The sequence below is a fragment of the Leopardus geoffroyi genome, chromosome C2, assembly GCF_018350155.1.
Source record: "Leopardus geoffroyi isolate Oge1 chromosome C2, O.geoffroyi_Oge1_pat1.0, whole genome shotgun sequence".
Lineage (NCBI taxonomy): Eukaryota > Metazoa > Chordata > Mammalia > Carnivora > Felidae > Leopardus > Leopardus geoffroyi.
In genome coordinates this window covers 108,004,932-108,581,647 of record NC_059333.1, presented here as the reverse complement: position 1 = coordinate 108,581,647, position 576,716 = coordinate 108,004,932, and the positions used below count along the sequence as shown (strand labels likewise).

General features: G+C 39.9%; 5 protein-coding genes and 5 long non-coding RNA genes across 23 annotated transcripts in view; 6 read left to right on the top strand and 4 right to left on the bottom strand.

Annotated features, from left to right (window-relative positions):
• KCNAB1 (potassium voltage-gated channel subfamily A regulatory beta subunit 1) overlaps positions 1-28,260 on the top strand; it is a 413,540-nt gene extending 385,280 nt beyond the window's left edge. For all 5 annotated transcript variants that reach the window (XM_045503172.1, XM_045503169.1, XM_045503170.1 and 2 more), the window contains 6 exons: positions 6,481-6,566; positions 7,225-7,345; positions 8,679-8,773; positions 16,290-16,410; positions 21,417-21,505; positions 26,471-28,260. In XM_045503172.1, coding sequence (XP_045359128.1) covers positions 6,481-6,566; positions 7,225-7,345; positions 8,679-8,773; positions 16,290-16,410; positions 21,417-21,505; positions 26,471-26,560 — 602 coding nt within the window. In that variant the 3' untranslated portion in view covers positions 26,561-28,260. The remainder of the gene's footprint in view (positions 1-6,480; positions 6,567-7,224; positions 7,346-8,678; positions 8,774-16,289; positions 16,411-21,416; positions 21,506-26,470) is intronic.
• A 3,729-nt stretch (positions 28,261-31,989) lies between these two features.
• SSR3 (signal sequence receptor subunit 3) lies at positions 31,990-43,487 on the bottom strand. Its single transcript, XM_045503174.1, has 5 exons — positions 43,247-43,487; positions 41,943-42,069; positions 37,410-37,508; positions 32,981-33,112; positions 31,990-32,262 (listed from the first exon to the last, which is right to left on the bottom strand). Exons 1-5 carry the CDS (start codon positions 43,377-43,379, stop codon positions 32,196-32,198), a joined length of 558 nt encoding a protein of 185 aa, XP_045359130.1. The 5' UTR covers positions 43,380-43,487; the 3' UTR covers positions 31,990-32,195.
• On the top strand, positions 43,442-43,914 carry LOC123611352. Its single transcript, XR_006718612.1, has 2 exons — positions 43,442-43,536; positions 43,689-43,914. It is a non-coding gene; the product is annotated as an uncharacterized LOC123611352 (long non-coding RNA).
• A 71,441-nt stretch (positions 43,915-115,355) lies between these two features.
• On the bottom strand, positions 115,356-117,885 carry LOC123611348. The gene is made up of 2 exons (XR_006718610.1): positions 116,444-117,885; positions 115,356-115,521 (listed from the first exon to the last, which is right to left on the bottom strand). It is a non-coding gene; the product is annotated as an uncharacterized LOC123611348 (long non-coding RNA).
• A 25,565-nt stretch (positions 117,886-143,450) lies between these two features.
• Positions 143,451-148,912, bottom strand: LOC123611347. Of its 2 annotated transcripts, none has more exons than XR_006718608.1 (4): positions 148,782-148,912; positions 146,483-146,576; positions 144,683-144,853; positions 143,451-144,211 (listed from the first exon to the last, which is right to left on the bottom strand). It is a non-coding gene; the product is annotated as an uncharacterized LOC123611347 (long non-coding RNA). The 2 variants fall into 2 exon arrangements; XR_006718609.1 differs by lacking the exon at positions 143,451-144,211 and adding an exon at positions 145,519-145,581 and having other exon boundaries at positions 144,820-144,853; positions 148,782-148,911.
• A 5-nt stretch (positions 148,913-148,917) lies between these two features.
• Positions 148,918-179,193, top strand: LOC123611346 (TCDD inducible poly(ADP-ribose) polymerase). Its single transcript, XM_045503167.1, has 6 exons — positions 148,918-149,289; positions 152,586-153,543; positions 170,222-170,390; positions 171,956-172,116; positions 177,486-177,764; positions 178,446-179,193. Exons 2-6 carry the CDS (start codon positions 152,627-152,629, stop codon positions 178,891-178,893), a joined length of 1,974 nt encoding a protein of 657 aa, XP_045359123.1. The 5' UTR covers positions 148,918-149,289; positions 152,586-152,626; the 3' UTR covers positions 178,894-179,193.
• A 123,270-nt stretch (positions 179,194-302,463) lies between these two features.
• On the top strand, positions 302,464-527,576 carry LEKR1 (leucine, glutamate and lysine rich 1). Of its 9 annotated transcripts, none has more exons than XR_006718600.1 (21): positions 302,470-303,271; positions 304,516-304,622; positions 306,847-306,936; positions 320,570-320,784; positions 376,115-376,234; positions 381,184-381,359; positions 390,462-390,647; positions 425,707-425,788; positions 434,911-434,988; positions 435,325-435,528; positions 456,408-456,501; positions 468,876-469,040; positions 471,926-472,225; positions 485,645-485,948; positions 499,861-499,959; positions 512,323-512,428; positions 513,142-513,216; positions 513,970-514,079; positions 519,610-519,861; positions 523,432-523,670; positions 524,791-527,576. XR_006718600.1 is itself a non-coding variant. In XM_045503163.1 (17 exons), the coding sequence occupies exons 3-16, from the start codon at positions 306,889-306,891 to the stop codon at positions 512,403-512,405; spliced, it is 2,154 nt and encodes a 717-aa protein (XP_045359119.1). In that variant the 5' UTR covers positions 302,470-303,271; positions 304,516-304,622; positions 306,847-306,888; the 3' UTR covers positions 512,406-512,428; positions 513,142-513,963. The 9 variants fall into 9 exon arrangements, 3 of the variants coding, with proteins under 3 accessions (XP_045359119.1, XP_045359121.1, XP_045359120.1); XR_006718602.1 differs by having other exon boundaries at positions 512,323-512,441; XR_006718605.1 differs by lacking the exon at positions 468,876-469,040 and having other exon boundaries at positions 302,464-303,271.
• LOC123611343 (H/ACA ribonucleoprotein complex subunit 3-like) lies at positions 383,660-384,160 on the top strand. Its single transcript, XM_045503166.1, has one exon. It carries the CDS (start codon positions 383,733-383,735, stop codon positions 383,925-383,927), a length of 195 nt encoding a protein of 64 aa, XP_045359122.1. The 5' UTR covers positions 383,660-383,732; the 3' UTR covers positions 383,928-384,160.
• LOC123611345 lies at positions 527,556-531,663 on the bottom strand. Its single transcript, XR_006718607.1, has 2 exons — positions 531,435-531,663; positions 527,556-528,801 (listed from the first exon to the last, which is right to left on the bottom strand). It is a non-coding gene; the product is annotated as an uncharacterized LOC123611345 (long non-coding RNA).
• Positions 531,664-554,429: 22,766 nt separating this feature from the next.
• Positions 554,430-556,180, top strand: LOC123611341. Its single transcript, XR_006718599.1, has 3 exons — positions 554,430-554,741; positions 555,021-555,264; positions 556,051-556,180. It is a non-coding gene; the product is annotated as an uncharacterized LOC123611341 (long non-coding RNA).
• Positions 556,181-576,716: the final 20,536 nt, after the last annotated feature.

The following is a 576,716-nucleotide window of genomic DNA, read 5'->3' as shown; positions in this document are numbered from 1 at the left end:
TATAAGAAAGGATAGTTCTCTGTCTCCAGACACTCAGTTGGGCACTGAGGGAGGATTCTCCACAGCCAGGAAGATAAAAGATTGATAAAGCAAGGAGAAACCTCTAAGCCACAAAGAGGCACCATTATAAACCCTCCACCGGAAGTTTCTGAAATTAAATAGACAAATAAACAACGGTAGTTAAATAAACAAACAGCTGGTTTGGAGTAAAAAGTGTGCCCAAGTTTAGACTTATTTTTTTTTTATTAGTGTCTGTAACTCCTTGGATGAAACCAAGCCTCCACCATGGTCCTCTCCTCTGAAAAAAGACAGGATCAGGTTGAACCATATGAATGAGACTATCAATAGTGAACCATTTCTGAATTCTAACAATGGCAATTTCATTCGGTTGAAAATATTTGTGAATTAATCTACAACATTGGTGTTTTAAAGCGGTACCTTTGTTTGCTAGGGAATATCCTTTTTGTCTTTTTTATATTGTAAAAGTATGACAACACATTTCCAGAAATTTCCAGGAATCTTGGAAAATGGAGAACAAAATTACGTAGAGTTCCACCATATAGTACAATTATTATTTTGTGTATTTCACTCAGCATTTTTGTAAGCATTTTTGAAATATTTTAAATATACCTTAATACAATGAGCTTCTAGCCTGTTTCCTCATCTAGGGTAAGAGGAAACTGCACTGGATTATCTCTGAGGTTTCTTTTGTTTTTATTATTCCGTGTCACTGTGGCCAGATTAACTTGAGTCCATTTTATTTGATCAAAACACTAATTTCTGCATATTTTTATCTGTGGTTCTTATGGTTTATTGTTCATGCATTATAACTATTTGCTTACAACTTTCAAAGCTATTGGGTACATTTCCCATGAAAATCAGTTTTTTTTTTTATTTTATTTTTTTATTTATTTTTTTTTCAACGTTTATTTATTTTGGGGACAGAGAGAGACAGAGCATGAACGGGGGAGGGGCAGAGAGAGAGGGAGACACAGAATCGGAAACAGGCTCCAGGCTCTGAGCCATCAGCCCAGAGCCCGACGCGGGGCTCGAACTCATGGACCGCGAGATCGTGACCTGGCTGAAGTCGGACGCTTAACCGACTGCGCCACCCAGGCGCCCCCCATGAAAATCAGTTTAATGTAAGACTTGCAGCATTTATAGAGGGCTAGCTGCGTGCTAAGGATACAGAGAGTAAGAAAGAGCTGTCTGTGGCCCTTGGGTCAAAGAATAATGAATGTTTCAACCTGGAAAGGAGTACACGGGGAACATTTAACAACGTTTTTCAATAGCTTAGAGTTTTTTCAATAAGCTTAAGAGTTTCTCAAACTTTGAGGTTTTAGAGCCAATGAAAATAACACAAAGGCCTAGACACATGGAAGTAGGCTAGGATCTGGAGCTTTGCCTTTTCATCAAATTCCTTGGGTGACTTCAATGTATACCAAAGTGTGTGTGTGTGTGTGTGTGTGTGCGCGCGCGCGCGCGTGCATGCATGCATATGCGCATGGATGTCATAGTGACTGTTTGCATGTGTACTACAGCAAATAATTAAAGGTTAAATTACAGTATGAAGCATTTAGATGAAAGAGCAGAAGAGGAAATGTGGGAGGAAGTTTATACACCCTGTAATGGCTTACTTAGGAATGGGATGAAGCAGTGATTCTCAAAACACACCAGAATTGCTTGCTTGCAGGGCTGCTTAAAACACAGACTGCTGCCCCCCCCCCCCCCCCGAGTTTGTAATTCAGTAGGTCTAGAGTAAGACCCTGGAATTTGCATTTCTAACAAGTTTCCAGATGCTGTTGATGCTGCTGGGGGGCCGGGGGGGGGGGGGGGGGGTGCTGCGGGGCAGGGAGTACACTTAGCTAAGATTGGTGTAGACAAGCACAGTGGTTCTAAACCCTGGCTGCACTCTAGAATCACCTGGGATGAGTTTTTAAACTGCTGATGCTGGGGCCTCACATCTAAAGATTCTGATATAAAACAACTTCAGTGGAGGTTCGATAGTATAGTTTTCATGTTGTAGTGTGTTTTAATGTGCAGTCCCTGATGAAAACCACCGCTTCCTGGAAAAGCAGAGGGAGTTGCATTCTGTCCTGGGTTGCCAGATTTAATCATGTTTGTCTGCATATCCTTTCCCAGAGGCAGGTGCATTACAATGCACATAAAAACCTTCCTAACATCCTTTTCCCACCTGGAATGCATGCCGTGACAGGGGTGCTTTTAAACCGCATCTCCAGGAGAGAGGAGTAAAACCACCTAGACTCAGTTGATTTTTTTTCTTTCAACAATGCTGCCCTCTTGTGTCCTTAAACAGTAGAATTGTGTAAAAGCCCCCTTCAGCCATATCAGTATGGCAAGCAAGTTCTTGCTACATGGGTAAACAACTTGGAGGATTTTTCTCTGATGTTAGAAAGGGAGGGAGGAAGGAAGGAAGGAAGGAAGGAAGGAAGGGAGGAAGAGAGGGAGGGAGGGAGGGAGGAAGGAAGGAAGGAAGGAAGGAAGGAAGGAAGGGAGGAAGGAAAACAAATTTAACATTCATTAAGTTTAATTTTTAATCTGTGGCAACATGAATCTCCAACTGCGGCCCCTCAGTTCTCCCGCCATTTTTGCCTGCATTCAGTGCTGCAGCCTCCTGCAAGGATAAGAACTACCAAGAGTTCCTCATTCCGCCAGAGTCAGAAGCCCAACAAATCCGGGAGGAGCAAGAAATTACCAGCAACTAAAAGATTTGGGGCATTAGAAAGTCTTGCATCGGCTTGTCCATACTCTGAACCACTCATGCTTACCTTGTCCTCACACCCACCTCTTTCTCACTTGAGTGATAGCTTATTGGGAATAGAATTTGTCGGGAGCTCCCATGTCTTCCCCCAGTGAGTTTGACAAACTTGTTGGGGTTCCACCATCTGGAAGAAGTGTCTTCTGCGCCTCACGGGTATTTTGCCCGTCCTCTATCTCACTGTAACAAGTCTTTCTCTCCCTTCTGGCCCAGCCCCCAGCAGGGATCATCAACAATCCCCCCCGCCCCCCGCCCTTTTACATCACTCCAATGGGACACAGGCTTACTTTTAACATCTCCCATCTTCACAATAAATCTCTCCTTGGACCCTCAGTACCCCTTCAGCCATTGAGCCATTTCTGTGTTTCATTCACTTCCAAACTTGAAAGAGTCCACTCAGGTTATGCCGAAAGCCTGTCTTCCCCACACCCCTTTCTTCTATCTGCTCCAGCCTGGCTGTGGTCCCATCGCACAACTGACACTGAAACAGTTCTCATAACCTACAAGGACCTCCCTACTGTTTGGCCAAACCCAGCAGGCACTGTTTTAGTGACCTCTGATCTGAACGCTCACAGTGTTCCACTCTGTGGGCACAGGTCCTTCTCAGAGCACTGTCTGCTCTTCACTCTGAAACATCCCATACCCTGGCTTCCTTCCCTCTCTTCTGGCAGCTGATAAACTGGAACCCTGCAGTGTCCCCTTTGACTCCTGGGCTGGCTTGTAGAACCTTTTCTGTTTTCTTGACAGACTCCCCGTATGTAGGTTCATCCACTTCTGTGAATTTAAATACAACTAACAGACTGATCACTGATAAATATATCTTCTCCTGCCCAGGCTGCTGACCATGTCGTTTGTCCACTGATTTCTACCTGATATTTCCCCTTTAGGATCTCACAGGCATTTCCATATGTTGCACGTCCAAAGAGGAACTCTTGGGGTGCCTGGTTGGCTCGGTCAGTTCAGCGTCTGACTCTTGATTTCGGCTCAGGTCATGATCCCAGGGTCGTGGGATTGAGTCCCGTGTCAGGCTCAGCACTCAGCATGGAGCCTGCTTGGGATTCCCTCTCTCTCTTTGCCCCTCTCCCCCACTCACTCTCTCTCTCTCTTAAAAAAAAAAAAAAAAGAAAAAAAAGAGAACCCTTAATTTTTCTCTCTAAACCTGTTGCCCCCTCAGTCTTCCTCATCCCTGTAAATGGCCAGATATCTGGGGGATCGCCTTGATTCCTTCCTTTCCCTCATTTGCTACATTCAGTCCATCCTCAAGTCTGGTGGATTCTACCTCCAAAATATATTTTGAATCCATCCATGTTTTGCTGTCTTTACTACCACCACCCTCATCTCCTGCCTGGAACACTGCATTCCTTCCTGAAGATCTTCCTGCAATCCCTCCCCCTCACAACAGATTCCCTATAGCAGAGGCAGAAATAGTGTTCAAAAATGTAAACTACATCCTCTCATTTCCTTACCTAGAGAATGCTAACTTCCCATTAAGCTTTGAATAACACAAACAACATGGTTTGCCCTCTGCCAACTGTATCTTCTACCCCGTCCTCCTTCCTTCCTAAGTAAGCTCCTGCCACAATGGCTAGATTACTTTTTTGCTAGAACTCACTAAGCTCTGTCCTGTGCATGCTGTTCCATCTGCCTAGAATGTTCTTTCCTTGCGCTTCACATGGCTGGCTCCTTTTTTATTCTTGATGCCTACACCTTCCTCCTTGGGGAGACCCTCCTTGACCTCATTCCTTATCTCAGCCCCCTGTTTGTTTTCTTCATAACACTTCACATTTTGTAATTACTTACTTGTGTATGTCCCCATTCTTTCTCCTCTCAACTCTAAACTCCCTGAGTCCAGGAGCTCTGTATGTGTTTTGCTCACAGATGAACCCAGCAGCTGGCCCAGTCCCTGGCAAATAATTAGGTTTTCAATACGTGTATGGTGAATAAGTGAATGAAGGTACAGGAAGTCACAACCGCCACTTGACTTTAACTGCTCTTGTCAAAGCCTCAGTGACAACGATGTGGCCAAGCCATTAAACTGTCCTATGCTCATTTTACTGATTATAGAATAGAGATAGGGGAGTGTCTTGGGTTCAATTTATTCCCTGTTAACCTCATCCGTATTTACCAACATGATTGATTCACCACAATATCCCCAGCACCCGGCGCTACAGACACTTAATGAACACTGCTGATGGAATGAACTCCTGAGCTCTGAATGAAACAGGATGTGAAAGGAAGGGGGCCGGTGCAACCGTGGAAGTGTCTGAGCAGAGTGAAAACTTCTGGGGAGAGATTTAAATGATGGCTTTCTACTTCTAGAAATGTTCATCAAAAGCGCTCATTTCCATTTGTATAATGAGAGGAAAATGTTTCAAGTAGCTTTTTTTTGTATCTCATTTGCTTTATAAGAGAGAAGGAACTTAGAGTTTTAGTTGCTGGGTGATTACTGAGTTATTACCTGATACGTAGGAGTCTCTCTCCAAGAAAGAAAAATATTTTTCTTATCAGCCAAATTCCACCTCTGTTGAGAAGATGATGGTGAGTAAAAGCATTCCCATCGTCCAAACAAATAAACCAAGGGCAATTTAAAAGCCAAACAAGCAAGAAAGCCAAGTCTCTAACCCTGGCTGTTTCACTCCATATCCTGTCCCCTACCAATTTAGATACCAATTTGCTTGTGACAAATAAAATAAGAATATATCCACTTCAACTCAACTTTGAGACAAGGATTTGCTTTTTCTGAAAGACATGTACCCTACGGGTATTAGTAGGACACAGAGAAGTATGAGGACTGCAACCCCTTGAAAATTGTCAAATAACCTGGCATCCTAGGTGTTTTGACCCGCTTTGTAAAAGAAATCCAGCCATGTCTTTGACTTTCCACGCCATTGAGCGTGAGGTTCTCCATGGTCTCTGGTTTTGTATCACATCTGGCTGGTGCCAGGAGAATTAGCTCAACTCTAGCTCTCTGGGGAAAGGATTCATTCTCCCGTTTAGGAAATGTGATGTCAAGCTGAAAGAAGCTGATGAGCAAACTCAGTGGGGCCACAAACAGGCCCTGGTGAAATGCATCACATGGATGTCTTAGAATGAAGTTTAGTTCAAAGTGGTCAAGGACAGGGTGTGCCATTGTGGGCTGGGAGCCACTGTGGCTCAGCTGTTTGTTCAGCATTTAATATGTTTATCTTTCTGCTAAACACATTGTTGTTGAGTCATCTCTATTAAACAGACACCCTGTGTGAGGCCCAGCTCTGCCAATCCAACACACGAAGACAGGCCTTCTATCCTCAGTGACCTTACATTCTACATAGTCAAGATAAATGCTTCCTCTTCTTATTTTGGTGAACAAAGTACCCAGGTTTTGAGAAAGGTTTAATCATATGTCCTTTAATCAGGCCAGCAACCATGAAGTAATGAAAGTAAAGGAAGAACTTAAAGTGGTCATTATGTTTTTAATATCATTTAGTGGTATTGCTGCAAACCGAAAATGGAAAGTCGAATTATCCAAAAGTACCAGCAGCCTCCACACCGTCAATATTTCATGTTAGACTATTATGTTGTCACTGGTGTCAAAGTAATTCTATTAATAAAACAAATAATTGCATTAAGCTTCTAACATTTGGGCAGGTGGAAAAAAAAAAAAAGATCACATAACTCTGAGAATTAGAGAAACTAATGAAATGCTGTTTGGGCTTCTACAGAAATTGTTCGAGCCATGACACATGTGATAAACCAAGGAATGGCAATGTACTGGGGGACCTCCCGGTGGAGTGCTATGGAGATCATGGTAATTTCATTTCTGTTTTTAAACGGCCATTAAATACCTTATTATTATTTTTCAGATACAATGTGTAAATTGCAAGGCCTTTCGCAAACGTTCTTAACAATCCCCCTGGCACTAGAATGCTATGATCAATTCTGTCGTTACAGAGATGGATATGGGGCCGGATCTCATCAGGTCAGAATACAACAGTGAAGGTGCAGGTCCCTAACAAGAATCATATTCTGTCATGTTCTTCAGTGGCAAGAGGATACAGTGGATTCCCCAGCTAGTGACATACATGAACAAAATAGTCTGGCTTCCTTTTTAAAAACTGTATTAAATGACTGTACTGTTTATAACATGCTAGTCTTTATATGTTAGTGTGAGTTATTTCTTTAGGAACTTAAATTATGGGTTTTATCATGGACTATTACGATTCACACTTTGACTTATTTGCCCTGGACTTTACTCGGTCCAGACCCTCCCAAAGAATAAGGATTTCTTGCATTCGATATTGCTCTTAGTGAGATTGATGGCCATAACATCGCTTATTATTTGGCATCCTACATGTTTCTTGGTTTCTATTGATTTCACTAAAATGAAGTTTGCTCATGCATACGAATCACAGGGCAGCCTTATTTCTCATCAGTATCAATTCAGCTGCAATCTTATTTCTCCCCAGGAAGCCTATTCTGTAGCAAGGCAGTTCAATATGATCCCACCGGTCTGTGAACAAGCTGAGTACCATCTTTTTCAGAGAGAGAAAGTGGAGGTTCAGCTACCCGAGCTCTACCATAAAATAGGTAATCTTCACAATCAAATTTACTGATTATTTTTAACAATAGAAGTATCAGTGATCTGGAAAAAAAGTATTACTGAAATGCTTTCCTTAATGTTCCTAATTAACATAGAGATTGTAAGAACTCTCCATTTCAGGGACTGTAAAGACATCAGAAGTCCCTAAAGGGTAGTCTATAGGGTATTACTGATGAAATCCAATCAGTTGTAAATTGTGACTGGCGTATAAGCTGTACTCTGTAGGTGTTCCAAAAACTGCCTATAGAAAGAAGGGCAGAAACAAGGAATGAACTCATTTTTTCGTAGGGTGCTTCTCTAGTCAAGGCAGGCATCTTTGAGTAGATTATAACTGCCTTTCCAAAAAAAAAAAAAAAAAAAAAATTGTGGATATATACATCTAAATCTTCAACTCCGTGCCTGTTAGAAGTTAGACACGGGGAGTTCTAGAATACCTGACAAGCCTAGCACTGATGTCATAATTTCAAAGAAAGAAATATATATGCAACATATACATAAGAATTTTGGATTATCAGAAAAATATGAATAAGCCGTGTCCAGACTTATTTACGAAAACACCGTTCAGAGATAACTTTCTTCCTAAAAAATAGAGGTTCCTAAACTATAGAGCAGGAAAAGTACTGGCTGAGGGGAAAAAAAAGAGTAAAAAATTCAACAGCAATAACAGTTACAATTGCTGGCACTTGCTGTGTGTCTACCATGCAGCAGGCACGGGGCTTCTATGTACCAGGCACTATTCGGGCAGAGTGGACCAGAGAAGCACTGAAGCATCCTCCTGTGCAAGTCATAGTGTTTGTCTCGGAGTATAAAAAGAGACGTCAATTTTGGACATCAGGAAATTATGAATGAGCCACAGTTTCAGGCTTGTTTGGCCTGAAGACAAGGCCTGCTCCCTACAACTGACAGGACATGTTCAACTAGTTTATAAAAATGAAGCACGACCGGGGCGCCTGGGTGGCCCAGTCAGTTAAGCGTCCCACTTCGGCTCAGGCCATGATCTCATGGTGCATGGGTTTGAGCCCCGCATTGGACTCTGTACTGAGAGCTCAGAGCCCAGAGCCTGGTTCAGATTGTGCCTCCCTCACTCTCTCCCCGTGCCCTGCTCAGGCCCTGTTCCTCTCTCCCTCTCAAAAATAAATAAACATTAAAAGAAATTTTAAAATGAAGCACAACTTGTAAATAACTAAAATGTAATGGAAAGAAGTATACTGACTTATCTGACTAGCTGTTTTCCTATAACTACCCAAGTCCTGTTTAAGTACTCCCACACTTTTGCTCTCAGTTTGCACAAGCACCATATTCAGTTTCCTTCTTCTGCAGGAGTTGGAGCAATGACGTGGTCTCCACTTGCCTGTGGAATCATCTCAGGAAAATACGGAAATGGAGTGCCTGAAAGTTCTAGGGCTTCGTTGAAGGTACTTTCCTCCACTTCTAGAAAGAGAGTCTGGGGATGGGAGAGAGGGAAGAAGGCTGAACGCAGCAGCTCGGCAGCAGCCTGTGGCTTCCTGGCTCAGGCACAGAGCGGCCTCGGCCGGCCGGGCCACTGTCTTTAGGCAGGCTGTCCTGAGCCCCGGGGCGGCCTCTGCTCCTGGCTGGGCGTCAGTCAGGCATTCAGAATCTGTCAGCACAGAAAATTCTCTGGGGACGAGGAGGAAATGCCCAATGACCTGGTTGCACTTATGGGGGATCAAATCCCTAGCTGTTATTCTTAGGTTAAAGAAGGCATTTCATTCCTGCTTTGAAACTGATGAAATGTAAAATCCCTTTTCTTTATAAGAGGATCTATTTTTACTTTATTTGACCAAATAGTTGGGGCTGACCAATTGTAGCTGAGTATGGCCTGAGGTTGGTTGATGTTGTTTACTGTGTGGGGTGGGGGGTGGGGGGGACAGGTTAAGGAGGGAGGCTTTGAGAAGCCAATGCATAGCCAAGCAAGGATCTGACACTCAGGCTCAAGGCTGGTATTTTCACAGGGTCAACTGGCCACTGAGTCTTACAGTTTAAATTCTTCTCTGAAGCATAAAGGTATTCAACATCAGTGACATAAAATTACCTCCATTCAGAATATCTGGATGATTAATTCATTGTAGAGTACTCCATACATCCCTCATTATTATTATTATCATTAACATGTCTGTTTTTAAAAACTTGAGACAATGTATAATAACATTAGAATCACAAATGGTAATAATGTCAATGGAGAGAGAATAAAGACATTTTTAAAACTGACACACCAAAGGCCCCTAAGAGAAAGCAGAAGTCTGACACTGCCTCTTGCCTCCAAAGTTAGCAGGGGAACAGCTCAAGTCAGGCTCAAACCACCAACCCTGTAATCAATTGTCTGGGACCACTATGTGCTTCGCTAATCAGAACAGTCTCAAGGTTCTGTGTCTCCCGCTCTCCTTTCTGCTTGTTACAGTTGACCTATTAGCTAGTTTGTTCTCTAAAATAATACACTATAAATATCTCCTAAAGCATGGCGACAGGGCTGTTCCTAGCTTAGCATTGTCACAAGATATAATTATCCTAGAATATTAATTGTGGTCTTGCTTCTGAAAACTGCAGATTGTTCTGAACCAAGTTTAAATAAATTAGCAAGGAAAGACTAAAAGCATCTTAGGGAAGGTATGAAACAAAAATGGTGAGGAATGAGTGAAGATGGAAGGGAAGCACTGAAAAGTGCGATTTTACTGAGCACCTACTATGTGCCACGCCCGGGGCTGTCTTTCCTCATCTCCTTTTATCCGCACAAACGTGAATGGATACAGATGACTCTTGATCAGTTGTAGATAGGCATGTTGTCTTACATTCTTTCAGAGACGTTTTAAAACACTCAAAGTACTTCCACATATGCCATACAAGAGGGTAAACCTTTTCAGATGTAGAAACTGAGCCAGCACAGAGGTCAGATAACAATCTAAGAGCACCAAGTCAGAGAGAGTTTATACTAGAACCCGGGTCTCTTGGCTCTCGGTTGATCTCCCCCTGAGACATTTTTGTTTCCCTGCAAACCCAGGTTTTTAATGAAGGAAGAAGTAGCTACACTGTATTTGGAGTGTTGATTGGTTGACCTCCATCATTGTTTGGGAAAAGCTTACAAACAGCTAAAAAAAAAAAAAAAGAAAAACAAAAAACCCAACAAAAGAAGAAATTAAATAAATAAATAATAAAAAGAGAGACGAAGTACTTGAAGATGGCTAAGTCCAAAAGCAACTCAGAAAAATATTTCTATTGTTGACGTTGATAAAGCCAACATCTATTGAAACATCCTTGACAATAAACGTGAAAGGCTTTCAGCAGGTGAAAGGCATCTATCTGATCACAAAGCAGCTTCTTTAGAGCTCCAGACTCTCAAGGCTTCCTAAATCATTAGCCTGAGTGTTTTCCATAGTGCTATATGTGCGCTTAGAAAGGCCACTTGAATAGAGTAACTGAAGCAAAAAAAATTAAAAATAAAGAAAATAAAGATAGAGCACTAGGCAAGTAGATAAGTCAGTGAGCAACTTTCACCTCCCCCCACCCCAAATAGAATGGCTGGCATTTCACATCAGCTATTGTAAGTCATACCAATAAAATAGACACTGATATTTCTTGCCGTTGTAAGTACTGAACTTGTATTTGAAGGTAAATTAACACAGTGAGAACAAAACCTATCTAGGGGTCTTTTAGAAAGCAGTATTACCCAGGGGTTTTCTGGAAGCTGCATCTGGCCCAATGCTCTAACAATGACTTCTAGATCTTTTGTCATCAGCTCTGTCTCCACTGCTGAGCTGTATACTCCTACCTCTTCACGTCTGTTAGACATCTCCCATGGGCATTAGTCATGCCTAGTGGAATCTATTGTCTCCCCTCACCCCCCCACCCCCGCCCCCAGAACCTGACCTTCCTTCGTAGTTAACAGTGCCTCCACCCTCCATCTGGCCGTCCCAGTCAGAAGCCAAGGGTTATGTCAGACTCTTCTCCCTCCCTTCTCTTGTCCAGTGGGGCACCCACTCCTCCAGGTCACATCCTGACTTTCTATGGCCCATCCCCTGCACAGCCCTTGTTCAGATTGTCATTTCTTACCTATTTTGCTGCAGTAACCTCCTATCTACACTCTCTGATTTTTTTTCCCCTTTTGCCAACTGCCCATCATGGTGACCAATTATCTTTCTAAAAGACTAATCTGGGGCGCCTGGGTGGCTCAGTCAGTTAAGCGTCTGACTCTTGATTTCGATTCACATCATGATCTCGCGGTTTGCGAGTTTGAGCCCCACATTGCCCTATCAGTGCAGAGCCTGCTTGGGTTTCTGTCTCCCTCTCTTTCTGCCCCTCCTCCACTTGCTCTCTGTCTCTCACTGAAAGTAAATAAAAATTTAAAAAAATAAAATAAAATAATAAAAGACTAATCTGACCATATCATAGCTCTGCTTAAAATCTGTTACTCACTTCCCACTTACTGCTTATAGGACAAAACCCAAATTCAACAGAAAAGCATCCAAGGAAGTACCCTTGGGATCTAAGTTGTGCACACTCTTCTATTGTCTCTCCCTATATTGTATTACTATATTGTTCACCCAAAACGCACTGTTCTCTGCCTCCTAGAAATGCCCTTCTTTCCATTCTGCTGCAGAAGCCCTCATCTCTAAAGACAAAGCTTGGTATTCTTCACCTCTATGAAGCCTGTCCTCACTTTATAAAACTGAATCATTTGCATCTTCCTCTATTATCCCATTAACACTTCTTACAGAGTCAGAATTCTCCATTTGCAAGCCACAGAACTTAATTCAAACTAATTTAATCAAGGAAGGAGGACAGACACTCACTGGGAAGAGCGGGATGGGGACAGTCTCAGGGTTGACTCCATCCATAAACTTGTACAGTGTCAGGACTCCCCATCTCCTCTATTTCTCTCTGCATGTGTGCATCATCTTCTACTGCAAATGGGTCCTCCCTATGAGGCCAGGAGCAGGAAAGCTGGTGTTTGCAGGTTTATATCTGTAAAAGTATGTAACATGAGAGAATAGCGATCTATCTTTTCTTTATGACTTCAGAGAAGACTGGCCAAGCCTGGGTCATGTGCCAACCTGTTAGACCAATGACAGCCCAAAGGGTAAAGTGCGATGACCGGCTCACATTATGCACCATTGTTAGGGGCATTTTCCCCAAGGAGGCAGTAGAAGCATGGCTTCTGAGGCAATCACGGAGGGAGACACCCCAACTACAAAACACTTCTCAAGTTACTGGACAGTGATTTGTGAATACCTCTGGGACGGACAGTGAAACTCAGGTAACGTCACAGAGCCTGGCACATGATAGGTACTCAATAAGTGTTTGTTGAATGAGTGCAATGAGCCATAAGGGAAGATCAACAAAGTCTGATCAGCAGACCAGGTATGTAGTTTTTAAATAGAAATTGTAAATAGAAATGAAAAGTACAATAAAATTTATGGGCAGCTTTTTCTGTTGCTGGCGAAATGCCTTACAGAAAAATCATAAAGGTATATACCCCTCTGTCAAATGAAAATGGGAACATGCAAACTTAGGTGCGTCAAGATGGGGGAAAAGAGGCAGTTCCAATACTCCAGGTGTTCACATTAAGAAACTGAGAGTATTGGGACGCCTGAGTGGCTCAGTCAGTTAACATCCGACTTCAGCTCAGGTCATGATCTCACAGCTCATGAGTCCAAGTCCTGCGTCAGGCTCTGTGCTGACAGCTCAGAGCCTAGAGCCTACTTTGGATTCTTTGTCTCCCCTCTCTCTGCCCCTCCCCCATTTGTGCTCTCTCCCTCTCTCAAACATGAAAAAATTTTTTTAAAGAAAGAAACTAAGGATAGTGCACATCATGGTGTAATTTCAAAAGGAAATTTTTTTAGCTTCAGCATTTTACCTAGAGATTTCAATCTTAATATCAAAGATTTTGCTGCTCTTTTGAGCCAGAGATTTTGAAGTTTTAATGACAACAGTCAGTGATCTTGGATGTTAATTATTCTAGACAAGGTCCGGAGATGACATGTGGCTGATTCTGTCCATGGCTTTACAGCTGCTGCCTTTCAGTCCATTATTAACAAACAGCCAACTGGTGGCTTCAGGGCCAGTCCCAGATTACTCCTACCCATCACCCCCCCCCCGCCCCCCATCATTACCTGTAAAATGGTCACAGCATTGGGAGATGGCAAAGAAATGGGCTTTTGGAAAATTTAGAGAATTTTGTGACTTATGTATAAAAGTAACAGCCCACTAATCTGCACAGAAAAGCTCTTTTTTTCCCCCCCCTTTGGCAAACAATCTACTCAGTGCTGGGCTGTGCTGAGTGCTGAGGATACGGGGAAGAAGGGTCAGTCTCCACCTTCAAAGGGTAACTTGGGGACTTGTTAGAGATGCGAAGGAGTGAATTATGAAACGATGTGGAATCGCTCCACAGGCATCGTGGAGTCACACAGGACTATCGGCAGAGTTGCACTGGAATGAGGAAGGGGTGTCTGCGCCTGATCTGAAACATTGGAGAGATCTGGTGTTACCCCGTGGAGCCCTGGTTGCTCAGATTCCTCCCTCACTGTACTATCGGCTGAGCCCCTCCTCTATGGCAAGCACTGTCAGGACTGCGGAGGCTGCGATGAACAAAAAGCCCATCCTTGCCTCCCATTCAGTTAGGTCAACATATAACCACATCACTACGGCACTGGGGTAAGCAGTAGAATAGGGTTGGAAGAAAAAGCCTCAGCTTTTGATTCATAGATTGCTGCCTAGTCAACAAACTGGGTTTATTATTGCACACAACCACACCCACCACCAATCTTCTTAGAAAAAAACACTGGTTTGCTTCCATATTTATATTTTAATTAAGCCTCATCTCCTCCCTATGCTAACATTTTCCCACTTGTAAAGCAGTAAGAGCTATTTATTTCCAAAAACACTTTTGTTTCTTTTAGTGTGAGGAAAGCAGTATAAATACTATGCGTCTAGTTTTTAAAAATCCTAGCCTGCTTATGTTTTCCAATGATTAAAGTAACGAGATTTATAGTGTTTTGAGTGTAGGGAGAGAGTGACTCAATAAATGAATGTTTGATGTTTGCTACTTTTAGAAGTCTGCCTCTCGATTATTTTGTGTGTGCGGGTGTGTGCATGGGTGGAATCAATCCACACACACACACACACACACACACACTCACAAAACTTGTACCTCAATCCTGAGGGTACAAATGCATTCCACACGATAAAGATTTCAAAACTGGAGTTCCGTAAGTGATAAATAAAACAATCATTCCTTATGTGTGGCATATACTGAAACTCAAGAATGCTCCTAGTTATGATAAAAAAAAAAAAAAAAAAGCAATCATTTGGCTATTGATTTTCAACCTTTTTTTCCCCCTTTGAATGAACACTCAGAGATACTGGTCCCCTGAAAGATGTTATGAAACTAAAGCAAGGATTGGTAATATCTTCCCATTGAGGACAGCAAAAGTAAGTTCAGGGGCTCTCTGACCCAGCACGTGGGTCTGGCCAGGGAAGCCCCTGGGCCGCAAAGGTGGTGCTCGTCTCCTCACCACTGGCACCAGCTGTCCCCTCTGGAGAGCTGCTGCAGGCCGCCCTTCGTCCTGGAAGACGCTGAGGTTTCCCAGAGCTGAGACTGAGAGACCTCTTGGCCATCATCCTAAGCAAACTCTCGAGTGAGGAGCCAGACCGTAAGCCTTTGACATCTAGGAAGCAAACAGAACTGGGGCAGCTTGCCCTTTCTCTTTTTTACATCTGCAAAATTATTCCAAAAATCATAATAAAACATAATGTGGTTACCCTTTTCTTTGGAAATACTGTCTTCCAGTGAGGAAAAAAATACTTCAAAAACAAAAGCAAGCAGCCTTATTGAAATCATGTGGGTGGCGTGTCTGTGACCATTATTGCCTTTGGGAAGGTAAAGGTCTGTTGTGGCAATTATTTCGCAAACACGGGCAGCGGAGAAAGTCCACATTGCCACACAGGGGGATGGTTGCTGTTATTTTCACGAAAACAGACTAATGCATTCTTACAAATATTCTTTACCTTTGGGTGTTGCTGCTTAGTGTTAGTTTTGCATAGAACAGTCTATTGTCCCTCATTTCTTAAGAGCAGAACCTTCTGGAAAGTAAGGCATTGAGAAGTTGTAAAAGATTTTTCTCCTATCGGGGAAATTAGCTCACTTTTACAGGCTACGGATCAGAGTCAATCTCTTCTCACAGGTTTTAAAGAACAGTTTCCCGTTTTGAGCCTCCTTACCTTTTTAAGTTTCAATCGCTATACAAAAGGTAATTCACATGTGGGATTGTCTTTATCCACTTAAAAGTTTTAAAAATGTACTTGGTACCTATCAGTTATGCCTTGTCTGCTTCTAGGAAGATGAGAGAGCTCATAATAAAGCCCTGCTGTGAGAAGAGGAGACTGGCAGTAAATAGAAGGCAAGAGGCAGAAAGATAGTTGTAACAGAATGTAAGATAATGGCTTTCTTTGCGCAGAAAGCTTGGCACCTGGCCTTCTTGACAAAAAGGAAACATAATAGACCTTGGCGAAACGTCCATTTCTTTTCTACATTCTAAAATTGGGCTATTGCAATGAAAAACATCATTTCCTCCACTTAGCAGACTACGTATAATCGATTATATGTCAGGATTCTAACAACTTTTGTGCATGTTGATGGATTTGAATGGTGACTATTAGTCAAAAATCAATCTATGTTGAACCAGTAAACAAGGAGACCGTGAGGAACATTTCTTTGCCTAAAAGCACAGGCATCTTTGTCACCATGGTACAAGGTGACATAACATGTTACTAACATGTTACATAACACGACACTAACATGAAGGTTAGTGAAGAAGACTCAGGAATTCATCATGAGGGCTCTCCTATTTTATGGACTTAATAATCTTTGCCCCCAGCCCTTACCAGACGTTAACCTTTAAACGCTCTTCGTCTCCCTAGTGCTACCAGTGGCTGAAGGAAAGAATTGTAAGTGAAGAGGGACGAAAACAGCAGAACAAACTAAAAGACCTGTCCCCAATTGCTGAGCGCCTCGGGTGCACACTACCTCAGCTGGCTGTCGGTAAGAAAACTACCCGGGAGGGGAAGCTCTTCTAGGTCACAGAAAATAGAGTTTTCACAACTCTGTCACAATAAAACATCTAGTGTAGGGGCAGACTGACGTCAGAAGCACAGACTCCCAGTTAATACTATCTAAAATGAAGTTTTCAGAGTTCCCCAGAATTTTCTACATGCTAAAAATACGTTATTTCCTTCTTCTGTCCCTTATAACACAGTTCAAAGGAGAACAAGTCAGTGAACACACACACACATCCTCACGGTGTCAGGGGTGAGCGCCCCTCAATTATGGAGGGATATCCATGTCTTCTGGCTCAAATTTCCCTCCTTGTGGAAGCTGAGGCAGGGCCGGTGAGAGGCCAGAAGCAGGGCTGTGCCGGGGGCCCAAGGCTACTGCCACAGGGAAACGTGTTTGCCCTGAAACCTCCTGAGGGGCCATGAAGAAAAGTCCTCTTATTAACACTGTGGAGCCGATGAAAGGTCACGGTCACTCATACAGTTGAAAACCACATGTACCAGTGCTGTCCAACAGAAATATAATGTGAACCACATTCTTAAAATGTTCTAGTGACCATACTAAAAAATTAAAAAGGAAACAGGCAAACTTAGTTTTAATAATGTATTTTATTTAACCCAATATAGCCAAAACATTATCTTAATATGTAATAAGAAAAAAAGTTGAGATAGTTTACATTTTTTCATACTAAGTCTTCAAAATCCAGAATGTATTTTATACCCACAGCACATCTCGATTCAGGCCAAACACCTCTCATGTTGCCAACAGCTGCCACATGTGGCTTAGAGGCTAAGTATTAAAAAGACAAGACTGGAGACTTTCAGCTCCCTGCTCTACAGTAGCACTTTATACACACTGTTGTCTCCTTAATCATCAAAACACTCCCATGAGATGTATGCTATCACTAGCCCTACTTTACAGATGTTAACAGAGTATCTGCTGTCGTTATCTCCACTTTACAAAAGAAACTGAAGGTAAAAAAAAACAAAAAATCCACGGGGTAGTTATGAGAAAAGAATAAAATGGGTGTAGAGTCTAGAAAAAAAATCCTAAAGATTAAGAAATAGCAGGAATTGGGGCTAATCTGATAGTGAAATGAGATAAAAAGCTCAAGATAAGTTTTATGAAAATAAAATGATGTGATAGAATATTTGTTAGATGCATGATCTGTCTGTGGTTGCAAGGCAGGAAAAAAATGGCTGCCATCAGAGACAGAAAGGGGAGGTGGGGACTATCATTTAACCTAAGTATATATACAGGCCTTGTTTTAATATTTTCTTTCAAAAAACAAAAAAGCCAAAGAATGATATGATTATTAGCATTCCTGTAACTTTAACAAGCACAGTAAAAAGTATTAGCTATTTGACCATGAACAAGTTATTTAACCTATTAATTTTCTCATCTATAAAAGGGGTATAATAGATACCTTATAAATTTGTTGAGTAGAGCAAAATTATAGATATAAAGCAAAGAGTAGGTACCCAGGAAGTGGTAACAATGCTGCTGCTGTTTTTGCAAAGAATTAGACACCCTGGACCTAAAACTCTGTCCACTCCTAGCCTCAGCATGTGGTCAAAGTGACAGGCACAGAGAGAAACATCTATTCTTCAAATATGGTCGTAAATATGGTTTTAGGCAGTGACGTGACAGTGAGTACTGAATTTAGCTCTGAAAGACAGAACACGGTCTTTCTAAAGAGGAAACCTTTACCAGATTTAGACTTTCACTAGATGTTAGATACACATGAAAGATGCTCTTTACAGTCTAAAACATGCTCTGATTCTCCCTTTCCTCCCTCTGTGCCCCTAGATGTCTTGCCTGTCATTTTTTTTCTTTCTTTATAAACAAGTAGTTTTGCTTTCAAGCACAGAACTCTCAAACCAAGAGGGAAATGATTTCCAGGCATGTTACCTTTGATCTGCTAGAAAGGGTGTAGGGGGAAGGGAATCCTTTGGCAGGAAACAAACTCCTTGAACCCGGCCCTGGGCTCGCTCCCACGGCACACACCTGCACGGGAGCCAGCTTTCACACCCTGATCATAGGCATTCTGGATAGGACGGTTAAGGACACTTGATTAGATGCCAATTATCTTGAATCATCTGTGTGTGTTACCTATCACACTGGTCAGCTCGGCCCAGTGGATCCTCCTATGTCCTACAGCCCATGAGGAAAACTGGCTGTTGCTGGCATCAGGTAGTTTATGGGCAATAATCTTCCCAGTGCCCTGCTTTGACCTCAGAACTTCCACTAGGGCCAAAAGGAGTTCTCTAAGTGCAAAGCAGGAAACAATGCAGCCAAGGAAAAAAAAAAAAAAAGAAAAAGTCCTGCATCTCTTGGCCTGTTGCCTTCATAGTTTTATTTTGTCCACGTGGAAAGATTTAGTGATTGCCTTAAAAGGCCTGAGCATGTTAACTGCTTAAGAGTATGTGTTGCAAGGCCTGAGCAGATGGGGACAGAAGAAATGCTTCCGGACAGCCACCCATCATTCACATCTGTGTTTATTCAACAAACATGTAACAAGCACCTACCATGTACAGGTACTGGGCTGGGTGCTGAGCATCCCAGTGCAAATAACAAATATCTCACAGCCTGGTAGGCAAGAGAATAGATTAGTACAGTGTTGTAATAAAATAATTGAGAAGGGCACAGAGGATCATGGAAGTCTTAAGTGCAGGGTCTGACCCCACCTGGGATTCAAAGGGAAGGACTCTGGGAGAAAGCAGTGAAGCATCTGTGAAGAGTTTCAAATGATGAGTAGGTGTTAGTGAGGCACAGGGACATTCCAGGTCGAGGGCACACTTGAGCCAAGGGCTTGAGGGGCAGGAAAACAGCATGATGTTTGGGGATGGAAAGGATTTACAAACAGTTCAGTGCTACTGCACCCCGAATTTCAAGGCAGGGAATGAGAAGACCTGAAGCTGGAGAGACAGCGTTCTAGTAAGTTTGCCAGGGTGAGAAATGAGAGCTTCGTCTCACAGGACAATGATTATATTGAAGAACTTTTGACCAGGCAAGTGACATGATGAGATTTACATCTGGAAACATTGCTGGTTGACGTGTGACAGATGTATGGGGGAAAAGGAGAGAAAATCCAGTCAAGAGGTGGGAAAAACAGTTGTGCAGGAGAGAGAAGGTGAGGTCCTGAATAAGGACAGTAGGCAGTGGAACCAGAGCAGTGATTCTCAAAGTGTAGTCCTACATCCACAAGATGGAATTCTGTTCAGCAATAAAAGAAATATTAATACGTGCTAGAACATGGCGAACCTTATAAACATTATGTTAAGTGAAAGAAGTCAGACTTAAAGATCCAGGTTATAGGATTCCATGTAAATGAAATGTCTGGAAGTAATAAAAAGTTATAGGGGTACAAAATAGATTAGAGGTCTGCTGGGAGTGGAGGTACAAACGGGATTAACTGTCAATGGTGATGGTTGCACATGATAAACTTACGAAAAATTGCTGAATTATACACTTTAACTGGGTAAATTTTACATCAAGGTTTTACAATAAGCCTGATCCCTGAACCAGCAGCAGCACCTGGAAGCTTGCAGAAATGCAGATCCCCAGACCCCACTCCAGACCTTCCGAGTCACGAACTCCAGGATGGCACCCAGTAACTGTTTCACAAGCCCTCTCGGTGATTCTGATGCATGCTGCAATGCCAAGAGCTACTGGATTAAAGAAGTATTTAGGAGGAATAATCAACGAAACACAGTAATTAAAAGGGAATGAGGGCTCAGAAAAGTTCCTAAGGGTAGCTCCCTGGTTTGGGGATTGGAAGGCCCAGTTGCTGGGAAGGCCACTAAATGAGGCTGGGAACACAAGAAAGACAGGCTTCGTAGTTAAGTAGCAAGAAGTGTGCAGCGCCTGCGGGACACCTAGCAGGATGTACAGCAGACACTGCATCTGTGACTCTCCAGAAACTTCTAGTTCCAGACATCTATGAATGGAGGCATCTACTGTAGCCACAAGGAGGTTCCCAGGGAACTTGGCTTCTGACACAGTTAAGAAGGGGACTAGGAGGCAAGGAAGGCATTTTATATGCCTTTTAGAAGCTTACGGGGAAAAGGGTGAGGCAGTAGCTAGTCAAGTTATGAAGGGTTAGAGGAGGCTAATTTTAGAATGGGACAAATTTGATAAAGAGGAAGAAGACAGTAAGAGACTTAAGATTCAGGAGAGAAAGCCAGAAACAATAATGAAACAAGTCTAAGAAAAGGCAAAAGGAGTCAGATCCAGGGCAGACTTTGGTCTTGGACAGAAACCAGACACCTCATCTGAAAACAGACGGTGTATGTATGTGTGTGTATATATATATATATATATATACACACACACATACATATGTGCTTGTAGGTTACTGAAGAATATCCCACAGAACGGACTTTTCTACATAAAGTAGGATACCAGGTCATCTGCTGAGAGAGGGGACAGGGGCTAGAGGGTTTAAGGGCGGAGGTTGCTAGAGATGCAGAGGAGGAGGTGGAAGGTTGGTGAGAAGCAGATAATCAACATAGGTTGAATCTTAGACTAGGGAGATCCAGAGAAGTTTGACAAGTAGAAGGAAACAAAGGAAGAAGACACCCAGGGTCTACAGGACTCTACATAACAGATGAGAAAAAAGAGCACGAGTAAGATGGAAAGACAGGAGACTGTGCGCCAAGATGGAAACGGAAACGCAGGGATCTGCCAGGAAGCAGGATCTGGTGTTTTCAGGAGCAAGAGTGTGTTCCTGGCGTGGACAGCCGGATTGGATATCCCAGCCATTTCTACTCATGTAGAAAATGTACAAGCCCTAAGCCCTCAGCTAAAATGCAGAGATTGTACTAAACCCTCTCCATGACAGCTGTTGCTGCTGAGGTATTTAATCCTGGAAAGCACGGTCTGTCCTCCCCCAAAAGTTTTGGTTGCAACAACTGGCGTTACAGGTAGTGTTTATAAGCTAATCGATAAGCAGAAGTGTTTTGACATCCTGACCAAGTGTTCTTTCTTCCCAGCATGGTGCCTGAGAAATGAGGGTGTGAGTTCCGTGCTCCTGGGATCATCCACTCCTGAACAACTCATTGAAAACCTCGGTGCCATTCAGGCAAGTACTACAGGCCTTTCCAGTAAACTCCAGAGACTATCATGGTCCGTGGAAGATGTCCCCAGGCAGTGTCCCATCTCTTTCCACCTCTGTCCTTTATTGTGTCACAGCTGCATGAAGGCCTCTAATAGAGGGAAAGGCCATCTGTTTCTAGCTGGGGTGTGTGTGTGTGTGGGGGGGGGGGGGTGCTTAGGATAAGGGGGGTACACAAAGGCCCAAGAAGCAACAGAACTTTTACAGGACATGGATCCAGGGGTGTCCTCTTATGAACAGGCGATACTGTCAAAGCACATTCTTCAGGATGGTATGTAGGACAGTGCATTCCAAGACCCAAGCAATGTTACACTGGGCGACTGAATTCCCAAGCCTGACCATAAAAACCTGCTTAATAACCTACCTGAAATTATGCATTACTCCTTTCCCCAAATAGTTGCCAATCTACATTGTGCCAAGCCCCCCACCCCTTTCTGCTCCCATAGCATCCTGTATTCCTCCTCCCCACCACAGTATTTGTGATCATGTAGTAGGATTACCTGTCTCCCCACTGGAATGTGAGCTCCCCAAGGTCAGAGACTTTCTGGCATCTCCACCGATTTTCTAGTTCCTAGCATACTGTGTCTCTTAGTCAACAATCAAATACCTGTTGAATGAATGTTTCCCACATTTTAAGAGGATGTAGGCTCAAAATTCTATTTTGGATTTCCAGGATCACATCTTTCTAGCGGCAAATTCAGGACTAACCACCTTCCCTGGGGAAGAAGTGGATTGGATTTGGTAGGAACCTGCATCGGCAGTGAGAGAGAAAGTGGGAGAGAGATGTTCCTGGGGGCTTTATCTGTGGAGAGGGTGAGGTTAATGGCTGCTGTGACCATCCCGTGCCCTAAAGGCCATACCTCAGTCCTGAGCCTGCCCCACGCTCAGCCCTGAGGGTCCTAAGGACCCTGCCCACTACTCTTGCCACAGCCAGCACCTGCCACAACAGGTATGGTTGTCTATTTTCCTACTGCTCACTGGGGAACAGAAAGGTCTCCCCTGCCTGCCCATCCCTGAAACAAGCCCCATTAACCCTTCCAAAAGGAAACCCATGGAGGTGTGAACAAACTTGATTAAACTTAAAACATTTTTTAAAAACCCTTTTGGCAAATAGCCCAGAATATGCTGGGAGATAAATGGTGCCAACCTCCTTCCCATCATCACTTTCTTAGGGCTGTGCAACTGCCCCTGCTATGAAGAACCTCTCCAGCCCCCCAACTCCTCCCAGAACTCTATGGGGTTCCATCCCGTATGGGGAATGCGCCTTCTTATGAAAGTCACCCCTACCTTATTTTCACTGATGTTCTGGGAAAAGATAAGACTACACGGTGACAAGGAGGAAACAGAGGAACAGTCTGTACACAACTGAAATTCAATCCAATGATTTCAATTCCATTAAGAGTTATTTAGTATGTATTGTATGTTTGGCACAACGCTAGGCATGGAAGGTACTGAGCAAAGAACTGGCCTCTGCCCTCATGAGATCACGGGCTGGCTAAGAGTGAATCAGATAAAAAAAAAAAAAATCAATCTATCCCTTAGTTCATTCAGATCTTTGACAGCCTACTATGCACCAGGCACTGGAGACACCGTAACAGACAAAGATACTGTCCAGGCTTTAAGGAGTTTACATTCCAGTGGGAGAAGCACATAATAAACATGAAATAATTTCAAAATGTGAGGACTATTAGGTAACTAAAGAGGGTTCTGTAACAGAGACTGAGAAATGGGTGGGCCTACTTCAGATAATGTTTGTGCCAAAGGCCCCTCTGGGATAGGTGTATCCTGAAGTTCAAAAGGGGAGAACGCAGCATATGAAAAACCCAAGCAAGAGCATTCCAGACACAGTGGAGAACAATGCAAAGGCCTGGACACCATTAGGAACTTGGCCTTTTCCAGGAACTGCCAGCCTAAGGCTAACGTGGCCAACATGTAGTGAGCAAAAGGGACAGTAGATGCATTAAAGTGGAGTCAGGCAGGAGATGGATTTCAAAGGACACTAAAAAGGTTAGTTTTGTTGTATGTGCAACAAATCCTTCGGAGCGTTTTAAGGACATGCTGTTATTTGAATTTTTAAAGACTGTGCTGGCTGCTTTGTAGAAAGTGGAATGAAGAAAGGCAAAGGCAGTTGTCCAGGTGATGAGAGATGCTGGTTTGGATTAGCTAGGATGGCGGCTATAGAGGTGAAGTGGATGGATTCCACAGGCTTTGGACACAGACAGGACTTGCTGATGGCTCAGCCAGAAAAGGGAGGAACTGAGATTCCTACCATGCGAATAGTGACCACTGCCATCCCAGGGGGAGTTAATACTGCCTGGGAACGGTAAAAAGAGGTAACTCCTGGGCTGTGGGAGTACTCCAGGTAGCAAAAGATGTATTTCAGAGGAAAACTCCGGAGTCTGTCATCTTCTCAAAGCATTTCCTCCCTAGCAAGGCTCAGGCTGATAGCAGGATGCGGTAAGAGATGCTCAAAAGGTAAGATAATAGGGATGCTACCCAAGCTCGGAGGCTGCTACCTTGGAGGCTTCATCATCCCCTCCCCCTTTCCACTCCCACCTCCGGCCAGCCCAGCAAACTTCCACCCGTTGTGACTGGGCAGCTGGGGGCACCCAGCCGTGGTGGGACTGGCGGCAGGACAGGAAGTGTGCAGTGCCAACAGTGGTTAAAGGAAATTTCTAATGGGCACGAGAAGCCAGCTGCTCTAAGGGATGGAATGTGCCTCAGCCATGCGTAAACTGGAGGGACATACAAGTCAGAGCCTCAATAAATGGCCGACTGGAGAGGATAAACCACAGCTGCAGGCAGGCAGCCATCACCTGCACAGGCCCCCATCCACCCCACTTCCACCTAGAAGGTGGAGAGAAGCAATGTTCTCCCTTCTGAGGCTCCCCATCACCTCCTCAGAGAAATCCAGGCTTCTCAGCAGGCAGGCCCTTCACATACAGGGCTCATCTCCCCTCACTGTTCTCCTTCCTTGGTATCCTCAATCCACCAATTATTCCAGTCAGTAGAACAGCAAGGTTGGCAAACTGGTAGCCTGTGGGATGTTTGTGTCATCTGTAGTGGATGAAAATGTTTTACAACAGTTGCCAACATTAAAAATCGGGCGACTTCACATAAAATTCTGGATGTATGGCTTCTCTTAAAAATTTTAAGTCTTACAAGGCTATATATACATTTTTTCATGTTTTATTCAAGTACTTTTATGGTTTCTTTTTTTAATGTTTAAATCTCTATCTGAAATTTATTTTGGTGTAATGGAAGAATTTTTTTTTCCTCACATGGCTAACCCATTATATTTTAGACAAAACTTGCCACAAATCTAGTTTCTAGATTTGGGTCTCTTTATTGTAGTCTCGTTTGAAAGAACACACTAGTTTCAATTCTGAGGTTCCAAAGCTGGTGGGAAATGAAACTCTCCCTTTAGCTTCAGATAGGAAAACGTTAACCAGAACTAGTTTCTTAGGCGGAGTAGCTCTACTCTTCTGCCAAACCCTAAGGCTTTTGAGAACAGCACTTGAGTGGAGACAAGGTCACCCAGGCCAGCATGATTGCAGCAGAGGAAGGGTGAGGCCGAAACCTCAGAACTGGCCATCATGCTTGTATTTTGCCAGAGTCTCCACACAGGGTCAGTCTATTCCTGTAAAAAAGTCTGCCTTTGTCCCTCTTCTTATGGTGTAATGTGTGCCCTTGGTCCCCCTCTCATGATAAACGCGAGCCTTGGGTGATCTCATCCTCTCCCAGGGCTTCAGTCAGCATGTCTACACAAATGACTCACAAACCCTCAACTCCAATCCTCCTGCCAGCACTAACCCACAGCTGCACTCGGCTGCCTACGGAGCTATGCCCCTGTGGATCTCCCCTAGACACCTTAAACTCAACACCTCCTACTTCAAACTTCTCGTATTCCAAACCACTCCTGTGGCTCTCTGTCTCCATAATCTACACCTCTATCCTTCTAGTGTTAAAACCATCATCCTCCTCCAAAATGTCCTTCTGATCCAGTCTTTTTCTACTTCACTACCACCCGTTAGTTCATGCTTTTATCATCTCTGGCTCCAACAGCAAGAAATTTCTAGTATCTGCATTCCCTTTCAATCTCCTTCAAACTACCTCCAGGTGCCTGACAGGGTCACTCCCAGCTCAGAAGTCCTGAGAGGTTCCCCACTGACCACAGAATCAAGTCCCAACTCCAAAAAGTGGCATTTGAGGGCTTCCACGCTGTTTGTCCCAATTTCCCCTTTCCTATCCCTACCATCACCACCCACTCTACACTTTCTTCATCTCACAGACTTCTCTCTCATGAGCCATTCCATCTACGAGGGATGCCTGTTAACCCCTGCCCATCCTTCACCAGGGTTGTGACCACCAGTGGCAAAAAATCTCTCTCAGTCTCTAGATCTGTGCTGTCCACAACCCTAGCCTCTAGCCACAAGTGGCTTTTTAGTGCACAAAACCAGCTTGTCAGAATGCAGATGTGCTCTGTTACATGTACTGGATTTGAAAGACTTCATACTTAAAAAACGTACAGCATCTTAATTTTCTATACCAACTACATGTTGAAATGTTTTAGATAAAATGGGGTAAAACTATGAACTTCACGTTTCTTTTCACTTTTATGTGGCCATTAGAAAATCTAAAATCATGTGACTCGTATTTCCATGTGTATTTCATTTACACAGCATGCCTTTATTCAGTTAAGCAATACTTAGAAGCACCAACTATGAGCCAAGCACTCTTATCATAGGAGATTCAGTGACAGAAAAAAACAAGGTCCCTGACCTCAAGGAGCTTACAGTCTGCCAGGGACCTTACATTCTAGTTGTGGTTTATAAATGTACGTAAGTCTAGACGACTTTGCTTAATATTAAGCACAAAGAACAAATGATCAGGTACCAACCAACTGTATCCTTTGTACTTCTCATGCTCTAGGTTCTCCCAAAGATGACATCACACGTGGTAAATGAGATTGATAATATATTGCGAAACAAGCCCTACAGCAAAAAGGACTATAGATCATAAAGCAGTGCATGAGCCATAGGACCTGCATGGTTAAAACTGCGGTCTACACTGGTACAGAATGGTGTTACTAGCCAGTCTTTTGAGTCACTTAGCAGCCTGCTGCTCAACCTCTAGTATTCCTGGATTCTGAGGTACCTGCTGTCGCTACCACTGTGCACCTGAATAACGAGCACATCTGAAAACTCACAACCAAGAAAATCCATTCTATTTTCTTACCTTGGACTGGAGTCACCTGTTCTTGCATTGCTCTGTACACCTCATGCTTATGCCATAGGAAGGATATGAGGGGAAGACCTAGTGCCTTCAGGCATTTAGTAACTTAAAGTAGGCTGTACAGATCTATTTTTTCAAATGAATAAAATCCACAGATGCAATGTGGATTGCATCAGAAAGAGGAGGCTACGTTCACTCAGAAGTCTTACTTGGGAGAACAAACAATTTTACTTTTTTCTCCCCCTATTTTCACATGAAGGTTATCAAAGGTTGTCTCACTTGTCATTAAACAAAACTAAAATTCCTAGGTATTTGCTTTCATTACCTTTTAAAAATATTCACTGTTGCTTGGCCCCGAGAATGACCCTGTATTGTAACTGACCCAAAGCGTCTCTATTAAGATTCTATTAACGTTCTGTCCATTCCCATACAGAGATAATTAAAGGATGAACACCCAATCTTTGAGACAGGATGGCTAATTTACGAAAGGGAGGATTACATTGCTATGGAAGCTTAGCTTTGAATAAAATGTAATGTATATGCAACTGAAGTGTTCACTTTTGACTACATTTTATTAAAACCTGCTTTATACTTCTGACTGCTTGTAGGCACAGCTTCTGCAAGTTTAAATATTTGAGCTTTAAAAATAAATACACAAATGCTCAGTTTTGTAAGTAAACCTGTAAAATATCCACAAAGGCAAATGTTTGCTGTTTAATTAGCACTGGGATTTTACAATATAATGCTTGTTTTTGAGCAGTCATCATGAAAGTGAATCATGGACTTTGTGAAAAATGCTATCACTACTCAGAATATGCTGGGTGAATTAACTTGCCTAGTGAAAAACAAATGTTAAAGAATTTCCTCATTCTATAAACCATATTATATATGCACTAAACTAAATGCATGGAAGCTCTCTGCATGGATTAAAGGGGCCTAGCCTTGTTGCACACAGAAGCAGAAGTCTAAACTTGCCATTACTGGTTACCTACCCTCATGTCACTTGAGAAAAATTGTGAGACTATATTGTGTGTACCTGTAAGGAAGGAAAACTTTGGGGGGGGGGGGGAATCCTAGCTCTCTATTTGGACACATGAGCATGTACAAAATTCTAATTTTCTGGCTAGCCAGTACCCCGTATAGAAATCACTTTGACGTTTAAAGATTATACCATCAGCTTAAAATGCTATTTTCTGCCACCATTTCCAAATATGTATTTCATGATGAAGTTCTAAATCTTACAGCGTTAGTGTGAAATACCAATGAATTTTCTTTTTTGTTACTACTACCTGTATTCTAATAAGGAAACAGTTGGGTTTTTGCCTAGGAGTACCAGATTAATGATGGAAATGGATCTTTCAGTTGTTCATTGTGTATTCAATCCAGTGAACTACTATATGCATAAATGAGCTCAAGTTGGCTAACTGGAACTGCAATTTAACTTCTTTGCTTAGAGTAATAAAAGCATTTTGTGCACTTAATCTCAATTAGTTTTTCTCTGATCTTTCATTGTAAGAGTGCGTGCGTGTGTATATATGTATATATATATATATATCCACCTCCATAAGATAGGAAGAATCATCTGAATAAAAATTATGTTGGCAAGTAAGCAGCACTGAATGATACCCAACAGAAACAGGATTAAAAGATTTCAATAACAATCCAAAATTTTTCCTCTTATTAATGAAGAAAATGATTAACTGCTAACAATATCATCTCTCATTGGATTTTAGAAATACTCTGCACTAAAGCTAAAGCTTCTCAAACTCTTTTAAAAACACCTGCAATTAAAACCAAATACAAACATTATTGCTTAGCCATTAGTTTTCTGACCGACAAATCGTCTGCCATGGTAAATATACATTAGAAATGTCAGTTATATCCTTAAGAAAAATTTCCATGCACCCCCATATTCTTTTCTGGAAAGAATGTCTTGGCAGAGAACATACCATTCCGAAGGGTAACCTGGCTAGCAGTCATCTGCATACTGAAATCTCAGCCAGCGGAAATGCAAACTAGACGCTGTGTGCCTGGCTGCCCACTTTAAGAACTGTCACTTCATCAATAGTGCACCATCTGTCAGCAGATGTCAGAGCCTCACTCCAGCCAGCTTCCAGGCCACAACTCCCTGGCAAATGAGGAAACCAGGCCTAAAACCCAAGTATTCAGTGTTCCAGTCCCGTGCTCTTTTAAGGATGAATTTTATGAAAAATTCTGTAGGGAAAATTTTAAGTTAAAAAAAGCTTAAGAATCCAAATTCAGAATCCATTAAAAAGAGGCAAAAGTGAGAGAAGAGATGCAATGAACACTCATAAGAGCCAATGAGAAGTTAGTCTCTAACCACATCCATGAAAATCTAAACAAACCACCCAAAAAACCCTAATCTTCAATTAATTCCCCTGCCTGAGAGTCCCAAGAGGTAGGAGATAATCCCCTAGAGCCTAAATAGATAGATCTGTAGATTAGTTCTCTATCGGTCTAGGTCTATGCATCCTTTCTGTCTCCAGAAACAGCAGTGACTGGCACGCATGCTGCAAACACAGAAATTGGGTGGGCAGGACAACACGGCAGGCACATGCTGGCAGAGGCCTGACGTGCTGCTCTGTAATAGAGCCACACTATGCCCGTCACTGCCGCACAGACATTTAATTACTATCTCAGGAACTACAAAGATGCACTTTTACATGTGTGAAAAATTTAAACAGTAATGTCGAATAATGTAATAAAGATTATGTACTTATTCATATGGCTCTCAAAGATGTCAAGGGAAAATATAAATTTTAAAAAGCAAAGTTTAATCACACTTGACAAATAAAACCTTTCACAAGAATCCTGGGTGTGAATCCAACCTCCATATTTGGTTAACTTCAACCCTTGTACATTATTCTTTCCAATTTAGAATAATTTACCAAAGAGGACAACCGGTAGATTTTTACTGGCTTATAAGAATAATTTCTAGCTAAGATTTTTATTAAGTTGTAAATGAGAAACTAAAAATAGGAAAATGTAAAATGAACCAATATTTTAAGCCTCTACTTACCACAAGGAGTGTAGGGGGAGGGGCTATTTAATCGATTTTAATCTCAATTACAGCAGAATCCTTTTTATTTTACTGGTATTGGACATGGGGTCTTTTAAAATACAAATTCTACAGCAGGTTTTTATGAACTAAACCAGATACAGCCCATCATGATTCTATGTGCCACATAGCCATTTTAGAGATGAGGAAAAGTTCTGTAATTCCCAAGAGTAAAGTACTTGTACAGTAAATCCTGAATGAAAATTGGCAATGTGAGTATATACCTTACAAACTTATGCATAGAAATCTAACAGTATAGAAAGAAATTATCAGAACCAAAAAATGCTATAGGTAAAATTCAAGACAAAACCAAATTTTGCTTATATGCTTTTCTACAAATTACTCAGTTTATGAACTCAAGAAACATTCTATTAAGAATATTAAACCGATGCCCTTTTTCACCACCCTATTGTAAGTATGGCACACGGTATTGTAAGAATGGTGGCAATTTTCCCCCCTTCTACACAGACACTGACATCTAGTGGCAATTCTCTACCAGCAATTAAAGAAAAAAAAATACTTGACCCAGCTGATAGTAGACCCTGATGGTTTGTCAAATAAGCAAATGCATTTAATACACAAATTCCATGCCACCAAACTACTGACCCCTTATTTATCTACAAGAAAAGTTAGCATAGTAAGAAAAACAAACCTCCTACGTCTTTCACTACTTTGCAAATGACTCTCTGGCAACTTCCCTGTTCGTTCCATATTATCCAGTGACAGTACTATGGATAATGATGCACCAAATAAGTTGCAAACTTCTAGAAGCAATGAGGAAATATAATCCTCAATGAAGACAATGATGATGTAAGTCACTAAGCAAATGTGCTCCTGCCCCTGTCCTCCTTCCAAGTTCTTAGATGTGGGCCTACCAAAAATATCCAATAGCACAGAAGATGAACTTCTGAGGAACACTTTTCTATAAAGTTATAACAAAACAGCAAATATTTACAACATTCACCTTAAACTTAGAAATGGAAACTAAAGATTAAAAGTAAGGTTAGAAATTAGGGATAGGGTATTTCTTTTGAAGTACTGTTTGTTCTTTTGAAATTACTGGGTGTGGTCAAAGTTATAAGAATATGAACCTGTATCACTTGTGATTCCATAACCTTTTAAGTATTACAGGTTAAAAAGCTTCCCAAACTTCTTCAAATCATGGCACGCACCAGAAAAATTGTAATTATCCCTGCACACACTGGTTAAAAAGTGCAAGAGACTGCTCTTGGCTAGACCCAGGGGTGAAGAGGTTAATGTGAAGAGGTTCTGCTCATAATCGATAGGAACCTGTGGACCAAGGGGTCAAATTTATCAAGGTCCTAATGGAAAAATGCTGACAAGCACTAAAACCACCACAATTCCTTGGAGAGTTCTTAGAATTCTGGAACTAAGACCATAAATATTACTTTGGCCTTTCACACATCAATATTCAGGAAAGTAGTTCTCTACTGAACATTCCTCTAGTGGTGTGAGACCCTAGTCAAGGAACACAATGACTCCAGTCTCTTAACAAGTCAAACCAACATGGTAGTGTTGAGCTGACCTCCCTGGCCACCCAAGACCAAAACTATAGAGTGAACAGTATATGCTTTAATCCCACAGGACTACCCTCGTATGCCTGTCCACTATTTTTAGCCTATTGCCTTGGCTGCCTTTCTTCTGTAAGAAAGACAGACAGACAGACAGAAAGACAGAGAGAGAGGGAGAAAGAAAGAGAGAAAGAGAGAAAGAGAGAGAGAGAAAGAGAGAGAGAGAGAAAGAAAGAAAGAAAGAAAGAGAAAGAAGCAAGCAAACAAATTTTTCCACAAGTTTCTCTTCCCCAAGTTGGAGACACCTTGTTTTTAACTTTGAGTTATTTCAAATCACAAATTCAGAGACTGGTAAACATGAGGCTTCTGTTCAATCCCCAGGGGAAAGGATTCATTCTGATATTTATGGTTCAAAAAAAGTTGTAATATTGTGGTTAGAACACAGAGAACCAGTTATTAACTTCTTGCTACTATTATAAATAACAGCTCAGTCCAGGTTACTGTGACCTCTGACAGATCAAGGAAACAAGTTATTTTCTCCTCTTGTGATTACAGCACACTGCATGACACTTTTTACCTTTTAATAAATGTCCTGGTACTCGGAGTTTCCTTTCCAATTCCTTTAATTTCAACAATCTGTCAAAAAGAGCCAATACACAAATACTGAATTACATTTTGTTGTGTTTTTCAAACCCTCAAACTGCAGACTATAAAAACATCTTGTGTGTCTCTCACTCTGACCACCCTGCTACTTTTCCATATACCACAGGCCACCCGTAGATATGAAGCCAGGGGGCAAAGCGGACATGGTCTACTTGGAGCCAGTAGACAGGAGGGCGATGAGGCCTGATGAAGCACTTATGGACAAAATATAGTTCCTGTAAAAATTTAATGTTAAGGAAAAATTAAAAGCCCAAAAGCAGTTCAACAAAACAAAAAGAGCCCATCTCTATGGAATGCAGTTTCCCTCCTGACACTATGAAATGACAATGATGTGCAGTCCCATTGTCTGCAAATACAATTTACAGAAGACTATAAAGAATGAAGAGCATTCACAGGAAATGTGTCCCAATTTTAAAAACACTTGAGCCAGAAACCTAGAACACATCACAAAGAAAACATCTGAATTCCATTTAACCTAAAGGAGAAGAGCTAATCAAAGAATATGAGCAGGAAGAAGAAACTTATCCTTGTTCCCCCCAAGAGCAAAGGAAAAAGAAGTCTCCCCCGCCCAGCAGTGTTTTGGCTACAGCTGGCGTGTGAAAGCAAAGAGGCTGTGAAAGTTCAGAGCTACTCTCAGTCACTGAACTGGACTGTTCGGGGAAAACCACTCTAGTATTCCCAGAAGATTCAAGTTGGAAGTGTCTGCTGTTTTATTACATCAAAAACTCCACCTGTTGGGGTGCCTGGGTGGTTCAGTCAGTTAAGCATCTGACTCGGTCTCGGCTGAGGTCACAATCTCATGAGTTCGAGCTATTTAGTGGACCGATTCCCTAGACAGTTTTTCTTTATAGTAAAATACTCAGGCAAATCAAAACCAAAATGAACTACTGCTTCTAGACGTCGAAAAATGCTAAGCAACCTTTAAAAGGATACACTGTGGGGTTGAAGTTCTTCAATATAAAGAAGGAGGCAACAATGACCAAGACCAGGAATAGGGTGTTGTTATAGAAGATGGAAAATGTTGTAGCTTCATAATCGGCAACTTCATTCTTCTTCCACAAGATTCTGCAGACAAACAAATCAAGTTTATAAATATGTATTATAATATTTTATATGCCACATGGCTCTAGTTCACTGTAAGTTTTTCCTTAAGCATTCTGAACAGAATGTGTTTTTAATATTTAATTTAATCAGCACTGTGCCCCTTTTCCTACTGAAAAAGGTATTTTACTCAATGAAAATAGCTGCTGGGTGTATTACCTTTTCTCCCAGGCAGTCAGAGCTTTGCAGGAAGGGACAGATTAATTATAATTGGCCTGGTTTCATCAACAGCCTAAAGAGACATCTTTCTCTAGGTCCTCACCTAAAACAAATTCCATGATCAGTAGCCAGATGAAGCTTTCCTGGCTGTTTGCTGGCTTGAGACTCTCAATAGCCTACAGATTTCAGCCTTCAATATTACAACCAGCTGTGGCTCACAGAAGCCGACTTCTTTGCAAACGCCGTTAGCCACCTTTAGATAATTCAGACAAGTAATCTGCTTGATCATTAGGAGGATTTTTAAATTTTTTTATTTAATCCACTTTATTATAGTTTATTAATTTATTAAAATTTTATCAACCTTTTCGTTTACTTCTTCACACAAGCAGCAGGAAATTCCAGATGGCCTGTGAATAAGGGAGCCTTTATTCCACCTGGTTAGTTAACTTTGTAAAGCAATTTTTAAAAGGATAGGCTGTGACTAGTAGGATGTGAAATCAACAGGGTGGATTCAACACTCAGGGACAACAACTGAGTGGGCTGAGACGCACATTAAAATAGAAAAATATCAAGTATATGGATAATTAGATAATTATCTTAGATAATTATCATTTTTTGAAATATTTGCATATGTGCATGTTTGAGTGTATTTGGTCAAAAGATAAAGTATTTTACTGTGGATCATTATCAAAAAGGCTGAAAGCCATCACCACTGACGCTTTATCCTCCCAAAAGATATATACTATTCCGGGGCCAGATGATCCCCTCCACCAATCCTAAGGACAGCACTATGGCTAATGTCCCTGGCAACTCCTACATTTGATTCACCAAATGTTCTAATACAAAGTCAACAAGCTTGACAGTAAAGGAGTTAAATGAGATAAACTATCTTTATCACAAGAAGTTTGTGGTCTCAAACATAAATGCCATAGTTCCTTAATTCTATGGATAGAGTCAACCTAATAAAACTTCTATTTAAGTTTGGGAGAAGTGAAAGACACTACATTAAATGCACAGCCATCAACTCTAATACACTTCCTGATTTCAGAGAAGTTTAAATATAAGTTTAAAAATATATAGGACTTGGAACTGGGAGGAAATACATTATACCATTTTAACAATGATCAAAGAAAACACCACCTCAGAAAGATGCAAAGGCCCAATGTGGTTTAATTCTAGAAAACACTCGAACAATTGCCTGTTTTTAAGACTGTGGCATAAGACCCAAAAAAGACAGGTTCCTTAAATAGGTTACTAGCATGCCTTCACTATGGTTGCTTAGATTATCCTACCTCCATCAGAGCATCTCTCCCTACCTCCCTGCCATGCCCTGACTCAAAACCATCTTCAAAAACAGTCTGGATGAAAGAAAGGGCTCAATCCTTCAGGTTGCCCCTGCTCCCAATATGACCAGGCATGACCAATACGCACTGTCTATCAGTGTATACACAGGATTGTCTTGGATAGCCTTCAGAACTTTTTCTACCCCATCCATATCCTGGTTCATTTAGGAAAAAAAATGAAGACCCTCAAATGCTGTCATCAGCAATAGTTCTGCCAAAACTTCACTGGTAAGAAATCTAGTTTGGGAGAGCACTCCCAAAGACTCATTTTTCCAAGGAACACTTCCTACAAGAGGAAGACTGAGAACTCAAGAACTGTTATCATCACATAATGCTAAATGACAGACCAAGAAAAAATAACACTCACATCCTGGGATAAATGTCAATGAACCTCTGATTCTCCTCAGCTGATCTCCAACCTTGAATGGATAGCAAAGCAGTTTCAAAGTGGCATGGAGTACCCATTCCAAATGACTGTAGATGGTAGCTTTGAGGTATACACATCTTAGGCAAAGAGGTGCTAATAGGCCTTCTCTTGAAACAACTTACTTTTGAGGGAGAAAAATGCTAGCTTTTTTTTTTTTTGAAAAACACTAGATCTTAGTGAGAGCCTTAGTCCCAGGTATCAGCGTCAATTTTGAGTAGAGACCTGGGTATAATTTTATCCGCTGTGGTTTCTAAGAGATGAATAGGAACAGCACAAATTTCCACTGATGACAGGAACAGAAACTTTATAATCCTCTGACACTCTGCATTTTATGTATCCACAAAACCTACCCTTCATTCTACTTTGAAATATCTGATCCAGCGAATGGCAAAGATATTTCATTTCCACTTCCAACTCTTCTTCGCTCAGAGTGACTACCTGACTACCATGCTGAGAAAAATTCTGAGACATATCCCAGGATCAAGAACACGTGCCAGACCAAATCAGGCAAGAGGAGACCCATTTGCCACCTCTGATATAATTCATCACCTAAAACGTACAGAGCTGTAACAAGCACTTTGAAAATGGGTAACTATGATGTATACTCCAATTTAAGAACCACTTTTCTAATAAATACTATAAATTCATTAAAAAGATTAAAAAAAAAATCCTAGATTCTCTAACCTCTAATACTACGCAAAAATTTACAATCAGAAAGCTATGCAGCCAGACCAAATTAAAGCTGCTCCCTGAAAAAAGGCCTTCATTGTCACTATTTTAATATTGTACCCTTCACAGGGCACATGGCTGGCTCAGTCAGTAGAGCATTCAACTCTTGATCTCAGGGTTGTGAGTTCAAGCCCCATGTTGGGTGTAGAGATTACTTAAAATAAATGATTAAAAACACACATATATATTGTACCCTTCAATTTTTACAAAGGATCTAGGAGATAACCATATCTATAACGTTTTAGTGGCTTTTCAAAACCACTGTAAAAGACATTGTTCGTTTAAGTTACTCAGCGTCCCTTAAATAAGGACCGACTTGATAAAGTCCTTCCAAGATTCAGTGCCAAGAAAGTTTCTTTTCAGAAGGACTTACATGCTGCTTCTCATCAGAAAATGAAAGTGTAGGGGCGCCTGGGTGGCGCAGTCGGTTAAGCGTCCGACTTCAGCCAGGTCACGATCTCGTGGTCCGTGAGTTCGAGCCCCGCGTCGGGCTCTGGGCTGATGGCTCAGAGCCTGGAGCCTGGTTCCGATTCTGTGTCTCCCTCTCTCTCTGCCCCTCCCCCGTTCATGCTCTGTCTCTCTCTGTCCCAAAAATAAATAAAAACGTGGAAAAAAAAAATTAAAAAAAAAAAAAAGAAAATGAAAGTGTAGGACCTCGGACGCTAACCCTGACACTTGGAAGCTCAGAGCGAAGTTCAATGCTCAACTGCTGTAACTAACTCCGAGGTCCTTATTCACCCATCTTTACTTTTAAATGGTTTCTGATCTTTCAAAATTGTACTGTTTGGTTTCATATGCACTTTAATATTGCAAGTCTCCACAAGGTCTTTCTGGAGCAAGGTGGGTTAAAAATTCCATTTCACAAAGCACTTTGCAGACACTAAAATTTAAGATCTATGAAAACCACCTCAACTTGTGACTGTATTAAGCCCATGTAACAACTCTTCGGCACAAGTTTATTCAATCATTCAGAGACTTCTGCTACTCAGCTATTAGACTATTAAGCCTTCTAAGAGCAGTTGGCACGAAAATTTGAGGGGTAAGGGCTAACAAATGTGGCACAGATTTGGGCAACAGGAGACAAACAGAGTTCTCTCTTTCCCAACCAATGCAGATAACCAAGAACTGGATGTCCCTAGGGAAGCTCAGGAACGGAAATACCACCACCTAAAAATGCTAACACACAATACAATGTAAACTCTTCAGACCCAGAGGGGTGAGGCAATGTGCTCAAGGTCTCACAGCTATCAAGTGGCAGAGCCAACACTGGATGAAGTTCTGCAAGCTCCTAAACTCCAGGAGAGCACTTACAAGTACAAAGTCTCAAGCCACACTGCCCGTGTTCTGTTTCCTCAAATGTAAAATGGAAATAATAGCCCTACCTCACATGGCTCTTTAAATGAGCTGTACGGAACACAAATAAAAGCATCTGGTGGTAGTAAAAATTCAAAATGTCAGTAACTGTCCTTCCATTATATCTTCTACAATATCAACGTTTAACCTCCTGCAATTCCATTATCCACATTCTCTAGGCAGAAACCAACACTTATTTTCTACAAAGTATCCCCAGTTTTGATTATCACCAACATTTTAGAAGTCAAACCTTTCATCCTTTTCCTTTCGAGACATCTTTCTATTATCAGCTTCAGAAAGTTTTCGAGTCACTTCTTTGGAAACTGCATCCTCCCTCTTCTGTGCTACTCTAGAAAATAAAAGAAAAAATGTTTCCACATGCTCCAGGAATGAACATCACACTATCTGAAACACTCTGTACTCATATTTTATATTGGCAACTACACGATACTTTACATTTCAAGAAATAATCTTGACAGAAAATTCCAAGTTTATTTTATTATAATAGCCAAATATTATAACAGAATTCAAGTATTTTAATAGCCAAATATAATAGAATTCAAGAACTTCTGAAATATAGTTTATTAGATATATGTTTTGAATTCTGCTTAAAAGGGTAGTTTTCCAGGGCTCTTGGGTGGCTCAGTCAGTTGAGTGTCCAACTCATGATTTCTATCATGATCCCAGGGTTGTGGGATGGAGCCCTGTGTAGGGCTGTGCACAGAGTAGGGCCTACTTAAGATTCTCTCCCTCCCCCTCTCGCCCCTCCCCTTGCTTGCACACTCTCTTGCTCTCGAAAAAAAAAAGGGGGGGGGGGATAATTTTCCAAAGTTTAGGTATTTAATGGGTAAACAAGTCAAATGCATTTATAAATTATTGTAACCCCATTTTGTTTATTTGTTAAATTTATTTGTTCAACAAATAAATTTGGTAAGGTATTAGCAAATGATATATGATTTCAATTCCAGTAAATAAAACTAGGCTTAAAAAAAAACAAAGGAGAATTAGGGAAATAACACCTGTAACATATTAAAGTAATGCTTTTAACTCCACTCCAGAGTCTAATTTCACTAAAAATGATACCACATGAGGGATTAACCATAGCACTTGTAATTAAATGAACCACTGGTTGTATCAAAAGATAATATATTATCAGCCAGAAAAGGCTAGAAGTGGTATTCAAAAGATCAGATCAGGGGTGCTTGGGTGGCTCAGTCAGTTGAGTGATGGACTCTTGATTTCAGTTCAAGTCATGATCTCATGGTTTGTGAGTTCAAGTCCCAATTGGGCTCTGCACTATCAGTGCAGAACCTGCTTGGGATTCTCTCTCTCCCTCTTTCTCTGCCCCTCCCTACTCATGCGCTTTCTCTTGCAAAAAATAAATATTAAAAAAAATTTTTTTTAAATATCAGATCAGAATCTTCAGTGACAAGCCAAACAAAAAATTAAAATGTATATTCATTTGAAAATCTGTAAGGTGAACTTTATGAGATTGCTAGTGAAAGAGAGGATAAAATTTAACCTATCATAAAATGCAAAAAGCCTGCCAAAGTTTATGACATGTAAATTCAATATGGTATATTTTTGATAATATAGGAGACACTGGTTAGCCATAAATATAGAAGAACTGATATAAGCAAAATATACCAACAGTCCCACTATGAAAATGTCCAACATGATACTGAGATGTATTAAAAGCAACAGGATGTGGAACATAGAAATCTGTTCACTCTATGTTCAATTAATTAATTCCTTGTTACTGTGCTATATTTAGTTCTGGTCAGTGTATCAAGGAAAGATGTGGAGAAATTAGGATGGATCCCTGAAAAGAAAGCCCAAGATCATTCAAGGCAATAGTTCTCAACATTTCTTTAACCACAGGGCTTCTGGGATACAAATTAAACACAAATTCCCAACTTCACTTGATTCATTATGTAAAAGTCCTGCTCTTAAGGGCAGAGACTCTGATCTCTGAACTTCTTTAGCAAACCAACTTCAAGTGTTTCTTGAACTTCACATAAGACCACTTTTTCTAAGGCCAGCTGATAAGAAATGGATGTGGTTTACAGCAGAAACCTTTCTGAGATGAACAGAAAGAAAAAAATACACACAAGTATGTGTGTACGTACGTACACACACACACACACACACACACACACACACACACACACACCATCAGGATGCTAGGACACAGGAACAAACTATTTGCAAAAGAGTTAGCTACCTCCAAGTGTCTTTAGGACAGATCATCTGTCCATAGGACAAATCATCTCAAAGAGACCAAACCAGATTAACCAGTTAATTTCTCTTCTATATTCACCTAACAAACATATAACAACCTGTCAGGTTTATTATAACTCAAAAAGAAGCTCTATTCTCTTAGGGCTCTTAAAAAATAAATCTCCCGCGGAACTGAACGCTCTGAAACAAAACGAGGGTCACTCCAGTGGCCCAGCAATCAGCCAAATGAGAGGACCTGCAAAATCAACTGTTTTTCTTCTATTATTTTTTATCTATTTTAGAACCTCTCCAGAAAAAAAGAAAAATACCATCTATTTAATTTTTTATTTTTTTGTTTACATTTATTTATTTTTGAGAGACAGAGCATGAGCAGGGGAGGGGCAGAGGGAGAGGGAGACACAGAATAGGAAGCAGGCTCCAGACTCCAAGCTGTCAGCAAGGCTGACAGGGTCTCGAACCCAAGAACGGTGAGATCATGAGCCGAAGTTGGACGCCCAACCGACTGAGCCGCCCAGGCACCCCCCATCTATTTAATTTCTTAAAGAAAAACATCTTTGCAAACATTTTAAGTCATTCCACCTCAAAAAAAATTCCTATAGGCTCTCACCCTCAATGTCTCTGACACTGCACATAAACATTTGTTATGTGCTCAACACTATATACTTAACATATTATCCATGTTATCATATTTAATCCTCACCATCTATGAGGCACCATTAGTATCCCCATTTTACATCTCAGGAATCCAACGACTAAAAAGATGAAATGTGTGCCAAAGGCTATATATTTAAGAACAGCAGAACTGGGGTGGCTAACCCCAGTTAACCGGGTGGCTCAGCCAGTTAAGCATCAGACTCTTGATTTCAGCTGTCAGGATCTTGCAGTTTGTGAGATCAAGCCCCGTGGCCGGCTCCACACGGGCGGCGAGGAACCTGCTTGGGATTCTCTCTTTCCCTCTCTGCTCCTCTCTCTCAAAAATAAAGAAATAAAGTTAAAAAACAAAAAAACAAAAAAACAAAACAAAAAAAAAACAACTGGGACTGGAATCCAGATTGTCAACACATAAGCTATCTTCCCTCTCCTACGAACAGCTACCCATACTCTGCCTCTTCCTGGGTCTTTGAGCTTTGATGCACCTTGTAAATCTGTAGGAGTTCCAATGTGAGTGGCAGGATTTAATATTAAATCAAAACTACAATTAAAGAAAACAATTCCACTATGAGAGAACCTATGAAATCAAGTCAGTAAGTCATTGAAATTTTACTGAGCTAAATGTACCGTTAACTGTTGTAAGGGACATAAAAGACATGGCAGTGGCCCTTAAGAAGCCTAAAGCAGAAATGAGAAGGTAAAAAGACCGTTAATTTTAATTCCAAAAAGGTTAATGAAAAATAATACCCAAAACAAGTCAAAAGATGTCAAGTCTCAAAGAACTGAATTCCAAGGACATCACAAAGCATGGGTCATACAGGGTGCCCAGGTCTGAGGCCTTCGCTATCCACAGATGGCCACGCCTCACGAGAAAGACAGCCCAGAACATCAGAGTCCAAGGTGGGCTGAAACCGGAATGGCAGTTGGTGAAGAGGGCTGCCAAGCAGAAAGATGACAAAGATGATCACTCTGCTGGTCTAGCAGAAAGGCAGTCACACAAACTTGAGCTCCTATGGGTCCGGAACAGCAGCAGAAAAGCTCTTGAAGCCACTTTCAGCCACTGAGACCATTTCTGGGCTTCTTACAATAAATCCCTGTTAATTAAGATCATCTAAACATGTTTCTATTCCTTGTCACCCCAAGCCTAACATACGGACAACAAACTTAGAATTCATATTATGTGTGATCCTAAGATAGAGGAAATAGGAGACTCTTTTACATTTTCACACACTTAGAAGAAAAACTGTAATTAGCATTAAATCTGTCAGAGTTAAAAAAAAAAAAAAAAAGACCATTTCTTCATGTCCAAAAGTAGTACATGGAGAACTCAGAACTATTCTTTGCAGAAAGAATTCCATTTGGCTTCAGAAATGTTAACTTACTTACTTGGTGGTTTGTTTTTCTGATGAAGTTTATTTACTTATTTTGAGAGAGAGAGAGAGAGAGGGTGCGCATGCATGAGGAAGGGGCAGAGAGAGGGAGAGGGGCATTGAGGAGAGAATCCCAAGCAGGTTCTGCTGAGCAGAGCTTGATATGGGTCTCAATCTCATGACGGCAAGATCACGACCTGAGCGTATGTTAAGAGTCACACATTTAAACAAGTGAGTCACCCAGTTGCTCCTGTTTTTCTGATAAACCCCATGATTAAGGCTAGTGCTTAACTGTTCGAATGTCTCCCTCAAAACCTACTTGCGAAACAATGTCAGAAGCATGGTCTCTGCTTCACTTAGTTAATAATTCTTTATAGCATTAGTATGCCTCCCCCCCGCCCCAGCATATACAGCTCCAATTGATACTTCTTGAAAACAAGACATACAAATGGTCTTTAAGACATTCTTCTATATAAAAGTGCAACACGTAATATATACTTCAACTTGAGAAATATACTTACTTGTGCTTGAGAACAAATTTCACATTTTTGTATGCAAAGGCTACCAAATAAGTGCTTACTAGGGTCATCACACTATAGAGAACGGCAGACTGAATAAGATCCATATGCCATATTCGCCAATATAACCCTGAATGAAGATAGAAGGGAAGGGTACAAAAAGGAACAAAACATTACCACCCAGCTACAAAGGCCTGCTCAATTAATTACAGTTAAGCCTATAAAATAGAGTCCAGGTTAGGAAATCCAATACGGTCAGTATATGTGGATCTTTAGAAGTGATAAAGTTACAGTCTCAAACTTTCCCAGCTCAGAAAACTTTAAAAACAGAACCTTCCCATTACTAGTCCAAATGAGATTTCTGCTTCTTCTGAAATGAGAATAAACTCAGGGGCAAAAACAAACACATAAAAATCACAATTCACACTTCCCGTTTCAATCAGCAAGGTATTATTACTATACTAAGTATACAGCTGTTCCAAAACACCACGTGCAGTCCCAAGCCATAGTTTACATGCTGACGTGGCTATATGAAATCAAGGAGGCACAGAGCTGCACGACACGTTAAAGGCACGATGGGATTTAAAAGGCCGAAAGAAAATAAACCTCGATTTAACTGCCTAACAAACGTGCAAGCAGGAGGAGAGACAGGAGATTCAAATCCGGGAACCCTGAGCTATAGAACCAACTTTGCCCAAGTATGCAAAATTCTTTCATCCAAGTGAGAATTCTAGAAATGACCTAATAGCATTAAAAAGCTTAAACCATTTAGAGCGCGGGCTCTTGGCACTGGTCCAAACTCTCTTACCAAATTAGGCAAACGACGTTCAGCAGCGTGAAATGTTTCACCTAAAGCTACAATTCTCGGGTCGAAGGTTAATGGGAATCTGACTCTCGCCTAATTCGTTAGTTTTTCCAAAATAATCAACGATAAAGTTTTAAAGCTCGTAACGGTAAACAACTGTGTGTGGGGGGAGGGGGGAACAGAGCAGGTCACACATGTTTGTAGCACAAAATCTTAATCCGGTCGTTTCCAGATTAGGGGCCGCCATCCCAGAACTAATGAATCACAATCTCTGGGAGTGGGTTCACAAGGGACTTTCCTGTGATGCCGCCCAGCCCCGTCCCCGACGAGAACACTGAGGCCCACAGAGGCTACACGCTTTCCCCGTGCTCTGGGAGAGCCGGAGCCAGCCGCGGGCTAAATGCCCAAGCACTCACTCCCGCCAGTCCGCCGGGCCCTGCCACGTCCCCGCCCAGCCCGACCCGCTGACGGCCTGCCCGGCCCGCCAGTTCCCGGCGCTTACAGATGGGGATAGCGGACACGATGAAGGCGTTCCCAAAGAAGAGCGCGGAGGACTTGGCCGAGAGGTTGCGGCTGAAATCCTGCAGGAGCAGGTCCTCCTCAGACTGCTGCTTGGAGCCGCCTTTGGGAGCCATGGTGGAGCCGAGCCTCGAGCCTGGAAAGCCGAGCTGGCTGACGCCGCTGGCACCGCCTCCGCGGTCGCCTTATCCACTGACGACCCGTCAGCGCTAAACGCGAGGCGGGACTCGGCGCGGAGCGGGAGCAAACTTCCCCAAGATTGGCCACCGCTATGTACGTTTCCCGGCGTGATTGGGCAAGAGGACCAGACTTCCGTATTCCTGGCCAGCCCCTTGGCTAGCCGGCTTCCTAAAGAAGGACGGGATTTGTAGTTTCGTGGGTGCTTTTTTTAATGAGCAAAACTTTATTGCCATTCCACTTCACAGGTGCCGTCACGCTTTCCAAGTCATTGGCGTTACAAACGAGGAAACTATTCGGGCCTCGAGTCATTCAGCCGGTCATTCAACAAACGTATACGGTTAGTATCTTCTGGGTATACCCAGCACTGGGGCACTGGAGGAGGAAGAGGAGAAAGATAAGTATGGATAAACACGTGTGAAATCCTTTCTTCTTTGCACATCCATTCTTTCATTAAATATCCTTAAAATCCTATGACATGCACCTCATTGTCCTCATTTTGCCGGTGAAGAACCTGAGGGTGAGAGACTGGCCGTGCTAGTCACCAGGGAGTAGTTGGCTCTTTAGAACAAAATAACAGGCTACCTTTTCACGAAAAAGAAGGCACTGTGGCTTTTAAGGAATTCGTGGTCTCACTGATGAATATTTAAAATGAGTCCAATACATTTACAAATTGCTACATTTTTATCACTTTATTTCGACTCAATCTTTGGAGTAATATGGTCTCCACAGCCATGCTAAATGAAACATGATGGTAAGAAAAGAACATGTTAGCTAGACAGGCCCCCTCTGAAGCTCAGAAAAAAATGAATATGCCTATTAAAACAGGTAGATACCATTTTTAACTCATTACATTATCACTTTTTCTTTAAAACATACTCAACCACTTCATATATAGAAACAACTTTCATCTACATTACTAGCATCAGACAGACTTCCCCAACCTTCAGCTTCCCTATCAACAGGTAAGCAGATCTTTCATCTAAATTTACTCCAAATTGCAGTTGACCTCCACGGTTTCCATTCTAATGGAGCTTTCTGTCTGTAACTCTTCAGTCTATTCTCTATAGAGGTACCCTAGTGAGTTTTCCTGAAATACAAATCTTTCATATAAATGCCAGAAGTGTTCATCTAATGACTTTTTCAGAAACTTAAAAGTATTCATTTAAAAATATCTGCATGGGATGCCTGGATGGCTCAGTCCTTTAAGCATCTGACTTTGGCTGAGGTCATGATCTTACATTTCATGATTTCTAGCCCTCAATCAGGCTCTCTGCTGTCAGCAGGGAGCCCACTTCAGGTCCTCTGTCCCCCTTTCTCTCTGCCCCTCCCCCACTTGTGCAAACTCACAATCTCTCTCTCAAAAATGAATAAACATTAAACAAAATTTTAATAAAAATAAAAATATCTGCACTATGTCCTTTTTAAATGGTAAAATGCTCTTTTTTTATGCAATCGTGATGATAGAGAAGAAACTCTTATTTCTCTTCAACCTACTCCCCTCTCTCTAAGTTTTTTCTACTGAAGTACATCACACCATTTTTCACACCCATTTGCTTAGGCTAAAATGCTAGTTTTCAACACTAATTCCTTTCTTTCCCTCTCCATCTGTGACCGATTCATCAGCAAAACCTTTTGGATCTGTATAACTAGATTTCTTGTTTGTTTTTATTTTTTTTTAATGTTTATTTTTACCCTCGAGTTAATTAGCATACAGTGTAGTCTTGGCTTCAGGAGTAGAATCCAGTGATTTATCTCTTACATATAACATTCAGTACCCATCCCAACATGTGCTTTCCTTAATGCCCATCACTCATTTTCCCCACTCTCCCACCCCCATCAACCCTCAATTTGTTTTCTGTATTTAAGTCTTTTATGCTTTGCTCCCTGTTTTTATCTTATTTTTCCTTCCCTTACCCTATGAACATCTGTTAAGTTTCTCAGATTCCACAGATGAGTGAAATCATGTGATGTCTGTATTTCTTTGACTGACTTATTCCACTTAGCATTATACCCTCCAGTTCCATCCACATTGTTGCAAATGGCAAGATTTCATTCTTTTTTTATCACCCCGTAGTATTCTGTTGTGTATGTATGTGTATACACACACACACACACACATATATGTGTGTGTATATATATACACCACATCTTCTTAATCCATTCATCAGTTGATGGACATTTGGGCTCTTTCCATAATTTGGCTATTGTTGATAGCACTGCTGTAAACATGGGGTGCTTATGCTCCTTCAAATCAGCATGTTTATTTATTTTTGAGAGAGAGAGGGAGAAAGAGAACTCAACCAGAGGAAGGGCAGAGATAGAGAAGGAGACAGAGAATCCCAAGCAGGCTCCACACTGTCAGCACAGAGCCTGATGTGGGGCTCAAACCCATGAACCTTGAGATCATGACCTGAGCCAAGATCCAGTTGGAGGCTTAACTGACTGAGCCACCCTTTTTTTTTTTTTTAGAGAGAACACAAGAGAGTGGGGGACAAGGGGCAGAGGGGAGGGGAGAGGGAGAGAGAGAGAGAGAGAGAGAGAGAGAGGGTGAGAGAGAGAGAAGCTTAAGCAGGCTTCATGTTCAGCGTGGAGCCATCACAGGGCTTGATCTCAGGATCACGAGATCATGACCAGAGCTAAAATCAAGAGTTGGAAGTTTAGTTGACTGAGCCACCCAGGTGCCCCTTTTTTGCTCTTTATAAACCAAGGATATGAAAAGATAAAAGATAAAATCAGAAAACTATAAGATCAAAAACGACAAAAATCATCAAGGTATTTAAAGGAAAAATCAGAAGAAAACAAACAATGATGAAATTAAAAAGAAATATACCTGAGAAAAATAGGAAAGATAAAAGTTTGAAATGTTAAGTAGATAAAACATGTTAAAGTTGAAATGATCAAAAGGAGCTGAGAATTAACACACTTTGTAAACCAAGAATAAAAACTAAAGATAATAAACAGAAAAGAATCTACACTAGTAGGAATTTAAATTTTTTATAGGGGTAAGGTAAAGAGATATGTAAGCAAGATGCTTATGACAGAGAAGGTTGTTTGGTGATGGTAACAACGAAGACATGAAAATAGCACCCTTGAAGTAGTGGAGCAGTGTCTTCGACCAAGTGCAATCTAGTTCTTTTTGAAGAACTGCAAAATCTAAAGATCATCTGTATATGGCATATGTGGCAATGGCACATTGGACAAGCAGAGTAACAGTCTGCTGAAAAACAGAAAGAAGGGTAGGCAAAAGTTCTATGCAAAGATCTGCAATATATTTTGGCCATTTCAATACAGTTCAACTCTATGAGGGAACCAGATGGACTTGATTCCATACCATCTTGATTATAATCTGTGACTTTAGGCTTAACAGTTCCATTGTATTCCTTCACACTTAGATTGGGGTGGGGGGGAGAGAAGGAGGGGGAAATTTAAAATATTATTTATTGCTGGGAGGAATATGGATAACAAATTTCTCTTGTCCACTACTGATGGCTTTCTGGAAGAAAATACAACAAGTTAAAAAATAATAGACTTTTCTTGTAACGGCCACTGCAAATTGCCTAGCCAGTAAAGAAAAACACAGCTTTCACTGGGACCTTATGAGAAATAACAGATGACTCATCATGGGCTACTCTGGGGTACGAGTGGAGAGGAAGAAGACCTCTATTATACAAAATCCATTTGAAATGCAAATATCATCATGGAAATGATTTTTGAAAGAGGAGATGATACACTTATTGGTATAATATTTTAGGTATAATATTTTAAAGTCCCACCTGAGAGATGATTTACTCAGCCAAATTACATATTTCAGGCACTGGTATGTGATTGAGTCATCGGTTCATCTATTCATTCAGCAAAGATTTATTGAGAAGGGTACTGTGCTAGAGCCTAGAAAGATCCAAATAACAATCATAATTATGATTATAATAACCAGTGTTAATATATTGAGTCTTTATTATACATCCAGCTCTATGCTAGGCTCTTCGTATGTCATCTAATTTAATTCTTCCAGCAACACTACGAGATATGTGTTATTATTATCCCTATTTCTCAGATGAAGAAACAGAGGCACAGATTGGTAAAGTAGCTTACCTAAGATCCCACAGCCAGTTATTGGTGGAGTCAAGTTATGAACCCCATGCAATATGATGCCAGTATGCACGCTCTTAACTACACAGGAGCTCTGGCCTCCTCTGTGCCAGCAGAATCTCAAGATGTAAGTGCCTTCCCCCCCTCCCCCACGAAGCCCTTTTTTTTAGCAAACAACCAAGGGTAGTTTCTTGTGTGCCAGTTGCCATGCAGAGTCATGTCGCACTGCACCTCTGGCCAGCACATCCTTGCATAAATAGGATCATGCCCCTAACACATAGGCAAACCTCAGTGAGCAAGCCTGGGCTCTCACAGTGGAGTCTGTCTCAAGGAGTGTGAAAATAAGATCGAAGGAAGAAACACGAATGTTAGAGGAGTACAGAAACAGAGCCAACTAAGAAGAGATGGGAACTGTAAACCGTAACTCACCAGCAGCCATAAATTAAAGAAAGGGAAATTAGAGAGATGCTCAAAGGGCCTCAGGGCTTTCTCATTTCCCTCTGTAAGCCTGAACAACACTACCAACACCTGCAGTGAAGCAAAAACACTCACTTTGGGGCACCTGGGTGGCTCAGTCAGTTGAGTGTCTAACTCTTGGTTTAGGCTCAGGTCACGATCTAAAGGTCTTGGGATGGAGCCCAGCATCAGGTTCTGCGTTGACAGCACAGAGCCTGCTTGGGATTCTCTGTCTCTCCCTCTCTCTCTGCCCCTCCCCTGCACTCTCTCTCTCTCCCCAAATAAATAAACTTAAAAAAATTAAAATAAATTTATAAATTTATAAAAATAAATTAAAAATAAATTTCACTTCAAAAGTGGAAAACAACTAGAAATACAGTAAAATAAATAATACAAACATATTTTACATACAAATGAAAACAGATGAATAATTGTACTCCACATAACTTATCCATTATTTATTGTCTCTTCCCCAAACTGTTTAAGACAAAGGTAACAAGATCAAATGCATACAAGATCCAGACAAGTAACCCTGACATAATAAGCTGGTCTCTGCCCAGCTTCCTGACACAGAACTCCTAAAATCCTTGGAATTACCTAAGTGATGGGGTGAGAGAAGGGTCTCACTTTTTTAAGCCTCTTTCAACCACACCTGAGTTTATGCTAATATGCTGGCTCTTCCAGAATGGGGGCTTATGGCTCTAGAAACCAAACTCGAGATTAGAGAATTGGAACTCCCAGCCCCACTCCACCATCACCTCTGGGTTCAGAGAGCCTCTGCTGGGAAGGTGGGGTGTCCAGAGAAATCACTGTAGCCCTGTGCCTTTGCCTGAATATTTTGCCCTTATGCATCTTTTCTATTTGGGTGTTCCAGAGTTGTATCCTTTATAATAAAGCAGTAAATCATAAGTAAAGCAATTTCCCGAGTTCTGGGAGCTATTCTTACAAATTATCAAACTGGAGGAGGGAGTTGTGGGAGTCCTTGATCTTAGCCAGTTAATCAGAAGCATAGATGGGACATAGACAACTTGGGATTTGAGATTAGCATCTGATGTGGGCTTTAGTTTTGTGAGACTCAACCCTTAACCTATGAGGTCTAACTCCAGGCAGTTAGTGTCAGAATTGAGTGAGGGGCTCCTGGGGGCCCAGTTGGCTAAGAGTCTGAGTCTTGATTTTGGCTCAAGTCATGATCTCAGTTTGTAAGATCAAGCCCCACAACAGGCTGCACTGACAACAGGGGGTCTGCTTGGGGTTCTCTCCCTCTCTCTCCATCCCTTCCCCTGCTCTCATGCACTCTCTCTCTCAAAATAAGTAGATAAGCATTAAAAAAAGAAAAAAAAACAGAATTGAGTGAAACTTTAGGACACCTATTTGGAGTCCACTGAAAATTAGAGAATAGCTTAGTGTGGAAAACCCACACATTGGTGTCAGAGTGTTGAAAGTAGAAGGAAATAGGTTTTTTCCTTTTATAACTGCAATAAGTGAATTGTGTAAGCCAAACACAACATGTTTGGGGGGTAATCTGCCCCATAAATTCCCAGATTTATGGAGACTTGAATGTATTCAATATAGGAGAAAAAAATTTCAAGGTGCTACAATGTGTGTGTTTTTCTACCCCACCAAGCAATTAACTCAGTTCTCCTCAGACACTGACCAAGGTGTTCCACAACCTGAACCCAATTCTGACACTATCAACCTGGAGATCATGCCAGATCCCTCGGGTTAAGGGCTCAGCCCCAGAAGACTGCCCCCACTTCAGATGCCAAACCAGCCATACATTGGAGGTTTTCATGACTCCCTCCTCAGGTTTGATTAATTTGCTAGAGCAGCTTACAGAACTCAGGAAAACAGTTTATTCACTAGATTACCAGTTTATTGAAAAGAATATTAAAGGCTACAAATGAACAAGATGAAAAGATACCTAGAGCAAGGTCCTGAACACAAGAGCTTCAGCCTCCATGGATTTAGGGGCTGGCATGGGGAAGGGTTCTGGCTCACCAACCTGGAAGCACTTCAAACCCCCCTCCTTTTGGGTTTTTAATGCAGGTTGCATTACACAGGCATGGTTGATTAAATCATTGGCTGCTGGTGATTGATTCAACCTCCAGCCCCTCACCTGTCCCCAGAGGTCAGGGGGGTGGGACTGAACGGTCTAACCCTCTAATCGTGATTGGTTCCCCAGGCAAGCAGCCCCCATTCTTGGTTTACCTAGTGACTTTTCCAAAAGTCATCAACATAACAAAAGACATTTTCATTGCTCTCCACACTTAGGAAATCACAATATCACTGGTGTAATGAAAAAAGCCTCACCATTCAGAAAGAAATGTTCCCATTTATAGAGAATGGTGGGGAATGTTGGCCCAGTAGGCTTGGCCCGGCCTCTTCTCCCATCCATCAAACACATACCCTGCCATTGACAGGAAATGTCTGCCAGCTGGGTTTTTTGGGTTTTGTTTTTTAAAAAAGATGGGGTCTTGAGAACTCTAAATGCTCACTTTACCGTAGAACAGATGTTTTCTTACATTTATTTATTTTGAGAGAGAGAGCGGGGGAGGGGCAGAAAGAGAGGAAGAGACAGAATCCCAAGCAGGTTGGTTCTGCACTGTCAGCCAAGAGCCTGATGTGGAGCTCGAACCCATGGATTGTGAGATCATGACCTGAGCTGAAATCAAGAGTCAGATGCCTAACTGACTGAGCCACCTAGGTGACCTTGTAGAACAGATTTTTACATCAAATGAAGCATTAAGACATTTGAGGGACAAGCATTTATCTTTGAGCTTGAGGTTTATGCTTTCCAAGATAAATATTGTTTTCCTTTTTAGCAAATACTGGTTGACCCATGTAAATTGGACACCGCCTCTGAAGCAGTCAGAAAATCCTGTTTCTTTTTTGCCTAAGGATATTCATAAACTCAGTTACTTTTTTAAGAAAATGATACACATCTACAGAAAATATATTATCTTAATATCCACAGATAGAGGCCATAATACTTTAACTTCCCCTGGAATCTTCTAAATGTGAGACTTATCATACATACATCATCTATGCAGCACTGCAGGGCACAATAAAAATTAAGATTTGCACTGGAAATCAATTTTCTTTAGTTACACATCTAACCTAAGCACTATGGCAACAGAACACAAGATAAAGTAGGTCACGAATTTCAACTAGAATGGCTTAGATGAAACAGAAGCTCAGTTGTAATGTGTTGCTCATCTTTTAGGGGTCTTTATTTAAAGAATTTAAAAATTCCTGTGTTTCACATGCCCCAGCCAATGTAATCTAACAACAATCTGGTAGATAAAAATTCAAAGACCAGATCTTCGAATGGGATTCATTCAATCTCAGTATTTGTCTCATATGGCTTGCCAATGAACTAGTAGGCTGCATCTTTATACACATAAATAGATGAAGAAGGGAATTCCAGGTAAAAGGAAGAGCTAGAGGAGTACACAGTCATGCAAGGGCACAGGATACTATTTGAGATCATTTTGGTGATGACCAAAGTCAGACACAATAAGGGAATCAAAGTGCTATAAGCATCAGGAATTATCAATGGTCTCCTGGAACCTAGCTGAATACATACGTCAGCTACCTCGGCTATTTTTATCCATGAAGTAAAATGAAATGAAGTTCTAATCCCTTTTACAGGATTTGCTTCTGGGGTAAATATGACCCTCTCTCTTACTAACCCATGTTGTTTATTCCAACTTCAACTCTCTCCTCTAGGACCTTTTCTGCACTAAATATCCTTTCCTCTTTTCCCTCTCTTTAATGAATAGAACTTATATGTCTTTAGAGTCAGAAAGATCTGTCTGTTTCACCTGCCAGAATAATAGCTGTGTGATCCTGGGCAAATTACCCACCTTCTCTGAGCCTCACTTTCCTCCCAAGGTTGCTGTGTGCATTAAATGAAACAAATAATATGAAGGCACATTCATAGGTCCCATCACCTAGCACTGTGCCTAGAATAGTAAGCTCTCAGTAATGGTAGTTAGTATCCTTCTCTCCTCTCTTCTCTCTTGATGTGTTGCCTCCTGCTCAGTTTATAAACCTGCCCAGCTGTCTCATTTCCTGAACACGTGTGTGCACACACACACATACACACACTTTCCCTCAATTCTGTGGCATGCTTACACATGCCACATGTGTCCCCCTGCCCTTCACTGCCAAAGAAACGTACCCCCTGCCCTTCACTGCCAAAGAAAAAAGAGTATGCTTGGAATCATTCAGGGCCTTACTTCCCACTCATTCTTTGCCACACTGACGCCTGAATTCTGCCTCCATCTCTCATCTGAATCTGCTCCAGGAATGCCTACTCTATTGCCCAAGCCAACATTGTTTGCTTAGTTTTTAGCCACTTAACCTGTCCTCAACATTTAAGCACCATTGACCATCTTTTTTTTATGTTTATTTATTTATTTTGAGAGAGAGAGAGTGAGAGCATCTGCAAGTAGGGGAGGGGCAGAGAGAGAAAGAGAGAGAGAGAGAGAGAAAATCCCAAGCAGGCTCCACATTCAGCACAGACCCCAACACAGGGCTCAAACCCACAACCCTGGGATCATGACCCTGAGACGAAATCAAGAGTCAGATGCTCAACCAATGTAGCCACCCAGGAACCCCAGCACCATTGAACATCTTATCCTTCAGAACGTTCCTTTCTCTAGTCTCCATTCAACTGGAAGAGCCCCTGGTTCTGCCCCCATCCCTTTTTCCCCGCCTTTCTGACGGCTCCTTCCCTGACTCTGCACTGACTCCACTGCTCTCCCTGGCTCCTTGGAACAAATTTCCTACTCTTATGGATATGAAAGAGTCAAAGGGCAGAACCATGGTAATGCCAATTAGAGCCCTCAAAAGTAGGACCACACTAGCAATAATTTTGGCAACATGGAGATAACCTATTCATATAAGTCTTAAATTCTATGTTGCTCCCTAACAAAAAACTATCAGAAAACCTGAGATGATCTTTAAACTGCTCCATACCCCAGCAACACAGAACAAAGAGAGGGGAAGCCGGAAAACGTATCCAGAGCTTTACAGAGAGCACATTAGAGAATATTCTTCCTTGTCTTCCATTTCTACACAGATCAATACAGTAGCTGGTAGGAGCAGAAGTATCTAAAACTACACACATAACTGCTGAACACTGTATTTAAAGTCTGAGCTCCAATCAATTACAGATAAGTCGAGCTTTTCCTACAATTATTTTTAAACACCCTAGATCCAAAGGAGTCTTCATTCTGTTGTATATCAGTTAGGCATCTTATACAGATGGTACAGAATCAGACAACAATGAACACAGAAAAATAACTGAAATTTCTCCTAACCACCTTTTGCAAGGGTTTCACCAATTCTCAATTAAGAAGGCATTAGAGTTAATACAAAAATTATGGTGTATATTACCACAGTTTGCCATACAGCTGGTTAATAACACAGGCCTTAGAGTAACACTGCCTTGCTTTAATTCCACTCCTACTACTTGTTGACTGTGTGAACTGGTAACGTTATTTTAAAACTCTCTAAGACTCTCTTTGGCTAATCTATTAATCAGGGGGAAACGATGGCATTTTTTTCACAGGGATTTCGAAAAGATTAAATGAGAAAATGTACATAAAATACTTAGCACAATGCAAAACATGGTTTGCATTCGAGATATGGTATGTAAATATTTTTCTTGTGCTACATTCCCAGATTTAGCTCCTTCCTTTCTGAGAAATTCTGCTTTAATTGTTGGTAAATAAACAAATGTGTGCATGTGATGTATAGCTAAATTGAGAGATAAAGCAGGGGAAACTTGGCTGTAAGTAGACAGAATCATCTCTGTGAAGTTTACAAAGCCTCAGTTTCTGCCCAGAATAGAAATTGACCCCTGTTCACTCCTTCCTTCAGCAAAGATAGAGGGGACTTCGACCCTTGACCAGGGAAAAGGAGGAAAGGTGTAGAGTTTCTGACATCAAAGGGACAGGAATGAGGAAGAGTTGCCTTCTCAAACCTATTCTCCACCAAGTAACATTCTACTGCTTTATCATAATGTTTTTAGGTTTTTATTTTTATTTTTTTCAGTGATCTCTATACCCAACGTGGGGCTCAAACTCATGACCTCAAGATCAAGAGCCACGTGTTCTCCCAGTTGAGCCATCCAGGCACCCCTATTTTATTAGTTATAAAATAATTCTGATTCTGAAAGTTGGAGAAGAAACCAAAATCCAACCATGATTTCAAAACTCAGAGGTAACGACTATTAACACGTTGAAGCAATTTCTTTAGTAATTTCCTATGCATCTATTTACACACCTATAATTATAAAATAGTTGAGATCAGCACTGTATACAGTTTTGTCCACCCTTATAGCTGTTCTATTAAGAGCATTTTTCAATGTCACTGGAAGGTCTTCAAAATATTCTTTCTAGAGACTACAAAATTGTCCCTTGGATGAAAGTATTATAATTTGTGTATTTATTTTAATAACTCTTCTTATTTTCTAATCACAAAGTAATTGCATATCCATTTACAAAATTAGAAAATGTAATGTGTAAATCACCCATAATCCTCCTGCTCAGATACAGGCGCTGTTAATATTTTGATATATTTCCTTGTAGTATTTTTCTGTGACTAGCTATTACATACTTAACATAATTGAGGTCATATTTTATGAGAATCTTTCTATGTCATTAACAATGCTTTCAAAACAATTTTTAGTGCTTTTAAAATATTAAATGATACATGTCTGATCTCACTCTCTTACTGGTAGGGAGGAAAGAAATTTCCGGCCAATAAAGACAGAAATGTCCAGAAATAGAGGGAAAAATTCTATATAAAACCATGCCCTCTAAGTCAAGAGTTTCTCTAAAAGGAATCCAGACTTACTTGGCATGCAAAAGTAAAGTGGTTGCTTCCAAAAGTCAGGTCATCAAATCCAAGGTAGGGTAACTGAGTCAGAACTCTTTAGTTATGAGTGACAGATCCCTTTCTCAAGTTTAGGAATGAAAAAAATTAACAACAGAAAAAATTTTCTTTAAATAGAGATAAGCAGGGAAGGATGAAGGGAGGGAGGAAAGGGAGAAAATTGTTAACTGAGGAAAATAAAAACAATTTCTGTTACTGGTGAAACAGTAACAGAAGCTCAAACAATGTCCTTAGGACTTTCTTATTCGTTATCTCTCACCTCTCTTCATCTGTGTTGGTATCATTCTCTCCACCATGGACAATATGTGGATTCTCTTGAAAGAAAGCTGGTCATGAGACTCTCTGGCTTATCTTTATAGATCTTGATCCCTGAGGAAGAGATAGTAGTTTTTCTGGTGGCTTCTGAAGAACATTATCGGCAGGGATTCTGGTCACCTGAGCTGAACCCATCACTGTGGCCAGGAGGATAGAGTACCTGATTGGCCAAGTTGGTATCTGAGGACCACACTTAGTGGAGTGCAGGGGGCCAGTTCTACTAAACTGCAGGGCAGGAGAAGTAGGGTTCTCCAAACAAGGAAGAAATGCCGGCAGTCATGTCCAAGCAGGTAACAGGTGAATGGTCGCAACATCGCAGGCAGCAGGATCCTGAGAGGGCAGAGAGGAGCAGTCTGGGAGTAATTCTGGGCCTGAGTGACCAAGTACATTCCTACATATTCAGGAGCCAAGAGCAGGAGGTGTGGCCATAATGGAGATGGGACATATGAATGTACTTTTATTTATTTAACTTCTCCATATTGTTTTTTATTTAAGCTTATTTATTTATTTATTTTGAGAGAGAGAAAGAGAGCACAAGCAGGGGAGGTGCAGAGAGAATGAGAGAGAGAGAGAGAGAGAGAGAGAGAGAGAGAGAGAGAGAGAGAGAGAATCCCAAGCAGGCTCCACACTGTCAGCATGGAGACTGATGTGGGGCTTGAACTCCCGAACCATGAGATCACGACCTGAGCCGAAATCAAGAGTCGGCTGCTTCACTGACTGAGCCACCCAGGTGCCCCCAATACTCCATATTGTTAAGTATTCTTCCAAGCTTCCCTTTTCATCAGTTACTATGCTAAGAACTTCCTTTTTCATTTATTTTACTATAATATTTATTCACTTATGGTATAAAATAAATACATGCTCATGAAAAAATACAGAAAGATAAATAAATACCTATATTTCTACTACCCAGGAGCAACCAAATTGTGTGTGTGGTTGTTTTATCTGTGCATTGTATATATACATATATATGTATATATATACCTGCGCCCATATATGTCCACATACAAAATTGATATCATACTTCATGTAGAATTTCCATTCATGATTTTAGTTAAAGCTGAATTAGAAACATTTTAGGTAGTTGAATATCCTTTGATATTAGCATTCTGATAGATATGTATTTCATCATATAACTTATCCGAAAATTTTAGCCACTTCTTGATTTGCAGACATTTAGGTTGTACCCATTTCTTTTCACTATTACAAGTAAGTCTATATTAGGTATAACTATTCATCTGCATCTCTGATTATTTCTTTAGCAGAGTCCTAGAAGTGGAGATATTGGGCCAAAGCATGGGCACAGTCTTAAAAATACAGTCACACAAATTGGCCTGGGGTCAGCTCTATCAAGGTTTAAGGTGAGAGGAAATGACAACATTTGGAAAGGCCCAAGATGGTCAGAATGGGGATGGTGGGAAGCCAAGAATTAACTGGAACATGAGGGCTGTAACATCGGCCCCATGGGGAAAAGACAAGATTTGTGTAGGTTGCCATTCAACGAGATCAAATCTTAACATAGATGATGTGGGTTCTCATTTTAACTTACACAGCTGTCACAAGTGGATGGACCAATGGAAAAACAAATCCCTCTTCACCCCTTACCTCCATTTCACTTCTATGCTGGCTTGAGCCCCATCTGCCCTCAGAGAGAATTATCTCTACCAAGGAATGCAGGTAGAACAAAGTAGAGAATTTTATTTGCCAGAAATGTTCCATAGTCTTTTTTCCCCACATCAGTCAAAAAGAGAACAACACTCCCCAGAGGACTCTACAAACTCTGCTCTGTGGGAAACGAGAATAAATGGAGTTCTCCGGCCTTGTAGAGCAGACGGGCAGAGTCGGCAATTAGGAACAGGAGTCCTGACAGGTATGTGCGGCTCGGAATGGATCAATGGGTGAAGGAAGAGTTGGAGAGGGACCACTATGGGGAGCGGGGTGAGTAACAGAGACATTTAGGGGCTGCCATGAATACAGAGCTTTAGAAAAAAGAACCGTGGCCAAGGAGGATTCAGGGATGCTTTCTGTAAGACCATATATTTGGTCTGGCTCTAAAAACCACCAACATCAAAGATACACAAGAATCTTCAAGGCTTCCAGAGACAGATTTATGGTTTTTTTGCATGTGACTCTGCCCAGAAGATGGGCCACATGAAACCTAGGAAAAACTTTTAAAAGCAACCAAAACACAAGCCACCATGTTTTCTTTGGAAAGGAATCTGGAGATTCTACAGGAGAAGATCTACAGGAGATCTTTGTAGAATTTTTAGAATTCTACATTTCTATAAATGTGTAGAATTTATTCGCTTCACTTTTTTTTTTTTTCTCTCTGGTCCTTCACACACATGTTTAATACCTTTCTATTTTATAATTGGATTGACTCACCATGTGAGTTTGGAAAAGGTATTCTGAAGTATTCGGCTCTGTAATTTTCTTTCCTCCCCTTACCACGTTCTCCTAATTGAGGATAGCTTATTATGATGGCAAAGGCCTTGCTTTACTTTGTCCGGGTACACTCCCTAGCCTCCATCCAGAGCTTTACACCTCGTGTTGCGATATACACACTTGCCAAGTTTTACTGAAGGCAGAAAAAATAATGGGGGTTGCAAGTAGAAACTTTTCAATCACTAAAAAGCCTGATTTGTCTTCATTTATTCACCAAATCAACAAACACGGATGGAGGGTTTAGTACAGATAAAACTCATTTTTTCAGCCTGTTGTACAAAGTGCTGTTCTGTTCTCCCTCAAGAATGTGACTTTTCATCTGTTGATCATTTTAAAATTGGCTTGTAAGCAAAGCACAATGTAGAATAAAGAAGAAAGCAGAGTTTCCTCCTGATAAAGACTTGGCTTCCATTGTTGAAGGGCAGAAGAGGTCAGGTGGTGTTCTCCATTTCTAAAGAGCAAAGCACCCTCTTTGTGTTGAGATGTTTAAAATTCTTTAATCAAAAAGTGCTTTGGCCTGATAATTTAAGGTATGTATTTGATTTAGTTTATCTTATTTGAGGATGAAAGGAGAAAAGAAATGTGGTTCGGGAAGGGAAGAAGCCTTCTCAGGCCACTAGCCCCAAGACCAAAAAAAAAAAAAAAAAAGGTCAAGAACAGATACCTCAAAGGACCAGTGGTCTCAAAGACAAAAGGGACAGGGGTTTTAGGAGCTGACCCTTTGAGGATGCTCCCCTACACTGCAGTAAGAATCCCGACGGAGCAGACGGAAGCTAATAGAAGAATTTGTAGCCTTCAATCTCCTTTCACCATGTTGGCTTTCCACCTCGAGCCCGGCACTCTGCTGGTCTCTCAGGCCACATGACAGCAAGCCCTTGACACCAATAAAGGAGTCATGGAAGGGAGAGAGCAGTGGAATGACCGACCCTCCCCTTTTGCCTGGGACTCTGGGTTTTAGCACTAAGAGTCCTGCATCCTGGGAAATCCCTCAGTTCCTTACAATTTTTTTGTCCCAACTTCAGAATGTTCAAATTACATCTTCACAAATACCAATCACTCCATTATAAAACCAGAAAGGCAGAGAGTATGGGACTGAATGACTGTGGGAAACGGGGAGAATCTCAGTCTGTGGAACACATTTGTAAACCTCTTGCTGCAAATACAGGGGAGGCAGATCCTACATCATTTTTAGGAAGGCCACAATCGTAAAAGGATAGAGAATTTACTTTTTACTCACTTAAACATGTAGAATGCTGCTGACATTTTCTTTATTCTTTATTATTGATGTGTTTAAATCAGTGAAGTTTGTTGATTTGTTTTGGATTTAGAGGATATATTTACAAGGGATTTCATTGGTTAATTTGCAACTATGTCCCCCCACGGCTTCCCATAGCTGCTCAACTTTGAATCCTTTTTTTTTTTTTTTTTTTAATGTTTATTTATTTTGAGAGAGGGAGACAGGCTTCGAAGCAGGCTCTGCACTGAGAGCTGAAGAGCCCGATGCAGGGCTGGAACTCACGAACTCAACTCTGAGATCATGAGGTGAGCTAAAGTGGGGCACTTAATCCACTGAGACACCCAGGTGCCCCAACTTTGAATCCATCTAACAACATGGTATGAAGAATGTAAATCTCATGCTTAGGAAAGTACTGTTTTCCCACTTTTAATGTTAAGAACCATGTTAATGCTAAGAACCATCAGCTTCACATATTACTAACATATAAGTTCAGGGTTTCTAATAAACTAGGCACCCAACATTGCCAAATCCTTTCTATTCTTCTCCAAATGCCAAGCTCACCAGCCCTCCTTTCTTTCCTGTGATTCAAGAGGCTCATAAGAAGCCCGCCCTTTGGGGGGCGCCTGGGTGGCGCAGTCGGTTAAGCGTCCGACTTCAGCCAGGTCACGATCTCGCGGTCCGTGAGTTCGAGCCCCGCGTCGGGCTCTGGGCTGATGGCTCAGAGCCTGGAGCCTGGTTCCGATTCTGTGTCTCCCTCTCTCTCTGCCCCTCCCCCGTTCATGCTCTGTCTCTCTCTGTCCCAAAAATAAATAAACGTTGAAAAAAAAAAAAAAAAATTAAAGAAGCCCGCCCTTTGGGGCACCTGGGCGGCTCAGTCCGTTGGGCGTCCAACTTCAGCTCAGGTCATGATCTCGCAGTTCACGAGTTCAACCCTTGCTTTGGGCTCTGTGCTGACAGCTCAGATCCTGGAGCCTGCTTTGGATTCTGTGTCTTCCTCTCTCTCTGCCCCTCCCCTGCTCGCTCACATGCTCTCTCTCTTTCTCTCTCTCTCAAAAATAAACATTAAAAAAAAAAAAAAAGCCTGCCCCTTTGCCATCCTGCTAGCAGAACCTCAACCCTGACTCCATCCACACCCCCGTTTCTCCCTTTCTCTTACCAAAATGAAAGAATACTTCTTATTTCTAAGTGCATAGTCTACCTTCTACTCCGTCCTCACCTACCTCCCAGGATGTCAATTATCATCACCTCTGCCTCCTTATATGGCTTCAGTTGTTCCTTCTGTATGGCTCTGTTCTTCAGCATTTATACGGGCTTAATTTGCTCCCATCTTTAAAAGGTATTATTTCTCCATCCCAGTTGTTCTCAGCGCTGGCTATTCATTAGAATCAGCTGGGGACCTGTAAAAACTTTATCCTGGGAGGCTGCACCTCATGACAATTAAGTCAGAAACGACAGGGGTGGAACCCAGGTGTCAGAATGTTTTTAAAGCTCCCCAGGTGATCCCATTTTGCAGCCAGGCTTAAGAAACACTGATCTAACTTAACTCTTCCTCCAACTACCCCTATCTTCCTCATTCACTGTCATATTGACATGCCATCTCCTTTCTCTGACCCCCTCATTCATGCTTCTAGAAGCATAATCTGGCTCCTGCACCCTCCACTGCCCTGCCCCCCTCCACCTCAGATTCTTTCAGGGAAGATCATTGAACCTTGTAACAGAAACAGAACAATGCATGGGTACGTCCAAGACTCTGAATATTCTGTAAGAGGACTGCTTGAGTTATGACTGTTCATAGATGGCTTGAGGGGACAAGCTGAGGGTTGTGGAGTAGGCAGAGTCTCCTGATTTCAGTCCAACACCTCGCAAATAAGTAGGTCTGCTGAGTTGATTCCAAGTGAATTCTTTGGCGGAGAATAGAATAAATTGCATCTATCTTCATTTGGAAAAGCTGACTCTAATAGTTAACAATACCGTATTGCACATTTGAAAGTTACTGAGAGAGTACATCTCAAATGTTCTCCTCATCAGAAAAAAAAATGTAACTATGTGACTTGATGGATGTGAACTTATTGTGGTGATCATTTTGCAATATAAACATTTATCAAGTCATTATGTCGTACACCTAAAATTGACACAATGAGGCTTTTTTTCATGTTTATTTATTTGAAAGGAAGAGAAAGTGAGAGAGTATGCACGCGCGTGGGGGATGGGCAGAGAGAGAGGGAAAGAGAGAATCCCAAGCAGGCTTGATGCTGACAGCACAGAGCCGGATGCGAGGCTCCATCTCACCAATCTGTGAGATCACAACCTGAACCGAAATCAAGAGTTAGATGCTTAACCGACTCAACCACCCAGGCACCCCAACACAATGTTATATATTAATTATGTCTCCGTAAAAAACAAAAATGGGAGAAGAATAAAGGAGAAATGCTGACTCCAATTCTGGAAGTCCTTAGACCTGAATATGACCTGAAAATCTTAAGTGTTTTAATTCTATACACTAGTCTGAAATAAATGATCTTAATAAGAAGCCTTAGTATACCTGTTGCAAGATCTAGTATGTATTTATACATATTGTGGGCATATTAAATATTTGCACATGCATTATAATTTCTTGTAATTCTACCCACTTTCCCTTCCTACAAAGAGTCATGCAGCTGTTAGTTAATTTAAGGAAGTCTATTCTTCTATGATTCTCTTGCACCATATCAGCTCAGAATGACGTGGTTCGTATGCGGTGGGAGCCACGGAGAAAAGATCAGATCTGGTGATGGTGCTGCTGGTTGAAATTCTGCAACCTTTTAGATGTTTGTTTTCCAAGGGAACAATGCAAAACAAAAGAAAACAAAACCAAAAAAACTGAAGTTCTAAAAGCTGTTGTTCTTATGCTTTGATTAAAGTACAGTTTTTGAAACCTAAAATAAGTTCCAATTGCCAGTTCTGAGAGCGGCTGCTTTTCCATAGGACTCCTATGTGGCTTTTAAGAATTCCCGGGGTTAATAATTTGTCTTAGTGCCAAACCCCTGGCTTCATTTTCCTTTGCCCATCTGCACTTTTTGCATGCATACGGGCTGTTGGTGTGCATATGTATCCAAGCCTTTGCATATGGAATGAGTATGCTTTCAAAAAGCAGGCTCGTAAAAGTTCTAAAGGAGGTGGTGAGTACTTGGAGGGGGTCCAGCCACACGCTGCAGATGGCGCTGCTGTGATGCAGAAGGGGATTAGTTCCCAGCTCTGATCAGTCTGCCTTGCTCCTCAGAACCTAGGTGCTCTTGAATGGATGGCATTGGCTCTGTGCATTTACTATGTATGAAGGGCTTTCATGCGGCACTAAATATGAAATTCAGGGAGAATAAACACAAGGCAATTTTTTAATGAGTGCAGAATAATGTCTACTCTCCTTTGTTTGCCACTGGGAGGAAAAAAATGCTCTAAAGGCTAAAACCAGTGTCAGTGTTTGAAAATAATGAAGAATAACAATAGAGATCATCAAATTCTCTAATTTGCTGTGAAAGAGGAAACAAATGTTAGGCTAGCTATGATATTGGGGGTGTCTCAGTCTTTTTCACTAAGTGCCACAGAAAGCCAATAGTCTAGCGAAAGTATGTTTCATGTGCATTTAAGTCATGTTACTGCCTGAGGAGGCTGCTAGGTGGGAAGGGACAGTGGAAGGAGTATTTGGTCTAATAAAGATTATGTAAAACATTAAGGTGGGATAGCTGGGGAGCATTTGGAATGTCTAATTTTGAATTCGGGTATTTTTGCACCTAAGTTTTTACTGATTAGTTAAAGTCTGCAATCAAGGTTACAACAAAGAACAAAATAAACAGCATCAGACCCAACTGGTTTTGACCTTGAGCTCTAGCCACAAAGCAATTGTATTGGCGGGGTAATGGCTGAGCTCAGGTCATGCCTGAAAGCTAGAGGAAGGAGACAGAATTGTGATTTACTTTTGAAGACTTTTTTTCCAATTAACTTGCATTCTACAGTGCCTAGCGCAGCTCCTGGTACATAGTTGGCGCTCAAAAATATCTGTTGAAATGATTACCACCTACTGGACAAACACAATAAGGGCAGGAAGTGGGGACATGACAATACTTATCTGTGTTTGTGTAGCTGAGAGAGTACTGTTTTCCAGAGTTAACAGTGACCTCTGAGGAAGGGAAAGGGGAAGGAGAATGGCCGATGCACCTTGTAACACATGTTTTGATGGGATGAAAACACAAATGTCATGATTCTCAGACAATCCAAAGCAGCGAGAATCAAACATGATCTAAACCATTTACAAGGACAGGTGGAGTTTGCTTAGGAAGGACAACTTGGGTTGTGTTATCCATTTATACATCAATTCATTCTAGGAGTGGACATCCTACTTAGTAGATGTCACTCTGGTCCCTCATGAGACATGCCCAGCTGGGAAGCCATAGAGTGGCTGTACCCCCTGGGTGCTTTCTGCAACTTATGGATTTCTCAGATGAATTTTTTTAAGTACTACATGAGGGGCGCCTGAGAGGCTCAGTTGGTTAAGTGGCAGACTCTTGATTTCAGGCCAGGTCATGATCTGAGGGTCAGATCATGGGTCATGAGATCAAGCCCCACATTGGACTCCATGCTGACAGTGAATGGAGCCTCCTTTTGATATGCTCTCTCTCTCTCTCACTCTCTCTCTCTCTCTCTCTCTCAATCCCCTCCTCCTCCTCCTGCATTCACACTCACTAGCTCTTAAATAAATAAACTTAAAACAAAAATTTTTTTAAGTACCACATGAAATTGACAGTTGTTTAGTCCATGGTGAAATAACTTCAGAGAAATCACACTGAAAGTAAGAGATGACCTATTCATCTTAACACTGAAACATCAGTGGTCAGATAGATGGAGGGAAAAGGCAATCAAAAGATAACACTTTGGTTTATACATCTGTTCCTTGATAACCATTTCTGAGAGCTATCTGTTATTAAGAAATGAAGGCTAATGACAACTTTTATACTGAGCCTATTTCTAAGTTATGAAGTACTAGCTTTTAGGGAAATGGCTACTGTGCAGAGGGTAGCAGGCACCAAGAGAGTAGATGTGGTTGTCCAGGTGCAGAGAGGAGAGCAGAGGGCCTAGGACAGACAAGGCAAACATGTACATTTCGGAGCAGCACAGAGTGAATAGCCTTAAAGGAGACAGAAGGAACAGCCAGAGATGACCAGAGGAAAACCGGGAATGGTCACTGGGTGATACAGACACCAGGAAAAGAAAGTGTTTCCAAAACAAAGGAGTAAGTTTTCATAAATTACAATAATAAGCTTTGTAGATTTATTCCATGATAGTATTTTCTTTTTTTCGATTTAGCTCCTGCAGGATCAGAGAGTTCTGTAACTACCAGGGTATTTCTGGGATTAGCGATCCAGCAACGTAAATAACCTACCCAGATGCTTCATGAAGTATATAAGTTTCGAATAAGTCTACCCTGACCATGCTTCCTAAATCTAATATTGAATCACACAAGCTGACAGCGGGGCAAAAAAATTGACATCACATTGTACTGGAAAACTGTAAGTAAAGGATAGCTGGGGGTGTTTCCTCTTAGCCTTAAGCACCGAGAAATCACAATTATAATTATATCTTCACGTGAAGCCTCTCCATCACTCAGTATTTTTTACTATCTAAATAAAGACCTTTTCCAAGATTGCTTGACTTTTTAAGAAAATAAGTATTATTAAGGTTATTTCTACTTTAAAAGTAATACTCATTAGAGAAAATTCTCATTATAGAAATTTACAAGAAATTGGAGAAAATCGCCCATCACACCAAAATGCAGTCTCTGTTAACATTTTTAAGTGTTTCTTTTCCATCTTTTTCCCCACACATTTAAAATTTCCTTTTTTACAGTTCTGACTACATTTTGTAGTTTTATGTGTTGTTTTTTTTCTCCACTTGACGTGATATAATACAATTAGTTTCCCACTTTATTTTAAAGTCCTCATAAAGATTATTTTCCATGGCAGCATTACATAATTTATTTCACAAGGCCTGTATGGTTAAACATTTGCATTAATTTCATTTTTTTTACTATTATGAAGAGCTCTGCTTTTAACCCATTTATTAATGCTTTTGCAATTTTTCACAATACTTAATTTAATAGATTAATAATTATGAATGTTTCTGACACTATTGATTTAATTTGCTAAATTGCTCTCTAAGTTGGGTCCCAATAGTCTTTGTTAAAAGCACAGGCTTCAGAGTCAGATTGGGTTGAATCCCAGCTCCATGGGCTGGAGTGAGGCTCTAAGAGGCCATCCCTCATAATAAGGGTGCCACCTGCTTCCCCGCCCTCCCTGCAAAAGGTAGCTCAAGGTAAATATAACACCCAGCTGAAAATAGGTTGCGAGGGAGGCTAATGAATTAATGTTTCCCTGTGATGACTTTAATGTTTTTAGTTTTTGAACACCAAACTTCAAACTCTATTAAATGTTTTCTCTTTTTTGTTGCTCCTACTTTACTAGTCCCCTTGACACATGTTTGGTTCACTTGTAGAGTGAGAGGGTCCCAGAGAGTCACCCTTTGTGCCTTCGAGAACTTGGCAAGTTCAGTGGGTCTCTCTAAATCTTACCCTTTTTTTTTTAATGTTTATTTATTTGTTTTGAGAGAGAGAGAAAGAGAGGGCGCAAGCAGGGAAGGGGCAGATAGAGAGGGAGAGAGTGAATCTTAAGCAGGCTCCATGCTCAGTGCAGAGCCCCACGTGGGGCTCAATGCCACAAACTGTGAGTTCATGACCTGAGTTGAAATCAACAGTCAGAAGTTTAATTGACTGGGCCACCCAGGTGCCACTCTAAATCTTATCTTTAAACCAGAGATAACAATATCTATTTCATTGATTGTTTTAGGGGTTAACATTGTTTGCTGCTTTGCACAGTGTTTGTCCTGTTAGTTAGCACTCAATAAATGATAGCTGCTATTGATATTTTCATTTATTTTTTAATGTAATCTCTACGCCCAACATGGGGTTCGAACTCATGACACTGAAATCACGTGTCGCGTATTCTATGATTGAACCAGCCAAGTGCCTTGTTGACTTTTTTTTTTTTTTTTAAGTAGGCTGCACATCTAGCGAGGAGCCCAAACCCAGGACCCTGAGATCAACACCTGAGCCGAGCTAAAGAATTGAAGGTCAATTGACTGAGCCATCCAGGCTCCCTGCCCCTGTTGATATTTGATGGTTTACATTTTTTTTAAGTTTATGTATTTATTTTAGGAGAGAGAAAAGGGGGGGGGCAGAGATAATCCCAAGCAGGTTCCGTGATGTTAGTGTGGAGCCCAACATGGGGCTCAATCCCGTGAACTGTAAGATCATGACCTGAGCTGAAATCAAGAGTCAGATGCTTAACTGGCGAAGCCACTCAGGCAACCCAGTGGTTTACATTCTTTAACATCCACAAAATAAGACAGTACTTACCATTACAAAAAACAACAACAACAACAACAACAACAACAACAACAAAAACCCTTTAATCTTATAATGGTTTTTAAAAAATGGGGTCACAAACTTCTTTAATTTACCTTTCCTGTTGCTTACTAATGAGGTTGAAGCTTTTGTCCGTGGGTGTGTTAATAGGTTCTATTCTCATATAGAATCGTGCATATGGGCTCAAATCTCAGTTCTTCCGCTCATTCGCTCTGTTGTAAGGTCCTTGGTGGCAAGCAACCTAGGCTCGGTGGGACTAAATAATAAGCAAATATACTATTTCCCATAAGATGGAACCCCACATAAAGCTGCTCCAGGGGGCCTAGTAGGATTAAGATTCTGGGGGGTAGGTAATGACTACCAGAATCTACAACTCTGAGCCAGTTCTAAATTTTACAAATCCCCAGGAAGGACTCTAACAGGGTATGGACTGACACACAGGCTCATCTTAGACCAATCGCCACGACCATAGGAATGTCAACCCCGATGGTCAGACCCGCAGCAAGGCTCTCCCTGTCATCAGGGAGAAGAGCTAGTGTGATTGGTGATCCCATCCAAATCCCTTCAATCGAGTGGAGAACAAGTGGCTCCCGGAAGGAAATGCACGTGCCTTGTGGTAGGAGGAGGGGTGGGAAGATTGCAGGAGAGGCAGCCAAGATGCTGTGTCGGCAAAAACAACAGTTGCAGTACACAGATTGGCAGGCAAGGCCATCTGTGATTTCCCCTGACACAGCTCCAGTCTCCGTCTTCATCACTCTCATCCTGTGTTAGGGACCCTGAGCTCCTGTAGAGCTCTTGGTCTCCTGGGCTCCACCCTTGCACGTGCCACTCCTTTTTCATCTAAGCCCTCCACCTAGCTTATTCCAACTCGTTCTTCAGCACATATTGCCGTTGTCACCTGCTCTTGGAATGCTGCAAGGATTTCACGCTTCCCCCCAGTCAGAAAGGGCTTAGAGTAGTTCCAGGGCTTCCCCCTAGCATGGCACCTATCACATCGCAGTGTGGCAAACTCCAGCTAGGGTAAACAGAAAGGGGTTTATTACAGGGTGCAGGTAGCTTACAGAACATCAGAGAGGCAAGGGAGCCGCGCTTGGTTATTACCCAGCCTGGGAGCAATTCAGCTCGGAGAAACATCTAATATCCTGCAGAAACCCTACAGCCAGCCACTGTCTGCCACTAAGTCCCTCCAACACTAGAATCAGGATTCCAGAACCCCTACAACTGTCACAAAAGCCAAGTACCACCACCGCCCTTCCTACCTGAAGGACCTTGTGGCCACCCCATGATAATATTTGCTTTCACCTTCTAAATATCTGCTTGGCAGAGGCCTATTCACAAAGACAATCTAGCTGCAGGGGAAAGTGGGAAACGTAGTCTTTACCCCAATAAGCAGGATGTTGGAGTAGTTCTGAATGAGTGAGTTTCCAGTATCTTCCACAAAAGCTGTGTTGTTACAGGCATACACATTTATTGTATTCATATTGTCTTGGTTGTTTCCAGAAATATTTTTAGTTTAACCTCCAATTTATCTGATATTAGTATTGCTAAGCCAGCTTTCTTTCAGGTACTAATTTCCTGACATATCTTTTCCCCATCCCCTTATTTGTAATCTTTCTATGTTATTTTGTTTGAGGTATATAACTTGTAAGCAGTATGGATAATTGGAATGAAAACCAATCTTAACAGCCCTGTCCTTTAATATATGAGTTTAAATATTTATGTAATAGGATTAGGAATCATATTATCTTTGTCTATCTATCTAACTGACATTTTATATTTTCGAATTTATGAAGGTTATTTTTTTTCCCTTTTCTATCTTCTTTTGGACTTTCAGGTTTTCCTAATTCCTTTTCTTCTTTGACAAGTTTGGTGGTTACACATTGTATTTCTAATCCTTTAGTGGCTTTAATAGACTTAAGTTTATATTTTCTTAACAAAGACAATAGTTAAACTATATGTCTAGCCTCCCCCCTGGACAAGACATTTAGAACAACGTAACCTCCCTCCTGACTCACCACTTTATCCAAATGCCCATGTTTTTACTGTCTAGGTTTTGGCTCAAAATGTTTTTATCTGTGCTCGAAAAGAGGTTTCTCCATGTGATCACTCATCCATCTTGATCTAGAGGTTATGACCACCATTTGATCTCTTCCTTTCTCTAAATTCCTCCTGGGTCCACAGACTTTCACCTCCTTTCTTCTTCTTTTTTAAAAGTTTACTTATTTATTTTTGAGAGAGAAAGAGAGAGCATGAGAGGGGGAAGGGCAGAGAGAGAGAGAGAGAGAGAGAGAGAGAGAGAAGGAGAGACAGAATCCCAAGCAGGCTCCATGCTATCAATGCAGAGCCTGATGCAGGGCTTGATCTCATGAACTGTGAGATCATGACCTGAGATGAAATCAAGAGCCTGATGCTTAACTGACTGAGCCACTCAGGAGCCCCTCACCTCCATTCTTTTTTTTTTTTTATCCAAGTTAGTTAGCATATAGGGTAATAATGATTTCAGGAATAGAATTTAGTAATTCATCACTTACATCTAACACCCAGTGCTCATCCCAACAAGTGTCCTCTGTAATGCCCATCACCCATTTAGCCCATCCCCCCCCACCCAACACCCCTCCTGCAACCCTGTTTGTTCTCTGTATTTAAGAGTCTCTTATGGTTTATCTCCCTCTCTGTTTTTATCTTATTTTTGCTTCCCTTCCCCTATGTTCATCCATTTTGTTTCTTAAATTTCACAAATGAGTGAAATCATATGATATTTGTCTTTCTCTGACTGACTTATTTTGCTTAGCATAATACACTCTAGTCCCATCCACGTTGTTGTAAATGGCAAGATCTCATTCTTTTTGATCGCCAAATAACATTCCATTGTGTGTGTGTGTGTGTGTGTGTGTGTGTGTGTGTGTGTGTGTATCTCACATCTTCTATATCCATTCATCAGTTGATGGACATTTGGGCTCTTTGCATAATTCAGCTATTGTCGATAGTGCTGCTATAAGCATTGGGGTGCATATGCCCCCTTCAAATCAGCATTTTGGATAAATACCTAGTAGTCCAATTTCTGGGTCAAAAGGTAGTTCTGTTTTTAATTTTTTGAGGAACCTCCATATTGTTTTTCAGAGTGGCTGCACCAGTTTGCATTCTCATCAGCAATGCAAAAGTATTCCCTTGTCTCTGTGTCCTCATCAACATCTGTTGTTTCCTGGGTTGTTAATTGTAGCCATTCTGATAGGTGTGAGGTTGCATCTCGTTGTGATTTGGGTTCACATTTCCCTGATGATGAGTGATGTTGAGCATCTTTTCATGTGTCCGTTAGCCATCTGGATGTCTTCCCTCACCTCCATTCTTGACTCCTCATACTGCTTTATAAAGTCTCACAGACCCCTCCCTCCTTGCCTTACTGCATCATTCTGTGAACCCTCCACCTGGGAGAGGCAAGCAGGTGATCATATGGTGAAAAACATGTGCCCTGAGTGTGAAGAACACGAAACCACTGCAGCTTCTCAAGCTCTCTTGCCTATGCCCACCATTCTCTTTTGCGGTTTGCAACTTCAGAGGAAATAGAAGCCATCAAACATTTTCACTTCCTTACCAATAAATTCATCTATACCCCCACCCACATTTCCCTCTCAGTTTCACATGAAACAATGACCTTCTTCTACCCCTAGGACAGCTTTCAGACGTAGTTCCTCGATTCCTACTCCTGACTTCTGTATTTTTAATTTTCCTTCATTAATCGCTCAATACACCAGCAGACAATACTAGCTAAATCATATTTAGCATGTTGCTTGTAGTGAACATTTAATAAATATTTATAGAGTATACAAATGAGTCAATTTGTCAATAGGATATTTACAAAATGGCCATAATAGCTATCTTTTATCTGAGACACTGTTAAGGTTATCAAGACATTGCAAACACTCAGAAGCGTAAGTTTTCACAGATACTTGGAGATCACATCATGAACTCATACAACAAACACCTGAGGCCTACAATTGCCCTATCATGGGCAATGGGGCTAGACCATGAATAAAATAGTCAAGTACCCCACCCTCATGTAGCTGACATTCTGGAGGAGGAAAGCGGGACATACATAAGTAATCAAATAAAATAATTTCAAATGGTGGTAGGGGCTATGAAGAAAATAAAATGGAGTCATGGATAGTGAGGAAACATGAGAAGGCATGTGTGAACAAAAGCCTAAAGAACAGAGGGAAGGGAGGACGAAATGAGGAAAGGAAGGCAGTTGCCAGACCATGATATCACATGTGGATTCAGTTATTTAGTGCTTTGGCATGCCACTGACTTAAAATTTTTTTTTTAATTTTTTTATGTTTATTTTTGGGGGGAGAGAGAGAGAGAGAGAAAGAGAGAGAGAGAGAACCAGTTAGGAAGGGGCAGAGAGAGAGGGAGAGATAGAATCCCAAGCAGGCTCAGCACTGTCAGCCCAATGCAGGGCTTGAATTCACAAAAGGTGAGATCATGACCTGAGCTGAAATCAAGAGTCAGAAGCTTAACCAACTAAGCCACCCAGGCGCCCCCTTGGTAAGTATTTTTAAAAGCTCTCTCTGGTCACTTGGAGGCAGAGCAAAGGCTGAGGGAACCCTTAGAAGAGTATTATTATAGTGGTCCAGGCAGGAGAGGGAGGTGGTTTGCATGAGTAGTGGCAAAGGAGTCAGAAAGAAGCAAAAAGATCCCACGTAAACCTTGCAGGAGTCCTACTGACTGCACCCAGAGACCAGACAGGGGAGAGAAAAAGGAGGAATCAGAGATGATCTGAACAACAGAGAGGATGGTGACGCATCTCCCACGGGGTAGAAATCCGGCTGGTGAGTCGTTCCTTACGTGTTAGTGGGAAAGTTATAGGAGACTAAAGGAGAGACTGAATCACACTGTAGCAAACTGTGCCCCCGCCCCCCAAAGACCCCAGACAAAAAATTCCGGTCACAAACTGCTCAAAGAAACATTCTGGGCACTGAGAGAGCTGTGGTGGACTTTGATTCGCTTCCTTGCCTTGCAAATGAGCTCTGTAGCCCTGTGCAGTGTGCGTTTGCCAGCAAAGTTTACATAACTTCATTTATCACTAATGTTGTTGGCGTTTTTTTTCCTTCCAAGAACAAGTATGTCTCTACAAGATGAAATAAAAAAAAAAATCCAGAAATTTAAAATTAAATTAGCTTGGAAATGACTGGCATTTTTCTTCTTGTGTAAGGTCACTCTGCCCTTGGAGGCCAGAGCTGGGGAAGTGACACATTTCTTTCTCTGTCCCACACTTCTGCTTATTTTCAGGCAATAAAAAGCCAATCCTCAATGTTTCCACGAAGCATGTGGCAAATCTTTTTATCCTCGTTTAAACCTTTAATTTCAAGGTATGTTATGTAAAAGGTAGAATGCCAGACCACTGGTTTACCAGGCCATTTCTATGTGGAAAACAAAATTCTGTACTTGCGGAAATAATAAGCTGACTCTTCAGGTCTCCACACTGTTAGTCTGCCTGTTGCTTCAATTTGTGTAGTGCTTTTCAGTTCTTAGACCATGGTAATGTTGCCTAAGAGAAGGGCCTCATGGTTAATAACAGCTTACTATACATAGTCCCCGTGCTAGCACCAATCCCATGAGGTATGCACGATTATCTCTATTTAACATACGAGGAAACCAACTTCAGTAACTTGCCCATGGTCATTTGGCTGATAAGTGACAGGGCCAAGACCAGAACCCAGATCTGAGTCTAAACCTGAAGATTTGTTTTTTAATTTAAATGTTTGTATTTATGGGGCACCTGGATGGTTCAGGAGGTTGAGCTTCCGACTTCGCAAAGCTCAGGTCACGATCTCACAGTCTGTGAGTTTGAGCCCTGTGTCAGGCTCTGTGCCGACAGCTTAGAGCCTAGAGCCTGCTTTAGATTCTGTCTTCCTCTCTCTCTGCCCCTCCCCTGCTTGTGTTCTCTCTCTCTCTCTCTCTCTCTCTCAAAAATAAATAAACATTAAAAAATCAGTAAAAAATAAAATAAATGCTTTTACTTATTTTTGAGAGAGAGAGAGAGAGCACGATCAGGGGAGGGGCGAGGGAGGTGGTGCACAGAGGATCTGAAGCAGGCTCTGTGCTGACAGCAGAGAGCCTGACAAAGGGCTCAAACCCATGAACCACAAATCACGACCCGAGCCAAACTTGGACACTTAACAAACTGAGCCACCCAGGCGCCCCTAAAACTGAAGATTTTAATGGCTCCCAAGCTAGGGCAGTGTAGAGTGGAGCTTCAATGTGCATATGCCAGAGCCAGCCTCCTGGGGTCACATCACAGCCCTACCACTTATTGGCTGTGTGGATTGGGCAGTCCCCTGTGAGGTAGGGGAACATCATGGTACCTATCTCATTGGGTATTATAAGAATTAAATAGTTAACATATATACAGCACTTAGAGCTGTGCCTAGGTTATGCCATGAGAGTGTTAGCTATTACTTTGAAAAATAGCTTCGTTAAGATATAATTCACATACTATACAATTCAAACATTGAAAGTGTACAATCCAGTGGTTTTTAGTATATTCAGAGAATTGTACAACAATCACCACAATCAATTTGAGAACATTTCATCACCCCAAAAAGAGAGCCAGGACTCATTAGCAATCTCTTGCCCCTCCCACCCCACCTCTAGCCATCGGCCACCACTAGTCTACTTTCTATCTTTATAGATATATAGATTCATAAGAATCTACTGCAGATCTATTATCCATTCTGGACATTTCGTGTAAATGGAATCATACCTTATGTGACCTTTTGTTTCTGGCCTCTCTCACTTAGTAGGTCTCAAGATTCATACATGCTACAGCATATATCAATACTTCATTTCTTTTTATTGCCAAATAATATTGCATTGTATACATACACCACATTTTATTTGTCCATTCATCAGGTGGTGGACATTTGGATTGCTTCCACTTTTGGCTATTGTGAATAATGATGCTAGGAATACATGTGTACAAATTTTTGTGTGGACATATATTTTCATTTCTCTCGGGTATAAAAATAGGAGTGGGACTGTAGCCATTGCTTTGTACCGCCTCTCTGTGTAGTTATTTCCGAATATGAAGATACATAATTCTCTTTCTTGGTCTGTGGCTTTGACAATGCACACACACACACACACACACACACACACACACACACATATATATATATATATATATATATATATTAGCATGCCCTCCTTTCTGTCCCTTGCCAATCCTTTGGCTCTGCTTCTTGCCTGAAGACCTGCTTGGACTCCACAGTTGGGCCAGGGCTTTGCTCTGTGCTTCCATAACATCCTGAGCTTTGCTTTACTATCACCTTTCGCACATTCTACTATACTTACAGGACCCTAGGGAAGGGGGTCTTACCTTCCTCAACTTTGTCTTCCATGCCAAACACAAGGCCTGGCGTGAAGTGGTTGCTGAATCGATGCTGATGAAAATTAAGACAGAAAGCGGCGCCTGGGTGGCTCAGTCGGTTGAGCGTCAGACTTTGGCTCAGGTGGTGATCTCATGGCTCCAGCCCCGTGTCAGGCTCTGTGCTGACAGCCCAGAGCCTGGAGCCCGCTTCAGGTTCTGTCTTCCTCTGTCTCTGCCCCTCCCCCGCTCATGCTCTGTCTCTCTCTCTCTCTTTTTCTCTCTTAAAAGTAAATAAACATTGGGGCGCCTGGGTGGCGCAGTCGGTTAAGCGTCCGACTTCAGCCAGGTCACGATCTCGCGGTCCGTGAGTTCGAGCCCCACGTCGGGCTCTGGGCTGATGGCTCAGAGCCTGGAGCCTGTTTCCGATTCTGTGTCTCCCTCTCTCTCTGCCCCTCCCCCGTTCATGCTGTGTCTCTCTCTGTCCCAAAAATAAATAAACGTTGAAAAAAAAAATTAAAAAAAAAAAAAGTAAATAAACATTAAAAAAAATAAATCATGCAGCCTTAGTTTGAATTGACAAAATAGAAAAACCAGGGAGTATTATTCAGATAGGGAAAAGAGTCTTCACTTTTCTAAATCACTTAGCACAACCTTCTTATAAATAGTGAGTCCCCCTGGGAGAGTGTTGCTGGAAAGGTGGAATGTCTGCCACAGAAATACGCAGAATGCTTTTAGTGATAAGTGAGGGACGTTTTTAACTTAATGGTTACTCATTTCAAAATATGTTAGAAATTAATATAACTAGAATATGAAACCCACTATATCATTGTTTAGAAGCAGTCTAAAATGTTTTTTTTAATTAAGACTAGTCAAACAAAATATGCATTAAGTAAATAATGGTGCAGATAGAACACAGATACAGCAAATACTGTATGAATGGTACAAAAGAATGCAAGTTTCAGAACACTATTTAAGACATTTAAATATGAAAAGTTTAGGGGCACCTGGGGGGCTCAGTCCGTTAAGCGGCCCACTTCAGCTCAGGTCATGATCTCCCAGTCTGTGAGTCCGAGCCCTGTGTCGGGCTCTGTGCTGACAGCTCACAGCCCAGAGCCCGCTTGAGATTCTGTGTCTCCCTCTCTTTCTCTCTGCCCACCCCACCCCTCACGCTCTGTCTCTGTCTCTCAAAAACATTTTTTTTGGATATGAAACATTTAAAGTACAAAGTACATTTTATAAAGCTGTGCTTCCTTCAGCTTGCTTGGGCACACAGATCACCCGCTAAAATTGCAGATTTGGGTCAAATAAATACGAATGTCCCTCCCTCCACCCTGCCAAACTCATATGTTGAAATGGAGTCCCGAATGTGATAGTGTCTGGAGGTGAGGATTTTGAGAGGCGATTCGGTCATGAGTCTACAGCCTCATGAATGGGATTAGTGCTCTTATAAGAAGAGGTCAGAGAGCAAGCTCGTGCTTTTTCCACCAAGAAAGGACACGGCAAGAAGACAGCTTTATAAACCAGGAAGAGGGCCTCACCAAGAGCCTGGCCAGACTGGCACCCTAGCTCCGGCTTCCAGACTTCGGAGCTGTGGGAAGGAAGTATTTGTTGTTTAAGCCACCCCGTCTGTGGTCATTTGTTACAGCACTTTTAACAGACTAAGCGAGTGACGGCTGGGATCCTGCGTTTCTAGCCAGCACCCAGAGGATGCCGGCGCTGCTGATGCCAGATCACATTTGGAGCAGCAAGGTTACAAAGCGTAAATGCAAGTATAAAGTCGTATCAATAACACTACCTGCTACCTCCTCACTTCCGCTATGTACTGGGTACTCTTCCAGGTGTTTGACAGATGTTAAATTGATCAATGTTCACAAAAATCCTGCAAGGCAATTACTAATATCTCCACTTGACAAATGAAAATGTAAAAATCAGAATTGGCTCAACGTTTAGTCCTAATTTTTTTCCCCCACAAAGCAAGACACGCGGGCCAAAAAGAAGTAATATTGCTGTCTTTATTTGCATTATCATTTCTATGAAACAAAATAAATCAAGTTTGAGGGACCTAAACCACTGCTCAGCATTGGCCAGGGCAGGTTCTCGGTGCTCGTTCTATTCACATGTCCTCTCTGTGGCCTCATTGTGAGTCAGAAAGTAATCTGGTCCAGGGATCAAAGCCTGAAACATTTTCCCATTTCCTTCCCCACATTCAAAACAAAACAGCTCTGGGCAAGGGATGCATTTCCGTCCCATGGTTATTTGATGAAGACAAAAAAAAAAAAAAAAAAAAAAAAACAAAACCCGACTAAAACCCAATTTGGAACAAAAAAGCATTCCTAAAGCAAATACCAATTACCTATGGTAAAATAAATACATACACACATATACATATGCATGCTAATATGTACAATGGTTTCAGCTGCCATTAGGGGAGTTATGTTGATGTCTCAAGTGAATACTACTAATTTATTTCCACATGGAAAATACTGTGAGATGAATACTGAAATATATATATTATATATGTAATATATATGAGATGATATCCAGAGAATTGAATTACTCTTTTTAATTACATACACACACACACACACACACACACACACACACACACACACATACAGTAAAGATTCCAAAGCACCTCATTAAGAATAAACCCAAGACAAAATAATTAAAAGCCAGGTTTCTTTTTCCAAGGGTCCCGGGGCCCTTTGAGGTACAGGAGGGGGAGATCTATTGCTACAGATCACCAAGATGCCTTAGGTGACTTCAAACGGGAACTTTATTCCTTTTCTGTCTAAACGGTAGATTTCAGAAAACTGAAGGTTTAGGGCTCAATCTGGTCTGCTCAGTCTGGCCTGGTTTTTTGTTGTTGTTTAATCTGGAAGTGTCCATGTAAGTGCAGATACCTGACTTCTTTTGAAAATGGAGAGACTTGGGTTGCCTGGGTGGCTCAGTCGATTCAGTGTCCGACTTCTGCTGAGGTCATGATCTCATGGTTCGTAGGTTTGAGCCCTGCGTCCAGCTTTGTGCTGACAGCATGGAGTCTGCTTCAGATTCTCTGTCCCCCTCTCTCTGACCCTCCCCTGCTTGTTCGCTCTCTCTCCAAAATAAATAAACTTCGAAAGAAAGAAAAATCTAAGTGGAAAGACTCGACAAGACTGGACCTACATTCTGACGTTCGCTTCAGCTGTTTGGGGTGGAGGAGTGCCTGTCCCTCTTGACCATGTCAGCAAGTTTCACTCATGGCCATTACCTGCCTGACCCTGTAAGCTTTTGAATTAGGAATTCCTGGTTTATAAGTAGGGTTTATAAACAGCCAACGTTTGCTCATCATTATCCTGGGGGAAAATCTGGCCCAGTACGTTGGAACACTGAAAAACAGCTTCCTTTTAACAAAGTGAAAGCAGCTGGTTCACACAAAGATTTATTCATTGAGTCTGTGGATGCCAGTGTGCCCGGTTTAAACACTTTATATTACTCAGATATGCCAGTGACAAATCTCCCATGTTCCCCCCTGCAGCGCAGCTGGTGGTCAGTTGGCCTACTCCTGGCTCACTTTCAATGAACTCCATTTTAAGCACTACAAGTGACTGTAGAGATGGCTCAATAATTTTCCCATGTGGTTTTCTGGTCAGTAGGAGGTGGACTTCCTGAGGGTCTTAAGAGTCAATAGAATGAGGGGAGATTTTCATATATGGTGGAGACAGACGCTATCCAGAGAATTGAGCGACTCTTTCTAAAAAAGCCAACCCTTTTTCAATTTACTTTGTAACTTTTCAACTTGTTAAATTTAGAGGATAGAGAACATTACAGTCATCTGGCTTTTGATCCCTTCCGTAAATATTTACTAAGCACCAACTTTGTTGCCACATACTGTGCTAAACCGAGGACACAATGGTGAATGAGACGGGGTCCCCTGCCCTGGAAACGCTCAGTCTGGAGGCGGTCATCCAAATATTTATACCCTGATGGCAACTTGCGAGGAGACTGGTGCTGTCACTCAGGTGGAGCAAAGACCTGTCCATCAGGATCCCCAAAGAGGTCCCACAACATTCCCATCTGTTTGCTTCCCGACAGACACAGATATATTTGCCTTGAAACGGGTTTTCCAAAGGTCTTACTGTCCCCCACCCCCAAGACACCTCCAACCGACACAAACACCCTTCGCAAGAACGAAACCTCAAAAGCCTCCGGGGCGGGGTAGCGGCCAACCAAGTGGGCTGTGGTGAACTGTAGAGAAGTGGCCACTGCTCAGGTACTGCCAACTGTTGATAAAACCAGAAACGCTGCCCCAGCGTTGCCAGAACGTCAGGGTTCGTGAGGGAAGCCAGAAATTGCTTGTATTTATTTATTTATTTATTTATTTATTTATTTATTTATTAGTGTAACATCTTTTTGAGAGTTAGAATTCAAATTTATTTTTAAACCCAGTTTGGGTCATCAAAAATGGGTTTGCAGGAAGGTTTCGGTTAGCCCCCCCCCCCCACCTCAGTTCGATCTCCGATTCCAGGAACCCGATGCTCCACCCCCTCGTCGTCGTATTTAAGAGGGAATCGTACCAAGAACTGGCAGCCCGGAATTTGCCTTTTCTAGGAAGTCCCACTGGGTCGCTCATGTTTTTGAGAATCCAACCCAGGGCACTATTCAGACTTCCTGGATCTTTCTCTTTTCTCTCTCTCTCTCTCAATATTTCTCTTTCTCTACTATTCTACCAATAAATACTTATTCTATGAAAGAGCAGAACTTGATTACATTTGTTGATCAGTACAAGTTACGCTTTAAGAGTAATCTTCGTACCCTAAAAATAAATAAGTAAGTAAGTAAGTAAATAAATAAATAAATAAATAATTGGAAGGGTCAGAGAATGATTTCCCTAAAATAATCTTTTAAAAAATTTAAAGAGTAATCTTTGTAAGCTATATATAAGATAATAACATAATTTGGTTCTCCTGACACGAATCCTTAACTTTTCATATTCGTGTCATTCTGGTTTGGAATCAAAGTCCTCACCTGGGCCCTTGTCCTTTACTTCTGGCCTGGGCTTGAGCTAAAAAGTCTGAGTGCCTTACCTTTCAGTGCCTACAAAGGCTTCATTCTCTACCATCCCCAGGTGTTCTATTTGCCCTGCCTAGATTGTATAAGCTAATTACACGAGAGATTTTGTTTGGCTTTTTCCATCTCCCTGTTCTCAGAGCTGTTTTCTTTTTATCCAACTGCAGTTCAAGAGAAACAGGATAGAACTGAGAGTGCAAAAGCCTCCCTGATTTTGTTTTTGTTCAGAGAAGATATTTTCAATCTTTCATTATTTTACTGCAGTTTCTCACCTCATTAGGACCTACTTTAGGCACAATAAGTAGAATTCACTTTAATTAGCAATCCTGGACCGTGAACTTGCCTTAGCAACATCTCAGAAGAGGCCTCAACTTTAAGAAGGCTTCAGACCCCCTGCGTTTCTAAAACTGTATTATAAAAAGCAAAAACAGAACAGATATACAAAGCACTGTCCCTAACACAATATATTTGTTCAAAACATTTTAATCACCTTGGGATAGTTATTTATAATAATTTAAGAACTTTGGGATGCTTTGACTAATGTTTGGTCGTTTTTTTTTTTTTTTTTAAATCTCCTCATAGTTGCCTCAAAAGAGTATGTGTTGCATATAGCCAAACGCTGATTCTTCTCTGGAAATACCTGCCCCTCAGGTGCTTAAAAATGAGCATTTCATCATCGCGACTTCAAACTGAGGCCTTAGTAGTTAGTAATGCCTAAATGTGACCTCATTTTCTGAGAACGAGGAAAGTGACTACAGGACGCAAGACAATAATAACAGCTGGCAGTTTTAACACGTTTTAGGTGCTTGCTGCCCGCCAGCATTGCCCAGATCGCTCTGCCTGAGTCAGCTTATTGAATTCCTATTATCATCCCGTTCTTCCAGGTGGCATAGCTGAGACAGAGAGAGGCAATGTATCTCGCCCAACGTCACAGAGGTAGGAGCAGAGCACGGACTTAAACCCACCCCCTCTGGCCCCAGAGTCTGTGGCCTTGACCCCTCGGCTGCCCTGCCTCTGGGGCTCGAAGAAAACAGAGCAGAGACACAGTTAAAGTTGATGGTACTTTCCTTATAAGTTTGCCTTTGGTAGCTTTCGTTCCTCCATTTGTCCCCAGTTCTTCATTTGTAAATCCTGACAGTGTATTTGCCAGGATGTTGTGGCAACTCGTTATTTAAATGTATTCATGGTTCCTTGCATCCTGGAAGAAAGGCTACATAAATATTACAGCACCATTTAAAAAATACATGAAATGTATCCACCTGAACATGGGACGACTGAATTTCTTACCGTAAATAAATAAATGGGTGCTGACTTTCTAACCAAGTCTTGAGGACGTGGTTGCTCTGGGGTCACTCTGCATAGTTCACAACGCAGGCTGTTGGGGCTACAGGCCTGAAGATCAGATTCTACGTGAGGCCTCAGGAAACTGCATCCCAGGCAGTGGCTAGGCCTCCGTGTGCCTTTTTCTTCAAACCTTCTACTATACTAAATGCCATAAGAGGAATTTGAGAAGAAGCAATTGAATGGATAGTGATACATTCATATAGCGGAATACTACTCAGCAAGGAAAAAAATGAACTAAATATACATACTACATGGATGAATTTCACAGGCATTTATGTTGAAAGGAGGTAGACATACCGTATAGTTTTTTTTCATGTAGAGTTTAAGAAGAGGCCAAACCCGGGGTGGTGGGTGAGGTGTATATAGACTAGGAAGGGGCACAAGGGAAACTTACGGAGTGGGGAAGATGTTTCGTGTCTTCCCCTAGGTATGGTTACACACAGCTATATAAATGTGTACACATCATAAGGTTGTGCACTTGTGATTACTTCACTTTATGCCTGTTATACCTTAATAAAAAATAAAATGAAATAAAAAGCGCATACCTAGAAGACGGTTGAGCTGCAAATACGTGGTGGGATCGGCAGCCAGAGCTGAAGGCAGGCACCAGCTTACAGCAGGGCTTGTACTTCAAGCTGAGGGCTTGCCCTTTATTCAGTAAGCCCAGGGGCCTCTTGAAGAAGCGACCTGATCAGTTCAGAGTGTTGAAAGCTCAGTCAGCATCACTCTGCGTAGAGAGAGAACTGCAGCTGGGCAAAACAGAAAGCAGGGAGAGAAGATCACCTTCAATAGTCCTCATGCAAGAAAACTAATTCTGTTTCTATCAATTTGGTGAGGGCACACTTTCTGTAAATACAAAGCATCCACCCTTGGGGTTGGGGAAGGAGGCGGTGCTATGTGGATCCGCCTGCCACACCAGGCATGCAGACAATTCAAAAATGGCTTTTCTGTGGCTGCTGAGCCACTGTGGGCTCCCAGGGCAGGCCTTCCTGGCTCACTGCCCTTCTCAGCTTCTCCTACTTCCCCACCCCCAGCTCCCATCATGGTCACAGTTTTCTTCTCTTAGCGGCATTTGCATAGAGGAGGAGGAGGTCGGCACTGCTGTCCACACTGACCTAAATAAAATGCAGTGGTCACAGGGTCATTTCCATGGGGAGTGTGTATAATTTGCACATTCTCATGCAGGCATGCTGTCAAGATGCAAGGAATTTTCCGTATAACAATTAAACGTTGCAGAAGAAGGTCAGCATTTTTAAAAAACTGAATTGAACATAGATGATATTTAATGTGTCTGCATCATAGCTGCAAGTCTTTTAATTTTTAATATTTGTGTCGAGCTCTTCCTACATATTCAATAAACATTTTTGAGACAGATAGAGAGCGAGCACTCACGCGTGTGCGGAGGAGGGCAGAGGGAGAGAGAGAGAGAGAGAGAGAGAGAATCTTAAGTAGGCTCCACACTTGGTGCAGAGCCAGATGCAGCCCTGGGATCATGACCTGAGCCAAAATCAAGAGTCAGACGCTCAACTGACTGAGCCACCCAGGCACGCCTCAATAAACATTTTTAATAAAGGGGTCCCTGGATGGCTCAGTCAGTTGAGTGACTGACTCTTGATTTTGGCTTAGGTCATGGTCCCAGGGTCGGGGGATCGAGCCCCACATCAGGTTCTGTGCTGGCAGTGCGGAGCCTGCTCAGGATTCTCTCTTTCTCTCTCTCCGCTCCTCCCCTGCTCATGTGCGCACGTGTGCTCTCCCTCTCTCCCAAAATAAATCAATAAAACATTTTAAAAAATACATATACACGTGATAGCATTATGTCAGAAATCTGGGTTATCTTCTGATGTAAGCTTCTTCAGGTATGCTTCTGAATGTTTCATCAGACACGCTAAAGTAGCCATGTATGGCCATTAAATAAATCAGATATTTAGATTTCAAACAAATATATTTCAACAATGTAATACTCTAATTTAAAAAATGAATCTGCGTGTGTATGTGCACATGCATGTGACATGCAAGTACTTAGTTTGCAAATGGATTACCTAAACCTTCGGGTACTCTCAAGACCTTTAGCACTTCAGATAGCATAACCCCTGATCCAAAATTTGTACAGCTGGAAGAAAAGCTAAAGATCAGTCAGTGGAGCCCACCTACTTTGCCAATGGAGACAGCAAGCTCCGTCAAAGCCAAGGAACTTGCCCAAGGTCACCCTGTTGACGAAGGGTTGTTCCCCCTGCACCCCCTCAGGTTTTGTTTTTTTTTTTTTAATTTTTTTTTTTTCAACGTTTATTTATTTTTGGGACAGAGGGAGACAGAGCATGAATGGGGGAGGGGCAGAGAGAGAGGGAGACACAGAATCGGAAACAGGCTCCAGGCTCTGAGCCATCAGCCCAGAGCCCCACGCGGGGCTCGAACTCACGGACCGCGAGATCGTGACCTGGCTGAAGTCGGACGCTTAACCGACTGCGCCACCCAGGCGCCCCCCCCCCCCTCAGGTTTTTTACTTTGCTTTCTTTCACTTCCAGGTGAGCTGTTTTTAAAATATTTTAAGTCAAAATTCACCCTGATAACTTGAAGAGAGGAAGAAAGGGATACTGAAAAATAACTACATATGTATGAATAAGAAAATGACCCTCGGTGGCCGTATTAACCCAACTGCTAGCTGGGAAAGACAGGACAATAGAACAAGGTAAAAGATTGATCACCTCCCTAGAGAAAGAAGAAAGAAAACACCAGTGAGGTGTGGTCAGTTTTGCGCATAGGCACCAGCTGATGCTCTTAATCCAGCATAACTTGATCACTGCCAAGACCGACAGGAGGGGAGATAGGTTGGAATTTAGATATATAGCAAAATTTTTAGAAAACAGGATTAATGCAAAAACAAAATCCATGATAAGCAATAAAAGTTGAAATGTAGACAGGATCTGATGCTGCATTTGCATTATCCTGCCTCACTCATTTTGCCCTGATCCTGGCCCTGGTTCCGATAAAACTTTATTTACAAAAATAGGCAGCTGGCCTGTGAGCTATGGTTTGTCAGTTTGGTTTTTAAAACATTGCATTAAAGTATCATTTATCTTGATTGCTCAATTTTTCTGGCATCATCCTTTTAAAGTTTGTGCCCAGAGGAAGTGCCTCACTTACCTCACCTTAGTCCTGGCCCTGAGGTGGACCTGGAAAACTGTACAGAGGCTAAGTTAGATGATGAGGCAGCTCGAGTGTAAACCAAGATGAAGTTATGTTTGCGTTTGTTCACGTGATTACTTTATCACTTAGCTACCTTGGATTCCAGACAGTACATTTTTATGGGTGAAAGTGAACAGAGAAACTATCGTACCTCCCAGGCCTTGTAGAGTGTGCCAGGGTGCAAGAACCTTCCTGATCAAAAGCTCACTGAGCCCGTTGGGAGCAAAGCAATGGCGCTAATAGGTCCAGGGTGGAAACTAGTGTTTTAGCAATGCCCACATTACTTCAGTGTCTAATATCCTGTAACCTCACATTTATACCTCCCCAAGCTTCATGGGAGAGCCCCTTTGGTTGTTTTAAAGTATGCATTATGGTTCAAAAGCAACTCAGGGGTCCAAAGAAAACCACAGGCCAAAGATGAAGTCAGAATTTCTTCAGGATGTGAGTGGTGATTTGTCTCAGTCTTATGACTCTCATACACTCATTTTCCAAATAACCTCCAGTCTGAAAGAACATATCTGAAATGTTACACCTCCTGCAAGAATGTACAGTACAATGATTCCCTGTTCCAGGACATTATATGCTTTAGTGACTCTTTAACAGACTTTGGATGTTTTGTTTTCCTACTAAGGTGTCATCTGAACTCATAGTTGCGTTTAGAGTCAGCATGGCTTCCTTCTAACTGATTTAATACATACTTAAGGATTTCCTGATGTCCAGATCTGAGAGCATCATCACCCATGGAGTCATTGCGAAAGTGGTCATAGTGGTCTTTAAAATCTGCAAACAGTTCTCAGAAGGGCTAATGTGATGTTTGCACACATCTACCCCCCTCCCCCCAACAAAAAACAAACCATTAACTTTGGGCTCATCTGTACATCCATTTATTTTGAGACGAATTCATCTCTTGCCATGAGAATTTTAGCCAGTTGGTATTACAGCTTTTGGATTTTGTTGCTGCCAACTGGGATGATTGTATCCACGAAAGGTTTTTCCCTTCTCTCTTTTTAAAGTTTTATGCTGTTGTCATTGTTGATTCCTGAAAAGATGGTGAGGTTTCTTTCTCTTCATATCTTACCAGCTAACTTATTTGGTGTATCACAAACAAAGGATACATATGACGTTTTCGTCATTCTTTAAGGAAGAGAAAGGTAAGTCATAATAAATTTCCCGGAGCCAAAGAACACCCCTGCATCTTTTCCCTCAGAGGGCACTTGGGGTATAAAATTAGAACAAACCTGAGGACGTGTTGGTATGCATCTATGTGCTATGGTTGCCAAGCACAAGACGTGAGGTAAGTCCCCGATAAACATCTTAGGAGGTACACACTCGTACTGGACAACCCGAAAATGACTGCCCTGTTCTGGAAAGAACAGAGCGCTCCCTTCAGCAATTGAGAGGCTTCTTTCTCTGTTCGAGCCTGCCTGTACTTGCTGAGTAGCTCAGCTGGCTGGAGCATTAAGTACCAACTGCTCCGCAGGAGAGAATGAGCCCAGATTACTCCAGGGGTGCTGAGACGGGAATGCTCTGCATGGACTGAAGGGGAGGGACTCCAGAGGTGAGCCCTGAAGAGCCAACAGACTGTGGGGGGATGGGGGCCACAGGGAGCAATCTGGCTAGCAGGGCCTCCCTGGAGGCAAGGGACACCTGGACCACTTCCATTTTTCTAATGGTTCTGATGTAGTAAAACATAAATGTTTACAACACATAAAATTACAGACGAAATCGCTTTTTCCTCCCTTTGGTGTATTTCTGTGGTTATTTTACCACATTGGAGATTGTGTCCAAAATCCATACTTGTGGCCCTCAGTGAATGTGGCCTCAGCCAAATGCCTTCCTGGGATGCCTCTGCCCGATAGTTCGCCCCCAACTCAGACAAGACAGCCCAACAGGCAAAGGCCCATGCTGTCCTTAGAGCTAGCTTCTTTTTTACCCTCTACCCTGGGTAGTCTGTGCCCTGAGTAGGCCCTCCAAAAGTATATGCTGAATAAAGGAACTGGGTGTTCTTGAAACATAACAAAGAAGTTTACCACGTCGTTCTTCTTCTGATATGTCCCCTACTTGATTCCCCCTAACCATGCATCCTATATACCTTTGTAGTTCTAGCTAAGCACCATGTTTTTACAAAGTCTGTCTGTTCTAATTATTGTACCTAGTTCCCTCTATATGCTCAGAGGTCCTCCTGGGCTTGGGCTTGGTCAGAACTGTTTAGAATAGCTTAACACTCCCACACCTCCACCCCCACTTCTACCTCTGCCTGGAAAATTCGAGCTCTTTGCAGTCGGGAACCATGTCCTATTCTTCTTTTGTACCTATAGTATAAGGCCTCAATTTCACATGTGGCCTGGACATTGGAGCCTCCTGGGGCCCCAGAGGCTTAGCCATGAGTTCTGCTTTGGACAGGTATGCCCCCCACCAGGGAGGAAAGTCTCCCCACTTGGCTGGTTCCCCTAACAGCTGGACCAGCTACACTCCACCTGGGCCTCAATCTAATGTATCTTACTTTCTGTCAGCCTATGAAATTGTTCAAACAAGCCAATCACATTCTCTCATGGGAACCAGAAAGCACCCCACCCTCTTCTTAGCCTGCCTCCCACAGCTCCTGCTGGTTTAGTCAGCTCCCAAGTACAGTCCCCTTGTGACCCTGCATGGTGTGTGATATCCTCCTACAGGCTGTGAATGAATATGACTAATAACTGTTGTCAATCTCATCCGTTAGGGTGTGGAATCCCTCCTTCAACAATGAGGTTAATAGGGGGTGACCAGAACGGTATCCCACACAGAAGGATAAATTTATATTGATTGTATAATCTTCATTCTGTGAAGTTCCTAGACACCCCCCCCCCCAACCCCGGCCCCCATAGGAGACTGAAAATTAAATAAATAGATGACAATAGATTTATTTTCCTACAAAGGATCTATTTGAATCACATATCAATGGCTTCCATTCACATAATTATATTTCAAGCAATCTTTTTTTTACTACTCACCATGCTGTCGACCAATAAAAGTAAAGTTGCCTTAGGGCAAATCTGTACTTAATTTCTATACTACTGATCTGGCATTTACATTGTAATTCCTAATTGCTGATAGAAATATATTGTAACACTGTCCACTTATGAAAACAAGATGCTAGTATCAGTCAATATAATCAAGAGACTAAACTAACTGAAAGCATACGAGAACTCAGACTTTTCCCACACAAGAATTTACTTAATCTGTTTCATTGCCTCCATTTATCTCACTTCTTGATAAGCAAAATTGGCAACAGTGAAGGCACTAAAAATCAACTAGAATCTTCCTGGAATCTGCAATTAGCATTAAGCTTATCAGTGCTTCAGAGAAAGTTTCATTGGCATTACTCTGCTATTTTATCACTTGGTTTCCCAAAGTTTGAGAAAAAAAATAGTCACTTTTTTTTTTAACTTTTACTTTGCTTATTCTAAAACCGTAGGTAAAAAATGTATAATAGGGGCGCCTGGGTGGCTCAGTCGGTTGAGCGGCTGACTTCAGCTCAGGTCATGATCTCGCGGTCTGTGAGTTCGAGTCCCGCGTCGGGCTCTGTGCTGGCAGTTCAGAGCCGGGAGCCTGTTTTGGATTCTGTATCTTCCTCTCTCTGACCCTCCCCCATTCATGCTCTGTCTCTCTCTGTCTCAAAAATAAATAAACGTTAAAAAAAATAAAAAAAAATGTATAATAGCTGTCAATTCTCCTGTCCAGTTTCCAAATTACAATCATTCCTACAGGGGCCACCTTTCCTCCCAGTGCCCTGCCACTTCTCCCTTCTGCTTAGTGCTGGTGAGTTAGAGACTAAGGCTTTGAGAGGGAAGAGGTAATCAGGAGAATTGATAAATCGATAAACTGATAAATAGATCCATTCCGGTATCACTCTTCCATCACACAGGGAATGTAATGACTTGTTTTCTAGCCTCAGCTATCCAAGAGGAAAATTCCAGGAGGCAAAAGTTAGCAAAGAGTGGTCATTAAACAATTCCAGCAAGCTTCAGAACATAAGCCAAGTGCAGGGCCCTTCTCTAAAGGTGCAGCCGGTGCCTGAAATTAGGCAATATCCAGCCTAATGCTCCTTCTCCCAGAATGGATGGTAAGGATGGAACACTTGGTCTGTACTATGTTTCTTGCTGATCACGTGACAACTAAAAGACTATCGCCAGAAGAAAGTATATGTGCTCAGGGTTGGGAGTAAGCAAGGAAACGGGCTTGCTCCTGGGACTAATCATTTCACTAGGTGTGAGGAGGGAGCCCAGCTGGGCTGGCCTGCATGCGCTTAGTAGTTCCGTGGGCTCTGTGTGCAGATAGATGTCTTGGCTGTTTGCCACTCGTGGTCACGTTCCAAAGGCAGGTTCTCCAGGCTTATGCTGCTCATAGCCTTTGCCTTCTAAATGGGCAAAGGAACGATGGGCTTTGCTCCCCACAGTGGCCGGAAAAGGTGGAAGGAAGTACAAAATAAAATAAGTTTAATAACTTCTTTGACATAGAGGTGGGGGTCAGGCAGGATGCCAAGCCCCTAAGGAAAAGCAGGAAAGATACCTCCTGAAATAAGAATTCTGCATTGAATGGAGGGGGAACCATCAGGGCAACAGCTGGTTTGCAGTTTTTGTGCCCAAAGTTCGCCTGCTTTGCTGCTTATTGCTGCTGGCTTGATCAGGCAAAGAAAACAAAATCTCCACATTCAATCACTTGATATGGAGACCTTTGTCAGTCTCCAATATACAAACTTTCCAGATTTATTTAAAAATTTTTAGGAAAACCATAACCAAAGAGGAAAAAGGTATTTTTCATAATCCAAGTATTCAGTACTAATAGTTTTATGCTATAAAGTATGCTAAAATTTTAGCTATTATATATGCTAACAATTGCATATATACATATATGCATGTTTTGAAACCAGATTATATAGTTATATAATCTATTTTTTAATGTTTAAAATTTTGTCATGCTTGTATTTTCATGTTAAGAAATGCGTGTATATATATATATATATATATATATATATATATATTACATAATTTTTAAGGCTACATATTCTTCCAAATGGATAGATACACCATAATTTACCCATCTATTATTGGATAGTGTAGATAAGTTCCAGTTTTCTGGATCAATGCCCTACCTATAGAATTGGGTTCTAGAACTGATAGTTCAGACAGGCTTTTTGGCATTTCTTCCAAATTTCTTCCAGCTTTACTACTGTTGAACCTTCGCCTCCACCTCCTTCTAAATACTACCTTAATTTCTTCTAAAAATTTTCATCATAATCCACACTGATATTACACAGAAATTCAATTCAGTGTAGTAAGAAAGCGCAGTTGGGAGTCAGGAAATGTGGTGTCTTAGTCTGATCTCTAGCATTGTGATAAGAAAGTACAGTGCAACTATTATGGACAAACTGTGTCCCCCTCCCCCAAATTCATATGCTGAAACACTAAAGCCTAATACCTGAAAATGTGACTGTGTTTGGATACAGGGCCTTTAAACAGGTGAGTAAGTTAAAATGAAGCCATTAGGGTGGGCCTTAATCCAATTGTTAACGGTGTCCTTATAAGAGGAAATCTGGATGCAGAGAGAGATATCAGAGGGGCATAAGCACAGAAGAAAGGCCATGTGAGTTCCCCAAAAGAAGGAAGCCTACGAGACAGATCTCAGAAGAGACCAAGCTTGTTGATTGGACTTTGATTTTAGACTTCCAGCTTCCAGAACTGTCTAAAGAGAAGTTTCTGTTGTTTAAACTTCCCAGGCTGTGTGGTATTTTACTATGGCAGCCCTCGCAAACCAATGCAACAAACTTTGAATGCATTACTTAAATCCATGAGCCTCAGTGTTCTTCAAAGAAACTAGGGAGTGAGAGTATGAAGTCTGCACAATTCTGAAACCTTAAATAGGCTATTTATTTCTAATGAGGTTGGCACTAACGAGAACACTGAGCTTCCCTGGCACACACATACTCATATTTCATTGTCCTGAATGGCTTAGACCTCTCCATTCCTAACTCCAACACTCACCTAGAATTATAGGTACTATGAAAGGCTTGGAGCTATAAGCTAGCTGGAAAGGATATGGGGAGGCGATTGTAATGTCCATTCAAGTTAGGAGAAAATAATTTAGTTTCTGGTTGTCTATGATTTCTGTATAATCGGGATGCATGCACAGGAAAGTAAGACCATAATCTGCAAATATATTTCAAACATAATAACATTTTAATGAATACTAAACATAACAATTAATGTATTTGATATGGCTATATGTTTTATAGGCATTCACCTAAATATTTCATGAATTTGGACGTCACCATTTTTTTGTGCATTTAGAAACCAATACAATCGTTTCGGGTTTCAAATATCCAGGCCCCGGGGGGGGGGGGGGGTGGCGCGGAGGTGGTAAAATGCTCTTAGACTCTAGGCATTGTGCTTAATGAATGAAAACACCCCGGAAACAATATGGAATATGATGGCAGTCAAGAAAATACAAAAGTGTGGTAAGCTTTTGTGTTCTTTGCCTAAAGAAAAACTATGTTTATAGGACTAGAGTCCCCCTGAAAGCTAGGAAGGGGGGGGAGAAAAATGGTATAAATTTTCAATGTGTACCTGGTGCGATCCAGGGAAATAAATTTGAGCAGTAAAATCTAAGATGTGGGCAGGCTTTACTAGTTCCCTTTTCCTTATTAATATATCCTCATAGCATGATGTACGACAAAAATGAAAACCAGAACCAAAACCACCACCACCAACAGCAAAATCAAAAAGAACTACATTTCCCTCTGTCTCTTACAAACCGTGCTATTTGACACAATACTGGTCAATGAGATTCAAGCGAAAGTTTGCTGGATTTCTGGAAAAGTCTGCGTTCCTATCATAGATGTCCCCTTTCCTTCTTATTACTTTCTTTTTCTTCTCCCTATCTGGAATGCAGTTTACAGCTGGAGGTGAATTGGCCACCTTGTGACTACGAAGTGACTGTGAATAGGGGAGCCCCACACCAAGGATGGTGAAACAGGCAGGAAGAGCCTGGAGGTTGCTGATGTCAGGGCACTGCTGCCCCAGTGGGGGACTGGCCTGCTCTAGATAAATGGGAGAGAGGGGCACTTACCTGAGGTATCAGGCTGTGCTTTCTACTGCATGCAGCTGAATAGGGCCCCTGATAAATGAAGAGAGCTTCACTGATAGGCAGTGTTTTAGATGGGCCTAAGGATGAATAGGACTTAAATATGAGTTAAAGTAGAGAAAGTTACTGCAGGCTGAGGAAACGGTAGCAGAAAAGTGCAGCAGAAAATAGCATTTATTTTATAATGAGAATGAGGCAGGGTTCATTCATGTTTGTTTATTCATGTGAAAACATGAAGCTTAAATGCTAGCTTGAGAACAAATTTATTTTATTTTATTTTATTTTATTTTATTTTATTTTATTTTATTTTATTTTAGAGAAAGAAAGAGCATGAGCAGGAGAGAAGAGGGGGGAGAGAGAGAAAGAAAAAGAAGAGAGAGAGAGAGAGAGAGAGAGAGAGAGAATGTCAAGCAGGTTCCATGCTCAGTGCAGAGCTTGACATGGGGCTCGATTCCACCACTCCTCATGACCTGAGGTGAAATCAAGAATTGGATGCTAAACTGACTGAGCCACCTGGGCGCCCTAAGAACAAATTTTAAAGCAGCCTGCCCAATAGAAATATAATATGGGCCATATATATATAACCTAAAATTTCCTGGTGGCTACTGTAAGAAATTAAAAAGAAACAAGTAATAGTAACAAGATCAATTACACCTCCCCGCACCCCCCCCAAAAAAAACAGCTAAAATTAATTTTAACACATTTAACCTATATATACACGACATACCATTTCAACATGTAACCGATATAAAAATTATTAACAGCATATTTTATATTCTTTTCATTTAAAGTCTTCAAAATCTGGTGTCTATTTTACACTTGCAGCACCTCTCAGTTAGGACTGCCCACAGTTACAGTGCTCAGTAGCCACATGTGACTAGTGGCTACTATATTGGACAGTGAGATTTTAGATCTCGAACCTCGGATTTAAAGAGTGAACTTTGGGGGCACCTGGGTGGCTCATTTGTTTAAGCGTTGGACTTCGGCTCAGGTCACGATCTCGTGGTTTACGAGTTGGAGCCCCGGCGTCAGGTTCTGTGCTGACAGCTCAGAACCTGGAGCCTGCTTCGGATTCTGTGTCTCCCTTGCTTTCTGCCCCTCCCCCACTCGCTCGTTTTCTCTCTCTCTCTCTCTGTCTCAAAAATAAATAAACATTAAAAAAGTTTTTTTAACTGTGAACTTTAACTATAGAAGTATAAACTAAGCCACAATTTAATTTCTGAGAAAACCTTTCGTATATTCCAAGCATTACAGTATTGTATTTTATTTCAAAATGTTGTGGCTCTGGTTTTTGGAGAAAACCCCCACAAATATAGTTTTTCACGATGGTATGTTTCTGTGGAACAGTAACACCAGTGGTCCGGAACCCCAAATCAGGGACATCTGCTGAGGCCTCTTAGCCTTAAAATACTTCTTTCACAATAACATTCCTTGGAGTATTTTCAAGAAAACACAGGAGCCAATAATAAAACAAGCCACTACAGATAATTATGATCAACATGTTAGCTAAGTGTCCTCTTGAACTTTTTTTATATATGGCTACTTTTATACAGTTGAGATCATACTTTTTACATTATTCTGTATTCTTTTTTTTTTTTTTTTAACGTTTTTTATTTATTTTTGGGACAGAGAGAGACAGAGCATGAACGGGGGAGGGTCAGAGAGAGGGAGACACAGAATCGGAAACAGGCTCCAGGCTCTGGGCCATCAGCCCAGAGCCCGACGCGGGGCTCGAACTCACGGACCGCGAGATCGTGACCTGGCTGAAGTCGGACGCTTAACCGACTGCGCCACCCAGGCGCCCCTATTCTGTATTCTTAATGTCATTTCATAACTTTTTCTATTATTAAAACATCTTCGGAAACATCATTCTCAATGGCTGCCTTATACTATTTCTTCATATGAATAAAACAAATTTTTTTTTACTATCTTCTTAATGTAGCCACTTAGGTTGTTCCAACTTTTACCACTGTAAGTAATTTGTACCAACCATCTTTACATATCAAACGATTCTCACAGCTTGGTTTATTTCCCGAGGATACATTCCCAGAGGTAAAATTACTGGGACAAAAAGTAGGAACACTTCTTGATCTCTTGATGTAGATTTGCCAGACTGCTTCCCAGGAAGACCTGAACCAATTTACACTCTTCCCAAAATTGATTGAGCATCTATAGCCCTTCACACTGTTACCAACATTCTGTATTAACCTTTCAAAACAGGCAATGGAGGAAGAATAAGCGTGAGAAATGCTATCTCAATGAGCTTTAATTTTGATTATTACTTAGAACAAACATTATTTCCTTTGCTATGTAGCAATTAGCGTTTCTCTCGTTAATGTCATGTACTATTTATGTATTAACAAAATAAATACTTTATCATGCTTTAAAAAATATTTTTCAGCTTGCGTATCTTTTAATTTTATTCTTTTTTTAAAGTCAAGTTTATTGTGCTGTATTTTATGTATAGTAAAATCTGCCCTTTTTAGCGTGAAGTTCTATGAATTTCCATAAACACATACAGTCAGGTAACCAGCATTGAAATCAAATATAGAATATTTCCACCACTTCTAAAAAGTTTCCCCTTGTCTTTATGTAGTTAACTCTTCTCCCTTCTCCATCATCTGGCAACCACCCATCTTTTTTCTGTGCCTAGTTTTGCTTTTCCACAATGTCATATAAATGACATGATACAGAATATCGCCTTTTGAGTCTTGCTTCTTCCAACTAGCACAAAGCATTTGAGAAATTCAACCATGTTATTGTGTTTGTCGGAACTTTGTTCCTTTTTTATTACTGAGTAGTATTCTATTGTATATGGAATCCTGCATTTTGTTTATCTATATACTACTTGAAGCACATTTGGGTTATTTCCAGTTTTCTCAATAATGAATAAAGCCACTAAACATTTACATACAAGTTTTTGAACATAAATTTTAATCTCTCTTCGGCAAATACCTCAAAGTGGAATCTCTGGATTCTATCACAAGTATATATTTAACTTCATAAGAAACTGCTAAATTATTTTCTAAAATGGTTCTACCATTTTGTATCCCTGCCAAGACCATAAGAAAATTTCAGTTGTTTCACAGCTTTTTAAAAACTTATTTTTATTTTTAAATATTTTTTAAAATGTTTATTTCTGAGAGAGAGAGAGAGAGAGAGAGGGGAAGGGGCAGAGAGAGAGAGAGACCGAGGATCTGAAGCAGGCTCTGAGCTGTCAGCACAGAGCCCAATGCAGGGCTCGAACCCACGAACCGTGAGATTATGACGTGAGCTGAAATCAAGAGTTGGATGCTTAACCGACCAAGCCACTCAGGAGCCCCAATTGCTCCACATCTTTGCTACTCCTTGGTTTTGCCAGTTCTGCTTTTGTTAATTTGTTTTTTTAGTCATTTTAGTCGATGTGTAGTGGTAATTTATTGTGGTATTAATTTGCATTTCTCTGAGAAGTGACAAAACAAAAATACTTAGTGCTGTAACTTTTCTAAAGAAATTAAGAGTGTTTGTGAATTCAAATGTATTGATCTTTTTATTTGTTATTTTTTCACTGTGTGGAAAGTTCTTTCCCAATGAGAAATCAGGGGGAAAAAAATCAGCCATATTTTAGGGTTCTTTTTTTTTTTAAGGATTTGCTCTAAATTATCCACATTTTAAATCCACCTGGACACATTAGTTAGTTATATGATGGTAGTATATTTATTCACTAAAAGAGAAAGGCTAGGCAGCTTTCTCTATAACCTTTATTGACTAATCCATTCATCCCATTTATTTGTGAAGCCTCCCTTATTAAATAAGAGGGTCTATTCCCAGGCAATCAAATCTGTTTCATTTATCCGCCCATCCATTTGACAATTACTTTGTAAGTATTTTAGTATGTGTCAGGCACTATTCTAGGTTCTGGGAATACAACTGTCAACTAACAAATAAGGGCCCCAAACTCTTAGAGATTACATTCTTGTCAGGGGAGCTAGATCATAATTAAAGAAATTAATAATTGTATAATATTGTGGGGGCTGATAAAAGCAAAGAAGGAAAGGAAAGCAGGGTAAGGGGCATTTAATGATGAGCAAGCACCATTTTGAGTAGGTTGGTCAGACCAATCTCTCTGAGGAAGAGATATCTGAGACCTGAGTGTATTAAGGTTGTGGAACAAGGAGCTATCTAGAAGAGGAGCATTTCAGGCAGAGTTACCTGAAAAGGCAAAGACTTTGAAATGATGGCAATGAGCTTGACATATTGGGGAAACATCGAGGAGCCCATTGTGGATGAGGCTAATTGATGGTGATGCTGAGACATCCCAGCCTTCAGCAGAAATTCAACGGTGTGCTGAGAACTGGGAACCAGGGAGAGAAGGATGAAAAATCACAGATAAACTGTCTCAAAGGCACATTCAAGCACAAGTGCCTCAGTCACAGCACTTGTCATTCTGGGAATGGTCTTGTCAACAAGCACTTCAGTTGGCAGTGATGTGATTCCAGGTGTGCTGAGAGAATCTCCAAAAATAGTGCACACGTCTTGTGATCTAAGAAAGAGTTTGAACACTGCTCTCCTACCCAACTGAATAAACTGAGCAAAATTACCTATTTGGTTTTGAGAAAGTAACATATACCTGGCTAAAAAAAATTCGAGCAGTATGGTGAAAGCATTCAGTTAAAAGTTTAAGGAGGAGATGTATGTACACCTCACTACGAATGTACTAGCATATACGTGGAAGGTTTCTGGAAAGATGCACAAGAAATGACTTACAGTGCTTGCCTCTAGGGATCTAATGGGTTCTGAAGTAAGGAAAAGTAGAACAACTTACAGAGTGCCTGGGTGCCTCAGTTGGTCAAGCATCTGACTTTGGCTCAGGTCATCATCTCGCAGTTTGTGGGTTTGAGCCCCGCATTGGGTTCTGTGCTGACAGCTCAGAGCCTGGAGCCTGCTTCAGATTCTGTGTCTCCCTCTCTCTGTCCTTCCCCTGCTGTGCTTTGTCTTTCTCTGTCTCTCAAAAATAAATAAGTGTTTTTAAAAAATTAAAAATAAAAAACAACTTTTAACATGCTGTTTTGTACTTAAAATTTTTTACTGGACCTTTTTATTATGTGTATATGTTAAATTTTCAATTAAAACAAATTAATTGAAAACACAATTATAGCTTTTGTTTTTATCACTCATGCAAGGGGCCCTTGAAGCTCTCACTGCAGAGGTGCTTAGCCAGGGTGTCTCAATGGTAACCAGGGCGAAATACGGTTTACCTGAACCTCAGCTTCCTAGCTGCTGCTGAGCCAGAAGGGCCCAGAGCTCCCTTCTAGCAACAGAATTTAGGCTTACCTGAGGAATGGTGGGGAAAGTTCAATGGGAATCCCAGCTCTGTGACTCACTGTGGGACACAAGGAAAATAACTACTCTGGGGCTTAATTTCTTCATCTGTGAAATCGGGGAAATAATGCCTGTTGGTGGCTTTTTATTTATTTTTTATTTATTATTATTATTATTTTTAAATTTATTAATTTAGTTTGAGAGAGAGAATATGCACATGAGCAGGGAAGTGGCAGAGAGAGAATCCCAAACAGGCTCTGCTCTCTCAGCGCAGAGCCCAACTCAGGACTCAAACTCACAAACTGTGAGATCATGACCTGAGCCGAAATCAAGAGTCAGACACTTAATGGACTGAGCCATCCAGGAGCCACCCCTGTTGGTGAGTTTTTAATGACCGAGAGAGCTTCTGTGTTGAAAGGAGCACTCCCAATTACTTGTTTTTTAATTAATATCTATTATGTTAAAGGTTTTCATTTGTAAAGCTCATGTCTTTTAGGCCATGAAACATAATACAAAGATTTTTTTTTAATTTTTTAATGTTTATTTTTGAGAGAGAGAGTGAGTCAGAGTGTGAGTGGGGGAGGGGCAGAGAGAGAGAAGGAGGCACAGAATCCAAAGTAGGTTCCAGGCTCTGAGCTGTCAGTACAGAGCCCAATGCAGGGCTTGAACCTGTAAACCATGAGATCATGACCTGAGCCAAAGTCAGATGCTTAACGGACTGAGCCACCCAGGTGCCCCACAAAGATATTATTTTTATGTTGTATTTTTACGCTACTGTATGTCAGATCATATGTTTTTATAAATCAAATGGAACACCTTTCACTCATTCTTTGATTGATGTTCAATTCATTCATAAATTTAATGAATGAGAATTTTTTAAACAGTAAATACCTCGTACACAATTAATCAGATTTTCTTTAGACATTTCAAACCACAATTAATGAGTTTACTGCATCTGATTCTCTCACTTAATAATGCAGACTTATAAATCTCACAGACAAAATCTTTGAGAGTTTAAACAATTTTCTAATAGATCAGACTTAAGAATTTAATCACATTTTCTTAAACATATAAATATCTTTGAAAAATCATATACATATATGACACAATTATTTTTTTAAAAAACCTACCATTAGGGACGCCTGGGTGGCTCAGTTGGCTAAACATCCGACTCTCAATTTTGGCTCAGGTCATGATTTCATGGTTTGTGAGATCTAGCCCTGCGTTGGGCTTGGAGCTGAGAGTGTGAAGCCGGCTTGGGATTCCCTCTCTCCCTCTCTGCCCCTTCTCCACTCATTCTCTCTCTCTCTCTCTTTCTCTCAAAAGAAATAAATAAACATTAAAGAAAAAAAAAAACTTGCCACTAAACCATTTGCACACAGATATTACTACCTCAAAGTATAAAAATTTTAAATCGTTTTCTGGGATTTTACTCACCTGCCATCATAGGTCAGCTGAGATGACTCAGTTGAAAAATGAATCAGATTTTGAACCCATATCTTGAGCTTTTATTGCATCCCATTTTGTTTCACAATTTTGTATACCTATTGACTCTCACTCTGGCATTTTATTGACTTTATGAAAATTAAATATGATAAATAAACATTCTTACCTAGTATTCAGAACAGCAGAGGTAATCAGCTGTTCATCAGAGTTTCTTAGAGCTCAAAAGCAAGTTGAGGCAGATTGTAAATATTGGTCCTTCTTTCCCAGTAACAAAACCTTGATAGACTACATTTCCCAGCCTCCTTTGCAGCTGGATATGGCCATGCTACTAAGTTCTGGCCCATCAAATGTAAGCAGGAAGAAAGATGCAACTGTGGAAATTACAGGAATTCTTCCTTAAAAGGAAGAGGTTCAGCCTTCAACTTCCAGTTCATCTTCCAACTGCTTCAGAAGGGGGAGCTCCAGCAGTTACCGGGTGCCACAGCCCAAGGATGGCAAACAGAGAAAGCTGGCAGGAGTTCTAGTCCCTGATGATCATGGAACACCATGCTACCTCTGTACTCACCTATAGGTTTCTTTTAAGTGAAAGGAAGATAAAATTCTACCTTGTTTAAGCTGCTATTTTCCATGGCTCTATTACTCACAGTGAACTTAATCCTGACAGGTGTCCTATGTATCTTAGTGTCCCACATTCCTCACTATCAGAGTTCTGCATTAAGAGCTAGATAATCAAGAATGCCACATATATTAGATACATGACCACAGAATTTACAAGATACTTTTTAGTTGTTGCCATATTAAGGTCATAGGTTTATGGGTATTAAAATTTTTCTTTTATAATATTTTACAGATGCCAATTTATCTTATCAATAAGATTAAATTATTTAAAGAATATCCAAAATGTCCCCAGGTAGCATTTATTGTGAAAATAAAATAACGTGAATCAATGCTGCTTGCCCCATGCCAGGATCAGCAGAAGAGGCCCTCAGCCAAGTTCACTGGAGTCTCATGGGTACTAGCCTGTCACTTATGGACCCTCCCAGCCTTTGGCTCAACCTCTCCTACACTATGCACTGCCAGATTGGCTTTCCTCATCTACTGTTCCCAAAGAAGCTTGGCAGAAATATCACAAGAAGTTAGAGTTTTCTTTTTCATTTAGTACTTCAAATATTTGAAATTGTGTAAGATGACTCAATTCCAGGAAACTTCAGGTATCCTGTGACACTTGTTCAGTGAAGTGTTGAAAAAAGACCCACTCCAGGGTCTTACTGAAAGACATGAGCAAGCCAACTCGTAGGAGGCAAGGACAAAATGTAACTTCAGGAAAGTGTCTCTTTCATTCCCTTGCTGTTTGCAGGTCTTCTCTGCCCCACTCTTACATTGTTCTCTTGAGCTCAGCCTCTGTGTGCTTGGCTCCACAAAAGCCCTGCCACTGACTTCCCCATAGCAACTGGCTTGCAAGCTCCTCCAGATTCTATTTATGAATGTGTGTTTAATTATAAACCCTTTCAAATCCTTTGAAGGGAATATTTATTAAATGCTTATTAAAGCCTGTTTCTTAAACACTATCTTTTTTTTTTTTTTTTTAACCTCTCTTATCCTTCAAAGTAGGCTCTGTGAGGCTCATTTTACAGATGACAAAATGGAAACTCAGGGTCCCACGGCAAGTACTTATTGAAGCTGTGCATTAATCTAAAATTCATGCAGTTTTTTTTCCTACTCTTTCCATCAGCCGTGCCAGAAAGAAACTGGGTCAATTAATGTCACTTGCTACCAGCAGAATGGAAGGATCACAGTCTTTGGAATCAGACATACCTGGGTTTGATTCCATTTTGGGTATTTCTGAGCTATGTAAGCACGGGCAATGTATTTAAACTTGGTTCTCTCATCTCTACAGTGGGAAGAATAATAGTACCTACCTAGTGAGATTGTCAAGAGAATGTGAAAAAGAGCTTGGCACATGCTTAATACTGGATGAATAGTAGTAATGATGGCTTCTTAAAATTAGTTTAACTTTTAAGATGATGACTAAGCATCTAGCATATGCCAGGTCTAGGAGTTCCAATTGCTTTTATTTTTTTTAATTATTTTTTTAAATTGAAGTTTAGTTGATATACAATGTTATATTAGTTTCAAGTGTACAACAGAGTGATTCAACAATTCTGTACATTACACAATGCTCATCTCAATAAATGTAGTTACCATCTGTCACCTTATAATGTTGTTACAATATTATTGACTATATTGCCTAAGCTGTGCTTCTCATCACTGTGACTTACTTATTTTGTAACTGGAAGTTTGTACCTCTTAATCCCCTTCCCCTATTTCACCCATTTCCCCCCCCTCCCAGTTTGTTCTCTGTATTTAAGAGTCTGTTTCTGTTTTTGTTGATTTTTTTTTAGATTCCATGTATAAGTGAAATCATATGATATTTGTTTTTCCTTGTCTGGCTTATTTCATTTAGCGTAATACACTTTGGGTCCATCTATGTTGTCACAAATGGCAAATTTTCATTCTTTTTCATGGCTGAATAATATTCCGTTATATACATACCATACCTTCATTATCTATTCATTCATCAAAGGACACTGGGTTGTTTCCATATCTTAATGTGGCAACATAGGCATGAATATATCTTTTTTTGTTTTGTTTAAAGTTTATTTATTTTGAGGGAGAAAGCAGGGGAGGGCCAGAGAGAGAGGGAGAGAGAGAATCCCATGTAGGCTCCATGCTGTCAGAGCAGAGCCTGATGCAGGGCTTGATACACGATCTCACAAACCATGAGATCATGACCTGAGCTGAAATCAAGAGTCGGATGCTTAACTGACTGAGCCACCCAGGTGCCCCATGAATAAATCTTTTTGAATCAGTGTTTTCTTGGGTAAATATCCAGCAAGATATTCTTGGATGAATAATCCAGTGGAATTACTGGATTGTATGTATTTCCATTTTTAATAAAAAAAACATTTTTTTAATGTTTATTTTATTTTTGAGACAGAGAGAGTCTGTCATGCTCTGAGCGGAGGAGAGGCAGAGACAGAGAGACACAGAATCCGAAGCAGCTCTAGGCTCTGAGCTGTCAGCACACAGTCTGTCAAGGGGCTCAAACTCATCAACGGCGAAATCATGACCTGAGCCAAAGTCAGATGCTCAACAGACAGAGCCACCCGGGCGCCCCTCCATTTTTAATCTTTTGAGAAAACTCCTTACTGGTTTCCATAATAGATGAACCAATTTATATTTCCATTAATAGTGCATGAGGGTTCCTTTTTCTCCATATCTTCAACAACACTTGTTATTTCTTATCTTTTTTAAAATATTTATTTATTTTGAAAGGGGGGATGGGAGGCAGAAAGAAAGAGAGAGAATTCCAAGCAGGCCTCACACTCTCAATGTGGAGCCTGACGCGGGGTTGAACCCACGAACAATGAGATCATGACCTAAGCCAAAACCAAGATGCTTAACCAGCTGAGACACCCAGGCACCCCTATTTCTTGTCTTTTTGATGCTAACCATTCTGACTAGTGTGAAGTGATAGCTCATTGTGGTTTTAATTTGCATATCTCTGATGATTTGTGATGTTGAGCCTCTTTTCATGGGTCTTTTGGCCAGCTATATGTTTTCTTTGGAAAAATATCTATTCAAGTCCTCTGCCCATTTTTAAATCAGGTTATTTGTTTCTTTGGTGTTGAGTTGAATATGTTCTCTATATATTTTAGATAACAACCCCTTATCAGATATTTCATTTGTAAATATCTTTTGCATTCAATAGGTTGTCTGTGTGATTTGTTGATGGTTTCCTTTGCCATGCAAAGGTTTGATGTATTCCCAATAGTCTATTTTTTGGTTTTGTTTCCCTTGCCTATGGAGACATATCCAGAAAAATGTGACTAAGGTCAATGTCTAACAGTTATTGCCTATGTTTTCTTTTAGGAGTTTTATGGTTTCATGTCTCACATTTATTTTATTTTTTTTCCTTTTTATTTTTATTTTTATTTTATTTTTTTTCAATATATGAAATTTATTGTCAAATTGGTTTCCATACAACACCCAGTGCTCATCCCAAAAGGTGCCCTCCTCAATACCCATCACCCACTCTCCCCTCCCTCCCTCCCCTCATCAACCCTCAGTTTGTTCTCAGTTTTTAACAGTCTCTTATGCTTTGGCTCTCTCCCACTCTAACCTCTTTTTTTTTTTTTTCCTTCCCCTCCCCCATGGGTTTCTGTTAAGTTTCTCAGGATCCACAGAAGAGTGAAAACATATGGTATCTGTCTTTCTCTGTATGGCTTATTTCACTTAGCATCACACTCTCCAGTTCCATCCACGTTGCTACAAAGGGCCAAATTTCGTTCTTTCTCATTGCCACGTAGTACTCCATTGTGTATATAAACCACAATTTCTTTATCCATTCATCAGCTGATGGACATTTAGGCTCCTTTCCATAATTTGGCTATTGTTGAGAGTGCTGCTATAAACATTGGGGTACAAGTGCCCCTATGCATCAGTACTCCTGTATCCCTTGGGTAAATTCCTATCACTGCTATTGCTGGGTCACAGGGTAGGTCTATTTTTAGTTTTCTGAGGAACCTCCACACTGTTTTCCAGAGTGGCTGCACCAATTTGCATTCCCACCAACAGTGCAAGAGGGTTCCCGTTTCTCCACATCCTCTCCAGCATCTATAGTCTCCTGATTTGTTCATTTTGGCCACTCTGACTGGCGTGAGGTGGTATCTCAGTGTGGTTTTGATTTGTATTTCCCTGATGAGGAGGGACGTTGAGCATCTTTTCATGTGCCTGTTGGCCATCGGATGTCTTCTTTAGAGAAGTGTCCATTCATGTTTTCTGCCCATTTCTTCACTGGGTTATTTGTTTTTCAGGTGTGGAGTTTGGTGAGCTCTTTATAGATTTTGGATACTAGCCCTTTGTCCGATATGTCATTTGCAAATATCTTTTCCCATTCCGTTGGTTGCCTTTTCGTTTTGTTGATTGTTTCCTTGGCTGTGCAGAAGCTTTTTATCTTCATAAGGTCCCAGTAATACATTTTTGCTTTTAATTCCCTTGCCTTTGGGGATGTGTCGAGTAAGAGATTGCTATGGCTGAGGTCAGAGAGGTCTTTTCCTGCTTTCTCTTCTAGGGTTTTGATGGTTTCCTGTCTCACATTCAGGTCCTTTATCCATTTCGAGTTTATTTTTGTGAATGGTGTGAGAAAGTGGTCTAGTTTCAACCTTCTGCATGTTGCTGTCCAGTTCCCCCAGCACCATTTGTTAAAGAGACTGTCTTTTTTCCATTGGATGCTCTTTCCTGCTTTGTCAAAGATGAGTTGGCCATACGTTTGTGGGTCTAGTTCTGGGGTTTCTATTCTATTCCATTGGTCTATGTGTCTGTTTTTGTGCCATCATGTCTCACATTTAGATCGTTAGTACATTTTGAGTTTATTCTTGTGTGTGGTATAAAAAAAGTGGTTTAGTTTCTTTTCTTTTTTTTTTTTTTTTTTTGCATGTAGCTGCTAGTTTTCCCAACACCATTTATTAATGAAACTGTCTTTTCCCCATAGATTAATTGACCATTTACATGTGTGTTTATTCTGAGCTTTCTGTTCTGTTCCATTGATCTTTGTATCCAGTTTTGTGTCAGTATCATACTATTTTCATTACCATAGCTTTGTAGTATATCTTGAAATCCGGGATTGTGATACCTTCAGTTTTGTTCGTTCTCAAGATTGCTTTTGTTATTTAGCAATTTGTTAATTGCTTTTGTGATTCCACACAAATTTTAGGATAATTTGTTCTGATTTTGTGAAAAATGTTGTGGGTATTTTAATGGGGATTGCATCAAATCTATAAATTGCCTTAGGTAGAATGGACATTTTAACAATATTAATTCTCCTACTTCATGAAAATGGTAAAATCTTTCCATTTGTTTGTGTTCTCTTCAATTTCACAATGTCTTATAGTTTTCAGCATTCAGGGCTTTCACCTGCTTGGTATAATTTATTCTTGGGTATTTTATTCTTTTTGATGCAGTTTTAAATGGGATTGTTTTCTTAATTTCTTTTTCATTATTAGTGTATAGAAATGAAACAGTTTTCTGTATATTAATTTTGTATTCTGCAACCTTACTGAATTCATTTATTGGTTTTAATGGTTTTTTGGTTGAGTCTCCAATTGCTTTGAAAATGGCATTGAAAAAATAGAAATTCATTCCTTCTTCATATATTTATTGAACATCAACTCTGTGTCATGCCTGTTCTAGGGACTTGGGATCCTAGAACTTAAATTTGTAGCAGGGTGGTGGGGGAGGAACAGAAAGCATAACAAATAAGTTAATTATATAGTATGTTAAGAGATAGTAAGTGCTATGGGGGTAAAAAAAAAAAGTAGAAGAGTGGAGTAACAAGTTTCATTATTACACAAAGAAGTGATGGCAGGCCTTATTGAAAAGATAAGATTAGAAAAAATTCTGAAGGGAGCAAGGAAGTCAAGCAAGCAGACGTCTGAGAAAAGAAAAGTAGATTTATTATGAAGCTAGCATAGCTTAAATTTCAAGATCCCTAACTTGCAGGGGCCCCTTCAAGAACCTTCATCTAATTTTGCATTTGTGATTTCTTAATGAAGTTTTACAAACTTGCATACATATCAGTATTTATCCCTGTGGAAAAGTATTCCCAGCAGAAGAACCAGTTCGAGCAAAGGCTCTCAGGTAAGCATACCTGCCTTGCTCAGGGAATAGAGAGGAGATCACCATGGCAGGAGTAGAATGAACAGAGATAGACTTTTGGGCATTGGAGGCCACTCCAATGACTTTGGCTTTTAAGGAAAGGCATTGGAGTTTTGCATAAAATTTTGACATGGTATGACTTACATTTCAAAACATTGTTTTGCTTGGTATATTGGTATCAGGTTTAAAAGAGCAAGAGCAGAAGTAAGGGAATGGTTGGGAGGCCATGGCAGTAATCCAGGGGAGAAAGATGACTTGGCCCAGTATGGCAACAATGATAATGGAGAAGAGTTTGGATTCTTGATATATTTTGAAGATCAACTCAACAGGATTTCCAGATGGATTGGATATGAGTTATGGAGAAAAGAGAGGAGAAAGCATGGGATCACCATGGCTAGAAGCCATCACTTCTAGAAAGTGAGCCTAGAGAAGGGAAGAGGGCCAAGTTCTGAGGCAGGAGGCATATCAACCTTTCAACAAGAGTTTGGAAACATTGGCCTTATATTTCATTAAAATAATTCTTTCATATAAAGGCTGAGATTTAATTCCTTTAGCATTCACTTGTAAGATTTTTTATTTTAGAGAGAGAGAGAGAGTGCACGAGCAGGGGAGAGGGGCAGAGGGAGAGAGAAAATCTCAAGCAGGCTCCACACTCAGCTTGGAGCCTGTCGCAGGGCTTGATCCTATGACCCTGGGATCATGACCTGAGCTGAAATCAAGAATCAGATGCTCAATTGACTGGGCTACTCAGATGCCCCAGCATTCACTTGTAATTTATCATTTTGATTGTTAAATTAAATGAAACTGAAGTGTACATAAGGCTTAATTTTCCCTCTCTCATTCTGAAATTCAACTGAGATGCATTATACGAGGTCAAAGAAAAAGGCATCAGAATTAGAATCCACAGGTGGGTGTTCTACTCCCAGTTCTACAGGTAACGCAACTGTGAACAAGTCATTTAAACCTCCAGTTGTTGATTTCCACATCAGTAAGACTAGAGCATTGAAACAAATGTTCCATCCCCTTCCATATTTGTATTATTTTTTGTGTGATGAGTCTGTACTTGGCAACATTTCTTGTTTTCTTTGTTTTATTCTTGATATGGTATAAGGAAAATAATTTTGAGTAGAGGCAACTTAAAGAGTGCTTTATTTCTCTCCCTCACACTCCTCTTGGTCTGCAAGGGAAGGATATAGCCTGAACCAAAACTGAGTTGGAACATGATCCCCTCTCTTTTTGCACGATTACTTGGGGAATATACTACACAGTTCCTGTTGAGAAAGGGGGGTTTCACTGGCCTGGTAGTCTGGGGATATCCCGCAGGTCTTTCATCAGATGTTCTCCCATAAGGAAAATACAGAGCTGGAGGCAGAAACAGCTGCTCTTACATGTGTTGGATCATGAAGCCCCTTGAGAATCTGATACAACAGCTGCTCTATTGGGTCAACAGGAAAAATACCATTGCCACCAAATATTAGAAATGGAACCCTTGTCCTTTAACAAATAAAGAGGCCGAAGATAGAAATAAAGAGATTTTCCCTAGGCCTTGCTCTTAGTAGTAAGTAGTGACTGCAGGGCTAGAATCTAGGTGTTGAGTCTCAGCCAATGTTCTTCACATTATATGATGTTGCCTTTTATATTTCCCTGCAAAGCTAGTTTTCTTAAATTTTTTTTTTTTTTTTTGGTGGGGGGAATGCATCACGTTTTGTTTTTAATTCACATTCCACAGTATTCAACCTTTTAGAGTGGTATATCCAGAGTTGTGCAATCACAGCCACTATCTAATTTTAGAACACTTTATCACCCCGAAAGGAAACCCTGTACCTATTAGCAGTCATTCCCATTCCTCCCACCCCCAGCCCTAGACAGCCACTAATCTACTTTCTATCTCTGTGGATTTGTCTACTCTGGGCATTTTCATATACATGGAATTATACAGTAGGTTGTTTTTTGGTGACTGGCCTCTTTCACTTAGAATATTGTTATTAAGATTTATACATGTTGTAGCATGTATCACTACTTCTTTCCTTTTCATTGCCAAATCATGTCCCATTGTATAGAATATTTGGCTACCTGTTCATCAGTGGATGAACATTTGAGTTTTTCCCACTTCTCGACTACTATGAATAATAATGCTATGAAACTTGTGTACAAGTTTTGTGTGGATATATGTTTTCATTTCTCTTGCTATAAACTAGGAGAATTGCTGTATCATGTGATAAACCATGCAATGTTTAGAGCAATGTCTACAGGTTCCAATATCTCCACATTCTAGCCAATAATTCTTATCTTTTTAAAATTATAGCCATCCTAGTAAGTGTGAAGTGGTAACATATGTGGTCAGTGGCCTCCACGTTGGACAGAGTAGAACTAAATAGTAAGTAACTAAAATGGAATTCAAAGCCAGATCATAAATTCTACCATCAATTTTTTTTCCCCAAGCCAAAACTTACTGAGCTTTTACTATGTGGTGGTTACTATACTAAGCATTGTCTTAGATTATCTCATTTAACTCTCATGATACTTCCATCAACAAGTACTGTTTCTGGCCAATTTTATAAATGAGACTGGCTTAGAGAAGTCAAGTTCCTAGTGGCTGGTAAGTGGTAAGTCCAGGATTTAAGTCTAGGTCTATGTGTATCCTGAACTGAAGTCTTTAACTGCTACACTGTACTGCTAAATATTTTATTCAGTAGACTTACTTTTCCAAAGTGAGTCTAATCAATCACTACTTTCCAAGTTTTACCCTCACCACATATTGTTTCTAGCTCTCAGGATATTTGTATACTTGTTCTCAAATTTAGGTATCAGAATCACCTACTTTAATATGCTTCATTAGCTTTGTAGGTGTGTCTGACATATTCCAAACCTGGAGAACCACTGAGTCTGTTAGAATTAAGTTCAGCTGCAATTAACAGAAATGGTGCCATAAACGAGAGAAAATGTATTCTTCTTACCCACTAAGGAGCCCAGAGATAGTTGGTCACTCTAGGGTTGATATCTAGCTCTGTGGTGTTGGGAACCAGGCTCCTTCTACCTTGTTCCTTGCTTTGTGTGGCTTCATTTTCCCCAAATCATCTCATTGTCCAATTGGCTGTTGGAGCTTCATCTATTACATCTGCATTCCAGCAGGCAAAGAGGTGGAAGGGGGAAAAAATACACATTTTCCCTTTAAAGGTTGTCCAGGAATATGCATGCACCATTTCCTCTTAATTCCACTGGCAAGAATTAGGACATGAGGCTGCGCCCTGCTGCAAGAGAGGCTGGGAAAAGTAGTCTTTATTCTGAGCAGCTATGTAGTCAGCGCAATATTGGAGGTCTCTCTTGCTGGAGGAATTAGGAGGGGTGAATACTTGGGACAATTAATCTCTGTCACACCCAGGAAAGAGGAAAAATTTACCTAATTCCTATCTCTACTTTTGACATGAGACCTAAGAGTAATTCTTTCTATGAGAGATTTTAGATCCCATAATGAAGGTGATTATGGCAGTGGCTATCAAATGTTGCGGCACATGGGAATCACCTGGGGATCTTAAAAACTACTGATGCCTGGCTTCCACACCCAATCATTCTGATTTAATTGATACGGAATGGAACCTGGGCATCAGGTATTTAAAACCTCCCATGGCGATTCTAATGTGCAGCAGTGTTTGGGAACAACCCTCCCTAAGTTTGGGGGATCTTCCACCTAAGATCCATTGAGTGTGGATTTTCTCCATTGATGGCCTTTCTCTGAATTAAAATCCCAGCAGTTGGACTGGTGTATGTTCCTGGTATTAAGGTTAAGTATGATCAGCATAAATCTATTGTCAGCCCTGCAAAAGACAATTCAGAGGGCAAGTCCTTCTGACAATAGCCAGTGACATTTTCATGTACAGAGAAGAACATGTTTTAATTGTATCTATATTTAAACACATGCATTATTTCTGTGTGGCATGAAAATAGGTATCCTGGTTGTGTGTGCGTGGCAGGGCTCAGACATGATGGTGAATCATCCTTGAGCACAACATTTACATTTCAAACACAAGAACCTATTCAGTTCGAATTCGGAGGGCCCTCTCTATTTGGCAGTATGCTTGTCATCTAAAAGCTCAAAATAGCCTTTTAGAGATCCAAACTGTGTGAGCTATAATCTCAAACTATTACTAGCTGTCAGATATTTTATCCATTCAAGCAGATAAGTGGGCAAAGGTTATGTTTTCCTTAAATTGTTAATGCGAGGTCTGTCTTTTAAGTTGAGATGTGAAATGAGAAGAGGAATAAAATAGAAATTTTTCAAAGGAGAAATCTAGCCAGGTCATTTCATCCACCTCTTCACCTTCAGAAAGAATGACATTAAAACATTGTAAATAGATGAGAATCTATACTATTTTTATAGCTCTTAAATGACAGGATTGCACAACCCTGTTCTCACTGCACTACATTTCATTGTAACAATTTGCAGCTAGGAAATTCTTCTTTGCATAAAACCCTTTGCATCAAGCTCTGGCCAAGTTAATCCCATTTCCTCCTTGCTAGTTTTCCAATTCAGATGGACAATAGCATTCTTTGGAAATTTTTTCACACACTTGGAAACTATAATTAAATAGGTCTCCAGGTTTCTCTTTTCTAGTCTAAATAACTGCCTCTTCCAGTTTTCAGGTGCGATCAATTTCATGGCAATCTTAACAGTAGGGTTCTCCAAACTGTCTATATTTAAAATCACCTGAGGAGTTTTGGCATCTACTGATATCTGTGTCCCACCCCCACATATGTGATTCAATTGTCTGGAGTAGGTCCTGAACTTTGGAATTTTTAGAAGATTCCCAAATAATTCAAAATTGCAGAGCCACTATCTGAACCTACCCTATTACCCTCCTTCTTTCCTCCTTGCTTATAGAACTTCCATAACAGTCCCAGATAAAGGATCATGATTGGCCTAAAACAGTGGTTCCCAGATCTGACTACATCAGAATCACTTGTACAGCTTTGACAATAGGAATGCCTGGACTCCACTAACAAATTAAATCAGCATATCCAGGGGTGGTACTCAGGGAAAAGTGTCTCTAAAAATTGCTCTTCTTATCTTAAATTCCACATATATTTGTCTTTCTCTAATTTGCTCAGCATAATACACTCTAGTTCCATCCATATGGTTGCAAATGGCAAGATTTCATTCTTCTTGATTGCCAAGTAATACTCCATTATATATCTATATACCATGCCTTCTTTATCCATTCATCTGTTGATGGACATTTGGGCTCTTTCCATAATTTGGCTGTTGTCAATAGTGCTCCTATAAACATTGGGGTGCATGTGCCCCTTCAAAATATCACTCCTATATCCTTTAGATAAATACCTAGTGCTGCAATTGCTGGGTCAGAGGGTAATTCTATTTTTTAACTGGTTGCACCAGTCTGCATTCCCACCAGCAGTGCAAAAGGGTTCCTCTTTCTCTGCGTCCTTGCCAACATCTGTGGTTGCCTGGGTTGTTAATGTTAGCCACTCTGACACGTGCGAGGTGGTATCTCATTGTGGTTTGGGTTTGTATTTCCCTGATGATGAGTGATATTGAGCATTATTTTCATGTGTCTGTTAGCCATCTGGATGTCTTTTTTGGAAAAATGTCTATTCATGTCTTCTTCCCATTTCTTCATTAGGTTGCTTTTTGGGTGTTGAGTTGGTAAGATCTTTATAGATTTTAGATACTAACCGTTTATCTGATATGTCATTTGCAAATATCTCCTCCCATTCCATTGGTTGCCTTTTAGTTTTGCTGATTGTTTCCTTCACCGTGCAGATACTTTTTATCTTGATGAGGTCCCCATAGTTCATTTTTCCTTTTGTTTTCCTTGCTTATGGAGACGTGTTGAGTAAGAGGTTGCTGCGGCCGAGGTCAAAGAGGTTTTTGCCTGCTTTCTCCCCTAGGATTTTGATGGCTTCTTGTCACGTTTAAGTCTTTCATCCATTTTGAGTTTATTTTTTCTTTCTGCATGTCGCTGTCCAGTTTTCCCAACACCATTTGATGAAGAGACTGCAGATGAACATAAGGGAAGCAAAAATGATATAGAAACAGGGAGGGGGACAAACCACAAGAGACTCTTAAATACAGAGAACAAGTTGAGGGTTGCTGGAGGGGTGTGGGCTGGGGGGATGGGCTAACTGGGCAAGGGGCATTAAGGGGGACACTTGTGATGAGCACTGGGTGTTATATGTAGGGGATGAACCACTGGATTCTCCTGAAGTCATTATTACACTATATGTTAACTAACTTGGATGTAAATTAAATAAATTTAAGAAAATAAAAAAGTGCTTTTTAAATTTATATTTAATTAATATTTTTAATCCACCACTAGGGTTGGAAGCCATTGGTGGGAAGACTGTTCTAAAGTGTTTTCCTAAAATCAGCAGCATCAGCATCAGTTGGGGATTTGAAGTAATATAAATCCTAACCCAGGCCCACTGAATCAGAATCTTCGTGGAGGTGGAGCTACCAGCAATCTGTTTTAACGAGCCTTCCAGGTGATTCCAATGCCTACTAAAGTTTGAGAAGCACTAGTCTAAGCCTATTTTGATGAATTTGTGTCCTGACTTCCCAGCCTCCCTTTCAGCCACAGGTGGCCATGTGACCCAGTTCCGGCCAATGAGACCTGATAGAGATCTAGGAAGAGGTGGTTTCTGAGAATGCTTTTACTTTCTTGACACAAGGGAACAGACGAGACTGGCAGTGTGCCTCTGCTTCTACCTCCCTTGCATCTTGAAGGTAGGTGATCCCTGGAACTACAGCTGTCATTTGGGGGGCATGAGGCAAACAGACCCAACTAAAGCCCAAGAGAATCACAGAGATGCTGACTCTGATGTTCGCACATCCACATGTTAGTTATTGCTGACCAATACCAGCAGTAACCTACCTCCAGACTCCAGTTATGGGAAAAATAAACCCCTACTTGTTTAAGCCATTGTTAGTAAGGTTTTACGTTGATTGTAGCACAACACAATCTTAACTGATAGAGAATCAGATCTTTTAATGCTTTGTCATGGAGAAAACTCAAAATTGAATAGAATATTTATACTTAAAGCTGATCATGCTATATTTAAGGGAGTGTCACCTTCCAATTGTGGTACTCTAAGTACTACATCTGTGGATCCCAGTGTGGCTGTATACCAAGATTAACATGAAGGAGCTTCTTTAAAATGATTCATGAACCTCACCCCAGATGTACTGAGTTGGAATCTCCCAGATTTGGACTGGGAGACTCTGTAACTTAACAAGGTGACTATTTTTGCCTCCAGCTGGCCTGAGTTTACAGCATGGCTAAGGCTAGGGTAAGGTAAGTGAAGAGCCTAAGGTGCAAAATTGAAAGAGGTATTCAATCTTAGGGTTGTGCAAGTGTAGGGCTGGCAGTTGCATGACCCTGAAAGTAAATGCCTCCTTACATTGTGTGCCCTAGGTACCTCATCTAGCCTCACCCTAGCCTCCACTCTGATTCAGGTAAAATTTAACCAGTGGTACCTCTCATTACAGAGGAAACTCAAGTCAAATAATCCTTTATACAAAACAATCCATTAGATCAACTGAAATGTTTAATTTTTCAGTGACTGGTTCCAAGCATCATAAAGCCAAACACATTTACCTAAAAATGATGCCACATACAGTTGCATTTCAATTTGGGGTATGCATCTTGGTATCAGATGACATCAATATCCCCCTGAGTTAAAAAATAACTACAGCACTGATTGTCTCAGTCCCTGTTCACCCACATGAAAACAGGAATGTGATCCTGTGAGAAAAGAATTTAATTAGGTGAGTCAATGGGTGTCAGATAGCATGGTGGTGGCAGAATCCAGGACTAAGATCCTCCTGTAACTACTAAGTACTCAAGTATCTGTTACTCGAATTAAAAGTGGAAACTAGTAGGTGTTTGTAAAAATGTGTCGAGCTTGGCTATTCCTGTTTCCCAAAAGCATTTTAGGACACACAGATGCAGCAGTCTCCCAGAAATAGAAGTGTGGGTAACTTAACCCAAAGTTGTGGTTCCTGTGTCCAGCCTGTGTTGGATGGTGCGTCAGCAGAATGAATGGTGAAGAATCTCAGTGGGCTGACGTTCTGGAGCTTCCTGAGCATGCCTTGTTAGGGCTGGGAGGGAAGTAAGGGTGCTGGTTGGGCAGGCTAAGGGAAGCCTGCACGTTGAAGCAGGGAGAAAGACTCGGACTAAAGCTTTAGATTTACCTGCTTCACTCCACATTTCAGATCTCTAGCTTTTGCTTTTATAGGTGCAGGACTGATGGAAGTAGCTGGTGGCTAGTAGCAGGAGGGCAGCGTCCACCAAGTGAACTATAAAAGGGCCCTCTTGTCACACCCTCCCTCTTGCCACAGAGGCATTATTAGAGCACTTCTCATTTTAGTGTGGCTGGTGGGCACTCCAGCATCGATGAGGCAAATATTTAACAAGAAGTTGCTAAAAATAATGACTCCTCTTTCCTGCCTGATGTGTACTAGGCACTCTGACTGACTCCTTCTCACTCTGTGATTGGCTCAGATTTATGGCAGTGGGACTCTGTGTCCTGTACCTTACTGTGGGGAGGGGACTGGCTGTGGTCCTGTGAACCAAGAACTGAGTAACTGTTGTCTTAAGGCTGCTTCCCTACTTCCTTTTCTGACCGTCCTTATGCAGGTAAAGTGGCACTCAGCAGCAACTGGCAAACCAGGACTGGATCAAATCAATACCTGAATGTGTCAGCGGGTTTGGAGGGAGTCCAAAATGTGTTTGTCAGCCAGGATGATTGAGAACACACACCTGGTACCAGAGTGCAACACAGACCAGCCAGTGCACTTGGACAGATACGTGCTGCTTGCTGGAATCTGTGCTCCTGGTACAGGGAGGTCCTAGGTGGCTCTGCCTGCAGATTCACACTCCTTCCAACACAAAGTCTGGGTGTTTCTGTGAGATGCATTCTGAGGCATGAAGGGAAGAAATTACATGTCTGGGATTTGCTTTAAAAATATTTAGGGACATCTGGGTGGCTCAATCAATTAAGTGTTTGATTCTTGATTTCAGCTCAGGTCATGATCTCATGGTTGTGAGATCAAGTCCTGAGAAGGGCTCAGTGTGGAGCCTGCTTGGGATTCTCTCTCTCCCTCTCTCTCTGCCCCTCCCCTGTTTGTATTCATTCATTTCCCCACACACCCCCCCCCCAAAATAAATAAACTTAAAAATATTTAACTATAAGAACTTCAAAGAAAAAAGGGATTCAAAGGGCTACGTGAAAGGTGGTGATTGTTGAATCACAATATTGGGTAAATGGCAGTTTATTATGCTATTCTTTCTAATTTTTCTAATTCTAATTTTGTGTATTTGAACATTTTCATAGTTAATTCTGTTTGAAAGGTTAAATTGATCATTATAAACCTTATAAACCTTGCAATAAGTTTATGTATGCCTTTGCACACTACCCACTTTTTTGAAGTGACATCAAGAAATGGGGAGCTAGAGCTGTGTGGAATCTGATTGGGAACATCCTTTCTACCCAGTCCCATCAACCCCTTGCCTGGGCTCAGGACCTTTATTGTACAGTGAAAAGATGGCAGGACTGGGGCTCCAGAAATCTGGGTGCAAGTTTGGTCTGTTCATTACAAGGAGATAAGTTGCTTGCTCTCCAGCTTCTTTTTTTTCTCTATAAAGTGGGGATGATCCTATAATAACACCAGCCTCAAGTTACTGGAAGATCATATGAAATAAGGTACCTTGTGTGTTAGAGAAGTGTTATTGACACCAGCAGCACGACCTTGGACCAGGTGGCCAAGTGCTCTGACGTCAGAGTCCTCAGTTATAGGATGAGAGGGAGAGCACATCAGCATTCCCAAGGCTGTGGGAGAACCACCCAGGAAACTTATGCAGCTGATTCTGCACTGCAGCCCAGTTGGGGGACAGCTGAATTAAATACTGGTAGTGGTTCTCTCATGCTCTAACAGTGAAATGGCTGTCGGAGGATTAGGAGTCTATCGTGCCAAGTTGTTTTGACAGTTAGGTGCGGGTCACAGTTTTAGGGTTATTTCATGGTGATAACTAGTTAAAGAGAACCATAATAAATGAGGAGGAGGAAGTCTGAACTGCTCTGGTGAATCAAGGCCTTTATCGAGGGGTAGGCCCACAGATTAAGAGAGTAGAGGGGGTCAGCTGTTCCGCTCATGCAGCTGTTATGTAAAATGACTGGTAAGGGGGCTCTCCTAAGCTACCTGGGAGAGCTTATAGCAGGAGAACAACTGCCCAGGTGAGGGCAGCGCCTATAATTTCTGCAGTCTAGGAGAACTTTGGGGTGATTAGTCCAGACAGCAGGGCCACATGTGGGAGGGTGACCTTGTAGTCCTGGCTGTAGGCCTGTGCCTCCTTCACGGCTAGGTCCAGGAGATTGGCTGCCCACTGTGCCTGTGCCCATCTCATTGGCTGCCTCTCTGCTTTTCTTTGCAGCACATTCCAACATTTGTACATATTTGCTTCCAAGTCACTTTTCCCACATTCAGACTTCTTTCAAAATTCTTGTTTGTCTCCTGTGAAGAGTAATCCAATTCAGGATTTGTTGACTGCCTGTTAGGTTCAAGACCTTGTGCTACTGACCTCAGATGGTACAAAAGGAAAAGGGAGGTTTTTCCCTAAAGCCCCAGTATATTGTGCAAGGGGAATGGAGAGTAAGACAAGCACACAGGTAACACCAACACACAAAGAATCTGGCAAATGCCACAAGAATAGTGAGTTGTGAAACTATTTTAAGGAAAATAGGCCACATTTCCTTTTTAAGGCCATGTTCCACATCACAAAGAGTTGATGGAGAAAGTGCATTAGAGATGGGTCTTGAATGGTAAGTTTTCTAGAGGTAGAGAAGGATGGGATAAATACTTAGGGAGGAGCAGTAGTAAAGGCAGGAAAAGGTGGTGCATGTTTGGAGAATGGCAAGCAGTGCCATTTTGTCCCGGCCCTGGGATGAGTAGAAGACCAGGAGGACACAGACGCAGGTTTGGGCCATTCAGAGGAAGCACTTACTTTAATTTGCTCAGCAATAAGGGCCCCTGAAGGTTTCTGAGAAAAGGCCACAGATGAGGACTTCAAGAATGCTAACTTAGTTCCAGTGTGTAGACTGGAGAGCCAGATGGACCAGGCTACCTAGTGTGGAGATAATGAGTGGTGGCCCTCAGGACAGGCCACAGGGGCCACCACATGTTGGTACACAGAGTCCAGGAAACCATGGAGTCAGGCTAAGCAGGAGGTGTCTTAAGGTATTCTTCTGCTACTTTTGTTTTTTACTGTTTATTTATTTATTTGGTGGGGGCAGCAGGGTGAGGGACAGTGAGAGAGAAAGAGAGAGAATCCCAAGCATACTCTGCACTAACGCAGAGCCCGATGTGGGGCTGGATCTCACAAACATGAGATCATGACCTAAGCCAAAACCAAGAGCTTAACTGAACCACCCAAGCTCCCCTCGAGGTGTTACTCTTAAGACTCTAGATAGTATGAGGTAAAAAGCTCTCTGTTTTACATATATCCTTGAGGTCTGGAGAGGTCAACATTTTTCTGTCATACACTGGAAACAGAAAATCAAGTTTTCTTCCCAAGTGGGTCGTCTTTCAACATTGACAAATTCACCCTTCTCTAAAATCAACAGCTATTCCACAGGGATCTGTAAGAAAAAAACAAAAAAAAACAAAAGTGGTTGAGCTGAAGGTCAGGGTAGCCTGCCTTCTTCTGCCTCAAAGCTTCTAAACCGCCCCTGAGTGTGGATGATTATATTCTTCCATGTTACACTTTCCTTGCTCCTGCCCCTGTGCTCTCAGTTCTGTTCTTCCCTGCTTCTTACACCGTCTGGGAGGTCTCCCTCTTGAATGGCTCCATCCCTCCAACATCCATCTTGCTGCTGCTTCCTACATTCCTCCTGCTCCAAACCACCATCTCTCACTGCTACCACATAAGAATCTCCTGTCTGCTTGTGCCCTTGTAACTTTCGTGGCCCCACCCTTTAAGCCATAGCCAGACCTCTAGAGTGATCCTGTTCAGAGTGAAGTAACACCATGTAACTCTTGTTTCAACCCTCCAAAGAGCACGCCCCCACAGGCTAACATCCAAAATCCTTAGCTTGGCCTATGTGGTTCTTCATGACCTCGCCCCTGGCTCCCCCTTTCCCTTGTTCTGTAGCTACTCTGGCCTCCTTTTTTTTTTTTCAACGTTTATTTATTTTTGGGACAGAGAGAGACAGAGCATGAACGGGGGAGGGGCAGAGAGAGGGAGACACAGAATCGGAAACAGGCTCCAGGCTCTGAGCCATCAGCCCAGAGCCCGACGCGGGGCTCGAACTCACGGACCGCGAGATCGTGACCTGGCTGAAGTCGGACGCTTAACCGACTGCGCCACCCAGGTGCCCCTGGCCTCCTTTTTGTTCTCATACCTACCAAGCATGTGCCAGACTGTCTTGGCCCTTGCTTTCCCCTCTGCCTAGAATGTTGTTCTTCAGATATTTTTATGGCCCACTCCCTCACTTTAGGGTTATGTTAATGCCACCTCCTCAAAGAGGCCTATTTGGACCTTGTCACTATCTGTCCACTTACCCTGCTTTGTTTCTCTTGGTAACTGACCACGATCAGTCTTTGTGTAATGTCTGTCTTCTCCAGCAGGATGTAAGTTCCATCAGCATAGGGTCTCTGTTTGGCCCACCTCCGTTTGTTCAGGGCCTGGATAAAAGCTAGGTTCTCAATAAATACTTGTTGAATGAATGAATGTGGAGATCCTCTTTCTAGAAAATACTACTTTGGCTCTGCTTCTGTTTCTTGGTCCTCATTTGCTGTGGTCTTTAAAGGTTGTGACAACACTATGGCCTTGCCCCTTGCTCCTTAACCAGCATGGAGCTAAATGTTTCTCTTCCTCCATATCAGACCATTTGTGGTACTTTCATGGACATCCTAAATTTAAATTCACCCTAAGATTTACTCTTTACTCTCCTTCTCTCCCTCCGTCTTCCTTTTCTCTATCTTCATCTCTCATCTTTGTGCAAGATGATACCCTAGTATTACTTTCAGCCTACACCTCTCTAAACGTCAGTCCTTCCAGTGCCTACTGGGCATCCTGATGGCACCTCATATTTCATATACTCAAAAATTTCTTCTTCCACCTCACCACTATCTTCTTTGGCTCCCAAGTTAGGAGTCTTAGAATCATTTTTTTTTTATTCCTCCTTAAGACCCCCTTTCCTAGTAGCTACCAGTATCACTGGATCTTCCTTCTAAATGGCTTTTACATCTCTCCAGCTATTTCCATTCCCACAACCACCACCTTGGTATTACCTTTGCCTGCCTGGCCAGAACCAGCTCTGATGGTTCCCTTCCTGCTTGTAGGCCCTTATTTAAGGGCCTTGAGTCTCTGCTTCAAAAAGTCCCTCTAGGCTCTAGGCCAGTTAGCTTCACCTCACTGATGACCATGCATTTCCAGTCCAGATTTGGCTTTCTACTTGTCCTTGCACTGCCCAAGGCTCCCAATCCTGTTCTTAACTGCATGTCTGGAGGCCATGTAGGCCAGACCCACTCATTTCACAGCCTAGGCCCAGCTTCCATTTCCTGAGACAATGAAATTTAAGGTTACCCCTTCACCAGCCCCCTGCCTCCATTCTCCCCTCCTCATCCTTAGTTTCAAATAAAAGTCAGAATCATTTTTGAAAGAGTTGCTTTAAGCCTTGGCTACCCTACTAAAAAATTAATGGCTCTCTATTTCCTATAGAATGAAGACCAAATTCCTTAGCCTGAAAGTCAAGCTTGATTGTGGTCTACCTTTTTAGCCACAGAATTCCTAAAATAGACCTAAGATGCCAATGTGTAGAGGGGCTGAGAAGGCAATGGAAGTGAATAATATATGGGTCCTGCATAACATGATAAGGAGTGGTAGAGACTGTGGCAAAGTGGAGAGCACATGTCCTGTTTAAAAAATTTTTTTTAATGTCCGTTTATTGTTGAGAGCAAGAGAGACAGAGTGTGAGCAGGGGAGGGGCAGAGAGACAGGGAGTCACAGAATCCAAAGCAGGATCTGGGCTCTGAGCTGTCAGCACAGAGCCTGACACGGGGCTCAAACTCACCAGTGCAAGATCATGACCTGAGCCAAAGTCAGACGCTTAATCAACTGAGCCGCCCAGGGCCCCAGAGCATGTGTCCTGTTTAAAGAATAGAGTCAGATTCTGCCATGAAGGAATTTGAGCATATTTTGATTATTTAACAGAAGCTTGGAATCTGGGGTTTTAGGCAAAATTTCTGGAGTTTCTAAATGTTGGCCCAAAATATATATAAATATAAATATGGCATAGTGAAAATCGTATCTGCAGGCTGGATTCAGTCACAGAGCCACCAGTTTGGAATTCAGCCTCTGTATCACCTAAACCAGCCCAAGGCTCTTGACCTATACTTATTAAACAGTAATAATAGCAATAAGCAAATGTTAGAACAGTGTTAAAGATCTAGTTCCAAACCAGGACCTTGTCTTTGGTATAATCAGAAGGATAATTAGAATGGTGGTAATATTTTCATGATAAGTCAATGGCATTTGCTGCCCTGTTAGTGTACAACCTAAAACCATCCTGGAGCACCAGCAGCAACGGCCCAATTTATGAAAGCACAGACAGAGCATTTCCCAGACTGGTGTAAGATACATAAGAAATGCTTGTGGTAGTAAATGGGTATAAGACACCATTCTTCAAAGAGTCTGTGTTCTAAACATTTGTTTGTCAGGATTTTGTTTTCAACACAGTCCCAGAAACAATGATATAAGTGGGACCACAGAAGTGATACTGCCAATGGATTATTTTACATTTGCAGTGAAAAAGAGTAGCAAAGAAGGCTGGTGCAGATGTATGGTGTGGTGGTCCAACCCCACAAACTTCCTCTGTCCTAGTGGCCCTGGTCAGAAATAAACCTCTGATAGGCAGGCCTTCAAGGAGGAGCATGGACACAAGGGTTGGGTAGGGTGGTTGATAAGAGTGCCAGCCTCTGATCTGAGACTTCCCAAGTCCCTCTAACCTGGACTTGTCAGCACTGCCCCAGGAATGGCCCTTCTTTGAGGCTGGGGGCTTTGGGGTTTGCCTAGAAGTAAAGAAGGTAAGAGCACAAATGTGGGGAACATCCTTCTAGCTGTACTAGAACTGAAAGGGGCCACAGGACAAGGCAGTTTTCCTTCCTGTCAGGGGCACTAGTGCTGTGAGGTTGAGAGTGGGAAGGGAGCCACACTTGGAAACGTCTCCAACTTATTCAGGTCAAGGGTCCCTCTCACCTCCCCACTCTTCCCAGTCCTGTCTCTCCCTAGGAGCAGGCTGGAGGCATTTCCTTTACCTAGTATTTCACTCTTTCTCCAGAAGTTCAGCAAGTGGAGCTGACAGCACCCCAGGGGACTCCTACCATTTCCTCCGTCTCCAGGGAGATGCCTCCTGAATGAAAGGATCTAAAAAGAGATACACACACATTTATATATACGCCTTCCTGTTCTCTCAAGCACCAGAATATTTTCTGCTCTGGGCTCCCACACTCCACAGCCTCATTATCTTCTCTGAGATTTTTCTCTCCTTCCTCATACCACTGCCTCTGCTGCCACCCCCACCACACACACACACACACACACACACACACACACACACACACACAGTTTCTGCTGTTATCTCTGAAGGCTAGGAGAGCTACTAAGAAGAGAGAAGTGTTTCTAGAGTTTCATCTACCTCACAATTTGTTCTCAGCCTCACTGTGTGAATATTGAGGCTGTTCCCAGAAGTGCTGGAAGGAATATTTTTCTTTCCCCTCCCCTGTTCACTACCTTCTCCTAATCGATCAGTGAGCCCACAACTCATTTCAAGGTTTCTATTTCAACCTAACTTTCTTCAGTCAAGACGGCACAAAAACTTCCAGCTCCTTTTCCTCCTCCTCCCTCTCCTACCCTTTGCTCTACTCTCCCGTCCCCCTAGTTTGGGAGACTCTCTGGCTTTTCTATTTTTTGCCATTGACGAAATTTAAAGCTAACAGTAAGACACCACAGGATGTTCAAAAAGTCAGATGCAGGGGCACCTCGGTGGCTCAGTCGGTTGAGCGTCCGACTTCGGCTCAGGTCATGATCTCACGGTCTGTGAGTTGGAGCCCCGCATCGGGCTCTGTGCTGTCAGCTCAGAGCCTGGAGCCTGCTTTTGATTCTGTGTCTCCCTCTCTCTCTGCCCCTCCCCTGCTCATGCTCCGTCTCTCTCTCTGTCAAAAATAAACATTAAAAAAAATTAAAAAAAAAAGTCAGATACATTTGTTTGTAAACAGTATTTTAGTTACTTTCCAAATAATATGCTAAATGTTTTTCTTCAACCTCCAAACCCCTCCTCAGGTGAAGCATCTCTAAATGTAATGCAGTGGGTCCAATTGTTAATCTGAAAAGTACAATAAAAACACAGAGTATCCAAAAATCTGGAAACCAAGATAAAATTGTGTATTTATTGTACTTGTTTAGATTAACAGTTAAGCCCACTGTTGTAAATGGAGAGATTCCTCACCTGAAATGTAGCTGTAGCTGAAAACAGAAATGTAAGTTTCTCCTGTGCTTTCTGACATGACAAACACCTGGCATATTTCCCTGTGATTTAAAAAACTTAACAAGCGGACCATATGATTAGTACACATTCCCCTTACAGTCTTTGGAGCTAAATGGATTAACATAAGAGCTATTTATCTACATGTAAATCCTCCCATGAGGATGACCAATTCAGATTCAGAGTAAGCTTATAATATATTTATCAGGATATACCAAAAATAAAGATGATTTTGAATTTTGCATTTTAATGAAATTCTGAAGCCTCCAACGAGAAGCTGAGTAGAAAAGGGTCATAGTGTCCTATTTCTCCTTTTCTCTAAAAATAGAATTCCTTTTACATAAATATTCTATCTGTATTATACAATAAATCTAAATAAGTGAGGGAGAATTTGTGCTCAAAATGTTGTCACCTCAGCAGAGCTAACTGTGCATTGACCCTGTTCCCATCTAGCTCTGGTGAATAATTGCAATGAGTGCATTTTCCCATTTTCAATTAAAACTATCTCAGAAGCATGTTCTATGTTGCTGTGTAGTCCTTGTAATTTGAATTTTAATGCCTACACCATATTTTTAATTATTCCCCTGCTATTGGGCACTTATTTTGTAATCTTTTCCATAACAATTAACACTGTGGCTAATCCTTGTTTATTTAGCTTTTTTCCTTAGGGATTATTTCTTCAGAGGTAGGATTAAGTAAAGGTCAAAAGCCTAGATGTGAGGGGTTTTTTATTTCACCCAGGAACCAACAGGCTCTGAGCGCCCCACCCATAGTCTCCCACCTTTCCCATCAGAGACAGACAATTCTCCATGACAGGTTTATCAAGTGGATGCAGTCCCCCCTCCCCCCCCCCCCCCCCCCCCCGCCACCAGAATGCCGCGACAAGCTCAGAGTTCTTTCAGAAATATATAGGCTTAAGCATTCTGAGCTTTCACCCCATGAGCTTGCTATATGTTGCCACCACGTGATTCTCGACAAAAAGTAATACCAGTACTATCAGATTATAACCATTTCACTGAAAGAATGAAAAGTGACCAAGTAATGCCATTTAGAAAGTTGTATGCCCCTTTAAACAATGTAAAATGGTTCTCATTGTTTTAATTTGTATTTATCTTTTACATTAGTGAGATTGAACTAGTTTTCATGTACTTGTTTACTAGTTATATCCTCTTGAATGAAACATCTCTTTCTTTCCTCAGCTCATTTACTTGCAAGAATCTAATATTTTTTGTATGACCATTTTATAAAACACAGATGTTAAGCCTTTTAAATATATGCTAATATTTTCCAGTTTATTTTTTCTTTTTGATAGAATTCTAATATTGTGTTAATAAGCTATACTCACCTCTAATTTCATAGCATTGTTTCAGAAAGCTTTGAATATAGATTTTGGTTCAAAGGGCAATTTGGCTTTTATAAATCACTGGCATACAGGTTTCCAGAGGAAATACTAATAAATTGTCAAGTGTTGGATTTTTATGACATGCCAGGATTAAATGATGGAAATATCTGTGGTCACTGCTAAATGTAGTAAACTCTTTTTTCTTGGACCATATAAACAGAATAATCAATACAGACTGGGACTTGAGGGAACCTCAATATAGGTAACAGGGTTGGGGCCTTTGAAATGTAGAGAGACAGGAGCTGGGCTTTCTTGGGATGACGTGAGATAAGGTCATGTGATATGGGATGGACAGATGAGGTGTGGACTGGGAAGAACTGAGTTAAGAGGAATTTCTCTCCTTTCCATATCCAACCTCTTTCTGATCGCCAGATCAGATTTCCGTAGGAAGTAGTCATTTACAAATACTTTTAGGGTCTCCATTTCCTTTCTCCTTGCTATATTCCTTCCCAAACTTGATCACTCCTTCCTTTTCCTTTTCTTATGGCAGGATAGCACAATTACAATGGGGTCAGCAAAGCTGGATCCGGGCCCTGCCATTTGATTATTACTTGGCTTTTGCCACATTACTCTCTGATCCTCAGTTTCCTCTTCAGTAAAATGGAAACAATAATAGTACTTATTTCTAGAAGGTTGTTAATGAAGATTAAAAGAGAAAGTGTTTGAATGCTTAACACAGTGTGGTAGACTATTTTATTCACAAATATTTGGTGCTCCCACCTAGGGGAGGATTAGCCCCTCCAATCCTACTGATGTCAGCCTTGGCCATGAGGCTTGATCTAGTAAATGAAGTATGAATAGAGGTGACATATGACACTTTGAGGCAGAAAATTTAAGAGCCAGTACACAGTTTGCCATGTTTTCTCTCTGCCATAATGACCAGCAGTCCTCCAGACAGAAACTGTTCTATCCCTCTAAAGTCTCAAACAGGACACAGAATAGTCACAGTCAACATGCAGTGGGCATGTAACATGAGCAAGAAAAAAATCTTTGTGACAAGTTTCAAACCACTGGCCTTTGGAGGTTGCTTGTTATCACAGCCTAACCTGGCCTATATCGATTGATAAATATAGTATATGGCATATTGTAAGAGCTTATATAATGACTGGTGAGCTGTCAGCCAATGTCCAGTGCTCAGACAGGCCTAAAGGACATTTGGGTTCTGACCAGCCAGAATGGAGTGTCCTAGATCACACATAATAACAGCTTCAAAATACACAAAGTAAGAACTAATAGAACTTCAAGGAAAAATAGGCAAATCCACAATTACAGTCAGATATTTCAATACTTCTATCTCAATCGGCTGAACAAACAGAAAATCAATAAGGGCATAGAATACTTGAACAACAACCAACTTGATCCAATTGGAATTTACAGACTATTCCATCCAACAATAGCAAAATACACATTCTTTTCAACTGCACACAGAACAATTATCAAGATAAACTATATTCTAGGCCATTTAACAAGACTTAATTAAAATCATTCAGTATATTCTCTGACTACAAAGGAATTAGAAATCAATAAAAGAAATATATCTGGAAAATCCCTAAATATTTGGAAATTACACACTTCTAAGCCTATATATCAACAAACACAGGAGGATTAGAAAACATCTTGAACAGTATGAAAATGAAACCAGAACACAGAGAAATTTGTGGGTGCAGCAAAAGTAGTGCTTGGAAGCAGATCTACACCTTAAAATTTTATATTACAAAAGAAGAAAGGTCTAAAATCAAGAATCAAAGCTTTCAACTTAAGCTGTAAGAAGAGAATTTAAACCAAAGTAAGCAGAAGGAAAATAAACAATATTAAGAGAAATAATAAAATAGAACACAAACAAAAGGGAAAATCAATAAAACCAAAATCTGGTTCTTTGAAAAGATCAATGAAATCAATAGACAAGAAGACACGGATATTAGAAATCAAAGAAGGAACATCACTACAGAGTCTATAAATAGTAAAAGCATGATAAAGTAATATGAACAACTTGATCAATAAATTTGACAACTTAAATGAACAAATTCCTTAAAAGACACAATCAATGTTGATTCAAGAAGAAATAGAAAATCTGTTTAACTTCGTATCTGTTAAAGAAGTTGAATTCCTAATATCTATTTTAAAAATTGAAGTCTTGGGGCACCTGGGTGGCTCAGTTGGTTGAGCATCTGACTTCAGCTCAGGTCATGGTGTCACAGTTTGTGGGTTTGAGCCCTGCGTCGGTCTCTGTGCTGAGGGCTCAGAGCCTGGAGCCTGCTTTTGATTCTGTGTCTCCTGCTCTTTCTTGCCCCTCCCCTTCTCATGCTCTCTTTCTCTCAAAAAGAAACATTAAAAAAAAAACTTAAATAAACAAGTAAATAAAAATAAAAATTTAAGTCCTAATCTGAGCCCAAGTCTAGACACAGATAGATCTACTAGTGAATTTCATCAAACATTTCAGGAAAAATATAAACTATATAAACCCCTTCAAAAAATAGAAGGCAGGAAGGAATATGTCCCAACTCATTTTACAAAGCCAGCATTACTAATATCAAAACTTGTTAAAGATACAAGAAAAACACTGACCAATATCACTCATGAATGCACATGCAAACATCCTTAGCAAAATAATAGCAAATTGAATCCAGCAGTGTTAAAAATTATACTATATCATGATCTAGTGAGGTTTATCCCTGGAAAAGGAGGTTGATTTGAAGTTCAAAAACTGATAAATGTAATTCACCATATTAACAGAATAAAGGACAATACAATATGATCATCTCAATAGGTAAGAGAAAGCATTTGATAAATGTTTCACTTATAATAAAATCTGTTAGCAAATCAGGAGCAGGGAACTTACTAAAGCTGAGTAAGGACATCTACAAAAGTCTGCAGTTGACTGCATGAGAAAACATGGGAGAAAAACTTTAAACCTGGGATAGGCAAAAATTTCTTAATAAGAGAAAATCATAAAAAATGAAAAAACTGAACTTCACTGAAATAAAAAAAACCTCTGCTCTGAGACAATATTAAAGAAATAGATAAGCCCCAAACTGGAAGAAAATATTTGCAAAATGCACATTTCACAAAAGACAGGCATCCAAAATATGTAAAGAACTCCTAAAACTCAATAGTATGAAGGTAAAAGAATCCAATGAAATAAGGAGCAAATGATTTGAACAGATACTTGACAAATGAAGATCTATAAATGGACAGTAAACACATGAAAAGATGCTCCATATGATTAGCCTTCATGGAAGTGCAAAGTAAAATCACAGTGGGTCACCACTATATACCCATTAGAAAGGCTAAAATTAGAAAGACTGAAATACCAACGGTTGGCAAGGACATGGAGCAATTAGAGCTGCCATACATTGCTAGTGGGAACATAAAATGCTATAAATGCTTTGAAAAATAATTGGGTGGTTTCTTAAAAAGTTAAACATTCACTTACCATACAACCCATGAATCCCATTCACAGTTATTTACCCAAGACAAATGAAAACATGTATCAGTATACATCTGTACATGAATGTTTGCAGCAGCTTTATTCATAGTATTCAAAGCTGCAAACCCAAGTATCTAGCAACAGATGAACTGATAAGTTATATCCACACAAAAGAATATTACTCAGCTATTAAGAGGAACTAACACATGCAACACTATCAGTCGTCTCAAACAGTATCAGAGCAAAAGAAAGTAGACATAAAAGAGTGCATATATACGATTCTATCTTTATGAAATTCTTTTTTTTTTTTAATGTTTATTTATTATTGAGAGACACAGAGACACAGAGTGTGAGCAGTGGAGGGGCAGAGAGAGAGAAAGAGACACAGAATCTGAAGCAGGCTCCAGGCTCTGCAGAGCTCAACGTGGAGCTTGAACTCACAAACTGTGAGATCATGACCTGAGCCAAAGTTGGTCGCTTAACCAATTAAGCCACCCAGGTGCCCCTATGACATTCTAAAAAGGCAAAATCTATAGTTACAGAAAGCACATTAGTGGTTGCCTAAGGAGTTGGGGGTGAGGGAGTCTGGACTGAAAACAAGTACAAGAGAACATCTTATCGTGATGAAAATTTGTGGTTTCTTTTTTTTTTTTTTTTTTTTTTTTTTTTTAGTGTTTTGTTTATTTTTGAGACAGAGAGAGACAGAGCGTGAGCAGGGGAGGGGCAGAGAGAGAGCGAGACACAGAATCTGAAGCAGGCTCCAGGCTCTGAGCTGTCAGCACAGAGCCCGACGCGGGGCTCGAACTCACAAACCGTGAGATCATGACCTGAGCCAAAGTCAGAGGCTTAACCAACTGAGCCACCCAGGCGCCCCGAAAATTTGTGGTTTCTTGACTGTGGGTGTAGCATGGTTGTATTTGCTTGTTAAAATTCATTAAACCATTACTTAGGTGCATTTTATGGGAATTATACACCAATAAAATTTATCTTGTAAAAAGTTACAGGTAGGGGTGCCTGGGTGGCTCAGTTGTTTGAACATCCAGCTCTTGCTTTCGGCTGTTGTTATCCTGGGGTCATGGGACTGAGCCCCGTGTTGGGCTCTGTGATGAGCTTGGAGGGCTGCTTACAATTCTCTCTCTCCCTCTGCCTCTCTCCCCTGCTTGCTCTCTCACTCTTTTTCTAAAAAAAAAAAAAAAAAAAAAAAAGAAAGAAAAGAAAAGAAAAGAAAAAGAAAGTTACAGTTAGTGCTTTAAGGGCACATAGTCTTAACTTTGGGTTGGAAATTAGCTTCCACTCCTATCAGCTGTGTGACCTTGGACAAATTCCTTAATCTCCCTTTGCCTCAGTTTTACCACCTGTGGCAATAAGATAATAACAGTACCTACTTCATAGAATTGTTGTCGGGATTAAATGAATTAATATACATAAACCTCTTAGATCAAATGGCAAGCATTAATATTATTACTGTTATTTTCATTGGTCACCTGCAAGGCACAAATATTTGAAAATGGACCACTGTGTGGTTCACTCTCCTTCATATTTTATTCACTGCTTATCTCCAGTATCAAGCACAGGATGATATACACAGTGGGTATTTGATAAATTATATACACACACACACATATATACATATATATATATATATATATGTATATATATATGTATGTATTTAGTGGATGAACTGTTTCATGAATAAACACTTATTGAACATGTTGCATAAAATATACAGTGATACTGTTTGGAGTGATAGAAAGGTTTTGATAATGGTTGCACAACATTGTGAAGGCAGTAAATGCCACTGACTTATATGGTTAAAACATATCATTTTAATGATAATAGAAGATAAAATTTATACATACTCCTAATGAAAAAGGACCTACAGCTTTGGATTTCAGCTCTGCAGAGGCTATATATAACCTCAGAAGAGTCACTACAGTTCTTTTGTCTGTGGCTAAAATGTAGAGGAAGATGTTCATTTTTAGTGTCCTTTACAGTCAAGATGGGGATGTTTGTGGAACATCTTGACAGAAAAAATAAAAATCTGGATTCGTTGTGTGGTGCATTAATAATCAGAAAAGCTTGATATATCAAGCATTTGTCTAGTAAGATAAAATTTCTACCAAATGAACTATAGCTTACTTCCCACACTAAAGCTATAAAAATATAGGAGATTCAGCACCTGTTAGTAAAATTATGAATTGAAACATCTTGAGTTCCGGTGTTAAATTGTTCAGTATATGATTAGCATTCCTCTTCTTCTTTAGAACTTACATAACATGATTTGCTTGCTTATCTTGAATAGTTCCATAAAAATACCAATTTTGTTGATATGGTCAGTTTTTAAGAAATGTTCTCAAAGTGACAAGTTGACAAGTATCATTAGTTTATTTCAGATACTTACAGCACTTGAATGAGTGTTCATTTTATGAATATAAAACATTTACATGTTTCTCCTTCCCTTAATGGAAATTACTTAAGAACTAATAGTGTCTAAAAATGATTTAAATAACCTAACAAGTACAGAGGAAAAAGAGGTTTAGTGGTTAAATTAGTTTTGACGAGTACATACTATTACTTCCTATCCTAAGAACAGAATAAAAAGATACCCAATAGTTTACTCTAGAGGAAAGTTTTACTCCTTTATTCCCTTTCCATTTCCTTCTCTACTGCTGCATGGCAACCAATGGAGAAAGGAGGAATGTGAGATTCCACGGTGGCATCTGCCCTGATGTAGAGCAGTGTTCTGGCATCTATTGTATTTTGGCTCCAGTAGACTACCTAAACTTCCATTACCTTATTATCAAAATACCACAATGATGAGTTTCTCTCCCCCAAAGAATCCAATTCACTTTACAGTTAATAATCAGCAAAGAGCCACAGGGAGATTTTTTTGAAGAAAAGATAAATGAACCATGTGTATTATTTTCTTTACATAGGCTAAAGCTTTGAATAGAATACCAGGTGGGAGTTTGCAAGATATTTTAAATATTTTAAATATTTCAAAAACCCCAGTAAAAATTTTAATAATACTAAAACAAAGCTACCTGGCCCTACTTTGGCTTCCAATTTTCATAGCATGCTGGTTAAATGCTCTAAATAGGGGTTATATATGTCTAACTAGAAGTGGAAAAGTAAATTATTACATGATGAATGTAGTTTGTTTACTAGACAGGTGTTTTTAAAAATATGAGGTCCTTATAGGAAGAGTATAATGAATCAAATCCTTATGATGAAAATGATGGGAATCAGGAGTCTATACTAACCATTTGGTAAGTAGTCCTCTTTCTTTACTGCTGCTGTGTAAGTGGGTATTTATTATTTGTGATTTATACCCTAACTTTTTCTGAAAGCATTTAAATTGTCCCATGCTGGCTAAATAGTCTTTCAATATTTTGGTTACTTTCTTAACTGCACAATGAGGGGATGGTAGAATCCCTAAGGAAAAGGAGGACCAACTTGGATGTCTCTCTGAACTTCATTCTGTTTTTTTTCTTTTTTTAATGTTTGTTTATTTTTGTGAGAGAGAGAGAGAGAGAGAGACAGAGTGCAAGCAGAAGAGGGCAGAGAGAGAGGGAGACAAAGAATCTAAAGCAGGTTCCAGGTTCTGAGCTGTCAGCACAGAGTCCGACGTGGGGCTCGAACTCACAAACCGCGATATCATGACCTGAGCTGAACTTGGATGCTTAACCAACTAAGTCACCCAGGCATCCCTGAACTTCATTCTGTTTTTCTAACAGGCATTTTCTGGCACAGAGTAAGTGGTTTCACCTTGTCCCACTCACTAACCAATGGGTTGTTGGAGGAATTTTCAGGTCAGATCCATTTGTTGCCCTATTTCAGGAAATACTTACTGAAAGCCTACTCTATGTCAATCCCTGTACCTAATATCGAGTGTAATTAGGTGAAGGGAATACACATTAAAGAAGTAGGCAGAGTGTTCAGGAAAGGGAACAGTTTATGCAAAGTCCTCAGGCAGGAAAGAGCTACGCTGGTCTGGGGAACAGAAAGGACAGCAGGTTTAAGTTCTGTGGGTGCAGGAGAGCACAGAATGAGATGAGTTTGGAGAGGCCAGCAAAAGCCAAAGCATGCATGGCCTTGTAGGCTATATTTGGAAGCTCTTAAGAGTTTACTCTCTGACTGTTCTGGATGAAGAGACTGGCGTTGAGGTAAAGGTGGTAAGAAGTGTGTCAGAGAAATCAGTTTGGGGACCAGGTGTTGGCTTAGACCAAAGTAGTCTAAGGGAGATAAAGAGAAGTACATTTGACATTTATTGTGCAGGTATGAATCATTAGGTTTATGGATGGATCAGCTGTAGGAGATGAGGGAAACAAAGAAGTTTCTGGCTTGGGCAATTGCATGAAATAGAATATCATTTATTGAGTTGGGAAGACTGGGGAAGAACAGGTTGAGCTGGGAGGACTTGAAAGGGAATTAAGAGTTTGGTTGGGGCTATATTACGTCTGGAATGCCGAGAGTCATTGAGAGAGATGTCAAATTAGTAATTACTATTTACAAGTCTGGAGCCTATTTGATATATGGTTGATCAACATAGACTGATGGTATTTAAAGATATGTTAGAAGAACTCCATATTTTAGAGACTGAAGAGGAAAATGTAAGGAGACAGAGAGGAACAGGGAAAGGAAGTGGAAAATAAACCACAATGTGTAATATACCAGAGGTCATGAAAGGAGAATGGTCAGCTGAGAAGTATGCAGCTTGATACTACTGAGCTGGGAGCATGAAGAGAGTAAAGTGACTATTAGACTGGATGCCACAAGGGTCATGGAGGTCTTAAGCAGACAGTTTCAGGAATGTGAAGGATACTGAAGACAGACTGGAGAGCAGGTGACATGGAACAGTTGCATTTGAGAAAGTACAAGCACATAACTCTTTGGCAGTTTCGGAGAGCATATAAAAAGGGAATTTGGGGTGCCTAGGTGGCTCAGTTGATTGAACGTCCAACTTTGGCTCATGTCGTGATCTCAAGGTTCGTGAGCATGAGCCCCACATCAGGCTCGTTGCTATCAGTGCAGAGCCCACTCCGGATCTTCTGTCCCCCCACCCTTTCTGCCCCTCCCCTGCTTGTGCTCTCTCTCTCAAAAATAAATAAACATTTAAAGAAAAGGAAATTCAAGAGGAGACAGATATAGGGGTGGCAAACGGGGCTGAGATGCACTAAGGTTTTAGGTATGGTGAGTTTCACATAGCTGCAGAGCATCCAAGTGAAAATGTCTAGTAGAAGGCAAGATTATGACTGGAGAGAGTTTGAAACCATGTATGTGCAAAGCTGGGCAAGAATCTCTGGCCCAGATGCCTTTTTAATGAACCCTGCTCATGTTTAAGGTTTGATGTAAAAGATTTAGTACATAATCCCTCTTTTGAACGTTCATCTTGGACTACTCGGCTCACCTAGTAACTCTTCTGTCCTCTCTCTAGAATCTGCAAGCCACCTTAGTCCTTTACTTGGCCCTTTGGGGTTTTTCTGTAAACTAAATTTCTAGAGGGAGCATTTCTAGGCTGCAAGGTATATCTTGAACCAACCTCTTGGTTGAACCACCCTCTTAGGGACTGTGGCAGGTTTTAGATAGCTTAATGAGATATGCTGTGAATGGAACTTTGTCTTTCCTGGAGTCAGTTAGTGTGAGCTCTTGGGCCATGGAATGGCCCAAGATTTTCTTTCAATAATGGGAAAAAGAGAAGAACTATGAGAATCAGAGGATGGGAGGGCTTTTGGAAATGGAAGCCATTACATACAACTGCCAAGAAGTTTTTCAGCCCTTTAATGAAGACTGTTTAAGATTCCTCATGGGAATGCTTTCATGTGAGAGCAGCGCACGAGTATATTTTATAGGCTTCTTTCCTTTTTTTTCAAAATAACTTTCACATACACCTACTCTAATAAGTTACCGTCTTGTATGAACTGATTCATTTGTCAATAATAATTGTAGAAGCCAGTGTGGGGGCTCAAAACTCCAACAAGAACACAAAGTATATTGTATTTCAGCTTAAGTAGGTGGAGAAGCAGTGAACTTTTTCTTGTTCTAGTGGCATCCATTGACTTATATATGGTTTCTCTGTGTCCTGAAACTGTAAGTTCAGTAGAAAAGGGCAGGGACACATCATGGGCAGAATGTAAGAGATGATTTATAGCACATAAAAAAAAGGAATATCTCATTGCATTAGTTTCCTATGGCTGCCACGATAGTGTCATAAATGGGTGGCTTAAAACAACAGAAATGTATGGTCTCCCAGTTCTGGAGGTCAGGACCCCAAAATCAAGGTGTCACCACGGCCTTGCTTCTTCTGAAACTTGTAAGAGGATCCTTCTTTTCCTCTTTCTAGCTCCTGGTAGTTGGCCAGAAACCTTTGATATTCTGTAGTTTATAGCTGTGTAACACCAATATCTGCTTTCATCATCACATGGCATTCTATGTCTTCACATGGTCATCTTCTTTTTTTTTTTTTTTTTTTTTTTTAAATTTTTTTTTCAACATTTATTCATTTCTGGGACAGAGAGAGACAGAGCATGAACGGGGGAGGGGCAGAGAGAGAGGGAGACACAGAATCGGAAACAGGCTCCAGGCTCTGAGCCATCAGCCCAGAGCCCGACGCGGGGCTCGAACTCACGGACCGCGAGATCGTGACCTGGCTGAAGTCGGACGCTCAACCGACTGCACCACCCAGGCGCCCCTTCTTTTTTTTTTTTAAGGACACCACTTGTGTTGGATTAGGGGCGTATCCTACTCTAGTATTACTTTATCTTAACTACATCTATTTCTAAATTTTTGTGGTGCTATTTCCAAATAAGTTTACATCCTAAGGTACTAGAGATTAGGACTGCAACATATCTTTTTTTTTTGAGGAGACACAAGTCAACACCCAACACTCAAAAATTTTCACAAGAGAGCTGAAGGGAAGGAAAGAGGGAGGGAGGAAAGTGGTAACTATGGATAATGAGTTAGGAGGCTATTGTCTCCATTACTGTTCCCAGACCACCACTTTCTTAGCCTTTTATAACAAAAAATTGCATCCTAGGGGCCCCTGCTATTTGGCTAAACTACCCTCTCTTCCTTTCTTCTGGTAGATACTGTTATATACTAACCAGTTACTTCTCTCCACTAAATATTGGGCGGTGGTTCTCAAACTTTGTTGTATATTCCACATCACCTGGGAACTTAGTAAAAATAGATAGAAACCCTGGCCATATCTTACTTCAACAAGACTGTCTCTTTCAATGGCCCTCAAGGTGATTCTAATACACTCCTAAGTTTAAGAACCACTTGCACAAAGCTTATAGTCTTTCTACCCCAACATTTGGCATTCATAAAGATGACTCATCCAACACCAGACCTCTCATTTCTTGGCCTCTTCACCCTCAATGACCTTCTATTCCACTCCTTCACAGCCTGCCCCACCCACAGCCACACTCTGGACCTTGCCAGCATTATCTCACTAATCTGGGGTAATCAGTATTACAGTGAATGAGCTGCAACTCTAGAGGGCAGAATTATAAGGTGAGTTCTTTTTTGCTCCCAATTGCCCTTTCAACTCCCTCTCTAAGCTAGTTTTTGTTTTGTTTTCCTTGTTACTAGAGCAGACCACTAACTTTTCTGGCTTTCAGGTTATAAAAATTCTTCTTGGAACTCTCAGTCACAAGAAAAGTCTCAGTGCAATCATTAAAATGTTCAATAGAATTTGAACCATATTCAAAGCTAAAGCTCCTCTCCTCCCTCATCTTGCTCCTGCTGCTCGATGAAAAGCCTGTGGAGGGAGAGATCTTCTCTTTCCTCTCCATCCTATTCCAGTTCAACTGCCTCTGTATCCTCCCGGATTGGATCAAGAGGAGAGAGGAGAGGTTGTGGTTTCACTTGATTGGCACAGACACAATCCATCATTGCAGCCTTTGGGATGGCAGAATCCCATTGTTGACTCTTTCCTTTGGCTATTTTTTGTGAGTTTTGAAGAGATATTTCCCACTTGGATCACTCCAGTAAGCTGCCATGATGGAGGCAATGTCTCTCACCTCCCACTGACCTACAATTTCTTCCTCAGCCCCTGGCCATCTTGTGGCCACTCCCTCAAGCTAGTCATGCAACCTGAGATAGCTCCAGACTGGCTCCTCCCATAGCCCTGCATCTGACCCAGGAGAAATACTCACTTTCCCCTTGCCCAGCTGCTGGTGGATGTGTGTAGCCTGCTCCCAATACAGCTTTACATACCGCCCTCCCCTCAATCCCATCCTGCCACCACACATACCTAATTTGGTAAGAGCTTCTCTTACCAGCCCTTACACTCTTCAAACTCAAGGAGGCACATTTGAAGCTCTTCAATGGTTTCCTTAAAATATCTCTCTCACCTGGTATAAGAGGAGCACCACTCCCTTCACCTAGGATAGAAGGGAAGAAAAAGAAAAAACCAGGGTACTCCAACAGTTCTCCAAAGAAAACTTGTCTCTCAACTTTTCAACTTCACTGCTTACACAGACTCCAGGTGGTTGATGGATTAACCTAATTTAGAAAATGGCTAGTTTGCTTGTTAAACAATTCTCATTAGGACCATTACTTGACCTCAAGGGGAGCCTTCTCTGATTCATGGTCTCCTTTCTTTCTCTCATCACTAGCCTTCTCCTGCTTCTCTTACTCCCAGGTTAGATTTCATGGTCCATACTATCAGTATTCCTCTTGCCAATACCCTAAGTTCCTTTGTCTCTTTATTGTTTCATAACATCAATCTGGAAAAACTTCAAGCTTGGATGAACTCAACGGCCCATATCCTCCATGCCTGCATCCAGGCAACTGTGCACCACAACTGAGAAACACAAAAGGGCAAGCTGATATGACTATAATTTTCAGGTGACTAGCTCTTGGTCCTCAACACTGCTAACAATTCTGTTATACTTCTTTGGTCAACTGCTCTCTTGCTCTCTAGAAGGGCCATTTCAAGTGTTCTCCTACTCTTTTTAACCTCTAATCCCCTATCTTAGTGTTCACTCTCCAAAAATAACTCCCCTTTTATTTCCTGGAGAAATCAGAAGTCATTGCCTTGTAATACCTTCTCCCTAGCAAATTTATTACCCAACCTATACCTTTAGCCATCCTATTCTCTTCCCCTCCTGTTAAAATATTCTTTAGTCCAAGACCAACTCCTCTGTTGCTTTGGACCCCATCTCCTCCCACCTTTTTTGGAACTATATCCATTAATTGTCCCTTCTTGCAACTTCAACCTCCCTCTTCTGGATTCTTATTAATGTCTAAATACACTAGCCTCCCCTATCTTAACAAGCCTGTAACAGCTTACACTATAGTTACTATATACCACTATTGTTCTAAGTATTTCACATATTCAGATTATTCAATCATTATATTGTCCCATATAATAGGTAATATTTTTATCTCCATTATTTTTAAGAGGAAACAGATTCAGAGAGATTATATAACTTGCCCAAGATCACAGAGCTGATGGATAAAGTGGGTTTCAAACCCAGGCAATTTGATTCCACAGCCTTTTCTATTCTCTGGATATCCTGTTGGTCTGTTTTTATTGTCTATTGCTTCTCTAGGTTTTCTATTGCATTGTCTTGTCTCCTCATGACCTACTTCCTTCCTTCCTCCAACTTTTATTATGGTAAGTTTAAAACTTACAGAAAAGCTACAAGAATAGAACAATGGGCACCTCTATATCCTTTATTGAGATCCACACACATATCTAGGTATACAAACACACATACAGGCAGTTACACATGGCATGATTCAAATTTCTGTTACCATAGTATACTAACTATACTTGCATAAAGGACAACTTCACTGCCAGAGCTTCAATCTTCAAATCAGTCTATAATTATCAGATTCCCATTACAATCAGTCGTAGTACCCAATCAAGACACTTCTTTCAAAATTTGTCAATGATTGGTCCCTGCCTGCACATCTGTTATTCAGTTCAAACACAGACAGCAAAGCATGCAATTGTGTTGCTTCCTTTTCTCCCCATGATAAACTCACACTCATTGCCTTGTAATACCTTCTCCCTAGCAAATTTATTACCCAACCTATACCTTTAGCCATCCTATTCTCTTCCCCTCCTGTTAAAATATTCTTTAGTCCAAGACCAACTCCTCTGTTGCTTTGGACCCCATCTCCTCCCACCTTTTTTGGAACTATATCCATTAATTGTCCCTTCTTGCAACTTCAACCTCCCTCTTCTGGATTCTTATTAATGTCTAAATACACTAGCCTCCCCTATCTTAACAAGCCTGTAACAGCTTACACTATAGTTACTATATACCACTATTGTTCTAAGTATTTCACATATTCAGATTATTCAATCATTATATTGTCCCATATAATAGGTAATATTTTTATCTCCATTATTTTTAAGAGGAAACAGATTCAGAGAGATTATATAACTTGCCCAAGATCACAGAGCTGATGGATAAAGTGGGTTTCAAACCCAGGCAATTTGATTCCACAGCCTTTTCTATTCTCTGGATATCCTGTTGGTCTGTTTTTATTGTCTATTGTCATTTTTGTAATGATATTTGAAAGAGGAAATTGGCCAAAAAGATGAAAGTGCAGGAAAGAAATTAAAAGTGATAACACTGAAAGTGAAATCTGAATCAAGCACAAATGGAGGTACAAAAGAGACAACTGGGAATATTGACACTGTCACCATTAGTAACACTCTAGATATACAGCCAGAGGAACTCAGTGGATGCAAAGTTACTGAGATTAAGGAGGAAAGTGGTTACGATGAAAAGGTTGAAAATGTCTTGGAGGAAGTGACATTGGCAAAAACTTCACATCAAAAGAACTTCTGAAGATATTTCACAGCATTATAAGCGCAAATGATAAACTGGTGCAAGCTGATCCAAACTCTGAACTATGACCATTTGCAAAGGCACAGAGAAGATGCTTGATCCAAATAGCTATATGATCAGAAGAACTGTTCAAATTATACTTAAGTTTTTCACAAAGAAATGCAATACTTCAATCCTCAATGTTTCTATTGTTTTAAATGCTAGTGTGCCAATTAAAAATTAGTTTTACTATTTTCTTACTTTCTTACATTTATAACTGGCCATCATAATGTTTTGACAAAAATGTTTAAAGTTCATGGAACACTGGTAATTTTTTCCACTGATAATTAAAATTACTTAGCATAATTTCACTTCACATGGTCACTTGAGTGCTGCACTACTATGCAAAGTGAGTACTGCATATATGTATATTTTTTTCCTGAACCATTTGAAAGGACTCTACAGATATCATGGTGCTTCACCCTCTGAATAGTTCAACGTGTATCTTTATCTTAAGAACAGAGATACTCTTCTACATAATCACAGTACCTCTCATCACTCTCAAAAAATTAAATATTAATACCATAATATATATATCTAATATTCAGCACATATTCAGATTTCCCTAATTAAATGATATCCTTTATAGCATTTTCTGAATATCCAGTATCTACATAAAGATCAAGCATAACCTTTGGTTTCCTTTAATCTAGAATAGTTGTGCTGCTTTTTTTTTTCTTTTCCTCTTATGACATTATTATTTTTAAGGAGTTCTTTAAAATGTTCCATTATTTGGATTTGTATGATTGTTTTCTCTTGCTTAGAGTCTACATTGATGTTCTAGAACTGGTTTCTTCCATCTGCCCTACTCCTACTCCCCAGACAGGTTCTAGGTAGCTATGGCAAGGTATGGTTAAATTTCTGTAATGTTCTTCTCTCCGTTTTACTCTTTAACCTCTCTCCTTAACCAACCAACACGTAACCAACCAATCTTCTTCTCTGCAAAAAAAAAAAAAAAAAAAAAAAAGAACTCCACAACTAAATCCCTCAACTCTCCCATACTTTCTTAACAATAACAGAAAATCATCATCCATTTTCTTCACTCGATTGTTTCAAAGAAAACCTCTCTTTTTATGCCTTGGGTGCTCAAATGCCCTCATGTTCTCTATCCCAATCAAAATCTACTCTCAAGATGGAAAGTCCTTAAACTAAAATTGAAATGACTACCAGCAGTTTAAAAAGATACATCTCCCAGGGGATGATTTGCCTTTTAGCAAAGTACTATGAAGATGTACGCCCAGTGCCCATAAAGTTCCCAAGGCATAACAGACTCTGACATTTTGTTGAAGTAAATTGACCTATATATAGCTCAGTGGGCAAAATTAAAGATTTCCAAATCAAATTGTCCTAATGAAAGCACTACTTTCAGAGTTATAACTGTTTCTATTGACAATTGACAATAGTTTATACAGGAGAGTGCTAGAGTCTTGGATGACCAGGTAGGCATTTGAAAAAAATCTTTGAAATCTTGGCAAATAAAATAATTCTTGTAATATAATTACATTGGATGGCTTATCTTACCAACTAGCTTATAAACTTGAATTTAAAGAAGACATTACTATACTATCTTAGGTCTTATTCTCCACAGCTCCTAAAACAAGTCTAATTTTCTGCAATTAGACTTCAGTATATGCTTGCCAAATTAAAAAACATATTTATGTATATATACTTTATAAGAATAATACATTGATGATGGTTTGTCCTCCTCTGTTCACCATATCAGAAGGCATATAATGTCAGTTAATGGTCGTTTTAAGTGTGATCATTTCGTTAAGGTGGTGTGTATCAGACTTCTCTACTGTCAAAATACCTCTTTCCTTTTGTTATTAATAATACATAAGAAGATACTTGGAGACTATGTGGATATCCTATTTTCCAATTGTTTACCCAGTGGTGTTAACATCCATTAATAAGCATTTCCTTATCACTTACTATTCTGGTGGTTACAAAATTATTTTTTAATGCTATCAATCCATCTACATTATTAACTGGCATTCCTCTGTAAAGAAGAGTTTTCCCTTCTCTCTTTGCCCTTTGTTCGAATATTTTTATCAACTCATGGATTCTTCTGTGTCCTTTGACATATCCCATCAGTTTGTGAATGCTTATCTGATTATTTTTAAGTGAATGTCAGATATTGCATTTAGATAACTGTAAAAATAGTTTGAGGTCTAAAATAATATCTTTGGCCAAGGAGGGTTTATATTTGCTTCTGGCGAAAGATTAAGGTCACTAGCAATCCTAGATCACCTTAATCCAATCGAGGGACCTGAGAGGATTTGAAGCTAGAAGGGATAGTCTATTTCTAGTTTACAATTACTGCCAATGTAGTCCTTTGGTTCCCAACTTATTGCGTGTTGTCACGCCCCTTGACCTTCCTCAGACTTCAACTTTTATACCCCTTCCCCTGTTAATCTGTCAAAAGTTTGGTTCAGCTTCTCCGCCACCTCTTTGGGAAAAGTGGCTCTAAATATTCTCACCTCTCTGGGTTTCTTTCTCTCAGATCTTGTTACGTTCATTCTTCATGTTAGCTCCTAGAATGATTTTTAAAATATTTTGTCCAACTTACGTGGATTTCCTCAGTAAGAATATTAGCCTGAATTACCAAATCTATTACTGGAAGTGAAAGTTCACTTTACCCCAGAGTTCACTTTTAAACTTTTTTCTTAAAATGTTTATGTATTTTTGAGACTGAGAAAGAGAGAGAGAGAGAGAGCAAGAATGAGCGGGGGGGGGGGGGGGGGGGGGGGCGGGGCAGAAAGAGAGAATCACAGAGACAGACACAGAATCTGAAGCAGGCTCCAGGCTCTGAGCTGTCAGCACAGAGCCTGATGAGGGCCTTGAACTCACAGATTGCAAGATCATGACCTGAGCTGAAGTCAGATGCTTAACTGGCTGAGCCACCCAGGCGCACCCCCAGAGTTGACTTTTAAAAATAAAAATATGGTCATGTCATTTTCCTAATTAAAACATTTCAATGACTGCCTATTTTTGTCTTCTTTTTATAAATACTTTAAAAAAATTTTTTAATCTTTATTTTTTTTTTGAGAGAGAGAGAGAGAGAGAGACAGAGCGTAAGTGGGGGATGGGCAGAGAAGAGGCAGACAAAGAATCCAAAGCAGGCTCCAGGCTCTGAGCTGTCAGCACAGAGTCCAACATGTGGCTCAAACTCATGAACTGTGAGATCATGACCTGAGCCAAAGGTGGATGCTTAACTGACTAAGCCACCCAGATTCCCCTGAAGATTTTAAGTAATCTCTATACCCAGTGTGGGTCTTGAACTCACAACCCCGAGATCAAGAGTTGTATGCTGTACCAATTGAGCCAGTCAGGCGCCCCTATTTTTCTTTAGAATCCTTAATTAGGCCTGAAAGTCTACATCTCTAGATTATCTCCAACCACTCTCCTTCTCACTTTCTACTTTCCAGACCCAGGAGCTCTCTTCTGCATGCCACACCTTCACAATTCTGGCTTTGCACTTGCTGTTCCCATCCCCTGATCATTGTTAACTGCCCCTGCCCATCTCCCTCTGATCTAGTTAATGCTGAATCATCAGAACTCAGCCAAATGGGGGGCGCCTGGGTGGCTCAGTTGGTTAAGCGCCCAACTTTGGCTCAGGTCATGATCTTGCATTTCATGAGTTCCAGCCCGGCATCAAGCTCTGTGCTGACAGCTCAGACAGAGCCTGGAGCCTGCTTCGGATTCTGTGTCTCCCCCTCTCTCTGCCCCTCCCCTGCTTGTGCTCTCTCTCTGTCCCTCAAAAAATGAATAAATGTTAAAAAAAAAAATTAAGAAAGAACTCAGCCAAATCTTTCTTCACCAAAGATGCCCTTCCTGGCTCCCCTAGCCTAAGTTGGTCTCTGTCATGGCATCCTGTTCTTCTTCAAAGCATTTACTAAAGTTTGTAATTATATGTTGATCTGAGTAACTATTTGAGTAAAATTTGTCTTCTTCCATATGCTAAATGAAGGCAGGGATTTTGTCTGTTTTGCTAACCATTGCATGCCCAGTAACTACTTACAGCAGGTATTCCATAAATGAATAAAAATGATCATCAATCAACAAATCCTTTTCTGGGCCATTTATCTATGCAAATAGCCCAACAACAGGACTGCACCTAGAGTTTTGGTGATGCAGCTAAACTTTCCTGGTTTTTAACTTTGAAGCCTGATTTAAAAAAAAAAAAAAAAAAAGTCAGTTTTCTTTTTTCTTATGGTCTCATTGATTTCACATCAAAAGAGCTTTATTTTTAACCAAAGAAACATTGTTTTTTGGTGACTTGGCAAAACTTTAAAACCAAGAGGTTACTTTGGCTTCAGTGTAAACATGCTTATTATTGAGAAAAGTCATTCAGACTCTTGACTTCTAATTTAGCTAACTCCTCAGAAAGTGAAAAATAAGAGTTTCAGGCAGGAGATGAAATCAAAATAACATAGGAAATAATATTGGAAATATTTTCTTTTGCTTAATATAGATTTTCCTGATACAGCAAATTTCCATCTGTTTTACATTTGAAAAAGAAAGACAATTGCTTCTTTAGAGTCTGTAGGCAAGTAGTCAATAAATAATGGGAACTCTAATTGATAATATAAGATTTTGCTTCAGAATGAGATGTATGCTTACATTACTAGAAACTTGTATGAGCCTTCACTGACTTTTTAATTTTCATATTTTAATATGCTTGACTTGGAGTTGGCTATTCTTTCCCTCTAAACCCATAGAACATATAAGTAAATGTCAACTGTTTCACTTCTTTAGCCTCAAAGTAATTTCTTATTCAGTCAGCTTCCCTGCGTGGGATCTTCACTGACAAAGTTGGGTAACAGGAACTATAAGTTAGCTTAGGTTTATAGGAATTAGAGTTTACCTTTGTTGGAGAAACGAGTGGACACATCACCACTGGACAACACCTCACTTCCAGGCTTTGTGAAAATAAATCTCCTTCCTCTGCAAATGCAGAATACAGCCCAGTACTTATTTAAAAAGATATATTTTTAAGCCCTCCTAATTAACCTTGTCAAATGAAGCAATCAGTGTGTTTGTTCTGTAGGTTTAGAAATGCGGATATTCTTAGACATGGTAGCAAGCAATGTAGCTTCTCCCCTAAGCGCTAGTCTTCATTATCCAACTGCCTCGTAACCATCTCTACTTCGATATCTATTGTATCTCAATCTTTGTTTTAATGTTTGTTTGTTTATTTATGCATTTAAAGAGAGAGGAGGGGAGGGGCAGAGAGAGAGGGAGAGAGAGAATCCCAAGCAGGTTCTGCTCTGTCAGCATGGAGCCCAATGGAGGGCTCAACCTCACAAACTGTGAGATCATGACCTGAGCTGAAACCAAGAGTCGGACACTTAACCAACTGAGTCACCCAAGCATCCCTATTATGTCTCAATATTAACATGTCCAAAACTACACTGTTTCCCCTTGCTCTCAAAAGTCTGCTTCCCACAGTCTGCACCATCTCAATGAATGACAACTACATTCTTCTAACTGCTCAAGCTACAAAGTGAGGGGTCATTCCTGTGTCTTCAGTTTCCCCCATAACCCATACCTAATTCAATAGCAAATCCTCTCAGCTCTACCCTCAACACATATCCAGAATCTAATCACATCTTATCACTATCATGGTTACCACACTTGTTGAACCACAATAATCTCTTCTCTAGACTATTAACTGATCTTCCTGCTTTCACTCCTGCCATCTTACAAGGTTCTTCTACAGACAGCAACCAGAGTTATCCTTTTAAAATGTAAATTATGTAGTAAGTTATATAGCTTTCTGTGTCAATGTAGAATCCAAAGTCCTTACCATGGGCCTAAAAGGTATGAAATCTGGCCACTCCTTTGACTTCTTCAACAGAACTCTATTTTGTTCATTCCAATCAAACTGGCTTCTGTAATTTTCCTCTGGCATGCCAAGCTTACCTCTACCTCAGAGCCTCTGCATATGCTGTTCTGTTTACCTGGAATGCTCTTACTCTAATATTTTCATGGCCAGCTCCTGTATCTCCCTCAGGCTTCTGCTTAAATGTTTTCATTTACGAAATGCCTTCCCTGCACAGCACATCATTTTTAAAAAGCACCTCATTCCCTTATAGCTTTTTAATACCTTAGCCAGAATGACTATGTATCTCAGTTTATCCAGGGCAGTCCTGGTTTCATCTGCATTATCTTGGCATAATTATAAATAATTATTCTCAAAGTGTTTTTATTTGATAAATTATGTGGTTGTATACCCTTACCGTGTCTTATTTTTAGAGCTTTCATCATCACCTGATACTACTTGTCTATTTCTTCCCATTAGAATGTTGATAAGAGTTGACCATTTTATTCTCTGCTCTGTCCCTAGCACTTAAAAGTGCCTAGAACACATGCTCAAGTGTTTGGCAATGAATAAACAAATGAATGAATGAGTTGGGGTCATAACTATCTGATTATGTCAAGTGTTTTCCTGGGAATTAGGAAAAAAATAAATAAATATAGTTCCTGTTCACAAGCACAAGCCCCACCTGAGAGATTCTGATTTGACTGGTCTTGTGTAGAGACTAGTGATGTTCATTTTTAAAGTGGCTCAAGTAATTCTCATGTATAGGCCAAACTGAAAACCTATGTCCAGGAGACATCTGCCTAGTGGGAGAGTCCAAACAAAAGGCAGGTAGGCATGAAAACCATCTTTCCTCAATGAATGGCTAGTGTGCCAGTGTGCCAAATCACCATTTTTGAAGTTTAGACATCAACGTGAAAACTGATACTGTGTACACGATACTGCCCAATGTGGCTAGCCAGGGCTCCTGATGAATTAAATTCCTAAATTCCATTTTTGTTACTAAACAAAATCTTGTGTATTGGCTTTGTAGAGTCTGAAGAGCAGAAAAGGAAACTATCACGGCCTCACAATAGTATGAGTGGGGACAGGAAAGTTGTCCCACAGAGAACTGATTCTGGGACTTGATGAAAATGAGCACTTGGGCACGATTTATTTGCAGGGAACAGCTTTGTAACCAAGCCTGTGCTTATACCCTAATTATAGCCTTTTCCTTCCCCCTAAAGTTTATTTATTTTCTGAGAGCGCGCACGTGGGGGAGGAGCAGAGAGAGAGTGCACATGGTGGGGGGAGGAGGAGAGAGAGAGAGAGAGAGAGAGAGAGAGAGAGAGAGAATCCCAAGCAGGCTTTGCACTGTCAGCATGGAGCCTGACATAGGCCTCAATCTCATGAACTGTGAGATCATGACCTAAGCAGAAATCAAGAGTTGGACACTTAACCAACTGAGCCTCCCAGATGCCCCACCCTAATTATATCCTTAAGATAAACTCCTACAAGTAGAAATGCTGTTAACTCAGATGGATCTCTGAACATGATTTTCAAGATCATCTTTAATTGGGAATTCATTTTCAAAAAGTAATTGCGTTTTTTTAGTTGTACTCCAAGTAGACAAGTGAGTTTCTTAACATGCTAAAGAATAATAATTCTAGGTACTTTAAGAAATCTCCTGTTGGCAATTCTCTCCTCTGACATTATGCAGTTAGGCTTAACTCCTCCTCATATATTCTCAGCGCTTTGCCTGTATACCTCTATTTTAGCACTTACCACACCGTAGTGTATTTGTTTGTTTTCCTATTTGGCCATACTTTCCCTCCCCCCAAGTCTCTGTCCCCTCCCGATCTCCCACTATCTCAAGTGTTTTAAAAGATTATGAACTCCTAAAGCAACAGTACCTAGGGAACATCTTCAAAGTGCAGAATCCCTTGCCTCTGAGATTTGGGTTCAGGAGGTCTGGAATAGGGCAGGAGAATCTGCAGCAGACTTCTGCAGGTCATCTGTGTGGTCAGTTCACAGACTTTACTATAAGAAGCTGACAGAGAATAGGGACTATCTTAGTCATCATTGCATAACTAGTACCTGGCACACACACACCCAATAAATTGTACTGAATCAACGGAATGAATGATTTGGAAAACATCTGGGGACTCCTCCAAGGGGATCATTATATATAGACCCCAAACCAGTTAGATCAAATAGCACTTTGATTATGTGCTGTAGGAATTACACAACAGGTCCAAAACTTGAAGGGGATTGAAGAGCACACTTGATTGTCATGCATCCTGTAAGAAGAACAGTTGAGCAGATGATTAGGCAGTTGACAAATGCAAATCTTAGATAAACAGAATAGTTTGTGATCTGGCATAAACATTTTAGAACTCAGGCTATTCCTATTTTATGCTTAATTTTCTCTAGGCCTTGTATCTTCACCGTTCCCAGACAGAGGTACCTTACTGCCTCAGCAGAGGTGGAGAAAAGTGAATCTCAAGAAAGAGATTACAAAGGAGAAATATTTTTAAAATTTGGAAATAGTCCTTAAGGTTAATATTTTATCACTTTATGAAAATATGAATCTTAAGTTCACATTTATCACAGCACGCTCATGTCTGGCTCTAAACCAACCTACCTCTGAGCTTTGAATTAATTCACCCTTATTTCATGCTGATTAAATTCCCTACACCTTTAGTTTCTCTGACATATCCTCTAGCAGCATTTTCCAATCTTTGTGCATCAACACCATATTTAAAACCCACCTGAGGGGCGCCTGGGTGGCTCAGTCGGTTAAGTGTCCGACTTCGGCTCAGGTCATGATCTCGCGGCCCGTGAGTTCGAGCCCCGCGTCGGGCTCTGTGCTGACAGCTCAGAGCCTGGAGCCTGTTTCGGATTCTGTGTCTCCCTCACTCTGACTCTCTCTCATTCATTCTCTGTCTCAAAAATAAATAAACGTTAAAAAAAATTTTTTTTAAACCCACTTGACGTAAATAAATTTCAGCCCAAAACTTTTCTTGTTCTAGAATGCCAAGCGTGCAGCACCCCCTCAAAGGGAAGTTAGGTAAGTTCCAGGGGCTGACCCATTAATAAGAACATCAAAACACAATTTTCAATAATAGATTGTATGTTTAAAAACAATAGTAATTCTTTTGTCTAGATAAGAAGTTCGACTTTTCTTTCACTTTGACTATATTAGATACATTCACATATGAATTTCATTTAAGTTAAATAATAAGTTGTCTTTATATACATAGTCAGAAAACATTATAGCCTGGACTTAGCACTCACAGATAAGGAATTGTCAGTCTGCCATTTATGCAAGTTGGTTGTGTTCTCCATGTAATCTCAGTATAGCATTGCTAAGAGCTAAGGCCTCTTTTCAAATCTCGAGTCTTTCACTGTGCTGAGTCACATTAGTCACTGTTTCCTTCTCGGTGTGATAACCAGAAATGATTATCTTTCTACCATAAGGATGTTGGGGAATTAACTATTACTAATAATTGTGAAAACAGAAAGCAACAGATACTGTTACTTATACTTTATAGCATGTCTTATGTTAATAAAAATGGGAGGGAAAAAATGGGAGGCCTTGGGTCACCTGAAATTTCCAGTAAGTAGTCTTGGCTTTTGGATGAATAAATTGTTCACTGGAAGTGCTCTACTGAATTGATCAGCCATGCCAAGGCAAATCCAGTGGACACGGGTAACAGAAATTAGCGACAAAAGGAATACACAGAAAGGAATTAGAACGTTTCAATCCTATAAATATATTTAAAAAGAATTAAATGTCTTAGGGCCATATATAGGGCCATATGTAAATAAAAAGTGTACACCTACCTATACCCTATATGTTGCATGTATAGGTTTCTTTTGTAGTTTTGAAGAATATTTGAGAGGAGCCACTTATTCATGTATGTTTACTTACAATATTTAATCCAGTGACTTGAATGTGGTAGATACTCAGTGAATAAATGATTTTTTTAAAAAAAGTGAATTGACAAGTTCTATGACAAGGACCCAGTAAAGTAAAACTTGTTATAGTTACACACTATTAAATGGCTATTCATTCAAAAGATTGTGTTAACATGGAAAGCTATTTATAGTGTTAAAAATACGAAAATACAATAATAATGATAGAAAAAAAAAAACCTTTGAATAAAACAGACCACAGCAAAATGTTAAAATAGGACTTTAGAAGGTTCAACTATGGGTATTCTTGTCTCCTCTCTACTTTCTATTTTTTCTTTAATAAACCTATTTCTTAATTATACAATTTGGTATACCTGTGAAACTGGCAGGGAATGTTATAGGAGTTGATGTATTACTTTGTGACAGCTTATATTTCTGACATAAGGTCATGTTGCTATCTAATTGATAGAGCTTCCAAGCAAGAAGACTAGTTAGAAGGTAACTTATCATAGTTTATGTATTAGCTAAGAACATGTTTAGCTGCACATAACAGAAAACAGTCTAACCAAATTGGGGTTACAATGAGTTCAGGGGTAGCCAGTCTAGGACTGCTGCTGCAGCTTCAAGATATCATGAATGATTCAGATTCCTACCTTTCTGCTCCAGAATCCTTATCTTGGGGATCTCTTCTTTATATTTCCCACATCATGTTCACTTTCATTTTTGTCATGAGGCTCCATCTCCATCCTTACATTGTGTTATAGGAGAAAGAAGAAAAGAAGAAATGGAAGGGGTGTCTATATATGTTAAGGAAGAAGTGGTTTTCTAGAAATCTTCACCATGTGTCTAGAATTATATGCCATGGCCACTCATAAGAGTATGAAATCTAGGAAAATGAGTTTTTTGGCTAGCCACATTGCTAGCCCTCCCCCTCCCTCTAAAAAGTATCAGGCTCTTTCTGATAAGGAAGGGGCAATCATTAGTATCTGCTAACCCTCTTCTCATATAAGGAATATACTTATCCCCTCCCTAAGAGAAACAATCTCAAAGTTTCATCCAGTTATTGTAATGAGCTCACAGTCCAGGATCCAGAAGTTCCAATGATATGGAATACTCCCATTGTGTGACTCTTCATGCTCTGGGAACCAACTTTTAAAGAAAAGTTATTTGCCTCGTACTCCTAATAAGTAACGGTGGATAGACAAGGTACAGGATGGTGGTAAAAGTCTCATCAGAAAAGGGGAAAATGGGAAACACACAGTGAGCACTGGTACACACAACATCACGTATCTTGTTAGGTAACTAGCAAGAAATCTATGCCCTTGGCCATTTAATCTGTCAGTTCCTGATTTTGTTCTGTAGGAGGACCTTCTTTATCCCATTATCTTCCAGGGATCACGTTTGGGGTGGACCTTGTGGAAAATACCTCTTCTGGAGTAGTAAACCTTTAACAGTCTGAGGAACCTAGATCCAAGAGTGGTGAGTCAAGAACCTGGTGCCATTTTTCTCTGTGGGGCGATTGATGTTCTGAAAGTAGTAGAGGCTGAGAACTAGCTAGAATTTTCAACTGCCTCAGGGGAAGTGGGTAGGGAATGGAAGGTGAAAGATTTGAGTTCAGGGCCTGAGGAAGAAAGACTTCAAATTGGAATTCCAAAGGGCTACACTCTGGAAGTAATGTTTAACTATTAATCCCTGGATTAAGGTGGTCTGTCCTTAATCTAAGTGACCCCCCCCCCTCAAATGAACCACACCTTCTCATATTCCTGGCCTCTTATGGGCCCCTCCTACACAGAGTCTGAGTTTGGTCATATGACTTGCTTTGGCCAATGACACATTAGTAAGCATGATGCAAAGACTTGCATTCTATTTCACCTATTAGCCTCTGAATTCTGTCCATATCAATCCTACCTTAGTTGAATGGCCATGACTTGATGCAATGTGAAATACGCCTGCTGGGGAGGTACTACCCTTAATCCATTCTTTGCTGGTGTGTCACCCAGTCTGGTATAGAATAGTTTAAGAAAGCTTGAAACAGTTACTCCTATTACTACTGCTGCTTAGCTCCTGCTTTGATAGGCTTTCATGTTTTGTAAGGTCATAGTTGACTTCTTTTTCAACCCAGAAAGTCTCCGAATTATGGAATTCAGTCAGTTTAGATCTCAGGCAGAGAGCACAGCTTTGCAAGCTGTGGTCCCTTCTCTCTGCCAGCTGTTGGGGATATAGCCATAATTAACTTTTAGGAAAAGAAAAGGGCCTTTCTCCTCCAATATGTAGAGATTACATGAATTGAACGTAGTGTTTCTTCCTCTACCACTGAAAGGCTGTTCAATATAGGAAGAGGCTTACCATCCAAGCCATTTTATGGTCCAGAAACTATAGCAAAGTCACAATGCAATGTATATACTAAAGATGAGTGTATGGTACTCTGCAAGTTCCACGAAGACAGGCATGGCGTCTGAGCTGATCAAGGCTGTATGTAGCCTAATCCTAGTTACACACACAATAGACACTGAGCAAACATTTGCTGAATGAATAAATTATTCACTACGGTGTTTAAGGGCTTTCAAGCACATACCCTCGCTCTTACTGTCAAAACCCCAAAGGTAGGTTTCCCTTCTGTTACGCTGCCTACGTTTCCCGTGAAACGGAGGAGTGCCCACGACCGACCGCGTCGGGTAGGCTACTGGCCGGGGTGCGCTGCTGGGCCGGACCGTCAGGTATGCGGAGGGCGACCCCGTCTGGCCACAGTGGCAGTAGCAGCCGTTTGTCTCCTCTCGGGGTCCAGCGGCGTCAAGGGCAGGAGGCGTCTTACGAGGAGGCAAATAAAGCCTACTGTACAGAAACCGCTCGTTCCGTTTCACATCCTCTCGGGTGCTCGGGTTTCCTCGGAACGCCGTGACCCTTCACGTGTCTGCAGTCAGGTAGAGCCTGCCTCACGGGGCGCACACTTACCCTCTTCACAGCCGGGCGCGCTCTCCAGCCCGCGCGTGGATCTGGACACTCAGGGACCCAGCTGGCCGCGGAAGGACACGCCCCCTCGCGGGAGCACGCGGCCGCCGCAGGCACCCCTCGCGCGCCTCCCTGCCAGAGAGCGCGCACGCGCACGCGGGGCGGGCCTCCTTCCCGGCACCCACTGAGCGCCCGGCCCTCTCACCCCACCCCTCTCCCCCGCTGCCCAGGCTCCGCCTCCGCGACGGGGCAGCAGAGAGGAGGCGACCGGAAGCCACTTTAAAGCAGAGCTCGGGGTGACAGGCGAGCGAGCTGGATCGGGAGTGCGGTTGCAGCTTTCTGCACTCCCGGTGGCGGAATGGCCAGTGCGCTGCTTGTCGCGTCTCCGGCCTGCGACCCTTAGACGTCTAAGCCTGCCCTGCGCGCCGATCCTCCCGCGCGGACGCTGCCGGCGAGCCGGCGGTGAGGCGACTCGGCTCCTGCGGTCCGTTCTCTCAGGCAGCGCGATCAGGTAAAGGGCTCCGGGTGGGCTCTGAGGAGCCGACGAGAAACCTTAGCTGGGATGGTGGGCGAGGACGGGGGTCTCCGGCCTCGCAGCCTCTCACGGATCTAGGTGTGATTGATGTTTAGACTGTGCCTTTTTCTACCAAATTCACTCGGATCCCGTCAGTACCGGGATGGGATTGGTGTACACTTCTTAATCACTTACGGCCTCGGGCAGGTGTATAAATCTGAGGAAGACACTGAAGGGTTTAGTCAGGGTCGCCGGCGTCTCCCCAATCCCACTTGGTCTGGGTGGGCGCGGGGGCACGTCTATGCGGCCTCCCCCACCGGGCGGACCCCGAGCGCTCTGAGGCGAAGTGAGAAGCACTTCGCAGATTGAGGGGCAGGGCACGGCAGCTGCGGGGAGCCTTTCGGCAGACCCGCGTTCCGGCGGCAGCCCAGAAGTTTGCAGGCTGTTTTCAGATCAACTTTGAAGGCACAGGAGTCCTCGCCTTCCTCCCCGCCACCTCGAGTAGCGCCGACCGCCTTCTCCCCGCTCTTCTCGGCTCATTTCTGCGAGCCTCCGAGACTCGCAGGACGATCCTCGCAGGAAGGTCGGTTGAGGAGGCGAGCAAGCAATTAAGTGTGGACGGCGCCCTGAGGGGCTTCTGGGATTGGGGGAAGCCTGGGCGGGGGTCGCTGGTTGGGACGAGGCTGCGGGGAGGTTTTGGGGGCGCTCCGGAGCCTGCCGCGGGGAAGGCGAGGGTGCGATGCTCCGGAACGCCGGGAATTGGCCGAGCCGGGCGGCGCCTCAGTGGCGCTGCGCGGAGTTGGCGCGGCCCCGGGGGCGGCGCTGCGGAAACCGCCGCGGCCGGCAGGAGGCGTCTCTCGGACCCGGGCTCGGCGTCCGGGTGTCGCGCAGTGGCTGCGCGGGGGAAGAGTCCTGAGTTTGCAGCGGGCTGTTTCGGTGCACTGCGCTGGGGGCCGGGAGTGAGATCACGAGGTGAGGGGTGGAGCGGTAGGTCGCCTGCAGCGGGGGGACCGGAGGAAGTGTCCTTCCAATCTTTATTTTTCTGTTATGCAAACTAATTGAGGAACTGGGTTCTAGTGACTTCCCCACTCCATCCACTTCAGTTCTCCGCCTCTTCCTCAGTTTTATTTCCCAGTTTGACGGAGGGCAATAACAGGAAAAGTTACCGTGTGTGTGTGTGTACACCTCTATAAATAAAATTGGTTCAGTGTCTGTTTTGCCTTGGGTGGATGTGGTAGGAGTGGCGTGTGTGTGTGTGTGTGTGTGTGTGTGTGTGTGTGTGCGTGTGTGTGTGTGTGCGTGTGTGTGTGTGTGTGCGTGCATGCGCGCGCGCGTGTCTGTGTGCGCGCGCGCACGCACGCGAGGGGAAGGCACAGGCGGGTTTAGTGGGGTGGAGAGGGAATACCACAATCTGTGCCAATTGTGCCTTGAGGCAAGAGCGCCGAGTGATGAATAATAACGCCTGGCTTGGCGGCTTTCCAGTTGATTTGTGTCTTATGTCAAGTCCCTCCTTCCCTAACAATGCCAGCTCACACCGAACTCTTTTTCTGCCTTTTCCTTTTGTACTTACCGTGTGCCCTAACACCTGGCTCTATACAGTTGAACGCTAAAAAACAGGTTGGAACTTTCCGGGTCCACCTGTATGTGGATTTTGTGTACTACTGTAAATGTGTTTTCTCTTCTTTGTGATTTTCTCAACCTTTCCTGTAGCTTTGTTGTGAGAATACAGTACAATAACACATGTAACACAAAATTTGTGTTAATCGGCTGTTTATTATTGGTTAACGGTAGGCTGCTAGTAGTTAAGTTCGGGACTCAAAAAGTTATGGATGGATTTTTCCAGGGGTGGGTTCCATGAACCGCCTCTTCCTCCCACCCGCCTTGTTCAAGGGTTAGCTGTACTGTGCTTTCTTTGAGTTTGATCATTATGAACTTTTTATACATAGATTTATGAATGTTTCCAGTTAGATCTTTAATATTCATTTTTCTGGGGACTCAGTTTTATAATTTTGTTATTGTTGACCTATAAAGGCTAACAGAACTAGATTTTTAACAGGTGCTTTTTCTTCAGTTATTCAGTTAAAAAATATTATGGAGCACCTGTGTGCATTGTGCTAGGCATAGTACTGGTCACCTGGGATGAGTATTTGATGAAGCCACGGACCCTTGCATCAATGATCTCTTTTTCTTTTAGTCTGTTGGCCGAGAGAGAGAGAGAGAGAGAGAGAGAGAGAGAGAAGATTGCTTATCACCAGCTCTTTTCCACCTCCTGCTGTGCTAAGGAGGAGACGATATTTGTCATTTTACAGAGTTTGCTTTTGACTTTAAGTTCTAATTTTTTTCAAGGGGTCTGATTCTTTGAAGAGAGCACCTTTTTAGTTTGAGTAGCTCATTAGGAAGCTGACATTTGGTGTGTGTGTTTTATATTCTCGCATTATTTTTCTATAATATGGCTTCATTTGCTTTAATAGATAAAGTCATGTATGTGTCATTTCTGAAGACAAGGACAAGGAGGCCCTTTTGCAATTAAGAAGTTGTGTTTGGTCTCTAAAACAGCCTATAGTGGTTGCTGCTGATGTAGCTTCTGTTGCTAAACAAGCAACTGGCATTCCTTCTCCAATAGTGGTAATGTTTTGGAAATTGTAAAAGTAGACCCTTAACATCCTTCAGGAATATATTTGAACTTAGAAGTGCTTCAACATGCTCCTGGCTTTCTCCCACATAACATTTCCATTGACAGCCCCTGTTTCCTGGGTAGATCCTCATGCTTTAAATTCACTCACTGTTTAACTTTGAAGTTAATCTTTAATTTGGTGAACTTTTTTTTTTTTTTTTTTTTTTTTTTTACAAAGAAACCGTTTTGTCACCTCATGAGATAGGTGATAAACAACTGTGAAGAGAACCACAAACCAGAGAAGTTGTGGTTTCCCTGCTGTCATCAGTTAGCCACACTTATTTCTACACCTCACCCCCCAACCCCACCCTAGACTTACAGTAAAAACTGATACTCCAGCAGAATTACCAATCATATATTGTCCACAAATAAATGTCAAGAGTCTATTAGAAGATACTATCTCTTTACCTTTACCTGCTATGGGCTTTTGAATAGCCTTGGCTGCTTTGGAACCTTAATTTCTCATTAAAATTTAAAATTGACCCATAAAGATGAAATATGGTATAAGAGGAGTGACTTCAGGGACTTAGTCACAGACTAAAACAAAACATTTTGATGAATGAATGGGATCCAGTTGTTGTCAGCTTGCAAATGATCATCTTCTTTTCTTTCCTGGTAGGATTTTTAGACTCTGAGGAGCAATTGGAGCTCATCCACACCATGGAAATGGAAACCACCGAACCTGAGCCAGACTGTGTAGTGCAGCCTCCCTCTCCTCCTGATGACTTTTCATGCCAAATGAGACTCTCTGAGAAGATCACTCCATTGAAGACTTGTTTTAAGAAAAAGGAACAGAAGAGATTGGGAACCGGAACCCTGAGGTCTTTGAGGCCAATTTTAAATACTTTGCTAGAATCTGGCTCACTTGATGGCGTTTTTAGATCTAGAAACCAGAGTGCAGATGAGAGCAGCTTACATGAACCTATTGTGAAAAAACCCCTGGAAATCAATCCATCATGTCCACCAGCGGAAAACAGTATGTCTGTCCTGATTCCTGATGGGACAAATGTTGGGGGCCAAATACCAGAAGCTCATCCTTCCACTGATACTCCAGAACAAGTGGTTCCAATCCAGGATCACAGCTTTCCACCGGAAGCTATCGGTGGGACGGTGGCAGATTCTACAGCAGGGCACTTCCAGACTGACCTTTTGCACCCCGTTTCAAGTGATGTTCCTACTAGTCCTGACTGCATAGACAAAGTCATGGATTACATTCCAGGGGTTTTCCAAGACAACAATTTTACAATCCAGTACATTTTGGACACCAGTGATAAGTTGAGTACCGAGCTTTTTCAGGACAAAAGTGAAGAGGCTTCCCTTGACCTTGTGTTTGAGCTGGTGAACCAGCTACAGTACCACACTCACCAAGAGAATGGAATTGAAATTTGCATGGACTTTTTGCAAGGCACTTGTATTTATGGCAGGGATTGTTTGAAGCACCACACGGTCTTGCCATATCATTGGCAGATCAAGAGGACAACTACTCAAAAGTGGCAGAGTGTATCCACTGATTCCCAGGAGCACTTGGAAAGATTTTACTGTAACCCAGAGAATGACAGAATGAGAATGAAGTATGGGTATGTATTTATAACTACTTTAAAACTATTGTTAAATCCTATAGAGAAGGTCAAGAGGCTAAATGCTTATTAGTAGGGTAGTTTCTTTCAGTAGTAACCTAACAGGTTTTATTCTTTTCTTTACTGTTACTCTTTCAGCTGTATGCTAACCTGGTTTTTCATGTTGGTTTAATGCAGAGTACTCACCTAACCAGATTATGAAGTTTTATGATTTGAACAATCCATATGTCACTCTGTACAGTATGTGTGTGCCAGAGAAGTTGCATATACATTGAATGTTGTGAATCAGATACTGTTTTAATCACACAAAAGAGCTTGCTTTTGAAAGAAAATCCAAGGTTAATCTTACTGTAGCACAAATAATGAATACCAAATTTATCTAATTTTAAAGTTTTGCATGTTGAGTAGCTGCTAGTTTTTTAAAGGAAAATAGTATCATTTGGAGATATCTGTGTCCCTCTTTCCATTTTGAATGGTATGGTTTTTCTGTGAGCTTCTTCCCAAACTTCTGAATCATGCCCAAACATTAATTTTTTTTTTCTTTTTTAAGTTTCCTTAAGTCTTTCTACCTTTAAGTTTATTATTCTGTTTACCTTGTAGAGAAAATTGTTCTACAATTCAGGCTGTTTTCTTAGACCTGAGCAGTGAGTTGAAGGGAAATTTTATGTTAATAGATATGTTGATTTACAGGGAAATTTTATGTTAGTAGATATGTTGATTTACCATTTACATAAAAAACAGTTATCCTCAAGTTTTTGTATGCAAGACATGTATGTAAATAATTCAGTTCTTTTAGTGCAAATTCACTGATAGGGAACTGAAATTTCCACATCTGAATTCTTACTTAATTGAATATAAATTGAAAGAAATGGTAGTTGCCATGTGTGAAGTTGCTAGTGTAAAAATGGTTGTGTAGTAAGCATTAATCTTTACATTTCAAATTTGTTTCTCCTGTAGTATAGGAGTTAAAGTATATGATGTTACTAGCTATTTGTCTATGACCAAGAGAAAGGATTAAAATTCTATGAGGGAAGAAGAACACATCTGTCCATGCTACCTGACTTGGGAGACAATGAGGGCAACCTGACAGCTTCACAGATAATGAATGGCCTGATACAGTACTGAGAGGCATGACCCATAGAAAGGAAAAATATGCTGAGAATCCTAACCCACAAGTGTGAGAGAAAACTTTCTTAAGAGTCATCTTTGTTCACAGATAAGTTGGGTTACACTAACCCAAGTGTCTGGAGAGCCAGCAATCAAATGGTGTCAGTAAACGTTCCAAGTTGTCTAATTTTGTTAGTCTTGATGTTAACCTTCTGTGTTCTAACATAGTGCCAGGGCATTGTTGGTATTGTAGAAACCAGGTTTTTGGTTTTGTTTTTTAATTTGTTCCCTTTTAGTATTAGGTAAGTGGTTTTCTTTTGATATTGCATTATGTAAGTTGTATAGTACACAGATCTGTGTGTCTTTTTAGCAACTTAATTATCATGAGACTAGAACTTTGCATCATTTGTTTCAAAAGGGATGCATGGGATAAAATGAGAAACAATATAAGGCCCAAGTTTAAGGCATTGTAATATAGAAGCCCCTTGGGATAAAAGTAAGATAATACTAAGAATGTAGCTTTCCTGATCAGGAAAATCAAGATGTTATCAAGACAATACATTTATTAATACTAGGTTTTCAAGATTCTATCTTGCTTGGGTAGCAAAATTCTTAGATCCTGCAATAAAGCTAAGTACATTTAACTTTCTTCTTTTTTTTTTTTTTTTTTAAGCCAGCATTGGAAGAGAGAAAAATGTTTTCCATTTTATCTTAAAAATCTTTTTTTTAATAAGGTATTGTCCAAAATCTCTGTTGCCCATGAGCTAGCAATTCTAATTGGTATGTCAAGGGTAATTAATTTTACATATTCTCAAAGCCACTGTAATCCTTCCATCTCCATATTGCAAAACTGCAGAACAGTGGCCTCCCACTTCACTCTTATGAAGCAAATTTCCAGTCTGCTGAGTACTTCAGCATCTTGGTACATTAAGTTTCTATCTGTTTGAATTGGTCAGGAAGAAACTAGCAGGACTATTGTCCAGCGCATTACATTCTGTTACCATGAGCAAAGCAAGACAGGTATTTTGATATCAGAAAATCCAAGAACTCTCTTAGATCAGGTATTTTATTCTCTGGTAAAATTACTTGGCTGAAAAATTAGATAAAGCTATAGGCCTATAGGCATACAGTGTTGGATAATTTACAAAGTAGTTGCAGTGAGTGCTTGATTTCCAAATCTGTTTTAATGAAGTAAACTAATATTTATTTGACACTTAAGAGCAAAAGTGTCAGTGAATTATTGTAATTACTAATTCTGCTGCTACATTGTTAATGGTAGTAAGTGGTCCTGCTCTGATAAAAATAGCAAAAAAATTTTAACAGTTAATTACTAGTAAAGTGAAGTTCTCCATAGACAACAGTAAGAAATATAAGATTGTAGATAGCTAAGTGTCAAAAATTAGGCTTTTGGGAAGTTGACCTGTGGTCATTGCAACCTGGTTTTCCTTGTATTCCGAAGCGATGTTGTGTTTCCTGGCAACAAGATGCAGATAACGGCATGTTGAGCCTTGCTGAGAGATTCACAAACAAGCTGGAGCAGCCCAGGTTCACATGGTTACCACATTATTTGGCTAAAGCTATTAATCTCTGTGGTCAGGCCTGTAAAGCTGGTCTATCTGTACAGATTGCACATAACCAGGAAGTGTGTGTTCAGCTGTGTATATGTCCAAGTCTGGCCTAGCAGTCTTCGGATGCAGAAACAATGAATGGCAGTTGTTTTTCCCACTTATTTTCAGCAGTTTATACGACTTGGTAGATCATTATTATATGCTATATCCGTGAGATACTTCATTGTATGTATGGAACTTGGGAAGAGTTCATAGTTCTGGGTCTCTAAGCAGAGACAAAAGTTTGTAGTCTCAAAACTGCAGATGAAATTCTTTGTTTTGCAAATCGATTGGATTTAACATCTAATTTAATCCAAATTAGATGTACAGTATTTATTTTATTCTCAAGAATGAAATTGGAAAGGAAGTTGAGCCAGATAAGTTCACAGGTCTCTTCCAACTCTTTAGTCAAGATGTCTAGATGCTAAAAATGTTTTAAAAAGAGGATTTCAATAGTAAATGCTTACTTGGTTTATTATAGTGAAATTATTTTAATTATTCTTTTCGAGTTTTGTCTTTATCCCAAATTATGATACAATCCCACTTCGCTTTTCACTCTCCTTTTATATATCTCTAGATGTTTATTGCTGACATCAACTGAAAGTAGTTGTATGTATGAACTCCCCATATTTAGATGCCAAGGCTTCTTTTGTACACGGGATGGGCTTTGGAGAATTTCCAGATTCCAAATACACAGTTAAGAAAACAACATTGAATGTTGTGTTTTAGATTAAGAAAACATAGTCTCTGACAGCTCAGGCACTCATCCTTAGTAGAAAATGATACTAAATGGCAGGACTAAGCAATTTTGAAAGAGCTTTACAAACTGTGTGGAATACTGTTGTGGGTAATTGAAATTGTGGAGGATGTGCAAATCTCCCTTTAGCAACTGAGATCACCATTGTTTTTCATTTTACATTCATTTTAAAGTGTGCCAGAATACAGAATAGTCTTCCAGTTATTATCACCCATAAAGAAAAGGCACTCTGCAGAATATATTTTGGAGGTAATCTGTACATGAAAATATGACCAGTGATTATTTCGAATTCTGAATTTCCTGAAAGGGGGAAGGTGAAGAAGAAAATTGCAAACTCTGACTCCATGGTTAATTTTTCTCAGAGGCCAATGTTGTTTTCTCCTCTTTTGGAATTAAGGCTTATTGATACGAGAGGGAGTTTTACTAGTTATGGTTTAAGCATAGAGTGTTGTTATAGCCTTAGTTTTGAGTGATTTTGATTGCTCTTAGGAGTTTTTTGTGTTTTTCTTTAATCTGGCCAAGGGACAATACCATTAGATGATTTCACAGGAACTCTGTGAAAGAAGACAGAGAGGACTGCATATTAATGATAATAGAGAGCATATGCTCCTATTTTTTATTTGACTTGAAGAGTGCATTATCTAAAGTAGAGCAAGCTCCTGACTGAACTATACTAGAATAGTTAATTTAGCCAAGTTAGCTCTGGCCTGCACAGCTGTGATGATATAGGAACTAACTCATTATGTGTTATTGATAACACTGGAGAGAGGAGAACAGCTGAAACTTACTGTGCCTTGTGACTTTTTGGTAGTTCTTGAATATACACAGCTGGATGAGTTTGAATTTATTTTAAAAATTCCTGCCTAAGAGAAAGAGAGAGCTCCATAAGCAAGAACTGTGTTTGAAGTGACTTTCAAAATGTGTGCCTTCTGCTTTAGGATAAAGCAATCCAATGAATTATTTTTTGTACCTCTTTATGCTCTATTTACATATGAAATAAAACTAATTGGCTTCTGTCTATACTAATCCAGAGGAGTTACTGGGTCTGTGTAGAGCTATCATGGGAATCAATAGCAATCATCCATTTATTTCCTTTCTGTTTTTTTGTCAATAAGCAGATTAGACTTTTTGAAGCAGCTGTCACCTGGCTGCAGGTTGGGGTCAGTCTGTTCCTGAAGTATTTATGGTGATGAAAATGAACCTTGCTAAAGCCAAAGATGTATAACTTTTAAATCAGACAGTTGAAGAAAATCGCTTATAAGGTTATCTGGCATGATACAGCATGCATTTTCTTGCATTGACTCTAAAGCTTTTATTTTTTATTATAAATAAGTGGGAAAAAATAATGGTCCATTCAACATTTAAGACTTCATTCTGCATATGTGGACATGAAAAAGCTGCAATTTGATGAAGTCTGCTATGTTCCTGTATCTCTTTCTTACTTTTACACTAGAATGTCTGGATTCTGGATTTGCATTCTACTATGAAGCAAGTAAATTCATAAATTTTGTCTGTGCATCTCTGATCTAAGTGATCCTTAGTTATATATTAGGCTTGGGGGCTCTTTCTAAAGGGTGAAACAGTATGGAGCCCGTACAAAACTTGGCTACGCAAGAGATGCTACTAAAATCCAGCCATTTGAGATTATGACTTTTCCTATGATCTCTTTTATTTCTTATCCTTTGATTTGAGACCACCAGATTCTGCATCCTTTATCTGATTGTAATAATTTTGATCACACTTAAATTAGTACCTGATGTCCTCTTAATCTAGATCGGCAACCCTTAATAATTACTGGTGTCCTGTTTGAGAGTTGCACTTGCCTTTTTTGTGGAAGGAAAACTTAAGTACGTGTGTATATTTTTACAAAGGAAAAAACATACTTGGAGCTATAAGATGATTTTTGATTATTCTGGCACAACTTTATAAGGCTGGTTCTGGTAATTGGATACTGTTAAGTTTTGCAAGAAATTCCCTTCATAAAAGCAGCTGGATTTCTCTTTCAAAATATATCTGGGAGTTTTAAACTAAAGTGAAGTGAACATGAGTGATTTTGTATCTTTGGAAGACACAAGAGTGCTGAGGGTTGAGCCATGTTCTGTTTCATTCTGGGTTTGAAATTTTTAGGTAATAGCTTAAGATCTTGGGTTGAACTGAACTTTGTGACACCATAAACACAAACTGTATAAAGGAATAAAATACTTATGTTCTAAAGTTCACCATTTCTAGGAGCAAACAAGTACCTTTTAGGTATGAGGAACTTTTTAAACAAAATCAGATGTATTATATTTATAGGTTATCTATGGTATTGCTTTCTAGAGTCTAGGAATTATTATGCACAGACTTGCCTCTACTTAAAATCCCTGTAAGTTAAAAAAAAAAAAAATTAAGAAAAAAAAGGGGTCACCTGCGTGGCTCAGTCTGTTAAGCCACTGACTGCTGCTGACTTAGGCTCAGGTCATGATCTCACAGTTCATGAGTTCGAGCCTCGCATTGGGCTCTGTGATGACAGCTCAGAGCCTGGAGCCTGCTTTGGGTTCTGTGTGTCCCTCTCTCTCTCTCTCTGCTACTTCCCTGCTCGCGCTCTGTCTCTCTCTTTCTCTGTCTCTCTCTCAAAATTAAACATTAAAAAAATATCCCTGTAAGTGTTAAACCTAATCCAGCCCAGTCCCTGATACATGAACTAAAAGCCTTGAAATTCTAATATAAATTCCTTGTTAATAGGGGAATTTAAAATGGCAATGGGTAAGTTCTGAAATACATCCTGAAGTCTGGCAGGGGGAAAAAAAGGATTTTATGTAAAATAAATTCCATTCAACTTGGTAGTTTATAAATAAGGTTTATATTTGATTTGTGCAGAATTACAATATAGCAGTCTTGTGCTAACTATAACCAATTCTGTGATCACTAAGTTAAATTTTAGAAGTTGATGATATTAATACTTTTAATTGTGAAACTTAAAATTTTCCTTGCTGACCTAACCTATTGCTGACCTAACCTGTTGCTAAGACAAGCGTAGAAGGGAGTTAACTAAGCATTCCTATTTGCTGTGTCCACACAACGAAATGTGTCTGTCTCCTTGATCTTTCTCTCTCCTATGTGCTGTTTACTTACTGGCAACACCCACTTGGCCAGTAAAGAACCTTTGCATGGTCATCACGATGAAAGGGTAAGCTCTTATGACAGTGAGAATGCTAATGACTGTTCCCTTTCACATTCTACAGAAACCAGTGATTTGCCAGTATGTGTGCCACAAAATGTGTCAGGAGTGTATTAGAATCTCCCATGACTAAGTTATTTGAGAAAGAGTTCAGGAAATTTGTATTCTGTATGCAAATGGATGTCCTTTATTTGGGCACTATTGCTTCTGGGCAAAAGGAAGGGTTTGTGAATAGTCTTACTTGAACATAGCACTTCTCTTATGACTGGAAAATATGTTTGGGCCATACTTACAGGAGTTTCTCTTTGTTATGTTACCTTCTTTCCTTTTTGGATTAAGAGATTTTTAAACTGCCTCTTCTCATTTGACATATAGCCATAGAGTTTAGGTGACCTTCTTTGCTTGAAATTTTTACCAGCACTGAATAGTCAGGGCAAGAACGGCAGCGGTAGGGGCCCAAGGGTGATTTTGCTTGTAGTAGTGTGTGTGCTTTCAGAATCTTGCCTGCACCCTGTGATCTTCACAGCCCCTGCAGCTGATCAGGGCGTGGAGAGGGCAAATGGTACAAAATACTCTAAATATTTCCTGTTGCGGTTGGTTTTTGGTTTCTGACTGTCACCTGGCTTCGCTCTTTCACTTCCAGGCATTGAGAGAATAAAAATAAATGCAGCAGAAATACTAGATTTGCTTTCTGAGGTAATAAAAGAAAGACCTCCTTGAATGGGGGTAGAATATGTGAAACAGAAGGAACTTTGTTTGCTTACTTTCTGATGTTTCGATTGTCCAAATGCTACCACACATCAGAAAATAATTTAGGCTGTCTATTGATAAAATTGAATCTATCAGAGAAGCTTGGTTTTGTAGAATCCCTCTCCCCTCGAAAGAGTTACTGATTAAAGATCCTTTTGAAAGGTTTTGTGATCATAGTTTATGAAACTTAGATAATTAAAAAAGTATCTCTTAATATGTTTTCTGTAAGGAGTCTTTTGTTTTCCCCCCTTTGAGAAATTTGCTTTAAAAAACTCAGGAAGTGATGAATTCTCTATATGGTTAGTTTGCATACATTCAAATCTCTAGTCTTGAGACCTCTCATAATAAGCCATCAAAGTGTATATTTTTAATTTGCTCATTTAACATTAACATCTGCACTAACCAGGCAAAAAGACAAGGCTAAATTGAGAAAATTCTGAATAAAAACCTTTTTTAAAGGAATTTGTAATTTTAAAAGTCAATCTATAAATAAATTAAGCTAATAGATTGTATCTTACTGGTGGTTATTAGAGGATATATTTTATAATTTTTATAATTATTTCATTTACGTGTAAATGAGTTCTGAATTGTTTGAGGTTATTTGAAAGTAATTTTTAAAGCAATTTTAGCATTTACATACAGTTGATTTTATAATTAAGTAGAAAAGTTATATAAACAAATATATTTCAGCCCTCTTTCAATGCTGTCAAATTCTATATCCATAAAATTAATCAGTATTGTGCCTTGAGTACATGGCAAACAATTTTTATTGTCTACTTTGAGGTAAGATAGAAACTTCACAGTTTTAAAAATATTTCACTTAACAAATGGGATATTTACTCCTCTTCATAAAAAGCCGTAACTTCATAATTTAAGGCAGTGTAAGATATGATACACATTAAAAAAAAAAAAGCCTGTTATATGCTGTCTATCCCAGCTGTTCTTATAGAAATTAAGTTTCATTTCCTCTTCAGGCCATGGTTGACAAGTATGTCTCACTTAAGTTACCTTCTAGGAGCCTCAGGACATGTGACTGAACTTGGATAAAAGTTAAGGCTGTATGACATTTCTGATGTCTTCGGAGTGCAAAATTTAATCCCATGCCTCTGTAAATAGATAGCAGTGAGATCTTCTGATCTCATAAGTGTAATTTTATTTATGAAAGATTTTAGGCTTATCCACGTCTTACTAGAAAGTTCTTTTGTGTTCTTTGATCTAGTAGTTTTGTAATAAAAACAAGCAAAAAACTTAATTTAATTTAGAAAGTTCTTTTCTTCAAGTGAATATTGTAATTTGCTTTTAGTGGTTGCATAGGGCACAGGGGTGTATGGTATTTTTTAAAGGTTTAGGAAACACTTAGGTGTACTCAAATGTGTCTTAGTACGAAGGTTTTTGAGAATAAACTGTGTTATGTGTTTGTTTAGTTTCCCACCTACTTTTGGAGAATACAGAATTCCGAAAGCTTAAAAATAGTATTCTTTCATGTAGGAAATCTACCTGCCTTCCTTTTTTCTCCTCTTATTTATCCTCTCATTTTTATTTCAGTGTGTTCATTCTAGAATGACTTTAAGACTATAGGTAGATGTCTAACAATTTGTAAATCAGACATGGGGTTTAAGCATACAGATCAGAGTGATTCTAGACAGCATCCATTCACTAATTTTGTGCCATCTCATTCACCTGCTTCCAAGATAGCTCAGGAGGTAACAAGGGAGCAGCACATACAGTCAGGATTTTGCTTTACAATGATCACCTTTTTAAAAATTGATTCCCAGAAACTCATTGTGAATCATCTTAAAGTGAGGATATTTTTACCCAAAAATCATTTGAAGTACTTAGAACCATAAGATAAAGCCATGACCCAAGTTTGATGTTAATTGTTTTACGGAGTGAGCTAAGCCTCAGCAATCCTGTCTTGATGAGGTGAGGGTCTCCTTAGAAGTGGATAGATTGAATTGTCAACATTTGATTCTTAGCCTGCCCATAACTACTGAGGGTCATATGCATCATAATATAAACTTCCAATTTTGATTTGTAGATATGTCTGTGCCTGTAGCTACTCCTGGATATAAAGGGGGAAAATCCAGTTGTTACCAAGACCCATGTTATAGTGTAGAAGTTAAGTATAGAATTCTAACCTCTGGTAAATATTGAAAGATGTTGGTATGTATGTAAGAATTTATGGATAATTTTTATTGCCTCAGTAACTCTGTGTTATTTATTTGAGTCAGTGTTAGCAAAAATCTTAATTAGTAACAGAATAAATGATGGTTTACTATGTTTCCGAAGCATAAAGTTAGAATGCATAGTCCTCTGAAGTTTAATAACTACACCACTATCACATAATATGTTGGTATTATATATGCCATGGCTTTGATTCTCATCACCTTGTAACATATTTGAAGGGATATGCAAGCTTCTAAATATTCCAGCATTGCTAAATGAGTCCTGGAAACATCAAAGCCAGGTATCAAAAGCCAGCTATATTTTGTGTGTCTGTGAAATTTCTTCAGCAGCAACAAACATGTCGCATCTATCATGCCTGTCTCGAGTCTGTAGCAAAAGACTACATCATAGTAATAAAATTATTAGAGGACCTATTAAGTGTGTCTAGTTAACTGATTAGGGCAAGTGTTAGTTTGGGATCATAGGTTTATCCTTGTAGAAACCAGTTAATGCTTAGAGGATAGAAGCCAAATTTTGGAAATCTAACCCATCTGATTAAAACTGTACTGAGTAGGCCCAGAAAACTCATTTTTAATTGACCTTTACTAAAATCTGAGTTCTATATTTTATTTGCATCATCTTCCCACTTAAATGTGTTCTACCTCCTGCAGTTCCTGTCTCATGTAATGGCACCTTATCCAGTCATCTAGATCAGAAACTTGGGACACATCCTAGACTCTACGTTCCCTTCAGCCTCACATGTAATCTTATTTTATGTAGTTAGAGTCTAACTCTTAAATACCTCTCAAATCACCCCTATTGTTGCCTCCTTAGTTCTCAGTCATCGTTTGTCTCATGTGCAGTTCTAGTAGTTACAGATGGTTAAGCATAGAATAATAAATATTAATAATAAACATGCTAGTAAGTATTTAGCAAGTAAGTGCCTGTCTCCACCCTTCCCCCTCACCCTTCCCCACCCTCCCCTACCAAAGATAAACAAATCAGTCCTTCATACCACCACTGTTGCAGTGGCTTTTTAAAAGGCAAGTCTGAACTTTGTTAAAAATCCACCAGTGAGTCCTGTTGCCCACAGAATCAAGTCCTGACCTCTTAACCCAGTATACAAAGCTCTTCATTATCTAGCCCAGCCAAACTATCCAGTCCAGTCTTATCTCTTATCATCCCTCTCACACGCACATAAACCCTGACCTCCCACATGAACCGTATGTACTGCACGCCCTTGGGTCTCTCGTGCCTTGTTTGGTTGGCTTCTACACATGTCAGTCACTCTGCATGTGATGTCTTGCCTCCCATTGTCTTGCTTGATGACCAGCCAGACTTGGCTCCCATTTCATCTATTCTAGAATACCCCCATGATCCCCTTTCCTGACCCTTTTTCCAGCAGAGGTAGGCCCTCTGCCTCTGGTACTCAAAGCACCATTGTGCCACACTTCACACTGTACCACTGGGTTTGCTTCTCTCTTCTTACTGACACTAACCTTTCTTCATCTTATCCCCAGCACAGAGCCCAGTGGTTAATATGTCTACTGAAGATGTTTTTGTTTTTGTCGCATTTCTTTTCTTGGTTTCAAACAATTTGTAAATACAGAGAAATTATCTGTAACAGTTATATTCTTTACTGAGCTTCCAAATGCATAATCCCAAGAACCATTTATCTAACAAACGTCATTGTTCTTAGTAATTCTATTTTGTTCAGGAACGTTTTAAAAAATAGTTTTGGGGGGCGCCTGGGTGGCGCAGTCGGTTAAGCGTCCGACTTCAGCCAGGTCACAATCTCGCGGTCCGTGAGTTCGAGCCCCGCGTCGGGCTCTGGGCTGACGGCTCAGAGCCTGGAGCCTGTTTCCGATTCTGTGTCTCCCTCTCTCTCTGCCCCTCCCCCGTTCATGCTCTGTCTCTCTCTGTCCCAAAAATAAATAAACGTTGAAAAAAAAAATAGTTTTGGGGGGCGCCTGGGTGGCTCAGTCGGTTGAGTGTCCGACTTCAGCTCAGGTCATGATCTCACAGTCCGTGAGTTCGAGCCTCGCGTCAGGCTCTGTGCTGACAGCTTAGAGCCTGGAGCCTGCTTCGGATTCTGTGTCTCCCTCTCTCTCTGCCCCTCCCCTGCTCGTGCTCTCTCTGTCTCTCTGTCTCTCAAAAATAAAGATTAAGAAAAAAAATAAAAAAAAAAATAGTTTTGGTTTTCATTACAGCTCTGTTTATTATCATTTACATCATAGGCCCTGTTTACTTTTTTTTTTTTTTTTGTATTTGCAGTATACATAGAAGACTATACACTGTGGGGCATTCTTTCTGACTTAGTGTGGGTGTTGGTGCTCTATACATAAGACAACATTCTCCAATATTTGTTATCTAATTGGTATGTTGAGGTATTTGTTGAGTAGGAGGAAAACGATTTTATAAAGCATCTAAATTATGAGAATGGGTGTTCTTGTCAAAATTTTAAATTAGTTTTGTATCTGGATTCTTACAATGGTATGTGTGGTGTTGTGTTTATTGGTGAAGCACGTGGAAACAGAATTGTTAATACTTCAGTAGTTCAAGTTCATTCTTCCCTTTGTAGAAAAATCATCAATCTTTTTACAAGATTTTTGTTCCCGATTTCATCAGATAGGGTTATATCTTGGGTAAGTCAGTACTGATTGATTTACCCACATGATGTATTTAGCCAAATTTAAATCCTGCACGGTGGCTATCTCCCATACTCAATCTTTTCTGGCTGTCCCTCAGTGGGGATGCCCTTAGGCCAGACAGGGTTTTCAGCTGCCAGGATTTTTCACTCTGCTTTTACAAAGCCTCTCTCTACCTCTGAATCTCTAGCATTGTCTCTCTTGCTCAGTCTTCTCACATCCTGTATTTACTGCTTTGACCCTTTATCACCATCTGCTCAATACTCTAAATTTGCACTCTTATTTGAGGCTCTGAGACTCTGGGCTTCCTCAGTTCATGGCCTGACATCTCTCACATTGCCTATTATATCGTGGTTCACATTCCCTCATCTGTTATGTACCCCTGTTTGAAAGATTTCCATTTCCACCTATTTGCACTGCTCCTGTCCTTCTCTGTCTGCACTCTTGCAGAAAGCACAGTGCTTGAAGAACTCTTTTCTTGTTCTTCCACACAACCTTTTTCTTACTGGCATTATTTCCTATTATTTAACTGTTCCTAAAATTCTTTCTCTTCGAGAAAGCTATCTTGGATTGGTGCAGTAGAGCCTCTTAATTTTTCCTGACCTTTTTCCATTCCTGAGCACCAGTAACTACCTTATGTCCCATAATGAATGCTGCCATTCCTGGACACCAGTTACCTCCTCTCCCATCATGCTGCATGCCTACTCTTTGTCCTCTCATTCCCAGGATGTATTTGCCACTGATAAGTTTGGATAGGCAGATGTACCGACTCTTCGTTTTATGTTTTGTTATTTCTCTCTTGAAGCCCCTAGAAGCCAGGAACTACATCTGTTTAATTCTTTGTGTATTGCCTAATACAGCCCACCATCACTATTATCACACATACATGACTCATAACTGCTTTCTCATAATAGGAAACAATGGTTTGATAAGGAAAAGTGGTGTATGTTGAAAATTTGGCATCTGTACTGCATGCATTTTCTACTGATGCAGATGGAGGAGAAAAGAAACTCTTGGCTTTGGATTTTTGAAGCATTCCCTGTTTAAGGGAGAGCAGGTGGTAAAATTAATCTTATAAAAAGATAATTTAATGTTTTTCAAATTTGTTGTTTTGTCTCTGCAAAGTCTAGAAAAGCATATTGAAAATCAAATAGAGCTAAAACAGTACTTTGATACATCAATCCAAAGAACAGTTGATTGTAGTAAATTAGGATTTGTCATAGAAATTTCATAATGCCCAATGGACTGAAATGCACAGAGGATGTGGCAAAAGCTGCAGTTTTAGATGTCTTTCTCATGCAAATCATTATCTATGAAGTCTTAATAATACAAGCTTAAACAGAAATTGCTAGAGTGATGTCCAGAATAAAATCTGGTACTTGAACAGCAAAAAGCATTGGCTGTTTATAATGCATATTAACATAATAACTGCTGTTCTAAGAATTCCTTTTTTTTTTTTTAATTTTAATTTATTTATTTTGAGAGAGAGAGTGTAAGCCTGGAAGGGACAGACAAAGAGGGAGAGAGAATCCTAAGTAGGCTCTGCGCTCAGTGCAGAGCCAGATGTGGAGCTCTGTCTCACAGCCGTGAGATCATGACCTGAGCGGAAATCAAGAGTCAGATGCTTAACCAGCTGAGCTATCCAGGTGGCCTGTTCTAAGAATTCCTTAAAATACTGAGGATTTAACTCATAATTGGAAACAGTTACTGGGAGATAAACTTAAAGTGGAGAAAATCTGTTTATATACTGGAAACTATGTTAAGAGGGAGAAACAGGTTATTATTTCTCTGCTCAATGAAATCAGACTCTCCTAAAATTAAGTGAAAATTGTTTAAAGCAATTTGATGTGAAGTTTAATTAGGTATAGGAGTTGCAGTTTTCAATGTTTCTTTTTTTTTTTTTAAGAATTTTCCAGAGGGGCGCCTGGGTGGCGCAGTCGGTTAAGCGTCCGACTTCAGCCAGGTCACGATCTCGCGGTCCGTGAGTTCGAGCCCCGCGTCAGGCTCTGGGCTGATGGCTCAGAGCCTGGAGCCTGTTTCCGATTCTGTGTCTCCCTCTCTCTCTGCCCCTCCCCTGTTCATGCTCTGTCTCTCTCTGTCCCAAAAATAAATAAACGTTGGAAGAAAAAAAAAAGAAAAAAAAAAAAAAAAGAATTTTCCAGAAACAACTTTTCCTTTTGACTTAAATATCCTTATTTAACACAAATAATTTTTTTTTTCCAACGTTTATTTATTTTTGGGACAGAGAGAGACAAAGCATGAACGGGGGAGGGGCAGAGAGAGAGGGAGACACAGAATCAGAAACAGGCTCCAGGCTCTGAGCCATCAGCCCAGAGCCCGACGCGGGGCTCGAACTCACAGACCGCGAGATCGTGACCTGGCTGAAGTCGGACGCTTAACCGACTGCGCCACCCAGGCGCCCCTTAACACAAATAATTTTAAACAGAGAAATGTCCAAATGTAATTTTAAACTACATTTTATTGTTTTATTCCCATTTTACACTTAATTAAAAGAATATGTTCCTCTCCTCTCTCTCAAAATAAATAAAACTTTTAAATATAAATGTTCCTTTTAAGATCATATCCTACTATTTAGGTCTTTCTTCTTTCTTTCACCTGTTTCTTTCTTTCCGTCTTTTCCTCTTTCTAAAGAAACACTGCTTTTTACAAGTTATGTGCTTCGTGGCACCATTAGTTGGATAGATGACTTAGTTTTTGTTTTGTTTTGTTTTGTTTTCAAATAGAACCTGTTTCAAAAATTATGAACACTAGGATGAAGGGTGGGAAATAGATTTTCTTGCCCTGACGTTTGCCAGGGGTGTTATCGAGATATGTTATTAGGTATTAATGAAAAAAAAGCTAGAGCACTGTCATAGGTTTGGAAGGATACTTTATAGCCCTCATCATGGTACTTGAGTATTTACCTTAGCATACAAAAGGGACTGAGGAATGGCTGTAGTAAGTAAATTGTTTAGCCTTGTGTAACCGAGTTTTTTTCCCAACATTTGACCACAGAATGCTTTTTACGGGGAATACCCATTCACAGTCCTTGAAGCAAGTGTTCCAAGAGCAGAATTTGGAAGGTGTTGTACAAATCAACAAAACCCATAGGTCAAAATTAATAGTTTTAAAAATCCTAATTTATCGCAAGGAAATTAGTTAATTAATGGGAATATTTGTTCAGACACCTGGATTTCACATGAACCAGTCATTGTGAGTGCTACTGGATCTGGAGTATCCTGTGAGTCAGAGGCATCCATTTAGAAATCTGTTGTGGAAAGGGTAGAAAAATGAAGGAATGTGTTTAGAAACTTGGTCACTCTGCTGATACCTATGATGTAACTTTAGGATATATTTTATTTTTCATGTTTTCTTAGGAACAATTTGAAACATACAAAAAGAGAGAACAATACAATGAATATTTTTCTGGTTCCTTAAAATAATTGTTCAAATGCTTCAAACACTAGAGGAAGTTTCATTAAAAAAGGACAAATGTTTTAATGGGACCATCCATTATAATTCTTAAATGATCTTGATTCATACAGTGAGATTTTCTCCTGACAGTACTGAGATATTTATCAAGTGCTGATTCAGCAGCAGCAGACCAGATAACAAAATGACAAAAATATTCTCATAACTAAACTTAATAGTAATCCAAACTGTTTTTCTCTTCATGTTATACCAACTTTTCTTTTTTCCCTTCAGGATAAAAGATAGTATTGATATTGGGTAGAATAGCAATGCTGGTCTCATCTGGGGTCTTTTTATTTTTTCTTTTTTTTCCTGTCTTTTTTTTTTTTTTTTAAGTTTTATTTGTTTATTTTGAGAAAGAGAGAGCAAGTGGGGTAGGGGCAGAGAGGGGGGGAGAGAGAGAGAGAGAGAGAGAGAGAGAGAGAGAGAATGAGAGAGAGAGAATCTAAAGCAGGCTCTGTGCTGTCAGCCCAAACTGTGAGATCATGACTTGAGCCAAAATCAAGAGCTGGATGCTTAATCAACTGAGCCACCCAGGTACCCCTTTCCTGTCTTTCATCAGGCAATATTATATATTCCTGTATTGGCTTAGGTAAACTGATGCCTCTGAAAAAAGGGCAGTCTTCAACAGAAGTTTCTTTTGTTTCACTTCCGGCTTTTTATGTCAGCTTCATCTTAAAACTGACCCCCCCCCCCCCCCCCCCCCGATTGTCTGTGACCGGGGTTTAGTTCATCCCACTGTAGGGAGGGTGGGATTATGTTGATTGGTTTAGGTCAGTGACTGTGGGATAGCAGCAGTCCCACCATAACTCCATGGCCTGGAACTTTTGGTCTTGTTAAGAGAAAGCATGTAGAAAATGAGGAAACCAATAATGTCCTTTTACTCCAAATAAGACAAGTTTTGAAAATTCTACAACATGCTCTACTACATATTTTTAATGTTTGATGAGATGTTTAGACATTTCTATTTTGCCAGTGTATTAACAGTTCTTTTTGGGGGGGTTCTTTTTAGAGGACAAGAATTTTGGGCAGATTTGAATGCCATGAATGTGTATGAAACAACTGAATTTGACCAACTACGAAGGCTGTCCACACCACCCTCTAGCAATGTAAACTCCATTTATCACACAGTCTGGAAGTTCTTCTGTAGGGACCACTTTGGATGGAGAGAGTATCCTGAGGTATTTATAGGTTCTTTTTCCAAAAAGTACATTAAAAATTTTTTTGCCTTTCAGTGTTCTTTCTTTCTTCCTTTACAACAGTGACTAGACAGAACAACAAATCAAAGAGTTTATTGATGTAAAATTGAGTGTTACTGATACAAGTAACATTATTCTGTCTTGCTTTTCTGAAGATGTATTTCTTTCCATTAATCTTCTGGAATACGTAAATACAAACCACTATTATCAAAGAGGTAAAATGTTTTCCCCAATATCTTATACTATAGAGACCAAGTAGTTATATTGGTAAGTACTCAAACTCAGTGCCTCTTTGGAATAATTTTAATGAGATGAGCACTGGTGTAAGTCTGGCTATTTCTAGCTCCTGGGCTCGTGGTCATTGGATCATGTGTTACACTTAGCATTTCGGAAGTCTGACGGGAAACCAGCACTCTTAAGCCCCTGTAAGAAATACTTGACAATGTTTATTTAGCTGTGGTCAGGCAAATCAGTCATTTAAAATTCTGGCATATGCATCCTTAGTCTGAGATGGTAAGAATAGCTCATCAATCACAAAGTAAGGTTTTCAAAATGATGGTGGCTTTACTTTGCCTCTGAATGAGAATTCTGAGTCAGTTTTAAAAATGATGAAATGGGCTTTAGAGATTAATTTCACATTCCAAAGATCTGACTTATTTAATTTGATTAAATTCATTTCCAGCATTACAAAAAGGGAGAACTGATTTCTTTACCCTTAGGTTTTATTTATTTTTTATTTATTTATTTATTTATTTTTATTTTTGGGACAGAGAGAGACAGAGCATGAACGGGGGAGGGGCAGAGAGAGAGGGAGACACAGAATCGGAAACAGGCTCCAGGCTCTGAGCCATCAGCTCAGAGCCCGACGCGGGGCTCGAACTCACGGACCGCGAGATCGTGACCTGGCTGAAGTCGGACACTTAACCGACTACGCCACCCAGGCGCCCCAGGTTTTATTTTTTAAGGCAATAACAAAAGAAAACTACCTAATATGTTAATTGCTTAATAATACACAATGGAATTAAAATTTCTGAGACTCTCTTAAGTAGTCACTAGTATCTAATACCTTCCATGGAGAATAAGAAGCTCTTTAAAATGTATTCTCAGAATACTTGGGCTGTCCCTGTGTTTTTCCTCTGAAAGATTTCTTGGGTTTAGAACTTAACTAGTTTATTTGAACTGTATACACTATCATCTTTAATCCTCTTCTGAAAATTCCCGTAAGAAATATAAACAAAAAAATCTCTAGGACATTGTTAAGGCCTCAAACTAGAATAGAGTAGTTCCCTGGGCCTCAATGTTTCCTATGTTGGACTGTGATCTTCTGAAGAGAGAGCATCTTTCTATTCTGCATCTTTGCCCCCTATTCCCACCCCAAAAATCCTGTGTGTAAAGGGAATTAATTTGATCGCCTGTACTTTATTGAAACTTTACTGATGTTAACACCAAGGTTAGCTATTTTTGCCTTTCTAGTAACATTTTTCATATTTCATAGTGATTGCTTTTTTCTAACTTTTTTTTTCTTTACCTTCTGTTTTCTGCTCCAGTCTGTTATTCGATTGATTGAAGAAGCCAACTCTAGGGGTCTGAAAGAGGTCAGATTTATGATGTGGAACAACCACTACATCCTCCACAACTCATTCTTCAGGAGAGAAATAAAAAGGAGACCCCTCTTCCGCTCCTGTTTTATACTGCTTCCATATTTACAGTAAGTGTCCAGTGGAATGCCTAATCTTTACTCTTATTTTATGTAAATGTACAACTGAATACCAAAGAGTAAAAGATTTTAAGAGACTAACGTGGTTATTACTTCGAGAATGTGAAATTTTGAGTTATTCAGTGGGTTTAAGTCTTTAAAGAGTAGCATTCGGATAAGCTACAATTAACCTCACTAAAAGAGTGATTATCCAATTGGTTTTTTGAACTGAAAAGGAAATAGAAGTAACATTTTTACACAGTTAAAAGTAATTATATCTGGAATGAGGCAGTTTGCATTTGTGAAGACTGAGTTTCCTGATGATGTCTTTCCATGTAATGGGACTACTTCCTAGTCCAGGTAAACTGCCAGGACAAGTAGGGAGAGTCCTCCAAGGTTGCTTTCTCCCATTCTTCCTTGAGTGAATTTTCTTGGGAAGAATCCTTTTCAAATAATTTGCATTCTCATGTGCTAGGTAAGGCCCACCTTCCTGTAACACTCACTAAAATTACCTGTCCTATTTCTAGGTTGAGACTGAACTCATCCTTCTGAATTATAGGTGAGCTCTTCTTCCATTTTCCCAAGTGCCATTTCTTTTTCCCCACCTCTGAATAGCCCACTGGCACATCTCCATAGATTCCAAAAAGGTGGAGCATGTTACCAATAGCATAGCCATCTTTGAAAGTTAGTAACTCTAGGGAAATCGTTATGTACTCTCGTCAGATATACCATATTTAGAACCCGATTTTTAAAATGATACTAGGTTTACTTGGTTTTATGGACTGGGGAAGCCTAGCGTAATACTGGTTTTTCTCTTCTACCAATCTTAGAGATGCTGTTTTTATATTCTTACTAGTTTTTTTTTTTTTAATTTCAGTCTCAAACTGTTTTTCCCAGATTATGACAGAATCTTAATGATTCTAATTATGAGATTGCAAAGGGAACATTAAAAACAAAATGCAAAAAAAAAAAAAAAAAAACCACAAATGAATAAAAATCCCTGAAATGCTCAGTATCCAAAAGCAATTTTTAGTAATGCTGATTTTAGAAATGCATATTGGCTTGGGGTAAATGTGTACTTTCTTTCTAGTCCAAGTGTGAATTATTTTACCTTGTAGGTTTCTTTTTTTTTTTTTTTTTTAGAATCTAATAAAAATGCCATTTCTGTGATTTCACTAGCACAGCTGGAGATAGTGTCAGCGTCCGGTAGTTAGGAACATATTGTCCTCCTAGTGAGACGGTAGAACTCATTAGTGGGACCAGCAGCTTGGCATGCTGAGCCAATCAAGCAAGATGTAGCTTCTGAGTGAGAGTAAGAATGCTCACCCGAGTACTGCATTGTTGGGGGGGTTTTACAGAACATGATTTGAACATGATTTGTTTCAATCCTAAAACAAGTAATTGTAGAATAACCCCTCCCCCTTTCTTTTTAAACTTAGGCTTACTTTGTAAAAGTATGAACTATAAACGTCACAAATTTGGCACCTTACTATTTATAACATAGGCTTAATAAGAGAACAAAGAAATTCACTCTATTTTTTCTTCTTTTTCCTTTTTAAAATTTCCTATTTTAGTCTTCTTGTCTGGAACAGTGATAATCAGGTATAAAGTAAGAGCTTAGCAAATCAGAGAGATTATGTAGACACTTGAGTGAGAAAAGAGCAAAGCAGCAGCAAGTTCATCAGAGTGGAATCGGTAAATGCAGCCCTTCAGTTCCTATCTGCCCTAGAGTTTGGAGCTGTGGGGCACTTAGACCGGCCTAGTGGGAAGAAAATAGAGGCCGATTAGTTTCAAAAAGCAGACTGCAGGGATGCATGGGTGGTTCAGTAAGTTGAGCTTCCGACTCTCGATTTTTGGCTCAGGTCACGATCCCAGGATCCTTGGAATCAGCCCCATGCCAGGCTCTGTGCTGTGTGTGAAAACTGCTTGTGATTCTCTCTCTCTCTCCCTCTGCCATGCTCCCCCACTCTCTCTCTCTCTAAAATAAAAAAAAATTTTTTAAAAGGCAGACTGCAAAAATAGATGTCAGAGAGACCACAATTTTAATCTTATTAGCCAGGAAGAAAGTTTTGTTTTTAAGTAAAATACAGACAGTTAAATTAAAACATAGGTGTCAAAAAGGCTACAGTTCTCAGTGAATCAGAGATGCCTAAGAATTGGGAATGCCAGAATAAGAGAGGTGGGGAGAGAAGACTTAATCTATGAATTTCCTGCAAATTTGGCTCTTTATAAATGAGAATTTCCCTGGTGGTGCTTTTTATTCCCTTCAGTTTTATTGAGCGGTAACTGGCATACACCTCTGTCCATTCAAGTTTAAGGTATATAGCATAATGACTTAACATACATATATATTGCAAAAATGATTACCACAATCAGGTTTAGTTAACATCCATCACCTCATAGTTACAAAGAACATATTTTTTTTTCTTGTGCTTGCTGCTTTTTAATGAGGCTGATAAGAAGGAGCTTATTCTTTTAATATTATTGGAATACTTGAGCGAGGCAGCATAAGCAAACAAATCTCAGATTTAGAGGTTTAGGAGTTCATTTCAGCTGAAAAGACATCTATCCGGTGCAGTCACCGCATGGTCATGGGAAAGCCTGATAGAGTTTCTTTGACTACTCCTCAAAAAGGATAAAATAAATTAATTTTTACATCATCATTAAAAGTGGGTTAGGAAACATCTTTTGAAGTGGCAAGGGAAGTGAAAGAGAGTGTAAAAGATGACCTTGGATTCTGAAAATCCATTCTTCAGAGGTCCTGAAGTATAAATTCTATACCCTTCAACTTTGCCTGGTACAGCACTGTGAAGCACGCAGTATGTCATTGGAATACTCGTGAGCTGAATATGAACTCGACGTCCCTAGAAAATAAAGCCACGTTTGTAACTGTGCTTGGAATATGTATTTCTAACCCATAGCAACTGGAGTATAGAAGTCCATCAGACAACTGTCTATCTGCATTTTTATGTTTCAACCTAATTGGGATGTTGGCTTGTTAAAAGTAAGCATCTGTAGGTAGGAATGGATGATAAAATCTAATTTAATGTTTTAGGATGGCTAGGATTTATTTACACAGGCTCATCTTTAAGTATGTGAGTCTTCTATGGTCAGTGCCAGGTTTTCAGTACAGCTGTGACAGCAGCCTAAAACCTATTTTGGGCAGAGTGGTTTGGGAGAATCTTCCCTTCCTTCCTCAACTCAGAAACCTCTTTTGGTAACTTCAATCCCTAATAATAGTGGAAAACCTGGTAGGCTGGAACTTACTCTCTTTGTAGAGCAGGAATAGAGGGAACAGCTAAAAATAAGGAGCTTATACTCTATGTTTCCTGCCATTTCTCCAGAGTAGTGATGGCTTTTTAAGGAGTTACAGACCTTTCAGAATCTGATTAAAGCAGTGGGGCGTCTCTTCAGAAGAATGTGCCAGTGAATGAAGGCTCTGGAGGAATCTGTCAGGGATTTATGAAAATGCTCCAGAGGACAAGAACTATTGTGCCTCTGCCATGAAGATTGGAACAACCAGTGCCCCTTTAAGTTGACCCCCGAACTTAAAAGCACCTAGGGATTCTGTAAGCCCTGGCTCTATCCAGAACTTCTCTGTGTCTCACAGGGACTTTCAGGCATAATAAGTTGTAGGTACAGTGACTTGAAGGGGACGGGTGTTAGAGGAGGCAGTTGTGCTTCTGTAGCTTTTAGCTTTTTAACAAGCCGTCTCTTAAAAGTCAAAAAACTGTGGTGTGGTGGTGGTGGTGGGAGTGGGAGTCAGGCAAACCTGAGTTGCAACCATGGTATACATCCATCACTTTCAAGCCTTAGGGGAGAAATTATATCTATATCTATGTATCTATATATCTATATCTATATATCTATATATGTATGTATACGAATTGTGAAGTTTATAGAAGTAGAGAATGCTGCATCTATAAACTATGATAGATAGGCCTGGATTCAAATCCTGTCTCTGTTCTTTGCTATTATGCTAGCAGGATCTTTATTTGAAAAATATGGATAACCAAGCCATCTTGCAGGATAGTGATACTGTGTGTAGAAAGCCTGTCCATAGGATGTGCTTATTACTGTAAGGTGGCTGTGATTATGAGGAGAGTGATGGTAATATATGCTCTTGGAGACTATTTGCATGTTCATTCAGAGTTGTAACCTCTGTGTCACAAAGCTCTTTTGAAAATTTTAGTTTCTTAATCCATTTGGCACACTCACTGCTTCCTTGTGACCACTCTGTGTTGATGAGTGTTATAATACCCTGACCCTGAATCTGAGTCTCAGGGCCAGGATTTCCTATCCCTCTGATTCTTCCCTTTTCCTCTGTTTTGAAAATGGCCAAAAAAATATAACTTAAATTTAAGCATTTAATTGGGCAGGAATAAGTAACCATCAAGCTGCTACTTATCTAAACACATCTTTCAAAATGTAAAGACCTGAATTGTTAAAGGTTCAAGAATATGCATTCTGGTGTCTAGAGCTTAAAGTTAATTAGCTCAATCTTAAGCACACCTAAAGCTATAAAATTTGAATAGAGTTGATGGTTTTCTTGTTATGTGACATTGAAAAATGAAGCAAAAGCCAAATGTCAGCTTTCAGTGCCTACTCCATTGATTTTTGTTTGTTTCTACACAAAAAGTATAAGCTTTTTTATTTTTAATATCTTATGTCATCTTCCCCTGCCTGCCTTACTTTGTCTCCCCATTATTCTGCTCCCCCCACCTACATAGCCTTTAGTAATGGCAAATTTTTTGCTTAGTACAGCAAAGTTTGAACAATGCATATAAATTGTCGTTCCCTTGAAACAGTTTCTTTAACTGTATAGGCAAAAGAGGAGTCCAAGATTCAGAAAGTAAAGATATTTATAAATTGGCTCTTGCTTGCTTGCCTTGTAGCAGTACATTCCAGAGTTTTCTCCACCAGGAGGAGACCAGGAAGAAGCTAATAATAGGTTATCTGTATACAGGCAGTGTTACTCTAATTTTTTTTTCTTTTTTTTTTTTTTTTTTTTTCAACGTTTATTTATTTTCGGGACAGAGAGAGACAGAGCATGAACGGGGGAGGGGCAGAGAGAGAGGGAAACACAGAATCGGAAACAGGCTCCAGGCTCTGAGCCATCAGCCCAGAGCCTGACGCGGGGCTCGAACTCACGGACCGCGAGATCGCGACCTGGCTGAAGTCGGACGCTTAACCGACTGCGCCACCCAGGCGCCCCCAATTTTTTTTTTTTTTCTTTAATACATAGCATTTTCTATATTGTTTTTTGAATAAGCATTTAAGCTATACAAATTATAATAGTAGATATTGCTATAGAGCACTATAATGTGAGATGTGCTTATCTCTGAATGTTATACATTGACATTCCTTCCTCTCCCTTCTAGGACACTTGGTGGTGTTCCCACACAGGCTCCTCCACCTCTTGAAGCAACCTCCTCATCACAGATTATCTGCCCAGATGGGGTCACCTCAGCAAACTTTTACCCTGAAACTTGGGTTTATATGCATCCATCTCAGGACTTCATCCAAGTGCCTGTTTCTGCAGAGGACAAAAGTTATCGAATCATTTATAATCTTTTTCATAAGACTGTGCCTGAGTTTAAATATAGAATTTTGCAAATATTGAGAGTCCAAAACCAGTTTCTTTGGGAGAAATATAAAAGGTGAGTCAGCAGTATGAAAAGTTCAAGAGAACTTTTCTTAATGTAGCTAATGACAAATGCAGAACATAATAGTAAAGACTTTCACAAAACCTAATATGTTCGTATTTTTTCATATATTAACTTGCATATACTCCTCAAACAGACCTATAAGTAGGATTGTTGCAGTGTACATTTTACAGAGAGGAAACTGAGTCATATAAAAGTTCAGTAACTTCCCACATGTTATACAGCTAATAAGATATGTGCTAGAGTTTGAACCCTGGCAGTCTAACACCAGAGGCTTTGCTCTTAATCACTTGACTGTGCTGCCTCTCAAATAACAAATGTGGTACAAAAAGAATACATGCAGATTTGAGGAATCTCAGAATTAAGAGACCCTCAGGTTAGTGGAATTAGACAAAGAAGCCATCCTGAGAAGGTAAGTCTGTGAGCTAGATTTGAAATGGAAGAGAAAGCAAGTGAACAGGTGTTGGGAAAAAAAATGAAAGGGCTTTTCTTTTCTGCAGTGGAAAAGATAAGTGTACACTTTTAATATGATCGTTGATGACACTGTGCCCTTGAAAACTACTTTAACACTTCCTCCCCATTGAAACCATAAAGAGAAGTTTATGACTATGTCTTGCCTATTAAATTGATATGTACCTTCCTTTTTCTGAATTCCCTTCCCACTGTTTGCATTAGGAAAAAGGAATATATGAACAGGAAAATGTTTGGCCGTGACAGAATAATAAATGAGAGACATTTATTTCATGGAACATCCCAGGATGTGGTAGATGGAATTTGCAAGCACAACTTTGACCCTCGAGTCTGTGGAAAGCATGCTACAATGTTTGGACAAGGCAGTTACTTTGCAAAGAAGGCAAGCTACTCTCATAACTTTTCTAAGAAGTCGTCCAAAGGAGTCCATTTCATGTTTCTGGCCAAAGTGCTAACTGGCAGATACACGATGGGCAGTCATGGCATGAGACGGCCCCCTCCTGTCAATCCTGGCAGTGTCACCAGCGACCTGTATGACTCTTGTGTGGATAATTTCTTTGAGCCTCAGATTTTTGTCATTTTTAATGATGATCAGAGTTACCCTTATTTTGTTATCCAATATGAAGAAGTCAGTAACACTGTTTCCATTTGAAAAATCTTGGTACGGCTAAGTTATTTGATATGAACTCAATCCAGCGTTTGTAGCAGGTTTTGGATGGGTAGGACAGAGTGGGAACAGCATTGGACATTAATAGGGCACTTTTAAGACCCCTTTTTTTAAGTGCTAGAAAGTGAAAAATTTTTTAAAGAAAAACACAAGTTTTAAAATGACCACTTATTCTTTAATTATTTACTAATTGTTGTTAGTGTACTCAGTGTGGAAAAGACTAAAGATTGCATTCTCTTTTTATTCACACTTGTACATATAGGCAGCAATGGTATTAGGAGCATTTAAAAAAAAAAAAAAAACAAAAAAGAAAGAAACTGAACAGCCTAACTAATTAAATGTGACTTAAGCCTGGTAGAAGTTTGGCCAAATGAAATGGAGGCTGTGAGCAAGGTGAGGATTCTATTGATTTATAATGATAAAACTGACTGGAGCTGGTACTACCATACTTCTTCCCTGTCCAAAGCATCACTTGTGGTGTAGGATAAGTTCACGAAATTCTGGTGGGTGGAAAGAAATTTTTATTTTCTATCAGCAGAACTGAAATGTATCACCCGGCCAGAGAGCGACGACTTTAATTGTTCTCCAGAGTTTGCCATCAAGTGAAAAAAAGAACCATTTGAAAAATTTTTGTCACCAGCAAAATTTTTCACTAACTGGCTATATAAAACATGATTATTGTGTTGTTAAACTTCAGCCTTAGAAAACTCAGTCTCTTCCATTATCATCTACCCCAGTGTGAAGGAGTTGGGCAGCTAGTTTGGTTAAAGCCAGTCTTGAGGATCAATAGTATTCCTTTATTTTAGAGTTCCAGACCTAGGCCCTGACTGAAGGTTTTAGAGAAAGGAAGTGACATCTATAACTGAATTGATAAGGTTTATGACTGTGCTTTGCACAAAGTAGACTCTCAAAAGTATTTATTGGCTTGGAAATGATGTTAAAGGTGGTTATCCCACCCCTGCGCCTGCTCTGCCAGATGCAGCTGGGTTCCCTGGCTGACTCTGTACTTTACACTACTTAATAGAAACACAAACTGGGAAACTGTGCCACTGGCCCAGCTGGAGCGATGTTAGGCGTGTATGCTAATGCCTCACTTCAGAGAGTTCGCAGCCAGGTATACTTTGCCTTTAGCAAAGCAAATCCCTGGATTGGTAGAAGTGGAAGTGGTTGTTCACAAAAGAATTCGCCATGGAATTCTTTCAGATACCAAGCTCTCCTAGGACGTTTGTGGTTATTTCATTTACACAAAACTTTTCAGGAACTCCTGTGTTGTTTAAAACAAGATATATCTATACTGATGTCTCAGTGAATCAGTCTGTTTAAGCACTTATCAGGGCTTCCACACAATTATTTATTTTGCCCTAGTTGATCTTGTCGTTTGCTGCCATTGGCATGAAACAGCCAACTGGCTGTCACAGTTGTTCTTTCATTCAATTATAACTTGTAAACCAGTGATTCCCAATCTTTTTCAAGTTAAGACACCTTACCATTGCTTATTTGATTTTATGAAACTTGTTCCTTTTTTTCTCCTTAAAGGAAAATAAAGCTTTATGACATATTTATTTTTTTAATAAAACTAAGCAAAAATAAAAGTTCTGGTAATTCTTTAAAACTTTTTGTTGTTGTTTTGGTTCCATTTAAGGTAACCGAATTCGGCACATAGTGGATGGTCTGTAAATGCTGGTTGATTGGTTGAATGAATGTGTGATTCACTAAATGAACAGACCCAACCAGAACCTGCTACTTAAACTTTGGTGCTCTAGGAATCAGCAGAAACTCTATTAGCTAGGAGTCAACTGTAAGTGACAAGAGAAGAGTGAATATTTTATTTTGCAGGTAAATATTTGAGGAAAAGGGAAACAGCTATATATCAGCAAACAGCTGTAGTGAGAAATATGGGCAGGTTGTTCCCCATCAATAGGTGCTGAAGGAAATAATATGAAGAGGAATATAGAAATCTTGTCAGCTGTCAAGCACCTTCGCTTTTAGCCAACTTAATTAAAAAAATTTTTTTAAGTTTATTTATTTTGAGAAAGCATGCACACATGTCTCATGCACAGGGGAGAGTCAGGGAGACTCCCAAGCAGGCTTTGCACTATCAGAGGCTGTCCACCCAGAGCCTGAAGCAGGGCTTAAACTCACAAACCATGAGATCATGACCTGAGACAAAACCAAGAGTCAGATGGTCAACCGACTGAGCCACTCAGGGCCCCCTCAGCCAACTTAATTTATACTGTGGTTAAGATTTCCAAGGAGAAGCTGCAAGCTCCTTGAAATATTCCAATGTCACACAATCCTATAGACAGGAAGGGTTTTTTTATTATATGCAAAGTTTATAAAGATTGGATCCTTTGTTTTTTGTTTTTTAAATTTTTTTAATGTTTGTTTTTGAGAGAGACAGAACATGAGCAGGGGAGGGGCAGAGAGAGAGAAGGAGACACAGAGTCTGAAGCAGGCTCCAGACTCTGAGCTGTCAGCACAGAGCCCGATGTGGGGCTCGAACTCGCGAACCGCGAGATCATGACCTGAGCCGAAGTTGGACACTTAACGACTGAACCACCCAGGCGCCCCAATATTGGATCCTTTGTAATTATAAATTCTAAAACCCAACTCTGCCTTTTGCTACCAACCTATTTTAGTAAGTGATTGTTTGGATATAAAGAAAATCATTAAGAGCCTGGAATACTAATCTTTAAAGAGGAATTTTTATTATACGAGGTCTGAAAATGACTGAAAAAGGATATATTCAATACTTGGGACGCCTGGGTGGCTCAGTTGGTTAAGCCTCCGACTTTGGCTCAGATCATGCTTTCACGGCTCACGAGTTTGAGTCCTGTGTAGGGTTCTGTGCTGACAGCTCAGAGCCTGGAGCCTGCTTCCGATTCTGTGTCTCATTCTCTCTGTGCCCCGCCCCCACTCATGCTCTGTCTCTAGCTCTCTCCCTCAAAAATACACATTTAAAAAGTTTTGTTTAATGAATATATTCAACACTCAAACAGTGCTATACAGTCCGTTTAAATCAGTGGGGTTGTTCCTCCATTTAAGGAAGGTAAGATGACCAGAAAATGTTTCTGGTTTTCCTTAATTGGGATCAAATAATCAAAATGTGTTTAGAAAATTCTGTATGACCCTTCTAAAATCTAATCCACATTACTTATGTTGCTGCTGTTGTGTGTATTCTTTTTAATAACCTAAGCTCTTCCATTATAACTATACTATAATCTTGGGAAAAAAATCACTTAACCTTTCATATGGTTAGTTTTCTCACCTTTGAAAAAGAAGTTTGTGATTTTGAAAGACTACAAATAAGAAATCCTACAACGCACACATTTTTTGTAAAGTTCTATACAAACTGATAGTGTTTATTTACAAATTAAAAGCCAGATACATAATCTTTAAAGAGGATAGTGTTGGTTTTCAAAATCTGCCCTATCCAGTTTATTGATTTAGATACTCATGCAAGCAAGTTAAAGACATGAAACAGTGCTTTTTACCTTCTTTTCCTAACCTTTCTCATAAGATATGGTGGAAAGAAAAATTTGCTGTTGAAAGTTTTCATCAGCATTATTAGTTGGTCTTACTTGATATGTTATTGTTCAACTCATTCCTCAGCATACCTTCTAGGAGCCTGTCAGATGAGCTCTTTTAAAGCTTTAATCTTACATGAATGGAAGTGTTTGTGTGTTAGAAGTGTTTTGTGGACACTTTGCTAAATTCTCTAAGCCGAAGCAAAGGTGCCCTACTACTCTGAGCATGTCGGAATTTCGTGGACTTAATTGCCCTTAAGCACCTAATGATTAATAAGAGGAAAAGGATTATAGACTTCTATGAGTTCAGTGATCTTTTCAAGGAAATTCGTATTACTCATCACAACCATATCTGTGTTTGATAAGTAGAATATACTTAGTCTACAGACATTTGGTGCTCAAATGGATTAATGGGCTCCTTACAATAACTCCCAGATGCTGCCAGAGTTTATAGCCAACAGGCTGGAAGCCACTGGGCTAAACTATTTCTGTATTCAAGTTTTGTAATTGTGTGTCTCCTTAATTATGTCCAATCTTAAAAAAAGCCTTAAGTCAGACAGCTAAGGGGCTCAAACTAGTGTGCAAGAGCCTCTAACCCTTGTAATACCTAGCAAGTTTTAGGTGCCAGATTGTCATTTGGTGGGCCTTCCGTTTAGATACATCAGCTGCACTGCGTCGTGTTTCACGGTACATTAAGGACTGCATCTAACATATTTGAGTGGCAAGCGGACCCTAAACAGATGCTACTCAACTACGTGATAATGAGGGACTTTTCAATGCTCATCGGTTTATAAACTGGTTTTTGAGCAGCAGGGATGGATTTTGGGGACTCACCCACACTTTTCTGATAAAGGCCGTGGTTAAAGGTCTGCATTTCCTAGGATCTCAAACTCAAAAGTTTGAGTTGTAATTTCTAAGCTGAGTGCAATGAAATGCCCTACTTAGGTAGAGCAACCATAAATCTAACTAGCATTGGTCTCAGTGATCTAAGCTAACTGAACCCAGAAACTACAGCTTTAGTTCCAGCAACTCATAAATACAGCTTATTTCTAAACGCAAATTTCTACCTACATGACTTACATTTTTCTAAAAATACGAGTTTGTAGTTATAGTTAACTTGTAGGCATATACAAGTCAGTGCTAGATAGGAGTAGAAATGCAGATTTTGTAAGTCATTGTTACTCAATTTTCTGATTAATTACTCTCATTTATCAGAAAGCAATGGCTTAGTCACAAGCCTGAGAAAGTTATACAATCTTAATGTGTGGCTTGTGGATTGAGATTTAAAAACTGTAAAGCAGTTAGCCCTGTGCCTAGTTCATGAGATACAATCAGATTTTAGCCACTGGAGTACTAATAGAAGTGGTAGTATGGTAGGCTAAATAATGACCCCTAGGAACCTGTGAATATATTCTGTCATATAACAAAAGAGGCTTTGTGGATATGATTTAATCAGGGTTTTGAGAAAGGGGGCCCAAGATAATCACAAAGGTTCTCATAAGAGGGAAGCAGAAGATGAGATTGGAAGATGCTATGCTGCTCATCTTAGAAGATGGAGGATGAGACCATAAGCCAAGAAATGCTGGTGGTCTCTAGAAGCAAGGGAAGGTAAGAAAACAGTCTCCCCTGGAGCCTCCAGAAGTATTGCAGCTGTGCTGCCATCTTGATTTTAGGACTTCTGACCTCCAGAACTTGTAAGGTAATAAATTTGTGTTGTTTTAAGCCACGAAGCTGGCAGTAATTTGTAACAGCAATAAGAAGCTAATACAAGTAATAAATGTAATATAAATTGATTATCAAGAATTTCTAATATAAATTAGCAATTGAAAAGGGGACTAAAATAAGAAGTATTTTAATGCTTGTTGGAAATTTTAAAATGTTATGTGAAATTCCAAGACAAACTACCAGTGGCTTTCCGAGAGTGGAATATATACATGCTAAAGACAAACCTCACTTAAAATAAGGTTTCACTTAAGGGGTATTTATCTTTTTTTTTAATGTTTTTTTTTCGAAAGACAGAGCACTAGCCAGGGAGGAGCAGAGAGGAGGGAGACACAGAATCCAAAGCAGGCTCCAGGTTCTGAGCTGTCAGCACGGAGCCCGACGTGGGGCTCGAATTCACAAACTGAGATCATGACCTGAACCAAAGTCAGACACTTAACCGACTGAGCCACTCAGGAGAGTATTTAAATACTGAATAAAGACAAGCACTATAGTTTGATAGCCCAGTCTTCGTGAAAGACAGGGAGAAAGCAAACTACTTTAGTGAATTGGTGGAAAAGATGTTGGGATGGAAAGTTTTTGTACCAAGATTATCTGAGAGTGGGTATACTTTGCAGATCCAGACCTCCTTTGGGTGATCTTTTGTTCTTACATAGGAAAGAGTACACAGCTATTTAGAAAACGTTTGTTGACTGGCTTCTAGAACCCTGGGAATTCCTCCTTGAAAGGGCACTGTGCTCCACAATATAAAGTAGCTTCCTTTACCTTAGCAAAGTACAGAGGTTTTTTTCAGCCCCTTTCTGTTAAAGAATATCAGAAACCCCTGTCTTTGTAGAGACCTCATTAAAGTCTCAAATCTTATTAAGCGTAACTCCATTCCTAATTGTCTTATTTCCCTATATTCAGGAGCTTCTTACCAGAAGACAGCATTGAGCTTTGCTTTGAAGGAAGGGACATCTGCTTAGTCAGCTTTGCTTTTCTCTGTAGCAGCTTCTTCCAAAGAGTCTTGCAGAAGGGTCAGAGTAATCAGACTGTTTTGGTAAAAATGCATAAGGGTGCCTTAAATCATAATGAATGTAATGAATTCTTTATCCTAACAAATCCAGAACAGGTTATTCCAACACTAATTAATTCAAAAAGTGCAGTATTTCCGAGGATTCTGTATAATTCCCTTGGTTCTCCCCTCATGGTTACAAGATGACTCCTGACTACTCTAGCCTCAGATAAGACTACATCTTATTTGCAACATTCAAAAGTAGGAAGGGATGAGCTTCAAGTAGTTCCTTTTTTTTTTCTTTTTAATTTCAAAAGTTAGAAAAACCTTACATAAGCACCCTAGTGGATTGCCATTTTTGTCTTACTGTCCCAGGTTGTATCATGCGTCCATGCCTAGCCCAATGCCTGGCAAAGAAGACAGAATCACTATGAATGATTTTCACTCCTTAGGGCAGGAGAGGGATCCATTAAGCAAGTTATCACCCATACCTGAGCAAGATTGAGATGTTATTAGGAAAAAGGAAAATGGCTGTTGGGGAGAAAAATCAACAAGTATCTATCACACATACTGTTTTTCAGGTTAAATTGAGGGACTGCATTATAGGGCACTCTTTAGGAAAGTTGTGCAATCTATTTCACAAAGACCCTAGGTATCCATTTCCTTAAAGACCCAATGGCTATGGCAGGAAAAGACATTGTTTCAGAAAGCCTGTAAACTGACTTAAAGCTGGATTTACCACTGGTTGGTCTTTGAAACTTCCAGATTCTAAGTGGAGCTATTTTTAATGTGAAACTTTGGCCTTCTTAATGGACTGACATTAAGACCTGTGCAGCATGAGGGGCAAGAACAAAAACTGATTACTTAGATTGGAATCCTCGAATCATTATCTCTATGTGAGGTGACTTGAGCAGGTTAGCATCTCTAAGACTCCGTTTCTTCATAATAAATAACCTCATGGTCTATACAAAGATTAAAGGAGATTTCATGTAGAACACTTAGTGCAATAATAATGCTCACTTCTTTTTAAGTTCAAGGACTCAAATGAGGCCAAATTGAAGATCTGTATTTGGGAGTAGGGATAAACCCCTGCAAAGATAAAGCATCCATTTTCCTCAGTTTTAGACTCAAAAACTCCTACTTTCTAGTAAAAAAATTTTTTTTAATGTAAACCATTTTTACATATTTTTAAATGTAAAGACAAAATACAGGTAAGCAGAATATAATGAAAATAATAAATTAACTGTCCACCTTCTCTCAGCATCAAAGCCACCCCCCCCGCCCCCAGGTTTTTGGAACTGCTGTGAAAGTCTGGCGTTCTCAGAATTTGGGAGGGGAATTGACAACGGGCAGCATCAGAAATGGACTCATCCTTCAGATTTGCTGGGACACTGCAGGTCTTGAGCTTGTGATGGTGAGAGTAGCCTACTTGGAGCTGATCAATGTAAACCATTGCCAGCAAGCATACTCAACTAGCTTCCCTCCACTAGTGCAAAAAAAAATCTGATGGAATTAAGGCATCACCAGGCGGTATTCTGATAGAAACCTGGGAAGACCCAATTCTGGGTATGCCCAGTTCTGCCTTGGAGCAGTCACTTCACCTTCCCACAACATCTCTGAGGAGGTATTTGCTCAAAGGAAGCAAAGCAAATAAACTTTCTCATTATTTGGGGTCTTGGCTCCAATCTCTAATATCGTACACTAGACTGAAGGTTGGAAGGCTACTTTGTCTGTTACTAATTAGAACTAAATGCTCTCAGATCCAGCAGGGTATGTAGGAGCCCTGCCTCAACTATTCCCTACTTTTAATCAGGTTTTGCTTCTATGACACAGAGAAAGACCAGTCCAACTCACTTTCCTGCCAGCTCCTGGAAAAGAAAAGTATTCATGATTTAGAGCAAGCGTTGATGAACTTTTTGTATAAAGAGTCTGACAGTAAATATCGTAGACTTGGTGGGTCATACAGAATCTCATAGCTACTCAACGCTGCCAACGTAAGCAGCCATAGACCGACCACGTATAAGTGAACAAGCATGGCTGTATTCCAGTAAAACCTTACTTCTAGCCTGCCACCACCTATGCTACATGGCACTTTCATTCAATGTAAATAATTGAACCAAAGTTCGCTCATTTGATTTGTTACTTGGGATGTCCAGGTACCGTATCAAATACTAGCTTCTAGTTCCCACGGTAATTGTGCTCCTAACTACAGGGAAAGCGTTATTATTACCTTTTAAAATCTGATGCCCTTTCCTTCCCTGTGCTATATTAGATTATACTGAACTCAAAAAGAAAACTGAAAGCCTTTAGGAAGCCTATACCTTTGTGTTGATATTATCTGTGAAGGCATGCTGCAAGGCTTATATTTTCTCTAAGGGCATTGGTAAATCATGAGGCCACTATGAAAAGGCTTCCACCATTGCACTGTGATACACCCACCAATTGAAAGGCCATCCCATCCTTGCTATTCTGGTTTAACAGAAACTTCCCATCAGAGGGCAGAGTAGACAAGAAACCAACTGGCTCCAAGAGTAGCAGATAGTCAGTCTCTGACTGGGGCACCAAGCGGATGGAACTCTTTTCTGACTTAGGGGTTTTCTGTCCTAGGATGACCAAGGGCCTAAAGAAGCCCCTAAAGGCAAGGGGTCACTTATAATTCCTCTTTTTTAAGTTAGAGGTGTCAGGACTGTGGTAGCACCCCCACCCTAGGGCCAGGAAATAGAGCAGAGAGTTTTTCCGGAGACACAGGAAGACAACAGGATGGAAAGGGTAGGAATAACATTACAGAACTACAACCATATGTTTGATAAGACTCAGGATCAGCCCCAAGTCTGAAGAGGCCAATGTCAGAGCCTGCAGTTGGGCCGTATGGAAGCAAGAGATGTTGGTGATGGTAGCAATGGTGATACAGTGGTGATGGAGAAGGAACATGGTGATGGTGATGGTACTAATGGGGATAGTGATGTTCATGGTCAAGGTGGTCATGTAGATCAGGATGGTGGTGATGGTGATGATAATATTGTTGCTCTTCTAGGACCTGATCTGAAAAGAAAGTGGGGGTAACACATTTTCTATTGCACAGCTCCACTATAGAGACTCATAGGAGAAGGGAAATACACAAATTTTGACTTTGATCCCTGCCTTAGAATTCAGTCTGATCATTTGGAGTTAGGAAAGAAAAGCAGTAAACTCACAAGCTTCTATGAATTGTTTAGCAAAAGATAGAGACCTATGGTGAATGACTTTTTATTTAGAAAGATATGTTAATGCTTCTTGATTTGGAAAATAAAGTTTTTTGGGTTTTTTTGTTTGTTTGTTTGTTTTTATCTACTTCCACTCTTGATGGAAAGGATCAGGGCTGCCTTATTGTACAACTCCAGGGAGCGTTCACTCATCAGTGTGACTGGTACTCCTGGAGGAGTTTAATGCCCAGAGTGCAGCTATGCTTAGGCCTTGACGTAACAGATAGCCTCAGAAATTGGGGTTGGACCCCAAATTCAAGGAAGAGCTAAGAAAGCAAAAAGTCCTTTTTTTAAAAAATTTTTTTTTTATGTTTATTTATCCTTAAGAGATAGAGACAGAGTGTGAACAGGGGAGGGGCAGAGAGAGAGGGAGACACAGAATCCAAAGCAGGCTCCAGGCTCTGAGCTGTCAGCACAGAGCGTGACGCGGGACTCGAACTTGTGAACCATGAGATCATGACCTGAGCCAAAGTTGGACGCTCAACTGACTGAGCCACCCAGGTGCCCCAGAAAGTTCTTGAAAAGGAAAGAATAGTGCCAACAACAGAGAGATAGGCCAGGCCTAAGCCTGGACAGAATCAGTAAGACATTCCCAGCAGTGGGCAGCAGTCCATGAACTTAGGCAGGGTGTAGTGTGATACTTACATTTTAAGTTGTTTCCTGTTCTGAAATATATTTACCTTGTGTTATCCACAAGTCTTAAGTAAAGTCTTACAACAGCCTTGAGTCTTACGGAATACTCAAAAGAAACTCACGTCTGCTCTTTGAGTCCTGTAGAAAAGGAATAGGGCAGAAGCCTGCAAGTGATAGACAACCGAGCCAGGAGAGAGACACTGGGCAACCACCACTGGTTGTCACTACCAAAGAATTGAAGCCCCCTCTGTGGAAATTCGGGGGCACGTACTGGCCTTCCCATAAGTAAGTGAGATGGGAGGAATTGAGTTATTTTACTGGGATATTAAAGAAGGCTGGAGAATGTGGAGATACTGAGGTACAGTAATAGTATTTATTCATGTTTATTGAGCACTTACTGATAATTATTGAACATTTACTAGATGCGAGGCTCTTTGTTAAGTGCCCGATGGGCCTTATCTCAATTTACAGTTGAGAAAATAAGGCCTGTAACAAATTATTTTGATGAAGAGAATGTAGCCAGTAAGTGGTAGAGCCCTATTTAAACCTGTCAGCTAAATTCCAAATTGAGTCAAAATCAGTGGTCTCCAAACATTGCGATGATACATTCCTATCATTAAAATCTTGGGGTAGGGGCATATCCAATGTATGTGTATTTATTTACTCCTAAAGTATATATATCTTCTCCACTTTAATAAATTATATATATATATATATATTTTTTTTAAAACACACATGAAGATAGAAATAAAACAAGAAAAAGATGAGGGAAATAATGTAAAAGACAAAACATTGTAAAAACAAGAAATGTGTTTTATATTTATTAAATGTACACAAATATTTTTTCTCCCTAAAAAAGTACTACTAATCATGGTTGAAAAAAGTATATCACAAAGATACTTACATCCAAATTGAAGTCCATTACTCACAAAGCTTACTAACTCCTACTCATTTTTGCATTCTTAACTCCCTTAGACGAAGATTCCTGTTGGAACTCAGCTAGTAAATATTCCTATTTCCAGATGTCCGTCAGTTATTCTTGTAAACTAATATAAAAATGTTGTATTTTTATATTTTTTTAACATACAGCTTCAAATTCCATTGAAACTTCATTTTGATGGCATCTAAATAAGAAAATTCTGCTTCTTGTGTTTCTGAAAAAGCATATGTGAACATTTTTATGATATATTTACAGCTTTTTAAAGAAGCAGAAGCATGTAAAATGGAAACACATCAAAATATTCTTTTTCAAAATGCTCTGTCTACTGCAGGTTTCTTGTAAGATATGTGAACATTTCTCTCTCCTTTAAAACTGAAAGACGATTTCACTTGAAAAGACAGTTGAAATGTGGGGAGGGGTTGGTTTTGTGTTTGTTTTTCAAAAATATCTTCTAGGTCACTAGAATCAGCTACTTGTCACCAGAAAACAGGGTCAGCAACTTTGAAACATTAGTGTTTTTGTAAAATAAAAGTGCATAACTGATCTTTAATTTCACCTTGTAAGAACGTGGTCATGAGATAGCTAGTGAATCTAGGTGTGATATAAAGATTTTTGTGACCACGGCCCTACCTCTCCCATCGTATACAGTTTAACAAAGTTGGACTATTTCAGACAGGTTTTGGCAAATATTTTCTGTAAAGCACTTGCTAGCAGATATTTTAGGTTTTGCAGGCCATGCAGTGTCTATTGCAACTACTCATCTCTTCCCTTGTTACCTGAAAGCAGCAAGAGACAATTTGTAAGCCAATGAGCGTGACTGTATAAATAAAATTGTATTTACAAAATGAGGCATCAGACTGGATTTGGCTGCGGCCATAGTTTGCCAACCCTAGATTTAGGGTGATATCATCTTTTTTTTTTTTTTAATTTTTTTTTTTAACATTCATTTATTTTTGAGACAGAGAGAGACAGAGCATGAACAGGGGAGGGTCAGAGAGAGGGAGACACAGAATGAGAAACAGGCTCCAGGCTCTGAGCTGTCAGCACAGAGCCAGACATGGGGCTCGAACTCACGGACCGCGAGATCATGACCTGAGCCCAAGTCGGCCACTTAACCGACTGAGCCATAGGGTGATATCATCTTTAAACCCACTCAGCCAAGCCCAGATAACCTGCGATGGTTGCAATCCTCTGAAAGGGAAGAGGGAGCAGATGCCTCCCTCTGCTCAGGGAACCCCTCACTCTCTCCTGAGGGTACCTTGCCTACTGTACATGATACGTGCCCAGCCCACAGACTGGCCTACATGGGGTGCCAGTGTTATAAAAGTGAAAAGTTAGAGAAACTTAAGATTTTTCTTAAAAATTTTAAGAAAATTTTTAAAAGCCTGGGTGGCTCAGTCAGTTGGGTGTCCCACCTCGGCTCAGGTCATGATCTCACAGTTCGTGAGTTTGAGCCCCACGTCGGGCTCTGTGCTGACAGCTCGGAGCCTGGAGCCTGCTTTGGATCCCGTGCCTCCCTCTCTCTGTGTCCCTCCCCTGCTCTCTCTGTGTCAAGATAAATAAACATTAAAAAATTAAAAAAAAAAAATCTAGACAAAATGAATGTAAATAGGTGTTCCAATATTTCTGTCCTTCATTTCAATTGACCATTGTGTTATCCCACTCCTGAGATGACTTAAAGCTTCTGCACATGGACTTGTGAAAGCGGGTCATTGGGATAAGAACAGGAGATGAGATGAAGAAGGTGTGTGGGAACTTTCCTGGCTCTAACAGCAGCCAATTTTCAGATGGGGGAAGGCATCAATGTGAAGGCTGCCTTCAAGGATGAAGGTCAAGAAGTCCAGAGACTGGACTAAGGGAAGAAGAAAGAGAACAGGGCCTGTGGCCTTTGGAGGGACTTTCTGATCACCATCCAGACAAAGTCTGTCGTGCCTTTACCACACTACATTGTTATGATTTATTTAAAGGTAGACGAGACTCGAGTGCTTTGAGTGTATCTTTGTATTTTCAGTACCTTTTTTAGAAACCAGGTGTCACAGACAATCAATAATAATGTTTGGTGAGTGAGCGGATGCAGACGTGTCGAAGCGCCACAAGGTTTGGGTCCCATTCTTAAGGAATAAGATTAATTTAAGATTAGCTAAGACAGACATCTAAAAATATAAGGCACAATATGTTCCCAAAGTGTCACTGTGCATCACAGACCCAGCCCAAGAACAGGAAGGAGGACATTGCTGTGACTCAGCAGAATGGGGTATTTCACCATCTCCGGGAGACGTGTTGCATGAGGACATGTAAGGTGACGCAGCAGGTTTTTAAATGGTCTTTTCACAGAGTGGCTATAATTTAGTTGATTTGATCAATATAGACCGCAGGACGGAAAAATTCTGGTAAAACACAAACGACTTCATGCCAAATTATGTGGTTTTTCTAGACTCACCCAACTGGAAAATGCCAAATTCCTTCTCACTTGGTGCCGCATGAGTGCCACAATGATTAAGTGCAGAATCCCAGACCAGGTCAAGACATCAGCCAGCTGATGGTCTTAAGCAGGCAGGGCTTCCCCTGAAGACAAAGGTTAATCTTATCTTCTGTATTTCATATAAGTGAGCTGGTGTCAGTTTATGTCTGAAGTGTCATCAAGTCTGGACATTATTTGTCAATTGAGATTCCTTTGGTCACCATTAAGCTTTGCAGGCCCTTGTATAGGTTTGCTTCCTCTCTCCCTCTCTTTCTCTCTCCCTTTCCCTTCTTCTCCCTCTTCCTCTCTCAGCTCAGCTTTCTGAAATTTTATGCTGAATCAACATAGTCACTTCTCTTTGGGACAGGGAAATGGACCACACAGTTTGAAAGAGAGTGAATAGAGGTGTGAGTAGAATGTGTAAGTAGAACATTACTTTTTCGGTAGCAAAGAACTCTGCTTAGAGAAAGAAAACAAATTCTAGCCCCGCCTTTTCTGATAGCCTTATCCAAGCTACTTAACCCTTCTAGGCCTCAGTTTCCTCATCTGTAAAATGAGTGGATTGGATCTCTACTGCCCCTTCCAACTCTATGATTCTAAGACAAATTAAGAAATAAGAAATGTATAGCTTCAATCACCAATACTAATCCCTTGACCTTACAGACGTAATATGTTTTACGAGGAAAATCATCAGATTCCAAGCTGAGTGACTCCATAGAAGCATCTCAAAAATGGAAGGTGAGAAATCCAAGTTGAAATCCAAGATTATTGACACTCGTCACTCTGATCGCCACAGACATATTGACTGCCTGTAATAGAGCAGCCCCTCCCTGGGACAGAACCCCTTTCAGTGCTCGTGTCTAGAGTCCTGTCTGAATTATTCTCTCTCCCTCTTTCTTTCCCTCTCTCTCTCTCTCTCTCTCTGGCGTTTCTCTCTCCATCTCCACTTGCCAGTGCCCACACCACAACCCTTTCCCTCCCTCCTCCAAGAATTACCAGAGAATGTGTGTCCTCAAGAGCCTCAAAAGCCTTCCTTGAAACCTGATCCCGAGGACGAGGGACCCTGATCCGGAGTTAGCCAGCCCTCTGCAGTGACCCACTTTTTAATAACTTCCTCCCCTGCAATCAGGTTCTGCCAGCACAGATAACAGGGCTGCTGCCTGGAAAGGCCTCCTGCAATACTGAGTCTGTCTTTCCCTCCCAGGGCTCCTGCTGCCGTGCAGACCGGCGGCCTGGGAGCCGGTGCTCAGAAACACCTTTCATCTGGACCTGACTTCACTGAGGGTGGGTAGACTCTGCCAAGAACTGATGACATTCACTGCTTCAGTGGAACTTTCAAAGCTGCCGTCCACGTGTCGATGGCGAGCAGGTTCTGTCCTCTTTGCCCCTCCTCGGTCAGGTCGTGCTCTCTGACTCAGCCTCACGTGCAGCCGTTCTCCGGGGTGTTCCTAGGGCTTTTTCTAATGAGCCCTTTCTCCTTCCTGCAGCCCCACTGAGATTCAAACCGCAGGCTACTCTACCAATTCCCCGGGCTCTGGCCCTGCATGGGTTGGTTCTCACATCCACCTTGCAGCTGGTGGAAATTTTGCCTACAAGCAAGTTAATTCCTCATGATTCTACTAGATACATATTTAATGCATTTTTAAAATAGATCCTGCATGTCATTTCCATGGCTATTGCAGATTATTGATGGCACATTTTTTTTTAAAGAAAACTTTTATACGCATCGATGATTTATTTAACATGGGGCGGATTTTATCCCCAGAAGAGAAGAGGTTATACGTCTTACTTGCTGTTATTTCCCTGGCGCAGCATTGTAGGAAACCACAGAGACTGTGCTCAGAATGCAGACATCTGAGAAACATTTGATTTCCACTGTATTTCTTAACATTTTACTAGTAGCTAAAGACTCTTATCAGTCCATAATCATAAATGGACCAGAACATGAAGTAGCTGTGAGAGCTAAGAAAAACATTCTTGCTGGAACAAGTTCATTCTTAGAAAACAAGGCCTATTCTAACTTAGAAAGAGGAAAATTAAAATCTCATATATGCATTGGGAAATGTTTTCTAAAACAAATCATCTTTTTCTTTGGCTCTCTCTCTCAACACCGGTCAGGTTAGTTGTTCAGATATTTGAATGGATTCGAAATGAGTGCACTGTCTCCCAAAAAGCAGGTTCATCGTAAAGGAAAATGTCTTTCCTGAAACAATTCTATAACTCACTCTCACAGAGACTCTACCTGAGCCCTGGCTGTGAAATGCCCTGTCATTGAGCCAGCCAGTGAGGCAAGGACACAACTGAATTTAGGAGCTTTTGTACTTTTAGCATTTAAAATTTGTTCTGGGACACCTGGGTGACTCAGTCGGTTAAGTGTCCAACTCTTGACTTCGGCTCAGGTCATGATCTTATGGTTCGGGAGATCAAGCCCCACCTGGGGGGCTCTGCGCTGACAGCGTGGAGCCTGCTTGGGATTCTCTCTCTCTTTGTCTCTCCCTCCCTTCCTCTCTATCTTCACCTTCCCCCCCCCCTCAAACTAAATAAATAAACATTTCTAAAAATAAAACTCATTCTGGCTGAAACTGTGATGCAGAAGTACACATGAAAATAATGTATGAATATTAACTACATGCTTGTTTATACTGTGAAGCTTTGATTGTCAAAACATGTTTATTTATTTGCTAGGACATGCAATACGTAAAAGATACAAATGTTGCAAAAGAACATAGAGGGTCTCCCTAATTCTCCTCTAACCCCTGCTGAGGCAAAAACCGCTCTCCATTTCTCATATCCCCTTCCAAAGATAATATATAGGTGCGAGTATATATTTTAAAAGATGACAGCATATTGAACACCTGGTTCATGCACGTTGCTTTTCTTCCCTTAGTTCATCCCGGAGCTCAACCTCAATCTTTTTAATGACTACGAAGCATTCGTTCCTATGGCTGTACCAGAATTTACTTTGCCAATCCTTTAGTGATGAACTTTCGGGTGGTTTGCAGTCTTTTGCTAATACAAGCTGTGCTGTGGTGCATATCCACATATTTTTTTCTTGCATATGTGCCATTATTTCTATAGATGAAATTCCTAGTGTGGTCGTTGGGTCAAAGGACAGTGCATTTGGTTAGATACTGCAATGTTGACATCCTTAGAGACAGGCAATTCACTAGCATTCCCCACATATTTTCTCCCACTCAGAAAACAAAGAGTATGAGACGACAGGGCTCTCCTAATTACTCTCTTTGCTCTCTTTGAGTATATGTCTTTGTGGAATTGCTTTAAAAATAGAGAAGTAGATCTGACAGAACATGACACCATTAGCATAATATTAGCATTCGGGTCTCAACCAAACTGTTATTTGCTCAGCAAATCTTCCCGGGCCACCCCGCACACACATCGCCCATCACTCTCCATAAGCCTTTGTGTTGTCTTCCTAGCACTTATCGCTACCCGAAATTACTCCTCTGTTTATGTGTTTATTTATTCCCCCCTACTCTGCCACCCTCCACCAGATGAACCTTGGGAGAGCCGGAGACGTGATCGTCTCTGTTGTTCACCCAGTACTTTAAACATTACCTGGCATGGACTCAGCACTCCATACGTGTGTGTTGAAAGAAACTGGGTCCAAAGGTACCCTTGTTGCCGATGGACGTGAGTTTGCTCTGGAACGGCTTTCCAGAGCCCTCTGAGAAAGGCAGGGGGTGGAGGGTGCTCAGAGGAGTTTCTACCCATTCTGGAATATTTCACGGGCTTTGGAGAAAAAAAAATAAGGCTCATACCAATTTTAAGGAAAACAGTGGGCCTGGTTGAAACTACCTAGTCCTTTGATATGGGCCAGAAAGCAATTAATCACATTGTCCTTGGTTCTGGGCAAACTGTGGGTTGAAGTGGGATAAAAATTAACATTTGTAAAGTATTTGAAGAGTGTCAAGGACTGTTGCTATGACTATTAGAGAATAGAAAGACATTCCCTAATGAATAACAAAGCAGAGGGCTTTGACTGCTGGTTCATCAAGCCCTCTGTCTGGAGGAAGTTCTCCCAGGTGATATCTGCTGTAGGGTGATTCACTGAACACAGGGAGTAATAAATGAATGTTTGTCAAAGGGGTGTTTCTAAATCCTCTAAGGTTATTCTGCTGGGTCCCGGGTGTGGCTGGCAGGTTTGGCTAGGCCTAATTAATTAGATTCAGCCGTGAGGAAAACTTTAGTAATGACTGCTGGTGTAAACATTTCTTGCAGCCCACTCACTGGAGGGGCGCCAGGAAGGCATGAAAATGTCATTTGAGCTTTCCAGACGTTATATATTCTGGGAGATACAGGGGACGCATGTGAATTTTCCCACTGGAAAATATTTCTCAGTCTTGATTAATTAAATGCATGAAGTAGGTTCATGTTAATTGCCAAAGAATGTGCATTTCTCAGGCTTCTTAGAGAAGTCTGCTACTCAGTTTCTTATATAAAATTGAATCTCGTCTTGCGTGCATCAACGCCATGCCGGTCAGGTGGCTCTGGAAGTTTAGAGCCCTTTACTCCCCATACCAGTCACCATCTCCGATTCCTTAAGTGAACAATTAATGTTTTTTCAAGCTTAAAGTGCTATGAAAGTGCAATTTCAAAGACAAGTCTTCTAGCTGGCCCCCACATCCAGCAAGATGGCTGTCTGTCAGCACCCCCATCGAGGAATTCTCCGTTCACCCCTGGGCATGGCCTTCAGATCTGTAGATATTCCAGAAGTGGCCATCCCAGGGCTGTCTGTCCGAAGACAGCCTCATGTGTCCACACTCTGCTCCCTCCTCGTCAGACACACCACCTCTGGGGAATTCATTCTTGGTAGCCTTTCATAGAGTTCCCTGCTCTGATCTCAGCAGGCTCTGGGACCTACTGAACTTCTGACTCTGTGGAAGAATGTGGTGGGACTGGGTCATCCCATGTGAGGCAGAACCAGCAGCACCAGAGGAGAATTTTTCTAAGTCAGCCAAGTGGTTTCTTTACAGGCCCAGGCTCTACAAGTGCAAATCTCCAAGTACTGTAACACCTAGCAGAAAGGCCTGCTAGTCACACGGGACCCTCTATGGGCTCTGCAAAGCCCTGACCTCCCCTAGACTCGGCGTTGAAGCCAGGAAGAAAGTATAATGCCAAATTGGAAGGAACTAGAGGTGTTCAAAGTTTGAGCCATATAATTTCTAAGACATAGTGGCCAAGACTGATCTGAAGGCCTCAAGGTGCTCCTCCTTTCCATAGCATATATTTTCCAGACCTCTGTAAAATACCCTTCAAAGAAAAATGAACCACATGTTTGTGTTTAAAAAATGTACAAGATTTTTTAAAAAGGTAATGCTAGAATTCCATCCCATTTAAGACTCTCCAACGTATTTCCTGATAGGTTATCAAACATCCATCTTCCTACTTCAGATTTTCTGCCCAGGCAATAAGAGTTTCCCCACAAATAACTTCAGTTGCCTAGCAGGGAAAGGTGGAGAGAAACACATACTTCCTTGCAGGTGGAATGAGGAGTGATGTTATGATTCCCATTCACAGGATCCACTGAGATTGTTCCTGAAACAAAATGCCCTCTAATCAAGAGAGCTGACCCGTAGAAAGGCTCATTTTGCCAAGGCTGGCTTAGAGTTTTACACTGTCTGCCCTTCAAAGGAATACCTAACAAGAACCTCTGTATCAATTCAGTTTTACAGAGCTGAGGGCAAAATGGTGAGCACATGGCTTTCTCTGTAAATCCTCTGTAACTGTCCTGTCCAGGACCTGTGGACAGGGTGACCAGCGTGATGTTGACAATAGCCTAACTCTGAGACAAGGCTGTATTAGAAAAGCCAGTGGAGGGGCGCCTGGGTGCCTCAGTTGGTTAAGCGTCTGACTCTTGATTTCGGCTCAGATCATGATCTCATGGTTCGTGTGACGGAGCCCCGTGTCAGGCTCTGTGCTGATAGCATCGAGCCTGCTTAGGATTTTTTCTCCCTCTCTCTCTGCCCCTCCCTCACTTGTGTGCTCTTTCTTTTTCAAAATAAATAAACTTAAAGAAGGAAGGAAGGGAGGGAGGAAGGAAGGGAGGGAGGAAGGAAGGAAGGAAGGAAGGCAGGCAGGAAGGAAGGAAGGAAGGAAGGAAGGAAAGAAGGAAGCCAGGATGGGATATTGTCTTAGCTTGGACTGTCATAACAAACAACTATAGCTTGGGTGGCTTAAACAACAGAAATGTGTTTTCTCACTGTTCGGGAGGCTGCAAGTCTGAGATTGGGGTGCCAAAATGCCCAGACTCTGGTGAGGACCCTCTTCCTGGTTTGCAGATGGCCATCTGGTCACCACATCAGAGAGAGAGAGAGATTTGAGAGAGAGGAGAGAGAATGTGAGGGCCCTACCCAGAGGCCCTACTCCAAATACCATCACGTTGGGGGTTAGGGGCTTCAATATATGAATTTGGACGGGACACATTTCAGTTTATGGCAGGTATTAAAATGAAGGAAGCTTGGGGGCACCTGGGTGGCTCAGTCAGTTAAGGAGTTAAGCGTCTGACTTCAGCTCAGGTCATGATCTCATGGTTTGTGAGTTCGAGCCCCGCGTTGGGCTCTGTGCTGACAGCTTGAAGCCTGGAGCCTGCTTCGGATTCTGTGTCTCCCTCTCTCTCTGCCCCTCCTCGGCTCACTCACTCTTGCTCTCTCTCTTTCTGTCTCAAAAATAAATAAACATTAAAAAAATTAAACATAGAGGGAACTTGAACAAACTATTTCTATATACTTGTATAGACTAAGACAATCCATAGCATAGAGGCCATTCTAGATGTGACCTTCCGTGACTTCTTCAGAGAACCTCAACTAAAAGCCTATTTAAATGGTCTTCATCACTGAGGTGGGTAGGTAGGGAGTGCAGGGCTCACAAAGGCACCAACCAGGTAAGACCCAGTTGTTAGCACTAAAGGCTAACAGAATGCAGCTGAAATTCATCCAACATTCAGCTAGTATTTATTGAGTCCCTACCATGAGCCAGGCATAGGTCCGGGATACTGCAGCCAAGGAAACATCAACATTGCCGGCCCTCATGAACTTTCCATTTACATATTGCACCAAAAGGCGGGCCCTCAATAATTCTGGTACAGAGCTAGAGGCTTTAGGAAGCTAAGGTGAGTACTCAACCAGTGTAGCATTTAAAAAAAATTTTTTTAATATTTATTTATTTTTGAGAGACAGAGAGAGCATAAGTGGGGAAGGTGCAGAGAGAGAGGGAGACACAGAATCTGAAGCAGGCTCCAGGCTGTCAGCATAGAGCCCCGTGCAGGGCTCAAACTCACCAGCAGTGAGATCATGACCTGAGCCAAAGTCAGATGCTTAACTGGCTGAGCCACCTAGGCACCCCAATATTTATTTTTGAGAGAGAGAGAGAGGCAGAGAGAGACAGAGGGAGACACGGAATCTGAAGCAGGCCCCAGGCTCTGAGCTGTCAGCACAGAGCCCGACATGGGGCTCGAGTTCATGGTCTGCAAGATCATGTCCTGAGCTGAAGTTGGACATTTAATCAACGGAGCCACCCAAGTGCCCCCAGTGTAGCATTTTTTAAATGTACACTGTTTGGTGTTTTTCCATGTGTCCAAGTTTTTTGTTTTTTTTTTTCTATGTTTATTTTTGCGAGAGAGAGAGAGCGAGAGAACATGCACAAGCGGGGGAGGGGCAGAGGCGGCGGGCGGCGGGGGGGGGGTGGGGGAAGTCACAGAATCAAAGCAGGCTCCAAGCACCCAGCTGTCAGCACAGAGCCCAACTAGGGATGGGGGGCTCGAACCCATGAGCTGTGAGACCATGACGTGAGCCAAAGCTGGACACTTAAACAACTGAGCCACCCAGGCACCCCTCCCTCTGCCCACATTCTGAGATACCCAAGAGTACGTGCAGTTCAGAGGAGGTGGAGCCGCCCAGAGGAGTGGGAGCAGAGGAACAGGTGCCTAGCCCCACCGGTCCTATGTGGCTCTGTGGCTCACGTGCTTGCAGTTCAGCCTCGGAGTTACTACCTCTGCCCATTTCTTCATTGACAAAGAGGAGATGATGTCACTTGCCTGTGTTCTAGGGATGTGTGTGAATCCCCCACCAGTCAGTGTTTAGAAAGACCGCTTTTCAGGCATCAGGGCAAGTACGCACAATGAGCTTTGCAACTTGGCTTTGCGCAGCTAACGTCCTACCTGCCTTCCTGGAGACCCACGTGTAAACGCAGGACTGTGTGATTCACCTGACATCACCACCAGCTGCACGAAGGCACAAGGCTGAGGGAGGCCAGGTGGCCCACAAGAGAGACAATCAGGTAGACTTTGGGAGATAAGGAGCCCTTTTCTCTGGTTCCTTATTCAAATCCCTTCAAGGGAGGAATGACCTACCAAATGTGGGCAAGCAGTTTCCAGGACTGGTGAGTTTCATTCACACAGAAGAGAAAAAAAGGTTACCCCTAAGAGGCGTTTATTTTCCAAGAAGCCCTGGGCAGCCAGTGGCTGTGGGCGCCTGTCCAGATACTTCAGGTGGAACCTGCCATTACCCGATTTACCCCCAACAAATTCTTTGATAAGGTGATGACCACTGTGCTCAGTGAGGCATGGAAGATGCACTGAGTGGGGCTGGTCCAGTAGCCACCGACAGAGTTGTGGGAGGGGTGGAAGTTATGGGTTAAATTTGTATCCCCCGTTTTGTCCAGTGTTTTTCTTCACTTGGGGGTAAGAATATTTATAATGAATGATGAGATGGTTTATAATGACTAAAACAACCTGAGGGGTACCTGGGTGGCTCTGTTAAGTGTCCGACTTTAGGTCAGGTCATGATCTCCGGTTTGTGGGTTCGAGCCCCACATCAGGCTCTGTGCTGTCAGGTCAGAGTCTGGAGCCTGTTTCTGATTGCGTCTCCCTCTCTCTGCTCCTCCCCCACTTCTGCTCGCTCACACGCGCTCTCGTTCAAAAATAGATATTAAAAAGAAACAATTTTCAAATGGAACACATGAAAGGAAGTCATATTGTCATTACAGCAACAAAAAAATGCAAAGGTGAACTCAGTATGAAGACACTGAAGAGCTTCAAAGATTGTCAGAACAAGACGTAGCTTTGCTAAGGGGTTCGCTCTCCAAGACTTTCCCACAATTTAAAGGAAAACTTTTTCAGCCAACTTGTTATTCCTCCTCACCTCAGAATGAGCGAAAAGCTTATCCCAAGGAAAGTAAACTGTCCTAGCCGATGAGGACATTACTTCTGTTTAAACTAATACAAAATAGGAGCTGGATTTCTTGATAATTTGTAACTGGTGGCCAACTGCCCACCCTTCCTTCCTTCCTTCCTTCCCTCCTCCTTTCCTTTCTTTCCTTTCCCTTTCCCCCTTGCCTGCTCTTAGCCATAATTAACAGGTTTTAGTCCTTTAAGTAAACCATGACACCTTTTTGACGTCTCTGTCCTCTGAGGTGTTCCAAGTGCGTCACATGCCCGGTGTGACTGAAAAGTAACAAGACAAAGTTCCAGATCTGGCTCGGGAGATAAGTCTCATCACTTTGTAGTCACAGGGCATTGTTGGGGGCCAGGAGATTATCAATGTCCAGGAGGGAGCTGGGCAGGCAAGCAAGTGACCTGGCAGGAATGTGACTATGTGACAGACAGCGCCCTGGGTTAGGTTCACAATAAGCCACAGTCCCGCTATGGAAATTCTAAGAGGCTAGGTAGGCATGGGTGATGAACGAGGTGGGATCAGGGGTTTACAGCCTTCTTAGGACCAGGTGTCTGACTGCATGCGTGAAATTTCCTTGGAGGCTCCTGGTGAATTCCTGAGGTGAACAGTGTAAGAATGAGGTAACCAGACCAAACATGGCTTCTACACTTTGAGTGCAAGTGTAGGGAACTCACGTCCCACCCTTCCCATGACTTTAGTGGGCACCTCGAAGCTGCTGCAACGCATCCTTCCCTGCAGCCTGACCCCCCGAGGAGTCATCTTCTGCCCTGGGTTCACAGAATAAGAACTAGGCCATGATGAATTCTGATTTCTACTCTGAACAGTTACCAGAGCTGAGTTCTGAGATATGCTATTTTTTTCCCCCTTCCTATTTATATTTTGTTTGTTTGGGCTTAGAGTCGTGTTTATTAGGCCGATCTGCTTCCCATCCAATAGTTAACTTATGAATAAATAAATATTAGGAGCTGTGAGTTCTCACTGGGCGTGTTAGTACATCAGGCTGAGGAGTTCAAGGACCATGAGCCTTAGAAACGAATGACAAGGGCTACACGTCCCCTTGAAAACGTGAGGACTGTCACAGGTTGCCAGGAAGAAAGCAGTCATCAACGTCCTTCACACTCTTGAATAGCAGACCTTTTACCCAGCACACCAGGCCCAGGATTCCAGCCTCCTCAGTGCTTCGGTTCTTCGCCCTGATGAGCAGCTGCTCTGACACAGTTTTCTGCGTAAAACGTGCAGTCTGGCTGGAGGGATGGGCTGGACATGAATCCACTTTATGGTTTTCTCAGTTATTACACTTGGCACTTTTTGGAAACATCTATGTCTTCGTTGGAGTCAATACGATTGACAGCGTTAAATGTGGTCCAGGACATGCGCTCCTCTGTGCATATACCTTGTAGACCTAGAGGTCTGAATCGTGATCATGAATTTCATGTGGTTGGACTGGTGTCTGAGGAGAGTCACTAAAATTTATCTGTCATCAGGCTGCTGATGTTTTCTAGCGTATGTTATCCCCTTCCCCCACATTGTAGCATCTGTTCTCAGCAAGTTTAAAAAACACCAAGTCTAGGTTACCATAAGGACCATTACATTTCTTACCACTTAAAAAATGGAACAGAACTGCAAGAGGTCAGGGCCATATGCTGATCCTTATAAAGGCAAGGTAATAGGTACAGGAAAAGTTAGACTATTTTCTATACTTTTATGTATATTTGAAAGCTTTCAAGTAAAAATTTTAAAAAGATTCTGAACACCCCTTTGAAGTGATACAAAGACATTTAGACATTTGACGTGCAAATTCTTACTCAACACTAATGAGAACAGTCAGTAACTGAGCACTTGGCCTTGGGTCTGAGAATCTTGTGCCAGGCCTTTATGTGCATGATTTCCACGCGCACAACACGGCAAAAGCAGAAGAATTAATCCGATTTGCAGGAGAGACTCAAGGAGGCTAAGTGATTAGCTGAAGCCACTTGTCGAGTAACAGAGTCAAAAATTGAACACATATCTGTCTTTCCCTAAGCACAATTTTTTACAACTCCACAAGCCCTTCAGCTTTGTGTGGGTGTAAAATGCAGTGATTCCCAACCTCAGCTAGTCACAAAAAATGTCCCAGAAGACCAGACTTTTTAGATTCCTCTCCTAGAGCCCCCAGGTCAGGAGTAAGCCTGGGGAAGGGCATGTTTTATGCACACACTTCCACCCGGGTGATTTTCATGAAGAAGAGAATTTAGGACATTCTCCCCTGCCCCTAAAAAGGAATTTGTTCCTACAAAGTGCCCCTCTCTTTAGATGTATTGTTTCTAAAAGTATTGTTTCATGGTGGCATGAGACATTACAACACATTCCTAATTCTTTCCCTTTGAATTAGTTTGTTACATCACCTTGTTTTTTTCCTATGGGGAGAGAATGTCCTAACAGCAGGAACATCTGGGGCAGGAGAGTCATTAAGAAGCACTTAAAGCTTATAAAAAAGGAAAGTAGGGAAATTCAGTGTCCTTTCCTTCATAATTTCATCTACCCACCAGCCAAGACCAACAGCCTTATGGGTATATATTTTATCTTTATGCACTGTAAAATCTAAAAGTAACAGAAATATCTTTGAAAGAGTATATTGTGCTTAGTTACTGCAGAGGGTTTGAATCCAGTAATCAATTCTAGTTTTCAAAGGAGAACTAGGATATTCGGATTTTCTTCCTCGATGCCTCCTCCTTGTCCTGTGCAATGAGTGTTTCTGAATGCATGTAAGGGTCAGTTCCAGGCCAGAAAGAACAATGGGCATATTAGAATTGCCAAGGGTCAGAAACTGAAGCGTTTCACATCATAGGTCTGAGTTCCAGGAAACTGTGAAATTCCCGAGCTCTTTGGAGATACTGGCGTTCAAAGAGGCATGGATGAGTTCAGCTTCATTTTAGGCCTCTGGGGACTTCACTGGGTTGTGAAAATCTGCAGGAAGGAACGCACACACACACTCACACACACCCTATCCACGAAAACCACATAATCTCAGTGACTCCTGACAGTCTTGAAAAACGTTTACCCTTCCCAGTACCAAATCCACCCCCACTAAGAAGAATCCAGAAGGGCCTCTTAATTTGCCCTGTGGGAGAAGAAAACACACAGTGGATTTTTCCCCTCTTGTTTGCTTTGTCAAGGTTAAGAAAACATTGAAGCCAAAGGCTTCTTCTCTCAACCAGCTGAACCAAGGGCAGGGGAGCAAACGAAAGCAGGAGACTCGGTAATTCTCAAGTCCAAAGACGACGACCTTCTTCAAAGAAAGATTTCTTTGTGTCCTGTGTAATCTTGGGACAGGGGATGAGGGCAGCTGAGGCCTGTGGGTTCCCAGAGCACGAGTGGACCTTGTGTCCTTCCAGCCAGGATGCCAAGGGGACCAGAGAAATGCGGCTGTAGGAGTCGGATGCACCATGGAGATGCCGGGGGCCGTTATTGGCAATCATTCTGAAAAGAGACTGCATTGTCAACTGCTGTCCCGGATTTCCCCCTTCTGGGTCCTGACGGAACTCTGAAGGCATCCAGTAGGAACGCTGGCAGATCTAACAGACAAAGCCCTCGGAACCGTTTATAAAGTTCTTTGACCTTAGAAGCCAAGGCCTCCAAAAATACAGGATCTCAGGCCTCGAAGACACCCCAGAGCCACTTTATTTTGCCTGGTCATGGGGTAAGGGAGGTCTTGAAAGTAATATTTCCGCTTATCCTTTTATGCCCTAAGAAATCTCTAGTAAGCCACTGTTGAAAAAAGCATTTCTAAAAAAAAAAAAAAGAAAAAAGAAAAAAGCATTTCTAAATGACGCTATCTACTAATCTGTTTTATTAAATAGGTGTTACCAAACAAACGACCTTCCCTTAATAACTTGACATCACCCTTAAACTTCAGTTTTCTCATCTATGACATGGGAAAACCATAGCCCCAACCTTATAGGGTTGTCAGGATTGAATGAGACATAACACGCAAAGTGCTAAAGTACCTGACAAAGTGTTTCACCCACCGTCAATATTAAATAACTAGCAGCAAGCACCAGGACCCCACTGCAGGCTTAGCAACTCAAACCATCAGATATCTTCTTTGCTGGCTACACAGCGATTCCCCGCCACACCCCAGGTTATTGTTTCTTATCTACCATGGACTGGGGAAGTAGAAAATCCAACCATGTCTAGAACCAGATGGTCAGATGCTCAGTTAGAATCAATACACCCTCAAATCAGCAGTTAAATGGACAGCTGTGTCAGTGTTTTATCTCATCTATAGAAACTTTTCCCCGCCCAGGAACACAGTCTGTACTTTGAAAGGTTGAATATATCGTAAATCAGCCATCCAGAGTCTAGACAAGTGAGCTGTTGCTGTGTATGCCATACTCTACTTACACAAGGTCATATTTCTCTTTAATAAAGTAGTTTTAATCATACATCTTTAAGGTCTTGCTGGGAAGTTCCTCTCTGTCCACCTGCTGGTGAAAAGACACACTAGAGGACACTGAAAGTGATGTATTGTGATCAATATAAACCAAAGACCATGGCTCCTTGAAGCCCCATCCAGATTGAGACACATCAGAGGTTTACTAAACCAGGAGAAATCTCTAGCCTTGGCTGTGCATCCCTTTGTAGAGGGATATCCACGTCTGGTTCGGTGAGAAGGATAATGGAAAACAGTGATATGTTTCTTGATTGGAAGTTTGGCATCGTCTGTCTTCATAAGGGAATGAGAGTAATGTGACATAATTTTCTTTTTCTTTTTTAATGTTTATGTACTTATTTTGAGAGAGAGCACATGTGAGCGGGGTGGGGGAGGGGGGCAGAGAGAGAATCCCAAGCAGGCTCTGCACTGACAGCACAGAGCCTGAGGTGGGGCTCGCTCCCACCAACGGTGAGATCATGACCTGAGCTGAAACCAAGAGTCAGAGGCTTAATCAACTAAGCCACCAAGGCACCCCATGATATAATTTTCCATTATGAAACCAGACACGTACGGATGTGCTTCTGTACTGAACTGCAGTTAATTTTGCCAGCCCAGCATCATTAATCCTTTTTTTTTTTGATAATAGCCACTTACTCTAGGGATAAGCATGTGACTTAAGGCCAGCCAATCAGTACCATATTCAAAAGAGATCACAGTGATTGATTCAGGCATAAATATTCTTGGGGCCCCTGGGTGGCTCAGTCTGGTAAGCGACTGATTTCGGTTCAGGTCATGATCTCACAGTTCGTGAGTTTGAGCCCCACGTTGGGCTCTGGGCTGACAGCTCAGAACCTGGAGCCTGTTTTGGATTCTTGTCTCCCTCTCTCTCTGCTCCTCCCCTGCTGTGTCTGTCTCTCAAAAATAAACATTAAACAATTTAAAAATATATTCTAGCCAGTGGAAGCCCACTGGATTTTTGTCAGTGTTAACAGGAAAGAGGCAATCTCTTTCTTTTAAACTGGGGATGCAAGCCATCTTGCTACCACAAGAGGAAAGCTGGTCTGAAAATGAGACAAAACCCTGGGAACATCATTTAAGCACTTCTATACAGCTATATCAAGACTTTTCAGTTATATGTGGTAGAAGACACATTGTCTTTTATTTTTCTTGAGACAATTTCAGGTAGATTTTGGTCACTTGCAACTGACAGATTTCTGATCATACATTCTGATAATTGTAGTACATGGCTCTATGTGACCACATGGTAGCCAGTCTCCAAGATGGCCCCCAATGAACTTTGTCTCCTATTATTTCCTGGTATTCACATCCTTGAGTAGAACTCCCTCCCACACCAAATTAGGGCTGGTCTGTGTGACTACAGAATACAGCAGAAGTAATAGTCCGTGACTTCAAAGACTTTCGTCTCTCATTCTGAGGGAACCCAAGCACCATTTTGTGAGAACACTCAGGAAACTCATGTGAAGAAGCCACACTGAGATCCCTAAGGCTTCCTATAAATAGCCAGCACCATTTAGCCAAGTGTATCAGTGAGCTCCCTTGGAAGTGGACCTCCCGCCCCAGTCAAGCCTTCGGATGACTACGGCCAAGCTGGTATTTTGACTGCAACCTCAAGAGAGACTCTAAGCTAGAATCACCCTACCACTTTGATCCCAAATTCCTGGCTCATTGTGGGAAACTGTGAGAGATAATAAATGATTATTGTTGTCTTAAGCCAGTAAGTTTTGGAGTATTTAGCTACACAGCATTAGATAACAACCAGACCTCTGCTACTACTTCTCATCTCCTGGTGAGAAAAACAAAATACTGTAATGCATACATCCCAGGCTCTTGTCTTTCAAATCTCGCTCAGTTTTTGAGAGTTCCCAGAAGGAAGGTACTTGTCATAGTGGAATCCCTGCCACCATGTGCTCTCACCTTCCCTGAGTACCACTGTCACTTCCCTGGGCATCAGTGCCTCTGCCAAGTGACTGGACTGTCCCCTGGCCCTAAGGCCTCCCTCAAATTCTTCAAGTGGAACTCAGGCTTCAGGGACACTTATGGGTTCGGGGCTCATCATGTCCTCTGCAGTAACGGGGCTGCTTCTTGTCCTCTCTCTGTTAACGTCACTTTAACTTTTGACTTGCCCTTGAAGTTTGGAATTTGTAACATACCAGAAGATAGCTCAGAAGTTCAGCTTGGCCATTTTCTCTTCCATAATTGGAACAAACAGCTTTGTCTTTGAAGCAGAGCAGCCTAATAGAATTTTCTGCTATGATGGAAATGTTCTATATGTTCACTATTCAATACAGTAGCCTCTGGCTACATGTGTTTACTTCACACTTGAAACATGGCTAGTGTGATCTAGGAATTGAATTTTTAATTTTATTTAAATAGTCACATATGACTAGTGGCTTCTACATTGGACAGCACAGCTTTAGATGCAACAGTTGCCAAGCAATAAACTTTTAATCTTGAGCACAGAGCTTGCACTAAGATAAATGTGACTTTACAGCAATGCTTTAACTCCAATGTCTTACCCAATTTTAATGGAAGTGGCTCTTTCAAGTTTTACCTTCAGTACGTCCTCCCACCTTCCCCTGAGGACTCAGACAGGAGCCCAGGATTGACTAATCCCACCGTCTTCCAGACATGCCCACGCACAACTGAATCCCAGCGATGGGTGTGGCCCTCTTTCAAATGGATACCCTGCAACAGTGAAATCTGGCATCTCAGGGTGGGAGAGGATCTGGAAGTTTACCTAGTCCAAGCTTCCACAGGCCCCTCGCTGCTTATGATTACATAGCTGTTCACTGAGCAGCCCCAACTTCGTGGGGTAAAACATGAAATGGTTTTAATTTTTCTAATCACTACCTTCGAATCTGATTTGTTCCTGGCCAAACAAACTAACAAATGAAAAATGAAAAGCTTCTCCCTCAGCACATCTCGGGCAGATTCCATTACTCTCTTGTCACTTTCAGTGCAATTAAAAACCTCATTCTCATACTGAATTCAGAATTCTATGTCAGCCTCCTTCTCTTGCTCAGGTTTAAGATCCTCCAGGCTGTTGGGGTGGGAAGGGGCAGGGAAGAAGGGACACGCTGTACCCTGATGAAGTCGAGCTAGCTTGGTGAGGCCTCTGCTGCTGCCTCGCAGTTCTGCTCTGGTGACATACTACCAGCCTCTTGGCGCCGGGTGCCTTTGCCAGTGGGCATCCCTCTGGGTGAATCCTGGCAAGACCGCTCAAGCCCAGCTATTTCTCCCGGTATAGACCCACTGCCACCACCTCCCGCTCAGGTAGGCAAGGGGGAGAATCTGGAAGTCCAGAGGCCAAGCAGATGTCTACCTGGTGACTGAGATGCAGCCCTCCCCTCCTCCCCCCACTTCTTTGCCTCGGGGCAGGAGTAGACAGTGGGGCACAGGGAAGGAATCACTTCTCACTGTGAACCCTGCCCCAGGTTGTCCACCTAGATGACCCCTCCTGCTTCCCCCCCCCCCCCCATGTAACAGGGACAATGAGGTGATGGGGTGGCTGTGGTTGACTGTGGAACCTAATATGCTGCCTTTTAGAAAACCTGGTGCAGTGCAGGGCAGGGAAGGAAGCATATCTGGCTTCTGGTTTCTAATAACTCTCTTAAATGTGAGGCATTTAGCACTTCTTCTTTTCAGCTGGGACTCTAAATGCCAGTTCCAGAGTAACAGGGAAACTCTTATTCTTCCCTCCCCCTTCTCTGTTTTATTTGCTTTAGGTTGTCTTGAGCAGGAAGTGTGGATCGCGTGGAACTTCCTGGTGGTCCCAGGTGAACAGAAGGACTGTAGACAGAGCTGGCCCTGGGGAGTTGTGGCCGACTCTCAGAAGCTGGACAGAGAGCCCAGCGCTGAGGGCAGTAGCTTCCTGGCTTTTCGGGCAATGTCACCTGTGTGTTCTGGTGGCCTCTTGCTGGACAGAGGCTGCTCAGTGCCTACAAGGCCAGGCAGAGGGCCCCCAACTCACTGGCCCAGGATGGAAGGCTAAGCTCTTTGCTAGTCTCCGTTGACTCATAGGTGGGCAGTGGGGGATGTCCCAGCCTAAATGATCTAATCCTCTGGGATCAGTCGCAGGGTGACTTAGGAACCAGTGGTGGTTGAATCTCCTTGGTGAAGCAAAGCCTAAAGGACAGGTCTGGGGGCAGGGCTGGAGCAGGGTGTTTTGCTGGTGCTGCTGCTATGGAGGCTGAACAGAGCTGGTGAGTTCACACTGTTTTTTGGGTACGGATGTTCCTCCGGTACCACAGTCAGTCTGCCAGTGGCCTGCCCATGTTATCAGGCCGAACAGCAAGCCGTGGACGTTCTTTCTGAGCTGCACACTCAGTTCTTGTACACAGACACTCTGCAGAGGCCTAGAAGCTGGGGGGTGATGGCCCAGGACCAGTGCCGACATCATTCTGCCTCCCCTTGACCTAAACCACCATCCTGTTCCGGAGAGTGAACCCTGTCCCCACCCCACCCAGGAGGAAACAGCTCCTCTGCCTTTTCCCCCTCCCATTTCTTTCTCTCTATCCTTCCTTTCTTTTTTAAACTCAAAATAGTAGGAACAACTCACTTCCTACCTACCATTCTTAGGGAGGCTCACTGCATTGATTCCAAGGTGGTTTTCAGAGCTAGCCTGTATTTTGAAGTATCTGGCACTTCTCTCCTAAAGAACAGAAGAGGAAAACAAACAAACAAACAAACAAACAAAGAAAACAAATTAAATTTCCAGGACATGGCTCTGATAGAGTACCTGCTCCCACGCACACGTGAGTAAGAGAAAGGAAGAAACACCATTGCTCTTAAAGCATTGCCCTCAAGCTGACTGTTGGCAGTCTTTTTTGCAGCCTGAATATGTCCCTGTTCTCAGTACCATCTGTTCTCACACACCTGCGACCTTTAAATAGGCCAAACGTTCCTGCAGCAATAGGTAATAGGAACGATCTCTATAAGCAACAGACCCTATCCAGGAAATGTGGTTTCTTTAAACTCACTGGATTCTGAAAGTTATTTATCATCTATAGGGAAAACATTCCAAATGAATTCTTAGTAGAAGATACAAAACATGGTTACTCTGTCTCTTTATTAGAAAGAGGAGATAGAGCTGAAAGCCTGGCCAGCCATTTTTTCCCTCTCAACGGAATTGCTTTTCCCTTGTTGTTTGGCTAACTTTTGGAAGAGTTTCTTTCTTTCTTTCTTTCTTTCTTTCTTTCTTTCTTTCTTTCTTTCTTTCTTTCTTCCTAAAAAAATACTGTACTGGTTCTTTTTTTTTTTTCTCCTTTAAAAAAATACTTATTTATTTTTAATTTACATCTAAGTTAGCATATAGTGCAATAATGATTTCAGGAGTAGATTCAGGTGATTCATCCCCTATGACACCCACTGCTCATCCCAACAAGTGTCTTCTTTAATGCCCCTTACCCATTTAGCCCATCCCCCACCTACAACCCCTCCAGCACCCCTCAGTTTGTTCTCTGTACTTAAGAGTCTCTTATGTGTTGTCCCCCTCCCTGGTTTTATATTATTTTTGCTTCCCTTCCCGTATGTTCATCTGTTTTGTCTCTTAAATTCCACATATGAGTGAAGTCATATGATATTTGTCTTTCCCTGACTGACTTATTTCTCTTAGCATAATACCCTCCAGGTCCATCCACGTTGTTGCAAATCGTATTGGTTCTTGAAGATGAGCAAGTTTCACATCACTGCACTCAAGGTTACATTTTAATTAGCATTATGGTGGCATTTTAGATTGTTCATTTTCTCACAACAGGACCACAAAAACAGTATTGTCCCATTTTATGTACGATCACACTGAGGCATGGAAACTTAGGACAATTTCTCCAAGTTTAGATAGTCACTGACTAACCGAAGATTTCAAGTCATCATGCTCTCCCAAATATTTAAGCAGTTATACCACTGTTGACTTTCTGACCCGCTGAGATATTTTTCTGTGGCTCTTGATGTCAACCCTTTGATCAGTGTTATTATTTTATTTTAAGTTCTCTTGGGAAGGTTTAAATTAAAAAGTACATTAACCGGAAGTATCTTGATTTTCTTATGGTGACTTAAGGAAATACGCAAGCAAAATTGTGGTCGGAATTTTGCCTCAATTTTTCGTGTTTTGTTTCAACATTTATCTTACTGGCAAATCATGTTTCTAACGCTTCTGTTTTAACTGGGAGACCCCAATAGCCTCCTGGAGTAAACATTTTAAGTTACTTAACACACAGAATCCCCGTCACCATGTTTATCTTCTCTATGAATGGACTTTCTTTTATGTTGTGTTTTCACTTGTATGATTAGCACTTCGTCTATATGTTCTTGAATTCTTTTCCTGTTTGCTTGTCTCTGCTTTTCCCTCTTTTTCTACAGATGCATAGTCAACTGGCTCTGTCTTGTTTATTTTTCTCAGCTCTTTTCTTTTTCTTTAATCTGTGGTGTGTGCCCTATCGTAGGAACAGGGGATTCAGGAGACTGTATTTTTGTCTTGGTCACAGCAGCACCAAAAAACCCCTCCAGAGAGTAAACGTTGGTGCTCCTGACTGCTCCGGGTTCTCCAACATTCAGGCCAGCAGTGTAGGTGGGAACTTGTCATGCTTCCTACCGGAGTAGGAAGCTAAGTCAGTCCTGAATCCTATGTGTGGGGCAACTCTGGGCAGCACTCCGAAGCCATCTGCTCCCTCAGAAACTGGTAGGAATCTTTTCTTTCCAGAAGCCTCTTTGTGTGGCTACTGGGACATGGCATCTGAGGGACGTGGGTGTCTGGCCTGTTTGCTGTCCTTTGACCCACCCCGCGAGTGCTTGCCACCACCTGACTTCTCTGAGCCCCCATTTCACTCTTGTAAATAAAGGAGATATCTTAAAAATCACGCTACAGCCTGGAGAGACAGGGAGTGGTCGGAAACCACGTGGGCCACCTAGAAGGCACAGAAGCTTTGGCAAGTTGAGTGCAGGCTGGTGGTGCACTAGCATGGCATTTGGAGAGACAGAACACAAATTTTAGGGTTGAAAAGAATCTAGAATCTACCAAGCCCAGCAGTCCCCAAAGCTTGTCTCAGCGCAGGGAGACACCGCTGTCTCAAGTGACTAATAGCAGTGGCAGAACTAGGGGAGGGAACTTGCAAAAAATGTATTTCTGGTCTCCAGGTTTATGAACCACTGCAAATTGAACCCTCTTCCAATCCCCTGTTTATAGGCGAAGCCCAGAACAGGTGTGTAACTTTTCCAACATCTGTGACTATTTAGTGACAGAACTAGACTATACATTTCCCCGAATTATTAATCCAGTTTTTCTTACTAGTGCAGCACAGAAATAATGTACCACAACTGTGCTTGGGGGAGGGGTGGAGGAGGTATTCTGCCGACATCATAAGAGCTAAATTACCAAGCAAAAGCTCAAGGTAATAGTAAAAGGGGCAGTGGGGGAGGGGGAGGTGCAAGGCAGATCACTTGGAATACTGTTTGTATGCAAACTTGAAAGCAAACAGAGGCCAGGAATGTCACACAGATCAGACTAATTTGATCCAGATCTGGGAAATCATTGCCCCGAGTGTGTTTATAGCCTCCGCTTCCTCTGCCCTCAGTTGCAAGGCTTGGGCTGGTCCTGATGCATGAGGTTAGGTAAATTCAATGGGAAGCCTTAGAGACCTGGGGCCAGGGAGATTATTATAACTCTTGTGCTCCCAGCACAGAAGTGAAGGTAGGAATGTATGATGTAGTTTTTTTTGCGTGTGTTTAAGGCAAAAAAAAAAAAAAAAAAAAAAGTTTGTGTGGCCATGGCGGAAAGAACATTTTAGGTCAAATAACAGGAAAAACTTGCTAAAACTCAGCCATTCCTCTGATGATCTGGGAACTTCCTTCCCTGCCATATTCAGATCGTGACTTTTTTTTTTTTTTTTTTTTCACAGCAGCGCAGCAGCAAGGCAGAAACTACCATTTGCAGAACAAATTCAGGTCAATCTTTTGGGTTGTCTGTCTTGCTTCTGTGCTTTAAGAAATTTGTTCGGTAACTATAGCAGGCCAGCAGCATGGCTGGCCTTTTCCCTGATTTGAATTAGCCCCAAGCATCAGTTCTAATCAGGAGCAGGATCCTTTTTTTAACCCTTCAGACGGTGCCAGGGCAAATTCCTCAGTGTATTCACGAGTCAAGGGACAGTATCTCTGGCAGGGAGATGTCTGGCAGGCTGGAATTTCTGGATGGCTTTTCCCACTGCAGGGATTCAAGCAAACCATTGTCATTCTTCCCTCTGTAGCAGGACAAAGAAAAATCCCAGCCCTTAGAGCATTGGTTCTGGCTCAAGGACATGAGTTTTCTTTCCTGCAAACAGGGACTGGCTCAGTGAGATGCCCCCAGAGTTGTGCTCTGTGTTGCCAAGATGCCTGTTCTGGCAAGCTTTAGAAAGAGGCTGCGTGAGAGAACGGGTCTCGATGCCCCTCAGAAGGACCCAAAACCTTCATTATTTAACAATTACTCAGCATCAGAGAAATTTTATCCCAAGAAAAAGGCTTAGATAACTTCATTAATATGGGTATTTTAAGAATTATAAGCAGAAATCAGATCACATTAAAGAGTGCATTTTTAAGCCAAGTACAAGTTAAACTGCCTACCAGGCTAAATAAGGAAACCGGTTAGTTGTGGATTTGCAGTGTTGTGTGTCTGTAACAGGCAGCACATGGACTGGGTGAGCCAACTTCCTGTGCCCTCCGGCCTCATGAACACCTCAGCACCTGGACTCTCTCTCCTACGGCTCCTCTGTAAAGACCCCTGTCATGGCAGTCACTCGGGCAAAAGTGACTTTGACCCAGTGGGAGGAGCCAGACCATGGTGTGCCGCAGAACTCAGTCTCTTCCCGGGCCTTGCAACAATCATTTCGTATCCAGAGTTTCTCCGAAGAGCTTTCGGTGGCCACATGATCACCTACAGTAGCAGTTCTCCCAGTGAGGTCTGCTAGTCAAAGCTATTTTCATGATCACATTAAGATGCTATTTACCTTTTTTCACTGTACTGACATTTGCATTGATGATGTAAAAGCAATGGTAATGTAATGTAAAAGCACCACCAGTGCCTTAGCGCTAATCAAGGCAACGGCACCCAAATGTTCCAGTAGGTGCTGCATTCTTCACTGCCACGTACTTGCAACCCCGAAACAGCCCCGCTAGTTTCATTTAAGAATGTCCTCAGGGGACAACTGGGTGGCTCAGTTGGTTAAACGCTGGACTTCTGCTCAGGTCAGGATCTCCTGGTTCATGGGTTCAAGCCCTGCGTCAGGCTCTGTGCTATCTCAGCTTGGAGCCTGGAGCCTGTGTTGGATTCTGTGTCTCCCTCTCTTTCTGCCCCTTCTTGGCTCACACTCTATCTGTCTCTCTCTCTCTCGAAAATAAATAAACGTTAAATTTTTTTTAATTTAAAAAGATTTTCTCCCTCTTTCCCTCTGCCCCTCTCCCCTGCTCTCTTACTCTCTCTCTCTAAAAGGAATGAATGAATGAATGAATGAATGAATGAAATTTAAAAAGAATGTCCTTGATGGGGGTGCCTGGGTGGCTCAGTCAGTTGAGCATCGGACTTTGGCTCAGGTCTTGATCTCAAGGTTTGTGGGTGTGAGCCCCACATCAGGCTCTGTGCTGATTGCTTGGAGCCTGCTTCTGATTCTGTGTCTCCCTCTCTCTCTTGCCCCTCCCCTGCTCACGCTCTGTCTCTGTCTCCCAAAACTAAATAAATGTTACAAAAACATTAAAGAATGTCCTTGACGAACCACAAAATATACTCATTTTGTTAAATCTCGGCCTTTAGGTACCTGTGTTTTTAACTTTCTATGTGATGCAATGGGAAATACACATTTAAAAAAATCTGTATTCCAAAGTATCATGTTTGTCTCAAGGAAAAACACTTGTGTAACTGTTTGAGCTACAGACTCAACTAGCTGCTTTTCACGGAACACCACTTCTACCTGAAAGAATGGCTGAGAGACAAATGGCAGTTATTCAGGCTTCGATATTTGGTAGACATTTTCCCGAAAGTTGGCAAGGGAGCCTGTCACTTCAAAGAAAATAGCTGATTTCCTGTATTTGTTGCCAATGGTAGAAATGAAGATTTCAAGTAAAAATGAGAACTTTTCAGCCACCGTGAGCTTCACAGCTTTATCAATACTTAAAGACTTATGATATCAGTGGTGATATTAACAAATGCAATTTTTAATACTGGATATTAATGTCCCAACATCAGGAAGGTGTGCATAACTCAGTGAATCAACATGTTCCAAGTGACCAATGCCTGATGTTACAAAATTACGCATGGGTAAAGATCACTTCAAAGTGTAAGATCAATGGATTTCAATGCAACTGAGATGAAAATGTTATTCATTTGGTTTCAGGTTCCACATTGTACTAACTTTTAATAAACTACTACTTGTGCACTTTTGGTATAGTATCAAAGAATATGCACAGTATTACGAAAAGGCTCATAAAATGCCTCTCTCTTTTCCAATGATATATCTGTGTCAAATCAGATTTTCTTTGTGTACTTCAACCAAAACAACACATCACAACAGATTGGATGTAGAAGCAGATAGAATCCAACTGTCTTCTGTTAGGCCAGATGTTAAAGGAATTTGCAGAAATGTAAAGCAATGTCACACTTCTCACTACTTTGTTTGGGAAAATATAGTTATTTTTCATGAGAATATATTATTTATGTCAGCGTGGGCTGATCAATGCTAGTTTTAAATTAATTAGACACCTTAAATTTCTGTTTTAATTTTGAATGTGTTAAATATTGATAGATATAATTCAAATAAAAACACTTTATGAGCCTCAATCATTTTTAAGAATGCAAAGGGCTTCTGAGTCTAAAAAGTTGAGAACTGTTGATGTACTGAAACTTCACATAAAAAAGCCATTCAAACTAGAAAGCATGGTAGAGTGGATAGAACCTGTGCTTTGGATTCAGACCCAGGTGAAAATTCTGATTTTACCATTTATTAGCTATTTGATTTAACCAATCATTGGATTGCTCCAAGTTTCAGTTTTCACATCTGTAAAATGGGAATAATAATACTGAACTTACAGATTGCTTGAGGGTTAGAATAACACTTGTAATGTACTTCGCATGGTGCCTCACAGTACGCACTCAAATATTGATTGAATGAATATAACAAGATGTTCAGTATATCAATGAGTGCTTTTAATGTTCTAGGTGATGAAATGGGAAATATACATTTAAAAAATCTGCTGTATTCCAATATTCCAAAGAACAGAGAGGGCTTAAACAGTAAACAGACAAACTTAACTTCCATAATGTGAGAAGTAAGAGAGATGATTCATTTTCAGAAATACCAAATAAAAGCTGTGCTGTCTAGTGAACAATAGGTTTATAACCCATTGGAAATATGCATGAACCACCCCCCCCCCCAACATAATGGAGTCCCAAACCCTTAGACACTTCACTTCCTGGTTCTTTTTGCCCCCCTTCTCCATTTCTCAGGCTTATTTTTCACAGGCTTTGCAATGAGCACGTGGCAAAGAACTTAGGTCTCTGCATCACCTCAAAGAATGTACATTTGTTCTAATCAGATTACTTTTTGGCCTTACATGGGCATAGATGACTTCCCAGTAAGGCTGTAACTGCTTAGTACTCAGCCAACGAGGAATCAGGAGGGACTTCACGCTAGGAGATAAATTGCCTGCTGTAACCACCAGGAGTGTGCCTGTCCATCAGACACCCGCTCCTCTAAGAACATTGATTAAAGCCTCGCTTCACTGTGCTCTGAGTCTCCATGTCCCTCCTTTGATTGGGGCAGTCGACTTATTTCTCACATATAACAAGAAATCCAGAGACAGAAGAGCTCAAGAATGTCACAAGACCAAGGTCCTTCCCATCTCTGTTCTGATCCCTCGGTGTCGGTTTTCTTCTTTGGGCAGGTAGGGGATGGCAGCAATGGTTCCAAGGCAGGACATGGAAGCAGAACAATGTCTTGAACAGGAGAGGGTTTTTTTTTTTTTTTTTTTTTTGGCCCTGTGGCTTTCTCTTGGCAAAGAGAAAACTTTCTAGATTGCTCCCCAACATACTTACCTTCATATTTCATTGATCTGAGTTTGGTCACATGTCCATTCCTGAACCAATTCCTGGTGGGAGTCGGGGGCAGGGGGAGAGTGGAGATGGTATGCTCCTCTGGCAATCAGGCCCAGTTCTGGCGCGGGGTGGGGGGTGGTGAGGAGTGGGGTCAAGCTCCCTTGAGGGACAAGCTTCGTCGGTGAAGGACTAATACATGAACAAAATCAGGGCTTTATTAGGTAGGGAAAAGAGACGAAGAGTAGGAACCATAAGGTAATCACACAAGATCTACCACATTCAGTAAATGGAAGTCTAGAGCTTTGGGTCTCAAATGCTGCTCAGCAGACTGGTTACATGGGAATCACCTGGGAGCTTGTTTAAAAATACAGTTCAAACTGTACTAGGCATACGAATCGCCCTGGGATCTTGTTAAAATGCAAATTCTGCATTTGTCACAAGTTCTCAGATAATGTAGCCGCTACTGGTTGATGAACCTCACTTTGATACACGAAGATGTAGATCTGCCACCCCCAGATTACTGACTCAGGGGGTCTCTCAGGTGATCCTGGTTTGGGAATTGGGTTCCATGTGGTACCCCACCTATGTACATGATCGACATGCATTCATTCCCTCATTCATTCATTTACTCATTTAATAAGCTTTTACAGAAACCTATACCCTACCAAGCCCTGTGCTTATTGCTGAAACTCTAGTCCATACTTTGTTGGGGAGGGAGAGCACCTATAGGCAGATGTCTTTAATGTAATGTGAGAAACGCTCTAAAAAAACTGGGCATGAAGCGTCCTGTTAATGGGGTTTTGGGGTGGCGGTGGGGATCTGAAGCTGACGGCTGAGAAAATTCTTGAGATGTCTTTGGCGCAAAAGGGTGATTTTACTAAAACACAGGGACAGGAACTGTGGACAGGAAGAGTTGCTCTGGAGTTGTGAAGAGTGGCTGGTTATATACTATGGAGTTGGGGGAGGTAAGGGCAAAAGAGAGGCCTCCAGAAGGACTTTCATATGCTAAAGAGGACTCCTGAGATACCAGAGTCCTACGTATTGTCAAGCTAAGGTTGTTTTCCCTCTAGTCAGGCATTAACATTAGGACAGTAGGGGGTTCCTGGGGAAATGGTATACTCTGTATTTGCCTCAAGTATTTGTCAATGGGCTGCAGGTTATAAGGAAATTTAATTTCCTTCTTGCCTTTTTTCCCCTTATCACTGTGATTGAAGGGCAAGATGATGAAGGTAGGGTGACAGGGAAAGTTGCACAGATGAGGACATTTGAGCTGGGCTCTCTTTGGTCCCCAGAGTGAGACAATACGTGTGCATGAAAGCATGGAAGTATGAATGAGCCAAGTACATTCAGGGCACAGTGAAAGGTCTCTGTGCCTCATGTACAGGCTGAGATGGGGATGAAGGAAGGAAAGGTCAAAAGGCTTGGCTGGGGCTTGATTATGAGAGGCCTTGAATGCTGTATTAAATCACTCTGCAGCTGTTCTCAAGTTTGCACATTAGAATCACTTGCAGCGCTTTAAAAAAATCCTGATGCCCAGGTCAATTAATCATACTCTCCTGGTGGGGGGGAGGCAGGCATCAGTACATTTTGGAGCAGGTGATGCAATGTGCAGCCAATTTGAGAACCACAACCTTGCAAGAGCCAATGCCTGCCCAACCTGTTTGCATAGAGCACGCTCTTCAGCGCAGAGAGAGCCCGTCCTTCCTAAATGCACTTTTCATTCCAATTTGATATTCAAAATCAGAATTATTAAAAGGCTTTTATGCCACAGAGGCCATGTGATGGGCATTGGAATGGAGCCCCCCTGCACAGGGGCCTGTGGGGTGCAGGCGGATGAAGCCTGCCCTTTGTTCTCCCGCTTGGATCTGTGAAAGCTGATCCCTGAGAAGCTGCAGCCGGGCAGAGGGCACCCCTTCCACTCACTGGCCTAGACCACGGGGATCTTTGACCAGATAAATCTGCAGAGTGTTTGCGGAATGAGAACACATCCCCCTCCCCCTTTTTACTAACCGAGTACCTATTCGGGAATTTGAGCATATTTTTCCTTGATAAGATGAAAAGATGAAGTCTCCACATTTCAAAGCTGACAGAAGAATGTTTTTGCAGGCACTTGACAATATGAATTTGGAATGCCTAGTCCTGGTTTTGATCTCCGTCTTCAGCTGCTAAAACGTTATCGTTAATAAAAGTCGCCCCTTCTCTCATTTATCACCATTAAAGCCCCTGAAATAAAGTCTTTCAAGTGTCCAAATGTTGCTATGAAACTTTTGTAGCTGTTGTTCTATCAAGTTGCAGAATTTCTGGAGTGTTTTGAATTAAAAAAGTATTTAAAACGATCCCATGTATAAAACATAAACACAGCTAAAAAACAGCACTCCAAACTTGTTTACCAACCAGCTCAATCCCCCAGTTTTTAGTCCATAAAATATTCAGCCCGTCTTCAATGGAATGGAACGAGTCCTTCCGGGGGGAGACAATGGAGAATGGAGGCTGATGTATGCAAATGCCGCCTCCCAGCAGGCTCCTGGGGACGCCCGCCTAGCTTTGGGCTGACTTCGGCTTGGCCCTTCAGGACTGTTTTGACCGTGTCCCGGTTTACAATTCCCCACCCAACACACGGGAGGTGAAGTGGTGCTTTATTTTCAGAATTAAACTGCCTTCCAGGAAGCCTGGGGTCCCCTTTGCTTTTTCTCGGCCCCCAGATGAAGGGGGGTGGGGGGGCGTGCAGCCGCTTCTCGGCAGTGATTCACAGGCCTTCCTTGCACATTTTTCAAATAATTCCCCCAGCCTCTTCCTTTCCTGATAGTCCCAGCTCTCCCCACAACCAAACGATGTGTAATCACCTTGAAAAGAAATATAAAGCAGCTATCTGCAGCCCTGACTCAAAGAACTGGATTCTATGGAAATTACAGGCTTTCATTCTGATCGTGCAGATGTGACTAGGAATCCCTGCCATAGCTAACGCAGAAAGGGAACTGGCCTCCAGGCGCACAGACGTGCCAGTGTGTGGGTGGCCCCGAGCAAAGCCAGCCCCTTCTGGGCAGGCCGGGCTGGGTTTGAGTCCCTGCGCAGGAGGCCCTTGCTGATGCCTGACCACTTACGGTGAGCATATATAATTAGTCAACAAAACTTCGACAGTCCCCCCCAACCCCCCTCCCCCGCCCCGCACCCCGCACCGTGCCTGCATTCCCACAGCCACAGTTGTTACAGTTGTGCTGTGGCCCCCCATTCCTCACTTCCACTGAGTGCCTGGCTCTCCCAAGCCCCTGCCTGGATACAAACAAGCTGGCCTTTGATGACAGGAAGGGAGTGGAGTTTTAATCTTGGTTCTCTGGGACGTTACCTCCCTCTTGGTGGATCAGCATTTGCTTTCAAAATACTAGGAATCATTGCTATTATTATTTTACCTTACAGGGTTATTGTTGCCCTAATTAATTTAGCCAAGGCTCTTAGAAAGCAGTAAATGCTGAGTGGCCTTATTAGTCCTCATTTTAAAAAGCACTTTAACATCCCCGGGCAGCAGGTCTGATGAGAAGTGCTACTTATCTTGAGGCTCATGCACGTTGCTTCTTCTTAACTGGTTCTCACAGGGCTTTTTAGTCCCTCTGATGAATATGCACCGGTTCCAAATGAATCATATTGAAAATTAGGCAGGGAAGTGAATTTTATCTTTAAAGTAGATCAATTCCAGTTTCTAACGAAGGAAAAAGAAGAAATAATTTCCTGGTAACGAGGAGGGAGACACATAGCCTGCATTTTGGAGAGAGATGGGACAAGGGTTTGGGTTTAAAGTTTAATTAGAAAATGTCTGCCTAAAAGAAAAAGCCGTTTTGAAGCTTGCTCACAGCCTGGGGCTCTTGTTTCAAGCCATTTTCATGTCTTCTCTCTCCTTTCCCTTCCCCTTCTTCATTTCCTCTCTCTCCCTCTTTCTCTCCTCCCCTTCCCCCCCCCCCCCCCCCAACTACCAGGGAGGAATATAGTACAGGCCAAGGGATGAGTCTTTACAAGACACATTAGTACATCTTGGGTGGTGCAGAAAGGCAGGGATTACAAAGACAGGGGATGGGTTGGCAGATGATGTGCCTCGCCCCAGCCCTGCAGATTCCACATTCTTCCCCCAGGGTAGCAGCCCCAGGTGCCTGCGAGCCCATACTGCCAGCAGCCCCCGAGGTCACCAAGTGCCTTGGGAGCCCAAGGGTTTTCTGGAAGCCTGTCCAAGCTGCACCTCTGTCGCTGAGGATGTACCAGGATGTGCCAAACTCTTACTCTGTTTGACAGTTTTAAAATCACTGTTTACATGTGCTTTTAATTTTTATTTAACAAAGGAATAAATACTTTATAATGAAAGACAAGTTGGTGATTAAAAATCGTTTTATTGATGGCTAGCAAACACAAAGAAGGGCTGATATAAATTTTTATGAGCTCGGCAAGGACCAGCTGCTTGCAGGCAATCCCTCTTCCCCTGAAGCAGCGTGCCTCTCACTTTCCCCCAACTTTGTTTTGGCCTAGTAATTCAATCCTGTTTACACAATTGCTCATCCGTTATCCCCCTGTTTTTGATTACCAACTGGTGTTTATTTTAAATGTAGTTACTGGCCAATTAAATAAAAATTAACTACATTTAAAGACAGGGTTCCCGATTACTGGATTAGTGCTTCTTCCTTCCGCGAATATTCATTCTTCTCTAGGCTGTTCGGAGAACAGAAATCCCAAAGGCAAAGTCCATTACCCTTTTTGCCAGGGCTCCTTGGGGCAACTATCTTCAAGACCCAGAGCTGTAGGAAGTAGGGATGGGATGCTCTGTTCACCCATTAGGACCTGGAGCAAGCTGGGCCGTAACCAGAGCTGTTTCCTGTTGTGATTCGGTTAAACCATTTCTGATTCAAGACAGACTCTCCTACCAGAAGGTCAGATTTATTTCACCGAAGAAAAGGAAAAATACCCATCTTCTGCTTGTCTTTGTTTTTGAGGACAGCTGGAATGCATCTTCCTTTCCACCCAAACACTGAACACTGCTCGGTTGGGTGAAGGAGAGGCTGGCTCCCTTCCTGGGCTGGGCGGAGCCCGTGGGCTTAATCAGTCAGCTTCAGGGAAGAGCAGAGCTGAAGGCTTCCTCCTTTCCAAATCAGTCCCATTGTGCTAATCACCTAGATAATCTGATATGGATATCATTCATTCTAAAATGAGAACAAGAAGCACATCTGTGACAGAAGTCATTACTCCAAGCCTTCTTCAGTCTCAACATGTGCTTGTGTAGATTGCACACATGTATGTAAATTCTATAGGGGTGTATCTCAAGTTACAGCGCCTGCCCATCAGGAAACATCTTCTCTTGCCTTTGCCTGACATAAAGCTACCCATCGTTCAAGGTTCGACTCAGGCCCATCTTCTCCTTTATGAAGACTTTCCCTGGGACAATGAGTCAAGTCCTAGTTCAATCACTTAATAGCTGTGTGACCCTTGGTTAACCCACAGAAGTACTCTAGTTCTCATTTTCCTAATACGGACATGGAGAATTATGGTTAAGATCAAAAGGTTTAATAAGTGTGAAGATATTGTTAATTTCTACACAGATGTGAGGTACCATTATTATTCCATTATGCCTCTTTATTATGATTGCATCCTACAAAGCTATTTGGGCATTCATTATCTCCTACCTCACATTATCACTTAACTGTTTCTGACATACCTGCCTATTCTTTTTAATTAGGTTGTAAACTTTCAGAAAGTAAATAATAAAAGATAGATTTACCTTCAAGAAGCATCCAACCTTGTTTATAACAGTAAAAAATGGAAAATTGCCTAAAAGGAAAATAAAAAAGGATTGAGATGAGTTAAATAAAGTACACAATATAATGCAGTTTGGCCATTCAAATGAAAGGAAGGGCTTGGTGCTGTGATGTAGAGAGCTAGAAGGAGCATCACTCTCATCTTACAAGGCAAGTAACTGGATTCATTTTAAATCTGTTAAAGACTGTCAGAGAGCTGGAGTTGCAGAGCCAGCAACCGGTCCCAAACCTAAGAAGAGATAACGTCTGCAGAGAAAAGGAGACTACAAAGTACTCACTCAGGGTGGATGCCACTGGACACCAGTAAGAAGAGTTAGACTAAAATAGCAGATAAATTGTGGAAGACCGAATGTGGGATGACAGGCAAGTATGAAATCCCTGGGGGCCATAGTCTGGGGAGGCCCATAGTATGGGGAGGCCATAGTCTGGGGAGCACTTCTTCCATGCTTTTCCCACAACCCCAACAATTGCTCAGAGAAGAGATTGGAAAGATCTCTTAGGTGGGCCCATCATGTTGCAGACCTAGGAGAGTGGTAGAGTAGTTTTGTGGGAGAGCAAGAAACTCCAGCTGGATCCATCCCTCCCATCTCCAATAGGGAAAAAAAAAGCCTAATCTGTAGAGGGAGAGCCCACCAAGCACTACTGCCCTAGGGCATTGGTGAAAACTCACTGCACCTGGTGAAAGGAACCAACGGAAAAAAATCAAGGAGGGACAGGATTATAGACTGGGACCACAATACAGCTGGGGTAGAGACAAGAGAACTGAGAGACATACCCTTTCCCTAATCCAGAGATACAGTACCTGCCTAAAACTGAGGCTAATTCAAAACACAAAGAAAAAACTCCCACACTACTTCTCTCCCACTGTCAAGCTAATAAGCTTCGAATAACAAATAACAGAATACTACCAAGAGAGGGATGAAAGAGAAACAAGAGCACATAAAGAAAGTCTCTGACGTACAATGGAAAGAGAAGACTTAAAATTCAGAGTCAAACAGCTAGTGCTCTGGTAAATTCACTTCCATCCATCCAAAACACAAGATATATCTTGCAGGATATCAGATACCTCTGTAGTAATTTCAGGCCTTGAGGATAAGCATAGCAATTCAAACCTAGATCAATTCATGCCACTACATTAAAGGCCTAGCAGAAGGAAAGGTGACTCCATAGTAAGGCTAAAAACTATTTACCCCAGTCTCTATTGGCCTATACAAGATGACTGGCTTTCAACAGAAAATTACAAGGCATATAAAAAGGCAAGATAAAATATACTCCAAAGAGACCATGTAATCATCAGAACCAGACACAGACAGATGTTGGAACTGACAGGAAGTTTTTTTAAGTTTATTTATTTATTTTGAGAGAGAGAGAGAGAGAGAGAGAAAGAGAGACAGAGGGGCAAAGAGAAAGGGGGAGAGAGAGAGAGAATCCTGAGCAGGTTCTGTGCCAAGAGTGCAGAGCCCAACGCAGGGCTTGAACCCACAAACCGTACAATCATGACCTGAGCTGAAACCAAGAGTATGTTGCTTAAGGGACTGAGCCACCCAGGTGCCCCTGACAGGAAGTTTTAAATAAGTATGATTAATATGTTAATGACCCTCGTAAAAAATGTGGGCAACATGTAAGATCATATGGCTAATTTCAACAGAGAGACAAAAATCTATTAAAAAAAAAGAAAAAAAAAAGAAATCAAAATGCTAGAAATGAAAACCACAATAATGGAGACAAAGAATGCTTTTGAGAGTTTCATCAATGGACTTAGAAAGATGAGCATCAGTGAACTTGAAGGTAGGTCAATATAAATGACTGAAACTGAAATACCAAGGAAAAAAAGAGTGGGAGGAAAAACAGAACATAACACCCAAGAGTTTCAGGACATTATTAAACATTCTAACATACGCATAATTAAAATCTTAGAAGATAAAGAGAGGAATACAAGAATTATCTGAAGAAATAATGACCAAGACTTACCTAAATTTAATGTGAGATCCAAGGAGCTCGGAGAACACAAAGTAGGATGATAACACACACACACACACACACACACACACACACACACACTCGTAGGCATATCATCATATTCAAAATCAGCTGAAAAACAATAAGAAAGAGAAAACATTAAAGGCAGCCAGAGAATAAAGAAATTGCCTACTATGGAACAAGGACAATGGGAACAGACTTCTCAGAAATAATGTAAGCCAGATGACAGTGAAATGATACCTTTAAAGTGCTGAAAGAGAAAAAACCTGCCAACCCAGAGTCCTACACCCAGGAAAAATATCATTCAAAAAGAAAAAGAAGTAAAAGACTTCTTCAGACTGACAAAAACTGAGGGAATTTCTTACCAGAGGATCCCCTCTATAAGAAATGTTAAAGGAAGTTTTTCATGCAGAAAGAATATGATACCAGATGGAAAATTGGATCTACACAAAGAAATGAGGACCTTGGAAATATAATAAATAAATAAATAAATAAATAAATAAGTAAATATAATAAATATAGTAAATAAATAAATAAAATAAAATTCATTTCTTTTCTTATTTACAATTGCTCTAAAAGACAGTTTTTCACTGTTGAAGACAGGGATAGTGGAAGTGTACTCTCTGTGTTTATAGTGAGTGTAAACGTGAAAGATTTGAAAACAAGAGCACAAAGATGGAAGGGAGGAACTGGGAATACACTGTTGCTAGATCCTCATACAACACAGGAAAAAGTGTGATATTTGAAGGCAGACGCGGATTAAAGATGTGTTTTGTAAACCCTAGAGAAACTACTAAAAATATTTTTAAAAGACGGATGAATAATAAGTCAATAGGGAAGATAAAAGGGAACAGTAAGAAATTCTCAATGACCACAAGAAAACACAGGAAAAGAAAAGAAAAAAGAAACAAAAGACAGACGGAACAAGTGAACTCACCTTACTTATAAAGACAGAATGGTTAAAAATAAAAGGATAAAGAATATGCCATGCAAACACTAAAAGAAAGAAAAAAAAACTGGAGTAGCTAGGTTATCAAAGTACACTTCAAAACAAGATACGTTTTTAAGGATAAAGAGGCATAATACATAATGATAAAGGGTTTAGTTTTCTAAGAGAATATAATCAACCAAATTTGGATGTGACTAACAGCAGAGCTTCGATCGACATGAGGCAAAAAGGAATAGAACAAAAAGGAGAAATACACAATTATCTCTCAGTAAGGGGTGCCTGGGTGGCTCAGTTGGTTGAGCATCCAACTCCTGATTTTGGCTCAGGCCACAATCTCACAATTCATGGGTTTGAGTCCTGCATTGGGCTTTGCACTGATCTAATGTTAGGAATCTAATGATCTCCTAACCATCTCTCTCCTAAAGAGAAAGTTTCAAGGGAAATTAAAACACATTTTTGACTGAAAGAAAATAAAAACTCAACACATCAAAATTTGTGCAATGCAGCTAAAGTAGTGCTGAGAGAGAAATTTAGGCATTAAATGCTTAGAAGAGAAAAAAGGTTCCCAAACAATTATCTAAGCCTCCACCTTTAGAAACTAGAAAAAGAAAAGTACACTCAAGTTACGCATAAGCTAAGGAAAGAAAATAATAAACATTAAAACAGAAATCAGTAAAATTAAAACAGAAAAACAATAGGGAAACATTAATAAAACCAAAAGCTGATTCTTTGAGAAGACTGATAAAATTGATAAACCTCTAGCCAAACTGACCAAGGAAAAAAGAGAACAGATGTAAATTACCAATGTCAGGGACAAAAGAAGGGATATCATTATAGACCCCTAAAATATTAACAAGATTATAAGAGTATATTATTAACAGCTCTATACCCAGAAATTTGATAATTTATATGAAATGGATTCCTTGAAAGAAACAAATTACTAAAGCTCACTCAAGAAGAAACAGATAAACTGATAGTCTAATATATATTAAAGAAATTTAATTTGTGCTTTAAAAACTTTCCACAAAGAAATCTCCAAGCCCCAAAATTTTTACTGTTGAATTCCACCAAACTTTGAACAAAGAAATAGTATCAATTAAACACAACTATCTTCGAAAATAGAAGAGGAGGAAATCTTCTCAATTCATTATATGATACCAGATTACCCTAATACCAAAGCCAGACATGCCATCATGAGGGAAAAAAAAAACTACAGAACAATATCCCCCCATTAACATAGGTGGAAAATGCCCTTAAACCCCTTACCAAAATATTAGCCAATTTAAAGCAGCATATAAAAAAGATATTCATTACCAAGTGGCATTGGTCTCAGAAATGTGAAACTGGTTCAACATTTGAAAATCAATCAATGTAAGTCACCAAATTAACAAACTAAAGAAGAAAATGGATGCAGAACAAGCATTTAACAAAATTCTAGCCTCATTCATGATTAAAACTCTCAGCAAAGCAGTAGCAGAAACTTCCTTAACCTAACAAGAGACATCTATAAGAAACCTATAGCTAATATCATACTTAATAGTAAAAGACTGAATCCTTTTCCCCTAAGACAGGGGAGAAGGCAGGGATATCTATTCTCTTTCAACATAATACTGGAAGTCCTAGCCATTTCAATAGGACAAGACATAGAAATAAAAGGCTCTCTTCATAGATGACTTAATTGTCCATGTAGATATTCCTAAAGAATCCATACAAAAGTACTAATAAATCTAATAAAGTCTCAGGAGATGATCGAAAGGCAGTGCATACAAATCAATGATAGTACTATATGCCAGCACTGAACAATTGAAATTCAAAATTAAAATAACAATAGTATTTACAATAGCACCAAAAAATGCCCAACTTAGGTATTACTCAAAAAAAAAAAAAATGATGAAGAAAAGAAAAGATAAAGATGTGGGAAGCTGCAAAGAACAAAACACTAAAGAAAAAAAAATCTAGGAAGACCCAAATAAATGGAGAGATAGACTATGTTAATGGATTAGAAGATTCAGTATTATCAAGATGTTAAGTATCCCCAATTTATTGCATAGATTCAATGAAGTTCCAGTCAAAATACATATTGCACCTAAGCCTGTATCTCATATCTCATATAAAAACTAACTCAAGGGGCGCCTGGGTGGCTCAGTCGGTTAAGCATCCGGCTTCGGCTCAGGTCATGATCTCACGATCTGTGAGTTCAAGCCCCGCGTCGGGCTCTGTGCTGACAGCTCAGAGCCTGGAGCTTGCTTCGGATTCTGTGTCTCCCTCTCTCTCTGACCCTCCCCTGTTCATTCTCTGTCTCTCTCTGTCTCAAAAATAAATAAACATTAAAAAAAAATTAAAAAAAAAAACTAACTCAAAGTGGATCATAGATCTAAAATCTTAAATAAACACAAAACCATAAAATTTCTCAAAGAAAAAGTAGGAGAAAAATGACATGCATGACTTTGGGTTAGGCCAGTGATTCCGAACAAAGTTATCTTTACACCCCAGGGAATGTTTGGCAATGTCTGAAACATTTTTGGTTGTTATGAAATGGAGTGGAGGTGGGGCTAGTAGGTAGAGGCCAGGGATGTTGCTAAACATTCTAAAATGCACAGGACAGTCCCCGTCCCAATGAAGAATTATTCAGTCCAAAATGCCAATAGTGCTGACATCAAGAAATCCTGAGTTAGACAAAGTTTTTAGATGTGACAACAAAATCACAACCCATGAAAGAAAAAATTGATAAACTGAACTGTATTAAAATTTTGTTTTGTTTTATTTTATTTTATTTTATTCTATTTTTTTGACCATATTAAAAGTTTTACAAATGAGGGACACCCGGCTGTCTCACTCAGTAGAACATGCAACTCTTGATCTCCGGGTTGTGAGTTCAAGCCCCACATTGGTCAAAGAGCTTACTTAAAAAAGTTTTTTTTCCCCCTCTGTAAAAACTTCTGCCTTTTTGATTAAAAGAAAGAAAAGAAAAGCAAACTGGGAGGAGGTATTTTTAAATCACATCTGACAAGGAACTTGTAACCAGAATATACAAAGAACTCACAAAAGTCAACAGAACAACCCAATGTTTAAAAACAGGGAAAAGATCTGAACAGATATCTACCAAAGAACATATTCAGACACAAAACAAGCATAAGAAAAAATGTTCCACATCATTAATCATTAGGGAAATATAAATTAAAACCACAGTAAGATAACACAATATGCCAATTTGAACACTTGAAATGTAAAAACCTGGCAATACCAACTGCCGGTAAAGCTGTGGAGCAACTGGAACTCTCGCATATTGCTGGGGCAGATGCAAAATGGTGAAAAAGCAGAATGGTCCAGCCACTTTGGGAAACAGTTTGGCCGTTTCTTATAAACATGTACCTACCATAGGACCCACTCTGAGGCATGTAGAAAAAAAAAAAAAAAGGAAAAGAAAAGAAAGCATGGTCACGCAGAAATCTATTAGTAAATATTCGTAGCCACTGTAAAAATTGGAAACAACCGGGGGCACTCGGGTGGCTCAGTCGGTTCAGCGTCCAACTTCGGCTCGGGTCATGATCTCACGGTTTGTGGGTTAAAGCCCTGTGTTGGGCTCTGTGCTGACAGCTCAGGGCCTGGAGCCTGCTTCAGATTTTGTGTCTCCCTCTCTCTCTGCCCCACCCTATCTGGCACTCTGTCTCTCAAAAATGAATAAATGTTAAAAAAAATTTTTTTTAATTGAAAACAACCCAGATGCACCACAAACTGTAGTGCAACTATTTAATAGAATGCTACCAGCAATAAAATAGAATGGACGATTGATTCTCCAAACAACATGCATTTTGCAAAGTGAAAGAAGCCTGACCCAGAATGGTTTGATTCTATTCACATGACACTCTGAAAAGGACAAAATCATAGAGAAGAAAGCAGGTGAGTAGTTGACAGATCAGGGGGGTGGGGGATGGGTTGTCTATAAAGGAGTAGCAGGGGAACTTTGGGGTAATGGAATTGTTGTGTATAGGGCTGTGGTTCATAATACCACTCTATGCATTTGTCAAAATTGATAGAACCGTACACCACAAAAAGTGAATTTTACTACATGTGGGAAAAAAAAAACCCTACCAGGATGTGGGAGAAAAGATGGAATGCAGATGGTGACAGATACGTTTAACTTATTACAAATTAATCACATGAGCACACTGAAGGGATGGAGAAGAAAAGAGCTGACCTAAGTAACTTTGGAAAACAGCATTTTGATTTGATATAGAGCTGAATTAGCAAACATAGATAACGGCACTTCTGTTGTTTTTCATGGGGGGATGGGTTGGACTTTCTGACACTATTTTGTATACTTGGATTAAACAAAAAACTAAATATATTGTAGATAGCGACAGCCAGGTTTGTCACTGTTGCAGGAAGAAGTTACACAGAAGGACTCCTGTGGTGCTCAGCTGGATTCAGAGATATTCAAACAAACACATGTTTTAGATGTTAAATTAAAAAAATAAGTATATACAGGTAAATTAGTACAGAATTACAGGCAAGTGTGTATGCATGAGTTAGTTATCTATACACACACACACACACACACACACACACACACACACATCCTAGCTCTCTCCACTGAGAGGGGTTAGAAACAGTAACAAATAGAACACCTAACTCCCAATGGTATTGGTTTCTAAATACTACCTTCTAATAAAAACAATCACAGATCCTTGCAGAACTGTTTTATTCCAGGGTGGGGCAGTGGAAATAAACATAAGCCTAAGTGTAAGCATTTTGTGATGTTTGAATGTAAGGAAACACTTAAAAAAGAAAAGGAATATTAAAAATGCACGGGGAATCTGAAAAAGCTGGCAGTAATCAAAGCTGGAAAAATTTGAGCATCAAAATAAAAAGCAATAGTCCAATATTAGATTATAACAACAAGAATAAAATAAATGTCCATGAGTCCACATAGATAAAAATAAATGATTACATAGATAAATGGGAGAGAAGGGACAGCTCTTCTTTAGAGAAGAATACCAATTAATAAACATAGACAGCATGAGGGAAATAGAAAATTCCTAATATCACAGACACCACAGTAATAATTACAGGCAGGATCCACCAATGTATGCTAAAAAGAGAGGGCAAATGTTTAAATACAGCCAAGATATTTGCATACCATCCAAGTATCTTTGTGCTCGTTTTTCAACTCTTCTTTGACTCCAAAATTATTTTGGAATAAAAATTTGAAAAAATTAGGGGACATGAAAATATTTAGTCACATGGAAAGATGATTATGAGGTATTAAATTTTAAAAAGCAGTTCCAATTTAGTGTGCCCCCAAACACACACACACACACAACCAAAATTTGAGACATAGCTATCTCTTGGTGGTGGCAATAGAAGTAATTTCAGCTTAATGTTGTTGTTATTAGTATTATTACCATTTGTCAGTATTTTATAAAAATTTCTGCAATGACCATGCATCAATATTAGAATAAAAAAATATTTAAAACGGTTTTTGAGGGATGTATGACATATCTTCTGTATTTTACATTGTGTTGAAAACAATAGTGGATGCTGTCCAAGTGAATTCTTGAATTGAAGCACGGTCTTGCTGTTTATTCCCTCTTGCAAAACAGATAATTATCTCCTTAATTTATATTCATATATAGCACCTTAATGCTTTGCACAAAATACTCAGTAACAGTTGAATTTTAATTTTTTTATTATGTTTATTTATTTTGAGAAAGAGACAGAGTGTGGGTGGGGGAGGGGCAGAGAGTGAGAGGGAGGCACAGAATCTGAAGCAGGCTCTGGGCTCTGAAGTCGGACTCCCAACTGCCTGAGCCCCCCGGGGGCCCCCGTAATAGTTGAATTTTAAATATAGGTTCTGCTGTATTTCAATGAGTATAAAACGGAGTACACCTGAAAAAATAAATTATATATACATACCATTTGATATACAGAAATAACAGAAACCATTTAGAGCTGAGTATGTAACAGCATTTGGTATGCTAGGTGCTATTCTGAGCACTTTACGTGTATTAACTTATGTAGTCCTCACTACAACACAAAGGTGGGGGGGGGGTAGTACTCTCATCCCCATTTTACAGATAAAGAAACCAAGGCATAGAGATTAAGTAATTTGAACAAAATCATGCTGCTGACAAGTAGCAGGCAGCAATATAAAATACTTCTAATATTCATTATCATTTTACTTACAGTAACTCATTGAGTCAGGTATCATTACCTCAAATATCAGATACAGAACCTGAGATCAGAGAAGCGATTAGTCCCAGCTAAAAGTGACGGAACGAGGACCCTTGATCTCAAACCTCATGCCTTTTCAGCAATAGCATGCTGCTTCATGCATTAACATAAAGTGGGCAAACCCAAACAGGAAATTACTAGAGAACTGTCAAAACAAATCCCCAGTGGAGAATTCCAAACGTGGATTAGTTCTTTCTCAAGTCTGCTTAAATTTCACACCATCCACCTGCATGGTTTTTTCTTCCCTACCAGTGGAGAATGGTGACATGGCTTATTCTCTGGTTCAGATCAGAGAAGTTTGGAGTACCATAATCCCCAGCGAAGCTACATATTCATTTACAGAGATTTTCTTCTTCTCCTTTAGATTAAAGAGGCAGTGAATGGTACAATCTTGCCTCTCTTCCTAGGGCTCTGAGAAAGTCATTGTGGGCATTCTCAGGCAAAAAGAAAGTAACTTCATTTTTTAGAAAGTAATGCCGTGTTGACAAGTTGGCAGGACTAGCCTTGTTTGGAAAAGAATGTGCAGAAAACCTGAAAGACAATTAGTCTGTGGTAACCTAACAACACACAGCAGGGCTGTAGTGTGCCTGACAGAGGCAGATGTGGCCACACAGTTCATTAACATTGTACAGGTTAATTCCAGTGGGACAATCAGAGAAGGCTCTAGAACCTGGATAGAACTCAAAACAGACTCTGATCTCAGCAACAGTGCGATAGATCTAAGCCACCACCTTGGGCTTGGGGATTAGACAAGAATTCCTCATAAATCTATTTTCTTTTCTTTGACGATCATCTATATTGCCCATTGTGATGGAGGAGAGTAATGACACAGATAGTCAAAATAAAGGAGAACCTTTTTTAAAGGATTTTATTTTTGAGTAATGTCTACACCCAACATGGGGCTTGAACTCACAACCCTGAGATGAAGAGTTGCATGTTTGACCAACTGAGCCAGCCAGGAGCTCCTAAAGGAGAATTTTAACACTAGCTTTACAATGCACCATACAATGATTCCATCATGAAGCTTACCTTTTAACTTATATTTTGCTTAAGTGTCAATTAAAATCACAGGTGTTTCCAATTTTACAGAGTGAATAAATTTTAGTAAATTGCTTATGAAGTGGCTATTAATGTAATTCCATTCTGCTAATGATTTCTTTCAATAAAATTAAAGTTACATTTCACTGGAGGGAGTAGGACTGATATTTTTGTATTTTAAAATGCTTTATAGCACTTTAAAAATGTTCATTACTCTCCTATCCCTATTTTCTCCCATCCCTGCTTTCTTTGTTCTCCCTTCCATGCTTTAGCCCAAGGAAATCCTTTGGTAGATCTCTTTCTGCCTGTATATTTATAGTGTCCAATAGAGCTAGGATGCATTATCACACATAGGCAATAGGTGCTGTTCTAAAATATGAGGGGCCCCAACCTGGTATATCCATTTACTAATTCTCTAGCACAAATAGGTGCTGCATTCAATAAGTCCATGGGTCTTGAGAATCAGATGAATTTGTTTATAATGCAACACTGTAGTGTGTATTCTCTGATCCTAGCAACTGATGGCGAGAGAAGCAATTGAGCATTATGCTAAGCAAACAGGGAAAGCCAAGCTGTTGCTAAATATTTTCCAAAAGTCTCTTTCTATGTGGCTAATCAGCCAACAGATAAACAAGTGACTTTGAATCTTTTTTAAAAAATTAAACAAGGGGCGCCTGGGTGGCTTGGTCGGTTAATCGTCCGACTTCGGCTCAGGTCATGTTCTCACGGTCCGTGAGTTCGAGCCCCGTGTCGGGCTCTGTGCTGACAGCTCAGAGCCTGGAGCCTGTTTCAGATTCTGTGTCTCCCTCTCTCTCTGCTCCTCCCCTGTTCATGCTCTGTCTCTGTCTCAAAAATAAATAAACGTTAAAAAAAAATTAAACAAGAACAGAATTTTTCCTAGATTGCATGCCTAGCCCGTCAGAGCAACACGGAGCTACTTGCTAAATGTCTGTAGCCCCTGTCTTTAGCGGAAGAAAGAGAACACCTGAAACTTGTGTTTATTGCTGTGGGCCAGTGTGGGGTGTCACTGAACTGATCAATGCCACTGTGTGCCTTGGATAGAACTCCAACCTTCCAGCAAAGGATTGCTGTATCTTGCCAGGATTTTGTGTTGAGCCATGATGTGCTTTTTCTTTCTACCTGCCTTCTCCTGACTATCAGAATGGAGTAAGCTGGCTTAAGTAACTCCTTTACACTCCTACATCTCTTATTTTATGGACCAAGGCACAATCATTGTGAGCCCTCTCTCCTACCCTTCCAGAGAAAAAGGAACGAAAATCCCCAACATAAAGCTTATTACTGGTTCCTGCCCAACATGGCTTCTTGTCCCTAGTGAACTTGGGTAGCTCAGTGAGAATGAGACATTACCCAAAGCCAACTCCATTCAGCAAATGGCGTAGGCTTCCTGGCTTCATTTCCTCAGCTCTGGAGCTCATCACGCCGTAAACCACAGGGACTTTGTAGGCATGTTATTGTATTAGCAGCATATGGAGAATACTCATGGAACTCACATGCAGAACGTGTGATGTCAGAGCAGTTTACATGAGTCCAAATTTTGTGCAGCTGTTAGACTCAGATGTTTCATTTCATTTTTTATGTCAGCACCATCCCAATAAATCCACTGATCCCGAGACTGAAAAGTAAAGAGAGTTCTGTGTGCTCACATGTGTTTCGGAGCTGCAGAACTCTGCACCACATGTGCATGGACCTGGTCTCGCTACCAGGGGTCGCATCAGAGCCTCTGCTCCTGTTCTCCTAACAGCAGGGCAAGCATGGCTGTGGAAATCAACAGAAAAGCAAATACAAAAGGGCAGCAGCCTTCACAGAAATGGGAAACTACTCCCTAGGATCGGATGTGTTCTTAAAAATAGATTCTTGCAAAGGGAAATTTCAGGAAAGACATTGCAGTTTCTTTAGAAGGCACTTGATAGAAACCATGCACCCAAACTAATTAGTTTCTGACAAGGAAATGTGTTTGCTAACAAGTGTCCCTGACTCTACCTCTTAGAGAATCAGCAAGCCTGTCTTGGGTTTGCCTTAGTCAGAGTAAGATGAATCACTGTCTTTCACCAGTAAAGGAAAACCTTCAAAGGTTGCCACCCAAATAATGCTGATCTTCAAAAATAAATAGTTCTCAACATTTCCTTGGAATTAAGCATAGAAGACTACACGTATTTTTTTAAATGCCTGGATTTTTAGATTTATATATGCTATTTATGACTCCTCATAATATGACTACATGTGTTATTTAAAAATAAATGCTGAGAACTGTGGATTTCCTGTGATTCATTTTGGATAAGTTGTGGCTCTTCATGGTTTGGTGAAAAAGCAGAACTTCGGAGATTAAAAAAAAGAGAGAGAGAGCAAGAACTCTCTGCTTTTCTGGACTGGCGCAGGCACAGTTTCTGGGCCTAAGTTAAGAACTGATATAAGGTCTATTTTTCCTCTTTGTCCCATCCTCATCACTCTGCTTTAAGGCTTTTCACAGCCTCATCTCCATGCCTTGTGACGTGGCAGAGAAAAGCTTTGCAAAAGCTTAGTGGCCCATGGGAAAGTGGCTCTTGCCTAAGAAACATTGTGGACTTGCTTGTTTGACGTCTCTCCCCTACTCATCATGTTCTGCTGTATGGATTTTTTATGAATTCAGAAAAAAATAAAGCAAAACTACTCTATCTTCTGAAGAAGAGAGAACACATTCAGCTGCAACACGCTGCGAACATTTTAGGGCCTGCGTCTCATTCCAGATGCATGGCGTGCCTAGCTACTTGAGACTTAAACTCCCCTGCCGTGCTCCCTAAGCAGGCACAGAGAGCAGATTTCGTGAGCTCCTGGGCACAGTTTATACTCTAGCTCTTAATGCTCAGTCATTAAAATTGCTATAGGGGATATAACTCTATTGGGCGTTATTTGGGAAGATCACACTGAGCAGCATCTTCCTAAATATGATTTGGAGAAGGACTGGATCTCACTTCAGCAACAAGGATAGGGGGTCTCTGGAGTGAGGCTTAATCAGTTTGGTTTGGAAGACGCTGCCCTTTGAGCAGAAAGCTTTGCTCCGTTGCACCATCAGCTTCAATGATTCCCGAAACTCTCTAGACCTGTAGAGAGATGCTAAAGCGTTCATGATCCTTTCCGAAATTCAGGGCTGGCTAGGGGCACTTGGGTGGCTCAGTGAGTTAAGCGTCCAACTTCGGCTCAGGTCACGATCTCACGTTTTGTGAGTTCAAGCCCTATATCAGGCTCTATGCTGACAGCTCAGAGCCTGGACCTTGCTTCGGATTTTGGGTCTCCCTCTCTCTCTGCCCTTCCCCTGCTCATGCTCTGTCTCTCTCTCTCAGAAATAAACATTAAAAAAAAAAGAAGAAGAAGAAATTCAGTGATGGCTAGATGTTTTATATTAACCAGGCTAGGTGAATCATGTAGCAGCCCATGGCAGACAAGCAATTGCTGGAAATTCTCATGTAGGAAGATCAGAAGATTTGCATGAAGGCCTGGTGACAATTGTAGCAACTATACAAACTGCTCAAGTGTGAAAGTTAAACTTTGTGAAAGGTTCAGCTCTTGGTGAATGAGACCCTTCTGAATTTTTGGCTCATTTTTTTATGACTCATGCCTCGTAAGACTAAGCTGTCATCATTCTCTTAACAGTCATATTGTTTTCCATGTGATAAATATATATTCATTTAATGAAGACATGTAAGAATTTGCAGCATAAAAAATCTGCATGTATGCCTGATTTCTGGAGGTGGTTTTATTCCTATATTATTGCTTTGTTCTTGTATCTCTCACTCTCAAACCCTTGTGCCCTTAAAAGACCACTCATCTTTGAGTTGAATTAATCCATTAACTCTTTCCTTACAGAAAATCCTCCAGGCTGTTCCAACCCGGGGAATAAGAGACTCAATACCTGATATTTAAACATACATAATAGCACATAAAAGTTATAGGTGGACTAATCGACCTCCTTTTTAAAACCACCATTGACTAAATGTGCAGCTTATATGGTAATCTAACTTACAATAGCGATTTCAAGCACTTGATGTGTTCTTCCTTAAAATTATATACTCAGTTGTCAGTTTTCAAGTATCAAGTTTTGGTTTAGAAATATGATCACTGAAGACCTAGGACCTTCCTGTTTTGTTTTAAATCTTTTTATTTATTTATTTTTTTAGAGAGGGAGAGAGTGTGCACGTGAGATGGGGTGGGGGTGCTGCTGAGGGGGTGGAATAGAGGGAGAGGGAGAGACAGAGAATCCCAAGCGGACTCCATGGAAACCTGATGTGGGGCACGATCTCATGATCTCGAGATCATGACCTGAGCCCAAATCAAGAGTCAGATGCTTAACCGACTGTGCCACCCAGGCTCCCCCTTCCTATTTTGTTTTAAAATTGGTTAAAAATGCACTGTGGAACCAAGAGGGGACATTTAAGTTGGAAAAAGAGTTGATTGATTTCTTCATTCCAGAAACATAGGAAGCCATGACTGCATTTGCTGAAATGGTGAACAAAGGTAGCATGTGTGAAACCAAGGTAGGTGCTTTTGGTAGGTGCAATATCCAAAGGTGAATCCCAAGGCCAGCAGACAGAAAGACTTTTATGAGTTCAATGAGCAGCACATGGAATAGTTAAAGTTATAAATGAAGAGGTGGCCCAGGCTCAGGTAGCTTATTGGCAAGTTCTAGCAAGGCTTCAAGATACAGACAATTCTTACATTACGTCATCTGTTTAGGAGCATAGAAAAAGATGGAAAGACTTTAAAGATGGCTAAGTACTTCACCCAAAATCTCATTGAAATGACACAAAAAATATAAAAAGTAAAAATAATTGACAACAGAGCTAAGAAAACAAAGGTACCATTAGGAGACTCAGAACAGTGAGAAATTCTTGAAAAGTATAGGAGATAAGGGTGCCTGAGTAGCTCAGTTGGTTAAGCGTCTGACTTCAGCTCAGGTCATGATCTTGCAGTCTGTGGGTTCAAGCCCCGCTTCGGGCTCTGTGCTGACAGCTCAGAGCCTGGAGCTGCTTTGGATTCTGTGTCTCCCTCCCTCTCTGTTCCTCCTCCACTCACACTCTGTCTCTCTCTCTCAAAAATAAATAAAAAATAAACAAAAAAAAGGAAAGTATATGAGATAAAACTGGCAGAAAACCTCCCCAAACAGAAAAAACCCCTAAAGCTCAGGAGATGAAAAGAAGACATTTAAAAAAAAATTTTTTTTTAAGAGAGAGAGAGAGAGGGTGCCAGTGAGCGAGGGGCAGAGAGAGAGATTCTCAGGAGAGGCAGAAGGAGAGGAAGGGGAGGAGAGAGAGAGAAGCAGGGCTCACCTGAAGCGGGGCATGAGCTCACCCGATGTGGGACTCACCTGCTGTGGGACCTGAGCAGAAGTCAGATGCTTAAGGACTGAACCACCCAGGAACTCAAAGAAAACATTTTCTAAAGGTGAGTTTTTTTTAGCAGAACTCCAATAGAAGCCCAAGATTAGGTGTAGCAGATGCTCAAAAAAAGAATGGACCATAAGCAGGGACAGGTAATTATTTAAATTTTACAAATGAACTTCATCTGAATCTCCATCTCAGGAGAGTTGCCTGGTGTTTGTCGCTAGGGGCAAGCCAGCAATATAGCTTTCTAGCTGGAAGTGGGGGCTTTCATGTAGAAAATTCTCAGAGTGGATCCTCAGACCAGAGAAGTAGATGAAGGCTCTAGATAATCTACAGTTAAGATCAGTGAATGAAGCCCTGCATCCAGATGGCAATTTACTTGTAGACCTTAAATGAAAGTTCACCTGATCCCACACCTACCTCCTTCCCAGCCATTATCCCTATAATCAGAATCTGCCTTTCAAGTGGTGGAGGAATAGGGATTCTACCGTCAGTTGGGGAACTAACCACCAATGAAACAGAATGTTTTTAGAAATAGGTAATAATAATTTTAAGGTAAGTTTAGTTAAGATTCTCTAAGAGATCCAAAAATATTGAATTCATTAAGCAACAACAAAACAGACTATTATGAAAGATAATTGGTTCCTAAAAACTAAGTAAGACATTATTTTTTATTATAATTTTTTTTAAGCTTTATTTATGTATTTTGAGAGACAGCGAGGGAAGCAGCAGGGGAGGGGCAGAGAGAAAGAGAGAAAGACTCCCAGGCAGGCTCCCTGCTGTCAGCGCAAAGCCTGATGTGGGGCTTGAACTCATAAACCATGAGATCATGACCTGAGCCGAAATCAAGAGTTGGATTCTTAACCAACTGAGCTACCCAGGTGCCCCAGACCCAAGTTTTTTAAAAGAAAAATTGAAAATAAGTATTTATTTAAAGAATCTAATAAAAATGAAAATAGTAACATTTTGAAAAAGCAAAAGAAAATGAGAAATCATACAAAATAAAAGCAGAAATTAATTGAAAAACTAGCAAAAATTAAGCTAACATGAAAATTCCATAGAATACAAAGCTGATTCCTTGGAAAGTAAAATGCAAGGTAAACTTTTGGGTAATTCCAATAAAAAAAATAGCACAAATAACTAATATTAGTAATGAAAAAAGGAGAATTAATTATAGATAGAGATTTAGCAAGTCAAAATATATTGGAAGAATAAAATACTATAACTAATTTGTGTTTACCTAAGAATGCTATAATGGCTTAATAAATGTTGGGAAATCTGTTACGCATTTATAAAATAAAAGAGAAAATCCATATGATCATCTTAATAGACACCGTAAAAGCATATTAAAAATGAATGCCTATATCTTTTGAAAAGTGTTAGCAAGTTAAGACTAGAAGGAAAACTTTCTTGCTTGATATCAGATACTACAGTAAATATTATCTGTTATGGTAAAATATTAGAAGCAATCCCATTAAATTCAAATTTAAAAAAAAACCACAAAGATATTTGTAATTATCGTTACTATTTAAGAATGTATAGAGTTAGGGTACCTGGGTGATTCAGTCAGTTAAGTGTCTGACTCTTGATTTAGGCTTAAGTCGTGATCTCATGGTTTGTGAGATAGAGCCCTACATTGGGCTCTTCACTGATAGTCTGACAGCATGGAACCTGCTTGGGATTCTGTCTCCCTCTCTCTGTGTCCCTCCCCCACTCACACAAGCACACGTGCTCTCTCTCTCTCTCTCTCTCAAAACAAAAAACATTTTAAAACGCTTTTAAAATAAAAAAAAATGTATAGAGTCAATATAATAAGGCAAGAAAAAGATTAGATATAAGTGGTAAAAATAAAAATAAAAACTATTATTATTTGTAGTTATAAAAATCTGCTTAGGAAATCCAAGATAACTAATTGGAAAAAAATAGAATGAATGAGTAAAAATTTACTAAAGTGGACAGATATTAGATCAACACAGAAAAAACAAAATGCTTTCCTATAATTGGACACCAATGACCAATTAGAAAATATAATGGAAATAAGTGCAACTATAATAGTAATAAAACACTGTATAGATGACCTCCCATAGAAGAGAATAAACCTAACAAGAACTATGCAGGGCCCACATTAAGAAAACTATAAAATTGAACCCAAGAGGACATTCGAATGATGGCAGAAATGCCCATGATATTGGATGGACAGACTCAAGATTATAAAGCTGTTGATTGTTTATTGATTTAATAAACGCTAATCAAAACCTTTAGTATTTTTTAAAATGAAACTTGACATGCTCATTTAAAGAAAACCTAGAAGGCAAATGGTAGGAATAGCTAAGAGAGAGTTGAGAAAGAACAAGAGAAGATAACTTGATTCACCGAGTAGAGCATTCCAAACATAAATATAAAGCTGTAGTAAACATAAAACGTGGTTTTAGCACAGAAATAAATCAACAGTTCAATAACATGGAATGGAAGGTCTGAAAATAATTTGTCATAAATAGGTAGGTGAAGGACAGGTTTTTCAGTATATGTATAGTTTAATAACAAAGGTGGCATTTTAATGGGAGGAAAAGTAGATCATTTGTTAATTGGTATTAGAAAATACTATTCAATTCGAAGAAAGTAAAGTATATCTTTACCTCACACAATAATGAATTTCATATTCATTGAGTTGAATATAAAAAGTATTCAAAGTAAAAAAAAAAAAAAGAATGTTTCTATAATTTGGGGGAGTAGAAGGATATCTTTAAACAATATATAAAAAGTAAAAACTGGGGCTCCTGGCTGGCTCAGTCAGTTAAGCTTCTGACTTTTGACTTCCGCTCAGGTCATGATCTCAGTTTTTGAGTTCAAGCCCCATGTCAGGCTCTGTGCTGACAGTGCAGAGCCTACTTGGGATTCTGTCTCCTTCTCTCTCTGCCCCTCTTTTGCTTGTTCTCTGTCTCTGTCTCAAAATTAATAAAAATAAACTTTAAAAAAACCCTACAAATCAAGAAGGACAAAGATTGACAAAATTGATCACAAACATTTTTAATTTATCAGTATGGTTAAAGATTCCATAGACATAGTTATGGGAGAAAATACTTACCGTGTACATAAGAGACAAAGGATTACTACATATATGAAATATTCCTGTAAATTGGTAAGAAAAACATTCAAGGAATATAAGCAGATAATTTAGAGAAAAAATACAAATTGTCAAGATTCCAAGCTAGTAATGAAAGAGATGCAAAGTCAAATGCCTAGGTTTGGGGATTTTTTGTTTTGTTTTGTTTTGTTTTGTTTTGTTTTGTTTTTTGTGGTCTATTATTATTATTTATTATTATTATTACTATTATTATTATTATTGTATTTATCTTGCTTAGTGTTCTCTGAGCCTCCTGAATCTGTCAGTGTTTGGGGGGTGGGGGTTGCTGTCTGTAACTCATTTTGGAAAATTCTTAGGCATTATTTTTCAAATATTTCTTCTGCCCTATTCTCTTTTCCTTGCAGAATTCTAATCACACACGTTAACTCTTTTGATATTGTCCCACAGTTATCAAATGTTCTGTTTTTGAAAATTCTGTTTTCTCTTTGCATTTCAGTTTGGGAAGTTTCTATTGAGCTACCTTCAAATTCACCAATTCTTTCCTCACTATGTCCAGTAGACAAGCCCACTGAAGACATTCTTCATTTCCATGACAGTTTTTCATTTTTAGTATTTCCCTTTGATTCATATAGTTTTCACCTCTTTGCTGACATTACTCATTTGGTCTTACATGCTATCTATTTTTCTTTTCTTTTTTCTTTTCTTTTCTTCTTTTCTTTTCAAGTTTATTTATTTATTTTGAGAGAGAGAGAGCGAGAGCACATGAGCAGGGGAGGGACAGAGAGAGAGAATCCCAAGTAGGCTCTACACTGTCAGTGTGGAGCCCAACACGGGGCTCGAAGTCACTAAAGGTGAGATCATGATCTGAGCAGAAACCAAGAATTTGAGGCTTAACGAACTGAGCTACTCAGGTATCCTCTATTTTTCTATTAGAACTTTTAACATATTGGTCATAGTTATTTTAAATTCCTTGTCTGATAATTCTATCATCTGTGTCATATCTAAATTGATTGTGATGCTTGTTTTGTCTCTTTAGACTGTGTTTCTTCTTGTCTTTTAATATGCCTTGTAATTTTTTTGTTGAAGCCAGATATGTTGTATTAGTAATAGGTACTGAGGTAAATAGGCCTTAAAATGAGGATTTATGCTAATCTGGCTTAGAGTAGGCTATGTTTAATGTTTGTTGTAGTTATAAGTTCCAAATTCCTCTAGTGTAGTTATTTTCATGTCTTCTCTTCGTTCTAGGGGTTCCCTTTGTTCTCAGAGAGTCTGGGTCTTGTGATTCTCTCAGTTGTAATCCACTGGGGGCTTACTGGTATGGTGGTAATATGTGGGGGAGGGTAAGTGTTGGATAATCTTCTGATTAAATCTCAGTCTTTTGGTGGGCCTGTGTCTTGGAAGTTTGACCTTCATAGGTGTTTCTGTCTCTCTCTTAGGATCCTCCTCCCTTAAATTCCATTCCTATTGTCTGGTTAACTATGTTTATTGGGGTTTGTTGTTGGTGAAACTGAAAGCCTAGGTGCTGGAGGAGGGTGGAAATCCTGGCCTCCAGGTGGGACAAGCTCTCTGTAATGTCCCAGGAGGGTAGACCTGTCTTATAGAGAAGGATCCAGGAAGGTTCCTGGATTGCTACCATTGCTACCTTTCCCATCCCCCTGTCAAGGCCAACAGGGGACTTTCCTCAGATCCTCACCATGAGGATCCTAGGGAGGAAAGACCTCAACATTGCAGGGCCCCCACATGATTAAGGCCCCGGACGTTTCTCACTGTCACGCTAGTCCACGCTCAGCCTCCAGCAATTCATCACAATTATTCGTGAAGTAAAGTGGTCTCACTCTTATCACTCCAGTGGCTCTTGTTGAATCTCTCGGGATACACTTGTCTCTCCTGATTTCAGAGTATGGTTTGAGTTGAAACTTCAATTCTCTGATGGATCGAAAAAAAGTCACTGATTTTCAGTTTGTCCAGCTTTCCTTGTTATGAGGATGGGAAGGGTGGCTTCTAAGCTTTTTACATGTCAGAGTGAAAACCAAGAGTCTGCAAACTGAAACGAAATCCCATTTTTTTTGCCTACCAGATTGACAAACTTAAGAATGATTATATTCAGTAGTAAAGAGAGAGGAAGGAAGTGAGCATTCTCCTATGGTGCTGATAGGAATCTAAATCAGGTGTCATCTTTCTTTTCTTTTTAAAAAATATTTTTAATGATTTATTTTAATTTTTGAGAGACAGAGCACGAGCAGGGGAGGGGCAGAGAGAGAGAGGGAGACTCAGAATCCAAAGGCAGGCTCCAGGGTCTGAGCTGTCAGCAGAGTCTGATGCGGGGCTCAAAACCACAAATGCGAAATCATGTCCTGAGCTGAAGCTGGACGATCAACGAGCTGAGCCACTCAGGCGCCCTGAGTGTCATCTTTCTCAAAGGTGGTTTCACATTATCAAAGTTTAAGATGCACAACCCCTTTGACCTAGCAGTTCTACTTTCAGGATTCTATTCTACAGATAAGCATACACAAATGTGAAAATACATATGTACGAGAATGTTTACGAAATAATTGCCCTTAATAGCCATAAATTGTATAACCCACTAAAAACATAGGTAGATTAATATAGTAAAATGATAGCACATCCATGACACATTGCTACATGAAAAATATCAAGTAGCAGAATAGTATGTGAATACGTTATTATCTTTGTAAAAACAAGCGAAACATTATGTGTGCATGGGGCGCCGGGGTGGGTGTGCATAAACATGCATTTGTGTGTGCTTAGAAAAGAGTCTGGAAGTATAGACATCAAATTCCAGAGTTCAATAGCTTCTCCTCTAGCAAGGAGGAGAAGCTTCCCATTTGAGGCCAGAGTAACACGTTTTAAAGCAAACATGTGTTGCTTTTATAATTAAAAACGCAAACACAAAGGAAGCAGACCCTGCTCCTCAATTAAAGAGAAAGCCGTCTGGGAAAAGATGGCAATAACCTTTAGTCCATATTTCTAAACAATTCTAGGAATCTTAAACAAGTTACATTTTTGTCTGAGTAAAAAACCTCTTGGGAAAGTCGTAGGGAAGGAAAGCCACTTCTCTGCCAGTGGAACTGGCTGGTTAACCTTGGCCTGTTCAAGAGTGAGTGCAGGCACTGTGTCCATCTTACTTGTCATGGTCACTCCAGCATCTACTCTATGTCAAGCACTTAACAGGGTCTCAGTATATATTAGTCGAGTTAATAAATTAAACAAATAAACAAAGACAACTCTTCTGTGACAAATTACTATACCATACACAATAGGGAAATCTGGCAAGCAGTTGATTAGAAGTTTTTCTGTTCTTACCGAGTTTAGATACTAGACTCAAATTCTAGAATTTAAATAGGAAGTTATTTGCACCATAGCAATGTTGAGGAAATTAGCCAGACTGAAAAAGAGTGCTGCTCATTGACTGAGAATCTTTCTCATATTGAAATAGCCGTAGAAGTTGCCAAGGTAATTTTCCCTCTGCCAGCTCACAAAAAGGATCACCAGCTCAGGAAATGACCTAAATGTTTAACATTTTAGTTTTAATTTTTACACTCAAAAAGTAATGTAGCAAATGGGGCCAGAGTCTGTCAGACTTGGGGTTTCTGTGGGTTAGAGTGTGTTACCACAGGCTCTGGGATGAAAAGAGAGAGGGGAGACCAAGGCTTATTGAACACCTCCTAACTACTCACTGAGGCACTGGATTAGTCACTCAGCACATGGTACCTCATTAAATGTCACAACAAGCTTGTGAAGTGTTGTCATCATTTTATAGATGAGGAAACTGGGACGTGGAGAACTTGGGTAACCCATCTCAGGGCACACAGGCAGAAAATGGCTGAGCTGGGATTTGAATATAGTTGGGCCTGGCTCCAAAGCCCATGGTCACCTCTGGAGCCACTGGACTCTGTCCTGGTTGGTGTTGGCATGGCTCGCCTGTCATGTTAATATGAGAGCAGTCCCCAGAAGACTCCTAAAGGCTTGGTTACTGAGAACTGACTAGATTGGACCATCACCTTCGTGGAACTAATCCAGAGATGTTACACACAGATGTAAGATCCCCACCCCATCTTTAAATTCTAGAAGCTAAGGGGAAATGACTCAGTATTGCCAAACAGGACTCTCCACATGGTAAATAAACACAGGTGTGTGCTGTATATTCCCCCAAATTTGTCCCAGGATATAGAGCAGCACCCCCCCCCCCCCCCCCCACTGAGACAAGTCACAGTTCCCGAAGAACTGCTTACAAGGGTGTCAGTGATGCGGAGACAGTCACTTGTTATAAATACCCTCATGGAATAAAGATCCTCATTTACTTTTCCATAATATTTGCTAACTCAGATGAAATGCTTTTCATCTTTATTTTCACCACAGCGGAAAGTTGACATATCAGAGTGCTGCAGTTTTCAGCATGTTTATGCCACCTTAGATTCTTTCCCTAATGTATCTCATGTCCAGTGTTTGGCCTCCCTTTACAGCATGTTAGGTGCTATCTCTGTTTCCATGACATGCTGTCCTGACCCTCGAATGTTAGAGTGCATCATGGCCTGGTCCTGGGCTTCCTACTTTTCTCTCCTCCCATAGCTTTACATATTTTTCACAAGCTGGTCACATATTTTATTTCACATGAAATAAAATACTTTTATCTCCCCAGCTCTCATGCCTCCAGTCCGACATCCAACAGAAATCTCCCATATAAGAGAGCTACAAAGAGTTCTCGCTTCCTACCTTCACCTCGAGCCTATTCCTCCCCTCCACCCTGAATCCAATTCCCTATCCCATGATGCTACCATCCACTCCATTTTTCAAACCTTAGCGTTTTCCTGGTTTCCCACCTTTCCCTCGCCCCATATCTAAGTCTTCAGCAAGTTTGGAAGTTCTGCCTCCAGAATATCTCGAATCCAACCACTTTATTTCCTGTCACTGCCGGTATTAAGCCACCAATCTCTTGCCTCAACTACTCTAAGCTGGTCTCCTTGCTTTCGTCTGTTTCCTGTAAAGCAGCCAGAATAATAACTTTAAAACATGAATAATACGAACGTATTGCCTGAAATCTTGAAATGTTTTCCGGTTTTACTTTACCATGGCCTACAGGACTTGCTTTATCCAGCCTCTACCTACCTATACAACTTCATGTCCTATGTCTCTTTTAAGTCACAGCCCTGCAGTCACATTACCCTTCTTCCTATTCCTTGAACCATGCCAAGCATTTCCCTTGGGTTTCCCTGGATGCTCCTCAGATTTTTCCCCCAGACTTTCCATGGATGGGACTTCCTCATTATTCAGGTCTCAGTTTACATGTTACCTCCTCAATGGTTCTGCCATGATCACCTTAAAGTAGTTAGCCTTTACTTTGCCAGTCATTCCCTCTCACACATCCTATTTTGGTTTTTTTAATAGCAACTATAATTATCTACAATTATTTTTTCAAGTACCTGTTTATTGTTTGCTTCCCCCTGTAAAAAGACCCACCCCCCCCCCCCACATGAGCAGGGATTTTTTCTTGTTCAGGGCTGTATCTCTAGGACTAAGACTCTTTCTTTTACTGTAATAGTGTAAGTTGCCAGGGCAATTTTCTTGTCTGCCAGCCTACAGAATATTAGATCACTGACTCAGGACATGACTTAAATAATAATATTTAACTTCTAATGTTTGCATGAAAAATAATGTAGTAAATGGAGCCTGAATTAAGATTCTAAATCGGAATCAGATTCGCAGAGAATAGGTGTTCAAGAAGTGTGTTGACTGTTAAAGGCACTATTGCTTGAATGCAAATCCAAAGGAGTGAAATGCTGCCCTTTACTAACCTGAGGCTATAATACTGATGAAAGAACATTGTACTCATTTTACAACATTCTAATTAAATAAAGAATTCTAGCTTGTATTTAAAACACATTGCACTATGTCACGACTTACTGTCACGTCCGTTGAAAACTGCAAAACACTGACCGCTTGAATTCATCCAAAGAAGAAGAATATGGGGCAAATCTGCCTTCCTAATAGTGACCAGCTGCCCTTACCGAACCTTCCTGCTTGATTCTCATCACTTTGAATGTCTAGCATCACTTCTAAAAGCTGAGATGGCCAAATATGGGCTTCCCTAATTAGGGACCTCCCCCTCACCTTGAAACAGTGCCTCCCGGTTAGCTAAACCGGACTGTGGCAGTCCTGGCTCCTAGCTAATGAGCTGGCAGTAAAGAGGGCTGGTTGCCTTTTGAACAATGCCTTTCCTAAGCAGAGGCCCAGGGTGAGAACTCATCCCTCTTGGTAGGGGTGGAAGCATTGATTTTGCTCTTTTATTCCCCCTCACGAACAGTACTATATTATTTATTCTTGTTACTCGCTTGTTATCACTTGTTATCTAAAAGCAAAGATGCAAAATGCTGAAACACCACAGAAGCCTGAGGTTTCCTTCTGCCTCCGAAGGAGGACTTCTAAATAGAGGCAGTTTATAAACAGCTGCGTGTTCTTTTGGAGAGGAAATTGGAGGAGCTGGCTGGCTGAAAAAATGAAACTCAGAGCTGTATGATGCCTTTTCTCCTGATAAGTTATGGGTAAACCTGAAGGAGCAGAGGAGACAAGTGGTCTTTTATTATCTGCAAACTAAGCCCAGGGAATGTGGGATGGCCCGGAGCAACTTCTCCAAATTGAAGTGGATCTTCTCTAACTTTAGGTTAAAAAACAACAATATAAAATTAAAAACGGTCTGGATAAGTTGTAAGGAGGAGCCATTCATTTCCGTTAGATTTCTCCTGATTAGGTCTGTGGATCAGCTAAATTGGGGAGAGTTGTCTTTTGCAGGGTGGAAGAGATTTATTTCAGAATTCTACGTCACCAAAGAGTGCAAAATGAGTTCAAGTCAGATTCCACATAGATCTGGAGGAATGAGAACATACAAATCATAATGAATGAAGTAGAGAAAGATTTCCTGAGGAGTCACAGCAGTTACATTCTTTGGGCTATATATATTTTTTTTAATCTGGATAGGGGGATGCAAGATGAGTTACACCTGCAAGGGAGTTAGGCTCCGCTGTTTGTTCTTGAGACTGAGGGAAGCCAAAAACGAATCTGAGTTTAGTTGAGGTTTCTGCACATTATCAGAACGAAAACACATAAGGTCATAGAAATTCAGAGTTAGAGAAGGCTTTGAAGATATGCTACCCAATTTATAAATGAGGATACAAGTCCAGCTTTTGGCATGGAAACTGACCATCCCCAAACTAGAAGTCAAGTCACTTTTAGGTTCACATCACTTTTCCCTTAATCTCTTTTCTGTCTACCTCTCTCTTCTTTAAGTTCTCACCCTTTAATTCTCAACCTACTTGAGACTACATTGGTCTGATTTAGCTTAGGAAAGGATCTGGTTGGACTTCATGTTCTAGTTGGAGACACATCCACAATTACAAAATGTAAAGCCAATTAGGAAAGCAAAGTTCAATAGAGGGGACTTGTACTTAGATTTTCATGAGTGTTTCTGTTTTGTGTGTTAAGGGATTTCTTTATTTCTGGGACATTTCCAGGTAGAGAGAATGAAAAGTACTTTGGTATGATTCAGTGGTGATGGTTTCAATTGATTTCAATTTCTATCAACAGGCTCATTATATATTATTCTGTTCCTCAAACCCCAACCAGCCCATGTTCAAAGTCAAATGCCACCTATTTGTTTCCTGCCTCTGTATACTCAATGAGAAGCTGGAGACAATGAAGTTTCAGGCATACAGGTCCACTGGGTCTGGAATACTTGGATATTAACGTTTTGATTTGCAGGTCATTAGGGAAATATTTAAAATTATTGTGAGTCAAATTATTTCTAAAGACATGACGACCCCAAAACCATCCCCTAGAAGTCAGGCCCACCATCATTGAAGCCAACTGAGAAAAATGAAAACTCCTTCTTTTGCTAACTCGTACTCTACCTTTCTCTAAGAAAAAGAAGAAAATTACTATCTTTACAAGAAAACAAGCGCTTTCCTCAAAAAAGTGCTCTACTGCATTACTCGTAATAATGAACATTGGAAACTATCTTAAAGTCCAATAATAAAGTAGTGATTAGGTAAATCATGGCATATAACCTACATAAAGTATTGTGCACAAGTCCAAGTTGATAATTAGGGAAACTACAGCAATATGGAAATATTTATTCAATTATTATGCATTGCCTATCTACCATATTCTAAAACTCTCCTGGTCAGTGGAAATAAAGGAGTACCTCAAATAGCTTACATTGTAGTAGAGGAATCAGACATGGACAAGCATTTCAAAAAGAAAGGACTGTGAAGACTGAGGGTGAGATGTGTGTTCTGAGGGCTATAAGCCATTCAGTACGGCTGGGAAGACGGAGGTGGGGTGGGGTACAGAGGGTACAGGGTGGGAGAGCGGAGCCAGAGAGGAAGACATGGGCCAGATTGAGGGGGCCTTGGGGTTTATTCTGCAGATAAAGAAGTGTTATTGTAAGTTTTAGCAGGATAAAATACATGTTACTATAGTCATGTATTCATTCATTCATTCATTCATTCACTTGATTATTTGTTAATTCAAGGATCACTTGTTGAGTGCATTCATTGTGATAAACACAGGTATTATAAGGATGAATAAAACATGATCTCTACCTCTGAGAGGCTAACAACCTTAGAGGTGAGACACTCTCATACAGGAAAATCATTGTAATACTGTGATAATCAGCACTTCAAAGGAGCCACCCACAAGGTGCTATGGATGCACAAAAGTAAATGCTGTGATGGGGAGGGGGTGGATGAAATGGTCCCAAGAGTCCTCTGTAAGGGAGGAAAAACTGGCTTCCCTCTACCCATTTGGGTTTATTGGCTGATGCTCTGTAAATGAGATTAAGAGAAAAAATTGTATTAGTGCATGTATTGCCAATGTGCACAGGAGTGCTCTGTGAAGAATAACTCAAAGGGGGGTGGTTAGAACTTGGCCCTCATAGAATTTTTAACAAAAGCACATAATTTTTTTAAAAAATATTTATCAGCTTTATTGAGATATAATTCACATGATAAAGTTCCACCTTTTATTTTATTTTTTTTAACGTTTATTTTTGAGACAGAGAGAGACAGAGCATGAATGGGGGAGGGTCAGAGAGAGAGGGAGACACAGAATCCAAAACAGGCTCTAGGCTCTGAGCTGTCAGCACAGAGCCCGACGCGGAGCTCGAACTCACGGACCGTGAGATCATGACCTGAGCCGAAGTCGGATGCTTAACCGACTGAGCCACCCAGGCACCCCAGTTCCACCTTTTAAAGTGTATAATTCAATGGTTTTTAGTATATCCACAGAGTTGTGTAACCATTGCCATCACCTCAAAAAGAAACGACTCACACCCTGGCGTTCACTGCCCATTCTGCTGCCCCCTGACCCCTGGCAATCATTAATCCACTTTCCGATTCTAGGAATTTACCTATTCTGGACATTTCATATAAATGGAATCATACGATATGTGGTCTTTTTGTCTGGCTTCTTTCACTTAGCATGATGTTTTCAAAGTTCATCCATATTATAGCGTGTATCAGTACTTCAGTCCTTTTTGTGGTCAAATAATATTCCACTGTAAAAACTGTACCATAGCTTGTTTATCCAAAGCACAATAACTTTTTAAGAAAGTGACAAGATGAAGGAAAAGGACTAACAGATGACAAAGGATAGGTAGAAAGGTTTGTTACATAGGGGTGCCTGGGTGGCTCAGTTGGTTAGGCAATCGACTTCAGCTCAGGTCATGATCTTGCAGTCTGTGAGTTCGAGCCACGCGTCGGCCTCTGTGCTGACAGCTCAAAGCCTGGAGCCTCCTTCGGATTCTGTGTCTCCCTCCCCTGCTCATGCTCTATCTCTCTCTCAAAAATAGATAAAGATTAAAAAAAATTGTTTTAATTAAAAAAAAAAAGAAAAGTTTGTTATGTAGATTCCTCTAGGTGGTTAACTTCGGTCCTTCCCCTTAGAGAGGGGCAGGGGGGACACCCTAACAAATTTGTATTTTGCTTTTAGGCAAACCGGTGGAGGGTGGAGACCTTTTTTCCTATCTGTTTCTTCTCAGTTGCCTTCAGCTCAAAATAATCCTTACATCAAATATTTTGGGGTGGCATATTCTGCTGCCCATCACTTAACTGGGACAAATCAGTCAGGAAAACAAAGCAAAACAAACAAACAAAAACAACCAAACAAAAAACACATTAAGAATGTCAATAGAGAAAGTTTAATATAGGGAATCAGTTAACCAGATCTTAGAGAGAATTGAAAACACAAAAAGGAAACACTGAGGTTTCATAGAGATAGTAACTTCAGGAAGCAACAACCACCTCCTAGGTCTGAGCAAACAAGGAAGACACTGGGGTTGTAGGTTCAGAAGCTTAGCGATGTACGACAGAGAGAGGGGACCCAGGCCTCAGAGGAGGGGATACTGGCCAGCTGGGGCTGGCACAGTGACAGCACAGGAAAAGCAAGCAAATAGGAAAGAACAGGTCTATTCAACTTCCTTGTGCCTTCTGGCTCCCGTTAGCACCCCCTATTGATGAAACCAAAAGGAATTCGGCTGACAAAAGAATAAGGTGGTTTGTGTCGTTTCAACTCCAACATCACAAAAGAGGGAAGAGAAAGGTAGGTTTGGAGCTGACAGAAAATCGCTTAGTCTCCAGTGTAAGGGTTGAAATCTTATAAAGTAAGGAAGCCAGCTTAAATGGAGGGCACTGCAGGTAGAAAGAAACCACATGTGCTGAGGCATGATGCCATCAAAGGGCTTGGCACTCTTGGGAATTACAAGTACTGATAGCCATTGTCGTTGGAATGCAGAATGCACTGGGAAAGTATTGAGCAGTGCAACTGGAATGATTGAAAGGGACCATAGGTAGTCTAAAGGGCAGGGAATCCCATGCTAAAAAGCAACGCAGGATAATATTTTTAAAATATCTCTTGCTATATTTTTCCCTTTCAGTCATTCAGGTTTTTTCTTGTTTTTTATTTTTGTTGTTTTTAACCCTCATAGTCACTAAGAATAACCTTCAATCTGAGGCTTTTTGTCGTAGGGAAGGGGAGTACTTGATATAGCACAGAACACATGGGTCATTGCCTACATTTTTGAATTTCAGAATAGTTTTTAAGTCCCTAAGGAAACAAAATAGCCTGAGGACAAGGCCTTTTGATTTGCAAAAGTATGCCTTTTTGCAAAGAGAAAAAAATTGACTCAAAACTCCAAAAGCTTTATCAAGAGACAAGAAACCAGAGTTTCTTCTAAGTAGGCGTAGAGTAGAATACACAGGATAGGATATAAGGCAAGTTTGTGTTCCACAGGACAAAAGAAAAGCCTTCACCAGCAGAGAGGAGGAACCCACCGCAATGTCAGATTCCAGTGTTCTTGCTGTGTTCATTCCTCACCCCCCACGTCTGGGTCAGATCTGGGCAGGGCGTGTGTGTGTGTGTGTGTGTGTGTGTGTGTGTGAACTTCCTGAGACATTTAACATTTAACTCTAAGTCCCAGAACAAAAAGTCTATTCCTCATTTCCCCAACTCCAGCCTGTTCAACCGCTCCACACAGAAGCCTGGTATTAGCCTGGGGCCATGAAGGTACCTTAAGATGGGTCTGGGATAGTATATCCCCAAACAATATAACGAATGTTTTTCTTGCTTATGAGCTTTACAAAATGGTAGACTCTGTGTGTGGAACTTAAGTTTTCCATATTATTTCATGCAGCTGCAATGCATTCACTTCCATTTAAATGTAGTGAATTGTGAGACTATTCTATAATTTGTTAATCCATTTTCTGGTCAATGGATATTTGTGTCCTTTCTTGTTCTTACTCTTAGGGACAGTGAGGCTATGAACATGGCATCCATCTCATTAGGGTTTATTCCCCGGGTGGAACTGCAGGGCCCTAGGCTATATGATTGTTCAGTTTTGTAAGATAATGATAACGTTTTCCAAGTTAGTTACACCAATTTGAATTCTTAGCAGTATTTTTAAGAGTTTCTGTTGACTACATTCTTTCCACTACCCAGTGGTTTCTGATTTCTTAATTTTGTCAGTCTAGTGAATGTAAAACGTTATCCCATTATCATCTTAATTTCCATTTTCTTAAGTGTTAAGGTCAAACATCTTTTCATGTGTCTATTTGCCAATAGGGATTTCTCTTCTGTGAACTTCCTTTGTACATCTTTTGCCTTTTCTATCAAGTCACTTGTCTTTTGATATTGATTGGTAGGAGATCTGTAGATATTCTGGATTCTAATCCTTTGCTGGTTACAGTTCTTGTGAACACCCTTCCTATCTTAGTTTGTGGTATGAGTTTTCACTTTCTTAATAGTGTCTTTTGAGAAACAGATGTTCTTAATTTTAATTTGGTCAAATTTATCAGACTTTTCCTTTTCTTTAATGGTTAAAACTTTGTATATCTTATTTAAGAAATTCTTCTCTACTCTGAGGTTATAGAATTTTCTCCTAAAAGTTTTTAAATTGTGCCATTTATTTTACATTCTCAATCCACCTATAAATCCATATTTCAGAATGGTATGGCATAGGGATTGAATTTCACTCTTTCTGTATGGATGATCAGTTATTCCATTTATTGAATAATCTGCCATGCATGGCTATGCATATCCATATATCAGTGTTCCATAACTACTTTTGAATTGTAACATGTCTTGATATGAAAAAAAACTTGATTTGGTCTTAAAGAGTAATTTGGCCATTCTTGGCCCTTTGCTTTTCTATATGCTTTTTAGAGTCAGTTTGTTAATTTTTAGGAAATAATCTGTTTGGACTTTTACTGGAATTGCATTGAATCCATTCAGTCTTGACTCACTCCATTCTGGCTTCAGTCTCCAGGACTCCACTGCAATGATCTTGCCCAAATCACTGAAACTGTCCATATTACCAATCCAATGGATTTTTCTTCATTATCATTTTACTTGACCTATGAATGGTTGTCAGATAAGAACTCTTTCCTTTTTTGAATCAGTTTATGCTCCGGGCTTCAGAAACATTACACTGTCCTGCTTTTCCTCCCTGATTTTCAGTTTTTATATTTGGCTTTTTGCCTTTCTTGACATCTGAAAGTTGGAGTGTCACTGGGCCTGGTTGTCAATTCTCCCTCCTTACTTCTCTTCTGGCCCTATGGCTTTCAATCTATCTGCTGATATATATGGCTTTTTACTATCTGCTGATACATAACTGACCTGAGCTTCAGACTCATGGACCCAGTTGCATAACTGACTTTTCCAGTTGAACTCCGAATAGGTATTGTACACTAAATGTACATGAAAATGAACTCCTAACTAATGTTCCTATCCCACTCTAAGTAAATACCTCTATCATACACCCAATTGCTTAACCCCCAAAATAAGGATCCCAATCATTCTGGGGTCCTCTTTCTCTCATCCTCTGTATCTAATCCATCACCAAGTTTGCAGGTGCTACTTCCAGAATACATTTTGAATCCATCTACTTTATGCCATCATCCAAGCCTACATCACCATCCTCTGGTTTTCACTACTGCAATAGCCTACTGATGGGTCTCTATCCTTCTGTTCTTGTCTCATCTTAATTTACTCTTCACTAAGCTGTAAGACTAAGGGTTACGTCAGAACACGTCCTGTCTCTGCGTAAAGTCCTCCAAAGTCTTCCTGTTGCACGTAAAATAAAATCCAAACTTCTCACCATGGCCTGCAAGGCCTCACGAAGCTGACTCCTGCCTACCTCTTATGCCCCTGCTGGCTCATCTCATTCTCATAGGCCCCTGTTAGCTTCCGCAAATGTTCAAAGCTCTTCCTCATGGCAGGGCTTTTGCATGTGCTGCACCTGATGCCTTCAGCTCATTGCATGGCTCTTACCACCTCTTCGTTCTTCTCTCAGCTCAAATATCCCAGAGGAAACTTCTCCTATCCAAAACATCTGGAATGATTTTGTTAATGTATTGGTTTATATATTTATTTCTGATTAGCATTAAGTTCTTTGAGGACTGGGGCCTTGTCTGTCTTGTTCATCATTATATTCCTGGCACCTGGAGCGGCACTTGACACGTGGGAGGTATTCGATAAATATTTACTGAATGGGTAAAAGCTTCTCCCAGAGGGAGTGTGTGGGGTGAGAAGGGAAGAGGGCAGATGACTGAGGCTTATAGACCATTTTACCTTTTTTTTCCCCCAACCACTATGCAAAAAAAAAAAAAAAAAAAAAAAAAGGCAGGCAGGCAAATGGACTTGGTATAGAAAGAAGCAAAGAAAATTATAAACAACTGATGTGTTAAGGTGTGTTAATGGTATTTCCTTCCTTCTATTATTGTTGTTATGCTATTTGTGTAATAAATCCAAATTCGTAGAGAATATTAACTTCTTTGAGTTCATATATTCTTATAATGAGATGGGCTGCAGTCAGCTTATTAAACCACTTTATATTTATGATTTTGGAAGAAGAAATGAAACCTATAAGAAAGCGTTCATCTGGATGTTCTCTTTCACCTTGTCTGACAGTCTAATTTGTGCCCCAAATACTGAACTTACACATTTGTTGTAAAATCCAAAATACTACCTTATGTTAAGAATGCAGTTCTTGGGGCACCTGGGTGGCGCAGTCGGTTAAGCGTCCGACTTCAGCCAGGTCACGATCTCGCGGTCCGTGAGTTCGAGCCCCGCGTCGGGCTCTGGGCTGATGGCTCAGAGCCTGGAGCCTGTTTCCGATTCTGTGTCTCCCTCTCTCTCTGCCCCTCCCCCGTTCATGCTCTGCCTCTCTCTGTCCCAAAATAAATAAATAAACGTTGAAAAAAAAAAAAAGAATATGCTGGAAGAGTCATAAATGATAATAAATATGTACTTGTAGTTTTTACTTATTCATTTAACAAATCCATACATAGTGCTTACCATGTGCCACGCACTGTTCTAAATTCTTTTTTTTTTACGTTTTTTAAAATTTATTTATTTTTGAGAGAGAGCGAGCATGTGCACAAAAGTAGGGGGGGGGGCAGAAAGAGAGGGAGAGACCCAGAATTCGAAGTGGGTTCCAGGATCTGAGCTGTCAGCACAGAGCCTGACATAGGACTCAAACTCATGAACCATGAGATCAAGACATGAGCTGAAGTTGGATGCTTAGCCGACACCTAGTTAAATATGAAATTCTTTAAATGTGAAACCATTTAATTCAATTCTTATAAAAACCTTATGACATAGGTACTATTATTATCCCCATTTTATACATTGAGGAAACTGATGCACAGAGAGATTAAGTGGCATTCCCAAAGCTTGCATAGCTAGTAATAGAAGCCAAAGCTGAGATTAAAATCCAGGCAGTTTCTTGCTACTGGATGTTCACTATAACTGGATGTTATGGTGATTGAAAGTTGGTTAGTAAATGAAAATGTTTTCTTTGTCCAATTGAAGTGATTTCCACATGCTTGCCATATGCTTGCTCTCTTGAATAGTTGCTTGTTCTGAAATATCATGAGAAGAGCTGGTACCACAGGCAGCTGCTGAAGTATCATTTAACATCATGGGACTCTGAAGGATATGGCTAATACTCCCATGGTTAGGGCCACCGTGGACCATTTTGGAGCCTGTGCTGTGTACCACTCCCAAGGCATGACCCATATAGACTTGATATGATTGGCACCTCTTAGAGTTGTTTAGGGTCTCGCCATCTGCAGTGACCCTGTGAGCGGCCTAAAGATTTATTAGCTTTCTCAGAGTAAGACTTCCAACTGGGAGACCCTTCTCTCTACCTGGTCCATTTTTAGTTTGCACCCATCAAAATTTATTACTAAGAGAATGTATTAAAATGCCACTCTGTGTACTGGCTACTTGTCATGTCTCTTCCATTTTCAGCTCACTAGAAAGAAAAAGTGCCTACATGTTTAAATATGTCTCCATATATGGTGCACTATTTTTTTTTTTCCCATGTGAAATGTGATGATTTTAAATGCCTTTCTGGGTACTTTCAGAGATGGCAACAAATCTAAGCCAAGATTCTGTGAAAGGCCACATCCTTTCCTTAGTCTACTTGCCTTTAGATAATTTTGAGAACAACCTATTAAATTCTCAATTTAGTTGATTGGCATTGAGCTGGTTTGGTACTCCTGGTCCTCTGAGCTTAACCCCCAAAAGTAGGTGCTTTCTCTCCCAGAATGATTAGAACTGGAGGAGTCAGGAGTACCTGGGATCTGAGTGGTTCTCTGGCCTGATTTATCCTTAGACTGATAAACAGCCTGAGGCTCACAGGTTGGTAGTTCATGCACACACAGCTGGCTGGTGGCAGGAATGACGCTTGAATCTCAGATTCCAAACTCTTCCTTTTGTTTTTCCTGTTACATCTCATTATATTCTATATTCTTGTAGAAAACACAGACTTTATCTTGTGTGAATACCTTAAACTACTATGTCCCAACTTTGTTATTTGCCCTTGTCCATATTCACCAGGACAATCAGTAGGGTCCTTTGAGCATTAAATGTGATCTACTCCATCTTTAGGAAGAAAAATCCATTACTACCTCAGAAATATAGACTGGTGGTTTATTGGTCATGATTCAGGAGTCAGGGCTCCACCACTAATTTTGTGAATTAATTAATTGGCCAATTAACTTTCATGGGCTTTCCCCAGTTATGAAATGAGAGGGTTGGACAAGTGACCTGCCATGCACTCTCCAGCTCTTGTATTCCATGTTTCTGTGAACTCTCCTTGCAATTCCCCATTATCTTGTCCTTAAGGTGCATTTGGAACATACTACACTCCTCTTAGGTCTTGATTAAATGAGATCATGTTTTTTAGTAGCCTAGTCAATTTCGCTACCTTATTTTTCTCATGCTGCTTTCTGTGCTTAGTACCCTAGCCCTCTAATATTCTGTTCTTTTCTTGTAAATTACCACTAAATCTACAGTGACCTGTCATTCTGCTCTGGCTAGTCTAAAATTTTTTTTTTTTAACGTTTATTTATTTTTGAGACAGAAAGAGACAGAGCATGAACGGGGGAGGAGCAGAGAGAGAGGGAGACACAGAATCGGAAGCAGGCTCCAGGCTCTGGGCCATCAGCCCAGAGCCCGATGCGGGGCTCGAACTCATGGACCGTGAGATCGTGACCTGAGCTGAAGTTGGACATTCAACCGACTGAGCCACCCAGGCGCCCCTTTTTTTTTTTTTAATTTTTTTTTTTTAACGTTTATTTATTTTTGAGACAGAAAGAGACAGAGCATGAACGGGGGAGGAGCAGTGCTCTGGCTAGTCTAGACTCACTTTTTGTTTTTGTCTTTTTGGGGAAAGGATTGTTGCTAAAATGAGCAGAAGAGGAAATTTCCCAGGTGGATTCTTCAGAGTCTCAAGGACCTGCCAAGGTTGCTGTCCTTACGACTTCATGGCTGCTTTATTCAGAGGTTGGTACCTGGTCCATAGGGAACTCATGGGGTGCCTGTTTGAGAGACGGACCCAAAAATCGATGCTTGGGACGAGACACTTCCCAACAGACTCAAATAGATCCTCTCTTGGAGCCTGAGAAGCAGAAACAATGAGGTACTACAAGCTATGAAGTAGGGGAAAAGTTAGAAAGGAAGGAAAATGAATGAAGGTAGATAGTAGCTGAGTCACAGTAACAGTGGACTCACTAGAGCAAGAATAAATAAACAAGCCTGAGGCAATGACCAGATGACCTGATGACCAGAGCTCTTGTTGTATCCTGAGGGCATCAGAAGCTCTTGTTGCATGCTATGCAGTGTTCTAATTCTCTGTAAGACCTGGCCAGCTAAAAGCTGCTTCTAGTAGCTCCATGTTCCCACTATCTTTCTAATAATTTGCATCTCCTGCACCTTGCCATTTGAAAGAGCCTAAATAACATACCATCTTTGTTGAAGTGCCTGGACACTGCGTAGGGCCGTCATACAGTAAGCACTCAGTAGTGTTTACTGAGTGAAGTGTTGAGATTCACTTTGGAATTACTTTGGGAGTAACTGAGTCCATGTTAGGCTGGTGAAGGAGGAGTTCTGTACCAGGATCAAGGTGTATCCAAAGCTATCTGAGTAGGTGAAGGAAGATGGGGTTTATGTAGCAAGATAACTAGGAAGGACCCCTACCCAAAGTGTTTTTGCCTCCAATTTGCCACACTGCCTGAAATTCACAGTGGGAGATTAACTTCTTCAGTGGAAGTCGCTGTCTCTCCAAGCACTCACTTATAAAGTGTTTATGTTCAGAGATAGAATTAACACCTAAAGTTATCAGTATTTCACATCTTAGTGTGCATTCATTCAGAAAACCCCCTCCTTGGGGCGCCTGGGTGGCTCAGTCGGTTAAGCGGCGGACTTCGGCTCAGGTCGCCATCTCGCGGTCCATGAGTTGGAGCACCGTGTCGGGCTCTGTGCTGACAGCTCGGAGCCTGGAGCCTGCTTTGGATTCTGTGTCTCCCTCTCTCTCTGCCCCTTCCCCAATTTGCGCTCTCTCTCTGCCTTTCAAAAATGAATAAATGTTACGGGGTGCCTGAGTGGCTCAGTTGGTTAAGCGTCCGACTTCAGCTCAGGTCATGATCTCACATTCCGTGAGTTCAAGCCCCGTGTCGGGCTCTGTGCTGACAGCTCAGAGCCTGGAGCCTGCTTCAGATTCTTTGTCTCCCTCTCTCTCTGCCGTTCCCCTGCTCATGTTCTGTCTCTCTGTGTCTCAAAAATAAATAAAAAACATTAAAAAAAAAAGAATAAATGTTAAAAAAATTAAAAAAAAAAAAAAAAAAAAAAAAACCCCCTCCTTGTAGTTTGTTGTCTTCAGGGACCGAGGAAATGGGAGTTTTGATAGTCAAGGAAGGTAGAAAGGTGATAGTTTAAGAGCATGGGACACTGCTGAAAGAAATTATGGGGACTGTGTCAACAAAATCAACTCTGGCTACTGTTGGTGAAGGAAAGAGTAGGGATGAAGCCAGATGTCACATATCTCCAGGCTTCACTCTAGATGGCCCCAACTACCAAATATAACATGAAAAGACAATCTTCAAGGATATATGTTGTAGGACAAATATTATAGGCTTTGGAATAGGAAGACCTGAGCTCTGATTCTATTCTCCATTGCTTGTTTCCCGTACATGTAACTTGGGGTTTCTGGGCCACAGTTTCTCCATGTATAAAATGGGACATAATTATAATATATATTCTTCAGAGGGAGGTGGCAAGGACCAATAGAGAGGACGGAGGTCAAATGACTCTGATAATTGCAGACTGCATATGTTGCTGAATAGCTCAATCTGAGAGCTGAAGGAAAGGGAGTAAATAAGAATGGCTTTGGCTGAGGGTAGACCATTCCTGCTGCTAAGTCCCTACCCCACCTCCCGCTCTGCCTGGGCCTAGGAGGAAGTACATGGATTGGTTTTTCTCCCACCCCACAGTGCTGTGGTAGTTACTTATGATTTGGAGACATTTTTTTTCCCTCATGCTTTTCTCAATGCAATCACTTCTTTCTTCCTTAATGGTCCTGCTTTTCTATCATTAGTTACAAAATTGACCTTAAAAGTAGCACATTCGATTATCTCCTTGTCTGCTTACCTTTCTTTTATAAATGTTTTCTAACAGATGGACATGAACGATTAGGAAGCTTTGGTCGAAATTACAAAACACTCGAATGAAGCTAGTTTAAGCAATATAGGGGATTTAGTGGTTTATATTACTAAATGGTCCAGAGATAGATCTTTAGGCAAAGCTTGATCCAGCAGTAAAGTGATGACCTAGTTTTTTTTTAGCTTCTCTATTCTGCCCTCCATGGTATTGGCTTTTTTCAAGAAAATTCGGTTAGTCCCCATTATGACCCTAAGGTGACTGCCAACTGCCTCAGTGGTCTTGTCCACCAGGAAAAAGTGAATAACGTTTTCCTAGCAAAAGCCTCAAGATTCACTTTGATTGGATAAGCTTAGATCACATGCCTGTGAACAAATCTCTGTGTCTAGGAGAGATAATGCATTGAATACTTTAACTTAAGTCACATCCTCTATTCCTAGGACTGGAAGTAGATTAAGTTCTTCCAGAGTCTCATGGATCCCAAAATAGTTTCTGGGATGGTAAGAAAGTGAAAAGGGAAAAACAGTGTCCTCCCCAGGAGGACACTAGCCAAAGACCACGGTAACAGGTTAGAAAAAGAGGCCATCCTTATATGAAAAGCTGCAGCGGCCATATGCTTAAAGGTTTTCCATTTGAGAACTAGAAAACATGCTGTTTAAACTAAATATGATGTGTCTATTGTAATATGGATTGACTTTCACCAACAGGCATGAAGAACAATCATTAACCTTTGAATTTTGTGATTTCATAAAGCCCTGATTTCTATACTTCAGTGCTCTTATGGGGGAAGCTTTTTGTTTATGTATTTTAGCCATTTTCAACATGCCCTAAATTGAAACAGAGAATGCATTTTTTTTCCTTCTAGTGTAAAATCGAATAAGCTACGTACAGCACACTGCAGGAAGTCAGTCTAGCCACAGCAAATCTGTACTTGTTTTTGTGAGAGAGGATGGGAAGAATGAATATTTGCCCTGTGGCATCAATTTCCTGTTTAATGTTCTCCAAGAGGCGTTTGGAAAATGCCCAGCAACCCAGATGTACATAAATACCATACATAATTTGTTTTCGTGAGTGGCAAGAGGAGTCTGTAAAATTATGACGAGGCTGGCTTACCCTCACCTGATGGTAGTTGGTGAATCACTCTGACTTTAACTTAGTGATTTGGAGGCAGGACCATTCCAGAGTGTGACATTGGAAGGAGAAGCAATGCAGAAATAACATGGCATTTAGCTTCTTAGCCCAAGTTCTTACTCATTTAAGGCTACTTTCATGCCAACATTTGCTTGTGCCTGCTGGCAGTTGCCTTCAGGTTGCCTGTAAGGAGCACACACCTACCAGGATGGTTTTCTAAAGAAATGAACAAACAAACAACCCCCCAAAACAGAAACCCATGTGTAAGATTTGCAGACACAAATCTGTTTTCAAACCACAGAAAAACATATGCACATACCACAGAGCATCTCATAAGGTGTGGGCAGATGTGTTCTCAGTTCTGTCGATTATAATACCCCAGACGACTCGCACACCACTTTTGGACATCTTATTTAAAAGGTCATGGCTTGGTTAGAGAATCAAACTCTTATTTATTTATTTTTTTTCAGCAACTAACCTCTAGGGCTACTTCATGATTTAAAAGTTGACATAGAAAAGAAGACTCAAACTAAAGAATCCATTCCCCCACTTAGCCTTCCGAGCCACTTCCTCGCATAACGCAAGGTGAGAAATAATAGCTATGATCTGTTACCCCTACTACGGTGCTTAGGAAGGAATGTGCAAAAAAGACTTTTATATATCTCGTAGCTAATCTTCATAATACCCCACGATTTGTCCATATCTTCCTAACTTACAGATGAAAAAAATGGGACCTAGGGAAGTTAAATACAGCCCAAGATCACCCCAGAAACTGGTGGAGCCAGCATTTGAACGCACATCTGTCTGGCCCTAAGGTCCATGCTCTGTTTTCAAAGTTAGACATTATTAATTTAGGACGCATGATAGGCTTCAGAAGATTCACAAGAACCTAAAATGGAGTGCAAGTACATAAATGTGTTCATATATGCTTTTTTTCTGCAGAGAGGGTCTAAAACTTTCATCAGATTTATCAGGTGTATTTCTAGAGCCCGGCTTAGTCTTGATGTAGTAGATAAATCATAAATACTGGTTCAGTGAGCAATATGGGCCCATGACATAAAAAAGGATCAGTGCCACTGCTTTTATCACATGCCTCTGTATTATTATAGATTGTCCCAGTATCTGTCCTATGATTTAATAGATTTGAGTTTCCATCACAATGGGCTTTGTTTTGGATACATAAATGCATCCTTCTTAAAAGTTAAAAATACAACATTTAGCTGATAATTCGTTTGAAACTAGTTGATATTTGTATAAAAATAGTAAACATTTTTAGATGGTATTGTCTAAGGACATGTTTTTTCTTGAATAGAACACATTCATGCAACGGCCTGGAAACCATTTAGACTGCTAAAGAACACAAACATAATGTGAGCTACAAATGCAAGCCACATTGGTAATTTTAAACTTTCCAGTAGCCACGTTCAAAAAGGATTTTTTTAAAAAGCAGGTAGGGGTGCCTGGGTGGCTCAGTCAGTTAAGCGTCCAACTTCAGCTCAGGTCACGATCTCAGGATCTCGCGGTCCGTGAGTTCGAGCCCCGCGTCGGGCTCTGGGCTGATGGCTCAGAGCCTGGAGCCTGCTTCCGATTCTGTGTCTCCCTCTCTCTCTCTGTTCCTCCCCTGTTCATGCTCTGTCTCTCTCTCTGTCTCAAAAATAAATAAACGTTAAAAAAAATTTTTTTTTAAATAAAAAAAAAAAAGCAGGTAAAATTAATTGTAATGGCATATTTTAGTCAACTCAGTATGTCCAAAATATTCTCATTTCAACCTGCAAGCAGTGTTAAAAGTTGTTAAGGGGATATTTTACATTCTTTTTCTCACGCTAGGTCTTGGAAATCCAGCGTGTATTTCACACTCACTTCAGACTGGCACTGTAGCCTGCTCAAGGGCCACACTGGCTCCTGGCTGCTGTATCGGGTGGTGCACACGAAGACTCAGGTGGCTGAAAGAGGGCTATGCTGGTGACGCATGGGGGAAAGTGGGAAGAGAGTGCGGCAGGCTCGGGCACGCGGGGAGACACCTCAATAAACCAAGACACGGTGACGTTGGGTTAGGCCGCCAGCTCATATCTGCCAAATTGTAGCTTTGCAGGTGATTATTAAGACAGGCTCTAGAAAACAGCATAAAAGCCGGCATTTCGGCAGAACTTCTCCACGTATCCTCAGTGGCGTTCTTTTCTTGGTAACAGACATGCAGACCTAGGACATACATTTAGGGGAAGATGTGATGCCGAGTGGCTACAGGTACGCCCAGTAATTATAATGATTTTGTTCTTTTAACCACACCTAGAGCGAAGGATCTGTGAGTTTTATAGTGTGCCGCTCAGGAAGTCTCCGGCCCCCCGGGGGAGAAAAGCGGAGCAGAGGTCCTGGAGTTGCATTCCTCCATTTTACAGATACAGGAAGGAGAATGCAGGGTGCCTGAGGTCATCGGCTGCAAGAACAGACAGAGCCATAAAAAAGCCCAGGAAACTGTCCTACACCCTGCCCAGGCTTCCCTCAGTCCTTTCCGGGCGTCTTGAGGCCACACCAAGGCTTTTCCACATGCCGTAGTCCCACGCTCCTCTGTGGCCTGCCTCCCCTAAATCCTGAGATTGAACACACTTAAAACACCTTCTGCTCCTGGGCAGGGCAGCCTTGTGATCTACAAACACAACTAGAAATACTTTGTTGATGTGAAGTATCGTGCAAAATTACGTTTCTTCTTTTAAATTTTTTAGTTCTTCAACATGACAGGTATATTATTGTCATTCTCCGTAAGAAACTGCTAATCCATTTGGGAGCTTACAGTTTGGTCAGCATGGGTGTCACATGTAGATTTCCAAGAAGGGAGGAGTTATCTGAATCCATATAACAGGGCTTCCTTTTATCCCTGGGTCTTGAGTTAAAAGCATTTGCTTTAGGCAAATGGTAGAAGGTGTTTTAAATTTTATTTTATTTAAAAAAAATGTTTATTTATTTTGCAAGAGAGAGAGAAAGAGACAGAGAGACAGAGAATCCCAAGCAAGCAGGCTCCATGCTGTCAGCACAGAGCCCAGCTGGGGCTCAATCTCATGAACCTCGAGATCATGACCTGAGTCAAGATCAAGAGTTGGATGCTTACCCCACTGAACCACCCAGGTGCCCCAGATGTTTTAAATTTTAAAGGGAAAAAATGACAACAATACATGTGAAGATCTATCCCACTTGAGGAAAATGGAGATAAATTAAGAAACATTGACAAAATAAGTTCAAATTGTCAGAGTAGAATGAAATCGTACCAATATTCATACCAATATTTGGCTGGGTGAGGTGCCAACGTGATCAAACAAAATCTTTCCATCACCACTGTTATCACCGCTGCCGTTACAACCACCACCACCACTGTCACCACCACATCCATATGCTCCTCCTTCCATTAACCAGGTAGTCAAGCAAAGGACCCAGGGAAGCCATGTTTTATGAGAACTTTCCTCTGCACTCCAGACCATGTCCTCCCACAATTACTGGGTCATGGGGTGGTATAAACTGGAAAGTGCCAAATTTATAAACCATTCCACAAGCCAAACAATTTCTCGCTCCTCTATAATGATGTGAAGTTATTTGCTGAGGTAGACATCGCCTAGCCTAAGAGAAGACTCTAAGAAAGCAATTAACTAGGTGGGTGAAAATACAAGTCAGAGATGGCCGTGGCTGAACACCCTTGGGGAGTAATGAGACAGGAATTCTTAGGACTTAGTTCATAAAGGAGAGCAGTAGAGTGTGGAGGAGTGGATGGGTAGGTGATGACTCAAGTTCCTGCACAGGGTACAACCTCCAAATAGTGAGGCTGATCCAACAAAGTGTATATGAAAACCAGTCTCAGAACTGCAGTCACTAGTCATAGATGATCACTAACTCTAATTTCTAAGATTGCTTTTGTAGAAAAATAGCGCTGTGCCCAGAGCCAGTTTACAAGCAGAAACAGGAAGATGGTTCCTTAACATGTATGATCTGGGACAAGTTTCTTAATTCTCTGAGCCTCAGCGGCTTTCTCTACAAAATAGGGATAATGCAGTATAAATTAGAAAATGTATAATTAGTTACATAGGATCTTTGACACATATTAGGAAAGATGATATAGATTTTGTTTACTAAGAGAATGCTTGCTTGTTCTCTATTACTCTCCCTTTCATCCTCATTTTTTTATTAAAAAAATTTTTTTTTACTGTTTATTTTGGGGGGGTGGGTAGAGAGAGACAGCTTGAGCGGGAGTGTGGCAGAGAAAGAGAGGGAGACACAGAATCCGAAGCAGGCTCCAGGCTCTGAGCTGCCAGCACAGAACCCGATGCGGGGCTCAAACCCATCAACTGTAAGATCATGACCTGAGCTGAAGTCTGACGCTTAACTGACTGAGCCACCCAGGAGCCCACCTTCATCCCCGTTTTATAAATGAGAAAACCGAGGCTCTGCAAGGTTAAGATCCCACAGCTTGCAGAAAGATGTCTTCTACCTAGTTTTCACTGTTAGTCATGACTAGATTTCCTTAATATGCAAACTGTATAATTTGCAGTGGGTTAGACATCAGTGGAAGATGATTATTCAAACCCAAAATGTAAATACATATTAAAAAATTCACTAATCTGGAAAACTGGGCCATTTCAAAGGACATGCAGCTTTATTACTTTCAAGTACATACAGTAACCAGAAAAATGACTAATAAGTACTGGCAGTTCAGGCCCAGATTCAGTAAACAGATAAAAATGATTAGCATATTTAAGAAGTTCTGGTCTTGCCTACACTTTGAATAGAGTGTTTTATAAATAAAAGAAATCTCAAGTGTTGGAAAACAAATTATTTTCTTTGGTAAGTAAATGCTTCCTTTCAAATATTATTTATACTATTCATTTACTTACTAAACCACTTTTTTCATAGATAATACAAAAGTACATTTCAGCTCAGTCCCTGCACACATTATAAAAAAAATTAGAAATTGAAACTGTCTAAATTAAACGTTAAAATATTTTAATCAGATTAACTTCTTTGCCCTTTAATTCTTTAGAATATAATGTCCCAAAGAAATACAAAGTTGTAGAATGTTTTTCAAGTATTACGGTTATCCAAACTTCATTAAAAAGATTTATTCTAGTATTAATATGAATGGCATAATATCAGCTATGTCCTCTGTTAGTGTAGAAAGTTTTTGAGGAGTGCAATCTTTTCTCACATGAAATATTTATGTCATTTATGAGTACTCTTTATAGTAGAAAATGGAAAAATGGAGAAGAAATTGTTCAGACTATAGTCTTTGTCACCAGTGGTACTAAATCTGCCCTGGGTTATATAGGTCTGTGACCTCCATTCGCTTTGGTATACCAGGCATGGCCCAACCTGGGTGTGGAATCTATTAGCTATTGCTGTTAATCCATGGAAAACATTTTAGTGTGATGTGTTCTCCTTAAGAGGTAATTAATTGTTGCAAAATCTCTAATGGGATTTCTTAAATATGGTGGTCCTGAACTTGCCAAATAGTTTGTGGTTTTGTGGGAATATAGCAAAGGTAGTTATTGGTATTGTAATAAATGAGGGTCTCAGCAAGTTCCAGCTTGCCTGAACATATGATCATTATTTAGGAGGACAAATGGCAATATTTTTCATCTGCAGAGTACATTCTGCTATTGATATGCCTGCATGACTACAATGAACCATCAGTGGGAGGTACACACAGAGAAAAGAGACCGAGGAACTATATTTCTTTTCTGCTGCCCAAATGAAACTTCATCTGGTTGATATCTGTCCAGAGTTAAATTTTCCATATCACATAAACTCTGTGTTCGCTATTTTAATTCCATTTTGATAGGAGTCTTTCTTGATAAAAGCCAACCAAGCAATACATTTTTAATTAGGTAGATCATGGTTTTCACCACATATTTTTGTGTAACTAAATTTAATATTCAACAAACAGCTTTAAAGCATCTGCTTTATGCCTGACAGTATAAACTGCAAAAGCAGAAGAAAAGCACCAGGCACTGCCCTTCTAGAATTTAAGTCTGGGTAGAGAGATAAAATATATTTGTCCAGAATCATAGATATGTAGAGTTAGAAGGGACCCAGAAATGATGCAGTCTTGGGGGTATATATTCAAACTCCAACAAAGAATTAACATAAACAAGTGAAGAGTGCAGGCTACTTGGGCATCATGTCACAACAGAGGGTCCCTACCCCACATTAGAAGACAATTGCTTTCCTTCTCAGTGGATCTATCGCCATGCAGAAATGTAGGTCTCTCTCTCTCTCTCTCTCTCTCTCTCTTTTTTCTAGAGAGGGTAGATTTTCAAGCTTTCCAAAAATTTCCCAATTTTTAAACATTGCCCACTAATTTGAGTTTCACGGAGGCCAAGTGAGACACATCTGTGGGCCTTATTCAACGTGAGGGCTGTCATTTTGCAACGTGCAGTCTAGACTAAGTCTTCCATTTTACAGATGTGGGAAACAGCCTCTCCACAGTCTGGAATTGTTCTCCCGGACTCTAAGCCCCAAAGCTTTTGTCACTTAACTACACCTCCTCTCAACAAGAAAATAATTAGATGACTCAATAAGAAAAAAATGCAGTTATAGAGCAATTTGTTAAATTTTTTTTTTAAAGCACAAAGTAATATCATGAAAACAATGGGGCAAATCTCATGGGGAGGAGAAGTAGAAGAATACTCATGGTAGGAAGAATTCAAGAAGGTTTTACAAGTGGCATTTGAGCTAGATTTTGAAGGAAGTGACTAATACAAGTTGATAAAAAAAATAACAGTAAAGGGAATTAGGGGAGAAAAGAATGAAGAAAACACATAACCAAGAAGTTGCAAATGGACATGTAAGACAATGTCGAGAATGGCTTTGCTTAATCAGGCAGTAAAAATTATGTCGCTATAATTCATTCAGGAAATATTGCTTAGGCCGTATCTGTGTGCCTGGCACTATTCTAGGCCCCACAGATATAACAGTGAACAAGAAAGCCGGGTCTGGGTCTTAGAGAACTTTTTTTTTCCTGGTGGCACAGATAAAAAACAAGTGAAAAACAATATAAAGTATCATGAATAAAACTAAGAGATGTGAGAGTAGTATATGTGAAAGCACATAGACAGGATAGTTGGGAAGAGCTTTCTGAAGAGATAGCATTTGCACTAAGTCTCAAATGATGAGAAGAAGCCATTGATCTGGACTAAGAACTTTCAAGGCAGAGGAGAAAGCTAGTACAATGGGCCTTGGGTGGGAAGGAACAGAAAGAAATATTGAGATGTATCAAGGATGATAGGAAAAAAGGTCAGAAAGATTGGCAGACACTTATTAGCCTTTGGTAAGGAGTCTGGAATGAAATGAGGTTTCCCACAGGGAAGCTGCATAATTTGATTATAAATAGGCTGGTTCTGAAAAGCAAGTAGCATAATTTCATAACAAAAGGAGGTAGATAATGGAAGTTCTTGAATGGAAGCTGAATTCACAAAATACAGTTAATCTTGGGGAAATGCTGTAGATTCCAGTGGGTAGAAGAACAGTGATAAAAATGGTGGATGAGAGTCTATTCTGTCTGCTGAATGCAGAATAGGTTGAGAGCAGGAGCTCTGCATAAAGGCTGTTGTTCAAGTCCAGGTGTAAGGGAGGATTAGGATTCAGTCAGGAACAGGAATGATGGAAATGGAGAACAAGTATCATGAACACTAAACAGAATGAGTTGATGTAAGGCAGAACAACCAGAGAGGAAAACTGTTGTGAAGAACTCTCAAGTTTCAGAGTTGGTGGCCACTTTGGAAGCAGCCTTGATAACTTAGATAGGAGAGAATTCTATCAAGACATCAACTCTCGGTGGATTATATGATATACATTATAAGCAATTAGAAATACAAAATTAGAGAGGCCTTGGGGGTGACAGTTCAGGGCAGGAGAGAGATTTAGAACTACTCTTTGTATCGATGGAACTTGAGGAAAACAGAGAAGCAGAATTCATAGAAAGTAATGGAAAGAAGAGAAACAGGTCAAAAAACTGAACCCTGATTACATCCACAGCAAGGCTGAAAGTACAGGGTACCTAGGTGTTTGCTCTGTTTTGCTTTTTTTTTTTTTAAGTTTATTTATTTATTTTGAGAGAGACCGAGGCAGCATGAGCCAGGAGGGATAGAGAGAGAGGGAGAGAGAGAGAGAGAGAGAGAGAGAGAATCCCAAGCAGGCTCTACACTGTCAACCCAGAGCCTGACATGGGGCTCAAACTCACAAAACTGTGAGATCATGACCTGAGCCTAAACCAAGAGTCTGAGGCATAACCGACTGGGCCATCCAGGTGCCCCTGTTTTGCTTTTTAAATTGATCTGTTCACGCAAAGAAACAAAGAACATAGACCCTTTGTCAACTCGAGTAAAAAAAAAACTACGTGTCATAAGCAGGCAGTTGGGGCGCCAGGTAGCTCAATAGGTTAGTGTCCGACTCTTGAGTTTGGCTCAGGTCATGATCCCAGGGTGGTGGGATTGAGCCCCACGTTAGCTCCACACTCAGCATGGAGCCTGCTTATGATTCTTTCTCTTTCACCCTCTGCCCCTCTCCCCAGCTGGCGCTCTCTAAAATAAAATAATTTAAAAAGAAGCAGACGGTTTTTCTACCAAAATGTAAATGTAAATGTAAATAAATTAGTAATAAATACTAATATGTTTTACTCTAAGAAAGTTGTTATTTGAAGCAAAATTTAAAAACATAAAACTTAGACTTGCTTGGGAGCCTTCTAATTTTTACTTACTGTTGATGATTACATAATATTTGAATGTAAACCTGAGTGTTTTCCTAGAATCTGCAGCCTCTATATAGTCTAGAAAGGCTGATGGTCTTGAACTTGAAAGCTCTGAATGTCAAAACAAAACAAAATTTCAGGCAGAGTTTTAAACGAACCCTTTATTCTTTATGTAGCAAAGCATTAATTTTATCTTTCAACAAAAATTAAAAAAAACTTTCATATGCACACATATTTATGGAGTGCCTGTGCACAAGAATGAAGATATGGTCCCTGCTCTCATGGAGCTTTCAATTTCATCAACAAATGTAGAATTTGGTAAGATCTCCAATAGTAGAGGAATAACTATTTTAGTAGAGCACAGAGTAGGGGTCAAAGAATAGGCAGTTGGTTTTTTTGTGGGAGACCCTTGGCCATTGTCAGTTCCTTTTAGAAAGAAGAATCAAGCTGAGTTAGAGAAAACGATCAGGGACCAAGTCAGCCATTCAAAATGCCAAACGGTACCTTCCTTGAGGAAATTCTGAGAAAATTAGGCCATTTAGAAAAATTTGAAAGTATTTCTTTCAATTATTTTTAAAAGGTGTCCAAATTTTGTTGTCGTTTTGAGGAAAATTGCCATTGCTTTTGTAAACACTAAATGTGTACATCAATGCTCATCATGAAACATTCAAGCCACACACACAGTGCAAATATGAACATGAAGAAAAAGCAGCTCATTTTCTACCACTTCATAATGATATTATCATCATTAAGAGTAGAAAAGCATTATCTGGATACTTTCTTTGCATATGCACACATAGATAGAAGGGTAAAAAAGGAGCAGGGAAATAGAGAAATACTGTCATAAAAGTCAAGTTCTGTGGTGCTATTTTTAACAAAATATATTACATTTAACTGTATCTGAATTTCAATAGAAAAGGAAAAAGGCAAAAATAGAAGGGAAAAAAGATGGATTAAAGTGTCAGAAAACACTCGAAGCCATTGGACTTTGGCCTCTTGTGCCATGCTATTGTATAGCAGGCGTACTAGTCTTAATGATTTAGTAGGTGTTTATTAGCTTTGTTTATGTTATGCTAAGATACATGTTTAAAACACTTCATTTGAGGTGTTACTTTTGTTAACCTTCTATGTTTAATGCAATTCACTCAGATACGATAGCTTTCTATCATGAGGACATATTTTCTATTAATATATTGCTAAAAACTAACAAAGATAATGTAGGATAGGCAGTCCGGTGCATGGCCCTGATGTGCATGAGTTTCAGTCACTACATTGTAGTTAAATACCGCAAGCGCCCCAATAACACAGTTCAAATTTTCGTTACCATGCTATATGGTCTCTTTACTGTTATTTGCATAAAGTATAAACTTTGATCCTAGCACTTCAGTCCACAAACCACTATGTAAATAACAGATGTGAATCATGATCCATGACCAATCACTTCCTTGAAAGTCACCTCGCATCTGTTCTTTAGTTCACCCTGCAGACAGCAAAGTGTGCGGTTGCCTCCTTGTCTCCCAGTTGAGGCACCTCTGTGCCATTTTACAGAAACGGTTAATCAAAGGAGGGAACTGACCAACAAAGATGAAAGTGCAGCAGAGAAATGAAAAGTGAAACACCGGAAGCCAAATCTCAACGCAATGTAAATGGAGGGAGAGAAGAAATCGTTGCTCATGGCTGTGCTGACACCGGTACAGCGTGAGCCCCTCTGTTTATGCCGTCAGGCGCCTGGCAAAGGCAGACGTATTGACCTCAGTGGGGGAAGTGGCTGTGAGGAAAAGGATGACGGCGTCCCCAAGGAAGTGACTCCGGGAAAATACTTCACATTAAAGAAACTCTTGGAGATATTTCATGACACTGAATGTGGAGAGGATACAGTGTCGCAAGTGAATCCAGATTTAGAAAGGAATATGACGATTTTGCGAGGCATAGAAAGATGTGTAGTAAGTTATATGGTGAGAAGAAAGCAAGTCCTGTTGGAACTCTTCTTGATGTTTTTTCACAAGGAACTAAAATACTTTAATTCTCAATTTTTAAAATGTATTAAATTTTAGCTTACTGTTAGTTTTTACTATTTTTTTTTCATTTCCCAGTATATTTATAACTGACCTTAAGAGAATCTTGAATGTTTTCACAAACGTGTTTAAAGATCTTGGAATAATCCTAATTTTCCCTATTGATTATTAAGATTACTTTGTGTGGCTTTAGCTTGCATAGGTCATTTTTATGGTCCCACATTGCCATGCAAAATGAGGTCTGCCTGTACTTAATTACATCATGCAGATTAGCCCTGACGTACATTTTGTCCCCATTTTGTATATTTCGACTCCAACTGGATTTTAAACTGCTTAATTACAGAAATAAGGCAGGCAAATCCCTTACTTCTATATTGCCTACTCCATCTAGCATAGCATTGAATGTTTGCCAAAGGCTTAAATGGTACTTCTTGGTTCACTACTTAGCTACTCTTATGTGGAATGATAGGGTTTTTATTAAGTGTCAAGTCATAATAATGAATGTTATTCCTTTCATTAGAATGTAAGCTTTACTCATTTTACTTTCCACTGTAAGGGCAACAAAGTATGATTCACAGATTGTATCCTACTGGCTTCGGGTTGCATTGTTCCTTCAGATGATGATACAAATGGCGGCCTGTGGATTTGCTTTGTGCACAACCTGTACCATCCTACAGGCTGCCCTGATGTCCACCCCCGGCACCTAGAACAATGCCTACCGTGCCAAAGGCACATGATAAATATTTATGGAATTAATTTAATTCATAATAATTACTAAGACTGTACACTGCATATTACTTTGTACCAGAAGTTTTATGTACATTATTTTATTTTATCTTTACAACAACCCCATGACCCCTGTTTTGTAGATGAGAAAAGTTTGGGGGAGATTAAGTGACTCACTGAGCCAGGGCATGCTAGAGCTGGAATTTGAATCCGGGGATGTTTGACCCTAGCATGCCTTGACCACTACACTGATAATAAACGGACATCAGTGACACCAAATGGTGTGCAAATGGATTAGAGAGAAAAAGATGATGCCATTAAAAATCTCTTCAAATTCATTTCCTGTCTATCACAGACCTACTTTGACAAGGGGAGTACTTCTCATCAAATTTATTTTTGCATTACTTTACATTTATAATTTCCCTCATGGTATTCCTTTTTTTAAATACCAATTTTTTAAAAAGGAGTCACACAAAAAAAAACACATTTCCTGTAATATTAGCTTGAATCAGAAATGGCCCCAAATCATATTATGATTATTTAAAATAATCTAAATTTACAAACCCCTTCATGAAGCTCTCTTGGTATATAAAAGAATGTGTGTGTGAGTGTGTGAGGATATGTGCCACCTCTTAAATTTAAAAAGTTTGTGTTTTAAAAAATCATTTAGTTTTCTGCTTTGGCATTTCCCTACAATAACACTTTATTTGTACTTCTTGGCTAATAAGCTGTTGATTGCAGTGGAGAGTATACTGTCGCACTGCACACACTGGAAATTTCTTACTCTGGTAGCAGCACATCAGACCCACCACAGCAAACTTTTCATGGGAAAGGTCATGTAGCACATGAGACCGGGAGAGGTCATCATGGCCAGCAGAGGCTGTGATGTCACTGGCTAACCCACTGTTGTTGGAGGGTTGTTACCACTGTCACGTTGGCAAACGTCTCCACACTTGGTTTTCTTCTCCCTGTATATAATAAAATACTCTTTTGACTACTCTTCTCCCCAGTGAATGTGTGTGCGTGTATACACACACACACACACACACACACACACACACACACATCATTTGGTGGAGTTAGTTTGAATCCACTGCTTAGCAGAATATAGCTTATAATCTAATGTCTCTTGGTCCCTGTCTCTCTCTGTGTCTCTGCATCTCTTGCTTTCTATCCATGACCCCCACTCTTCTATCCATTTTCTCTCCCCAGGATTCTGCTAAAACTGCTTTTTAAAACCAGGCATTTAGGATTTGATATCTGCTCTACATTTAGACTTCTTGCTGGGTGCTATTCACAATGCCCTTTTATGGTAGTTTACTTTTCCTTTCTTCAAATCTTCATACTTTTCTTCCTTTCTCTTTAAACTGGAAGATCTGTTACCTTCAATTGCATTTAAGAAATGCCCAGTTAAGGTGGTACTGTGTGTGGGACCTGAAACAAATAATTCTATCAGTGGTGGTCAGTTAAGGAGGCTTCTCTGTTGACATTGTCTCAGATACCTTGTTCTCCCCGGGGCTTTAACTACATTGCCTCTGGGCAGATTCAGTTGCTCAACAAATATTTACTGAGGACTGACTCTGTGCCAGGCCTGTAGATATGGTGGTGAATAGGACAAATACTCTTCTTAGCTTTACTGAGTTTACATTTTAGAGTGGGGGACATTTTATTTATTTATTTATTTATTTATTTATATTTTTAATTAATTTATTTTTTTGTTATTTATTTTTGAGAGAGAGAGAAAGAGAGAGAGAGAAAGGGAAGGGGCAGAGAGAGTGAGACACAGAATCTGAAGCTGGCTCCAGGCTCTGAGAGCCCAACACAGGGCTCAAACCCATTAACCAGGAGATCATGACCTGAGCTGAAATCGGATGCTTAACCGACTGAGCCACCCAGGCACCCCAAGCAGAGGGCATTTTAAAAAACGGTAAATAGGGGCGCCTGGGTGGCTCAGTCAGTTAAGCATCTGACTTGGGCTCAGGTCAAGATCTTGCAGTTGGTGGGTTTGAGTCCACGTGGGGCTCTGTACTGACAGCTCACAGCCTGCAGCCTGCTTCAAATTCTGTGTCTCCCTCTCTCTCTACCCCTCCCCTGCTCATGCTCTGTCTCTCTCTGTCTCTCAGCAATAAATAAATGTTTTGAAAAAATTTTTTAAATAAAATAAAAAATGGTAAATAAAAGGAAACGCAATATAAATTTTGATAGGTAAGTGACAGTGTAGGGAAAGAAAAGTTTCTCTCTAACTCTTATTTCTGTCGCTAGGACTTGCAAATTAAGCTGAAAGATGAAAGATTAAAGAGGAAGAAAGTAGGATGGTTGGGTGGCTCAGTCCGTTACGCATTCAACTTTGGTTCAGGTCATGATCTTGCGATCCGTGGGTTCGAGCCCTGGGTCAGGCTCTGTGCTGACAGCTCAGAGCCTGGAGCCTGCTTTGGATTTTGTCTCTCCCTTTCTCTCTGCCCCACCTCCCTCTCACACTATGTCTCTGTCTCTGTCTCTCTCTCTCTCAAGAATAAATAAACTTTAAAAAAAATTCAAAGAGGAGAAAAGTGTATGCATTTTATTTGATGTTAGTATTTTTACACGGCACAAGGGACTTCACAGGAAAGAGGTAAAACCCTTTGAAGAAGTAATTAGATGTAGGGGATTTTATGCCATTCTAACAAAAGGTGATAAATTGTGAAAAAGTAGTTAGATGAAGGGAGGAGATTTGGGCCTCTAGTGGTGGTAAATTTTGGGAAAGTGACTAGGAAATGTATGGGGGAAACAAATGGAAGATAAAGGTTATCTTAGTAACATTTGTTTGTGCAGGCTCAACTTGGCATCAACTCCCATCTCCAATGATAAGAATTTTCTATTCTTTTTGGTACAGGGGGCATCTTTCTTATAGGAAATTTATACCCTGCTTTTAGGTAGAAAGGGGAAAGGGCAGAGGACCTTTCCTGTGTCTGCTCAAATCAGTATGCCAAAACAGCATATTTGGGGTGCCTTTTCTGATCCCCTCACTATGAAGGCAATAAATGGTACTATGATGGGGTGAGGCTATATACTAGTTTAAATAGAGTGGTTAGGGAAGATATTTCTTAGGAAATGCATTTGCTCTGAGAACTAACAGATGATATCTTGGACAGTCAATTCAAGATCCCAAGAAAGCAGTATGTAGGCAGAGGGAATAGCATTGCTACCCTTCGGCAGCAATGAGCCAGTCTGTCCTGCTAAAGAACAGAAAGAAGGCTAGAGGGAGTGCAGAGAGGTGAGCCAGGGTAAGTGAAGGTGCTGAGCCCAGGGATTAGTCAGGGTCTGGCTCCTCTGGGGCTTCTGTGGGCCCTAGGAAGGAATTTGGATCTTATTCTAAATGTAATGGGGAACTACTGGAGGACTTAAACAGGAGAGTGACATAGCCAGTGTATTTTTAAAAGCTCATTCAGAATATGTGTGGAGAACAGATCTTAGGAGGTGAGATGGTAAATACAGTAAGTCTGGTTGGGAGGTGAATACAGTAGTCCGTGAGAGGTGATGGCAGCTTGGCCTGGATGGTAGCAGAAGTGGGAAAAAGTGAACCGACTTGGAATACAATTTGGAAGGACAACTACTAGGACTTACTGATGAAGTCAAGTAGATAGACATGGGAGAAAGAGGAAAGGAAGGAATAAGAAATGGCTCTTCAGATTTTGGCTTGGGCAGGGGCACCTGGGTGGCTCAGTCGGTTGAGCGTCCGACTTCGGCTCAGGTCATGATCTTGCAGCTTGTGAGTTCGAGCCCCGTGTCGGGCTCCGTGCTGACAGCTCGGAGCCTGGAGCCTGCTTCGGATTCTGTGTCTCCCTCTCTCTTTGCCCCTAACCCACTCGCATTCTGTCTCTGTCTCTCTCAAAAAATAAATAAACATTAAAAAAAAAAAAGATTTTGGCTTGAGCACGGTGGTGTGTCCCCTGAGATAGGGAAGGCCAGGGGAGGAGTGGGCTGTGGATGAGGAATGAATGCTACCGGCACGTGCCCAATGAGAGATGCCTGTGAGATACCCCAGCAGGGGTGTGCAGGGCTTGGAGTTCAGGGAGGTCCCCATCTCTTGGCGCTAGGTTTGGAGAAGAGTTTAAAGAGCAAATCGTTTAAGGGAAATAACAATACATCCATCTTGAAATTAGAATTATACTTTCATTTGCTAACGTTCGGATCAACTGCCTCAGTTTGGAAAGCAAGTGACTAGTGGCAGCAGGTTGACATGAGGGGACCCTTTTGACACGTGCTGTCAAATCAAGTCAAATTTTTCTCAGCAGGATTCTCAAACCGTGTATCTGGGAATGTTGCAAACAATTTCCCAGTGGATTCTGAAGTTAGACTGACTGGATTTCAATCCCAACTCCGTCATTTACTAATTTTATGATTACGACAAGTTATTTAAGTCTCTCATCAGGTTTCTCGTGTGTAAAGTGGAGATAATACCAACCTCACAGGGTGGATTTCATCAGTAGCCTCTTTTGTCTCACACGGACCTTCTGTGAAGGGAGACGAGAGCGGTGGAGGTTTATTCATCTGTGGCTCCCGAAGCTGGCCTGGATCTGAGCTGGCTTGGCCAAGAGGTGCTGCTGCAGGTGCTCAATCTGGCACCACAAGAAGGCCTGAAGCCTTCTCATTGCCTCTTCCACTTTGAGATGTGCTGTGAAGATAGGGAGGCCCTGCTGGCAACTGGAGTGGATGATCATTTCATAAACTAAGAGGAGGGTGTGGAGTTGATCCTTAGCCTAGGGTTAAGACATGCCTTGAGAAAGAGACACATATTTGTTGTTCACAGATGCCCCTCATGCAGTGATTCTCAAATTGAAGCGTGCCTCAGAATCCCCTGGAGGGCTTGTTGAAGCACAGATTGCTTGCTGGGCCCGGCTCCCAGAATTTTGGTTCAGTAGGTGTTGGATAAGGCCCAAGACTTTGCATTCTAGCATGTTTCCAGGTGATGCTGATGCTCCAAGGACCACTCTTCGAGGTAACCACTGGTCTCGTGCATCCCTGAGACCTAGGCAGTACGTGTGACTCTGACCTCATACTCTGCACCTGGCACAGACAAGGAGTCATCCGTATCTGGAACAATGTGAACGATGAAGACAACATGCTCAACCTGTGGGGAAAACCCACCTCTAATTACAACTTCTCTCAGTTCCAGAGAGAAGATTAAAATCCTGGCTTTCAACATCAATTGGATCCAAAGCACAGATAAAACAAAGAATATAGAAAAGTAGGAAATTGCCCTAAAAACACCTCCCCTTGAGCTCTGTGCCAGCCCAGGGCCTCGTTTCCTTAGATGGGATTCTGCATCATCCCTAGATTGAGTCTAATCATAGGAGTCAGCCCAGGCAGGAGGCGGGACCTGGATTACCACAATATCCACGCGCTCTCTAAAACAGTACCTTCTTCATGGAGATGTGTGTGGGATACCTTAGGAATTCCATCCGAAGCTTTCCATCATACTGCAGGCAGTCAGACTTGGCCCAGAGGAAAGAAAAATATTGGCTTTTCTTAGTCCTCCCCACACCCAATACTATTTCATTTCTACTCTATAGACAACTAAGAATAAGGTACTTTTGTTCTTTAATTCAGTCTCAATTGTGTCCCTTTTCTCCCCTCCCATTTCCTGAAAGAATCCTTGTGTAAGTTTCTCCTGATCCTGGCTCTTCTTGTCAGAGCTTGTATTGTTCCCTTTGGAGGTTTTGTTGACATTTGAATGGCTCCCTAAATCTCCTGTGTCATTGTGCCACAATACCCACTCTTTCCCTTCTCCCAAACATCTCTACTGCTGCTCTCTCTCTCTCTCTCTGCTTTCTGGAATTAACTGGCTTTATCAGTCAGGTCAAGCTACATTATGCTGCGATAACAAGTGAACCTGAAATGTTAGCGGTTTAGAACAACAAAAGTTGTTTTCTGATTTTCTCACTCATGTTAATGACTGATCAGCTTCTGTTCCATGGCATCTTTATTTTGGGACTTGGACTGAAGGAGCAATCCCCACCTGTGACGCATTGGTCCTTTTATAACAGAAAGAAAAGCAATGGCAGAACCATGCAGTGGTTTTTAAAGCTTCTTCTAGAAGTGTCACATGTCTTTCTACTCATGTTTCCTTAGCCAAAGCAAATCAGAAGCCCAGACCTAATATTGGTGTGTGGGAAGTGTAGTCTCTTAATACAATCTCTCCTACAAATCATCCTCCCTTGTTGGGAGGGGCTGCTAGAGAGGAGCTGGACTCCTATTTGTTTTTGCAAACTGATACAAATTAAACTCTAACTCAATGGGCATCTGGGAGCTCCAAGTTAGTAGGGATCTTCTCCACTTTTCTCTTTTCACTTTTGCAGCCTTCCTGTTTTCTTTGGCCCCTCTACCCATTTTCTTCCTGTCATTCAAGCCATAATCAGCTTCTTTGGACTCTATAAATGATCTTAAGCCATCTTTGATTGAGAGATTGAGAAAAGGAAAAAAAGAAGTGAAACAAGGAGAAGGAGGACAATAAGTTACTTTATTTAAGGACTTTAAAACAATGTGCTTCCATAGATTTGAACAAAACTATATTCCAGAGGAAATGTTCCTCTGTCCTGTTTGGCATTGATTAATGAATGATATTACCAGCTGTTGGTGGTGGCCGTTTTTAGTCACTGGCCATGTTTGCTGTGACTGTGCACAGATTTGGGGGTACTTTAGGAACACTCTTGCCTCCTTGGTGTCCCAGAAAGTACAAGGGCTGTGAGGCTGTTGGAAGAGCTAATAAGAAGACACATATGGCTATGATGGAAACAAAAGTGGAGAGAGTAAACATTTTAAATGAGGAGAAAAGGATGAGAGTTGCATATGTGTAAGGGATGAATTGTTTCACAGAAGGAATAGTTCTGAAGGACAAAGAGAATCAGGCAGCAATTGAAGAGCTGGGCTTTTGCAATCAAGAGTAATCAGCAAGAGATGAGGCAAAGTGATTAACAAAATGGAAAGCGTGGCCCACGGAGTTAGAGAATCACAATCAACACAGATGTCCTTTAGCCCGTGTTAATTCAGGAGAAGGCCAAGGGTTTGTTTGCGAACTTAAAGGTTCAAATATGTTTGTGGTAGACCAAGGCCAAGCCAGCCTGCAAAATAAGTGGAAACTCCTACACCCTGCCGCCCAGGTGTAGATAAGGAGAGACTGCCCCAGGCTGGGCACAGCAACCATTTCAAGGTCTGAAATATGGACATTATTCAGCTTGCCGAATAACTACATTTTTGCCTTATATGGTAGCATAAATTGTTTCTTGTTGCTGATGTGGCTGGACGTATGAAAGATAGTGAGCTCGTACTTCTGGGCTCCTCTGACCTCCCAGACATCTCACTCTCTTCAAGCTGCCAAGACCACCAAATTTATGTGTCTCTGTGAAGAATAAAGGAGGCAACGAGCAGCCGTGTCTGCCTTACCTCATGTCTATCCTTTGCACTGCTTACATGCTGCTTTGGACATAAATCAAAGTGCAGCATCTTTGAACTGAACTCAGAATGTCATTCTTGACCATTCTCTCACCTAGACCAGATTCCATGATCTGACTCTTATGGAGTAGATGTGTATTCGGGAAAGCTCTTGTTAAAAGCCACAAGTGGTCCATTAGTTCAAGGCCTAACCCCATCTGCACTGTCAAATGAGTGCTAAATCCAGATGCTATATCTGCTGAGGTCAAGGGATTACCACCTCAAGAGATTTTCAGTGATCTATTTTGGTGGAGAAAATGCCCAACAGTACTTATATGTCATTAGAGAGGGGACAAGTGCATCTGACTTAAAAGTTTTGAGAAACATCTAACTCCCATTAGATAGAAATGTGTTCGTTATTATAAGCTTAATCTCCTCTTAGTCACATTAGACAGTGGTAATGGGGTGCAAATCCCACCTGCTTGGCCTTCTCTTTTCCTCCGAAAGTCTCTCCTCAGTCACCTTTATAAATCCAAGGGCTCCTTACAATACAGCATGAACAGCACTGCCCTACCTTAGCCACTGTTAGCATGTTGTACTCCAAATTGGGACGCTTTTGAGCATGAAAGCATGAAAGGGAGCACTATTGGTAATTATGCCAGACAACAGACATAACCTGGGGCCATCCTGGGAAAACTGAAATTCTAGTCACCCTACACATATCCTAATCTCAGTGCTTGCCTGCCGAGGCCCCTCCGAAGGGATCCTGTTCTGTGCATAGGCCCCACTAGAGAGGCAGTCCCGGGCTCTTCAGGCTGATCCCACACCACTAGCCTGAAATCCAGTTGAGCATGTGACCCCAGAGTGATAAATAGTCCTAGGTTAGTGACTCCAGGAGACCTTGATGAGGCCTGGCTGGACATGACAAACCTAGTCAAGCAGATTCTTTCATGAATTGGAAATACTGACCAAAAGAAGCCAGGGGGTAATGATTCTATTTCTTCTGTCACCGCACTATGAACGTGTTGAATACACACTGTCATTGTCAGTAAGTAACATCTGTTCATTACACTACAATTCTCAACTACTAGGGAGTGGGGAGGGGAAACGGTAATATAAAAATCTCCAGCAATGTCTGCTAAAACCACAAATGTACACACCCCTGACCAAGTAATTCCAAGTCTAGAAACTTATCAGACTGGTATGCTTGTACACTTGCAAAATGATATATTCATTGCAGTAATATTTTACTAGCAAAAGCCTGGCCCCCTAAAACCACTGAATGTTGATCAACAGAGAATTTATTAATAAGTTACATATCCACATATAAGTGTATATAAATAGTATGCTACAATTTGTATAAAAGGTACGCAGAGGAAATGTGTGTGTGTGTGTGTGTGTGTGTGTGTTTGCTTGTTTATGCATAAAATAATAAGGATACTAAAGATTGCCTCCAGGGAGAGAAATTGGATGGCTGGGGAGTGAATTAGAGCATTTTCATTGTACACTCTTTTATACTTGTTGAATTTTGAACCATGTGGGCTTATGACCTATTTTGAAAATTAGTAAATATAATTAAAGAACTGGGATGTATGACAAGCTCTTAGGTAGGGGCTTAGAAATATTATCTCTCTCTTTGGCCACAGGGCCACCTACGATCCCTTTGGGCACAGTGGACTCAGGGACATTGGGATTTGGAGACTGGAAGTTTTGGGAATGGGTGGCAAAGTCCCAGCTATTCAGCAAACATGTGCTATGCAGTATGGGAATTACAGACATTAATGAAATAATTTACAGTTGCACAAAATGTGAATATACTTAACACTACTGAACTGTACACTTAAAAGTGGTTAAGATGGCAAATTTTATGTGACGTGTTTTTTGGCCACAATTTAAAAAACTAGGAAATCATAAATAAGAACAAAACAAAACAAAAAATTACAGTCTACTTAGAGCCTGAATATAATTCAGTGTTTTACCCATAGATGATGCTCAACAAATGTTTAATAAATGGAATAGAATTGGCAGAAGAGAGAATGAAACTAACAAATTAAAACAAAATGGAGTGAGGGGCTCCTGGCTGGCTTAGTCAGTAGAACACGTGACTCTTGATCTCTGGGTTGCAAGCCCAAGTCCCATGTTGGGTGTAGAGATTACTTAAAGAAATAAAATCTTAAAACAAAACAAAACAAAGCAAAATGCAGTGAAATAACTGTTATGATAAAGGGATAAGCTAAGTGCTGAAAGAGAGTGGAAGAAGGGCCCATTAATTCTGATAGAGAGTATCAGGGTCATATGCATTGTGATGCGAAGGAACAAAAATGAAGGCTTTTGGATCTTATAGTCCTAGGGTCCAATCCTGGCTTGACTCTTTTTCTGGATAATTGACTTAATTCTTCATTGCCTCCTTGTGTAAAGGATTGATAATATCCACCTTTCAGGGCTACTGCTCCTTATAAATGATGCAACTCAAATAAGTCACCTAACAAGATGCTGGGCATTTGGTACATGCTTTACAAATGCTGGTTCTTTTTTTTTTTTTTTAATGTTTTTATTTATTTTTGAGACAGAGAGAGACAGAGCATGAGCAGGGAAGGGGCAGAGAGAGAGGGAGACACAGAATCGGAAGCAGGCTCCAGGCTCTGAGACATCAGCACAGAGCCCGATGCAGGGCTCGAACTCACAGACTGTGAGATCATGACCTGAGCCGAAGTCGGACGCTTAAGCGACTGAGCCACCCAGGCGCCCCTATGCTGGTTCTCCAGTGAGATACAGTGAGAGCCTTGAAGATGAACAGAGATTTGATAGTCTTGAAAAAGTCTGAAAAAAAAGGTATTTCAACTCAAAGGACAATTACAATTGGGCGAGTCAAGCAAGAGAAGCTTTGGGATTTTCATGAACACCATTCAGGGGACTTAAGGAACTCTTGAATGTGGCTATAGGCTGATGCAAAGACCTAAGTCTCTTTCCTTTTTCTTTTTGTAGCTCTTCATCTTCTACTTTGGACTTCTTATCGATTTGTTTTTAATCCCTCTTCTTTCCTTCCTCTTCCTGTTTTTTCCTCTTTTTCTTTTATTTTCTTTCTTCTTTTTTTAATGTCAGAAGATAGATTATATTCTGAAAACCATCATTTTTCCAGGTAGTCTTAGGAATATTACATAACTTTTCTGAAATGGCATAGTTACATAGGAGTTATGTACATTGGAATTAACTTCAAATTTAAATTTCAAATTTAAATCAGGAAGAACCAAGTTATTTGCCCCACTGAGACATTATTAACAAAGGAAAAATGATAACGTCTACTGTGTACTGAGTGCCTATTAGGTGCTTCCCATGCAGTATTGTGGTTTTTCACAACTGTAAGGCCCATTTTACAGATGAGAAAAATCAAATCCTAGATTTAGTGGAACTGGGATTCGAGTGCAAGTCTCAGTTCAAAGACTGGTCTTTTCTCTGTACTATTTTCCCTCTCTAAACCTCTTGATTTTCTTTGGTCTCCCATCTCTAGCCTTGTAATAATGTTTATTTATGATCTTCAGTTCTAGAAGCAGTAGTCATGTTTGATAGGGAAGAGTAAGTAGATAGGTCATCTATATAAACAAGAAACATGACAATAGTATTCCTATGTCTTTATTGTTTCTGAGGGTGGAATTTTATTTAATAGATGCCAGTTATTAATAGTTTATTGAAGTACATGAAAGACACAGAAAATGCCTTTCCACCAGATTCTGAATGATTAATACTGAATTGATGAATCCCTCTCCCCAAATTTTTCTGTTTTTCTTTTAATGCCTGAGGTCATATGACTGACCATTTTCTGTTATTCTTTCTTAATCCTACTTACACAGTAAACAGAATTATCACCATGCAGAAACACATGGGGAATCTGTTCTCCACACACAGGAAAAAAATGTATCGTTTCGAGAATTTAACAACTATTCATTTGTTCTCTTAGTGACTTAGAGCAATTATCAAGAAGCCTGTCTGCTTTTAGGCTGGTGGCCTGCTTTAAATGCCAGTATGTATTCTTTAATCTTTCAAGTATGATTTGTAAGGCCCAACAGTTTTTTTAACTGAACTGTGAATGTGTCTGAATACAACTATAATTGGAACAACTTCTTGGGGGAGTTTCTTTGCTTATAAGAGAAATGGTTACAATTTCCTAATTGTATAGAGTACAATTGCCTAATTTCTGTTTTAGTTTTCATGAAATGCTTCTCTCTGGCCTATGGTGTTCTAACTTTACCGTTGATGTCTACACACATATGCAAACACATAGACATACAGACACACAGACACACACAACCTGCTTCTTCACACATTTCTAAGATAATCCCCCCCACCACCCTAGAAGATACGATTTAAATTTTTTTTCTTATTTTATTTATTTTGGAAAGACAGAGAGAGACAGAGTGTGAGCAGGAGAGGGGCAGAGAGAGAGGGAGACACAGAATCAGAAGCAGGCTCCAGGCTCCAAGCTGTCAGCACAGAGCCCAACGCAGGGCTTGAACCCACGAACTGGGAGATCATGACCTAAGCCAAAGTCTGACGCTTAACTGACTGAACCACCCAGGCGCCCCGGGAAGATATGATTTAAATGTTGAAAGAGGAGGAAATTCACAGGCTCTTTGCTAGAATTACAGAATATTTGTTGTGGAAATGACTTTAGAGAATATTTATCCAAAGCTTTCATTTTACAGATAAGGAAAATGAGACCCAGGGAGGCAAAGTCACATACCCAAGGTCACACAGCTGGATGGTCAGAGACACAGGGCTGAAATCCATTTTTTTCAGGTTTAGATAGTGTTGACCGATCAAAGGGAGCAAACCTTAAAATAACTTATGGAAAAGGTGCCACATTGACACAATGTTCCCTTGTTCCTGGCTACCTTCTGCTCCCTCCTCAGTTTCTTTATCAGAACTTTTGGTTGAAAAGCCTAGACTCTTCTATGCCTTTCACCTGCCTTCAGCCTATCATCCTCCCTACCTTGACCCCACTTCTCACATTTGCTGCTGCTTCTTCTTAGTGGAAAAGCATTTTATAATCCTGCTCAGAATTCACAGGTCATTGAGAGAGGTATCATCTAGGGCCGAAGATTAATGGCAAAAATGTAGACAGCAATGGAAGAGAGGTTTTTATTTTTTAATTATACTAAGTAAGTCATGTTGGTTGGGAGAGGGGAGAGCTTAGTTAGTGAAGTGGTTCTTAGCCTTTAAATAATAACCACCTAGGCCACTATCAGCCACCCAACCATACAAACATCTTTGTACAAAGTCAAGCTTAAAACCTATCGTTAACATGAGAACTATTATCTAGAGTCTGTATCTTTAAGTCTGTAAAACAACTGACATTTTTATCTTTCTTTACAATTTACAAAGCTCTTGCACATGCATTTTCCTCTGTGGGCCTCAAACAACTATGTAAGCTCATTAAGGCAATCTGTGTTGTTATTTAGAGGAAAAAACAGAGGTTCAAAGTTAGAGAGACTTACTCAGGGTGGACTCAAATCTGGGTCTTCCAATTCTATAAATCCCCAGCTCTTTTCATCTTACCACTTTGTCTCCTAAGAAGCCCAACAGCAGACACAGTTTTAGAATTTGGGAAAACTGGACCAAATCTGTTTAGAAGGTATGATGGTTAATTATGTGCCATCCGGAACAGGTCCAGCCTGCTGTGCAAGCTTCTCAGTGCTTGGGCATATGATCCCAGAAGGCTATATTGAAATTATTTTAAGATGCTACTTCCTCAGTGCTGTAGCAGGTGGGGTCAGGATGTGAGGTACAGACATGCACACCGGGTAGAATTTGGCTGGTTTTGGATGATTCAGATATGATAGTACACACTTGCTTATTTGCTCTTTTATTTTTACAAAATGCTTCTCTCTTGCATACACACACACACAGATTTTATTGATGAGAAAGCTGATATCTATGGGAAAGTGGGCTTCCTAATATAAAACCCCACTGTGGGACTTATCTCCCCACTCATAAGACCTGAAGAGGCCTCTTTCGGCCTTGTTCCTCTTTGGAACAAGAGGAAAAGAGCAAAGAACAAATGTTCCCTATAGGCACCTCTGTCCTAAGAGAAGAGAAGGGGCTGGGCTACTCATGCACCGTTACTCTTTCCAAACTCAGATGTCACTTAATCTCCCCTTGGGCAGAGTAAATAAGGCAGGGAGAGAAGCCAGGATTATTGCGTTAATGGAGCTCCCTTCACAGGGAAGGAGACGTCAGCAGTGGGAAGACAAGCTCCACCCTACTGTAAATTAGTGAAGATTACGTGACTTAATGTAGGTGAAACACTTAGGGCCTGGTCTAGAGTCAGTACTTGATTAATGGAAGCTCTTTTAATTAGAAACCCACAGACTCATTTCTGGTGCTAGCTCCTCCATTAACTAAGTGATTCAGGGCAGGAGACCACATCTGTCTTGTTCACTGCTGGATTCCCAGAACAGATGTGGGTGCCTTGAGTGGCACCTGTAAAGATGATGATGATGATAATGACAGTAATAATGTTTTTAATATGAGAATATGCTTTCTCATCTATAAAATGAGGAATTTGATCTTGACATTTAAATTTCTTCCTTATTCTAACGATCCAATTCTATAACAAAGAATCTCGGCAAATCTGATATACCTCTGAGGTTTTTTTTTTTTTAAACGACAACAAAAGGGTTTGCTGCCAGCATTCTCATTTAGTTTTTTGCGTCTTGAATTCCAATATTCACAAAAGGCAGTTTGCTAAGAATAGCAACATATGTGTAATTCTCTAATAATGTTAGGGCTAATTAATTTTTCTCCATCCCCCAAAATATCCTGATCAATTTTAATAATAGTGCCAGCATTTTCTTGCGTTCCTTGTAATTTTCTAAAAACTTCATTTTGGGTTGATGAAAAGCTGATCTCTATTAGTCAAGTGTCTATAGCTAGCTATGCTATTATCAGTTCTTCTCAATTTAAATGTTTAGGATTTTATGGAACAAATCCAATGTTGCCAAGTATTCCAATCACTGTTTTAGAAAACCTCTCCCTTGTTCCCTGAGCCAAAAACAAAATACTATTCTTCAGCTGTTACATTATAGAGAGAGGAGGGGTACCTGGTTGGCTCAGTCTTCTCAGGGTTCATGAGACTGAGCCCAGAGTGGGCTCTGCGCTGTTAAGAGGAAGCCTGCTTGGGATTCTCTGTCACCTGCCCCCTCTTTGCTTCTCCACCTCTTACACATCCTCTCTCCTTCTTTCTCTCTTTCTCACAAAATAAATGAATAAACTTAAAAAAAGAGAGAGAGATGAGAAAATAGGCTCAGGTAGTAATATGACCAGGGCATAAAAATAGTAAATGGGTGAGCTTAGTTCTGAGCATTTTTTAAAGTGCCTTTGTGTTTTATTAGTATCTTATTAAGCAATTGGTACTTACGACCATGTGCTCCACCATCCGCTGTGCAGCTAAAAAGCTAATGTGCTCAGGAAGAGGGCATGCACAGAACAGAATATAATTTAGCACTTTTCATTAAAAAGTTTAAAATTGGGGCGCCTGGGTGGCGCAGTCGGTTAAGCGTCCGACTTCAGCCAGGTCACGATCTCGCGGTCCGTGAGTTCGAGCCCTGCGTCGGGCTCTGGGCTGATGTCTCAGAGCCTGGAGCCTGTTTCCGATTCTGTGTCTCCCTCTCTCTCTGTCCCTCCCCTGTTCATGCTCTGTCTCTCTCTGTCCCAAAAATAAATAAACGTTGAAAAAAAAAATTTAAAAAGTTTAAAATTTATTATTTACATTTGAACAGATCAGCTAACACAGGCACATATCATAAGTCTAGTGAACAGCCTCAAAAGGCACAGTGGAAAATATCAGAGTAGATGAATGAATTCAGCAACTCTAAAAACAAAGTCTCTTCAAGATTCAGATCTTTATGCACTGCTATTCCAGTTTGGAGGCTAAAAGACTATCTATCTACTTTGTATCTGACTTATTTTCCTGTCAGACAGGAATTGGAATTTGAACTTTGCTCTCCAAAAGCCAAAGGCCAACTAATTTAGATGGAGACTCTCAAAATCAATGATGGTTTCTTGTAGTTTCATTAGCTTTGTCTAAAGTGATTAAAGGATTTGATTCTCAGGTAACTATGATCTTTATTGCCATTTTTACAAATCATATTAATTTCTGTACTTAGTTCTGATCACTTGCGGCATTCCTGAGGCAAGTCTGGATTCATGCAGCATTCCGATCCTGAGGGCCTTTTCAAGTTTCCAACAGAACCCTGTGCTGGTGAGTGATGATACCTTTATTGTTGTAGCCCCAAGGTGTGGAAGTTGTTTCCTGTGGCCTAGACTCAGCTCAACCCCTGCACTTGTTGAAACATCTGCAAATACTTTTTTTCATTTCAGAGGCATCTGACCACAGCTAGCCTCCCATCTGGATTGCTTCCTTTTTCCTGATTGCTCAAGTAAAGCATCAATGATCTGGGAAGGCACTGAGCAAGAGAGAAACTGGGAGAGTCTAGGGATTCGAATGGAGTGCTTGGAGGTCAGTTCTTAGGGGTTTTCTCTCATACTCGTTCATTAATTGATTCATTCAATCATCATCGATTGCAGGGTACTAGCAATGTAAATATCGACAAGTGGCAGTATCTGTTCTCAAACAGAAAACAATCTACTACATGCAACATTTATTATTGTAAGAGTGGGAATTACATTAATCGGTTTATAGCAATAAACTACATTTACCAGGTGTGCTCTGCGTGTAAAGTTCCACAATTGCTTTAATTCTTACCTTTGGTGGGTATAGGATTCATGGCATATTTTACTTAATCTCTTTGTTTCCCCAACTTGAAAACTGAAAAGCAATATTCTTGATTTCAATAAAATTCAAAGCAATATTCTCCAAAGGCTTTTGAAACGATAATCATTAATCAATTTAAGAAATACCCTAGGAATCTTTACTTGCTAAATAAAATGATAAATTGTGCAGTATAAAGTAATCATATTCCTTCATATGTTACATTGGCTTTAGGCCTGTGTGTTAAGCCACAAATCTAACTGCTTAACTACTGTCAGAAAGAGAATATATTGTAAAAAGGTGTTAATGCAGTTGGGTCATTTTCGTGTTCTCGTATAATACTAATTCCAAGTTTTAAAATATATTTTTATTACGCCCACATTTGCACATTTTAATGTTACATTTAAACTTTTATCATCATCAAATCATATAAAGAACTAATTTACTCCGTCCTGGGAGTTGTTGAGCAACGATTATACCTTCAGAGCACCAAGAGATTTAAGGTGTACATGGGGCGTGGCCCATCCACCCAGGATTTCAAAACGACATGGTTCTTCAGGTCCTGTTGGGGCTCATCTATTTGCCCGTCTCCCCTGCAGGAGTTTGGACTAATCAGGTCACTACATCCTGACACTGCAGTCTCTACCACTCATTGTTTGCAACATGACGTAATGTCAACAGACCACAGAGAAGTTAGCAACGGCAAAAGGAAAACACTTTAATACCCAAAGCCATCCCTAGGGTTCAGCAGGACGTCTATCCTATATCAAATCATCTGGTATCAAATCCCACAAATGAGCTCTGCCAAAAGGTTGAGTCGTGTGGTCCGACTGTATCATGTTCTTCAGCTGCAATGCAATACTGAGGCAACCTGTTGTGAGTTGACAGTTCTTCCAGTTTACTAAAACTGAAAAGGCAGTTTTGTTGCTCTACCATTGCTTCCTTTTTGCTGCAGAACATTTCACACAGCATCATGCCTCAGCTAGTTTTCATTTATCTGATTATTATTTAAATATCTTAGAAGCTGATAGGGGTTGTTGGTTCACTTCTTCAGCCTTGGCTTCTCCCCATCCCCCAATGTTCCCTGTCTTGCAGCTCAGAGCAGTGCTATTCAACATAACATGAAAATACACGTCAAGGGGCAGATGGGAACTAGCTGCTTGAGAACTCTGAAGAACCAAGAGAGCCACTGTGGCCCTACAGTGCTATGATCAAATTAGAAAAAGAGGGGTGCCTGGGTGGCTCAGTCGGTTAAGCATCTGACTCTTGATTCCAGCTCAGGTCACAATCTCCTGGTTGTGAGATTGAGCCGCACATCGGGCTCCGTGCTGGGCATAGAGCCTGCTTAAGATTCTCTCTCTCTCTCTCTGCCCCTCCCCCACCCTCTCTTTCTAAAAAAAAAAAATGAAACAAAAGCTAGAAAAGGATACTCCTTCGTCAGGTGGATACAATACACGTCTTAGCAGGTAAAGGTAGGGGCTGGAATTCAATGCCTACCCACCTCCTCTACAAGGCACCATCATACAGTCAACAAACTGCACAAGTGTGTGGTACCTTGACAAAAAGGGCATGGGTAAGCCTTCAAATGATGGCAGAGGGTATTAAGAAAGATGAGGGAACTTTAATATGCAGGATGATGGAAAATAGCAGTATTGTTTTGTATGGTTTTGACTTTTCCTTTCCCTCTCTAGAGATCTCTTGTAAAAGCTGAGACCAGGAACAAGTTTTACACTGATACAAAGATATGTGTCATGTATTACTATTTCTAAGGTGATCTGCATTTACCTAGAGATCGAAAGCACTGAAATATTAGGTAATCCTTCAGTTTTGTCTGTTTACTGCTCTATCTCTAACCCCTAGCACCATGTCTGACATGCAGTAGGTCCCTTAATATGTTGAGTAAATCTCTAATCCAAGACAGTCAGTCATTGAGCAATAGGAAATTAAACCAAGAAGATCTCTCATCTTCAAGATTCCGCAGATCAAATTAGGAAGAGTCATCAAAAATTAGTTTTCTCCTAGGCACTTCACAGGCCAGAAGTCTCAGGTTTCGTATAAAAAACCACCACCACAAATACAACTCAATGCGTATTAAAAACTTTCCTTGCACATACTTGTTAACTGACAGGGAAACATCTATAAGCCAACTAGTTCATGTAAGGATGAAGCCTCCCACACTGTAGCTCAGTACTTGATGAACTAAGTACAAAGCAAAATTGGTGGCATAGTTGTATTCAAACATTATTTTATACTCTTGTAATTTTACATATGGGTTGTCATAACAGCAGTGTATTATTTATAATAACTGAATGTATCACCTTCCTCCAAAGATCTCAAAGCACCTTTTGTAAGGAACACTCCTCCCCACACCTCTGGTGAGGTACCTATGCTGTAAGCATTATTTCCATCATAGGAGGATCACGGATGAGTCATGAAGCAGAGGTAGGGCTGCCATTACTCATGACACTTTAGTTCACAGCTCTATCAGAGAGTACTGCCTATATGTTCATTCATTCACTCATTTCTTCCTTCCTTCAAAATATTCATTTAATGCAGCTTCCTAAGCACTTAGGGTCAAGTCCCTACTTCCTCACTGAACTCACAGTGTATAAACATTACAATCTTTAAAAAAAAATCTCATAACGGATGTTTAAATTCAGAGCCGAGATTTTTCTACACATTGTGATTAATCCTAATCGTTTCATAGTGACATACCTACTATTGACTCACTAAGGAAATGACTGACATACAAAAAAATTTAAAGATCTACATCTCCACGTTATGGATGTCAATCACTTATCTATAACACAGGACTTAAAAAAAAAGTTTGCCTGGTACAGCTAAATAGTTGCGTTTTCTGTGTCTAATTAGAAGTTTCCATCGCGGACTATGGTTGAGTTGGTACAAGATGTTCAAAACCATGAAAAGATGAATATAATGGCTTCCTCGTGTCATGGTCTGAATTTTTTTTTTTCAGTTCATTTATCCTTTTAAGTAATCTGTGCCCTCTCTAACCGAATTTGCAATTATTTCTCTTGCCAAACCATGCCTACAGACTTGACTCTATAAATTAAATTTTACGCACGCATTTGCAAGCCATGTGCACTGCCTGTTAAACGAAGTAATATAAACAAATTAAAGGCACATTTTAATGACGCTTGAGTTCCGTCTTGTAGTGGTTTTTAGACAGTTACCTACTGGGCACTTGTAAGACACCGATTCACAGAGGTCATTTTCAGTGTGCCAACAGGGCTTTTCGGTGTCCAGCACCCTAGACTGCGCAAGTTGCATTTCGCACGGTTTTCTTCTCGGTCTCCCCACCCCCTTGCAGCCTCCGGGAATAGTTCTGACGCTTCCCGCGCGACCGCCTGGAGGGGGCTGATTCACCCCCAGCTCCCTCTGCCGGAGCCGACGCGAGGGGCGGTCGCAGCCACGGCCACCAGGGCAGAGCCGCGTCTGGGCCCGGCAGCGGCTGCGTGACAGGCTGCACTCGCCAGCCCCGACGCTGTGGTAATGCAAACTGATCTCATCGCCGGTCGTCACGACACGCGCTTCCTCGCTTGCACGCGGCGTAGCGTGAGAGGCCCCGGGGACAGCCGGCTTGCTCACCCCTGAGTCTTCAGGGAGACGCGCCCCGGTGGCCCCTTCGAGGCCCGCGATGCAGGAAGTCCCTACTACTTCTAGTAACGCCACCATTCTCTTTCCAGAAAATGGTCCCCGGACGTCCACAAATAACTTAACCTCCCAAGCGTTGGCCTTCGCCCTTTTAGGCCTCAGCGGGCCCTGCCCCTCACCGCCCCCTGAGGCACAGCTGCCACCCACTGGAGTTCTGGAGTAGGCGCCAGGTCGCCGGGGTCAGTCGCCCGGCAACGCAGCTCGCCTCCCGCGCGCCCCGGGCGTCAGCGCGCGCCGGGTTCCCGGCAGTCGGGGCGCCGTGGGGGCCCCTTCTCGGGGTCTCCCTGCCCTGGGCGGGCCGCCCGACTCCTTTCTGCGCCATACGGACAGGGCGGGAGCCCCCACCCCCCACCCCCATGCCGCTGTGACCCGAGACCCCCCCACCACGGAGCCGCCAAGCTTGGAAGGCGCCGAGCAGGCGCCACTCCTGCTAAGGAAACCGAGAGGGGTCCGCGGGGCGAGACCGATTCCTTGCCGGCGTTGCTCTTCTCCTTCCCTCCGCCGCCCGAGGTGTTTGCTTTCCAGCAGCGGAGATGGAAACTTTCTGGCTTTAAGTTGAGGGCATCACCCTCTCGGGCTAAAGTCGGCGGAGGGCGCGGTGTGCCGAGAGCCAGGCGGAATCAGGGATTCCTTGCCGGATTACTCGGCCGGGTCGGCACGCAAGGAGGGCTCGATGCCCGCCAGGAAGTCCTGAGCGAGCACGGAAGCGCCGAGAGCAGGCGGCGGGGGCGGGGCCGCCGCCGCCGGGGTTGCGTGACCTGCCGGCCGGCGGCCGCACGCACTTCGTGCCGGTGGCTGCCCTCTGCAGCCTGGCCGGTCGCCGCCGCCGCGGGGCGGGAGACGCAGGTGCCGGAGGGCGGCGCCGGGTTTCCACTTTTACAACCCCAGCCGGGAGTGGAGTCACGCTATATTTCTGGGGAAGGGAGTGAGTTCACCGGGGAGGACACGGGTCTCCTTGTTATCAGAACGTCGGTAACATTCGGTAATAAAACCCGCTCACACAGGATGTTATTAGACAAACTGGGAACCAGAGCTGCTTAATCAATAAGCAATCACGCCGAGGAAACTTTACAAAGAAAACTTTAAGAGGCAGGGCGCACAGGTGCGGTTCGTGTGACATGCTTACACAGAAAGGAACAAAGCAAGGATGGCGGCTTTAGGAGGCAATTTTGTCCACTCTGCACAAAAATGAAATAACATAGTCGGGATTCTGTGCACGCTGTCATTCCTCCTAAAAGTGTTCTTTCCAGCGTTTTTTTTTTTTTTTTTTTTTTTTTTTAATCAGAAGTACCTGATTTCCCTGGCAGACTGACTGGAGAGACCTCTTGTGTACGGCGACTCAAGAGTCCCAAGAGCATTTAAAAATGAAAAGAAAAGGTTACAGACATAATAAGACGCCTTGTCAAGATCATGTAATCAAAAGTGTTTTTTGCTCAGATATCTATTTATTGTTACTTGTATGTTTGTAGATTTCCAGATAAATCAAGTTTGGAGGGCAAATCAAACCTATTAACACCAAAACATTTTAACACACAAAACCATTCCCCTGGACTAAAAGTTTTTCAAATTCAACATTAGCTTATTTGCTATTAATTAAACTTTAATTTGGTGGATCTAAGCTCTCATTTATTTCCCTATTACCGTTACCCTTAGACCTAAGGTGCCTAGTTACACACACACACACACACACACACACACACACACATTTATTTTTGTTATACAGGTGACATACTATTATTGAAGAAGGGATTCTGCTGGGTTAGGATACCTACCATAAAGTCCTAGGAAGTATTTTTCAAAATACACATATTTACCTCCCCACTTCTCTGTTACTCAGAGAGAGCAAAAGTCACTGTTTAGTTTTAGAATGTTTTCCCAGCTAATTCTTAAGTGTATGTGGGGATGTTTATTTTGTATGCCCAGCACTCATCTGCTACAGAACTGCCCCTCTACTCTTCTAGGCCTATAATTAGAAAGGGAGGTTCATCATGTGTGGCTTTGCCTACATGATCCTCACAACTGGTTAGGAAGCATGTACCTGATACCTCCTAGCTTCAGCAGTTTGATCAAGGGATTGTTGTATAACTTAAGGTGTGCCAGAGTCACTTCCTGGCATTTTTCTAACTGGAGGTCGGGAACAGAAACCTCCTCTTTTCCTCTTGGTGACAAAACCAGACTGTCGGCCATGTGCAGAGACTGTAAGAGAATGGACCAACCATCATTAAGTGGTAGATTTAAAGGGCTGAGACTCCATGACTTTTTATAGTTCAAGAGTTCATATCTGAAGTTCTCAAAGCAGGCTTATTTCCTGCTTTCTTGAAGCTTGGTTATTCAGCTCTTCTGTTGATTCTGTGAAGTGCTCTGGTATCCTAAAATATATATTTATAGACATAAATAACAAAATGTATATTTAGAATGCTATTTGGAATACTTTTTTGGGGGATTTATAATATTATTTTTAACTTGCTTGGGACATTAATCACCAAAGAACTATATCATCATTTCTAACAGGTGCACAATCTTGATATTTGATATATCTATTTATTTCATGTTTTGGCTTTTCCAACTTTTAAACATTATTTATAAAGGAGACTGTCATGAACACTAAATATATGTACTAATGAGAAATAAGCCTCCCAAAAGCTTCTAGCAGGCTTCTCTTGGGGCCTGTTTGATCAGAATTGGGTCATAGGCCCATTTCTGATTTAAACCACTGGTTAAGGGGAAGGGGCTAGCAGAATTGACCTAATCTGAGCTGATTCCTGGAATTGGGCTGATTCACTTGTGCTTGAGGGGAGAGGAAAGGAAGGGTGAAGAGGTTTGGATTGTTGAACAAAAGGAAGAAGGGGGCTCAAATGTTTACTACAATAGTTTTGAATATTTCAGGGTGTTTACAACATAATAAATGTATTACCCTAAAATTTTTGACCCTAAAAGCAATGTTTAAGAATGCTATTGTTCTAAACCTTTGCAAACCGGGGCTACTATAAGTGTTTTAATCTTTTTCTTCTGTTTTATAGGTTTGGTAATATTATTTGATATATTTTTTTATCAATAATTCATAAGAAAATATCTTTAAGATGATTCACAACTCCTTATTTAATAGAATCAAATCATTCTGTTAATAGAGATATAACAAAATGACAAGAAAGTTGCTATAATTTGATTCATATAAATTCCACTGCTACCTAAAATTATAGGTACCAAAACATGAATTTCATCTTTACAAAGGTAGAATGAAATCACTTCTGCCAATCACTTATCAAAACACATATGAATTAGACTCTCAGATGCTTCATTAGACTCCTATGGAAATCTCAGAAATGAGCTATAATTTCATTAAACAAGCAAATTCTACAAAAGCTGTTTTTTAAATATATAAGGCAGTTCTCAATTTTCAGTCTTTGAATTCATTAACATTTATTATAGGCTGTGTATTGGACGCTAAGAGTTTAAAGAACTATCAGTGCCATATATTTGAGTATCAAATTCATTACAAGAGTTTTAAGTCAGTGCCATGAGAGCTTTATTCTTTTTGTTTTTAAATATGTTCATGAGAGTAAATGTATCCTTGAGATGTAATGTACAGCATAGTGACTGTATCGTATATTTGAAAAGTTGCTAAGAAGATAGATCCTAAAAGCTATCATCACAAGAAAAAAAATTTGTAATTATGTGTGGTGATGAATGTTAACTAGGCTTACTGTAGTGATTATTTCACAATATATATAAAAATAGACTCATTATGTTGTATACCTAGAACTAATATAATGTGACATATCAATTATGTCTCAAAAAGAAATATATTCATGTAACAAATATTAAACTATATTTGGCAAACAGTACATTTTTGGCTAAAACTCTTATCAGTAGTGAACAGACCACAAGAGAGTACATTTATAATCATTAAAGGTTTCACTGTAGTGTCTGACTTACTTTTAATATTTGAGAGTTGACATTTATCACTTAAAGGCCTGATGTCTCATTGGGAATTTTGTTCAACAATTACATTCTTAGGGCTAAAAAGAATTCAGTATAGAACTTATTATTGCACAGATCACAACACATTTGAACTCCTAGAGAGAGATGCTAAACAGTGTGACATTCATTTTATTACATACTTAAAGTTTATAGTACACATGGGATGGATTCAAAAATATACAGAGCAAAACCCCACAAATAGTATTTTGTGGCCAAAGCCACCTTTAGATTGGTTATTTGGAATTGAAAATATACAAAGTAGGGGAGTCTGGGTGGCTTGGTCGGTTAAGCTTCTGCCTCTTGTCATGGCTCAGGTCATAGGCCTGCTTGGGATTCTCTCCCTCTCTCTCTCTTCCCCTCCCCCCACTTGTGCTCTCTCCCTCCCTCTTTCTCTCTCTTTCTCAACATAAATAAAAATAAAACATTAAAAAAACAAAACAAAAAATCCAAAATATACAAAGTAGCTTTACAAAGGAGTCTACAACTTTAAATGTTGATTAGCAGTTAAAAAAACAGTATTATGAAAAAAAATCTAATCCACATCTTGGTGAGAATAAAATGTGTTGGGGTGAGTAAAACAAAGCAAATCATCACTTGTAGCTGACCACTTTTTTGAAAACTGGAAGCTGTAACAGAAAAGTTTGGAAAATGGTAAGTCTAAAACAAAGTTAAGTTTCCAGAATTCAATGCTTTTTGAGTATTTACATATGTTACTAATCTACAGTAGGCCGATGCCTTTTGGTCACTGACTGGCTGGCAGAGTCAACTGACATAATACATGAGGCCCAGGTGCTTCTGCTTATGCTTTCAGTCCAAGTACACTTCAGCGCTCATGTGTTGTTGGGCCATGCCCTTGGCCACTTCCATCATTTGGGTAAAAGTAAACAATAAGTACGATCTGACCGAGTTATGTTTGGAAGCGTTCTCAATAAATGAGATATTGTGTATGCAGTGTTTGGCAAACAGAAAGAGCCCAATAAATGTTAGCTTTTTAAAAATTCTGTAGTTGGGGCGCCTGGGTGGCGCAGTCGGTTAAGCGTCCGACTTCAGCCAGGTCACGATCTCGCGGTCCGTGAGTTCGAGCCCCGCGTCGGGCTCTGGGCTGATGGCTCAGAGCCTGGAGCCTGTTTCCGATTCTGTGTCTCCCTCTCTCTCTGCCCCTCCCCCGTTCATGCTCTGTCTCTCTCTGTCCCAAAAATAAAATAAACATTGAAAAAAAAATTTATAAAAATTCTGTAGTTGAATGGGATAGAACTCAGAAATAGCAGCGAAGGCCGTGGTTGCTTCCAACCTGGAAGGCCTGTCTGCAACCATTTTATTCAAACTTTTGAGGGAATAGTGTGGTACTATGTTCTGGTTCACAGGATAAAAATAAAGTTGGGCTAAGTATAATTTTGCCATGCTCCCTCGGTACAGTTCTGAACTCACTTTGAAATTAGCAATTTTGGGTAGACTTCCTGATATTTTTATCAGACTTGCCAACGAAGTACGCATTTTTCCACATGCCTCTCGTGGGGGGAGGCAGAAGGGAAGGGGAAGGGGAAGGGAAATAATATTACTTACCAAAATGAATGGGATGAGTGACAACGCCCTGCTGGATCAATATCTTAGGTAAATTCATAACAGAAACAAAAGCACAGACTACAACACAAAGGTCTGCAAACATTGTGGAAAGTCCTCATTTAGTCACTTTACAGAGGTTGTTCTCCCAAAACTAGGGACTATACTTTTTCTTTCAGGGGTCATTGACCCACAGGGGAAAAAGAATAATAAAAGGTCACAGAGGAGGTGAAAAGGAACTTAATTTGGTTACCACCAGATTACTTTTAAAAGTTACAGTAAAAAGTGAAACTTAGCTGATTTAAAATTTTTTTTTTTTCAATGTTTATTTATTTTTGGGACAGAGAGAGACAGAGCATGAACGGGGGAGGGGCAGAGAGAGAGGGAGACACAGAATCGGAAACAGGCTCCAGGCTCTGAGCCATCAGCCCAGAGCCTGACGCGGGGCTCGAACTCACGGACCGTGAGATCATGACCTGGCTGAAATCGGACGCTTAACCGACTGCGCCACCCAGGCGCCCCTGATTTAAAATTTAATAACAAGGGGCACCTGGGTGGCTCAGTCAGTTGAGCATGATCAGACTCTTGATTTTGGCTCAGGTCATGATCCCAGGGTGGTGGGATTGAGCCCTGTGTTGGGCTCCTCACTGAGCATGGAGCCTGCTTGGGATTCTCTCTCTCTCTCTCTCTCTCTCTCTCTCTCTCTCTCTCTCTCTCCCCCTCTGCCCCTCTCCCATGCTTTCTCTTTTTCTAAAAGAAAAAAAATTAAATTTAATAACTGAATAACACAAAACTTTATTCAGTATGGCCAATGATGGGAACATTTTAAATTCTATATGAGTTCCAGTATGGCCAATAATGGGGGGAGTTAGAGTAGTGGAAAAACGAAAAAGACAAGGAAAGAGCCCAGAGAGAGGGAGGGAGAGAAGGAGAGATTGAGATCATGAAAAGCCAAGAATAAATATACAAGAACCCGGGGAGAAGGTTTATAGGATTACTTTTTTAAAAAATCTATTTCATAACACCCTGTCACAACTCTTCATCTGTGCTGTGGTCCTCAGGAATAACACCTTTCACTGCTACTTTCTAACAAAAGCTATTCCTCGCAATCTATCAATGCTCTTTATCCTTGAAATTCTTACTGGGCCTGCAACTGTTGAGTAGAATTTTCTCTGATGAGGAGAACGTTCTATATATGGGCTGTGTGATGCCGTGGCAACATGTGACTACTGAGAACTTCAACTGTGGCTAGTGCAATAAAGGAATGGAATTTTTTATTTTGTTTTAACTAAATTGTACAGTCACATGTGGCTATCTTATTGGGCAGTGCAGGTCTAAGGGACATTTATGGTGTGGACATTTATGGTGGAAGGAAAATTGGTCTCAAGGCCAGTGTAGAGATGACTAAGGACAGATGAAATTAACTCAGAATGAATTAACAGCCTTTCTGCGGTATTTTCTATCCTTGAAGTGTTTCCTTTCCTTATATACACTAAATAATAAATATTAATGCTAATAATCATACTACTAGCTAAACTAGACTAAGAATCATCTTGCTTTAGATGTGCAATTTCTGTTCCAGATAAAGCACTCAGTCGATCGAGATGAACTGCTTTTTTGTGTGTGTGACCTATGTCTAAACTCCCCATTGTTAAGAACAGTCCTATTTTCATTGTCCCTCAAAGAAACATACTGAACATGAATAGTTGTGAAAGTTCTTTATGCTTCTCATAAGCATGCTGTCCCTGACCACTTCATTGGCTCCCCTCTCCTAATCCTCTCTTCAATCCTCTAATTATCATTTATCTTTCTCAGATGAAGAAAAATGCTCTTTGAGGGGTGGAAACTGAAAGTCGTTGGCAGGCGGGCAAAATATCAGCTAGGGTACGGGTACAGGGTACATCTATCTCCAAGACTTTCAGTGCTTTGAGGACAAGGCTTTTAGGAGTGGTCAGTACTTCGTCCTGTCATTTTCATTAACAAACAGCTATCATCAGCAGTTTGACTACTGTTTCAGCACTGCTCTGTATCATTCGATCACCTCTAAATCTATAGGTTTTAATTAATTTTCTTTGTACTTCATTCAATGGTAACAAGTTTCTTTCCCTGCTGGTAAGCCATTGATGTTTTTTCGTATAAGAGCTGCATTTTCTTTTCTTTTCTTTTTTTAATGTTTATTTATTTTGAGAGAGAGACAGAACATGCACAAACAGGGGAGGGGCAAGGAGAAAGGGAGGCGGGGGGGGGAGGGAAAGAGAGAGAGAGAGAGAGAGAGAGAGAGAGAATCTCAAGGAGGCTCCACCCTCAGCACAAAGCCCCAGGTGGGGCTTGATCCCATGACGGTGATATCATGACCTGAGCCCAAATGAAGAGTTGGCGCTTAACCGACTGAGCCACCTAATCGCCCCAGAGCTGCATTTTTGACTTCATGTATTCAGGAGAGATTGGGGTTATTAATGAGTCACTTGAAAATCATACCAATAGCTGCCCCTACCTGGGTTAGTTACAGAGCATCACCCCATTCTGGTATGCAGTGCTCATCTCTTAGTAGTATGTCAGTAAATACTTGCTGTATGAAGGAAGGAAAGTCACTTGCAAACGTGACCAGCCTTCTATAAATAAACAACTTGTGAGTAGGCGGTCTCAAGATACCTTCTGAACTAAGCTCTTACATCTTGACTACTTTGGGGCTAGAATGAAAATTTTAACGCCTTCTCAATTGCCTTCGCTGCAATGCCCAGCGCTTCCCTTTACACCCATGACCTCTACAGGCTTCTCTTCTTTCCGCTCAAGAACAATGATTGCCCACCGCTGTCTCCGCCACACGGGCTCTAGAGCCTGGGGTCAGAGGTACACGGACTTGGGCCTCCACCGCAGGCAGTGTCTCTCTCTCTAATCTAGTCTTGGGGCTAGGGACATCTCCCTCCTTCCCAGCAGCCTCTACCGCGACTCCAGCCCGCCCTCCTCTGCCTTGCCCTTTGCGACCCTCCCTTCTCTCACACAGCGCTCAGCATAAAACAAGCCTTTCCCTCTCAACCCCACCGCCAGCTTTCCCGCTTCCGCCCGGCGCGTGTGGCCCGGGGCGGGGCAAGGGAGGCTCCTCCGAGTTGGCGAGGGGCGTGGGCCGTGACGTCACCGCGCCCTGACGTCGGGCAGACGTGTAGCACGGTCTCCCGGGAGACCGGGAAAGCCTTTCGCACTCGGAGTCGAGGTCTAGGTGAGAGACAATGAATGACTTCCTTGAGTCCCCCGCCTACCCAGCCCCCCGGGACGCAGTTCCGGAGCGGAGGCGTACTGGCACGGGGGGAGAGGGCAGGAAAGCTGAGACTAGGCGCCGCGGCGAGGGGCTGGGGCTTCCGAGCGTCCCCTCCGCCCCTCTCTGCGGCCCCGGCACAGCTTCCGCCAGCCCGCCAGTCCTCTACTCTCCCTGAGAGCGCTGCTCGGCCTCATCCCCGCACCCTCCTCCTCCTCTTCCTGCCACAGCAGGTCCCGAGGGAGCGGGGTTAGGAAGGGACGGGTTATCAAAACCCTTCCAAGCAGTTTTGGCTGGCCTTGCAGTTGGTTTCTATTCGGAAAATCCCGCCTCTTCAGGAATGTTTTAGAGCGTGAACTCCGTTTCACCTGACGCTGATCTGCTCATTTGCGGGTGATTCACGCCAGGGGAATAGTTCTTACGGAAGGGCCTGAAAGCTGGACGTGAGTTAATGGCCCAACGTGACACTGCTGTGAGGGAAGGGAATCGGAAGTGAACAGTCAAGGACGTTTCTGTATTTTCGACATCTTCTTCACGATCCTGTTAAGAGAGCAGGTTCACAAATACTTACGTGGCTGCTGCCAGTTTCACCGCACTTCTCGCTGAAGGGCAGTCTACATGTATGTAATGTGAAAGAATAAAAGAAACTAGTTTGATAAAACATACAAAATAATGTAAGAGTAAAGTAAAAAAATTAAAAATTTTTCCACCTACGTGTTGCCGTGGGTGAACGACTTTTTTCTTTACTTTTCTTGAGAAATTCCGTAAATTTGTGAATGCCTCTATTCCTTTAATACGTATGCAAATCTTTTTAAAGACCCAGAATGTTTTTCTTGAGGACGTGGGAACCATCTCTTTAAAATGTAAACATCAAGGAAGACGGCGTCCCTATTTCCTTATCACCTTTGGGAGTTTCTCCCTCGACTCCTTCCTTTAGAAACCACGGATTCTATCACAGGGATTTGTATTCCTTAGAACAATCGCAATTAACCAGCGCAGATAGCTACTTCAATCACTAGGTGAATTGGAAACGAGTTACCTTTTCTCTTGAGAACGTATATGTAATGGATTGTATCTACATGGCTGTATAAAAAAAAAAAAGTGAGCTTTCTGTCTTTGTAGTCTCATTAGCAGATTGGCTCTGATGTGCATCACAGTCTAGTTAAATGCTTACTCAATAATAAAATTGTTTTCTTTCTGCATTGTAGAGAGATTTTCTGGGTTGGCAGTATTTTCTTCAATCAGAACCTGCCAAATTTTCCTACTTGCTATATAAGAAGGACCCAAAGTTGGAATACCTTTACAGATAAAGAAGGTACTAAACAAATATGTTCCACTGGTCCTTTGTTTATGCTGTCACTAGATCCATGCTCTCAATTTTATGGGTGGAATTTAAAAAGGAGATTTAGTTGGCAATTTTAGGAAAAATTGTACTCCCAGTAGAGTTTAATTAAGATAATGCCATCTTATTTACTGATGGTAAGTCCATTGTAAAATGGCAGAAGAGAGAATAATGAGCCTTCTGTGAATAACGAGCTCTTGCCATATCACAGTCTGCCAAACGTCAGATTATTATGTACTTGACTGGGTGGGCCTATGTTAGCTATGGCAGTTAACTTTACCCCCATAGTTAACTCTAGTTAACTTTACCAAACATACATATTATGTTTATATGGGAAGACAGCTCATTAGTTATTTGTTCTAAACAGCAGCGCATTAAAACAACAGGCTTTGTGCTAACACAAGGGGATGGGGAATTTCCTTTCCACCAATGGTTGCACGACTTAAAAAAAAAAAAAACCAGCCACTCCAGGAACTTTTGTTAACTACAATTTCCCTGACACTTCGCTGTGCCTGGGTTGCTGTCTCTGATAGAGTACTGTGCCTCTTTAGTCTATCTTTGTGTCAAAATCCTGCTCTGATCAAAAGCAAACAGCTTCAGGAAGCCTTCCCTAATTCGCCTCTCCCACCAGAAAGATAAGACATCTTTCTTTGCTGAACTCCTCGGTTGTTCCTAGTCTACCACTCCCAGCCCTCAGACTTTTTTCATTGCTATGGAATTGTTGCCTGTATCATCTCTGCTGCCTCCTTTCTGCCCCTCAAGTCCTTAGAGAATATATAAGCATCTCTCATGAAACTGGACTGTGTATTCTTTCTCCATATTTGGGAAAGATAAACAAACAAACAAAAAAAAACACAAGTCAGGGGCGCCTGGGTGGCTCAGTTGGTTTCTGACTCTTGATTTCAGCTCAGGTCATGATCTCCTGGTTCTTGAGTTCGAGCCCCGCATCAGGCTCCACACTGACCGTGCGAAGCCTACTTGGGATTTTCTCTCCCTCCCTCTCTCTCTGCCCCTTCCCCGTTCTCATACTCTCTCTCTCTCTCTTTCTCTCTCAAAATAAATAAATAAACTTAAAAAAGAACCAAAAGTGCTCCCTCCATTCATCTTGTGTGGTTTTATGAAAGTAGTAATAGGATTTTATGTTGAATTGTTATATTAGAAATGAAAATTTATTTAGGTAAAATATCTGCATAAAATTATATAAATGTTCATCTTGAGTAAAATTAGCACGTCTTATGGTTTCATGGCTTTTCAGTGTCTGCATATCATATTTAATCTGATAACTCTAAATATTTTTTGTACTTCATCCTTTAAACCAGCATTCATGTCACAATTGTTTTTCTTATCTGCTGAACTAAAATACTATATTTAGATATTTTTCTTTTCTTTTTTTTTTTTTTTAACGTTTCATTTATTTTTGAGACAGGGAGAGACAGAGCACGAACAGGGGAGGGTCAGAGAGAGGGAGACACAGAATCCGAAACAGGCTCCAGGCTCTGAGCGGTCAGCACAGACCCCGACGCGGGGCTCGAACTCACGGACTGCGAGATCATGACCTGAGCCCAAGTCGGCCGCTTAACTGACTGAGCCACCCAGGCGCCCCTAGATATTTTTCTATTAGATTTTTGGAAAAAACCCTTAAAAAAAAAAGAAAACAGAAATAAATGAATCTGTTTAAAATTTTAAGTGACGTTTAGGGGTGCCTGGGAGGCTCAGTCGGTTAAGTGTCCAACTTCAGCTCAGGTCATGATCTCGCGGTTGGTGAGTTCAAACCTGGCGTCAGGCTCCGGGGCTGACAACTTGGAGCCTGCTTTGAATTCTGTGTCTCCTTTCTCTGCCCCTCCTACACTCACACTCTGTCTCTCTCAAAAATAAATGAACATTAACAACAATTTAAAAAAATTAACATTTATTCTGTATTTGCAAAACAATTAGTAATAAACCACCATAGAAATTACAATTAGACTATAAAGTTCTAGAGGAAGAAAATATTTCTGACTTAGTCATCTATTATCTTTCCTGTTCTATTGGCGTAATAGCTAATTGAAAAGGTCCAGTTGTACCTTTTAATACTGAGTTGATGAAATAACTGTTAAAAGTTATCACCATTTATCTCTGATTACTCCAAGAATTTATAGCTTTTAATTTGAATTTTATTCATAATTTCAATTCTGACCATTGCCATCAATGTTTTTAGATTATTTTACTTCAGAACTCCCTCTGCATATTTTGAGAAATTATGGATCGTCACATCCCCATGCACGTGTTACCTGAAGAAATCCAAAAGGTATGGTATTATATTGTGTTTATTACAGCATAACATTGTGAGCATTTTAAGGTAGATAGTAATATCTCCCCCTCTCTCTGCCCCTCCCCTGCTCATGCGCTGTCTGTCTCTGTCTCAAAAATAAATAAAAAACATTAAAAAAGTTTATATATAAAAAAAGGTAGATAGTAATAAAACCTGGGGGAGTGATTTCAGAGGTTTTATATTTATTTTGGCCAGGGGATCTGCAATTAATTCATGGAGTGTAAGGGGAACAATCATAATGGCCAGATTGTAGAATTCAATTCAGTGCAAAGAATGTTTGACCTGTGAAGGAAGCCATCTATAATTTCAGCACAGTATTTGACCAGCTGTTTGTGGAGCTCTTGTGAAAAGAGGGCCTCAGGAATGTCCAAATACTATAGTTAGATATATATATTTTTTGGCAGCTTTTCAGAAAAAAAAAACTTGCTTGAAAAATGGAAATAAATGGGTCTGTTTAAAATTTTAAACGATCCCCCTATTTGCAAAAACAAATAATTAGTAGCAAATAATTAGTAGTAAAACATTATAGCAGCTACAGTTAGTTTGTAACATTTTGTGATATGCTAAATTTTTGTGTCTCTCTCCATATAAGGGTCTGTTTCAATTTCACCTCAATTCTTCCCACTTATCATGTACCAGGCACTGTTTTAAACCCTTTCATGTATATCAACTCATTGAATCTGGTTAAAATTTTTTCAGTTTCTATCCTGCTCTCCTCCCTGTGAGTTCATATCTGTCCTCAGGCAGAAGCATTTATCCTCTATTTAGTTTGGCAATGCATACATTGTTAACAGTATAATGTTTAAAACGTCTCTTTGAAACTGATTGACAGATTGTGAATTAAAACCTCAAAAATTAACTATCATTAATCATTGAGGGTTTTCAGTAAATCTACAGTCAACTCTTAATTAACCACCAATCCGTTACTTTTTAATTAAAAATTGTAGTCATCCCTCAGATATGCTTTTATCCTTTGTGCGTGTTGCTTTGGGCTGCCTGTTAGCATTAATCATGCCATTGATTTAACTTAATGCTTAATGTTACTGCATGTCCTTCAGATTTATGTAAAATGCAACCTAGCAGGCACTGGAAAGGAAAAGCCCAGAAAAAGACCTTTTAAACCATTGCATTTAATTTGCTTCGCCTTTTAAATTGGACGTAAGAGATAGTAAGCACAGAGAGAGCTTAACTATGCTATGCTTATCTGAGAAATGGTGCTTATGTGTGTTTGAAGACATGGAATATCCTTCTTCTCTCCCTCAACTGAGTTCCTTGCAAATACTAAGCTGGTATGGTAGAGATTAAAAGACACAAAACAAAACAGTCTGGAAGAAACAATATCCATACTGCAGATCCCAAGGAAGAGGATATATAATGACATGAAAAAATAACTCTAAAAAACAGGGGCGCCTGGGTGGCTCAGTCGGTTGAGCGTCCGACTTCGGCTCAGGTCATGATCTCATGGTCTGTGAGTTTGAGCCCCGTGTCGGGCTCTGTGCTGACAGCTCAGAGCCTGGAGCCTGTTTCAGATTCTGTGTCTCCCTCTCTCTCTACCCGTCCCCTGCTCACATTCTGTCTGTCTGTCTCTCGAAAATAAACATTAAAAAAATTTAAAAAATAACTGTAAAAAACAGTATATGATTTAAATATCATATAAGGTAGTATCTTCTTTGATATGGACAGGTAGGGGAGGATGGTCAATGGAGGAGCTTTATGTGGGTGACAGAATTGGGATTGGCCCTTGAAAGCTGAGTATTTCTATATACAGATGGGGAATAGGGCATCCTAGGCCAACGTAATAGAAACTTACTGGTGAAAAAAAGCCGGCCAAGTTAGGTATGTATTTATTTTGACAAGATTTTTATGAAAATTGTAAAATTCCTTTTTCTCATGTTTAAGGTGCTATATAAGTAAATCGTTTAAAAATGATAAAAACCAAACCTTTCACGAATCTACAGTTCTATTCTCAAGGCAGGAATGGCAGGCAGTTGTCCATACAGTGCAGAGGAGGGACATCAGGAGAAACTCAGCTGCCTAAGTCCCTGGACAATTATGCTGATTGTAGCCCTGGTCCTGCTGAATGTTTAGAATGTAAAATTCAGCTCTGCACTTTTTCAGACTCAAGTTAGATACATTTATACCACAAATATTTATCAAGTGCATATTATGTGCTAGGCACTGTTTTGGGCTTGATTATAAAGCAACAAAAATGTGTACACGTAGCCACAGCCTATTAAAGCACAGTCCAAGAATAAGTCCGTTATTTCTTTTTCACAACTTCTTACCTGTGTTTGATTCATCTAGATTTTCCATTATGTAACTTGTTAAATTGCTTACTGATCAGGCAGTATATCTATTTAGTCAACTTGCATACATCATTTCATACAGAATCATGTTAAATAGGTATATAGCTTATAATGCTAATAGGAATACCTCAGATTCGAACCATTGCATTATTAAGATGAAGAAAACAAATCATTTTTTCCCACATGACTTTGAAATTGTGCTCATTTCTCTATTGGATGAACAAATAACTGAGGTGTGTGGGTCAGTAGGTGGTGACAGGTCTTTCAAAGGCTTTTTTTTTTTTTTAATTGTTCTGTTAACTTTTTATATTAGTTCTTATGTGGCTCTTCTTTCTAGAAAAGCTTCTGCTATGTTTCTTTTCTTTTTTCTTTTTCTTTTCTGTGTCTAGGCAAGGAAAGTTAGTGTAGAAGAGAAGGTGAGCCTTTCCTGTTTATTTCTTTCTATACTTTTGCTGTATGATCTGGAAATAGATGGTCAATAAATCACATGAAAGATACATGGTAAGGAATGTGAAGGTGTATTACACTCTATTATTAATAGCAAAACAGGTAGTAATAGAGTTGCAAGAAAAAGCAAAGGTGGTGGGGAAAGTAGGGAGAAGAATGCTGATGACATTCAGTTATATTGAAAGAATCCATTGCCTGATTAGAAGCCCAATGTTAAATTACTTCCCCCAGTCTCATTTCTTAGGAAATCTTACAGAAGAAAGAATAAAGTAATCTTTTGACTCTCATTCTTAAATCATTTTGCTTTTTGTCACAGTTTCTGACCAAGCATCAGACATGCCTCAGACTTTCATATCCCTAAGTGGCAGAAAATATAAAACAGGCTTATGTACTGGAGAGCAGGACCACACTTGCCCGCTTTGTCTGCTGCTAGACTCTACAGTTCACTTCTGTGTGTACTTAGACTATATCTCTGAATCTACTCTCTCTAGACTGAACTAACTCTTACTTGTCTCTCACCTCCAATATCCAACAGCTTTGCTAGAATTGTCATCCAACATTCTGGAAGCAGAATGAACTTGTTCTAAGGTTAGGACTTTATTGCCATGATTTAAAACTTGAACAGTACTTATAGATCAGCAAAGTAATAATTCTATATTTATTCCCTTCCTGAATGTCAACTGATATTATAGACATACGGAGTTCTCTTTTTAGAAAAAAAGCAACGAACAACTTTCCTTTTGCTGTTTTCACCAGGGGACATATGCAGAAGTCAAAACAACTCCAACAAACTGTGGAAAAACTAGTTATTTTGCAAAAAGTAAAACTGATCTCTTGTTTTTTTTTTAAATGGTGACAAAATGAACACTTGTAATAGGATTTTTAGCTTCAGGAGATATTTATTACCACAGAACACAAAGTAAAATAAAGAGACCAGAGTTGTTTATTTTACAAAACACAAGTGGTGGTGCAGGCTGGAGTGCACACTGTTCTTTCTGGGATAACAATCCCTTTCCCTAGCAGTAACAGCTCATTTCGTCCTGTTTCAGTAAAGTAATTTTAGTACTTTGGAACTTTGAAATTTATTCAGAATAACAGTTTTATATTTCCAAGCACAGATTGTCATTGCCAGAAAAAATAAACGTAATTTTCCAGGTCATTTTGGGCCACTGTGGCTAGGGTCAGATTTTGTGTTGAGTTAAAGGAAAAAGAAAGAGAATATGGTCATAGAAATGTTAGCACTGGCATCTTGGAAAAGTAGTGATATTTATGTGTGGGCGTGGGTATGTGTGTTGTGTTTTGAAGCAATTTTAGTCTTAAAGCCTAATGACAAAAGGAATAGGAAGCTATGTAATTTTTGGAGAAACTATTCTGTTAATATTGTGACCTAAAATCTTGAAAAATCTGCAGTTGTCAATTTGTAGTCCAAAATCCTTTTCTTTTTTTTTCTTTTTTTTTCTTTTTAGTCTAAAATACTTCTGTTGGCAGGCCACAGAGGGTCATGGAGTCTACTAAGGTGAGGTTTCCCAGTGGAAAAATAGGTATTGAAGGAAATACACTTTATTTATTTATTTATTTTTTTATTTTATTATTTTTTTTTTCAACGTTTATTTATTTTTGGGACAGAGAGAGACAGAGCATGAACGGGGGAGGAGCAGAGAGAGAGGGAGACACAGAATCGGAAACAGGCTCCAGGCTCCGAGCCATCAGCCCAGAGCCTGACGCGGGGCTCGAACTCACGGACCGTGAGATCGTGACCTGGCTGAAGTCGGACGCCCAACCGACTGCGCCACCCAGGCGCCCCTGAAGGAAATACACTTTAGAAGCATATTTATGTAAACATAAGTGTGTCATATATAATTTATGTCTGAAGCCAACATTTCTTAACATTGTTCAATAAAATTTCTTTATGGATTAATCTCTGTATTTTAGTCCCAGATTGATTTATTTTTATTTTTATTGTTTTACAAGTAAACTTCTTATTTCGAGATTATTGTAGATTCACATGAAGTTGCAAGAAATCATACTAAGAGATGCCAGCTTCTTCTTCCCCATCTTCCCCATCTTCCTGTCTTCCCCCATGGCCTCCAGTGGTAACATCTGGCAAAACCATACTACGCTCTCACAACCAGGATATTGACATTGATACAGTCAGGATGTAGAACAGTTCTATCACAACAAGAATTGCTCATGTTTCCCTTTTATAGTCGCATTTACCTCAACCTACCTCTTCACATACCGCCATTACCCTACCTCCCATCCCCAATTCATGACCCTTGGGAACCATCGATCTCCAGTAATTATGTCATTTCAAGATGTTATCTAAATTGAATAATGCAATGTATAACCCTTTGGGATTAGATTTTTCACTCAGTGTAATTCTCTGGAGCTTCATTCAGGTTGTCGCATGTATCAGTAGTTTATTTCTTTCTGTGGCTGAGAGGTATTCCACAATCTAAAGGTACTGCACAGTTTGTTTAATCTATTGAGGGACATCTGGTTTTTTTTCCAGTTTTTGCCTATTATGTATAAAGCTGCTGTAGGTGTTCATGTGTATGTTTTTATGCGAACATATGTTTTCATTTTCCTGGAATAAATGCCCAAGAGTGCAATTGCTAGGTTGTACAGTAGTTGCATTGCATGTTTAGTTTTTTAAGACACTGTCAAACTTTTCCAGTTTGGGCTAGTCCCATTTTACATTCTCGCCAGCGATGCATGAGTGAGCCAGCTTCTCTGCATCTTTACCAGAATTTGATGTTGTCATTAGTGTTTATGTTAGCTTTTCTGATAGGTGTATGGTGATAACTCATTTTGGTGTTAACTTGCGTTTTCCTAATGGCTAACAATGAATATCTTTTCAAGTGCTTATTTGGAATCTGTATCCTCTTAGGTGAAATGTTTCTTCATGTCTTTCGACCATGTGTTTTCTTTTTTTTAATTAAAAAAAATTTTTTAGTGTTTATTTTATTTTTTGAGAGAGAGTGAGAGAGAGAGAGTGCAGTTGTTTGTGAAAGTGTGTGTGGCACCAGCAGCGGAGGGGCAGAGAGAGAGAGAGACAGAGGATCCGAAGAGGGCTGCTCTGACAGCAGAGCCCGATGGGGGCTCAAGCTAATGAACTGTTGAGATCATGACCTGAGCCCAAGTCAGATGCTTAACTGACTGAGCCACCCAGGCGCCCCTTGACCATGTGTTTTCTAATTGGATTTCCTTAAATCGTTGAGTTTTGAGAGTTCTTTGTGTAATCTAGATAATAGTCCTTTGTCAGATATGGGTTTGTAAATATTTTTTTCCCAATCTGTAACTTGTATTTTTCTCCTCTTCACAGGGTCCTTTTCAGAGCACAAGTTTCACATTTTGATGAAATCCAACTTACCAATTTTTCCATTTATGGATCATGCTTTTGGTATCAAGTATAAGAACTCTTTGCCTAGAAAATCCTGAAGATAATCTCCTAGGTTTTTTTTTTTGCCTTCTAAAATCATATTTTTATGTTTTACATTTAAGTCCATAATCATTTTGAGTTAATTTTTGTATAGGGTATGAGGTTTAGTTTAAGGTCCTTCCTTCCATCCCTCCTTCCCTTCTTCCTTTTAACCTATGGGTATCCAATTGTTCCAGCACCATTTATTGAAAAGACAATCTTTCCTTCACTGAATTGCTTTTGCATCATTGCAGAAAATCAATTTGGCATATTTATGCAGATCTTTTTCTGGGTTCATTGTTCTATTCCATTGATCTCTGCGTCTGTCCCTTTGTTAATACCACACAGTCTTATTACTATAGCAATACAGTATGTATTGAAATCAGGTAAAATGATTCTTTCCACTTTATTTTTTTCAAGATTGTTCTGGTTCTTCTAGTTTCTTTGCCTTTCCATATAAATTTGAGAATCCTGTCTATATCTTAAGAAAAAATCTTGCTGAAATTTTGATAAGGATTACATTAAGCCTATAAATTTGGGGATGATTGCTATCTTTAATATTTTGAGTCTTCAGTATGTCTCTCTGCTTATTTAGATCTTCTTTGATTTTTTCATCAGCATTTTATAGTTTTTAGGATACAACTACTGTACATGTTTTGTTAGATTTAAGCCTAAGCATTTCATTTTTTTGAGCAATCATTATTGGTGTTGTATTTTTAATTTCACTGTCCATGTGTTCACTGGCAGTGTATACAAATACAATTGGTTTTTTTATGTTTATCTTCAATCATTGACCTTGCTGAACTTATTTGTTCTAGGAGTTTTATTGTAGATTCTTCAGGATTTTCTATGTAGGCAACCATGTCGGCTCACATTAGGGACAGTTTCCTTCCTTCCTTCATTCCATCCTCCTTCCCTCCTTTTCTTTTCTCTTCTCTTCTCTTCTCTTCTCTTCTTTTCTTTTCTTTCTTGGCATTTACTTCTTGCCTTCTTGCTCTGGGTAGAACTTGCAGCATTATGATGAATATGAGCAGAGAGAATAAATATATATCCTTGCCTTGTTCCTGATATTAGGTGAAAAAAACACTCATTTTTTCACTATTGCTCCTATGTTGCTATAGGGGTTTTTGTAGATGTTCTATACAAAATTGATCTTTAAATTGGTTGTATAGCACATTGACTTATTGATAAGGAAGGGTCCTGATGGCCTTATGAAATGGTCAGGTGGCCTGTATAACTAGTGATTCAAAAGGTCCACTGTTCTGTCTTAAAATGTTTCTCCCAAACCAAATGAAATTCACTGGCTAGACCCTCTTTGCGTCTTTTTAAGTGGAGAACCTCTTAGAAGGGGTCACATTTTATACTGCGTTATGGAATAGTTCATCTGTTTCTTTCCTCCTTTATAGAATAGTTTATCTGTTTCTTTCCTCCTTATCCAAGTATAAAAAGCATGGGATGGGTGGGAGAAGAAAGGAGGAACAGTTTTAGAGCAGAGAATAGTTCAGTTGGGCTGCAGGAGGTTACTGGAGTGCCTTTTCTAGTTCAAGCACAGACAGGAGCTTTGAAAAGGATTCGAAGCCTAATTTAACCTTTTAAAAAATTTGCATCACTTCTATATTAAATACAGTAAAACCTTGGTTTGCAAGCATAAGTCATTTCAGAAACATGCTTGTAATCCAAAGCACTTGTATATCAAAGCAAATTTCCCAACAAAAAATAATGGAAACTCAGATGATTCATTCTGCAACCCAAAAATATTCATATAAAAATGATTACAGTATGGTAATATAATGCAAAATAATAAATAAAATACAAAATATAAAGAAAAATAAATTAACCTGTACTTACCTTTGAAAACCTTCATGGCTGGTGTGAGGGAGACAAGAGAGGGGAGGGTTATTATGTAGGACAACTTCCAGTATCACTAAGGGAATCACTGCTATCTATTGGCTCAATGGAATCTTTTTCTTTTTGTGCAATTTTAACAAGGAACCTATCCAATGACACTTGCTCTTGCTTCCTTTCAAGGATTTTGCAGAAATGTGACATTGCATTGTCATTGAACAATTTCATTGCTTGCACTGCTATAGCCTTATTTGAGTGGTGCTTTTCTACAAAATTTTACACTATTTCCCAGATTTTACACATCTCCCTAATCTCATTTGAAGTGAGGGATTCCTCTGCCTTTTTTCTTCTCTGTAGATGAGATGCAGACATACACTGCTTACAAAATGTTGTAATTTTGGCCACTTGCATACCTTGTTCATACTTCTCGATGATTTCCTTCTTAACTTCCACTGCAATTAACTCCTTCTTACCACCTTTCTTTTCAACCTTTCTCTACGTGGGGTGCCATTGTATACGCTGGCACAGATGTTGACTACAGTATGGCATTAATAAACTCTTGTCATATACTGTATTTAATGTAACTGGTAATAAGGCCACAGAGGAAAGGGTCTCTATCTGCAGACAGCCTGACCTAGAATGAAGCAAAGCCTTCCTAAGCTTATTCTTGTGTAGAAAAGCAAAAGACTGTCCATAGGTGCTTTGAAGTGACAAAAAATACACTGATGCCAGTTGTGGGCACCTTCCAACGTTTTGAAAAAAATCACTGGTTTGTGCCAAACAGTGTGGCCTGAGACTGAGCATCTGAGCATGGGAGATGATCACCTGCAATCCCGCAGTGACAGAGAGAGAGAGAACCATTGGTTCAGTTGTGATCATACGATGTTTGGCGTCACGTACTACTCATATTGTAAGACATCACTCGTTTATCAAGTTAAAATTTATTAGAAATGTTTGCCTGTTTGCAGAACACGTTACTCACAATCTAAGGTGTTACTGTAACTATAATTTTAAAAGTACAAATACCACATTTGAGAAGTTTATAATTTTTAAAATTTTATTAAAACATGTTTATTTGGGAGAGAAAAAGAGAGTGCAAGTGGGGGAGGGACATAGAGAGAGAGAGAGGGAGAGAGAGAATCCCAAGCAGGCTTTGCACTGACAGTGCAGAAATGGGGCTTGATCTCACAAACCGTGAGCCATGACCTGAACCAAAATCAAGAGTCAGATACTTAACTGACTGGTCTACCCAGACACCCCTGTAATTTATTTTTAAATGACTCTACATTTGTTTAATATATTGCATTTGTTGATGCCTCCTCCAAAGCATGTCTTGTAGAAAGCAAAAATATCCTGCTCATGATATAGGTCTTTTGTCAAGAATGACAGCATGTCATTATTTTACTTAGAAAATGATGACATAATGCCAAGTTATAAGAGTGAAGCACAAATTATATTTCACAAAAAACAGGTACTTACTTACTTCATGTGGGAATATAATTATAGTATTTCATAATTTTTCAAGCTTCACAGAAATATCCTAAGTAATTAGCCCATACAAACACTAAGAATTTGAAAGTGTTATTGCATTTTTTTTCTGTTGTATTTTTGCTTATGGAAAATTGTTTACAAGTTAATAATACTGAAAACTTTTGTTCAATATACTTATCTAACATAGATCATTCAGTAATTTAGATCGTACTAGGTGAATTCTGGAGACTCTTCTTATGGACTTATTCTTTTGTAATTTGATTGTCTTGTTTTCTAGCTCATGATATCATTTTTTGGGTATTCTTTGCTGAACTTCTAGAATACCTATTCTATAAAATGTATTACTTTATGTATTTCTGCTCTACCTGCCCCTGCCTTGATTGCTGTTTAGAATATTAGAATAACATTCTAATAGCTTTTGTAGCTGTGAAGTTTATACTGTTTCTGTTTTGTACATCAGGCTGCAGATGAGCTCCACCTAGCAAGAGTTTTCTTTAGAATGAAGATAAAGCATTTTGCCGGAATCTGGGCAAGAACTGTGATTAATAGGCATAAGGTTAGGAATGAAAGTGCCTTCAAGTAAGCAATATAATTTTCAAATTGATGAGAAGGAACCAAAACTCACAAGAGCAAAGGGATTATAAGAAAATACCCATCTGTTCTGAATTAGTTCAGGTCTCTTAACCTAGATAAGTTATATTCCCAGAGACTGATACTACCTTTGAATGGGATTGTGGAGCTACTCTTGGTGATCTTTGAGAACACATAGAGAGTAAGAGGATAACATACAAATGCCATTCCAGGTATAAAATGGCCATAAATTATAACCAGGGAACTCAATTTCAGTTCCAGACAATATACTAGAACGTATTTATTAAAAGATGGTTTGTGAGGATATACTAGAGAAAACAGTAACCCTTGAGCCAATTTTATGTTTATTAAGAGAATCAGCATGTGGATGTTGTGTACAGTTACTAGGTCCAGGACCTATAGTAGCTATAGAATGTATAGACTTTATGAAGACATTTGACTGAGTTTGCCATAATATTCCTGAAGACAATATGGGTAAATATAGGCTGATTATAAAAATAATTGGATAGATTAATAATCAGTTGAAAAGTTGTACCTTCAACTCTTCAAATGTGCTGAGTAATAGATCAGTATCAACCAAGTAGATATGACATGCTATGGAGTTCTTTCCTCAGTTTTGTCATATTCAACATTTTAAATCAAGGAATTAGATGTATAAAACAGCTGATAAGGATCAATTTTCAAAGAGACACAAAGCTTAGAATTTCCTGCACACCAAGTCAATACATAAAGGGAGTCTAACACATACATATCTTTAAGATACATGTGTGTCAGAGGCACCTGGGTGGCTCATTTGGTCAAGTTTCCGACTTCAGTTCAGGTCATGATCTTGTGGTTCATAGGTTCGAGCCCACTTTGGGCTCTACTGACAGCTCACAGCCTGGAGCCTGCTTTGGATTCTGTATCTCCCTCTCTCTCAGCCCCATCCCCACTCTCTCTCTCTCTCTCAAAATAAAAATAAAACTTAAAAAAAAAAGAAAAATATGTGTCTAAGATATGTATGTGCCGATATATATGTTATTAATTTACTTACATTATAATTATAATTTAATTTTCTGCACTTCAATGTGAAAAACCAGATACACAATAGAATGGGGGTTTTTGGTTGCAAGAAATAGGTAGCATAAGGAGGAAAGAGAATAGTGCAGGAAGATTGGGCATGGATCCCAAAGGACAGGTAGGGAAGCTAGGTTGCACGAGTAACTGAAGTGAGGAATTTGAAGGTCATTGGTTCCTTTTTTCCTCTCTTACTTTGGATCCAGATTATCTTTGTCTCATCTTGTCTGTGTATGTCTGCTCACCCTTCTCTCTCATTCCACTAATGTGGCTAACTCTGTGTGGAAGATCCATCTCCATTCAGGCTGCCCTAAAGGTGTCCCAAATACCAGGGTCTTCAACACTTACAAGTCCGGTTGGCTCATCCCAGCCTAGGGCTTCGTTCTTCTAGGTCTGATATCCAGTCCTCATCCCCCAGTCAGCCATGGCTACGGTTGATGGGTGGAGGGAGATTTAGTCACATTACCAGAGCAGCCAGGACTGTAGAAGGTGAATTCTCTAAAAAAGCAAACATAGGTGAGAAGGAATAGATTGGTATATTTAATATAATGAAAGATGGTTTCACACTGAAGCATTTTTTTAATAGGGGCTTTATTTAACACAAAAGCAAGTAATATAGAATATCAACGTATAAAAAATAGAAAAGACTGTTGTGAACGAAGGTTGCATTAGAAGATACTACCAATGATATTACCTATGAGATATTAGAATGAGGGAAGTTTGAGCCCTCTCTTACTCTGTTTTAGTGAGACCAACCATGCTGGAGTATTAAATTCTGGGGACCAAACTTTGAAACATGTATAGAACACTGGAACAGGTTCAGAGAAAATTATTCAGAATAAGGAAGAAATTCAAAACCATGTCATATGGGAAACAGCTGAAGGAATTGGAAGTCTTGACCTGGAGAAGAGAAGATATGGAGTGCTCCTGATAGCTGTCTTTAAATATTAGAACGAGGTCTAGGGTTGTTCCACATGGTTACTGGGAGATTTAGGGCCAGTGCACTTACCAGGGAGGCAGATTTGGGGTCAGCATGAGAAGCTCTCAGAGGATAGAACAGGCTGCTTTACAAACTAGTTTCCCATCATTTGGGAGGTTGAAATAGAATCTGGATAACTTCTTATCCAGGTTAGAATAGATTGTATGAACCCGTCCAGAGCTTGCACCAAGTTACTTTTATGATTTGTTTCAAACTTGTTGTTTTACAAATCTGTAAATTTGGTATCTCTGGCAGTTAGATGGTTGATGTGGTCATTCACCTGTATCCCACAGTATTGCAGTTTTTAATTTGAAATTTTTGTTATTGAACTTTAGATGAACAAAATGATACTATGTAAAGATTTGTTATTTGTTTCAACTGACTCTTGTGTAATGGCATTGACAGGTGGGTGAAGTGTGTCACTCTTAGTTGTGGGAGCAGTTTCTACAGTCTTAAGGGAGTTTTCATTAAGAGTAAGTACCCCTCGAATACAAGTGTTGCTTTCATTTTAGTGCCCTGGGGCAAATATTTAATGAAGCCATCTCTTAGCCTTTGTGAATAGCAGGACGAGTAGAGTCTACTTGAGGAATATTTATATACTTGAGACAGAAAAAAGAATTACCTCTCTCTTCACTTTGCTGGAATTCCATTTTTCACTGCCCTTATGCTGGCCAGAGATATATGAACTTCTTATTTATTTAAGAAGAGGGTTAAGCTGACACACCCATAGCAGAAAAATATGACACAAATGGTTACAGGGGGTAGGTTTTAGATAGACCTGGGTTTAATCCCAATGTCTCCATATACCAACTGGTTATTTAACTTCAGTGGTTTCCATTTCCTTATCTATAAAATGGGTATAACCATACCTACCTGAAGGGAAAAGAACAAAGTTGGAAGAGATTGGGTTTAAAATGTTTTTGCTATTTATGGTTATATGAGAGAATTCTGTTGTAAATTCTGTAAAAATCATAAAATATTAAAACTGAACAGGAACTTAAGAGTTCATTTGGTCCAATGCCATAATTTTATAAATGAGGAAAAATAAGATCTGAAAAAGCCAAGAGGCATCTCCAGGATCACAGTGCAGCTGGCAGTGAAAGGCCAGCGATTTCTCTCCACTTCATGGAAAACTCATCTTAAAACAAGAATTATAAAGATGTTTTCATCATTTTTTGTTTTATTTTATGGAAAATATTTCAAGAGTAAATCTTTCTTAGAGATACTATGGAGAAGCAATCACTCTGAAAGACCCTTTTTTAATTCCAAGATTCTATGTCAGAGTCAATGTCATGCCAGTTTTTAAAATTTTATCCAGATGTCAGCAACATCATAATTATTACTCCATGGCATAGTCCAGTGTGCATTTACTTCATTTGACCCGTGTGGTTGCAATAACATCTTCAGTGGAACTTTGCCAGAAATTTAAAAATATCATTTCAATGTATGTATGTATATATGTCTATTTTCTAGATGTCCCCTGAAGAAAAAGTTTGTAAGTACTGTGGAGTCAGCTATCTAATTCTTCACGAGTTTAAAGCTATGGAAGAAAAAATGAAAGCGATGGAAAAAGAGATGAAATTTTATCAAGGAAGTGTAGATCGTGAAAAGAGACTTCAAGAAAAGCTACGGTCTCTTAGTCAAGATTTTGAACAGTACAAAATTGACAATGAATCCAAAACAGAAAGGTATATTATTCTTTTCTGTCATTTATTTAGTTCGAAAGGAAAGTACAGGAAATAAATAGACTTTGAATGTTTTTCTGGAATTTCTCTATATCAGGTATAACTTACACTTTAATACACCTATGTTTGTTCATTAATTATTACTAACTGTTAAACCTAATTATTATAGTTTGAGCATTTCTTTTGAGGCATAATATTTACTATTTGAATAATTAGAAACTAGTTCATTCAGTAGTCATAGTTGGGATGGGTCAAGTTATATTTTTCCCCAGATATATATCTTAATTTATCATTAGAAAGATTTGTCTATCAAAATCAGGTGAATTTTGGTTGTTTTGCGACTTAACATTTGTTTTTAAATGGCCTTGAATATTTAGATTTATAGCATAAGGTTTTCATGTTTTGAAAGGATGCCAAAACATTAAAATTGGTACATGATTCTAAGTCACTGAAATTGGAATAAAATTAAAGATTGGGTTCCTAATTGCTGCTGAATCTAATCAGCAATTTAGTCTGCCTAAAGACACTTCAGTATGTTTATACAGACACTTCTATAGAAGGGTTTTTGCTGGTATTTTATGGCCTTTCCTTTTTCCTATAAGTGAATATTTCTCCATTTAAAATATCGACAGTTGATGTTAGTAAACTTTGAGTGAATGAATTTAGTGAATATCATGTCTTTGTAAAAGTAGGAACTTTGTTAAATCTCCTAGGATTAAGTGCTTCTATTACATTTTGTTATAAGCTTTTATAATTACATTAAATCTCAGTTGAACCTGATATTTCTTAGACCTTTACTAAGAAAATTTTGTTACAGTGTCTTTAATTTCAAATTTGAATAATAAATTATTTCATAATGTTTGAGTAGAAAAATAAGAAGCTTGAAGTATTCAGCTTAAAATTTTAGATTTGGAGGGTTTTGCCTGTCAGAGCAGAGATTCTTTTGTTTGGGGTATTCACATTTTACTTTCTTTAATAAAATATTGCATTATATAAGTCATATGAACACACACAAAAAAAGAAGTAAACAGAAGTAAAGGCAAAGAATTCCCTTTTTATTCTGATTACTTTCTTCTTACTGGAGAGAAAACCGCTTTTAATGGTTTGGTGTATATCTTTCTAGATCCTTTATTGTGCCTTTTCTTTTATTATAGATATATTTCTTTAAAATATCTAATATATCATATATGAGCCACTTAATTACATACATTGGAAATTGTTCCGTGTTAGTGTGTATAGATCAATCTTGTTTTTAACTGTTACACTTTCCTTCTTAAGAATATGCCATAATTTATTTATTTTTCTTTTCAACATTTAGATTATTTCCAATACTTCTTATTACAGGTAGTATTTTTTTTACAGATAGTATTTATATTTATATTCTTGTGTACATGTGTTTTTCATGGGATAAATTCCTAGAAGTGAAATTGCTGAAAGAAAGGAAATGCCAGCTTAAAATTCTGATAAATGGGGTGCCTGGGTAGCTCAGTCAGTCAGCTATGTATCCGACTCTTGATTTAGTCTCGGATCATGGTCTCCCGGTTCATGAGATTGAGCCTAGTGTTGGGCTTTGTGCTGACAGTGTGGAGCCTGCTTGGGATTCTTTACCTCTCTCTGCCCTGTCCCCCTTCAAAATAAATAAATAAACACTAAAAAAAAATAAAATTCTGATAAATGTATACCAAATTGTCCTTTGAGAAGACAGTGTTAATTTGACCAATAGTTTATAAGACCATTTTCCTACATGTTCATATTAGAGTTTTTCAATTTTTTTCAAATATTTACTTTTTTCTTGAGTTTTCATTGTTGTTTAATTTGTGTTTCTTTGTTGCTAATGAGGTCGAACATTTTTTCATGTTTATTAGACATTTCTGTTTTTTCCTCTACTAAGTACTTGTTCATATCTGTTGTCAAAATTTCTATTGGGTTATTTGTTTATTTTTGTTTATTTATAGGAGTTTTTAATAAAATATGGACATTATGTTTGGTTTATCTATGTTGCTAATATTTCCTCATGTTTGCCTATCTTTTTGTTTATTGTGTTTTTCTGTGTTGATTTTTTATTTTTTTAATATTTCATGCCAAATTCTGGTCCAGGTTCTGTGTCAAGTTCTTTTGATTGCAAACAACAGAAACTCACTCTGGCTAACACTAACCTAGATTCAGGCAGGTTGAAAACACAACATATGTCTAAAACTTTTATAGTACTGCTGTTTTAGTTAACTTTTTAATCTATTTGGAATTAATTTTGTCTGGTGGATTTATAATTTCACATTTATTCTTTTTGAAATGTATGGCTTGTCTCAATATCATTCATTAAATTTTCATTCTTTCTCTTTTGATTTGAAATGCCACCTAGTAATTTCTCTGCTAGTCTATTTCTGGACTCTCTGTTTTATGCTATTGATCTATTGCTTATCAGTGGGTGTCTTAGTCCATTTGGGCTGCTATAACAAAGTACCATAGACTGGGTGGTTATAAACATTATTTATTTGTTTCTGACAGTTTTGCAGGCTGGGAAGTCCCACGGTGCTGGCATATTTGGAAGGGTTCCTCCCTCCTACTCTTTCCTGGTTTGGTGTTTTTGCTATGTCCTCACATGGTGGAAGAAGCAAGGGAGCTCTTCCAGGTTTCTTTTATAGGTACACTAATCTCATTCTTGAGGATAAAAATCCTATGTGCTATGCCTATTCATCTTTTCGTCCCTTTTAAAGACTGGCAACCACTGATCCATTTGTTGTCTTCATAGTTTTGTTTTATCCAGAATGTTGTATAGTTGGAATCATATAATATGTAGCTTTTTCAAGTTCTTTTACTCAGTAATATGCATTTGAGTTTCTTGCATGTCTTTTCATGGCTTGATAGCTTACTTCTTTTTAGCATTGAATAATATTCCATTGCCTGGATGTTCCACAGTTTATCCATTCATCTACTGAAGAGCACCTTGATTGTTTCCACGTTTTGGTACTTATGAATAAAGCTGCCATAAGTATTCATGTGCAGGTTTTTGTATGCAGATACATTTTCAACTCCTTTAGATAAATGTCCAAGTGTGATTGCTGGATCATACAGTAAGAGTATGGATAATTTCGTAAGAAACCTCCAAGTTGTCTTCCAAAGTGGCTCTATCATTTTGCATTCCTGACAACAATGAATGAGTGAGAGTTCCTGTTACCACATACTCACCAGAATTTGGTGTTGTTGGTATTTTGGATTTTGGCCATTCTTATAAGTGTGTATTGGTATCTTGTTGTTTTAATTTTCATTTCCCTGATGACATATGATGTTGAACATCTTTTCATATGCTTGGTATCTGTATATCTTTGCTGAAGTGTTTATTCAGATGTTTTGCCTATTTTAAAATCAGATTGATTATTTTCTTATTGTTGAGATTTAAGAATTCTTTGTATATTTTGGATAATAGTCCTTTATTGGATGTGTCTTTTGCACACACCTAATTTTTCTCCTGTTATTTTCTAGGAATTTTATACTTTTGCATTTTATATTTATATCCATGATACATTTGAGTTAATTTTTGTGAAGGTTGTAAACTCTGTACTTATATTCTTTTTTTTTCTTTTTTCTTTACTTTTTTTTTTTTTTTGCACTTGGATGTCTTATAGTTGCTCCCAGCGTGATATGTTAAATAGATCGTCTTTGCTCAATTGTATTGCCTTTGCTCCTTTGTTGAAGAGCAGTTGACTGTAGTATTTATGTGGATCTATTTCTTTTTTTTCTTAAAGTTTATTTATTTATTTTGAGAGACAGTGTGAGTGGGGGAGGAACAGAGTGAGAATCCCAAGCAGGCTCCGCACTGTTAGCACAGAGCTTGATGAAGGGCTCAAACTCCCGAAACCACGAGATCATGACCTGAGCTGAAGCCGGACGCTCAACCGACTGAGCCACCCAGGCGCCCTCATGTGGATCTATTTCTGGACTCTGTATTCTGTTCCATTAGTATCTTTGTCTGTTTTGTTTTGTTTTTGTTTTTGTTTTTACTGGTACTACATTATCTTGATTATTGTAGTTTTGTAGTAAGTCTTGAAGCCAGATAGTGTCAGTCCTCCAAATTTGTTTTTCTCCTTCAATATTGAGTCGGCTATTCTGGGTCTTTTGTCTCTCCATATAAACTTCAGAATCTGTGTGTTCATACCCACAAAATAACTTGTGGGATTTTGATTGATACTGAATTAAATCTATACATCAAGTTGGGAAGAATTGATATCTTGACAATATTGAGCCTTCCTATCCACACACGGAGTAACTCTCAATTTATTTAATTGTTCTTTGTTTTCTTTCATCTACATTTCATTTTCTTATATAGATCTTATACATATTTTGTTAAGAGTTTTTCACGGTTATACCTATGTATTTAATTTTGGGGGGGGTTGCTAATGTAAATGGTAATCTGTTTTTAATTTCAAATTCCATGTAGTTATAGTGTATAGGAAATTTATTGACTTTTGTATGTTATGTATTTTGTTATGTATTTTCTACATAGGTGATCATATAGATTTGCATACTATACATTTCAGTAAGTTGTATTTTCATTTTCATTTAGTTCAAAGTATTTTTAAACTTCTCTTGTGACTTCTTCTTTGACCCATATGTTATTCAGAAGTGTCTTTTTTTATTTCCCAGTATTTGGGGATTTCTCAGCTCTTCTGTTTCATTTGTAGTTTAATTTCCTCATGGAATCAGACATTGTATGATTTTAATTTTTAAAAATTGTTAGGGTGTGTTTTATGGCCCTGAATGTGGCCTAACTTGGTGAATGTTTCATGTGAGCTTGAGAAAAATGTATGTTCTGCTATTCTTGGATGAAGTAGTCCATAGATGTCAATTATATCAATTGATTAATGATACTGTTGAGTTCAACTATGACCTTACTGATTTTCCACCTGCTGTATCTGTCCATTTTTGTATCAAAGTCTTCAACCATGCTAGTGGATTTATTTATTTCTCCTTGTAATTGTATAAGCTTTTGCCTCACATATTTTGATGCTCTGTTGTTAGGCTCTGTTGTTAAGGATTATTATGTCTTCTTGGAGTATTGACTCCTTTATCATTACATAATACCCCTTTTCAATTCTGGTAACTGTCGTTGCTCTAAAGTCTTCTCTGAAATGAATACAGACATTCTCACTTCTTTCGATTAGTGTTAGCATGATATATCTTTCTCCACTGCTTTATTTTTAATCTACATGTGTCTTTATATTTAAAATGGGTTTCTTGCAGACAACAAATGATACTTGGGTCTCATTTTTTGATACACTCTGTTAATGATTTCAATCATTAACATTCAAAGTACAGTAAAACCTTGGATTGTGAGTCACTTGTTCTGTGACTGTTCCACAAGACAAGCAAGCATTTCTAATAAATTTGAACTTGATAAATGAACGATGTCTTGAAATATGAGTAGTATGTGATTCCTAATGTCACATGATCACAACTGAGCCAATAGTTCTTGAAATTCCCTTTGATATATGGGTGCTTTGGATTACAAGTATGTTTTCAGAACAAATTATGCTCACAAATCAAAGTTTTACTGTAAAGATTGATGTAGTTGGATCACTATCACCATTTTTATTACTGTTTTCTATTTGTTGCCCTTGTTCTTATTTTTATTCTTATGTTTGTCTTTCACACTTTTTCTGCCTTTTGTGTATTTGAGTGTTTTAAATAATTACATTTTCTCTTTCTTAGAATATCAGTTCTACTTGTTTTTTACTTTTTTTGTTGTTGTTGCTGTATAATTTGCATTATATATTTATAGCTAATCCAAGTCTACTTTCAAATAACACTGTGCTGCTTCCTGGGTAGTGTAAGTACCTTATAATAACAAAATATTCCTGATTCTTCCCTCCTATTTCTTGTACCATTGCTGTCATTCTTTTCACTTTAAGTAAGTGTACGTAAATATTCACCATCAGGATTTGCATGATTTGTTTCTTTAGTCATGATTTTCTGTAGTTTAAAGATGGTATACCTAACTGTGGGGTTTTTTGCAGGGCAGGGTGGTATTCATCTTGCTTGGTATTCTCTGAGGTTTCTGGATTTGTGGTTTGGTGTCTGACATTAATTTAGAGGAAATTCTCAGTCGTTGTTTCAAATACTGTTTCTTTTCTTTCTTCTTTTGGTATTCCTGTTATACATATGTTGCACCCTTTATAGTTGTCCCAAAGTTCTTAGAGTCTCTCCCTCTCTCTCTCTTTTTTTTCATTTTTTCCCTTTGCTTTTCAGTTTTAGCAGCTTTTCAATTCTATTGTCATATCCTCAAGTTCAGAGAATTCTTTCCTCAATGATGTCTTGTCTACTAATAAACCCATTAAAGGCATTCTTCATCTTGTTATAGTGTTTTTGATCTCTAGCATTTATTTTTGATTCTTTATTAGAAGTTTCATATCTCTGCTTACTTACCCATGTATTTTTGAATATTGTCTACTTTTTCCATTAAAGCTCTTTTTATACTAATCGCAAATTCCTAGTCTGATAATTCTGACATTCCTGCCATATCTGCCTCTGGTTCTGATGTTTGCTTAGTCATTTCAAACTGGGTTTTTGTTTTTGTTTTTGTTTTTGTTTTTGTTTTTGTTTTTTGCCTTTTAGTGTGCCTTCCAATTTTTTGGAAGGAGAACATGATGTTCCAGGTGAAAGGAATTGCAGTTAATGGGTCTTTAGTAATGCAGTGTAATGTGGTGGGTGGGAGTGTAGGAGAGGTATTCAGTAGTCCTGGGATTGGGTCCCAGTCTTGCAGTGAGCCTGTGCCTCTAGACTGTGAACTTCACAGATGTTTCTCAGTTGCCAGCCTCTTACCCCTCCCCACTCCCAGCCTAGGTAGGACAGGATGGCTGGGGTGGGCTGAAGTTGGGTATTTCCCTTTGCCAGGTCAGTTGGGCCCTGATAAAACCCCAGTAGTTTAAACTCTGATAAGATAGTTTTTCCTGAGAGCAGGCCTCTTAAACAGAATAGAAAGCTCTGGTACATTTCATCATATTTGAAATATGTTTCCCCTCTCCTTGTCAGAAGCACAAGTGGATTTTTCTCTAATCTTTACTGTGAAGACCTGGTAAGGCTCCTGGATATAAAACTCACAAAAGTGTGGTTTCCCTCTCCCTCTATAGTTTTTATCTCTCAGATTGATGTCCACAGTGAGCTTCCAGTCATTTGCCAATTACAATTCAGGTTTTTCTTTCCATGCATTGGTTCCCATGAAGGTTTCTCTTGTGGGTTTCTGCTCCGAGAAGTTCTGATTCTCTGTATCCACCTTATCTGTCTCTAATTTAGGGGGCAGTGGTTTGCCCTGTGACCTTACTTCTCTAACAGATCTAGCAAGAGTTGTTCATTTTTCACTTTGTTCATCTTTTTTACCTATTGTTAGGATAGCATAGTGACTTCTAAAGCTCCTTACACATCTGATTGGAAACCAGAAGTCTTATGCTGACATTTAAAAGAATGACTTAATACTTTAAACATTTTTATTTTTTTCATGTGCTATAAGTGTTTATAACTGTACTCACTAAGCCTCATGAAACCTGAATCAAAGTATAGATAGCCCAAGAGAAAGAATAGAACATGGTGGACAAAGGAAATAAGCAGAACAATATGAGTGCCTAAAACTTAAAGAAAGAATGGATTTCAAATAACATTTTCTTTATTTTCTTATTAAAAATTTTTTAATGTTTATTTTTTGAGAGAGACAGGCAGACAGACAGAGCACGAGCAGGGGAGGGGCAGAGAGAGAGGGAGGTAGGCTCCTGGCTCTGAGCTGTCAGCATAGAGCCCAACACAGGGCTCAAATCCACAGACTGTGAGATCATGACCTGAGCCAAAGTCGGATGCTTAACCGACTAAACCACCCAGGCACCCTCAAATAACATTTTCTAACCTTGACTTTCTCGTTATAATAGGTTAGTGTTACTACTTCTATATCAATTCCTTTGGTGTCTGTCATAGACTAGTATTGAGCTGCCAACTTGACATTGTGGCAGAAGTATCTTTTTGGGCTCCTTGGGAGGTCTACTCCAGAGTTCCTCTGGAAAGGACTTCATTTGAGTAGCCACAAGGAAATTCTATGTTTGCAGGTAGATTGATACTGTATAGATAAATATATCATTATTATAGCTACTAGAGTGTTCTATTGATATAAGCTTATTGAAACTCTTAGTTTAAGCTTATGATGCTCACCAGCTGGTCAGAATGACATATAGAGAATTTTACCTTTTATAAAAGTCATAACAGAGTAGTACACTGATCACAGCTGGATGTTTACTTCAGAGAATTCAAGAACCATAATGGCAGATTATTGGTCAGAAATATTTGCATTTAGAATTGAATGGAATTTTTACATTAAACTTTAATTTTGAGGTAATTATAGACACATGCAGTGTAAGAAATAATGGAGATCCTGTGTACTATTTACCCAGTTTCCCCTGTTGGTAACAGCTTGTAAAACTGTGGTATAATATCATAGTGAGGATATTGACATTGATATAGTCAAGATGCAGAACAGTTTCATTACCACAGGATTCCTCATGTTGCTCTTTATAGCCACAGTTACCCTCTCCCTCCTCCAATCATGACCCCTGGCAACCACCATTTCTATAATTTTGTCCTTTCAAGAATGTCATATAGATGGAATCATAGAATATTAGTCTTTTTGGGATAGGCTTCTCATCCAGCATAATTCTTTGGAGATGCATTCAAGTAGTGTGTATTAATAGTTCATTCTTTTTTATTACTGAATAGTATTACATTGTATTCATTGTATTGATGTACCATATTTTGTTTAATCATTTACATTAATCATTCACAGAAGGGCATGTTGGTTGTTTTCAGCTTTCCCTATTGCAAAGGAAGCTGCTATGAATGTTTATATACAGGTTGTGTTTGAACATGAGTTTTGTTTCACTTCTACAAATGTTCGGAGTACAGTTGCTGGATTTCAGGGTAACTGCATGTTTGATTTTATAAGAAACTTCCAAATAGTGTTGCAATGTGGTTATAGCCTTTTGCATTTTCACCAGGAATATATGAGTCATCCAGTTTTTCCACATCCTCACCAGCATTTGATGTTGTCGACTATTTTTTTAATTTAGCTGTTCTGATAGGTGTGTAGTGGTACCTCATCATGATTTTACTTTGCATCCTAATGACTCATGATGTTAAACCTCTTTTCATGTGTGTATTAGTTTACTGGGGCTGCCATAACAAAATACTACAGACTGAATGGCTTAGACAACAGAAATTTATTTTCTCACAGTTTTGGAGGCTAGACGTCCAAGTTCAAGGTGCTTGATTTCTGACATGTTTGTATGTTTGAAGAGAGAGAGATCTCCGAGTCTCCTCATTTTCTTTTGTGGATACCAGTGCTGTGGGATGACGGCCTCACCCTCATAATGTGTTTTAACCTTGATTACCTCCTGAAAGGCCCTGTCTTCAAATACAGTCACATTGGGGGTTAGGGCTTCAACATTTGGAGTTTGAAGGCACATATTCAGCCCTTAACAGTGTGCTCATTTGTTTTCTGTATATTCTCTGCTGTGAAATGTCTACTCATATCTTTTGCCCATTTTCTAATTGAAATATTGACTTTTTTACTGTTGAGTTTTTAGAATTTTTTTTATATACTATCAACACTAAGCCTTTTTTGATTTGTAAATATTATCTCCCAGTCCTCTTCACAAGGTCTCTTGCAGACCAAAACTTTTTTTTTTACATTTGATGAGATTTAATTTATTGGTTTATCTTTCTATAGATCATACTTTTGCTAAGTCTAAGAACTCTTTGCCTAGCCATAGATCCTGAAGATTTTCCACTGTCATTTTTCTAGAAGTTTTTATGTTTTGTACTTAAGACATATTTCAGTTTGTCTTAATTTTTTAAATAAGGCGTAGGACTTAGGTCAAAGTTCATTTCTTGCCTATAAATGTTCAACTGCTCCAGCACCATTTATTTAAAAGACTACCTCCCCTTCATAGAATTGCTTCTGCACATTTGTCAAAAATCAGTTGAGCACATTTGTATTGGTTTATTTGGGGGTTCTGTATTCTGTTCCATTTATCTATGTGTCTGTTTTTCCACCAGTCCCACACAGTTTCGATTACTGTAGTAAATTGGTAGACCTTTATGTTAAAGGTAGAGTGATTCCTCCTATTTTATTCTTCTTTTTAAAGATTGTTTTAGTTTAGTTTCTTTACCTTGCCATATAAAATTAAGAATTGGTTTGTGTCTACAAAACATCTTGCTCGGATTTTGATAGCAATTACATTAACCTGTGTATCAGTTTGGGGAAAATTGACATCTTTACTATGTTGAGTCTTCGAATCCATGAACACAATATACCTTTCCATTTATTTAGATCTTACTTGATTTCTTTCATCAGCATTTTGTAATTATCAGCATACAGAGCTTGTACATGTTTTGTTAATTTATACTCAAGTATTTTATTTTCTTTGGAGTGTTTGTAAATGGTATTGTGTTTTTAATTTTGGTTTCTGCATGCTTGTTTTTAGTATATACAAATGCATTGTTAGCATATAGAAATGAAGACAATGGTGTCTGCAGATATGGATAGTTTTCTTTTTCTTTGCTATTTATATCTTTTTTTTTTTTTTTTTGCTTTGCTACAGTGACTAGAACTTCCAGTAATATGTTGATTAAATACAGTGAGAGTGTACATCCTTGCCTTGTTCCCAGTCTTAGGGGGAAAACATTCACTCTTTCACTGCATTAGTGTGATGTCAGCTATAGGTTTTTTGTAGATGTTCTATCAAGTTGAAGAAGTCCACTTCTCTTCATAGTTGGCTGAGTTTTTATCATGAATAAATGATGGATTTTGTTAAATGGTTTTTCTTTGTCCTTTGATATAATCATATAATTGCTCCCCTTAATCCTGTGGATATGGTGAAATATATCGATTAATTTAAAAATATTGCACCAGACTTGTATACCTAGAATAAATCCCACTTGGTCATGGTGTATTGTATACATATACTGGATCTGATTTGCTAATATTTTGTTGAGGGTTTTTGTGTCTAAATTATTGAGAGATAATGGTGTGCAGTTTCATTTTTTTATGATGTTTTTGTCTGGTGTTAGTATTATGTTGATGGAATCTTCTGAAAGAGATTGATTAATTCATCTTTAAATGTCTGGTAGAATTCTCCAGTGAAACCATCTGAACCTAGAGACTTTTTTGTCATTGGTTGCATTTTTTAAAATGTTTATTCATTTTTTGTCAGGAGGAAGGGCAGAGAGAGAGGGAGACAAAGACTCTGAAACAGGCTCCAGACTCTGAGCTGTCAGCACAGAGCCTGACATGGAGCTTGAACCCATGAACCATGAGATCATGGCCTGAGCTGAAGTCAGACGCTTAACTGACTGAGCCACTGGATTGCCCCTTGCTGATAGCTTTTAAATCACAGATCCATGTCTTTAATGGTTATGAGACTACTCAGGTTATTTATTTCATCTTGGTTGAGTTTTGGTAGTTCATGGTTTTCAAGCAATTCTATCCCAAGTTGTCAAATTTTTTAGAGTGTTATTTATAGTCATACCTTACTATCCTTTTGATGACTACAGGATCTGCAGTGATATGCCCTCTTTCATTCCTGATGTTGTTGATCTTTGTCTCTTTTTATTCTTTTAATTCTTCCTGTAGATTTATAAATTTTGTTGATGTTTTTAAAGAGTCAGGTTTTCGTTTCATTGATTTTCTCTATTATTTTCCTGTTTTCAATTTAATTGATTTCTTCTTTTATCTTTGGTATTTTTTTCTTTTGCTTGCTTTGGGTTTATTTTACCTTTCTTTTTCTAATTTCTTGAGGTAGGAGCTTAGATTTTTAAAAAAATTTTTATTTACATTCCAGTTAGTTAACATACAGTATAATGTTAGTTTCAGGTATACAAAGTAGCAAGTCTTAGATTATTTATTTGAAAACTCCCTTTTTTGGTGGAAGCACTTATCTCTTTTCTAATGGAGGCACTTAATGATTTACTCATAAATTTAACTCTCTTTGCTACTTTAGTTGCGTTTCACATATTTTGATATGCTGTACTTTCATCTTCATTTCAGTGTTCTATGTGTGGGCTTGTGTGTATGTATAATTTTAAAAATTTCTTTTGAGACTTCTTCTTTGACATATGCATTGTTTATTATTTTTTTTATTTAAAAAATTTTTTTAATGTTTTTATTTATTTTTGAGACAGACAGAGACAGAACATGAGCAGGGGAGGGGCAGAGAGAGGGGGAGACACAGAATCTGAAGCGGGCTCCAGGCTCTGAGCTGTCAGCACAGAGCCCAACACATGGCTCAAACTCACGGAATGTGAGATCATGACCTGAGCTGAAGTTGGACGCTCAACCAACTGAGCCACCCAGGCGCCCCTGACATAATGCATGCATTATGTGACATATGCATTGTTTAGAAGTTTGCTGTTTGGTTTCCAAGTGTTTGTAGATTTTCTTGTCATCTTTGTTATTGATTTCTAGCTTGATTCCATTGCGCTCAGAGAATATATTTTGTATAATTTCAACTTCTAAAAATTTGTTGAAATTGATTTTATGGCCTAGTATAAGCTCTGCCTTGATGACTGTTATGTGGGTGCTTGAAAAAGAAATGTGTATACTTCTATTATTGGGTCGAGTTTTTTATTTATGGCAATTAAAATCTGATGGTTAGTAGTTTTGTTGAGTTCTTTCATTTCCTTGCTGATTTTCTGTCTAATTCTGTCTGTTACTGGAAGTGTAATTCTGAAAGTCCCCAACTCTAGTTGTAGATTTGTCTGTTATTCTTTGAGTTCTATAATTTTGGCTTCACATATTTTGTGGTTCTGTTGTTTGACATGTACACCTTTAGGACTGTTATGTCTTCCTGGTGGATTGATCCATTTATCATTATGTGATGTCCTTATTTCTCTATAGTAATTTTATTTGCTGGGAAGTCTACTTTATCTGGTAATATAGACACTACTGTTTTTTTTAAATGATTTACGTGGTATATTGTTTCTATTCTTTTGCTCTTAAAATACCTATGTTATTATATTTTAAGTGAGTTTTGTAGACAGCATATTGTTGAACCATGTAGTTTTTTTTTTTTTTTCAACGTTTATTTATTTTTGGGACAGAGAGAGACAGAGCATGAACAGGGGAGGGGCAGAGAGAGAGGGAGACACAGAATCGGAAACAGGCTCCAGGCTCTGAGCCATCAGCCCAGAGCCCGACGCGGGGCTCGAACTCACGGACCGCGAGATCGTGACCTGGCTGAAGTCGGACGCTTAACCGACTGCGCCACCCAGGCGCCCCTGTAGTTTTTTTTTTAATCCACTCTGCCAACCTCTTTTAATTCATGTATTTAGACTATTTACACTTAAGGTAATTATTGGTATGCCATTTTATTATTTGTGTTCAGTTTGTTTCCTCTGGTTCTCTTTTCTTTGTTTCTCTTTTCTTACCTTTCTGTTGGTTTCTTGAACATTTTAAGGATTATATCCTGATATGTTTATAGTGATATATGTATATTGCTCTGCATGGGTTTCTTAGTGGATGCTCTAGTTATTGCAGTGTAGACACATGACTTATAGTCTGTGGTCTAATTATGATATGTCTTACATGGACTTCTTTGAGTTTATTCTATTTGGGTAGAATAAGATCTTCCCTACATCTTGTTGAATCTATAGGTTTATATGTCTTGCCATATTTAGAAAGTTTTCAGCCATTATTTCTTTGAATATTATTTAGCCCTACTTTCTGACTTTCTTCTCCTTAGATTCTAATCATGAATGTTAGCTCTTTTGCTATTGTCTTACATGTCTCTGAGACTTTGTTAGTTATTTTCCCCCCATTTTCTCTCTGTTCATATTGGGTGAATACTGTTGATCTATCCTAAAGTTTATTGATTCTGTCTTCTGCCCATCTAGTGAGTTTTTTCTTTCAGTTATTATATTTTTTCATTTCTGTAATTTCTATTTGGTTATTTTTTTGTAACTTCTATTTATTTGTTGAGATTCTTTATTTTTTATTTCAATAGAATTTTAAATTGCTTTTAAAATAATTTTTATTCTGGCTACTTTATAATCCTTGTCAGATAATTCCAACAATTGATTTATCTCAGTGTTGGGTCTATTGTTTATCTTTTCTTGTTAATGTTATGATTTTCCTGCTTCTGGCATGATAAGTGATTTTCCATCGAGTCCTGGTTATTTTTGAGGTTATACTGTGAGGCTCTGGATCCTATTTCATCTTTTTTTTTTTTAAGCAGGCACTCCCCCTGTTGAGGTATAGCATGAAAGCCAGATGGGCATATTTGTTCAGCTTCCTGCTGAGTTCACTGACACCACTCCAGTAAAAATGGGTTTTGACTCATACTGTATCAGTCTGGTAGAGTGGAACTTCACCTACCCTCTTTGGTCCCCTTCACACTTTTCTGGCTAAAGTGGGTCACCAACTTGCACTGCCTTGTATCTCTGCTTGGGTTATAACGTTAGCTCCCTGCTGCTGAAGTCACTGTCACCAGAGAGTGTGAATCAGAGGGCTGACACACACTGCTTCGTTGCAGCAGGAGGCAGAAGCTTGGCTCCACTTTGTGCCCCACTGACACCAAGGGATGGGAGAAGTAGAGTGCCACCCAGCCCTGCTTCCCATCACTTGATTCTGCCTTGTTGATGGCAGCTGGGAGGGAGGCTCAGCAACCTGGTCCCACTGGCACCAGAGGAAAGGAAGCGGAGTGTTGACTAGTTGGTCTCATACTACCTTATTCTACCTCATTGGTGTTGAGTGGGGCTGGAGACTCCTAATTGGGACCCTGTGACATGGAATCTGGATGGGGAGCAAGAGCAGGAGTGCTGCTAGTAGTGTTTTTAACTGCTTCATTCGATCTCTTTGCTATTGCTTGATATGGAGGTTTAGTTTCCCACTAGGCCTCACCGACACCAGGAGTAGAAGGGAAGTGAAGTGGTCACTACTACGGACTTACACTTTGTTCAGACTTGGTGCAGGATGGGAGTGGAGGCTCAGCTTTCCCCTGGCCCTGCTGTTACTGCCCTGGTGGGGGAGTTAGAGCATATCTTAGCTTCTGCAAGAGGGAAATGGAAGATCAACTCCCAGATTATCCCATTGACACTGCACCTGTCAGGTGAATTGGAATACACTACCTGCCTCTATGGGGGTAGGGATGGCGTGGTGTGAAAGATCAACTTTCTACTTGATCCCAGGCCTACTGAAATTCTGGGGTAGGGAGGTACAGTTGTACAGTTGATGTCTAGTTTGAGAGGGTGGATATTGCCAAGAATGTTTTTGTTGTTTAGTGACCCTATTCCTCATCAGTTAAGTAGATCAGATTTTTCTTTGAGGTTTTTTTTTTTCTTTTTCTTTTTTGGTTTGTGATTGTTGGTGATTCTGGGTTGGAGATTTCAGCACCCTGTCTGGGATATATGGATATAATAAGGAAACTCAGCGATCTCATTGCCTTGGTATTTCTCAAGTTCTGAGATTTCTAGCCCATCTGCCTTCTTTCCACCTTTCAGAGTCTTCTTATACTTGTGTGTGTTATGATCAGGGTTTTTTAATTATAAGAGGGAGGACCTGAGAGCAACAGGTTGTGATCTTGGTTGTGATCTTGGATTGATATTTTAGCCAAATTAAATATTGCTTTGAATAACTAAAAACTTTTTTTAAGTAATGGATTAAATTGTCACACTAGTCACAAAGTAGCTAGTCAATAAATAGTCATAAAATAGCTAGTCAATAGCTAGTTCACAAAAGTCAGTAGTTTTATAAGTGTGTTTTCTATGTGTCTGCTAAACATTTCTTCTTTGACTTCTCTTCTGCTCATGCTAGGTTAAGACTCTGGCATGAAGATTTAAGCAGCTATACAATAGGCCTGTGTATGAGGAACCAGACTTAAGAGTTCTATTGAGCATAGTTGGCTGTTCTCACCAGTCAGGTGAGCCATATAAGTAAAAGCCTAAAGCAGTCAGCCAGAGAAATGGGCGTAGGTAGTAGGTACCAAGGGTTCAGAGAGCCAGACTGAGCTCACAGTTTGGGATCAAAATTGGGGCACCTGGGTAGCTCAGTCGGTTAAGTGTGCCAGTTTGGCTCAGGTCATGATCTCACAGTTTGTGAGTTTGAGCCTGGCGTCGGGCTCTGTGCTGACAGCTCAGAGCCTGGAGCCCACTTCAGATTCTGTGTCTCCCTCTCTCTCTGCCCCTCCCCTACTCATGCTCTGTCTCTTTCTCTCTCTCTCTCTCTCAAAAATAAACATTAAAAAAATTTAAAAAACTAATACAGAGAGTATCTCTGAGTTTATAAATGAAGAGAATGGGAGGAAATAGGTGTACCTGGCTAGAGTGGAGCGTGATTGGGCAAACGAGGCAGATTTTGTGAATTATCTTCCCCTGCCAAATCTACCTTCCACATAGACTAGTTATATCAGTTAGGAATGCATTCTGCAGCAAGTGGCTTTAATTTGTTTCTTGAATCAAGAATAAGGGGTATAGGCAGCTCAGTAATGTCACCAGGGAGCTAGCCCCTTTCCATCTCTCACTCTTTCTCAGTGAGTAGAGAGCCTCATGCTGGTCTTCTTGTGATCTCAAGATGGCTTCTACATTGCCAGACATCATGTTCATTTCTAGGCAGGAATATGAGGGGTAAAGCACTAAGGGGAAATGCCTATATTAGAAGATCAAAAGCTTCCCTATAACTGCAGGGGTTCTGGCAACTGACTGCAGGGAGTTGGCTCATTGCTTGCTGAAATATCAAGTTCTGTTGTAAGGAAGAAGATACTAGCAGGGCCTGCCTCACTGTACCGTTACATCTTCCTCCAGAAAGTAATGTGTGCATGTTTACTTTAGTTCCTTGGGTGGGAGAAAAATAGTATCTCAAGGAAAGAAATATATCCAGAATTCCCTTTTTAAAAAGATCTTGTCTTCTGTACATGTCTTGTTGAGGCTCTGCTTTTTCTACTTTTGCAGTATTCTCTGGGGTTTGTGGAAGTAGTGTTAAGAGACATACATTAAAAATGTGTGTGACAACTGATTTTGAATAATTAAGATTTTATAGAAGTACTGATCAGTATCAAGTACTGATGCACAACTATAGTTCTCATGGGGTAGGGCACTTCCTAGGGAATCACTTCAAATCTCTGGGACTTTTCAAACCTTCACTTCTAAGATCCCGATTTGTCCCTTGGGGGCAGAGTGAGACTATCTGCAGTGAAATAAGAGCTAGTATTGATGGGAGGGTGGTTGGGTATATGAACATGGGGAAGGCAGGAAAAATCAGGTTGCATTCCATTGGATATTTATTCTTTTTCAGGCACTGAAATAGACACAGTCTTAAATAGACACAGTGTCATTAACAAATAATTTAAACTTAGAAGTTCATATCATTTTTTTGTCTAGGTATATAGATATGAATTTATTATATTAATATTTGTACTATGCATTACTTAAACTTTCAGAAACTTAAACAAATTTTATTCACATCATTTAGTTCTAAGACCAGCTAATCTTTTTGTTGTTTTTTCATTGTTCACCACTACTAGATTGTGTTCCCGACCAAAATCCTTGGGTATGCAGTGTACTGTTTTCCTTTATTCCTTCTCTCTGTGGACATGTGCAAACAGTAAATAGAAGTTGACAGGTGTTTTTACTATTGGTATAAATAATGCCTACATGGGTTTCTTGTTACTAGATCTGGCAAGGTTATGGAGATTGATATTTATTCAACAATGTTGCTAGACCTATGTATACATGTATATCTTTTATAACCACTATAACTTTGAAAGCTCTTCTGTGTACCATTGTGTTATCATTATAACAATGTAGTTACCAAAATAAGGTACATTTTTCTGCTTTGTTTTTTTAAAGGAGGTCTCTTTTTCCCCAAGCTTTTTAATCAGCAGTGTAGAATTTTGGTTCTAGACATTCAGTATTCTTTCTATTTATTTTTTCCCCTTGAATTTCCCTTGCTTAAATTAGTTATTTATCATTATAAAATGCAATTTTTATTGGACTAAAGCCTAGTGGGAGTTATAAGAATGAATGAAGAGAAACCATGTATTAGATGGTGTAAACAGTAAAGGCTCTGCTATTTCCTAGCCCCATGACCTTGCCTTGTAATCTTTTCATACTTTTGTTTCTTCATCTAGAAAATGGTCAAAGAACCAGCTACTTCATAGGAATGATGTACACTTTACTCTGTGCCTGGCAGGAATTCAGTTATGTCTCACTCCTCTCATCTTCCTTTTTTTCCTTTCCTTGTTTTTTTTTTTTTTAACTCAGGTTCATAGCATACAGTTATTCCTCCGTAGATATCATCTCATTCCCACCTACCTTGGATATCTGAACATTACTTAATATTATAAGGGAAGTTCTTACGTCAGGAAATATCTCAATCTCAGCTATACTAAAACAATTAATTCCTTTTTAAATGGTGACTTAAAATGCCTAGCCCAACTTTGAGATTTTGTAGAAACCATGACTTTAGAACTTAATTGTTACTTTTATTTATTATACTCTTTTATTTCCAAATGCATAGTGAGGTGTTATAAAAAGACATAATAAAATTAACAACTTGCCAGAAAAAAAGAGAGGAAGGTGTTGTACAAAAACTAAGAAACAAAATAAGTGAACCTTGAGGGTCAACAGTTGAGTGTAGCTTTCCTGCAAATCCTTTTACCTGAGTTTCAGGGATCTTACATAGTCTTTTTGTAGGAAAAAGAGTAGAGTAGGGATTGGAGAAGTGGTTTATATTTATTTAATTAATTAATTTATTTAAGCAAGGCTGACTTAGCACTGGAAGAAATCTATAAGAAGTCCACAGGAAATAACTAGGAGGGCAGTTAGACCCTAGTGAGAACCTACACTATCTGTGTAACTTGAAGCCAGTCCTGGTAGTGACAGGTGGCTGCCCTACTAATGCTCCTGTTCACTAAGGAGGCAGCAAAACTTTTCTAAAGAATGCAGCCCCAGTTTACCTTTCTGTTAGCTTTCTTTAGCTCTTCATCTCTCTACCCAACTCCTACTGCTTCAGTTACCACCAGGCCTGAACACACAAGTCAGATCATGTTATTTTAGCTTAGGAATAGGCTGGTTTTTATTTGTTACAGATTTGAATTAATGTATCCTCCAAAAAGTGTGCAATTGGATTTCTTCTAAGATCCTTTATTTTACATTTTTCTAAAGAGGAACAGTTTGAAATTAGTGAACAATGAATTAACTCATTGAGTGAGGTATGATCAACAACTCCTATTATATCCATTTTGAGGATGGATAAACAAATAAAAAGATTATATAATAGTGTCACACAGCAGATTAACTACTTTGTCTTTTCTGTATTACCATTTGGATTAGTTGAAGAAACCAAAAAAATATAGCTATGGCAAATGATAGCATGAAGATACTGTCATTGGAGACTTGTTTTGAAGGGACAGGGCACACCAGTTCTTGAGTCTTGCCTTGTTGTACTAAAGAAACCCACTGTATAGAAAGCCATCCAGTATTAGCAAGAAATGGGTTGGTTGAGTTGGTAGATCTATTAGGAAAGCTGTCCCTGGAAACAATGTGAACAACTCAACAAGAAATCTTCATGTATTACATGCCTTTTTAAAAAGTAAACTGAAAATGTGATGAAAATTGAAAATGCTTTTATTAGCCAGAGTGACTCCACATCTGAAATGACTAATTTGGACATCCATTCTTTGTTTATAGCGTCTTCACCTTCCAACGTGGTCAGTTTCATTGAGGTCTGAGGTCTATTGCTATCTCTACCTTCTCTGTCTCTTTATGTTATCCCATTTTTCCTATTCAACTTAGCTTCCATAGTCTGTGATATCAGCTGTTCCTCTGACAATAAGTTAAAGTCCATTGTCCCATTATCCTTATATCAGCCTGGAAAACCCCTACTGTGGATGACTCCAGCTACCACACACTGGTTCCCTAGCTGCCGGGAACCCGATACTACCTATTATTTCCTGTTTCTAGAGTACTTTTTACTTTCTCTTTTTCTACAAACTCCTTCCTTTCCAACAGCATTCCTTAGGACTCTCCAAACAAAGGAAAACTTCACTCAGTCTGAGGCTTCTTCCAGCAACTGCCTTAGCCCCTTCTTCCTTTTAATGCTAGTCTTATTAAATAAATTATCTGAACTTATTGTCTCCATTTTCTTATTTCCACACACACCTTGGCTTACCATAACCTGGCTTCACCTGGCACCATTTCAAAGAATATGTTCTAATTCAGGAACCAGTTACTTCTATGTTACTAAATCTAAAAGATTATGCTAGTTCATAATTTTTCTGGACTTGCTAGCCAGCATTGATGCAGTATTTGACTTGTTCTATTCAAAATACTCTTCTTTTACTTCCATGATATCATATTCTTTTGGTTTTTATGTTGCTTCTTGTAACTGTTACTTCTCATTATCCTTTCCTGGCCTCTTCACTTCTTCCTGTTCTGGAAGATTTTCAGGGCTTTGTCCATAGCTCTCTTCTATTTTTATTCTATATTCTCTCTTTACTTTCCAGTTTATCTTATCCCATCCCAACACCTCAATTACCCTCTTTGGGTTGTAGGTTTATGAATCTCTACTTCTACTTCTAACTTCTCTCCTCTGAGCTCCAGATTAATCTATTCAACTTTTCATTCAACATCTCCACTTGGAGGCATCACGGCTTCAACAGTGCCCCAAAGTGAGCTGGTCAATACACTTGAGTTTCTAAGTTAAGAAAATGTTACCCTCATTATCACCATGCAGCATTAATATTGTTCAGAGTCTGTGTCCTACGGTCAGACTGACTGCCTGGGTTTGAATCTTGGCACCCCACGTTATGAGTGGTGTGGACTTGGGTAAATTGCTTAAATAAAATACTCTTTGTCTTAGCTTCCTACTCTTTAAAATGAGAGTAATAATGCTGCCCATATCGCAGGATTATTCTGAGTATTAAGTAGGGTTTTGTAAGGTATATGTATATATGTAAATTTATAAAATACATGAATTACTTATATAACAAGCTATAATTATGTTTATCATCAATCCTAGGCATCATTTTTAACTTAATTCTTCCTATTTTATTACCTTATTCCTGAGTATCTCGTGAATCTGCCCCTATTCCTCTCAAACCATATAGCCACCATCCTGGTCCATTCTCTGTTTGGACATCTGCATTAGTCTCCCTATATGACCTATTGCTTCTTTCCAATCCATTCTTTACTCTGGAACCTAGGTCAGATACATACCTCACCATTGCACTTTACCACTGTACCTGCCATGGGTTTGTACTGTTTTTAGAATAAAGTCTAAAATCCTCTTTATGGTTTGAGACTTTGTGTGATCTCTGGCTCTTGCTTATCCCTCTAGCCTCACTATCTATGTTCCAGTCACCTTAGACTTTTTCTTTCTTTTTTTCTTTTCTTTTTTTCTTCTGCAGTTCCTAAAAGGTACCATGCTCTCACCTCTGACCCTTTAAATGTACTGTAATATCTGCTGGGGATTCCTCTCCCTTCCACCATCTTTTCTCTCCCCTTTTTTTGCTAGTCTTAGATAACATGTCAAATCCTCAGGAAGGTATTCCATGATCCCTGATGGGGGTTCCATGACATTCTTCCCCCCTTCCCCCCCATACTATAATGTTCTTCACACTTACAATTATTTAATGTTTGTATTTCTGGCTGTCATGTAAATTCCATGGAAACCAGTCTTATTCTTTGCTTGATCTATCCCAAGCACCTAACACAGGGTCTGTCATATAGTAATGTTGCAAAATATTTGTTGGATTGATTAATTTATAAGCAAATATGAAGAATGTATATGGTGGCTTCTTGTTTGAGAAATTTTCCACTCTTTGATTCTTGTAAGCAGTACAAGGCCTTTCCCTGTAGATGTTGAAAAGGCCAGACACTTACTTGCTCAGCCTTATTTGCAATTAAGGATGACTTTCTCTGACAGTTCTATCAAATTAGATGTAGGTAAAATTCTGATGGGGCTTGTGGGAAATTTTGCATCACTCCTCTTATTGCTTCTTTCTTACTCTTTCTATATGAAATTCAGAGGACAGAGTTGAGGCAGATCAGCATTTTTTGCAATGTTGAGTTTCTTGTGAGGATGAACATGACATTCTTTTTTTTTAATTTAAATTTTAGTTAGTTAACATACAGTACAATATTGGTTTCAGGAGTAGAATTCAGTGATTCATCACTTACACACAATACCCAGTGCCCTATTTAATACCTGCCACACATCTAGCCCATCTCCCACCCACCTCCCTCCATTAACCCTCAGTTCATTCTCCATCATTAAGAGTCTCTTGTGGTTTGTTTCCCACTCTCTTTCCCTGCCCCGTATGTTCATCTGTTTGTTTCTTAAATTCCAAGTATGAGTGAAACCATTATGGTATTTGTCTTTCTCTGACTTATTTCACTTAGCATAATACATTCTAGTTCCATCCACATCATTGCAAATGGCAAGATTTCATTATTTTTGATGGCTGAGTAATATTCAATTGCATATATATACCGCATCTTCTTTATTAGTTGATGGACATTTGTGCTGTCTCTATAGTTTGGCTCTTGTTGATAATGCTGCTGTAAATATTTTGGTGCATGTATCCCTTCAAATCTATATTTTTGTATCCTTTGGGTAAATACCTAATAGTATAATTTGGTAATTTTGTATCCTTTGGGTAAATACCTAATAGTATAATTGCTGGATCATAGGGTTCTATTTTTAGTATTTTGAGGAACCCCCATACTGTTCTCCAGAGTAGCTGCACCAGTTTGCATTTCCACCAACAGTGCAAGAGGGTCCCCCTTTGTCCACATCCTTGCCAACACCTATTGTTTCTTGTGTTGATAATTGTAGCCATTCTGACAGGTGTAAGGTGGTATCCCGTTGTGGTTTTGATTTGTATTTCCCTCATAATGAATGATATTGAGCATCTTTTCATGTGTCTATTAGCCATCTGGATGTCTTTGGAAAAATGTCTATTCATGTCTTCTGCCAATTCATAACTGGATTATTTGTGTTTTGGGTGTTGAGTTTGATAAGTTCTTTACAGATTTTGAATACTAGCTGTTTATCAGATATGCCATTTGCAAATGTCTCCTCCCATTCTGTAGGCTACCTGTTAGTTTTATTGTTTCCTTTGCTGTGCCGAAGCATTTTATCTTGATGAAGTCCCAATAGTTCGTGTTTGCTTTTGTTTTCCTTGCTTTTGGTGACATGTCAAGTAAGAAGTTGCTCCAGCTGAGGTCCAAGAGGTTGCTGCATTCTCCTCTAGGATTTTGATGGCTTCCTGTCTGACATTTAGGTCTTTAATCAATTTTGAATTTATTTTTGTGTACGGTGTAAGAAAGTGGTTCAGTTTCATTCTTCATGTTGCCATCCAGTTTTCCCAGCACCATTTGTTAAAGAGACTGTCTTTTTTCCACTGCATATTTTTTTCCTGTTTTTAAACATGACATTCTATGACAGAAGAAGCCTGGGTCATTGATAACATCTTGGTGCCCTTCTACCAGCCCTGAAATGTTTCTCTCAAGACTTGTTGTTATGTTAGAATAATTAACCTCTGTATGGTTAATATATACTGTTGTCTGGTTTGTGTTATATGTAACCAGATAAAATTCCTGATACATAAACTTAATAACCTACATCACTTATTTAGTACCTAGCATGAGCTATTTTATGATAGTGGGTGGACGGATGAATGGATGGATACATGGATGGGTGGGGTAGGGGCATAGATCAGATGGGTGAATGAGTAGCAACCACTAGATTATAAACTACTAGAGCATTAAGACCACATTATCTATATTTGTATCACCCCTTCTTCACCCAGCTCTATCCACCCTCAGCACTATCCTGCATATCCTAGATGCCCAACAAATACTTATTGACAATGATGCTGATTATGGATTGAAGACATTATTTCATTAAAGAAGGCTCTGAGTTATAGGTTTAATTTGGATTCTAAAAATGAAATCCCCTAAGAGGGTAGCTTCTGGACTTTCACAATCTAGAGTCTCATACGTATTTGGATTAATCTTCGGTATGTCCCTGATAATTTAGAAAACCAAGTATATTTATAAAAGTTAGAATCAAGACATCTTGGCAGATGTCCTCAAAGGTGTTTAAAACAAAACAACCTTTATTAAGTGGAAGGATATCAAGTCGCATAATTCTCTACAAAGATTGCACATTATGAATAAGATGACCATAATATTTGTAGTCCATATTGGGAACTTTTTGAAAGTAAAAGGAGGTGTTATTAAGAATTATTCTTTTTAAAGACTTTTTAAGAACAATTTTAGGTTTATAACAAAATTAAAAAGGAGGTATCAAGATTTTCTATATCCTCCCTGCCACCACACATGCATTGCTTGCCCCTTACCAACATCACTCACCTGAAGTAGACATTTTTTTAATCAAGGATGAACCTACCTTGACAAATCATGGTCACCTAAAGTCCCTGGTTTACCTTAGGGTTCCCTTTTATTGTTATATTTTATAGGTTTGGAAAAATGTATTGTGACATGTTTCCATTTCTTGTATCATACAGAATAGTTACACTGTCCTAAAAATCCTCTGTGTTACGCCTCTTCATCTCTCCACCCCCAAACCACTGATATTTCAATTGTCTCCATAGTTTTACTGTTTCCAGAATGTCATATGGTTGGAATCATACAATATGTGGCCTTATCAGATTGCCCTTTTTTTTTTTTTTTACTTAATAACATGCATTTAAGGTTCTTCCAAGTCTTTTTATGACTTGATAACTCATTTCTTTTTAGTGCCAAATAATATCCTATTGTCTGTGTATACCACAGTTTATCTATTTCTTTACTGAAGGACATCTTGATTGCTTCCAAGTTTTGACAATTATGAATTACGCTGTTCTAAATATCCACATGCAAGTTTTTGTGGACATAGGTTTTCAACTCCTTTGGGTAAATACCAAGGAACAGGATTGCTGGGTCATATGGTAAGAGTATATTTGGTTTTGTAAGAACTGCCAAACTGTCTTGCAAAGTGGCTGTATTTTATGCATATCTACCAGCAATGCAAGATAGTTCCTATTGCTCCACATCCTTCCCAGCATTTGGTGTTGTCAGTGATCTGACTTTTGGCCATGCAGATAGGAGTATAGTGGTATTTCATTGTTGTTTTGGTTTGTATTTACCTGATGACATATGCTGTGGAACATATTTTTATTTGCTTACTTGCCTTGTATATCTTCTTTGGTGAACTATTGAGATGTTTGGTCCATTTTTTAAAAATTATCTTTAATATTTTTTAGTTTTGAGAGAGAGAGAGAGAGAGAGAGAGCGCGAGAGCATGAGCAGGGGAGGGGCAGAGAGAGAGGGAGGCACAGAATCTGAAGCAGGCTCCAGGCTCTGAGCTGTTAGCACAGAGCCCGATGTGGGGCTTTGAACTCACAGACTGCAAGACCATGACCTGAGACGAAGTCAGACACTCAACTGACTGAGCCACCCAGGTGACCTGTGTGGTCCATTTTTTAAATGTGTCATTTGTATTCTTATTGTTGGGTTTTAAGAGTTCTTCATTTATTTCCTTTTATTTGTAAAATGTTTGTTTATTTATTTTGAAAGAGAGAGAGCGCAGAAGCGAGAGAGGAGAGAAAATCCCAAGCAGGCTCCTTGCTGTCAGTGTAGAGCCCAACACAGGGCTCAATCCCACAAACCATGAGATCATGACCTGAGCTGAAATTTTTAAGAGTCAGATGCTCAACCAACAGAGCCACCCAGGTGTCCCAAGAGTTCTTCATATATTTTGAGTAATAGTCCTTTATCAGATGTGTCTTTTGCAAATTTTTTCTTCTAGTCTGGATTTTCTTCTAATTCTCTTAGTATTGTTTTTTGCAGAGCAGAAGCTTTTTAATTTTGATAAAGTTTAGCTTATCAATTATTTCTTTCATGGATCATGTCTTTGGTGTATCTAAACATGCATCACCATACCCAAGGTCATCTAGGTTTTCTCCTGCATTATCTTGAAGGAGTTTTATAGTTTTGTACTTTGCATTTAGGTTTATGATCCATTTTGAATTAATTTTTGTAAGGACTATAAGGTCTGTGTCTAGATTCTTTTTTTTTTCATGTGGATGTCTAATTGTCCAGCAATATTTATATGGGTCTATTTTTGGACTTTCTCTTCTTTCCATTAATTTCTTTGTTCTTTCACCAATACCACACTATCTTGACAACTGTGGTTTTCAAGTAAAGTCAGGTAGCATCAGTCTTCCAACTTTGTCCTTCCATTTGTGTTGGCTCTTCTGGCTCTTTTGCCTTTCTATATAAACTTCAGAATCAGTTTATCAATATCCATTAAATAAGTTGTGGAGTTTTCATTGGCATTGAATTGAGTCTGTAGATCAACTTGGGAAAAACTGACATTTTGACAATATTGAGTCTTCCTATCTATAAAGATGGAATATCCTTCAGTTTATTTAGTAAATGAATCTTGTATAGATCTTGTATATATTTGTTAGGTTTATACATAAGTATTTCATTTTGAGGGATGCTAAGGTAAATGCTAACATGTTTTTTTAATTTAAAATTTCATGTGTTCATTGCTGGTACATATATAGGAAAGTGATTTACTTTTTGTATATTAACCTTGTGTCCTGCAACATTGCTTTGACTGCTTATTAGTTCCAGAAGTGTTTTTGTTGATTCGTTCAAATTTTCTGCATAGATAATCATGTCACCTGGGAACAAAGACAGTTTTATGTCTTCCTTCCCAATCTATATACTTTTTATTTCCTTTTCTTGCCTTATTGCATTACAAGGACTTCTTGTACAATGTTGAAAAAGAGTGGTGGGAGGGGATATCCTTAACTTGTGCCTGATATTAGTAGGAAAGCTTTGATTTTTCACCATTAAGTATGTTTCTAGTTTACTTTTTTTAAAAAAAGATAGTCTTTATTAAGTTGTGAAAGTTCCATTTTATTGCTAGTTTACTGTGAGATTTTATTCATGAATGGATATTAGATTCTGTCAAGTGTTTTTTTTTTTTTTTTTGCATTTGTTCATATGATCTTGTAATTTTTCTTTCTGATACTGTCAATGTGATGGATTATATTACTTAAGTTTTGAATGTTGCACCAGCCTTGCACACCTGGGTTAGATCCCACTTAGTAAGGGTATATAAATCTTTCCAAAAAAATGTTTGTGGATTTGATATGCTAATATTTGGTTGACAATTTTTGCATCTATCCTCATAAGAGATAATAATCTGAGTTTTCTTTTCTTGTAATGACTTTGTCTGGTTTTGCAATTAGGGAAATGCCTGTGTCATTGAATGAATTAGGAAGTATTCCTTATGTTTCTACTCTTTGAAAGAGATTGTAGAGAATTGGTATAACTTAACCTTAAATGTTAGAATTCACCAATGAACTCATTTGGGTTTGGCTTGCTGTTTGGAAGGTTATTAATGATTTATGCAATCTTTAAAATAAATATAATCTGATTCAGATTGTCTATTCCTGTGTGAGTTCTTTCAAGAAATTGGTCCATTTTATCTAAGTTATCAAATTTGTGGGCATAGAGTTGTTCATAGCATTCCTTTCTTATCCTTTTATTGTTCATAGTATTTGTAGTGATGTCTTTCCTCTTTCATTTATGTTGTTAATAATGTGTGTCCCCTCTCTCTTTTTCTAGATAGCCTGGTTAGAAAATTTTCCATTTTATTGATTTTTTTTCAAAGGAACAGCTTTTGGTTTTCTTGATTTTCTCAATGGATTTCCTGTTTTACGTTTCATTGATTTCTGCTCTAATTCTTGTTTCTTTTCTTCTGCTTACTTTGTATTTAATTTGCTCTGCTTTTTCTAGTTTTCTAAATTAGCTTAGATTATTGATAATTTATCTTTATTCTTTTCTAATCTGTGCATTCGATACTATGTCTTCTCTAAACACTGTATTTTTTCCTGCATCCCACAAATTTTGGTAAGTTTTATGTTTTCATTTTCATTTAGTTCAAATATTCTTTAGTTTCTTTTGAGAATTCTTCTCTGACTCATGTATTATTTAGAAGTATGTTATTTATTCTCCATACTTTGGGGGATTTTCCAGATATCTTTCTATTATTGATTTCTAGTTTAATTCCATTGTGATCTGAGAGAGCAAATAGTGGATGATTTCTGTTCTTTTAAATTTGTTAAGATGTGTTTAATGACCCACAAGGTAGTCTTTCTTGGTGAATGTTCCATGTGAGCTTTAGAAGAATGTATATTCTGCTCTTGTTGGATGTGGTCTATCGATGTCAGTTATATCAGCTGTAGTGGTATTATTGAGTTCAAATATGTCCTTACTGATTTTCTCCCTACTGTATCTGTCCATTTATTATACAGGGGTGTTGAAGTTTCCAGCTATAGTGTGGATGCATGTATTTCTCCTTGCTGTTCTATCAATTTTTGTTGCAGGTTGTTTGACTTCTTATATCTTCTTGGACAATTGACCGCTTTATCATTAAATAATTCCCTTCCTTGTCCCTGATAACTTTTCTTCCTTTAAAGTTTGTTCTGTCTATGGGGCGCCTGGGTGGCTCAGTCAGTTGAGCATCCATCTTCAGCTCAGGTCATGATCTTGCAGTCCGTGAGTTCGAGCCCTGCATCGGGCTCTGTGCTGACAGTTCAGAGCCTGGAGCCTGTTTCAGATTCTGTGTCTCCCTCTCTGTCTGCCCTTCTCCCACTCATGCTCTGTTTGTCTCTCTCTGTCAAAAATTAATAAACATTAAAAAGTTTGTTCTGTCTGAAGTTAATATGGTTATTCCTGTTTTCTTTTGATTATTGTTAGTTAATCAAAATGTTTTTTTTCCCTTTATCTGTTTACTTTTGGTCTATATGTGTCTTTATATTTAAAGTGGGTTTCTAGCAGACAATATAGAGTTGGTTTGTGTTTTTGAATTCACTCTGATAATCTCTGTCTTTTAACTGGTGCACTAAGACCTTTGACATTTAAAATGATATTGATATAGTTGGGTTAATATCTACCATACTTCATACTGTTTTCTATTACCCTTGGTTTTGTTCTTATTTTTGTCTTCTACCCTTTCTCTGTCTTTTGTAGTTGAGCATTTTATATGATTCTGCTTTCTCTCCTTTATTAGCGTGTCAGTTATACTTTGTTTTTCTTTTTTAGTGATTACCCTAGAGTTTGTAATAGACATTTACAACTAATCCAAGTTCACTTTCATATAACACTAGACACATCACAGGTAATATTGTGTGTATCTTATAATAACAAAATAATCCATGTCCCTTTCTCTTGTCCCTTGTGTCATTGCTGTCATTCATTTCACTTATGTAAAAGCATACGTGGGGCACCTCGATGGCTCAGTCAGTTAAGTGTCTGACTTTGGCTCAGGTCGTGATCTTGTGGTTCATGAGCTTGAGCCCCGCATCGGGCTCTGTGCTGACAGCCCAGAGCCTGGGGCCGGCTTCAGATTCTGTGTCTCCCTCTCTCTCTGTTCATCCCCTGCTTGGACTCTGTCTCTCTATCAAAAATTAATAAAAATTTAAAAAAATAACGAAATCATATATAAGTATACATATACATAAGAATAAATAAGTACATTGCTGCTATGATGAATTAAGAATAAGAAAAATTGGGGCACCTGGGTGGCTCAGTCAGTTGAGCATCCGACTTCGGCTCAGGTCATGATCTCACAGCTTGTGAGTTCAAGCCCCGCATCGGGCTCTGTGCTGACAGCTCAGAGCCTGGAGCCTGCTTTGGATTCTCAGTCTCCCTCTCTCTCTACCCCTCCTCCACTCATGCTCTGTCTCTCTCTGTCTCAAAAATAAATAAACATTAAAAAAATTTTTAAAAAAAGAATAAAAATAAAAGTTTTTTTTTACTTCCACTTATTCCTTCTTTGATGCTCTTCTCTTCTTTAAATAGATCCATGTTTATGACTGGTTTTCCTTCTCTCTAAAGAACTTCTTTAATATTTCTTATTAGGCAGGTGTACTAAATAGTATACTATATATACTATATATTGGCAACAAATTCCATCAATTTTTATTAGTCTGAGGAAATCTTTATTTCTTCTTCACTTTTAAAGGATAATTTTGCAGCATACAGAATTCTAGGTGGGTGTGTTTTTTCTTACACTAAACACTTTGAATATTTCACCACACTCTCTTCTTGTTTGCTTGGTTTTTGAGGAAAAGTCAGATGTAGTTCTTATCTTTGTTCTTGTATAGGTAAGGTGTTTTTGCCCTCTGAATTTTTTATCTTTGATTTTCTTAGTTTGGTGATATGCCTAAGTGTGGTTTTGGGGGGCATTTATCTTGCTTGGTGTTTTCTGAGGTTCCTGGGTCTGTGCTTTAGTGTCTGACATTAATTTGGGAAATTCCCGGTCATTATTGTTTCCAATATTTCCTCTGTTCCTTCTCTTTTTCTTCTTCTGGTATTCCCAATATGCATGTGTTACACCTTTTGTAGTTGTCCCATAATACTTGGATATTATGTTCTGTTTTTTTAAGTCTTCTCTTTGATTTTTTTAGATTTCAAAGATTCTATTAATATATCCTCTAGCTCAGAGATCCTTTTCTTAGCCACGTTGTCTACCAAGCCCAGTAAAGGCATTCTTTATTCTGTAACAGTGTTTCTGATCTCTGGCATTTCTTTTTGGTTCTTTCTTAGGATTTCCATCTTTCTGCCTACATTGCCCATCTGTTCTTGCATGCTCTCTACTTTATCCATTAGTGCCCTTAGCATATTAATCATAGTTGTTGTAAATTCACTGTCTGGTAATTCCCACATTACTGGTGTATCTGTTCTGATGCTTGTTCTATCCCTTCAGATTGTGTTTTTTGCCTTTTGGTATGCCTTGTAATTTTTTCCTGATAGCCAGGCATGATTTACTGTGTAAAGGGAACTGCTGTCAACGGCCTTCAGTAATATGGTAGTGAGGGGTAGGGGAACAGGAAGCAATCTGTAGTCCTGTGATTAAGTCTCAGTCCTGTAGGGAGCCTCTGGACTGTGAACTTTATAAGATTCTCAGTTCTGCCTCTGCCCATCCCCACCCCCTCTGCCTCCAGCCCTTAGGTAAGACAGGATAGCTGGAGTAGATTGGAACTGGATATTTCCCTTTGCCAGGCCAGTTAGTATCTAATAATACTTATGCAGCTAGCTCTGGTTAACTAGTTTCCCTGGAGAGCAGGCCTTTTGTAAGAGAACAGAGTGATCTGGCATATTCCTTTTGCCTTCCTCCTTCTGGAATCATAAGGGGATTTTTCTTTGATATTTGCTATGGGAACCTGGTCAAGTTCCTAAAGGTAAATGTCACAATATTGTGGACACTGCACTATGACTGGGTTCTCCTGCAGTTTTTAACTCTTATAGTTATCCATAGTGAGTCTCCAGCAATTTATCAATTACAGTTCAGGTTTTCTTACCCTCAATAACTATTCTTGAATAATAAGCTTGAACTGGAACTGCCCTAGGACTTATGACTAATTTTGAGAAAATAATTCATTTATATATGTTAAAAAATCAATGATTTTGATATAGATTTGAGTTAGCATAAAACTATGAGGCCATTCTCACTTCAATGTGTTTGCACATGTTTTTCCCCTGGCCAAAACAAATTACCCGTTTTATTATTTTCTTTATGGTTAGATTATTTGGATTCTTCAAGATCCTTCTTTTTTATGGTGTTACCTACAGTTACTCTAGCCCATAATGATCTCTTTTGATACCATATAGCACTTATATTTTTAAACAAACCGTTTGGCAGTTGAGTATGTGCTCTCTTGTTGGGTGTTTTTTTTTTTGTTTTTTTTTTTTTTTGGTGCTTGTTCTTCAGTCTTGCCTTTTTTGCATGTCAAAATCCTTGAGAACAGTAACTGTCTTTATTTTCCTTTGTAATACCCATGGGACCTAGCACAATGGTGGGTGCATGATAATAGGTATTTGCTAATTTGCCCAGTGATTGGAATGTATGAAATGAATCACGAAGCTAAGGTTTTCATATTACATTTCATTTTGATTTCACCACTCTACAAAACCTGGGAATGTTTACACATCTCCTGAAATGCACTCAAGCTGTATTGTCCTGTATTGTAAATGATATCCATGCCAAGAAGGGATTGATATGGAACAGTATATCTCTTGCTGCCACTTCTGTTTTCTATTAACATTAAATGCATGTAGGCCTATAGATGGCTCTCTGCCATGAATTGCATCATTTACATTGGCTTTTAATATGCCTCCTGGCATTTCAGTTTCTGTTCTCAGCAGGCAGCCTCACTCACGCTGAATTTTCTAATATTTGTATCCAGATAAATGCTTAGAGAGCTGTGAAAGATATTCTTTCTTTGCTTCTACATGATTTCAGATGAATGTCAGTGACACATTGGAAAGTGTATCATTCAGATATAATTTAAAATATTGAATCATCATAATTTCCTAGAATTTATATTCTGTTTCTTCTTTTAATGGACATGAGTTTTTATATTGAGTATTGTTGCTCATATGTGATTACTCCTGGGTTTTGTCATCATCTGCCCTCAAAAGGAGAGGGTTTTTTTTTTTTTTCATCTGCTGCCAGCCAGCAGGCACCGTGTGCAGTGTCTGTGCCTGAGCTTAGAAAGGGGAGCAGAGAAACAGAGAGAGGGGAAAAATGGAAAATGCTTTACAACATTTTCTTTGCCCATGTTAGGGGTAGCGTATGGCAGAGAGGCTGGGAAGAAGGATAATGCATACTTAAAAGTGGTATTAGCTTCTAGTTAATCAAGGCTCAGAAGAGAAAAAAATTTACTTTGTAATAATTATACATTTTTGTGTCAATAATTATGTAGATGAGCTTAACAAATATTTTTAAAGCTTTTTTTCCCCTTCAGAACCTTTTGTGTTCAAGAGTCATACTGTACACAAGATAAGGATAAAAGAAATTACATTTTTTTCACAAAGTACTTTTTTTCACAATTTTTTATTAGTAAAATAATCGTTTTTTTTCAGGGAACAAGACTTCATTCATACTTAGAAACATGTTCATAAATATTATGGATCTTTTTAATATTTTATGCAGCCATCAGAATAGTAGTTTTCAATTCTAAATTCTCTGTTGAAAAATACTTGAATGATTAGTTTATACATTCTGCTTTATTGGTATATTAGTGGAGGTCCCCTGGTAATTGCTCAGGAAAGAGCAATCAAACAGCAACTCCTATCACTATATGAGTTTTAATCCTATTATTTATCTAATTTAGAATTATTTTTATTAGAAATTAAAAAACTTAAAAATGGGACATAATTATTGTGCTGGGATCAGGGTAATCCTTCTGCCGCCGCTCCGCCCCCCGCCCCCCCTTCCCCAACTGTCTGCCATTTGTAAAAATCCTATAGACAAAGATTTAGGTTAACTCATTCATTCATTCATTTATTCATGAATGACTACCATTTTCTAATTTTTTCCAGATGGTATATCTTGAGAAGGACATTTGAATGTTCATTTGTATGTGTTTTGCATCATTCTGTTATTATTTTGACAATCTCAAGAGAGTAGTTTAGTCCAAATTCTATCATTAACATGCAAATAAAGTTGTGATGACAATAAACATGATGATATAATCAGGGAACGGAAAGAATGTCCCTGTTTTCAATATGTAATTCTGTCAAGTGTGTGGTCACAGTTCACATACCTCTTCACTATGTCTAATGAAACTATCTAGTTTAATGTGACTGCATAAGAGATGGTCAAAGAAGGTGGGAGAGTTAGGAGTGGGAACAGGATCTGGATAGGGAAGAAACAAAAAAAGTAAAACAAAGCAGTTGGTCAACACTTCTGTTAAAAAGCAAATGTACAGTAGGGAAACATGGTAGTATTTATGACCAATCTAAACAGCAGGATATCTCAAGACTCAAGCTTAGACTGGAAGTGTAGCATTGCCAAGTAGAAGAGCTAAGGCCAAATTCACAACACTCTCTCACTAAGCCATTCATAGCTCTGTGATTTAAGTTTTCCTTATCCTTTTGTTAATAACTGTGTATTTGCGAAATAATTTTGTGAAATGAAGTTAATGCTCTTCTAATATTAAACCAGAAGATTTTGGAGAGGCACAGAATGAGAAACAAAAATTAAAGATTGAAAATGCCTGGTAAGAATGTCCAGCAAATTTGAGGGGCTGCTAATCCAAGGAAGAGAATGGCTTAAGTTTGTTTCCTTTTTCTCTAACCTTTTGCTTTTAGCCTGTCTTTATTTTTGTAAATTGTGTCTGTGAAAAGCAGCATTTTCTGGGAATATTTATCACCATTGTTCTGTGTTAGATTTTGTCCAATGTTCTTAGATCTCTCTCACCAGCATTGCAGTCCAAACACAAGCCTGTCTTTTTTTTCTTTAACTTAATGTAAAACTAATTAGAGCATGAGCTGAAAACATATTATGTTTATGCCTTTGAAAATTAACTTTAGCGTAACCTGTTTTATAGCTCTTATTTTCTAAAAAGGAAAGTTTTATTTTCTTGTAAATGCTAAATCATAGACTTCTTTTTAATTTTATTTTCTTTGGCTAGACATTTTATTCATTCATATCTTTGTATCTAGAAGAATAGGTTATAATTTTCTCCATTTCCTATCCTCTTTTAAAGGGAAGAAGAGTTGGCTATTGAAGTAAAACTCAAAATTGTCAGCGAGCTATAAGCCAGTCATTTAGTACCTCATTTACACTATTATATTGGCCTGGCATTTTATGCGATGAGGGAAGGAAGACTACAATTAGAGGGCTTTCTAGGGTTGATAAGAATTATACTAAAAAAATTATATTTCACATAATTATAAACCTGTCTTGTTTGTCGCAGTGGAAAATATATGAACAACAACCACCACCCCTGTGCCTCTTTCCTCCAATGCTTTTCTTTCTTTTACACAAATCTGAAGTCAGTTTGGAGGCGGCTAGAAGAAGATGAAAGCGATTTGCTGTGGAAGCTAGAATATTAAGTGCTTTGGCAAGCATTTAGATTTCTCTCTCAGGAAGAAAGGAGTAGCATGCCAAATTCTTACCATGCAGAAGGACAGAGACTAACTAGGATTGATTCTGAAAACATTTTATGCCCATGAAAACAAATGTCTGTGGAAATTACCACTGAACTCTTTCCCTCTGTCAACCTCTGGGTTTCACAAGGGGATTTTAAAAAGACGTACTTTTGGAAATACGTGTAAATTTAACCTTGTGCTTAACTTTTTTTCATGTGCATAACATTTGTGGTTCTTAGCTGTTGCTCACTTTCCTTTTTTGGTAATGCCATTTCCCACTCATTAGTTCCTGTCAATTGTTAGTAAGTATTAATTTAATTAAAGCAGAATGCAAAGTACAGTATGCAAAAAAAAAAAATCCATTTTCTAAAATGATATGCAAAGCAACAATCAAAAGTACAAAATCAGAGCAAAGTACAGTCCACTATATATTAGTAGCAGGATAAGAGTCAGGCTGCGTGGGTTCAAATCCCAGCTTGGTCACTTGCTGGTTGTGTGCCCTATTGCAGCTTTGCTTATCTCTCTGCCTCTCCATTTCCTTATCTGTCAAGTGGGGCTGATAGTGGATCTGCCTCATAGGAGTATTGTGATGTTTGAATATGAGAGCTGATGGGAACTTTAAGTGCAATATCTGGCACTTGGTAAGTGCTCAGTAGTGTCCTTTATTATTTGTTTTTATTTTTATCCTTATTAAGAATATTTACCTTACTGTAGGAAAATATGATTTTGAAAAGTAAACATTTTGATATCAATAATATGCCCGCATTTAAAGCAGCATGCTGAACTAACTCATTTACTTGAATGCCAAAATGAAGAGAAGTGAAATCTGAGAAGTTATAACATAACTGGCCCAATATATAATGTGTGACCTCACCATTCAGATGTTCGCCAAGAGCAATCCAAATTAGTAAATATCTAAATGATACAATATTTTATAAGTGCTCAGTTTTAATTCATTTGAGTACATGTAACTGATAAAAGCAGGACAACAAAGTACTGTGTGATTTAATACTTGATTGATGAGCTTTAGTAATCCCCCAAACCTAATGTTACAATTTTTACTTATTTCTAAATATGAGCAGTGCATATTTAAGTATTTTTTCTGAAGTTTAAAAGCAGGTATTATGTTAATATTTCCATCTTAAATAATGCAGACAAACTTCAGCCCTGCCTTTTGTTCCAACTATCAGAAATTCCCTGTTTATTTGGAATCAAATTGTAATTTAGCATTACATTTACAGAGCAACTCTAAGGCCTCTCTGTGCTGTTAATTGAGATCAGCACTGTGAGATTACTCCAAAGTGACACTCTGCCAGCCTTACTTGACAGAAGGGTGGGTGAGAAAAGAGGCTGCAACTTGGGTATAGGTGGCTATTTTTTAACAGCCATGCTTCTTTTTAACAGAGAGGATTAAAGTATTTATGGGAAGCCAGAGAAGCAATTTTCTGTTTGTTTGCACTGTTAGACTCCAGAAGAATTTTAATTTGGGGAAATGCAATCCAAGATTACTTAAGCGTGAGAGAAAAGTATACACATTTTCCTCTTGAGGTTACATGATTCCATACTTAACAAATTATTAGTACTATAGGGAGGCCCAATACTGTCTCATTTCTGGACAGAGTGGAAGAATTGAAGGGATTATGAACTTTTTAATCTAAATAAGGGAGAGAAAGGCTTAATGGGCTAGTGAGGGAGAAGCATAAGGTGATTTTTTTATGGGTTGCAACATAAGATTGGGTGTCAGTGAGGATCATCTAAGGGGCCAGGTTATCATCTCAGTGAACAGTTAAAATAAATGGTATTTGTCACCTCCCTGAACTCAACTGAGTTTGGCTCAGTTTCTTAAGACAAATATATAGCTTACTAGAAGGAGGTGGGACCTATCCATTGGCTATATCAGGGGCTAGGGAAGACAACCTTAGCCTTATTATGCACTGTATAGGTCTTCCACTGCCACATACACACCCTCCTTGAATTTCTAGGAGGGTTGATGTATCTGGATATGCAGTTGACGAGAGAAGTTCAAGGCAAAGTACTAATAGCTACTAGCTTGCCCCAACAAATAGCAGGGCTCATGCTGATAAATCCAAAAGTCTGATCACTCAGTGATAGAGAAGCTGAATTGCCAAATTGTGGTCCTGGCCTGGAAAGAGAATCATTAAGGAGCTAGTCTTAATTGAGGTTACCAATAAGTAGAAGACAAGATTACAAGAAAGTGAGATACAAGCCTATTTATTAAAGGAGGATAAAGGAATGAGCAAAAGAATGAATAGGTGTGGAGAGGTGGGCAGGGCTGTTGAACTTAGGTCTGAAGTCAGAATTGGTCCTAACAAGCAGGAAAGAAGGGAGGAGAAGGAAAAAGGCATGAAGGCAGGAGGTTGAGACTCTTAAGTGGGGAAATCATATGGCAGCAGCTGTGATCACAATAAAATAAAAGCTGACTGATGTTATCAATCAACAAGACCATGTATAAATTGAGCTTTATAGGAGAAATAAGATACTGGAGAGGAGGGGGAGGTTGAATGAAACAAATATACACCTATGTCTCAGTGGCATTTTCTTAGGTAATTTCTGGTAGAGCCATCTTTCAAAAATGCAAATCTGACTCCTGCTTCAAATCCTCTAGGGGCCCCGTAGTACTGAGGGAAAAGTGCAAATTCCATAACATGGTTCACATGATCTTTAATTTGCCTTCAATTCTTGTCACTCCATGTGAACCACTAAGAATTAACCAGAATATGCCATCTTCTCTCAAACTTCTGTGCTTTGGCTAATGACCTTCTGGAACTCCTTGCTTGTTATGCCTTCCCTGCTTCACACTGACCCAAACTCACCCTTTACCACTCAGCTTTCTTGACCAACTTCCTATGAGCTCACATAAAACTCTGTGCATGCCTGCTGTTATAGTACTTAACCTTTAGTGCTGGTTGACCAACCAACCGGTCTTCTGCATTAACTGAAATTCTTCAGTGAATGAATAAATGTATGACTCAGATGAAACTTTGAGTGGAGAGAATTATTGCTAAGATTTAGTCCAGTTTGATGGTTAGTTTGTTTGAAGTACCTCAGACCTACTAATGATAGCTTCCTATTTACAGTGAAGGAGCCATCCAAAAACTTATAAGACATCTTCCTTAGCTGGCTTCTGTTTCTCAATAGAGCCCTTTGTAGGATACTGGTGCCTTACAAGGTCAGGATATATAGGAGAATCTCTGCTATTGAGGGCCTCTGGAATCCTAGTTATGACTTTGCTGTCATGGGAAGTTTTAGGTTCTATATTTTGGAGAGTAGAGAAACCTAAGAGAAATATCATTTCTGTCCTTAAGATCCTGGTGGAGAAATGGCACTGGAAAGATCTTTCCTAGCTATAATTTTTATCCCTGGCTTTTAAAGTCCATGGTGTAGGCTATTTGGCAAATATCTGAAGATCAAATAGGTCAGACTCTTTGCTTGTTTGGCCTTTTGACAGGTTGTGAGTGTAAGAAAACACTGCTGTCATTAGCTCCCTTCATGTGTCTTTTAGATTGGCCTTACTGATCTTTAAGAAGGAAAATGCTAACGTTCACTTTTACCAAGATGATAGGAACAGCATCTTTAGGTATGCTACTATCAATCTTCTCCCATAGTCAAAGAAAATGTCTGAGTCTGGGGTAGAAAATTGGTTTGGGGTGAGTTAACATGCCCCAACTACCCCTTCCAGGGTGGGCAAAGGATCAGGTACATTGGGATGTCCAGGGAGTCTTCCAAGTTGAAAGCAGTGGGCCAAGGGGGAACTGAGAGGGACAGAAGTAAAAGGTTAGGAGCTGGAAACCAGTTTGATGATTCAAGTAAGTTTGTAGGGCAGAACTTGAGACAACGCCTGAAATTGTGTGAGAAGGAGTCTTTGATGGAGCCAGCTCCATTCTGGACAGGAGTCCCCATAAAGGGAACAGCTCATTTGGCCAGATAGAGCCTCTGCAAGATTCACTAGGAAAAGAGGACCCTCTATTCTTGTTGGAAGTACCTGCCATCTGCTCAGCTTTCTGCCTTCTGCTGATACTTTCTGATACCATACTGAAATGAACACCACTTTAAATAAAAGTAATTACATAGAATGATTATAAGATTAATACTAAAAATAGAACATTGCTCCTCAAAGTGTGTTCCAAGGGATTTGTAAGAAATGTTATTGAAAAACTATCCTATGGTCAAATTTTAAGTTCGGAACATACTCATCTATCTTCTCTTGCTGATTCACTTTACATATTAGCACAGTAAAAACCCTAAGAAGTTTTACAGTATAAAAAACCTGTTATTTCCAATTTTATTTTACTATGAAACCATTTTTTGGAGTGCGCTGGGGCTTACTGTGGAACATAGTTTGACAACACTAAAATAAGGGTTAATAAAACATTTGATATGAAAAAGAAACTGTTAAAAATCAGGCAAAAATCCCTTAACTGGGACCAAAAGGAAATTGAGAAACGGGAGCTAGGATTCCCCAAAAGGTTTAAATGAGAAAACACCTGTAACTTATGTTGCATTGGACCTTTTGCACGGTTGGTGCTGGGTCATTTATTGCTGCTGTTGTCTTTTGCTGTTGTTGTTTGTTTGTTGTTGTTTAATGGGAAATGAGATAGAAAAGGTTTATTCTTGCCAGTTTTGTGAGAGACAAGTTGCTGTCGGTAGGGTAGGTATCAGTCAATCTTTAAACTAAGGATCCCACTGCAACTTTGGAGCGAACAGTCATGATTTCTCCTTGCCTTCAAGTCTTAGTATCTTGGTAGCTGTCAGTATAAATTCTGATTTTTCTCTATGGTTTTACCATTCTCTTTTTCTGTTTCTCTGTCTCTGCCTCTGTCTCTCTCTGTATATTTTTTTATTATGCAAAATAAAAATGGAATTCATTTAATTTATAGAATTCCCAGTAGGCAACCAACTTATGTAATTTTCAGAGAAAAAATATTTGAGGTAGCCAAAGCTCATTTGGATGGGCTTTAAATGGCTTATAAAAACATCTCAAATCCATCTAGTGAATCTCTGGAATTATAATTTAGAATGGCAAACTTAAATGCCTATGGGGCAAAGCAGATATCCAAAACTCACTGATTGTGAGTTTGTTTCAGCGAGTGAAACAGGCTAGGTGTGAACTACAGGAAACCAGAAAATGCATGCTCATTAAAGGAGACAGCAGGTACAGGAGATTGTTTTGGGGGGGGGGGATGTGGGCCTGTTGTTTCTGAATTACTTGATTTTTATTTTTATTTTTTTATTTTTTATTTTTTTAACGTTTATTTATTTTTGAGACAGAGAGAGACAGAGCATGAACGGGGGAGGGTCAGAGAGAGAGGGAGACACAGAATCTGAAACAGGCTCCAGGCTCTGAGCAGTCAGCACAGAGCCCGACACGGGGCTCGAGCTCACATACCGCGAGATCGTGACCTGAGCCGAAGTCGGACACTTAACCGATTGAGCCACCCAGGCGCCCCTGAATTACTTGATTTTTAAAGAAAAGTAGGTAATCTGGATCTTTATGTAAAATCCCTGAAATTTTAGAAGGTGGTACTCGTGAAAAGTCAAGTCAAATAAAGAGGGTTCACGGACTGATTTGCAGCTTCAAAACTGGACAAATGTAAGACTGCACACAGAGGAACCTGAGTGAGTCATCATACCACCTTGGCTCTGGGTCCTGCTTATCACTGAACCCCTGATACCAAGAAATAGTATCATGATTCTCATGTCACCCTCTAACAGAGGTGTTTTCTGTGACCCCATAAACATCTGCTTTAAATTAATTTGAGAGCACAATGCCATTATTTGATGATTTACAAAAGTCACATTACCTTTCCTAAGGCATTGCAATTAGAAACTTTCAGTGTAAGCGTATAGGATTTGAATTAGGAAATATTTAGTAAAACACTGATAGCAGAAAAAATGTCCAAAAATAAAATAGGTTTCTTAACTGTAAGAATATTTGGCTTTAATATTTTTATGTGTTTTAACAATTTGTAGTTGGAGAAAATTTCATAGCTTTATTTCCTCAGAATATGGCAGGCAATAAGTTGAATTTTGAACAAATATTACTACATTTCTTTTTCTTATTCTCTTTGAATAGTAAAATGAAGTGTATGTAATATCTTGTCAGAAAGATTCTTTGGGCGTTTTTAAATGTCACTATAGCATTAATGAAACTCTTTGAATGATCTTTCATTTGGAAGTAGCCATAATAACTCATAGCTTTTTCTGTAATTATTAAACTTTTTGTTTATTTATTTATTTTGAAAGAGAGGGAGAGAGAGAGAGTCGAGGAAGGAAGAGAGAGAGGAAAAGAGAGAGAATCCCAAGCAGGCTCCAGGCTGTCAGCACATAGCCTGACGCGGGGCTCCATGAACCACAACATCATGACCTGAGCTGAAGTTGGACACGAGCAACTGAGCCACCCAGGTGCCCCTAAATATTTTGAAAAGGACTTCCTAATAAATTTTCTTTTCTTCCCTCCATTACATCTGGGCAGCCTCTTCCCTCTTTTATTCTTCTTTTCCTCCTTGCCAGTTTTCAACAGTACTCCTGATCAGTCAGAGCATTCTCTAATCTTCATATTTTCAAGGACACACAAAGAGAAGCTGGTTACTTTCCTCTCTGCCTTCTCACACTGCCTTCTTCCTTTAACCATCTGCGTCACACTGTAATGTAGCTCTTCACTTTTATTCTCTCCCACATCTAACTCAGAGTCACCAGAAGACAGATACTATTCCTTTATTTCCCAACCTTTAATGGTGCTGGGTGTGGTACCATGTACATAGTGGGCATGTCATACATATTTTTGAGTGAATGGTTTCTATTTTTGTTTTTCCTCTCTAGTGTAATTACAGTTTTATCACAAGATTAAAAAAATAGTGACCTGAAGCTGTCACATATACTCTTTTCCTTTGATTGAACCAGATTTACTTTTGCTTCAAACCTAAAAATGGGAAGAAAGGAAGCCTCAAATTTTAATGATTCTTTGAATATCTTCAATTCTATGCATTATTTCTAGAAGCTCACATATAGCTCTCTTGAACCTTTTTAAAGAACAGATGTATAAATTAGTGTTTAAAACAACTAATCTAATGACATTTTGGGGTGCATTAGTAAATGGGCTATCATATTGGGTTTCAAATGCACTAATTTTTTATTGCTTCAAACATTAATTTATAAGTTATTTGCTATTATCTATTTTTTTTCACAGAAATTAAGTCTCTTATTTTTACTGCGCACATTATGGAATATTTGAAAAGTAGAAAGTTTGATGAAAAAGATTGCCTTTAATGTCACTTTCTGAGATAACTGATATTTACTTTTTGGTGTCAGTCTCCTTTTTTTTTTTTTTTTTTAATTTTTTTAACGTTTATTTATTTTTGAGACAGAGAGAGACCGAGCATGAACGGGGGAGGGGCAGAGAGAGAGGGAGACACAGAATCGGAAGCAGGCTCCAGGCTCTGAGCCATCAGCCCAGAGCCCGACGCGGGGCTCGAACTCACGGACCGCAAGATCGTGACCTGAGCTGAGGTCGGACGCTTAACCGACTGAGCCACCCAGGCGCCCCCAGTCTCTTCTTTTAAAAAAAATTTTTTTAAGTTTATTTATTTATTTTGAGAGAGAAAGAGAGAGAGAGCACAAGCAGGGGAGGATTAGAGAGAAGGAGATAGAATCCAGAGCAGGCTCTGCACCATCAGCACAGCACCCGACTCAGGACTTAAACTCATTAACAGTGAGATCATGACCTGAGCCGAGATCAAGAGTTGGACATTTAACCAACTGCACTACTCAGGCACCCTCCAGTCTCTTCTTTTAAAATGTATTCATTTTAGGGGCACCTGGGTGGCTCAGTCGGTTAAGTGTCCAACTTCAGCTCAGGTCATGATCTTGTACTCTGTGAGTGGTCTGTGAGTTCGAGCCCCATGTCGACTCAGTGCTGACAGCTCAGAGCCTGGAGCCTGCTTCTGTGTCTCCCTCTCTCTCTGCCCCTCCTCCTGCCCTCTTTCTCAAAAATAAATAAATGTTAAAAAAATTTTCACATGTGTTCATTTTATTACCCTAAGAGCCTCAAAAATCACATTTTAAAAAGTATTTTTAATGAGAAAAAGAGATTAGAAGCTGTTTCACAATCAAAATAAGTTACTTTTTCTATAAGAATGTTAATAAAAGTTTTTTTTTAAGAATAATCCTATATAGCTATTTTACTACTACAGGGTAAAAGGAATAAAAATACATGTAGTTTAGCTAAAAGGGCAAGCGTATATCCAAAATATCACTGAGGAGTTCCTGAACAATATGTAAGACTGTACTAAAATTGGGTTTCTAGAAATTATTATACATGTCGTAACCACCAAGAGTAAAAACACAGACCCAAGGTCAGCTGAGCAGGGAGCCCCTTACACGGGATAGCTAATGTTCTCACATTTGGAGAACAATGGCTTTTGTCCCTTTACTTAAGGTGCTAGCACTTTAACAGAGATCAGCTTTTCACTAACAACAGGGCAGTCTTTAGAATGCAGATCATGTTCCCTATTAACCTATTGAACGATATATCTAGCTTATATTCATAAAAATTTTAATCAGAATATTGCTTTTCTCCAAATTGCCTATTTATTGTCATGAGCTTATTTCACTAAATGTTTTCCATTTTTTAAGGATTATTAGAAAGCATTATATCTTCAAACTAACCTTAGAGGTTAATTTTAAGTTTGCTGTATGATGGATCCTGGGTCATACACTGTTGGTTAAAACTCTTAATTGTAAGTGACTAAAATCTAGCTTGAACTAGCTTGGACACAAAATTTAAAAAATTTAATGGATCGCAAATTTCAAAGAAAAAATTGAACCATGGGAGGTCTATGAAGCTAGACCTCAGGAATAACCTGAACAAAGGACATGACCACCCCTAAGATTTTCTTTTTGTCTTTCATCTTCGCTTTTCGTTGCATACTGGCTTTATTCTCTTAAGCTGCAGATTTACTTTCTCCTTTTAGAAGGAAAAGCAGTTGCCTACAATGCCTAAGTTTTAGTTCCTAGATCTACTGCCACCTGAGAAGAACTACCTGCTCTTTTCTCTTGTTGCAAGGGGAAAAAAATCCTAGAGAAGAGCTCTGGTTGACCTAGTTTGGGGCAGGTGTTTCATCCACTGAGCCAGTGGAGTTTGAGTCCTAGAACATGGAAACTTCTGTGGCAGTAGTCATATGAATGGTTGGATCTTTAAGGTTCGGGTGGAAAAAATAATTCTTTGCATAAAGAGTTGATGATTTCACATAAAGGGAATCGTACTGGGTGGACAAAACAGTAGCTAACCATTACATGAAAAAGAATATCCAAGGATTTTATATGCTTTCCATTCTTTAGAGTTAATCAAAACAATATTCATCAATGCCTTCTATGTTACCAAAACTGGGACAGAACAGTTAGGGAAGTAAGAATCGTAAATTCTTGTACTAGAGAATAAATAATGTAATTGTTAAGAGTACTTTGGGGCACCTGGGTGGCTCAGTCGGTTAAGCGTCAAACTCCTGATTTGGGCTCAGGTCATGGTCTCACGGTTTTTTGAGTTCAAGTGTTGGACTCTGCTGAAGGTGCAGAGCCTGCTGGGGAATTCTCTCTCTCCCTCTCTCTTTGTCCCTCCCTTGCTTACATTCTCTGTGTCTCTCTCAAAATAAATGAATAAATAACTTAACAAAAGTTAAAAGGTAACTTAGAATGATGGTAGCAATATTTAAAACAGTTTTTTTTTTATAACAATGTGATTTTATTAAGAGCACTTTAAAACAATGGAAATTTCCATTTTTCTCCAAATTATCTTCCATCTATCCCCTTGCCTTCAAGGAAAATACAGCAAAACTTTCACCTCCATTTTGTGAAAATATACATCAAACCTACAATACAGAATTATGTGTTTGGTTATTTATTAAGTCAAGGTTAAGATTTTTAACTTCTGTTTCTGTACTAGTAAAGCTTAAGAGTATCATATTTAGTCAAAGGAAGATCTATTTAGTAGATTCTCTACATTAAAGAAACCAGGGGAATTTTTTGATTACTGATTCAATTTCACTGCTGGTGTTCAGTCTGTTCAAATTTTCTATTTCTTCCTGCTTCAGTTTTGGGAGGTTATATGTTCTAGGTACTTATCCATTAAAAAAATTAAAGAGACCCCGGGAAAAATCAGGGACTGAATAAAGCTCAAATGAGACCAATTAAATGAAGTTCATTTAAAAAGCAGTGTTGATTCAGTCCAATGGAAAGTACCATTCTCATATTGTTGGGAAAGGGTGGGGAGAGACAGAGGAGAGAAGAGAGAGAAGAGGCGAGGGAATGAATATGAATGTGTGGTATCAAAGTCAAGACAATGGCTTACCATTGTTCGACTTTTGAGACCTCTATATGTTAGAACCTTCCGTCAATAGGGCAATCACTGTTTAGAAGGAGTCAAACTATTAAGGAGTACATTTGTTAACAATATACTGAAAGTACATTGATACTGTATACAATAATGACTGGGACAAAATTAACTACCTCAGAAAAGGATATGTTTTAATAACTAAGCTAGAACTTTTGTGGGAAGATATAAATAAGTATCATAATAATTTTATAAATAAAAGCAATAGGATATCACTCAAAAGGAAATTGTTTGCATTCACAAATAATTTTGTTATAAATATTGCTATTATTCTATGCACTTGTGTGTTAGTGACATTTCTGGTCCTGGGCATTCTCCAGTTGACATTTTTGAAGTTGCCATACTCCTGATAATAGGTAAAGAAGTTTGGTTTCTATCTCCAGAGTTTCACAAAGTGCTTATGACTTTTCTCTGCAAAATAAGAATTCTTTCTGGTTTTATTGAGTCCCGAATGATTTATCTACCTATATACTTGGGCTTCCCACCTCACACTCCCTACTTTCTTGAAAGGTAATTTAATTTTCTGGATGCATTTAGGCAGTGGTTAATTCCAGAGAAGCCACATTTTGTGATTGGCAGTTAGTTGCATGTTAATTTCTGAAATCTGTTTCCCAAGAATTCTTGAAGCACTAACTTGTTTTGATTGATTTCTTTGTTGCAGTCCTAATTTACCCCTTGATAATTGGATGCCTTTGCCTGCCATGATAGGCCACAGTCCTGAAAATCTGCCACCTAATTTCTGTGGACCCTGAACTTCCACCTATCATCTTAGATTGCTGTAAAACCAGTTTGAAGGAAAGACTAAAAATAAAGGAATCTTTAGAGCCAGGAGCTGGACATAAAAGAATATAGGTTACGGGTGGTAGAATCCCTAGGGATATGATTAGCTTCCTTATTGTGTTTTCTGAAGTGTTTGATTATAGACTGGAGGGAAGCTAAAGGGGTGTTTTTAAAGTATTTTCAATTTAAGAATATTTTCATTATGAGTAGTATTAGTAGATGATCCGAATGAAAATAATTAAGAGACTATAATACCTTTCCCAACTTTGTTTTACAACTCTGTGATTCTCACACGATTCATTTTAATCAAGTTAGCTAAGAGAAAAGCTGGGAAGTATGTAAGAGTAATAAATGTGTTGTTCTCATGGGTGCATTGGCAAGAGGTTTATAATACAAATCATCTAACTTCCAGCACAGGACTCCACTAGAACATGCTGTTAGTCCCTATTTTCAGGAACACCCTCTCGTTAGACAACAACGTGTCCTCATATCAACATAGTATTCAACTTTAATGCAGAATTATGACCGTTAGAGAAAAATATGTGCTTGCACAGTACATACTTTATTACAATATTATGTGAATTGTTTATTTCATAAAGTTGATAAAATATATAAAAGTGAACATTAGTGCCTTTCCAGGCATGACATTTATAACCTTATCAGTTTGATTTGAAAGAAGTGAAGTCAATTTACACAGCCAGAACAGATTGAAATAATGTGGCCTAACTTCTCAAGGAGTATTAGAGGGCTTGAGATGCTATTTATATGTAACATTGAGCTGGGGAGTGTATTAAAAGAATTAAAGTTGGAAAGTGTTTTCATGTGTATTTTTTTTAATTATGAAAAGGAAAATAATTTGTAAAAATACAAGCTTCGAATTCTTTTCTGGGTAAATCTTAATAGTTGGAGTGGGCTATAATTAAGGAATGTTTAATAAAAAAGCCATTTAATCCAGCAGTATAAACTTAACTTTTCTTTAAGTGTAGCTTAAATTTTCTTCTAATATTTCTGGATTTTTCCACATTTATCAATCTCTATATGCTTACATACAAGTAATAAGCTGTCTAGGTGTTTAATTTTAATTTTATTTTTATAAATTTTTATTGAAGTATAATATAGAGAAGAATGCATAAATATGTACAGCTAAATTAAATTTCACACAGTGAATTGCCCATGTAATCAGCACCCAGATCATGAAACAGAGTACAACATCCTTCCAGAAGCTCTCTTTACCTCTTTTATTATCACCCATCCAGAGGAATTTACTTACTATCTTGGCTTATAACACCATAGATTAATGTTGCCTTTTTTTGAACTTTATGTAAATGGAATCATATACTGTATATTCTCTTGTCTGGTTTCCTGATGTTTGTGAGATGCGTCTATGTTGTTTTGGGTGGCAGCTTTTTGTTCATTCCTGTTGCTCTTCAGTTTTCCATGGTCTGAATATGCCACAGTGGATTTATCTACTCTGCTATGGATGGGCATTTGGGCTGTTTTCAGTTCAGGGCTATTATAATCAGCGGTGCCATGAGCATTCATGTGCATGTCTTTGGTGAAAATATGAGCACATTTCTGTTGGATATGTACTAGGTGTGGAAGTTCTGGGTCTTGGCCTTATACATATGGCCTGGTTTATAGATCCAATTATTTATTCAAAGTAGTTGTGTTAATTTGCATTCCTACTAGGCATGTTTGAAAACTTTTACTCATCTGTAAATTACAGCTTTTCTTTTTTCTCGATAATTGGTCTTGGTATTCTTTCTATGCCAGGACACAGAGATCTATTCCATTCTTTTTTTTTATTTTTTGTATAGTATTGCATAGGAATATAGGTTGTTTAAAGTTCCTGTACTATTGACCATGAAGGTTTTTTCCTTTATTGTTGCTATTAAAAATATTTTATAACCTCCAAAATTTAAGATGCACCCACCTTTTTTTTTTTAATGTTTATTTTTGAGAGAGAGAGAGAGAGAGAGAGAGAGAGAGAGAGAAACAGACAGACAGCACATGTGTGAGGAAGGGGCAGAGAGGAAGGCAGTCACAGAATCCGAGGCAGGCTCCAGGCTCTGAGCTGTCAGCACAGAGCTGAAGTCAGACACTTAACCGATTGAGACGCCCTGGCACCCCTAAAAAGCACCCACCTTTTTACATAATTTATACTACAGATATATTTGACATGTACAAATTACTCATTGTATATGTACAAGTGATTTTTAAGAACTTTTTATTTTGAAATAATTTTAGACTTATAGAAAGTTGCAAAAAATAAAAAATAGTACAGTTTCCATATGCCTAGCTTCTCCTGATGTTAACGCCTTACATAACTATGGACAGTTAAAAAAAAAAAAAACAAAAAACTAAGAAATTAACATTGGTATTGTATCAGTTTTTCTACTAGCATCTTCTTTTCCAGTTCAGGCTTCAATCTTGAATCACACATTGCATTTAGAACTTATACTGTCCTAGTCTTCTTTGGTCTGTGACAGTTCCTTAATCTTAGCCTTTCATGACCCAAGGCTTTTCAAGAGTACTGTTCAGTTATTTGTAGAATATCCCTTAATTTGGGTTTGTCTGATGTTTACTCATAATTATGTTGAGATTATTCTTTTTTCGCAAGAATACCACAGAAATGATATGTCCTTATTAGTGTATCATGATGTTAATATGTCTTCTTATAGATGATGTTTATCTTGATCACTTGGCTAAGGTGGGGTTTGCCAGGTTCCTCCATTGTAAAATTATTATTTTTCCCTTTGCAATTATACATATTTTGTTGTAAATACTTTTCTTATTCCTTCTACATTTATTAATTGGAATTTCTTTGTGAGGGAAGGACTGTTCCTTCTCTTCCATTTATTTATTCAGTTACTTATTAGTATCAGTATGTGATCATTCATTTTTATTTTGTGGGTTATACTCAAATACTATAGTTATTCTTTTTGTCTATCAGCGGTTCCAGTTTTGGTTATTAGGAGTTGTCAGGTGGCACCTGTGCCCTTTCAACGTGTCCTATCTTCCTTGAGCTCTTCCTTACTTTCTGGCACCACAAAATATTCTAGGCTCACCTTAGATTTTACCTGCCTCACCCCTGGAATCAACCAGTTCTCTAAGATGCTTTGGTTTATTTTGTTGGAAAATAGTATTTAAAAACCAAGATGTAAGAATTGGGTGTGCTCATTGCTACTGGGGTACCCTTATTTCTGAGAATAGATTGTTTTTTGTCATTTATACTTTCTCTTAGATCATGACATTCAGAATGCCCATTCATTGTTATTTTTTTAATAAATGTATTATCATTTGTTTCTAAATAGTTGATAATTTTTATTTTTACTTCCTTTTTGACTCAAAGTTCATTAGATGTATGTTTAGGTTTCCATATATGTAGATTTTTAGTGGACTTTTTGTTGTAAATGTTTTGTGTAATTTTACTGTAGACAGTGAATGTGGGTATATGATTTTCTTTTTAAGAACATATTAAAATTTTGCAATCCCTATCAAAATATCACCAGTATTCTTCACAGAGCTAGAACAAGCAATCCTAAAATTTGTATGGAACCAGAAAAGACAATGAATAGCCAAAGCAATGGTGAAAAAGAAAACCAAAGGCATCACAATCCTGGATTTCAAGCTGTATTACAAAGCTGTAATCATCAAGACAGTATGGTACTGGCACAAAAACAGACACGTAGATCAATGGAACAGAATAGGAAACCTAGATATGGACCCACAAATGTATGGCCAACTAATCTTTGACAAAGCAGGAAAGAATATCCAATGGAATAAAGACAGTCTCTTCAGCAAATGGTGCTGGGAAAACTGGACAATGATATGAACCTGGACCAGTTGCTTACACCATACAAAAAAATAAACTCAAAATAGATGAAAGACCTAAACGTAAGACAGGAAGCCATCAAAATCTTACAGGAGAAAGCAGGCAAAAACCTCTTTGACTTCAGCCACAGCAACTTCTTACTCAACACGTCTCCAGGGCCAGGGGAAACAAAAGCAAAAATGAACTATTGGGACCACATGAAAAAATGCTCAACATCACTTGTCATCAGGGAAATAGAAATCAAGACCACAATGAGATACCCCCTCACACCAGTCAGAATGGCTAAAATTAACCACCCAGGCAATAACAGATGTTGGCAAGGATGCAGAGAAAGGGAAACTCTTTTGCACTCCTGGTGAGAATGCAAACTGGTGAAGCCACTCTGGGAAACAGTATGTAGGTTCCTCAAAAAATTAAAAATAGAACTACCCTATGACCCAGCAATTGCACTACTAGATATTTATCCAAAGGATACAAAAGTGCTGATTGGAAAAGGCACATGCACCCCAATGTTTATAGCAGCGTTATCAACAATAGCCTAAGTATGGAAAAAGCCCAAATGTCCATCAACAGATGAATGGTTAAAGATGTAGTGTGTATATATATATGTATGTGTGTATATATATATATATATATGTATATATATATATACACACACACACACACACACACACACACACACATACATACACATACATACATATCCAGTGGAGTACTACTCGGCAATCAAAAAGAATGAAATCTTGCCATTTGCAACAATGTGGATGGCACTAGAGTGTATTATGCTAAGTCAGAAAAAGGCAAATATCATATGACTTCACGCATATGTGGAATTTAAGATATAAAACAGATGAACATAAGGGAAGAGAAGCAAAAATAATATAAAAACAGTGAGGAGGACAAAACATAAGAGACTCTTAAATATAGAGGACAAACTAAGGGTTGCTGGAGGGGTTTTGGTTGGGGGATGGCTAAATGGGCAAGGGGCATTAAAGAAGACACTTGTTGGGATGAGCACTGGGTGTTATATGTAGCGGATGAATCATTGGATTCTACTCCTGAAATCATGATTGCCCTATATGCTAACTACCTTGGATGTAATTTTTTTAAAAAGAAAAGAAAAGGAAGGAAGGAAGGGAGGGAGGGATGTAAATTAAAATAAATAAATAAATAAAAATGAAAAAAAAGAATATATTAAAATTTCAATCGTAGCTGATTACATGGTCAGTTTTTGTGATTATACCACAAGAATGATTATTAGATATATCCTCTAATTATATCCATGCATCAAGTTTATTAATTATGTTATTCATATTCTCAATATCTTTACTATTTTTCATGTCATTGTGACCATTCCATTCCTGTGAGAAATGTGTTCCTTCCTCCCATTATGATTAGTAACTTATTCTCATTTGATTTTTAACAGATATTTCTTTATATTTTGGGTATGTAAAAGTTCATGATTATTATTTTTCTTGGTGGATTAGACTTTTATCAAAACTGAAGGTTGTTCCCTTTATTAGTAGTTATTAATATTAATATATATCTTTTGTCATTTTTAAAGCATCTGGTATATATTTTTCTAACCTTTTATTTTCTACATTTCTTTAATTTTTTTTTTTTTAGATGTGACTCCTGAAAACATTTGGCTAATTTTTTTCTCTCAGTATGCCAAGAGAAATACTTGTCAGGGTACAAAGTGAGGCTGAAAATAGGAGAATTTATGAAAAATATTTTATCTTATTTTATTTATTTTTTTAAAATTTTTCTTTTCAACGCTTATTTATTTTTGGGACAGAGAGAGACAGAGCATGAACGGGGGAGGGTCAGAGAGAGAGGGAGACACAGAATCGGAAACAGGCTCCAGGCTCTGAGCCATCAGCCCAGAGCCCGACGCGGGGCTCGAACTCACGGACCGTGAGATTCATGACCTGGCTGAAGTCAGATGCTTAACCGACTGCGCCACCCAGGCACCCTTATGAAAAGTATTTTAAAAGTGCATTTAGGCTTTCAGAACCTCTCTCCCACTCTGTCTCCTCAAAGGCTTTTAATTACCTTGCCCTGACTCTGGCAGATGGCATAGGTACTATCAAAATAGCTAATTCCCCATGTGATCTCCACACAGTTGAAGGCCATCATTTAATAATTCCTGCACACACCACAGAACCTTAAGACAGAATTTCACTGCCTCGTTTGTTAGTTTTTTTTTCTAGGTGAAAATAGTATAATATACATTAAGACAGATTCAAAAATTACCACAATTTTGTCTTATGTGTTTCATCTGTCCCATTTTTTTTTTGTTGAAGCAGTTTAAGGAAAATCCAAGACTGCATGCTAGTTTCACCTCCATTTACTTCAGTGTGATATGCCATTTTCTTATACAACAACAGTATTATTATTCCCAAGTTAGCAATAGTTCCTCAGTATTTTCTAATTCCCAGTTCATAATCAAATTTCCTCAATATTAAAAAAAATTGTAGTTTATTTGTTTGAATCTGGTTCTACACAAGGTCTACATGTCACATTTTATTGTCACTTTTGTTACTTCTCTTTTATCTAGAAAAGCCACTCCCTCTTTTCTCCATCATTAGTAACTTATAGAAATGGGACCAATTGTCCTCATTTGTAAATATGAATAGATAACAAAGGATCTCCAGACTTGTAAGGAAGGCTTCAAATGTGAAAGAAGGGAAGCGAAACAAAGAAAAAATTTAAAAAGTCAGAGGAACAGAAGCTATGAAGTAAGCTGAAGAAAACTTTAAAATACACCATAATTGGGGTCCCTGGGTGGCTTAGTTGGTTAATCATCTGACTTCAGCTCAGGTCATGATCTCACAGTTTGTGAGTTCAAGCCCTGCATTGGGCTCTGTGCTGACAGCTCAGAGCCTGGAGCCTGTTTCAGATTCTGTGTCTCCCTCTCTCCCTCTTCCCCTCGCCTGCTCACACTCTCTCTCTTTCTCAAAAATAGTAAATTAAAAAAATAAAAAATAAACGGTAAAACACACAGTAATTGATACCTTCAAAAAATAAGAAAAGAAATTGTAATCATGAAATAAGAACAAGAAAGAATTCTTGTAGACTTTTGAAGAATAAGAAAGAATTCTTGGTAATTAAAATATAACAGAAATTAAAAATTTTATAGACAGGATGGAAGATAAACAAAATGTCCAAAGTAGTAAGATGGCAAAAAATTTAAGAAAATTAGAAAATCTCTTCAGAAGGTCACACATCTAAATAGAAAGATGTTCCAGAAAAGAAAAGAAAAAAAAAAAAACACATAGAAAATGAAGGGGAAAGAATCATTTTCCTTAGGGTAAAATTCCTGGAACTAAAGAACACCAGTTTTCAAAACACAGGTGCCCAGCAAAAAGAATGACAAAAGACTGATACAATAATATATTGTGATGAAATTTAAGAATACTAAGTGAAAAGAGAAAAATCTTAAAGCTTCTGAACCAGGGCAGGGGCAGAGTGAGGAGAACCTACCATGTATCATACAAAGAAGTAGAAATTAGACCGGCATTGGACTTTTCAGAAACAGCACCATATGTTAGGAAACAGAGGAAAAGTGCCCTAATTTTCAGATGAAGAATATTTTTTCTCATCTATGATTCTATATTTAGCTAAACTGTCCAGTCTGAGATATAATACATTTCACATATTCAAGTTCTTAAAATTACCTCTCACGTACAAAACAAAAAACAAAAAACAAACAAAAACAAAAAACAAACTCCTGGAGGATTTATTCCACCAAAAGGAGAACACCAAGAAGGAGGAAGACTTTAGAGCCAGGGTACAGGGTACAGACATGAAAGAGAGCTAAGGACAGTTCCTGAAATGGTAAGAAAGGCAAGTCACAGGATGACAGTTGTTTAGTCAAACCGGAGAATACCCAGACAGGAGCATGGGAATAGAGAGCTCTGGCAAGGATGTTTCCTGGAAAAGAAATGATATGGAAGAGTTTTCTGCTGTGTCTGAAGATGTTGAGAAAGCAGAATTAGACCTCTGTCAGATTTGGAAGATGTATCAAAGATAGGTACACAGAAAACTAAGAAGAAAAGGAGATGGGTTTTCAATCCTGGGACACCAAAAAGTTGTACAAGAAAAGAAATGTGATCATAACATAACAGATAGCTCACTAGTGAAGAATAATGTAAATACTGAATAAAAAGATTGACGTAACTAAACTGGGAGGGTAAGATGAGGAGGGTGGTGTGTTTGTACGTTTAAGAGTATAGGTATGTGTAGGAGGGTCAGTTCTTACTAGGATTGTGATAGAGACTGCGAGTTACCTACTATAACACCATTCTTCCATCTTTGTTAGTAATAGAACTGTGGATATACCGAGGAGCTAACCTTTCCAATTAAAAGACTACGTTTCCCAGCTTTACGTACAGTAGGTACAGCCATGTGTCTAAGTTCAGCAGAAATAGTTAGTGGTACTTCTAGGAAGTTTCCTTATAAGAGACAGAGTGAGCCATTATTCTCCTCTTGTTGCTAGTCTGGAATGGGAAAAGAATTGTTGCAGTTTCTGCCATTATCATGGTCAATGAAAATAAAAGACATATACCAAAGATAGTAGACCAGAGAGTTGGAAGTATCCTGGGGACCTGATGACTCTATAAAGCTATTACATCAGCATTAGATTGGCTAATAATACATTTGTTTTATGCTATATAATATACTTTTGTACATTTAAGCTATCATATTCAGGTCTCAGTTATATGTAGCAGAATCAGATCTCAACTGTAATGTGTAATTTACTAGGTAATATCTATACTGAAATATTAAGGAACAATAATATAAGCATGTTATTTAGTAATATAGAAGTAAATACTAGAGGAATCAGGAAAAACGTTGAAAGTTGTTTTGGGCAGTGGGAATTGAGGTAAAAGAAAATGATTTCTGTTTTTTTTCTTACAACTTTTTAAGTAATATTTGACATTTGAAATTATATACACATATTACTTTAATAAAAATTAAATTGATGTTTTTAAGTTATATTTCAATTAGTAATTCAAGTAAAAAAAAATGTTTATTGTAAAAATTTGAACAATACAAAAGATACAGAGAAAAAGTTTTGCCTCCCTTCAGTGCCCTTCCTTGCCTTTCCCCTGCCAATTGGTTCCACTCTCCTTCCCAGTGTTAATGGTGTTTGATTTGTGTCTCTCCATACTTTTTCTGTACATTCATTTAGCGTATATAAAGATGCATAGTTTTTTAGAATTTATTTTTATTAAAAGTGTATTTAAATTTTAATTTAATAAAGCTCTCATGAAGGATTATTTAAACTTGTAATGGATGTTTTTTGTTTATATTTTTAGAATTTGGGATGTAAGTATGCAGTTAAAAAATCAACAAAATGAATTTCAGAGAGTACAGAAAGAATTGAATCATTTGCAACATGAATTAAATATTAAACAGAGACAATCACAAGCATTCAGGTAAGATTATCTTTAAAGAATTGAAAATCATGAAGATTGAAAAAGTACATTTAAAACTAACTTTATAAACATTCAAACATGTTTTAGTAATATAGTTGCTATATTCAGTGTGGTTGAAACAATGAAAACAACTTTACTTATTTTCTTTTTAAATCATTATTTCAACTGAATAGTTTTACCAATAACATTTAAATCAGGCAAACACCTTGCTTTTATTTTGCAGTAACATTTAGAATGAAAGAATATTAGCTAATTCATTTTTCTCTTGATGAGTATTTTTTGGTGTATTTGATTCCCTGCCAGATAGTCCAATGATACAAAAAGTCATAGAATAGGGTACATTTCTAAATGATAGTAATAGACCTTCTAAATTTAGAAATCTCCAACAAAAATGGTGTTAATTCTGCTTTTATATCATCTTTGGAGGGTTTATCATACCTGAAGGTAAAAACCCCAGTGTTCTACAGCAACAAGGAAGTTCATTTTTTTTAAATAAAATTGGAATTGAATTATTGAGAATATCAGAAAAAAATTATTCTTTTCAAAACTGAGTAATTTAGCTGCTAGAAAAGGGAAATAAGTTAAATGAGCATTACAAATAGACATGGATTCTGGGTGACAAAAAAAAATATGTTGGATGAATATTTTGAATGTTAGGTTTCTTTCTTTTCTTTTCTTTTCCTTTTTTTCCAATCTACTAGTTGTTGCCAGAAACATTGTTCTGTTAAAAATATTGCCTGGGTGGGGTGCCTGGGTGGTTCAGTCACGTAAGTGTCCAACTCTTGATTTTGGCTCAGGTCATGATCTCATGGTTCATGAGATCGAACTCCACATTGGGCTCTGTGCTGACAGTGCGGAGCCTGCTTGGGATTCTCTCTCTCCTTCTCTCTCTGCACCTCCCTCTCTCTCTGCTCTCTCAGAAAGAAATAAATAAACTTAAAAGAAATTTCCTAGGCTAACAAGTTTTTAATATACTAGCTGGTGATCACCTGTTGGCCAAGTACCTTTCATAAATGCCTTGCACATAACTGATGCTCAATAAATAATTTTTGAATGAACGAAGGAGTCTACTCATAAAACAGATGATAGTTTTTATCATCAGAAATCCTTGCCCTTTCCTAGAAATCTGGTATTGAACCAGCAGGTGATTTCAGTTCTCCACTTTGATCATCCCCACTGGTGTTCAAACTTGGCTTTTCCAATAGCTTTGGCTCAGGTCTGCTAAGGAAGTCCCATTTGTTTCATCCATTAATGCCATCATGAGTGGTAGGATTGATTAAATTTTAAGGTTAGACCAGGACTAGGGGCACCTGGGTGGCTCAGTCGGTTAGGTGTCCAACTTGGGCCCAGGTCATGATCTTGTGGTCAGTTCATTTGAGCCCTTGTCCAGCTCTGTGCTGACAGCTCAGGGCCTGGAGCCTGCTTTGGATTCTGTGTCTCCCTCTCTCTCTCTGCCCCTCCCCTGCTCATGCTCTGTCTCTATCTTTCAAGAATAAATAAACATTTAAAAAAACATTAGACTGTGGGGTGCCTGGGTGGCTCAGTAAGTTAAGTGTCTGACTTCAGCTCACGTCATGATCTCACGGTCTGTGATTTTGAGCCCCGCATCAGGCTCTGTGCTGACAGCTCAGAGCCTGGAGCCTGCTTCAGATCCTCTCTGACCCTTCCCTGCTCGTGCTCATGCTCGTGCTCTCTCTCAAAAGTAAATAAACATTTAAAAAATTTAAGAAAAGTAGACCAGGACTAGCTTAAATAATTAATGCTGCTTCAGGATATTATGGACTGATATGGTCAATTTTCACTATTCACATTTTGCATTTGATTTGTAGCATTGTAAATTATTGAAAAAACTGAGGCATATTTGTACTATTTATTGTCTAGCAGAAGTAAGATGGTTTAATTGTAACTGATTAATGTTCTTTCTTTTTCTAGTCTGGTTTCCTCTTTCTTTAATGTTTGTTTATTTTTGAGAGAGAGAGAGACAGAGAGACAGAGTGTGCGTGAGGGAGGGGAAGAGAGGGAGACACTGAATCTGAAGCAGGCTCCAGGCTCCGAGCTGTCAGCACAGAGCCCAATGCGGGGCTCAAACCCATAAACCATGAGATCATGACCTGAGCCGAAATTGGATGCTTAACCCATGGAGCCACCCAGGCACTGGTTTCCCCTCTCTTAAACTTCTGATGTTGCTATGCCATTGGAGTAGTCACAAGCATTTGTGGAATCTGAGTAAGGGAAAATTGAGTTGGGAATACACGATTATAACTGACATTTGGGAAAACATTGTAGAATGCTTCAATAATACAAGTAAGGATTGCAAACTAAAAATTTGAATGTGTATGAATTTTTAAAAATTAATGGAATAAAAACAATAAATATCAATTTAAGCAATATAAATTATTCTAGCATAAAAAATTATAACTCTTTTTTCAGATTATATTACAAGTGAATTCATTAAGAGAAAGATATATTTTCAAAAAAAGCTCTTGGATTATGAAATAATCCATTCAATGAAGTAGAGTAAATTATTTAAATACATTGGAGAAAGATTTAAATGTTTTGCCAGTTTACAAAAGCTACTAACATCACTGAATACAACATAAAAATCACACCACTTCAAGGACATTTAAGATAAACTGTTTTATGAGTTTCATCATTTCAAAGACAATTTAAGTCTAGTCATTTTCCAAGAAAACTTGAAATGCTCCAATTCTTATAATCATATAAGAAAACTAGGTAAGTGTTTTTCCAAATTGGACAATGTGTAATATTTACACAGTGTTATCAATAATGAATCATAAAGCTGAAAGAATATTTTGAAACTACCAATAATAAAAAACTAATGGCCATGTTAGATGAAAGGCTATATAATTTTTATATTCTCTCCACATAATGCATTATTATAAAATGGTTCTCATATGCAGAAGTGGTTGAAGAACATGTGGACAAAAATTACAAGCAAAAAAAATATAGAGCTGTTACTATTAGCAAGTTACATTGTTTTCCTATATTTTGTGATGTTGGTGGAATTTATCAACTTTACAATTTTCATTTGTAATGATTTTTCTCATTCTATAGATAAGCACACACTTTTAAACCTAATTTTGTGGACATCATTTTTGTGTTCCTTTTTCTTTTTTTTCCAAGAAAGTCTTCCTCTCACTGACCACTAATAATATAAGATTTAGGCCCCACAAAGCATGGATCTGGTCTTGGCTAACAAGCTTGAATTTTCTATTTCCTGCCTTTCTCCCTAAAGAAGCACCTGAATCCACATCCAGTCTTTTTTCCTGTTAAATATCCTTCTATACCCTGACCCCTTTGTACATGGTTTATTCCCGGCAGCTGCCTTACACCAAAACCATTAGCCCCTTGACCTTGACTTAGTTCATAGCTCTGATCTCCCTTTCTTACCACCAGTTTCTGGTTCCACATTCAGACTTCTCATCCTCACTTTTGGCCCCCTTGATTTAGTGATCTATTTGGACTCTTTCTCTGCTTTTTGAAATTAGCATCTCTCTTAGCTCCTACCTCTGCATGCTGTTTGAGGTATCCTCTGCGGCTTCTGGTCACTCAAGTGGACATTAGTTACCATATAGAATGTCATCACCCTTTTTCCTGGCAAAGGCTAATCTTTTAGCCTCTGGCCTATATCTGGCCTTTCTAGGACTTTGCACAAGAAATTGACTGTATCTCTTTGTCTGTGTTTTTAGCCTCTGACTGTGCTCGTATTGTTGCTCAGCTGTGTGCATATTCAGGTGTCTCCTTTCTCAACAAACCATTCTACTCTGCATTTTCCTCTTCCTCGCCTTGCTATTTAAGTCAAGGTTCTTGACTGCTAGTATCACTTCTGCTTTACTACTCTGTCCTTTCCTACCTAATGCCTCTCTCTCAGATCTTCAGAGGCCTCCTTAATACCAGATACAGTGGACTCTGTTCAGCCTTTAACTGAGGCCTTAAACACTGACCACTCTTTTTTGTTTACATTTCCTATTTCCTGAATTTCTGATATTATTCTTTTGGCTCCCTGGTCTTTTTTTGAGGGATTCTTTTCTGTTACAGTCCTATAAATGTTAGTGTTATCCAGTGTTTTATCCCCAGCACTTCTCACTTCTTCAGTCCTCCAACTGGGTGATCTATTATTTTTACTCATTCATTTATTTGTCAGTATTTAAGCATATACTATGTGATAGGTACTATGCTAGGTGTTTGGGAAACTGTGATGAATAAGACAGATATAGTCTCTGCATCATAGATCTAGTCTATCCAGGAAGATATATATTAACCAATTATACACTTCCATGGCTTCAGTCATTACTTACTTACTTACTTACTTACTTATTTATTTTGCTGATAACTTTCAGATCTTGTCTAATTATTGGGTAAATTATAGGCAGGACATCTGAAGTAATAAATCACTGAGATTGCAAAAAATGTGTGATTTCTTTGAACTGTGTCACTTGATGAAGCAAAAGCACTACATCATGCACTTTAAAAGGTATTCTTTATTATTACCTTGGGTTTTACACTATCTGGAGAAGCATGGTATGTAGCAAGAGTACTGTTTAAGAATCTGAGATTCCCATTTTGGTCTATGATTAAGTCACTGTGACCTAATTTTCTTCACTGTTTACTGTTGAATTAATTTAAAAGGTTAGTAGAATAAATATGTATGAAAAAATTAGCTCTATTGCTTTATAGTTAAAATAATATAATGAAAATGAGTTGGGCTGACCATACACTTCAGTGTTCCTGGGATATTCCTAGTTTATATCTGTCATCTCAGCAAAATACAAATATCACCTCCTTTTACTTTCAAAATTGTCTCCATTTAGACAGTAGATTATATGGTCATTCTCAAACCATTTTTCAAAGAAAACCATTTTTTCAAAGAAATATTTGTTATTATGCTTGCTACTTTTAAAATCCTAATTTTTAAAACTATTTTACAGTCAAAGATTGGTGGAGTACAAATATTTGTGGAATAAGACTCTTTCATTACTTACTTTTACTAAAAGGGAGCTAACCAGTATTAAAAATGAAGTATATGACAATTTTCAAAACTGGACTTCACTGAAAGGAGAAGTTTTTCTACAAATTAAATCCATAAGTGAAACAGCCTTGACAGGTTTGTTATGTATATTTAGAATGTAATCATCTTTTTCCTTTTGGTATATCGTACATAATAAGTAATGAAATAATGGTATTTGATGTGATGGGACGTATGACTAACTTTTAAAATTATTGTTTGTTGGTAAACTAGGTGGCCATTATGGCCTATTTGAACCCTGAAATTCAATAATTGTAGGCTGATCTGAAATTAACCATGGCACATCTATCTAAAGCTGTGACCAGAAGTCTGTTTATTACTGTTAAGTGTGCCAATTTGACTTCTTAAACTTTTTTTCTGTTAATGACTGAGTATCTCATGTTGAATCAGCCTTCCACAGATAACTGATAATTTCTAGACAAAGTAACTACCCAAAAACACCTGGAGAGTGACCAAAATCAAGCACATAGCAGAGAGAATGTCCAAAAATTGAAAAAAGGCATATTACTAAGTGAAAGAAGCCAGACTGAAAGGCTACATACTATATAATTCCAACTAAATGATATTCTGAAAAGGGAAAAACTATGGATATAGTAAAAAAAAGTCTTTGTTTGCCGGGGGGGGGGGGGGGGGAAGGATGAATAGATTGGGCACGAAGGATTTTTAAGGCAATGAAAATACTTTGTATGATACTAGAATGGTGGATACATGTCATTATACATTTGTCAAAGCTCAGAATGTAAGCACCAAGAGTGAATCCTAATATAAACTAAGGATTTGGGGGTGTTTGTGATGTGTGAGTGTAGGTTTATTGATTTTAAGAAATGTCGCACTCTGGTGTAGGATGTTGATGATGGGAGAGGCTATGCATGTGTGCAGGCAGAAGTTATATGGGAATCTCTGTACTTCCTGCTTAATTTTCCTATGAGCCTAAAACTGATATTTTTTAAAGCCTATTTTTTTTTTTAAGTAAAAGAAGAAAATGGCACTGGGTGAATTCCCGGGGGTTTTGTTTTCATTTTTGTTTGTTTAAGGCTAATGGGTTGAGGGCAGAGTATAGTGTGTTCTATGCAGGGAAGCTAAAACTCTGAAGAAATCTATAGTCTTTTTGGCTTGAAGACTGGAGGACATAGATCAAGGCAGCCTCTGAGAAATACGAGAATATCCCAGAAAAGAGATATTCAGCGAGGGAGAGTTCAGAGTTTGCATATAAGCTTTTTCCAAATCTCTGTCCTACTTCTAAAATGCACGTGCACAGGGAAGACTTTAAACAGCCCACCAAAGGCCGAAATAACTGATATTTTAGCTGTCACCCAAGGGTAGACATATTTTACAGTTTGAGTTCAGACAAGCTAGCTGCTTATTAAAATAAAACAATACCAAAAATCACACCCTTTGGAGGAATGTAACAGAATTCAAGGTCTCCTTAGCATAACATCCCCAATGTTCAAGATACAATCCCCAATTCCTTGAACTGGGAAGAAACAGGAAAGTATGGATCATACTCAAGAGAACAGACAACAGAGACCAATCCTGAGTTGATCCAGATGATATAATTAACTAACCAGGATTTCAAATTAGCTGTTAACTATGTTCAATGACATAAAAGAAAATAAGCTAGTAATGAATGAAAAGAGATAGACTATCTCAGCAAGAAACTATTAAAAATTGGGTAGCCAAGATTAGAAAAATATAGTATCTGAAATAAAAATTTACTGGATGGACTTCTATAGCATATTGTGATTATAGAAAAAAGAATCAGCGAACTTTATTCATTTTGAAGAAGAAAACTAAATAACATTGAAAAAAGATGAACAGAATTCCAGGACTCTAAAAGGATGTAAAAATGATATATAATTCATAGAGCAACAACTAAAAAATAAATACAAAATGATAAAGCTACAGAGGTAATAAATAAACTAAAAAAATAACTCTTTTAAAAGTATCCAAACAATGGAGAATTACTATCACCTGTCTCTAAGATTTATTATGTATTATGGCATATGGATCATCAATAGATAAATGGAACAATAGCCTGGTAAATGATCCCTATTTGTATGATTATTTCACTTTTCACAAATATGCCAAAACAATCAAATGGGAAACAAGAAAGTCTTTCAACAAATTGTGCTAGAACAGTAGAATACCCATATGGGAAAATATACCTCAAGTCCTACATTACATTGTACATGAAGCTAATTCAAGATAAATCATAGAACTAAATATAAAAGCTAAAACTATCAAGAAATAGAGGAAAATATCTTCATGAATTGGTAGTAAATGAAGTTTTTTTGGATAGAAAAAGACCCAAAAATTGATGTATTAGACTTTATCAAAATTAAAAATTTCTGTTCATCAAGAGATGCTATTAAGAAAATGAATAGGTGGTGAGACTGGCGGCGGTTAGGAAGAGGTACAGACGAAATTGGAACTTCTGGCTTTGGTGTGGTCATGTTTCTCCAGTATTACCTCAACGATCAGGGAGGCCGGGTCTATACACTGAAGAAGCTTGACCCTATGGGACAGCAGACCTGCTCAGCTCATCCTGCTCGGTTCTCCCCAGATGACAAATACTCTCGACACCGAATCACCATCAAGAAACGCTTCAAGGTGCTCATGACCCAGCAACTGCGCCCTGTCCTCTGAGGGCCCCTTAAATTTCATGTCTCCTCTGCTACCCCTCAAGAGACTTTCTGAAACCAAGCTCTTCAGTGTGTGAGCCTAGAAGCCTTCTTATTATCCTTGCTCTTTGGAATCGGTTTCATCGTTGCCATTGTTCATGCTTGTGTGAAACAGTCATGGTAGCATACCTCTTAAAGGAACAAGTTTGAATCTTTCCATATTTTGAATTGCTGCCAGGTTATTAAATTGATTTGAAAGAAAAAAAAAAAAGAAAGAAAATGAATAGGTAAGCCACAGACAGAGAAAATATTTTTTAAAAAAACGTTTAAAAAACAAAGAATTGCTGTCTGGATTACATAAAGAGCACCAACAAGTCAGTAATGAAAGGACAAACAATCCAGTCAACAATGGCTAAAAGATTTGAGCAGACACTTTACAAGGAAACATATACAGTTGACCAATACGACATGAAAAAGTGCTGAACATTATTGGTCAAAAGGGAAATGCAAATGTCAACAGTACATACCCATTATACTTGTTAAAATGAAAAAGACTGGGGTGCCTGGGTGGCGCAGTCGGTTAAGCGTCCGACTTCAGCCAGGTCACGATCTCGCGGTCCGTGAGTTCGAGCCCCGCGTCGGGCTCTGGGCTGATGGCTTAGAGCCTGGAGCCTGTTTGCGATTCTGTGTCTCCCTCTCTCTCTGCCCCTCCCCCGTTCATGCTCTGTCTCTCTCTGTCCCAAAAATAAATAAACGTTGAAAAAAAATTTTTTTAAAAAAATGAAAAAGATTGACAACAGCAAATGTTAGGAAGAAAAGCAACTGGAATTCTTATGCAAATTGGTGAGAGTATAAAATGCTACAACCACTTTGAAAAAAGATCTGACAGTTGTTGTTGTTGTTGTTTAACAAAACTAAAGATACACCTACCCAATGACCCTGAAATTCTTCTTTGGTATTTATGTGCTCTCCCTGCCATGAAAACATATGTCCATACATATATCCTAAAGAAGTGTTTATTGTGTCAGGCTAGTACCCTTAAATAAGGGAGCAAAATTAATGCTCTTATAGCTTAAATATATTTATTAATATATAACTAATATATTAAATATATATAAAAATGTAGACCCATGTGATATGCAGAACTGATTTTTGACAAGGGTGAACAAACAGTTCAATGGAAGAAGGATAGGCTAGCCTTTTTATTGTTGTTGTTTTTTAACAAACTGAAAATAATAATGGAGGCAATGGAGTGACTAGAGTAACTGGTTACCCATAGGCATAAAAATAAATAAAAAGAACCTTGACCAAAACCTTGCACCTTATGCAAAAATTAATTCATAATGGATCATAGACCTAAATGGAAAATAGAAAACTAGAAAATCTTTGGGACTTAGGATTCTCAGACTTGAACTAAGAGCATGATACATAAAAGGAAAACTTGATAAATAAGAACCTCAACAAAATTAAGAACTTTTATTCTGTGAAAGACCCTGTTAAGAGGATGAAAAGACAAATTACAGATTAGGAGAAAGTATTTGTGGACCACACAAAGGACTTTTATCTGGAATAGATGAAAAACTCTCAAGACTCTACATTTTAAATAAACAGTTTAATTAGGAAATGGGCAAAATATGTGAGCAAAAATTTCACCTAGAGGTTATGCAGATGGAATAATAAAGCATATGAAAAATTGTTCAACATTAGCCAATTAGGGAAATGCAAATTATAACTGTAATGATAAATACTACTACACATCTATTAGAATGTCTAAAATTGTAAAGATTTCCTAGAGACATAATTTTAAGTCCATATGATTAAGCTAATAGGACTAAGAACAACAGAAAAATCTTATTAAGATAAAGAAATTATGTAAGATTAATACTAATAATTGTATTTACATTAGCTAGCATTATATGATACTTATTCTAACGGCTAAAAAAAGCTGTATTAGCTATAAACTTTAACAATATTATAAACATTTTAAATGACAAATACTTTTTCAATACCAGCTTTTATTTATGATCTATGTGGATATATTCTTAGGGTGTGAGTTGATTCTGCATGACACAGTTCTTCAATTGAAAAGTTGATATAAGGGGCTTCTGGGTGGCTCAGTCGGTTAACTGTCTGACTTTGGCTCAGGTCATGATCTCACAGTCTGTGGGTTCGAGCCCTGCGTTGGGCTCTGTGCTGACAGCTCAGAGCCTGGAGCCTGCTTTGGATTCTGTCTCCTTCTCTGTCTGCCCCTCCCCACTTGTGCTCTCTCTGTTTCTCAAAAATAATGAAATAAATGAAAATGAAATGAAAATAAATGAAATGAAAATAAATGGAAAAAAAAGTTAAACTAGAAAAGTTGATATAAGAAGAACAATGGAAACATTTTTATAAGAAGTAAAACAAACCCGTAATTCCTTTATCCTAACATAGTTGTTTTCATTTTCCCATTTTATCTTCTAGTCCAACACATGCTCATCTATTTTTTTCCATATTTATAATCACAGTGTAAATGCCAGTAAATGTTCTAAAATATGTTATTGGCTGAATTATGTCACTGCACCCCCCCATTCATATGTTAAAGTTCCAATCCCCAGCACCTCAGAATATATCTGTATTTGGAGTGAGGGTTCTTTTTTCTTAATTTTTTTTTAATGTTTCATTTATTATTGAGAGACAGAGCGAGACAGAGCATGAGCATGGGAGGGGCAGACAGAATAGGAGACACAGAATTTGAAGTAGGCTCCAGGCTCTAAGCTGTCAGCACAGAGCCCTATGTGGGGCTTGAACCCACCAACTGTGAGATCATGACCTGAGCCGAAGTCGGACTCCCAACCGACTGAGCCACCTAGGCGCCCCTAGGGTTCTTAAAGAAATTTAAGAAATTTAAAGAAATAAATTTAAATGGTTGGGCTCTAATCTGATTGGTGTTCCTTATAAAAACAGAGGAAACAGAAACATACAGAAGAAAGAGTCTTGAAGACACAGGAAGAAGATGGCCTTTTATAAGCCAAGTAGAGAGGCCTGGAACAGATCTGTCCTTCATGGCCCTTGAAAGAAACCAACCTAGCTGATACCTTAATCTCAGACTTCTTAGCCTCCAGAATTGTGAAAAAATCAATCTCTGCCCCTTAAGCTACCCGGTCTCTGCTACTTTGTTACAGCAGCCCTAGCAAACTCATAATATAGTGAACCCCATACAAATTCACATTATTTGAGATATTTTAAAAGTTTTGCACATTAAAATTTAGGCTTAAAATCAAAGTCCAGAACAGAAACAACATTCCTAGAAAAGGCTTTGCTTAATATTTTCTTGCTGACAAGTATGTTGATTATTGAATAGCGGATATGAGTAAAATATTTCCTACCCCTCTAATGAGTGGCTATCTCTTTATATAATCAATGTTTTTAAGCTCAAATATTCATAGATTAGGTTTTCTTTTTTTTCTTGTATTACTTTTTAAAAATTTTTTTTGAGGTTTATTTATTTTTTGATAGAGAGAGAGACAGAGTGCAAGGGGGGAGGGGGGAGGGGCAGAGAGGGAGACACAGAACCCAAAGCAGACTCCAGGCTCTGAGCTGTCAGCACAGAGCCCAATGCGGGGCTCGAACTCAATCTGTGAGATCATGACCTGAGCTGAAGTCGGACGCTCAACCGACTGAACCACCCAGGCACCCATTTTTTTTAAGTTTTTTTGAGGTTTATTTATTTTTTGAGAGAGAGAGAGAGAGAGAGAGAGAGAGCTAGCATAGATTAGGTTTTATTAAAACAAAGCATACCTATTTTAATAAAAGAAATTTCAGGAAAGAATATTTTTACCAAGGTAGATTATTTTAAGTGTAGAATCAGTTTGTTTCCACTCTCAAAATAACTATTGGATAGCTCCTGAATTTTTAAAATTCAAGTTCCAAATTAGGCTTGGAAATGTAGTCCACATATTTTCATAAAATTGAAGAAATTAGGGATGAAATAGGCCTATTTTCTCATCCTATTAAAAATGTTAGCTGCTTTTGCATGTGTGTTTTTACTACCTTACCTAGCCTAACATTAAAGAATCTGTGACTCAAAATGCTTGCCTCTGAAGTGAAGGGCAAGATAAGACAAAAAATATTCAGGATACTGTATTCAACTAGCATATCAGAAACTATTTAGAAGTTTTGCTCAATAAAGCCTTTACTCATTAGGTAGGTATGTATTGAGCTCCTGTTATTTCTAGGACATCATGGTAAAAATTGTGGGTGGAATAAAAAATGACTAATATATGATCTCTGGCCTAAGTAACTTACAGTCCAATAATAGATCACATGTATACATATTATCAGTGCAGTAAAAATGGTGTAAATTGGTATGAGTTCTAGGAAGATCCAGGTCACTTCCAGATTGGGTCAGAAAAGATTGCCAGGCCATGGTAGCATATGAGCAATAGCAAGCCAAATGAATGAAGTTAGAAGGACCTTCTTCATAGGGGGTGCTGAGATAAGGGAAACCAAGGTGGGTACAACAACCAGAATAGGTTAACCTGGTGGAAATCATAACTTCTGAACTCCAAATTGGAACATGTGACTGACAGATATGATGCTGTAGAATGATGAAGGTAGGACCCAATATTTGACATCAGGATTGCCGTAGGTACAGGGAATGTGTATTTGTCGAGGGTGAGTTAATTCCCCTTCATTGAGTTTTAGTCTTCTAATTTCACATTAGAAATATAGCTCCTATTAGTTTGGAAATCTTGCTGTACTTTTCCATGTATTAGAATATATTTCACAACTGAATTTGTATTGCAGATTCTTATTCTAATGTCAGATAGAAAGTCATGTTGACATGAGTAGTTATTTTAGAGACAGATAGCAGTGTACACTTACAGAGTCAGCCTGCTAACCTAAGCAGCATCATTCTGGCAAATGAAAAATAGGTGACAGCATGTGCGGATTCCTCTGCACTGTCATTCTGACTTAAACACAGATGTGATTAGGATATGATACAGTTTATTCAGCAGAAGGAGCCACCTTTATGGATACAGAAATACTAGAGAAAAATTGGGCCTAAAGAAAAACTGCAACCTCCATATTTTTTAAACTCTATTCTTTTAAAATTTTACACACTAGTGTGTTAGCAGTTTTCTTTACACAAATGGGTGCATATCCGTAAGTATTTAGAAGCATATAGTTATTCTTAGGAAAAATATTCCCATTTAAGTAATTGTTTGAATATAGTAGAACCTCACTTACTTGGTCCCTGCCAATTTATTTCTCCAGGTTTTCCATTTTGAGCAACAATTAGAAGTGAAGTAGGTGCCAGACTCCTTGTGGTCACCCCTAAATCTGTCTTAACGGTCACATTTTCTTTCGGACATACTCATCACCCACAGAAAGACATTTTACTTTCTCTCCTTGGACCACATTCCTAATTCTATTCTTCACCATCCTTTAAGGCATGTTCTCTTCTCTGTGCTCTGTCTAGCCAACCGCTTTACTTCTCTTTAACCACTTACCAGCCCTATTGCCTCTGATGCCATGTCTGTCTTCTGGCTCTCTGCTTCAGGTCTTCACTAGCCTATCTGGTGCTGTGGTGCCCCCAAGACCAAGCCAGTCTCCTCTGATCCCCAATCACATGCTACACCCATCACATGGCCCAGGATAAGCTAAACAAGAAAGGGGATGCCAAGTGAACTATCTGGAAAAGCAGACTGTCCAGATTTTCACATAGATCACCTCCTCATCAATTCAAATTAATTGCGGTTGTACAAATTTTATAGTATTTTATCATTATTGTGTGTGTATTTTTATATTTTAGTGGTGGTTTAAGACAGTGCTGAAGAGACTGCTTAAGGGAGAGCTTGATGATTATTCTGAAGGATAATATGTTCCATGCATTTCTCACAAAATTATATAAAATTAGCACATTTAAATCTACATAATGCTGTGAAGGCATATTTTTATTAAACTTAATCTAAGTAGATAGAATAATGACAAGTGATTGCTATGATAAAATTCTGGTCTCATTTTGAGTGGACAAAGTATTATTAGAATCATTAAGCTCTATTAACTAATACTTTCTGCCCATAAATTTATTAGTTTTAGACACTGAATCCTTTTATTCCTCTCCACCCCTACTGTCTTTCTTCATAATTTGTATAGAATGTACCCTAATTACTCTCCTAGAAATGCCACCCAACCAGCTCACGCTAGCACATTTAAATGTACTTTTCTGAATCATGTTGCCAAGAAAACAATTTAATTTCAATAAAACTCAGAACATTATGCAGATATTGTGTTATTCATTTATGTGAGCATTTAAAAAGCAAGATGGATTGCCATTTAATACAATTTAAAGGCTAACCTACTAAAACTTTTCATGCATCATTTAGCAATGCAATCCTTCTTCTTTCTTTTTCAGAATAACTACTAAATTTAAATTTTTTGGTTAGGTGTCATTCTACTGACAGAAAAGTTATCTTGACTTTCAACTATTGATTTTCTAGAAGAAAATAATCATTCTATAGGGAAATGATTTATGATTCAATTTTGTCTATTTGCAAACTTTGACTTTTCTATACAGAAATAGAGATACTAAAGAAAAGTTTGACAGTGTCCCAGAGAAATAAGATGTGCCTTGAAGAGGAAATGAAAAATCTGAAATTGTTGTCAGATGCAGCCATACTGAGGTCTCAGCAGATTCAGACATCCCAACAACAGGAAGCAAACTTGCAAACCAGATGCCATGACTTGGAAAAAGAAGTACTAGGTAAAAGAGAATGATTTTATTTGCTGTTGTTAGCAACTGGCCATAACAAAGAAGTATTTACATTTTTATTTCTTTTATAATCACAACAAAATCTTGTTTTAATTAGTGTTGCAAATATGGCTAATTACTAGTAACTAAGTCAATAACTGTGTCTGTGATCAATATTATACTATCATCCCTTCTGATTCTGCCATTGAGAGTGAATGCCATTCACACTTAAGTGAATATATTCCTTCATTTTCCCAAAGGAAAAAATTAAAAACTGTGTTTGGTGGGGCGCCTGGGTGGCTCAGTCGGTTAAGCGTCTGACTTCGGCTCAGGTCATGATCTCGTGGTTGGTGGGTTCAAGCCCCGCGTCGGGCTCTGTGCTGACAGCTCAGAGCCTGGAGCCTGTTTCAGATTCTGTGTCTCCCTCTTTCTCTGACCCTCCCCAGTTCATGCTCTCTCTCTCTGTCTCAAAAATAAACAAATGTGAAAAAAAATTAGAAAAAAACCTGTGTTTGGGGCACTATGGGCAAAGGTTTTAAATTTCTACCTGAGAGGAATGAGTGTCTTGGCACTATGGAATTTGTACTTTTCCCTAAAGGCAATAGGAATCCTTGAAAATTCATAATCAATTTTCATTCAAGGAGAATACTATAATACAAGCAGTGTTTTAGCAAAATTAAGTTATTACAATGATTGGGGGTGTTCCAGATAATCAAGAAATTGGAGCTAGGTAGCCATTTAAAAAATATCTTTGCTGATAACCCAGGCCCGAGACTAACTGTAACAAACTGAAGTAGGAAGGGAACTACATTTTTTGGGTCCTAATATGCACTGTATGTAAATTACTTCTGTCAATTGCCACAGGGATCATGAAAAACAGGTATAATTGTCCCATCTTGCAGAGAAGAGAATCAAAGCCTAGAAAGGTAACAAGCCTGTTTTCACATAGCTGGTAAATGGTAGGGAGTGAAATAGTTCAGAGTCCAAGACTCGTGCTCATCGCACTGTGTCTCCTTGGTCATCTCCGTGGCCACAATGGGAAAAGCAAGATAGAATCAAGATTGAGCAGACTACCCAGGATTAGAGAGGTGAACATCTGGCTAAGTAGACAGGGAGAGAAGGAAGTCATAGAGGACTCTGAACCTCTTTTCTTGAGAGTATTTAATGATGGGAGCACACCACAGACTAGGAAATCTGGAGAGAAAGTGGTGCTGGAATGGAAAATAAGGACTCGTTACGTGAAGTTGGAGCAGATATCAAATATTTTAATTTTCCCTTCTGTGAATTACCTATTTATAGATTTTGCCAATTTTCTATTGCATTGTTGGAATTTTCCTTGATAATTTTTAAGAGCAGTTTGTATAATGTAGTAATTATAATCTATATTCGTTTTTTTTCTAATGTATAATTTGTTGACTTTTTATGGTAAATTTTACTACCAAAATTTTTCATTTTGATGTGATCAAATGATATGTCTTATATTGTTTTTGGTTAGTTTTGGTTAAAACATTCTTAAATTGTACAGATAGTCTCGAGGTTTTTTTTTACATTTAAATCATTAATCCATGTAAGATTTATTTTTTATATGGTATGAGATATGGGGGATTAGTTTTATTCTTTCCAAATGGATAACCAGTTGTATCAGTATTGTATATTAAATAATCCATCCTTTTACACTGAATAGAACTATTTGTCATATGTTAAAATTTTATATATGTTAGCATTGATTACTGTGTTCTCTTTTGTTCCACAAATTTATTTGATATACCATTCATACGTATTCATTTGAATAGTGTGACTTAATAGCATAATCTCACAGCTGGTAAATCCTTTCTCTTTCTACTGCTCTTACTTTTTATATATATACGTGGAGGAGTTAGTCTTCAATTTGAATTTTTTAAGATCCTGTATTTACTTCTAATCCAAAGACTAATTGATACTTAGCAAAGTTTTTCTCCTCCAGTCTTTATACTTTTCTTACATATTTATATTTACAAGAAGTTATTCTTCCACATGAAGTTAAGGTAATTTCATTTAATTCTAATCCCAACAGAGATTCTAGCTGGAATTGCATTATATTTACATAGTAAATTTTGGAGAATTGGCATTTTTAGTGATATTAAGTCTCAATATTGTAAAAGTCTTCTCATTCAAGAATATAGTATGTCCTTTCGTTTCTTTAAGCTTTTTTTGTTTTTAATTATGATTTCTTAGTTTTATTTAGCTATGTTACTTTTTCCTTCTTGTTAAATTTATGACTGTCATGTTTTTGCATCTACTATAAGTGGACTTTTTTCACTATTTCAGTCTCTTGGTATTTTGTTTTTGTTTTTGTTTTGGTGCCAAAACGTGCTTTTATTATAGCACAGAGACAGGACAAGTAGGCAGAAAGAGTTTCACTGGGATTGTGAGGAGTAATTGGTTATATACTTTTTAGTTAGTGGGGGTTAGGGATAAGGTAAATCTCTAAGGAATTTGAGCATGTTAAAAAGCAAGGTCTCCAGGATCTTGGAGGGCTGTTGTTAAGATAAGGTTGCTTTTAGTCTTTAATGAAACATCAACAGTAAAGTAGCCATGAGTTCCTTGAGGAATGTCACACTCTGCATGTCTCAGGAATTTATAAGTGGGGGGTTGCAAGTTGTAAAGAGATGATTTTAGCCCTATTTCTCTTACCTTTGTTCTCTTCATCATTTGCCCCCTGAATTACTTACTTGCCCCCTTAAATCTTTAAGGTTGCTGAGTGTGGAAGGTCTTATCTTCTGTAACTTTTTGCTGCTGAATAGGGGCATTGGTCATTTGGGGTTACAGGAATTGTTAAAAGCAGAGGCAGCCAAATCCAAGGTAGACAACATATATGAATCTCCTTGAGTAGAAAAGATTATCTGTCCACTTGAAGTTATGCCACTGAGGGAGTCTGGGCACCAGGTGGAGAGACATTTAAAAGACAGCAAAACATGATTGAAATTATTATGAGAAAAAGAAGCCCAATAAAGAGACCTTTGATAGTTGACCAAAATCCTCCAGTTCAGGAGTTTAACCAATTATTAAAGGAGAGGGAGAGATTGTTTAAAGTGGCAATTTGAGGGGCACCTGGGTGGCTCAGTCGGTTGGGCATCTGGCTTTGGCTCAGGTAGTGATCTCACGGTTCGTGGGTTTAAGCCTCGCGTTGGGCTCTGTGCTGACAGCTCGGGGCTTGGAGTCTACTTCGGATTCTGTGTTTTACTCTCTCTCCACCCTTCCCTCTCTCTCTCTTTCTCAAAAAATAAATAAAACATTGGGGCGCTTGGGTGGTTCAGTCAATTAGGTTGCCGACTTCAGCTCAGGTCATGATCTATAGGCCTGTGAGTTCGAGCCCCACATCAGGCTCTGTGCTGGCAGCTGGGAGCCTGGAGTCGGCTTCGAATTCTGTGACTCCCTAGCTCTCTGCCCCTCCCCTGCGCGCTCTCTCTCTCTCTCAAAAGTAAACATTAAAAAAATTTTTTAAATAAAACATTAAAAAAATTTTAAGAAGTGCCAATTTGAGCACAATTAGCAATCCTGTTACATTTTAGTGATAATCTGGAATATATATGTAGCATTCAGTGTTTATGATGGCACATGTTCCACCCATGCTGCAGTTAAAACATCTAATACCATTTTATTTTGTAGAACTGCTTTATGAATGAGTTATTTCAGTGTTTAATATTGTAATGCTATTTGAGAGTCACGTAAGGCCTTAATCGTGTAGCAGGTGGTGTTAGCCATGGTATAGACTCTGTTTTGTTTAGCAAGCAATCAGGTAATTAATAAGAGACACTTCTACAGAAACAAAAGAAAAATATAGGTTAATGGTTGGAGCAAATTACAAACCCAGTGTCTGGGTCTTGAGTGCTCCTAGTGAAAGATTTTCAGATGTCAGGCTTGAAGCATTCTCATATGGTGTGGGAACAGGCAGCAGGAATCAGATGAGTTTTTCTGGTTTGTAATTTAAGTGTCTCTGGCTCATTCTGTGCCATAGAGCAGGCACAAAGATTGTCTATACACAAGTTTTGTGGCAATTTCTCTAAAGCTGAACTCAAGTTGTCCAGCATCAGTTTTCAGTGTTTTAGGAAAAAGGACAGTTTTAGTTAAAAGAATGGAAGAAAATTGAAATCTTCATATTTGTTGATAGAATAAGGAAAGGTTATTGATTTTTGTGTATTTGTCTTATACCCATCAACTTTATAAAATCCTCATATTCTAGTAGTTTTTTTACTAGTATCTCTTGGATTGTCTAGTTCTACAATTGTATCACCTGCTCAATACCCGCCCAAAAAGAGTTCATCTATTTTTTTCCAGTGTTTATATCTGTTATTTTATTTTCTTATCTTGTTAATATCTTATGAAGTTCATTTGAACCCCTCAGACTTTGTTAAATAATAATGACATTGAACATCCATATCTACTTACTGATTTTAATTGAAATTATTTGGTGCTTTGCCACTTGGAATTATGTTTGATGTTTTTGGTAAATATTTATTTTTAATTAACTATTTTACTTGTATTCCAATTTTAGTTAGATGTTTTAAATGAAATGCTGTTGGATTTTGTTAAGTGCCTCTCAGCATCTATTGATATAATAGTGTTTTTTCTCCTTTAACCAACTGGTAAAATGGACTAGTATTATTGAATTTCTTGATGTTGAAGTGTCTTTGCTTTCATGGAATAAGCCATGCATCATTTACTTTTTGAATATATCATTTGCTACATGTATATATTTTATTTGTAAATTTTGTGCATATATATTAATAAATGAGATTGGTTTATAAGGTTTTTTTTTTACTAGCAAGTACTAATTTTATCAGAGCTTTGCATTAAAATTAAGTGAACATCATAAATAAACAGGTTTAACCACATGAATTATCCATTTTTTAAAGTTAGATAAAACTTGACCTGAGCCACATATCATTAGGTAAAATTCAATTATGAACTCCTTTGATTTCAGTACGTCTTTGAATGGTATTTAGTATTTTCAGAATTGTCTGTGGTAATTGACTATTTGAATATTCAGTTCTTCTCACATCAGTTTTGATTCTTTATATTTGGATGGTAAATTATTCAATTTTCTCCAAGATTTCAAATTTATACCCATAATATGGAATGCAATACTCTTATTTTAAAATATTCCCTCTGTCTGTGATTAGGCCTGATATCTGATTTTTAATCTTGTCTATTTTTCGTTTATCTTTTATTATTTATCAGGCTTGCAAGGCCTTCATTTTTTGGTCTTTTCAAAGACCTAGCCTTTGTATTTTTTATGCTATTTTATTTTCTATAACATTACTTTCCATCTCTATATTTATTAATTTCCTATTCCTAGTTTCTTTTTATTTTTTGTTTTTATTTTTCAGACTTCTGAAGGGAATACTTCGTTCTTTTATTTCTCATCTTTTTTTTGTTCAATGATAGAGGCATTTGAAGGAATGAGTTTTCCTATGAGTAAAATTTTATCTATGTCTCATATATTCAATATGAATTATTCTTCTTTTCAATACTGTCTAAGTACTGTGTAATTTCTAATTTTTTCTTTGGTGAAAGGGTTATCTAGGAATATATTTCTGAATTTCTAAGTATGTAGTTAGTTAATTATTTGGGGAAGGAGTTACTTTCTTATTATTTATTTAACTTGAGAGTATTCTGACTAAATAATGTGACTTATAATAACTTTTTGAATTTGTGGAGCTCTCCTGTATGTTGAATACATGATCTAGTGCTATAGATATTCCTTAAAAATACAAAATGTAATTCTCAGCTTCATGGTTATAATGGTATCTCAGCTGATTATAGGATTCTTGAGTTCTTTTCTCTCAGTACACTGTGGATGCTCTTCTTCTAGCTTTCAGTGTTGCAAATGTTACTGCAGCTCTGATTCTTTTTCCTTTAAAGGTACTTCATTCTTTAGCCTGAAAACTTGTTAGATTTTTATTTCTCTTGTTTTTTTTTTCTCTTTTTCCTCACTGGGCTTCAGTTGGACCACTCATAATCCTTCGTTCATGACACATATGTACTGGCTGAGACTTCATGTATAATATTGAATATAATAATAATAGTGGGCATCCTTATCTCATTCACAGTTTAAAAAAAATACACTGCTGAATAACTTTTGGTTTTAAGCAGAAATTATAATGAATGTAAAATATCTAGAGAATGATATTAAAAGCACTATATATCAAAACTTGTGGAATACAGCCAAAGAAGTGTTTTCAGGGAGATGTATAGCTTTAGAAGTCATATAAGAAGGAAAGGACAGGGACACTTGAATGGCTCAGTTGGTTGAGCATCGACTCGATTTCAGCTCAGGTTGTGATTTGGAGTCTGCTTAAGATTCTCTCTTTCTCTCTCTCCCCCCATGCCGCCCCCCTCTCCCTCTGCCCCCCCCCACTCACATGCTCTCTCACTCTCTCTAAAATTTAAAAAAAAAAAAAAACAAAAAAGAAGGAAAGAACAAACTCAAATAACAGAAGAAAAAATAATAAAAATAATACCAGCAGTTAGTGAAATAGAAAAGAGATGATAAAGAAGACCAGCAAAACAAAGCATTGATATATTTTTTTAAAAAACCAACAAAGTAGACCTTTGGCAAGTTTAATCAGAAGATGAGAGAAAATACAAATGTAAAATGTGAGTAATGAAAGAGGGGCAGTTACTACAGATAAAGGGTAAAAAAATGATAATAAAAGTGGATGCTGTCAACAATCTTATGCCAACAACTGTGAAGTCTTAGATGAAATGGATATACTATTAGAAAACTATATCTTACCAAGACTTACTCAAAAAAATTAAATGGCCCTATAACTATTAAAGAGATTGGAGCAATGTCTTCTCACAAAGAAAAAAACAAATTTTTTTTTTCAACGTTTATTTATTTTTGGGACAGAGAGAGACAGAGCATGAACGGGGAAGGGTCAGAGAGAGGGAGACACAGAATCGGAAACAGGCTCCAGGCTCTGAGCCATCAGCCCAGAGCCCAGAGCCCGACGCGGGGCTCGAACTCACGGACCGCGAGATCGTGACCTGGCTGAAGTCGGACGCTTAACCGACTGCGCCACCCAGGCGCCCCAAAAAACAAATTTTTTAACAAGCAATCTACCAACTTTCAGGGAACAAAAGTCTTAATGTTATATAGTATTTTCTTTCCTTTTTTAAAAATTTTTAATTAATTAATTAATTTTTTTTTAATTTACATCCAAATTACTTAGCATATAGTGCAACAATGATTTCAGGAGTAGATTCCTTAGTGCCCCTTACCCATTTAGCCCATCCCTTCTCCCAGAACCCCTCCAGTAACCCTGTTTGTTCTCCATATTTATGAGTCTCTTATGTTTTGTCCCCCTCCCTGTTTTTATGTTATTTTTGCTTCCCTTCCCTTATGTTCATCTGTTTTGTCTCTTAAAGTCCTCATGTGAGTGAAGTAATATGGTATTTGTCTTTCTCTGACTGATTAATTTCACTTAGCATAATACCCTCTAGTTCCATCCACGTAGTTGCAAATGGCAAGATTTCATTCTTTTTGATTGCCGAGTAACACTCCATTGTATATATATATACCACCTCTTCTTTATCCATTCATCCATTGATGGACATTTGGGCTCTTTCCATACTTTGGATATTGTTAATAGTGCTGCTATAGACATTGGGATGCATGTGTCCCTTCGAAACAGCATACCTGTATCCCTTGGATAAATACCTAGTAGTGCCATTGCTGGGTTGTAGGGTAGTTCTATTTTTAGTTTTTTGAGGAACCTCCATACTGTTTTCCAGAGTGGCTGCACCAGCTTGCATTGCAACCAAGAATGCAAGAGATCCTCTTTCTCCTCATCCTCGCCAACATCTGTTGTTGCCTGAGTTGTTAATGTTAGCCATTCCAACAGGTGTAAGGTGGTATCTCGTTGTGGTTTTGATTTGTATTTCCCTGAGGATGAGTGATGTTGAACATTTTTTCATGTGTCGGTTGGCCATCTGGATGTCTTCTTTGGAAAAGTGTCTATTCATGTCTTTTGCCCATTTCTTCACTGGATTATTTGCTTTTTGGGTGTTGAGTTTGAGAAGTTCGTATAGATTTTGGATACTAATCCTTTATCTGATATGTCATTTGCAAATATCTTCTCCCATTCCATCGGTTGCCTTTTAGTTTTGCTAATTGTTTCCTTTGCTGTGCAGAAGCTTTTTATTTTGATGAGGTCCCAATAGTTCATTTTTGCTTTTGTTTCCCATGCCTCCGGAGACATGTTGAGTAAGAAGTTGCTGTGGCCAAGATAAAAGAGGTTTTTGCCTTCTTTCTCCTTGAGGAATTTGATGGCTTCCTGTATTACATTTAGGTCTTTCATCCATTTTGAGTTTATTTTTGTGTATGGTGTAAGAAAGTGGTCCAGGTTCATTATTCTGCATGTCTCTGTCCAGTTTTCACAGCACCACTTGCTGAAGAGACTGTCTTTATTCCATAAGATATTCTTTCTTGCTTTGTCAAAGATTAGTTGGCCATATGTTTGTGGGTCCCTTTCTGGGTTCTCTATTCTATTCCATTGATCTGAGTGTCTGTTCTTGTGCCAGTACCATACTGTCTTGATGATTACAGCTTTGTAGTATAGCTGAAGTCCGGGATTGTGATGCCTCCTGCTTTGGTTTTCTTTTTCAAGATTGCTTTGGCTATTCGGGATCTTTTCTGGATCCATACAAATTTTAGGATTATTTGTGCTAGCTCTCTGAAGAATGCTGATGTTTTTTTTGATAGGGATTGCATTGACTGTGTAGATTTCTTTGGGTAGTATCAACATTTTAACAGTATTTGTTCTTCCTATCCAGGAGCATGGAATCTTTTTCCATTTTTTGTGTGTGTTTTCTTCAATTTCTTTCATAAGCTTTCTATAGTTTACAGTGTATAGATTTTTCACCTCTTTGGTTAGATTTATTCCTAGGTATTTTATGGTTTTGGTGCAATTGTAAATGGGATCGATTCCTTGATTTCTCTTTCTGTTGCTTCATTGTTGGTGAATAGGAATGCAACCAATTTCTGTGAGTTGATTTTATATCCTGCTGCTTTGCTGAATTCATGAATCAGTTCTAGCAGTTTTTTGGTGGAATCTTTAGGGTTTTACATATAGAGTATCAGGTCATCTGTGAAGAGTGAAAGTTTGACCTCTTCCTGGCTGATTTGGATACCTTTTATTTTTTGTGTTGTCTGATTGCTGAGGCTAAGACTTCCAATACTCTGTTGAATAACAGTGGTAAGAGTGGACATCCCTGTATTGTTCCTGACCTTAGGGGGAAAGCTCTCAGTTTTTCCCCATTGAGGATGATATTAACATTGGGTCGTTCATATATGGCTTTTATGATCTCAAGGTGTGATCCTTCTATACCTACTTTCTTGAGGGTTTTTGTCAAGAAAGGATGCTGTATTTTGTCAAATGCTTTCTCTGCATCTATTGAGAGGATCATATGGTTCTTGTCCTTTCTTTTATTGATGTGATGAATCACATTAATTGTTTTGCGGATATTGAACCAGCCCTGCATCCCAGGTATAAATCCCGCTTGATCGTGGTGAATAATTTTTTTAATGTATTGTTGGATCTGGTTGGCTAATATCTTGTTGAGAATTTTTGAATCCATGTTCATCAGGGAAATTGGTCTAAAGTTCTCCTTTTTAGTGGGGTCTCTGGTTTTGGAATCAAGGTAATCCTGGCCTCATAGAGTTTGTAAGTTTTCCTTCCATTTCTATTTTTTGGAACTGCTTCAAGAGAATAGGTGCTAACTCTTCCTTAAATATTTGGTAGAATTCCCCTGGAAAGCCATCTGGCCCTGGACCGTTGTTTTTTGGGAGATTTTTGATTACTAATTCAATTTCCTTACTGGTTATGGGTCTGTTCAAATTTTCTATTTCTTCCTGTTTCAGTTTTGGTAGTATATATGTTTCTAGGAATTTGTCCATTTCTTCCAGATTGCCCATTTTATTGGCATACAATTGCTGATAATATTCTCTTATTATTGTTTTTATTTCTGCTGTGTTGGTTATGATCTCTCCTCTTTCATTCTTGATTTTATTTATTTGGGTCCTTTCCTTTTTCTTTTTGATCAAACTGGCTAGTGGTTTTATCAATTTTGTTAATTCTTTCAAAGAACCAGCTTCTGGTTTCATTCATCTCTTCTACTGGTTTTTTTTGTTTTTGTTTTTGTTTTTTGTTTTGGTTTCGATAGCATTAATTTCTGCTCTGATCTTTATTATTTCCTGTCTTCTGCTGGTTTAGGGTTTTATTTGCTGTTTTTTTTCAAGCTCTTCAAGGTGTAAGGTTAGGTTGTATATCTGAGCTCTTTCTTCCTTCTTTAGGAAGGCCTGGATTGGTATATGCTTTCCTCTTATGACCGCCTTTGCTGTGTCCCCAAGGTTTTGGGTTGTGGTGTTATCATTTTCATTGGCTTCCATATACTTTCTAATTTCCTCTTTAACTTCTCGGTTAGCCCATTCATTCTTTAGTAGGATGTTTTTCAGTCTCCAAGTATTTGTTACCTTTCCAAATTTTTTCTTGTGGTTGATTTCAAGTTTCATAGCATTGTGGTCTGAAAATATGCACAGTATGATCTTGATCTTTTTGTACTTGCTGAGAGCTGATTTGTGTCCCAGTATGTGGTCTATTCTGGAGAATGTTCCATGTGCACTGGAGAAGAATGTATATTCTGCTACTTTAGGATGAAATGTTCTGAATATATCTGTTAAGTCCACCTGGTCCAGTGTGTCATTTAAAGCCATTATTTCCTTGTTGATTTTTTGATCAGATGATCTGTCCATTGCTGTGAGTGTGGTTTTGAAATCTCCTACTATTATGGTATTTTCAATGAATTTCTTTATGTTTGTGATTAATTGATTTATATATTTAGGTTCTTCCGCATTTGGTGCATCAATGTTTACAATTGTTAGGTCTTGGTGGATAGACCCCTTGATTATGATATAATGCCTTTCTGCATCTCTTGACACAGTCTTTATTTTAAAGTCTGGATTGTCTGTTATAAGTGTGGCTACTCTGGCTTTCTTTTGTTGACCATTAGCATGATAGATGGTTCTCCATCCCCTTTCTTTCAATCTGAAGGTGTCTTTAGGTCTCAAGTGGGTCTCTTGTAAGCAGCATACAGATGGATCTTGTTTTCTTATCCATTCTGTTACCCTATATCTTTTGATTGGAGCATTGAGTCCATTGACATTTATAATGAGTACTGAAAGATATGAACTTATTGCCATTATGTTGTTTCTAGAGTTGGAGTTTCTGGTGGTGTTCTCTGGCCCTTTCTAATCTTTGTTGCTTTTGGTCTTTATTTATTTATTTTATATTTTCCTCTTTTCTCCCCTCAGAGAGTCCCCCTTAAAATTTCTTGCAGGGCTGGTTTAGTGGTTACAGACTCCTTTAATTTTTGTTTGGGAAACTTTAACTCACCTTCTATTTTGAATGACGGCCTTGCTGGGTAAAGAATTCTTGGCTGCATATTTTTCTTATTCAGCACATTGAATATATCCTGCCATTCCCTTCTGACCTGCCAAGTTTCTGTGGATAGGTCTGCTGCAAACCTGATCTGTCTTCCCTTGTAGGTTAAGGACTTTTTTTTTCCTTGCTGCTTTCATGATTCTCTCCTTGCCTGAGTCTTTTGTGAATTTGACTATGATATGCCTTGTTGATGGTCAGTTTTTGTTGAATCTAATGGGGGTCCTCTGTGCTTCCTGGATTTTGATATCTGTGTCTTTCCCCAGGTTAGGAAAGTTTTCGGCTATGATTTGCTCACAGTTCACTGATTTCTCTAATTCTTAAATCATGCTCTTTTGCCTTAATGTCCCTCTTTTTTTTCTGTTTCATTATTCTCCATCAGTTTGTCCTCTGTATCGCTAATTCTCTGTTCTGCCTCATCCATCCTTGCCGCCGTGGCATCAATCCATGATTGCAGCTCAGTTATAGCATTTTTTATTTCATCCTGACTAGTTTTACTTCTTTAATCTCCACAGAAAGGGGTTCTAACCTATTTTCCACTCCAGCTAGTATTCTTATTATCATGATTCTAAATTCTGGTTCAGACATCTTGCTTGTGTCTGTTTTGGTTAAATCCCTGGCTGTCGTTTCTTCCTGTTCTCTCTTTTGGGGTGAATTCCTTCGTTTCATCATTTTGAAGGGAGAAAAGGAATTAATGAAGTAGAAAAAATTAAAATTAAAAAAATATTAAAAGTAAAACATTAAACACACACACACACACACACACACACACACACACACACACAAATCGAATAAATGATGCTAGATCCTAGGTGTGTTTTGGTCTGGGTGTTGAAAGTGGCTTGATAGATTAGAGAAAAAAAGGGGGGGGGGGTGGAAAAAGGAAATTGTTTGCAAATTTGAAAAAATGAATACACTGAATTAGACTAAAATGAAATGATGGAAGTAAACTAGAATTTGAAAATTTACACAAAAGTAAAGAATATAGTAGAAAAAATTTAAAAGTATTTCTAATAAAAATTAAAAATAAAAAATGAATTTTTTTCTTTCTATATTCAAGAAAAAGAAAAGAAATGAAAAAGAAAAAAAAGAAAAAAAAAAGGAAATTGTTTGGGGTGCCTGGGTGGCTCAGTCGGTTAAGTGTTGACTTTGGCTCAGGTCATGATCTCACATCTTGTGAGTTCAAGCCTCGTGTCGGGCTCTGTGCTGACAGCTCAGAGACTGGAGCCTGTTTCAGATTCTGTGTCTCTCTCTCTGCATCCCCCACTCGTGCTCTCTCTTTCTCTCTCTGTCTCAAAAATAAATATTAAAAAAAAAAGGAAATCGTTTGAAAATTTGAAACAGTGAATACACTTTAGTAGACTAAAATAAAATGATGGAAGTAAAATAGAATTTGAAAAATTTACATGAAAGTAAAAAATATAGTAAAAAAGAAAAATATTTTTAATAAAAATCGAAAATAAGAATGAATTTTTTCTCTTTCTGTATTCAAGAAAGAGAAAAGAAATGAAAAAGAAAAAAGAAAAAGAAAAAAAGGAAATCATTTAAAAATTTGAAAAAGTGAATACACTGAAGTATACAAATGATGGAAGTAAAATAGAATTTGAAAAAATTTACACAAAAGTAAAAAATATAGTAAAAAACATTAAAGAAAAATATTTTTAATAAAAATTGAAAATAAAAACGAATTTTTTCTCTTTCTGCTGAATTCTTTGGTTCAGGTTGTACAGATTGTTGTGTTAATCCTCAGATAAGTTTTCTAGGTGTGCAGGATGGCTGCATTAGTTTTGGTCTAGCTGTATTTCATGGACGTGAGACACACAAAAAACTTCCATGCTGTTCTGCCATCTTGGCTCCCTCTTACAGTGTTTTCTAAGCAGTTGAAAACTGGGGACTGTTTCCAGACTTAGTCTACAAGTCCAAGGCAACTCTGTTACCAAAATCAGACAAAGATATTAAAAGGAATATTATAGGTCTATTTATATTATGAATATCAATGTAAGAATATTAATGTATGTTTGATATTTTGAGAAATATTTTGATCCACCTGAGTGTATTACCTATTTAGAAAATTAAATAAAGTTATAAATAAAACTAGGAATGCCAAGCTATTTATTTTAGACTCAGGAGGACAAATTTAAAACAGCTTTGCTAAAATATGCACTTCACACTTATAAATAACTTTCTTCAAAATGCAAGTTTTCCTTTAAAACAAAGATTATCATTCTGGTTTCTCTAATATTTCATTCTTTTAATATGGCTTAGAAAAAATGAAGTTTCAGGAGCCCCTGTGTGGCTCAGTTGGTTGGGCGTCTGACTTCAGCTCAGGTTATGATCTCACAGTCTGTGAGTTCAAGCCCCGTGTCGGGCTCTGTGTTGATAGCTCAGAACCTGGAGCTTGCTTCAGATTCTGTGTCTCCCTCTCTCTGCCCCTCCCCTTCTCATGCTCTGTCTCTGTCTCAAAAATAAATAAAAACATTAAAAATTTTTTTAATTAAAAAAAATTTAAAAAGCAGTTTCTTTGAATATTATGGTTTCCTAGAAGAACAGTAAAACATTGAAGAACATGATATCTTATATTCTTTTAAGAAACTATAATATATATAATATTCCCTGATCCCCCTAACTCCTCCTCTGGTCCTGAATACTGGTTGGTGTTGGCATGAATTCGTGACTGCTTTTTTTTTTTTTAATGTTTTATTTTATTTTTTGAGAGAGAGAGAGTGAGCATGAGCAGGGGTGGGGCAGAAAGAGAAAGGGAGTCACAGAATCTGAAGCAGGCTCCAGCTCTGAGCTGTCAGCACAGAGCCTGACACGGGGCTTGAACTCAAAAGATGTGAGAACATGACCTGAGCCAAAGTTGACACTTAACCGACTGAGCCACCCAGGTGCCCCAGATTTGTGACTTCTTCTTTTGCTTAGTGTTGTTCTTTGGTCATATCTTGGGGAAAATATATTTTAAAAATAGTCTGAAAAGTAAGAAACATGTTTGGCAACCTAGCCCTAGCGTATTTAGAATATGTTATTATAGGGGTGTGTTGCAGTTGTAAAAAATGGCAATGTATATGTTTAGAACTGAATACAAATTCCAAAGGTGAATCAGATTTTAAAGTAAGGATCTCTAACAAATGGAAGAGAGCAAAATTATGTGACAAGTGATGTTCAGATTACTAAAACAAAATATATCAAATACTCTAAAATAAACCTCAAATTAAGTAAGAAAAAATAATAGGAAAACTAGTACAATAAGGGAGACAGAACTTATCCTAATCATGGAGGGATAAAGCAGCACTTTAAAAATTACAAAGCGTAGGATGGATTTTGCCTATAAAATATAGAATCTCTGGCTTTAAAAACTGCCAAATAACCTAAAAATAGAAGATGGACAAAAACATGTATATCATCTATCATAAGCAAAAGGTTACTATCCATACAATATAAAGATTTTATTCAATTATGTGTGAAACTTGCCAAGATCCCAAGCAGGCAAATGGTTGAAAAACAAAAAACAGGTAACACAGGAAATATAATAATAAACAAGGCCAGAGTGCTTCATCACTAATAATTAAATACTAAAAACAATTCATCTCCTTAGTAAATTAGTACAAAGATTTCAATAATTTCCCCTTCATTTGATGATTAAAATTATTGTATTTTTCTAACCCATAGAAATGTTTGTGATCAAGTAACCTTTTTCTTGGGAATTGATGCTGGGGAAATAGCAGAAGATGAAAAATTATTTATATGTCACAGTCATATTTTGAATAGTGAATGATTAGAAGTAATTTATCCCCAGCATTAATGATATGGGTAATAAATCAATATATACCATCACCTGGAACATTATTCAGCCTTTAAAATGGCAATATGAACATGGACTATCAACATGGAAAAATACTATAATTGTAATATTACATAGTAAAAGAACTCACAAAATTGTATGTACCTTACAATTACAATTATGTCCAGACACATATATTTATGAATAGGAACCAGAAGGCAACATGAAAATATGCAAATGAGTTTTAGGGTGATAGAGATATGAGTGATTTTTTCCCTCTTTCAAAATTTTTTCTGGGGGCGCCTGGGTGGCGCAGTCGGTTAAGCGTCCGACTTCAGCCAGGTCACGATCTCGCGGTCCGTGAGTTCGAGCCCCGCGTCAGGCTCTGGGCTGATGGCTCAGAGCCTGGAGCCTGTTTCCGATTCTGTGTCTCCCTCTCTCTCTGCCCCTCCCCAGTTTATGCTCTGTCTCTCTCTGTCCCCAAAATAAATAAACGTTGAAAAAAAAAATTAAAAAAAAAATTTTTTTTCTGGTGTTATTTTGATAAACTTTCTTTAAAAAAGAAAAAAAAGTGTTACACATTTAAGATTTAGCTCACATTCCACTTCCTATAATAAAAAACCTCACCAAAACTCCGTAGTAGTAATTAGTCACAGTTTTTATAATCATTAAGATCTCACCTTTATTAAGTATAGCTATATTGAAATCAAAAGTGCAGCTGGAGACTCTGATCTATTCAGCACTTTATATAGAGGCTGTATAGTTATAAATGCAATATAGACTAATCCAAAGGACAGTGTAATTGCAGAGCAAAATGGTACATAATTTCAAGACTAAATTAGGGTTTCAATTTTGCTGCTGCTGTTGAATAGGTTCACTCCATGGGTAACACCCAAACTATGTTAACACAGAGAGAAAGCATTTTAAAAGGCTGTTAAATTTCTCTTGGTTGGCAGAAAGTCAGTATGAACAGGATCATTAAAGCCAGTGATGGCACCAGTGATCTCAACTAGTGATGACAAATAGCACTTCCTATGAACCTAGCTATGAAGGGTACTGGGTTTGGGGCGGGGTGGGGGTGTTGTTTGTTTGTTTGTTTGTTTTTACCCCACAACAATCTTATACCCATGTTAGGGTCTCAGTATGGAAATTGACAGAACATTTAGAAAAATGTTCATAAATGTACCTCTTGCTTTATCCACAAATATCCTCCTGGTGAACTGATTGCACTAATGTATCCTTTCTAATTCATTTCACCAAAATGGTTACAGTGGTTTCGGAAAACTAAAAGTGCAGGAGAGACAGCAGAGTTTCTGTCTCAGGTGTTAGCAGTGTTAGCAGTGTTGTATCCCAAATTTGGTATACTTTCATCTCCCCTGTGGGATCTGCAGATTTTCTCAGGTGTTCCCACCTCCAGTGGTCCACACCTGCCCTTCTACTCCCTTCCTCGCACTACCTGTTTTCAACTTCTTATAATCTACTTTTACTTCTGCCCACTGTCCATGAACCCAGTCATTAGCCTCTTCCCTCATCTGTTCCTATCTGTTGGCTCTGGGCTGACCAGGCCCTGAGTTTAACTTCATTTTTTCAACAAGTGTTTATTGGACATCGACCACATGTGGCTAACTGGCCTCATCTGTTCTTTGACTTCTGGTGTTCATATGTTCTCCAGCTCTTCATGGGTGGTCATAGGACTTCTGACAGCCTAGCTCCACACTGTTGTATGTGCTGACACTCTTAACTTTAACCATTCTTGACTGATATTTTTGTCCTCTCTACTAAAAATAGTCTGCAAATTTCCTTAGCTCCAATTTTGTTGTCATTCAAATTATTTTTAGTTGAGCTTTTTCTGCCATCACATGGCATTTGCTTTCATAATTTTCATGAACTTCAACACTCTTACTTTTTATTCTGCTTTATTTTAAATGTATGCCTAATATTTCTATTACTAACCAATTAATGTCCTTAAGATTTTCTGCTGTCTTGATCGTCATCATCTGTAGCTTTTCCAACTTATTAATGTCTTTTCAGAAATCATGTCAAAAAAAGAAATCATGTCAACCATTTGAGAAGAGAAAAAAACCAATATATCACAATGAATATCTTCTCCCCAGATAAATGGCTGGGTCAACATAATTGGGCATAGCATTTTAGATTTTCTTTGGGCAAATAAGAATAAGGGCAGACCAATATACCACTCATAACTTTTTCTGTACCTTATTTTTAAGAAACATAATTATTTGCTCAAAGAACACAATAGATAGTGTTTTTAATTCATTTTTCACCTGAGTTTTGTTAATGGTTTATTATCATTTATAATCTTAAATCCAATTCTAAGCACTTGCATGGTCTATACCCCTTCCTATGAACCATTTTACCAGGTTCTCCATAGTTGCAGAACCAGCATTAAGTGATAAGAATCACAGTAAGGCTTATTTTCTAAAACTAGTTGAACAACTTCCCTTCTGTTTTCCTTGCCTAGTTCTCTGCCTTACTGTCTGCCTCTCATTATTTCCTTCAGAGCATTCGTTCAAGCACTATACTATATATTCTCAGTTATTCGGAACCTGCTTGTTATTATCCATGCTCTTAATTGTTTCTTATTCTCTCTTAGATTCTCTTAGTAAATGAGTTAACATGCTATACAGTTGACATTTGAACAACAGGTTTGAACTCCATGGGTACAGATTTTTTTTTCAGCAAATATTTTGGACACATTTTTGGAGATTTGTGCCATTTGAAAAAACTCAGACAAACTGCGTAGCCTAGAAATATTGCAAACAAATAAGAAAAAGATATGTCACGAATGCATAATATATATGTAGATATATATGTAGTTACTAGTCAATTTTATTACTACCATAAAATATACACAAATCTATTATAAAAAGTTAAAATTTATCACACTTGCACATACAAATACTTACAGACCATATTCTTTTCATTTTTGATGTCTAGTATTAGTAACATATAATGTCTATGGTGTTTTGTATCATGTAAGAAAATATTGAGGTGGGTACTGACAAATGATTCATCTTGTAAACTGATAATGTAAACTTATGGTATCAGTAAGTATAGTACAGTATTATAAATGTATTTTCTCTTCCTTATGATTTCCTTACTATTTTTTTCTCTAGCTTACTTTATTGTAAGAATACTGTATATAGGGGTGCGTGGGTGGCTCAGTCAGTTAAGCGTCCAGCTTCGGCTCAGGTCATGATCTCACAGTTAGTGAGTTCAAGCCACGCATCGGGCTCTGTGCTGAAAGCTCAGAGACCGGAACCTGCTTTAGATTCTGTGTCTCCCTTCCTCTCTGCCCCTCCCCCATTCATGCTCTGTCTCTCTCTCTCTCTCTTTCTCTCTCAAAAATAAATAAATGTTAAAAAAAATTAAAGAATACTACATATAATATATATAATATACAAAATATGTGTTAATTGCCTGTTTATGTTATTAATATGTCTTCTGTTCAACGATAGACTATTAGTAATTAAATTTTGGGGAGTCAAAAGTTATAAGTGGATTTTCAACTGAGCAGGAGGTTGGCACTTATAACCCTCACGTTGTTCAAGGGTCAATTGTACTTTTTTGACTGACTAAATATATTTATGTATTTGAATATATTTTAGATTCTACACATAAGTGAAGTCATACATTATTTGTCTTTCTCTGTATGATTCATTTCACTTAGCATGATACCCTTAAGGTCTATCCATGGAAAGATTAAGATTTCATTCTTTTTTTTATGACCAAATGATATCACAGTATATATATGTATGTGTGTGTATATGTCTGTATGTATATATGTATATATACATATATACATATATATATACACACACATATATGTACATACCACATTTTCTTTATCCAATCATCCATGAATGGATACTTTGGTTGCTTCCATATCTTAGCTATTATAAATAATGCTGCAGTGAACATTGGAGTGCATATATTTTTTCAAGTTAGTGTTCTCATTTCCTTCAGATAAATACCTAGAAGTGGAATTGCTGGGCCATGTGATGGTTCTATTCTTAAATGTTTCATGAATGTCCATACTGTTTTCCATAGTAGCTGTACAACTTTACATTCCCATCAACAGTACACAAGGGTCCCCTTTTCTCTGTATTCTCACCAACACTTGTTATCTCTTGTCTTTTGATAATAACCATTTAACAGGTGTGAAGTGATAACAGTGCCGTTTTGATTTGCATTTCCCTAATGATTAGTGATGTTGAGCACTTTTTCATGTACTTGTTGCCCATCTGTATTTCTTCTTTGGAAAAATGTCTATTCGGATCTTCTATCCATTGTTTTAATCTGATTGTTTTATGGCTATTGAGTTGTATGAGTTCTCTATATATTTTAGGTATTAGTCCCTTATCAGATATATGATTGCAGTATTTTCTCCCACTTGGTAGATTGCTTTTAAATTTTGTTGATGGTTTCCTTTGCTGTGCAGAAAGATGTAGTCCCACTTGTTGATTTTTTGCTTTTATTGCCTTTGTGTTTGGTATCAAATAAAAAACATCATCATCAAAACTGATGATCAAAGTGTTCAAAGGTTCAAAGAAACCTTCTAGGAGTGTTATGGTTGCAGGTCTCACATTGAAGTCTTTAATCCATTTTGAGTTAATTTTTGTGTATGGTGGAAGGTAGTGGTCCAGTTTCATTCTTTTGCATGTAGCTATCCAGTTTTCCAAGCACCATTTATCGAAGAGACTGTCCTTTCCCTATTGTATATTCTTGGTTCTTTTGTTATAAATTAATTGACCGTAGTGTGTGGGTTTATTTCTGGGCTCTTGATTCTGTTTGTTTTTATGTCAGTACAATACTGTTTTGATTACTATAGCTCTGTAAGAAATTTTGAAATTAGAGAGCATGATGCTTCCAGCTTTGTTCCTCTTTCTCAAGATTACTTTGGCTATTCAGAATCTTTTATGGTTCCATCCATCCATATATGTGTGAAAAATGTCATTGGAATTTTAATAGGGATTGCACTGATGCAGTTTTTTGGGAGTAGTATGGGCATTTTAACAATATTAATTTTCCCAATCCATGAACACAGAATATCTTTTCATTTATTTGTGTCTCCTTCAGTTTCTTTCATTAACACTGTACAGTTTTCAGTGTACAGGTCTTTTTCCTCCTTGGTCCAATTTATTCCTAGGTATTTTTTTTAATGCAATTGCAAATTAGATTGTCTTCCTAATTTCTCTTTCTGATAGTTTGTTACTAGTGCGAAACACAACAGATTGTTGTTTATTGATTTTATATCCTGCAACTTTACTGATTTCATTTATTCTAAAAGTTTTTCGGTCTAGGGTTTCCTATATATATATGTCATTTGCATATAGTAACAGTTTTACTTTTCCTTTTCAATTTGGATTCCTATTTCTTTTTCTTGCCTAATTTCTCTGGTTAGGACATCCAATACTATGCTGAATAAAAGTAGCAACAGTAGGCATCTTTATCTTGTTCCTGATCTTAGAGGAAAAACTTTCAGTGTTTCATCATTAAGTGTCATGTTAACTGTGGTCATATATGGGTTTACTGTGTTGAGGTACTTTCCCACTAAACCCACTTTATTGAGAATTTTTATCATAAATAGATGTTGAATTGTGTCAAATGCTGTTTCTGTATTTTATGAGATGATCATATGATTTTTATCCTTTATTTTATTAATATGGTATCTCATATTGATTGATTTGTGGATTATTGAACCATCCTTGCATCCCTGGACTAAATCCCACTTGATTGGGGCATATGATCCTTTTTAATGTATTGTTGAATTTGGTTTGCTGATAATTTTATTGAGGATTTTTGCATCTATGTTCATCAGGGATATTGGCCTGTAACTTTCTTTTTTCATAATGTCCTTGTCTGGTTGATGTTAGGGTAATGCTGGCCTAATAAGAGGAATTTAGAGAAATACATTTCTTTATACTTGCAACTTTAGACTTAGGCCTCACTACTATGTCATTATTGTGTTTCCTTAAAAATACATTCTAAAATCATTCTAATACTTTATATTCCCAATTCTCTTATTTTTAGAATTCACCTTTAGAACAAACTTACCTTTCTCCATTTTTAGCTATATAACTATCTCTTTGTTGTGTCTGTCTACCTACCCTCCACCCAACATTCCCCAGTAATGTGATATTAAACAAAAGCATTGAAGGCTAAGAATCAGATGATGACTGTCCATACATTAGCCAGGTGACTCTGAAATGCCATTTCTCCCTGATGAGTATGTGTCCACATCTAGGCAGTGGATGGGTTGGACTAAAGCCTTAGAGGTTCCTATGGGCTATCGTGTGCTGTAATCTGATTCTAACTCTGGCACCATTTGCTTGTTTCCAAAGTTAAATAAATGTTCTTATTTTTACATTTTGATTTTTTTTCTTTCTTTTTTAACATTTTATTGATTTAAGTAATCTCTACACCCCATGTGGGGCTTGAACTCATGACCCTGAGGTCCTCTGACTCTTCTCTTCTCAGACTCCTTTCTTTCCTTTGAGATAGCTGTAATTTTTTTCTTTTAAATCACCATTAAACAATTTCAACCTTGATTCACATATATAGTTTTTTATGATCATTATTTTTCTACATAAAAACTTGTTTTTTCCACATTTTCCCTTTATTTGTCTTTTAAAATATAGACATTCAAAAATTTAAATTCCAGTGATAGCTCTGATCCATATAGTTTAACAGTGGCTAAAGAATAAAGAATAAGCTGTTAATAGCAGCCTAATTCTTAATGACAATTTAGCTTTTTCATTGGAAAGCGATCATAGAAAAATTTGAAGACTAAATTCTTGGTTCTTTTTTTAAAGATTTATTAACATAACTTTTGTAATTTTCTGTTTAGCTTACACTAATATAACCTTCAAATGCACAATTTATCTCAATTGATAATACTCCTCTCAGAGGTCATTGTGACCCACAAATCAGTCCACTTAAATGATTTACCTTTCACTTGGCAGAATAAAGTGTCCTTTACTTTTTGTCAGTAGTCACAAATATTGGAAGACAGAGTTTAGATAAATCATGTTAGCATTAATGTCTTTGCTAAAATTTATTTGACCAAATTTCAAATGTATTCCAAGTAAAAACAAAAACTTAAAATTTTTTTAGTGAGCTTGTGATACTATAAATAATACAGAAATATTTTAATAAAATTATTTTTCATATATTTTAATATCTTTGTTGCATTTTTTAAAAATAGCTGTATTGAGAAATAATTTAAATATCATAAAATTCACCCATTCTAAGAGTACACTTTCATTGTTTTTAGGGTATTTGTAGAGGTATACAACCACCACCACAATCTAGAGCATTTCTATCACCTCAAAAAGAAACATCACGGTCATTAACTGCCACTCCCCTCACCTTTCTGCCCTTCCCCCATCAATCATTAGTCTGCTTTCTGTCTCTGTAGATTTCCCTGTTCTTGACATTTCATTTAAATAGAACCATATAATATGCAATCTTTCATGTCTGACTTCTTTGACTTAGATAATATTTTTGACTTTCATCCATTTTGTAGCATATATAAGAACTACATTCCTTAATTGGTAGATTCTCTATTAAAGTAAAAAATAATCAAATGAGCAGTGCAGTTTAGTTGAAAAAAAAATAGTGATCCAACAGTCAAATACTTCTACATTCTGGCTCTCTTTGTGCATTTTATGGCCTTTGGACAAGTTATTAATTTCTTTGACTCAATTACTTTATCTGTGAAATGGACATATGATAGTGTTTCTTACCCATCTTACCCAAAGTTAACAAAATCAACTGTAGAAACCCTTAAAGACTATACAAATAGTAAATTGCATTTTAAATTGGTTTTCCTGGTATAATAGCAAACCAAATTATTCTATTTGGGATAAAGTATTAGAATTTAAAAAATACTCCTTTAATAACAAAGGGAAACTATAAATTTTAATTCCTATTTGCCCAAAGGTCCATTTGCCTCCACTAATTTATCTTCTAGTCAGCCTTGGTTAGCTTTAACAGTAATACAACAGGTTGCTGAAGAAGGAAGTGGCTACAATTAATTCAAGAGTCAACTGTTGTATGGTGGATGGAAGAGTCAATGAACAGAATTCCACTGTGACATTTCCTGCAAGGTTTGATGTTCAAAGGACACTCACAATGGTGAATTGACCAGCCTTTATGATTCCTTTGAACCCTTGGATTCCATTATGAATAATGCACCCTTGGCTTCCAGTAAAAGGGGAGAAATACTGATTTTACAAACAGAAAACCAAGGTTTATAGTAACCCTTCGTTATAACTAAATCTAACAGATTCTGAAAGAGACCAGCTTGATATTGGGATACTGTGGGCTACTTGTATACCCCAAAGCAGAGGAAAACACAAAATACTGTTTTCCTAGGGTCTGTACACAAATTCAAGCCAGATAGTCCTCACTGGAACCCAGAGAGGTTTTGTTTGTTGGTTGGTTGGTTGGTTGGTTGGTTGGTTGGTTTTTTACTGAACCAGGTCACCACTGGAATGTGAAGTCTAATAAAGGGGTCTTCTGTGGAAGCCACTTGATTTTTGATCAGTGGATTCTTAAAAAATTATGTTTTTTATTTGTTCCCAACTTTGAACTTTCAAATAAAGTTATCTCTACATATTATTTCTGTTTTACAAATGTTTGAATCCTAGAGGAATTTTCAACAATGACCTTAGGCAGCCACAACTTAGGATGGATGTCTCTCCTCTGAGACTCCTTTCTTTCCTTTGAGATAGCTGTAATTCTGGTTTATTCTCTAGTCATTTTTTCACCTATGCCATTGCTTCTTCATTCTTTCAATCCAGCATGGTTTTCCTCTTTTAACGTTAGTAGACTTGCTACTTTCTCTGCCTTTTCTTTGACTGCACCATCCACCTCAAGACTTTAGGGTAAATTTTAGACTTTATCTTTTCTTCTGTTTTTTAATCTGATGGGCTTATTTGGCCCTTTAATTCTTTCTTCCATTCTATATACTTGTGGCCTAATGTGACTGTGTTCCCCTCCCCCCCCCAATGTAAGTTCTCTTCTGCCCATTCAGTCACCAATCACCAATTAATTTGGTCATTTAGTACTATTAATTAGGTACCTATCATGTGACAAAATCTAGGCTTAGTCAGGAACAGATCTGTGTCATATACATGACTTCTACTTGAAGGATGCTAAATCTTCAGGACAACTCCACCCAAGCAATGGAGAGAAAGAGGGTTCATCTACCATGTCCCTAACACCCATATGGACACACTCCTGCCTATACTCACAACGAGTCACTCTTTCATATATGGACTCACTCAGGCACACAACACACTTCCTGTTCATCTACATCCGCATTTCTGGGCCGATTGCATGAGTAATGACAACACTATCTGAATGAGAAAAAAGTGACCACCCCATGTGCCCTGTGTCCAATGTCTCTCATCTCTTACCAGCATCTCTCTCCTACTTGCTAACCGCTAATACTATCCTGACATCATTAAAAAAAAAAAAAAAATCATTCCCATGAGTTCAGGTAGCTTTCCCACTGAAGCCTAAATAACAGCTAACATTCACCAAGTGTTAACCGTACGCCAGGCGCAATGTAGTCATGGTGTACTCACTTTTTACCCTCCTGTCCTCCTAGATTAATCACTTTTATTATCTCTAGTTTACAGATGAGATTACTGAGGTTTAGGGAATTAAGTCATTTGCCCAAAGCTACATGGCTACTAATCAGCAGAATTGGAACCTGTGTCCAGAATTGGGCTGCCAAAATTGGGGCTCTTAACCCTTAAACTCCAGTGCCTGGGAGCATTAAAACATATATATTGTTATCATTAATTTAAACTTCAGGAGAGCTACTGTGCCAGACTACTTCCAATACTGGTAATAAGCACAAGTTTCCATAAGGTGAAGGGAGGAGAGATCTGGAGGACAGTAGACATCTGGTGACAAGTTATGGGAACTACTGATGGGTTAAGGGATGGGTTATAAGATGGGTAGGGGTATAATGGAATGATAGAATTTTATCATCTCCAACCCCCCATTTCCCCTTTATGAAATTTTTCCATGTCAAAAATATTCATAGTTTTTTTCATTTAGTGTGAATCATTATTTCATTGCATCCCAGGTTTGGACAATTGTTTTCACTTTTTTTTTTCTGTTAAAATTATGTTGTGATAAACTTCCTCCTAGCTAAATCTTTTCACATATCTGTTAGTGTTGCCTTATGATCTCTTTAGTCTTCAAATTATATATTTTTTTGTGTTTTTGCTTGACACCTTTAAATTATATAATTGTGTGGTATAATTTTTAGTGCAATTAGCACAAAGTAATTTTGTAGCATGAAAACAAACTTTTGAAGAAATTATTGACCTTTACCTATTTTACTGCCATCCTAGCACAACAAGGGGAAAGGGAAAAATCAGAACTCTCTGTGGCTAAAGATGCACTTCATCTCCTTCACGGTTTCGCATAAAGTTATCCTGTATATAGGAATCTCTGCAAGCATTCTGATTATAAAATACACTAAGTTAGGGGCATCTGGGTGTCTCAGTCGGTTAAGCATCCGTCTTCAGCCTAGGTCATGATCTTGCTGTTCCCAAGTTTGAGCCCCGTGTGGGGCTTTGTGCTGACAGTTCAGAGCCTGGAGCCTGTTTTCTGTGTCTCTCTTCCACTCTGCCCTTCCCCCACTCACGCTCAGTCCCTCCCCCCCTCTCTCAAAAATAAATAAACATTAAAAAAATTTTTAAAAACACAGTAACTTATTAAAGAAACTGATGTTTGTATGATTATGTGACTTTATTTGAAAATATCTTAAACATTTTTAGATCTAAACTTCTCTATCTTCCATTTATTCATTTACTTTATTATTAACCCTAAGTATTTTTCTTTTTATCCCACAAATGTTTTTAGCTAATACTCTGTTCGTTATAGGTCCCTGTCCATATCCATTACTAGTATTTTTCAGTCTTGAAAAATCTCATTACAATATATATGTGTATGGCTTGTGAATTTACTTATATGTACAAATTTGTCAGAAAATAAAGTACTGTTCTAAAGTATTCAGAAGTTTCTAAAGCCATCAGTATTGTTCCTATGATATAGATGATGTATTATTTCTGTTTGCCAGTTGAGAAAGAGTAGTTTTAACTATACTAATAAAAAATTGAGGGGCGCCTGGGGGGCGCAGTCGGTTAAGCGTCCGACTTCAGCCAGGTCACGATCTCGCGGTCCAGGAGTTCGAGCCCCACGTCAGGCTCTGGGCTGATGGCTCAGAGCCTGGAGCCTGTTTCCGATTCTGTGTCTCCCTCTCTCTCTCTGCCCCTCCCCCGTTCATGCTCTGTCTCTCTCTGTCCCAAAAATAAAAAATAAAACGTTGAAAAAAATATTTTTTTTAAAAAATTGAATTTAAGACTCCTTGTGTCTTATCTATCCATAATTTGTAATATTTCATAAGCCCCACCATAAGTTACAATTATATTCATCTTATATTGGGTTGGTTTAATGTTCAGAATAAACTCCAGTGAACGTTTAGAAGCTTTTTTTGTTTTTTGTTTTTGTTTTTTTTCATTCTGGAGTAAATTCTTGGTTCTTAGTATCAGAATATAATTGGGGCACCTGGGTGGCTCAGTCGGTTAAGCAACCAACTTCAGCTCAGGTTATGATCTCATAGTTCGTGAATTCGGGCTCTGTCCTGACATTTCAGAGCCTGGAACCTGCTTAGGATTCTGTGTCTCCCTCTGTGTCTACCCCTCCCCTGCTCATGCTTTGTCTGTCTCTCTCAAAAATAAACATTAAAAAAATTTTTTTTAAATATCAGAATATAATTCACTCCCAAATTTTAAATATCTCATTATCTCCTTAGCTTGATTTAATGAATATCCCTACTCCCCCTTCCCCACAATTACCTAGCTAAATAACTTTCTGGTCTTAATATAACTACATCTGGACTGAATTGCAATTTTTTGCTGTATATCCACACCTGTTCTAGCATCTGATGTATTAAAATCTCCAAATGTTATTTCAGTCCTTTCTGGCATTATGTGGAAAATGTTAATGTACTTCAAGTATACTTGTTTCAAAATAGATGTGAATCAAACCTCTGAAATATAAACCGTAAAATGAAATGAATTTTCCAAGCGGCTATATAACCATCTGAGCTTTGTAAAATGTTTGTTAAAGTTAAAATATGTTAATTTGCAATTGATATAGTTGAATACTCATTATAGAACTTTCTTCTATTATTTGCATATATTCTTACATCTGCAAAGGTTTCTTCTGTTAATGCTCATTTAAAAAAATTAAGTGAAACATTACTTTTGTAAAGGTCTAAGCTCATCAAACTGCGATATATACATATAAATTTTATCTGAATGCAGCATACTGATTGTGTTCATTCACATCACTTATATTTGATCAGAAATCCCACAATTTCAGCCACATAATTAACTATCTACCTAAATATAATGATTTAAAATATTGGAAAAATAGAACAGGTTTAAGTTTAAAGGAGTTGATTTGTTATTTAAAACCTAAGTCATCATTCTTGAAGGCAAAATGAGGAACTTGGTTATAATTTCTCTAGTGACAAGGGAGTATATCTTATTGATATTTATACACTGATTCCAGTTTGCATGGACCCTACCTAAAACAGAGTAGACACTCAATAAGTGCCTATTGAAGTAGAGTGACCTATTAATAAGAAAGTTGCATTTCAATGCCAAGATACATATTAGGTATTATCAATGAAAACTGTACAACTCTTTCTGTTCCATGTCTTTTAATCTTAGGTACATAATTTTAGACATTTGCTAGCATCCTTATTTCCATTATCTACAAAATTTCATTCATTCATTCAACAATTATTTTTTTGAGTACTTTCCATGTCTCAAACACTGTGAATATAACATAAGGCTTCTGCTGTCATGGAATTTACATTCTAGGTAGTTTACCTTGTGAAGATTAAATTACTATAATGCAGTCAGAATATAGTGCTTGGTACATAGTAAGGACTCAACACTTATTAGTTGTGATAATGATGATGGAAGACACCTTTATATATGTATGCTATTCAAAGCCATGAGACTAGATGAGATCTGCTAGAGAGAAAATGCAGGTAGATAAAAGGGCTATGAACTGAACTCTGGTGCTTCCTAATATTTAGAGTGTATCTAAGAATAAGGACCATCAATAGAGACTGAGAAAACAATAGCCAATGAGGTAGGAGGAAACCAGAGAATATAGTGTAATGGACACAAGAAGCGTGTTTCAAAGAGGAAGCAAACAATTGTGTCAAATGCTGCTAGAAGTTTGAATTATGTAACAGCAGAGAATTGAATTTTGGAATTGCCAGGGTAGCATGTCATTCATAATTTTAAAAATAGCTATTCCTGTGGAAGAGTGAAGAAGAAAACTTGATTAGAGTAGATAGAAAAGAGACTGGGGAAAAGGCAAATCATGAAAAAGGAGACAGAAATGACTAAGATGTGTAAGATGAGATGATTAGCTTCAGTAGTAAGCAGAGAACTGCAGATTAAGCCAACACTGAGACACTACTTTGCACCCTGTGGATTGGCAAAAAACAATTGTAAATAGTTCCTTTTTTTAACATTTTATTTTTGAGACAGAGTATGAGTGGGGGATGGGCAGAGAGAGAGGGAGTCACAGAATCTGAAGCAGACCCCAGGCTCTGAGCTGTCAGCACAAAGCCCAACGCGGGGCTTGAACTCACGAACCAGTGAGATCATGACTTGAGCCTAAATCAGCCACTTAACTGACTGAGCCACCCAGGTGCTCCTAAATAGCTCTTTTTAATAAGGAGAGGAAAGCAGGGCCCTTCATTTAGTGAGGTAGTAGTACACATTGGTGCTCCATCCTGGGAACCATTTGGCATTAGTGATGTATGTGTATGCCTGTGACCTCTTACTGCAGAAAAATTCCCCTATAAGTACACAGGAAAATGGGTAAAAAGCTTTTGTTGCAGGATTACTTGTGGTGACACAAAGTTGCAAGCAAGTAGGTTCCATCACTATGGGAGTAGATCAGTAAAATACGTATGTGCACGCATTAGACATTATATGACAGAAAGGAGTGAATCATATCTGTGTGTGGCTACATGGGTAGATCTCAAAAACAATGTGTAGTGAAGACAAGTAAGAATTAAAATGAGATTTATACCTTAACACCACTTGTGTAGTTTTTAAAAACACCTGCAAAGAGTACAATTTTTTCACACATAAGGAGCAAGTTAGAAAGCGTACATTAAATTCACAAGCACTGTAGAATGGTTCCCTTTAGAATGGATTATTCCCAAATCCAATAATATATCCAAATATCTTTTTTTTTAAATTTTTTTTATGTTTATTTTTGAGAGAGAGAGACAGAGTGTGAGCAGGCGAGGGGCAGAGAGAGAGAGGGAGACACAGAATCGAAGCAGGCTCCAGGCTCTGAGCTGTCAGCACAGAGCCCAACGTGGGGCTTGAACCCACAAACTGTGAGATCATGATCTGAGTCGAAGCTGGACGCTTAACCGACTCAGCCACCCAGGTGCCCCAATCCAAATATCTTTAAAGAAAATGAAATTAACAACCCCCTTGTTACTATATATCCCTCCAGCTATTCAAAGAATCCAATGAGTTGTCTTTAGTTTCAACCTCATCCCCCACTTCCATATCAAGATCTCTAATCTTTGTTTTCTTTCCTACCTTGAACACCCAGAACTGAGTTGATTAGACTCCTTCGTACAGAACATGCTATCATCCTTGACCATACAAGCAAGACCTGTCTCTAACCTATATATGCAGCACTATATATATATATATATATGTGTATATATATATATATATATATATATATGTATATACGTATATATATATACATATATAGACATTACATATATAAATGACATTATGTATGTCAAACAGAAAAAAACAGAGAATAATATAACAGCACTATATAGATTATATATACATTTATATTTATATATACAAATATTTAAATGTTATATATTTAAAATATTTAAATTATATGTATTTATATGTATAAATAACATTACATATGTCAAACAAAAATACAGAGAATAATATAACAAATGTGAGTGAATCTGTCACCCACATTTAACAAGTTTTAACATATGGCCGTAGTAACTCTGTAGGTTGTTATAAAACCTTCATTTTTACCCTTCTCCATCCAAGGATAACCACTGATGACACTTGCAAGGACAAGGTCCTCAAGGTGAAAAGTGATGAGATTCAGAGTGGAAGTGAGGTTGGGGGCCAGATGGTCTCAATGGTACCACCAATGATAAGAGATAGCAGTTCAGGAGTGCTCACTATGTGCCTGCTACTGTTCTCCTGTTTACATATATTAATTAAGTCTTAATTCTCACTCCTGTGCTGCAGTAACTGTTTTCTAGGTAAGGAAACTAAAGTACCTAAAGTCGCACAGCTCATAGAAACAGAGCCAGGATTTGAAAATAGGCAGTCTGGCTTTAGAGGTCATGCTCTACACTTTTATGTTACCCTATCAAAAGAGTGTATAAACAATGATAAACTTCTGTTTTTCCTTTCCTTCAGTTATCTCTACCATTTAAAAAAAAAAATTACACAGCCTTCAATTTCTCATTAAAAAAAATTCCCCTAGATCTGGATCTCTGGGGGCCAATTCTTCTGCTTATTTGTTTTTTCATTTTTCTTCTTTTTTCTCTTCCTCTTCTTCTTTTCTTCATTTATTTATTTTTGAGAGACAGAGAGAGACAGAACACAAGTGGGGGAGGGGCAGAGAGAGAAGGAGATACAGAATCTGAAGCAGGCTCCAAGATCCAGGCTCCAAGCTGTCAGCACAGAGCCCATCACGGGGCTTGAACCCACAAACCGTGAGATCATGACCTGAGCCAAAGTTGGATGCTTAACTGGCTGAGCCACCCAGGCACCATGTCATTCTGCTTCTTGAACCTAAACTCAGTTACCTCCACTTTGAACCAGATTTTTTTTTTTTTGTATTTATCCAGAAAGCTTTAAACTTGAAATATCTTTCCACTATGAAGGTTCTATTTATTGTTTTCTCAAACATTATACTGAATATACTCTCCCAAGTGACTGTAATGTTTTCTATCCTTCTATAAAATAACTATGAATACCTTTTGTATTTGTAGTTTCTAGAAACCTTTTGGAATAACAGCATTCTCTTAAATGACTAATTAGCCCAAATCTGATGCCTGTGTAATGCTATCCAGCAAGCAGCTGGCTTCGTATGAAGAGAGGCTAAGAGCTCTTTTTTGTCTTGTTCATTTAAAATCATTTGCTTCTTATTTAATATCTCTAAAGAACGCAGTCACATCATAGTAGAATTTGCTGTTGTAAATTTTGGATTGTTTCCATGGGTTCCGCCTTACATCTGCATGGTGTTTAAAGCCAATGCTTCCTTTCTTTTTGTAGGCATTTAGGGCCTTTTGCCTCATAATCCAATGTCATGCTGAATGACAGAAAATTGAAGTTGAATTTATTTCACTATAGAGAAGGACTGCACAGAACAATACACTTATTTAAGAACTCCTTGCCTCAGGAACTGAAGGAGCGGTCTTGTGCAGGTGGCTTAATCTTTCTGGTTCTTATCCTAACTGTGCTCCTTTATTAAGGACAGGAACTGGGGACTCTGCTTCCAAAAACAAAACAACCCTACTAGTCTACCAGACCCAATAATAAACTAATAGTATGTTTATTTCTCATTCGGAACAGTGAAGACAGGTTCTGTGCGTTTTCAAAATTATTCTTAGAACTTCTTTATTAGAGAAAATGTAACCAAAAGTAAAAACCAAGCAACAACAATAACAACAAAAAACATCCATGAAAATATATTAACTCTTAATTATACACTGCTGGTCTGTTTACATTATGGATTATTCATAATGAATCCTTTTCTTTCCTCAATTCTATGTGTATCTTCTCTGTTTATATAAAGTGATTTCTTTGTTGACACTACTTGTATTTTCTGTTTCTACTTACTTCACATGGCAACCTTCTATAGTTTCTGTGTTGTAGAGTAAAATGTCTATTTCTTTTCCCTGTTTTGACTCAAAGATGCTGTAAATACATAGTAAATTGTCTAAAGGAAGTGGCTTCTTTGCTCATCAGGCACTGTGAATTAGACTAAGCTGTCTATGCTTATCTTGAAACAGGGAGAAAGGGAGATTCGGGTGGGTATGCAGAGAAAATAATACTGGAAAGTATAGTGGGTCATGACTGTAGTTTATTTTCCCTTAAACTTAGTAAGTTCTGGAACTATGATGCACAAGTATATTCAAATGTAATCTTAAGAATACTTTCCAGTGCTGTAAACATGCTGTCATTTTTACTATCTACTGTTCTACTAATTAGCAGGTAATTGAGAACTGGATAAAATTCACATATCTATACCAATTACCTGGAGTTTGTTTTCAAGATAGTCAATTCTTTCTCTTAATAATAGCTGTACTTAGGAGTGATAGCATGAGGTTTATTAGATGGGCTCAGACCCATGCTTTATCTAGTTTATGTCCTGACAGAAGCACCAAAGGACATTAATAAGAAGGCATAATAGTTCTCTCTGGTGTCAGACACATAAAATTGGTCACAATGATACCATATTTGTCTTAATATCTTTCATTAATTATATTAAATTTTGAATTTTCAAAAATTAAATCTGGGGCGCCTGGGTGGCTCAGTCGGTTAAGCGTCCGACTTCAGCTCAGGTCACGATCTCGCTGTCAGTGAGCTCAAGCCCCGCGTCAGGCTCTGGGCTGATGGCTCAGAGCCTGGAGCCTGTTTCCGATTCTGTGTCTCCCTCTCTCTCTGCCCCTCCCCCGTTCATGCTCTGTCTCTCTCTGTCCCAAAAATAAATAAACGTTAAAAAAAATTTTAAAAAAATTAAATCTACACCACCTCCTGGGGTTAGATATTCTACTAATTTACTATGTAGATTATGCAAAATAATACTTTTCATTTGTTAAGTATCTCTCTTGGAAGATTCTTAGATATGTTAAATAGATCTATAGCTACACTAACCATACTTCCATGAACAAACATCATATCCCCTTGCAGCTTTTATAGTTTGAGATTCCATGTAGGAGAGTTAGAAAGATAAGGACTTTGGGATGAGTTCAACCTGAGTTTGAATCACAGGATCACTTCTAACTAGTTATGTGACCTTTGATAAGTTAGTTACTCAGGTCCTTAGAGTCTTCACTGGTAAAAATAAAATGCGTACCTGTTTTTCATGGTAGCTGTGACTATGAATGAAATGATATGGGAGAAAGCATTTTTCCTAGTGCCACATAGTGCATATCAACAAACATTAACCTCCCTCCCTCCTTATTCTTCAGAGGATTTGGTTGAAATCTTTTGGCTGTGTCGTTGTGAATAGAACCTCTCTGCAAATCCATATGGACTTAATAACAAAGCAATACATTGTGTAACATTCATGAGAAATTGCTTTGTTCCAGAAGGTTGTACTCAAAAATAAATTATCTGTATGTTATCTTTTCCTTCATATAATCACTCAATCACTGGGAAAGATGTACCCCACAAATATTATCTACCATGTAAGTCCATATTAAATCTTACTTTGAGGGGTTATCCTCTCAAATTGATCACTTAGGCTGAGTTAAAAACCTTCAGTCTAAACTGTTGGCTAATGCATTTATTCATTGGAAGATACCAGGCAAGAGAATCAGAGAAGCTCTCCTTTTATTCTCATTTGAAAAATGGGGCTTATTGCACCAGAGAGAAGTTTGAGAGATAAAATTAAATAATGTATGTGAAAGTACTGGATAAACATAAAGATTTATATTCATGTCTGGAAAATACTTCATTAAAACATTCATTTAGCGTGAATTTGTTTTCTGCTTTAAGCTTTTCTTCATAAAACAAAGTTAAGAAGACAGATTGAGGATATATAGAGAAATGTATGGATGCATAAAGATTTTAAAGTTTACTATTAAAAATATGTTATTAAAACATCTGAGCAGCTATAACATAGAAATTTTATAATTCCAGTGTGCTAAATTATCTTCTCCATAGAAACCAGTTAGTCCATTTGTGTCAGTGTGTTTTCTACCCTACTCAAAAAGAGTGCCGACAAGGGCTGTCATTGCATTGGGGGTTCAGATCATAGTTCCCACACACAGGCTAATGGCAAGACCCACTTCATGCAAGCCATTTATTCTTTCTGCTTTAGTTTCAGTTCTGCATCCACACACGTTAGACACCGCTGTGTGAATAATCTTCCTCAAGCGCTGCTTGAATTCCCCAGACTATGGAAGCCAATTTCCTGCTTGTATATCTTGGCTTTGAAAGTCATTAAAATGCCCATTAGATGCTACCCAGAGTTAACAAATTCTTTACCGGGAGCAATGCACATGGTTTGTCTATTTCAGTTCTGCCAGGAGGCCTCAGCGATACTTCTCAGTTCCAGACCACAAAAGCAAGCTCAGGCAGTCAGGTGTTTCAGAGATGAGCCACATGATCACATCAACATATGTGTGTCAGCTACATACATTGCCTTTCAAAACATCAGTAAAATTTAGGCCATTGGGTGTTTGAAAATTAGGAAGATGATGGGGGCAGAAAGAGGCCAATAAATTGGCTCTGTCAAAAACTATTAATTCCGTGGGGTTTCAGAGAAGAGATGAGCTGCATACCCAGGCAAAGTGGAGTAAACAGCGGCAGTATGCTGCAGGAGCTGAGTGGCAATTCTCAAAGAATATGGTTTACACTATGAAAATATCTGGACATTTAGAATGTGCTAATCAGATGAATATATTGTGTCATTTCAGGTTTACAATGTCAAGTAGAGGCACTTGGGCTAAAACATCAGAAGGCAGTGACAGAGATTGACAACTATAAAGAAAAGCTCATGTAAGATGAACATTGAACAACCGTGTTCTCTGTGACTCTTTGGCAGTAATTTAGTTGTGTGAGTGTGGTCTCCTGCTTTTCTCAGGTACTTTTCTGGCGTATGTTGTATATTAAAGGATCTGTAAATATTTTTAAATACATGAAATGTTTCTTTCCCTCAGTAAGAGACTTAACTTATTCTTGTATTAAAGGTTTCCCTGGTTGTTCAAACGTAACTTAATGTGAAATATTCTCTAACTTTTGTCTCTTCACATTCTCTCTCTCTTATCTATCCAGAAGAAACAACTTTTAAGTTGTTTCTTAAAATTACCAATTTTAAGTTCAAAAAGATAGTATCTTGTGAAGAAGTATCTTTGAGTATCTTTGAAATGCTGGAGTACTTACACTTTATATAAATGAGAAAGAAAATATTGGAAAACAACTGATAAGAAAATGCCCTTGTAAAATATCCAGAGAACTAACTTTTTTAGAACAGAAGTTTCAAAAATTACTTTATGGTATAAATATCATACATCTATAATTATAGCACTAAGATAGAATTTGTGTAATCTTTGAAAAATAGATTTTGTTTTCTTTGTGGTATATAATCTGATAGCTCTGGTTTTTCAGTTCCTATATTTTGGAAGAATGAATCTCGTAAGAAATATAAATATTTAGAATGCTTAGCAACCAACTGTTGTGTTCACTATGAACTACTCCTAAGAACAATGTGTTTAATAAAATTCTTAGCAGCACAAGGAAGAACAAATTCGAAAATACCCTACCAAAGTGATGTATATGTGAATTATTTGTAGCAAAATAATTTGGGTTTGAAAAACAAGAAAAAGCAAATATTCAAGCTTTATAACACTGTGGTTAATAGTACAGTAAATATAGTAGTTCTGCCATCTGTATATGATGGCTAGGGTTGAAGGAATGAGTGACAGGAGGTCCTTGGATGACTCACTGAGCCCAGGAAGCAACTTTCTGGATGAGAACAAGCATAAAAAAGAGAAGCAAGATGGTGATTGCAAAAAAAAGAAAGAAAGAAAGAAAGAAAGAAAGAAAGAAAGAAAGAAAGAAACAAAGAAAGAAAGAATGAATCATTCTTCCCCACCCTCTAGTAACATTAGGAAGGGCTTTGGCCATATGGATGCCTCATGTGAAGAACAACCTACTCAGGCCACAGCTACTGTGTGACTTTGGCTTCTTGTAGCTCAGTAAGTGACGAAGGCACATTCCAGGAATAGAAAAGTTGGGCTCGTACCTAACTAAATTAAAAGGGAATTTATGGACCCATCAAGACTCAGCATATGGAACGGAGTCCTGGCAAGTTGGGAGAGAAGCTAACTACAGAAATAAGCATACTGAGGAAAAAGAATAAAGCTCATGGGTTGTGACATGAATTGATTTTTACTGGATAAATTGGCACAGAATTTTCTATATATATAAGGAACATTCCCATTTAATATTGACACATGCTTTGTGGTTTTTTTATTAATTATATTTTTAACATAATTTATAATGTAAGTGCTGAGAAATAAGAGTCAGAGTAGATTGGAGTTGGAGTGAGAAATACCACCTCACTAAAGTCCATCAAATAAATTACCTGGAGGAAATCACTATACAATTGCAGAAATGCTGATACTTTTGTTTCAGTTTCTAAAACTGATGCTTCCTGCTGATATAAGAACTTTTTTGTTTTAATTTGAGAGACAGAGAGAGAGAATGAGAGAGAGCACACAAGCAGGGAGAGAGGCAGAAGAAGAGAGGGAAAGAATCTCAGGCTCCACTCTTAGCGTGGAACCTGACACGAGACTTGATCCCACAACCCTGGGATCATGACCCAAGCAGAAACCAAGAGTCAGATGTTCAACCGATTAAGCCACCCAGGTGCCCCTATAAGAGCTTCTTAAAATTAGAAAATGGGCAGAGTATCCATTTTTAAAAAATTGAGTTATGAGAGAACTGCTTAAATGGCCCCAGTTGCGGGAGACCTTTCTTTATGCTGACTGTATCTGGCTTTTCCATCTCTACTCCATCTACCCTCCTTTACTATGAGGATAGAGTCGGGTGGGCATGTAGGATCAGAGCTAAGACTGTTCAGCTCAGAGCTCAGGAGGTGTCCAGAAGTCAAAATAATTCACTCAAAATTTTCCATGTACAATTTGTTAATAAATTGGAGATTTACTATCTATATCCAAACCTTTTTGAACTTCCAAAAATTGGAGGTGCTGTGAAATAAAGTTTCTTTAAATTTTTAATCCTCTCCTTTGTGGGGGCTGGAAGTGGAGATCATTTTCACCTATCCAACTTAGGATAGTTTTTTTGTTTCAAGATTTTTAAATGTTTGGATATCAGTTTTGCGGATTTTTACTTAAGGGAAAGAGGCAGTTTTTAAATGGATGAACTTACAAGTTCTTTTTTTCCTAAGATTTATAAGAAAATATTTTCCAAGGTTTGTAAGAACTTGTTATATATTTGAAAACAGATTTAATCAGTAAAGATGTTGAGCTACAAATAACAAGAGGTAGAGTGGTTTTCAGGTTTAGTTGATTGAGTGGCTAAATCATCTTGGATCTTGATGTTCTTTCTGTCTCCATCCTGCTGTCGTTAGCACTGGCTTCACTTCAAGCCTAAGTCCCTTGTGATTATGAGATGACTGCAGTTCCAGGTACCACATCCAAATGTAACCAGCCCAGAGGCAGGAAGGGCCTGTTTTTCTGGTGTCTCCTTAGAAGTGAGAAAAAAATTTTCCCAGAAGCCATCAAACAGCCCTCTCTTTACAGCTCTTTGGCTGAACCCTTTGCATACCCTCTCCTAAATAATCACTGGCAAGGGGAACAAGACTACCACAATTAGTTTAGACCAAGCAAGATTTATCCTGAAAGAAGATGATAATGGGCTCTATGGCCAGGAAGAAAACTGTAGTCATGTCCAGAAGGTAGTCAGTAATGCTTGCTAAAGTGATAGAGTGTTAATGAAGCTTTAAAAGCTGATGACATGAGGAAGGCCAGGTGAACTTGATGACCAAGTTCAAGACATGAGGAAGGCCAGTTGTGGTGGACAGAATAATGGCTCCCAAAGATTTTCATGTCCTCATCTGTGAGCATGTTACTCTACATGACAAAAGGAACTTTGCACCTGTGATTAAATTAAGGCTTTTGAGAGAGGGAGATTATCCTAGATTATTCAGGCAAGCCAGATGTCATTGCAAAAGTCCTTATAAGAGGAAAACAAGACGGTCAAAGTCACAAAAGTAGATGTGAAGATGGAAGCAATATTTGAAATGTTGTGATTTGCAGGTAGACAAAGGGAGCAGAAGCCAAGGAAGTATGGTGGTGTCTAGAAGCTAGAAAAGTCAAGGACACAAATTTTCCCCTAAAACCACCAGAAGGAACACAGCCCTTGTGATGTCTTGATGTTAGGACTTCTTACCTGAAAACTGTAAGATAATCAGTTTGTGTTGTTTTAAACCACTAAGGTTGTGGCAATTTGTTACAGCAACAATAAGAAAATAATACACCAGTGTGTTCAGAGCCTAGTGAGGATTTTGGATTTATGTGGAGGGCAATGGGAAACTATTAGAAGATGTTTGGCAGGAGAGTGAACTGATGTGATTTGTTTTAAAATTTTTTTTTTAACATTTATTTATTTTTGAGACAGAGAGACACAGAGCATGAATGGGGGAGGTTCAGAGAGAGTGGGAGACACAGAATCCGAAACAGGCTCCAGGCTCCGAGCCATCAGCACAGAGCCTGACGCGGGGCTTGAACTCATGAACCGCGAGATCACGACCTGAGCCGAAGTCGGATGCTTAACCGACTGAGCCACCCAGGCGCCCCTGATGTGATTTGTTTTAAAAGGTGGACATGGCAGCTACCTGGAGAGAGGACTGGAGTGGGGGTACAAGAGTAATCAGTGAGACTAGGTGGGATGGCGCACGTTCACACAAGTGAGAAGTGACTGGTTGACTGTAAGGCTACGGTGTGGAGATGGAGAGAAATATATACCGGCTTAATCTGCCAGGATTTATTGGTGGAGTGGATGTGACTGGGGAGCAAGAGGACCTGGAAGGAAAGAATAAAGGGTGAGATTTGGGGATTTTTCAACATTAGGGTAGACAATTGAGAGACAGTAGAGTGTAGTGACTAAGAGCCTAGACTCCGGATCCAGACTGCTTCCAGCATTACTACCTAGTAGTTATGTTACTTTGGGCATGTTATTTCTCTCTCTAGTCTCTTTTCTCAACTGTAACAAGGAAGTAAGGGCTGCCTTGAGGTAGCATGAGATACATAAGTGCTACCCTTTTAATATCACTATTGTGTTGGTATCATTTGTTGAAGTGGAATAATCTGTAAAAGAAATAGATATGGGGTGAGGGAGATAAGAAAAACTATGCTTTTGATGTATTAGATTTGGAATGCTTTTTGGACAGCAAAGTGCAAGTATCAAGGAAACAGTTTGAGAATGGCTGTTTCATATGAAGCAGTGGAATGGTATGGAAACTTGCCTTTCAAATCAAGAAAAATATACAATAATTTCACCTTATTTCCTTTACGTTGATTGACGGGGATAGCAGAAGCCTTTCTAAAGGCTTATTCAAAGCAGTTCAAGAGAAAGGATTAACAGAAGGAATGCAGTGTTTAAAGAGATGTAGGCTTTCTTTCTATTCCCTCCAATTCTCCCTCTCCCCATCCTAATGAGATGAAGAGAACAATTATGTTGTGAAGGATGGACTGTAGAAAGAATGGTTTAACTGGCATGGGGGTGAGAGCTGATCATGGTGATGGGAGTCCTTGGGATGGTAGGCTCCCTAGATTAATTGTCCACAGAGTTAGCAAAATAACCATTGAAAGAACTGCTATCCTTGCCTCTGGATTTGAAAAATTGTACGTGAGTCTGAACATAGAGTGAATCTCATGGTGGGGCTGCTGAACCTCAAAGAATTTTTTAAAGTTTTAATTTTAATTCCAATTAGTTAACATTGAGTGTTACATTAGTTTCAGGTGTAGATACGGTGATTCAGCACTTCCATACATTACCCTGTGCTCAAAGCATTTTTTAAAGAAACATTTTTGTTTTATTTCAAAGCAAATATGTAAAACTTGGAAAAGACAGGAATATACAAAAATGAAAATCATAGTTGTATTTTGATAAACCCTTATAGTCCTTTTTTCTAAGGACTTTTTCTTAAAGTCTACTTTTTCTAAGTAATGTATATTTTTAACATGTTTTCATTTAGTGATATACCCATGTCATTACACAATACATTTGTAGAGAACTATTTTTTTTATAATTTTTCATTTATTTATTTATTTATTTATTTATTTATTTATTTATTTAGAGCGCACGTGTGAGCAGGGGAGGGACAGAGAGAGAGAAGGAGAGGGAGAATCCTAAGCAGGCTCGGTGCTGTCAGCACAGAACCCAACATGGGGCTCCATCTCCCAAACCATCGTGACCTGAGCCAAAATCAAGAGTTGGGCACTTAACCAACTGAGCGACCCAGGCACCCCACATTTATAGATAACTATGAAATGGCTGTATAGTATTCCAATCTATGGATGAATTATAACTTGCTTACTAAGCTTTTGTTTTTTAGAATTTCTAAATTTTTCATTTTTATACATAGGGTACTTTGAAATTCATATAGGTAAATCTTTCTACTCACATGTATTTACTTTGGATAATTTTGCTTGAATCAAACTTAAATAATGTTAAGGCTTTTAATGCTTAATGATTCATTGCCTTCCAATAAGATTATATTAATTTTATTCTCAGCAGTGTTTGTAAATAACCATTTCTCCTCTTCCTAGCTCATAGTGGGTATAATAACTTTAAAAAATACTAGTTTGATGAAAAATTGTACTCCTGCATATTCTACTCTGTGTTCTTTCCTTTGTGACTCACCTGATCATAATCTTTGCCCACTTTCTAATGGCATGTCAATCTTTTCCTTATTCTTTCTTTTCTAATGTTTTACTCAGAAATAACTTCAAACTTAACAAAAAGTTATAAACATAATGGTATTACAAAGAGGACCCAAATGACCTTTATCCAGATTAACATTTTAACCCATTTGCTTTCTTCCTCACCTTTCCTTGCCCCCCTTCCTTCTCTCTCTCTCTCTCCACACACACACACAGACACACACACACACACACACACACACACACACACACACAATTGTCTTTCCTGAACCATTTGAGGATAAATTACATACAACATGACCCTTTACCTTTAAATACTTCAGTCTGCCTTTCCAGCCTCACTTTCAGTGATACTTTACATAAAGACAGTTATCCCATGTAATAAATTTACATACTTTAATCTACCACCCATATTCTAATTTTATTAGTTGGTCTTTATAGCATTTTCTCCTCTAGTACAAGACCAGGTAGAGTCAACCTATTTGGCATGTCTCTTGAACCTCCTTAATTCTGGAATATTTCTAGTCTATCTTTGTCTTTTTATGACACTGACATTTGTTTTGAAGAATGCAGAACCTGTCAAACTTTTTTTAAATAAAAAATTTTCATTTACCTTGGTGTAATGTTTCCTCTTGATTGGATTAAAAATATGTACTCTCAGCCAGAAAATGACATACGTGGGGAGGTGTCCTTCTCAGGGTATGAACGTCTGCCTGCTCCTCATTTGGTGATGTTAATCTTGATCACCTGGTGAAGGTATTGCTCACTTTGTTCAGTGTATTATTCCTGGGTTTTTTTTGTTCCCTTCCAGTTAGTAAGTGTCTATAAGAGACTCTTAAATACATATAAATACCCTCCTCCTCACCAAAATGTATCCCTAGATGTAGCATCCATTAATGACTTTTGCCTTATCTAAACTTTACCACAGTGATTTCTAAATGATGATTTTTCTGACTCCAGCCATCCCTCTCCATTTATTAGTCCTCAGCATCCTATTTTAAACAAGAGCCTCTCTTATTATTATTAATATATTTATTTATTCATTCATTCATTTTTTCAATGGTTTATAATTTATTACTGTACTTAATTATTTTGATACACACATTGTCTAGGCTTAGCCAGTAGGAGCCCCTTCAAGCTGCCTCCTGTGACATTGGAACCTGGTTTCATCATCTTTTATGAGCACTTCCTTACCTTGTGGCATAACAAGATATTTCAGATATACTTACTCTGCTCCAGCCTTGGAATCAGCCATTCTCTGAGTAGCCCTGTTTCCTTTGTATAGGAATGGCCTTAGAGACCAAGATGTAAGTTCTGAGTATGCTCATATGCTCATGTGCTGCTTGATTCTGGTAATGGTTTCATGGCCTTAACACATATGTCAGACATATCAAAGTATATGCACTTAATTGTATGTCAATACAATACCTTAATCTAGTTTTCAAAAAACAGGTAATAAAGGAAATAAAATGTTTTAAAAATACATTTTTATAAAAGAAAAAGTAAAACTAAAATATAGTGCTCAAAGATAAAACTTGGGTAATAAAACTCTAAAGAAAATCAAAGTGATTACCACAAAATTCATGAAAATGGATATTTTGGAGAGGAGGGAGTTAGCTATGATTGGGACCAGGGACATGAAGCTTCTAGGGTAGCTGGTCAGGTTTTATGTTTTTACATGAATGGTAGTTATAGGAGTTTTCTCCTTATAACAATTCATTATGTAATTATTTCATGCAGTTCTCTATTGCTTATAATTTTATCATATTTATAATAAAAGTGGTTTAAAAATAAATTAATGTTGTTCATGTTCATGATACGAACAATTACTTATTAGAAATTAAAGTCATTCTGCAAGTAGGGCAAACTTATTGACAATCTAACAAACATACTTCATTGTACAGTTTATAGGCTATTTTAAGGTACATTCAGATAATGACTTATTAATAAGCAGCCTACACAAACTTAAACTGGGATATTACTCTTTCTTAATATATTAACTTTTTGAGTATTGTTATAAAAGCCAATTATATAAAATGAAGACATATGTTTATTTCCGTTTTGGAATTTCCATTTGGTTCATTTTAATGGTTTGTTTTTCTGCTGAGATTTATCATCTTTTCACTAATTAGAGTGGATTTTTCTTTATGTCGTTAAGCAGAGTTGTGACTGCTCTTTGAAAAATCCCTGCCTGCTAATTTCAGTATCTGGGTCATCTCAGAGGTAGTCCCTATTAACTGTCTTTTCTCCTGGGAATAGGTCATGCTTTTCTATTTCTTCCTGCGTTGAGTAATTTTCATTATATTCGGGGCATTCTGAATATTATGTTATAGAAATTCTAGATTCTGTTATATTTCTCCAAATACTATTATTGGTGGGAGTAGGAGTAGTGTTGCTTTAAGCAGGCAGTTAATTTGATTGGCTTTAGACTGTAAACTCTGTCTCTAGAGCAACAGCTCAAATCTCTAATTTTTTTTTATCTTAGGCTACTTGGAATCTGCCCTGTGCATTTTTAGTTCAGGGCTCAGCCAGATGTGTGGGTAGCGTCTTTATGCAGTATTGGGACTCTCTGTCTTTGGCTGTCTCCTATTTTGATTCACTCCTAACTTTCTAGCAATTATGGTTGACCCTAACACTGTACTCTCCTTCTTTAGGCCAGATTGAGTGTGTTTTCTATCAGAATGTCAGTTCCTCTGCATGGTGCAGACTGGGGACTCAGGTTTGAAAATCTGACCCCCATGCTGTCACCTCATTCAAGGTGTCAACTTCCCTTCAGAATCTTCTTTCTTTTGTTCACTTTTCAATGCTTTCAAATAGGGGCTTTTCTTTTTAATGTTGTCCAAAGCTTAGACTTTTTATTTATGTGCAGATCAGTCTGATAGGAGCCTACTTAGCAATTATAGCAGTGGCCTGAATGTTTATTTCTTTAAAGAAATAATAATATAAATATGCTAAGAAATTTCTTTTTACAGATAAATAAAATGATATAGAAAAACACATTGTTGGACTACAAGTAATTTTTTTGGCAAAGAAAAAAAAACCCTTAACTATATATTTCTAACTTCAAGGAAGTATGCATATATAACCACAAATAGGATATAAAGATAATAAGAAAAGTAATAAAGGAAAAACATGTTTTTTAAAAAGGGAAACATTTATACTTGAACTATTTTGAAATAAAATATTTGAACTTCTTTCATATTATTTTAGGAATAAATCTAATGAAGCTGATGACTGTCAAAGAGAACTTAGAAAACTGAAGTTTGAATCCATTATTTCTGAGTCACGGTATACACTGCAAATTTTAAATTAATATTTTTAGTAATTAAATTTGAAATCATGTTTTAAATAACATTTTATTTGAAATGTACTTAGTTTTTCTTATTGTATTATTTACACATTGAGTACCTAATTTAAGTTTATAATATCTTGAAGTTCATTGATTTTGCCTCTTTCTAGATGGGAAAGTTTTAATACCACAGAACTCTCCATTTTCTTAGTGTGAAAAAAAAATTTTTTAAGTTAAAATTATAGTCTTTAGTTTCAAATGAGATTTTCATATATCTTTGATAAACATAAAAATATAGTGTCTAATGTGTATTTTTTTTTCCTATTCCATTTTAGGCATACCAGATTGCTTAAAGAGAAAGAGGATTCTTTAATGGCTTGTCAACAAATATATAAAACTTTACAGGAAGAACTGACTGCGAAAGAAAGACAAGAAGAAGACATAAAAAGAAGAATTAACTTTGCAGAAAATGAACTACAGATAACCAAAACTCTTCTGCATCAGACAAAGGAAGAGGTTGTAACGCTGAAAAGCGAAAGGTGAGTCAACAATTTCTTCCAAAAATATTTTGTGTAAGTCAATGTTCCACATATATTTGAAATATCAAAGTCTTACATATACTAATAACAGTAGAATCACAGGATTAAAGAAATATTTCACATGAAAGGCCATCACATCCAACCACCTCCTTTAGTGATTAAACTAAAGCCCCAATTGGTTAAAGAACATGCTTAAAGTCATATAGCTAGTGAAAATAGAGATGGAATCCACATTGTATTTAGTGTTAGATTTTTATTGAAAAGAATCAATGTGTGAAAAGACCATGTATGATACTTATACTACCGAATTTCACCTGGACCAATAATTGGTGGACTCTATCACTTTGTGACAGAGAAACATCTTTTTGTATCACTTTTTCCTTTTATTAGCTCCTACTTTTCTTCTCTGTTATTTATCAGTACCTCTTCTTGAGGGCTCTCCACAAAGATAACTCTGGTGTTCAAGTAGTGAAGGGATACTAAAAAGCATGTTCATTTAGTCATCCTAGATATTGTTGCTCAGTTAATTTGTCTTTATTTTTTTTTTATAATTTTTTTTAACGTTTATTTATTTTTGAGACAGAGAGAGACAGAGCATGAACAGGGGAGGGGCAGAGAGAGAGGGAGACACAGAATCTGAAACAGGCTCCAGGCTCTGAGCTGTCAGCACAGAGCCCGATGCGGGGCTTGAACTCATGGACCGTGAGATCATGACCTGAGCCAAAGTCGGACACTTAACCGACCGAGCCACCCAGGCGCCCCAATTTGTCTTTAAATTAACCTTATTTGTATTTCGTATCTCAACCCTGCTTTCTTTCTTTCTTTTTGTTTTTATTTGCCTGGTATGTCTGTACTCATTCTTTCTGAATTCTTTTGTTTTAAATGTATATCTGATAATATAACATACATTTTGGGGCTTTATTTTATTAGGTTTTATCAAATATGGAAGTCTAATGGGAGATATTATCCCATTTACATTTATTGATATAACTATTATATTCCAAAAGAACACAAGTTCCATAAGGGCAAGAATTTTTGTCTTGTATTATTCTCTGTGCACAAAAGGCAAAATTGGCTGTTTGTTTTCCATTCTTCCTATAATTTTTTTGGTTTATTTTTTGTTTTGCTAATTTCATTTTATGCATATTGGGTTTCTAACTTAGAAGATTTATAATTTTGTTGTTGTTGTTGTTCTTTACAAGGATAACTATTTGCCCCCAGAGGAAGAGTCTGGGAGTGGCTAGCAAGCAGCTTAGAATTAAGTTAATTGTCTCAGAACTTTCTCATTAACTCTTTGCCCTGGGTCCTATCTGTCTCTACTTCAGGCTAGGAGGAGTCTGTCCAGTTCACAGGGGAATAATTCTTATCTCTGGTCCATCCCAGGATAAGATGAACACCTGCAGTGCTGATTGCTACCCAGCATTTCTTCCTGATTCAACCATACCAATAATCTGCTTCTTGCAAATATCATATACCTTATCGTTAAATGACTCTTCATTCCACCTCACCACCTCTACCATTTCACAATTACATAGTCGCTCAGCCCATAGCATATTAGAAGCAGCAATTTCATAAGCAGGGAATTTGTAAGAGCCAGGTTTACTAATAACAAGAAGGAATGGCAGCTGAAAGATTGACCATGCATAGAAGAGAAAAAAACTATAAATGCAAACTAAAACTTTAAAAGCATTGCAATTTGACCCAATATACGATAGAAACAACCCTACACACATTTGTAACTATTTCTATATTTATAACATGGGTTTATAACTGATGACCATCATGATAACCGTGAGTGATAAAGATAAAAATCAGCCATATACTCTACTTAAAAAGTACAGAATCATATATCCTAAGATACCATGAAATAAATAAAAAATGTTTAAATCTTCTGTTCATAACTTTGGTTATCTGAATAATTTTCTTATATCCCTGTATCATCTAAAATACCCCATTTCTAATGATGTCCGATTAATTAGATTTCATTGTTTATCTGAATGACTGCTATCTTCTTTATAGTGGTCATTGAAAAGACCCTGTCTTTGTTCAGACGTCTCTGGAACACTTTTCTGAGGACTGACTTAAGTGCAAATATTTTAGAATATTCTCTGTATGATGTATCTTTGCCCTTTAGGGATGAATTTGATTTTTTAAAACCATATCAGTAGGTTCAGTGAAAGCAAGTTGAGTGACTATGGAGGGAAAATCTGGGAAATACCATGTAGGATCAAAATTAAATTTTTTTCTATGCTTACTAAATTATCTCTGGCTGCAATTTGAAGACGGCAGTCTTATGAATGTTTTGAGGATTGACAGCATCATTAGACTAAATATAGAACTTTCTTGGGGGATTGCTTTGAAATACACAATCACCTGGATATATATGTTTTTCTGTGTTTTAAAAACAGATAAAAATGTGCTTATAGACCAGTAAGTTAACATATCATAGGATTACTCCTAGACATAATGTCCTTTTTCTTTGTCCTAGGCCACCTTCAAATTTTGTCTTCCTTGTCCTCTGTTGTATCCTCAGAGTATGACACATATCCACTCGATAAATAGAATGAATGCCTTGCTTTGGGTAATTTAGTCAACAGTTGTTTGTTGAGCATTGACTATATGCCAGGTACTATGTACTCTGGGGATATAACAATAAATCTGAAACATCCCTGTCCTCAAGAAGCTTGCATTCTAATGAGACACATAGTAAAAGAAAAAGTGAAGTGCTAACTAGAATAAGTACAGATTATGACAATGGATATAAAGTAAGGAAAAGGGTATTGTAGCTGAGACTGATAGAAAAAGGGCCTGATTTGTAAAGGGAAGTCATAAAAGTGACTTCTGAGATGATATATAAAGGAAGCCAAGTGAAAGTTACCAGGCCAAAAGCCAGGAAGAGCTTTATAAGCAAAGAACAAGCTTGGTGAGTTCTCAGAAATGGCAGTATGACTGGAGGCCTAGCAAGTGTGAGTGAGGCAGGTGAGAGCCAAATCAGGCAGAATCTCTCTGGCCTTTATGGATTTGGGTATTATTTACAATGCAATGAAAAGAAACCATTAAAGGGATTTAAGCAGAGGAGTGACACTGTGGAAAGGTCATTCGGGTCCTGAGTGAAGGTATGGCAATTGAGCAGTGGGAGCCAGTCAGGTAATTTACTGTTTTTATATTAATAAAAGGATTTTATGTATAGTTAAACCTAACAGACATGAGAAAAATGAAAGCCTTCAGCTCCCACACCCTGCTAGCTTCTGCTGGGTTATTTAAATGTCTGTACCAAATGGATGATGGCAAAACAGCCAGAGCTTACTCTGTGTTGAGCCAAAGGGTAGGCACATGAAAGCCCCGTGAAGAGCCTATCTTGAAGAAAAATGACCTTTTGAAAGCTTTTGACACTGCTGTCCAAACCTGCCTTGAAACTTGGTCTTCCTTTGCCTACAGGGCCAACCTGTTAACCTGCTCCTTTTCTGTCTCTGTTTTGGTTCTTTCCCATTCCCTCCTCTGATCCCCTGACAGCAGATATTCCTTAAGGTTCATGTATGAACTTGGCTTTCCACTGTCCACTTTCTTCCCTTCAGTAGTAAACTGTCTCTCAGCTGAGCACATTTTCTCTTAAAGCTTTGATTTGAAGTGCCAGTGGGACCTCTATATAGAGGTGTCCCTAAGCAGTTGGAGATGTGAAAGTCCTTCCAAAACAAGAAGCTGGACTCAGGAAAAACTTTTAAAATAGAAGTACTTGATAACACTCACAGAGCTTCTTGTTCAGTAGTACTGGGCGGTGTCTGGAAATGGGCTGCACAGCAACGTCCCAAACCACCGTCATGGAAGGACTGCAGCCAACCAGGCTGCCAGATGTGCTCTCCGAAGGCCAAAGCCCAGGTTGCTCCCAGTGACAGCGTGTGCTCCCGTAGACTCAGGCGGTCTCACGTATGTGCTACCCCTCCTCCCTCACCCCACTGATATCAGAACCTCTGCCAGAACTCCCCTAGGACCACTATGAAAAACGTGCAATTCAGAAGCTATGTAGCTTCAGCAGAGGAGAAAAGGAAGGGGTAAAAAGCCAAAACTGACCCTAGAAAAAAATTGGTAGAACTGAATTTGAGACAAGAAAGGAGTTGGTGACTAGGAAATAGTTGATGGATAGGACAAATCTATTTAATGAGGTACTGCTTTCTTCCCCTTCCCTCCACTCAGCTGAGGAGGCTTTGTTAGGAGAAGAGCCTCCGCTGGAAGGAAGAGAAGTGGGTGCTTCAAGATCACAGATGCTGAGGGTAGAGGTCTGGCCAGCTTGGTCACAGACACACTGAGGCTGGAGAGAGAGGTCTCCTTTGTGGAAGAGGAAGAAGGCAGCAAGGCACAGTGGGCAGCACCAGAGAAAAGTACAGCTATTTTCTAAATTCTGTACAAAGGCAGCTCTGTGCTCTCATGCTTCTGGGTTACAAGATCTTATCAGCCAGACCCAGAACTCTGCCCAGAGCCATCCATTTGTGACACTGCCTCGGGACCATAATGGATCTAGTAGGGTTCTGTGGGCCGGCCTGTAGGCCTAATTCCATTTTATAGAATTTTATTTTATAGAATTCTATAGAATTTTTAGAATTATAGAATCTATAAATTATAGAATTTATGGAATTCTAAAAAATTCCATTTTATAGAATTTTATTTTCTACAGTAAAATGTGTTTGGAATTCCCTATAACCAGCTTACAGATACATTCTATAAGGACATATGTGTTTAAGCTTGGAGACTGCCCACATATAACACTTAGAAAAATTTATGCACTAACATGTGGGCTACAACCATACTGTCGAAACTCGCAGCTGTCTGTAACAGCTCTCTGTGCAGTCCCAAGAGCTGTATTAGCACCATCTTGGTAAGTTCCAAGAGCAAAAATAGAAAAATACTTCCTGTGATTGACTTGCCAGTAACAGGATGGGATTAGTGAAGAACATTGTTGGAGGAAAAGCTTAGTTTCAACCAAAGTTAGGTGGAGGTTGCTTACGTGTAAATTCTTCCGTGAAATAAATAGGTCTGTATCTCTTTATCTAGCTCTTTATCTATTTTAAGCGAAGTTTATTTAAGTGTTCCTTGTTCCTCCAGACAGGTATCTTTTAGGCTATAGGGAAGGGTTTTATTCCCCCTCCCCCACACACGTAATCTTAACTTCTTTACAATTCCTGGGTTCTCTCCTTTCTCTCTTTGTCTTTGGTGTTTGTTTGTTCATTTTTAATTGAAAGCTAGAAACCCTCTCCCCAGAAGAGTATACACAAAATCTAGTACATTTTGGAGGGGAGGAGTTTCATGGAGTTTCTGACTTTTCTATAAATGACTGACCCCATGATTAAACATGGATGCTGCCTCATGTTCTTTCTCCCCTCTCTCCTCCTTTTCTTCCTCTCCCCGTCCTGTCCTCTCCCTTTCTCCCTCTCAAACTCTCTCACACACAATCCATAGTTATCACAGTTGTGGGGAGCCCTCTAAGGGCTTCTATTATCATGTCCTGAGCGAGATGCTGTGTGCAGTGTTACATGGCACTCCGTGGAAGGAGTAAGGGATCTGAAAACCAATCTGGACTCTGCTGTCCTAGCCACTTGCCACAGGGGAAGGAGCTCAGCTTTTTTGCGTAAGTAAGTATGCCATTCCCCTCTCCCCTTACCAAGCCTTCAGTCTCTAGGTCTGTCCCCCACCCAGAGGGAGTATGGTTTCCAATTCACCTCTAATTCCCAGAGGGGAGGTCATTTCCAAATTTGCCCAAAGGCACTGGCTAGCAGAGCTGGGGCCTTCACCTGTGAAGCAGGTGCCATTTTCCAGTTTCCATATGAGGAAAGAGTAAGCAAGGCTATATCTTTCACTCAGGGTCACATAATTGGCAAAGACAGAAATCAAGCTCATTGTGTCTCACCTTATTAACCACCTCCACTATACTTCCCGTAGTTCCCTCAGCATCTGTCTTGAAGGGCTTTTGTCACTTCTCTCTGTGTGACTTCTTTCTCATGTTGTAACAGTGAGCCTTCAGGGGACTCCCAGCCTTGCAGAAAGCAGGAGAACCCAGAGTGCTCCCTTTGTGTCTCCTCACCCCCTCTCCTCACTTACCCCACCCTCCAATCTTTCAGGATTCTTCCAATCACTCAGTAAATATTAGATGGTGACTTTTGTCTTCTATTCTCTAGTGCCTTGGCAAAATCAGAAGTGGAGCTGTATCTTCAAAATGAAAATAGAATAGTAACATCTCACAACACATTTTAGAAGACAAGAAACTTAGTGTTTACTTAATGAGTCTTGTCATATTTTCATGAAGGTTAAAAAAATGAGAAGTATAGAATATAAAAAAAGGATTCAGGAGCAGTGAGTGTTTAAAGGGTCTGTTACTTCATGGTACTGTGGCTTACTATAAAAGAATGGACTTTAGAGTTAGGCAAACTTAGGTTTAAATCTCAACTTTACCAGTGACAAGTTTGGACAGCTTAGCCACTTTAAGGCTTTTTCTTTACCTGTAAAATGAGAATAGTAATGATAACCATCTTCTCATGAAGATTGAAGCATCTCGTATTATAGCTGGTGGGTTGTAAGGGCTCAGAAAACGATTTCCCTCTCTTTCATTCTTCCTTATGTTGATAACCCGTTAAAGCATCATATCTTATTAATGTTTATACCCTGCACCAGTGATGTAGGTATTTATTAAATGTCTATTGAATTCAATATTATCTGCTTTACTCTTCAAGTTGTAATGATTAGTCCATGGAGTGATTCAATTTGGATGCTATCCTATTAGTTTAAAGTATTATGAAACAAAATGTTTTAAGTAATAACATTCTAAAATAATAAACCTTGTCATGCTTTTCTCCCGAGATTCCCCTCTTTCTCTGATTTCTTATCGGCAGCTCTTAGAACAAGAGGCTTGCCAAACTTTTTATGATACCACAGACTTAACTGCTTTTAACTAAGGCAAGAGTTGTGGCAAAATCAAAATTATCTCTTTGATTGACAATGTGAAGACATCTCTAAAAGAACAACTTGTGAAATAGAATTTAAAGCTGTCGTTTGGCATTATGGTTTGACATTTGTTTGCAGTTACGTTTTTAACTGCAATTAAGGGAATCTAGATTTTTGCATGTATATATGAAATTAGATTCTCATTTTCTTTTGGGTCTAAGAATTTTAAAGTTAAAATTTTAAAAATAAATGCTCTTAATTGCTAGAGATCCTAATTTGCCTATTGTGCCAACTCCAGAGATGTTATTTTTAAACAATATTTCATGAAATTGCAGGGTAGAATGCTACAGATAGCCACAACTCTCTCTCCAATATGAAGAGCAAAGGCAGCATAACATACTGCAGGGAGCTCAAGGCTGGTATGAGCTTGAGCTGGCATTGCCTCTTGTGATTTGTGTCACTTTAGATAGTCACTTACTACTTCAGGATCTTGTTTCTTCTAAAACTTAGGGAATTGCCTTCATGTATTATCAAAAAATGGCAAGAAAGAACCACTGCTTCACCAGAGACTAAAACAGTACCTGATACATAATAGGCACTCAATAAATATTTGCTGGATAGATGGATGTATGGGTGAGAATTAACTTAACCCCAACTAAACCACTGATTGCAGGATTTTTTTCTAAGTTTATGTATTTATTTTGAGAAAGTAAGAGAATATGTGTGCAAGCAGGGAAGGGACAGAGAGAGAGAGGGAGAGAGAGAATCCCAAGCAGGCTCCTCACTGTCAGCACAGAGCCTGACACAGGGCTCGAACTCACAAACTGTGAGATCATCACCTGAGCCAAAATCAAGAGTCAGATGCTTAACTAACTGAGCCCCTGATTGCAGGATTTAAAGCCCAAAAGCACCCAGTGTTTCTCTCAGGTCCAGAGAACGTCTGACTTCTCAAAAATCAGAGGTGGGAATACAATCCAAACAGCTGGGTTCTAGTGATAATCTTCTTTATTGGATTCTTAGTAAAATCTAAATTTAGGACCTAAATCTGCATTGTTTCCTGTAACTCTAAAGTATCTTTATCTCTAGAACTGGTTCTGAAGAAGAAATTAGATGGCTACACATTTGCAGCTTTTTATAACATGAGAAAATATGGAATATGCATCTAACAATATTTTATTTCTTATCATTCTGCTAGTTTTCTACCAAAAAAGCTCACGAGAGTCAAAGTTGATCCTTTTTAGTTTCTTTCAACACAAGCTTGTCTTTTCCTCATCAGTGTCTTAAAATGGGTTTGTATTCCTAAACAATGTATAAGCTCTTCCATGTATACCACATAATTGTGGTTTTTATTTTTGGAATCAGGATTATCTTTTTCACGCATGTAATCATCTCCATATACATTAGTCAGTGCCTGTTTCATGCTAACCAAGGGCAGTAAGTGTTTGTACAGTCATATATGATTATTCTTTCTGCCTTGTCCCACTAAAGAATCATACAAGGGTTCTTAGAGTCTGGATCAGAGGCTCAGCAGGAATCAAAGAGATCTGAAAGTCTTTCTCATTCCTATAGCCATAAATATCAAACAAACTTACCACTTCAGACTTTAAGTTCATAATTTTTATAAGAGTTCACTGAAAACATCTTGTATTTTCTGGAAATGTCATAGGAAACTTCATAACTATGAAAATTCAGTGAATAATTATCACTTCATTAACATTGTTTAAACCTTGGCCTATTATTTTTTAGCGTCTGTAATTTACCAGACTTTCTCAGTTTTTGTTCTAAAAGGAAACATAACAGCACCGGTGTTTTGTACTGGGTCCATCAGAGGAATGTATATGGAATGGATTCTACTTTTGGTGGTATCTAAATTATAAGTGTCTCCAGAGAGACTGAAATTTGAGCATCTCAAATACTCAGCACCACCCATTTTACAATAAAGGTAACTTCTAGTGTACTAACAGGCACCCATCTGGAAATGCTCATTGGAATTTTCTAATCAGTAAGACCTCTTTTCAAATGGGAAACCTGGCTTAAGAAATAAAATGGAGTGAATTGTCAAGACTGTGCTGTCTGCTACTTCTAACAAGTGCATGGCCAGCCACATCCATTCTGTATATTGGCATTTTGAAAACCAGGTCAAGTACTGCTTCAGTTTCCTTTGCTGCTGCTCCTTATTTGATTAAGTTTACTATTATCAGATTCTAATCTCATACCTAAACTTGTATAATATCACTTGAAGGTAGACTATGGCATTGGTTTTCTATTGCTACTATAACAACCTCCAATTTAGTGGCTTAAAACATCACAAACTTATTATCTTACAGTCAGAAGTCCAAATGAGTGTTAAGGAACTAAGATCAAGGTGTCACTAGGGTTGGTTCTTTCTGGAGGCTCGAGGGGAGACCCCATTCCTTGCCTCTTCCAGCTTTTAGAGGCTGCTGGCATTCTTTGGATCCTAGCCTCATGAATCTAATCTCTGCTTCCTTTGTCACATCATCACCTTCCCCCATGTTAGTGATCTTGCCTTTCTCTTATAAAGACCTTGGTAATTACATTTAGGGCACAACCAGATAATCCAGGATAATCTCCCCATCGCAAGACCCTTAATTTAATCACATCTGCAAAGTCCCTCTTGGCATATAAAGTAACGTGTTTACAGACTCTGTGGATCAGGATTGAAAGCAGTTTTCAGTCTACTACAACTGTGGTAAGTTAAAGATGGCTATTTTAACCCCTTAGGAGCCACTAAAATAAACCTAAACAAAAATTTATAGCTAATAAGACAAAAAAAGTAGATAAAATAGAATCCTAAAACATACACAAAATCCATAAGAAGGCAGAAAAGGAAGGAAAAGGACACAGCAGATGAGACAAATAGGAAACAAAGAGCAAGGCAATAGATATAAGCATATCAACAGCTCAATTAAATGTAAATTGTCTAAACAATCCAATTAAAAGCCAAAGATTATCAGATTGTATTTAAAAAAGTAAGATTCAACTATAAACTGCCTATAGGAAATTTCTTTTAGATGTAAAGACACAAGTTAAAAGTAAAAGAATGAAAAAAATATACACCAGGCTGACACTAATCTAAAGAAAGCTGAAATGCTTTAATATCATATGAAGTAGATTTTAGAACAAAGAATATTACCAGGAATAAAGAAATTCATTTCATAATGGTAAGTTAATCAATCCATCAGGAGGCCATAACAATCCTAAATGTTTATGCATACAATAACAGAGCTTAAAAATACATGCAGCAAAAACTGATAGAACTGAAAGGAGTAGACAAGTTCATGATCATTGTTAGATATTCCAATAGCCTCTCACAACAATAGATAAAACAAGTAGAAAAATCAGTAAGGCTATAGAATACTTAAGCTTTGCAATCAACTTAATCTAATTGACATGTATGCAACATCCCACCCAAAAACAGCAGAATATATATATTTTTTCCCCAAAGGCATACAGATATTCACCAAGATATGGTTGGGCAACGAAGCAAAACTAAAGAAGTTTAAAAGAAATAAATCATACAGAATGTGTTCTCTGGTCACAATGTAGTTAACTTAGAAATAAATAACAGAGGGGTACCTGGGTGACTCAGTCAGTTAAGCATCTGACTGTTGATATCAGTTCAGGTTGTGATCTCAAAGTCCTGAGATCAATCCCTGCATCCAGCTCCATGCTGACCATGGACCCTGCTTGGAATTCTTCTCTCCCTCTCTTTCTATCCTTCTCTCTGCTTGGAATTCTCTCTCTTCCTCTCTTTCTACTCTTCTCCCACCCTGTCTCTCTCTCTCAAAATAAACACTAAAAAAAAAAGAAAGAACAGAAAAGTGTCTGGGAAATCCCCCAAATGTTTGTACACTTTATAACACAATTCTAAATAAGACATAGGAAAAGAAAATATTGGAAGGGAAATTACAAAGCATTTTAAACTAAATGGAAATATCAACATTTGTAGGATGTCACTAAAGCAAAACTTTGGGGAGCAAATTTATAGCAATAAATGTGAAAAAAGAAAAAAAAGGTCTCAGCTCCCACCTAAGAAACTGCAAAAAGAAAAGAGCAAACAAATCCAAAATAAGAAAGTTAAATAATAAAGATCAGAGCAGAAATCAATGACCTAGAAAACAAAAACAATATAGAATATAAAAAATGAGTTCCTTTGAGATCTATAAACTTAATAACTCTCAATCCAGATTGATCAGGAAAAAACCAGAATTTACTGGTATGAGGAATGGAGAGGCAACATTACCATATATTCTTCATGTACTAATATAATAATAAAAGAATATTAGAAACAACTTTATGCCACTACTTTTGACAACTCTGGTGAAACAGAAGATTTTTAAACATAAACTACCAATGTTCACTGAAGAAGAAATAGATAACCTGAATTTATAGTTTAAAACTTTCCCACAAAGAAAACTTCTAGCCCAGAAAGCTTCATTGGTGAATTTTACCAAGCATTAATGAAGAAATAATACTACTTCTACTTAAACTCTTCCAGAAAATCGAAAGGGAAAGAATAGTTCTTAATATATTTTATGAGGCCAATATTACCCTGATAATAAAACCTAACAAAAACATTACAGGAAAACTAATAAGCCAATATCCTTCATGAGCATAAATGCAAAAATTCTAAACAAAATTTTAGCAAATTTAATCCAGCAATGTATAAAAAGGAAATAAATTGTGAATATGTGGCGATTATCCCAGGAATTCAAGATTGGGTTAACAATCAAAACTCAAATCACTGTTATTTAATATATTATACTAAAAAAGAAAAATTATTATGCCAATAGAAGCAAAAAAAAAAAAAAAAAAAGAACAATTGACAACACACTTATTCCTGATTTTTTTTTTTTAAATCTCAGCAAAGTGATACAAGGCATCTAAAAAAACCTACAGATAACATCATACTTAATGGTGAAAGACTAAATGCTCTCTTCTTAAGATCAGGATCAAGAAAAATATCCACTGTTAGCACTTCTATTCAAGATTGTGCTGAAGGTTCTAGTCAGTACAATCAGGTAAGAAAAAAAAAGGCATCAGACTGGAAAGAAAGAATAAAACTGTCTATTCACAGATGACGTGCTCACTAACATTAAAAAAAAAACAAAAACCTATGAAATCTACAAAAGAAGTCACTAGAACTGATAAGTGAGCTTAGTAAGGTTTCAAGAAAAAAGACAAATACCCAAAGTCAAGTTAATTTCCATATATTTGCAGATAACAATTGAAATTAAAAAGCAATATCTACAAAAATAATTCAAAACACATGAAATACTCAGGGATGAATCCAACAAGAGATGGGCAAGACCTGTACGCTGAAAACTACAAACATTGCTGAGGGAAATTAAAGAGGACCTAAATAAATGGAGAGATATATAATGTTCATGGAACAGAAGACTCCAATATTATTAAAAGGGTAGTTATCACCAAATTAATTTATAGACTCAATGCAATCACAATAAAAACACTAGCAGAACTTTTTGTAGAAGCTAACAAGCTAATTCTAAAATTCACATGGAAATGCACCAACATTCACATGGAATAACCAAATCAACTTTGAAAAAAAAACCGAATAGTCAAAAGATCAAAGTCAGTGTCTGACTTCAAGACTTCTTGTAAAGCTACAAACATACTCAAGACAGTGTGGTATTAGTCTTAAGAAAGACAAATACATCAGTGGAACAGAATAGAGAACCCAGAAATAGGCACATATATATGGTTAGTTGGTTCACTACATGGCTACCAAAACAGTTCATTGGAGAAAGGATAGTATTTTGAAACTGTTGGTGCTGGAACAATTGTATATGCATATACAAAAAAATGAAATTTGCTTCATACTATGAAATATGTATAAATCCAAAATATATCATAGATCTAAATTTAAAATCTAAAATTGTGGTGTATCAATACAATAAAATACTATTCAGCAGTAAAAATGAACCACCATCTAAGAAGGGATATGCCCCACCTCCAGGGTAGAGATCCTCACAGTGGCTTCCAGGGGGATTTCCGAGTTGTGATGGAGAGGCTCTACTCCGTGTGCACCTCCCAGTGGGAAGTCTATACTATCCACACCTGAGTGCCACCAGACTTGGCCACTTAACTTGTTTTTGCCACTGAAATGTGAGAGAATGCACCAATTCTGAGTAGAAGACTTAACAAATCCAATGTTTTGGAGATTTTTCTTTTCCATCTGCCACGAAAAATAGCATTCCTGGGTTAAGAGTTGTTCCTTGCGCTATATCCTGGGACAAACCATGTGGAGCAGAGTAGCAGATGACACATAACATGAGCAAAAAATATACTCTAGTACTTTAAGCCTCTGAGTTACAGATATGTTTGAGATGTCTCTGAAATATAGAGTAGTCAGATGGTGAGTTGGATTCATGAGTCAGATACTCAGAGAATAGATCTGAGCAACGATAAAATTTGGGAATTGTCAGCATCTAGACTGCATTTCAAGCATACGAATGGATAAGATCATGTAGGGAAAGAATTGAGAGGAAAAAGTGCTGAGGAACACGAACATTTAAATGACAAGTACAGGAAGATGAGTCTGTAAGGGAGACAGGAATGTCCACATATTTGGAAGAAAGCCACAAATGAGCTGTTTTTTGGTTTTTTGGTTTTTTTTAGCTTTCCAGAGATTTTATTTATTTTTTTAAAATATGATTTATTGTCAAATTGGTTTCCATACACCACCTCACAGTGCTCATCCCAACAAGTGCTCTCCTCAATTCCCATCACCAAAAAAAAAAAAAAAAAAGGTACAGAGAGGGAGGCAAACCATAAGAGACTCTTAAGGACTGAGAACAAATGACCTTTTTAATGTAATCTTTTGCTGTCCTCATTCTTTGTTTCTTCTGCTTCAGCTTAGAGATTGCTAAGCAAGCATCAGAATCTTCTAGGTGCACCCCACACTTTGAAAGATAAATCTTCCTTTTACATTACTGGATTTTGAGCACCATTTGGACAGGGATCCTGCCTTCCTAATTCACCTCTGTCCCTTGTCCCTCGTGTGCATAGCTGATAGTAAACCTCACCCTACTAGTCACCTGCCTGTTCCTTCACCTTGGTCTTTCCCTTTGATTCCTTTTCTTCTGCATACTGAGTCTATGCTGTGCTCAGGCTTTATCACTAATAGTGTTTTTATAAATATTGAGTAGCTACAAAGAAGGTTAACATAGGTATAAAGTATAAAGAAGTAATACAATGAACATCTATGTATCAACCACTCACAGTTTAGGAAAAAGAACCTTACCATTAGCTTTGAAGTCCCTTTGTGCTTCTCCCCAATTCCACTTACAGTGCCCCATTCCCCAGAGAAAAACACCAACTTGGATTTTGTGGTTCTCAACAAACTAGGCATAGAAGGGAACTTCCTCAAATGGATAAAGAACATCTATAAAAACCTACAGATAAAACCTGATGTTTCTTTGCTTCACTTTATATTTTTACCAAGTAACATAGTATGTTTATATTCCTTTAAAAAGTTAGACTTTGCATATATTTTATCTTCATAGAAATAAAATCATGTATTACCCAATGTTTTTTTTTCTTTGTGCTCAAGATTATGTTTCTAGGATTTGTCCATTATGGTACATGTAGTTGAAAAGCATTCATTTCTGCATCTGTATTCTAAAGTATACCACAGTATCCTTCCTGTTTTATCTGTATTCTGTAAGTTCTGATATATAGCAATTTCATTATTGTCCAATTCTAAGTATTTTGAAATATCAGTTATGATTTTTTTACTTGACCCATGAGTAATTCAGAAATACATTTTTTAATTGCCAAATACATGGACATATTTTACATATATTTTATTATGGGGATTTGTTTTCTGAGAATATGGATTGTAATAGTACTGTTAAGCAGTATAAAGTGAAACACATAATTTAAAACTTTTTAATTGCCACATTAAAGGAAAAACAGGTAAAATCTATCTTAATATATTTTACTTTGCTCACTATATCCAAATTGTAGTTTAAATATGTAATCATCTTTAAAAATTATCACAGATATCATAGATTTCAAATCTGGTGTGCATTTTAAATTTAGGTACATCCTTATTTGAACCAGTTACACTTTAAGTGCTTAGAAGCTACATCTGGCAAGTGGCTACCATATTGGACTATATCAGGTTAATCGGGCAACAGTTGTTTGAAATTTGCTGCAATTTACTTTCTGGCCTAGGATGTAATCAATTCCATGTGAGCTGGAAAATAATTGTGTGTTTTTCTACTAGTTGGGTTTATATATACATATATATATATATATATACGTATATATATATATATATATATATATACGTATATATACATGTATATACGTATATATATGTGTATATATACGTATATATATATATACACGCCTTAAACCAATTATATATATATATAACCAATTTATATATAAACAATTTATATATATATATATATATATATATATATATACACACACACACACACACACACACCTTAAACCAATCTTATTTGCATTGTTAAAATCCTCTATTTTTATTGAATTATTTTTCTGCTTGATCTTGGGTTGCTGCATTACACATTACAGGAAGGCCACTCACATAATAGCCTGGAGTTGTGTGGTATACATTTCCGTGGCTTTTTATGATGGTCCCAGAGACAGACTTACAGTCTGATGGACCTGTATTGAAATCTACCACTATAGTATGGTTTTGACAATTTCTCCTTACAGTCCTATAAATTTTGCTTTATATATTTTGAGGTTGTTTTAACAGGTGCATATAAATTTAGACTATTTATGGTGAATTAACCTGTTATTATTATAAGCCCAGAATGATTTTGTCTTAAAGTTTACCCTGTCTGATATCAATATAATTGAATACTTCTTTTCTTTTAATATTTCCCTGTTACATCTTTTCCAAAACAATAATAATAATAATAAGGAAATCTTTCCATGTCCTTATGTTTTAGGAATGTCTCTTATAAAGAACATATAGCTCAGGTTTGTTTGTTGATCAAGTCTGTTTCTCTTTTTTAACTTATGAGTTTAATTTATTTACCATTACTATCATTGTTACTTTAAACTTTCATTTTTTCACTTTTTTTTTTTGCACTGTTTCTACCTTTGGGGCCTTTGGATGGAGGGGTATTGTTGGAGTTTTGTTTATTTTCTTTGTGCTTTTCATCTAATGGTATATTCTATTTCTATTCTTTTAGTGTTTACTTTTGAAATTTTACCATACATACTTAATAAAGTCTAAAATTAATATCTCAAACTCCCCTTGAATCATGCAAAGACCAAAGAACACTTGAGTTCTTACTGTTGGAATCCTGACATACAGTATGTAGTCTTGTCTAGTGTTCTAATTCTATCCTTTTGTTAGCCCCACTAATTATACATATTCAAAACTATTATTTTTATATAGATATTTGCTTACAATTACCTACACGCAGGGCTGGCTACATAATTTTCAGGACCCAGTACAAAATGAAAATGTGGGGCTCTTGTTCAAAAAGCTACAAAGAAGCTTTGTCCCTGCCTTCACAGTCTCTCTTTCAATCTGACATGGTGTTTTCTTGATGACTATTGAATGTTGTGCTCCCATGGGCATGGGGAAATCGTGGAGTGGATGCAGGCTTTCATAAGCACCCTGTGCCCAGGGTGGCCAACCCCCACTCTCCCCATACCAGTGCCTCAACCTGGGCCCACACTCAAAGCAGAGGAAGGCAGCAGATTCTGGGCAAAGGCTGAGGAGCAGGGGCTGGAGAACCATCCCGGAGAGGCAGGGAGGTGGCAGGAGGTACAACTATATGTGAGCCAAAGCTCCATGACCTTGGTACATGCTCAGTTGTCCCATCAGACCTCACATAAAACACAAATTTAAAGATAAAATTATTAAGAATTTCTTGAGAGTGACCATAAAGCATTAAATCCGAAGCACAGGACCCCCTTCTGAAATTGGGCCCTGTACAACCGTCTTGATCACGTGCCCAAGAAGTCTTCCTTGCATCTGAGTTTGCCAGTTTCTTTGCTTACCATCTCTTCTTGCATACCTCACCTTCCTTCTGAGATCTTATCTCTTCCTGTAAAGCATATTCTTTAGAAGGTTCTTTAGTTAAAGGTCCTTTAGCTGGTAGTAAACCCTCCAATTTTGTCTGAGCATATTTTATTTCAGTCTCATTCTGAAAGATAGCTTTGCTGGGTACCCAACTTTAGTTGGTGGTTCTTTTCTCATAAGATTTTGAACATATTATTTTGCTGTCTGACTTCCTTTGTTTGTGTTGGAGAATGGGCTCCTTTGAAGATAATGGATTTTTTTTCTCTTGCTTCTTTTAAGATCTCTTTAACTTTGATGTTCTTCAAGTGCACTACCAGATGCCCAGATGGGAGATTTATTTTTATTTATCTTGCTTGGAATCCATTGAGTTTCCTAGATTTGTGTGTTAGTGTTTTTCATCAATCTGGAATATTCCCCTCAAAAATTGCTTCTTCCCCCTTTTCTCTCTTTCTGAATAATGAATAGATATATATTAGATCTTTCACTCTATCCACCATATATCAACTTCTCTTTTATATTTTCCACTTCCTGTACTGCACTCTATATAATTTCTTTAAATCTCCCTTTTAGTGTATTACTTCATTTTTTTTAGCTGTGAATAATCTGCTACAGGACCATGAACTGTTTTTCATTTTGATTATTATATTTTTAATTTCTGCAAGTTGGATTGGGTTCTTTTTCATATTTCATTAGTCATTTAAATCAATCCTTTATTTCTTTGAACATCTGATTTTATATTCTGTATCTGAAAATTCAAAACTTTAGAAAGTATGAGTTTAATTATGCTGTCATTATGTCTTACTCTTTCTCTTACTGGCTTTTTTTTTCTTTTACAGTTTTGTGATTTTTTAAAAAAAAAAATTATGATCTCATAGATTTTGACTCTTTGTAGAAAATCTTTGAGTCTCAGATTGAAGATAGATTGCTCCTGAAAATATCAGTGTTTTTCCTACCTGTTTTTCCTACCATGCATCTGGAGGCAAAGTTAACCTATTATCACTATAAAATATCTTTTCAACGTGAAGCTCTTTGAGCCACTCAGGTAGTATGAATTCACAATACAAACCTGCATTAGGGTTAGTTTGTGTTTACAGATTCTTGTGCGAGATATATATCTTTCCCTCTACCTAGCACCCATATTCAAAACCAGTAATTTTCCTTTTGTACCTTGAGAGATGTTATTTGAATTTTACACATGCTAGGTGTGAATTTCACACATATGTTACACATGCAGCTCTTTGAGATGCAGCTTTATGCAGGTGAGTTTACTGGTAGACTCTTCTCTCTTGAGCCCTTCATGGCTGTGAAATTTAAAGCTCAAGTTCATCAGATTTGGAAAGTACCTTCAAGGTGAGAGTTGCTTTCAATGCTCTACTTATAGTTGGGGGTTCTTCCTTTTGCTTCACTTTTTTAAGGTTTAGTTTGGAATAGTTTTATATTTATATAAAAGTTACAAAGACAGTACAGAGAGGGTTTATGTTTCTCCTTGGCCCATTTTTTATAACCATGACACATCTGTAAAAACTAAGAAACTAACATTGGTGTAATACATTTAGCTAATTGTTGATAATTAACTAAACTACAGTTTATTCATATTTCAATAGGTTTCTACTCATATCCTTCTGTTCTTTCACTTGAGTTTTGTTCTCCGCATCCTTCCCACATTTTGTCCGGCTCACTGATGAATTTAAAGATTTTTTTCAGAAGTTAAAAAATGTTTAATTGGGCGCGTGGGTGGCTCAGTCGGTTAAGCATCTGACTTCAGCTCAGGTCATGATCTCACAGTTGTGAGTTTGAGTCCTGCATCGGGTGAGCTTGGGCCCTGCTTCAGGTGAACACAAGCCCCACTTTGGGTGAGCACGAGCCCTGTTTCAGGAAAAAAAAAAAAACCATGAGCCCCATTTTGGGTGAACCCCGCTTCTCTCTCTCTCTCTCTCCCCCCTGCTTTCCATGCCCCTTGTGGGATTCTCCCTCTGCCTCTCATGGGATTCTCTCTCTGCCCCCTCACCCACTTGTGCCCCCCACCTCAAAAAATGTTTACTTATTTTAAGTAGGAAAGTTGTCAAGGTACCTAGTCCAACATACTTCTGGAAAGAGAAGTCTGGGAGCTTTTTTTTTTTTTTCAATCTGCTTCCCTTAAATGATACTCATTATCCTGGTTACCAAGTCAAACATGTCTTCTTATGCTTGTGTCCTTAAAATTTTCTAGCCTAGAAATGTAGGCACTATTTTTATTATGGTAAAAAACGTGATAATATTGTAAGAGTGAGACTAGAAAAGAAAACAAGACTTAGATTGAAGGTCTGTAATAATACTATAGGTGAGAGATAAAGTCAAGAACCTTAACAAGGCAGTTGTTGGTGGGAAAGGAAAAGAGGAAATAGTTTGAGGTGCACTCAGGAAGTAAAATATAGAATTTGGTCTTGAACGGATGTAGTAGAACATGGAGAAGCAAGAGTCAGAGAGAACTCAGAGATTTCAAACCAAAGATTTGGACTCCTGAAGATTTTCAGAAGTCAAAAAGAAAAGCAAGATTGCAGCAGGTGATGGTGAATTTGTTTTTTTGATGTATCTGGTTGTTAATGGATCATTAGTGTGGCGATGTCCAACAGGTAGTAATAAATGAAAGTCACAGTTTTGAGAAAGGAGTCAGAACTAAAAGGAACAGGGTGATGATGGAAAACAAAGAAATTAGAAAGAGGAATAAGCAATGGAGAAGAATCATCTGTATGGAAACTAAGGAAGGTCATGATTCTAGAAAAGGGAAGGAACCCTAATCAACAGGTGCAGTTTTGCCACTAGTGATATCCACAGACTTAATTTCAGTGCCCCATACTGTGAAATGCTCTTATGGGGCACCTGGGTGGCTCAGTCAGTTAAGCGTCTGACTTCAGCTCAGGTCGTGGTCTCATGGTTCCTGGGTTTGAGCCCCACATCAGGCTTTGTGCTGACAGCTCAGAGCCTGGAGCCTGCTTCCAGTTCTGTGTCTCCCTCTCTCTCTGCCCCTCCTCTGCTCATACTCTGTCTCTTTCTCAAGAATAAACATTAAAAAAAAAAAAGCTCTTATGAATCTTTTGCTCTTACCTCCACCCAGAGGATTATGAACTAAGCTTTAAGATCCATTCATATGGGGGCGCCTAGGTGGCTCAGTTGGTTAAGTGTACAACTCTTGGTTTCCACTTGGGTCATGATCTCATGGTTCATGGGTTCAGTCCCCACGTTGGGCTTTGTGCTGACAGCATGGAGCCTGCTTGGGATTCTCTGTCTCCCTCTCTCTCTGCCACCTTCTCTGCTCGCTCACTCTCTCTCTAATAATTTTTTTAAAAAAGGTCCATTTATATGGATTAAAATATTAAAATGTTTTTTGTTTCCAATTTTCTAATATGTTTTGTACTATACCATTTCTCAAACACTACCCTCTCCTTAATTTGATTTGTTCCTATCAGTACTTGAGACAGGTAAAAGAAAAATAAATCTAGCAAGAACTACCAAATGTGTTGATTTTATGGCATATCCCAACATATTTTCTTTTTTTAAGGAAACAAAATATCGTCTAGTGTTAGAATTTAGTCATAAACTTTGGAACCATGATGTGTGATGTTTTATTATATTTATGACTCCACATATGTTGTTACTATTTCATGCAAAAATAATAACATAACTTATTAAGCAAAATTAGGAGAAAAATACTGATAAAATACTTACCTTGTATGCAGTGTTTGTAAATTTCTGTGAATGGTTAAAATATTATCTAATGGTAGTATTTATATTGTTAAAGAGAATAAACAGACTAAGTTGTGAAATACTATTCTCTGAGCCAGGAACTGCAATTTAGGAAGAGTGTCAGGGTGAGTCTTGATTCATTTGCTGGGTTTATGGTTTTCAGGGAATTAATGCTGATTTCACATCAGAAAAGCATCGAGCAGCTGCAGGAAACCCTTAGACAGAAGCTGCTGAATGATGATAACTGGAGAGAGAAGGTAACGATAATGTAACTTTCATCAGCATGTGTCTTATTTGCTTTTTCAAAATTCTGATTGCCAGGAGACTATTCCGGATATCTCTGCTTCTATGCACATTTTGATTCCTTCTGGAATTTCCTAGGCCAAACATACTTATAATGTGTGTCTTTCCCATAATACTAGACAACATAATAGGAAATAAAAAGGTAAGAACAGAATTTTAAAACTTGTAAAATTAAGATGGCCCCTAGTTCTCATGTAAAAGTTTAATTTTTATTTTCAAATATTTACCTTTTTCCTGTAAAGTGACAGAATCTGCCTTTGACCACATCCTTAAAAGCAGGGGAATATTAATTCATTCTTGTAATTTCTCTGCTTTTAAGAAGATAATGTAAGAGAATGGAAAATGACAAGATTACTCAGTTATGAACTTTTGGCAAAGTAAAAGGAAAGTATTTAGCTCACTCTTTATAAGGAAAATATTTTCTCTTAGAGGATTGAAAAATGCATTGATTGTTGGCTTTGGACTTCTCTAAATTTTTCAAAGTTTCAGTAATAAATATGTATTACTTTAATAATTTTAAGGAATTCGAATAATATTCTAAAAATTGTTGGTCCCTATCTTCTCAGGCCATGTACAACTCTACTCATTGAGACTATAACCATGATCTCCCTGTCATAAACTTCTGATACTCCTTGATTGATCCCTGGACCTTGTCCTGAACAATGTCCTGAAGCCTTTCCAACTCTCTCTTGCCCAACTGATACCTATCCCTAGCACTAGCCTTCATCCTTGGTTTTTTGATACCATTATAAATTTGCATCTAGTACTAGAGCTAGCTACTGAAATTCAGATTGCTTGACTTAAGCCCCGACAACCTGTTTGGTTATATCAGATTCTTCTCCTTGGTGACCAGACCCTATAACTTGTAACCTCAAGCAATAAGCAGTGACTACATTCAAACTAACATCTCCACCTGGACTCTTCACTCTACCATCCACCAAACTTAGTCCCTTTAGATATCATTGCTGGCTCAGATGAGATCTAAATTTTTCACTTTCATTTCCAGTATTTACTCAGTTGGCCATACACAGGCATTACTGGCCCTCTACATATGAATCTCACTTCCCTTGTCCCTCAGGGATAGCACACTCAGGCTGTAAGAGAAATGATCACTAGAACAGCAGCTCCATAGAGGCAACAATTAAAACTTAAGAATGGACTAATGGTTGCTCTAAGTGGCTCATTCTTATTTTGAAGTATGGGCTTTTTCTTTTCCATCTCCTAAAGCCCACATTTTTTGAATTTTTATTAGTCTTGGGGTACTCAATTGGCTCTTCTTAGTCACTTCCTCCTCCTTACCAACCCATGTTTAAAAATACAAAAAAGATGATCAACCTAACCAGCAATCCAAAAAAGGCAAATTAAAACAATGAGAGATTTTTTTTTACCCATCCAGTTGACAGAGTGGTTTTGGCATTGTGGCAAAGTCTAGTAAGGTAATCTTTCATACTCACTGTTCAACGGGCTGAAAGTTACAGCAACCCTTTGGGAGCAATTTGGCAGTATGTATGAAGAGATATTGTAAACATCTCATCTTTTGATGCAGAACTTTCACTGACGGAATTAGTGTGAATAGAGAGTCACAGATTCTTCCCTTCCCTCAGATGCCTGAGCTCCTCTTAGACCGATAGAGTGAACCTTCCAGCCTTTGCTTGTATAGAAGTTCTTTATCTCCTTGGTCACACCCCTGAAGGACTTTCAAATACAATATACTGTAGAAGTCTCTGCATTTATGATCTCTTCTTATACTGCTTCTTACTGTACCCTGTCCATGAGGTGCTAACACAAGTAGACCAAGTTAGTGTTAGCATCTGATCATATAAAAAAGTATTATGATCTTGCTTCATGCTGTTAATTTGATGATGCAAATAAACCTATGTAAGATTTTCTAAGTTCCTACTGAGACCATGATATCATTCTCATAAATTAATTGTATCATAGACATATTTTGGCATGTATAATTTTCTATGATATAAATGGGCATTTCATTTTGTTGAGAGGACATGACTTCTTATTAATAAATCTTATAATTTAGCTTGGCAGTAAATCCAGATCCAGACCAGTAAAGCCAAGGAATGATAATTAGGTCTTGGCTGTGTTAGTTATTGAGACTATGAATAAAAAGTTCCCTAAAAGTCCTCTCATGAGAAAGGAGAATCACTGCTATGACACTGTCATCTCTTTCTTGGGTCACTGTGCCTTTGTGTAGGAATGAAATGTTCCCTTTACAAATATATAATACACATATTAGAATAAACTTCATAACTTAAGTGCTTTTAGCATTCAAAAAGAGTAGATAGCAATTTGTGCCTCTGCTTAATTATTTTAGAGTATGTAAAAAGCACATAATAGAATCAATAGTTGCTATGCAACAAAGATGGCACATTTTAAAATAACCGTATATTTACCAATTGCCATAGATTTTTGTTTATTTCAAGTATTCTTTGATGTGAAGAAAATAAATTATTGTGTATGGTGAACATTTAAAATTGGTTCCAAGTTAACAGTGTTGTTACTTTTCAGTTAAAACTTTTGTAATTAAGAAATTTCCTGTAGCCAGAGTGCTGACATTAAGTGATAGTCATGTATTGACTATTACTTTGTAGTGCAATAAGCAAATTCCAACCAAATATTTTCTTAGATTATTACTAAGATATCATCACATCTAGGAACATTTTAGAATTGTATTACCCTTGACCTCATTTTAAATAGTACATAAAGCATTTGAAACCCAATATTTTATGACAAGTTCATCCCTGTACATTTTGTTATTTTATAAGCGATCCTTTTAAATTTCATTCGTAGTACACTAAAACACATTAGGAATTATTCAGCCATTTGGCTCGTCTATTTTGAAGAAGAACTTGATATAACCCAATAGTTAAAACAAACAAACAAACAGAACCTTACCTCCTGGCTGAGCAACTGGATTAATAGTGAAAACCCAAGGGAGGGGGGTAGTTTACCTCAAGAAGTAGGCAATTCCAGCATCAAAGGAGGCAAACCAAAAAAATATCAAGTTCTTCAAATAGAAGAGCCAAATGGCTGAATAATTCCTAATGTGTTTTTGTGTACTATTAATGAAATTTAAAAGGATCGCTTATAAAATAACAAAATGTACAGGGATGAACTTGTCATAAAAATATCAGTTTTCATTTATGCGTTATAAATATATGACTAAAAACAATAGTGAGAGCACACTTTAATTTTTAAAATTATACCGTGTAATTTTCAAAATTGAATTAATGAAATCATAAAATTTTAGATCTGGAATAGCCTGCAAATATCATATGACTTAAACCTTTAATCAGGATAATAAAAATAGTCTCCATTAATTAGAGTGTTTACTATATGCTAGGCCTGGTGCTCGATGCTTTCCATAAATGTAATTTTAATTATTATAAAATTATTATTCCCATTTGCACATGGAAAAAAAATAAGGCTCAGAGAATTTATGTAAGTTGCCAAGGTTATATAGCCAGGAAATGAGAACCGATACAAACCTGGGCAGGGTGGGGGGTGAGAGCTAAATACAAAATGCAAAAACTTCTGCATTTGACCTATATGAACTAACAGGAACCAGATTTACCCTCCCTCCTAAACAAGTAAACCATTGGGAAAAAGATAGAAAACAATGGTTTGAAGACACTAGATATCAAATAATGATTCTTATAGATGAGAGACAAATGAGGTGAATTCTGTGATTGCCCAGACTTCGTTCCTTGAAAGAAATTTAAGGCCACAATACAGGAAGTGTGAATCTAGGTAGTTTGGCAGATTCTTTGAGTTGAGAAGACCTGAGAGATCAAGGTGGCTAGAATTCACAGGGTAGTGTTCTCAGGGGAAAGCTGCACACAGAAATAATGCTGGAGATCTACGAAGAGTTCCCATAAAGTATATGCATGGTTAATGCGTATGTGTGGGGAAACTACTCAAAGGCAGAGAAAGACCCATGAAAAGACTAAAGGGGAGTACCAAATGCTCACACATGGCCAGACTGGAAAACTTACAATTTATAGGGCACTGGGTAAAGTTCTCAGAAGAGTTTTGCATCAGCATTAAGGAAAAATTAGCCCTAGACTAAATGCTGAGCTGATCCTGCCTAACAATTTTCAAAGGAAGAACTAAAAAACTCACGGTGATTCCAATAAACTTAACTGCATCCCACAACAGAGTTCAATAATATTCATAGGAATACAGAAATATTCAGCATCTAATGAGGTAAAATTTACAATGCCTGGCATTCAATCAAAAGTTGCCATTCAAAACAAAACAAAACAAACAAACAAAACAGGAAAACTCATAATGAGAAAAAAATCAATTAATAAAAACTGACTTAGAAAAGGCACAGGTATCAGAATTAGCAGACAAAGACATTAAAACAGTTATGATAACAGGATTCCATTTGTCCAAAATCTGGGGGAAAAATTGATCATGTTAAGTAGAGATATGGGAGATATAAAAAAGATCTAAAATGAACCTCTAGAGATGAAAAGAACAATATCTAAGATGAAAAGTACACTAGATGGGATTAATATCAGATTAGACCTTTCAAAAGAAAAGTTTAGTGAAATTGAACACACAGCAATTGAAACAAAAATAGAAAACTCAAAACAAACAAACAAGAACATCAGGGAGCTATGAGACAAATTTAAATGGACTAATATATGCATATTTCGAATCCCCAAAGGACAAGAAAGAGAAGAAAGGACAGAAAAAATATTTGAAGAAATAATGGCTGAAAAATTTAAGAGTTAATGAAAACTATAAACCCACACATGCAAGAAGCTCGACAAACCTCAAGCACACCAAGGAACATTATAATCTAATTGCTCAAAATAGTGATAAAAAGAAAATCTTAAAAACAACCAGAGAATAATAGACATATTATATAGAGAGGAACAAAGGTGAGGATGACAGCAGTTTTTTCATCAAAGACAATATAAGCAAGAGGAAGGTGGGATTGAAAGTACTGGAAGAATGAGGGGCCTGGGGGTACATGCTGCCAATCTAGAATTCCAAACAAAGTGAAAATATCTTTCAAATATGAGGATGAAATAGACTTTCAGAAATGAAAAAGCTGAGCAAATATATCACCAGCACACCCACACTATGAGAAATGTTAAAAGAAGGCCTTTGGTCAAAAGAAAAATTATACCACATGGAAATATGGATCCACACAAAGGAATGTAGTATATCAGAAACGGTATTGATGGCAGATTGGACCTTCTAATGTGGATAAATATAGGAGTCTTTTAATTATATGAATTTCTTTAAAATATAATTAACTTTGAAACAAAAATATTAACAACCTTATGTGAGAGTTATAACACGTAGAAGCAACATATATTACAAAAATAACACAATGTCTAAGAAGGGAAAATGGAAGTATACTGTTGTGAGATTCTTAATTCAATACATGACATGATACATCACTAGAAGATAGACTGCATTAAGTTAAAGATGTATTCTATAAATTCTAAAGCAACCACAGAAATAGAAAAAGAATTATAGCTAACAAACCAGCAAAGGAAATAAAATTGAATTAAAAAAAAAAAAAACAACCTTAAGTCAGAAGAAGACAAAAAAAAAAAAAAAAAAAAGGAAAAGGAAAAGAGATGAGATGGGCCAAATAGCATATAACAAAATAGATTTAAAGCTAATCATATCAATAATCAAGTTAAATGTAAGTCATCTAAACTGGGAGCAAACTTTTTCTAAAAAGGACTGGTTAATAAATATCTTTGCTTTGTGGGGCATAGGCTGTCTGTTGTGACCACTCAACTCTGCCCATTGTTGCTTAAAAACAGCCATAGACAATATACAAATGAATGGGCATGGCTGAATTTAGTCTGTGGGCCATAGTTTGCAGAGCCCTGGCCTAACTATCCCCATTAAATGATAGGATTGTCACGTTTGATAAAAATGCAAGACTCTACTGTATTTTCCCTCCAACAAAATACACTTTAATACAAAGAAATGTCTTAACAAGTAAGTTAAAATAAAGGATGCATAACACAAATAAAATATATGCTAACACAAATCAAAAGAAAGCTAGAACTATGTTTATATTTATGTATCTGCTTATATTTATGTATATTACATATATGTAAATATATGTATTATATTTATGAAGTAAATTTCAAAGCAAAGATATTAGAATATTTTGAATGTTAGCAGGGATTATGAAATTGATTTCATATTATTAAAGAGATCATCAGTTCACCAAGAGGACATAATAATCCCAGATATTTATTCACCTAATAATTTTTAAATTAATTTTAAAATTAAGAAAAATTTGACAGAACAGCAAGGAGAATAGACAAATCCAAAATTAGATAAGAGATGTCAATGATAGCCCTCTCTCAATAATAATTGATCTAAAAATATCTAGAAAATTAGTAAAGATATATAGTATGTAAAGTAGTATAATAATTTTTATAATTATTTATTTTTAAGAGATATATTGAACAACACTTTTAATAAACATGACCTAATTGATTTTTATAAAATTCTCCACTTAACAACAGAATACATATTCTTCTCCAGTGCACATAGGGCATTTATTAAAATAGATCATATTCTGGAGCATAAATAACTCTCAGTAACTTTAAAAAGATTCAAAACATACAAAGTATTTTTTCTGACCACAGTGGAATTAAATTAGAATTTATTAACAAAAAGTTATCTGGAAAGATCACCAAATATTTCAAAACTAAATAAATACCAAGTCCATTCCCTTTATCACTACGCTATGTAGATGTGTGGGGAGACAGGCTACATGGAAAAACAAAACATGCTGAACCATGGGGTCTACCAGAAATAAATAAGTGTGCATACCTCTCCACCTTTGTAGTAGCTCTATGATCTTGGTGATGGTTCTTAACCTCTCTGAATCTATTTTGTAACCTAGATAGTGGGAATAATAATTATTATGTTATTATTATTATATGTTGTAAGAATTAAATGAGCTAATATAAGTAGCCATCCTACCTTGTATTGGTGCTAAGAGAATATTCCCTCCTTTCATCCTGAGTTTACAGTTTCTGACAGGGCTTCAATAGATATTCTATTCTTTAGCATTGTTTTTTTACTGCAAAGTCTGGGTATTTGAATAATCATCTACTTTTACAATATATTTATTCAGTAGTCAGTTCATAAATAATGAATTATTAGTTTTCAACCAGCCTTTGTTTTAACTTTTAGAACATAGTAAAATTTATTTATAGGAGATATATTTTTAAAAATTATGTAGATACATCAAATATAAACAAATGACCTAATTTCTACTTTGGCATCTGAAATTCCCTTGCTTTTATAGGGATTGTCAGTAATGAGTGATTATGTTACAATATGCTATTTGGCTCCATTGACGGAAAATTATCTCAGAATCAACCACAAATAACTCACTTGGAAAATAGTGAAAAGATGGTATTTTGAACATCAGTATTAGACACAGGTGTTATACTAATAATGCATATCAACACAAATACAAAAGGAATTTAAAAACAACATACTCAGAATGGAATCATCGGGAAGCCCCTGGAATCATCAGGAAGCCTTCACCAAGGAGATAGAGTTTGAGCTAACGGGGGATATGGATAAATAAAAAGCAGAAAAATTCAAACCTGTAATGTGTACACAGATAGCAATTTATTTTCTTTGTGTAACTCTTGAGCTCATATATTACTCATGCTTTTGTTTTATTTTATTTTTTTTATATAATTTATTGTCAAATTGGTTTCCATACAACACCCAGTGCTTATCCCAACAGGTGCCCTCCTCAATGCCCATCACCCACTTTCCCCTCTCCCCCACCCCCATCAACCCTCAGTTTGTTCTCAGTATTTAAGAGTCTCCTATGGTTTGCCTCCTTCCTTCTCTGTAACTTTTTTTTCCCTCTTCCCCTCCCCCTCTGGCCTTCTGTTAATTTTCTCAGGATCCACATATGAGTGAAAACATATGGTATCTGTCTTTCTCTGACTGACTTATTTCACTTAGCATAATACTCTCCAGTTCCATCCATGTTGCTACAAATGGCCAGATCTCATTGCCAAGTAGTATTCCATTGTATATATAAACCACATCTTCTTTATCCATTCGTAAGTTGATGGACATTTAGGCTCTTCCCATAATTTGGCTATTGTTGAAAGTGCTGCTATAAACATTGGGGTGCAAGTGCCCCTACGCATCAGCACTCCTGTATCCCTTGAGTGAATCCCCAGCAGTGCTATTGTTTTAGAAATCAGAATTTCCCCGTGATTATGAAAATTACTATTAGTTATTATATAAAGTAGTTTGTATTTTATATAAGCACCATCACCAAATTCATTTATTTTGTATAAGCATAAGTTCTTTCATCGAAGAGATTTTATTTATTTATTTATTTATTTATTTATTTATTTATTTTCATCTAGGATATTTTAATTTTTTTAATGTTTATTATTTTTGAGAGAGAGAGAGAGAGAGAGAGAAAAAGAGAGACAGAGATAGAGCATGAGTGGGGAGAGGGCAGAGTGAGAGGAAGACACAGAATCTGAAACAGGCTCCAGGCTCTGAGCTGTCAGCACAGAGCCTGATGTGGGGCCTGAACTCAGGCACAGTGAGATCATGACCTGAGCTGAAGTGTGACACTCAACCGACTGAGCCACCCAGGCACCTCTCATCTAGGATATTTTAAACAGCTTCTATCATATGTAAAAAATATAAACGTGATAATTTGGCATGAATTCATCTTCTCAATGACAATATACTGGCTTAAGAAAATCCTTGTGTTTGTGGGCTTCTCATTTTGTTCAAACTATTCAGATTATGAAGGAACCAATAGTATCATCTCTGTATGCTACAGGGTCAACACTTTCAGATGGCCTTGAAGCTTCCTTAAACGTTTAGAAATCCCTCCTGAAGCTCGTCACTGTGCTTCTCTTTCTCTGGTTGTGCAAACTAAAAGTCAAATCAGTGATAGTAAAATCACTCTGCTCTCTTCTATCTTCATGCTCTTTCTTTCCCTTCTTCCTTTCTCTCTCCCTCTCTCTCTCTTTCTCTTTACCTATAAGTATTCATTCCAAGGAATAGTTCAGGAGCAAGAAGATCTCCCTGCTACCTGCCTCAGAACAGAACATTCTACTCATTCAATCCACCAGCTGCCTTCTTTTCTTCCCTGAGTACTTAATGCTCCATCTTCATCAAGGGACTCTACTGGTTTCCTAAATGACCTCTTCCCCATAATTAATTTAAATAATTTTTTTAAAAGTCCTTCTAAAGTCTTTCTGTCATCTAATTCGTAGTTTGTCCTGTCCCACCTAGTCTGGATATCTTTTTGTTCTCTTAATTTGAGCAATCAGTCCTTATTTTGAAAGATGTCTTTTTGTCCTAAAATAACAATTCAACTCTACCAATTAGCCACACAAGGAATTTTTTGAACACTTGCTATTTTAGTACCTTGGCACACATTTTTCTTCAGCTTCTCAAAACGTGTTTATTTAGTTGTTTTTTTTTTTTTAATAGTATCAAGGCATCTTGTGAGCTATTAACTCTTAAAGTTACACCTTGCAAGTTTTTCAAATGTTTTGCACTTGATATCCTCCTTTCATGTGCTCTTGACTCATCTATTCCAACATGGTTGGAGCACGGGGCTGTGATCAAATGGGGAAAGTGAAAGTCAGGTTGGAGAAGTTCAGGGCTGCCATAAACAGTGTTTGCCTTGTGCCCAGCACAGTAGTACAGGCCAAGGGAGAGAAGAGAGCTGGAATCCAGCCAGTGCTCTGCTCACCAAGTGCTCTGCTCAGCATGAGGCTGTGTTCCTCTGAGGAAGGGGTGCTTTGTCAATTCACAAAAAAGTGTTGCATGGGCTGGTGGTGGCCCAGTGGAAAATCATGTATAGGAGTTTTGATTTTATAGTAATGCATTGAGAAACCACTAAAAGGGAATAAAATAATCCAGTTTATAGTTTGTAAAGAACACCCTGCTGTGTGTGTCATAGATTGGAGAGAGGCAGGAGTGGCAGTAAGGAAGCCAGCGAAGAGATGATAGTGGCCAGAACTAGAGCGTCGGGAGTGGAAATGAAAAGAAATGAATGAATTCAAGGCATCTTTTGGAGGTGAACAGGACTTGGTGTCGAGTTAGGTGTGAAAGATAAAAATGATGCCCCAGTTACTGACCTGCATAACTAGATGGATTGTGGTTACTGTGTTCGGACTGGGGAAGAAACGGGGGCAGGGGGAGACAGTTGTATTAAGGTTTCTGCTTCAGATGGCCCTTTGTAGCAACGTGGATGGAACTAGAGAGTGTGATGCTAAGTGAAATAAGCCATACAGAGAAAGACAGATACCATATGGTTTCACTCTTATGTGGATCCTGAGAAACTTAACAGAAACCCATGGGGGAGGGGAAGGAAAAATAAAAGGTTAGAGTGGGAGAGAGCCAAAGCATAAGAGACTCTTAAAAACTGAGAACAAACTGAGGGTTGATGGGGGGTGGGGGGGGAGGTAGGTGATGGGTATTGAAGAGGGCATCTTTTGGGATGAGCACTGGGTGTTGTATGGAAACCAATTTGAGAATAAATTTGATATATTAAAAAAAAAGGTTTCTGCTTCAGTTTGAGACACCTCTGGTATATCTCATTGAGATATTGGCTAGCAGGAGGCAGGTAGATGTAAGTACCTGGAATTCAGAAAAACATCTGTTCTTTTTTTGAGAGACTCTGAGGCTTTCCTTGTCTTTAGAAGTGTGAACACAACACAAATGAGCAATTCTATCATGTTCCTAAATGATCCTTAGCATCCTTTTCCCCAAACAACCCACAAACTTACTTTGAGAGAACCAGAATAACTCCTTGCATTGAGTATAAACATAATTATTTTTCCTTAAAGGAAATGCTCAGCCCTCTAACCAGTGCAATAAACTCAACTGACCCCACACTGGGGCTAGTCTTCTATCTGCATTTTATTTAATTTAAAGGACTTTCTGTTAACTTTCTTAGCAAATTTTCTGTTTCCTGGTACCCGAGTTTCAGTATTTCCCTGAGAAATTCATGTTGACCTCTGTCTTCCTTGTATAGTGGTCTGAATCACAGAGTCACAGTAAGTCAGATTTGGCAGTTTTTCTCCCAAGTTATCTGGCATTTACTCCTTCTAAGAATTTATAATCATGGCACAATGTAAATCTAGAGCCAGCCTGTCACTGGGATTCTCTAATCTCACTAGATGAACGACTAGGCCAGAATGACTCCAGTACTCATAGATTTGTTCTCTCTCTTGCTCCAGTAGGCAGAGCCAAAACCAATGGTTAAAAACCACAGGAAGAGAGATGTTGGCTCAACTAAAGGAAAAACTGCCTAATGCTTAGTGCTGTCTGAAAATGGAAATGCTTGCTGGGAAGGAGTGAGTTATGGTTTCTAGGGGTGTTGAGGCACAGAGCAGACAATGGTTAGTGTAGATTCTGTGATAAAGATTGAAGGGTCACAGCACAGGAGTAATCTTCACTGACTATTTAATCCCTGCTCATGCTAGAACTTTACACAGATGTTTTGTCCCATTTAATCTTCATAATGATTCCCAAGGGAACTGGTTGTAACTCCACCAGGAGAGGTTACAGTCACAATTTAAGATTATACAGCTAGAAAGTGGCAGAGCCAAGGGTTTAGAGCCAGGATTTAAACTCAGTTCCATCTGAATCCAAAACCCTTGCTGATTCTTTCCACAATTCATGGAAGCTTGAGAAATGGAACCAGGGGATTTCTACAGTCCCTTCCAGTGCTATGGTTCTATCTGGGTCCAATATGGATACAGTCATCACTGACTTGACTGTGTTTTACCTTAATCATCCTTCTGGCCTCAGTCACATTAAAATGATAATCTGTGACTCCAGAACTTTCTGGGGTCTCATCAAGAAAAGATCATTTAAAAACTCAACATTTCTATTTTATATCTCCTCTGAGCTTTCAGTAGACCTCAGTCTGAAGGGATCAAAATCTTTTTATTTTTTTCTTATAGGGTTTCTGGCAAGGACTGGGTTTATAATACAAAGGTACAGAACACTAAGCTTTAGTATTTCTGAAAACTGTCAGAATATATTGTTTTAACTTCTCTACTCATTTTAAAAGCTTAGAAGGTCTTAGAAGATCTTGAAATATTTGACCCAAGGTCATTTTTTTTTTCTGGGTTAAGTTCTGAGTCAGATTCTTTTTAAATATTAGAATTAAAAAATTCAATTAATGAAACAATTAATATTAGAATTAAAAATTGTTTAATTAAAGTCTGAAAATAAGCTTAATTTCCTTATCTTAAAGTCAAATGGTTTTAAATGTGTGGTAAATACTATTTTCTAGATTGAAGCTGAACTTGCCAAGGAAAGAGCCCAGCATTTAGTTGAGTTTGAGGAGCAAGCTCTGCTTTTTAAAGCAGAAGCTAAACTGGAACTTGATATTGAAAAGGAAAAACATCAAGAAATAATCTATAAATATAAGAAAGAACAAGAGGAACTAAAAATGAAGGTCTGTCATTATGATGTTCATTATTATCTAATGGGTTTCAAACTATAGATGTTGGTTATTTCCTTGTAAGAACACTGTACAATATTTATAACTCAAGTAGCTTTCCTCATAGTCTCTGTGCCTTGGTTTTAGCTACATGGGTAGAATGGTTTGGCTATTTTCCAGAATAAGTAGCTGAAATAAATCATATCAGCATACAATAAACTTATTTTTTAGGCAGCATAAATTTATAACTAATAATTAGCATGACTAAATATTCCAACACTTCAAATATCCAACATAAAATGATAAGGAGATGTTTTACGTAATTAATATTTTCCCAACAACTAAAGCCTATCTCCTTTAATTGCAAATATTTTCAATTCTAGACATTTTGAATGAAGGGAAATATTTAAAAATGTAATCTACCTCCATAATTTCTGAAACAGTGTGTGCTAAACATAATTTTTTTGAAGATTTTATTTTTAAGTAACCTCTACACCTAGTGTGGTGCTTGAACTCATAATCTCACATCAAGAGTCTCATCTTTTCTGACTGAGCCATCCAGGTGCCCCCTAAACATAATTTAAGGTTTTGTTAAGGTTGTCCTGTTATTATAAGACCTGAGCACCATATATATATACATGTGTTTGTGTATATACGTATGTGTTCGTGTGTATGTATATGTGTGTGTATATTAACCAAGACCCAGTGGGGAAACCATACATTGAATAAACTCATTAACAGTCTGTGTAAATTAGGCATCAAATGAGACTTGATGGCCTCTACTTCAGTGAACAGGAGATATGGTACAGCCTTTTCAAGAGCACTGTGAACAATAGGCAGGGCCAGCTACGTGAGTATATGACAAGTCCAGTGTCACAGGGCCCACACTCAGAAATGCCTCATACCTCTTGGGTTTAATGCTCTCCAAATGTTGTCTTGAAACTCTTAATAACTTTATCTTTGAATTTGTGTTTTGTAAGTGAAATCCTGTTGGGACAATGGTGCACTTGAGAGATTCCAAGCTGATAGCTGAAAGCTTAGAATCTCAGCTCACCCAAGTTTCTACCTCTCCTATACTAGTTTTCTTCCAGAAGAAGCCTATTAAGGCAGGCCCCGACTTGCCAAGAGTTATAGTTTTTTAAAAGAAGTCATAAATCCAGATTTTCTAATTGAATTCTCTTGATTTGTAAATGCTGACTCCCATTTTGAAAAAATCAAAACATATTTGTGGCTTTGTGAGTCTCCTGTCCCAAAGATAACCTGTTCTATTTCAGTGTCAGCTCTCCTTTGGATGATGGAAACGACTGCTCAGACCTAGCAATGATCCTCTTCCTTCCTGGATTAATTGAATATAATGGAATATTAATTTAATTTTTCAAGTTATTAAGTGTGAATAGATTTCTTGCAAAAGTTATTCTTGGGGCGCCTGGGTGGCGCAGTTGGTTAAGCGTCCGACTTCAGCCAGGTCACGATCTCGCGGTCCGTGAGTTCGAGCCCCGCGTCAGGCTCTGGGCTGATGGCTCGGAGCCTGGAGCCTGTTTCCGATTCTGTGTCTCCCTCTCTCTCTGCCCCTCCCCCGTTCGTGCTCTGTCTCTCTCTGTCCCAAAAATAAATAAAAACGTTGAAAAAAAAATTTAAAAAAAAAAGTTATTCTTAATGTAAATTTAACATTTGAAACAAATTTTGGATGCATTACTCGTAAATAATAGTTCACAGAATCCTTGGAACTTTGGTCTATGAATGTTTTCCAGATTCTTCATGGACTGGTTTCTATGTGACAATATCTGTAGCACAAATAATAAGGATATGTTTCATCAGAAGCAACTTTGCTCTTCCTGGTTTGTTTTCTGTTCTTTGTTTTTTAAGGAGAAAGAAAACAAGCAGTCTTTTCCCTTCTAAAGACTTTCATGACTCTAAGGAAAAGCTCCTCATCTTCTCTCTTTATCTCTCATTCTCTCATCTCTTTATCTAGAAGTACCACCTGAGAGATAGTATATTTGCAAAGTATTCTGGTATTCTCTAGAACTGTACAATCTAATATGTTAGCCATATGTGGCTACTTAAATTTCAAGTAATTAAAATTTAAATTTAAAGTTCAGTTCCTCAACCACATTAGCCACATTCTAAATGCTCACTAGCCAGTACTCGCAAGCCAGAGCCTTTTTGTTGGCCTCTCTTCCCAACTCAGCAATTGGTTATGTCACCTTGGTACCTTGGAATTGGCCGTGGTGAGAGTATTTACACCCAGTCCACACGGAGTCTACATGGAGACTAGATACAAATCTGGCTTTGTGTGTGTGTGTGCATCAGTTGCTAAACATTTACTGACATACTACTGTCAGTAGGTACAGGTGGCTAGTGGCTACCATATTGGACATCACAGACTATTTCTGTCATCACAGAGAGTTCTACTGGGCAGTGCTGATCTAGAGGTATAGTACCTGAGGGCATCTCCAGTCATCATATATAAGAAAGAAAAAATATATGTCAAAACAAAACTTACTATAATTATAGCATGAATAGAATATAACTGTGGTGCTCCTCTATGTGCATCCCCAAACATCAGGCATTTCTAGGTCCCAAAGCCACCCCACATTGAATCCAGACAGGTACGTGGATCAAGACTTGAGCTGTCCTTGGTAGCTCAATCTGGACACAAAGATTTATATATTTCCAAGGATGCCCAAGTGATTAATGCAATTCCATTTAAGGTGGTAAAAATAGGTTTTAGTCTTAACTTTTAAAAAGAAAATTTTGGAGGCCTACATAGTGTCATAGGATTTGTTTTCATTTGATAAGAAGAGCACTCTGATTGTTTAGAATAAACCTTCTAAAGCCATAAGGACTCTTTGGTTGCCTAGAGATATTGCCTACAAACTAATACAAGATTTATCTTACAGATATCTGATTTAATCGCAAGTGCTACTAGAGATCTAAAGCTGGAAGTGGCCACCCTTGAAGAAAAACTCCATGAATCTTGTATCCGACATACTGAAGATTCTGAATCAAAGGAGAAAGAAATTGAAAACCTTAAAAATTTGGTTGCAGAATTTGAAGCCCGCCTGAAGAAAGAAACTGACAGTAACGATTCCATTTCAGAGGACTTGAGGAAGGAAATGAAGCTGAAGTCAGATGAGCTAGATAGAGTAATGCTGGCACAAACACAACTGATGCAGCAGTTTAACCAGTCCCAGGAACAGGTAGGAAGCAGACGATGGTGCCGCTGTGATTAGTGAAAGAGCACACACTCTTTCAAAAAGTAAACAAACAAACAAACATCAAAGGTAGCTTGGTGTCATGCAGTTGAGGACTGTTACTCAGGAACCTGGAATTACATCCTGGCTGTGTCCTTAACTAGGCAGTCACTTAACCTCTCTTCACCTGGCTTCCTTTTCTGTAAAATGAAATTCACTGAACTACAAGATCTCTATGGTTTCCTCAGCACCCAGTTCTACTGTGTTGCAAAAACCATTTAAAACTTCTAAGACTAGAAATCTTTGCATATTTATGTCTTACTGGTTTTGACATTCAGTCTTTGCCAAAGAAACTTTTAGAGCACTTGCTGCTTACGTTCAAAAAATAATTTGGACTATATATTCTGAAAGTAATTTCTCTTTAGGGCTTTATCTTTCTGTCAACCTAAACTATAGCATAATGTACATGAGTTGGTCTTCTTTCTTATGTATGCATGATTATTTCAGCAATATTTTTGTTTAAACTGGAATAGAATATTTTGATTTGAAATTGTTTTCTAATGAATTCTTATTTCAGAACTGCTAAGCAGTTGAGGTCACACAGCATGGCAGAGCCAAGATTCTATTTGAATCTCCATGATATGATGTTTCCTGTTTCAGGAAACCTGAGTTCTAGTGATTCTGCTTCTAAGTTTCAAAGTGACCCTCAGGCTTAGCACTCAACATCGCCAGGCTTCATTTCCTTCCTTCCCTCCTTTGTTCGTTCTTTCTTTCTCTTTCTTTCTCCCTTTCTTTCTTTCTTTCTTTCTTTCTTTCTTTCTTTCTTTCTTTCTTTCTTTCTTTCTTTCAAAATAGCAATAAACATGCTACTTGCTTCTCCAGATGTTTAGGGAGTCAGCTGATTGAGCATCTCCTGCCAACACACAATAGCATAGCCTCCTTCATCAAGGTTGCTGCTTCCACCAGTCCTGGCATGAGTGGGAAAGGATAGCACACATGGACTTGGTTCTGCCGGAGAAACCCAAAGGAGAGAGGCGATACAGAGTTGCTTCAAATGAGACAGCAGTGTTGAAGTTCTAAAGGAGGGTCAACTGGTTAAAGGAAAGAGAGATCAAGGCAGTTAGACTGGCAGGTTTTCTAACTCTTAAATATCCAAAGACATGGCAATATGGAAACTGAGGAGTAACCTATACACTAGGACATGTAAAAAAAAAAATAGAAGTGTTGAATCCAATAAATATATATTGAGCATCTATCCAGGGGCCAGGTGCTAGGCCCTATATATGCAATTAGGAACAAGGCTGACAGCTGCCATTACCTGCTCTCAAAGAAAAATTTAAAGAAAATCTTTTTTTTTTTTTAATATATGAAGTTTATTGTCAAATTGGTTTCCATACAACACCCAGTGCTCATCCCAAAAGGTACCCTCCTCAATACCCATCACCCCCCCCCCCCTCCCCTCATCAACCCTCAGTTTGTTCTCAGTTTTTAAGAGTCTCTTATGCTTTGGCTCTCTTCCACTCTAACCTCTTTTCTTTTTCCTTCCCCTCCCCATGGATTTCTGTTAAGTTTCTCAGGATCCACATAAGAGTGAAACCATATGGTATCTGTCTTTCTCTGTATGGCTTATTTCACTTAGCATCACACTCTCCAGTTCCATCCACGTTGCTACAAAGAGCCATATTTCATTCTTTCTCATTGCCACGTAGTACTCCATTGTGTATATAAACCACAATTTTTTTATCCATTCATCAGTTGATGGACATTTAGGCTCTTTCCATAATTTGGCAATTGTTGAGAGTGCTGCTATAAACATTGGGGTATAAGTGCCCCTATGCATCAGTACTCTGGTATCCCTTGGGTAAATTCCTAGCAGTGCTATTGCTGGGTCATAGGGTAGGTCTATTTTTAATTTTCTGAGGAACCTCCACACTGTTTTCCAGAGTGGCTGCACCAATTTGCATTCCTACCAACAGTGCAAGAGGGTTCCCGTTTCTCCACATCCCCTCCAGCATCTATAATCTCCTGATTTGTTCATTTTGGCCACTCTGACTGGCGTGAGGTGATATCTGAGTGTGGTTTTGATTTGTATTTCCCTGATGAGGAGCGACGTTGAGCATCTTTTCACGTGCCTGTTGGCCATCCGTATGTCTTCTTTAGAGAAGTGTCTATTCATGTTTTCTGCCCATTTCTTCACTGGGTTATTTGTTTTTCGGGTGTGGAGTTTGGTGAGCTCTTTATAGATTTTGGATACTAGCCCTTTGTCTGATATGTCATTTGCAAATATCTTTTCCCATTCCATTGGTTGCCTTTTAGTTTTGTTGGTTGTTTCCTTGGCTGTGCAGAAGCTTTTTAATCTTCATAAGGTCCCAGTAGTTCATTTTTGCTTTTAATTCCCTTGCCTTTGGGGATGTGTCGAGTAAGAAATTGCTGCGGCTGAGGTCAGAGAGGTCTTTTCCTGCTTTCTCCTCTAGGGTTTTGATGGTTTCCTGTCTCACATTCAGGTCCTTTATCCATTTTGAGTTTATTTTTGTGAGTGGTGTGAGAAAGTGGTCTAGTTTCAACCTTCTGCATGTTGCTGTCCAGTTCTCCCAGCACCATTTGTTAAAGAGACTGTCTTTTTTCCATTGGATATTCTTTCCTGCTTTGTCAAAGATGAGTTGGCCATACGTTTGTGGGTCTAGTTCTGGGGTTTCTATTCTATGCCATTGGCCTAAGTGTCTGTTTTTGTGCCAAAAGAAAATCTTATATGAGTAATTACATTGACATCCAGAGGAAAGAATGACCTAAACAGAAACTTATATATGTTTTGTTTTTGTTTTTGTTTTTGTTTTATTTTTGAGACAGAGAGAGACAGAGCATGAGCAGGGGAGGGGCAGAGAGAGAGGGAGACAAAGAATCCAAAGCAGGCTCCAGGCTCTGAGCTGTCAGCACAGAGCCCGACGTGGGGCTAGAACTCACGGAGTGTGAGATCATGACCTGAGCTGAAGTTGGACGCTCAACCGACTGAGCCACCCAGGCGCCCCTAAACAGAAACTTATATAAAAAGCATAGACTGAAATCTTTAAAAATTGGCTTTAAGGGCCTATTGGTTATCCCTTGTTGAACAATCCACTATTCTCAAATTCAGTGTTCTCAAATAACAAGCATTTACTATCTCACAGTTTCTGTGGGCCAGGGCTCTGAATTTGACTTAGCTAGGTACTTTTGGCTTAAGACCTCTTGTGAGGTTGGTGTCAGGGAGTTAGGCATACAATTTTGTCTAAAGGCTCAACTAGAGGAAGATTTGTTTTCAGACTCACTTTGTGGTTGTTAGCAGGAGTTATTTTATTATGGCTGTTGGGCTGAGAGCCTTAGCACCTTGCTGGCTGTTGGTCGGAGGACTCCCTTAGTTCCTTACAACAAGGACTTCTACGTAGAACAACAACAGCTGGGTTGGCTCAGAGCACCAAGTGAGGAAGAATGAGAGTGCAAGAGAGGTGTCTAAGAAGCTACAGTCTTTGTAACATAATCTCAGAAGTGACATCCCATTGCTTCTGCTAAATTCTATTCATTATAAATGAGTCAGTAAGTCCAGCTCACATTGAAAGCAAAGAGATTGCACAAGGATGTGAATAAGCAAGAGGGCGGGGATAACTGGGGGCCATCCTAGAGGCTGCCAGTCTCAGGGCCAGGCCACTAGAGGTAATTTTGGCAAAAGACCCTAGATTAAAAGTGAAGAATGAATTTCTTTTTCAGCCAAAGGAGCTACATGTGGAGCTCTTTCTGCTCAGTAGTTGTAAAAGGAAACTACTTAGAGATGAAGTTTTATTTTTTCTTTAATGTAGACTTTTGAGATATACAAAACACTGGGTTGGCACTTAAATGATCATTGATCGGTACTGGGGAATAGAAAGGGATCATTCCAAAAGTAAAGTTACCTAAGGACATGCCTAGGGACAGACTTCCTTTAGCTGGGGTGGAAGGAGGGGAGGTAGATTAGATTTTCCTTTCGAAGTTAAATAATTGACACTGAACTATAAGGCTGCTTCTCTGGTTAAGCATACCAAAATCCAGAATATTCCTATGAAAATAGGGAATGAGACAATAAAAGGGGTAGGATTTAGGAGCCAGAAAGAATAGGGGCTGTAGCTTATACAGTGAAAAACACTATTATTTTGATCACACATTTCAGATACTTGAAATTTGTCAGGTTCTGGAGAAAAAAGGACAAAGTGAAGGACAAATTGTCATTAGAATGAAGATAAATTTTTGGTCTAATAAAGAAGCTAATTAAAGACAGGAAAGCCCTGCTCTCTTTCAAGAGGCCAGAGAATGGGTGGACTTTGTTTTTAATTGTATGAAGAATGTTCTCAAGGATAGGAGGAAAGCCAGAGCCTCTAAAGGGCAAATGGACATTCCTGCATGGAGCCGGATTATTGGAGAGCATCCACAGGAACACCAGGATCAAGAAGGTTTAGCAACAAAAGATGCAGGTGAAAGGGGAGAAAATAGAAAGTAGAGCTGTATGGGAAATGTGAATGTTGAAAGGGGGCCCATGAAAATCCTTCATAGGGAAAAGACACGCCTAAAAAAAGGGAATATTTTTTTAAAAGAAGAAAGAATTCAAAAAGAAATATAATATGTTAGGGAATAGAACATCATTTAAAAACAGATTAAAATAGTCACATGCTTCTTGCTGCCAGTTTTCCTTCCTACTAGCTTCATGTGAGTCCTGTCAAGACAGTGTGGCCCAGCGGCACTGACAGAGAATTACGTGTTGTAATTCGGTAATTCAGAGGAAGAATGTGGTAAATCCAAAAGGAACCCAAAACAAAAACAGAAAGGAGCTACCAAAGGAAGTTCAATATTTTTGTTGTCTTAAGTTTATCAGTAAGGAAAACAATGGGACAGAAATTTTAAAATATCAGTTTCTGTAGCCATCTAATGAAGATGAAAGACATTCAAAAAGAAAAAAGAGTGCTCATGGGGCACCTGGGTGGCTCAGAGGGTTGAGCGTCTGACTTTGGCCCAGGTCATAATCTCACATTTTGTGAGTTTGAGCCTCGAGTTGGCTCTGTACTGTCAGCTCAGAGCCTGGAGCGTGCTTTGGATTCTGTGTCTGCCTCTCTGCCCCTCTCCTGCTTGCACTCCGTCTCTCTCTCTCTCCCTCCCTCAAAAATAAATAAAAACAGTAGTCGTAATAATAATAATAATAATAATAATAATAATAATGCTCTTGGTTAAACATGGAGAATTGAATACATATGTTTATCTATGTAATCCCAAAACATCACTAAAATTACAGTAAATTAATAAAAAGTGAATATATCCATAAGGAAAAGAGAACAGGAGAGGAAGGAGTTGACACTAGATGAAAGAGACATTGACCAAATTTTGAAAATTGAGAAAGCAGTGTTGAGAGGTAATTGGTAGACTGTAGGATATTGAAACCTGATGCCTGTGGGGATTGAGGAAGTGAGGTGGAACCCTAAAAGGAGCAAATCCAATTATGTGACACAATGCTGGAAAGACTCAGTGATTGGAGACACCAGATACTTCTGAGAGGGAGAGGAGTGGATCTGAAAACAGGATTTTTTGAATAATTGCGAAAGGAACAGACAGATCCTCAGATGCCCTCACTAACCCCTAAGCAACCTCACCCACCATCCTGGCAGTATACCAAAGGTTTATACTCTAGAAAAACCTGAATGTAAGAGGCTTTGGACCTGAGGATACAGAAGAGCAGATTGTGGGATAAGGCTAGAACGAAAGTCTGTACCTCAGAGTGAGACCTCTTGAACCACTTTACCCACTTACTTCCCAGAATAGACAACTAGGTTTATATATCAACAGCTAGGAAATTGGAAGAATCTTCTCTGGAGAAATGCAGGAAGAGAAAAGAGAAGAGGAGAGGAGAGGAGAGGAGAGGAGAGGAGAGGAGAGGAGAGGAGAGGAGAGGAGAGGGGAATGGGAGGGGAGGGGAGGGGAGGGGAGGGGAAGGGAGGGGAGAGAGGAGGAGAGGAGAGGAAAAAGATCTATGGATACTGACAATTGGGGTCTCCCAGTGAAATGGCAATAGTCATGTCTAATCTACCCATTAAGAAGTATACCAGTCATTAAGCCCTCACCTAGACACACAGAGCTTCCAGTAACATTTAGGAGACTCCTTTTTAAATGTCAACAGCCAAAGATCATCAAATGTTTTAGAAACACCTTAAATATGAGACAGAAACTAGGATCAAAGTAAAACTCAGAAGGAAAAAAAAAAGCAACTCAGAAGAAAAAGATACAAAATAATGCATGCAGGGAGCTTCAAAAAAGAGTACAATTAATGTCCTGAGAGAGAAAAGGGAAGATATTGCATCCATGGAACATAAGCAGAGGCTATGAATAAAGAACAAGAATAAATATTAAAATATAAGAGCTGAAGTAAAAAAATTCAATATTTGGGTTAGATGATAAAGATGAATAAATCTCCCAGAAAGTAGAAGAGAAAAACAAAGAGATGGAGAGAAGAAAAGAAAATTAGAGGAGTCTGGAAAGAGAGAACAGAGAAAGTGGAGGAAAGATTAGTGCAGAAACTAATCAAGAACATTTCTAAGTACTGAAGGGCATACACTTCTATATTGGAAGAAGGGTCCACTCAGCATAATGAATGGTAAAGCCATTCCACCAAAGCATTTCATCATGAAATATCTATACCTTAAGGATAAACATAAGTTCTTAGGAAGTTTTCAGGTCAGAGAGGGAGGAAGGATGAAATCTGAGAATTACAGCAGGGCAACAGATTTAGAGAACAACCAGGCTGGGTTCAGCAGAATGGAGGGTTTTTAGAAGTATGTCTCCAATATAAGAGAAGCTGATAGATTACGTGGAGTGTTCGAACATGCTGAAAGGATATTTACACTTATATAAGTAGATTTGGTGAAAAATAAGTAATCAACAACCCAGAAACCTAAGCAGATAAACAGTGGGACAATAATTAACTGTGAAAGGAAGCCATGCCAGAAAGGAAATGTAATCATAGTACACTGCATGGCTCAGGTCTACATAATATTATATACTATAATCATATAAAGCAAAATAAAAATTGTGATGGAAATTGGGAAGATTTTTCAACAAAATTGTGATAGAAATTTCTCCCAGGGAACATGAATATCTGCTCATGGGGAAAAGAGAAACACCTGCTAGGAGTTGGAATGGGAAGCTGAATCCTCATCTTCTATCCTATGAAGCCATTAGATAATGACTTCAAAATTGAAAAACCATGAGATAACTGCATAATGTTATTACATAGAAATATGGAAATAAATATCGCAAGAAACAGCTTAAAAACCTGAAAATAGTTATTCCCTGGAGGTAGAACTTGGAAGTGTGAAGGAGTGCTTTTTTTTTTCATCTCAAGCAGGCTCCATGCTCATAGCAGAGCCCAATGTGGGGCTAATATTTTTCAAATGTAAAATCTGTTTAAGAAAAAAAAAAAAAGAAAACCCATTTATTTAGGAAAGCTTACTAATAAATCTGGCAAGGATGGATTTGTGTGAAGTCAAAGACTAAATTTGAGGAAGATATGGTGTTTGCCAAGAGCTTTTTTTTTTTTTTGGCAGAAGGGATTTGCTTAGTTTTAGGATATGCATTTTGTAAAAATTTTTTATTTTTTATTTTTGAGAGAGAGACAGAGCACAAGCAGAAGAAGGGCAGAGAGAAAAGGAGACAGAGAATCCAAAGCAGGCTCCAGGCTCTGAGCTGTTAGCACAGAGCCTGATGCGGGGCTTGAACCCACAAACCATGAGATCATGATCTGAGCCAAAGTCAGTCACTTAACCCACTGAGCCACTCCAAGGATATGCATTTTCTATATTTACATATTTAATTGATATAGATAAAATGGCACACATTTCTCTGGTAATTCCATTTATGAGAAAACAAAGCACCGGTTAGTAAATTAAGTTAGTTAATTAGTGGAACCACTTAGTTCTCAATTTAGGGACCAAATAAAATTAGAACATATGAATCTCTTCTCTAACCTCTGGCTCCACAGGGAGCAGAGAGAGAACTGGGAAAGCTTTTAGTGACCATGGGCTACTCCTAGGGTTGGTTGGCAGGGAGGATGGGTGAACAAACAACCTGAGAACCTTAACCATGAGGCATGGGGCAGACATGAGTGAGGCAGTCAGACTGAGAGGCTTCAGCAGTGCAAAGGGAGAGCTAAGCAAGACCGCCTTTTACATGTTGGAGACAGTTTGCCTGGATACAGAGTATAGATGCCAGAAAATTGACAGAATGAGAAAAAATAGGGAGAAATTGTTTCCATTGTATTTAATTAATACTAATTAAATCTTAGATTATTGACTTAGACAATTGAATCCTGAACACTGTGCCTTCAAGGGCTCTTCGTCCCCATTCTGAAAATCTGCTCTTGAGGCATACTAGTCCTAGGGGTTGTTTATATTTCCCCATTTCTACTTCTGTTTCAATATATCTGCAGTAGTTATTTCACAGTGTCCATTAAGTCTGTGAGCACAGAAATACAATTTTAGAACAGCCTGCCTACCATCCATCTTACTTCTTTCCTGGAAATCTATTCAGGTTCTCATTCCTGTCTTACCAAAGGGCCATCTCTTCTGTTTTTCTGCAGTGTTTTGGGCTGATCAGATTAGTTGAACAGAAGCCATAAATGGAAGTTTGGGCACATCCTTTGCTAGCTCCTACTCATCTTTCTGGTTTCCACACCTTTTCCAGTTTCCCTTTGCCTCGGCTCCCCACCCAGTTGTCCAGTCATCTGCTCACCCTGGGATATATCTCGTGTGGGTGGGTAGAAACTATAATCTGATCATTCCATGACTGGTTCAGACCTCATTGGACATAAAGCATAAAAAAGACACCCATCTGTGGTTATTCTTCACTTAGGACTTGCTTTCCTGGCATGTTCCCCCCAGATTGCCAAATTCAAGTGATTGCCATCACAAATGGGATTTTCATCTTCAGAATGATCAGGTTACTCAGCAAAGCCTTCTCCTGCTTCTTCCACTGTCTTTGGAATTGAAAACAATCCAGCTGTCTCTAAGGAAAAAAAATGAAAACAAACACAAAAATAAACTACTTTTACATTGTAAAGAGTGGGGGAAATTGGCCATTTTTTTAATATTAGAAATTTCAAACAGATGGAAAGCTAATTTATGTTTTCATTTTGACATTTACTTACCCAGTGGGAGTGTGATTAAACCATATTTTAAGTCCAAAGTGGCCTTCATCTGAAAATGTTATAGACATATTCTACTGGTAATGCTCTTCACCATCAACAGAACTTTAGGACCCAGAAACACTAATTCTCCTGTGCCCAGACCACCCTAATCAAGGGGTGCAGGGGATAGAAACCTCCTCTGTGAAAATGTTGGTCTCTTATGATCCTCCCTGTTTCCTGTCTTGCCCCACTTGGGGCCATTTTCCATAGAGCTGGCAAAGGGATCTTCCTTCAATGCAAATTTGACCATGCCAGCCCCATGCTTGAAATAAACCTTTCAACGACTCCATATGACCCTCATAATTAAGTTAAAACTCTAATATTTAGCATGTTATTAAAGTCATCTTCGATCAGACCCTGCTCACTCTTCCCTGCCTGTTCCTTCTGCATCCAAGTCATACTAAGCCATGTGTCATCCCAAGATGTGCCTCTCCCACTGTCACTACCAGCCATTTGCACTCGCTGCCCATTTGGCCTGGAAAACCCCACTGCCCCTTCTTTACCATTTTACCATGCTAAAATATGACCAAAGATAATTTTACCTGAAACGTTTAGAATGCTAGGGCTTCACTGATTAGTCTCATGTTTGCCCAGGACTTTCAATCTTACTGAATTTCCATCTTACACATTTTCCTACGTTGTTCAGTGAAAACACACATTAAAATTCTTCCAAAAAAACAACCTTCAAAAAAAAAAAAAAAAAACAGCCCCAAAAGATAGATATTTTGCCTAAATCACTGAAAGCAATCTAATCACAAGTGAGTGATTCTTTTCCACACATGATGGAATTTTCCCTTACTGGCTCTGGCCACATCCATGTGTGCTCTTGTCATGCCCTGTCACATACACCCCACCCTCGAAATAGCAATCCTCTAAACTTGATGTGTTCTATTTCCATTTTGTTACTCCATGGTTGAATAAATTATAACATCTGAATTGCCTGTTGTACAAAACTGAGTTATAATCTCAATTTTAAAACAGGAGGTAATGGTAGCAGAGGATATGCAGATATTGTGAGATTCACCTGAGATTTCACAGTGTTTATGGCAAATACAAAAATAGAAGTCCTAATTCTGGAGCCTGTTTTCAGTTCAGAGGTCCTCCTGATTTGAAATAACAGAAGGAAGAGAAATAGTCCTTTGTACTGGAAGCTAATAGCTTGAAAAAGGATGAGTTCCAGAGCAGTGGGCCCCAGACCAAGATGATCAGCAGCCCTTCCAAAGTCCAGTCTGGAGTTGGCCGGCACTTTGTTCCCATTATACTTGCTATGGGGACATCTTTGAGTTCACTCCACCTTTTCATTTCCTCCTTTAGTGCAATGTCACTTGCCTAAAATAGCTTTTAGGTGACTTGCTTTACGGATGTTTTCCATAGAACACCACTCCTTTCCTTTCAGACGTGAATTTAATTTTAGTGAATGGATTGAATTTTATTTTTATTTTAATGAGAGCCCTTGTCATCACATCACCCATTACGTTATCCTTCCATATTGGTGCACCTGTTATTCATGTCAGCAATTTATTGACCTCATCAGTTAACTGCTATCCATTCTTTTCTTTTATATATTCAAATAAACTTAACTCTTTCTCATAACTTTCTTAATCAAGGGAATTTTTTATACTAAGTAATTGAAAGCCCCTTGAATCTAATCACTTCAACATATTTTGCCAGCTAACTCTATTAATAGGAAATAATGCATTGATGGTGTGCCACTTAAAATAAAGTTTAGATTAAGTTTAGAAAACTTGGGCAAAGCTAGATGAAGTGTCTTATTTTTTTTTTTAATTGCTTCTGTGTCCAGAAACAAAGCGGTCCCTGCATGCTTGATATAATTAGACAATTCATTTAGGCATGGGCAGCTGGGAGCAGGACCTACCACTTCAGGGCTGGGCTGCTTTCAGCAGGTCAAATAAACAGTAGGGCTTCACGGTTTTTCTTTGTCAGAACAGGAGATGAGATGACATCTAACAGAGCAACTTACTAATATTCTTCCCTGGCCCTTCCTCTCTTGCCTTTTCAACAAGTATTTCAGGTAGGATTAATGAAAACCAGATGATAAAGCCACAAACAACATCCTTGGTCTCCAGTTTCTCAAAACAAAAACAAAAACAAAAACAAAAACAATAACAAAAAAACAAAAGCACCTAACTAGAAGCAAGTACTTAACCCTCATTATTTAAAAAAATATATATGCTTATATGGACCCATATGTATGTTAATAATATATGAAAGTGATGAAGCTTTGTTTGACCCAGACGTGCTGCTGATTTTATAGAAAATTACAGAACAACTGTCAATCTGGAATTGTGCCATATTCTTCAATTCTGACCAAATTTGGAATTGAATAGAGTTCTGATCATAATTACAAGAAACTCAAATACAGGAAGATGCTACTTTCTCTGATGCTTTGTTACTTAGTTCCACTGACAGCAGATTATTCAGGAAAAGCCTTGGGAAGACACTTCCCACTGACAGATTTGGCAATGCCTTGGGTAGTTTTACAAACTAACCTGATGGAAATTCATTTTTAGTCGGAGAATCCTATAGCACAATCATTTTATTTTATTTTATTTTATTTTATTTTATTTTATTTTATTTTATTTTATTTCAATATATGAAGTTTATTGTCAAATTGGTTTCCATACAACACCCAGTGCTCATCCCAAAAGGTGCCCTCCTCAATACCCATCACCCACCCCCCATCAACCCTCAGTTTGTTCTCAGTTTTTAAGAGTCTCTTATGCTTTGGCTCTCTTCCACTCTAACCTCTTTTTTTCCTTCCCCTCCCCCATGGGTTTCTGTTAAGTTTCTCAGGATCCACATAAGAGTGAAACCATATGGTATCTGTCTTTCTCTGTATGGCTTATTTCACTTAGCATCACACTCTCCAGTTCCATCCATGTTGCTACAAAGGGCCATATTTCATTCTTTCTCATTGCCACGTAGTACTCCGTTGTGTATATAAACCACAATTTTTTTATCCATTCATCAGTTGATGGACATTTAGGCTCTTTCCATAATTTGGCAATTGTTGAGAGTGCTGCTATAAACATTGGGGTACAAGTGCCCCTATGCATCAGTACTCCTGTATCCCTTGGGTAAATTCCTAGCAGTGCTATTGCTGGGTCTAGCACAATCATTTTAATTGTTTCCTTATTTGTTTACTACTTTGAATTGTTTGCTTTTCAACCTCTTTTTTGACATTCTACAGACATGTCAGGAGGTTAGAAAGATCCAAGAGCTAATTCTTACCATGGACCTTGAAATAATTTGGATGAATTCCATAGACAAAAGATGAGTAACTTCTTTAACTAAAACCATAGTCTCAGAATTTGAAGGGACCTTAGTGATCTCTAGTTCAGTCACCCATTTGAAGTTTAAGTTTGCTCCAGTCCATCCCAGTCAAGTGAGATTTAACCCTTCAGGGTATCCTCCAGACAGCTCTGGCTTTTAAAAAGTTCTTCCTTATCTTCAACTACATAACTTCTACCCTTGGTTCCAAATCCTGTTGGAGACATAAAAAACAGCTCTGCTCAAACTCATGAGGCTGCAAACTTATTGAGGGCAGGTATTGTATCCACTACAACTTCTGGCGACTTGATACATGATTGTCAAATGGAGTTAAAAGCAAATAACGTTCTTCTTTATTTTGATATATATCTTACAAAATACAAACGATCAGTATATTTAAGTCTGTTGAGAAAGCATCATATAAAGTAGCTGATTCTATTGTTTAAGCGCTGTACCTGATATGTTTTATTCTTTCAATCTTATAATTCAAGCAATTTTACCTGTCTTGTGTATTGCAGCTTACCTTCGTTATAAACTAACATACTTGCCCCTGCAGATGTTAACTGTTAGGCATCGCATGTGCCAACGAGCTGAAACCCCACTAAAGTAAGCATTAGAAGTTCTGGGTTCCAGTGCCAGCCCCTCACTACCCATCTGAGTGATACTGGCTCTTGGTTCCTATTCTGCAAACTGCAAGGGTTGAACCAAATGTCCTCTCAAAGTTCTTTCCAGCTTCACAAATCATTTGCGTTTTTGACTTGTCTGTCCCATGTGGTAGAGTAGCCACAAAGACAGTCAAAGACGGACCTCTGATTTCCATTTCAGTTCTCCATTTATATTGCCAATTACCATCCAAATGTACAGTTTAAAGCTAGGGATGCTTCTCCCCCCACCTTTTCTCATTTCAGAACACTTTTCTTCAGGAAACAGTGCGCAGGGAGTGTGAAGAACGCTTTGAACTGACAGAGGCTTTGAGCCAAGCCAGAGAACAGCTTCTGGAGCTCAGGAAGCTCAGTGGAAGTTTACCTTTGTCGCCGTGTTCCCTTAACCAGGGCAGCCTAACCTCCTCTGCTGCAGTGGTCAGCAGCCGGGGAGAGAGAAGCCTTGCAAGACTGAACTCTGGAAAAGGAATCAAAATCCCCAGCCTGCATGGAGTGTCAAAACCCACCACTGCCCCAACCTCAGTTCAACCCAACAGGGTCAGCAGCTCAGGTTTGCCTACTTTCCCCCAGCCCCATCCTCCCAGGGGTCGAGCATCTTCCGTAAATGAGACCAGACAAAGACTGACTGCCATTCTGAGGAGGAGACTAAATCAGCAGTGACTGATCCAGCCAGGAGCAGCTCCAAGCAGGACACTTGGTACTTCCCAGACCAAGTGTAACTGAGGATGACAGAGGTCAAATTATTATCACAGATCAAGAATGCACGGTTATAGATATTTTTAATAGGATAGTTGGAAAAACTAGGAATTGTGAAGCCATATTTTCCAAGAGGCCTTTGAAGTTGCAACAGATAATGAAGTTGGTCGTATTCCAGAGGGCCAATTTCTTTGTGTCTATATTGGATGTTTAGATGTGTTCTCTGAATATTCCCTTTTTGAGATCACAGGTAAAATTTTTCACCCATAGCATCTTTGCTATTTTTTTTTTTTTTGCACCTTTACAAGCAGATATATTTCCACCAAAAATAGATTGTGTTGGTTTTGTTGGTGTTTGTTCATTTGTTTGTTGAGCTGAATAGGTTAAATAGATGTGATTAGTATTCCAAATAGAAAATAGAAGTACATTAGTCCTAAATTTGATAATTTCCAAAATATTTAGTTCAAATATTCACAGAATTCAACATCATCATAGAAACCTTCTCTTTTCATCTTGCAATTTAATTGGTTAATACAATTTCTTTTTAGGCCAGAAGTAATGATAGGTGCCCTTCAAGAAGACAGTCTTTCCTGTGAACCTGGGACCTTCTAGAAAAAGGGACACCAACTCCAATTCAAGGACAAGGGGGTTTACTTTTCAAACTTTAGAGATTATTTTTAAAAACAGTCTGGCTGACCATGTAAATATTACTTGGTAGAGGTAGTTTTTCTACATTGAATGGTTTTTAGTAATCACGATTAGATTTTGATTTGAGCCATTGGGAAAAGAACTAATTCAAGACAGTCTCATAGAGGCACATAGTGCTAATTTGGGGGTTCACGTTTTATTACCTCTTAAAATGGCCAATTGGTTAACATTTTCTATTTTCATAGTGAAAAATTAAAACCAGAAACCAAACCAGCTATTTTAAGTTATAAAGTTTCAGGCTTCTCCTGTTTCTTAAAACATAAGTCTTTACCTTAAACTAGTGATTGTCCATCTTTTTTTCCCCTTCAAGTTGAACTGCATTTTTTTTTTTCCAACACTGACTTTACTTAAATGCTTCATCTGACTGTATCAGGGACATCCAAGCTTTTTAATCCCAGATGAGAATGTTAGTAGCACATGTCAAATATGGCACATAAAACTCTCCTCTGTCTGGCTATTATGTTCATGAGAGAATCCAAAGGTACTTGGAATCCCTCCCATGTGCAAAAAAACAAAGTAAAGCTGCTAAGTAAATTCAAGTTTATCTCTAATCTTTAAAAGGATTAGTCTAATCTACCAATCGTGTGTTTTAACTTCAAAAAAAAAAAAAAAAAATTCCACATTAGGTCTGCCGATTTCCCTGACTAGTTTAAGTGAGCACATCTTGTGTTAAGGCTTAGAATGCTTAGTTTCACTTTACAGAGATCGATGTTCCTTACAATGGCATTTGACAAGAGAACAAAACAATAGAATGGTGGTGCTGGAGTGAACCTTAGAGGTCACCCCAACCATTTCTTTACAAATAAGGAATAGATACCCAAAGAAGTCCGACTTGCTAAAGAGGTACAGCTAGTGACAGAGCTAAAACCAGACCATTAACCGACCCCAACCACTCCACTCACTTTCCCACTCATCAGAGTTTCCCCAGCCTCCATCAGGACTTTTGTCAGAAGCCCCACATAGTATTTACCTAATATTTTCTTTAAATGCCCTCGCTTTTTAAACTTAAAGTTATGTAAAAAGAAAGCTTGGCCCAAGAAAGAATAATTGTAGAGTAACGAGTTTGATTTGCTAGGTATATTTTTGCTAATACTTGAAAATCAACATGTATCTGTTAAAATTACAAAATGTTGGTTGGTGTACCCCCTAAAATCATCGTGTACAATGACAGTAGTACCCGTGCCACCCTCTGGGAACTACTGGACCAGACCTCGATGTTTCTGACCTGGTATTTGGATGTTTAAATTACAAGTACTCATGACGTGAGGTAGATGGAAGAAGCTAGAGAAAACTTTAATAAAAGCCTACAGGAAAATTCGGGGCAGCGGTTCTTTGCCATCATATGATACACGCTTTTCCACAGTCTCCCAATTTCAGCTCTCTCTTCAGGAACCATGGGGATACATTTTTTTTTCCTAAATTATGAACACATTTAAATTTGTAAAGAAGGTCACGTGTAAGCTTTTCTAAAGTGATAAAGACTATCAGTGCAAATCTGGTTTCTTGGTTTGTTGTTATACTCTCACTTTATAATATAACAAGTCATTATGTAAATAATCTCTCTGAGAATAGAATCACGGCAAGACTGTGTTATATTCCACAAGTATATTAGAGAGGTTATTCCGTGGATACACGACAGAGACAATATTGACATTTGTATCAAGCTAGACCACTTGAATGGTGCCATCTAAGCTATGTGCTGGGATTTTTTAGAGGAAGACACTTAAAGAAAAGAGAATCGCACTAGAGTATGTAACCTGGGGGTTAAGAACATAAACTTCCCTTGATTTTCTCACTGATGAGCTAACTCCTGGCATGAAACAGTATCATATCAAGAGTGTTAGGGAGGCAGTGAATACTATGGCAAAAGAGAGCTCTCAAATGCATATAATGGTTATTAATTTAAATCTATTAGTTTTAATTTCTCTGTATACATCTGTTTTCCATGACCTCAGTGGAAGGATTGATAGGTGCAAAAAGAAAAGAATATCACAGAAAATATTCCTCAAATAATTATAACCCTGGTTTTTTTTTTCTTCTCAATTTAATATTGGTAGACAAAGATGGGAGAATTCTATAGTTAACACAGATTTTTCAAGTGATTTTTTCAAAGTCTTTTTGAATGCAATTACTGTATTTATAGTTAGTCAGAATTACTTAAAAGTTATATTTTCTGGCAATGGAATTGACTGGAAGAGATGCTAATGTTGAAAATTATGCAGGGGCACCTGGGTGTCTCAGTTGGTTGAGGCTCCAACTTCAGCTCAGGTCATGATATCATGGTTCATGAGTTTGAGCTCCATGTCAGGCTCTGTGCTGACAGCTCAGAGCCTAGAGCCTGTTTCAGATTTCTCTCTCTCTCTCTCTCTCTCTCTCTCTCTCTCTCTCTGCTCTCCCCCACTCATGCTCTGTCTCTTTCAAAAAGAAACTTTAAAAAAAGAAAATTATGTAAAACTAAGATTTTTAAAAATGTTCTATTAGTCCCAAAAGTTTTTGTGGTATTACAGATCAATTATAGCTAATTGCTTTGATTGTGGAACAAGTTTTCTCAAGCTGCATCTTTTAAGGTTCTTAAAATTGCAGTATTGCACTGATAAAGCAACCTAGTATCCTGAAAGGGTTAATGCACTGGAGCTCAAAATTCCTGACCATCATTTTGTATCTTATGGAGTACAAGAAATCAATTTAATATGTGTCCAAAGTTCACAAATCCTACAATGATTATAGATATATATTTTTTACTTTTCCACTTTCATGGTTTATTTTTTAAATTTATTTATTGTGAGAGAGAGAAAGTGCATGAGCAGGGGAGGGCCAGAGAGAGAAGGAATGAGTGAATCCCAAGCAGGCTGTGCTCTGTCAGCACAGAGCCCAACAACGCAGGGTTAGAACTATGAACCATGAGATCATGACCTGAGCCTAAACCAAGAGCTGGACACTTAACTGACTGAGCCACTCAGGTGCCCCTTCACTTACATGTTTTAGTAAAATAATATATCTTGTTCAGAACACCTTTAATGGTCCTCAAGCCATGATAGACAATAATGGTCGCATTCCTAAGGTGTTCTCTATGGTATCTTAAGGAAGAAATTCTACTTTTCCTTTTGAAAATATTAACCCCATATAGTAATAAATTGTGAAGCCAATATAGTTGGGTTGCCTCTTTAAAATCTTAAATATAAATTATGTCATCTTTGTATAATCTTTTTTACACATAAAATTTTCTTCATAACACTGTAGTTGAATCTGAAACACACATATCCTATGACAATATTTACCATGATCCAGAAAGTCAAAATATTTCCTTCTTCTCCAGCATTTATACAGCATGATGTTTTATATCCATTGAGTAAAAAAGTTTACTAGACATCCCTTACCTCCACCCCAAAATATACAAGAGGATACTGTGTCACAGAGATTAATTTACCTGGAAATGAGTACTGATTAAGACCAAGGAATAATTTTTAAACCTCTGCAGTTTCTGAGCATCTTGATCTGTAGAACAGTGAAGCTATATTATACATTCACTCATTTCTTCAACAGATACAGAGAATTGAAAAAGCACTGTGAGAGCTATAAAAATGAAGACATACTACAGTTTCCCGAGAATTGTATAGTAGAGAGCAAGAGGACGTATATACAGAAATTATAATGTCAGGTAGTAGATGCTGAGGAGAGAATCAAAAGCAAAGTGTTACACGAGTTCATCTTCTTGCTGGAAAAATCAGGGAGCATTTTTAGCAAGAACTGGCATTTATAATAGATCTTAAAAAATTGGTAGGGTTTTATAGAAGAAGGTATACCAGATGGAAGAGATGTATAAAGAGGTACAGGCATGGAAAGTGTAGAAAATACTTGGTGAAGGGAAGTAGTGGGAACCTGACCCCATAGCATGGAGGTGTTGAATAAAGGCCATTGCAGCATTTTGACTAAAAGAGGCATGCATTTTGTTGAAATCTGGCAGAGGTTTATAGGAATAATTATGGGGTGGAAAGGCTGGAGATGGAACACAAGTTGGTAGATTAGTACAGTAGTCCAGACAAGAGTTATATGAAGTTCTGAATAAAGATGTTGACAACGGAAATAAACAGGAAGGAGCTGACTCGAATTCTATTCAGAGAAGGGAAAGAATTTGTTCCCTATTAAATATATTTTAAAACTGTTACTAGTTATTGCCACTTAGCAGGGGTGCCGTGTATGAGATCGGTCCAATTAAAGGATCACCCTTCTATTTAAGAATATTACAGCTTGTCTGAAAAATGTGAAATCATGGGAACTACATTTCATTTGGGAAACAAGTAAACTAATCCCACAGACTCAGGACTTATAAGAATTCTTAAAGTTAAAAAAAAATACAAATCTGAATCGTGTTCTAAGAATTATGGAGGAGGAAGGTGGAAATTGACATTTAAAAAATAGCTATCATCTTGGCCTCAAAGAATGCAAAGCACAACTCAGTGGTGACCTTAGGGACTAATACAGCACAATAAACTGTTTATGAGGGAAAGTAAAGGAGATAGTAGCCAAAATACGATAAGGGTTATCTTAAAATCCTTAAATTTTATAGTTCTGAAATGACTTGATACATCACCTGGTCCAGACCTATAATTTTACAGAAGGAAATAATAGTTCCCTTTGAGGTTAAATAATCTTTTAAATTCTTATAACTGCTTGACAGCTGACTTGATGAGAAAGCCATGGCCTCCAAATCTTGGCCAAACATGTCATTTGTAGGCTGGAAGAATAGTATCAGTGCTCTAAATTCTTGCTACTCAAAGTGATCCAGCAGGATCAATGTCTCCCGGGAGCTTATTAGAAATGCAGACTATCAATCCTCACACCCAAATCTACTGAATAAAATCTGATTTTAATGAGATCCGCAGGTGATCCTTATACATGTTAAAGCCCTGGCATATTTCACCTCTAAGAGCTATACATTAGTATTGAATGGAAATAATCTTGCTAGACTCAGTTCCCTCACGCCTATCTGAAACAAATGGCTCTCTGAGACCACCCATCCCCATGTTCAATACCTCAGCTCCCAATGCACTCAAATTCTTTTTTTTTTTCATCAATTGATTGTGAGTCTTGAAAACTCTCCAGAAAAACTAGTGAGTAAAAGGAAATCAATATCTAATCAATATTCATAAAATCTTATGTCATGATCCAAGTTTCTGAGCCTGCAAAGAACTAAAGATTTGTTATTAACAAAAAAAACCCAATAGAAATGCTTTCATTTTGATCATTGGCAACTCATTGAATAATCTTTTTTTTTTAATGTTAATTCATTTATTTTGAGAGAGAGTGTGTGTGTGTATAAGTTGGGGAGGGGCAGAGACAGAGGGAGAGAGAGAATCCCAAGCAGGATCTGCGCTGTCAGCACAGAGCCCTACACAGGGCTTGATCCCATGCACCATGAGATTATGACCTAAGTCAAAATCAAGAGTCAGTCACCTAACTGACTGAGCCACCCAGGTGCCCCTCATTGAATAATCTTAAATTTTAATCTCATAATGGTACCTATTTGGTTTAATCTCATAATCTCATAATGGTACCTCATAATGGTAATCTCAAATTTAATCTCATAATAGTACCTATTTCCCCAAAGGAAATCTGGTTGTCTTTGAGGCTTGTGAAACATAGAATACTTAGATAATTTATTGGAATCATGAGAAGAGATACTGGAATACCATTATTCCCCCTGAAAGTAGTTCTTAACCACTTAAGTATAAAACTATAACTTGCGATATACACCTAGATCAATTTATTTTAAAGGTAGAACAACATTGAATAAGAATTTGATTCATATTTAAAATTTCAAAATCTGGGGGCGCCCGAGTGGCTTAGTCAGTTAAGCATCTGCCTATTGATTTTGACTCAGGTCATGATCCCAGGGTTGTGGGATCAAGCCCCGCATCAGGCTCTGTGCTGAGCTTGGAGCCTGCTTAAGATTCTCTCTCCCTCCCTCCTCCCCCAACTCATACTCACTCTCTCTCTCAAATTAAAAAAATTAAAAAGAATTATGAAATTTCAAAATCTGTACTTGACACAATAAGGCATTATGCTCACTTGCCTGTGAATATTAAATCAGCTTATGTCATTATATAACAGGATGGCTACATTCTTTAACCTTTGAATTTAGAAAATAATGAAAGGATGGACTTCATTTGCCATTAAAAAGTTTTTAGTATCTTTTATTAACATTCTTACTGCTGATATTCAGCTTCTATGGTTGTTATTGTCATTAATCTCATAAATAATAATAATTCAAGCCCAAGAATTAGACATATAATTTAAAATATTGAAGCATTTTAAAATAGACGTTTTATAAGACTTAACACTGGAAATATACTTTTTCTGGAAAGTATGAACATCTGGTTTTACATTGTGCACCATTGTCAGATATATCCAACTTTCTCCCAAGTGAGCTTGATACAGTCTAACACATTAATCTAAAGAGATGCTTTCTGTCTTCTGTCTTCTTAGACTGAATGAGTTCTACAGTTGTAATTTTCTATCTGGAACCTTAAATTTCTAGGGAATTAAGGTTACTGCCAAGATTGAATTAACTACTTTTCACTGATTTAAAGCAGAATTTCCTAAAACCCGGGATGGCCAAATTTCCATTCTCTATTACTACACTTTTCAAATGGTTGAGGTTTTAGCTGGAATCTCATAGCATCTCAAAACCAGAATCATTTTTATTTTACCAAGAGGTATACAGTACTCAGTAAAGAACTGAGGTGAATGAGAAAAGATGAAGTTAGGGAGAAAAGAATCCACTACCTTATTTCATAGAAGTGATGAAGTAAAGACCTAATCCACAGATTTATTCCCTCCAGGATTTTAAGTCAGTGTTTTCAGCTGTGTACCCTGAAAAGGTGATTTTAAAATACTATAGGGGTGCCTGGGTGGCTCAGTTGGTTAAGCGCCCCATTCTTGGTTCTGGCTTAGGTCATGATCTCAGTTTCATTGGTTCAAGCCCCATGTTGGGCTCTGTGCTGGCAGCATGGAACCTGCTTGGGATTTTCTCTCTATCTCTCTCTCTCTCTCTGCCCCTCCCCCCCAACTTGTACTGTCTCTGTTTCTCTCCAAATAAACTTAAAAAAAAATAAAAAAATAAAAAAACTATTTATTGTACATTTGTAAGTTGACATCTAAAATATTTCATTATAAGTTTAAATAGTTGCAAAGGGTGTTGTAAAGATAATCAGCATATTATAAATATAGACATTTAAAAATAAAACTGTTACTTTCAGATACCTTTATGATTACAAAAGGTATTTTTATTGATCTCCCATGTTATTAAATTACTATCAAAACATATATATAACTTTATAACATTCTTATGGATTAATGTTATTAATTATTAATATACTAGTATTTATTTTTAATATTTCTCTTATTACCTTTGTATTTACTTTTTTATTTTAAGTTTTTATTTTAATTCCAGTTAGTTAACATAGAGTATTTTATTAGTTTCAGGTACACAAAATAGTAATATAACACTTCCATACATCACCATGTGGTCATCACAGTAAGTGCCCTCTTTAATCCCCAACACCTATTTAACCTATCCCCACACCCCCCTCCCCTCTGGTAACCATCAGATTTTTCTCTATAATTGGACTCTGCTTCTTGATTTCTCTCATTTTTCCCTTTGCTTGTTTTATTTCTTAAATTACACATATGAGTGAAATCATATGGTATTTGTCTTTCTCTGATTGACTTATTTTGCTTAGCATTATACTCTAGCTCCATCCATGTTTTGTAAATGACAAGGTTGCATTCTTTTTTGTGGCTGAGTAATATTCCATTATATATATTATATATATAATATATATCTGATGTATGTATGTGTAATATATATGTACATTATAATGTGTAATATATATGTACATTATGTATATATGTACATATATATTATGTATATGTTATATATGTACACTATATATACACATGTATATACATACATATTATATATTATGTATATATGTATCTCATGTCTTTATCCATTCACCAATTGATGGACACTTGGGATGCTTCCATATCTTGGCTATTGCAAATAATGCCACTATAAACATAGGGGTGCTTGTATCCCTTTGAATTAGTGTTCTTGTATTATTTGGACAAATACCCAATAGTGTTATTACTGGATAATAAGGTAGTTTTACTTTTAACTTTTTGAGGAAACCCCATACCATTTTCCAGAGTGGCTGCACCAGTTTGCATTCCTACCAACAGCATGCAAGTGTTTTTTCTCCACATCTTTGCCAACACCTGTTGTTTCTTGTGTTATTGATTTTAGCCATTCTGACAGGCGTGAGGTGATAGCTCATGGTAGTTTTCATTTGCATTTCCCTGATGGTTAAGTGATGATGAAGATCTTTTCATGTGTCTGTTGGCCATCTGTATGTCTTCTTTGGAGAAGTGTCTGCTCATATCTTCTGCCCATTTTTTATTGGATTATTTAGGGGTGTTGAGTTGTAGGTTACTAAACTTTTATGAGGTATGTCATTTGCAAATATCTTCTCCCGTTCCCTAGGATGCCTTTTATGTTGATTGTTTCCTTCACTGTGCAGAAGCTTTTTATTTTCATATAGTCCCAATAATTTATTTTCTCTTTTGTTTTCCGTGCCTTAGGAGACATATCTAGAAAGAAGTTGCTATGGCCAGTGTCAAGGAAATTACTTCCTGTGCTGTCTTCCAAGATTTGTATGGTTTCAGGTCTCATGTTTAGGTCTTTAATCCATTTTTTTTTAATTGTTAATGTTTATTTTTTGAGAAAGAGACAGAGCATGAGTGGGAGAGGGGCAGAGAGAGAGGGAGACACAGAATCTGAAGCAGGCTCAAGGCTCTAAGCTGTCAGCACAGAGCCCGAGATGGGGCTTGAACACACAGACGGTCAGATCATGACCTGAGCCGAAGTTGGACATTCAGCCTACTGAGCCACCCAGGCATTCCTTTGTCTTCCTGCTTTAAATGGTTTTTTTTTTTTTCTTTATCCAATGTTTTTTTTTTAATTTTTTTTTAACTTTTATTTATTTTTGAGACAGAGAGAGACAGAGCATGAACTGGGGAGGAGCAGAGAGAGAGGGAGACACAGAATCTGAAACAGGCTGCAGGCTCTGAGCGGTCAGCACAGAGCCCGACGCGGGGCTCGAACTCACGGACCGTGAGATCATGACCTGAGCCGAAGTCGGACGCCCAACAGACCAAGCCACCCAGGCGCCCAGGCTCTTTATCCAATGTTTTGCAAATTCAATTACAATATGTGATGGTGTGGGTTTCCTTTTGTTGATTTGGTGAGGGTTCCCTGTGTCTCCTAGATCTGGATATATATTTTCTTCCCCAGATTAAGGAAATTTTCAGCTACTATTTCTTCAATAAATTTTCTTCCCCCTTTTCTCTCTCTCCTTCTGAGACTCCTATAATACAAATCTTATTACGTTTGATGGAGTCTGAGTTTAAATGAGTCTGAGTTTGAATGAGCCTGAGTTCTCATTTTGCATAATTCTTTTGTCTCTCCCTTGTTCAACTTGATTACTTTCCATTGCTCTTTCTTCTAATTCAAGTAATTCATTTCTCTGGTGCTTCCATCCTGCTGTTCATTCCATCAAATGTGTTTTTAATTTTGTTTATTGAGCCCTTTATTTCTCCTATGTTATTCCTTATCCCTGTGTTAAGGGTCTTATTCATTTCTTCCACTCTTTTCTCAAGTCCAGTGAGTATCCTTGGGATCAGTCTTTAAATTCTCTATCAGGTATGTTACTTAGTGAAACTATCTGTTTCACTTAGGTGTCTGGCTGTGGTCTTGTCCTGTTCTTTCAATTGGGGTAAATTTCTCTATCTCCTAATTTTGTCTGCCTCTCTGTGTCTGTTTCTCTGTGTTAAGAAAGTCAGCTGTGCCTTCTGCTCTTGAAAGTAGTAACTTTATGATGAAGAGGTCCTGGAGAACCCACAGTGCAATGTCCCCTGTGCACCAGAACCTGGCACTTCAGGAGAGCATCCTGTGTGTGTTGCTTATGCCCTGCTATTGTGTCTGAGTTACTTTTCCTTTCAGTGCAGTCATCTGCCTGTTGTGGGCTGTGCTTGCTCCCTGTGGTGCTAGTGGGACCCAGACAGGCCAGCTCTGAGTGGATATACCCACTAGTGAACCTGAGAGTGGGGCAACAGTGTTAACAGAATTTGTACTGGGCCACTGGTCCTATGCCGGATCCCCCTGAAGCATTGCCGTGGCTGGGCGCTGCGCGCCAGGGTGGCTGGGGGCACGTGACTGGGCCTGGGGCAGTACACGTGTGCACCATGCATAGGCAGCTGTGCACCTGGCGGCTGCATGGGGTGCACTCGTGACTTTACCGAAATTTGCCCTGAGCCCAGGACTGAGGGTAGCAGGCTTAGAAGGGGCAAGTCCTCAGGAGAACTTGTAGACATGGTGCACTGGTAGCAGGTTAGGTAGCAAGTCTCTGTGCAGCACCACTTCCCACAGGCACTTCTGTGTTTATGCTTGGGGGCAGGGGAGAAAAATGGCACCTGCTAGCTCCCTCGTTTTCTGAGAAGTCCCCCAACATACTCGGAAATCATTGTGAACAGATCTGTGTCCCATTTGCCCCTGGCATTGTGAAAGCTGCCATTTTTATGTTGCCGCTCCACACAGGCTGCGGTCTCTTTAAGGGCGGCAACCCAGCTATGGCCCTTCCAGCTCACCTGGTGCTGAGGCAGCTGAGTTTTAAAGCTCCTGGCTCCAGTCCCACTGGTTTTACAAACTCGTGGAATTCAGCCCCTCTGGTTTTGAAAGTCAAACGTTATGGGGATTAGTCTTCCCCATGTGAGCTCCCTGGTGCAAGGGCCCATTTCTCTGCCCTCTCTGCATGTGCAGCTGCCTTCCTCCTGCAAGCAGCCTCCCTCCACCTTTCTGACCTTTCCAACCTTTCAGATGCAGCTTCTTCTCTATCGGTAGTCTGCCTGTCTTCGTTCTGATCGCTGTCCCGTTTATTGACTTGGATATGGATGATATCTAGTTGGAAATGTGGGACAGGTGAGCTCAGTATCCTCTTACTCCGCTACCTCCCCAAGATCCTTCCAGGATCTATTATTAATATGTTAACATAGGGGTGCCTGGGTGGCTTAGTCGGTTAAGTGTCTGACTCTTGGTTTGGGCTCAGGTCATGATCTCACAGTTTCGTGAGTTTGAGCCCTGCATTGGGCTCTGCACTGACAGTGAGGACCCTACTTGGGATTCTCTCTCCCTGTCTCTCTGCCCTTTCCCCGCTCGCTCTCTCTGTCAAAATAAATAAATAAACTTTAAAAAAATACAAAAAGTAAACAACATAAATATATTACAAATTTTGTTAAATAATTATTAAGCATGAAAGTTCAGTTTTATTGACAATGCATTTCTTGATGAGGTGAATCCATAATGTTTCCTTTTACATTTAATGAAAAATAAAGTAGGTGACGTTAAAAGAATTTGTACATAGGATATCGTTTGCTTTTTATTAACAGGAGGTAGAAAACACTAAACATTTTATGATGAAAGAAGATGAGGATTATACTGTATTGCAATCCACATTTCAAGCAGTATTTAATAAAAATTGTTTTAACTCCTTGGTTGAAGAATAAGTGCCAAGCGGAAAGATCTCGTAGAACTTTAGTATATCTTGAAAAGGTTAATAGTCCAAGAAAACATTCTAATTACATTTGAAAATATTAGGGACACTCACCTGTACTGCTTTGCTATATAAGGTCTGGAGTTTTTTCTAGCAAATAATGTGTCTGAGGGATAAATATTGAGAAGAGCTGAAAAGAGCTGCTTATATTTAAATGCATTGCAGGAGGGGGCATTTTCAATAATCAACCTTTCTTACTCAACATTAGTTAACATTATTTTTGCCTTGCTTTCATGAAACCGTCCCTCACATGGGTATTTGACAAATCCAGGGCACAGAAGAAGAGAATCATTAGTCCAAAATTGCCTAACTCCCATCTCTGCAATCTACCAGAAAATCCCAACGTATGCTAAAATATTACATTTCTAGCATGACGCTTGAATAGCAATATTTATAAGTCAAGGAAATAGGAGAATCTTAGGTTCACAGTATCTATGAATTTAAGACCATCAAACCTTTGAAATACCCCTGGGGTGCAAGTTCTCCGTGTTAAAGGCCACTGTTCTAAGTTAGCAAATCAAATCAACCAGAATCCTGCCTGCATCAGAACATTGCACCTTCTGGGCAAAATTGAGTAGAATACCTCAGATCAGAGGGTTGGGCTCCCAGACTTCTGATCCAAGACAGAGGTTGTGCCCCGTTCCCTCTGTCTGCCTCCACCCAGGGTACAGAGTGTCAGGGAGAGGACCCTGAGAGCCAATTCATACTTCTTCTGGCCTTGGGCCCAGACCACAGCAGAGGGAAATTTCTGAGTGCAGTATGTATGGGTGCTGTCCCTGTGGTTCTCTGTGACCGTGTCCAAATGGAACTCTTTATAACACTCTTAACCAAAGGAACCCCACAACTGACCAACCCTATTCACCTTATGCAGTCTAAGGCACACTGCAATCTCCAGGAAGAAAGTTCTTTAATTTTCCAGTCCCTGGCAATAATAGAAGAAGTAGTAAAGAGGAATATGAGCCATTAAGATCAAGTTTGGGTCTTAAATTTTCTGTAAATAACATGGTTGGAATTCTGCTCCACTAATTATTTAATGTCATCAAATTCTTGGTATCTGCATGACTCATGCAGAAGTGGAGAAAGAGCTTATTTTTACCAGTTGTGCCCTGGACATAGTATGCTGGTAGGGAGAGATGTCCCTGTTGGATGGAAAGAGATGTTTTTCCATGTTTTGATGTTATTATCCATGAGTCAGATATAATTATACAACCAATATCAGAGTTTGTTTTGCTTGTGTATTAAAGGCCTTAAAAATGTTTGTCAAATTGTCTGTAATTTCGTGCTTTAAATTGGGCTTGATGCATCTCAGTAGCATATGTGTGTAGAGTCTCTATCGCTGTTCTTATTTTAGTTACAATGTCCTAAATGTTTCTAATGCTTACTTCATAGGTACATTCTTAACTCTCAATGGCCCCCAGATACCCAGAGTTTCTGCAACCATCCCCACCCCTCCAGAATTAGGACAGCTCTCGAAGGACACAGGGAAAGGTAGGTGTCCAACTGGGCCTGAGGGCATGTGACCTGATTGAGTGTATGATCCTGATTGTATTTCAACCACAAGAACTTTATGAGCTGTTCATTTATTTGTTGTTATTATGTGTGCCTCTTCTGGCCTTTCTTACTGTAAAAGCAGCCAAATTTTTAATGAAGAAACTGTGGACTCATACATTATTGAAACTCAGTCACTACAGGTGACTTATACAAACCTCATTCCAAATGTAATGCCACGGGTTTCAGTACACAGATCTTCTCATAAAGGTTCTGCATTTTCCTGGGAACATGATCAGGATACTGTCTTAGCAGTTTTCCTAGGCCATCTTTACATTTAGTCTTAGCACTCCTGAGAAAATTTAACCTCGGATCTTCTAACTTACCTAAATGTGTGTAAAAAGGGATCTATTACACTCCCTTATCCATCTCAGGTTAAAATCAAGGTCTCACTGCAGGTCAGAGAGATTTTCTTGCATTACTGAAAAAGCATGAATAAAAAAGGCATGGACACCTTGCCTGCTGAAAGGGCCGTCTATACAAACATCAGGCTGTGCCTTCACTTTGTGTTCCGTTTAAAAGCAGGAACTAGATATCTGGTGTAAGATGGTGTGATACCTGGCCAGCAGGCATTGATGCAGTCCCTTCCAGTATCCCGTTAAAAACCGTGATGGAAAAGAAAAGCACACAGGCAACAGAATCACAAGAACCTGCCCCCCCCCCACCCCCCACTGCTGGGCCACATGGGTGCCGCCCTTCAAAGCACCTGGTCCTCTTTGTAGGGAACATTCTGAGATGCAAACTCCTGGGGGAAAAAAAAGGCTAAAGAAGCAGCTTGTGTGAGTGGCGGTAGGGAGGGAGAGATGGGCAGCGGTGCATTAGATCTCAGAAAGGGGAATTCTCTCCCGTACAGCCGTGGGTCAGCACACGGGACACTCAGCACAGGTGGAAGAGTGTGCCCTATCAGAAGAGCGTGGTTGCCTACAGAGCAGGTAGTGGTAGCGGTAACAGCAACAGTATGGCAGGAGTAACAATGATAATGCTAGTTATATTTGTTGTTTATGATGGGCAGTCCATAGTGCCAAGAGCTTTGAAAGTATTTCATTTAATTCTCCTAAGAACTCTGTGAAGTTGGTATATTTATCAACTTCCTTTCACAGGGGAGAAAACTAAGGCACAGAGAGGTTAAGCAGCTCACCCAAAGTCACACAGCTTATAGGTGGCAAAGTCTGGATTGGCAAATAGACAATGTAAACTGGGATTTGGACTGGGGACCAAGCACATTGTCTTGACTCCATTCGTGTCTCTGAAAAGGGATGGGACCCTCACTTCAGAGCAAACTTGAGTGATGTCTCTATACTCTGTTGACATAACAGTCTAGCCTCATTTGAGAGTGAGCATTCAAGAAGCAAGAGAGAGAAGAGAGACAGAAAAAAAAAAGAAAAGAGAGAAGGTACTTAGAAATTATGGGAAAAAATTATAAAACAAGGGAAAACCATATAGGAAAAAAAGAAGACAAAACAGATCTATGAAAAAGATCTATTGCAGAATCTTATAAGGACCCTTTAGGAAGCTATTTAGCATCCTGTAGAAACAGAATATTATAGGTCTCACATTCCTTTTTTAAAATGTGTCATTGTCTATATTAGGTCTTTAGGTCCTGTGCTTTCTGATTTATTTCTAGAATATGATGTCCTAGCTATAGCCATAAAAAAAGCAGGTCCTTCTAAATACAGACAAAGGAGAAAAAGAGTGTTAAAACTGGTACAAAAGGAGAGAGATATAACAAATTATATAGCTGTTCACAAGAAAAACTCTCCAGATAAAGTCAAAGGCCAAAATTTATAAGAATAAAAACATGTTCTAAAATTAGTAATCAGAAGAGCGCTCATAAAAATTGTCTATGAAAGTCCATTTTTGTGGCACAGGTCTTCAGAAGTTAAAGTTTCTTTTGTAGAATAAAGCCTTTTATTCTCAAAGGTCATTTATGCTCATTTTTCATTGTTAATCACAGTATGAAATTAACACCCATCATTGTAGAGTGTGTAAACTTCCACTGTTTTGATTTGGGGCAAAGGATCTTGAGACTGTCTTTGCTCTTCTTCCTTTGATTTATTTCTATCATCTTATCATGTGCCATCCGTTTCTCTCTCTTTTTTCCTTTCTTGCCATCTTCTGAATAGGTTTTCTTTTTTCTTTTCATCTTTTGCTATTACCACCCCACCCCCTACCTCTCTTTTGGAATTAATTATCTCTATATCTATTTTTAGGAGTTACCCTAGACATTTGAACACACTTACTTCATTTCTGGATCCTCTGCCCAAACAATGCAAGAATCTTAGATTATTTAAACTATCGTTTTCCACCCCATTCCAATCTATATTATACTTTGACCAGTATTTGAATTCTATCTTGTTTGTTTAACCTCACAAATTACATATTTATCACTTTCTTTGCTCACTTCTTGCAGACCTTCCTCCATTTGGTCTCATAATCTTTCTGCATAAAGCAGTTTTTCATTTTGGAAAATTTTATTCAATTCTTCATCAGTCTGTTTGATTGTGTTTTTAAAAAGCCGTCTCCTGGGGCGCCTGGGTGGCGCAGTCGGTTAAGCGTCCGACTTCAGCCAGGTCACGATCTCGCGGTCCGGGAGTTCGAGCCCCGAGTCAGGCTCTGGGCTGATGGCTCAGAGCCTGGAGCCTGTTTCCGATTCTGTGTCTCCCTCTCTCTCTGCCCCTCCCCCGTTCATGCTCTGTCTCTCTCTGTCCCAAAAATAAATAAACGTTGAAAAAAAAAATTTAAAAAGCCGTCTCCTCAGTCAGTTAAGCATCAGACTTGATTTCAGCTCAGGTCATGATCTCATGGTTCGTCAGTTTGAGCCCCAAGTCAGGCTCTGTACTGACAGCACAGAGCCCACTTAGGATTCTCTCTCACCCTCTCTCTCTGCCCCTCCCCAACTTGCTTACAGACACACACACACACACACACACACACACACACACTCTTTGTGTGTGTGTCTCTCTCTCAAAAATAAATTAAGTAACCTTTAAAAAAAATAAAAAGCCATCTCTTATTCCTTTCTCACAAAATATTTATTTCTTCACCATACCAAACATGGTTATTTTATATTCTGTGTCTTATCATCTTTACAGATCTGATTTTGCTGCCTGTGTCTGCTCATTCTCATTCACGGTGCTTTATTCTCCTGCAGGGGAGGAGAGAAGGCAGAGTATACCTATGCGTGGCTTTATGTGAGCTTATGTTCATTGGAACTCTATCTATAGGAATTCTTCGAGGCCTCAGTTGAGATTGCATTCTTCCAGAAAATATTTACATTTGCTCCTCCCAATTGATTATACAAACATTCTGAGAGTGCTTTAATTAAAATTCTCCTCTTTCAGTTTTTCAGATACAGGTGGTATAACATAAATTCATGCAAAAAGCCACGTGAGGGCCAAGCTGTAGTTCTAAATTCCCAAGTGAGATTTCCTACCACTCTCCCCCAGCATAAAAATAGAATCAGATGTGGTTTGTCCCCTTCTGTGTAGCAGTTCACTTTTTACTCACCCTTAATTGAAGGTAAAGCCCTTTGAGATTCCTGCTTCATGTAGGGGTCTTCTATAAGATTTCAAATGTTGTGGCAGGGGTGGTGGTGGTGAAATAGATAAAGAGGATTAAGGGCACTGAGTATGTATAGAATTGTTAAATCATATTGTAGCAAAAAAAAAAAAGATTTCCAATTTTGTGTGGGCCTAACACAAAGAGAGCTGGCTTTGGTTCTCCTCTCCCAAAGTTGTTACTTTTATCTTGTTTTTGATCTCTGCTGATGCTTTACTTTTGTGCCATCTCAGTGATGTCTTTTTTTTTTTATGTTTATTTATTTTTGAGAGAGAGAGAGAGAGAGAGCGAGGGAGGGATAGAGAGAGACAGGGACAGAAGATCCAACGCAGGCTCTGCACTGACAGCACAGAGCCCCATGCAGGGCTTGAATTAACGATCCATGAGATTGTGACCTGAGTCGAAGTCGGACACTTAACCGACTAAGCCACCAAGGTGCCCCTCAGTGATCTCTTTTAAAAGTGTTTTCTTGGTTATTTTATCTGACATTTTGGTTATTTTTATTGGGTAAACCTTTTAGCATATCTAGTTCAACCAAATCCTCCAGAGTGCAGTGTATATGCTCAATTGATGACCTATGGAAAGCACTGTGTTGGAAGCAAACAGATGTCTGGGAACCAAAGGGTGGACACAGAAGTGGCCCCACTTACAGTCATTCCAGTGGCCCACTGACATAAGTTTTCCATCTCGTTTCTACAACTGTGGGCCCTGCAGAGTCAGCAGTCCCAGTCTCCAGAGGGGGTGCACTCTCACCCCAAGACACATGGAGAGTCCCACCGAATTACAAGCTACAGCTGTCACCAGGCTCTTTGGGTTCCTTTGTGCTCCCTGTACCCAGGTAGCAGGAGGTGAGAAAAGGTGTCGCCATGCTGGCAACCACAAAGACTAGCAGAGGTGATAGCAGGTGACTGGGGAAATTTGGAATGGACAGTGGAGGAGAGTGATGATGAGTACCAGTTGTGACCCTAAAACTAACTGCTGTGGCAGGGGCTTTAGTTTGTCCCACTTACTTCCCTTTTCTGAGTTTGTCCTCAGGAAGAGAAGTTCATGGGAACTGCAGTAGCCTGCTCCCAAGACAGCCCCCAATGATCCCTGCCTCTTGATATTCATACCCTTGTGTGGTCCCTCCCACATTGGATCAAGGTTGGTCTGTGCAGCCAATAGAATATGATGGAAGGGATGGTATGTAACTTCCAAAATTAGGTTATAAAAGACCACACCTTCTGTTTTAGTCTCTCTCTCACATCACTTGCCAACTTGCTACCTACAATTGGTCATGAGACACACAGGCAGCTTTCAGAGAGGCCCACGTGAAGAAGAATGGAGACCTTAGGCCAATAGCCAGCAAGAAACTGAGGCCAGCCAGCAATCACATGAGTTCAGAACCAGATTCTTTAGCCCCAGTCAAGTTTTGTGATGACTCCAGCTCTGGCCAACATCTTGACTACAACTTCATGAGAGACCTTGAACCAGAACCATGCAGCTAAGCTACTCCCAGATTCCTGGCTCTCAGAAACTGAATGAGATAATTGTGTTCTTTAAGTTGCTAAGTTTGGGGATAACTTGTTACACAGCAGTAGATGACAAATACAGGAACCCTGGCAGATCTGTGCCCCAAATGTATAAAGCAAGTAAACCCATGTGGCACAAGGAGCAAACTGTGGCAGCCACATTAGAATGTTATTCACATCTCCAATTAAGTACCTGCTCCAATGGGTAAGAGTTCACTAACAGCCTTCAGCTATTGGAGCCTTCAAGATCTGCCTTGGTTTCCAAGCTGAAGCCATATGCTTCCAGGAAGACCCTGGGCAATAACTGAGAATTGTTGTAATTTCTGGCCAGTGCAGGACTGCTCAGTGGGGACTCCCAGTTGACTGCCTGAGACTTACTCAGCTCTGTACCACCAAAGCTCCTTTCTGCCTTCTCTTGCTCACAGATGCCTCACCTGCGCTGTAGTCTGAAGGTTTTCCCTGCTCTTTCTCTCTTTTAAGGAGTTTGCCCCAATAAACTACACATACTTCTAGTTCTGTCTTGTGTCTAGTTCCCAGGAGACCTGAATTTTAACTTTCTTATTACCTTTCTTTTATTTATTTTGTTTTTAAATTTTCTTCCCATTGCCGCTTGTGAAGGTACAAGTTTAGTGTAATTATTTTAAATATATTTTTTTCTAATATAAGAATTCAAAGCTAGAGAATTCCTTTAGTCATCTGTTTCTGGGAGAAGCAAATTTATAGAATGTTTAATGAAAAAAATATTTTTCTGTTTGGAAGAAACCCAGGATATATGTCTTATTTATTTTGATTCTTTGGTTAATTTTAGTCCATAGTAAATTATAACAAACATTGCTATCTAAAATTAATCCTGAAGAATAATGCTGATTTTTAAACAAAATGGTTGTCGGTAATTTTTAATTTTGTATCAGTGTCTGTTCATTTATTTATTCCTTGAACAAACATGTATGAAGCTCTTTGTTCCAGTCATTATGCTCAGGTAGTGAATTAAGAAACATCTTTACCAGATGGTTAATTTTCTTTTACTAAATACTGTAAAAAAAAAAATTTAGGGAGATAAAAACCCTGTTTTTCTACAGATCACAATTCAGTATTTGACCATAAAATGTTTCTTGGCCTGGTTTCAGATTGTTCCTAAATAATTCTCCAGTTGAATGAATCCCAGGTGCTCCATCGACCTTGTCATTAATAAACTGTTGACCTCATAATTATTTTGTAAAGAAATAGATGAAATAAGAAATTTCTTCAAGAGATGAAGAACATATTGCCTGTTCAACCAATAATTCACTAATTCATTCAGTGTTGATTCATGGCTTCAAGAAAAGGAAAGGAATATAAAAAAATGACATTAATCAAAAAAGCCTAAGTAAACAGGACAAAAAGTTTTATCCGTATCCGAGCTCTTTGCATTTTACTTGCTGTCATCATTGGCCAAGGGCACATACCACACGGCCTCTGCTCTGTTTGCTTTTCCCCACTATGCACATGGCAGAGGCCTGGAAATGTTACCTGTGCTTTGGGCAGGGTGCAAGCCTTGGGAGAGCTCTCCCTGCAGTACCCCAGGTGATAAGGAACTGTGCAGCATGCATTTCTTGTTGAAAGTAAATTTCAAGTTAGTCTTGTACGGAGACACCCTTTGATGTTGCTGGGGAAGCATGACAAAGTGGAGAGAGTCGACCCTCTGTCTTTTGTTTGGCATCAGGATCAAGCACTCCATCTATCATCTGCACAACAATAATATTTTGACCTTTATCTCTTTATACAACATTTAGTCAAAAAAATGGACTGTAAAGATTTTTAATCACACCCTACCCCTCCCTGAGCTAGATCATTTTTATGCCATGATATCTGTTTTACTTACTTACAATTATTCTTTAATTTTTATGCCCATAATATACTCAAATATGTTGAGTTTTCTTCCACAGTTGGCACTGACTGAATTCCATACCTAATGCATAAGTAACTACCTGGGGTGTGTTTTTAGGAAACAGCTCTGAACTGCCTGTATCTGCCACTTTGCCATGCCTGGGAGAAACAGACTCTCCCTTATTAATCTATGAACAATTTAGAAGGAATGAAAATCAGAGTTTATCAAGTTCATGTTACTATCTTTATGTATTGGCATTTGGAAATGTCTCTAGTCATTGTTTTTCATTATCACACTCTGGCTTTTAAAGCCTCCAAAACAGTCATTTTGGCAAAGGAGCAAATACCAGCAACTGCGCAAAAACAATGGGCCTCCCTTTGTAATGTGATGTGGGGAAAATATTTTTTTTAATTTTCTAACAGGTGCTGCGCTATGAGTCTGACTCATAAAGAGAGTAATTATACCTCTTTTCTGAAGTGAACCAGTAGAGAGAGAGCATACTGAAATTAATAAGGAAAGCATGACTTGGCTTCACTCTCTCTATCTGAAGAATTCCTGATCCTGAGAGGTCTTTTGTTTTTTTTGTTTTAAATGAATCATTGCTTCGTGAAGTAGCACAGGAGTGCGTATTTGTCTTTGTGTCAAAAACAAGGACTCTTAGCAAATTGAATCTCATCCTACCTGTAGGCAATTCAAGAAAGATAAAATCTTGAGAGCTTGATAGTGTAGAGCAAGAATAAAGCCTTCTTACAGATTGGAACAAAATTCTTACCAGCTTCAACGGGCAGATAAAATGCATTTCAGAACCAACGTTCACATAAAGAACTTTTTAGTATTCCAGCCCTCCATATAGGCAGGGTGGTAACTGTGTAAACATGCCGCATTGTGTGAAAATGAGATCCCATTGATTCTTGTGGAGCTTTAGTGATAGTATGAATCAGAACAAAAACCGCCTTCTCATTCCTTAAGTGGTGAAAGGAAGGTGGGCCAGGCCTGAGGAATGACAATGAGGTAGTGTGACAAAGACCAGCTGAAAACAAGGGTGAAAATGGCCAGATAGGTGCACTTTAATTTGAATTGCAAAGGGTAAATGTGTGATGTTGAATATTCAGCACCTGTAGTTCACAGAGGGATATAAAATTGTCCCAAATCCAGTTCAACTCAGAGAAGATTGTGTTCACTCTCTTCTCTCTCTCTCACTCACTTTTGGAATATGATATAAAACAATAAAAAAATAAAAAAATAAAAAAATAAAAAAAAAAAACAACAGGGGCTGACCAAAAAGGAAATTGCATGGAATTAATTTAAGAAGAAAAATTCCAAAAAGTAGTTGCTAGTCACTATAGCTCCTGGCGTTCCTGCATTTCCTTAAATCATTCTCGGATCACTCTCAGCAGTTTCTTTCCCCAGCCTCTTCACTGATGCACTTTATTCAGCTTCAGTGAACTGACAGGGTTGCAACGGAAGGACACCCACTTACACACAGCAGAGTGTGGGGGATGCCTTCGCAATCTGCGCTGTTTTGCGGCTGACAGTGATACTGAAGATTTGTTGGAGGTTCTCTTGGGCATCAAACAAAATTACAAGCAAATAAATAAAACCTCCATGAAATCAAATCTTGTCACTGGACATGGAGAAGGACAAGTTAGCATAGACAGCTATCACCTCAACAGGTCATTATTTGAAAGGGTATGAGAGTAAGCATGGTCTAAGCCTGGAACTTAAAACCAGGAAAGTGTTTATGGATCGAGTTTGGATCCGTGAGTTCATTATTTCTTTTCAGTGACACCTACAACTACAGAGAGTGCAAATAAAACTAAGAATCCATTGTATCCTTTGGTGTTATGGCTGAATTGCAAACCTCTCAAGTTCATATGTTGAAGCCCTACTTCCTCCTATGACTGTATTTGGAGATAGAACCTTTTAAGAGGTAAAGTTAAATGAGGTCCTAAGGATGAGACCCTAAATGCAATAGAATTGGTGTCCTTATAAGAAGAGGAAGAGACACCAGTGGTTTGTATGCATAGAGGAAAGACCATGTGAGGCCACAGAAGGAAGCAGTCTGCAAGCCAAGGAGAGAGACCTCAGAGAGACCAAGTCTGCCAACACCTTGATCTTGAACTTGCAGCCTTTAGAGCTGTGAAAAAATAAGTTCCTGTGGTTTAAGCCACCCAGTCTGTGGTATTTTGTTATGGCAGCCCAAATAAACTAAGACATTGGGACACTTTACAGATATAATGCCATCCCACTATGGTATTGAGTTGTAGCCCTGGATCAAGGAAAAGGCCAGAATTCCATGGAAGTCTGACATGCACACCAAAATTGACCTCTCTGTCAATTTCCATCTCTCTTGTGCATTATACTAATAGCACAAGGCATAAAAGAACCATCCATTAGATTCAGGCTGTTAGGTGCTCTGAAAAGGCAAAAGTGACTCACAGAGCTTCTGCCCTTAACTCTCATCATCTGGAGAAAGACAAGATGAGTCAGTACTCTGATACAGGTTATAAGAAAGGGCTTTTGGAGACAAGAATGAATAGTTTAATTTGGGGGTCAGAATTGTGGGAAGGACAGAAAGGAGCAGGGAAGGTTTCAGAAAGAGGGAAAAGTTTGAGGAAAACTGTTTTGGTATCTATCGGTGTCTAACAAAGCACCCCAGACTACTGGCATGAAAAACCACCAATTTATGCCACTCAGAGAGTCTGTGGGTCAGGAATTTGGATAGAACACAATGTGGGCAGTCTCTTCTCCATACTGTCGGAACCCCAGTTGGCTGGGAGTGACTCAAACAACAGAGTGCTGGAAGCATCCACTTCTAGGATGGCTTCATGTGCCGCATACCTGGAATGAAGGACAGGTTCAGCTAGAATGTCAACCATAGTACCCCCAGATGACCTCTCCAGTGCTGCAGCCTCAGGGTGGTTGACCTCTTACACTGAGGTCCAGGACTTCCATATCTGGTGCTCCTAGCACACAAGGCAGAAACTGCGTGGCCTTTTATGGCCTTCCCTCAGAAATCACATAGGAACATTTCCGCTGTGCTCATTGGTGGAAGCAGTTTTCATTTAAAAGGACAGGACACAGACTCCACCTCTCTGTGGAAGGAATAATCAAATATTGTTGCCACATTTTAAAACTGTCACAACCTCGAAGCATGACCAGGATTTCAACAAACCTCATGTACCAAAATTTTATTGGCTAAAATTTTTTTCTGATTTCACATGGAATGTGCTTTCATTATTTAAAAGAAAAGAGGGGCACAAATGTCCATCAAGAGTTAAATGGATAAAGAAGATGTGGCATACACACACACACACACACACACACACACACACACACACACACACACACAATGGAATATTACTCTGCAGTCAAAAAGAATGAAATCTTGCCATTTGCAACAATGTGGATGGAACTAGAGGGTATTATGTTAAGCAAAATTAGAGAAAGACGAATATCATATGACTTAACTCATGTGGAATTTAAGACACAAAACAGATGAACATAAGGGAAGGGAAGCAAAAATAATATGAAAACAGGGGAGAGGACAAAACATAAGAGACTCTTAAATATAGAGAACAAACTGAGGGTTGCTGTAGGGGTTTTGAGTGGGGGGATGGGCTAAATGGGCAAGGAGCATTAAGGAAGACACTTGTTGGGATCAGCACTGGGTGTTCTGTGTAGGGGATGAACCGCTGGATTCTACTCCTGAAATCAGATTGCACTATATGCTAACTACTTTGGATATAAATTTTTTAGAAAAGAAAAGAAAAGGAAGGAAGAAAAGAAAAGAAAAGAGAAAAGAAAAGAAAAAAAGAAAGAAAGAAAGAAAGAAAGAAAGAAAGAAAAGAAAAGAAAAGAAAAGAAAAGAAAAGAAAAGAAAAGAAAAGAAAAGAAAAGAAAAGAAAAGAAAAAAAGAAAAGAAAAGAAAAGAGGGGCACCTGGGTGGCTCAGTTGGTTAAGCGTCCAAATTCAGCACAGGTCATGATCTCATGGTTCATGAGTTCAAGCCCTGTGTTGGGCTCTGTGCTGACAGCTCAGAGCCTGGAGCCTGCTTCAGATTCTGTGTCTCCCTCTCTCTCTGCCCCTCCCCCACTGGTTCTCTGTCTCTCTCTCTCTCTGTGTCTCTCTCTCTCTTTCTCAAAAATAAATAAACATTAAGAAAAGAAAACCATGGAAAAATATAAGGAAACTCATTTATTATTTCGATAGGCAAGCTATGTGCCTGAAGTCGGTAGAAATTAGAGCTATAATAAGAAATAAGAAATAATCCCTACTCTCAAAGAGTTTACAGCCTACTAAGCCAAACATACTCACCCCATCAAGAGGTACCACAGCTAATATGTTGGTGCAATCCTTCCCAATTTGAATAAAACAAATTGAGATTATCCTGCACATACATTTTTGTGTCCTGGTTTGTTTGTTTCCCCCTGATACACAAGATAGTATGGGAATTTTCCTCGTGGTATTAAATATTCTGCAAAACTGTGATTGATCCTGAATGAACGTAGCATATATCATATGAATAGACCATTGTTTGTTTAACCATTTCTCTGCTGCTGGACATTCAGGTTGTCTTCAAGTTTTTGCTACTGCAAAATAATACCGTAATAAACATGCTTACTCATCTTTATGATCCTCTGATAATTTTCATAGGATAAATCTCAAAATTAGTTGAATTACTATTTCAGAAAGAAGGTTTTAGAAGCTCTTGACTATAGTTTTCCAATTGGGTTTGCAAAAATGCTGTCCTGGTTTACATTTCCCTAGCATAAGTTGGAGGAGCGTCAAGCAGAAGACCATGTGGAAAGCAAGCCTGTTCTCTAGGTATGGGGTAGAGAGACTTGGCCCAGTCTGAATTAAACTGAAAAATACTGAAAGAAACCAGAGGCGAGTTATAAACCACAGTCAACTAATAAGTAGCATGGGCTTGGCAGCTAAGAAGATAAATTCTGGGAAATGATTACTGCAGAGTCAGGGTAAATGTAAAGGCTTCATCGGCTTCTAGCACAGCTTTGGGGTGATGTTCTGAAACCAAGTGTGACTTCAGGAACACTCAGAAACCTAGGTTCATTGTGGGTGTGAGTTAGGTCTCCTTAGGAGGCAAGCGACAGAAGCCAACCCTGGCTAAGCTAAACCCAAAGGGAATTTACTGGAAAAACAGTTGATTTCTCAATGACTGGGAAATCAGGCTCAGAAACCGGAACATAATGGACAGGAACTGGGAAACTCAGTGGGCAGGAAGCAGCATAAAATCGAGGGTCTAAGACACATGACCTCTTAGCAGGGTCACCTGGGTACACTGCTGTGAATAATGAATAAGCTCCAATTGGTTTCCGTCTTTTGATGACTTGGCTCAAATTTCAGATTCCAGGGAAGGCAAATCCAACCAACCTCACCAGGTTCAAGCACTTGCCCTGGGGCCAGGGACAGGAAGGCACCTTGACTAAACAGCTTCCCATGTGTGGGAGAGGTAATTACCAGAGGTAAATCAGGGCACAGCCAGCCCAAACCAAAAACTATCTACCATACCATGTCACCTGGTGGGGAGGAACACCAATACCTAACCCTGAACCCAAATACATTTCCCACCTCTGCCTTCCTACTCCACTCCACCCCACCACACCCCACCACACCGAAGTAGGAATCAGTGGGAATGACAAGAGACCCAGGGTCTATTAGACTTTGATTAAGGGTCAAACGGGAAGTTGTAAGTATGAGCCATAATGCATGGTGCTTGATGGCAGGATGAATAAATAATTAAAACAAATTATCCTGTTCTACCTTGAGAGGCTACCAGAGTATTAGCCTATTCCCCTCCCCACTTCTTTTTTGTTTGTTAATCAGTCTTTGCCTGATTAAAGGCAAGCAGGAAACAAGCGGACTGGAAGCAGTCTCAACAGAGGGCCAGAACCAGGCCCTGCACACTGCCTTCGGCTAGGCTAGAGATCCCCTTCTGCCTGGTAAGCCCTATGCAGAAGAGAGAAGCCAAAAGAGATTGTCACCTAGCTTTGTTTGAGGGGGATGCCAAACATGGATCAGGACATGGTGTCATGTTAGGAGGCTGGCTATCCCCAAGAGGACACCCCTTAGGGCAATATCTCCCAGTCTTGTTATTCCTGCTAGCTAACAGTGGATAAAAATGAGGCCATTGGCCCTGAAGTTACCTCTGGTATTTGGGAACAGGAAGAAGAGACGAGATTCCTTCCGCAGATACCTCCATCATCAAGCCAGGCAGTGACAGCATGACAAAGGGGACAGGTAAGTTTTAAGGACAGAAGCAAAGTAACACAAGTCTGATTGCACTTGGGGGATATGAAAAGTCAGGGTCAGGGAGGAGTTCCTAGGATGGGAGAGTGTCATAAAGGGGAAGAGGTACCCATGAAGAAAGGAGGATGGTCAGGAAATGGCAGAGTCCACTCTTTCTGGAAAGAGGCCAAGAGACTTGCTTGGTCTCAGATCCCCATTGCTTCCCTTACTGGGGGAATCATCTTAGGGTGTGACAGATCAGATTTCTTAAAATATTCCCTTTGCATCATCAGGAAGGTAGATAATTAGCTGCTCCCTTGACATGGGTATTAGGGTACAAGGTGGGGAGAGTGGTCCTATACTGGTTGCCAGAGTCAACTTCTATGTTCAAAAGCATATTTAAAAAAACAAAAACAAAACTATAGGATCTTTACATCTGCAGGGCAGTGGCAAGATCTCAAGAGTTCCCAAGAAAACCCTTTCAGCCCCTTTGAGGAGAGTGGGGAGATGTCATTTGTGGGACGGCCTTGCTGATTTGGGGAGGGGTGGCCCAGTCAGTCAGTGGGACCAGGGTCACAGCAGGACCAGAAGGAGCCCTGGGGATAGGAGGGGTTATGGTGGCCCTGCCATGTGGAGAATTTAGAAACTGCCACACCATAGGATAAGTGCAAAGACATTTAGGTTCTGATTTTTCTCATGAGGAACACTTCAGTATTTTTTTCTGAAATGCCAAATTATCTCTAATTTTTTTTCTCCATGTTCCAGTGTTTTATTTGCTTTGTGTGTTTGGGGTAACTAAGTGCTGGCCCCATGAGGCCTGACCAGTGGGACTTTGCTAACTGTGAGGAGGCAGCCTGGATATATCACAGCAAGAAGTAAGTCTAGACATGAAGCGTTTCCTGCCTGGCACCTGTGAGTCACCAGGATATCTCCCCAGGGAAGAAAATGTCCATCCTGGACAGGCTCTGTGTCCCCCATGGGGATTCTCCAGGGGAAGCCCTCAGCTCCTTCTGAGGAGGCAAAGGCTGAAGGACCAAGAACTGGCTAGATATCTGAAGAGGCATCTGGGATAGACTATCACCCAGAACCTCTGCTCTGAGACCCTTAGTCCCGCTCAGGGGGCCCCACGGCCAGAGTGTTCTATACTCACCCTTCAAGCTCTGGGGCCTGGGCTCTCCTGGGGCCAGCCTTCCTCCACGGAGGCCCTTCTCTGCCTTTGCCTGAGCCCAACCCTGCCCTCCTTCCTGCCCAGACCATTCCCACTTCTGAATTTATGTGGCACTTAAGTTCTTCCGACCTCTCAGCTGCTTTGCTGGTAGTTACCTTTTCTTTTTGATTTTTCATGTTTTAGTCTTCTGTCCAAAATCTGTCATATGTTCCATGGGGCCAGGAATCATGTTTTCTTATTTCTCTGTGTGTCCCCCACACACCCTGACACAGAGTAGGTGCTCCTCTGTGTCCCTTTCTCCTCCAAAACCTTTGCTGATAACAGTTATATATCACGTTCACGCATTATCCAGACCAATGGTTCTAATCTTTCCAGGGTAATCATATTTCTTGAGAATATTGTGAAAGCGGTGACCCTCTCCCCAGGAAGATGCACATAATCATGTAGAAGCAAAATGCTCGTGCTAGTAATTTCAGGGCTTTGCAGCCCCACTGAAACCTGCCCAGCAGTTGACTAAGCTAAGAGCTGCTGTTTGGGGGCACCTGGGTGGCTTGGTCGGTTAACCATATGACTTCGGCTCAGGTCATGATCTCACGGTTCATGGGTTCAAGCCCCGCATTGGGTTCTGTGCTAACAGCTCAGAGCCTGGAGCCTGCTTCAGATTCTGTGTGTCTCTCTCTCTGCCCCTTCCCTGCTCATGCTCTGTCTCTCTCCTCTCTCAAAAGTAAATAAACATTAAAAAACAAAACAAAACAAGAGCCTCTGTTTAAACTGGTTCTTTCAACCATGCTGCAAGGCAGCTGCCACGGGCATTATGACCTGTGCCTTGCAGGTGGGAAAAGTGAAGCTGGGAGAGAGACTCCTTCAGTCTCTCTGCTCTGAGTGCAGAGTGCGTGCCTCCTCGCCTGGGGTCCCCATCTCCTTTGATATCTGTTTGGCAGATTTGCCTTCAGAAGTGCAAAGCCAACATGATAAATACCTCTTCAGTCAGTATCTGTGCGTCAGCGCAGAAACTTTCATTCCTGTCATTCTTGCTTTTGTTAGGATGTCTGGCTTCTAATGGAACAGTGCCTTGCAAAGGCCAGCTCCATCCCTTGCCAGTGAGTTTCTCTCCTGGTGTCAGAGAGGAGGGTGGGATATCAACAAGCTGCTTGTTGCCTCGAATCTTTGACTTGCTTATCAGAGGTCCCCAGCCGGCTCCCCGAAGCCAAATGCAGGACGTCAAATGTGAGAGCAGCCAGGGGCTATTCCTGTGGCAGGCAGACCTTCTCATCTCTGGGCCTGAGATGCCCTGCGCCAAACCCTAGGCCTTTGCTCAGCCGTCCACCCTCCACAGGCCCCGGGGCCCCAGCCAGTAAATGATGTGATGAGGAAGGAGTCATGCCCGAAGGGGCCTTACATTACGTTCTACTGTCTGCGTGCAGTGCAGCGTGGGAAAGGAACGTCCCTCTGTGGTCATTAACGCGCTGGGCCTCAGTCACCACATCCAAAATCAATCTTTACTGCCTCAATGAGGGAAAACAACAATCCCACAGGTCCTCCGGGCCCTGGACCGTGAGTGAATTCTGGCCACCTGGGCATCCCCCAGACTCAGCTCCTGACTTGACAGAGTGTAATAGCTTCAGAAAGTGGTGGCTTGTTCCAACACCGTTTGCCGTGTTTGAGCAAATGCACTTCTTCACAGCTCCACCTGTCTGCCGGCGGCTCTGTGACTGATGGATGGCCCCGGCCCCCAGAGGCCGGGGGGGTCATACATGGGGGTTACCTCCCTGCACACCAAATTGTTCAACCACCTCTACCCATGGCTCCGGGGCTTGTCCCAGAATAGGTGTGCACCTCTCCTGAGTTTGGATGTGTTCGCTTATTAAGCAGTGAACACAACCCGCTAAGGAAAAATATGTCTTTTGTTTCATTTTGTGTTACCTTTCTCCTTTGTGCTCTTGCTGGTATGACCCTAGGCTCCTCCTAGTAGCTGTTGTGCTGTCTCCAAGGCTACAACCTCCCCCCAAAAGATACTCATATTTCTCAGAGGAAGAGCCTTACCCACTTATCTGTTTCCCCACCTCACTTAAGAAAATTCCAGTATTTGGGGTGTCTGGGTGTCTCAGTCGGTTAAGCATCTGACTTCTTTGGCTCAGGTCATGATCTCTCAGTTCATGGGTTCCAGCCCTGTGTCAGGCTCTGTCCTGACAGCTTAGAGCCTGGGCCCTGCTTTGGATTCTGTGTCTCCTTCTCTCTCTGCCCCCCTCCCCCACTTGTTCTCTCTCTCTCTCTCTCTCTCTCTCTGTCTCTTTCAAAAATAAACATTAAAAAAAAAAAACTTAAAAAAAAAGAGAAAATTCCAATGTTTGACTAGCTGTCAGGACAAAACATTTGGTCAGAAGGTATAAGTAGCTGCCTGATGCTGAGGTATGAAAACAGTGATGACTTATAAGAACAAGGGGTAGGTCTGTGAGGGAGCCTCACCAGGGAGCGGCTCACCTCATACTTCCTCTCTGCCTCCTCAGGAACTCTCCTATCTCAGTGGTTCTCAACCAGGGACAGTTCTGCCCCCAGGGGACAGTGACAGTGGTGATATTCTTGGCCGTCACAACTTGGGAGGCAGGGGAGTGCTACCAGCGTCCAGTGTGTAGAGGCCAGGGATTCTGCTAACCCCTTACAGCACACAGGACAGCTCTCCACAGCAAAGAATGATCCAGCCCAAATGTCACTTGTGCTGAAGTTGAGAAACCCTGACATCAAGTCAGCCGCTCCTACTTTCCTACAACATTCCAAGTAATCTGTGGCATATACACACACATCTGGAGATCCAGCCCTAACTTCCCTGAATCCACAGCTCCCTGGGGACCCTCCCACCCTCGTTCAGAATCTCTGCCTTGGTTACAGCTTAAGCCTAAATGACCTCAAGTTCCCCCGTCAAAAATGCACCCCTCTTCATTTCAACATCCCCAGTGCTGTATCATTTGCCCCACTTTAGGGCAGGCCTACCCAGGAAACAGCCTGGTTTTCTTCCTAAGGGCCTCCCTAGTTTATAATAGCAAATGGATTATTTCCTCAATGCAAGTCCGCTCGCTGTGTGACTCAGACGGTTGCTTTTGTCAGGTCATGAGATGGAGGAAACACCCAGTGGGGAAATCCCAAATCCTTAGCCACCCCATTTCCCAAAGTAAGCCCTAACCTTGATCCTTAAAAGGCATTTGCAGCCTTCTATCTGCAACAAATGAACTAAAAAGACAGATGGGTAAAAACCAGATCCTTTCTGTTGGACAACAGAAATACTTCACAAGATCCTTTTACAGCATCCAGTAATCATTTACTCATCTTTTGCTGGACCCGGGGATAGTCTCCTTCTCAGAAGAAAGACACCTTCCTATAAAACTGCCTTGGGCGGGACCCTTGGCAGGGAGAAGAAAGCAGTGAGATCTTTCCCGGGCATGGCTCCTAGGGATTGGTGATATCCTTAGAGATAGCCCCAATCTGGGTCACAGTGGTGCTGGACGGCTGCCTCCCTCCCACCCCTGAGAAACTCAGGCCTTCCTATAGGTTTTTCAGGCTCCCAGTCGCTGGCTGTCTGCAGGAAGCTGGCTGTGTATTTGCACTGGTGGTGAGCACTCAGGCAGATGCACTGGGCTGTCGCTGGTTCATGTTTCTTTGGAGCAGACACAGGTACGCATCAAATCTGCTACATGTGGCCTTGTCAAAACAAAGAGACATCTCTTGGCATATCACATTTACCCCAGCTTTCTAGCACTCCTGGTGACACAGGAGTGATTCACCAAAAATAAACAGTGTCCGTGTTACGCTGAGGATCTGTGTCCACCTTGGGTTTCCAGTCTTGTGGGGGGGGAGCAGCCTGCGTCCTTCTTTTCCTTTCTTCCTGAGCCTGATCCTTTGAAGGTGCTTGGTGGCTTACAGGGACCTCATGTTGGACTGTGAGTTTAAAAAAATTTTTTTAATGTTTATTTATTTTTGAGACAGATACAGAGCATGAACAGGGGAGGGTCAGAGAGAGAGGGAGACACAGAATCTGAAGCAGGCTCCAGGCTCTGAGCTCTCAGCACAGAGCCCGACGCGGGGCTCAAACTCACGGACCATGAGATCATGACCTGAGCCGAAGTCGGACGCTTAACCGACTGAGCCACCCAGGCGCTCCTGGACTGTGAGTTTAAACTACAGATGTTTGTCAGAAGTGCCCCAAGCATCCTGGGATGTCCTGCTCAGAGCTAGCATTTACCAAGTGTCGACTCTTGCAAGGTTTAATTATGTCGCCTAATTGAATCCTGACAAGGATCCTGTGCTCGTTTTACAAGACAGAAACTCCACTTCACCACACCTGGGCCACGTAGACCAGCTTAGGATAAGAGACCAAATACCCTCACTCCCCAACCCCGTTTGAGCATCCATCAGGCATTTGCTCTCTGACTGGTTTGATTTTTCAAGGATGTTGCTATTTGAAACGCTAGGCCTCCCAGTGGGAAGACGCCACCAGGGAAATGGAAACCTTGGGCATGGCTGGCCTGGGGTGGTAAACAGCTAGCGGGTGGTGGGGAGCAGTGGGCTGTGGGAAATGCCAATCAGCTGTGCCAGCAATTCTGCTTCTATTTCCCCAAGAAAAGCTGAAATCTAGGATTTGGTTTAGTGGAGTTTTTTTTTTTTTTTTTTTTTTTTTTTTAATGGGAAATCCTCTAGTTTTACATGTTGACAGTTGATTTAAAAAACAAACAAAACAGGGGCGCCTAGGGGGCTCAGCAGGTTAGCATCCGACTCTTGATTTTGGCTCAGGTCATGATCCCTTGGTTCGTGAGTTCGATCCCTGTGTCAGGCTCTGCGCTGACAGTGAGGAGCCTGCTTGGGATTCTCTTCCCCTCTCTCTCTCTCTCCCGTTCTCTCTGTCCCTCCCCTACTCTCTCTCGCTCTCTCTCAAAAAAAAAAATAAACTAAAAAAAAAAAAAGCAAAACACAAACAAAACAAAACTTGTTTAATACCCTGCAGGTGAAATAACACGTTTGTGAGCTGGTTTGCAATTTATAGGTTAGGCTTTCTGCTAGATACAAAAATTCAAACACAAACTACAACAGGACCCCCCTTTTTTTTTTGTCGTTGTTCATGAAATGCACTTTTTATTAGAATGCATTAAAATTTTCAAAAATTCAGAACAAAGTTCTAAAGATATAAATGCTTAGGTATTTTTGTCACTACATTAATTTATCATATTAACATCGCCTTCTATTCCTAGGACGGTTTCCACAGGGCATGAAGCTGGAGGGTGTTATCTCTGTCACTGTTCACGAGGCAGCGGTGAGGTAGGCACCATTACTTCCACGGGTGCTCACAAGGACACTGAGGCTGGGAGAAGCCCAGTGACTAACTCAAACCCCATGACCATGTGCTGGCAGCCTAAAACCCAGCCAGGGCTTTCCAACTCTGACTGTGCTTTGCATTCAGTAAGCCCTGATTTTTAGTTTCCCCCACCAGTACGACTATACCGGTAAGTATTCTTCACTCCAGCCACATAATTTTTTCCCGAGTGAGCTCTGGTCATTAAGCAGAAAAGAAGTCATAAACACTCCTTGAAGCTAGCTTTCTTTTTAAGGGCCAATAAGGTAGAAAGTGATGTCTCTTCCCCTGGGGTGGGAGGACCTGAGAGTGAGTGGAAGGGGAAAACTGAATGTCCCACAAATGTTTGCAGCACTGGGGCATGCTCCAGGAAGGGGCCCTGTAGCTTTTCCAGATGGTGTCCAACTTCCTTGGAGCAACCAAGGCCCATGCAGGTTTGACTCCAGACCTTGATCTTTATCCATGCTGAATCATAACTTAGGCAACCTTCCTAGATCCGCAAAGCGATTTGTCCCCAATACTTTTGTTCCATCAGGACAATGTAACTCAGGCCGTTTTGCATCAGGAACTAGTCACTACCAACTAATTTGCTCTAATCCCTTGCTTATCAATCCTTATTAAAAGGGACTATTGGAGTTCCTGCAGGACAGGCCTCCACAGTTGTTACAACTTGGATCAGCCCTCAGATTCTAATTGGTTTCTTCTTAAAAGGCCCAAGCCCTTTTATCCTGTAATGAATGTTGCAAAACACTTTTGAACAAAATATAATCTTTTCATGAGGTAGTCATTACCTCATGCTAACCATTACATGTTAATATGTAGAGAGAATAAAATAAAGCAGAGGCATTTCTCCTATTAAGAAGGCTTTCTGGGTAGTGTGAGAACCTTCCCATATAAGGTACTTCTCACCAGGTGGTATAAAGAGCATCCGGGCTTAGAGGCTGACCCATTTCATCACCTTTGCAACTGTTTGTGGGAGACAATGTGCAGAGAATGTTTATTATTGGAGGGAGCCCTGAAAGACAACATCAAGGGGAACCACAGTGCACATACGGAGTCGAGTGGCCTGGAATTTGATACCCAGCCTTGCACTAGCTCACGGTGTGGCTGGAGACAAGTTGAGCTCCTCATCTCTCAGACAAAATGACCCCTGGGGGCAGGAAGGGCAAAGTGGAAAGGGCAAACAAGAATAACATCTACTAAGAACCCAATGAGCTGCCAGGTCGCATCGCTGGTATTATTACATGAGGCCTCGCATGTAATGCTCACAATAGGACATCGGGATCCATGCCCCAGGCCACGTGACTTGTGGGTGGTGTGGCCAGAATCCAAAGCTGGATCTAGCAGACCCTAACATTGAGCTCTTTCCACAACTCAGTTCAGCACTTCTCAGACTCTGCCAATGAAGCATCTTCAGCAAGAGAAAAGACTGAAATACCTTGGATTTGTTTGTTCGGAGCTCCCACAACAAAGTACTACAAACTGAGTGGCTTCGACAATGGAAACGGATTGTCTCACAGTTCCGGAGGCCAGAAGTCTGAAATCAATGTGTTGACTCCGTTGGTTCCTTATGAGCCTATGAGAAAGAATATATTCCAGGCCCCTTCCCCAGCTTCTGGGGGTTTGCTGGTAATCTTTGGCACTCTTTGGCTTGTAAACACATCATCCGAATCTCTGCCTCCATCTTCACATGGCATTCTCCCTGTGTGCGTGTCTATGTCCAAATTTCCCCCTTTTTGTAAGGACCTACGCTACTCCAGTATGACCCCTCTGAACTAATTACACCTGCCATGACCCTCTTGCCCAAATTGGTTCACATTCTGAGGTAGTAGGGTTTAGGACTTCAACAGATTTGGTGGGGTTCAATTCAACCCATAACACTACCCACTGCAGGACCCTGATGGGGTACCTAACGGCATCGGCCGTAGCATAACATGTCTTTGAAGTGTTGTGCATTACCTTTAAATTCATGAAACGGAGTGCTCTACTCCATTGTTACATCACTATTTAATACAAAAACATTTCCGAAAAGTCTGCGAGTAAAATTAGTGATCCACAAAGCTGCTCCATGTTGATCCTAGGGATCCAAGACCCCATTGCCGGGCCCCTATCCCACATTTTTTCGTGTCCTTAGAGGATATTCATACCAAGTATGGAAGCCCCCCAAAGCAGAGACACTTGTAAGGAGGCAAAGGCACATTTAACCTAAACAGACATGAAGACTGTTGACTTAGGGCTGAACAATTCACAAGAAACCATGTGAATTAAATACACAGAGAAAATATGGAGCATCCCTGACCAAAACCAACGAGGAAGCAGACCAGTGTGGAAATGCTCACAGAGAGCCCTGTTGGAACTGCACAGCTGTTTTTCATTCTCTTCTCTTTCCTTTTTAAAGGAAATCAGCGTCATATAAGCACTGTTCATCCTGTTTCCCCAGCACAATGGCTTTTGAAGAACATGCTTTTGAAGTGCAGGTACCGTGGTGTCTGGGGACAAAGATGACGGTTGTGGCAGTAATAGGCTTCGTAACACACTGATCAGATTCATATTTTTCTATTACAGTAAATGTGCCTCTAGTAATAGAACTTACCAGCAACACTAACCATGGCCACGCTGTTCTTTTATTTCCAAAGAAATAACAGTTTCAAAAGTGACAAAGGACTCTGACAAAGGCCTAGCAATGGGAGCCAGAATGACTCAGTGGCAAGAAGGCCTTCTCGGTGTGGCTAGTTTATGGCCCCGCTTGGTTCATGACAGGAAAGCTGGTTGAGCCGATGCTTTTCCACACCCTGAGGGCCGGCCATCAGGCCTACGGGGGCTGGCTGCACTCTTACCCGAACTCGAGCCAGAGACAGCCTCTGATGGACAGAACTCAAAAGGCAGCACCAGGAACCTTGACAGCATGGAAAAAGAGACGGTGTTCTGCTTTCATCGCTTGAAAACATGGAGGCCACAACGTTCCATACTTTTTCCTCTCTGTTAGGGGAAATAACAAACTTTACAAAGGCATTCGCTGTCCACTTAGAAGAAATATCTGTCAAAGTTTGACACCAATCAAGGAGAAGACATCTCCAAAGAAGGGGTATCCTGCAGGGTACGGCCAGCCGACAAGCTTGGAGAACACACCCAATCTGGGTTATTGCTCAGGGCAGCCATGAGCCTGGAGCTGCGTGTCTAGAAGTCCCTACCGATCACTGAGTTCTAGAAGCTACGCTAAGCAAGCACAGAATGCCAAGAGGCACTCCAGAGAGACTCAGTGTTAGCAAATGTGGGTGACAAGACCCCCGAGTAAATTGTGTGAGGGTGGAAGAGGGGGATCCGAAGGGGAAGGAGGGCAGGGGAGTCTGAGGAACTAGAGCCTGCCGGGGCACTCAGCCCCCTTCGGCAAGAAAGCAGCTCTCTCAGGGCAGCAAGGGGCAATTCCCATCTCTGGGGAGATGAGCTTTTCTCAGAAGCCGGGCGATTTCATCAGGTTTTTCCACAGCCCAGAGAGAATATCTCATGAGATTGCCCCACTCCACTCCCTCTGTGCTAATGTCACATTTGCCAGACCTATTGCAGTTTCCTGGTCATCCTGGTAACTGGAGGCAATGCTGGGAAGGTGTCCACTCAGGACAGGCAACAGGCACTGGGCCTCAGGACACTGACATTTAAATGGAGCAGAAACTGTAAATGGTTTCTAAAGATCATGCTGCCTCTCCATTCTCTCTCCTCTCAGATCCCTGCCTGCCAGCTCTCTCCCCAGCCAGCCCACAGGGGTCATCTCCTTGGCAGCTGAGGCAGACAGAAGGGGCCAGACACTCAGCCAGGGCCTGGAGCCCACTGGCCCCGGGGCCCCACGTGCACTCTGGACCACATCTCATGCTGCCCGCCCTGCATTCCAAACCCCGGTCACAGCTCCAGAAAGATGCACATTTTAAAGCAGTACTATTGTCTGGCTTGTAAGCCTAGTTTCTGGTAAGTTCAGTTTGTGTGAATTATTGCCCCAACAGCTTATTAATGCCAGGGAAGAGACAGAAATCTAGTTCAAGGATGGGGGAAGTGGAGGAGCAGACCCCCAGGCACAGTGCCCCCCAGGCTCTGGGACAGCAGGTGGCCCTGCCACCTCCGACTAGCTGTCCCTCCTAACAGTTTCTCATGTGCCCCTCAAAGTTTTCTGAAAGCCACTGGAATTCCCCAAACCAGATGGGACTGAGCCACAGAAAGCAGGACTCAGCCCAGTGGTAATAGTGGGGGGGGGGGGGGGGGGGGAGAAAAAAAAAGGCCCTTAGGGGGAAAAAGGGGACAAAGTGGTGAAGTAGTGTAAAATTTAAATGCATTTGGGAGACTCGCCCCAAAATGACTAGGGCAGAACATCACGCTGGTTACATTAAAAAACAGAAGCAAAAACAAACCCATAAAAACTGGGAAGAGTGGAAGAGCCCCTGGTTATGATGCTCATTCCCTTCCCTCCAGTCCTCATCCCACATAGTACTGGCTCCTAACCAGCGTGTTTGCTCCCCTCCCAAAGGGGACCTTTGACAAGCCTGGAGACACGTTCAGTGGCTGCACTGGGGGACGCTTGTGGGGCATCTTGAGGGTGGAGACGAGGCCTGCTGCTAACCAGCTTCCAGAACACACGCACCGCAGCCACCACGACTAAGTCGTCAGGCTCAAAGCATTCCGAGTGTCCCTGTTGAGAAACCTCGCCTGCAGAGAATGATTCTCTGGTCTCTCGGCAACCCACTTGCAGCCACACCATTCAAAATGTATGTGGGCGATTCATAACGCGGGAGGGTGCAGTAGTGACTGGGAACAAACACAAATTCCCAGACCGGTAACCATGAGTTCTAAGAGGATCAGCGATCAGCTGTAGTGAGTGATTCACTTTTCTGACCACCAGGAAAGAAGACCACCATCTCCAGAAGTCCCTCAAGAGTCCAGCCACTGGTGGTTTTATTGTCCAGTGATATAGGTCAAGGGGGTTCCATGGAACCTCGGTCCCCTAAGAGTTTACAGAATGAGACAGAGAGCAAAGACAGGGCAGCTAGCTAGCTAGCTAGATTCTTTTTTTTTTTTTTTTTTTTTTTAATTTTAGGGAGGGGGAGAGAGAGAGAGAAAATGAATCTCAAGCAGGCACCACACCGAATGTGACCTTGGGATCATGACCTGAGGGGAAATCAAGAGTCAGCTGTTCAACCGACTGAGCCACCCAGGCGCCCTGACCCAGCAGCCATTTAAAGGTTAGATGCACAAAGAGCAAAACAAATACAGGCCACACCAATGGTACATTATGGAACAGGCGGAAGCTGAACATAATGCTGAGAAATGCTGGGGGGGGGGGGGGGAGGTGGGGAGGGGGAGATACAGTTATCATAGGTAAGTAAGGTGGCATCCAAAGGATGTAAGAGAAGGCGAGGAAAGCATCCATCACACCTCCCTTTCCTCGTACTTTCACTAAAACTCTCACCGTGTCCCGTGCTTCGGGGCATGCAGACACAGAAGGCACCATCCCCGTGCTCCAAACACCTGCAATCACGTGAGAGTGATAGGAATTGTGCACAAGTAAGCAAATGACGAAAATGTCATTTTGAGAGGCACAGCAGGCACGTGCAACAATGTTCGGTGAAAGGGGTGATGCCTGCATGCGGCGGAACTCTCACGTGACCTGGGCCTTGGAGCATGCGCGCTGGGCGTGGGAGGTGAGTTTGCCCCGGGAGTCCAGAGAGTTACAGGGGGGTTAGGTGTCCTGTGGCCAAAATCTCTGTAAAGAGGGTTTGGGCTTAAAGCGTTAGTCCTGGCTTGTCTTCTGGTCACTGAGCAAAACCCCCTGTGCTTCATTTTTCTCTCTTTCCTATTTCCAAGCAAAAAGACCATACCTACTCTTATGAGGAATCACGGGCTATGAGGAGCCCTGTGGAGCTTAATGGCGAAACTACCCACATTGGCAAGGTTCCAGGCAGATGCTAGTGGTTACAACCCACAGGCTATCAGGTGTTGTTTCCTCTCCGGTGCGTCTGCCTCACTCGGTAACAGCGACTCAGAAAACTACCCAGGCAAAAAGTCAGATGCTTTGAAGATGTACTAATATTTCAACAGCCCAAATGTTCTCCAGGACCAAATCTTTACCAGAGCTACTAACAAGTAGTCAGATGGACTGCCCTGTGCACTTTCTCCTCTGACAATGAACTCAGAGAGAGGTCAGCAGCCGGACACAGAAAGAGGAGAAGGGTCCTGAATACACACAGACAGTTTAATCACCCGTGAAGAAATCCAAGAGTTGACTGAAAGTGCTTTGTCAGGAAGAGTAGAGAGGCCCCTGCCCTCAGAGAAAGGCGAGGAAGGCTGGAGGTCGCCTGGGCAGCAGAGATGGTGGCAGACCAGAGAGGCCACGGTGGAGACACCAAGGGCCTGGTGGGAAGGTCAGTGGGAAGACTCAGAAACAGGAGGGCAGGGAGAGCCAGCACTCTCCAAAGGACCTGGCAAACAAAAGTTCCCTAGAAAGAAGATCAAAATTTAGCTCAGTAGGAAGGGAAGACATTATTTTTAAAACCACCATATTTACTTAAGTGTATTCCTTCAAGTGTATGTCATTCCTGATTCCAGACTCCTCAGAATATTTGAAAGACTGGTTTATTCAGGCTACATCAATGTCCCTTGCTTACATTTAAAAAATCAAGGGCAAGCTATGTTGGTATGTGAAAGGGAATTTAGATGAATGAGGGCCAACTCCCAGGCTCTGGCCTTGTAATTACTTTCTTTGTAAGCCTGAATACTCAATCAGATGGATGCCTTCTCCACACTTTTTGTCATATTTATGGAATACCTTTAAACAATGGAATCTGGAAACTCCAGCAACATCTGTGTCCAAATATATCCAAGCCCGTTTATGTTTTTAATTGGAAATCCAACAATTTTAGATGAACTAATCCATGGTATCATTGGAAGTGCATATTTTTTACGTAATTCTTGAGAGCAGTTTGCAAACCATTAAAGTAACTCGGCATCATGCTTTATCTTCAAAAGATATCTCTCAACTGTGATTACTATCGGAATGAAATCAGGGGTAGCATTCAAAAAAGACTGCAGCATGAAAGGTTTGCAGAAGAATTCTGACTCCACTGGAAAACCATTGCTTTTAGGCCAGTTCTTCCATTCGCCTTGGCTCATGGTTGTTTGTTCTCATTCCAATTAAAGATGCGATTCACTGAAGAGTCTTTAACTTCGTTAAAGCAAAACTTTCTATTAAGGTTATCCGGCACTGGTGGGCTTCTAATCGGACATTCTCTGCAGGCAGGAGAATGCTACTTTGAAATCCTCCGGTTTTGTATGAAGCAACTCTCCTTTCTACACAGAGACTCTCATTTCTGTGGTCTGGCCTGGTGAAATGTGTATTCCTTTATGCTCAGTTTGGTTATTTTAGGCCCGTATCTATGGGCCCACTAATTTCTATGAGAGGATGACTTGTGTAGAAGGAAAGTTGTGTTTTTATTGAATCCTTGGTGATTAGAAAAAACTTAAACCAATTAAGGGTTCCCATCACCTGGAATTTCTTAGGAGGAAGTGACTTTCCAAGGCATGTGGGAATTATCAAGAAAATAATTTTCCCTTGAAATGGTGTGTTGGTACACAAGAGGAGGGCTGGGCAGGATATCAAGAGGAAGTGGTCGCTCACACGTGAGGAAATGAGTTGATATTTTCAAGGCTAGATGAACAGGAGACCAGGGCACATTTTCCTCATTTACCCTTTCATTTTAAAAAGTGGTGGAATTCAGGTACACCTTGATTGTTCTGGATAATAAAGGATACATGAGACATGAATAGAAAAACCACAAATGGTCAGTAAAAGAAGTAAACCGGGGATCACTTTTTCTCCTGTTTATTAACATTCACACCAAGCTGTATATTTTGGTTACCATGGTCGCGTGGTATCTGATGTCACAAGCCACATCATATAAAATCACAGAGGCCACGACAGGCAGGAAGAGAGGCCTGGCCTTGTTGTCTGAGTAATACAAACAGCCCAGTGTCTTGGACGTGAGCCTGGGAGTACTGCTGCCTGATGAGCCCATCCTGGGAGCCGACTGGCCACCATCTCACCTCTTCTCCTGCCTCTGCCTGCCCCCTAGTGGAAAGATGAGGGAAAGCGTGGGAGTCCACCTGGGGGTCTTTGTGGAGACTGAAATATGGCTCCCTGAGAACCCGCCTCCCCCAGCCCTGTTCCCAGGCACTGTCTGTGGATTTCTTGGAGAATCAGAGCTCCGCCTGGATGCCCTGGAGTCTCCCTGGGATGAACACCTCCTCCATTTCTGTGTCATTTTCCAGGGGCCTTTGTCTACCTCTGCTCGCCCTGATCCTCAACTTGCAGTCACCTTCCCTTATGCAGTCCCCACAGGAAACATGCCTTTCCTAGAAAGGACAAATTGTTCATTCTTTGGGTCCTACACGCTGTAGGGAACCAACAGATTACTGTACTATGAAACATGTTCCCACTACAGGAGCCTCATGTGCATCCCATATGTCCATACAGCCATTCATTTATTCATCAGAAACTTACTAGACTCCCGGTCCTGTGCCGGGCTCTGGAGACATGGAAGAAACCAAGCCAAGATTCCTGCCTGGAGGAACCCCCAGCCCAGGGAAGGGACAGCTCATCCATCAATTGCCATGGGATGAGGTCCATTCCACTAAGAAGGTATCAGCGCTGTGCTGTGGGAGCAAAGGCAGTAGGAAAGAGACATTTGGATTTGTCGTGGGTTTTTGCCACAGCACAGTTAGTCCAGCAACTGCTTTGTTCAAATGACTGAGGCAAATAAATGAGGCTGGCACAGGCCATCCTGATACCACACCCCTCTGGAGTACTCTGGCAGTGCTGGGTGTTTTCATCCCTGCCCAAGGCACAGTGATCTGACTGTCCCAGCCTATGTGGATGCTGCTGAAAGAGGCAGACACCGCCAGGAGCTCCCTCACATGACGCACTGCCTGATTTTCCCACTGTGGCAGCCCTCGGCTGCTGCCCACACTCTGCTCAGCTTTGCTCACTTCAAGCCTCCCTTAATTTTTCTGAAGCCCCCATTTCCCACATCGCTGATTCACAGATATGGAGGACCTAAGAAGAAAAAAATAAGATAAAATAATTATCTCAAATGATTCAGGAGCCCTCCTGGACTCTGTGATCTCTGTGTTGACTTTCACTTTAAAAGCCTGAGAGTAGTAATATTGTCATCTGTGTAGGCAAAGCTGGAAGGAAAACAGATTAATGTTCTTCTAAACTCCTGCCTCTTGGCAAAAATTAGTGTAGAGAAGACAAATTCTCAGCCCGGGCCTGACAGCCGAGGTGAAGGTAGCTGAAAAGAACCCAGAAGATGACAAGCTCCTGGGGTGAGGGCATCATCTTGTTCCTCTCTCTCTCTCTCCCTCTCTGTCTCTCTGTCTCTGTCTCTGTCTCTGTCTCTGTCTCTCTCTCTGGAAGTAAATATTTGTCGGAAGAATGGCTGCTGCCCTGAGTGAGTCCTGTCAAGCTGCCTGGGCTCTGGAAGAAACAGGAGTTGGGAAATGAAACCACTGGCAGGCCCTAGGCTTGTCAGTTGAAGATTCAGGAATAAGGTGAAGGGACTTTACCTGCTACCAATGTGCTAGGAGAGATGCCACTCAAGAAAGGGTACAAACACTGGAGCCCCTAAGAAAGGGGGCCCGACAGGTCTCTGCCCAAGTCAGCCCTTCCCCCTTGGCAAAGGAGAGCTGGCACGAATGCCACCCCCTCTCACTTCCCCCCCACACCCCCAGAGGCAGAGCAGTGTGGCTGGAGGGCGCGGGGACTGACCTGAAATCTGTGGTTTTCCCTGAGGCTGTTTCGGCCTGGGGGGAAGGGGAGTTACACACAACTACAGATGTTGTGCACTCTGCAAATTTTATAATTAGTCTAAAGAAACTCCAACATCCTCTTTTAGGAGGGTGTACATTCAAATTCTCTTCCTGTGCCCCAGCTTTAGGTTCCATTAAATGCCCATTTGCCCCGCGTTTCCCCCATATACCACCCTCAGTAGCACTCGTAATTCATTTCTTCACTCAACACATACTAACTGAGCGCCTGCCCTTTGCCGGGTCAGGCCAGCTACCAAAAATACGGTGTCAGCAAAAACAGACATGGTCCCTGCCCTCATGGAACTTCCACAATAGAAAAGGAGAAACCTGGATCAAATACCTACACGAATTAATGTGACATTGCAACGTGAGACTGTAATAAGGGGTTTGGTTTAATAAGAGATGTCAGGGAAATCTCTGAGGACATGATGAGTGAAATAAAATCTGAAGGAACAATAGGATTAACTAGGCCAGGTGGGTCCTGGGTCTCCCTGCGGTGGGATGGTGTCTGTGTCTTCAAAGCCATGAAGAGACTCAAGTGTGACCAGAGCACAGACAGCAAGGCGGGCAGGATACACCACAAGGCTGGGCTCAAGGCAGAGCTGGCCAGGGGAGGTGCCGAAGTGTTTAAGCGGATGGGCAATGTGATCAAATATGCATTTCAAAATGCTGCCCTGTAGAGAAAAACTTGGAAAGGGTCCTAAGTGGATGTCATAAGACCAGTTAGGAAGCCATTACACGTGAATTCAAGACTAGGAGGAGAGCAATGAGGGAGAGAAAGGGGCAAAATTCTATTTAGGACCAACAATTGTCACAACGTGGTGATGGAACAGATAGGCTTACAGTCTATTCCACACGTGTACGATCTTCCAACAACCTCCCCAGCAATAAGCCCTCTCTTCATGGGCTAGATTACTCTCTGAGATACAAATACAACGTTCTCTTTTTCAGGTTCGTCCCTATGGATGCCTTCATGATTTCTCTCTAGCTTTCTCTAAAAATGAAGTGGAGGAACGTCCGTGATGCCTGGAACATATCAATTCAAAGGTCATGAGTTGAAATGTGATAACAACTCAGATTACAGGATTGTCAACTTCCGAGCTCCCATGACCTTAACTGAAGGGCTGAAGGGTTGGGACGAGACCAAGAGGGCTTAACAACACTGTGAGCTGCCATAGCATTGGATGTGCTGAGTGCTCAAAATTCAGGTATTGTCCGATTAATCCACATATTCTTTTACTACACACTTAGGGGATGCTATTCTAAGATTCCCGCCTCAACTAGGAATTCAGTTAGCTACCAGATGCCCTCCTGCTGGGATCCTGGCTTCTACAAAACAGCCACTGGCCCATCTCAGGAGTGGTGTTTTATCACTATGCTATGCTAGGCACTAGGGACCAGAAGGTGAAGAAAAGTGTCCTTCCCCCCAGGAGTTGCAGCCTAGCAGGCCCATCAATCAGGATAGCACAGTGCGGTGTGCTACAGCACAGGCAGGGGCAAGGTGCCGTGTCCCCAAGGCAAGGGACAGGAGCTCTGCCTGACTGAATCAGGAAGGCTTTCCAGGAGGCACATCTAAGCCCGGGGTCAAGGGGTAAGCAAGAATTTATCTGGAGAAGAGGAGACTGGTTGTTTTGGGCAGAAAAAGTAGCTTATACAGAGTCACGAAGACACCTAAGAATAAGGTGTGACCAAAAAGTAATGGCACACGGGTGATGGTGGGGCTATAGCAGGAGGTGAGACTGGAGACGGCACTGGTGGCTCACGCAGGCCCTTCACTACCTGCTTTGGGTACTGGTGTTAGTATTAGAGGTTCTCTTCCTGCATGACAAATCACCCCAAAACTTAGGTGCTTAAAACAACAGACATGTATTCTCTCACCATTCCTGCGGGTCAGGAATCCAGGCATGGTTTAGCGGTCCTCTGACTCAAGGTCTCACGGGCTGCAATCCAGGTATCAGCCAGGGCCGCAGTTACCTCAAGGTTCGACTGGGGGAGGATCACCTTCCAGGCTCACTCGCCTGGCCGTCGGCCAATCTCAGGTCCTCGCTGGCTGCTTGCTAGAGACATCAGTTCCTTGCCACATGGGCCTCTCCATAGGGCAGCTCACAACTTGGCAGCTGGCAGAGAGAGAGAGAAAGAGAGAGAAAGACAGATGACAGAGACAGAGAGAGAAACAGGGAGAGAGGTCGAGAGAAAGACACGGTCTTTTTGTAATCTGATCTCAGAAATGACATCCCATCACTTTTGTCCATTCTGTTGAAAGAAACTCACCAGGTCCAGCCTACATGCCCACAGGTGAGGGGGTTTACACAGGGTGTGAATACTCGCAGGTGATGATCACTGGGGTCATTTTAGAGGCTGCTTACCACATACATGAGAGCTATTTAAGACACAATCCCAGCATCATCCCATTCTGCATAAATTATAGAGAGAGACATATAATTTCACTGCCTATGAGGTTGTTTTTGTTGATGGGTACACTCTGGTCCCGAAGAGCCCTGAAGAACAATGTGCTTCATTTCACATCTCTCCCTAAGGATTTTATACAACCCACTTGGCACTCACGCCGTTATTATTACGTGGATTCAGCCCAAAGCTGCCTGTGTGGGTAGAGAGAGGTGGGAAGGTGAGGAGGCAGAGAGAGGAAGTGATCGGGACCCCAGATTGAACAAGAAAAAGGTCACACGCCAACTGAAAATTAGAAATGAATCTGAGTGGAACTAAGTATCGTGGTTGACAGCTCACACACGCGTAGCCAACTTGCCACAGCTTGGCCGCGGACCTTGGTTTTCCCACACGCAACTGAAAATAACTAACATTCATCCTGAGGGAGTGCCACTAAAATAAGTAACTACTGGGAGCTATACCTCACTGTTCATTCAAGCTGGAAGCAGTCTGCAATTACTTGGCTGAAATTAGACACAAATTAAATTGCCACTTCCGGAACCCTTTTCTCCGGTACTATATTGCAAAACAGAAACTGCTTTTTGAACTCTGACGGTTTAGATTTTGTTTCCTTTCTTACAAATAAATGCGATATCCGACAGGCTCTCCACAAGGGCAGATTACTGACACTAACCTCTCGGGAGACCTAATCTTTTCAGAAGCCTGGTTTTCTGAGTTGCAGACCTGGGTTTAATTGTTATGGACAGAGTGACAGGCTGGTAAAAGGGACTAGAGAGGAGAGCAGCTTGCCCACATTTGAAGTAGAGCGCATGGTGGAGGAGAGGGGGCTAGCAGAGAATTTTGCCCTGAGATATATGTGGATGGCTTTGCTCCCAGTTTTTTTGGTCATCTGAAAGCTCTCAGGTCTGCATCCATCTAATTTTTTTTTTTTTTAATTTTTTCAATCTTTGTGTTTGAGAGAGAGACAGAATGTGAGCAGGGGAGGAGCAGAGAGAGAAGGAGACACAGAAACCGAAGCAAGCTCCAGGCTCTGAGCTGTCAGCACACAGCTGGACACGGGGCTCGAATTCATGAACCGCGAGATCATGACCTGAGCCGAAGTTGGATGCTCAACCAACTGAGCCACCCAAGGCATCCCATTCTGCATCCATTCAAATATGGAAGTTCTCCTATGATTTTTAAAAACAAAATTAACACACATACGTGAAAACAGTAATAATGATACCTCGAGGGTCTCCCCTCAAACTTGTCTAAGAAGGAACTGGCATGCAGATAATGTGGGTGTTTGGGGGTTTTCTGTTACGAAGGAGCCCTGAATTGTATTATCTCCTTAATAAAACACCATCTTCCCGTCAAGGAAGAACGTGCCATTGGAAGATGTGGACGGATATCAAAGAGCCCAGCTGTGCTGGAACCTAGGCGGCAGTGGAGGATTTCAGGGGAGGTGGCTTCTCCATAACTTTGAATTCTAACTTCCCTTTGCAGAAGAGCAAAGAGTACTTTCTTCCCGTTGTTGGAGACATTAGTCAGTCACAGATGAAGCACATTTAAAACTCACCCCCACCCCCTTTCACCAGCTCCACACATTCTCACCCTATATACTTATTCTGATCTGGTGAATCTTAGAAGTGAAAAATTAAAGAGGTTTCCAGGTATCCTCTCCTCCTCCATGAAGGTTTTCTTTTGCTTTTTTTTTTTTTTTTTTTTTGTCTCCATAGTTCTTTAACAGAAAACTAAGTCACCTAAGCAAACCTCTACAACCTTGCTTTAATTTTAGGGGTTATTTCATGCCCAGTTTAACTTTTAAAATTATTTTTAGTATCTCCTTTTCCAGACTTCCAGAAAATAGAATGAAGTTAAACGAAATCAAAGTAAACTGAGTAATCTGAAGTGAATTGATGTCAGCAGCGATTCCGCAAGCAGCTCTCTCCCACATCACATCCCCCGGGAGTGGTGAGCTCAGCACTGCATTTATTCTGACAGAGCAGAGCGAACACACAGACTGGCTGGCTCAGACCAGCTGAAAATCCAAGGCAACCACCCTTTCTGGACAACTTTCTGCCTTTCCAGCACTTAGCATGGCCTGAAAATTCCTGTCTGGGGAGGCAGGACTTTAAGTCCTAGCAGGACAAAGTCATTCACTTAACCGTGACAACTTGGAAGAGCCAGTTGGTGGAAGGGCCCCACTTTCTTGCCCCCTCCAGCCCACTGATCCAAACCTCCTAGAGGCCATCCCACCTGCAACTGGCCTAGAGGCCAGATAACCTCCGACTTGGACATCAAAAGTTAGCAAAGTGCAGGAAGGACGGAGGGGATCAACAAGGGCAAAATCAAAATGCTGATATCTCATTTGTTTTCGCCGTGCAGGTAACTTTTGGATTTGCATCCTTTTTCCTTCTCTGATTTCAAAAAACAAAAAAACAAAAAACAAAACCCTAAAAATTCTTAAGTTCTGAGGAGGGACTCTGCAGCAGGAAGAGGAATAAGATCACAGGATGAGTAGGGAAAAGGCTGCACGTGTTCTCTCCCCCACGTCCTCTCCCCTGTCACCCCAACACACGCGCGCGCGCGCTTCAACCAGTGTGTAAAAATAGCTGCCTGGGTTTTGTTATTCATCCGTAAGCAGGAATGATGGGCGGGCTTCTCCCTGCACTGCCTGCTGCCCTTGAGTAGCTTGTACTATCAGGTGACGCCTCACGACTCCCAGTCCCCACCCCTCGCCAGATAAAAGTCTTCCGTGACGTTAGAAATTTTCATTTTAATGGAGAAGAAAACCCGCCCGCTTTCCGCGTCGGCGGGGCGGGAGCTCCCCTCCTCCACGCCCTAGGCCCCTGCGCCGCGAGAGCGGTTCCATCTGTGCTCGGACATAACGGCCTCTCTGTGCCTCCCGGCACGTCCAGCGCGAGGGCGTCCGGGCCGGAACACGCCCTCCCGCACGGGGCACAGCTCTCCCAGGGGCCTGGGGAGAGGCTCTGGCCTTTCCTAATGAGGGCCAGGCGCCTCCCCTGTGGGCTCGGTCCAGGCAGGCGCACCCCGTCCCCCCGTGGTACACTGATTGCCTCAGGGGGGTGGGGGGGAGTCGCGGACGATCCCTGCACAGCCTCCCCGGCGACCAGAGCTAGCGCATGCGTGGAGAGGCTCCGGGCGCGGGCGGCCTGAGGCCGCGCATGCGCCAGCCAGCCTTGGGGCGGGGGTGGCTGTCCGCGGAGATTGGAGCTCCTCTGGTTTAGGCCCTTGTCTGTTTCCTGGCAGCACCTCAGGGACACTGCAGCATTGGAAGAGAGCCACAAAATGCTTAGAGCTCCTTAGAGAGCGTCTGTCTCATGCCTCCATTTTACAGATGAGGAAATAGAGCCAAAGAGGCAATGGGAAGTGACCAAAGCTGCATTTCTGAATTCTGACACCTGGGACCAGATCCAGCTCTTATTGGCCTGGTTTAGGTACTTAAACATTTATCAAGCTCCTGGATACTATATACTAAATGTATGCATCAGAAGCAGTGTAACCATGCCTGCTCCAGACTTGGGCATAGAATGAGACAGACCTGGCTTTGATTTGATGATTTGCAGGACTACACCACTAGCTGGATGGCCTTAGTGATACTTGGCTAAGGTCTCTAAGTTGTAGTTCCCCGGTCTGCAAAAAAGGAGATAAAACAGGACTTACTGCTAGGTTGCAGAGTTTAAATGAGATAAGGTGCACATTGCTTAGCATGGTCACTGCACGTGGAAGGCACTCAAATAAATGTTTGTGCAATATTTTGAGAGGTGAAAGTGCTAGGCACATAGGCGTTCATGAGACAAACACGATACTCATTTCCAGACGGAAGTCAGGCAGAACAAGAGGGAAGGTACTTTCCCCAGTGCGGTACTGGGCGAGACTTACACAGGGTTACGGGACCTGGCACTACAGAGACAAGAGAAATGGTCTCTGTTTATCTTTCCACTAGCTGCTCCCACCCAGCCCTCTCCTCTTCCTCCTTTTCCAACTCTCACCGTGACTCATGGTGGCTGCAGAGATACATCAGAACCTCTTATCAGAGTGAAATGGGTTCTGTGAAGTAGTTTATGTTTGAAGTTCTACTTTTTTTTTTTTTTTTTTATCACGGGGCCTCTCTCCTCTTTTCCTGGGCGGGACAGGCTGGAGAAGGAACAATAGATTTATGTGAATAGGAAGGAATGGTGGTTAAGCCCCTAAGGTGTCAGACTGGAGTAGTCTGGAATCATAAATCATCAGAGTTGAAGATTGTCTGGGACAACGCCCTTGTATTAATGAAAGAGACTTGAAAAACTGTAAAAGCTTTAGGCTCAAGTTAGGCCTGATTTTCTGTGTCCACATAGTTCATTCATGCATTCATGCACATTGCTCTGGGGTGTGTTACATACTGCCAGGTACAAGGTTGTCTCAATAAGCAGGGAAAGGGAAACAGAAAATAGGAATCCAGGAGGATTCCCAGGTTCTTCGTGCAGTTTCATGGTTGGTGATACCATTTACTGCGATAGCGACTAGAGGAATGGAAACTATTCGGAGAGGAAGATGGCATGTTTTGAACATGTTTTTTATGTGCATGGGATTTCCGGGGATGATCTCCGGAAGGCATTTAGGAACATGGGTGCCAAGCCCATCAGAGAGAGGCCTAGAAATGCCCAATTGGAAGTGGTCAACATAGAGGTAGTCACTGAGCTGGGCTGAGATGGTCCAGAGAGAGCAGGCAGAATGAGAAGATCATGGGACGGGTGAGAACTGAAGCTGACAGATACCAGCTTCTAAGGGTGAAATAGGGGTTCTGAGGAGAGGGCAGAAAAGTGAAAAGAAAACTAGGGGGGAAATGTCATCAAGCAGTCCAAATGAAAAGGGTCTCTAGGGTGAGGAAGTGATCAAGAGTGAAAAATGCCACAGAGGTGTCCAGCACGTGAATACTGGCATGCAACCATAGACAATGAGGAAGTCAAGTCATTGATGACTCGTGTGACCCCAGTTTCGATGGGGTCATGAGAGCAGAAACCAGGTCACAAGGAGTTAGAAGCAAATGGAGTCAGGGAAGAGAGCAGCAGGGAGAGTGGGTACATAGCCCACTGTTTCAGAAGAGTTGGTTGGGCAGAGAAGGGGAAATTACAGTCGGGGAGGCCAGGTGAGTTTTTTGTCAATGTCTTTTTACTACGAGAAACTGAAACATGCTGATGGGGTAAAGAGAAGCAGGAAGGGCCAACAGGGAGGAATAGGATGGGATCTCAGTACAGCCTCCACAGAGGTGAATAGGAGGAGAGGGTATTCTGCCCCCAGGTAACCCAAAAGAAGGATCCTTTTCTTTCATTTCCTTCTGCCACATGAATGGGAGTGGTGCATTTAAAAGGCTTATGGATGGATTTGAGGAGCTCTTTAAAGCAAGCTTTGTGTCATGGATCTAGCCATGGCATCAATCTGACTGTCAAATGCATTTAATTAACCCATTGGCATGTGGAGCTGTGCTTAATGCCACATAAATGATGTGACATAGATTCTGTTATTACCAGGTCTGTCAGGACTCTGGGGAGCGAGTGACTGAAACCACCTCTAACCAGCCAAACCAAAAATGGAATCCATCACTTTGCTCAACTGGGTAGACTGGCTTTAGGGATGGTTAGATTTTAGCTGCTTAAAAGATGTTGTTAGGAATAATGAGGATTATGACATATGAATTCAGTCCACCCAAGGCATTCATCTGCCTGGTGGGGGTCGGGGGCGGGGATGAAGATTCTTTCCTGAAGGTATGCAAAGAGAAAGGAAAGGTGACACTCAGCTTCACACATTCAAAGGTAGAGTTTGTAGCAGGACAATAGCCATGTAATGCAAGCTCTTACCTTGAGAAAATACCCTCTGCATTCCCTTACCTTCTCCTTTAGCAGATCAAGGACTGGGTTTGGTAGGCTAAAATTGGTGTTTTATGTATGAGAGGTCTAGACAGGAAGAGAAGGGGGGATTGTGGGGGGACAGAAGCAGCAGAACCAGCCAAGAAAGAGGACTAGGAGGAGCAATAGTATTGGAAAAGTAATGACTAACCCCACAGGCATGAGAAGACCTTCTCCCCTGCTACCTCCTCCCCACTAGAATTATGAGAGGGCCTGCCTGTTGAGCCTCGCACTGATCAGACAGAGGGAGGCCCACCATGGACTTCCCAAGCTGTGCTAGTCCCCTTAGAGCCTAGACCCTACTCAGATGTAGCAGCCAGTCTGTGGCCAACTTGTCAGAGGTGATCACTGTAAGAAGGTGACTCGGTGATGTGGGTCAAGTAGATCCCTAGGATCAGGATGGTTAAGAAGTCATAGCCAGAAGTCAGAAGCACCTGAAAAGAACAAAGAAGAGGCTAAGCCAGCCCGGGAGCACCTTTGAGAGCACTGTCTCAGACTAGAAGATGGACCACCAACTCACCATGCACAGACTTCCACGTCAGAGGCTGACAGCACACCCAGGACAGGCAAAAAGTGGACACTGCCCTGAGCTGGCCAGACATCAGGCAGCTATACCCCAGGACCATGCAAGGCCAAGAGTTCCCTTCCTCTCAATACTGTGAGGGTATAGAAACCACACACCTCCCTACCTCTACCCTACAGACCCTACAGGGGTGATCAAAACATTTAAAAATCCTGACAGGCTCAGATACTGACCCATCTGAACAGAGACATTCCTCTGTGCCCAACATTAACCCTTTTGTTGACAGATTGTGAGGAGCTTGGAGAAAAGTCCCAGAGAAGGGGCACTGAGGGTTGCTCAGGGAACTCCGGGCAGCACCTGTTTACCAACTGCCCCAGGCATATTTCAACATTTTATCAATCAGGTCAACCATGATGATGTGTACAGGTGAATACGAGCCAAACACCATCATCTTTATTGGCAAAGCAAAGAAGAACAAGGCCATCTGAGAATTGAGCATGTTCTCAAAGGGGATATTGAAATCATTGGATTGGACTAGGACTTAAACCAGTTTCTCCCCCTACTATCTCCAGATAGATTATGGGCAAATAAGAAAAAGTACATTTTATTGATACATCCACATTGCAATGTATGCTGAATTTACCATCTATTTGCTTTCTTTTAGTCTGGCTTCACTTTTAGGAGAACAGCTCCAAGCATTAGCAACCCCAAAGGGCAAAGCACATCTTTCTCAATAGGGCCAGCAACAGTCCCAGGTCACATTCTCCCGGGCCCAGCTTTACTCACCTACCCATCTCTGAACCAATCCCTGGTTGGCCAGGCCCAGGTCACATGACTATTTCTCAGCTCAGGGTCTGAGAGTGGGGAGAGCCATGACTCCCCTCAAGGAATCAGGATGCCGTTAGCAGAAAACGTACTGGTTTTTGAACCGGCAGGTACATTGAGGCACAACATTGTTGCCTTCTGGGGTGTAACCTTCTAAGGTTCAGGGATGAGTGGAATGGCTCCACAGCATCAAATAAATTGTCCCTTGAGCATTTATCCAGAAGTTGATGTGTGTAGATAACTAATATTGAAAATCATAAATCAAAGCAGAATTTGTCTCCTATTATGATACTGATTAAATTAATTTTTAATGATTGAGCTAGAGGAATATAATCAACTAAGTGTTCACTAGGGTTTAAAGCATAGTGCATTTCGTAAATCCATTTAGAAAATACTCAGTCTCTCTTGTGAATGTGGAGACAACTCTCTTTCTTTTCCTCTGTGTATTATTGTCTCTTTGTAAAGCAAACCAGACTTTCCTAAATCCAAAAGAAACTAGATAATGTTATTGCCTATAAAAAATTGTTTTTGTAATAAATAAAAACTTTAATTATCCAGGTAGAGAGAGTAAAGGCAGCATTGGGTTTTCTTCACGGATTTTTATTTTCAATATCATAAAACACTTAACTCCATATACTTTTTTTAAGTCAGCCCTAAGTAAAAGGAGATATTTAAGTTCTCAGGAAAGGAAAAATAATCATCAATTTTACTCTAAAATTTATGCTGTGTCTTTTTGGAAATAATATTATTCCATAAGGAATATCTTAAAATTTACAGTTTATAAAATTTGCATCTCAGAGTTGAAAAACTGTTTTTCAACTCTGAACAAAACAAAAAATCACTAATCACAATAAGTAGAAATAAACTTGTCATGCCCTGATGGTTGAGTCACATATTTAATTCAGAAGGGGCTGGCTTTCTCTGCATGTGGAATCCAGGCATTCATTTATGCATCAAATATTTATCACACCCTTCGTAGCTTTCCTGCTCTATGCTGGGCACTGGGGATGCAAAGATGAGTCAGGGAAGGAAGGAGACAAGCGGATAACACAAAGCTCCGCAAAGGTGTGTGGGCATGCTGAGGGCTTGTAGGAAGGAACAGTTGATTTTTCAGCAGGGTGGATGGCTCAGAGGCTAGCTGGAGTCATAAGCGGCCTGAAGGCTTTGCGTTTCTCACAGTGACCAGAGCTGTGCTGGAGAAGTGTTTGTAGACATGTTATTGACCTGGCTAAGATGGAGGACATTTGGAAATCCTCTTTGGCAGCCCTCCAGAGGCAGCTGGGCTCTGTGTCAGCTAAGAAACGAGAACTCCTGGTTTTCCCAACACCTCAGTATGTGTGTTCTGACCCTGCTTGCCTAGGCCGGGGGATTCCAGGCATCCATTCGACATACTCCAACTTTCAGTTGTTTTCGAGCAGCCACCGTGGGCTAGATCCTGTTCAAGCGAAGCAGCCACAATGTCAGGGAGCTTACCTCTAGAGGAGGGGAGGGGGACAAATAGTAGACCAAAATGGTGATAAGTAGTACAAAGGAAAACAAAGCAAGAATGGGAGGGCAGGGAATGTGCGGTGGGGGTATACAGTATAAAACAGGGTCTGTAAGAGATCCAGCCTAAATTTAGTTTCCCTGGTTACCTGAGCACCCAAGAACTGTAGCTGTTGGTGCATTAGAAACCCACCAAGAAAGTGGCGTGGTGCCTGACTCCAGAGTTGCCAAGGAATGACCAGCTCAGTCTGACAAAGGCTGGTGTGCATCCCCTGTCCCTCCCCCAGAGAGTGTTCTCATCTGGTGAGTGGAGCTGGTACAGTCAGAGTCTAGGATAGGAGCTCACGCCTGGAGGAAATGGGATATTTATTCTGGAGGCGAGTACCCTAATAGCATCTAGGGGAGAAGGGCATCCAGCTCCCCCCAAAGAGAGCTGTAGCAAAGCACAGATAAAAGCTCAAGGCCTGGGCCAAGAGTGCTGGGGCCCAGTCTGGGTGAAGGCCCCCAATGGAAAGGGAAGCATCAACCAGGAAGGGGCCAGACGCCAGGTCATTGGAGTGGGCTAGAAGGGATGCCTGGGTTGGGGTGGGAACAAGGGGGCACAGACCCCTCCCTACTGGGTACCAGGATGGGGGGCAGAATGAAGAACTCAGGTTCAGGACCTTTAGGCTGGAGCACAGAGTGTAGGGTGGCCAGGTGTAGAAGCTTTGGGAACAAGTCAAGGGTTTTGTGTTAATCTCAGGTCTACTGACACTGGCTAAGGCGTCTCTCAGCTATCGCCAAGGCTTGCTTGTTCTGTCATTTGTATAAGCACCACAGTGGTTTTAACCATGAGCCAAATAACACTGAAATAAATTATAGTTGTACTGGGAGGGCAGCTGAGGGAGGGGGACGGAATGGCAAGGAATCTCCAATAGTTTGTGCCTAAAGCCTAATTGCAATGGAAACCAAGTAGAAAGAGACCTAGGCCCCTAAGGAGGATAAAAGTATGTACAATAAAATGACCAGCACAGCATGCCCTCCTGTATGGATGCCAGGATCAGAACAACATGTCACGCTGCCACTTTGATCATGGGATTTGGATCAGAAAGAACATGGGATTTGGATTTCGGCCTGGGCTTGGCCCTGGTCTCTGCCACCTGTTGGCTGTATGACTTTGGGTAAGTTACTTGACCCTCTCTGAGGCTTTGTTTCTTCATCTGTGTAGTGGGAGGGTGCAAGCTGGAGCCTGTGCTGGGATTCAGTTGTGCCTGGAAAGCCAGTGGGAAACCCCACAGGGACCAAGGAATCTGCTTCTCTTGCAGAGCTGCAAGGAGCCAAGTAGAGTGAGCTCACCAAGTGGCAAAGTGTCCGTGTGGGAGAAAGGAGTACTTTTGAGAATGCTATGATAATAATGGCTGAACGTATCCTTGGCCCTACCCGTGCTGGATCCATGTCTGATTCCTGAACAGAGCTGTCACTGAAAGCTCACAGGATTATTCACTAAATACTCTACTGAGGGACAGGATCACTGTGATGAGACCCCCATAAACGAGTATAACGGGAGAGAAAGGCATCATCTCCACAGGGCAGCTTTGCCAGAGTGAGACGGCAGAGCAGGGAGAGGGGCAGTGTCTGGCAGGCGGGCATTGCCTTCTTGGCAAGTAAATACAAGACACCTCACCCAGGGACCCCCCAGACGCAGAGGGGGGTCGAGGTGACAGATGGTGGTAAGACACTAACGTGGATTATTAGTCTCGTCATGGCTTCATTTGCCCCACATGAGGTGAGAGAATCTTGGTTGAAAATAAAGATGTTCAAGCATGAGAAGTACACGGCAAGTACACAGTAAATGTCAGATTCCCCTCAGAAACCACCTAAGGAACCCGATGGGCCCCCTGGAGGACTGTTCGGGACATGCCCTGGTCTGTCTGGGGATTGAAACAGCATTCCCGTGGCAAAGATTTTTAATCAAAAAGGAAACTAACACATATCTTTGAGCACTTGCAATGTGCCAGTGAGGTATATGTGCTAAGAGGGGTTTGAATTATCTTTGTCTCAGCACTTGACAGTTTACAAAATACCCTGATAATGCATTTTATTCACATTAGTCTTCACAACGACCTAACAATGTAGGATCCCCATCTACAGATTTGAAGATGGAGTTCCAGAGAAGTTAAGTAATTTAACCACTAAGGGGTGCAACTGGGCTCTCTTTGGTGGGACGCTGAGCCCAAACAAATGAAAGAATGAGGCAAAAACTCAGCAAATATTAAAACCTGAAGTTCTGACCGAAAGAGCTAGAGAGAAAGACAGGTCTTAATGGCTGGACCTCCAGAAGGGGTCAGCTGGGGCTGGAGCCGGATCTCACCGGAGGGTGGCTGGAGGGGGACAGGATGTAGACGAGGAGGCACCACACACGTGGGGGAGGGCATGCTCCCCCTCCTGCCCCTGGAGCCGTCCCGGCTTGTCACATTTCAGAGAATTTTTATGGCCTTTCAAAAGGAAATTGCTGCTCTCATTCCCCCCGAAGTAACAATGAGGCTTTGCTCTTACTGTGGTGTCTGGACCATCCAGATCACTTCTCGTGACTTCAGCGACTCCCTGTCTCAGGGTCTGTATCCCCATCATTTCTAATTCTTCTTGGAGAAGTATTTATGACGTTCTAAAAGTATGCAAAGCCACACACTGAAATGTGCCAATATTAGAACATCAGTTAACCAGAAATTATGCTCATTTCCAATTGCAGACGAAAACGGAGGATACAGGAAAAGGAATGAGCATTTATGGGCCAGACTCTGTGCTGGTACCTTTCACATTCATGATCCCTTTTACTATTCATTACAGTGTAATGTGGAAGATGATATCAATTCCACGTTGGCAGTTGAAGAAATGGACGTTCAGAGAGGTAAAGTAACATGGCCGAAGTCATACAGCAACTAAGGGGCAAACCTAGGATTTGAATCCAGGTCTGACTTGAGAAGACTCTGGTTTCCAATATAGCATAATTTATCACTTGTGAAATTCAGGTGGCACTGAGAGTGACTGTACAATTTTTTATCCTATTTTTCTTTTACTGATTCAAGTTTACAGGCCGTGTCATTTCCAGATTACCAGCTTCAGAAAGTTCTTAAGTCATTGAAGTCCCCAGGATTCAAAGACAGTGCCCTATCAAAAATGGGGCCCACCTTGCACTGGGTAGAGGAGGAGGAGGAGGAGATTGGCAGGTGATCCTGCCTCATTTCCTCAAACTCTGTTTAATACAAACGCCAAAGTTTGACATTTCCTGACCGCTTTACTTTCTTTGGCAACTTCAACTCTGACGAGAGAGTAAGAAATATGTCTCCCCTTGACAGGAACAAGTTGTGCAGTGAAGGACCTCAGGTGCTGTGCTGCACTTTGACAGTTCCTTAGAAGAAAGCACTCCTGCCTGTTCTATTCAATCCCAGTCCAGGTGAGTCACCACATTTTCAGTCAGGCAAGTATTTCAAGGAACGAGAAGTCTAAGCTGGAAGCAGAGAAAGGCGAGGGATGAATTATCACCAGTAGCTTTGATGATGATGTGTTGTCATGGTGCCACGAGACTCATTTCCAATTAGGGTCCCAGGCACCACTGCTTTGCTGGAATTTTTGACACGGGAGACTGGTGGCCACCCCGACACAGGCGTGAGACACGGGCAGATGCACATGTATTTACCCAGAGCAGACCCCCACTCTAGAGGGCTCCCGTTGGTTATTTGGGGCGTGGTTAAAAGGATGTGCTCACATGGATGGATCATCTTGTGGGGAGCCAGTATGACCACTTACCCCGCTCCTGTGACATTGCCCGAAGTTTTGGGGCAGAATCAGGGACTTCCTGACCCACCTCAGCATCTGCTCTCTGGTTTTCAGTATTTGAGTCTGCACGATGCCACCACTCGGAGTCTCCTGTGCTGGCACCTACATTGCAAAGCTCTGTGGTATCTATACTGAAGTGGACCAGGAGGCTACCTATGAGCAGAAATGTAGGTTCTGTCGTAGCCCTCTTGGATGAACCATCAGGATGCACTGTGTTCCTCACTCAGACTTCCCACTGGGTTGCTTCCCTGTCTCCTGCTCCTCTTTCTTCTGCCCTGACCTGGGGGACTCCAGGAGGGTGGGGTGGGGATGCGAGTAACCTTGCTATCTAGCTTTTCCTGAATCCCCTTAAACTTTCACATGAATGTGAAAAACAAGCAAGTTCATGGGGCGCCTGGGTGGCTCAGTCGGTTGAGTGTATGGCTCCTGATTTCGGCTCAGGCATGATCCCAGGCTCTTGAGATTGAGCCCCGTGTCAGGCTCTGTGCTGAGTGTGGAGCCTGCTTGGGATTCTCTCTCTCTCTCTCTCTCTCTCTCTCTCTCTCTCTGTCCCTCCTCCATGTTCTCTTTTTCAAAATAAATAAATAAACATTAAAAACAAACAAACAACAACAAAAAGAAACAAGCAAGCTCCATACCTGGGCCCTGCAGCCCCCTCTCCCAGATTCTGAGTCAGGGGCCTGGGGTAGACTTATTTTTATTAAGGGCCCAAGTGATTCAATTGCAGGTGATCCTGGGCCACACTGAAAAACACTGGGGCAGGAATAAGCCAGCAAGTGTATGAGATACATCTGGTGTGAATGGTAATTCATCTAGTTTCTTAAAATAGTATTATGGGCTAAATTGTGACCCCCCCCACCCCCGAATTTATACATTGAAGTCCTCACCCCCAATACCTCAGAATGTGACCGCATTTGGAGATAGGGCCTTTAAGGAGGCATTTAAATGAAAATAAGGTCATTGGGGTGGACCCTGATCCAATATGACTGGTGACCTTATAGGGAGAGAAGATTAGGACACGCACACCAAAGAAAGAGAATGTGAAGACACAGTAAGTAGACAGCCATCTGCAAACCAAGGAGAGGAGACCTCAAGATTTAGGAATTTAAGAAAGATAATACAGTGCACGTGTTATGGCTGCATAACATCCTGTAGCATCTACAACAGTATCCTGCAATCAAACATGCTAATGTGTCTGTAGTGAGATGTATATGTTGCATAAATAAAGCCTATAAGTAGCCATGTATCATCTTAAGACAGATTTTTGTGCCAAATGAATTTGTTTCAGGTCAAGTTTTGCTGCCAAATGAGTTATAAATACCATCTTTGGTATTCAGAGCTTTTACGGCTTTAGTATGCCTGCCTTACAGATGAAGAAACTGAGACACAAGGAGATAAAACACCTTATCCACTATTATTAACCCATGGGAGGTGGGACTAGGCTACCGACCCAGGCAGCCTGGCTTCAGAGTCCGCGCCCTTCACGTCCACCTGGCTGCACCCGTCGGTACCGCCTGCCTGCCAGCGCCGGACCTGCTGCAGAATTTCACACCAAGCTTGCGGCCTTGCTGTGAGGACCAGACACAGAGAGTGCTGGTAGAGTTCTGTGATGGGTTGAATTGTCTTTCTCCCCCCAAATTCATATGTTGAAGTCCTAACCCTAGTACCTCAGAATTTAACCTTATATGGAGACAGGGTCATTGCAGATGTAATTAGTTAAATTACAGTGAGGCTATTAAGATGGGCCCTAATTCAATATGACTGGTGTCCTTTTTTAAAAAAGAAATTTGGGGGCACCTGGGTGGCTCAGTCCATTGAGCATCTGACTCTTGATTTTGGCTCGGGTTGTGATCCCAGGGCCATGAGATTGAGCCCCGCGTCTAGGCTCTGCACTGAGCATGGAGCCTGCTTGGGATTCTTCTCTCTCTCTCTCTCTCTCTCTCCTTCTGCCCCTCTCCCCAGCTCATGTGCTCTCTCTCCTTCTCTGAAAAAAAAAAAAAATTAAAAAAAGAATTTGGACATAGAGACAGAGGTGCACTCTGGCAGAATGCCATGTAAATATGAACGCAGAGATGAGGGTGATCTTTCCACAGGCCAAGGAAGGCCCAAGATTGCCAGCAACACGCCAGAGGCTAGGAGCGTGGAACAGTCACGCTGAGCCTTTGGAAGGAAGCTACCCTGGCGATACCTTGATTTTAAACTTGTAGCCTCCAGAATGTGAGACAGATTTCTGTTCGAGCCCCCCAGTTTGTAGTACTTTGTTACAGCTGCCTTAGCAAACTAACATAATTTCTTCATGCAGGTCCCAGAGTTCAAGTGGGAGACTAATAAATGGTAGCTAACCAACTTTCTACCTTTGTCATGGAGGCTGCAGAAAATAAAGAAAGTGCATTAGATGATTTCTAAGGCCACTTACAAGTTGCAGGTCTAATTTTCTTTCTTTCATATTTATTTTTATGTTGGGGAGGGGCAGAGAGAGAGGGAGACACAGAATCCGAAGCAGGCTTCAGCCTCTGAGCACAGAGCCCGATGCGGAGCTTGAACTCACGAACCATGAGATCATGACCTGAGCCAAAGTCAGACGCTTAACCAACTGAGCCACCCAGGCGCCCCTAATTTCCTGTTTCTAACATGAGGATAGCCCAGTTCCACTTGTCACTTGCACCAATCAATCATCTGGCTCTTACAGCATTTCTTTGCTGGTTAAAAGATGGGCTAATGTAAAGGGGGTCTTAAAAAGCAAAACAAAACAAAGCAAAGAATGTTTTTTTCCTCTGATGTGGGTTATGTCCATGTACATTAAAATTGAAACCAGGTGGGCCTTCATTTCCCTTCTGACGTTCCCGCTTATATCATGAACTCAGTCAGATGTGGGTTTTTCTGAATCCCTTTCACTTGTGTCTTCAGAACTGCCAAGTCTAACCCACAGTATGTGTCTGGGTACAAATTGTGCAGAGGAAAGCAGAAATCTAAGAGCTTGTTTTCTGTAAGTTAAGAGTGTATTGCTGGAGCCCTGTGTTGACCTAGAGATTTGGGTTCTTCATGTAAAAATTTGTCCCCTCATCACCATTTTACTAAGCAGATAAAAACCGCCCTAAGAAAGTCTAAAAGGCTGAAGAATGCTTTTTCTGTTCATAGAACAAGGTATGGTTGGCCCAGTGTAGAGAAGGCAGTGAAAATGCTAAAATGTGTTCCTCAGGCTTTAGGGACAGGATCCCCCATTGTAGAGCTGGTTTGGATCTCTAGGCCTCTGCCTTTAAGATTCTACATGTCAGGGGGTGCCTGGGTGGCTCAGTCAGCTAAGCATCTGACTTCAGCACAGATCGTGCTCTCATGGTTCGTGAGTTCGAGCCCCATGTTGGGCTCTATGCTGACAGCTCGGAGCCTGAAGCCTGCTTCAAATTCTGTGTGTGTGTGTGTGTCTCTCTCTCTCTGCCCCTCCCCTGCTCTCTCTCTGTCTCTGTCTCTCTCTCAAAAATAAATAAACATAAAAAAAAAGATTCTATATGTTGGGGCACCTGGGTAGCTCAGTAGGTTGAGCATCCGACTCTTGATTTCATCTCAGGTCATGAATCCAGCGTTAAGGGATCAAGCCCTGCATAAGGCTCTATGCTGATCATAGAGCCTGCCTTGAGATTCTCTTTCTCTCCCTCGGCCCCTCCCCTGCTTGTGCAGGTACTCACTTTCTCTCTTTCTTAAAAAAAAAAAAAAAAAGATTCTACATGTCAATTTCAGAAAAAATTATTTGCTGTAGGCAGAGTGTGGCCCCCAACACCCGACATCCATTTGCAGCTGTTCTTCTCTGACTCCCTGTCAGCCCTCAGCCTGTGTCCAGCAGGCCACTTCCAACGGCCTTCCTCACCAAGCCAAGGGCCCTCTCTCATCCCCCTGAAGCCCCTGCCTATTCCAGGGCCAGAGTGGTGTTGGCATTTGCGTAAGGTTTTTCATCTTTGCCCCTTGTTCCTGGTTATCCTTCCACCAATTTTAAGAGAAGCATGTCTTTTCCTAGCACGGGGCAACCCCGGTGGAATTCTGTTGGGAGGCAAAAATGGTTGCAGGGTGGGCGGTGTCACTTTGGGGATTTCATGGTTGGTGATTCTATCCAATGTCATTATGAGAAATTTAACTAAACCAGAGTAAATGCCTAATAGATGGAGCTGCTCAAGAGTAGAGACCACACCTTGTTCATTTTTGAATCTTCAGTGCCTTGCTCAGCGCTTGGCACATAGTAGGTGCTCAATCAATTATTTGTTGGAGGCGCCTGGGTGGTTCAGTTGGTTAAGCGCCTGAGTTCAGCTCAGGTCATGATCTCGCCGTCTGGGAGTTCGAGCCCCGCATCGCGCCCTGTGCTGACAGCTCAGAGCCTGGAGCCTGCTTCAGATCCTGTGTCTCCCTCTCTCTCTGCCCCTTCCCTGCTCACTCTCTCTCCCTCTCTATCAAAAATAAATAAATAATCATTTTTTAAAAGTATTTGTTGAATGAATGAGTCTTTATTTTCTTTCTTTATGAGAAAGGTGTCTGACATGTTTTAAGTCCAAGGATCACGGCCACAAACAAGGTTGGGGAATGTTTCTGCTTCATCATAGCTCTCATGGGTCCTGTCCAACAAAAGAGTGCTGAGGCCAAGAGGCAGAGATAGAGGTCCAGGTCTGGCCCTGCCATTGTCCAAGAGACCCTAGGATCTTCAGCCTCCCTGTGCCTCAGTATCCTCCACTGAAACACAGAGGTGGTAATATCTGCTCTGCCCACCTCACTGGATCCTTAGGAGAATATGGCAAGAGAATGGATATGAAAGTTCTCTGAAAATTCCGAAGACCACGCCAAGGATATTATTTTTATTATCGTTTCTATTATTAAGGTATTTGCAGAGTTGCGCTGCTCATAATTACTTTCGATTTCTTCAATTTCCTTTCTACATGCTCATGCTCAAGAATCAAAGTCGGGATTACCTCCCACCCCAGATAAAGAAATATCCATCTTGGTAGTCCAGGTGCTGCCAAGGGCCAGCCTCCTCGGAGCTCAATCGTCTCATTGGTCAGCAACCGTTTCTGCATCACAGGTGGCGAGTGGCAAATTAAGTCACAGAAGACTAGCTGACATATAGTTGCCCCCTGATGCAATTCCTGTGCCTGAAGCCACCGGAAACAGAAATAGTAGGGCCTTCTCCCTGGAGGACTATGCTCCTTGACATTATCCCTAACCCATCCAGGGAGCCCTTGTTCCCATTCCGTCTAGAATAGACCAGTGGGGGGGCGCCTGGGTGGCGCAGTCGGTTAAGCGTCCGACTTCAGCCAGGTCACGATCTCGCGGTCTGTGAGTTCGAGCCCCGCGTCAGGCTCTGGGCTGATGGCTCAGAGCCTGGAGCCGGTTTCGATTCTGTGTCTCCCTCTCTCTCTGCCCCTCCCCCGTTCATGCTCTGTCTCTCTCTGTCCCAAAAATAAATAAACGTTGAAAAAAAAAATTTAAATTTAGAATAGGCCAGTGGGGAGGCGACTGGTGGGAAGCAGGCAGCCAGTGGCGCCAAGCCCAGGCAGAAGCCCTAGCCTCTGGACTTGCAGGCCAGTGCTTCCTCCATTCACTCTGTCTCTCGATGAATGGAGGTCCTGGTAGGTGTTGCTGTTCCTCCTCTTGTTTCCTGTTGCTAAGGTAACTGGGTGAATATAAAACGGAGACAGCCCACGTGGTCTTGCTGCCTCTACCTACCTTGCTATCTCAGCCAGAGAGCCACGGTCAGGCTGGTCGATTTGGGCTGAGTGTGTGTTTTAGGGGCAGGAACCCCCTGAGGAGGAACACCTGAACTGTGTGGCAGTGACTATTCTCCGGACATTCTTCGTAGGCAGACGAGGTGTTGAAGCCAGGGAGTGGCAGGGGATAGAGAGTGAGGAATTGAAATGACTGGAGTGTGCCGGTTGTCAGATGTGACAAGGCTAAACTCGTCTGAGGCCAGGCTTCTAGCTGCCTGTCCTTCGTTACTGAAGGAGAGAGGGGACGGCCACTAACCTTCACCTCTGAAATTTGTACCTCTAACTTTCCCGCTTTCTCCCAAGAGGGGTCCTTCCAAGCTTTCAGACAAGGGTCTTTCTTAAGGAGCAACATGGTGAAGTTGATAAGGGCAAGGCCATCTGAGAACCAGGCAGCTCTCAGCACTGGGCCACAGAACTGGGAGTCACACGAGAGGAGGTGCAAGGCAGATCATCCAACGGACGTCCCTCCAACTTCAAGGCTCAACTCAATGATGACCTTCTCCAAAAGTCTCTTCAAATCCACCTGGATGGGTAATAACACTGTCCTTCTCTCTATTCTCCTGGCATTTCCATCTGCACCTCCCTGTGCACTTAGCACCTGTTTACCAGGTACTCACCCTTTGAATGACTTATTGTACACATAGCAATATATGTTTATTGAAGGAAAAATCAGAAATGCAGATACCCACAATGAAGAAATTAAAACCACTCTTAAATCTGCCACCTGGAGGTGATCACTGCCGATGTTTGGGGTGGTAGCACTAGTCAAGCTCATGGCTGGTTTTCTGCCTGTGTTCAGCTACTCAAGGGCCAAGTCCACGCCTCACGCCTTTTCTGTGTACCCTCATAGCCCCCATAGTGCTTCCCATTGGACAGTGGGTGAATAAACAAATAGATGAGTGGACAGAAAAGGAGGGAGAAAAGGTTCTCCTACTCAAAAGTTGCCCCATCAAAGGAAGCAAAAAGGGAAGAGAAGGCCACATGCAGCCCACCTCCCTTCCCCTCCCCTCAGGCCCCATCAGAGCAGAATCAATGCCAGGAGACGAGCGGTGCACAGAGAATGGGCTGGACCTGAACAATGATCATTAGTGGAAAGATAGAGATCCCTGCCGTGTGACTTGGAATTGTCGGCCATGGCTTAAGGGGAAAGAGGATTCATGGAAATAGGCAAGTCAAGGTCACCACATGTGTGCAGTATTATAGGCTCAGCAAGCAATCTGGCAAATTCAAAGCCTCTTGCAAATGACTTCCAAGAAATCTGCTTTTAGCAGTGTCATTGACATGGGAGTACATCCCCATGACTTGCCCCTCACTGGGTTGAAGATTATCATTGATTTATCTGGAGCAGAAACAGCAGGATTCCACATCACCTCTTGGAAGGCAGCCGGGGCAAGAGCAGGGAATTAACAAATCTTTATTATTAATTCCAATACCACAACACCCCATGGGTCCTGCAGCAAATCACAGGCTCTCTTAACAAGAGTTCCTCTGTGTTTAAGTGGAGCTGGGTTTTTTTTTTTTTTTAATGGGGCGTGTCCTCATTCTTAACTATAAAGACAACCTCAAAATATTCATGAATCGCGCACAAGTCCACAACATGCCAGGTGCTGCAGGAGATGCGAAATAAGTAGAAAATCCCTATATTTCATTCATTCAAACATCAAACATTTATTGAGACCCTTTTATGTGCCAAACACTGTGCAAGCCACTGGATTTTATAGCACATTACAGTTATTATCCTGTTTTAAAAGTGAAGAGATGAGCCTCAGGGAGGTTATACAACTTACCCCAATTGCCCACAGCCACAGAGTCTGGAAGGGATTTGGGTCTCGGATAAAGGGAAAGAATCTGATGCTTTATTATTTTTATTATCAGTTAAGTGCCATTTATGTAGCCTTAGAAATGTTAAGCCAACATTTGTGTGAGCTTCCCTTTCACTAACCCAGGACCAGCCGTAGTTGATGTGAGGGGAATAGGAAAGAGGGTTGGGCTCATTCATGCCCCCTACGAGTCAGCCTCTGGGGGAGGCTGATATGTGCAAAACTAAATGCCAACCGTTCCTTGCTCTGTATTTGCTCTCGGTAGTCTGTTGGTGCCTGCCCTCCACACGGTGCCCAGAGACGGTCCTGGTGCAGGGGTGATCACGAGCCCACAACCAACATGAGCAGGAGGAGAGGAAGTTTTGGTCCCCAGCAGTGTTTTGCTTCTGACCTCACTGCTTTTTTCCTCAACTTGAAAGCAACACTTGGGTGCTGAGGGAAAGGAGGCTGAACTCGGAGTTTCAGACCCAAGGGTTCAAACCCCAGCCCGACCTCTTGCAAGTTGTGTGAGCTTAGGCAAGCCTCACGGAGGTTTCATCTTCTCCCCACCAAGCGGAGGCAGTACCTACCCTGCAGAGAAGTTCAACCAGGTAACACAAGTACAGTGTTGCTCAATCAGTAGTAATCACTTACTATTGTCCAAACTAAATTCCACTCAAAAAGGAGAGTCGTGATTTTTTTTTTAAACCATGAACTAACAAGTATTTATTAAAGATCTATTTTAAGCAGGAAGATTTAGAGAAACTCTGCCCACTCTCTTCAGGAGTGAGGGACCTAGGCAGGGAGTAAATAAAACCCATGGTAGGGCGCCTGGGTGGCTCAGTCGATTAAGTGTCCACTCTTGATTTTGGCTCAGGTCACGATCTCACAGATCATGATATCGATCCTCACGTTGGGCTCTGCACAGAGCATGGAGTCTGTTTGGGATTTTCTCTATCCCTTTCTGTCTCTGCCCACCGCCCCTGCCCCCTACTCATGCTCTCTCTCTCTCTCTCTCACTCTCTAAAAAATAAACTTTAAAAAAATACAATAAAACCATGGCAATGAGCAACTTCCAATGACTCAAGCATCCGAGATACTGGAGGTGAGACACAATTCTCCAGCTTTGGAGATATTCTGCAGTTTTGGAGGTAAAGGCTGTGAGTGTGGGCAGATGAAGGCCACTAGGAGACCCCCCAGCTGAGACCCCCTAAGGCTATATCACAGGTCCTTTTTCGTAGGCTTTGTTTCCACCCCTGTTCCTTTCTCCCCCTGCCCTAGAGTTTGCTGTTTTGTTCATGCAGGTATTTTCCTTCCTGAGGCCACCAAGGATTCGGAGCATCCACAGATTATCTGTCCCAGTTCCCAGCTGGCTCCTCACCAGGCTCTGACCTCACCTTGGCGTCAGTCTTATCAGGTGTGGACAGAACTGTCTCCCCGCTCCGGGAGTTCTGAGCCTTGGATCCCCTCCACACCCAGGCAGAGGAGGGCTGGGCACCTTGGAGACTGAACGCTGCTGTCACCTGCCAAATCCGGAGCAGCCACAGAGGTCTGCAAACGCAGCCACGAGGCGCAGAAGCAGGAAGGAAAGGGAAGGTTTACCAAGTATTGACAAGGGACAGAGCAGATGCTGAGTTCTGCCAAACAGGAGAGAAGGGAGGAGAGTGACAGTAAAAGCCAGCCACCCCCCCCCCCACTTCAGTCGTCATGGGGATCCCGGCAAAGGGCAGCAAGGTCACAGTGGGGCTCCAGTCTCCTCCAGAATGTGCTTCCTCCCAGGGAGCAGGGAGATCCAGCCCAGCCCCGTCTTCTGAGAAGCCGGCCTTGGGATGAGTGAAAGGAAAGGGAGGAAGACGGCTGGGCACCGGGGAGCGGGCGTGTGCCCTTGGCTCCTGAGCCGCCAGGCACGGTACCAGCGGTTGGTGCCAACTCCTATTCCACAGTCACCAAGGACACTTCCTGGTGACCGCAACTCTGGTTTGTTTAGCTTCGTGAGGTTGAGTGCTCCTTGGCGTTAATGGCCTGGGGGTGAAGTGGGGAACGGGATATTTCATTGGAATTCGTTACACACAGGCTCCTTTGTCCTGCTGCTCCAGACGCTTGTTTGTTTGCACCGAGACTCTTGACTTTGTTGGACTGGTTAGTGTCTGTCAGTAAATGATAACTTATCTGAACTGTCCAGAGAATCGTAGTTGTGCATAGTTCTCAGCAGCTCCACGCATCAGCGTTTTCACAATCTAGGGCCTGGAATGGAGCGGGGGTGGGGGGGGGGGGCGGTCAGAGCACCCCCAGTCCTCGCCTGGTCCCATCTGGGGTGGGAGAGGTCCGGGTGAGCAGGAACTGGCCGCGTTGCCCTTGTCAGCAAGAGGAACAAGTAGGGACACTGGGAATCTGCAGCTGGACAACTGTGCCCGAGAGAAGAGGGGAGGCCCGAGGAACAGAAAGCAAGTCCTTCCCCACAGGTTAGACTCCACGAGCAGGCCCGTCGCAACTACACCCTGCAAGCCGCAGCCAGGAAGTCCTCCTGCAGAAATGCTCACAGGCGTGCTGATGATGGACTGCAAGGTTGGTCGTTGCGAGCGTTGCTGGAAACGGCCGAAGTCTGGAAACAATCTAAACGCTATCAATAAAGGCCTGATTAAATAATGTATGGTCTGTGCATCCGATGGCACACTCTGAAGAAAGCTTCTCGTACACTGGTAGGGAACGATCTCCCGAATACCTTGTTATGTCAAACAGCTACAACTAGGTTAGGAACCGCGTGTTATCGTTTGTTTAAAAGGGGACAAGAGGGGAAGGGAGGAGAATATATATTTCCACAGAGACTGTCTTTGGAAAGATTCACAAGCCGGTGATATTGTATTCCCCTGGGCAGGAGCGCCCTGGGTGGGTGTGGGAGCTGGGAAGGTATCAGTTGACCTGTGCTGTATACCGACCCAGCCCAAACTTAGTAGCTTAAAACAACCATTTTATTCCAGGTCGCATTCCTGTGGTTTGACTGGTAGTGGCTGGGGAGGCTTCACATGGCAATGCCCGAACCCCCAGAAGAAAGAGGGCAACCCATTGCAAACACTTTCCAGCCTTTACTTGCATGATGTTTGCTGAAGTCCCTTTGGTCAAAGCACCTCACACAACCAAGCCCAAATTCAAGGGGGAGAAACAAACTCCATGTCTTCGAGTACAGTGGACATCAGTTTTAATCTACCACATGGTGGAGCAGAGGTGAGGAGGGAGGGAGGGACGTTTCTCTTTTAACCCTTTATACTTTTGGAATTTGAGTCGTGTCAATATTACCTCTTCAAAAAGAAATAAAATTTTATTGATTTATTTGGTTTTTATGAGAGACAGAGAGAACGTGTGTGCACAAGCAGGGGAGAGGGGCAGCGGGAGAGGCAGACAGACAGACAGACAGACAGAGAGGGAGAATCTTAAGCAGGCTCCATGCTCAGCACAGAGCCCGACATGGGGCTCGATCCCAGAACCCTGGGATCATGACCAGAGCCGAAATCGAGAGTCGGACACTCTCAACCAACTGAGCCACCCAGGTTCCCCAAGAAATATGATGATTTTGAAAATTAAAATAGATTCCCTGAATTTAACTTTGGAATAATCCAGTTGCTGAAGGGACATGTGAGGTGGAGATAAGGTGAAACAAGATGGCTGGGTCATGAATGTGTGAGACTCACAATACTACCGTATGAATGTTAAAATTGCCTACAACAGTTCATGATCTCACAGCTTGTGGGTTCGAGCCCCGCATCGGGCTCTGTGCTGACAGCACGGAGCCTGGAGCCTGCGTCAGATTCTGTGTCTCCCTCTCTCTCTCTGCCCCTGCCCCGCTCTCTGTCTGCCTCTCTCTCAAAAATAAATTAACATTAAAAAATTTTTAAAGGATTTCTTACAACAGAAATTTGGCAAAGTAAAAACGACTAACCAGAAGCTCAACCTCGTTGAGGGTCACTGACGTGGCAGGTGCATTGCCCGCATCATCCCCTTTTGCTTTCCCAGCCACCCTGGAGGTGGGCACGGTTGGGCCCTGGAAGTAGCCTTCTTGAGGTTGCTGATACCAGAGGGTCAGCTGCAGAGTGGGGCCGCAGGCAGCTCCGAGCAGGGATGCTGGACCTGGAGGAATTGCCGGAGAGCCGGGAAGAAAGGACACCTAAGGAGCTGCCTCCACAGCGTGGGTGCGACTAGCAGGCGAAAAACCCAAGGACGGTGTGGTATTGGTGGTGACAGGGGAGGTGCAAAACACTTGACGGTTTCAAACACACACACACAGAGATTGTGAGGGTGGGGAATAAGAAGGGAGCCTTTCCAAAGATTCCAGACAAAAGTTCTAGCGCTTATGGGCACGTCTGAAGGAAAAGAACTCAGTGAGAGAGAGTTTCTCGCCTCTTCTTTATTACACAAAATGGCCACATGTGTACCCAGGCCTTGTGCCAGGGTGCACCTCGAGCCACCCACATGGCCTGTGCCTGGCTCTGAGGGAGGTCCCATCTCAGAGTAGCTCTGAGAGTGCTAAGCACTCTGGGTGAGCCCTTCTGTGGGCAAACAGGGAAAATCCTTCATCATCTCTACCCTGTCATTTGGGGTCCCTAGCTAACCCTGAGAACTTTCTCCTCTGTTCCGAGTGTCTACTGAGAGCTTCGCCAGAGGCTGTGTTCCCTGAGGCCTTGCTCACTCCCTTCATACACATGCCTGGGAATGCATATGTGTGCATGTATGGACATTCATGTAGCTGCTACGAGACAAGGAACTGAGAGAAGTGACCGTAGCACTTTCTAGGCATCCAACTTTGTCTCCTGCTCCCACTCCAGGCCAAGTTAGGTGACCCTCCCTCTCATCATGCCCTCTGCCTATTTTATTGCTGAATTTCCATAATGTTTCAAATTGTTCAGGGGTGCCTGGGTGGCTTAGTTGGTGAAGTGTCCGACTTCAGCTCAGGTCATGATCTCACAGATTGTGAGTTCGAGCCCCACGTCGGGCTCTGTGCTAACAGCTCAGGGCCTGGAGCTTGCTTTGGACTCTGTGTCTCCCTCTCTCTCTCTCTCTCTCTGCTCTTCCCCCACTCGTTCTCTATCTCTCTCTCCTTCAAAATTAAATAAACATTAAAAAACTTAAAAAAAATAAAATACGATTGTTCAGCACGGGTTAAAGACTAGTACTAAAGAATTACTGTCACATTTTTAGGAGTGGTAGTATTGTGGTTATGTTTTGTTTTATCTTTTTTCTTTAATAAGTTTTTTTTTATGTTTATTTATTTCTGAGACAGAGAGAGAGCATGGGTGGGGGAGGGGCAGAGAGAAGGAGACACAGAATCCGAAGCAGGCTCCAGGCTCTGGGCTATCTGCCCAGAGCCTGACACGGGGCTTGAACTCACAAACTGTGAGATCATGACCTGAGCCGAAGTCGGTCGCTCCACCGACTGAGCCACCCAGGCGCCCCTGTTTTATCTTTTTATTGAAGTATAATCTACACACTGAAAAAATCCTATGTTCACAATTGATGAATTTTTAAAAAGGGGAAACATCTATCTGTATTTCCAGCCTGCAGATCAAGAAACAGACCACTGTAAGCATTCTGGTATGTTCCTTAAAAAAAAAAAAAACAACACAGTGTTTTTCGTAATATCTTCTTAAACACGTACAGATGAAAGATATGCTGTGTCGGATTTGCTTCAACATAATCTGGAGTTAAGAGAAGCTAGCGATTAAACAAGGTTGGTCACAAATTCATAATTACTGAAGCTGAGGAATAATTACATAAGGGTTCTTTGTATTCTCTCTCTCTTCATATTTAAAATTTCATGATAAAGATTTTAAAACAATCAATCAGGTGTCCTGGTTTCACCTCAACCGGGTGCCTCTGAGACATGCGGTACAAGCCGAGCGACGCGGTGAAAGCTGTCGCTTTGGTATGTGACTTGGTGATTAAGAATCGGAGAGTCTACTGGACTAAATATATAAATAACTAACTTTTCAAAAATGAGTTTTCACGTGCTGTCTTCTCTGTGTAAGGGAAAGCTCCCTGTAGGCACTGGGTTTTATTCATATCTGTATCCTGGCCCCTCAGCACAGTCACACGGTAGCTGCTCAGAAGTGTTTGTTGAGGGAATGAATGCTCGAATGCTGTATCCTGTCCTACACAAGACCTAATATGGCACCAAGATGGCACAGGTGCCCCAACTTGAATCGAAACTGATACTACCAAGTTCTTTTCTCTTTTGTAGTGGCTTCCAAACAATAAATTGCTCAAATCCTAAAATATCCTAATTGAGAGGGACTCAGAGGTCATTTTGAACATAATTCTTGTGCTATAGATGAGAACACTGAGCTCCTGAGAAGTGACTTTATTGAGGTCACAGAGCTGGCAGCGGACAGAGCCTGAGCTCAGGCTCCTGGAACCCAATCTGGCCCCTTTTCGTTATAGCATCTAGGTTTATAGCTGGGAATTCGACACATAGGGGCAATCCTGTCTTCTCAGGTAGAGACAGTGGACTTCAAAGAAGTGAATAGAATTTTCCCATGGTCTCGGGTCATTTCGACTCCATAGCTGTCTCGAGAACAGTGTTTTCCACACTGGGTTATGTCCCTTACTTCAAGAACCTTAAAATTCAAAGACATTAATTTTCAAAAACAACCAGAGGGGTGATTATTCTCGTTAGAAAGGGCTTTGGTGCGTATGTTTTTTAAAGTGAACTCTCTCAAGTGTCTTTGAAATATGAGTCAGGTTTTAACAATTCCATCTGCATCCAGCTTGTTAGGAACAAAGTGACAGAATAAAATCAGCACAGTTCAAGCCATGGCCCCACAGTCCCCGTCATGTCAAGTGTCACAAGGGCGCTTTCAGCATTCCCAAGCCAAAAAATAAACAAATCAATCAAAGATAACACACCGAGAGTAGAAATAAACGCAAAAAAGAAAAAGAAAGAAAGTCGAACATTTTGTAAAATTACATCCTTTTAAAAACATGTTGATTTTTTTTTAAGTTTTTAAATTAAAATGTCAGCATAACTGTACCTTAGAGTTTACTTTTGTTGGCACTCAAATCAATATAACTCTTATGGTCTTTTGTGTCGGTCCTGTTCTGGGCTTTTCCATGCAAAGTATTTTTGCAGCTTTGTCCGGTGCTTCTTTCAAAAACGTTGTGACACTTCCAACCCCCTACCTAACAGGGGTGACCGGATTTCTTTGCTGTTAAGAGGATTACTGAGACGTTCTCTTTTATATATAACCCAGAAGACTCCGTGAATAACAGGAAAGAGCAAACAAGAGATGTCAAGGGGAGAGGTTACGAGCAAGGGCTGCAGTTCAGGGAAACTCTTTAAGCAAGGAGAGGTCAAAGAATGTTCCTAAGGGACAATGATAAGCTGGGGCTCAGGAAGCAGTGTGCTGGGCGCCATTTTCATAGGCAAGCAGTGGAGTTAGCTTACATCCATCCATCAGGGGTTAAGCTTTAATCCCAAGAACTTCGGGTGAGTCAGGGCCAGAGCACTGCGAAGAAAGGAGACACCTTATCTCTAATCAGCCCTGCCTCAAAATAGCTCTCTCTTCCCTCAGGCAGAGACTCGTCATCCTTTCCCTGCACAGCACAGCAGCATGGAGGTGCCTGAGTCCCACTTAGTCAGAAAGTCAATGAATATGCTTTATTCATCTCTTGCACAGTTAGATCTCTCTAAGCAATGCATAATTTAGCAACCCTCAAGATGGCTTGCATAGAATCAGGATGTTCCAGTCAAAAAGAAACTCACAATTTACTTAGATCCGCCTGTCATTTTATGGATGGATAAACTGAGACCCAGGGAGATGAAATGATTTGTGGAAGAACACACAGGCAGTCCATGGCTGTGCTGAGGGCTGAAACTCTGGCTGGAGCAGACAGACATTCTGCCTCTCTTGGCAATGCTGCTGTTCTCATCTGAAAAATGAATGAAACACTCATGCCCCTGGTCAGTTTTCCTTCCGTTGTTAAGGAAATCATTTCCAATGCTCCAAGAGTTTGCGAATCAACGCTTTCACAGGCAGCTCTTGTTAAACCCTTTCATTGTGAGTCTCTCAAACTTCCTCTTCTATCTTCATAATCCAGACAGCTTTACTTTTGAGGTTTAATACATGGGCTGCCGCTGCCGTTGTTGTTTTTTTTTTCCCAGCTGCTGGCAGAAAATGTTACAAATGGGTAATTGAAGTCCTCAGAAAGTAGCTTAGAATGGGGTCAGACAAAAATGCCCACCAGTCTCATCAGCTGCTCACCCATGCCGAGGGTTGTGACTCACACAGAGGACTTGCCCTCCCAGTGGCCATCTGTGCATCTGTGCGATGGCAAGCTCAAACATTCCTGCTGCCACACTTCCTACACCACTATTTGCAGACTGAGTCCCCTTCGTGCATCCTTTACACAGTATGGGCTCTGCCGAGAGCTGTATGAGGCACACGAGGTCTAAACAAGGGTGGGGACAACCCCGGGGCTTGCAAAGTCTGCAGAAAAGCAGGCAAAGTCAGGGAGGTGAAGAACATACACAAAAGGCTGGAATGTGTCATTAGGAAAAGGCCTGGTTCCATCAACTTAAAACAGTTTTGTTTCAGGTTATTATTCAGTGCAAGACACTGAAGAGAAAGAGCTAAGAGGCAGAAATTGAATTTCAACTGCCTTTCATTTCTCTGTGATTGTCATCTCTTAAACGTTCCCATTTATTTCTTGCATGAGTCTCTTGTGCTGGACTTACCACAGCTCTCAAGTAGGAAGTGGTCCTCAGCTGTTCATCGTATGTGGGGTTTTTCTCTTCTAGTTAGACTCCAAGCTATTCTCCATAAGGCCAACAGCTTTGTGATTCCCATAGGTCTCCCGCCATAGAGTAGGGCACCCAGCACGTGCTTAATAAATATTTAATAAGCATGTCCTACTGGGTCAGCATCACAGTCTCACTTTGTGCTAAAGCCAGATCATGCCATGATGGCCCTCATTTTATTCATGAGAAGGCAAAAGAGACAAAGAAAAATGATCATCTAAGGTTTACACACAGCGAATGACAGAACTGGACCTCAATCCTAGGTCTTTTGAGACTAAATTCAGACTTATCTGGCTATCTGTGATAGAAAATATAGAAAATATTATGCTAAAGACCTTCAGGCTAAAGTCGGTGAAAGGCGAAGTAGTATGAGTTCATTGCTTGAGGGGTCTTACACTTTTCATGTCAATTTTTTTAGGAGGACATTTTAATTGATACATACGTAGCTTAAAACATGAGTTACATAAACATCCTCATACATTTATGTAATGATAAAACCATGATTTCTTTTCTAGCAGCTCAATCATAATCAATTGTTTGATCAGAATAAAAATAGATTCCTTTTTTGCTGAACAACTAAAAGTAAAATGTAAATTAATGCCTGGTGAATGAGATCTCTCTCTCTATGAGGTAAGATCTTGTTCTGACTAATATCGGCTCAACACGGAGTTTGAAAGTCTCAGAAACATGCATCTTGATGCTCAAAGATTATGCTATCAGAGGAACATCATTCAAGCATTCATTAAGTGCCTACTGGGTGCATAGCATGGTTCTAACTGGCCTTCTAATTTTGCCATTAACTAGTTACAGGATCTCAGGTACGTATGAAAGGACTCGACATTTTTTGAATGTCACTCGTGTCAGGAACCTTGAAATACATGTTACATATGTTATTTCATATAGTCCTCGTGCACTCTTATGATTTACAAATGGGGACTCTGAGGAGGAGAGAAATCATGGATCTTCAAAATCACACAGCTAGTAAATGGCAAAACCGGGATTTGACCCAGATGCTAGTGACTCTAAATGCCATTCCTTTCCTGTTCTACCTGAGCTGTTCAATCCTAGGTCATATTAATATTACCTAAGGAGTTTTTATATAATCCGAATGCCCACTTCAGACAATGACATCAGAATATCTGGGGGTGGTACTTGGGAGTTTTAAAAGCCTCCTTAGATGATTATAATATGAAACCAGGGTTAAGAATTACTTGCCAGGTGTTCTGTGCTTCAGTTTCTTCAACTGTAAAATGAGGAGTTTAGACAGACATCTCTAAGATCCTTTCTACTTCTGTAGCCACCAGAGCTGGGATGACAATGATATGGGGACAGTTGCCACTTGAGAAGCCCCAATTTGTATTTGGAGTAAGCAGTTATCACCCATACTAGATAGTCTCCTGACTCTCTAGTTAAGTGTAGGCTCTGACTGAAGCTGGCTGAACATCCACAGATAAGACTCCCTAAAGCATACAATTATTTCATATATTTATGAACAAGGCCCTAAAGCTCAAGAAACATTCCCCATGCCATCCTTCTTTCTCTCTGTCTTCTTTTCAAGTATCAATCATAGTTATTTGGTGAAATTCCTATTGCTCAAAGCTGCTGTAGTGCTACCACTAAATATCACATCAAAAAGTCTTTTGAAAATATTCATAGCCTTAAACCCAAAATTCCTCTTATAGAAATCGACACTAAGGAGGTAAACAGAAAGCAGAAAAACCTTTATGAAGAAGCTGTTCAGGACACCTGGCTGGCTTAGTTGGTTACGCCTCTGACTCTTGACTTCTGCTCAGGTCATGATGGCATGGTTAGTGGGCTCCAGTCCGGAGTCGAACTCTGAGCTGAGGGCATGGAGCCTGCTCGGGATTCTCTCTTTCCCTCTCTCTCTCTGCCCCTTCCCCATTCGTGTGTGTGTGTGTGTGTGTGTGTGCACGCGTTCTCTCAAAAATAAACATTTTTTAAAAATGAAAGATGTTCATTGCAGTATTGTTGATTACAGTGGGAAACTGGAAACCACTATCTAACAATAGGGAAATGATTTAGTAAAATATGATATAGCCTACTAAGGGAAGAAATGGCCATTACAAATAACATTTACATATAGACTTTTAAGTGATGTGGGAAAATATTAACGCTTATGTTATAATGCTGAATGAAAAATATAGGGTTTAAATTACATAAAGTTAATCTATTAGTAAAATTGCATAGAGTTAATGTCCAGTATGCAGTTACTTTTGTACATTGAAAAAAGACGAAAAATACTATACAATGCAAAGGTTAAAATATCTGAAACTGTTTTCACCATTAACCCAATTCTAAATGTTTGATGAATGGAACAGTGGTTCTGCGGTAGGCCCTGTCCAGAAAAACTTTAAATCTGGCCCTCGGCCTCCCAGACTGTGTAGAGCAAGGACTTATAAACAGCCGAGCAGGAACATGAAACCACAGGTCAAGTGATTCCTTTAGGCGAGGGAAGCAAAGGTACATTTATAGAGTCAGTATAAGGAAAAAGAAACTAAGAACACCAAAAGGCCAAAATCAACTCTCCTTTAATCTAGAAAACCATCAAGAAGGAAATGCGATTCACGAGAGAGTTAAGTCAGTGAGGGAGTGGCCAACGTGGCCATTTTCGAAGTATTTTCGGACTCCCTGTTTCGCAGGCCCCGAGCACGTGCTCAAGGCGAGCACGCGCTCAAGGCGAGCACGCGCATCACGCGGAGGCGGGGAACGAGCCTCAGACGGGCGGCGGCGTGCCCTGCGTGGTATCATGGCGGCGGCAGTGCGGCCCCGGAGCCTCTCTGCCTCTTGCTGCTGCGGTGCCAGGGCCATCACAGGAGAGCGGGAGGCCCACGGCCATCGCTCAGGACGAGGCCGTCCAGCGTCGGCTGGCTGCCTGCGGTTCGGGGTCACCAGACTGCCAAGGTAGGGACCCACGGTGCTTCCAGGAACGGGAGACCCAAAAGCGAGCTGGGGCGGAGGGCGGGGCTCGGCAGCTTCAGGCTGCAGCCTTGTGCTGCCATCTCTTCGTCCCGGAAGCCACAGGTCGGCGCACAGCACAGGGGATCACAGGGGTCTGGGTCCTCCCCCGGGGCCGAGGACACCCGGGCCATGTGGTTCGCCATGGCGGCCTTCCGCGTTCCGCCCGCGGCAGGATGAGCTTTCCCGTCCCTGAAAGGTGCAGGCGGTGTAGGGGAGGCTGGTGGGCCCGTGTGTCTGTGCTCCTGTGCCTCGATGTTTGGTTTGTCCTGTCTTAGAAAACTGAACCTTGTGTTTTCGCAAACAGCGGGTGTTTGCTCAGCAACCCGAGCAACATCTGAGGATTGCAGGTGGCGGGCTCCAGGCTTGTGGTCGGTGCGGTGTGGAAGGCCTTACATTCCAGAGGAGAGGTGGCCCCAGAGGCACCAGGGGATGCCGGCCACTTGGGCTGAACCTCAGGGCCCTGTCCTCAACTCTGAGGGTTCCTTAAGCTTCCTTAGGCTAAATTTTATAATGAAGGGTGTCCTAGGCCACAATTCACTGACTAGTAAATTTTGACCATCCTAAAGCCCTCTTTACCCTTAAAAAGCTGATGTTTTTATAGATAATGATAATAAATTTAAGAAGATTGGTAAATCTGTTGTTTTTAAATTTGTGTCATCCTGATTCTTTTAAGTCCAGAACAGGTCCCCTTTTTGCTATTAAGAATTGAAAGCAAGCCATTTCAGCTTTTCTTTGAAATACAACTTAGTCCATAACTGAGGTTTTGTTTTTCTGGATTTGAAAATCTATTTGGAATTTGCACAAATGCCTTTCCCCTCAACACCTTTTGTCCAAAGAGAAGCACAAAATTGTACTACTTCTCTTTGCTTCCACAGACCTCATTTCACATTATCTTACATACACACCAAATTGTTCACTGTTAGACATGCTCTTATTAAGGAGCTACTCAGCCGTGCTCTCAAATGATGTTTATCTTTGCATTTAAAAGGGTGTTGGATGTTACCAAAATAATCAGCAATTGTAATATGTGAAGTACTTTGCAATTCTCTAAACTTTCCCTCCTCTAGACTCACACTGTCCTCTTCCTGGATTAGATTCCTCTGGTACCCAGAGATGCTTTCTCAGACAATTTAACATTGTGTCCCTAAACTTTTATCCAGTGTCGTTTTAAGAAATGATCAGGTGAAGCACAACTTTAAAAATCTCTGTAAAATTGCCATAGACGTTCATTATGTTGTCTAATGTAAGAAACCCTTGCCAATAATTTTCACTTGGACTTTAGTACTAAGATCAAGTTTTGCTAAGCTTTCTTTTATGAATTAATGAAAGCCACGAATGCACTGTACAGTACTTTTTGCTTTCACTACCAGGAGTCTCAGAACTTCATTTTCTGCTCGGTTTCAAGAATCTCTCCTAGCTTCGGCTTTCTGGATTAGTTCCCATTCTGTATCCCCTTTTTCCCCAACCACTACCAGGTTTTTCTTTCTCTGATTTACTTATCCCATCTTTGTTTGAGGTACCTGTAACTTCTTTAATGATTCCCCTCAAAACTTCTCAGAAGTCAGAGGATATAAAAATTATTGTAGATTGCCTCAGAATGTTCTTTCGATCTGCCTTAAGCAGCATATGCAGTCATTTTTAGTTTTGGCATCTGTTTGGGTGACACTCACTTGCAAAGCTCCCAAAGGCCCACCCAGAATTGTGTACAGTCCCAGCGAGCTAGGCTCTGTCCCTTCCCTCCCCTTGAGAAAGCTTATCTAGTTGAATGTATTACTGCTTAGTGAGTCACAAGCTTCAATACTTTTTTTATTAGTAACAACTGACTGGAAGCACACCTTGCAGCTGTGGGTGCCCCACCCAGCACCCCGACCCTTGGTGCAATGCAGCTGCTCTGGGATATGCTGGGACGCCACAGCTCATAAATCATTACTTATTTCCCCTCAAGTAGTAGCACAGATTTCCTCAATTTCCAGTGTCATGAGTGTGCAACTCATTGTTCGGCAAAGCCTAACATCTGTGCTTCCTTCCATACAGCAGGAAAACTTCTCATCCCCCCCCCCCCCATATTTATTTGTTTAGTCAATTGTGAGGAAAGTCGTACTTGTAAAGTCACTCAAGGAACAATTGGGAAAAACTCTTTTGGGTTCTTAGGACCCTTAGAGGAAAGGCTGATGGAGAATGGTAAGGGAAGAACATTTCTTGAACCTCAACTAAGTGCCAGGCACTGTATGGAGTATTTGGCAAAAATTTTTTAGCCTTCCCAGCAGGCTGCGAAGTAGGCACATTTATACTGACTTTCTAGATAGATGAGAAACAGGCTCAGAGGGGCTAAAGGACTTGCTCAAGTTATATCACTATTAAGTGGTGAATCCTAACTAGTGTACTAACCCAATTTGAACAGTTATGGGACATGATCATTCCATTTTCACTACAAATATTGCTCACAGAGGGCAAAGCTTTTAATACCCTCCCATGGACTGAGCACACAGGACTCTGTAGTGCAGGCCTCATGCAGAGACTCTGAGCCCATGATACCTGGGTTCAAACCCCAGCCCTGTCACTAGGTGCATGACCTCAGACAAATCACTTAACCTCACCAAGTGCCTGTTTCACACATCTATAAAATGGGGATAGTTGTTGTAAGGAGTAAATTAGTTAATCTTGGCACATTATCTGCATACAATAAGTGATAACAGCCATTCCTGTTTTATTTTATTGCAGGATAGGAAATGCTGCTTTCTTGCCTAAATGATGGTGTTTTTATGTCAGCCTTTCATGTAGAAATCACTCTCTTAGAATGGTAGTTCTGATAGTAGGTCATCTTTGGAAACACTCAGGGTGTTTTAAAAAATATTGGTGCCTGTGTCCCACCCCTAGAGATTCTCACTCACTGGGTCTGGGGAGTAGCCTAGGTGTGGGGGTGAAGGAAGTTCTTAGTGGTTCTTAAAGTGTAGTGCCTGGACCCACAACTCAGTATAACCTCAGAGCTTGGTTGTTAGAAACACAAATTCCCAGGCCACAGGATCAGATACCTGGGGTGTAGAGCTCAGCAAAACAAGGTCTCTAGGTGATTTGATATCCATGAAGGTCTTAGAACCATTACTAAGGAAAGACAGTGCTCATGAGAGAGGCTCTCATCTTAAATACAGACCCCAAGACTGAAGCTGACCTAGAGGGCTTATCTACTTGTTGACACTGAGCAGTGAGCCACCAGTATACTTGTCTTCTCAGAGCCATAATATGCTGTGACTCTACCAGCTCATCCTCTCCCAACCCCAAGGAAAGCCAGGTCTTCATCACAAGTCTTTTTATTAAACGTTGAAGGACATCAAGCTAAGATAGCCCAATCTGTATATTTCATGGTATAGATCCTGAAATCATGCACCAAAAATATCGAATTCCTCTGAATCCTGTATTAACCAGAGTCCATTGGCTACCAACCTACCTTCATCTCAGAGTAGCCCTGCCACAGGTCCATAGGCAGTAAGCTCCCTCTCCTCTTCTGGGCACCACAAGATGGACACAGCTGTCCTTTGCCTTGGTAACTCTTCTTTCTCTCTGTGTCCGGCATCCTGCCCCCTTTCCCGTGATTGTGGCAGTCTTTACCTTGTATCAGTATATGCCAGGAGATTTTAGTTGGATCTTGCAGGCCATATAGCCTCTTGTCCCTTCTAAAGACTCTGCATAACTCTGCTCTGACCCTGTTGTGACACTCTGACACTCTTCAGAGGTATGGATATCTACTTCCCACTTTTTCCATATGGAGCAACTCCCCAGAGCGCTCAAATTCTCCTTCACCTGTGTCTTGTTCCTACTCCTTTAGCCATCATTAGTCTCTTCTGAAACTAAGAAACATTTGTGTTAAGGATTTCCCTTCATTGCTTTTCCAGATTCTGTGGAACTTATGATTAGAAGATGTTTCTCCAGTGTCATACAGTTTATCTTGCATCGTCTGATTAAAGAGAAGTGCCATTGTAGCATCTAGTGAAACAAATGCCATCTGTGTGTTTTGGTGTTGTAACTTATCACAGGAATGACATTCATGTTTTCCTCATGCCTTCAAGTAGCCACTCACTGGGAAGCTTACAGCAAAACTTTATAACTTTTAACAGATGATTTATTTCTAAGATAACTTTACTCTTTAAGCAAGTGAACAAACATCAGAATCATTGAAGCAAGGGCAAAAGAACAGCAGCAGTGAGTGACACAGGGAAGAAAGCAGAAGGAGAAGGTGTGAGTGAGTTAGGGAGGAAGAGGGAGGAGGAAGGGGACTGATGGACCCAGGGGGTTTTGCAATCTAGGTTGAAGAGAAGCTACTGCAGGTAGGTATTAAACTCAACCTTGGCAATCAAGGTAAAAAGAGAAGCAAGACAAATTCCATTGCTCTGCAGCAGGATGTTAGGGAGGCTATTTTGTTACTACAGAATTTCAGCTGATCCCTCAAAGCTAAAAACAATAGGTATTAGGTGACCATATTCCATGGAGGGGAGCTAAACCCTCCACACAGAATTTGCTAAGCAGTCACCCCTGAAGCCCAGCCCAATGACTCAGAGCCTATCACTTATACAGAGGTGTGGAGAAGGGAGGAGAAAGTTGATGAGGACGAGAGCAGTGGGACCTCTTTGAGGAGAGTTGTCAGTAAACTACCACAAGCCACCACAAGCCAAGTGCAGGGAGGGGCTTTGAGAGAACCACTTGGGGAAGTTAAGGTGTCTCCCAGGAGGAAAACTGACATTTTGCCTCCTGGCTGATCAAAGCAGAGCGGTGGAAACTGCCTAGCCCCACACTGTCACAGTGAGACAGAATGTGGGGAGAGGCTTCTTAGGAGGACTTGACTTGGGTCATCGGGAGTTGAGGGAAATAGACTGGAGCCTGACTGTAATGATGTCTGTAACGTACTCTGAAATGCTTCAGCACAAACAGGGTGATACTGTGTGTGTGTGTTAAGCTGTAGCCTTACCCACACTCCAGAGGCAGCTACCACAGGACATACAGTTATCTTTGTCTTTGAGCAGTGCCAGGGACTTTGCTAATTAGCATAATGAATGCTTAAAATGGATTTTATTTTGTGAAATTAATAGTGTTCAAGTTAGGTGGATTAGCCAAATATTTGAGATTCCTCCTCACACTTGCATGGACTGAGCATCCATCTGGGGCAGGATGGGGAGGGGGGGAATAGCCTGTGCTCTTAAAGGCATTAGAGGCTTGATCTCTAATGGTCCTGCAGCTAGCAATTGGTGTGAAGAAATCTAGTTGTCTGATGCTAACCCTGTAGTTTATTTGAATTTTGCCTCTACAATATCATGATGTTTCCCTTAAATGTCTTTTGTGCAAAGACAAAAAGCTTTCATGATAACCTAATAATAACATTGTGAAGGAATAACTAATCCTCCCCTGCCTCTACCTATTGATGGCTACTCTTCCTCCAAGTAGTCCAGTGGTCCTGCCTGGCCAAATTGGCCTAGGACAGTTCATAACACTGCACCTTACCTGGAAAAATCGAAAAGTGAGGCTCTGGCTGGAGCTGCCTGAGACAGGAGAGTGGAAAGGAAGGGCTGAGTGAGGGTGGTGTGCATGCCCAGTGCTAAGCAAAGCAAAGAGGTGCATTTGCTTGGGTACAGTGGAGACTGGAAGGTGTCACCAAGGAAGAGACCCCACCCCAGAAGATGGAGTGAGGTTCTCCTAGCAGAGCTGGGTTCTTTCTGGGGTGTGCTGTCGGTAGGGACTGAGGGAAGAGCTGTTGGGAGGCAGCCAGTGGTTGGGAAGTTTCACCAGGGCTCTATGTGGTTGGACATGTCCAGAATGCTCCCTGAGGAACATCTGCCACACTCTGAGCCAAGAGAGTCTGCTGCCCCTTGTCTTCCCACCCGGAAGGGGCTGGAGCCAGCAATGTGAGTAGCAGAGGAGTGGAAGGACCCAGTGGGAAGTTAGTCAGGCAGCTAAGCATCTTTCTCCCCAGCACACCCTCTGCACTTCTGCAGGCTTCAGAGTCTTTTTCAGGCCCCAACTAGGGTGGGAAAAAGCTTTATATGAGGTGAGAGATTAAAGCTTTGATGTGAGACTCATACCTAAAAATGAGATGCTTATTAACACCTGAAAGTGATCATAAAAGCTTAAGGATATGCCCAGCATTTCACCCAGGAAAATGGAAGAATAATTCCACAGAAGGGCTTAAAAGGGTGGTGACAAGAGAAATACTAACTTATTTTGTATGTCCAACTGAGTCTGACTTGGTCAAGTATCTACAACTTTTATTATTAAAACAAAGGGACATGGTATTTTTACTATAATTTTCCAAATTATTTATTTTTATATCTCACTGAGTAGAAATTGAGGGGTGGCAAATTAGTTTTCAAGCCTATTCTTTGAAGCCACAGACTGGATAGCAGTGGGATGGAGAGGCAGGGAGACATGTATTAGTTACTTATTGCTGAGGCAACAAATCACCATCAACTTAGTGGCTTAAAATGAAACAAATTTCACAAATGGATTTCGCTGAACTAAAGTCAAGGTGGAGGCAGGGCTGTGTTCCTTCTGGAAGCTCTGGGGAGGAATCTGTTCTCTTTTCCAGCTTCTAGAGACTGCCTACACTCTTTCCCCATCTCTTTAAAGCCAGCAGTAGAGGGAATTCTAATCTCTGACTCTGCCTCTCCTGCCTCCCTCTTTTACTTATAGGGACCCTTGTGACAACATTGGACTGACCTAGATAATCCAGAATAATCTTTTTACGTCAACATCCTTAATCACATCTGCAAAGTCCTCTTTACTGTGTAAGGACATATTTACAGGTTCCAGGAATTAGTGGGTGGACATCTTGGGGGTGGGGGAGCATTATTCTACCTGCCACAGGAGAGGCCCAAGTATATCTCTGAGAGCCCTGTCACCCTTACCTCCTTAGCTACCAGTTGGCTTAAAGGTGAACTCAAGGAAGAGGCCCTAAGTAATCTTGGGGAATGCACATAATCTAGGGTAAAAAAAAGGCACATAATCTATTCATATCTCAGTTTCTTCATCTGTGAAATTATAGAATTAGGTGTTCTCCTACATTTTCTTCCAAAATTTTTCTCTTTGGCAAAATAAGTATTTGAGGAAAACTAGCTGCTTAAACTCAAGAAATCAAACTGATGTTGTTCTAGTGCAGACTGCCAGCCTCCAGCTCTGCCCTAGGCCGAGGAGGCTCTGACAGCCTGCACTTCGGGAGCCTCAGAGGATGCCACAGGTGGGAGGTTCTGGCCGACCAGCCTCTCCAAGCAAGAGCGTTTCATTGTCCTACTCCTTTCTGCTGAGTCACCATTGAAGGCCTTGAGCAATGGTGCCAGTCGCAGACACGGCTGCTGACTCAGAGCTGCTGGAGTGGTCCAGGGAAGCTCCAGGGGCATGAGTCACAGGCCTCTTGTGCTTGCTCCTCTAAAGTCAGCACACACACTCCTTCCTATCTCCTTGGAGCCTCAGGCTTTTAGAGCAGTAGGCCTCAGAACACTGGAGATGGAAACACCTTGTCACAGTTGTCTTTCCCACCAACCTTTCCTTGCCATGTGATCTTGAGCTGGTTCGTGTGTTTTGTTTTTCCAACTACTCTCATAAATTGCAGTGTTTTTGTGGCCTACATCCCTCTTGAGTCGGGCCATAAAATTAAGGTTCATTGTGCATCCTTAGCCCCATGAGTTTCAGAGAAACATCCAGCTCCCCAGGACTCCTCTAGGCCACGTTTACTTTCCACTTTCAAGATAGTGTCATCTACCAGCAAGAGCCCTGGGCCATAAATCAGGAAACTAGGGCTTCCTCTTCCTGTTTTCTGAGCAGCTATGGGGCATTCAGCAAGTCACATCATCCTTTTGGGCTACATTAGGGTTTGACTCTTTCCTCCTAAGTCCCTTCCTGTGCCAGTGTGAGGGGATCAGAGTAGATCATCCTAAAAGTCCTTTTCAGTTCTGTAAGTCAATCTTACTCTATCACAGAATTCCTGAATATAGTGAGTCTGGCTCAGCCTGCCCTAAGAGGCAAGCTTTCTTTGGATTAGTCTTTTCCTGTGGCTCCCAACTGCCATGTTTGCTCTCTTCCAGGCAGATAGTGAATGCACAGCCTCATGAATGTCCACACATTGTTCTGAGGGCTCCTGTCCTTTCTTGAGCTGGTTTCTCAGTCCCTCTCCTCCCAACCTAGGCTAGACTGTCACCTCTACCCACCAATCCCCTGGGAAGTCAGGGGTTGGACTGTGGAGACCCAGAAACTGAACTGTGACTCTTCATCCATGTGACAGGCCTGTCATTCCTCCTTTAGTTGGGCCTAACCAGACCAGTACTAGAGTTATTCGGTGTGAGTAGGGAGAGATTCCTGCCTATTTGGTGACCCTGAGGATGGATGCTGCTCAGTGAGTGGATGTCACCTCTGTCCTTGGAGAATCTGGAGTACCCAGGGTCCCCACCTACGCATTGCACATCTCCAGGGCCTTCCATGTCCCCTTGCCTCAGGCGTGGCTACACTTTGCCAAGGACTACTTGTTCCCAGAACCTTCTGGGCTCCTTTGAACCACAAAGGTGCTCTCTGCAAGTCAACAAACCACCCTAGGGGTTGCCTTTTCACATTCATTTCAGTTGGGTTCTTGTGTTTCCCCTAAAAAAGTGAACAGTCCTTTTCTGCTCATCCAGCAAGGAAATCTGCCTTTTATTTATCACATGGGTTTAGGCATGGCCCTCACCTCTAAAGGAGGAAACTGAACACAAATTATCTGTGTTGTTAACTAGCTTCCCCTTCAGTCCAGAACCCCAGCACAGAGTTGGCATCTATGAGCGCAGCTCTCTTCCTCCTGGGTGTGTGCTTAGCTGTGGAGGAGAGAGAAAGGCCTATTGTTCCAGCCTTGCCGCGCACTCCACCAGGCAACAAGCTGGGTGTTCCCCCGGGGAGGTAGAAAACCCGCTTCCAAGATCCCATGTCTCCTGCCTCTGCTCTGTTTGCTTTTGTTTCTGGTCTTTCCTTCTTTGCTGTGTGCCCTTGCCAGGCACCCTGCGCCCACGTAGTGCTTATTTCTTCCTCTAGCCTTTGCACAGTGAATGCCTTTTGTGTGCTTCTGGTGTTGCTTGTCCTCCAGGGAGCAGAGTGAACGTCTCTCCCACCTACCAGGCTCGCTCCTGGCTGGTTGGTGGTTGGGCAAGGGGAGTGAACAAAGGCATGCTTGGCCCCAAGGGAGGTTGGGGGTAGGGCCTGGGTCTGGAATGTTGTGTCCTCTCTGCTTCTATTCGGAAGGAGGACTGCTTCTCCCCGTGAGTTTTATGGGGGAGGAGTCGGGCGGAGGGGAGGCTGGTGGTGCTTGGCAGGGCTGAGCCACCAAAATTAAGTGTAGTTTGGCTGCGTCGTCCTTCCCTCGTCTGCTCAGCATCCAGCCCGGCAGAGGCTCTGAGAGAGAAGTATGGCAGGAGGAGCCAGGAAATTCTGATTGGGCCTGCCTCTGCCACCGTGTGACCCTGCATGACACTGGGCCTCCCAGGGTGAGCCTCACTTCCCTGCCCCAAGTGGGGCACTAACACCCACCCCACCCGCCTGCTTCCTGGGACTGATGAGAGGAGCAAACACAACACTCTCTGAGGAAACGCTGTGGGAAGCAAAAGCCCTTTGTGAGTCAGCGGTGGGAGTCGTCGCCCTGTCTTTCTCCACTATTTACTGGGGCCACCCCTCCACCCGAGTTCCCGTAATCATCTAGTGAGCTCATGCTGCTCCCTAGTGGCCAAAGTGCTCATCATTCATTTCTTTTAAATTAAATTTCTATTAAAATCATAAGAAAAAGTAATTATGAATATGCAGTAATGAACCCAGCCTGAATTATTATCCGTTTTTATATAAATTCAGACATAAAATACAATTTTAAATACCATTTTAATGGCGGAAGTGACCCACGAAGAAAACAGCGCATAATGGAGCCCTAGGCCCCAGGAGGGAGGCATGTTTGAGCTCCCTGTTCCCCATCTTGCTACCCAGCTGCTGGCTGCTCCTCTGAGCCTGCAGAGAGGCCTGCCTGGGGCCTGATGGTGGCCTTTCCCCAAAAGGGGCCATATTTTCCCCAGGATGCTGGCGATTGGATGGAGGAACAGGTGAGAAACCAAAGCACTTGGCTACTCTTCTTCAGCCTTTTAAACCTTTTAAATCCCCAAAGATTACAAAATGCCCTGATAACTAGCTGTCTTTCTCATTGTGGACAGTGGAACAGCACTAGTTGGCTTAGAGAAATTCTGCATAATAACAATAACAAGTGACCAGTGACTGCTATGTTCCCTCTTTAAGAGAAGCCTCCCCACACATTTCTCACAGATTGCTCACCACAGCCCTGAAGTCCCAACTGCTTTTATTTTCAGGTGAGGAATTTGAGGTCTAAGGGTCACAGGCAGGTCAGAGGGGAACAACAGCTTGAACCCAGGTATTCTGGCTTCAAACCCCTCACCTTCTCACTACATTGAGTGCTTGGAATTGAATTCCCCCAGCCTTGCAGAATGAGAACTGTTTGCATGGTGGGGAGGAACACACTGAAGAAAAAAAAAAAATTAACAAGCCTTTTCCCTCCATACTGGTGGATGAAATAATCTGATCAGTAGTCATCCTCCAGTCATGATGAATAGTAGACTGAAAACTCGTGCCCTTTGACCTAGTTAATCACTTTCCTTTTCCTTTCTCATCTGACAAATTTCTTCACAGCATTCAACATTCCAGATATCTCTTTACTTCTCTTACAGGCCTTTTCCCCAGGCCTCTGAGGAACTTCCTTTTAGACTCAGCTTTTTGGCATTGGGACCAGGATGAGAGGTTGCTGGACTTCTGGAAATTTCACTCTGTGTCCCCCTCCAACTCCATGCCCTTTCTCTCTTCCTCCTCCTCCTGAGCGGGAAGGATGGGAAGCCTCTCGGGACTCACTGCAGAACTGAGAAGAATTTTGTCACCTGGTGCCAAATACCATCCTGCTTTGAGGAGGCCAGTGAGCACACACCAAATAGCTTGGAGGGTCTGACAGTGGAGGGGCAGGTGGACAGCTTGTTACAGAGGCATGGGGGACCCAGGAAGGCAGTTGACAGCCCATCACAGGCACTGCTGGTTCCTGAGAAGGGCCTTATCTCTTCTGTGCCCGCCCCTGGCAGTTTTGCATATATCACTACAGTTAACCTTAGGAAAATCCTGTGAGGTAGGGAGCATTTTCCCTGTTTTATATATTAGTAAATCCCGGTTTTAGAGAGGTTCAGAGAAATTTGGCCAAGACCACAAAGCTAATTAGGAGAGCATCAATTCAGGGCATGATAGAAGCTCCAGAAAATGCTGCACCCTTGAGACTATAGTTTGCCTGAACCAAGATATCTCTGGATACTTTTCTGCTTTGGGGCTGAAGGGAATCCCTTGTAGATGTTAGGTGAGTGCATGTGATTTTCCCATTGATTGGATTTATAAATTGAGTGATCAGATAACTTAGTTATCCATACATGGGCCTGCACCCAGCATTGGCCTTTGTTCCAGTTTCCTGTTCCCTTCCTCCCCTGCACACGGAGGCCACACCATGACTCTGTCAATCCCTGTGGCCTCATTTGTCTGTCTGTCACAGATGTCTGGGCAGCTGTGGGGTAACTGACCAAGATAAGAATGGAGAGAACATGGGCTTTGGAGCAGGTGGGGTTGGGTTTAAATTGAAAACTTGCATTTTTTCAGGAAAAACTGCCCAGATTCTAGGATGGGAATGGGGATGGGGAGTTTTAGAATCATGTGGTCTCAGCCTGCTTTTGAGCAGAAAAAGGACAGGTGCCAGGGTCAGCCCTCTTCAGAAAAGTCAGGACCTTCCTGCCCAGAGATGGAAGACAGGACCACTGCTGGTCACTGGTAACTCTTATGGGGCACAATTTCAGGAGCCCCAGATAAAACTCAGGTGGCTCCTGTTCTCCAATTTCTCTCCTATACTCACTTTTAAGGCTCTGGCCATTGGCCAAATGTAACCATCCCTGGAAGGGGAACGGCACTTTACAATGCTAAAGAAAATGTGATGTAATGAGGGGAGAGCATTTGTATGGAGCCCACCAGAAGCCAGGCTTCACAAGTGATTGATTGTGTGGCTTCTGTTTTATCTTTAACATATAGTAGCTAATAATATATAATGATGACTAACACTTCTGTAGGACTGCTCTTAGCACTTTTCACATAAGTTAACCCATTAATGCTCACAGAAGCCTGATTCTTATTTTCCTGGTGAGGTGGGCAGGTAGGTCAAATCATTTTGCCCAAGGTCACATACAGAGTGCATAGCAAACCTGGACTTTTGAACTCAGGCAGTCAGGCAGCAATGCTCCCACTCTTGGTTCTTATGGTAATAATGAGGCCTTCCTCTAAGGTATGAGGGCAAGATTAAGAGAGATCATGCATCTAAAGCTTCTGGCACAAAGCAAGGATTCAGTTAATGCTCTTTTACTTCCCTGGTATTTTAGATTTGAGAGGAGAGAGCCACAGCCTACCTCTCAGCAGAGGTCTGTCTTGCACATATAATATGCTCAGGCAGTATCTGTGGGGCAGATGGAAGGGCAGATTTTGTTCAAGCATGGGGCCAGGACCCATGGGCAGAAAAAGCTGCTGGAAGGGCAGATTTTGATAAGGTCAGAGGGGGTGGCTGGGGTGGGGGTGGGGGTGCACTAGAAATAGAGGCCCATATGCAAGGCCAAGGTCAGGGGGCTAAAGCTGTGGCAAGTGAAGTGGTTTTCCTGGGGCTTCCCTGCCTGCTCAGGCATCACTATGCTGACTGGGGGGTTGATTCCCTGATGTGGGCTTCAGCTGCCACCTACCCCTTATATTATGGTGCTAGCCTCAGAGCTCACCTCAAGGCCTGGGAACCCCAGATGAAGACACTGCTAAACCTGTCAGGGCTGTCTTCACTTAGGTGTGTGTGTGAGTGAAA

Bases quoted from the DNA above. Each gene is read 5' to 3' on its own strand.
- SSR3 (XM_045503174.1), bottom strand. From the start codon at position 43,379: ATGGCTCCCAAAGGCGGCTCCAAGCAGCAGTCTGAGGAGGACCTGCTC. The intron at 42,070-43,246 runs GTAAGCGCCGGG...ATCTTCATTCAG, and splicing joins CGTGTCCGCTATCCCCATCT to GGTTATATTGGCGAATATGG. The intron at 33,113-37,409 runs GTTTGACTTCTA...GTTTGTCTGCAG, and splicing joins CGAAAGGAAAAGGATGAAAG to AATCTTGTGGAAGAAGAATG.
- LOC123611346 (XM_045503167.1), top strand. From the start codon at position 152,627: ATGGAAATGGAAACCACCGAACCTGAGCCAGACTGTGTAGTGCAGCCT. The intron at 153,544-170,221 runs GTATGTATTTAT...GGTTCTTTTTAG, and splicing joins AGAATGAGAATGAAGTATGG to AGGACAAGAATTTTGGGCAG. The intron at 172,117-177,485 runs GTAAGTGTCCAG...TCTCCCTTCTAG, and splicing joins ATACTGCTTCCATATTTACA to GACACTTGGTGGTGTTCCCA.
- LEKR1 (XM_045503163.1), top strand. From the start codon at position 306,889: ATGGATCGTCACATCCCCATGCACGTGTTACCTGAAGAAATCCAAAAG. The intron at 425,789-434,910 runs GTAAGATGAACA...ATATTATTTTAG, and splicing joins AACTATAAAGAAAAGCTCAT to GAATAAATCTAATGAAGCTG. The intron at 456,502-468,875 runs GTAACGATAATG...ACTATTTTCTAG, and splicing joins ATGATAACTGGAGAGAGAAG to ATTGAAGCTGAACTTGCCAA.
- LOC123611343 (XM_045503166.1), top strand. From the start codon at position 383,733: ATGTTTCTCCAGTATTACCTCAACGATCAGGGAGGCCGGGTCTATACA.